General features: G+C 37.3%; 4 protein-coding genes across 6 annotated transcripts; 2 read left to right on the forward strand and 2 right to left on the reverse strand.

The window, feature by feature from the left end:
• Positions 1-6,326: 6,326 nt before the first annotated feature.
• Positions 6,327-73,088, forward strand: LOC131439284 (cold shock domain-containing protein CG9705). Of its 2 annotated transcripts, XM_058610118.1 has the most exons (4): positions 6,327-6,630; positions 6,720-6,887; positions 72,206-72,328; positions 72,469-73,088. In XM_058610118.1, exons 2-4 carry the CDS (start codon positions 6,739-6,741, stop codon positions 72,644-72,646), a joined length of 450 nt encoding a protein of 149 aa, XP_058466101.1. In that variant the 5' UTR covers positions 6,327-6,630; positions 6,720-6,738; the 3' UTR covers positions 72,647-73,088. The 2 variants fall into 2 exon arrangements, with proteins under 2 accessions (XP_058466101.1, XP_058466100.1); XM_058610117.1 differs by having other exon boundaries at positions 6,327-6,887.
• A 20,001-nt stretch (positions 73,089-93,089) lies between these two features.
• Positions 93,090-103,094, reverse strand: LOC131438367 (uncharacterized). Its single transcript, XM_058608366.1, has 5 exons — positions 102,889-103,094; positions 101,838-102,831; positions 95,726-95,845; positions 93,406-95,666; positions 93,090-93,343 (listed from the first exon to the last, which is right to left on the reverse strand). Exons 1-5 carry the CDS (start codon positions 102,916-102,918, stop codon positions 93,287-93,289), a joined length of 3,462 nt encoding a protein of 1,153 aa, XP_058464349.1. The 5' UTR covers positions 102,919-103,094; the 3' UTR covers positions 93,090-93,286.
• A 3,687-nt stretch (positions 103,095-106,781) lies between these two features.
• On the forward strand, positions 106,782-445,064 carry LOC131439132 (eukaryotic translation initiation factor 5B). 2 transcript variants are annotated; one of them, XM_058609793.1, is made up of 9 exons: positions 106,783-107,246; positions 107,409-107,850; positions 107,914-110,261; positions 110,331-110,463; positions 234,833-234,909; positions 248,467-248,662; positions 258,469-258,576; positions 399,754-399,915; positions 444,510-445,064. In XM_058609793.1, the coding sequence occupies exons 1-9, from the start codon at positions 107,188-107,190 to the stop codon at positions 444,615-444,617; spliced, it is 3,633 nt and encodes a 1,210-aa protein (XP_058465776.1). In that variant the 5' UTR covers positions 106,783-107,187; the 3' UTR covers positions 444,618-445,064. The 2 variants fall into 2 exon arrangements, with proteins under 2 accessions (XP_058465777.1, XP_058465776.1); XM_058609794.1 differs by lacking the exon at positions 399,754-399,915 and having other exon boundaries at positions 106,782-107,246.
• On the reverse strand, positions 313,618-314,888 carry LOC131439133 (uncharacterized). The gene is made up of 2 exons (XM_058609795.1): positions 314,858-314,888; positions 313,618-314,786 (listed from the first exon to the last, which is right to left on the reverse strand). The coding sequence occupies exons 1-2, from the start codon at positions 314,875-314,877 to the stop codon at positions 313,661-313,663; spliced, it is 1,146 nt and encodes a 381-aa protein (XP_058465778.1). The 5' UTR covers positions 314,878-314,888; the 3' UTR covers positions 313,618-313,660.
• Positions 445,065-512,984: the final 67,920 nt, after the last annotated feature.

Here is a 512,984-nt window from a genome sequence, read left to right on the forward strand (position 1 = left end):
TTATTTTAATCTTTTTAAGACGTAGAGCCGTCTTAAGCTAGTTTTTCATTTGATTAGTAGCTAACGGGCAAATAGATTAGACAAATGACATGCAAGTGCAACTATGTAATGAAAACCGCGAAAATGTTACCACATAAACGGAACTCTAAATTGCAGGAAGCTCCTAACCGAGGAAATTTGTTTTTGCAAATTTAACTACCCAGCCTATGAAAACACATTAAGAGACAGCCCAACTGACTAGTAGAACCAAGCATGCTTCCTTTTACTTGTCCACTACAACATTCAATGATAGTACTTTCTCAATTGAAACAAAAACAACACACACGCATCACACGTCTTCACTTCTACTTTGCCGTCAAACACTGATTTAATTTTTTTGTGTCTCTTTTGCTATCTACTACATTTTCTAAATTTTAAATATAGTTGTTTTAAAGCAATACATTACAGATTCAAACAAAATATGCTAGCTTTTAACTAGAATATGGTTTCAATGGCTGTTGTTTCAAACTAACATTTGTGGAATCAAACCTGATGTGTTATTTTTATCAACGAAAAAATTCGTTGACATTATTTGAAATTGATTTTTACAAGTGAAAAATCGTATAAAATCACCATTGCGTATGATTGTGTACTCCTGAATTACACTTGTATGCAAACTAGAGCATAAGGGCTCAAAAGCGATTGCTGGGCTGCTCGAAGCACCTCTGTAGACGAATTACTATCATCTCGATTCTCATCAATGTACATAGAGCCAGAAAGTTTGTCTGACTCAAGAGGCGAATAAAATAGTTTTAAAGACTTTTTAAAAAAATCAAACCAAATGTTTCGAAGTATATATAAAAACTAGATAAAAAGAATATCTCTTGGTATTTATTCGAAAATTGCAAGAACTGAATTTATTAAAACAATTACATGACATGGCAGATTTTTTTTTTTGATGGCGTAATTCACCTGCTTATGAATTCGTTCAATTCATTTGCAGTTCGTTAGCAGGTACCCGTCGTTTCACCGAAAGATATTTCGCTGAAATCTATTTCACCGAACGTGTCATTTTGACGAAAGCTGTGGGAAGCGGCGGCCACTCGCAAAGATACCTGTAACCACCTCGTTCGCATAGTCTATTCAAAACTACGTATTTACTATAATTAGGACCGAACGATCGGCAGCGAGGGCGGACAGCACACGAACAAAAATGCGACAAAGCCCCGGTTAACATTTTTTCATTTGTAATAACGGAAAAGTATCGATAAAACTTTCCAGGAAATTCCATTCTGAGGATTATAACTCAATCTGATAAATTCTATTCCGAGAGTATTCTTTTTTAAATGAACCCGTTATTTTGAATAGAAACTTTTTTGGAAGACTCCAGTACGTTTCGATGAGATTACGTTTTTTGGCGTAATGGCGTAATTTGAAACTTTCGGTGGAATAACATTTGGCGAAATGACACTTTCAACGAAATGACCCAGTGACCGTTGTGAGCCTATTATCACAGATAACAGATTTACAGCCTCACATATGAACTGTGTGTAAAATTTGCTCAATCAGCGTGGCGAACACTTGCAGATGTCACCACGATTTGGGTGCCGCTTTCACACTAGCCACAATGTTTTGGTGCAACATTCACTTCACGCTAGATTTTTGTTATGCTGTTGGTTAAAATGACAAGTTTATTTTTGTTCTATTCCGATCGAATTTTCGTGTGATTTATAGTATGTTCACATTAGCGCTGATATCAAGTGATATACGAATATACTTGATATCCGATGATATCATGTGCAATATCACTTGATATCCCATACAATTTGTTGTCAACGCGCATCACCATTTTAGCATGATATCCGGGATATCATGAACGATATCATGTCGAGTTGTCAAAAATCGCAACTAGCAACACGGATAATGGCATTGAACGCACTCATTTATGAACGTCACTTTGAGAGTGACAATAAACAATAATTATAATTTTGATTTTATCATAGAATATTGGCGTTCGGAGACCGATATATGCGAAACTTCCATTATTGATTGAATTGTAGGAGAGAAAAGCAATATTATTGATCTTACTTCTAATGGGAACATTGAATATGACAACTTGATTGTCAAACGATATCATTTCGATCATATGTGAACACTTCGACATGATATGCATATCATCTCGGTATATCAAGTGATATCAGCGCTAATGTGAACATAGTATTATGCGACATGAGAATAAAGTTGTCTTTAACACTTAGGGAAATCGTGTGGTAAGTGTTAAAATTGTTGTAGTTGGAATATTTCTATAACAGGCAGGAGAGTTTTGTTATCGTTCCGGAACGTACACACTTAAATTTTTTAGCTGAGTCTCGGCAAAAAATGCCGAGATTCGCACAGCCGAGTAATCAGCAATCATCTCGGCAAAAATAAAATAACTGAGCGTCTCGGCACCCTCAAATTTGACAAACGTCAAATATTGCCGAAATCGCCAGCATAAGATTTACTGTTTGCTCAGTGAAACGTTCGCTGAATATTCGGCAATCCAATAAAACGAAAAAATGAAAAAAACAAATTACCAAATCATCAGTAATTAAAAATTTAGTCAATTAATTTTGTTTGTAATTTCTAAACATTATAAACACACCATTCAGGATCAAAAATTCATGTTATTAACACTTAAAGGAGGCTTACAAATTTGTTGCCAGTTGTGCTTAAAGCCTCTACCACAGACTAACAGACAGGACACTCAAATTAGATTCTTTAACCATATAAACGGTCATTTCGAATATTCCTTTATTTGGGACAGTACTCACATGTGTCATGATGGCACCACGTTACCCTATCAAAAACATTCTGTCTGTCATCTAGACTGTGTTTATTTTTTTCATTTACCAACCGAGTTGCCATTCATACAGAATTACCTGTAATGTATTGATTTGTATATCTCCATGCGAATTTCATGCAGGATACAGATTAATTACATATTGCCAAAACTATATACAGAATTGTGCCTACTTCTCATCCTACAACGCAATACAAAATCGAACCCGTTTTGTTACAATATTTACTTGCTTCTGGTCTGCCGTCACTTAATTTCGGGTGAAAATTACCAACACAATCAAAAATAGTCTAGATGAACAACGTTGAGTAAAATAAATGTTTACCTTCCAACATCGCTAGAAAAGTTAAATATATTATCAACGTAATCCAAAAATTTATTGTGACGATTCATTTTCAAATATTTCGATGAAATCAGGCAACCCTGCAAGCATCTGATCGGTGTTGACAAACGAGGGGAAACCAACTAGTAAAAAAACTTTTACGTAACACAAGGGGTGTACAGATAGTAAATAGTTCGCGCAGTACAATATAGGTGGAACTAGTGCATAACGAAAAATTATTTTTATAAGAATTTACTCATACTGTCATGTCTGTTAGTCTGTGCCTCTACCTTAAAACATGTAGCATAATAAAAAGCGGCGTTTCCGGATGCGGCCACCTTGAGTCGAGCTGGAAATATGAAAATAAAAATAAATATACAAAAATTTTCAATATTTAATGATGCATATACGGTATTGTTCAAAAAATAAACTTACTTTGATCTATTGAATTTGTCCTCCGTTTTGTCTCGAGGACTCTTTGAGCCGTGTTGGGTGTTTTTCCCTTATAATGTGATTTGATAAAGTCGCTTTTTATAAAGCGAAACATGTCACTATATTTATTCAATATTTTTACTTGCAAGTGGTTCCACGTTTCTTCGAAGATTATTCATTTTTTCACTCGAGAATTTCATCAGAAAATAATCGCGCAATGCGAAGCGAAAATGTAATGACAGCTGTCGTGCTGAATCTCGGCAACAGCTAGCGCATATTCCGAAATCTCGGCAAACGTCTCTGCTGATGTCGGCATATCTGTTGTTTACTGATAAATTCAGCAAGCAATTATGCCAAATTTCGGCAAAGTGAAGCATTTTACCGAAATATCAGTGAATGCATTTAACGAAGTTCAGAAACATGCGTATTGATTACTGAGCAATCAGCAAATTTAGGTGTTGCTGATCAGTTTCGGCATTTTATTATGCCGAGCTCAAGAAATGGTTTTAAGTGTGTAGTGGAACGTTTTGAAAGATTGCGGCGAACAGTCGAGTAGGTGGCAGTAGTGTTTCCAACGTATAGCTAATTTGAAATATACACAGGATTATGAAAAAAAAAATCGAGCTGTATATCTATTTCTGTGCTATTATAATAAGCATACAAAAAAAATTTCCAGCTTGAATATCTCTTACCTGTGGTAATGTTTTGAGTTTTCGAAAAAAAACTTCAGTCCACGAATAACCTTGATATGTTACTCGTTTATATTGCTCATCGTCATAGATTTCTGTTTGCATGAAAAACTATGCTTTCTATCTTGCCTAATCGTGATATTTTGCCCATTGTTTTCTGTTAACACTGAATAGAACGAATGAAACGAAAGAAAATCTATAACTAAATTAACACTTTCGTTGTGAAAACGGCCAATAAGCCTCCTGTCCACATTAACTTTCAAGAGGTATTCCGAGGAATTCAATACTAGCTATAAAGTTAGTCGTAACAGTTACGGAAAAAAATTTCTTCTCCGTCCGGTTTGGAACTTTTAGCACAGACTAACAGACATGACAGTATGAGTAAATTCTTATAAAAATAATTTTTCGTGATGCACTTGTTCCACCTATATTGTACTGCGCGAACTATTTACTATCGGTACACCCCTTGTGTGACGTAAAAGTTTTTCTTCTAGTTGGTTTCCCCTCGTTTGTCAACACCGATCAGCTGCTTGCAGGGATGCCTGATTTCATCAAAATTTTTGAAAATGAATCGTCACAATAAATTTTTGGATTACGTTGATAATATATTTAACTTTTTCGCGATGTTGGAAGGTAACCATTTATTTGACTCAACGTAGTTCATCTAGACTATTTTTTATTGTGTTGGTAGTTTTCACCCAAAATTAAGTGGCGGCAGACCAGAAGCAAGTAAATATTGTAACAAAACGGGTTCGATTTTGTATTGCGTTGGAGGATGAGAAGTAGGCATAATTCTGTATATAGTTTTGGCAATATGTATTAAATTTGAATCCTGCATGAAATTCGCATGGACGTATACAAATCAATACATTACAGGTAATTCTGCATGAATGGCAACTCTGTTGGTAAATGAAAAAAATAAACACAGTCTAGATGACAGACAGGATGTTTTGATAGGGTAACGTGGCGCCATCATGACAGATGTGAGTACTGTCCCAAATAAAGGAATATTCGAAATGACCGTTAAAATGATTGAAGAATCTAATTTGAGTGTCCTGTCTGTTAGTCTGTGCTTTTAGTTTTATTCCTTATAAGCCAGAGAATTTTTCTCTCCCGTGGATAATCAAAAATTAACACGTTTTTTTACAGAAAATATTTGATGCAGGATCTCTCTCTTGACCGGACTGATGGAGTACCGATTCATTAGACAAAATAAAAATTAATATTCCAGGAGCTTGATTGTGGCATGCCAAAAACTCGATCGTCCCACGAAAAAATTGCACCAAATGCTGTTGAAAGCATATCACAATTTATAAATGGACAAAAACTGAAACAAAATTAATTGGAAAGATGATGTCGTTGAAAATTAGTTCGCTTTTGTTTTCTTAATGACATAAATAAAAATGAATGATTTTGACAAACTAATAGTATGTTCACATTAGCGGGGATATCAAGTGATATACAGATAGAATTGATATCCGATGATATCATGTGCGATATCACTTGATATCCCATACAATTTGATGTCAACGCGTATCACCATTTTGGCATGATATACGGGATATCATGTACGATATCATCTCGAGTTGTCAAAAAATCGCAACTAGCAACACGGATAATGGCATTGAACGCACTTATTTATGAACGTCACTTTGAGAGTGACAATAAACAATCATTATAATTTCGAATTTTTCAACGAATACTTGCGTTCGGAGACCATTAAATGCAAGACTTAAATTATTGATGGAATCGTAGGAGAGAAAAGCAATATTTTTGATCTTACTCCTAATGGGAACATTCAATATGACAACTTGATTGTCAAACGATATCATTTCGATCATATGTGAACACTTCCACGTGATATGCGTATCATCTCGGTATATCAAGTAATATAAGCGCTAATGTGAACATGGTTATGTTGAAATACTTCTGTATTCTGTACTGGCAGAAACATCTGGCATCCCTTTTTTCTTGAATACATCGAACTGTCAGGTGGCCGTTTCGATGTTTTATGCTCGCTTTTATGCTTGAGCTACTCAAACTGAATCTCTCCATCGCAATTGTCGCCAGTTCTCACTAGTACTCGTTTCGAAGCGGTGTTTTGTATTCGATGCAACGTGCGTATTAATCTACAAGTAATATTCGTGAATTCCTCATATTCATAATCTACAAGTACTTAAAACAAGAAGAAGCGAATAACGCATTTTTCGTTTTACCTGTAATTCGGTACGTGCTTGTGTCGATATTTGCAGTCTAGTGTTATCTGACCGTGAAGGAATTTCAAAGATAAGGCTTGGCTATAGGCCAAAGTGAATAAAGAAAGTGACGCGTTCAATTCATTAACCGGCGTGGTAATAAAGTGCAGTGTAGTGAGTATCGCACAAATCAGGTTTTTGTGAATTTGAGTGCCGTAGCACACAGCCAAAATCAAAATTGCTCACCTTTTGCAAAACAACAGCGGCCAGTGGAAGGTAACCATGTCCAGCAATATCCAGATAACGGCCGATGACAAACCATCGGCCGGCATAACGACGCCGTCGAAACCGGTCGCCAGCATCCCCTCGAGTCCGTCCCATCTGCAGCTACCCTCGCCGATCATCACGCGCCGAACCAGAACGGCTTCCACGTGAGTAACGATTGAATTGCACCAGTACCAATGCTATTGCGGTATGGGGAAAAATTTGCCGCAGCGATGCAAATTACCGCACTTAGCCAATCATCACATAAGTATTGATTAGCTTGTCAATTCATAGTCTGCTATAAATTTGTATTCGATACATCTCTCTAATATTTACCGTGTACCATGCACGATAAGGATGTGAAACAATAGAACACAAATTAATTAACGACTCGTTGGATCTCAGCATCTAAAACATCGTAGCTACGATTCTCGTTTCATTAGTTAGTACCGAACTGGCTTCTTCAAACGACGACCAATAAGAACTGGAAAATCTTTATCGGCATGAGATTGTGTACCTATTTAATAATTAATCGTCAACTTAAGGGTGGTGTGAAGCAAAGTCGATAGAGACATTGCCACGTGCTTTGAACGGGTATGAACAAACACAAGAACCAACTATTGTGCTCTAATTGAAATGGAAAACAGATCAAACTGCACACTTTTCCTATGAATAAATAAGCATGCTCTACTTCAATGAATCTCATTTGTAGGTATATGGTATCAGTTGGAGTTTGGTGTCGTCATTCTAAATGTCGGGCTTATTTCGTAATTACCTAACAGACAGACAGGTGTTCATTGGTGGTAGTCCGTTTACCCATTAGTTTTATAATTCCCAATCGTAAAATGAATTCTGCTCTGGCTCGATGTCCGTTTTTCGGAAAATATCAAAATAATAGACATTCCTAAGAAACCTATAGGAAAGCCGGCATGATATCCCAAACATGCCGGCATTGGGAAAATGCGTAACTCACCTTTTTTCCAGTTAAGGATTTTATTACGTAGCTTTTGCTTTTTTCGTAGAAGGCTAACCTGTCGAGTTGGATTGTGCAGGAATTTGGTTGTTTTTTTTTTCTTTACATTTCGTCTTAAATTCGTCAGTGTCCTCTTGAGTATGCTACACAGTACACGGTTGAAGTGAAATACCCATTTATAAGTACCACTAATACTTATTTTCGACTGCATTTCGTGCTGTCAAAAGTTGGGTACATTTTGACATATAAAACTGGGAGAAATGAATCAAAAAATACCCATATCTGGTTGAAAAACCCCCCGGTGAACGACCAAAAGGTTAAAGCCGGGGTAAAATAAATGATATTAATAATAATAATAATAATGGTTGAAAAACTCTCAAATGGTTCTAGGAAGCGAGCGAACGGTCTTTCTTTATAAGAAAATCTCGGAGACGTATAGTGCTGTATATCATTCGACTCAGCTCGACGAGATCGGAAAATGTCTGTATGGCTGTGCATTTTTTTATCGCTAAATTTTCAGATAGCTAAACTGGTTTTAACAAACTTAGGCTCGTTTGAAAACTACTGTTGGTTCACTAAATAGGTTTGAAGTTCAAGTGGCTGTCACTTAAGGTTCTGGTAATATAATGGTATAGGTGACGTAAATGTCAAAACTCATTACCGCTTAATTTTCTGGAATATGGGTTAATCAATATTAAAAATTTTACCTTCTGTCGAGACTAAAACTGGGCTGTGTGTCAATTTCGAAGATCATATGACGGACACTTCAAGTTTCGGAGATATAATCGTACAAGTGACGTATGCGACAAATTATTTTTTAATCACATCTAAAAGACAATAATTTTTTTAAATATTTTTTTTGCATTTTGCCAACACAATGCTTGATCTCTGAATCATTTAAAAAATTGATAATTTTCTACCCATTTTCGATTCCTTTTCTCATGTAAAACTGGGTAATAAACCACCCAATATTTGACACACAATTCGGAATTGGTACTTGAGCGGAAAAACAGGTATAGAGCGAGAAGACTAGCGTTTGTTGTCTGATGAATAGAGAAGATGTTTGGATATATGGTACCGGTCGTGAGACGGCTAGGATTTAAACCATGTTCGGTGTACGCTTATTAAATCCAGTCTTGTAAAATGAAAAACTCTTCTCCGTGGATTGCATCGAAACGCAGGTTCGAGTTCTGTCTCTGAGCGTAGCTTTTGCCGAAAAATCATATTTTCTGTTAAGTTTTTCATTCATTTGGCTTCTCCAATATATGTTTCCACTCAATCATTGCAAAACCTGAACTTAATTATTGAGACTTTACGTCAAATCAACTAAAAATAAATAAATCGTTGACGGTTTGTTAATGAGATTGTTGTCAATACGAATAGAAAAAATGTTCTCTCTACATAAAGGTGGATGTCGTTATAATAAACTTCTCACACGACTCACGAAGTACAATAAACTCGAGCGTTAAGACCGCTTAACTTTGGAAATCCGCTTAAAAAAGCGCATAATTTTTAAAGTTCTCATTAAAAAATCGCAAAAATAAGGAAAAAATATTGGTTGCTGCTAGATTTGTTAAAAATTCACGATGCATCGAGATCAGGTGTTATCTCGAAAAAAATATTTGAAAAATATCGACTTTGAGGCTATGAAAATTCCGAAATCGAAAATTTGTTTTCCATACCAAATGTTTCTGAAATGCCCAAAAAGTCAAGATCTGATGCTATCTCTGTTTAAAAAAAATCTAAATCCCAGAGTCAATCTGAAAAAAATTCTTTTTCGAATGTAACAAATCTCGTTGTTTCGTGCAATTTTAAAACGAAACAGAAGAAAAACGTATTGCTTTGAAAATTCGTATAAAAAGTCGCATAAAAACGTATAAAATAAACCGTACAAAACGACTTGAGTATGCTGACAAATGACCAGTTGATTTCCGTAAGGGACCAAGGTTTTACAAAGGCCGTTTGTCTTCTGGAGATGGAAATTTCTCGATGCGCTCCGGACAGCCTGAGAGCATGTCTAGTAGCTTTAATAGAATCGAAATTGATACAAACATATCCACACCAAACCATTATAGTTCAGTTGAATACACTGAGGTCTGTCTTGTAGTCTTTAAGCGGTTTTATGCGGATTTACGAATTTACGCGGTTTTTTTATGCGAGTTTCTAAGTTATACAGTTTTCTTGTTTTGTCCTAGAAATATATGAAATATAATATAAGGCATTTGGCATCAAACAAAAAATTTAGTCGATTTTTTCGGTTTTTTTTTCTACGCGGATTTCCGAAGTTATGCGGTCTCCAATTCTCAATCCCAAAGTCGCTTGTTTTGAAAAAATTTTTTTTAGAATACACCAGGTCTGTTTCATGCATTTCTAAAATATTTGACATAAAAAAAATCTTCAATTTTGCAGTTTTTTACGCTAATTTCCGAAGTTAAGCGGTACGGGGTAAAATGTGCTAACAAATGAAAACAATTAGTGCACTCGATTTTCTCAAAAAACCGAATTTCATAAACTTTGATTTAGCCCTCCGTCTGACAGATATTTTTATAACTTCGGTCTGACTGATGGGTCTGGTCAGACCCCTATTCATTTACGTGTATTTTTACGTATTTCGGTGTAAATTAAAAGTGTGTTCATGTATATTTATATAATAAATATTTATTTATTTATGTATTATAAATATGTAAAATTGATGGTAAAAAACGAAAATGTCAGTCAGACGGAGGGTTGAATGCAAGATCTCATTGTCCTATAGGCTGCTATTGACCTCCAGTTCCGGAGTGACGGGGTGAAATTTGCAAAAAAATATTAGAAAAGTGCACTCGATTTTCGCCTATAGGCTATTGAATATTTTTCGAACCCAATTTCCGGCTCCGGAGTAACGGTGTAAAATGGACAATGAAATTAAAAAAAAGTGCTCACTAATTTCTCGTTCTTAAAGCGTTATCCCGTTTTAATATGCATCGGTTTTGCATGACACACTTTGTGCGATGATTCATAAATTGAAATTTTGCGCACCTTATTTTGGCACTGAATTTCACCTTAATGCTCGTTCATACCGAACATTTTACAAAACTTTAATTTTTGATTATTTGTGGTTATCTCATACAACTGAAAATTTTATCATACGTTGCTGAACATGGTATGGAGAAAAAATTATGTTGCTGCGTTAAATTCAACAAGAGATATTCACGATTAAATTCTACCCATTATGTTACTGAGTGAATTTTGAAAAGGCGCTCCATAGTAAAGTAAGACATAGGAGCAAACTTCTTTTGCGTTTTTCAATAACGGCTTCTTTCAATTGCCCCTTAAAATGTGCTTTAGAAAGTACACTTGACTCTCTCGGACACTGCGGAGTTCTAATTAAAATAGTCACATAGCCTACTGTGAAATTTTATCCGGACTCGACTTCCGGTTCTAGAGTTACAAAGTAAAATACAGAGAAAAAAATAAAAAGTACACTAGATTTTCTCGGACGCCGTTTCTTAACTTTGATTACTTCGAAAGCTTGTTAAGGCATATTTTGATCATGCTCTAATAGAAGCAACATACAAAATATGGTTGAAACGGTCCATAGATCATGATTTTGATCTGAGAAATTAAGAACGTGGAAGACCATCAAAAACGTTTAAAACACGCCGTCTTGCAAGCCATACGGGATGAAGATGATACTTCTAGTCAAAATCAAATGGGCGCAATGTTTAATGTTGCACAACAAACAATTTCTAACCGTACAAAATCTATGGAAAAAATCCAAAAGTGTGGAAAATGGGTTCCAAATGAATTGAATTGAAAGACATGAAAAACCGGAAAAACAAACCTTGTGAGTTTTTGTTTAAAAGACACGAAAGAAATTCAGTTTCGCCACGAATTGTAACAATTTTTTTAAATCTTTTTTTTTAGTACGCTAAGTTCATATGAAATTAATGAAGCACCCCAAACAAATGAGCTTGAAATTATTAATAAGTTTTAATTAGTTACGATAACGTTGAATTTGTTGCTTTTTTTTATTTTGAGTACTTTGCTAAGTTTATATAAAGTTTATTAAGAAACCCTACCAAATAAGGTTGAAAACAAATCGAAACCCAGTCGATAGTTTGTTTCTAATTCGTTGTTACTTAGTTACGGTAATTTTGATTTTATTGCTCAATTTTTTCGAATTTTTTTTTTGAGTACTTCGTTAAGTTCATATGAAATTAACGAAGCACCCCAACCATATAAGCTTGAAAACAAATCGAAACTCAGTGGATAGTTTGTTGCTAATTCGTTGTTAATTAGTTACGGTAATTTTGAATATGTTACTCATTTTTTCTAAATCTTTTTTTTTGTGCTTCGATAAGTTCATATGAAATTAACGAAGCACCCCAACCAAAAAAAACCTTGAAACAAATCGAATCCTAGTAGATAGTTTGTTACTAATAAGTTTATAGTTACCTACGATAACGTTGAATTTGTTGCTTATTTTGTTTTTTTAAGTACTTTGCTAAGTTCATATAAAGTTTATTAGGAAACCCTATCAAATAAGATTTAAAACAAATCGAAACCCAGTCGATAGTTTGTTTCTAATTCGTTTTTAATTTAGTTACGGTAATTTTGAATTTATTGCTTAATTTTTTCGATTTTTTTTAGTACTTCTTTAAGTTCATATGAAATTAACGATGTTGATCATGCTCTAATAGAAGCAACATGTAAAATATGGCAAAAACGGTCCATCGATAATGATTTTGATGTGAGAAATGAAGAACGTGGAAGACCATCAAAAACGTTTAAAACAAGCCGTCTTGCAAGCCATACTGGATGAAGATGATACTTTTAGTCAAAATCAAATGGCAGCAATGTTTATTGTTGCACAACAAACAATTTCTGGCCGTACAACATCTATGTAAAAAATCCAAAAGTGTGGAAAATGGGTTCCAAATGAATTGAATTGAAAGACGTGTAAACTCGGAAAAAAAGAAATTCAGTTTTGCAACGAATTGTTACATGAACGTGAACTTAGTGAGGCATTTCTCGCCGATGGTATCGCAAATAGGTGAATAGTTTGTTGCTAATTAGTTTCGGTAACTTTGAATTTGTTGCACAATTTGTTTAAGTACTTCGCTATGTTTATGTAAAATTTATGAAGAAATCCTACCAAATAAGCTTGGAAAAAATTGAAACCCAGTCGATAGTTTGTTTCTAATTCGTTGTTAATTAGTTTCGGTAACTTTGAATTTGTTGCACAATTTGTTTGAGTACTTCGTTATGTTTATGTAAAATTTATGAAGAAATCCTACCAAATAAGCTTGGAAAAAATTGAAACCCAGTCGATAGTTTGTTTCTAATTCGTTGTTAATTAGTTACGGTAAGTTTGAATTTGTTACTCAACTTATTTTAAAATTTGTTTGAGTACTTCGCTAAGTTTATATGAATTTTACGAAGCACCCCAACCTAATGAGCTTTAAAACAAATCGAATCCCAGTGGATAGTTTGTTGCTAATTAGTCACAATAAAAACATTTGAAACATTGGTCAAGAAGTTCAAAATTATCGTAACTAATTTTCAACTTACTAGTAACAAACTATCCACTGGGTTTCGATTTGTTTTGGAGCTTATTTGAAAGGGATTCTTTGTGAACCTCCCTTACCTACCTTACCGAAGTACTCAGAAGAATAAAAATGAAAACTGTGTAACAAATTAAAAATAACCGTAACTAATTAGCAACTTATAACCAACAAACTATTCACTGGGTTTTGATATTTGGGAGAGGTGCATTAATAACTTCATATGAGCTCAGTGAAGTACTAAAAAATTAATAAAAATTGAATAACAAATTCAAAATTACCGTAACTAATTGCAATAAATCATTCATTAGTTTTCGATTTGTTTTCAAGCTTATTTGTGAGAGGTGCATCGTTAGCTTCATATGAACTTTGCGAAGTACTAAAAAAATCGAACCTAATTGGCAACAAACTATTCACTGGGTTTCGATTTGTTTTCAAGGTTATTTAGAAGGGGTGGGGTTTGATATTTTGGAGAGGTGCTTTATTATCTTCATATGAGTTTAGCGAAGTACTAAAAAATTAATAAAAATTAAATAGCAAATTCAAAAATGCCGTAACTAATTAGCAACTTATTTGCAACAAGCCATTCATTGGGATTCGATTTGTTTTCAAGTTTATTTGGGAGGGATGCTTTGTTAGCTTCATATGAACTTTGCGAAGTACTCAAAAAAAATCGAGCAACAAATCAAAAATTACCGTCACTAAGTAGAACCTAATTAGCAACAAACTATCCACTGGGTTTCGATTTATTTTCAAGCTTATTTGGAAGGAATGGGGTTTGATATTTGAGAGAGGTGCCTTATTAACTTCATATGAGCTCAGCGATGTACTAAAAAAAATAATATAAATTTAATAACAAATTCATAATTACCGTAACTAATTAGAAACTTATTTGCAACAAACCATTCATTGGGATTCGATTTGTTTTCAAGCTTATTTGGGAGGGGTGCTTCGTTAGCTTCATATGAACTTTGCGAAGTATTAAAAAAAACGAGCAACAAATCAAAAATTACCGTAACTAAGTAGAACCTAATTAGCAACAAACTATCCACTGGGTTTCGATTTGTTTTCAAGCTTATTTGGAAGGGGTGGGGTTTGACATTTTGGAGAGGTGCTTTCTTAACTTCATATGAGCTTAGCGAAGTATTAAAAAAATCAATAAACATCGAATAACAAATTCAAAATTACCGTAACTAATTAGCAACTCATTTGCAATAAACCATTCATTGGGTTTTGATTTGTTTTCAAGCTTATTTGGGAGGGGTGCTTCGTTAATTACATATGAACTTACTAAATAAAATCGAGCAACAAATTAAAAATTACCGTAACTAAGTAGCACCTAATTAGCAACAAACTATCCACTGGGTTTCGATTTGTTTTCAAGCTTATTTGGAAGGAATGGGGTTTGATATTTGAGAGAGGTGCCTTATTAACTTCATATGAGCTCAGTGAAGTACTAAAAAAATAATAAAAATTGAATAAAATATTCGAAATTACCGTAACTAATTAGCAACTTATTTGCAACAAACCATTCATTGGGTTTTGATTTGTTTTCAAGCTTATTTGGGAGGGGTGCTTCGTTAATTACATATGAACTTAGCGATGTACTAAAAAATAATAAAAAATCGAACAACAAATTCAAAATTGCCGTAACTAATTAGCAACAAATTATTTACCTATTTGCGTTAGCATCGGTGAGCGGTGCCTCGTTAAGTTCATGGTCATAATTGTTACTAGCGATGAAAAATGGATTCATTTTGAGAATACCAAATGGAAAAAATTGGGTGAGTAATGTCATAGACATAACTGAATGACGTGAATTCGAACAAAACTTTACACTTCTCAAAAGTTGATATATTGTGTGAATTGTACAAGGTTTCATTATTTTACTTCCAGGATTGTAACGATGCACATGAACCAAAGTACGTCGAATTCACTACACACTTGTTTTAACACACACAGAAGTACACACGGTATAAATGATAATAATTTCAATGAAATGAAATATCATAAAGTTATTTGGTAATTAATTTACTGATATTAAAAGTCAACTGTGCAGACTAGAAAGAATAAAACATGTCAATTTATACATTTTATACCTACCCAGTTAGTAACCCGAAAGAAAATGTAATGTCCGTCGTCGTCCGAACTCGAGAAAGACAAACATGCGTCATGAGGTTTTCTCTTCAATACTAGTTGAAATCAAACGTCTTAGAAAACTGTAATTTTGAGTTATTTGTGGTTATTTCATACTATTGGAAAATTTATCATAAATTGCTGATCATTCGATCGATTCGACCGGAAGGCAAAGCTCTTTATTCGGTGGGATCAGAGAGGTGTGGTATGTCGTGGGCTTCTGCTGGATACCAATCTCTACGGGCAACAAATGATAATGACTTGATCGATAAACGATCAGAATGGGTCAGAAAACACGGAAAAGTAATTTTGTTCCAGGACATTGCATACAAAGAAAATTTGGTTCAGGATACAACCAAGGAACTTGACTGCGAGCTGCTACCTCACCCGCCGTATTCATCAGAATTGACCCCTTTCGACTACAATTTGTTTTCATCGATGGACCTAGGATTCCTACGAAGAAGTCGTACATTTGGTGTCTGATTGGATTGCTTCAAGAAACGAACAATTCTATTGTCGAAAATGCGGTCAAAAAATTTTTTTTATTATAGAGAGTATAAGAAAGACATCATTACATCATTAGGTGGATTAAAACAGATTTTTATAAATGTACTAGAAACACGTGTGAAACGTTGGTGGGGTTAAGAATTTTCTGTTGTTATAATCCCAAAACTATTTTTTTAAAACTGTCATAAATCATTCATCCAGAATTACAGCATTGCTGAGTATGCTCTAAGTATTACAGTAAGATCCTCACTACTGGTGTTACTTTTATTTTTCTAGATCGAGTTTAACATCGCCATATTTGCCACCATATAAACATTCAAGCGTGTTTGTTTTACATCTTCCAGTCAGCAGAAATCACGTTGAAACTGATTTGATGTTAAACAGGGTTAACGAATGGCTCGTGTCGGATAGAGACGACGTCCTGCTGCTTCAACCAAACCCCAATCCAACCGGAACGAAGGCAGTCCTCGTCGCGATCCAATCGATACAACAATGGCAACAACAAACGAGCGGCGTCTGGTTTGGAAAGACGTCATCAACGGGTACGACACCCTCGGGATCAGCGTTAGGAGAAGGCTGTTAGTAAATCGTTTTTCCATTACCTGCTTTGCTTCTGTACCGACGTGGGAAATCTATAATTAAAACGTGAACCATAAAAAAACTGTGGTGTCATAAATGTGTAGTAGGTGGCCTCGATGGGAAGCGAAAGCACAACCTTGCCGGGAACGGAAAGCGTCGATCATAACGAGTGGAACGCGCAGTGAATCCTTTCATCCTCGTCATCTCGTTTCCGGTAGCTCTAGCAGCATCACCAGCGCCTGTGGAGAGCATAAAATATAACAGCAGTAGGCAAATCTATTGCCATCAGGAGGTGATTGAGTTCAATGTTTCCTCACTTGATTTGTAGTGGCCGTTGGCTTCTGTGATATTGAACTAACACCAAGTGGAATGCTGTAGTAGTAAGTAAGTGACAATCGAACGCCTTTCGGGTTTCAACCACTTGTTGAACTTCCCCCATTACGAAAAATAAAAGTCACGCACAGTCAACGACCCTTTGCGTATAATATATTAAACCAACTGAGCTCTGATAAGCCCGCATTAAAGCGGGGCCTACTTTCTGTGAATCGATTTTTTTGGCAAGCCGCAAATAATCTGTTGTATAACCGTATCAGTAACCCCCAAATGACTGTTTTTGATCACCGATTCATTTGCGAACAATACCAGTATTGATTTGATTGCATGACACTCTTGAATCTCTGTGTCTTCCCGCAGCTAGGGAATTCAGTGTATCAATAGGGTGTATCTGCGCGTAAACAGATAACCAATTTGTATTGAATACCGTTATTAGCATCAACCCTTGCTAACGATCATCAATCACATTTATGTTCGATGATAGGAAGATGTTTTTTTCCCTCAAATTAAGAGCAGAACACCCTAGCAATATTAATGGTATTTGGTACTCACGATGAAGGCCAACTGCGCTTTACATGAATGGAAACCGTTTGGTAGAGATAACAAAGAAACAGCATCGTATCGCAAGCTAAGTCACAGAAAGCTCTTCCAGATGGTTGCAAACAGCGCGAGTGCGGATATGCATGAGTACTTTCTCAATGGTCATTACGCGTCAGTGCACAACAAAGGATACCCCCCGCCCACCGGGGTTGGCTTCGACATACATTCCAATTTATATCATATTGACCGAGCAAATAGGTGACATGGGAAACATGTTGCGGCAAATAACACAATTCCCCGGTTTCGATGGTAGGACTGCAAGGAGCGAACGGACAACACTATAGCAATGATTTCCAAATTCTTTCACATCCCAATGAAATGACTTCCTTTTTTCTCAGAAATAAACCAGTCCGAAAAATCGGGATACTTTGAAGATACCCAATCAAGCATGTCTAGTCAGATGAGAAAGTTCAGAGCTACGTTCGCCGAGAGTAAATATATGGGAGTAGGATATTGCGATGCTTCATTTCGGCTTGGCAATACTATGAATATTGATGTCTCATGTCGGTGTCTAGAAGAAGAACTTTTCCCACGTTTGGTAAACAGGATAGCTATGATGATGACATACGAATAGGATATTAGATTGACAACTAAATTATTATTTCCGGGAAGACTACCCAGAAAAGGGGTTATCAAATGCCGTACGAGATATACAGTGCCATCATATTGGTTGATTTCCGTTTGCATACCATACAAATCAATCTTTACCGTTCAGCCTAAATATATGTGAAATGAATACGAGCAAAGGTGAGGTAGACTTTCGTTGCCAAAGGACTTAGGTATCCGATAGCATGATAACCTCCACAGGTTTGTTTGCTGTTTAACAAAGTATTGTAATACAAGTACAAGCCAGTTTCGTATTTCCCAGTCCCAATCTTGAAGGTTTCATACACGGAACAGCAAAACAATCTAATTTTAAGTGCGCTCCACCCAATTTGGGGGTTCCGTTCAATAACCTTATTTTTAGGTATATTGGCTCTAGGTAGTTTCCGTAAGGCACGTGCAAAAAATACCTAATGATGAGTTATACTCACTCTACAATTGAATCGTATTGACTCAATTTCAGGTTGATACGGTTTACCTAATTTTAGATTAAAGAACTCAAAATTATGTAGAAAGAAGTCAAATAATAGGTAGTTTTTATTTTCCGTGTATAATACCCGTAAGATTCGTAAGGATGTTTATGGATGATTATTAAGCATGAATTTGTTGGTCATAAATTCGTTAGGCATTAGCGTCATTTGGCTTTACATAAAGTGACATACCGTTTCATTTGGCTTAATTTCATTTATTCCGTTATTCAATTTGACTCAATTTTCACAAACTTTAGATGTTAACGAAACGTAACTCCTGAATTTCGTCCGAATTCAACTTCCGGCTCCGTGAATAGGTTGCATCATTTTTGCGAGTTTTTTTTCCAGAATTATCGTTCAACAAAACCATTTGAACAACATTTTGTTTTTTTTTTCGTGGAAAAGTGTTGAGAAATAAATCGTTGAAGAGGTATTTTTGAGAACGCTTCTCAAAAATCATTATTTGCGGTGTCTACTGCATCTCAGCGCAGACTAATCAGAAGTGAACAAATGAACGCAGCATAGCTAGAGTAGAAGTTTTTCTAGACCCCAACGTTTATGTTTAATTTTTTTAAATTTTTTTTATTCTTGGTGATTGTTCAAAGTGGAAACTATGATTTTTACGAAAAACCCGCCATTTTGTAGCTATGAAACCTCCTCAAAGTAACAAACAACGAAAAGGAAAACGTTGGAGTCTGTTTTTTACCTTTTTTTATATATATTAAAAATGGTATAGAATTCGCTCAAACTTTCGAAAATTTTTCCGAGGCCCGGAGGGCCGAATGACATATACCAATCGATTCAGCTCGACGAACTGAGCAAATGTCTGTGTGTGTGTGTATGTGTGTGTGTCTGTATGTGTGTTGTCAACTAAGAGGTCGAGATCTCAGAGATGGCTGGACCGATTTTGATCAAACTAGTCGCAAATGAAAGGTCTCCTCGTCACCCAAAACGCTATTGAATGGTTTGGAGATCGGATGTTTACTTTTTGAGTTATACGAAGTTTTATGTCAAAATTTTCAGTTTTTTGACAGTATCTGTCACATTTGACCTTGAAAACAGAATATATTTCCAGACTTAGATTTCGCTCGGTAATACCTATCCAACAAGCCATAGATTGTTAAAATCCGTCCATTTTTAACGGAGATATCGATATTTTTGTGTAAGCCTTATTTCAGTAGAAGGAATTTTGAGCGCTGTATGAAAAAGCAATGCTTGGGAGCAACATGAAACACGATTTTTTATACTGTTACATATAATTGTTTCTAAGTACCAAAAAGACTGTGTACAGCATCCTTTTTTATGACAATTTGCCTCGGACCAATTTTAGCACGGTTCATTTTTGGCAACATAATCTTTCGAATATGGCATATGTAAACCAGATGATACCAGCATTATCGAGTTGGAAGTAATTCCATAATTATATTGATTTAAACTATTTACAGCAATAAATGCTGGAAGAACATGACTTCCATATACCATACGACTCAGTTCGTCGAGATCAGCAAATGCGTGTGTGACAAATAATTTCACTCAATTTTCTCGGAGATGGCTAAACCGTTTTCTACAAACTCAGATTCATATGAAAAGTCGTATACTCCCAAACAAGGTTCCTGAATTACGTTTGGATCCGACTTCTGATTGCGGAACCACAGGATGATATGTGAAACGAAATTAAAATAATGCAATTAATTTTTCTCGTAGATGGCTGAACCGATCTAAGATTCAAATGAAATCTAAGAATCATCTATGATTCAAATGAGAGGTCTTAAAATCCTATAAAACCTCTTACTTTTTAGTCAGATCCGACTTCTGGTTTAGAAAATGCAGGGTGATTAGTATAAAAATGTCCATTTCACATAAATTAATCAGGTTTATCGGGTTTTCAGATTTGGATAGTCGATTACCAAATAAATTTATTTCAGTTTGAGCGGTATTCGTTTTTGGATTTGGAATGTACCCCCAAATTTTAATTCGCACTACAATTTCTCAAAGATGTCTACACACTGCTCAGGTGAATTTAACTGATTTCGGCTACACCGATTTTAGAATTCCGGTTCCAGTATCGAATCGATTCTCAAAGCTCAATCATTTTCTCAAAAAAGACCAAATCGAACTTCAAAAACAAATATTACAGGACTTAAGGTCCCATACAAAATTGGTGAGTTTTATCCGATTCTGGAATTACAGATGATGAGTTTATAAATTTCATGTAAATTGTTTGGCGTAATAATTTATGGCCATTCGAATCATTTTGGGCTATGCTAATTCCTGAATACCGGCTCTGGAAGTACCATAAATAATGACGAAAAACTCTAAAGTGGAACTTACTTCGACATCTCATGGAATGTTCAATCGATTGTCACACGCTAAGATTGAAATTCGATATGTTTTGCAGTTTCGGCATTACAGGGTAATGAGTGATTAAAATCTCAATTTGCCGTTTTAAACGACGATAATTAAAATAATGTCATGAGAACTAAAACACCTAAGAATATCCATGCAAAAACACATGCGTATTGATAAAAAAGGTATCATCTCACTGCTAGGTGGATCAATCACGTTTTTATATGTAGAAATGTGCACAAAATTTTAAAAAAAGGGGAATTAGTTTTTGAATGACGATGGACACGGACTTTCAAAACCTGCTTTCGAGAAAACGCGTTTAAAGTTTTTTGTCTATAAAATCAATGGAAACAATTAATTGCTCCAGGGAACCCGTAGGGTCTAACATTTTCAAAAAATCATATTTTTGCCTTTTTCATATAGAAAGGTTATACAATCACAGCAAAAACCAACTTTTGAATCGAGGCCCGGAGGGCCGAATGTCATATACCATTCGACTCAGCTCGACGAACTGAGCAAAAGTTTGTGTGTGTGTGTGTGACAAACAGTTTCACTCACTTTTCTCTGAGATGGCTTAACTGATTTTCACAAACTTAGATTCAAATGAAAGGTCTCATGGTCCCATACAAAGTTCCTGAATTTCATTAGCATCCGACTTCCGGTTCCGGAATTACAGGGTGATATGCACCAAAAATGTGAAAATAATGTCAACCTTTTTACTCGGAGATGGCTGAACCGATTTTCACAAACTTAGATTCAAATGAAAGGTCTCATGGTCCCATACAAAATTCCTGAATATTATTTGGATCCGACTTCCGGTTCCGGAATTATGGGGTAAAATGTGCAAAAAATTGTGAAAATAAGTGCACTAACTTTTTTCAGAGATGGCTGAAACGATTTTCACAAACTTAGATTCAAATGAAAGGTCTTATGGTCCCATACAAAATTCCTGAATATTATTTGGATCCGACTTCCGGTTCCGGAATTATGGGGTAAAATGTGCAAAAAATTGTGAAAATAAGTGCACTAACTTTTTTCAGAGATAGCTGAAACGATTTTCACAAACTTAGATTCAAATGAAAGGTCTGCTGGTCCCATACAAAATTCCTGAATATTATTTGGATCCGACTTCCGGTTCCGGAATTATGGGGTAAAATGTACAAAAAAATGTGAAAATAAGTGCACTAACTTTTCTCAGAGATGGCTGAACCGATTTTCACAAACTTAGATTCAAATGAAAGGTCTTGAGGTCCCATAAAAAATCCTGAATATTATTTGGATCCGACTTCCGGTTTGGGAGTTATGGAATATGTGTTCTAACTTTTCTCATAAATGGAACCACCGATTTTCACAAACTTAGGTTCAAATGAAAGGTCCTGTGGTCCCATACGTAATTCCTGAATTTCATGCGAAACCAACTTCCGGATCCGGAAATATAGGGTAAAGTGTGTTAAAAATTGTATACCATCACTGAAAATGGGGAAAACCCTTAAAAAATTTTCTTAATCTACCTCAAATGTTTTCCAATTGATAGTTTTTATCAGTAGACTGTCAAACAAACCGATTTCGGTTATTCTTTTAAGAATCGAAGAAAATTATTTTGAAGAATACCACAGTATTATATATGATAGTATGATTGATATGAGAAAGGCATCATTACACCACTAGGTGGATTAAAACAGGTTTTCCTTTTATAATTTATTATAACGAAACATTTTAAGAAAGTTTTGTCAAGCGAAGTAGAAATCTTGGGTTTGTGCGCCGAGCTCTTGCTTCTTCGTAGAATGTGATATTCATAGATAAAGGCCAATAACTTCCAGAGTTTCGTTCCAATAGGCTTGAAAATTCCACAGAATATTGTAGAAATGTTTTGCTATAAGAAAATATAAAGAAAATAATAAATGATTTTTCAAAATTGTTAGACCCTACCCGCCCTTTAAGTGTTTGTATATTGAACGACATGCAATGCTGTTCAGTTTAATTTTAAAAAGCTCATACCAAAAAATTGTTTCTGGATAGATTTGATGCGTTCTTGGTGAATAATATGTGGGATGTGCGTGGTGTAATATTACTAGACTATCTTGAGTAAGAAAATATGTTACCATTAACAATGAATATTATATAGCGTTAATGGAGCGTTTGAAGACAGAAATTGCAAAGTAACGACCGAATATGGCAAAGAAAAAAATTTTGTTTCATCAAGACAACGCAACAACAAGTTAATCAAAACAATAGCAAAACTACATGAATTGATCTTCGAATTGCTCCCAAATCAACCGTATTCGCCATATTTGGCTCCCAGCGACTACCGGCTGTTCGCAGACCTGGAAAAAAATGCTCGCCGGTGAGAAAGTTCGCACGAATGAAGAGGTTATCGCTGAAACTGAAGCCTATTTTGGGGCCAAAGTTGAATGTATGTATGTATGTATGTATGTTTGAAGCCACCATCATTTCAAGGCATTACCAGTGTATGCGGGTAGACTTACAGTAGATCCGAATTTGATGATCAGATAGCTTCCATATAATTCCTGTTAAGAAGGCCAAAATGTGTTTTGGGGTCCCGGCCCCTTCCAGCAGGAACATCCGGCCATATAATAAAGAATTTCGCTGTACCAGCTTAAACCCGCCTGATGGTTTGTTTGTTAGAAGGGTGCGTCTTACTCATTTCAGACCTTCAGGGAAAAACACAAAGCTTCCCCCACGTGACTCGGGTTGGCAATCCACTCCATCATCCAGTCATTCACTTGTAAGATACCCTGATGCACTCCCTGCCCCTCCCCGTTGTCGATATACTTGAGCATAATACAATATAATATAATATAATATAAATTTATATAAAAAAATATAATATAATACAGTACAATATGATATATCACATCCTAATGCAATACAAAACAATATAATATGATATAATTCATTAAACATAACACAAAATATCATAATATAATATAATATAACACAATTTAATGCAATACAGTATACTACCAAGCTAGTACAAACTTTTTTGAAAATCCGTTAAAAATCATCGTTGCACACGGCTTTGCACGTATGCATGTCTGTTGGATATCTGTTCTCTGTGATATAACATAAAATATATTATTATATATATTCTAACAATATACTATAACATAATAAAATATAACACAATAAATATGCTTATAATATAATATAATACAATATAATATGATATTATGCAATGCAGTATAATACCATACAACATAATATAACATAACAGAAGATACTATATGAAATAAAATGCTATGATACAATGTATAGCAGTTGATGTCGCAGTGTAAGTAATGCTCTTCTTTCGTCGCAGTAGGAAATACAATATTTCTTTGTTAATCATAATAATAATTATAATAATAGTAATAATAATAATAATAATATTAATAATAATGATAATAATAATAATAATAGTAACAACAATTTATAATACAATGTAATATAATTCAATTCAATATATAACAAATAATGCAACAAACAACAGAACCACATGCGGCAATATACTACCATAAATATTGCACTTTAGGATGAGCTTCAAACTACAAGCCATTTCACACCCTCTCATTCTGCTACTACGCAGAAGGCGATAGCATCCAGTCGACGCCGTTCTATTGACCAAATGTCATCATAGACGCTCGGGGAGGCATGAGATAGGAACTTGTGAGGACTTAGTTATCTCACCATTTGATGACCTTGAGGCAAAAGTTGAATCGTTCTACAAAAGTGGTATTCAAATGTTATATGCTGGAATGATTGCGTTGCTCTTGATGGAGGTTACGTTGGTGAATGAACCAAAAAAATCGTGTTCTCTTTGTTAGTTCCGGGACTTTTTAGCCCATGTGTTAGAAACTTGTGAGGACTCAGTCATCTCACCTTTTGACGATCGCCATTGTGAAGAGTTTTATTACGAAAAAAGACCACTTTCAAAACATCAGCACGAGTTTCGACGCACTGAAGCTTTCAAAAAAATAATTATTATGATTCATGAAGACTATTGCAAGAAGCGCATTCTTAAACGAACGTTAAGCCAGACTTTTTGGATGAAATATTAGTTTTGATAAATTTTTCACCAACGTTTGATGGAAAATTGCCTACATTTTATGACTGTAGATTTCAATTCCCTAATAAAAAGTTAGCAACACTGCTTCAGTGGATTTGTATTAGATTGCGCTACACAAAATAAACAAAACTAAATATTTTCTGTTTTCCGGAAAAATAAATAGTTTTACGACAACATTCCATATCCATTGCCCTTCGCGTGTCAAATTAAAGGTTCATATTTTGCGGGTTTACTTATAGAAGGTACGTGAATCTTTAATTTCTAGCAATTATTCTAGCAGTAATTTCTGAGGAAATCCATATAGGAATGTGTTTGTTGCTAATCAAATGTGTTAGTGGAAATAAGCTGAAACTGAAATATTTTGTCTCGAGCAGTTTTAAGGAAAGCGGAAGAGTTTTAGACTAAGATTTTCGTTTTTCTTGGATTGCAATTTTAAGCAGAATGATCCGATTGGTTTATTTTTTAACCATATGGAAGATTTGTTGATCAAAATCAGGAAAATAGGCACCGAAATTTGTTTTTACGCACAAATTGTTGACATTACTCATACGCTTGCAAAGAGTCTTGCTCCTTAAATGAGCCATGTCGGGTTTTTGTTGCTGCGATGATATCCGTCTCTCTTTGATGGCACTGATTCAATCGTGTGAAGAGTTGCCAGTGAGCGTTCTTTGATACGATAAAAGCCATCCTTGGATGTGACACACAAGACTGCTACAAGTATTTACTAACAGTAAAAGTGTTACTTGGGATAACCCCACTTAAAAATAAAATAACATCTGTTCGTCTTCATGGTGTTTTGTTAAAAAATTAGGGGGGCAAGTATTTTTGAGTTCGCCTCGGACACCGGAAACGCTTGCTACGGCTCTGTGTTTTATGAAAAAAGTGGCGAAAAAACTGGAAGAACTCATATGATTGTTACATACGAACGTAGCAAGTCTTTATCTTTATCGGACGAATGATAGAAACGAAAATCTATCAATTATTGGGTGTAGCTTATGGATGTTTGCTTGCGACACAAGGGCACACGGGCTAGATTCAAAATAGATCTACATCGACCATGAGAAGTGTGTATGCATGATGCTCTGTTCGATTGAAATGGTGTTTGAGATTGGTTTAATCGCATCCCAGAGTAGAAAAATTATAGGGTTTCAATGATTGGAGAAGTCGAATCAAAACACCAACTTACAAGTTTTTAAACTTACACAAGTTTCAACATGTTACGATGTTCTGATTTTGAAGTATAGACGAACGGATCCTACTTTTCTAATATGCTTCGTATACTCTTAGTTTTCCTACAGGTAAATCAAATCAGAGCATAAAAAGATCTCACTGCGGTCTTCTGAAAATTCTGAGAAAAAAAACCGACCGAACCAAACAGTCAGTCGCCCATGGTCACCGAAATATTCAAAGTAAGAACAACAAAACAAGCTAAATTCGGATCCCTTGCACTGCAGATGTTTTCCATCCCGTTTGCGTTCATATCATTTCAACAAATCATTACGGGCTACCGGCCAGAAAATGCTTCTTCGAATGCTTGGAAAATCAAGCAACCGTGATTGAAAGTGCTCCTCCGCCAGCCAGACCCCGGTGGTCATCGGGCACTTACACCGAAACTGTGGTTTTATTTGCTCATCTCGACGGTTTCGTCCTGGTGAATGTGGAGAGATGTGTGCACATACTTTGTCGTAAGTAAGCATCAGCACTGCAGCAGCAAATCCAATCGGTATTCACCGCTGCTCGGCACAGTCCAGATAATGAAAAAGCTGTGATAAAATCTGTGATTCACCCAACCCCCCTCAATCATATCAATGGAACAACTTGAAACAGTAGTCCTCGGACGCAGGAATAATATACAGCCTCGATCTATTCAGCCGGAATGATGGTTCTGCTGGTAAATTGGTTCCAACGCCCACCGGAGAGATGGTGATTTCCGATTGGTACACTGGTTATCCGCTGAATCAAACGATTCGTTTGTTTTGCTTGTTAATCGTGCTCAACAGCGTTCTATTGGTTCAGTATTTTTATGACTGTGGACAACGGAAGACGGTGTTCAAACGGTGATAATTTAACAAAATCTTCCTTTCTACAATATTACCTTGGATCTTCCAGGTGGAACGGCGTGACATATATGTTAGCAGTAGAAGTTTGAAACAGCAGAACCTGAACAGAATATCGATAATGGAAAATCCGTAGAACAAACAATGGCCAATGCCAACTGCGGAAATCAGCTGCTCGTGCGATGTCGGTGTTCGCAATGCACCACTTCTAAGTATGCTGCCAATCCGGCACCGTCTGAATGTCTATAGACAAATCGAATGAAGGGAACAAACAACCAATAACAGAAAATACGTTTCAACTTGACCGACCCGGTTGGTTGGAAAAAAAAGCGATAGCTAACATACCCACAGACAAAAACTTTACTTTAATCACTTTCTCGCGTCACTTTCGTGTTCTATTTCCGCGAAACGATACCTTCGACTAGGTGTTTATTTTTAAAGGCGATGGCGATGGTACTCTCTTCCGCATTCGGTGCAACTTTGCTGATCAAAGTGTAGCGAATCATGCGGCTTTTGTTATCACGGTCCATCCATTCCGCAGTTGCATTTTAGCTTCGGTTGCTTTTCCGATGCCACCTCAGGGGTAATAAATATATGTCTTGGACCGGTTCCACGGTTGATTTCCAGAGATACCGAACAGTAATTATCGATCATCTACAACTCTTCCATAGTTTACCTTCAACCTTTCCTTGGCGAGTCCGAACACCCAAGAAATAAAAATGCGATAGCTCAATGAGATAACATTGATTTGTTCTCTGCTATAAAAGTGTGAAATTACACTCAAGTGTTGAGATAACCTAGAAACAAGAGCGAAAAGGAAAATTGAACAATGCACGGAATCAACGTCATGCTGCACTAGACGTGAAATAAGAACCCTGGGAAACGGACAGTATGACTATCTTGAGAACGTTTCTGTTGTCTGGTTTTGTACGTGCAATAGAACTTAGTGGAGCAAGATGGATTGCTAATTTATGTCGTGTGTAAATCTGACGATTTTTTAGAAAAACCAAAGAATTGTTTATTTACCATCGCTGCTGAAGCCATCACACTTCAATGTAGGTGGTGTAAATCTTCTTGACCTTAAAATGCGCTGCAATCGCAAAAAATGGTTATGGTCTCTAAGGCATACTTATTTAGGCATACATGTCAAATTTCAGTGCGATAGATATATTACACTAAAATAAATCCACACGTTAATCTTATGTACAAAAACACATAGATTCCAAAAATGGCTTTGTCATCGGAGTTTACGTAATGTTCTTGACAACCATCGAATCATGATTGAATAAGAAATGGACCGTATGTCAGAATTATTGCAGTTGTCACATATTTTGTATGTGCCATGCACAGATAAAAATATTTTGTGAATTTACATCTATTTTCATGCACATATTTGGAGCAGGTAATTAAACATAAAATTACTTTACAATTCTGTACTCTCGAATACAATTTAATCGCAAAATAAGCGTTAATTGAAAGATACAGTTATATTCATTGAAAATTCAATGCAATTCAATTTAGTTTTGCATCGATAAAGGTTTTCAATCAAAATTTCGATTCAACCCATGTCTATTCCATGTTACTATTGATTTACATCTCGTGTAAATTTCATTATTTCTTTCTGTGTGTATTATTATTATTATTATATCGTTTATTTACCCCCAGTTTTAACCTAATTATGGTCGTTCACCGGGTTTGTCTCAAGTTGGGGTTTAGGGGAGAGGGAGAGAGTTTTCACATCGAGTGAATAATTTTTACATTGCATAGATTGTGAGGAGATAGAGAGAGAGAGAAAGAAGATAGGGGTAAGCTTAAGGCTAAGTTAAAGGCAAGTCTACTGTTACAGCTTCGGGCCGCGGGTAACATCCCCGAGGGCAGCGCCCCCGGCAGATGGCCGCTTAGGTGCTGATTCGGTGTCGGGTTGCTTTCTGGGGATCGTGTATCCGTTCCTGGTCCACGGTCCTGGGTCCGGAAGAAGATTGTGGGGCGAGATCTGTTGAATCGGGGACATTGGCCTGCCTTTGGTGTTTCAGCTTCGGGCCGCGGTGAACATCTCCTGGGGCAGCGCTCCTGGCAGATGTCCGCTTGGGTGCTGGGTCGGTGGAGGTCGGGGCCAGGCTCTTGGTCCCGGTCCTGTAATCGGGTGATGGTTGTAGGTGGAGAACCGTTGGGAGTGGGGTTCCGGGAGGCCGGTTTTCCGCAGGGGCGGAGGCGTGCCTTGGGTAGCAGTGAAACAGTGCTCTGGTTGTCGGTGGTGGTCGTGGCTAGGTCCTGGTGAGGTCGGTGTAGTGGTTGGAAGCAGGAGGGGGCCGTGGTCAACATCCCTGGGGGGGGGGGGGAGGTGGGCGTGGGGGTCAGCCTCCCGCAGATGATCCACGAAGCGGTGTCGTTTCACGGATGGATGTTTGGCAGTGACCGTGTGGTCCAAGCGGGGAATACTTCGTCTTCGCCGTGATTCTGAAAGAAAAGGAGTGGTGGGGAGGTTGAGGGAGGTTTGGTAAAGTGGGTTGGGAGAGGGGGAGTCTAGAGTTGGTTTAGGAGGCGGGCGTCTTTTAGGAAGAGGATTAGGGTGGTTTTGGAAACGGGATCGTTGGAGAGGGCGCTGCGGATGGAGGAGCTGATATTATATTGGGTTCTAAGGTTGTGGTATTCGGGACAGTAGGTAATGATATGCTCTATAGTGAGCCTGATTTTACAGTATTGGCCGGAGGAAGGGCTGCCACGAGCGATGTAGTGTGCGTGGGTGAGGCGGGTGTGACCCACTCTGAGGCGGGACAAGGCCCTCTGTTCGGTCCGATCCGGTCGGTCAGTCCATCGGGTCACCTCCCCCTTGATTTTGGGGAGGTATCCTCCAGAATATCTCCAGTGACCTACAAGATATTCCTGGAGCCTCTCCCGGAAGTAGATGATCAAATCTGCGGCTGGGACCTCCGTATATCGCGGTGACTGTCTGCCCATGACCGCTAGCCCATCAGCTTTCTCATTCCCCGGGATCCCGCAATGTCCAGGGATCCGACATACTGTGGTTTGGTCGTTGATGTATTGTTGGATCGCCTGGATAAACGGGTGTCCGGATCTTTCGGCCTCCAAGGCGGTGATAACCAGGGAGTCCGAGAGATTACGGCCTCGGATCTCGGGGGGATAACCTCGATACAAGCGAAGACCGAGTTTTCGGGGGGTAGGCTCCGGTGTAGGGTGAAGTTTGGTCCCCACACCCCAATTCCGGTGCCATGAACTGTTCGAGAACCGTCAGTGTAGTAGGGGGAAATTTCTGTAAACCGGTCGGCGCAGATTTGGAGGAAGTTGCTTCTAGCTTTTGCTGGAAGGGGTTTCGCTCCGAGAGAGAGTGCCTTTCTCAAGATATTCGATAAATATTACACCATGCATCCCAAAATACCGCGAGGCCATAACCTTTTCAGCCGATTGTTGTACTTTGATCGTTTCAAGTCCGGAGTGAAATGATGAATCCATGTTTCATCCATTGTCACATATCGACGCAAAAATCCGGTTTGTAACGTTTAAACATAGAAAAACACTGCTCAGAATCATCAATACGTTCTCGGTTTTGGTTAACAGTGAGCAAACGCGGCACCTACTTTGAACAGAGCTTTCTCATAGTCAAATGCTCATGCAATAAAAAGCCAACACGTTCTTTCGATATCTTTACGATGTCAGCTAACTCACGCAACTTCAATTTTCGATCATTCAAAACGATTTTGTGGATTTTTTAAAATGTTTTCTGGTGTTACCGCCTCATTTGGACGTCCACCGCGTTCTGCATCATCGGTTCCTCTACGACCACGTTTGAAGTTAGCAAACCAACGTTTTATTGTTGTTTCTGATGGAGCGGAGTCTCCATAACACTTTTCAAGCCATTACTTCACTTGAACGGTATTTTTCCCCATCAAGAAGAAGTGTAAAATTAAAACACGAAATTGTTTTTGATCCATTGTTCTGAAAATAACAAAAGTAGCGTCTCTTTTAGCAGAATAACTCATAGACTAATGAATAGAATATTATGAAATTTTAACAGCTGTCTTAAAGGTTAGGCCCGGGACTTTTCAATTCATGTGTTATCTCTACATATTAATAAATAGGGAGATCTATATTTAAGATATCGTCAAATCTCAAAATAAAGTCATTCTGCGAGAATTCTAAATATGCGCAGTATTCCTGCAGAACTCCATCTTTAGCCTGCTGTTGAATGAAATACAAAGGTTGTGTAAACTTCCGAAATCCCATATTGCGTTTAAACTTTAAAAGTTTGCATATGAAGCTCGAAAGTTCTTCTCTGATTTGAATGGATCACGTTGCAATTGCAAGTTGACTTTGTTAGCAACGTGTAAATTTTGGCTAGTCCATCGCGAAAATCCAAACTACTCGCGCGCAACGTAGTCTAAATTGATTAATGTGACAAAACTGGAGGGGTTGAAATCGAACACCGGACGTCGCAAAATTGTCAAAATGTGTTGACCACTTAGAGTTTACTGCCCACTGAGAATATACTAGCGCCCACATGTGAACAGTAGGAACCAGTTTAAGATCACTGAGCTAGAAAAAAACTATTTTCGATCTCTCATAACACATTATTTTTAAGAGAAGGAATCCAAAGAAAATTGGGGCTAAGGTTCCTTCAGATAACAACGTAAAATAATAATTTCGAAAGATTTATGGAGGTTGAAACTCCACTGCTTATGAAGTTCACAGCCGCATGCCATCCGATCCGATGATTACACATGACAATGTCAAAAAAGCGGGTGGCTAATGTCAGATACAAAATCGAATTGGCGTAACTATGGATAACATTGGCTCGCTGAAAATAAAAATGTGCCTTCATAAAGTGTGATATCAACTCAACTCTAGTATTGTGCTTGTTGTTAATTGTACAGTGACCTACTTGCTCGTGAAACTGGAACTTGTAGATGCAGATTATGTTTAGCAATTTAATTAAGAAATCAAAGGGTAGTATATAATATTAACCGATATTTGGGTAAAACCTAATGTGAGATTTTTAGAAAATATCGACAAATCGGAAATCACCATCTAGGATTTAAGAATGCTCTAAAACATCAATTTCCAAATCCTACTTAACAATCCTGAAAGACGCCATTTGGGATTTGGAAACTGTTTGAACATTACTTTTTTACATCTATTCGTCAAACCCGTTCTAAAAATACCAAATTGCAACATTCTCGATAAAGTAGAAGACATCTTGGCCGACCGGAAGGTGCATGAGCTAGCAGATATCACAAGAATTAGTACTGAACTCGCACGTCATATCTTGGTTGAGATTCTAATATATGGAAAACTATCATGCCGCTGGGTGCCGCGTAAACTGACTCCGGACCAGAAAAAACACACGCGAGCGCAAGTCGGAAGTGTATTTAGCTATGTTGATGCGGGATCGAGTGGACTTTTGGCATCGATTGGAAACTGTGGATGAAATCGGGATCCACAATTACACACTAAATAACAGAATGTCGCGAAAATTCTATGGAAATATTCAAAAACATATATCTGAAAAATGATGTCGACAGCAATGTTTTAGGTAATTGTTGGGGCTATATGGAAAAAGTGTATACAGTACAAAAAAGGGAGTTTAATATGATTCCGAAATAACACTTCATATTTAATCATCTCAAAAAAGATATTTTGAAGAAGTTTACTACACTCTAGGCCAAGATAAAGAGATAAGGCATCTTCCCGGCGAACTTCCTACTACTGTTAATACTGAAGTTAAATAAACGATATTCAAAAAACGTGGATTTTTGAAAATTGCTGTACCTAATTTTTTTTCTCAAAAATTTTCAACCCGATGTTATTAGAGTGGGCAAAATTTTTAATAATGATTCCAATCAATATTTTGCAAGATGCTGTCGTTCTCGAGATACAGCGGTTTTTTCAAATAAAATATACTAAAATTTTGAATTCACTGTCGATTACAGATGTTTGTGACTTTATCAAAAGCACAAGCCTAAAGACTGTCCCAGAAAGTATGGACGCAACCAAAAACCGCTGCCATTTCGCAATGGTTCAGAATCTGTCAATTTTTATGGCTGCGTCCTGTTGTTTACACTCTTCTCTAACCACTTGTGCAGTTGTTTATTCGTTTTCATTAGTTTGTTTCGAAATGCGTGGACTTTCAGCAGAACAACGTCGAAAAATTGTTTACAAATGGTGCACAGAACGCAGAATCTGTAAAATGTACCGTGTCACTAGTCGATTGTTCCGATGATTACATTCCGTGAATTGAAATCCGAACTGCTTCCGCATTCACGATATTCGTCAGATTTGGCACCCACTCCAAATATGAAAATTTTGTATTCAACAAATTCAAATCCAAATTACGACTTCTTGTATAAATGACCATTTTAAGCATTTAACCTTCGGCGAAACGATCTAGGTTGGGTAATTATGCGATTTTACTGTAATGAAATCACATTTGGACTTTTCAAGTTAATTCATATTTGGCCGTATTTTAAAAATTTAAGCAACAATATCAATTCTAAAATATTTTGGTGATAATCTTATCTAGTGATGGTTAAAATTTCAAACTTTATTTTTTATATTAACTTTGTGACTCTGTAAATAGCTGATATAGGTCCAATCCAGGATATCACTGATCACTATTCCAACAAGTGTATTAATTGTGAAGCAAACTGAAATCTTTACACCCATCCATTTAGTCGAAGTAAAAGGTCACGCACACGAATTATGAATACGATGTTCGAAAATTGTATACAGGAGAGTTTGTTATAATATTTGACTCAAAACAAGGTGCCAAACAACATGGACATCCTTTTGAACTAGAAAAAGGCCCACTCGATTGTAAGGTTACTAACGAGTTCCCATTTACACTCTGTTTACCTAGCTTCGACCTTTGATGATCACTTCTGATGGTCATATCAAACAGCTTCCACAATTCTACCCAAAATTTTATTTGGACGAGTGCCTAACAAAACGTCACAGTCATTTTCCTACTGCAGGACTCCTGTGGGTATATCGTCATCTGTATGCCAGCTTGTTCCAACAGCGATAACTAAAAGAATCTTATCACATAAACGATGAATCTGTTTTGTAATTCACTAAAACTCAACAGATCGATGATGCTGAAGAAATATGGAAAGGAAATCTTACCCGAGATAGGACATGAACGACGATGTTGTGATGGATGAAAAGCTGTTTGACCTCTTACCAAAGCTCGCTGTGTTATTTTTTTGTTGGTCGATGTTTTCTTCACTCAAACTGTACCTTCCAGCGAATGCTTGGCCCGTGTCAATGCACCATGACAGTTTTGCTGTTAAATTGAATTATACAGCTTCCAGCTAGCGCCTAAAAGGACATTTTCTACTGAAGAATGAATTTTTCTTTGTCTCACTGACGATCAGTGAATTATCAACCTCGTTTCGGAATTCGATGGACTGGCGAATGGTGAATGTATTAAATTTCGTTGTAGGCTGAAACAATATAGAAAACATGTTTTATTCTCAGCGCTTTCTCTAAGAAATAAGAAATAATTTTTACACCAATATCCTTATTATGATGCTTCAAACGGTAGCTTTTATTCAATTATCTATATTTTAATTTCAGCCAAAATGGCATTGAATATAAAATCTCGTCTGCCAAAAAGAAAAGGAAAACACGTTTCTATCAGGACCAGTCTGTATAAATTATAAGGCGTTCGGTGGGAGGCTTTTTCCTATCTCCGACATCCATAAACCGCAAAAAAACTCATTGAAACTCAAATTGCTGATGACTTTTCTATAGACACCCCCACACCGTTCATTTCGTCGGGTATTTTTTTTCGCCTCTACAAAATTCTTGGCATGTGTCCGCTGGTGGTGCGTGACCAAGTCGTGGCGAACGTGGTGAATGAAGTGACCGGTAGATAAAGGGAAAATAAGCGCTGAAGGAATGAATGCCCGCCAAGTGCCTGATCGAATCCGGCAGTTGTAAGGATTGTGTCGACAAATGACCTATACAACATTGGACTTGATTTTCTACCCACTGCGTTCCAATTTTAGAGGAGTCGACTCGTGTCAGCATTACTGGGAGTTCTGGTGGCACATTGTTCCCGTGTTCCCGCTTAGTTTTTATTTACTGGAGGGTTTTTGATTGACTAGGGTGTCTCTTTTAGTCGTCACTAAACTAAACCTGTTCCGAAAAGAATTGAATGACGTCCGGCATGTTCGAACTGCACAACGGCGAAAGTAGTCGATAACAAGTAGCAATGAATGTAATCTCGTTAGAAGTAGCTAACGGAAGTTGACAATTTTCCTTCGCACTAAGGACCACTTATGTGAATGAGAATTTACTCAGAGAAGGCGAGCTTTATTGTACCAATCTTCACACAGACGCTAAAGATAGACCTAATGATAGCATAATCCTTCAATGATCTTTGTTTTTGGGATTTCACTGAGAATGATTGATTAGTTTTGCTGTCACGATAAGTTTCCGTAGGTCACACAGTTTTTCTTAAGATTGTTGCTGGAATTTTTTTTGTTATTTTGAAGTAATGATTACAACGATTGCGGAATCAATATATCTCAATTAACTGAAGGAAAACGAAGCAGTATTCCATTTTCGATTAGAGCTGTAATTCCCGAAGTTTTCCAGTGGTCATTGTGAACCGACTTTCCCGCAAGATTTCTCATAATGGGCCAGATATTTTCGATCGGGTTTGTATCGGAAGATTGGGGGAGCCACTAAGCGCAACAGAGGCGGCATCGACACTTCCGGTCATTAATATCATGAAGCTAAAAAATTTCGAGCATATGAACTTTCAAATCCTGCATTAAAAGTTACAAGCAATCAAATTCTATTCTTGAAAAGTTCCCTAAAACATTCACTTCTATCGGACAGCTCATTGAACAAAATTGATACTGCTTCCTAACCAGGCACACTTCACTCGAACCCATGCCCAAAAAGTGGCTTCATTCGTAATTCGGGATCCCGACACTATTGTCCCGCAGAATTATTTTAATTTCCGTACGAATGCGACTTTCCATTCCGGAATTATAACGAAAAATGTGCAAAAAAACTGCTCAGAATATGTACATACTTTTTTCCAGGATGGCTGAAATGATTTTAGCAAACTTAGACTTCCTTAAACGATATAAAAAAAATTTAGACCTTATCCGCAAGCCAATTGATAGTGGTTGTGGCATAGTGAGCCGACGCTAAATCCAGCAAAACAGTGGAGGTGTACTATGCTTCTTATATAAAGACAGCATTCTCTTCTGGAGACACTCAGATCGATAGATTTCTGCATTTATAGTTCCGGTATTGTAAAAAATGGTTGACATTAAACCACAGGAACATATTGCTTGCCATACCAGTACCTTTCGACCAAATTTGTTGCTGCTCGTTCTTCTGTTCTACACTTTGTTTCGAGATTTTCGGCATCTTGTGAACCAGGTGATTTCGCCTCTTGATACGCTAGATCATTCCGACACTCGTCACTGCTTTTTTGGCCAAATCACGTATTGACATTATTTTGTTCGTCATGATTAGAGATTTCACTAGGAGATTGGTAGTACCTATTAGCTCTCTCCGGACAGTACCAGCCTAGATGCCGTGTGGAATCCGGCGGAAAAAATGAACCATGAATAGATCCACTGGGTTCCTGCTTCCATGTCGTAAAAGGCGACAATTGCAGGATTTTCTTTTTCCTTTCAGTTATCAGATATTTTCAATGTTTCACTTCTGTTTACTCTATTTTACTAAATTATCTCTTTATTCAACCTATCAATTTCCGTCTAGCTTCGGAGAAAAGTTTTATTAGGAATGATTTCTTCTTCCATGTTATTGATTGTCTTTCAGGATTATAAAATGAATGATAAAAATCAACCATTGCGCATATCCGTTTATATTACAAAGTTAATAACAGAGATAACATATATCGGTATATTGAATACATAGTAAAAAACACTTGATATTAATATTTCAAACAGTAAATTAATATTTTTCTCTGTAGCCGGCTGCCCAGATCAACTAATATAACCAATTAAAAATTTTAATAAATAATTAAAATAATAAAGCGGAAATAATAAACAAACAAGACGCATGTGACATCTGTTGACCTTTGTTTGGTGATTTAAAATGATTATATAATAACTGTTTAGAATATTTCAATGCAATGAATCAACTTTTTTGTCTAAATCCTATTCGCTCGTTTATTTTGTATCACGTAGTTTCATTTATAAAAAATAGCATCTTGAAACCGGAACATACTGAGTCGCGCGCGAATAATACCAATACTGAAATTTGTACTAACAAATATCCTTCTCCCGTGACACTTGTGGAGTGCGCAGTAGTATATACGGCCTCTAGTAACAACAAGTGTTGGACTAACATCCCTTCCCATTCCTTAGACGATCTACGTTCGGGCCTGGCCAGTGCCGGTACTGATCACTGATTTCTGGGATTACCAGAAGATGTACATTGAAGGATGATTTAGCAGTCCCAGGTCGGATCATCTAAAAACTCCCTGTACAATTTCAGCTAATTCCGATCAGTAACGGAGAAGCAACCAGGGGTGGTCGCTCAAGCTCTTCCTGGTAGCTCATCCAAAAAATAGTGTTTCCCAAACTTATTAATGATGGTTTTAACACTGGCATGATGAATTCCAAACCGCTTCGTTAATTTTTGCACTCTTCTCACTTAGCCAAGTGTCCAGAACTTTAATTTTCACTTCCTTTTTAATACGCGACCTTTTGAAAACGCAGAATTTCAACCGCACAAACAAGTAAACAAACGAAAGCTGCCAGCCAAACGCACAGGATGCTGTGATCTGAGCATTAAAAAAACATCACAAATACATGCGTACAACACAAATGTACCTTATGATCGAAAAAGAACCGGAATTTTCATTTTAAAATTCCCGCGCTTGTCCAATCGGTAAACTTTCATTCTCTCAATGTTGGCACTTTTATATACATTCTGTCAAATTTTGACGCATATCGTACGATTAGTTTTTGTTTGGCGTCTATACAAAGAAGTTGAAAAATTTTCGTGTGGCGATTTTTATAATGGATGAAAATTTGGAACATCGTGCGTGCATCAAATTTTGTGTTGCAAATGGATTTAAGTGTTCCGAAATGTTGAAAATGTTAGAAAAGGCCTTTGGTGAATCGTGTCTAGGAAAAACACAGGCATACGAGTGGTATAAACGCTTCAAAGGTGGTCGTACAAGCTTGGATCATGATGAGATCCCTGGCCGCCCAACAACATCTGTTACTGAAGAAAACATTGAATCGGTCAGAAAGTTTTTCTGGTCCGAAGAGGCGAATGACCTTTGATGTTAAAGCCTCTATAATTGAAACAAAAAAAAATGTGTTCGTTTTTCTCATTCAAAAACGTCATGTAAAGATTTTTAGAGAACGACTTTAAACTACTTCTTAGACAATCTGATTTGGCAAGCGATTTGCTGCTGCGAGCAGAAGTCTTACAAATGAATAGGGTCTCTACAAGGAAGAGTACCGGAAATAAACTCATTCTATCATTTGTCAATGCAAGCAAAGGTCCCGTAAAATATTTACCAAATTTGGTAAGCAGCCATTACAGTCGAGAGATACTTCAATGCTCTATTGAAAATATTTTTTGATAAAAGCATCGTAGCTTGAACAATTTTTATTTTTTAGATGAAATTTTTCGAGTTTTATTTAGAATTTATTGGACAACTTATATCAAAAAATTTTAGTACGTAGTACTAAAACATGGGATCAAAATTGAAAAAGCATAAAATGTTAACAATTTCATATATTCTTCCCAAATTCAAAGCAAAGGCCCATTTTTCTGAAAGCTACAATACCAAAGTATTGAAAATCGTCGGAAATTCAAAAATCGGTTGAATTTTTAATCTTAAAACAGCACTAAAAAACGGTTTTTACCAATAATTTAGGGTGTTGAAACAGATGACGCTACCATTAGATTTCGGGTAGGAAAGTCAGCTCCCATGAATCTTATTGAATGCTGTCAACAACAGGTCATAATTACTTTTTTTATTGGGTGAAATCATGGCTAGTTTAAAGCCAAATAAGCACCATATGCGAGAGGCGCTCGATCGCAATACTTCTTATATATGCATTTTGACGTGAAAACATTTGATTTTACTCTGAGCACCTTTTCAAATTTTTGAAACGTGGATCCATCACTTCACTCCGGAATCAAAACAATCATCATCTGAGATATCGTGAATTTTGAGCCTCTAACATTAATTTTCGGTTAACGGCTTCCATCAATTCTAGCTTTTAAAAAATAAATTCTGACGAAATGTTCAACATATCAAAACAATTTGCTCTCAACCATTCCAGATCCGAAAACTAGGAGCGCTACAATAAAATGACTTAAGGTTTAACTTATTTAAATCAAATATTATTTAGAAAAACGGGTTTTACCCACGTTGTCTATCTCATATTATTCTTATTATCCTGTGTATTACAGAAAGATTCAACAAAGTAGCACAAACTAAAAAAGTTTTCGAACCAGTTGGATAATACTAAAGACTGTCGCACTTTGATTTCGCTGTAAATGATTTACAAGTGTTAGATATTCAAATTTTATTCGATATACTGATAATATTAGACTACAACAACAGAATATTATTCTCAACATTTGCTACTTAGCCATGGCGCACCTTCTTGTGAACGTTCCTTATTATATTCCATACAGACTTCTTTGCGACAAGTTTTGATAAATTTTTTCAATCTTTTTTGAACTGTTGGATGGTTTCGGCTGCCGAGACATGTTTCCTAAGATGTGCCTTCGTTAATGCCCAAAATTCCTCAATTGGTCGTATTGTGGGCGATTTGGTGGATTCTTGTCTTCTGGGACGAAAGTGACATTTTTGTGTAGTATACCATTCTACCGTTGATTTCGAGTAGTGGCAAGAAGCAAGATCTAGCCAGAAGACAACAGGATCCTAGTGGCTTCGAATCGTGGGTAGAAGTCGTTTTTGTAAACATTCCTTAATGTATATTTCGCTGTTCATTGAAGCAGTGATGATGAAGGGTTTTGAAATCCTACCGCAGCTACAAATTGCTTGCCAGACCATAGCTTTCTTACCAAATTTTTCGGCTTCAATCGATGTTTCGGACTGGTTTAACACTTGCCCTTCTCGTACCGTATAATATTGTGGTCCCGGCAAGGATTTGTAATCGAGTTTCACGTAGGCCATGATTATGCAGTTCAAATTTCCAGCAAGAATCGAATTGTACAGCTTTCGACCCCTCGGCCTGATCGATGCTTCTTGTTTCGGACTACGTTTTGGTTGTTTCTGCTTCGTATAGGTACGAAGATTCAAACGTTCTTTAGCACGAAGAACATTTGACTTCAAAGTGTCCACTTTTTTGGCCACATCCCGAACTGAAACCTCCTTCTTTTGCTCGAACGCCTTCAGTATACGTTTATCCAACTGAGGGTTAGCAGGACTAACCAAACATTTCGCATTTTCCTGATTGCATTTCGCACGGCTTTTTCACTTACTTTTCCTTTTTTGCTATCTTTCTCAGTGACAGTCCGCGTTCTGTGCACCATTTGTACACAATTTCGACGTTGTTCTGCTGAAAGTCCACGCATTTCGAAACAAACTAATGAAAACGGATAAACAACTGCACAAGTGGTTAGAGAAGAGTGTAAACAACAGGACGCAGCCATAAAAATTGACAGATTTTGAACCATAGCGAAATGGCAGCGGTTTTTGGTTGCGTTCATACTTTCTGGGACAGTCTTTATTATATTTAAATGCTTCATTTGAATTTAAGTTAGCTGAAATCGATTTAATCATATAGGAGGAAATGAAGTGAGCTTCATTTTATTGGTTGGTATTCGGTACTTCCGAAACCGAAAACTGGAAAACGGTATAGTCAAATTCGGATCATTCAACCATCAACTAAAAATTGAAATAGTTTTGAGTCTAACTTAGAAGATTTTTTACGGTTTTTGGTATCGTCATTATAAATGAGGGTTCGAAATTTAAAAAAAAACTGGAAGTCAGACTTGGATAAAATTCAACAAGTTTTGTATGGGACTGTTAGTCCCTTTTTTAATTTGAGGTTATGAAAATATGATATGGTTATATTTAGCCATAGTCTATCATAATCTGCAAATTAGATAAATTTATTAGCCACTTTGAAGCGTTCGCTACACTATACACCTTGTATCTCCGCAACCGGAAGTCGGATCTGAATAAAAATCGGATTTATTACATCTTATGACCTTTCAGTTGATTCTGAGATGGTGAAAGTCAATTGAGTCGTCTTCGTGAAAAGTGAGTGATATTATTTTCATTTTTTGACACACACCACCCTGTAATTCCGGAATCGGAAGTCGGATCTGAATAAAAATCGGAAATTCCTTAGGACATCTTATGATCTTTCAGTTGAATCTGAGATGGTGAAAACCGATGGAGTCATCTTCGTGAAAAGTGAGAGACATTAGTTTTATTTGTAATACACAACACCCTGTAATTTCAGAATCGAACGTCTGATCCGGATTAAATTCAAGAACTTTGTATAGGACCAGATTAGCTTTCATTGAAATCTAAGTTTAAGAAGATCGGCACTGCCATCTCCGAGAAAATTGAGTGACTTACTTTTTCACTTTTTTGGTGCATATCACTCTGTATTTCGGTGGTCAGATCCAAATGAAATCCAGGAACTTTGTATGGGACCGTAAGAACTTCAATTTGAATCTAAGTTTGTGAAAATCTGTCATCTTCGAGAAAATGTTCTCTTTTTCGGCGCATATCATCGGAAATAAAATCCGGTCATTTTTCACACACACCCGAAGACGTTTACTGATCCCGTCGAACTGATTCGAATTGTATATGGGCTTCGGTTCAATAGCTGGGTTTCACAGTGATTACAAAACCTCTATCAGCAATTTAGAGTCTCTTTTTTTACAGCAAGTTCTGCGCCATTACCAGTGCCTTTAAATCGTTGATGTTTAATCGCCTATTTAACCGTAATCTATTGGAATCCTTGGGAAATTTAAATACCCTTGCGAAAAACAGTGAACACGAAATTTACGCTATGACGACCTATTACGAAAATGATTCCAGTGCGGGCGAAGAAAAGAATTATTCCAACCACCCAGTTGTAAACCAACGCGTATCACGAAATTGCGAGGTAATTAAAACTAATTTCCAAATTTACGTCCTACCTGAGTTCGTGCACGTCTCAGCGATGTTCTTTCGACATTTTCGATTCAATCCACCCCCGCCATCCACACTGATGCAAAGTCAACCCTCGTTTGATGAACCTTTATCGTTAGATGTTAATTAGGTATTTGTTCCGAGCAATTAACGAAAAAGACCCAACGGACAGGACAACCCAAGCTATATTCTGATCGTTTCCTTACATACCTGTTGCTTCAGGATTCATTCCGAATCGCATCCGGTAATAAAGATATAGAAAACGATATGCTTTGAAAATAGAGTTTGAATTTCGAGACTTTGAACTGAACATATTGTTTAATAATTCATAGCTTCAATTCCGTTTAATATCTTTTCTAAGCAACCAATCTGTATGCAACAATAATTTACATTTTACTTTACTTCAACTTGAACTGGTTGAAAGTACGCCTCCACAATGTATTCGTTCATCTTGTACATCGATGCGTCTCGATAATCAATCAACGACCTGCGGCATGTTTGGCAAAAAAAACGACTACGCTATCTTAGCTATCTAAATATAACTGATTACATCCTGTGTGGACGCAGCTGTACATCTCCCACCGCCCAAGCCAAATACTGGGAATACGCACCTAAAATCGACGTGTCGTCCGGTCTACTGGTGCAATATATTTCGAAAGGAACACTGCCCGTTAAGCAGAATCAAATCAGGCTTGCAGTTCCAAGGTAATCTAGCGTAATTCAATTATCATTCGGGCTTTCAACGGACCCTAAAAAAAAGATGCGCCTCGAGTAAACAAGGTTAAAAATATGAGAACCATTACCTACATTCTGTGATTTCCGACTGCTGCTGCTGCGCTGTGTGGGTGGTTGTTGTAAACACTTTATGGTTATCGGTATTGGGTGTTTACTCTTGTGATACTTCCTACACACCATCTTGAGACATGGTCGATGGAGATATTTGTACAAACAACTTCAAATAACAAATTTACGGTTTGCAAGTCTTCAGCTACTTCAAATGTGATGCTGTTGGAGTAGTTCGATATCGGAATAGATAGTCACTATGGAATTTCACCTGTTGACGAACACTAACAAACAGCTAGTTAAAAAAGCAGAAAATTGTAGCGTGCATCAACTGCTGCTCCAACAGCTGCTTTTTGTACAAGTCGGATCCAAAGCCATATCGGCAATGAGATGGTAATTCAATGATAGCTCTAATTATGTTTCACGTGGTTCATCATAATTAAACGGATTTATTACATCACTGAACCCGACATGTCTTGTCTAGTGCAGATATTAATATGCCTGGTGGTCAAAATTTCCACGAATTAATTTGTTTAACAGTCGATTCCATGCCTGTGATTTTGCTGGAATTATACTGTTAATTGAAGTGCAGCGAACAAATTAAACTAAATGTGATAATTTCGGAACCGGCTACTGTTAGCCCAGGCGGAAATGTTTTACTGTTCGAACAAGGGGTCTCGTATAAACCATGCAAAACGTGTCCATACTACTAAATAGAATAAAAAGTTCCTGGCCTAACAAAGAAAAACTCGATTTTTTACCGGGAAAATTTTCTTATTCTTCAGTATAATCTCCATACATACGATACACTTGACCCATCAGTCGTCCAACATTTTGATGCCCTTTAAAAAAAAGGTTTGTCAAGGTCTTCGACATAGGATTCCGTTTCTCCAATGACCTCAGCATTCGACGAAAATTTCTTTCTGTGGAGAAATCTTTTCAGATTTGAAACAAATAATAGTCGCTGGGGGGCAGGTCTGGAGAATACGGAGGTTGGTCGACCAATCCGTACCGCAAATCATTTAATTTCACCGTTCCGGAAACGAAACTCGTCTTTTTCCATAGCTTGATGAAAACTAGAACTCGTCTGCCACGATCAGCTGGCATTCAATCACTAGTAGATAGATTGTCATGAAATATGCTCTCACCAAAAATATACATGATTCGAAACTTTTTACGTCTTTTCTGCGAGAGGCCCGGGACCTTTCATTCCATGTAATAATGTGAAGCTCTTTGCACTCAAAATAATTTCACACGTTATTGATTTCAAATATCAGGGTAGAACAGAATTCTAAATGAAAAATCGAACAACTTACTTTGTCTTTTTCTATAGAAATGGGGTGAATCCAGTTCGGCTGGATCAGCTCTTATGTTGTGAACCAAGTTCGAAGATAGATCAGTTGGTTGTAACTCCCGGTTCCGGAAATTATAATGATATAAGTGACGACGAAATGCAATTTTTTCTTGCTTCTCTATTTTTTTGTGATGGCTGGATCGATTTCACCAATCCTAGGCTCGTTTGAAAGCTATTATTGGATCATTGATCAAATTCGAAGATGATCAAATTGCAGATATTTCCGGTTCCTGAGATATAATCGTATAAATGACGTAAACGACAAATCGCGTTTCTTTTCTCTCCGCACATTCTTTCAGAAAGTAACCAATCATAAAGTTTTTTGTGAACTTTCCGAATCAATATTAATGAATTTTTGTTAGAAATTATCTGCCCAAATTCATAACAGAAATTATCTCATAAAAAATTATAATGGGACTGTTTGAATGACAAATGGATGAAGCTTTTTTTTTTTAAATTTTGCATGGTATAATCACTATTTTAAATATCAACTCAATCACCGGAAATTTATATTGTATAAAATTTAACGTAACATTTCTTTCGAACACGAACTCCCGAAAATTTCCAAAATTTCATTCGGGAGAACACAGATTCAAAAATCTTAACAAACGCTTCATGCCTGTACACCTTTTCATAGAACGGTCGGTAGTGACAAAAAGCCTCATGTACATTATATACTGTCTGTTTCTCAAGAAAGTGAGTACACTGAGGTTTTTTTATGCGGTTTTTTACGCGACTTTTTTATGCGAATTTTCAGAGTTATGCGGTTTTTTTATGTGAAGTTTCAGAGTTATGCGGTTTTTTTTATGCAAATTTTCAGAGTTATGCGGCACGTAAATTCGCATAAAAAAGACTTCAGTGTATTCGAAAGTATTTATTACAATTATTGTTTACAGTAGAATACGTGGGCGCAAAAATGGCATTTCAAACGTTTCCTCTTTCAGTGTTGAAAATTTCGTCACGATTGATTTTTTTTTTTTCATTGATTTCTAAGACAACCACAGGGCTGTTTGATTGTGATATCGTCAAGAAATTCATTGCCAACCAAAGCACCATCAGAAGGACTCGTTTGCGAGAATGATTTCACTCTTTTCGGGTCCGTAAACAACCAAACAGGACACTGAAATAGTGCAGCGGAGAAATTTTGTGTTGATGCCAAATGTCTTAGAATTGCAAGAAATTTCTTTGAGATAACTCTAGATCTCGACGTTTCATGAAATTCTAAGACACAGAGTCGATTTTTTCTCAAAAAAAGGCGGGTGGGTAATGTCAGAGACATAACTGGATGATTTGAATAGGAATAGAACTTCCTTCATACTTCCGAATATTAGTTGGTTAATCGATTGTGTGAATTGTGCAAGCTTTCCCTTTCTTTACTACTGAAATTTAAAACGATGCACGTACACTAAAGTACGGATTAGTAACATCAAACATTCTGACATACAGATAAATATTACGAAATAATCTGTATAGTTCTTTGTAAAATACACATTAGAAAACTTCTTTATTCAATATTATCATTCGAAAAATTTCCCCCAATTCAATGCAAATGTAATGATCAATAAAATATCTGACACCTCTTGCACACTATGAAGTCAACAAAATGCATTCAAACCAATACACACAAAACCCAATTAAAAAAGAACCGAGAAAAAATACGAAAAATTGTCTAATTAGTATCTCTCAGACTGTTAACCTTCACTGAACTGATTATACTCACTTCCGATTTGCATATTTCAGCAGATAAGTAATTCTTTCAGTTCTTTAGAACTCTTCTTTTTGCATAATGTTCCCCATCGTAGTCCACTTTTCGTTGTATTATTCTCCAATGCAAGCGACACAATCGATCTTCTATGAAGAGAAACTGGCTCTGCGAACGTCCCACAGCACAACTGCTTCCTGTGCGAATTGATTCGAAACTAAAGCTATTTTGGTAAGGGGTTTTCCTTTTACTAGATTTCGTTTGTAGCTTTTTTACTAATATGCGATCCCAACGGCAGTAACATACAGAATTTTGAATATTTCATTCCGGATTTGCATATTTCAATAAAAGAAACTATCAAAATGCTGTCCGAGATTCATTTCTGGCATTCAGAAGGGCCAAATTGTGGAATTCTCTACAATATTAAACACTGTATGGAGCATTTTTCTCGTCCTCGACGCAGTCGAATGCTGGCTTTATTCGCACTCATTTGGTGCGAATTTTGCACTGCGAAAAGTGCACATAGCTAATAAAACTATTATAGATTTGCACATAACTTATTATTTTTATCTTCGATTTGCAAAAAAGGAATCTTTCTAATTCTTTAGATAAAATTTGGAGCCATTAGAAAGGCTGATTTTTCATAATGTTCCCCCTCGTTGTTCACTTTACGTTGTATTTTGCTCCAATACAAACGACCAGCAGCAGGATGACGCTATCAATCTTTTTTTGAAGACAAACTGATACTGCGAACGTCCCGCAATTGATTCAATACTGAACTGAATACTTGATACTGTAACTGGAACTGTGCTCTGGACCTGAACCCACTGGAATTAACTTTCTGCTCAATCAATTACGCAGGTTAGAATGAACAAAATATATCAAGTGTTATCCTTTTATACCTACCCAGGTACGAGAAAGGCGAGAAAACTTTAATTGTGAGTTATTTGTGTTTATGTCATAAAACTTACAATGTTATCATAAATCAATGATCATATTTCCGATGGCAAAAATTATGTTGTTACGTTAGATACAATAAAAGATATTCGCAAGCAAAAACTTATCACTCTCTCAGAGGGTAAGTTTTGAAAAGTCGCCCCACAGTAAAGTAATTCCCGACAAACAATTTTTTTTGGATAACACCATATCTCGACGCTTCATCCAATTCCAATTTTTGGATTTCAGCAATATCATGTGATTTTTCAAGATCGAAAATTTTTAAATTTTGACTGCCAGTTGGCACCATTTACCCATATCCGATTCAGCTCAAATAAATCAGTTTTTTGCGTCAAGTTATTAATTGAGTCAAATTTTAGTATTAACATAGTCAAATAACCAGAGTTTATTCGAGAATTATCACTGCATTACAATTCTATCTTAAAAAGCAACCAAATCTTCGCGCTGAGAAGCATCACCAAACATAAACTGAATGAAATCGGTACCGTTTCTCAATCAGAACGAAAACCACATCCCAAAAAAGTTGCTTTTTCCGAGGAATTGGTTTTCTACAAATCGCAAGTATACGGATTCCATAACTCGGTTGTAGCATTAAGCAGCGATTACGAAATTGTAGACAGTATTTCAGCTTGACTTCTTGTGACCGTGATGATTGATATGAAATCCCCGTCTGGCAAGTTTATCTTTAGCAAGTACAGAGCTCCGCATGCTTTTTCGTTCTTTTAAGAACCTAAAATAAACCCCAAAGATCCATTTTTGATGTTTTCTTCCCATAAAATAGTAGCGTCAGCATCAATTTGATTTGCACTGTGCGCAATTCTGCGGACAAGCATTTTTTCATACTCTTTTGCTCTGCTTGCGTTGTTTACACAATCACACAAGTAATAAGAATTATGTTCTATGTTCATAAATGTGATAGTAGCGTGTGCTTTCTATTCGTAATCCAGTTATGTCTCTTACATTACCCATCCATATTTTTTGATACCAGATATCTTGACATTCTTTAGCATAATCAACTTCCTGGCATTGGAGTTTAAAATAGTTTCCAAGCGTGCAGTTGAAGAAGACATACATTGTTGTATATTGTAGATGATGGTTTCATGAGAGTGTTTCACTGTTATTGATGACTGTTTCAGAAGGGTTGTTTGGGGCCGGTGTAGAGGAAGTACTGTTGTCTTTGAGTGTACATTAGTTCTTGTCCAGTTTCTCTCCGGGTTTACCGTAGTTAACAGTTTTCTCACAATATTGATATGTAGCCAGCTGATTGTTGTTAGTGACTAGTTGTTCACATAGAATTCTGGTGTCCTGGCCGAAAGCCACACAAGAAGGCATAGCCTTCTTTGAACGCAAACAAACGTAAGTCATTGAGTATACCGGGAAAAAAATCCTTCACTTTTCTTTCTCGTTGGAAAGAATCTCTCCCTATTGCAATATGGTTCTTCGAATGAACTCGACGGTAGCGACTGAAAGAAGATCATGCACACTTACATTTATAACTTGATCCTCCGTGTACACCTGTTATTGTTTTTTTGCTCCACGAAATGCAAATTGTTGCTGTCTTTAGAGAACTCAATTGCTATGCACCCCTTACATAAATGAATGTAGATTACACTTTTTATCTTATTTAGCTGCAGTAAATACACCTGTTTCAGTTCTAGGTGCTATTGTTTCTTACGCAAGTTTTCAATTTCTTGTTTCGAAGGTCGAGAGCTAGCCCGCTTTAGTTTGTCGAATTATACATCTGTAGTCGAAACATTAACGTCGCCATTAAAATTTACATCGGCTCTTAAAATTTCAGATTGGATGCAATTGGATGCATTTCAATACTTTCAATAATTTGTTGCCTCTCTCATAGATATCTTGGTCCCTTGGCGAACAACTCTGTCCAGGTAACCAGTAAGCACTAATAATGACAATAAAACAATCTTTTATGGGCACTGAAAATTCTTCTAGCTCTAAGTCAGTACTCAAAAGGCTTATCAGCTGTAAGTCGATCAGTGTCCAGAATTCTGAACGCACACTACCCATAAATAAGCGTAATCAAAAATAAGCTGTACATTTTGCCTAAGTCGGAATTTAAGCATTTTAAAGAGCAACTGAAATGTCAATTAGCGATTTAATGCTTTTAGAATCTGGCATTAATCTGTGCTTATTGGTTACCTGAGTGATCATTGATTTTCACAGTATTATTTTAATGCCAATTTTCCTAAGAAAGTTTTGCAATGCAAGAAAAAAGGTGGTAATCGCTTGGGGTCAGATCTGGATTATATCATAAATGCATCCAAACTAATCAGCAAAGTAACCGAATACTTTTACGAGTCACTACATACGACTTTGGCCTGGCGTTGTCCTGAAGGAATCTGACGCCACTTCTATTGGCCATTTCTGAACATTGTTGGTCAATTACTATCTTTAAACGGTTCAGTTGTTGACAGTAGAGATTAGAATTTAGTGTTCGGTGGTATGTTAGCAACCTACTATAAGTTGTCCCTGTCATCTGTTAATGACAATTGTACTATACAATTATGACGATGAGATCTGCGAATGGTTTCCGTTCATTAAATAGACATAGATGTGTTTAGTTCTGTTCTTTATTGTTCAAATGAAAACCCACTATTTACAGATGTATTTTAATACAAGAAAGCAACTCAAGTTGCTGTCCAAGCCGTGCTTGGATAATGATGAAGGTCATAAGTGAGGACCAAAATACGTACATTGTGCCTAGTACAGTTGTCTTACATCAACGTGTATGGTGATAGTTCACCAATTGTCTGACAAACATATATTTATTGCATTTCACGTAGCTACAAGCTAAATTATTAACTCGACAGCACAACGCTCAAAATCGATGCCAAAATTATTCGCGATCAGTAGCTCGTTGAGAATCGATAAATGTCATTTTCATTGACTTAAAATAGATGAACATGACAAGAAGTAAGTGTCACTTCCAGCTCCACTTGCAAATTCTGAGAACGAGATCCATGTACATTCAACGACAAAAGCGAAACAGTAGTTTCAAAATTGTGTTCTTTGTTTCGATTACCCTCACATTCATTTTCATTTTGCAGTGAAGAATCATATATGATGCAGTATCGATATTCAATCGAACCTTCGAAAATCGATAACGACAGAAAACGAATCACAATGACTTGTAACCTGTTGGTGCACGTATCTATAGTTGGTTTGGTTTCCAAAGAGTTCTGAAGAGGCTCTGGAGTGTAATAACTTTGATTTATCATATTTTAGATTCTCTGAGAATTGAAATTCGACTGAATTTATGTATAGCCGATATTTTGGTTTCGTTTTATCGTAGGGAAACGAATCACATTGGCATTGTTACTGAAAGAGAAAGACGAAAACACTTCGTCTCTCTTCGCTGGTTTTGAATGCGATCATTTACGAATGAGAAGGTAAACAAACGAAGAACAAAGGCTGTTGGATTGGAATCTTGCATTGAAAATACGTGCCAATTTTCGGCTCTGGCTCATTGCAATGACATAAAAAGGTACTTGTCATGTTAGTAAATTTTGATCAGTACAGATGTTCAAATCACGTTGAATATTTGAAAAAAAAAACGCGCAATAAATCATCTGTCAACATCAGCTTTGAAGAGGAATCTCCGACAAACGATGGCCAATCGAGTACTTATTTTATCGATGGATGTAAGAAAGAACTTTTCTTGTTCGTTTACTGTTATGATTAACTCTCGGCGAGCACCAAAGAAACCCGGGATTCTTCTGAAAGCTGGTTTATTGATTGTTTAAAAAAAACTCAATGTAAAAGGAATGTGTTTCCAGTCAGTTGGCTTGGGGTTGACTCTAACGAATGGTTCTTTATTTACTTCACATTTCCCGTACATGTTGCTTCGTTTGTAACATTAATTTGCTCAAACATGACAGACACATGGATGCGAAGATTGTGTTTTTTTTTCGCTTTTCCTCACAACACTTCTACGTCGGAAACCTTAAATATAAACGAGCGAATGCACAAAACACCATCGTGAATGCACGGAGTAAACGCTCCAACTAATGACTGCAAGGTTCATCATTTGTGTTCTGCACAAGTCAAAATTAATAATGTATGCCATGTCGAGTGTTCTGAAACCGATTCGACTAAGTTTTTCGCACTGCACCACCATTGGGTTGGATGAAAGGAGCACAAAAAAAAACATTGGACACCCAAGTTCAGCTTCCCGTTATGTAAGTGCAGTGCAATGTACTTAAAACTTGAAAGTAAACTGGGATAACATTCAGCAGGAAAGAATTCGGACGAGAAACTCTTCACGGCTTATCAAATAATAAAATCGTTTACTACGATTACAGTTACCATTTGTACGTAATGGGAAACTCGTTTTTTTGGTTCTGCGTTGTGCTTTTCTAGAGTAAAATGGTAGCATTCCTCCGGTTATTTGCTATAGCTTCCAAATTGATTTTACTCGTTTCAGCAGTTTTGTATCCTTTTCGGCAATGCAGACAACTTTGCCGGAGTAAATTTTATTGTTGGCGAGAGAAATTTACCCGTGGGCCAATTTTTATTTCGCAAAAAATACGGTGCCACCGTTTTTGGATCTGACTCAACTTGCTTGTTTATGTTAGACTGTATTAAAATTATTGCAATTTAAACGTTATATAAATAGAAAATAAATATCTTTACTAGTTTTTTTTATTTAATTGTGTTCCGTCTTCGACTCATCAATGCATGACTGCTCAAACCTGTAAAATAGACACTAATTTGTCTAGTGTTGATTTTTATAATCATTCATATTTTTCTCACGCACTGGGATTTTTTTCGATTATAAAGGTCAATCAGCTGTAATGTCAGGAAATCTTCCTATCCCTATATGCGGAAATTGAGAATCCAGCCCAGTCAGGTAGCATAAAAGCGTAACCCGTTTCCTATTTCTAATTGAGTGCCACCAACAAATACAATTTTTTTAGTTAAAACCCTGTCAAGATCATTTCCGTAGAATCGGCCCTTGAAAAGGTGTTGATTTTTTTAGAAATGATCACTTGGTCATCCGAAACCCACTTTATTAAGTTCTGGTCCCGAAGAATACAACAAACATTTTCCAGAAAACCCTAAAATTTGATAGTTGTACTGATAAAGCTCCAGTTAATTTCACAATTCATTGTTTGTCCAAGTCCGATTTCACGGAAGTTGCAATAAATTGGTGAATATTCCGCTGATTTTCGCTCCGCAAATAAACTTAATTAAAAACTGATTCCAATTCCTTGAATAAATGTGAATCGATATGAAAATCAACTTAAAAATGACGGGTGGGTAATGTCACAGACATACCTGGATGACGTGAATTCGAATAAAATTGTCCTGCTCCAAACTTCCGAAAAACATATTCTATCATACAAATAAATAATTCAGAATAAGTGAGAGTAAAAAAATACAACAAACAATGTTATACTGGTATTTTCGTTAGGGATTTATATACTCAGTAGAGAAAAACTTCGCAAAGTACTTCGAGAATATTTTAATGGTTATGAAAAAAACAATTTTCGGAATTTATCCGATGTTTATCATTGTCGAGTGCTTCTTGCCATCACTTATTTATTTACACCAGATCCAAAATTCTGGACCAAGATTAAGGATCTGAAACTAAATTCAGAAACGAAATTCGAAATATGAAACAGGGTCTAAGTTCAGTTGCAAAGTTCTGATTCGAAATACAGATCAAGAATTCAGTTCTAGAATTATAAAACTGATCTCATTTTCCGTATCCAGGAGTTCTAGAGCTGAATTCTAAACTTGAATTCCGAACCTGAGTAAAGAAACTGAATTCAGTTTCATAATCGAATTCCAGAAACCAAGTTCCGAATTTGGTTCCAGCATGCCGATTCTAAATTCTACAAATGAATTCTGAAACTGAATTTAGGAATCCAATTCTGAAACTGAAGAACAGGATTTAAATTCTGGTGCAGAAGTCAGTTCCTAAATTTTGGTTCGGAGTTCAGAGCCAACATTTAGTTCCAGAATCCAAATCCAAAATTCATATCCTGAATTTTGTTCTAGAATTCTGAAGTTTAAATCCTAAGCTCTGGATTCGAATTCCGAATATAAATTAAGGAACTAAATTGAGCTCCAAAATCTAGTCAAGGAACCAGTTCTAAAATCCAGAATTAGGATGTTGTTCCAGAGTCATGTTCTAGTTTCTGAATCTTGTAATCAGGAACTATATTCTAAAATTGAAATTAAGTTCAGGATTCAGGTGAACCAGGATACAGGTTTTGAATTCAGTGCCGAAATTCAGTTTTAGGAATTTGTTCCTGAATCTAAACCAAAATTCAGTTCCGGAATCCAGATCCAGTACTCAAAAACTGAATGCGATTACTGTATTCGTAACTATCTCGTGACAAACTTAAGTAGTGAAGATTTTTTAAATATAGTGGAACTAAATGAAATAATTTTATTTTCAAATCGTTTACATACAAAAACGATCTTTTCATAAAGACACTTAGTAGTTTGAGTGCATGATAAATTTTAATTCCTAGTTTAGTTTAGTTTATAACCACTTTTTTTTGTAAAATTATTTGTTCCACCAGTGTTACAAGCATGAAACACCATAGCACATTCTTGTTGAAGTATAAATTTTTTCTTTATGCTCACTCCATAGCAACATTTGTGCAAGAAACTACATTGATGTCAAATGTCCTAGAATTGTATGATTTTTTGATGTCAAATGTCCTAGAATTACATGAAACGTTAAGATCTGGTGCCATCGGGATAAATTTTTTTGGAACAAAAAACGACTGGCACTCAAAAATGTTTCGAAAATCTAACCTTTTTTATATTTTTTTCCATAGTGACACCAAAGCTCGACATTTCATGCAATTCTAAGACATTAGGCCAGTGGCGTCTCAAGACAAAATTTACTAATTGTGCACTGATTATGTGGTATGATATCGTTGTAAATGAAAACTAAAGATCGAGGAATGGATATTCGCTTGTGTTGTTCAATACCATGAAATAACAGTATACTTTTGTATGGGAAGTTTTTATTAAACTTATTTCGTATTATCGATACAATAGAAAGATTTGGCGCTCTGCACGTCGAGCAAATCTGTCAATAACTTAATCAAGAAAACCACTGAGACAGCAATTTGTTGTCAACTGCCATAAGCATAAACCACTGAAGCCTCTCCTGAAGGTGTGCATACATAAGTATCGAATAAGTAGAGAATCTAAGAAATAATTGAATGCGGATGAGGATACAGTTAATACCTTAAATTTGACCGGCTGTGCAGTGCACGAGGTGCACATGAGGACGAGACGAGCATTAGGCACCAAAAAATCTACTTTGGAAATCTCATGACATGAGTGCTATGGAAAATTCCATCATTGAAAAAGGACTATCAATGGAACCATCATTTGTAGAAGACTGCCTAATAATGCTATGCGTAGGAACAGAATCTGGACAAACTTTCCTCGCAAAATCAAATATTCATCGGTTCGAGTATTCCTCAATCTCATTTCCTACGTTACGATTCCTCATTCGTCTGGCCGTATTTCAAAGAGTGCTCATTGAGGTTTCTCTTGACAAACCTTCGACAAAATGTCTCCAATAGCTACATTTCATGGCCCGAAGTATGCTCTTATACTTGGTTTCTAAAGACAAGAATTTTTCAAAATTCTGAGAAGTTCCTCCTCCTTGTTTAAAAAACTACAAGGATCAGCCCCATGGGGTTGTTCGAGCCATTGATGTGGAACAAGGCAACCAAAATGATTGTAGATTGTAGAAATTGTAGATCTAATGATCTACAATAAAAAAAAGTTCAATCAATCCGAACCAACACCAACACATCATTTGAAGACAAACACGAGAAAAGGTTTTAAGTGCAAATGACAGTTTCTCTTTGTTTACTTTCTCTTTCGAGTATTACGGTCCAATCAGCAATCTTCCCATCTAACACTTCACATAGGATTATAGCGAAAACCATCAACTTTCGATATGCACTGTAGAATTTGTTGGAAATTACTGGAATTTGCCGTAATAATTGAAAGAGAAAGTAAACCAAGAGAAACTGTCACTTGCACTTGGGACCTTCTCTAATGTTCATCGAGATTAGTCTTGATTTGCATTTGTTTTATAACCGACGAAATTGCACCATTATTCCAAATGTATGCAATTATATCTTTGTACATACTTGCGATTTCGATAATTAAGCTTCTCTTCGCCAAGCTTGTGTTCAATTTTTTTATGCAAGCAGATTTTTTTAGCGTTAAGTTTCTCTACCATTCTGCGATTTCGATTGAAGCGATAAACTATTTCTCATTATCAATCGAGTTCATCTAATATAAATTAGAAATTAATCTTAAACACTCAAAATTTATCCAGGGGTAGTTGTCAATTTCTCATGGGGAAACGACTTAACATGGAATTCCGAGCTTGCATGACACAAGATCAGAGCATACCAATTAAGGGCTGAGGCCAGTGTGTTTTAGGACGTTTTAAAGGTCTATTTTCACGCTTCAAATCTGATTTTCTCCGAAACGGTGACGAATATAAAAAAACCCAACTGACAATCTCTTAGAAAATTAGTTTAGATTATTCAGTGAAAATTTCAGAATGATTGTTTGACTTTAGCGGTCGGGAAAGTCTTTTTTTCTGAAGGAAGAATTGCATAGCTGAAAACGGCAACTTTCAACTTGTTCATTGAATATCTCGCCTTCAAAAGCATGGATCAAAAATCTATCCTGACAATGTCTAGATAATTCAGTTTGGATGCGATTAGTGCATAAAAACATATATGTTGTCGCGATAAAAATTAAGTGAATGATATTTTTGTAATGGTAAGTCCATTTCTATGGCGGCTCCATTTATTTATGCTCTTGTATTCTGGTAACGTAACGAGACATGAGAGAGAAATAAAATCGGCTCAGCAAGGCTGCCATTAAGCGGCAGCTTTATTGGATTTTATGTGATGTAGTCAAACTTGTAACCGAAAATATCAAAACTTTCTTGGCCACCCGGCCTCATCGAGAGTCATTTTACACATTTACGAGAGAGCATGGAGAGAAATGTAATACGCACAGCGAGCAACACGGTTTCACGCTAACAACTGGCCTCAGCCCTTAAGGTGAAATGTAGCGGAATGCGAAAATCGCGTTTTTGATCAATTATTCAAAAACTAGACCGATTTTCGAAAAACCAAAAACACTTAAGTTTTCGAAATCAAATTTATCATAACTAAGTATTCTTAGAATTTTGAAATTTTGCTTTGCCGAGCCGTAATTGGTTTTTGAAATGTATAAACGGTAACTGTTCCGTTCCACGGGGATGATTTTAGAACTGAAAAGTAGTGTTTGTAGCAGAATTTCACAAAGAATCTGAAAATGCAACTCAAAATTATAAAATTTTAGCTAAAACAACCGAAATTTGAAAAAGTTTACATAAACTTTTCCGCATTTTTTTATTGCTTGCGCGCTGCTGTTTCGTATTGAGGTGGTGTGAGAAATGCACGGTGGGCACGGTGGCATTACACCGTGAGCAAAAATTACATGTAAAATTATGACGCGAATTTATGCAGCATTGGGTTTTGTGTTGAAATAAAAACGAGTTGAATACAATAAAATGGGTATTGTAAGAAATTGTTATGTTGTTGCTGAAGCAATAAAACTTGGCTGTGTGATATCGTATAACAGGTATTATTTTAGATTGCAGCAATTTTTATAGCAAAATTATAACTTCATCATTGACAAGCTACTGAATGAAATACAAACCAAGTATTATCGTGATATAAACAATGTGATAAACATTGATAAACAACAGGCATATACATGGTTATCAAGTTGGTTAATACATATACATATAACCTCATGTTAGTCATTCATAATTACTCATGATTTATAGCTCTAGTGTAAGAGTAATCACTAACAATAACGATTGTATTAGCAGATATTCAAAGTGTGAAGGATTCAAAATCCATTACGTTCAGTCTTTTTTACAAGCCAATATAACGAGAGGTAAACCCACTGCTCTCAATCATTGAAATCATTTATGACGCTACATTTCACCTTAAAGCTTCAAATCGTTTTATGACATGTTTTTGTCTTGCACTCTAGCAACAACCTACCTCTAGCATGCTACTGTAGGACTGAAACGTTAGCTTCTATTTATAGATTCGCGTGCTTCCAACAGCTTCGCTTTTGCATCTATTAACCAATCAGAGCGATGCTCTCTCTTTGATACATCGCTTACTCCTTCAAAACCGTCGACTATGGCAGGGAAATCCGGTATGCCAAAGATTTTTAGCAGCCAAATAGGACACTGCTTGCTACTAATCAAAATTTCAATCAAATATAATTGAAAATACGTGGCTTGAAACATTCAAATCGAAACGTAGAAATATTTCCTATCAAATGATGAAATAATATTAATAATTGATACAAAATAGACTGAGCTGTAAGTGTTTAAAACCTGACCACATTTCTACGTTTAGTTTTTCTTGAGTTTCTGATTTGCACCACTATATAGAAAATAAAGATGTGTTCCACATCAAAACGTCTTGAAAGCATTTTGTTTCGCGTGTTTAGCATCTGAGCACTCTTTGTCATACCAAGGGTTTGGAGGCCTTCTGTTAGACGATGGACCAAGCAATCGTTTGGTTTGGGCTTGTTCTGCGGCCTCCAGAATCGAAAAAACGAGGAAGTTATATTCTTCAAGTGGGGGCTCTTCCATTGAGTTCAAAGTACTTGAGATACTACTTTGGTATTTATTCTAATCAACATTTTTGTCAAATCATATGGATTATTAACTGAATTAGCAATGCTTTTGTTACTGCTAATTGAGATGATGATTGGTGGGTTATCGCTACCGTGTAAATCAGGCAATATATTCCAGGTGCAATCTAGTCGAATTGAAGTCGAGCAAAGAGATAACTCTGTTACTTCTATTTGATAATAACAAATTGACCGATTTTTATCCCAATTGCGTTTTCCCTTTTTCAAAAAAGTGGTTTCTCTGAAACCTTACAATTGCTACAATTATACGTTCATCGTCGTAATTTTCTTCGGATTACCTACGATTGAACTAATTATAGGTATAATGAAAATATTGCCAGCCGGGGTGTAATGACAAGATATATTTAAATAAAAACCCTTGCTAGCATGTGTCGCATATTCAATATCTGTTTATGCAAAAAATTAGGAGGTTTTATGCCTGTTGGGGAGCAACGTTGCCAGAAATTAATTCCAATAAACTTTTTTCCGTTTCTAAATAAACAAATAAACCAACGTCTACATAAAAGGTTTTCTTTTCAGAACAACCATTGATGTCATAAAGAATTATCTATGTTATTTAATTGTGTGTTAGAATATGTTTGACGTGAATAAGTTGAACTCCAGCATAGGTTTACTGGTTAAAGTTCTGGAAGCGAAGAAGTGAAAGCTTGCACAATTCCCATAGATATTCGTGTCAAATCAGTTTGTATTCATGTTATCCAGTCATGTCTCTGACATTACTCACCCGCCTTTTTGTTTAGCAAGTTTTCATTTCTGCTATTTCATTCACCAGTCGTTTTCCAGTCTATCGTTCGTCCTAAACTAAGTTCGCAGCGACTCTACATCAGAACGAACTCTGCAATAGATGTCATTATTTTGGTGATAAGTTCGATTCTTTGCTACCAGTTTTCAAGTGGGCAAAAAAGGCCGGTGCATCTGGTACGGAATGTATGTAACTCATTGCACTGCATTTATGAAAAATAATACGCTATCCTCGCACAAAAAAAAATATCAATAAACTCTATGTTATGTGCCGTGATGTGACATTCGAGTCGACAGTACAATCTCGTTCAAAATCCCCGCTCACCGATTACGCATTTGCTTCCATGCAGTATGCCATTTGATGATGTGCAAATGAGAAGCAAAAAAAAACGGAAACCCAAAGAAGCGTCGACTTCGACTGTGATTTCTTCTTTCCTGTCTGTTAATTCGGTCGGAGTGACGACCCTCGGGATACAAGTGTGGTTTTCATCGCTATCGTCGTGTCAATTGCCGTATTCCACGCAAAGCTTTTTTTTTCATTCCGCCAACAGCCAGTTACAACTGAATGGGCGTTCGGGAGCCACTACGGAACTAAGTACTGCCATTTGTGGGATCACTCTTGCCGGTGGCCGTTCCATGCGTCACCCATTCCGTGTGATGTGGTGTGAGATAGAAAGTTTTTGCTCTCCCTAGCGCCAGACTGGCTATGAATTCTTGCACCACCATTCGTAATCTTGAGACACTTGGCACTGTTAGTGCTGCTTGTTATGTTCAATTTTTTTTGTTTTGGACCAGATTGTTTTTCACATACACTAACGACGCTGATTTGTTGCATCTTATTCTTTTGCACTTAAATTGAATTTTTTATCGATTCTTGTTTGTTCATATGAGCTACACTATTTGTCAGAATTTCAATATTTTGAAGCTAAGCTGCTGTTAGAATAAAACAAAAATTTTCGTCATTTCTACTTAGTTTTACACTAAATCGACGATGCACGAATATTGCTTTCGTAATTCACCTTGCTCCGAACAGTTTTAGTTTCCAAACAAACATGAAAAAGTACGCATATCCAGAAAACCGTGAAAAATGGCATATCTGTTATGCAGAGAAAGTTCCCGATCGAGTTCTCGAAGCTGGGAACCTGGGTGCGAGACTGAAAGTCGAACTTTATTATGTGCTATTAGTACGCCTTCATTTGGGAAAGCATGGGAGAAAATATGACGACGCTTCCGAACCTACGGGCGTGCAGCACATGCGGAAATATGAAATGACATTATTCCCGTGGCCTTTGAAATGAAGTGCGAACGAAGGTATTCAACTGACATCCTCGCGGCATATAGGGCATATAGGAAGCACCGTTACACTGATGTCTCGTTTTAGAATGGTTGTATATGCGAAGTTCTTTTGCCATACGGTTTCTGATGCTGCTCTTCTGAGGTTTGTGATTTTTCATGCGACTTATATTGCCCGCTTGAAACAGACTTCAGTGTATTTCAATTATTTCTACGTTCAATGCAACGCATCAACGGCTACGTAAATATTATGCTTTCCACCCAAGGTAATGTGAACAGTTTCGCACGGAAACGGTTGAATAATTAAGAGAGTTTATTAAATTGGTTATAGAACACGAGGTTCACTGCACTGACAAGCAATTACAGACTTTCAATCAATTATAATTGTCTATTTGTTGTATCGAAATTCAGTAGCAATATTCTGTCTTGAATGGAACATCAATGTGGTATATTTTGAAAATGATGGCTAGATAAAAATATCCTAGTTGAAAAACGATCTAATTAATTGAAAACCGATGTTCGTAACATGAACGTTTGAAGCGAATAAAATATTTAAATTATGTAATATTTCCGGCTAGAAACGACATGCATCAGATACAGTTTAAATTGTTTGAACGGTAGTGGAAGTTTCCAATCTTACAATTTTTCTCGATCTCTAGGCAGCCGGTTACCGAGAGAGAAATATGGAGTTGTTTGCATTAAAGGTCCATTAGTTCTAAACTGAGGTGTTATGATAACGTCAGAAGAAGATGATAGTTAGCTTATTATGTTATTTATTTATTTTCGAATTAACCGTTTCTAATGAATCACTATCACTCTAGTTTAGTGATCCTCGGTTTGTCTTACAATAAAACTTTATGTTCTGTAGCTACTCTCATCCTAACAACTCCGAGACAAATTTTGAGTTTGTCTTGTCCTGATCTACTACGTCATACCTGGCTACCACAGTACACTTCCAGGCACTTCAACTATTTCAACTGAAAATATCTAAAACAACCACGATGTCTGAATCAAAAAGAATTAAAACTTTGCCAATCGAATGATCCGAGATCTATTCAGACTATATAAATCGTATTTCTCCAAAGCATCAGAGGAGGACGGGTATAGCGTGATGGATAAGTCGAAGCCTTTCACGCAGCTCACCTGGGTTTGATCCCCAATCCCGCACATAGGGTCAGAAAGCTTTTCTGGTTCGAAGAGGTGAATGATCTTAAGGTTAAAACCTCTATAATTGAAACAAAACAAAAGCATTAAAACAGCTTATTTTGTAAGAATGCTAAATGTGTGCTAGATCAATGAAATTACGCAAATCATTCTAGTGAAATAATTTTATTGCTGACGAAACGCAACATTCGAGAAAGAGACAAAGGACGCGGATAAATTGGGCTCATCACCATCTAGAAGGCTTAGAATATGCATTTGGAAACTATTTTTAAGATTTAGGGTAATAAAAGAAGCGCGTGAAATAAAGAAAACTACAATCAACTAAGCGGAGCACTGCCAATGAAAACTCCACTAAAGAATCTTGAGTATAAGCGACGAGAAACGCTCATGAATTGAGCTTACCACAACATAGTGATGAAGAACGAAAAATTACATGAAAGAAGAAAAATCATTTTTTCACTTTATTGTACGAAGTGATAGTTCAGTAAAAATGTTTTTGGCCCTCTAAGACATGTGAGAAGGAACCCATGAAATCAATTCTTGGCTACACTTTTTTGCTCTTTTGGCTACGGATTCTACACGGCCTTTTGGCTTGTCCTGTCCGAAGAAAGCTAATAGGACCTATCAATCTCCTATTTGATTCCCTCCAAGTAAAGTCTTGGCATTACATTCCTTTAGTGGAATTTGGCCTTTCTGTTTCAACAGACTTCGCATCATCTGTTTCTGTGGTTTAAAGAGCGGTAGATGGTCGTTGTTCACGGCATATCATTCCATGGCCATTTTTCCGTAGTGGCAAGATGCCAAACGCAGCCAAAATAGGGCGGGACAGTTATGGAACTCAGGGGACGGGTATAGCGCGATGGGTTAGTTGATGTCTTTCACACAGCTCATCTCGGTTCGATTCCCAACCCCGCACATAGGGTCAGAAAGCTTTTCTGGCCCGAAGAGGCAACCTTATGGTTAAAACCTCTATAAATTATGGCACTCCTACACATCAATTTCCTAGTGGATGGTACCAGCCGCTTTGTAAATGTCGTTCTTTAAGCCGCATGAACAGATGGCCTGTCACACGAGATATTTCTCTGGGAACCCCAGCTGCTCAACATTTTCGAAAATTGTCATGTCATTCTTTCTCTGTCAATAGCCATATGATTATCTTGTGCACAAAGCTGCAAGTCTTTTTTTACCTTTTTTTGTGTAGGATATACGTATCGCATAAATTCACAAAACTTCGAAAATAGAATTAAAAAAAAACAAAACTATTAAATTTCATGAAAAACCTTCAAAAACCTCATAACTTTTCACATAATTCACCTAGAAAAAAACGTATAAAAACCACATAGAAAGAGATTTCAGTGTATGTCTTAACGTAGATTTTATCATCCTTTACCATACAACAAAATTTCATATGCGGTCCCGTGTAGTCGCCTTTTTTCAATTAATACTAACCCTTAGAAGACAGCTGTAAAAATTTCATTATATTCTATTCATTAGTTTGTGAGTTATTGTGCTAAGAGTGACGCTACTTTTATTATTTTCAGAACAATGGATCAAAAATAATATCGTTTTTTAATTTTACATGGGAATTCTGATGGGAAAAAATACTGTTCAGGCGAAGCAATGGCTTGAAAAATGTTATAGAGACTCCGTTCTATCAGACGTCCAATTGAGGCGGTAACACCAGAAAACATTTAAAAAAATCCACAAAATCGTTTTGAATGATCGAAAAGTGAAATTGCGTGAGTAGGCTAACATCGTGGAGATATTAAAAGAACGTGTTGGCTTTATATTGCATGAGCAATTGACTCTGAGACTATGAGCTCTGTTCAAAGTCGGTGCCGCGTTTGCATACTGTTCACCAAAAACGAGAACTTTTTGATGATTCTGAGCAGTGTTTGTCCATATTTAAACGTAACAAACCGGAATTTTTGCGTCCATATATGACAATGGTTGAAACATGGATTCATCAATTGTCTACTACGAAATCAAAACGATCGTCATCTGAGCGGACAGTAACTGGTGAACCTCGTCCAAAACGTCCGAAAACACAACAATCGGTTGGAAAGGTTATGGTCTCAATATTTTGTGATGTGCGTTGTGTAATACTGATCGACTATCTTGAGAAAGGAAATACCATTAACTGTGAATATTATATAGCGTTATTGGAGCGTTTGAAGGCTGAAATTGCAAAGAAACGACCTCATATGGCAAAAAAAAAATTTTGTTTCCTCAAGACAACGCACCGTGTCACAAGCCAATCAAAACAATGGCAAAACTACATGAGTTGAATTTCGAATTGCTCCCACATCCACCGTATTTGCTAGATTTGGCTCCCAGCGACAACTGGCTGGTTGCAGATCTGAAAAAATGCTCGCCGGTTAGAGATTTTGCACGAATGAAGAAGTTATCGCCGAAACTGAGGCCTATTTTGAGGCAAAATATAAATCGTTCTACGAAAGTGGTATTGAAATGTTAGAGCAGTGCTGGAATGATTGCGTTGCTTCTGATGGAGAGTTAATGTTGAACCAAAAAAATCGTGTTCTCCTTATTAGGTCCGGGACTTTTCAGTCCATGTGTTACCTGCTTGTCGGCAAACGTTTTTCGAACATTTTTATTATATTAGTAACAGTTGATTTGGCTACATTGAACCATTTCGCCGATTTGGCGTGCGAGTAGTGCGGATTTTCGCAATAAACGAGCAAGCTTTTCTGGCGTTGCTAGTATTGCTTCGATGTTTTGTCAAATTCCACGAAAATGAACCACAGATGAACTGATGTCGATGTCCACACTCAAAAGCTGCTCAACATTAGTAGCATTGTTTCACCATGTACATATACTAAAAATCGGACTTGAAATTCGTCTGTATAGAACGTCAAATTACTCGCTCTAAATTAAGACAATAGAATATATTTTGTCAAAATTAAGATATTTCCGTAAAACTATGATAGGAAATATTTCAAAAACACCCTATTCTTCTGCTATTCTAACGATTTCGGCTGTCGTTTTGTGACGCAAACCCTATTTTACTTTCATCACGTTTTGATTCGAGGCCCAAGTTGGTATTGCCTAGCCACATTAAACAGCTGCTACTGAATTCCCCGCCGAACAATAACGGCAAACTAATTCGTAATTAAATTATGATACTGATGTTGAAACTTCGGCTCCGGAGCGTCCAAATATAACTAATAGAAAATAAAACTATCCCTCCGGTTCATGAATAAATATCAACGCGCTAATCTTATTTGCTATTCTGGCTAATTTGACATTAATGCTGGAAGTGGGCCGATATACTGCCCAGTGCCCAGGAGAAAGAATCTATGCCTCGTCCTCCCATCTGTGGTCAGGTCACATCCGAACCGATTGGCTGCTGCCAGTTCATGGTGGTGTGCAAATTTTGTCGATTTATCACGTCATGTGTCTAATGCTCACCGAGGGTAAGTCCTAACTTAACACTTCCGCTGGGCAAGAAGAATGCTAGAATGAAAGAATCATATTTTGTCAGGGATTTGTGGTAACGTCAGTCACGCAAATGCGAGCTATCACTAACCTAATTTAGGATATCTGTTTGTGACGCTGGAGATTTTTTTTTTGGTTCGTCACTTTGTTTTTTTTTTTCATTTTTAGATGTAATCTGATCCCATCCGCTTTCACTTTCTATTTCACTTATCCGGGGCTAACTCGGGACGACAAGTCAAAGCTTATCAGGGAGCACTTTCTTGCGCAATATCGTCGCCCACTCTGCTGAAGCGTATGCAAAGAAGCTATTCACGAATCAGATGTTTGTTTTAGCTCTGATTATAGACTTGCAGTAAATTAAAACCATACGGCTTTTCGCCTCGTGTTTTTTTCTGTTTTGTTTGACAAAGTTTAATCCAACTTGGCGAACATTGAAAATTGAATCCAGTTCGGATTCACGTGCCACGCTTTTTTTTTGTATGGCTCACTGACTTCACCATGACACCAATCCGCAAGATGACGCCGCCCTCTACATGTGTTGTGAACGTGGGGAGAAAATGCGAGTTACTTCATAAGCAGTATCATTTCTTGACAGCCGCCCATCACAAAGTCTCTTTTGCGAAAAGTTCAAAGGAAGACAGGAAAAATTTAATTTCATGTCTTAGAGGTAACCGAGACCAACTTTTAAACTGTATTTATTTGGGAAACGCTAGGATTTGCGAAGCGAGAAAGGGTGATGTTTCACAATAGCACGGTTTGCTTAGTTTGTATATGAGCTATATTTTGTCCTTCCGCGTGGTTTTTTTTTTGGTTGGTCGTGCCAGACCCATTTAGTCTGTGATGGATAACGTAATAAGAGACGGACTGCTTTTAGTTTTGTGTCAAAAATTCTGCATAATGAGTACCCTCCGGGTGAGATGAAACACAAATACTGAAAACGGGCATCCGCTGACGTGAACGAAATAAAATAAACTTGATGCAATTACGTTCAACCGTACGAGTTTTGCATAAATCAGCGTTTGTGTTGTGTACAGTTTTCTCGGAAGAGACTCACCATTACGCTACTTGGCGGTCAATGTTGACATAATTATTTTATTTGCATACTATTACCATCGTCAAAATCAATCGTGCCGTGATTTTCTGTTATTTAGGACCTTATTTACGTTAAGTAGATGTTAGATAGGTTTTCTCAGAAAACTTGTTGCTGTTAGATGTGTTTTGCTTATTAAAATAATGGATTTTTAAATTCATTACCGTAGAATTTGTTCTTGCTGAACATGCACAACCCAAATTCCTGTTGCTTAATTTTTTGGGCTTCAACAAGAAGGACTATATCCTTGAAACAAGCTAGTTACTTGAATAAAAAATAGAACATCACCTATTTCGCTTTATTACTAGTGAATATTACTATTTACTGTTACGTCCCTACATTTTCACTAAGTATAACCAAATGTATGTGTTTTAAATACAGATACTGCCAAAAGTTGTTCGAAATAACACGTCGGTGAGTAAGTCCCCGGTCTGACAGACAGAAGGCGCCACTAATGAAAAATCATAAGCCGTCAGAAAAATTGTATTGCTATTCAAGAAAAATACTTTGATGAATAAAATCGATCTTCGGAAATAAAGTGTTGTTTTTTTTTGTCAAACCGAGGACTTTTTGACCGACGTGTTGAAGATATACGTATTTCAAAGTATTTTTTGCAGTCTTCGCCGATGTATCAGTTTGAAGCATAGTAAATAAATTTGAGCTAAACCGGATATAAGTAAGTGGCGACGCCCGATGATCAAAGTTTAAAAATTTCAGATCTTGAAAAATCACCAAACACAGGGGAATGTGATTTCCGAAATCTCAAACTTTTTTTATACAAAATGTCAAAATCTCAGAGAATTACATAAATAGTCGAGATCTGTTATCGCGAAAAAATAAATGTTCAAAAAAATCGGCTGGGACAAATTTTGAGATTTCCGAAATCGATTTTTTTACACCGAATGTCTTAGAAATGTCTAGATATGGTGTTATCTCGAAAAAATGACGACTGGGTAATGTCAGAGGCATAACCGGATTGACGTGAACACGAATAACAATGGCTCGCTAAAACTGTGTTCTTATAAAGCACGATATCAACAGGTCAAAAGTGTGGAAAGTATAGAAAATATTAGAAATGATTTTCTCCAATAACACATGCGCTATCCAATATAATGAACATTTGAACTAGAGTTGTTTTACAAAGCAGTGGAAATATTCTGTGAAAAATCTTATTCCGTGTTTCTAGATCCTAGAATCGTGACTTCTACCATTAATCTATTTTCGTTAATGCTATAAATATTACATTTTTATTGTCATCGCAATTGGTTGAATTCTTGTACACAATCTTGTAATTATTTTAAAAGTTTAATATGATTGAGATGATTGCTTGGTGGATGTTAGCATCCATCAGCACCTCATACATACAAATTCGAAGCACGCAGGGTAGTCTCCAATTTTCGTCTAATACGTTAATGAAGATATTGTGTTAGGGTGCAATTATAATGTTGCCTACACGCAGAGAAAAATATTGTAAAAATAACTAAATATTCTTTTCACGCAACGATTTATTTTGTTGAAATAGTGACAAAAGAAAACCTTTTTGATTTTATATCGCAAATATTGTTGCTTGAAACTACAAAATAGGATATTTGATTTTGCTCAGTGCATTAGTTTGTTTCAAGAAATCTTTTGTTAGAAATAACAAATATTTTACTTGCGCGATCCTGTCAATTTCTTGACAAACAATACCATGGTAAATTCAACTTTCAAAATAAGTTTAAAATGAACTAGCTTTAGATACAGATAATATTATTAGTTCTTTGAATTTATAAACTTAGCAGTTGAAATGAACGATAAGATTCAAGCCTAAAATAATTAGTGTTTCAACATATGCTTTTGTTTGTTGAAATCATACTTTTTTGTTTGCCATTATTCTTAAAAAGAGATTTCTTTCAAACTAATTATCAAGGTAATATTTAAACTAATTTTATTTCGATTTTATCCATTTTAAAATTTTAATTGCTTTCGATAACTGTTGGGCCCTTTTGTCGTGGGACGATCAAATTTTTCACATGTCACAATCAATGATTCGGCGCTCCATTAATCTGGTCGAAATAGAATTCCTGCATCAAATATTTTCTGTATAAAACGTGTTATGTAATGCAAGTTTAGTAATATTTTGAATTATCCATACATACACTTGAACTGTTAAAAGAACCCAAGGAAACGAAAGAAACGCTTAAATTTTTTTTCTAAAGCAAGTGCAAATTTTTTTGAGAATAATTCTCTGGTTTTTCTTATAAACCAGAAAACTGATACGGTTAATTCAAACAATAAACTTAGTTGTCATTACACGAATAAGATCATAGATAAAATGATCCAATTTTTTTCTTGATATAAATGTAAAACACGATTGAATCAACAAATACGTTGCCAAAAACTTCACCTCAACTTTTGTTGACATGTAATAAATAGCTGATTTATTTCATGGATAAAATCTTCCGACACAAACTTGTTTTTCGTTAGCCAGGATGAGAATTTGTCTTCAAATCAAATAGATATAATTGTTGACGTAAAAGGGATAAATTGGTTCAAAACAATCATATTCTAGCTTGAAATCAACAGAAATCATATTTTAAAATCTACTGACTGTTTTGTTATTTTAAACAAGCTCAATTTCTTTGCGTGTAAGTGAAATTAAATTTCACCTCTTAATAGGGCATTAGGTTTCGTTAGTCTTAATTTTCGAAATATACAGATTTTTATTTTTATTACTTGACGTGCCTGTCCCGGTTGTCTTTAAAAGACAGGTGCAAAGATTTTATCGTTGATTCGAAATGACATCCATACTAGTATAAAGATTTGTTCCACAGCAATATTTTTATTTTCGCGTCACTTTATTCCGGAACAAAAACGACCATCATCTGAGTGGACTGCAGCCGGTGAACCACAACCGAACTGTGCAAGAGTACAACAGTCAGCTGGAAATGTTAGATCGTTGGAATGCCACAATCAAAAGAAGAAAGAAAAAAATTATAATAGCAAAATACCTGTATGGTTCAATTCACAACTGAAACATTTGAAAAATAGAAAGCAAAAAGCACACGAAATTTACAAACAAGAAAAAAGTGACACTCATCTTCAAAATTACATAGACCTCTGCAATCAACTCAAAATAGCCATAAATGCAGCACATGAAGAATATAAACGCAAAATTGAAAACGAAATTAAGACTTGTCCTAAGAATTTTTTTAACTACACGAAAACTAAACTAAAAAGCAACAATTTTCCATCTCAAATGCATCTCGACGGACATGTAGGAAAAAATAGTACAGAAATCTACAAACAATTTGCAAACTTTTTTCAGGAAGTGTATACATCGTATTCAGAAACTGACCGTGACCGTGAATACTTTTCTTTCATACCTGCATTTTCCAACTCCATCTCTGTGAATTATCTATCAGAACATGACATTTCGACAGCACTGAAAAACTTATACGCCTCAAAGGGCCTGGACCTGACAGTATACCACCAATATTCTTAAAAAATCTAGCTGAAGAAGACACACTACCACTACAACTACTTTTTAACTTATCATTTATTAAATGTACTTTTCCTAAAGCATGGAAACCTTCTTTTCTTGTACCAATATTTAAATCTGGTCCAAAATCTAACATTCGGAACTACCGTGGAATAGTCTGAAGAACGTAATAACTAACAACCAGCATGGCTTTTCCAAATGGCCGCTCAGCTACAATAAATCTCCTTGAATTTGTGACATTCACTCTGAACGCAATGGACGCTGGCAACCACGTAGAAACTCTTTACACCGACTTTAGTAAAGCTTTCGACCGTACTGACACATCATTACTTCTATACAAACTACAAAAATATGGCATAGAACATAGCCTTCTGGAGTGGCTTGAATCATACTTAACGAATCATGTACAAGTAGTTCGCTTCCAAAACATAAACTCTGAGCCAATTAATGTAACATCTGGCGTACCTCAGAGCTCTCACCTAGGGCATCTTTCTTTCATTTTAAATATAAACGACATTTCCTTCATACTCTAAAATCCAAAAGTGCTTATATATGCAGACGACATGAAACTCTTCATGGAAATTAAAAATATCAACGACGCTGCAATATTCCAGAACGAAATCAATCTATTCCACATTTGGTGCTGCAAAAGTCTACTTCAACTCAATGTAAAAAAATGCAACTCAATAACTTTCAGTAGGAAAGCAAAACCCATTCTGTAGACATATTTTTAGGAAATCAAATAGTAGAAAAAAGTAAAATTGTAAGAGATTTAGGTGTAATGATGGACGCCAAACTAACATTTGTGGAACATTATAACACAATAATCAATAAAGCAAACAGTATGCTGGGCTTTATCAAATGCTTCAGTCATAATTTCCAAGACCCATATACTATAAAAATGCTATATAGTACATATGTCAGACCCATCTTGGAATATTGCAGCCTAGTATGGAATCCATATAACATTATTCACGAAGAACGCATTGAATCGATACAAAAACAATTTCTTTTATATGCACTTCGTAAATTAAACTGGACAGCATTTCCTCTACCATCATATGAAGCACGCTGCATGCTCATCAATATACAAACACTTAAAGAACGCCGCAACTTTGCAATGCTTTATTTTATCAGCGACATTATTTCTCAACGCATTCAATCAGTTCCATTATTATCGTAATTAAATTTTTATATACCTAGCCGTCAACTACGTTCCAGGAAATTATTTTTAGAAAAACATGCTAGAACAAATTATGCAAAATACAATCCAGTCAATCGAATAAATAATGCGTAGCATGTAAGTGAACATTGTAAACAATTTATACGAGGTCTGTTCAAAAAGTACCCGGAATTCTCATTTTTCTAAAAAAATATTTATTTATTCGTCTACATCTATATGGTCCCCTTCAAAGTAATCCCCCCTAGATATAATACACTTATGCCAGCGTTTTTTCCAGTCTTCGAAACACCCCTGATAGTCACTTTTTGTAATGCTCTGTAGCACCCTCAGCGATTCTGCCTTTATCTCTTCAATCGATGAAAAACGCTGTCCTTTCATGGGTCTCTTCAACTTTGGGAACAGGAAAAAATCAAACGGAGCGATATCTGGTGAATAAGGAGGTTGGGGCATGATTAAAGTCTTGTTTTTAGCCGAAAAATCACGAATAAGCAGAAGCAGTTTTGGAACGAATTTTGCTGCCACTCGTTTCATGCCCAAAACATTTGAAAAAATATGATGGCATGACCCAACTGATATGCCAACTTCATCAGCAACTACTCTAATAGTGATTCGGCGATCATCCATAATCATTTTTTCCACTTTTCCCACATTTTCATCGATTATTGACGTGCTGGGTCGACCGGAGCGTTCGTCGTCTTCAACGTCTTCGCGGCCATCTTGGAAACGCTTATACCACTCGTAAACACTTGTTTTTTTCATAGCAGACTCACCGTAGGCTCTCTGTAACATTTCGCACACTTGGTTACACTTTATTTCATTTTTCACGCAAAATTTAATACAAATTCTTTGACTCTTCAATTCTTCCATTGTTTAAACTAATAAAAATCGCCGAGCTCAAAAAAACACGTCTACACCAGCCGCTACAAGACAGAATGTAAACAATGAATACAGCTGAAAGTTTCACCATACATTAGGGACATATGTACCAAAACAATAAAAAAAAATTTGACCACCGGACTCTCCAGACGCGCGCAATTAAAAAATTCCGGGAACTTTTTGAACAGACCTCGTATGTAATCTACATTTGCTTGACGATATAAATAAATAAATAAATGAGATCTGGACCCCAGTGAATACTGGCTGTTCGCTGATCTAAAAAAATGCCCGCCTGTAAGAAATTCAACTCGAATGATGTTTAGCTTGAAACCACCTAATGACCAATTGTCTGTTTCTCCACAATAGCTTTGAATACTACTTATTTGACTTTGAGGCGCCTTTTCAAAATTCAATCTGTACAAGAATGGGTAGAACTTAATCGCGAATATCTCTTGTTGTATTTAACGTAGAAACATATTTTTGTCTCCATATTATCGGCAATATGATAAGAAATTTATAATAACATTTTCCATAGTATGACATGACCCTAAGTAACTCAAAATTGAAGTTTTCTTAAATGTTGAGCATGAAGGTAAAATTCAGTGCCAAAATGGAACGCGAAAAAAATTTTAACCGCAAGAATTGAACGAATCATCACACTATGTGTATCGTGCAAACCGATCCTTATTTGAAGCAAAAAAAAACCGTATAATTATGGCTTCACCCAAAATTGTCTTACGCCTTTATTTGCATGGCTTCCACGAATTGAGAAATAATAATAAAACTATCGGGAAAACATTGCGTTTTAAAACTTTTACTTATTGCATCGACTTTGCAGTAGATGACTCTCATAAGTAGGAGTTGATGGTAATAAACTGAACTTTCCACATCAATTTCGCCGTCGTCGATGCGGGAATAGTTTGCCTTCATGGTACAGTTACATACAAACTTGCCCAGTGTTGGAATGGTTATCTAAAGCTTATTAATCATATGTTTATGGCAAAATTAACTGCTAAAGTTGACGACTTTCAAGCTGTTATCTAAGATTGACATATGCGTGAGGCAATCTCCCGGCATTAGCATTGGGTGGTACGTCCCTTCTAGCCTTACTACGTTGAGGTTTACCGATAACGCGATAAAACACTCGTGGCGTAAGGTTATATAATAACTCACGACAGTACCCATTTCATTCACACAGAATAGAAATATGACCTACGTGCTCTACTATCTGCAATCGGAAAATAAGTAACGTCTCTTTTCAATCCTTTTTTTCCCCATTATAGTTCGGATCGTGCAATGCGCAACCCCATCGAGGAAGGAAAAGTCAGGTCGTTCAACCGAAACAAAGGCCACGGTTTCATCGCACCCGCATCCGGAGGTGACGACATTTTCGTGCACATTTCAGAGTAAGATAATTTTTTTTTTGTTTTTGCTACCGCTCCGGGTATTTCATCATATTGCTGTCCGTCATCTGGTTAGCATTGGTGCCCGTGTTAATGATAATTCTTTTCTATTTGTTTTTTTTTCTTCTACTGCTAACTCCCAGCGTCGAAGGTGAATACGTGCCACTGCCCGGTGATGAGGTCAGCTATCGGATCTGCTTTATCCCGCCCAAGTTCGAGAAGGTGCAGGCCATCCACGTGCAGATCACGCATCTAACACCGGAAAAGCACTCCAAGTGGGAGGAATCGGTCAGCTCTCCGGATGGTTCCCGACTACACTAGGATTCGGCCCGGGTGCTTGGTACGTCCTGCTGCGATCGTCTTCTGCTACTAGGGATTGGGCTTTTTCGGCCAAGGGAACAGTATTTTTTCGTAACTTTCTACTGTATTTTATCGCAACTCGTCGCCATTGTCGGTTTACTAAACTATCTAAACTATCCTAAGAGAAAGAGAGTAGGCCTCAATATTCGGTGTGTCTGATGCAATACCTTCAGGCAAGTCAAAGCAAGATATAAAATCCAAAAAAAACACAAGAAAACCATGCATACCAGAACGAAATGAAAGAGTATCTATGACTGTGCCCATCTGAGCTTAAGTAGAAAACATTTCAACGACATTCTGATATTAGCTTTTCCAGAAAAAAAACTATCAAATAACTCAACTATGGCCAGCAAGAATAACATCAGTAATACTAAACATGTCAATAAAATGCTGAACGAAATAACGGAGTTATGATGTCATGTACTGTAAATGAAAACTAGCTGAAAAGATTTGCGGTTTGGTGGCAATCACACGACGCCTGCCTGTTGCACTCGATTACGGGCTGAACACCCTGTTGCCTAGGTAAATGGGCGGTTTGTGGTTTGGTTACAGTTTCATCATCCGTGCAAGTGTGTAAGATGTTGAAACAGTAGGTAACTACCTTGCTTACTTTTTACATTCCTTGCATCCTTGAGCATTCAAAAATCCATTGTTTATGCAAGCCCCACAAAAGAACAGTGTAACAGAATGTCGTAATTCCGCAAAACGATTGCTATATTTCAACTTACCACACATCGTATCCACATTTGTTCTCACTTCTTACCGACGCTCATCAATCATTGTTTGAACGAGAAAACGTTCCTCCAATTAGCGATGTCTTATGCCTATAACTTTCGGTTTTTCGCCACCCGAAGCTTCTCTTCTAACTCCCACTAGAAACCGTTTGCTTACGTTCGCTGGGATTTGTTTGTTCCTAAAATTAGATCTTCAAAATCAATATCTAGTGACGATAGATGTGTATCTGTAAACACCGTAAAAATTATTGTGCCACGGCAACCGAAGATAAATGCATTGTGAATCATGATAAGAAAATTGTGAAACGAAATTGGTCAGAAACATAACGAAATTCATACGATTGTGAGCAGTAAGTCAACATTTTTATTAGTTTTTAATGCTTCAAGATGACCCATCACAAAAAACTCAATAGCGATAATCGAATGGATAACAAAACCAGTAGGAATCAATGAAAACTGAATTCAGGTGTGCCTCATAATGTTTTCGATAACTGTTGGAATATGTCCTTCTATTTTTGAACAATGTATTAATCGGTATCGGAGTAATGATGCTTGGCCAGCTTGCGAAATAAGTGAAACGATAAATGCGATCTATAGGTAATGCCGGAGAGTGCAGATGTCAGCCGAAGAACCAATCAGAGAGTTCGCTTTCTGAAGTCTCCGGTATGGTCTCATTTCTCTCACTCGTACTATTGAACGCTAGATAACTGTAACGAAGCTGGAAACCTCATGTTAAGGCGTCATTCGAACTTCCTCCAGCGCTTAGGAAGCGAGTACAAAATCACATAATAGAATTTCAACGTAAAATCACATAATTGTAACGCACAACCTCATTATCGTTGCCCCAGTTACGAGTCGTTCAGGAACCTTGCCAGTGATAATATTGATTCACTGTTTCTTATGTCGCTTCTGAATATGCCGCAAAAACCACATCTGTCTAGGCTCACTCAATAATCTCGAGTATCAGAACAAAGTTCCTTTGAATCAGCTCATTATCTCCCACCAATCATATGAGTGATGAAACCGGAAAGAAACAAATACTCTTCCTAATCCAGCTAGTGGTGTGATAATGACTTTCTCTTGTCATTGAAGCAGTCTCATGAAAACGTATATTTTCATAACGACAATTTCTGACACGAATTAGGGCTGATAATTTGCTTACATAAATTCATTCAGATTGATTCGGTTAGTTCACAAAAGCGAGCTTCAGCGCTTGCGACGAATATCCGACAAAGCTCTCGGAACCAAAAGTATCAGCAATAATACATTTAAACTCGATCATTGGTCACTTTCTGAAAAAAAATGTGCTGATAAAAAAACGCGATTTGTCGGTTACATCATTTATACGATTATAGGACTATTCACACATTTCCGTTCCGGTTTAGTTCAGTGAAAATGTCTTCAGTGTTTTTTTGTCGGAACCCTTCCGTTCCGGCACAGCAAATGCAGTGACAGGCCGACTTCAGTGAAAATAAAAAATATCGGTGACGACGAATTTGAATTTGCCGGACAGAAGTTATACTGACGGCGAGCTGCACTGAAACGGCACTGTGCCGGATAGGTATGAATGCGCGCATAGAAAACGAATGAAATAATTTCGGTGTCCGTGCACGGTTTCATGCCGGCACTGAACCGGATCGGATATGTGTGAATAGTCCTTTTATCTCCGAAACCGAAAGTATCTGCAATTTGATCTTCGAACTTCATCGATGATCCAATAGAAGCCTTCAAACGAACCTATGATTATTGGAATCGTATCAGTCATGTCCGAGAAAAAAGGTTTTGTCGGGTACGTCACGTATACCATCAAATCTCTGAAACTAAAAGTGACAGCCATTTGATCTTCGATCTGAATTCATATCTCAAGATTAGCTTTCAAACAAGTCTAAGCTTGTAGAAATCTGTTCCGCTGTCTTCGAGAAAATTGAGCAGATAAAAAAATCGGTTACCCTACTTATACCATTATATCTTCGGAACCGGAAGTGATAGTCAATTGATTTTCAAACTTGATTCACATCCCAAGAGTAGCTTTCCAACAAGTCTGAGTTTAATTATGTTTACGTTTCGTCTTTGACTCATCAATGAATAGCAGTTAAAATTGAACTGCTTAATGCAAAACTCGGCAGTTCAATTTGTTCAAATCGGCACAGAAACAAATCTTTGAAACACACACAGACATTTTCCACATATATATTTTATATGTTCTAAATTTTCATCCATTATAAAAATCGCCACACGAAAATTTTTCAATTTCTTTGTATAGACGCCAAACAAAAACTAATCGTACGATATGCGTCAAAATTTGACAGAATGCATATGAAAGTGTTGCCAACGTTGAGAGAATAAAAGTTCACCGATTGGACAAGCGCGGGTATTTTAAAATGAAAATTCCGTTTCTTTTTTGATCATAAAGTAAAACCGTAACAAAAGGTCCGAACAATGGCTCATTCCTTAATATATCTAGCACCACTGCTGCTAAAAATCGATTTGACTTTCTTTTGCTGTGATATAACGGAAGATCTGATTTGTTTGATATCTTCACGATGGTTACTGAGCATAGTATGGAGCTTCTTTTAAGTGACAAACCATGGCTTGTCACTTAAAAAAATCTTCATATTAAGCTGAGTAACTATCGTGAAAACATAAAACAAATACAGCTGTCAAATCGGCAGGAAATTTTTCAAAATTTGTATCATTCCAGATAGAAATAGGCAAATTTCTTCAAAAATTCATTGCAGAAGTAAAATTAAATATTTTTGTTAATGTGAATTATAATTAGTTGAGCAAAAACTAATCATTTCATTTCTTCAATATCATAAAAACATCATCAAAAGTTGTGCGAACATAAACTAGATTAAAACCATTTTTCAAATGCCTGGGAACTATTCCCAGGTGAAGTATTGTGGTACTAGAGATGTTGGCATCATATTGATTGCTATCTAAAAAATGTTAGTCAGAGATACGTACTACTTGAGCCAATTTGTTCTGGGTTCTGGTTCACACTAGAAGAAGTAGTACTTCATACCTCCAAATCCAATTTCTTTCTCTCTGAGCCCATTGTTATTTCTCAATTTGTATCATTAAACTTCTTCTTTCTTCTGGTTGGCGCCACCTCACTTAAGATGACGCCGATTGATGGCACAGCAACCCGCTTGTGAGGAATTCTGGCAACCGTCAGAAGGCTGGCTGCATTCCGGCAGCTGTAAATATTGTCCAGGCGAAATTACGTCATTATCTCGCCGCAAGTGTCTTGTTTATTTCTCTCTTCCTTCTTTTTTCTTTTTTTTAATTCGACTTCATTTGATATTCGTCAAACCCGCATGTTCGTACAAAAAACGAATCTTGAGACGAGGTAAATGAAATTGAAATATGGGTATTTTTGGTAGTGAGAAAGCTATGTTATTGGCAATAACATTTTCCATAATTAGTATATATGAAAGGCAATAACTTATTGTCTTTCATATGTACTTTTTTAGAAGAAAAAAAACCAAGACGCTAAAAATGTGGAACCGATTCAAAACGGTTCTTCCAATCTTGTATGCCAAGAATCCGACAGAAACAGAACCGATAATAACCGCTAGGCGAAATTCTCTGCCGGAAACGGTTGTTGCATTGTTTTTTATTTATTTATTTATTTATTTATCTATTTCTTTCCATCTGACCTGGATTGATCTCAATGGAGTTTTTGGTGGAGTGGGAAAAGCCCATTTGAAATTCATCAAATGCGCGTAAAAACCCATCATCTTTTTTAACATTTTACATATTTGTTTACATAGTTACAATTCAAAAACATTAGCCTAACGAATACAAACATTGTCCAGTGCTAAAAAATAATTAAGTTCTACTTATATTCTATCCGAGTCTCTTAAGCCTATTCTTGAAAACAATACTAGATACACAAAAGTCAAAAAGGTCGTACACACTATTGAAAACATTGCACATTGCCCTAATCGGTTCGCTCTGGCCATATTCCGTTCTTCGTAAGTCGAGTCGCAAGAAATTCCGCGCTCTTAGCGTTCTTGGAGGGACATTAATACATATTTGCGAGAGAATTTCAGGAGCATCAATTTCTCCATTCAGCAATTTCGCTATAAATACTGCTCTGAGTATATTTCGTCGTTTGTCTAGTGTGTCCATGTTGAGCAAACGACAGCGCTCAATGTATGGTGGAAGCTCTGACGGATTACGCCATGGCAGAGATCTGAGAGCAAATCGCAGGAATCGTGATTGTACTGCTTCAATTCTATTGATCCAAACACTGGCGTAAGGACACCAAATGTGCACTGCGGTTTCAAGGGTAGACCGTACTAACGCGTAATATAACGCTCGCAGGCAGTATGGATCAGTAAACTCTTTGGCGATCCTCATGATGAAACCTAAGTTTCTATTTGCCTGAGCAATTATATGCGAGTAGTGATGTCTGAAGGAGAGCTGAGAATCAAGAAGCACACCCAAATCTTTGAAAACAGTTACTCTTTCAAGTGTTTCCCCAGAAATAGAGTAGTTCCAGACTATCGGGCTTTTCTTACGTGTGAAAGAAATCACAGAGCATTTGGACACACTTATAGTTAAGAGGTTGAGATTGCACCATTCACAAAAATTGTTTAGGTGCTGCTGAAGTTCCATGCAATCAGCTGTCGATTGCACAACAAGAAACAGTTTCAAATCGTCCGCATACATAAGTCTGCATCCTGGTGGAATGACAAAAGTAATGTCATTAAAAAATAATGAAAACAGCAATGGTCCGAGATTGCTTCCTTGAGGAACACCTGATTCGTTAGCGAAGTTTTGTGACTCGACATTTCCTAGCTTCACTGATAAAATTCGGCCTACGAGATATGACTTAAGCCACTGAGAGAAACTAGACGATGCACCTAGACGCTCCAGTTTCGCAATCAAGAGCGTATGATTTACACGGTCAAACGCTGCTTTCAGGTCGGTATATATTGTATCTATCTGTGATCCAGTTTCAATGTTCTTAATACAAAGGGAACAAAATTGTGTCAAGTTAGTGATTGTAGATCTGCCTGGATAAAAACCATGCTGATCATTAGAGATATATGTCTTTGTTTCACGGAATAAAACGTTCCCCACTAAAATCTCCAACAGCTTTGATCCAGCACAGAGAGAAGTTATACCTCGGTAATTTGCAATATTTTGTTTATCTCCTTTTTTGAAGATCGGGAACATGTACGATTTTTTCCAGCATGCAGGAAACCGTGACTGCGACATTGATTGGTTGAAAATTAATTTGAGGGGCGCACACAATGCTCTCGAACATCTTTTCAATACTATAGACGGAATTCCATCTGGCCCAGCTGATGTTGAGGATTTTAACTTACTTATTGCCGTCATAATATCCTCATCAGTAAATCGAATGTTTGCAATATTTATCACATTATATGGAACGTTTCGAAGGCATCGTTCCACCTGAGTTGAATTAGCCGAGTCTGTATTGAATACTCTCGAGAAGTGTTGTGCGAATAAGTTGCAGGTGCCTCTTAGAGTGTTCGATGTTCCATTTTCAAGGAACATGCTGGAATGCTTTGAAATATCAAGGGGAACGTGCCATTTGAGCCAATTTGTTCTGATAACAAAAGACCAAAATTTCTTCGGATTTCGTTTCAGATTGGATTGAGTTTTTTGTACGTGCTTCGAGTAGAGATAGCGATTGTACGACCGATAATTGTTACTAGCTTGAGCAAAATCCCTCTTTGTTATTAGGTTTCGTCGATTGGAATAGTGCCGAAGTGCAGCTGCTCGTAACCTTTTAAGCTCACGTAGGTTTCTATTGCCCCAAGGTGGCTTTGAGCGAGGGCGGGGTGCGGGAACATGTACTAAGAAAAGGTCCCGCAAAACACAGGAAAATTTGTCTACAGCTGTATCCACGTCAGCAACATTATCCAGTAGAGAATCCCAATCGATAACACACAGTGCATTATTGAGTCCGGAAAAGCCAGTCTTCGAAAAGTTGAACAGCGTATCTTCAGACACATCGTCAAACCGCACAAGCCGAGGACAAGTCAAAGTGACAGAAAGCGGAGGATGATTTGATTGTTGCCAGACTTTTGCCGGAATTCTGGCAGAAATGGCCGGCAGACATAGCCAGCCATCTGGAGGGAAATCTGCCCGCCGCGTACAAGTGGGAACTGGCTATATTCCTTCTTAGAAAAAAACGTTCAACGGTGGTCCTTTATTGGTCCAATACGTTGGATCATCATCATCTAATCAACGTCCAATTAATCGTTCAACGGGAGGTCAACACGGGACCTTCACACTTAAATTTTTTAGCTGAGTCTCGGCAAAAAAATGCCGAGATTCGCACAGCCGAGTAATCAGCAATCATCTCGGCAAAAATAAAATAACTGAGCGTCTCGGCACCCTCAAATTTGACAAACGTCAAATATTGCCGGAATCGCCAGCATAAGATTTACTGTTTGCTCAGTGAAACGTTCGCTGAATATTCGGCAATCCAATAAAACGAAAAAATAAAAGAAAAAAAACAAATTACCGAATCATCAGTAATTAAAAATCTAGTCAATTAATTTTGATTGTAATTTCTAAACATTATAAACACACCATTCAGAATCAAAAATTCATTTTATTAACACTTAAAGGACGCTTACAAATTTGTTGCCAGTAGTGCTTAAAGCCTCTACCTTAAAACATGTAGCATAATAAGAAGCGGCGTTTCAGGATGCGGCCTCCTTGAGTCGAGCTGGAAATATGAAAATAAAAATAAATATACAAAAAATTTCAATATTTAATGATGCATATACGGTATTGTTCAAAAAATTAACTTACTTTGGTCTATTGAATTTGTCCATGCATTGGGTTAGTTTTTCGCATATCCCCCAAAGTTTTGTCTCGAGGACACTTTGAGCCCCGTGTTGGTGGTTCCACGTTTCTTCGAAGATTATCCATTTTTTCACTCGAGAATTTCATCAGAAAATAATCGCGCAATGCGTAGCGAAAATGTAACGTGGCAATAAATGACAGCTGTCGCGCTGAATCTCGGCAACAGCTAGCGCATATTACGAAATCTCGGCAAACGTCTCTGCTGATGTCGGCATATCTGTTGTTTACTGATGAATTCAGCAAGCAGTTATGCCAAATTTCGGCAAAGTGAAGCATTTTACCGAAATATCAGTGAATGCATTTAACGAAGTTCAGAAACATGCGTATTGATTACTGAGCAATCAGCAAATTTAGGTGTTGCTGATCAGTTTCGGCATTTTATTATGCCGAGCTCAAGAAATGGTTTTAAGTGTGTTCGTTTGCCGACTATGAAACAGACCGTTGAAACGAATGCCATTTTTTCGTTCAACAAACCCGACTGAGGTCTATTGCTGAGCCAGTTTTAATATGAGAAGTTGTAGCCCCGTTGGACTAGTTTTACTGTAGAATTTCAGAAGTTTTTTCCAATTATTTTTCTAAACTAAAACTACATACCTGTACAATAATTCTACTTCACGTAGAATAACAACAAATTTTCTTTATATGTAAAGGTAACACTTAATTTTCACACTATTTTTGCAAGAGAAAAAACAACAAACCGTTCCAGCAAACTGAACGAATATTTCGTGCAATATGTCGTTCAACAAGCGCTCAACGACCAACAAAATAGATCGGCCTGCTGAGAGGGTTGCCAGTTAATTTTCGTTTATCGTTAAATCTAGCTGTGTGGCTACGTCGAGTCGCCAAAGTACGAATAAAAATTGTTCCTTTCTCGCGAAATACTCGAATTTTCTCCGCACTAACATGATTCACCCGTTGAGAGATTCACCGCAAGTGTATTAATTACCAAACAGACAAAATCACTCAACCAAACAGACAAAAACTCTCAACTGCCGCTATAAAAAAAAAACTCAGACGCAGGTGTCGCTCTGAGTTGTTAAGTTTTGCGATAAAATGTCAATTCTACAATTAGGTTTTTTACCGTCACTGCTAACCTCAATTGAATGAACACATTTTGACAGTCCAGCAGTACTGTTTGTAAACCGATACCATTTACGGTCCATATCGCCTAAATAGAGTTTTAAAACATTTGTTCACGATTGGATACGGTTTGTTTTTGAGATTTATCAAAGAAAAGTGACTAGTTGCAGAGTGTAAAGATGATAGTTTAAGAAGTGTTCTTCGATTTTTGTTTAAGCTTGTATGTAAACAGTACCGCTGAACTGTCAAGGATGAATGCTTGTTCATTTGTGACGTCACGATAAAAAAATCTAATTACACCACTATGTGACCCTGCTGTTGAATGTTCACAATAATTGAACGAATTCGATAGTAAAACAAATTGCTGTTTGGGAGACGGGTAGTCTATGCATTTCACGCAGCCCACCTGGGTTCGATTTCCAACCCAGCACATAGGGTCAGAATGATTTTCTGGTCCGAAGAGATGAACGACCTTAAGGTGTTCAAACCTCTATAATTGAAACAAAAAACAGCTGTTTCAGCACTTGCTGTACAGCTGTACTTATATATCCAAAGTTTTGCTTAAATGAAGCAGTTTTCTCGCTGCTTATAAATCTGCGTTGTTTCCAGTTGCTTTCCAGATGCGGATGACATTCCAGGAAACTTTTTCATTATCATTAGCCACAAGCAATTACCACGATATAACACCAGTATGCAATAGCACACATTGTATGATCTTTCACTAAGCAGTTCCTGAACGACTCACACTCCCTATCGAAAACACCCGAACATTCTCCGAGTGTACCGTAAGTGTTATACACAAATTTTACCATAGAATTAGGTCAACAGTAGCATATATGCAGCAGTCCATATGTAGTATTTAAGAGCGCAAAGCAAAATAAATAAGCACCGACCGTAGTTTGTACGTCCTGTGACACCAAATAGCACCTAGCCCACGCACATACGCCGTAGTCCTGGCTCTTCTCCGTTGTCGCCTATCTGTCAAACCCGAATTCTCTTAATCAAATAGATGCCAACAGTCGCTCACAACGAGATGCATGTTCAGTGAAGAACATCCGTGCAACAATGAACATGAAATAAACACAACAGACTCTATGTAAAGGCTCCGGGAAACTCCGTACCGAACGAGAAAGTGAAGAAGGCAGGTGACGAATTATTACATTTCGAGCGAAGCGAAATTGCTTTTCTTTGTGGAAAACATCTTTCTTTTTCCCAGTCGACCTCCACCCTTCGTGTGGCCTTCGTTAACATGTGAGGATCAAATATTTGCGTCCGCCGATGCAGAATCAATTAGGTATAGAGAATAATCCGCGCTGCCTCGTAAAAATCTTTTATGTTTTGTTTCGCTGGCGTTCAAATCCTAGACGGTTAAACAAGTTAAGAGTTTTTGTTTCGTATTCGTCGAAACGCCTCCGCCGTAGAAGCGAAGATTGAGCAGTGTTTTATTGTTTGTTCCAGCGTTTGATTTTCAGTAGGGGAAGCCTATTCAAGAAATTTTTTATAATGATTCTGGCTCGCATGAATCGAGCTACAAGTATTTGTATCGTTCGTTGAATACCGTAGTATTTAATGTTAACTGTTTTAAACAAGCATTATCTTGTAAGTGGAAGAAACACTATAACATGAGAGTATGAATAAATTTACATTGGATCTGTACAAAGGTTTTTTTATGTATTAAAAACAAATCCGAAATTCAAACAACAAAGTATAAAATATATTAGGATTTAGGAATGCTGAACATTGTTTACACTAACTTCATCCGGTGTACAACATAATCCAATGTAGTACGGTGAAGTATCAGTGGCTCTTTAATCGGCAGGATACCTGTCGGGCAACAGTTATTTGCAACCAAACTTAATTTCGTAATTTCGAAGGGATGAGCTTAAAAGTATGGTAAGTACAAGAAAGTCGGTTAATAACCCCCCGGTCTGACAGACAGATGGTGTCACTAATTAAAAATCCATCATGGCACATGACTTTTAAATAAATGAATGCAGAGGCGCTGCTTGTTTAGAGATGATACTTTTAGCAAGAGCTGTCAAATCGGTTGGAAAATTTTACAATAAATTTACAAAAGAAAAAAGTTAAAAAAAAAGTTCTTACTCTGAAGTGATAATGTTGATCTTAACTCTTTGTGCGAGAAATAAAGTTTATTCAGTATGGAGTATTATATTTAGTTCAATACCATATTTCAAATGCCTGGAAATAGTAAGTAAAGTGTCAAAAATAATTGGTACCAGATCGCTAAACACTAGTAGTTGAGATATCAACATTACACTGGTTTCTGTCAAAAAACATGTTCGCTCTCAAAAAACGAACCTAACTCAATTAATCGTAGTTCTCACTAGAAAATTTGATTTTCTTCCCCTTTGAGCTTACTTTTATTGCTGATATTTATTTAGAACGAAATCGGTGAGAAATGACTCCAAATAAACCCCTTTTCAATAAGACAATTAGGTTTTGCACGAACATGACATAACCTCACAAAAATGAACAGAATGAACTTTTTTTGACAGTCGACGTGTATTTGTTTACGGTTTAAAAGTTCATCGTTTGAATGAAAAAAAAATGCAAGTCGCCTCACACTAAACAGATTCATACAAATATCGCTCCTTGATGCTGGAAACACATACAAGGCAATATTTTTAGTTCTTTTCACTGTGGAACACGTTTTAAAAGGCACTTTTTCGTCATTTTTCGATTTTTAATTTGCAATCGCAAAACAAAACAAAGACACGGCAACTATCAAAAATGAATTTGATTCTTCGACAGTTCATTTGTGTCGTTATCGTGCAAAACCTAATGTACCGTGTCACAATTTGCTCGCTACCAAGGCGAAATTGCATGGATGAGAGCATTTACGGTCCATATCGTCTAAATAAAGTATTAAAACATTTGCTCACGATTTGATACGGTTTGTTTTTGAGATTTATTAAATAAAAGTGATGTATTCTTCGATTTTTGTTTAAGCTTGTTTGTAAACAGTACCGCTGAACTGTCAAGGATGAATTTTTGTTCATTCGTGACGTCACGATAAAAAATTCAATTGATGCCGCACACACGGGATATGGACCCAAGCGTAGAGGGTCGTAGCGTACCTATTTTGTAGGCCTAAAAATGCTCCAAGAAAGGGGATTCCACTCCAACGAGAAAGTCATCACTGAAACAAACTTTTTTTTTCGAGGCAAATGAAGAAACAATTATGTTTTGCACAAACATGACATAACCTCGCGAAAAATGAACTAATTTTGACAGCCATCAGTGCGGTTTGCTTGTGTTCATTCTAATTTGAATTAGGTTTTGCACGAACATAACATAACCTCACAAAAATGAACAGAATGAACTTTTTTTGACAGCCGCCGTGTATTAGGTTTTGCACGAACATGGCATAACCTCAAAAAATGAACTTTTTTTGACAGTCGACGTGTATTTGTTTACAGTTTAAATGTTCATCAGAGGTTCATCATTTAAATTTAAAAATTTCAAATCGCATCACACTAAACAGATTTATACAAATATCGCTCCTTGATGCTGTAAACGCATACAGGGTAATCTTTAGTTCTTTTCACTTTGGAACACGTTTTTGACAGGTACTTTCTCGTCATTTTTCAATTTTTAATTCGCAGTCGCAAAACAAAACAAGTACACGGCAACTGTCAAAGATGAACTTGATTCATCGGCAGTTCATTTGTGTCGTCATCGTGCAAAACCTAATTTGTTTACAGTTTAAAGGTTCATCAGAGGTTCATCATTTTAATTTGAAAATTGCAAGTCGCCTCATATTAAATAGATTTATACAAATATCGCTCCTTGATGCTGGAAACGCACACAAGGCAATCATTTTAGTTCTTTTCACTGTAAAACTCGTTTTTAACAGGAATTTTTTCGTCATTTTTCAATTTTTAACCCATTATAACCCCGGGGTTTTAAAATTTGAATCAAATGAACTAATATCAACAGTTTCATCATATTATGTGTAAAAGATTATGGGAAACGCAAAACCACTGTTAGAAAACTTTTCTAAACGAAATTATTCCACAGTATGATATATCATAAACACAAATGTTAGCATCAAATTTCACATTATTTTACACATTTTTTGGGTTTTTTTATAGATATATCCTTTTTAGAGCCTCTGCTAATGTTTTGTCACAAGATATAAGTATTAGCGCATAATTTGACCAAAAACACTAAGGATTATGTAACTTACTTTTGCACTGCCATTTCAAGTCGTTAGTAAGTCAAAGGTCATTAAATTTCGAAAAACAAACAGCAGATTTAACGCACAAAGAAGTTGCGTAGTGTAGTTCACCTGTTTTTGTTATCATGAAGCTGTTGATTAGTGCAGTTCCACAGTGAACATTTTTTGAAAAATAGATATTTCTGCGTATGATTTTTCTCACGCTATGACATAATGGGTTAATTTGCAGTCGCAAAACAAAACAAACACACGGCAGCTGTCAAAGACGAACTTGATTCATCGGCAGTTCATTTGTGTCGTAATAGTGTAAAACCTAATTAGGTTTTTTACCACCACTTTTAACCTCAATCGAATGAACACATTTTGACAGTTCAGCAGTACTGTTCGTAAACAGAGATGTTTTTGTTTGTCTGTTGACAAATTGAATCAGACCATTTACGGTCCACGGTGTTCTTCGATTTTTGTCTAAGCTTGTTTGTAAACAGTACCGCTGAACTGTCAAGGATGAATGCTCATGATAATAAATCTAATTCGGTTTTGCACGAACATGACATATCCTCACAAAAATGAACAGAATGAACTTTTTTTGACAGTCGACGTGTACTTGTTTACAGTTTGAAAGTTCATCAGAAGTTCATCGTTCGAATGTAAAAATTGCAAGTCGTCTCACACTCAACAGATTCATACATATGATGCTGGAAACACACACAGGGCAATCTTTTTAGTTATTTTCACTGTGGAATACGTTTTTAACAGGCACTTGTACTTGTTTTGTTTTGCGACTGCAAGTTAAAATTGAAAAAATGACGAAAAAGTGCCTGTTAACACGTTGACTGCCAACTACGAGATAACTCGTATATTCCGTTCTTTGCTAGGACGCCGACTACGAGTTATCTCGTACTGTGTTTACTTGCCATTGTCGCGTAGCTACGCTTAAACTCGTAGCATATCAGTGCTAATATGGATAGATGGCTTCTGGGAAAAGAACAAAAAATCAATGTTGGCGACATGAACAGAAATTGTATTAATGAATAAACAGAAAATATAATTATAGTCTCTAATAATATAACATGATTAAATGCAATTGGCTTTTTAGACCGGAATTCTGAGAATGGTCGTGGCAGTCAACGTGTTAAAAACGTATTCCACTGTGAAAATAACTAAAAAGATTGCCTTGTATGTGTTTCCAGCATCAAGGAGCGATATATGTATGCATCTGTTGAGTGTGAGGCGACTTGCAATTTTTACATTCGAACGATGAACTTCTGATGAACTTTTAAACTGTAAACAAGTGCACGTCGACTGTCAAAAAAAGTTCATTCTGTTCATTTTTGTGAGGTTATGTCATGTTCGTGCAAAACCTAATTAGGTTTTTTTCCGTCACTGCTAAACTCAATCGGATGAACACATTTTGACAGTTCAGCGGTACAGTTTGTAGATTTTTTTCTTTTGTTTGTCTGTTGACAAACGGATGAGACCGTTCACGGTGCATATCGCCTAAATAGAGTTTCAAAACATTTGGTAACGATTCGAAACCGTTCGTTTCAAATATTTATTGAATAAAAGTTGCTAGTTGTGAAGTGTAAAGATGATTTTTTAGATGTGTTCCTCGGAGTTATTTAAGTCTGTGTGTAAACAGTACCGCTGAACTGTCAAGGATGAATTTCTGTTCATTTGTGACTGTCAAAAGATGAACTTGATTCATCGGCAGTTCATTCGTTTCGTCATCGTGCGAAACCTAATTAGGTTTTGCACGAACATAACATAGCCTCACAGTTCCGTGCGCACTTTTGTATAATTTTTCTTAAGCTCTTGAATATGAAAACACTGTAAAGTGAATTTCGCGTTTTCGCACAGCCGATCAAAAACAACTTATTGTTACGATGGTTACGATGAATTGGAATTTCAATTGCTACCACATCCACCATATTTGGCAGATTTAGTCCCCAACGACTATTTTCTGTTGAATATGACGAAGACAAAGTACACGAGAGATAGAGGCTCTAGGGATGACGATCCCGATGTCTCATGCCTCACGCTGTAGATTGTGATGAGTTAGAGGAGGTGAACGAGTTTGTGTACTTGAGATCGCTGGTAATAAGTGGAAATAACAAGATCAGTCTGAAAGTTTACGCGAAACTAAATTTTTCTGAACTTGTTTTTTTTTGTCAGATGGTATGGAACTTTTGGTAGCTTGGGATAACGGAATCTCGATATTCAATTCAAATGAAAAAATTTGTCTCATCACTTAATCACAGTTGATTCACTTGAGATCAGTATGTAATCTGATAGTTTCTGATATGATATGATTGACATCTGCTTTACAATAATTCGAACTATTCTCATTTTCAATCACCGATTATTCCGAATTTGTTCGTGGAATTATAGTGTATTTTTTAGTATTTTGCTAGAGAAAGCACCCCATTGTTTTTTGTTCCGTACTTCGCAATCATCAGCGCAATTACAATTTTGTTACTTTCCAAATTTGCTCCTGAATTTATGGAGCTTATGATGCAAATTCTTACAACCGAGTGAATTTAAATGTGCCCTTGAGTTCAAGCAGATCACCGGGAGCGACAGTAAAAATGTGAAAAGAGATAAATTGAAGCAGAACAATATTTCATGAAGATTATAAGTCCATCAAGCCGCATAATTGAATGGATTGGGTAGCATGCAATCAATCAAAATTGTTTGCCTTGTGGTATGAGTGTACATATCGTTCATACTTGCTGCACTAGCAGTACCGCACGATAGCCTGTCTGCAAGTGATGAGCTGAGTAGCAATTGATATTGCGTCAGTGTCTATATATTGGAACTACAAACAGCATCGACACCCCGAATCAATAGAATAATTATTGAATCACTTTGAAGGCCTTCAACCGTTTCGTGATATGATACCGATTGGAGTAATCAAACAAAGAGAGCTATAGAATAGAGCAGCCTTTCACTGCCCACAAATATACCGAACGATGTTTTTGTCATCGTCAACGATATGATTAAATTTTCACATTCAATTGTATCAATAATGATTCCGTCGTGAGCCTTATATTTTCGGATGCCGGTAAAATTTTGCTGACTTTCAAACAGCGAACACTCACTAAGCTGTTGTGTAAAGGTTCAATTCCTATAAAATCGGTACAGTTGCTTTGAATATCTTCTTGTAATATTTATACTGACTTGATTCATTTACGACGTTCGGCGAAATTTACAAATAATTCGTACGTCGTGAACTATTACTGTTTTTCGGTAAATTTCATTGAAACCCGTGAAATTGAGGTAACGCATAAATCTAAGAAACACAGTTTTCGTTCAACAGGTTAATTAATTTATTTTTATTAGATTAAATACTTACTATTCAATAATGATTTATATTAATATTATAATTACGATTCATACCATTGATCATCGTGGACGGTAGCGTAAAATATGTGCTTACCAGCCATTTTGATAGAGAGCTGGAATATAAACTTTAGGCTGCATTGGAAATATATGAATGCTGGAACCTTTATTTACGCGCAAAGTTGGAAGTGCGAAAATTAATTTCGTGTTAATTAATTAATTAATGTTTTCCAATTTCATCCGATTTTAGTATAAATAACATAAAAAATCTAACTACGTCCATACGCAAAAGCAAAACGTAGGACCATCTGAGTATATCCTGAGACCATGGAAATCCGTAAGAGATATTCCAAGATCCAAGAACTACTTGGAATATTTACCCCTATTCTGTATTTCGATCGAATCGGATTTTGTCGAACGAATGTAAAAATTTGCATTCTGTGAATCGATCGAGTGATGCTTTTGTATGGAAAACTTGAACTCGATCGAGTTACAGAATGCAAAATTTCGTATTCGATCGAAACAATCCGATTTGAACGAAATACAGAATCGGGAAGATTGTCCTTAGGGACTACATTTTTCCACAATAAGAACTGCAACGGCTATGTTTATTTTCTGTTCGTTGATCATGTTTTGCCTTTCTAATATAGAAAGGTTGTGCAATCTTTATAAAAATCGACTAGTAAAAATGGTCATATACCATTTGACACAATTCGTCGAGCTGAGAAATGTCTGTGTGTGTATGTGTCAAATAATCTAACTAGGTTTTTTCGGAGATGGCTTAATCGATTTTGACAAACTTAGAATCAAATGAAAGGTCTAGTTTGGCCGATTTTCACAAACTTCAAATGAAAGATCTTGTGGTCCCATATGGAATTCCTGAATTTCATCCGGTACCGACTTCCGGTTCCGGAATTAAATGGTAGAGTGTGTAAAAAAATGGGTGAAACAAAACACGTAAAAAAAATTCTAGTGTGATATTTTGAAAGTGAGACTAGCTGTAGAGTTGGAGATATTTATTAGGTTCGAGTTACTATTGAGCTTGTTAAAAAACGGTGATTAATTTGGAAAAAAACTGATTTGTTTCCAATCGTTTGTTTTTCGTATGAATTCTTCGTCAAACGAAAGCGAAAGTTCTCCAAACAACTAAAAACTAATCGACTGTCAAGTTTTGCCATTTTATAAATAAAACTAGCGATCACTAATGTTTTCGAGCAAACCTGGCTTTCACCAAAGATATCATATAAACAAGATATCCAGCTCTCACATTTCTCGAACAAATCATTGTGAGTCCGCATCGAATCTCCTACGTAGAAGTATAGGGAAGAAATGTCAAATTGATGTGTCAAGTCAACAATAAAAAAAAAACTAGTTGTCACACTGTCCAATGTACACGATAAAATTACAAAACGACGTAAGTGTCGTTTTGGCCTAATGCCCCGTTTACACTTCTGCTGGCTGCCAGCATGCTGGTGTCAGTGTACTGCCCTCTGAGGAAAAAAACGTTCAATGGTGGTCCTTCGTTGGTCTAATACTTTGGATCATTGGACCACAGTTGAACGTTTTTTCCTAAAAGGGCAGTACACTGACACCAGCATGCTGGCAGCCAGCAGAAGTGTAAACGGGGCATAAAAGTTATTTTTGTGACTAAAAATTGTGAATTATAAATCACTATGATACGTTGCGCCCATGCAAATTGGAAAATTTAGTGAAAAGAATACTATTTAAAATTATGCGATTATTTTTCAACATCGCTTTTCTTGCTTAACGTACGATTTAGACGTACCGTCTTCTTCCGTCACCGTCACCAGAACGTCAGCCTCCGTCAAAACTAGTTTGATACTTTCTTTACCGAAAAGTTCCAACGTTCCGTCCGTCAAGACGGTCCGTGATGGTGACTTTATGTGTAAATGTTTCCATAAGAATACATGTAACATATTTTGACGGAGACGGCGACGGACGTTGACTGTGACGGACCGTCTGAATCGTACTTCAACCGAAATGTTACATTCGTCGTTTTTGAAAATTTTATGCAGTTTTCATCATAATTATCATTGACACTAGAGATGGTCGGGTAAACAATTTCATAAACCCGAACCCGGCCCGTACCCGATTGAAAATAAAACTCTTTTATCCGTTCCTGCCAACGAAAAATGGAATTAACAAAAGGAGGGTTCTTCCGAAAATTTTCATATCTGCAGTAGTGATTTGCAATGATTGTTTCGTTTATTCAATAGTATGAATAAATATCAGCAATAAAGGTGAACTCGGAGTAGAAGAAAATCGATTTCAAAATGATTACTACTACTAACTAGGATTAAACATGGAAAATCTTCAGAAATGTTGCTGAAATTTGGTAAGGTTAGTTTTTTTCGGAATAAGTTAGAAACAACATTACCATCTCAGAGTAAAAACTTTTTTTTCTACTTCTACTATGATTTTTCGAATGAATTTGCCCGGTTTTCTAAGAAATCATTGAACAGATGAAGTAATTAAAAATATTCCTACCGATTTGACAGCTCGTGATCATATCTAAACATGCAGCGCCTCTACAGTGTCATTGTGCCAATTCTGATTCAATATTTTCTTAATTTCATGTTTCATACGCAGAAACCGCTATGGAAACAAAGTAAATCGGAACACTAAACAAAAGGTGAATATGCCAACTGAACGGGAATCCTGAAGGATTTCTCCACAGATAACAGATATACAGGCTCGAACAGATTTTTTCAAAATCCTGTGTAAATTTCAAATTAGCTATACGTTGGAAACACTACTGCCACCTACTAAACTGTTCGCCGCAATCTTTCAAAACGTTCCACTACGTTCCGGAACGATAACAAAACACTCCTCCCTATATAGAAATATTCCAACTACAATTTTAACACTTACCACACAATTTCCCTAATACCATGTTCACATTAGCGCTTATATCACTTGATATACAGAGATGATATGCATATCACGTGGGAGTGTTCACATATGATCGAAATAATATCGTTTGACAATCAAATTGTCATATTGAATGTTCCCATTAGGAGTAAGATCAATAATATTGCTTTTCTCTCCTACAATTCAATCAATAATTGAAGTCTTGCAATAAATGTTCTCCGAACGCCAGTATTCGTTGAAAAATTTGAAATTATAATGATTGTTTATTGTCACTCTCAAAGTGACGTTTATAAATGAGTGCGTTCAATGCCATTATCCGTGTTGCTAGTTGCGATTTTTGACAACTCGACATGATATCGTACATGATAGAGTGACTATAATCAGAGTGGCGACAGCTGTTCGTTTGGAATGACAGCTCCCAGTTCCAAACGAGCAAACGACCTGTCAATTCAATGTAAAGCTAATGGAATGTTTTGAATTGTTGCCAAAATTACGGATGAGATGTCGTCACTCTGGTTATAGGCACTCTAGTACATGATATCCCGGATATCATGACAAAATGGTGATACGCGTTGATATCAAATTATATGGGATATCAAGTGATATCGCACATGATATCATCGGATATCAAGTATATCCGTATATCACTTGATATCAGCGCTAATGTGAACATACTATAAGACAACTTTATTTCCATGTCGCATAAATCACAAGAGAGTTCGTTCGAAAAAAAAACAAAAACAAACTTGTCATTTTAACCAACAGCAAAACAAAAATCTAGCGAGAAGTGAATGTGGCACCAAAAAATTGTGACTATTGTGAAAGCGGCACCCAAATCGTGATGACACCTGGTGTCGATCGTGGTGACATCTGCAAGTGTTCGCCACGCTGATTGAGCAAATTTTACACACAGTTCATATGTGAGCCTGTATATCTGTTATCTGTGATTTATCTATTGAAAACTAGAGGGTTTTTCAATTAGTGACGTCATCTGGCAGTCAGACTATTTCCTCGGTTGATCGACGTTTTAGGCTGCAAACAAAGTGAGCGAGAAAAGCTGAACCGAGCTGGTCACTGACATTAGCAAACCAAAAGCGGGAATGATACAGCAAATCAAAGGGACACTGTCTGAGTACAAGCGAAAAATCGTCTTGATTAGCTGTAAGTACATTTCCCCGCTTTGATCAGCATCGAGCTCGGCTTAGCTTCTCGCGCTCACTCTGTTTGCAGCCTAAGATTCGGCTTCGGCGCAAGAAAAAGGTAAAATTCAGATTTTGAAAATTACTCGTTTATTCACAAAACTGAAACGCCTTTGATTTTTAGTCAGTCCACAAAAATAAATGCACTGCATTAACAATGTCCACGGAACAAAAAAAGATAAAGGTTTTACAATAAATACTTATACGAAATCGCATGGATGTCACAATTCTTACTGAACTAAATGGGTGCGATAGGTAGGGCAAGACGAAAGCTGAATGATTGTCGTTGTTGATCAACTTAATTTCGGTTCCGAACGTATACGGGGATGGTAATCTTTTCGTTCTCAATGTAAACCTGAAAAAAGAAATCGACGCCATTAGTAGAGAATTATAAATCCTGTTCAAACCATCATTTACCACAATCAGAATTTGCTGCTGAGTAGGCAACCCTGCCTGAAAGTCTACATTGACCACCACCTCCTGCCCGGGACGGATCTGACCCTCCATGGGCGAGAAGCGAAACAGTGGTCTAAAGTTGGAGTTGAGCTCGAAAAATTGAGTTGTGTAAAAATTACTTTTGATGACAAACTGTTTCGTTCGTTCGCTAGGACGAAACTCCAGGAAGGTCGGCCGTACGCTCCACGATTCACCGCTTTCTCGTTTGGCTGACTGCAGTGCCGGTGTAATGCCCGGTGAAATATCCTCCGGCAAACGAGGCGATCCAACATCCGACGAGACGAACATGGTTTTGAATAGTTCACTGTTCTCCTCCGACAGCGACAGGTCGATCATGGTTTCGTCCAAGGCGCGATCCACCGTCAGAACTAGTTCATACTCGCGGAAGGTCAGAAACAGTTCGTGAATGGTTTCGAAAATGTTCTCGGTAAACGATTCCAGTTCGCCGAAATCTTTTTCCTTCGGGAATGTTTCGCACACGGATTCCAGCGGTGCGATTTTTTTCTGGTGCAAATCGTTACGTTTGATAAGTTGTATTATTTTGCGGATGCGATGTCGTGTCGGTTCATCACCCCAAAGGATATGCAGGTTGGTGATGGACAGAACGTCCACTTGTTTCTCGAGAATTTTCGCAACTTCTTGACGCCGTGGTTTGAAAACGACGTGAACGTGAGCGTAACTATTCGGTGGAATGATAATTTTGTGGGGCTGAACGTAAACAGCCGATGCCAGGAACGTTTGATCCAAACCCTTCTTATCAATCCCAATTCGAGCGAAAGCCGGTAAACTACCTCGATTGTACAAAGAGAACGATTTTTCCAAAGGACAACCCAAATTACGTGCTTTGCCGAGTTCCAGGTACGGTCCACTCGGTCCTTTTTGAATGCCTTCAACTCTTATCGAAGCTTCCCCACCATATCCAAACAGGGAAACAACACGCTGTCCATAGCAATCGTGTGGAGGCTGAAAACATAACAGTCCAACAGCCGGTCCAATGACGGTAGGGCAAAAATCCACCGTGATTGTTCGACACTCCTGACTTTGCAGTGTCAGAATTCCACTTTGTTCCATTCCGCACAGCTGGAACCCGGGCCCGGTTATGATGGCTTTGATCACTAACTTTTTCAATGAAATATTTTTAATCTGAATCGATTTCTTCTCGTTCCGGCGAAGTTTCGTGCTTCCCCAGGAAATTTCATTGTGAGTAGCTTTCAGTGGCAGAACTCCATCCTTATGACTGAATTCACTGCCCGCCACGGAACATTGCGACGCAGAACGTGCTGAAGCGAATAGGAAATTTCCAGACACCTGTGCCTTGGGAGGCTCGGTGTAGGCACCACGATCTCCTCCCAGTTCCGATTCGTGACTGGATGCCATCGATTTGGGAGAAGTGAACGGAGACTTCTCACCATACATTTGAGTTTCGCGTGTCCGCGGTTCAGGCGAAAGGAACGACTTCTGTCCTGGACCGATAATGCCACGTTGGGAGGGAATTGTGCTTTTGGGAGTTTCCGGATATTCCACTAGATGACTGGCAACGGCTCTCAACTCCGCCAGATTGCACGGTGACCGAGATCTTTTCTGCTGATTGGCCAGTAAAGCAGCGGCTTGTCGTTTTTCCTCGGCTTCCAGCAATTCCTGTCTAGTGGCCGAACTGGATCTTCGCTTTCGGTTCGGTTTAGCTGGAGCTGCATCGACGATGATCTGCCGTTGACATTTGGGAGGATCACGCACTATCGGAACTGGTGGCAGTTCGAGCTGGTGCTCGGATAGTTTCGTAGCTGTCGACACTCGGTACGTGTCCAGGAAGGGTTTTCGAGCTGTCGAAATTCGATACGTGCCATCATTTTCACTCTGAATAGACTTGGCCGCTGAAGACGGGGTCGACTGTTGCGGAACGGGAACCGGTTTTACCGGAGCAAACACTGAGGATTCTAGCAAGGACTCGGTGAAGCTTGCCGTATCGGAAAGAACTCCCGTAGGTTTTGGATTGTGCCTTCTAGCTTCATCTAAATCTCGAACAAATGAAGGACTTTTCGTAACACAGTCGAGATCAGCCTTGAGAGAAGTGGTTTTATGCAGCTGCTTAGCTTGTCTAGAATCGGACATGGGAGTGCTGATTGGTACTTCCGATTGCGATGGAGCAAGATTGGATTTTGCCTTGCGTAGATTTGTAAGCTTGTTAATAAACGCTGTCGGTGAATCTTCCAGATGTATGTCATCTACAAGAACATATTTATGTTAGTTCGTTGTCAACACTAATCATGTGGAAGCTACTTACTTATCGCTTTCATAATACTGGACACGCTCAACGAGTTCTCCTTTTCCGATTCTGTGTTTTTAACTTTTTGACTTTTGCTGCCTTTAGGAAGACTTTTTGGAATTGTTTCATCCGGTGTTCCTGAATAATGGAATTACTTTATTTTAGTAAAATTGCTCAGGTTATAAAAAACTACAAGTGATTGATAAAAAACTCTATAGAGTTGTTCGATTAGTTTACATAGGTAGTTGACAAATCACTGCTAAAATTTGTTTTGAATATTTAGGTAGCAATTCATTTGTCATTTGGGGGTTAGCCAAATTTTGTGCTAGGGCACATAACCGTTTTTATTATTTTTACGTTTCGTCTTTGACTCATCAGTGCAGGGCAGTTCAAATTGAACTGCTTAGTGCTTTAGCTAACCATTAAATGACCAAACCTGCATCGGCCAGAAATAGTCGGAAACACGTTTTCGTTCGGCACGTCAGAAAAGACATTGCACTCCGTTGCAAAACAAAAAGTGTTCTGTAAATAGCAGAAACTTTACGTCTGCTTAGCGGTTCAAATTGAACTGCCGAGTTTAGCACTAAGCAGTTCAATTTGAGAACATTTGATGCCCTGGGAAGAACCAAGGGTGATTTGTTGGTATTATTGATGAAAGGTCCTGATCGCTCTCATCCAGCACTCCATGATCAAGGGCATCCTGACTTTTGCTCGAAAGCGAAGAATAAACAGAATTTCGATGAAAATGTCTCTCATGCGAGGTGAACGGTGCATAAAATTTGCCCTATAACGGCAGTTCGATACGTAGATAGCGCTGTAGTTCAAACGATGATGTTTTCGAATAAAGCTGTCAGAATATATAGGAATGTTTATTCCCCAGTGAATTTTCATCTATTTGCGGTTAAAATTCGAATGATTGAAGAATATTTTTTAGAAAAGGGGAAAAGTTTTAGTTTAATTCAAATTTCAATCAATTTATTTAAATGTTTCGCTTGAGAGCAAAACTTTTTTTGCATTCGGAATGACCTACAGATGTTCTGGTCGTTTTTTCCACACAAGAGTTTAAGGGCTGAGGCCAGTAGGTCGCGTAAAACCACGTGGCTCGCTGTGCGTATTACATTTCTCTCCATGCTCTCTCGCCAATGTGCAAAATGACTCTCGATGTGGCCGGGTAACCAAGAAAGTTTTGATATTTTCGGTAACAAGTTTGACTAATAGTTGCACTATTTATGTACCATTTAATTCCACTATTTCACTGTCACGTTATTACACTTTCACAAAGTCACTACACTTTAATGAAGCATAACAAACGTTACAATACAGATACGCGTATTTCGGAATATTATTTACATCCTCCTTTAGTGTATCTGTTTTATAAGTTTGACTACATCACATAAAATCCAATAAAGCTACCGCATGTTTGGCAGCCTTTTTGAGACGATTTTATTTCTCTCTCATGCTTCGTTACTTTACTAGGGAACTGGAGCAGAAAACAATGGCGCCGCCATAGAAATCGCTATACCTCCACAAAAATAACATTCACTTCATTTTTATCGCGACAACATATATGTTTTTATGCACTTATCGCATCTAAATGAAATTATCTAGACATTGTCAGGATCGATTTTTGATCCATGCTTTTGAAGGCGATTTTATTCAATGAACGAGTTGAAAAATGGCGTTTTCAGCTATTCAATTCTTCCTTCAGAAAAAAGACGACCGCTAAAGTCAATGAATCATTCTGAGATTTTTACAGAATAATCTAAACTAATTTTCTAAGAGATTGTAAGTTGGAATTTTTTAATATTCGTCACCGTTTCTAAGAAAATCAGATTTGAAGCGAGAAAATAGCCCTCTACAACACCCTAAAACACATTGGCCTCATCCCTTAAACCTTCAATTACGATTACGAAAAATTATTACATTTCCTAGCTTTGCATCAATATCTAAATATAGCTCAGTATTAAAAAAGTTTAAGGTTTACCCATTCCGAAAGATTGTTTAAGGAAATATTGCATTGTTTGTAATTTTTTCCGCAATTGATTCTCGATTACTATATTACTTTATGTGATAATTTGCTAACATAATTGTTTTCTTGGTTCATCAAGTAAAACATAGAAGGCGCGAAACCGAAAACTAAAACACGCGATATTCGGGCGAAGCGTTTACACCACTATTTTTATGCAGGTGTTACTTTCCGCAGAATTTGAAAATCCACTTGAATATAATCTAAAAATCTGCATAAGTTTGTCATATGAACACAAAAAATAAGTCCGCGTACAACACGTCAGTTTGAGAAACCCCTTCAAAACGATTTCATTTTAATGCTCCATCTTTTTCGATGTCCTTAGATAATGTATATTCTCTGATGTACGGGAAATGTAGAAGCGAAAAAAAAATTGCCCACAATTTTGTGATTTGAAAGAAGTTAAACAGATTTCAGCGAAGACATTTTTTTTTGTATCAAGATCTTCTTTCTCAGTAAGCTTTTCCTTCTCGGTAAGAAGAATTTTAAATCTGATGAGGATGATCTGATTTAATCTTTATAATTTCAGTTTCAATTATTTATCGCCTCCTGTTTAGCTTTTGTTTTCTGAGACAGCGCCTTCTCTTGTTGTCAGGGTTTACTCTGAATGTCTTTCTTTTCCTCCTCATCTTTTATTCTTTTAATTGGATCAGGGAAAAGCCACCTGGAATTAGTTTCTGTCAAATTTACTCTCCAGCAGGCATAAAACCTCCTCAACTTTTGCATCAATAGATTACAATCATCTAAATGATCAATTTTCTTCAATCCAGTGCTTCTATAGTAATGAAATCTAATGAGACAATAACATGAGGAACGATTTCTTGATAACATTACGTGATAAATGAAAACCGAAAGAATTGAAACATTTGTTAAATATGCGGCACATGCTAGTAATATCCATAATCAATTCTAGCATAGAAAATCCGAAAAAAGATCGAAGATTACGACGCCGAATGTCTTATTGTAACAATTACAATAGCTCGGAGCAATCGATTCGCGACTGATGTAGGTCTGCCACAAAACTAGCCTTACAAACATCGCGATCGTTTGATAATAAATCGAGACCAATCAGTTTGCAGCGGTCATGGTAACTCGGTAAGTTTAAAGGATATCTCCATGGAAGACGTCGGAGAATTTAACTTGGAATCTAGAAGAACACCCAGGTCCTTAACAGACGATGCGCGTTCAAGAACAGTTTGTGGAATATTATAGTCGAACCTGAATACAGACTTTCTGCTACTTAAAGAGATAACGGAGCATTTAGAGGCATTTGAAACCATTTTGTTCATGTTACATCAATTAGTTGAATTATACAATTGTTTTTATAAAAGCTGCAGATTTGATTATAGGAAATATTTTGAAGTCATCGGCGAACGACAGTTTCATGTACTTGAACGAAAATTTTGAATCTTTGAAATGCAATAAAAATATAAACGGTCCAAGATGAATTCCAGAGGTCAAAGCGAATGGTAAGGTTGTACAGTCTCCGATTTTCAGTATCATTTTACGACTAGTTAGATATGATCGAATCCTATTAAATAATTATCCGTTATATCCCAGCCTACATAGCTTAGAGATCGTTATGTGATGATTGATTTTGTCGCACGCAGCAGAGAAATCGGTGTACACTATGGTCTTTTTTACGCGGATTTTTTTACGTGGATTTAAGAAGCTACGCGGTTTCCTTGTTTTGTTATCAATTCGGCCAACTCGACCAATTGCTGAAACGTTCGCCCATCTTGAATTTGTTGGGCTTTCATAAAACTGAACTTTTTTTTTTGAACAAATGATTCACAAATGTGAAGCAATGTTTCTTGAAATTCGCGCGTAATCCGCGCCATCGTATCAAAATCTGAGTAGAATCACTAAATCCGCACAACCGTAACAACCCTGAAAATCTAAACAAGCAGCGCCTCTACATTTCATTGCAGCGTCATTGTGCCAATTGGCAATCTAACGCAAAACTAATTATACCTGACACGCCATCTATGTTCCATTATTTGAACCTTGCTTAGGATGAAGATTGAATTTTTCCGGGCTCTTAGGAATTTCCATTATATTGTAGAATTTTAGGATCTGTTACAAGAACTGGTCATGTAATCATTTTTGATTTTACAAGATGATATGTACAGGGTTCGCCATCTAACTTTTTTTAACTAGCGGTTATTTTGACATTGGTAACGTTAATGTCACTTCTGATTTGACAGAAACTTAGTTTTATCCTTCCGCTGAACGAAAATGGTTGTGTATAGACCATCCGATCTTGCGATCAGCTCGAAGACACCGATTGTATGTTAATAAGCAAAATTGTCGCATCTTGGGGACGGAAAACCCGCACGTTATCATGGAGAAGCCGATGCATCCTCAGAGAGTGACAGTTTGGTGCGGATTTGGGTCTGGCGGCATCATTGGGCCATTTTTCTTCGAAAATTAGGCGGGAACCGCCGCCACGGTCAATGGCGAGCGCTACCGCGCCATGATTAGCGGTTGGTTCTTCCCGTTACTTAAAGAGGAATACTTGGACACCATTTGTTTCCAACAAGACGGCGCTCCGTGCCACACAGCCAACGCTACGATCGATCTTCTGCACACAGTCTTCGAAGATCGAATTATCAGTCGAAACTCGGATGTCGTTTGGCCGCCTCGGAGCTGTGATTTGACGCCGTTAGACTATTACGTTTGGGGGGCTGTCAAAGATAAGTGTTATGTGGAAAAGCCAGAAACAATTCAAGCCGTCGTGCAACCATAGCTGCAATAAAGCTGAATACAATCGAAAATGTACTAAAAACTGGACAGAAAGTAAACAAAGAGAATCTCTCAATGTTACACACGTTGTTTTGAACATTTTATACAGATTTCTCATCATTATATAGCATATTTGGTTCGGTTTGCGCATCTGTACGTTCCTTGAAGTAACTGATACAGTAAAAAAACATTTGAAAAGGATCAACATAACATTTTCTTCCATGCTAGAATTTTAACTGAAAATTTTCACCGTTTTAAACAGAATCTTGGGTGCTGCAAAAATAGAGATGGAAAACGATTTTTCTCACACTAAAATAAACCTTTCGCTTGAACAAATGACGTTGTAAATAAGTAATAAATGATTTTACAAGTGGAAATTAGTTTTCCTTTGTATTTTGATAGATAAACTAGCAATCGTCATCTTCGCACACGTACGCCTCTAGCTGTGAAACACAACGTTAGATCGCCCATGAAGCTCCCAGCTGCTAAATTTACTCGTAGCAAATTATCAAATTGAGCAACTTTGGAATCGAGTATCAAGTGTGGAAATAGTTACTAACATGGTAATATTTCCTTAAACAAACCTACGGAATGGGTTAAACTTCTGCATATAAAGTAATTTCCATATTTTCGTTCTCAAAATTAAAGGTTTAAACACTACTACGTAAAAAACGGCCATTTCAATTATATCAGTACAGTGTCAACAAGTATAATCAACATTATCAATACGTAGACCATTCCGAAAACAACAAAAAATTCGAGCGGAATTAAATATTTAAAACATAAATAAATGAAAATGGGAGAATAAACATTCCTATGCATTTTGATGGCTTCATTCGAAAACATCGTCGTTTGAACTACAGCGCTATCTACATGTCGAACTGTCGCACAGTGCAATTCGGTTCGATACTGATTCTTGTTTTGTGGAGAGGTTTTCTTAATTGCGAAAACACACATTGAAAAACAGAATTCTAATGAAAATCATGATACGAAAGTATACGAAATTGTCTCCTGTTAGCGGAACTTGCTCGTTACTAAATGAAATTTTGACAACCAATTGTCTAAAATGTACAGTTGGCGGTTCAACGCGTTGGACACTAGCGTTACTAGCCAATTGTATATATTACACCCAAATTGGAAAAATTCTTAGTGTCAGTAGGATCGTAGCAATCGTAATGGTTCTGTGTACTATTCGAAGTCTGTTGAAACAGGTCGAAATCAACCCAAACCGATGCGTGAAAATCTGTTTCAAATTGGTTGAACTGTAGATGTTCAAAGCCTTTGTACGGTTTTATTTTCGGTATTTTAAAGTTGCACTCCTATATAGAAAAAAGACGTAGTCCTAAATCAAAAACCTACCGAAATTGCTCAAATCCACGAGAGGATAGGGTGTCCTGCGGGGAGGACTCCCATCCGGTATCATACCCTTCAGGCTAGATGACATCTTGTTGAAGTACTCCCCAACGGAGCAGTAGCTACTGTCTTCGATGTGAGTGGCTTGCATTGGTTCAACATCTTCCTGGGCTAAATAACCCGAGAAGCAGGAGAAATCCACATGATTTTTCAGATTCGTCGGATACTTTACCCTTTCACCCCCCGATGGACTGATCGGTCGCGCTGCTTCGTAAACCGACGGAATTATGGCATTTTCCTGTTCCCATGCTTTCTCGTCTTTCAACAGCCTTGAGTTTTGCTCTTCCACCGAACTGAAATCGATTTCGTCCAGCTGGGAAAGCTCCTTTTGCATCCAACTATCGCCAACAGCAGCAGATGTGATGTCCCAAAAATCACGTTTCTCTGATCCACTTGTTTCTTTCGGTGGAACTGACGACAGTGATTCACGAACCGACGACATTCTGCTCATGTCAGCAGTTCGCGGCAAACTAAAATTCGGCCGGTCTTCGTTTCGGTTTCCATAGAGAGCGGAATCATTTGCTTGTTGCTTTTCCTTGTACCGGAGACTTAATTCACGAATTTCATCCGCAACACTTTGATGCAAAAGTTCTTGAATATCCGGAGCTATCTGATCCACTTCCAGCTTTCGACGGCCATGATCTCGGACGCATTTATCCATCGTTGACCGAGCGGCAATTTCTTTCGGTTCGAACGTCACCCGTTGCGGTGTAGCCTGCATGTGAATGGTATGCTCCTCTTCCAGATCGGTTATATTGATCGATTTGTAACGACGGGGCGGAAGTAAAGATTCCCCATCAGTTCGTGAATCGTAGCTATTATCTTTTGTTGGTGGTGTGCGAAGGTTACGACTGTTAACGATCGATTTTCCATTTAGTGGGCTTCGTTCTCGCATTTCGTCGGCCTTTTGTATTGCCTGCGCCGCTAAATAACGCTGTGTCTAAAAACAATATGAAATGGGACAATACGCTTGCGTAAAATTGATGGTAAAATTTACCTTCAAAACATCGGATGCTCTAGAATCCATTGTAGTTTATTCTTCCAAACTGCTCAAGCCGGCGGACAAAAACTCTTCAAAAGATATACAACATAAAACTCTTAACTAGTCACACTATCTTCAAAACAATTACTCCACTTAAATCTAGAAAAGAAGCAAGTTTTCCGATACATGAACTATATGATGGCGACCGTTTTCCGCACGACGGTGAGAGAGTCGAGTATTTTTGAATTTTTGCGCTATCTGTCAACGCATGCGGGCAATGTGGCGGGATTCGAAAGATGTACTAGATTACGTGGTTATTACATGACTAGATTACATGCCACCACGAAAACAATTAAAAATTGAATGCTTTTAACTAATGTCGTTTTCGTTTTTAAATTGCACTACACTGGTGTAGCGAAAGCTGCACTGAAACTGTTCGTTTTTACCAATTACACTACACCAGTGCTACACTTTTTCTGCACCGATATCACTGGTGTAGCACTCATCAAAAGTTTGGTGTAGCTCTGTGCAATGGAATCGTTTATTGTAGTCAATGGTTACTGATTATGTTTTCGTCATTTTTGTTCGTTTATTCATGCCTCAGTGTAGCACTGCACCGGTGTAGGCAAATTAAAAACGAAATCGTCATAACTTTTGAGTTCATGAGAGTTTGTCGCTTTTTATGGCGCTTTCGTTCTTGAATCACACTACACTGTTTAGTATGTTCAATTGACTTTTCTCGCAATGTGTTAATGTTCAATTGCAATACTCATAGCTATCGACGTTAGATTTTTTTCGAAAAATGCGGACACCAGTTATCAAGCCAATTGGATTGACGTTATTGACAATACTTTGGAATGACAATAATATTATCACGTGTAAGGGAGTTAAACCGTTGATATTTGCCAATTTCAATTCCAATATCTATTTAAAAGCGAAAACACCATTGTATAACTGTTCAAGGAATTCAAGTGTAATAATAATAGAATTGAATATGGTTTCATTTGAATAAGATTTGAAGAGATGCCCAGTTTCCACCCTAACTGCTGTCAAACCGTTTGTTGGAAGCTAGTTTCGTACCTAGTTTCAACGTTGTCGAGCTGAAAATCGATTTAGTTTCGAACCTGATTTTTTATCAGGATTGGTCAACTCCCCGTTGCTACACACTTAAAACCGATCCACGAGCTCAACATTTTGAAATGCCGAAGTAGATCGACGACACGACATTTTGCTGATTGTTCAGTAATCCACATGCTCTTTCTCGAAATTCGTTAAAGTAATATGCTGATATCTCAGTAAAGCGCGTACTTTTGCGAAGTTTGGCATATTATTATGCTGCTCAGTAAACAACAAGCATACCGAAATCAGTCAATCCGTTTGCCGAGATTTCGAACAGTGAGATAGTTTTTACTGAAACTCGGAGAGACACTTGTCATCTAATGTCTCTTTTCGATTTTGCAAACCACCACGTCGCCATTGCTCGTAGAGCTGGAAAACATTGGAAGAAGGAAAACAGATAAGATAAGTAATTATACTGGCTTCGCAAATATAATTATTAATATCTATTTATTTCAAAGTAGGTGCGTTGAGGAGCACTAGAAAAAATTGACTTTAGGCGTGACGTTTTCATTTTTGTGTACTAGATTCAAATGAACATAATAAAACACCATCTTTCTCCAACCTTTGCTTTTGTGACAATATTAAAGAAAAATACATTCCACGTTCGGGTTCTGTTGGCTCGACAATTCATTATTCAATCCTGAACTAACAGTAAAATTTCTGCTGACAAGTTCGGTAATAATTGACTGTTAATAAATTTAGGATTGGCGAGACTCTCAGTAATTATACATTTTCCGAGACGATTACCGAGCACTCGGCTGTGCAAATCTCGGCATTTTTTGCCGAGATTCTGCAATAAAATTTAAGCGAAACGACATTACATTTTCAATTAGAGTGTCGAGACAAATGCGGCGAAATTAGGTGTAAAACACTTCGGCCCAAGGTGTCGATTTTTATCAGTGTACTAGTATGTACAAGATTCGATGCGGACTCGGCTGAGGACGCCATACTCGCACAAAAGACTGTTGTTATTGGCCTTCTAAGGACAGTTCGACAAGTACATAGCGCTGCGATTCAAACGATGATGTTTTGGATTGAAGCTGTCAAAATATATAGGAATGTTTATTCTCCAGTGAATTTTCATTTATTTGCGGTTGAAATTCGAATGATCGAAGAATATTCATTTAGAATAGGGGGAAAAACTTTGCTTTCTTTAAATTAGAATTTCAATCAATTTATTTAAATGTTTCGCTTGAGAATAAATCTTATATTTTTCGCATTCGGAATAGCCTACAGATTGATAATGTTGATTTTTCTTGTTACCTTTGTACTGAAATAATAGGTCTGATCAAGGGGCAAATCACTCTAAACTTTGTCTGAACTCAAACAAGTTTTACCGGGAGTAAAAAGGCTTAGCAGGGATCTCGCTGGATTAGAATGGGATTAGAGAAGTTTAGCCGAGATCTGGAAAAGCATTATTTTGACATAAGAAGCTGTGAACGTGGGAGCAGAGATTCCAGATATTTTTCATAGAAAACCTGTATTGTTTTGTATAAAAAATCTGTATTTATCTGTATTCAGAAAGGAAATTTCGGAAATAAAATGATGTTTGAAGATGTTATTCCATTAGATTATTGTTATAGAATGGCAGATGCAAAGAGCATTCCTTTATATAGTAAGTCCTTGCCGCACGGACATGAACATTCAACGACGAAATTCAATTGTTTTTGTTATCAACCACAATTGAATTGTAAATCCATATACTTTTTCCGTTTGAAAATGATGACTTGGAATTCAAACATGGAATTCAAACGCCCATTACGCAACGTCAAGTCAGGTCATACAACTTTTCAGTCTGACAATAAAGTTTCATGACGCTGCACGAAAAAATTTTCATTTGAATATGGGTAATCAAACACGCTCAGACGGAAAAGTTTCATTATTTCTTTCTTACTTTTTGTGGTATCTGTATAAATCTGTATTTAATTTGAGAAATTTGTATAAAATCTGTACTCTGTATTAAATCTGTATGCGCATGTAAAAATCTGTATAATACAGATAAATCTGTATAAATGGCATCTCTGCGTGGGAGCTCGAATGACAGATACACTTCAAACAAGATTAGGCAAAACTAGGTTGGATTAGTTTTAAATTACCCAAATTTATCTAGACTAGTTGGGATTAAAAGAGATTAGAGAAAATTGTTTTGGAATGACATGAGTTTATTAGTATGAGATTGTCTAGAGTTTAGAGTGATTTGCCCCTTGGGTCTGATCGTATTTTTTACACAGAAGTTGTTTAAAACTTCAATTTCGATTACGAAAATTGATAACATAACCTCGCTTTGCATCAATATCTAAATATAGTTTAGTATTAAAGAAGTTGAAGGTTCACTTTTCACGCAAAAGTTTTACCTATTCCAAAAGATTGTTCGAAGAAATATGGCTTTGTTTGTAATAATTTCCGCAATTGACATTCGATTCCTATATTGCTCTATGCGATGATTTGCTAACATCATCGTTTTCTTGGTTCATAAAGTGAAACTTAGAAGGCGCTGAATTGTTTTGAGTTTTGAGTTTGAAAGCCAATTGATTTCTTCGTGAAATGTGAGAGCTGGATATCTTGTTGATATGATGTCATTGCTTTAAGATAAGTACAATTAGATATGATTTTCTTTTTTCGTGATCGACGCTTTGTTTTGTACAATGATTTGATTATATTGATATTTTCGTGTGAACAATTCTAGTACTTCAACTGGTGATGTTACCTATCTCGCCCGCACGAAATACGCAAATCCATGATAAATCAGGACCAAAACAAAACAGGGAAAAACAGCTGTCACTGCCAGGTCTGTCAACTTGATGTCAGTTTTAGCAGTGTGGCATAAATTTGGTGAACGCATTTTTTGCTCGTGTATTTCGATCGTTTCGTTCGGTATTCGTAAAAGTTGAACCCTTTTTATCTCGCGGATATCGCACTAAAAATTGTACGTGTGGCAATTTTCGGGTGCTTGCGTTTTCGGGTGAATCCGTATTTTCGCTTCTACCGTCGTGCTACCAATTGGTTTCGCGTTTTCGCATTCGCATTCGTCGTGCGGTGGTTTTCGGGTCGCTGGACTAACTAACTAACTAACATATCCGTCGTCCGTCGCCCACGGTTTGTGTCGTTCAAGCTGAGTTCCTCCGGTAGCAATCGTCGCCATTACCATCCGAAGTGGTCCGCGTTCGCTACTCCGAGTAAACCGTGCAATAAGCGATGGGTAAGGCGAAGAAGGGTAAAAAGGATGTTGCGGCTGCCGGTGCCGGTGAGGACGGGTAAGTGGGTTTGTTTGATCTTTTTTTTTGCTTCTAATGGATCGAATAGGTTCAGGTGTGTTAGGTTAGGAAGTGGTAGCTCCGAATGAATTGATTGTGCAATGTTTACTAAATCATACTGATTCGATTTTCACTCAAACTTGTGATGATTTTTTTCTATAGATCTGACGTCGAGGTAAAGCAAACTGAACTCACTGAAACGGAAGTGGAAAACCGGAAAAATGAAAAGAAGAAAAAGGACAAAAAACCCAAGAAGGTAGACAGTGATCCTGATGACGTAGCTGTCGGTGTGGAGGAGGTCACTGAAGAAATTAAAAAATTGGCCGTTGATGGAAAACAAAAAGGTGACAAGAAAAAGGGCAAAAAATCTGAGAAGAAAGAAGTGCAGCAGGAAGACGATGCCAATGATGAAGACGACGATGAGGGTGGAATGATGGTAAAGGGAAAAAAGAAAGGTAAGACAACCGGAAGTGCAGGTCCTGTCAGGTTCTCCCTATTGATGGCCGATGATGATGATGATGAGATTGGGGAGTCAGCACAGAATGATGACGAGGATAACGATGCTCCACAAAAGGGGAAAACGAAGAGCGGCAAAAAGCAACAGGTACAAAATTTTCTATGAATAAATGGTTTTCCATCCAAATATTTATCTGATATTCTATTTTAGGTCAAGGATGAAGACGATGAAGCTCCACAGAAAAGTGGTAAGAAAAGTAAGAAGGACAAAAAGAAGAAAGGAGGAAACAGCGATGATGAGGATATTGAAAAGATGCTCGCAGAATTGGAGATGGAGTATTCCGGGGTGAAGCCACCCCCAACTGAAGAAACGCAAGATGCTGCAGAGTTGAATGAACCTACCGAAAAGAAAAAAAATAAGAAAGACAAGAAAAAGAAGGAAGAAACTCCTGAAGCCGAACCGGAAGAATCCGCGGAAGGTGAAATTCGTCTCAAAACAGCAGCGGAGAAGCGTAAGGAGAAAAAGGAACGCCAAAAGAAGGAAGCACAAGCCGCCAAACAGCAGGGAGCTGATATTCCTAGCGAAGAACCTATTGCGAAGGAAGCGACCCCAGTTCGGGAGAAGGAAGAATCATCCGCTCCGGCTGGAGAAGGTAAAAAGAAAAAGAAGAAAGGCAAAAAGGATGAACCGGAGAAACCTGCTGAATCAGCTGCGATTGAGGAAAAATCTATCGAACAGGTTCCTGGTAAACCAACCGAGAGTGTAAAATCGACGGAAGCAGCTGGCAAAGATGCCGATAAGAAGAAGAAAGGTCCCAACAAGGCAGCTCTTGCTTTGATGCAGGAACGTTTGAAAGCAATTCGTGAGGAAGAAGAGAGATTGAAACGAGAGGAAGAGGAAAAGATTAGATTGGCTGAAGAGGCGGAAAAGTATCACCAAGAACAGCTGCGCCTGGAGCAAGAGAAGAAAGAACGCAAGAAGCTAAAGGAAAAGGAACGCAAGGAGCGTTTGAAGGCGGAAGGAAAACTGCTCACTGCCAAGCAAAAACAGGACCGAATGCGTGCTCAAGCTATGCTGGATGCCCTTAAGGCACAGGGAGTCGAAATACCGGAGGCAGGCGTGGAGAAAAAGGTTCGCTATGGTACCAGAATCCGTCCCAAGAAGAAGGATGACGCTTCAAAAGAAGAAGAATCCAAAGAGCAAAGTCCAACGGTTGAGGAGCAACAAGCGATGGATAGTGAAAAGGCCGAAGAAAAGGTAAAAGTAGACGAAGTGAAAGATTCGTGGGATGCTTCGGACAGTGAGGAAGAGCAGGACGAACCGGAAAAGGAAGAGGTCGCTCCCAAGAAAAAGTCAGAGTCTTCTACAAAACCTAAGCATGAGGATTCGGATGAAGACGATGAGGACGATGAGTCCGATGATGATGACTCCGAAGATGCATCGGAAAGTGACAGCGATTCCGAAGAAGACACCCGTCCCGAATCGGAAAAGATGCGTCAGCGGGCGCTAGAACGAATCGCCAAACGAACTCAGGATGCGGAGAAGAAACGGACAATCGAAAATCTGCGGGCGGCGGTGGTTTGCGTGCTGGGCCACGTCGATACAGGAAAGACCAAGATCCTGGATAAGCTGCGTCGAACCAATGTACAGGACGCAGAAGCCGGTGGAATCACCCAGCAGATTGGAGCCACAAACGTTCCGATAGAAAACATTAAAGAGCAAACCAAGTTTGTGAAAGGATATACCGAAACCGTTTTTAAACTGCCCGGTTTGTTGATTATCGACACTCCGGGGCACGAATCGTTCAGCAATCTACGCAGCCGTGGTTCCTCACTTTGTGACATTGCCATTCTGGTGGTGGATATTATGCACGGTCTCGAACCGCAAACGATCGAGTCTATTAACTTGCTTAAATCGAAACGGACTCCGTTTGTGGTCGCTCTCAACAAAATCGATCGCCTGTACGATTGGAGCACCATGAATCGGAAGGATGTTCGTGATATTATCAAGGGGCAAGCCGCTAACACGCAACTTGAGTTCACACAGCGCACAAAAGAGGTAATCGTTCAATTTGCCGAGCAGGGTCTGAATGCCGCTCTGTACTACGAAAATCCGGATCCAAAGTCGTACATCTCTCTGATTCCAACCAGCGCCATCACCGGCGAAGGTATGGGCAATTTGCTTTTCCTGATCGTTCAGTATTGCCAGAAACAGCTCGCCAAGCGGCTCATGTTCAGCGAGGACCTGCAGGCAACGGTGCTGGAAGTGAAAGCCATCGCCGGACTGGGAACCACGATCGATGCTATTTTGATTAATGGAAAGTTGCGCGAGGGCGACACCATGATTTTGGCCGGTACGGAAGGTCCCATCGTGACCCAGATCAAAGCCCTGCTAATGCCCCAACCGATGAAGGAACTGCGCGTGAAGAATGCCTACGTCGAACACAAGGAGGTTTTGGCGGCTCAGGGTGTGAAGATTGCTGCCAAGGAACTGGAAAAAGCCATCGCCGGGTTGAATTTGCAGATTGCTCAGAGAGCTGATGAGGTGGAGATTTTTAAGTATGTTGGTGGGAGTACGGCTGCGATTGGTAACATGATCTGATTGTTTTTTTGTTTGTTTGTTTGCAGAGATATTGTTGCACGTGATTTGAAATCTGTTCTCAGCAGCATCAAGCTCAGCGATCGTGGTGTTTATGTGCAAGCGTCGACACTTGGTTCGTTGGAGGCGTTGCTGGAGTTCCTAAGAACTTCGAAAATTCCGGTAAGTGATTATTTAAGAGTTTGGCTTTAGATAACCATTTTCTTTCGACTGATCAGTGGATTAAAAAAAAAATAAGCTCACGTTTGTTAAACTGATGTAACATAGTTCAATGTCTCTTCTGTTGTCTCGGACGCTTCAACATGCACTGTTATGAGTTGACGAGTCGAAGACGAAACGTAAAGAAAATTAATTTCCATAACATCCAATTTCGAAAGTTCTAAATAGTTTAGTGACTGAGTAAAATCATGCAGAACTAACTCAACAAAAAAAAAAGAACATCGAACACGCGAACCAAGAAAACAGACTCTGCTTGCCTTGATTTATATTTATCTTGTATGTGACGAAATTATATCAAAAGCCGAAATCAGGCGCGTACCCAGAATACGCATGGAAATATGTATATAAATACTTAATTTTTTTGGATAAAGTAGTTTATTGAAAATAGTTCATTCTATGATTGACTTAAATACGACGAATTTCGCGCTAAATCATATTCGCAGCAGCCTGATTTTTCTCAGATTTGAATGAAACTTTCTGGACAAGTAGACTTTGTCCTGAAATGTCACTTGCCTACGAGGTCTGTTCAAAAAGTTCCCGGAATTTTTTAATTGCGCGCGTCTGGAGAGTCCGGTGGTCAAAATTTTTTTTTATTGTGTTGGTACATATGTCCCTAATGTATGGTGAAATTTTCAGCTGTATTCATTGTTTACATTCTGTCTTGTAGCGGCTGGTGTAGACGTGTTTTTTTGAGCTCGGCGATTTTTGTTAGTTTAAACAATGGAAGAATTGAAGAGTCAAAGAATTTGTATTAAATTTTGCGTGAAAAATGAAATAAAGTGTACCCAAGTGTGCGAAATGTTACAGAGAGCCTACGGTGAGTCTGCTATGAAAAAAACAAGTGTTTACGAGTGATATAAGCGTTTCCAAGATGGCCGCGAAGACGTTGAAGACGACGAACGTCGATCCAGCACGTCAATAATCGATGAAAATGTGGGAAAAGTGAAAAAAAATGATTATGGATGATCGCCGAATCACTATTAGAGAAGTTGCTGATGAAGTTGGCATATCAGTTGGGTCATGCCATCATATTTTTTCAAATGTTTTGGGCATGAAACGAGTGGCAGCAAAATTCGTTCCAAAACTGCTGAATTTTGATCAAAAAAACAAACGCATTACCATCGCTCAGGAGCTGTTAAACGACGTCAACGACGATCCAAATTTACTTGAAAGGGTCATAACTGGTGATGAAACATGGGTGTACGGTTATGATGTCGAAACAAAAGCACAATAGTCCACGTGGAAGAGATAAAGGCAGAATCTCTGAGAGTGCTACAGAGCATTACAAAAAGTGACTATCAGGGGTGTTTCGAAGACTGGAAAAAACGCTGGCATAAGTGTATTATATCTAGGGGGGATTACTTTGAAGGGCACCATATAGATGTAAACGAATAAATAAATATTTTTTTAGAAAAATGAGAATTCCGGGTACTTTTTGAACAGACCTCGTATTTTGTTTTTCCAAAATTGAGCTAGACTGGCTTTTAAAAAGGACTTAACTTTTCAAAAGTATTTTTTTTTCAAATAGTTGACGAAAAATGACAGAGCCTACGAAAAAAGTATTATACTAATGATTTTCACAAAATCAGTCAAATTTTCTAATAGAAACTTCCATATCGAATTGATTTTTTCTGTTTCAATTAAAGAGGTTTTAACCTTAAGGACATTCACCTCTCCGGGTCAGAAAAACTTTCTGGACCTATGTGTGGGGTTGTGAATCGAGCCCTGGTAGGCTGCGTGAAAGGTATCGACTTCCCCCTTCATACTATACCTGTCCCCTTTGAAAATTTAAAATCATTTTGCAAAAACAAAACATTTTTGTTTTTTATCGGTAACTAAACTAAACAGAAAATCATTATCATCCAAGAATTTGAGGGGAGATTTCACAGAATACTGGTTGCCCGATATTTGCAAAAAGTATCAGTAATGGATAAGAAAAAGTTTTAGTAAAAAACACTTTTTTCCTAAAACTGCCCGCCTTACAATACTTGGAACATAATGACTTATCCTTTTCAAACAGAATCGTATTCGGAGTTAGCAGTATATAGACCTCATCACAAAAAGTCACTTTGCCCACTTTATTTTTCAAAAATTGATCTAAACTATCTTTTGAGAAGGACTCATAGTGGGGGCAAGTGCCCCGGACTAGACCAACCGAGCACATTTTTTAACAATAAACAAGTAGTTTTTTTTTTTCAAATAATAAGAGTAGAGAAATAATAAATCCTACAAAAAATTGTTTTGTGCTGATGTTCTCAAAATAAGTTAATTTTGGAATGAAAATACTGAAAAAATTACTAATCAAATTTTACACTGAAAAATTCAATCTTCAAAATTTGAAGTCAAATTACAAAAAAGCGCCATAAACATTTGAATCAAATTTTGTCCCAACATCGATAATGGTTTGCCCTGCCATACAAGAATTGTAAGATGGGCGTTTTGAAAGAAATTTTTTTTTTTATCAAAAACTTTTTCTTATCCAGCACTGATACTTTCTGCAAATATCGGGCAACTAGCAATAGTATATTCGGTGAAATTTCCTCACAAATTGAGATTCATTAGAATCTTGGATGATTATGACTTTCAGTTAGGTTTAGTTTTTAATAAAAAGGCACTGGATAAAAAATTCAGTTTGGAGGAGAAATAGTTTTTGCTTGCTTTTTTTTTTACTTGTATGTGCCCTTCTAGCAATGTATGATCGGTTGGTAGGGAACTAATTATTAAAAGGCAGAGCAAACGTTAAAAGGCTTGTTTATTGAACAAAGAAGTGAATTGGAATGAAAATTTATTCTTCAAACATCAGGGATTACCTTGATTTGTTACATTACTGTAACTATGGACGACGTTAGGTCGGTTGTATTCTTAACACCTCCGCTCAACCGAATAATCCTAGTTTGTTCCTTAATTGTTCGAAAGGGCCCCTCGCCAATCCTTTGGTGAAGATATCAGCAATTTGTTCTGATGTTGGCTTGTAAATTATTTTAAACACACTATCTTGAATCTTTTCACGAATGAAATTGTATCTAATGTCAATGTGCTTCATTCGTTTATGATTTCTTGGTTCCTCAGCAACGCGAATGCAAGATTGATTATCTTCGAATAACGGTATGGGATGATGAAAAACAACTCCGAGTTCTTCGAGAAGATACTTGAGCCAAATCGCTTCACAAGCAGCTTGACTCAAAGAAACATACTCGGCCTCTGTTGATGAAAGTGAAACGGTTGCTTGCTTCCTTGTCATCCAGGAAACTGTAGCTCCATAAACTTGAAAAATATTACCGGAAACCGATCGACGATCATTCTGGTCATTTCCCCAGTCAGCATCAGCAAAGCCAACTAGTGGCTGTTCTTCACCATGCTGTTGATAAATCAAACCCATGTTCATTGTCCCCTTCAGATATCGCAATATACGCTTCAAGTGACACCAATGGACATCGGTTGGCATGGATTGAAATCGACTAAATGTATTTACAGCAGCACTAATATCTGGTCGTGACGCAAGAGCCAGATATGTTAAGCAACCGACAAGTTCTTTATATGGCTTCTTTGTCACATCTTCACGCATCCTGCTCTCGAGTTTCAAATTAGGCTCCAATGGAGTTGCCACCGGTTTGCAGTCTTCCATGCCAAACCTTTGCAATAGATCTGCGATATATTTGGGTTGACTAATTTTCATTGTACCTCCTCTCAAATCGCGATCTACTTTCAATCCAAGAAACAGCTTCAGATCCCCCATATCAGACATTTCGAATTGTTTCGATAATTGCCGTTTAAACTTCTCAATCAGGTCCATTTGATTTGACACCAGAATTATGTCATCAACATATAACAGTAAGTATACAACAGATCCATTTAACGCAATCTTATACAAACATGTGTCCACATTGGATCGCTTGAATCCGAGCTTCTCAATGAATAAATTAAATTTATCGTTCCAGCTTTTTGGAGCCTGTTTCAGACCGTATAATGACTTCTTCAGATGACATACAAGATGTGGATTTGTGTTTTCAAGTCCCTCTGGCTGTCGCATATATATTTCCTCCTTCAGTGAACCGTTGAGGAAGGCAGTCCTCACGTCCATCTGGTGAATAAAGAATTTCTTCTTATTTGCCATAGCCAGAAGCGTTCTAACTGTGGTTATTTTGGCTACGGGTGCATAAGTTTCATCAAAATCGAATCCCTTTCGTTGCGAATATCCTTTGGCCACCAGACGCGCTTTGTAGCGATCTACGTTTCCACTTTGATCTCGTTTTAACTTGAACACCCATTTGCAATCCACCAAGTGTTTTCCTTCCGGTTTCTTGACGAGTTTCCATGTATCGTTCTTTTGAAGAGATGCTAACTCACTGTCGATTGCAGACTTCCAATTACTCCAGTCACTACGTTTCTTCAGACCGTCTATGGTTGAAGGTAGATCCTCTACGTAAGCCTCTGCGTTCAATGCGAAAGCCTCCATTTCATCTAGCACATGTTCATCTTTAGACAGACCTGCGAAACATTGGACACCAGTATTTGCTCCAAAGCCAGTGATGAAATCGTTAAACTTACCGGGAATTTTGCGCTCCCGTTCGCTATGCCTCGTGGAAGCCTCTGCGGGGATATTTCCACAATCTGATTGCGAAGGAAGCGCACCGGTTGGTTCTTCGTACTCCTCATTTGTCGAAATGTTTTCTCTTATCGGTTCGTTCTCATCCAACTCAGACTCTGTTGGTACGATTTCCTTTTCTGCAGCGAATTCAACGTCATCCTCTGATTCATAAGCTATCTTTTCTGGCACTTCGTTGTGAATCGTTTTCATGTTTTCGTCGAATACAACATCACGAGAAGTAAAAATCATCCTCTTTCTAGGATCCCAAATCCTGTAACCATTTGCTGTGTAGCCAACCATAATGTTTTTCTCACTTTTTGGATCCAGTTTGCCACGCTTTTCTTTGGGCACCCAGGTGAATGCTGTTGAACCAAAAACACGCATCTTATCTACGTTCGGTTTTCTGCCATACCACCTTTCGAATGGAGTTTTCTTTTCGTTCAGAGCAGATGTCGGACTTCTATTCAGAATGTAGGCAGCAGTGAGCACTGCTTCGCCCCACATAGATTTCGGTAATTCAGTATCTTGTAACATGGAACGAGCTTTCTCTAACAAGGTGCGATTTAAACGCTCTGCTACTCCGTTCTGCTGCGGACTATATGGTACGGTTGTTTCCATTCGAATTCCCTCAGTGGCACAGTACTTTCTAAATGACTTTCCGATATACTCTCCACCATTGTCGCATCGTAATCTAGACACTCTTGTTCCAAAGAAAGATGTTACTAATGCACAATATTCTTCGAATTTTTCTTGAACCTCATCTTTTGATGCTAGCAAATAAATCATTGTGAAGTGACTGTAGTCATCCATAAATGACACATAGAAACGCTTTCCATTCCATGTCGTTTGTGTGAACGGCCCACATACGTCGGAGTGTATGAGTTCTAACGGTCGAGAAGAACGTGTCTTGGAAATTTCCTCAAACGGTTGTCTTGTCTGTTTACCTTCTAAGCACACCTCACACAAACTCTTGTGTGACCAATCCTGGATCGTCATCGCAGTCTCTATCATATTATGCTTCCATAGATTTTTAAGATTTGTCTCTCCTATGTGTCCATATCTCCGATGCCATAACTCTAGAGTAGCATTCTTTGTTGCCATAGCACTCGCACTTAGTGGTCCTATGCTATCGCGTAAATAAATTTCCATAGCATACAGCTGTCCCGTTCTATGTCCAACACATACTAAACGCCCATTCTTTTTTATGGACACTTTTCCTCCAGAAAAAGTTACTACCATTCCGTTGTCTTCGAGCCGACGTACAGAGAACAAATTACACTGTAGTTCGGGTACGTATAAAACATTCGCTACAACTGCCGGTTGTGTCTTGTTGTTTATCATCATACCAACATGGATTGTTCCCGCCGATTCTGCCACGATAACTTGGCCAGACTTTGCCACGGAAATAGACACTTTCCGTTCCAATGAATGCAGCTCATCGAACAAATGCTTGTCTTTCACCATGTGGTCTGTGGCTCCCGAGTCCAAAAACCATTCGATACGATTCTTGAATATCGCATTTTGGGTTGAAAATGCACCGGTGTGTGTGGTAGCAATAAACGAAATTTCATGTTCACATGTGGCGTGTGCATGATCTTTAAATTTTCGATTTGATTTCCCATTTTTCTGTGAGCTTCTTTCACTTTCCTTTTCCACCATAGGACGGTAATCAGGACAGTCAATCCGTTTGTGACCGAATTTACCACACTCGAAACATCTGAAGCCGTTCTTTCTCCCAGCAAACGCTGACTCACCTACGGAATCTTCCGATTGGTCAATTTGATTCGCACGTTTTACCGACTCATCCATTAGTCGTTTCTTCACGTATTCCAATGTAAGCTGTTCCGGTTGAATAGTTTCCAATGCTGTGATCAAGGCTTCGTACGACTTTGGTAGCGATAGTAACAACTGACAAACAACATCTTCCTCCTCGATTTTTACACCGGCAGCCTTCATTTCTCGCAATACCTTTTCAAATTGTAATAAGTAGGCTTTCATGTTTCCAGCTTCTTTCAGTCGTAACTCCTGAAATTGCTTCTTCAAGAACAGCTTGCCGGCAATTCCAACATGTTCAAATGCATTTTTCAACGCGTCCCAAGCTTCTTTTGCCGTTCGTTTGTCCTTGACATAGTCCAGCTGGTCCTCAGATATTCGATGAATGAGCAAATTTTTGCACTTCCGGTCTCTGGCCAATCGCTCTTCGAGTTTCTTCTTCTTTTCTTCCTTGACAGCCGCTGTGTCCTGCGGAAGTTCTATCGCGTACTCTTCGTTTTCTATGGCATTCTCCAGACAGTCCAGCAAATTTTTGTCTTCCATCAAAACTTCAATACGGAATTTCCAGTTTCCGAAATTGGTTCCGTCAAACAACCACAACTTTTCTTCGCCCATTTTTGGATTCTTCGAGGCTTCCGTTACTTCACTGGGCCCATAACCTATTAAAAGGCAGAGCAAACGTTAAAAGGCTTGTTTATTGAACAAAGAAGTGAATTGGAATGAAAATTTATTCTTCAAACATCAGGGATTACCTTGATTTGTTACATTACTGTAACTATGGACGACGTTAGGTCGGTTGTATTCTTAACACTAATCACCTATCTTGGAACAAAATTTTATCAAAATAAATAATGGTTTTGTTTTGTGAATCGTTTTTAAATTATAAAATTAAGTTTTTATTTCAGTGTAGGACTCGATAAAGTTTTTTTTTCTGTATTTTTGATTGAAAATTTGGACTGACTTTGTAAAAATCACTACTAGAAGGAGTTTTTTAAGAGCTTGCTGATTTGAAATTTAAATAAAACACATGCCAAGTCATGGAAAACCGCCCAGCTTTTTATTTTATTTGGTAGATAATGTCTTGGCATTTACCATTTAAATTCAATTTCGGGTATATGGCCTTCACGACTATTTTTCACAAAGGTCGCTGAAGTAGCTCAATAAATTTGAATCGGAAATAAGCTCAAATTCGTGTTAGAATTTATCTTAATAAACAAAAAAAGTTTTAGTCAGACTGTATGAAAACAACAGAAAGGCATTATCACACCAAAATGAAAATGTGACAGTACGAATGCTTTTCAGTAGAGCAGTACGATAAGTTGAATTCCCAATACCTGAACATACGTCAACTCATTATGAAAGTAAATAAATAATTAGCAGTTGTTGTGCTCTTCAAAATTGAATCAAGATCAGGCTGGCAAATGACCGGGAAAATCGGGACTCATAATTTTTTCAAACAAGTGAAAAACGAGGGCAATACCAAATTTGGCGTTTGAGTGAGAAGTTCAGTAAAAGTGTTGGGACAATTTATTGTCCCATACAGGTTCTATGTTGGGAACGGGTTTAGCGTGATGGATAAGTTGATACCTCTCACGCAGCCTGCCTGATCTGGCCTGAAGAGACGAATGACCTTAAAGTTAAAACATCTAGAATAGAAACAAAGAAAAGGTTCTATGTTGAACTATCCATGGGAAATTGGGCCGACACTCCATCCAACGATTTTGAAGGGTTTAGTGTTGACAAAATCTCATCGGATTTTTTTTAAATTTAGAAAAAAAAATATAGGAGCCTTTATATTTTGAAGTTTGGTAATGATTGCGCTAATTTCATCATAAAATCGAAAATAAGCTATCCACATACATTTGTGTTGTACGCATGTATTTGTGATGGTTTTTCATGCTCAGATCACAGCATGCTGTGCGTTTGGCTGTCAGCTTTCGTTTGTTTACTTGTTTGTGCGGTTGATATTCTGCGTTTTCAAAATGTCGCGTCTTGAAAAGGAAGTGAAAATTAAGGTTGTGGACTCATGGCTAAGTGAGAAGGGTATTACTATGTGAAATTTGACGAAGCGGTTTGGAATTCATCATGCCAGTGTTAAAACCATGATTAATAGGTTAGAGGAACACTATTCTTTGGATGAGGTACCAGGAAGAGATAGAAAATCCGGTTCTTCCAATCCGAAACTGTACCAGAAAATGGTATATCTAATCATGAAGAACAAATCAATGTCAATACGTGATTTGGTCAAAAAAGCAGGAAAGAGTGTCGGAATAATCTAGCGTATCAAGAGGCGAAATCACCTGAAGACCTACAAGAAGCAGAAAATCTCGAAACAAAATGTAGAACAGAAGAAGCGAGCAGCAACAAGGGCCCGGAAATTGTGTTTGCGTCTTTTGCAGTGTCCGGATGCATGCGTTTTGAAGGACGATGAGACTTATGTAAAGGAGGACTCAAAAACCCTTCCAGGTCTACAATACTTTACTGTCGTCTTTGGGGAGGATGTGAGCGATGCGGACAGGTCGATTCAAGAGGAGAAATTCAGTTGAAAGGTACTGGTATGGCAAGCAATATGTTCCTGTGGTTTTAAGTCAACCATTTTTTACATTACCGGAACTATAAATGCAGAAATCTATCGATCTGAGTGTCTCCAGAAGAGATTTCTTCCTTTATATAAGAAGGATAGTACACCTCCACTGTTTTGGCCGGAATTAGCGTCGGCTCACTATACCAAAACCATAGGTGTACTGGGTTTGCTTAGGGTTGGTGTGAAGAAAGCACCGTTGTCCTTGTGTGGTTGTCTCCTTGTCCAGTTTATCACATGGCTTACCGTAGTGAACAGCTTTTTGGCAATATTGACATGTGGCCATTTGATTGTCTTAGGTAACAAGTGATTTGCACGGGATTCTTGTAACAAACATACGCCATTTAGAATACCGGGGAAAAAATTCTTCCACTTTTCTTTTTCGATAGAGAGAATCTCTCCGTATCGGGACATAGTTTTGCGAATATATGAATCGGTTACGCTTGAGGGACGATCATGCACACGCACTTCTATAGCACTATCTTCCATATATACTGGAATGTTGTACTTAATGTTCTCGTGCTCCACACAGTGCACATTGTTATTGTCTTTTGCGAATTGAAGTGCATCCTACTCTTTATAAAACTGAATGTAAATAACATCATTTCCCTATTGCATTGAAGTAAATGCACACGTTTAATGTCAAGATGCATTTGCTCCTTAAGCAAACCTTCAAGTTCTCGTATCGAAGGTCGAATTTTGCACTGCCTGAAGTCAAAATAATTGTATTCTTTCGTGTCGGCGGTAGCTTTTGTTCGTTTGGTTCACTCATTTCGAGGTCGTTCTATTGTTCACTACACAATACTGTACTTGGATTCTCCCGTCCCGAACGTAAGCGGTTTTGTTATATCGACTGACTTGGATGAGATGTGAAAGCAAACTGATTTTGCTTTTCTTGTATGCACTTGTAATAATGAATATTTCCTATTTATATATCAAGATGCTCGAAACATACTTCAATCCTCAACGAGCGAACCTATTATAATGTTTTTTTTATATGACATGCGAAAAAAATTTATAAGAATGCAAAACAGAGGACATTTGGGCTTATTCTGAAAACCGGGTATTTTTATCTCGCAAACCGGGAGAACCGGGAAAAAACTGGGAAATTGAAATCGGATATCCTTTTGCCACATTGAAGAATCCCCAGAAACATTATTAACGATCGCTTAGGAAAAACTAATAAAAATCTGATTTTTCCCGTTTCAAGTTTTTTCTCAAGCTCGAAATATGCCCTATTTGCATTCATGCGGCACCTGCATCGCGAATAGGATAATGAGAACTTCAACTTTACCGAGTCATAACTTTGTTGTTAGTCGACCGATTTTCGAAATTTGTTCACCATTGGAAAGGTACTACTTCCATAAATAAAATGCTCTGATAAAAACAAAAAATTGGGTTGTCTACCCAAAGTTATAATGAAAACTGTAGATAGATGACCTCTGAAAAGGTGAGACTTTTTACAATGTTCATAAATATCTCGAAATTCAAAGCGATATTTTTACACATCATTCGATTGCTAGTGATACCAGCTACAATTTTCGTCCAACTACCATTCTTGCACTATCAAAAGAAAACCTTAAAAAATCGATGAATTTATAAATATATAAGAATTTTTCATTTTTTTTGACATGCTTGTATTTAACTCAAAAATTAAAGCGATGACATGTACATTTTTCTACTCTAAAATATTGGAATCATTGCCAGAAACAATGTATTAATGAACAAAATTATATATCCGTTCAAAGAATCTCAAGAAATACAGAGAATTTTTATTTTTGGGAAAATTTTACCAAACAAAATCAAAACAAAACTTTTAAATTATATGACATATATTATTTTTATTATTTTAGTTGAAAATTTATTACGAACAAAATTTACAAAAAAAAAACTGAAACTTGGATTTCACTGACAATCTTTAAAATTTTGTTAAATATACCTAAACTCTACAAATAATTATATTTTTGTATTGGACAAAAGATTTACACAATTTCTATGCACAACCCAAACACAGTTGATAAAATTCTGATTTTGTTTTAGGTTTTCCGTAGCATCCAAAAAATCGGTAGAAGATCGGAAATTTCCAAAATTGCCATCCATGTTGATTTCATCTATTTCATAGAGACTTATTTTATTAGAAAAATTCAAATTCTAAATTTTTCTAATAAAATAAGTTGTGTGATAATAAATAATAATAATCTTTCTCAGTGAAGTTAGTTCCACTATTCCAGGTACTTCTGAAACTGGAATCGCCCCGAATATTGGCTTTGCAGCAACCTTTGCGATTAGCACCAACAGGTTATCTACCTGCAGCTAACAGTTGTCTTCGTCTCGAAAAACAGCCTCTCCGTTTGAATGCTTTTTACTGAATGAAACCCTGCACTGCCAATATTTTGGGATCATCTTTGATTACGTAAAGCGGTAGGTGGGTGAGTGGTGCCGGCCGGCATTTGGAGTTATTTAGGAATTAGCCTTGTTTGTGCTAGGGCACATAACCAATTTCATAATGTTTACGCTTCGGTTTAGCCTCGGCGGTTTATGTCGAACTGCAGGTGGCATAACAGATCAACATAAACTGATATGCACTGACGAGTCTAAGACGAAACATAATAATAATGATGAAAGTTCAAGTTAAAGTTTAAGTTTAAATAATTTTTTTTTTGAAAAAAATTCACCGAAATCGGAAATTTATTTTTCATGTCAAATATCTTAGAATTGCCTGAAACGTCGAGATAACATCAGATACAGTACAGTTACTAGAGTGTTTTTCAACAAAAAACCCAATGTTTGAACACAATTTAAAAAACTCCTCCATCCTCCATCTCAACACATCCGCAAAATAATTTTTGGATCACCTTTATAATAAGAGCCACCCTAATACCATGTACATCCAAATATGGCTTATCTTTCACTGATCATTTGTTTTGAAGACATCATAGCTCTAAAGTATAAGGTTAAGCCACAAATGTTTTTGTCCCCCTAAATTGTGGATCCGGACCACATTATAACTCGGAAATTTTAAAATTTCCGTTCTTCTACCTATTTTTTGAGATTCTACAGCAAAGCTAAAATAAAATCAAAATTTTAGTAGTTATCAATTGCGTTTGGGTTGTGCATAAAAATTGTTTAGATCTTTTGTGCAATACAAAAATATAATTATTTTTTGGAGTTCAGGTATATTTACCAGAATTTTTAAGATTGTCAGTGAAATCCAAGTTTCAGTATTTTTTTTGGAAATTTTGTTCATAATAAATTTCCAACTAAAATAATAAAAAATATATGTTATATAATTTAAAAGTTTTGTTTGGCAAAATTTTCCCAATAATAAAAATTCTCTCTATTTGAACCAAATTTCTTGAGATTCTTTGAACGGATATATAATTTTGATCATCAATACATTGTTTCTGGTAATGATTTCAATATTTTATAGTAAAATTTTTTTGAGTTATAAACCAACATGCAAAAAAAAAAAATTCATCGATATTTTAAAATTTTATTTTGAAAGTGCAAGAATGGTAATTGGGCGAAAATTGTAGCTGGTATGACTAGCAATTGAATCATGTGTAAAAATATATAGGTCATCGCTTTGAATTTCGAGATATTTATGAACATTGTAAAAAGTCTCACCTTTTCTGAGGTCTACAGTTTTCATTATAACTTTGGGTAGACAACCCAATTTTTTGTTTTTATCCGAGCATTTTATTTATGGAAGTAGTACCTTTCCAATGGTGAACAAATTTCGAAAATCGGTTGACTAACAACAAAGTTATGACTCGGTAAAGTTGAAGTTCTCATTATCCTATTCGCGATGCAGGTGCCGCATGAATGCAGATAAGGCATATTTCGAGCTTGAAAAAAATACTTTAAACTGGAAAAATCAGATTTTTATTAGTTTTTCTTAAGCGATCGTTAACAATGACATACTTAAAATAATCTATAAACTTCACAAAATTCGAGGGTATAAAATTTATCGAAATTGGCCAAGTAACAACTGAGCTATGATAGCTCAAAGTTACCGTTCCAACTTTTTCTGAGGCTTGGTACTCCGCGTAACTTTTTTTGGCTTGGTATTAGGAGTGTTAATGCTACTGACCTTACTGATCCATAGAAACAAAGTTCGAAAGTATAACCTGTCAATGGACTACGAATCATTGAGTTACGTATAATTGTTATTAGGAAAAAATTGAACCAAACATTTGTCGTCTATTCTGTAGCAGTGAGAACCTTCGAAGGCTCAGCTGTAACGGAGAGGAGCCCATCAAAGGCCGAAGCCCGAGAATGGACGGAGGAGAGTGTGGTGGACCTAGCCCTGCCTGCACAGCACGGTAACATCGTAACCGGATTATATTTATCCGGCACATCATTGTCATTCGATAGGTGTCCGTGAGTTTGCTTTTAGCTGCACATACCGGTACGAAACACGATCCGACTCTTTTTTTTCTCTGTCTCTTCTCCCATTTAGCTTAGCAGCGCAGCGCAGCATAGCGTCTCATATGAATCAATCCCCGAAAGTTTGCTTTTTGCTACGTGCGACATCGTCACAACTCTAAGTGCAACTGCTCGAACGACAGAAGCTCCCGGCCGGAGGAGCCAGACAATAAGCACCGGAATGTGCCTAAGCCGATTTGAATGAGATAATTTTTCCGAGCCAGATTTTTTTCGTTCGTCACCGGCTTCGGCTTTTTTCGCTTCTGCTTCAGCAATCACTTTTTCAAGCGGATTAAAATGTTAGATAAACATAATATTTGTCCCGACCGGCTACTGTTTAAGCTGCTACCGGAGTTGCGGAGAAGAACGCTTACGTGGATGAGGGTGATATTTGCGTCGTTGCTCTGCGGTGACGTGCAGTGCGCTGGCCGCAGGGGAAACGCTCTTAGGTGAATGATATCTAAGCCGGTCGAGACGAAACAACATGCGTGACCAGATGCGATTACGTAGCCGAAACCGCTCACCACCTGTCCATGGACACAACAGTGACAACTAGTTCGTTATTTGGTTGATCACTCTAGGTCCTAATTATGGGGTTCGCTTCCTTCGATCGGAAATCGAAAAGTGTTTCGTTCAATTGTTTTTTTTCCGCTGTAGCAACCTACTTTTATCACTCTTCAAATCGGTAGCGCTACCCAAAGTTAAATTCTATAGTTATCAACGATATGAAGTCTAAATTTGTGAAAATCAACCCGAAGAATAATTATGAAAGGATGGGAGAACAATGCAGCTAGTGACGGCAAATACCGCTATTCAACGCTGATGGTCATCAGTAACATTTCAGAGCAATTGTTAAAATTGTAGTACTCAAAAAGAGCAAATTTACTTCGCGATTCAAGTTGAGCTACTAAATTGCACTAGTAGTTTAGTTTGGACTGCTAAACATTGAAGAGTCGAAGACGAAATGTATGCAGCATACTGTCGGGCTCAAACCGAATGAACCTACAAATTTTGAAGGGATATGAACCAACTTGGTCCTCAACTGGATCGGTTCAATGTTGGTACTATAAAGCTCGTATCAGCAAAGCAAAGTGCTGGCATTACATTCCTTTCGTGGAATTTGTCCAAAAACTCAAACTATACTCTAGATGAGTATAGTGTGTAGTTTTTCACGCAGCCCACCTGGATTCGAATAATCTTATAATTAAAATCTATATAATCGATGGTGCCTTTCTTATTAACGTTTCACGAGAAATCGATGCAAATTTCATATTGGACATTTTGGATAACTGTTTCCGAAACCGGAATCGGGAGACTGTCACAGTTGTAGTAAGATTTAGGGCCATGAAATAGTTAGGCCTACAAGTTCGAATAGTTTTACAATCTGCTTCGAAAATTTCGTACTTTCTTGTGTCGTACACTGTATGAAGGTTAGACATATTTATCTTTCATTATCCTGGAAGTTGGATTCGGATAAAATTTAACCTCATTTAGTAAGATAATAAGATAATTATTTGAATCAAAATTCGATCGGTTCAGTCACGGTTAGTTTGTTTAGTTATAGGGCAATGAGACCTTTCTTTATAGCGTGTACGAAATCGCACACAGCGTACTTCGTTCGTAGAAGCGGTGTTGTGTTTTCTGCTTCCGTACCACCGCATATACGTACCGGTGCGCTTCATAAGACGGTTTGAAATTTTGCACACTCATCACCTTGTAATTTCAAAACCGGAAGTCAGATCCGGATAAAATTCAGAATCTTTGGATGGAAAAATTAAGACCTTTCATTTGAAACTAGGTTTCAAAAAATCGGTCAAGTCATCGCTGGGAAAAGTGAATTTGTTCCATTTTAGAGTTTTTGATCACTATTTCCGGTGCTTCCGGAAGCCGGGCACTGGTATATCAGGAATGCATACGTTTGGTCGTCAACTGACAAGGCCTATCGAGTGGAACTGATTTGAGCCCCCAGCCACAATATTTTTCTATGTTTTGAGCTTGTACTGCTCAACACTCTTAATCCTTTACTTCCGGAACCGGAATCCAGACAAAGTTCAGAAGTACTGTATGGAACCATAAGACCATTCATTTGAATCAGAGTTTGTAAAAATCGGTTACGCCATCTCTGAGAAAAATGAGTAAGTAATTTGAAATTGAATTTTGTGCACTAATCATTCTGTAATTCCGGAACCGGAAATCAGATAAAGATGAAATTCAGAACTTTTCTATTGCATAGCCTTACATTTGAATCTAAATTTATAAAAATCGGTTTGGGCATCTCCGAGAAAAGTTGGTACACTTATTTTCTAATTTTTTGCACATTTGCACCTCATAATTCCGGAACCGAAAATCGGATCCAAAAAAAATTCAGAAATTCTGTATGGGGGCACAAGACCTTTCATTTGAATCTAAGTGAAAATCGATTTAGCCATCTCCGAGAAAAGTTAGTGCACAAAAAAAAACGCTACATACACACACATACAGACATTTTGGGTACTCGACGAACTGAGTCGAATGGTAACTATCAACATTCAGTGAATTTTTTTTGAAAAATATCTGCAAGTAGAAAACTACAAGGATCAACTCCATACAGGAGAAAATATGTTTTTTAAATCGAAAAATATGTATTTTTTATTTTGTAAAGAAATAAGCCAAATATGTTGGTAATGAGAACAATTTAATGATTAAGTACAGTGTTGGTGATTGCCGAAAATTTGACAGAAGCTGCTATATTGCTATCTATATTGTATACAACATTTTCAATCCGGTAGAAGATGCTACAAGAACTCGAGTCTCTCAATGCATGAGCCGTGAGAGAATTTTGCTACATTTCTTCGCTCCACTTCATACTCTGAGTATTTTACGCCCATAAAAAAAATTACAGTCTGATAATTATCGTTGCTGTGTGGAATTTCTCAAGAGAGAATCGCAAGTTGACAATTATCGCAGAAAATCGAATCGATTCAACTTGATGATTCTCATACTAGGTTGCAATATTTCAAAACCCTTGTGTGGAGCATTCACAGACATTTTCATAGACATAACTTATACAAAGGTTATATGCACATAGTTAGAATAAGCGGCAATAGTAAAATGATTCTATCGCAATCATCAACTGCCTGTATAGAATCGGATCGCGAAACGAGAATAAGCGACCGTTTGTTGCTTCAGAGAGGATCCTCACAGCAGCGTGCTAACCTTTGATTCTCAGAAATGTCATCGAGAGAAATTCGCTCTCGCACTGGTGTCGATTCTATGTTAAATGAGCCATGCCGGGTTTTTGTTGTTGCGATGATATCCGTCTCTCTTTGATGGCACTGATTCAATCGTGTGAAGAGTTGCCAGTGAGCGTTTTTTGATTTTATCACCCTTGATTAAGTATAAGTCCTTTAATGACTGGTTATGGATTGCTGTATTGTAATGAACGACTTTTCTCAGTCTAAAAAGTGAGGCAGACGATCTTTGCTTTTAAATTTTAAATTTGCCCAACGTTTCGACCGTTCTTGATAATCTTGTTCAAGGGAAAAGTTGTTATAGAAATGTTATACAAAATCCGTTCCATTGATTTGACAAATTTGACTACAACAAACTTCTTACTGCTTGAAACGAACGAAATCGACAAAGACGATAAGACTAATTGAGTTTCCATAGCGCATTTTTTATTGCAAAAACATGTCTTCTATAACAACTATAACTTAAATAAACTTCACTTCCGTAGTTTTCCCTCGGAAAAGGCCGTCAAAAACGACCGAAACTTCGGGAAAATTCAAAAACTCACCTTTTGATGATTAAGTAAGAAATATTTTTCAACATATTTGACTATTTGTTGTAATGTAATCATTTGACCCGTCGAGATTAGCACCATTCAAAGTATTTGAAATTCTCCGCTAAATGCTCAGTTCTGAATGGTTTTCTGCAACAGATTAATTTTGTTTTGCGAAATCCTAAACGCTTCTAAATCAAACTTAATTTTGGACGAATTGATTGTCAATTGTATCAGCAAGTAAACAACGTTTTGCTTGAATGTTTGTAATTGCGTCGGATAAACATTGGTTGGCAATTGGTTCTGATTGATCCTAGATCTTTCTTGATGTTTTGCTTCGAGATTGTCGTTTGAACAAAAACAAAATTTAAAAAAAAAATCATCAAATCATTCACATCTTTGAATTCGCTTCGAATAAAATTTTTTAAAAAGTTACTAACAAAAAATGTTGCTTCAACGCCAAATTTTGGTTAAAATAGTTTAAACATCTGATATCCTCAAGATGTGTGTGTTTTTCTTGAAAAGTAACTAAATTTGTAAAACTAGATATAATATTTAAAAAATAATATCTTCTCTTGCTCTGAAAAATTCCCATTAAACTTTCAAATCAGTCATCCTGATACTTAATTATTGATAATGTAAATGCGCCACATTTGTTCGATCCATATTCACAATACAAAGCATGTAGTTTTCACGTAAAAATTCGAAGAACAACGAACGTGCGAACCAAGACCATAGGCTCTGCTCGCCTTAAATTATATTTGTCTTGACTATCAGTAGCCGAAATGTATGCAATTACTTTAATAGCGCTTGCTATAGTTTTAGATTTCGTTATTTAACCACTTAACGCTTCTTAATTCTTGTTCAATTTTAACGTAGGACAACGTCGAAAGAATATTTCGTGGATCAGCTACAAAAAAACTACAAAGATTACTGTTCTGCAAATTGGAAGTAAACAGTTTTAAGTTTAGTTCAAATCTGTAATACCTTATGATCAAAAAAGAATCGGAATTTTCATTTTAAAATTCCCGCGCTTGTCAAATCGGTAAACTTTTATTCTCTCAACGTTGGCAACACTTTTATACACATTCTGTCAAATTTTGACGCATATCGTACGATTAGTTTTTGTTTGGCGTCTATACAAAGAAATTGAAAAATTTTTGTGTGGCGATTTTTATAATGGATAAAAATTTAGAACAACGTGCGTGCATCAAATTTTGTGTTGCAAATGGATTTAAGTGTTCCGAAACGTTGGAAATGTTAGAAAAGGCCTTTGGTGAATCGTGTCTAGGAAAAACACAGGCATACGAGTAGTATAAACGCTTCAAAGGTGGTCGTACAAGCTTGGATCATGGCCGCCCAACAACATCTGTTACTGAAGAAAACATTGAATCGGCGAAGCAAATCGTGTTGCAAAATTGTTCTGTACCGATTAGAGAGATTGCTGTGTTGTTGGGCATATCTTATGGATCAGCCGAACACATTTTAACTGATGTTTTGGGTTTGAAACGCGTCGCTTCTCGGCTGGTGCCAAAAAACTGAATTTCATTTAAAAACAACATCGGTTGTGTCGCAGTTTTTGGCCAAAAACTCAACCAATATCATCAACCGTACTCTCCAGATATGGCCCCGTGTGACTTTTTCCTCTTCCACAGACTCAAATTGCCATTGCGGGGAACGCGTTTTGAGACCATAGAGACCATAAAAGAGAATTCGCTGCGTGAACTAAAGGCCATACCTTCGGCGGCCTATAAAACTTGTATGGAAAATTGGATCAAGCGTTGGCATGCATGTATTGCCGTAGGAGGAGAGTACTTTGAAGGCGATAATAAAAAAATTTATTAAAAATTGAAATTTTGCGTTTTTTAATTAAATTCCGGTTCTTTTTTGATCATAAGGTAAATCGATCACCTTAGCGCATCGTTTGGATGGAAGGGTGGTATGTGTGGTGGTAAGTCAAACAAAATAGAAAACAAAGGGAGTGATCGTACAAGTGGTCCAATGCCACTACCGGACAGTGTGGAATATCGTAGAAAATTCCACAGTTCGATCTTTCTGAAAGCCTGAAATGAATTTCATGTAGCATTATGATAGTTTCTCTCGTTGAAATATGTAATTCCAAAATGAAACAATCTGTATGTTGGAAACCCGGCGATAAGACCACAATTAGGTTAAAACCGGGTCTAAATAAATCTTTTAAACTAAAAAAAAAAACTGTATGTTGCTATTTTTTGTTACCATTGAGACCGCCTATTTGGCAAACGAAATTCCGTAACAAAACAGCCCTTCACAAAAATTGCTTCAGCATTGAATCAATTCGCACTGTGAGCAGTGTTGCTGCGAGATGTCGGTCGTCGTTTGTGTTCGTGGTGCTCCTATGATGGTGGTTTTACGTGGACCTTCCGATTTTTCACAATACTTGACATTTTTGGCACTAGATTCGTTTCATACACAGGAAAAATTATTAATATTACAGGTTTCATAATTCTATAAACGATACAATTCATAACTACTTAACCTGTCAAATGACGCAATATTCCATTTGTACAGAATTTTACAAATTCCGAGTGTAATTTGCACTCGCCTACCAAGTGCCGCTGTATGGATTTATATGTATCGATTATTCATTAGGCAGATAGATATAAGATGTAAAGATTTTTCCGAACTGTGTAGACTTCACTGTGGATATTCAATGCATAGATCTATTATATGGCTATTGTTACGATAATATTTAACAAATGACTGCATCTAGGTCACGGCCCAAACTTACAAATAACTAGAATCGGCGCCCACTTCCTGGAATACAAACGACATCATCCGTAACTAAGTAGTCCTTTTCAAGACTTCAAAGCAAAAAACGGTCCTTTTCAGGACCTCAAAAGTATCGAAAAGAAATTATTTATAAAACTAATTTCGATCGCTTCCCCACTTCCTATAATTCAAACGCAATATTCCGAAACCAAATGATCTTTTTCAGGACTTCAAAATCCTAAGCGGTCTTTTTCAGGACACTAGTATAATTTGCAACTTCCATATAGCAAACAGAGATGTATTCCACGTAAAAAAATCGTTCACCCAATAATAATATCTGGTAGTGAATGGTCAGCTATTAATATCGAAAAAAAATTTTTTTCCTTCTGAATATTTTTGATTCGTTTGGCGACATTTTTACTTTTGAATAGTTTTGTCTGTTCCTTCTATCTCAATAAAGGGTGTAAAATGACACACCGAAAATCTTCTACATCTAGACGTAACAAATTGAAATTAGTCATGTGCATCTTTGCACAAACCGGTACCCATGAGGTACCTAAACCCCTAAATGAAAACAAAAAATAAACAAACTTCTTGGATCGTTTGAACTGTTTGAGTAAAAAATCGGAAAATTTGCGTAACTTCCATCTGTAAAATTTCAAAGTTGTTCATATAGTTGTTCCAGTCATCTTGTCAATACAAGAAATTGTTCATTGAAAAAAAATTTGGATCTGAAATCAAAATTCAGAGGTGTCACTCAGATGGTTGGCTAAGATGCTTAGAATTACCAACACAATTGAGTGCCCAAAAGAAGGAAGAGAGTGATAGTAAAAGTGATCCGATAAACCGTAAAATGGCTATAAAAGCAGTACAACAGTTCAAACATGTCAATTCGAGATGTCGCCTTTTTAGTCCAATATGTTAGTCGGTTTTGTGCCGAAACCGAGAAGCGTGCTGAGTAACATATTTACAAGGTATAAAAGCCACAACGTGGAATAAAAAGTGAAACATCTTTGCGAAAATCCACGTCCGGAAACTTTACACGAATTTGCTCATCAAATCGTGTTGCACCGTGTGGTCAAGTCTAAGCTCGATTTATTTTTGTTTCGATTATAGAGGTTTTAACCTTGAGGTCATTCACCTCTTCGGACCAGAAAAACCTTCTGACCCTATGTGCGGGGTTGGGGATCAAACCCAGGTGGGGCTGTGTGAAAGGTATCGACTTGCCCATCACGCTATACCCGTCCCCCTAAAGCTCGATTTGTCAAGTCTCAGTGTCTTGTTGTTTTGTCCCGGGTTGGCGGTTCAATGCATCGGGTACTGGTCTTACAATCCATAATTCGTCGTATGTTCGAACCCCGACCTGGAAGGATTCGTAGTGTCAGTAGAATTGTAGCACCAGCCATGCAATGGTTCTGTACACTATGAATCGGCTTGCGAAGTCTGTTGAAACAGAAGGTCGGATTCCACCGCAGGAATGTAATACCAAGCTTTGTTTAAGTGTCTTGTTGTCAAGTCTAAGTTCGATTTTCCAGAGATTGTTCGAAAGAAGATATGATCGAAAGTTGCAAAAACAAAAAAATTTGGTAGCAAAAAAGACAAAAATAAAATCTCAAATCAGCGTCTGACGGCAAAGCAGATAGTGAAGATAGACTTGCGATGCGACGTTTACGGTGTTTACTGGCGGAGGGGTTGTCATTGAGATAGGACTATAATCAAATGCTGTCGCGTTCGAGTAAAGCGAAACATGCTCGGTTCTTCTAGTCAATTAAGTTGTCTCTTCATATGTTTTTGCATGCAGGATAGTTTAATTGACAAATAATTTCTTCGGTTCGAGCCCCGTTTTTACGGCAACCTCGTCGCTGTTTTCATTATATAGTTGCATTCGCGTGTCATTTTTATAATCTGTTTTCGTCGTTAAATAATTTAAAAATGCTCCTGATCTGGAATAGCAGTTCCTGATTGCGTATGCAGTAAAAAAACACTACCTTTATCAATTTTGGAACAATGAGCGTGGCGATTTACACGAAGAGAGACGAAGTATTTGCTTTTCTTATTGAAAAAAGAGAGGATATAACTGCCAACGTCTTTCCTCTATGAAAAGACGAAACCGAACTGACGTCTGTATTGCAAATCTGTGACGTTTGACTATAAAATCTGTCTAAAACATGATAAATAGAATTAATTTCATCCCAGAACCTCTTTGGAAAGCAAAACTACTACAGATTCGACTACCAACAGGTAAAAATTATTATGAATCGTTTTCTGTCATTATCGATTCCCAAAGCTTCGGTTGAATATCGACACTGTACAGTATGCGATGCGACTGAAATCCGAAAATGACTGAAAGGGCAAATGAAAGAAAGAACACAATTTTGATAGTACTGTTCCGCTTATGTCGTTGACTGGATTTTGTTCTCATAGTTTGCAAGCGAAGCTGAGAGTGACATGAACTTCTCGTCTATTTCGTCTGTTTTTAGTCAATCAAATTCACTTTTCTTAGATCTGCACAGAAGATGAATTCTGTTTTGGACTGATATAGCATCTTGCCACTACATTAGAAACGTGAAGGAGTTGTACCGAGCCAACGGAGTCAGTTTTGTGCCTAAAGATATGAACACATCAGGTTCACTGGAACTTTGTGCTATTGACAAATTCTGGGTAATTTTAAGGACGGAATTTCTTAGAAAACACCCCAAAAATTTTAAAACGGAGCTTGAGGTGAAGAAAATTTGGATAAAAACAGCAAAAACACTTGTACAAAATTGGATAGGTGTAATGAAAAAAATGATTACGTTTGGGATGGGAGACGAAATGGAATAAAACACATTTTTGAATCTATTTTCACAAGCTTAGGATCGTATGAGAGCTAGTCTGGGGCTTAGATTTGTTTTCAGAGATGTAATGGTATAAGTGACGTAACCGACAAAATGTATTTTTTTCTTTCTGTTCAATTTCTTCAAAGATGGCTGAGCCAAGTTTAGGCTCGTTTGAAAGCTACTGCGTTGGATCATTGATCAAGTTTGAAAGTCAAATGACTGTCGCTTCCGGTGGCTATATAAGGCATATAAGTGACGTAGCCGATAAAACACATTTTTTTCCAGAAAGTGACCAATGATCAAGCTTAATTGTAAAGGGTGATTTTTTATGAGGTATACGATTCGATTTTCACAGTGGCGTCTCGTAACAAAATTGACTAGTTGTGCACTGCTTATATGGTATGATAGCATATGTAATAGTCCGTTGTAAGTGAAAACCAATTGAGGAATGGAGATTCACTTGTTGTTTTCAATACAATGAGATAACGATATACTTTCGAATGGAATTTTTTATTAAACAAACAAATCTCAGAGTTGCGCTGAGTAATTATTTCTCTTCTTGAATCTGTGCAGTAACTCATGTGCACGGAAAAGACACTAACAGAGCGACAACAGATACTTGAAATTTTTTGTCTGTTGTATATGAAATTTTCTTAATGAAAAAAAAAAATGTTATAGCCAGACTGCTTGAATGGCAAGAGAAAGCCATTATTGCACCATTCGGTCTATTAATAAAATTGATTTTAGTAAAATTCGCTGAATTACTTCGATTTATGTGCACCTAGTATAAATTTAGGACTAAAAAATAACCTTTTTCCTCCTCCAAATTACCATTCAAAAAATGGTTGACCCTTTCACTAGTTAATCTGATTCATTTCTTCTATCGGGAATCCTACGGTCAGTTTTGCCATACTTCATATTACGCCTATCGTTATGCGATAAGTGAAACAGCTATTTATTTTCAAACGCCAGCAGTTAAGCTCAATGATGTCACGTTCATATATTTCCATGTACTCGCTTTGAAAACATTTTCCCTATAGCTTCCCGCTAAGCTAGATGAATGAACGAGAATTCAGCGAAAAAAAAAGAGGAATACATTCAAATTTGATGTGCATACTTGCGCACCGGAAGTCCAAGTGAGCAACTTCGCGCTCCAGTTCAGTGCGTAAATTGGCGCATCCGACCACGTGCTTGGAATGTTTACAGTGGCGGGTGAGTTTTGTTGATCGTTACTCAGCCGAGCTAAATATTTGAATCGAACTAGCGATAAGTACTGTTGCTGAATTTCTTTACTAAATTCGGCTGTTAGGTAAGAACCGTGCAAATCTGGTTTGCACGAGCGTACCACTTATAGATAGCGTTAAATATAAACATATTTATTAGTTCAGGTGAATTAAATTTGTAGGTCGTGCATTCATACTTTCCACCTCGCATGTCGGGTTTCCCAAATTACCCGTATTTCTGCTCGTGCCAATTAGCACTTACGGGCCTAAAAAGTTTACTAATTTGTACAAGCTTCCTGCGTCCAACAGCGGAAGATTTTTACATTACGGGGCTATTTACATACATTCGAAAGCGCCTAATTTGATTACCTGGTTGACACGATCAAGTGACACGGTACAAATTAGCAACAGTCGAGAGTGCCAGCAACAACACGTGAGTGTATGACCGGTCCCGGCACCAATTTGGACAGTGTTCAATATGATCAAATTCGGCCATTCTACGGACCTTGGAATGCGTACTTTTAGCGTTTTGGTTATTCATTCGCACTATGCTAAATAGCTACAATACACAAGTAGTGGTATCACAATTTGGCTGCAATGCAGGAAAATAATATCAAACCGGTGTAGGACGACAGTGAACCCGTCGTCCGTCCCCTGGCTGTGTGGGTCCTCATCCTCGTGCCCAAATTCGCACGTACAACCGGCTGGAATTCGTCTGCATTTCGTCACCTCGATGAAGCGCGAGTCAGGCTTGCCACTCCCCGAACCGATGGCGGTGCGACCATGTCGAAAAACCGCGAGACCGTAGTAAAATCAAAATAGGCAATAAAAAAAAGCCGTACATACATATTTCTCAAGGTGACTCGAAGGATGGCGACTTTTGCCGCGTTCATAAGGTGCTGACTTTATAAATATGGTTATAGTTGGTTCCCATCTTTTTTTTTCGCTCGTTGGATGTACGCCCAAGGAGAGTGGTTTCGCAGCTTATGAATAAAAAATAGCAATCACTTCGTTCAAGATTTCCTTTTTTTTTTCAATTCGTTTAACACCATTCCATTCATTGTTGACAATCGATGGAGTGGACGATGAGGGTTGGGTGGAAGATTATCAAAAAAAAACCGTTTCGAAATTTTAACACTCCTCTATCGTCATATGAAGCCAAATTCATCCAGCTCACCGCTGAACATTTGCTTTGAGGTGTTTGTGGCGGATCCTGGAAATTCCACCTTCCGAGCTGTAGAAAATCTTTCAATTTAATTTGGAAATTAGCACATTTTTCTTAAATTTGTCACAGCTTCAACAAACATTCGTGGGATGTGATTTGACGCAAAAATCGACGGTGTTATTTGCCTCAGTGAAATAGAAACGATAGGCGAGCTAAAAACAACGCAAGTCATACCGAAGATTCTCACTCTTTTCTTTTCGAATAAAGAACTTCAAACTCAATCAAAATGGTTGACATAATTTATTCGTTTTTCGATTGGCAAAATATCAACTCTGACTGCTCAGTAAATAATCAGAAATGATCTAGCTGAAAACTGAAAAGAAAAAAAAATAACTGAAATGATCAGTGAATCGAATGCCCCTCAACCCTCGGAGACAGTTTCCTCACAGGAACGATGTGTAACAAAAAATAATGTTTTCATTGATTTTGTTCAGCTGCAATGTTAAATAATTAGTTGGCACTGTATAAAAAACGAACAAGAGTTTTCTACAATCACTATTAACTTTTTCTCATTTTTTAGAAACTAAGCAAATTTTACAGCTATTCTCTGTGAATTGCGAAGTGATGTGGTTTATTGTTTATTTATTATTTTATTCAATCATCTCAAGAGCACTTAACAGGTTTAAAAACTATCTGATTTTAGATCACAAGCCCTGATCAAGAAGAAAACAATCGTACTTAATTAACTTTGGCGCATTATAACAAAAAAAACTATTTTGGGTGGATTTAGCTTCATACCGGTATTCTAAAAGCGTGTTTCTTTGTCATCAACGATATGAATCTAACGAAATTCCCTGAACTTTACCTCCAATCGCTCTGCCGTTCGGATGCAGCACAATAAAAAGCCGGTGTTGAACCACCTAGTGGTGTAATTATACCTTTCTCATATTACTCATATTTTAATAAATATCGCACGACGATTCTTCCAAAAACTCTTATTCGAAATTTGAAGAAAAACAAGAAAGTTTGTTTGGGAATAAATTTGGGAATTTGGGGAATTTGTAAACAGTTATGATTTTTATTTATATAATTTTATTTATAATTTTTTTAAGACGGTTTTAAATGTAATATTTTTCCTTTTTTACATAGTCGCTCTTAATGGCGGTTTACCGTTTAAAACACATTTGATTCAGTTGTCCCGGAACCGGCAGTTGGGTCTGGGTGCAAATCAATAGCAACCTACGTGACCGTAAGATCTTTCATTTGAGCCTAAGTTTTTGAAAATCGATTTTGTCATCTCTGAGAAAATCAAGTGAGTTCCCTTTTGAGCTGATTGATCACTACTTTCGGTACTTCTAGAACCGGGAGCTGGCAACCGGTATAGCCGAAGTCGGTTCGTGTGACCAGCAATTAACATAACCTACAAATTGAAACAGTTCAGAGTGAAGTTTATAAGAATATTTCCCTTTCGTGCATCGTCGCTATAAATGGCGGTTTGCAATTTTGAACACACTTCACCCTGTGACTCTGGAACCGGAAGTCGGATTGGAATAAAATTCATTGACATTCTATGGGAAGTATGACTTTTCATATAAATCTACGAGGTGTGACCATTAGGCAATGAGACCGATTCCATAAATACCGAACATTTTAATTTTTTTGCGTAACTCTACCATATCCTTCGAAGGGACCAGGGTCATTTCGCCGAAAGGGTTTTTTCGCCGAATGACATTTCGCCGAATGGGTCACTTCGCCGAAAGGGTCATTTCGCCGAATCCTGAAATCGTCTAGAAATCGTAATTAGAATTGATTTAAATTAAAGACAAACGAAAGATGATAGCGTGACGCCCGTTTTGTTAACTTACCATTGTACTTCTTGAATAATGATTGATTGTTGTACTCTTGAATAAAGATTGATTCATGAACCTCAGAAAGTAGTTTCCAAGAAAACTACTTGTTGACTATTAGCTAGTAAGCATCAAAGCAATTGCATAGGTGTATCTACCAGGCAAATGTAGGTGGTATTTTCCGTTTATTAAGTGAAAATGAAAAAATACTAATACTAATGCGGCCACATCGTTTTAGTTCATGTGCTGTACGACCTCGCTACCGCTCGTTCGGACCTAACTAAAGCAAAGAAACCTAGCTTTGAGTAGACCGGGCAAACGAGGTGGTTACAGGTTTGTATGCAAAAGGCCGCCGCTTCCGACGGCGGGTCGGCGGCCGACTCAGCTGGCGTCGGCTCGGCGGCTTTTTGCTGCCGAGCCATCTTGGCTTCGGTTATGTGGCTGCGCCACATCAGTTATACAGGAGATATAACATGCAGGAGATATGACCCTTACGGCAAAATTACCCTTTCGGCAAAATGACCCTTTCGGCGAAATGACCTATTCGGCGAAACGACTTTCGGCGAAATGGCCTTCGGCTATATGACCCGCTCCCCCTTCGAAGTAGTCACTTTGGGCAACTATACAACGATTCGACTATGGTTTTTCAGTTTCATATAGATGGGAAAACCGGAAGCGTAGTAGCAGTGGAGCACCTCTTTTTTATATCTGTTCCTGTTGATCCGTGTATCTCCGAAAATATTTTTTTGTAAATAAACTTCAAAAAATTGTATAAGATTGTTTAAATGTAAGAAATTAAAAATAAATAGGTTTAAACTCGGCCGTCACACTAGATGACCCCCTTAATACAAGTTCCACTAACCCAATTTGTTTCTATGGTCCATTAAAACTCTCAATCTTCTGAACCATCAAAATACAATTTCAGTTAAAAGAATTTACATGGATTTATGTCTAAACATTTGACATCTACAAATTTAGTATTCTAATCTACCTGTATCTCACGTTCCTTACAAGTTCGACTGCAAGTGGATTCTATCTATACCGATTTCTCTATTGCATTCGATAAGATCAGTCATCACATAAGTTAAGTAAGTTAAGGATTTAACGATTCATTTTTGAATTGGCTTCAATAATATAATAACTACCGCGGAATGTACAACCTTAGCATTGGCCGTTATCGCTGGAGTTCCACAAGGAAGTCACCTTTGACCGTTTATATTTTTACTCTATCTCACCGATCTAAATTTTTAGATCCAGTGTATGAAACGCTGACTCGCAATCCAATAAAAAACAGTTGAATAATTTGACTAATTGGTGTAGTATCAACACAATGGTTCTGGACGGCCTTCAAATGCTCCGTCATCTCTTTTCGTCTCAAACAGTCTATAGTCATGTTCGACTATAATATTCCCCAAACTGTTTTCGAAAGCACATCGTCTGTGAAGGATCTTGTTGACCTCTTGGGTTCTAAGTAATATTTCAAGGATCACATTGAGTTTACTATCTTTAAAGCCTCATAGCTACCTTCCGAATAATCATGACCGATGCGAACTGATGGTTGTTCTCGATTTGCTATCTGTCCGTTGCGTCTGTGGTGCTGGCCTTACAATCCAGTAGTCGTATGTTCGAGCCCTGACCTGGATTATTAGTGTTTCACATACTTAGATTAAAATAAAAGGTCTCATGGTCCCATAGCCTGTTATTCCATTTCTTGTCGATCCAAGTCCCGGTTTCGGAGATACAGGATGATAAGCACAAAAAATGGAAAAAAAATATGCATTCACTTTTTTCAGAGATGGCTCAACCGATTTTTACAAACTTAGATTCAAATAAAAGATCTTATGGTCCCATAGCATGCTATTGGATTTTTTTTGGATCCGACTACCGGTTCCGAAGTTGCATGGTAATATATGAAAATTAGAGAAAAAATGTGCACTCAATTTTTTCGGAAACGGCTCCACAGATTTTCAAAAACTAAGATTCAAATAAAAGGTTTTATAGTTTCCTAAAAATTTCTAGAACATTTTATCCGGATCCTACTTCCGGTTCCGGAACAAAAGCGTGAAAGGGGGAAAATTACCAATTTCATGAGTATTTTTTTTTCGAACGATGGTCAAAAACTCGTACAAATCCCATAGAACTATTTGATTCATTCTTCTAGTTTTTTTTTTTTTTTAACAATTTTTATTCAGGCCAAATTGCGTATAGCTTTACGTGGCCGATTTACCCATGTTTTTGTGACATAAAATTATTTTTTTATTGTTGGATCTCGTTGTCACCCTTCTTCTAGGGGGAGAGGAGCTTCCATTTCCTTCTAGCGAAGATTGGAGGTCGTTTTGTCCGTTGCTCGTATCATCCATTGCTATATCGTTGGAGTTGTGAGCGGTTTCCGTTTCCTTGTTTTCGTTGTTGATCGCCGTCTTGGGTTCATTTGCAGTTGCCGTAGATGCGCTTTGTGCATTGATTGCAGTTGATAGTTGGTTAGATGGTGAAGGTGTTTTTGAAACAGGAGCACTGCATTCACTACTTTCCGTTGTTGAGCGGTTGTCCTTGTTTTTGTTTGTTTTGTTTGTTTTCGCAGTTTCAGTGCAAGGTTTGCCGTAGTGTGCAGGTTGTTCACAAAACTGACATGTAACCAATTGATTTTCATACGTAATCAACGTTTTACACGGATGTATCCCGTCTTGACCACAAATGATGTAAGATGGAATTGCTTTACGTAGTTGCATACGTACCACTCTCACGCCATTCCGGATACCCGGGAAAAAATTCCGCCATACTTCCTTTTCGATGGAAAGAACTTCACCGTACTGCGACATACATTCCCGAACATACCCCTCGCTGGTCTGCGGGGGAAGGTCATGCACGCGTACTTCTATGGCATTGTCCACCATGTACACAGGGATTTTATATTTAACATTGTCATGATCAATACTGTGCACCCCGTTATTAACCGAAGCAAATGCAATTGCATCTTTTTCACGTTTAAACATAATGTACACACAGTTCGACGCCTTGTTGAATTGAATCTCACTAACATCATCAACGTTTAGATGCATTCGTTCCTTAAGCAAGATTTCAATTTCGGTTGCTGCAGGTCTAACTTTGCAGCGCTTGAAATCAATACAAATTGAATTTGGCCTTGTAGGCCAAGTTTCAGGCTTTGTTAAATCGTATTTGCCCATTTCGTACACTCTATTATTCACTGCACTGTATTGTCTTTGTTTCTGTCGTCGCGACCGTAAGAAATTTTGGACTGCGTCGGATGCGATGCGAGCACGAACTGCTTCTTCTAGTTTGCAGAATTTATTAGTTTGTGAGCATAAAAACTTAATTCGTCACTACTGGTTCCCCCTTTTCTTGTGAAGAAAAAATCCAAAAATATAATTCACATCGATTTCCCAGTGATGCTTGAACCGATTTTCTTGATTTGAATTAAAGCTCATATTGTTTTTAAAGCTACTGTGAAATTTCATCCGGACCCGACTTCCGCCTCCGCAGTTATAGGGCGATGAGTGTCAAAGTTTTTAAACCGGCACATAGAATGACAATACGTGCAACGTGGAAGAAGAAAACACAAAACGTACAGTGTGTGCTTTGTTCTATTTCGTACACGCTATAAAGAAAACGTAACGGTTACGGATGTCAGCTTCTGGTTTGTGATATTGGTAAAAGACGGTGCTGCGGTTGATGAAATTTTTAGCTATTTTATGATGAGTGCTACCGAAAGAATAGAAGAATGTCAATGAATTGGAATTTATTTGAAAAAATATGCAATTTTGCACAGCCAGTAGTGCAGTAAGTTTTTTTTGTGGATGCTACTTCCGGTCCCAAAACTACAGGGTAAATAGGATTTTTAAATTTTATTAAATAAGGTCCGAACAAACTTTCTCATTTCGATTCAATGAACACAAAACCGTAATCCACAGTAATATTTATTTATTAATATTTATTTATTATTTATGATCAGTTCTCGCAATGACTGAGTGGAAATATGTATCGGAGAAGCCAAATGAATGAAAAACTTAACAGAAAAGATGATTTTTTTTTTGGAAAAAGATACGCTCAGAGATGGACTCGAACCTGCGTTCTTATGCATTCCGTGCATACGCGCTACCATTTTGCCACACTGAACCTTGTGATAGACACAGCTCTAAAACACGTTTAGGTATGATAGAACGTACCTATTTTCCGCTCGAGCACCGAGTAGGAGAGTGTATTTATAATGGTCAAACTAACTAAAATCCAAATTTTGTGCTAGGGCACATAACCGATTTTGATATGTTTACGTTTCGTCTTTGACTCATCAGTGCATAGCAGTTCAAATTGAACTGCTTTATGCAAAACTCGGCAGTTCAATTTGAACTGCTAAGCTGACGTAAAGTTTTTGCTATTTACAGAACACTTTTTTTTTCCTTTGCATCAATTTGAACTGCCGAGTTTTGCATAAAGCAGTTCAATTTGAACTGCTATGCACTGATGAGTCAAAGAAGAAACGTAAACATATCAAAATCGGTTATGTGCCTTAGCACAAAATTTGGCTAACCTCTGAATGACCAAACCTGCATCGGCCAGAAAAAGTCGAAAACACGTTTTCGTTCGGCACGTCAGTATAGACATTGCATTTCGATGCAAAGAAAAAAAGTGTTCTGTAAATAGCAGAAACTTTACGTCTTCTTAGCGGTTCAAATTGAACTGCTATGCACTGATGAGTTAAAGACGAAACGTAATTATAACTAAAATTAATAAATTATGAGTATTATGAGGTAGGCATCATTACACCACTAGGTGGGTTAAAATAGTTTTTTAAAATTTTTTTGAACCTATTCTTTTCTTGTGATTCTCTATGCTAGAAATAATTGAGGGTATAGCAAGTATTTTGACAGTAAGTGCTGCATATTCAACCACTGTTTTAGCACGTTCGACTTTCAATTATCTCTAAATTTTGTCAAGAATAAAAAAAAATAAAAAAATGTATGTATCGTCCGACACAAGCGCTCATACACACATCATTGCTGTGGCAACTACATATACTGTCATTAATTGAGTGTGAGAGTCACTGAGAGATATTTGTTGTCAGTTCTTTCGTACACTCACTAGATGACGTATCAACATAATTGAAATCTCAGAGTGACAGTCAATTTCAATAATTACCATTACAATCGTAAATCGGATGAAAAATTTGTTGAACAAATTTTCTCGACTCAACCCAGTGCTTCGTTTGTACGTACATGGAAAGAAAATTGACAATTATAATGAAAACATCATTGAAAATTCGATCACAAAGCATGTTTCATGCAGCATTTTCAAGAATTTACCCTATTTCATATTTGAATATTATGCACAGAACTAGCAGCAGCGCAGGATTGCACTTGTCCGGCGATCTCAGCAAGTACAGTGAACAAAAACAAGCGTCTGAACGCTGCGGCTGCTACAAAATCCTGCGTTGTTGTTTTTTATATACATCAAATTCAGGCTAAATTACGTTTTATCAAAATAGTGTATCATATTAAATCAACCAGTTGGATATAAAACAAAATCTTGTAGTCAATGTTTAGCATGGGATATTTCTTAATTGAATTTTCAATGCGTATTAGTATTGTGTATTGCTGTAAAAATAACATCTGTTTGATTACGAGCCAAACCGATCATTTTCATACCTTCATCTAGTATTAATTTTTTTACAAATTAACAGTTTTTGCTCATTGGCAATATGATTTCATAAACATATTGACAACACTTGTATATCCGAGAAGTAAGAATAACAACCGTCAGGTCGGAGGTGACAGTTTAACATAAACTGCTACGCATTGATGAGTCTAAGACGAAACGTAAATTCCAGTGAAGAATAACAAATCACAACCGAAACATAATACAGCTTCGGTTGAGTTTTTTGCTGGCACTCAAAACGCACACGGCACACGGTGTATGAATCCAAAAACCGTACTGCAGTGTGATGCACACGTTACACGGTTCGTGTCTCGGCTACGAAACCGAACTCGGTGTGCAGCAGACGAGAATATGTATTGTGCATGCAGATAAAAATCGGAAGCGACGTCTCTCTCGCCTGATTATGTTGCACCAGCGAAGTTTACTGTGCCCCAATGGTATGTAGACTGCCATGCGATATATTAATCATTCATAATTGTACGAAAATTCACTCCCTTGTAACGTTCAGTGTCAAACCCATTGATTCCCAAACATACATTATCAACTTTAAGCACATACAGAAAGTAATATTCCATCGTTATGTGCTTCGATAGTGGATGTTGAAGCACGTGGTTTATAAACAAGACAACAAAATATGTATAAAGTAACATGATTCTATCAGTTAATGTATAGGAAATGGCAGTTCAACTGACGTCGCTCGGCAACGTCGCTGCGCTGGACTGTCCAGCGAATTGCAGATTAGTGCTGCAGCGACAATATTGAGAGTAGGTACCAAACCCGATATTTTCCCCAACTCGCACTATCAATACGTTCAACTGAGAATGACGATCGTTACAATTCTTGACTGTAAAATTCAATACATTTTGACGTGAAGATGATGATAGTCACGACTCAGTGTAACTCTGATTTGGATGGTTGTAATCTGTTGATGGAAACTTACTCCGACGGGCTTTTGGCTGCTCCAAATAAAAAATTTGATTTGAAATTGGATTTTCATTTTATTTTTCAGCACTGATACTAGTCTAAATATATCATTGCTAACGAGAAACAGACTAAGAGGGAAGATCGATGTAAGAAACTGCAAAAAAAATTATAAAATTGCTTTGGTACATGTTGGAACACGTTTCAGAAGGCAGCCCAATTGAATAACGAGAAACACGTTCATGATACTTAGTACGCGCCGGTGGAAGTGCATACTGCTTTAGAATTAGAAGGGTTAAAATTAGGGATGTCGTAATATCGATCGATTAATCGAGTAATCGATTAATAACCCGGATAATCGAGTAATATTTAATCGATTAACTAAAAACTAATATTCGATTATTGAGCTAATCGAATAATCGAAAAGTGATAATCGAATGAATAATCGAGTAATCGATTAATAACCCAGATAATCGAATAAATTTCAATCGATTAGTTTCAAAATTATACTGGAATAATTCGAAATTTCCGACATCCCTAGTTATAATTAGATTAGAAGGGTTTTATTTGGTCTAATGTCTACGTAATAGGCCGTAACTGACTACATAATCTACATAGTAAACTATTTTGCATTGATTCCGTGATGACAGTTGGGCTCTAACACGCAAGCGTAATCACGCCCTCTCATTTTGCTATCAACACAAAAAGTAATAACACATAATCGAGACAGCTCTATCATTCAAATAGGAAATGGGGAGTAAGCCTATTTTAGTTATTTTTTCAAACTAATTTGCTATTCCCAACCCAAAACATACTCGGTCGACCTTTTTTTTACTGCAGATAATCGATGGTTTCCGATGGTGTACGGTTCGTTCAGAAATAACTCTGTCATCGCTGGGTACCGAAAGTCAACGTATTCAAATCATACATTGCAATCAACCCACAATGCAAACAAGATCTCCCACACTCTTCCGACGCACAAGGCAAATAAAAAAACAATATTTCGAAGCGTTCTCGAAAACTTGAAATATGTTCATGCCATCAGACCATCGATTCAGTCCACACTCTTTTGAGAATTCATTATTCGCAAACCTCGCACTATTATAACGAGACAAAATGTCTGGCACGATGAGTGTTTACGATGGTCCAGGCTGTTCAAATCACACCTGAATTGATCTTCACTTGCTGACAGCGTACCGAAAGGAATTTTCGCACAGAGGCCTCATGGCCCAAGTGGATGCACGATGGAACCCAGGTATTTACGAACTGATTAACAGTTTCCGATCCAGCTGAAATTGATGAATCTTGAAAGCAAAACACTTCACAAGAGCTTGACGCGAGGAATTGTCGAGGGCTCAAATCAAATGTTATAACAACATGGCGTGGCAAATGGAAATGCTGGAATTTGTTTTTTTTTTGAATGAATATAGTTTGGGATCAATCGGATCGGGACTGAACTGGTTGTGGTTGTTGTTGTTGTTGTTGTTGTTGTTGTTGCCATACCATCGTCGTAAGCCTCGAGTAAAGCTTCCTCCTCCCACACTCACTTGCCACTGAGTGGCAATATAATATAGCTTATACTCAGTTCGAGTGTGTGATGCGATGCTGCCGATGACATTTGAATATCTCGTTTTCTTCCACCCTATATTATGTGATTACTATTTTCATTTTTATGGCCCAATCGTATTGAGCTAGAGGAGGCAGATACCGATGAATATTTGGGTTGTTTCCTGTGACTTCGACTCACTCTAAAAGCTTAGCACATCAAGCTTATTATTGTATATTCTCCCTGGTTTTCCATCAGACTTTTCATTAACGTGTTTGTTCAATATGAACGGCAAAAAAAATTGCTATACCTACCAGCTCGGTGACAATGACGGTGACTGCTTCTAACGGATCTTGTAATTTGCCAGTTGAAAGTCATTCACCCAGCTCGGCCTCGGCCCACTTATTTATGTTCCACGCAACCTCACCGTGAAGACATCGAGCACTCAAAAGAGGGGGCGACTCGGCTCTTCGAGACACCTGAAAGAATGTGAAAAATATATTTATTCATTCAAGTTTACGGAGGCTAATCCCAGTTGGAAGAAGGTAATTTTTTTTCCTCTGATAGCTTGCGCATCATTCTCCTATTTGCTACGAGTTACTACCAGCCGTTCTCCAAATGAAACGCACCGACAGCGCCAAGATAACGAAAAATATGCAGATGTCTTCGAACGGGTTTTCGCGCAAACAACGTTAAATATTAATAACAGCGATGGCGATGGTATAACAATAAAGTTACTACCGCTTAATCGTGAATAATTCATTTTCATTCATAAATATCCTCTAACGTCCCGTTCTCTTCAATCAAGCCACTTCGTCTTGCCCCCGCTCAGCCGCTGCAAGATAACCGAAAACAAAGTGATAAGTTTTTACTAGGATGGTATCGCGTTGGGAACCGGGTTTCGCATAATTGTCCCATGTAACTTTTCGTAAATTTTTACTTCTTGCAATAAGTGTATTTCAAAGTATTTAGTTCGCTCGAAGTTCCCTCGTGTGAAACAAATCGACGTCATTTTTTTTCGTTTCTCAAATTCTATGTACACTATTATGCAAAAGTTTTCATCCACTTGGAAAAAATGCGTTTTTTTGCAAATTTCAAAACCTTTTGCGCAGCAAAGGACTTTATTTCATCACTTCTGACAAGTTGAACATGGAAGATTAAATAGGAACGAAAAACATCAATGTTTTTAGTTATTTAGTGAAAAATCAATAAAAACCTTTTTTAATCCACCGAGTGGTGTAATATTATTAATATTTTCAAAAACATCACTAGAAGATTCTGCCAAGATTTTTTTCACACTTGAATAAAATCAGAAACTTTCTTTGATATACACTACCATCACCTTTTCAATTTGTAAACAGTTATGTCAAGTTAATATACGAGGTCTGTTCAAAAAGTTCTCGGAATTTTTTAATTGCGCGCGTCTGGAGAGTCCGGTGGTCAAAATTTTTTTTTATTGTGTTGGTACAATGTCCCTAATGTATGGTGAAATTTTCAGCTGTATTCATTGTTTACATTCTGTCTTGTAGCGGCTGGTGTAGACGTGTTTTTTTGAGCTCGGCGATTTTTGAAGAGTCAAAGAATTTGTATTAAATTTTGCGTGAAAAATGAAATAAAGTGTAACCAAGTGTGCGAAATGTTACAGTGAGTCTGCTATGAAAAAAACAAGTGTTTACGAGTGGTATAAGCGTTTCCAAGATGGCCGCGAAGACGTTGAAGACGACGAACGCTCCGGTCGACCCAGCACGTCAATAATCGATGAAAATGTGGGAAAAGTGGAAAAATGATTATGGATGATCACCGAATCACTATTAGAGAAGTTGCTGATGAAGTTGGCATATCAGTTGGCTCATGCCATCATATTTTTTCAAATGTGTTGGGCATGAAACGAGTGGCAGCAAAATTCATCGTTGCTTATTCGTGTTTTTTTTTGGCTAAAAACAAGACTTTAATCATGCCCCAACCTCCTTATTCACCAGATATCGCTCCGTGTGATTTTTTCCTGTTCCCAAAGTTGAAGAGACCCATGACCCAATCGCTGAGAGTGCTACAGAGCATTGCAAAAAGTGACTATCAGGGGTGTTTCGAAGACTGGAAAAAACGCTGGCATAAGTGTATTTTATCTAGGGGGGATTACTTTGAAGGGGACCATATAGATGTAGACGAATAAATAAATATTTTTTTAGAAAAATGAGAATTCCGGGTACTTTTTGAACAGACCTCGTAGATTTAAATGTGGCAACCCTACACGTTATACAAAATTGGTGGTGGTTTATTCTTCTTCCGTACCAGCACGTACCGGTGCATGCCGATTTAGCATATCATAGCAAGATACTCGTTGCCCTATAATTTCGGAATCGAAAGTCGGATCTGGATGTAATTAACCACTATCTTTTAAGAAACTGAGAGCTTTAATTTGAACCGTGATTTGTGAAAATCGGTTTAACTGTTGCTAAGCAATCGAAGTGAGTTCCGTTTTTGGAGCTTTTCTTCACTATTAGTAGTCCCAAAGTAGATTTATATATCCACTAACTAACAAGGTCTGCCAACTAGTTTCGCCATTACTTTTGAAAAAATCCTCATGAAATTAAAAAAAATCACTTAATGCGCAGTAATAGCGGAACCAAAAGTCAGATCTGGACTAAATCTGGAAAAAACACCGAACATCAAAAATCATTGATGATCTAAGATCACTGCTGATCTTAAGATGGATGCGAAAATCACTGGAAATTATCATTTTTCTAACTTTCGTAAATCTAATCACTAATAGTACTGTTGTTGTACCGTTTAATTCTACTATGTCACGTCATTACACTCTCACAAAGTCACTATTTTCACAGTCCCTTTTTTCACAAAAGTTTATCAGTCACTATTTTTACAAAGTGTATAACACATATGCTGTTTAAGATATTTATTATAGTGTTGAAAAAAAACATGTTCAATCACAAAGCATGCTATGCAGCTGATTCATTCACACTATTTATCTTGAATATCATACACAGAAGTAGCAGGAGTGCAGGATTGTGCTACGCCAATTCAAAGGCTGCACCTGCTGTGTATTTGAAATATGCCAAACCATGCGCTCCTGTTTCTTTTTTCAATTAAATTCATGTCGAATGTGTTTTATTTAATTTAAACAAAATAGTGCATGAACATCATCAGCAGCATCTATTAGGTGGAAGTAAAACACAGTCTTTTGTCGCTAGAATCACTATTTGGTGTGAACTATTGTTGTACTATTTTTGCATTGTGTATTGATATTGCGTAGTGAAAGCTGTCAAATTAATAATATGAATGTGATTACGATCCAAACTTGATAAAATCTTCATCTAGCATTTATTTCCCCTCAACTAGTATTTATTTTATTGTGAATCAATGAGATCTATCAGGAATCAGAACTAATTGGATAAAGTGGCACGTTCCCCTATCATGATTTAAATGTTTCATGGACGCGTTAGTTATAAATTACTGTAAGATTACTGTTGTCACCAATTTTCACACCCCTTATCGGGAGATCAACGATTTTAGACATAAATCAAACTGTAGGGGAGATCAGGGGTGGTTCCGACGTAATTCTGTTGTGCAGGAGCGCATTTTCTTTTTATTCGACACTGGTGAGTAAATTTCTGTTTTTGTAAAGTAATTCGTGTACCGCGGATCAATTTATATTCGATTTCCAAAAACGTGGTACCAGTGGAAAGGCTATTTAAAACTTTATAAAATGGCATATCGATTTCCAGTACAACCTTACTTTTTTTTTTGTTTTTCGATTGTTCTCGAAAACATTATTTGGGGCAGGTTGGCCGAGTTTTGTTCGGGGTTAGTTGGTCGAGTTGGAATTTTAGTTAAGTGCACTTGAATATTCGTGAAATATTATCCTTTTTGGACGGAATTGGATGTTGTGCTTATATAAATTATTGATAAATTTTTGACAAATAGAAATAAGAGATTAGGGTCATTGAAAATTTGAAATATTCGATAGAAAAGATGAATTTATGAATCAAATATTTTCAAAGCTTTTAGCACTTAGAGTTCCTGACAGGAATTGTCACAGATTAACCCAACCCCGAACAAAACTCGTTCATATAGAATCTGCTGCAGATGTAAGCCATCCTGAAAATATCATACCTCTTCCCAAGGCGAGTATGCATACTGATTCGGTCAATACTGAGCGTCAATGTCGCAAATCGCGAATTGATCAAAAATTTTACCAATTCTCCATTAGAAGCAGCATTAGAGGAGTAGAAAAATGAAAGCAAGCGTAAGCGAGAACGCTGGTGGAGGAAAAGGTAGAATTGAAACTGAAAAAGTTCACTAATGCTGCCAAAAGAAAATACAAAATAGTTGAAAAGACTCAAAAACTAAGAAGGGAAGTTTTTTCACGTACCTACATAAAAAGACTGCATACTAACATTTTTTAACTAATGAAAACGTTTATTGATACATTTGATGTGTTTCGCTTATTATTTCAAACTCGGACAACCTACCACCGCATTTGAATGTTAATAACTATTTTCCTGATTTTTATTCAGGAATGAAAAAAATTACACATGTGCTCGAAATCTTCATGACTGATCAAACCGTTTATCAAAAAGTCTTATCAGAAAGAGTACAAAAATTCAGAAAGGGACATTCGGCCAACCAGCTTCGGTCTCCCTTACTCATATCTGATCTTGCTCACTTGAGATTTTCTTCAGCTGATCGAATCATCCAATGATTGATCTTACGTGAATCAAGAATGATTTTAGCTCAAAATCACTACCGATTTTGTGTGACGAAAGATCAGTACCGATTTTGATCGATGTGGTTTAAAGACTACTGATCAACTGATTTTAAAAACATCGGATCAGTAGTCATCTTTATTGGGAAAGATCACAAGCGATCTTCTTCGGCAGTAATTTCGATTTGACGATTTTTCGATCTTCGGCCAAAAATACATTTTTCCAGTCATCAATCGATCAATTTGCATGTGTTCGAGCAAATGGCAGTCTTCTTCTTTACTTATTTACGGGTCGTCAAAAGGATTTCGCCTTTCTCCATAGAAAGGTAATAGAATCGCTGGAAGACTCGACTTTCGTAAAGAGCCTCGGAGAGCCATAATGTTATATACCATACCATTCGACTCAGCTCGACGAGATAAGAAAATGTCTGTGCGTGTATGTGTGTATATGTGTGTGCACTTTGAAAAAAAAGATCACTGAATTTACTCGGAGGTTCGGAGATATAATGGTATAAGTGACGTAAGCGACAAAACGCGTTGTTTTGTGACCGCTTAATTTTCTCGGAAATGGCTGAACTGATTTCAACAAGATAAGGCTCGTTTGAAAGCTACTATAGGACAATTGAACATTGTTATTTGCAGATCAAATCACTGTCACTTTTTGTTCAAAAGATAGAATGGTATAAGTGACGTAACCGACAAAACGTGTTGTTTTTTAAACCGCTCAATTTTCTCAGAGATGGCTTAGTCGTTTTCTACAATTCGTACTATTGAATTTTGGATGAAGTTCAAAAATCAAATGGTTGTCACTTCCTGTTCTGAAGATATAATAGTACAAGTGACGTAACCGACTAATGGCAACATTTTTCATCGGTTAAATTTTCTCGAACTTAGAATCAAATTCGAAGGTTTTGTGTTTTCTTTTTGGTTTTGTGGCAAGATGAAAAAAAGTGCTTATGATAGAACTTGTGATTCCATGGAAAAATTCTTAATATTTATTTTGGATTCGATTTCCGGTTTCGAAGGTACAGCGTGATAAGAAGTTCAGTTTCAAGAGGGTTTTTTTAATAAGTCACCATGCAAATAGATGCCGTCTTTAAACAAAATAATTTCAATCATATCGGTTTCCCGGAAACAGTGATTCAAAACTCCGTGATGAAACTAACTTCGAATTTTCGGAGACGATTCGACTGATTTTCACAAATTAGATTCAAATGAAAGATCTTATGATCGTATACATTGCTGTGAAATTTAATTCGGATCCAATTTCTAGTTTCGGAATTATAACGTGAAAAAACTAAAAAAAAGTCAAAACCTTCATTTGAGTGACCATTCAAAGAACGTAAAAATTCTGCAAAACTGTACTTAAAACTATTCCAAAATGTAAGGCTATTTAGCTTATAGTCAAACGAAATGGTTACGGCTGTATTGGTTCCCGGTTTTCGGTTCCGGAAGTAGTTTTAAAAAAACAAACGAAATTCACCTCTAATTATCATATACTGCGCATACTCGCATATCAGTCCCATATCGATTTTCGTCAATTTTGAGTTAGCTTGAGGAATGAAATCTATCCTCAATATACTCTCAGAAAATGCAATAAAAGTTGAAGATTTGTTCAGTAAAAAGTGAAAAAATATCAACTCATTCCAGTCCCATTCAGTGCAAATTTCAATAATTTCATTTATTGCAACATTGAAATAGCAAAGGTGTATAACCGATATTCCATGTAATAATACCATGATTTAGCATTAGGTAGCACAATAAATCAAAAAATTCGGAAATAAAATTTTGATCGTCATTTTCTCGACATGCCGATTTTCCATATGGGACTGATATGCAAGTATGGTCAATATGGTTCCCTAGGTTGCTACGAAATTTTATTCAGATCTGATTTCCGACTCCTGAGTTACAGAGAAAAAGTGTTTAATTTAATGAGATGTAAATATCAAGAACAGATAAGATATAATTTTAAGAACATCTTCTTATGTTATGCTCCGTTGATCGAGATTTCCACGTCACTTTCTAGTAAGTATATTTCAGGAATGGTTCCATGTTTTTAACTTGAAAAGGAAATTCAGTAAACTGAATAAAATGGAATGGGTTAAAAAAACAGTGTAACCTTAAGGTTTTATAACTGCTCGATCTTTTTAGTGTGAAAATTTATTTATGCATTGTGTAAAATCTAGTTCTAATCGAAAATAAAAACAAAATATTATTTTCCATAACCCTGGCACATATTCCAATTTGGTGGGCATTCGCTTCGCTCTTATTTCATTGGTTCAACAATAACACAGTCGGATATTGAAATTCTGCCAAAACCGTGTGCCGTCAGGTATGATCTCTAGAATAAACCGATTCGATTTCGAATTCACCGATCGTAAGTGGTTCGCTGGGTGTTTTTTTTTGTTTATTGCGCCGCTGATCGTTGGCTCGCTCGCTCGCTCGTTCGCCCGTCCGTTTGTTCGCATTCTTATTTTACATTCTACGAGTGATGCGCGACCGCGTCGAGTGTGGGTGGCATCATTTCCGGTGCCAACTCTCAGGGTCACTTTGTAAATAACATTTTTTTTTCTGTTTCATTATTATACCGCACGCTCGAACGGTGCTGGCGAAGGTGATTGGTTGGTTGGGTGGCTGGATGGATATGGATGGTGGTAAACGGGAGGATGGAGGATGAAGGCGGCAACTTGTCTGTAATCTGTACCGTGTGTACAGTGACAGACCGCACTGCCAAACAGTATGCAGGGAAATCATGCACCTGTCTTTCTAGGCGAAATAAATTTATGATTCGTTTTTTGACAGGTATCAAATGCGCTAGTCAAAGGGTTGACAGCGTATTAAACTGGAGATAGTTGAGGGTATGGTGACGTTCTATATACCATTTGATTCATACGTTGGTATTCGCAACACGTAGCATTTACATACGTTGAACTATGTTGAAGCGTGTGAAATTTTAGCGATTCATTTAGTGATCAACCGGTTACCCTACGGTTGCTCTACGCGACCCAGCCAGTTATGGTAATGATGATGTTCCATTATATACATATCAGCATGTTTGTGCCGTAGTTTCTGCCAGCAGTCGAGATGTTTTCCCATGGCTTCCAGTCGGCGTTCACTTCTAAAAACATTCCTAAGTGGTGTACTTAGGAAGTGGCCATTTATTGCAACTTTCTGTGCAGCAGCCCTGCCAGAACACGATAGCAGTTCTACCTGCTTATTTTAGCGTGACCCCGAGCTAATTCGCGCGTTGCAAATTCCTCTTCGTGAGCCTTCTGGGAGTATGGGAAAACGAAATCGCCGCACGCAGTCTGGCTATGGCTTATCTTGCTCGCGATCCGTTCCGTTTCCCGCCAGTCAATCAGTGTTTCGAACCAGTCAGTCAGCCACTCGGTCGAATCTTCATCGAACTGCAAAGCCCGAAGGTATAGGCAGCAGTCATGCAAGAAAAAAAAACGAAAAACACTCACACACATACACATGCTAGTCGGAGATCGGGAAAAGTCATTATCAGTTCAGGCTAGTTATTGCAGTGCTTTGCGTTATTTTACTGATGGAATTCCAGGAATGTTTCGTGTTTTCGATATTCGCAAAACTCGTGCAGCTCGAATTAAGTGGAATTGTTCTTCACTTTAGAGTGATATGCATGACCGGGCTATAACAATGGTATGCGAAGTGTGGGTTCTGAATCTTTTTTAGTAAGGAATACCATATTGTTACAAATCACTTTTGAAAAGGACCGCTCAATCCAAACATACTACATCAAAAAGTAATTACATTGATGGACCCCGAGGATACTTCGCTTTTAAACATTTTTCTATGCATTCCACGTGAGTTCAACACTTTTTCCACAATTCAACTGAGACTATTCTTTTGATAATTAGTCGAATAGGTGTGATTATGTTCACTCTTCGTCTAAATATTGTTTACAACTAAAAGTTGGCATTTCTACTCTCCCTATCCAATAAACTATTTTCACAATACTATAAGAAAAATTCTGTGCTATTTGTTGGGTATACATTCCGAAAATGGCGTCGTCCAATTACCACCTATACCGGATGAAGATTCTGGAAACAAAAATGTTTATTTTTCACAAAAATCGTAGCAAATTTTCTCGGAGATGACTAAACTAATTACGACAGTTTTTCACAGAGATATAAAGATATAATTGACGTAACGTGGCTGTGTGCGTGTGTGTGTGTGTGTGTGTGTGTGTGTGTGTGTGTGTGTGTGTGTGTGTGTGTGTGTGTGTGTGTGTGTGTGTGTGTGTGTGTGTGTGTGTGTGTGCGTGAGTGTTCGTGTGTGCACTTTTCGGATATATATCTATCGCTTAATTTTCTCATAGATGGCTGAAACTATTTTAACAAACTTAGGCTCGTTTGAAAGCTACTTTCGGGCCATTGATCAAATTCGAACATCAAATGGCCGCGACTTTTGGTTCCGGAGATATGATGGTATAAATGACGTAACCGACAAAACGTGTTGTTTTTTACCGCGCAAGTTTCTCGGAGATGGCTAAACCGATTTTAACAAGCTTAGGCTCATTTGAAATCTACTACTGAGCCATTGATCAAGTTCGAAGATCAAATGACTGCGGCTTCTGATTGCGGAGATATGATGGTATAAGTGACGTAACCGACAAAACACGTTGATCATTACCGCTCTTATAACAGTTCGGCTGAAAAGTTCCTATCGTTTAATAGAAACACACATTTTTTTGCCAAAATTAGTTTTTATTATTCAACATAATTGCCATCAGAGGCGATACAGCGATTATAGCGATCTTCCAACTTTTCGATACCATTTTTGTAGTACGATTTGTCCTTTGCCTCAAAATAGGCCTCAGTTTCAGCGATTACCTCTTCATTGCTTCTAAATTTTTTACCAGCGAGCATTCTCTTGAGGTCTGAGAACAGGAAAAAGTCACTGGGGGCCAAATCTGGAGAATACGGTGGATGAGGGAGCAATTCGAAGCCCAATTCGTTCAAACTTTTTTCTTCTTCAAATGAGGCAGTTTTTTCGAAATTTCGTCCTTCAAACGCTCTAATAACGCTATATAATAGTCACTGTTGATGGTTTTTCCCTTTTCAAGGTAGTCGATGAAAATTATACCATGTGAATCCCAAAATACAGACGCCATAACCTTACCGGCCGATTGTTGAGTCTTTCCACGCTTTGGGTTCGGTTCATCGCGTGCAGTCCACTCAGCTGACTGTCGATTGGACTCCGGAGTGAAGTGATGGAGCCATGTTTCGTCCATTGTTATATATCGACGAAAAAATCAGTTTTATTTCGATATAACAGCTCCAAACACTGCTCAGAATCATCAATTCGTTGTTGTTTTTGATCGATTGTGAGCTTACGCGGCACCCATTTTGCACAAAGCTTTCTCATATCCAAATATTCGAGAATAATATGTCCAGCACGTTCCTTTTATATCTTTAGGGTGTCAGCTATCTCGATCAACTTCACTTTACGGTCATATCTTTTGAAGGTTGGTACTAACTGAAAATGGTATGGATTTAATTCTAGTGGCGCCCTCTCATAGAAACGATACGAACTTTTCAGCCGATCTGTTATAAGGGTTTGGGATCACCTATAATTTCGTAAAGCACTAGTGCTCAAAAGCTTAAGCACATCGTAAAACGTCCTCGTGCAAAATTTGAGCTAAATCTTACATGGGTAAGAGAGCTGCCCGGCGGTTAAGGTTTGAAAATTTTCGATCTTGAAAAAGCACCATAGGGGGGAGACATGAAATTTCCGAAATCGAGCATTTTTTTTATGCCAAAAGTCTTAAAATTGCATGAAACGTCGAAATTTAGTGTCATCTCAAAAACAATTTGTTTTGAAAAATTCGACTTTCTGGGACTTTTCTATTAAATTTTTCTAAGTCCCAGAAAGTCGTTTTTTTCAACAAAAAATGTTGTTGTGATGACACTAAATTTCGACGTTTCATGCAATTTTAAGACTTTTGGCATCAAACAAAAATTTTTTTTCCGAGATGACTTAAATCTCGACGTTTCATGAAATTCTAAGACTATTGGCATCAAAAATTTTTTTCGATTTCGGAAACAGGGTTAATGATCAAGTTTGAATGTATTATTTTTGGTAATTTCTGCTCCGGGAATGTTACCAAATAAGCGTAAGTGTTACAGTACCGTTTTTGCAATTTTTCCGGATCAATCTGGTAATCATTGTGTCTATCTAAATTTATAGAACAAATTAGTTCAATGTAGAAAAGATTATAATGAGACTATTTTAAAAACTTAAAAAAGGTATTGTCACACCACTAGGTAAATGAGAAAATCTTGTTTGTCTTTCTTTATAGAAAAGTAATAGAACTGTTAAAAAACCCGACTTTTGATCAGAGTTCCGGAGACTTCTTGGAAACCTTTCAATGATTTGGCTGAACCGATTTCTATCAACTTAGAGTAGCTTCGTTTTAGTTGTGAATCAAGTTAAAACACCAATTGGCTGTCACTTTTGGCTTTGGAGGTATATTTTGTAAAAGTGACGTAACCGACATATCGCTACTCCGCTCGATTTTCTCGGAAAAGGCTGAACCGATATTAACAAACATAGGCTCGTTTGAATGCTACTCTTGGGTTGTAGATGTAGCTCGGAGATCAATTGTTTGTCTCTTTCGGTTCCGGAGATATAATGGTAGAAGTGGCGTAGCCGACAAAACTCCGTTCAATTTTATCGGAAATGGCAGCACCTTACTTAACACCTTAAGCTTGTTTGAAAGCTTAAATCTTCAGATGTGATTTGTGTTCGAAGATCATGTGGCTGTCAGTTTTAGTTACAGAGATATAATGATATAAGTGACGAAACTGACAAAACGCATTTTTTTCCTCTACTCAGTTTTCTCGAAAAACTAACCAAATCATTCTGAATGAATTTTGGTCAGAAATTTCCAGTCCAAATTCGTGTCAGATATTATCTTAATGAAAACAAAAAATGTTTGAATGACAAGAGAAAGGCGTTATCACACCACGAGGTGCATTAGGAAAAGGTTTTTATCATTTCATATTTGACATATTTGACTTAGAATAATTTCGCAATTTCAAATGGGCTATAAAAACCGATCCAATTCGCATCCTCTCATTCTGATACTAACGCAGAATAAGCATCAGCGCTGTCGGCAAGTTGCCTTAACGTGCAAAATGTGTTGATACATTCATCAAGATAGTTTACGCAAAAGCTACATTCAATTGGCTTAACCATGAGCCCTTGTAACTGAATCGTACAGTGGTCATACCAACATGCTCGAAATGCATGTGTTTTTCAGATAGTAGATTGTACCAATATTTGAAAGATGTGCAACTGCCACAAGAGGATATTTTTAGAAAAACTAACTCCGAGGCCCCTCTTATGCATAGAAAAACTATTTTTTTTCCATTTGCTCTCTACGAGCATATCAAAATCTGTATTTTTTCAGCAGAATAATCTGCAAATCTGCATCGGTGGATCAAAAATCTATATATGAAAACGATAAGAAATCGAAGCACAACGAAATGAGATATTCTTTGGAACCCAAATTTAAATACACTAAAACTTTTCTTCGTCTGAATTTTATGTTAGCTGGTTAAGTAAGGTATGAAAAACATTTAAAATCCCATCAGAAAATGGACACTTGTTCTGTTTATTTTCACTTTCGTTGATTGACTTTTCTGACAGCTCACTTACAACCACAAATGCAAGTACGATTGGTATGTTTTCATCAGGAAATGCCAGTACCAAATACGATTCAGACGATTGATAAACTTCGGTCGACGCCACGATTAATTTAAGAATTTCTTTAGCCGGATATTATTCACGTACCGGACGTCAAAATGTTCCGTGACGTTGACGTTGTGTGTCTCTATCAAAATTGTTTACAATTAATGTTGTCATTCCGTAACCGTTCCAAGCCGGTGATAGTTGGCTGATGCCACATGTGTATTGCTGTAACCTATTGTTTTGCTTGCATCACGAAATATATTTGCTACCAATTCTTCACTAGGATCGTCGTTTTTTTTTTCACGGGAATAGGAATCACAATTGGATATATGAAAATTGTTCTTTTTTACCATCTTACATTATTACCGAGGCCATCATCTTTCCATCTTACCAGAAGAAATTTTTGAAAGCATAGTGAATTACTCTACAATAATTGCAGAAAAATTAACATAAAAAAATCTACACTAGCATACAGCAAAAAAAAAGTTATTTTCTGTTTTTGACAAATATTGCAAATAAATCACACGTTATTACATCAAATCAACGTATTGAGTAGATTACATCACATTGCATTTTTTGGTGTAATATTAAACTTTTAGAACGGCACCAACACTTTTGTGATATTACATCAAAATTACTGCACATCACTAATCACTACTGAAAATTTTGCATTTGATGTTCAATACGTCTAAATTTTTTCACATCAATGGTTAATTTTTTTCCTATGCAGATAGGACCATTTGTAGTGTTTACTATCCTTGATATTCTTTTTCATGTAAGTTTCATCCTCTTTTAGAAATCAACACAAAAGCAGGTCAATGTTGAAATACAGATTTATCTGTATATGTGGCAACCCTGTCTACAAGCTTTGTCCCATTGGTAGCGAAATTATGTACCTGATAGTAGCCATTTGTCGAGACGAAAGAGAATCATTTTCTGAAACATTTCCCGGATACATTAGAGCATAGCAATCGGTCGGTACTAATTATTAGACGGAGATGGGTTTCTCTGTTTTTTATTGAATAGCGATAACCCTCACTTCGCTTCAATCTTGTGGGGTAATATTTCCCTTAGGAAATTTGTTGAATAAATTCAGCAAGCGCATTTTTTCCTCAGTTAGGCAAATTTTTCGGAAAGTGGATTTGACTTGGCTCTGTCTAGTCCTAGAGTTTTATTGTAACATGACAACGGTGCAACTTCTCCAACGAAAACGGCGCTGCATTAGTATCTTTGATAGCACAACGCGGTTGCCGTGTTAAAGAATTTTTGGTGAAATCGAATATCAATCGGGTTGAATATTCCTGACATTTGTTCGAGCTGTTTCCGTCACTTATTCGTCACTTATTCGTCACTTATTCGTCACTGAGAAAAAAATATCACACCGCATACAAATTTATATTGTGTTTAGTACCTGATAGCCCAACTAAAAACTATTTCTATCTTAAATATTCGTTACGTTAAGTAATTGTTCAGAACGATCTAAAAAATGTCTTTACCCTGCTTTACCCAATGTTAGGGCAATGCCCTTTACATTAACAAAAATTTATGAATATTTGAAAAACCAATATTCCGACAACAATTGATGGTTAGAAAATTATTTACTTCATTTTCACAAAAACTGTTGAATACCATTCTGTCGAAAAATAAATAATTAACCAAAATGATTATAATGAATATAGAGTAAATTAAATTTCTGTTTTGTGCTTCGAAATTGTATCAGTATGGTTCACAAGAGTTTACATCCACTCGGGTAAAGTAATGTTACATGTTACTAAGCGCTATGCAACACCCAGCTTTCCTCCGAGAAAACGATTAATGAAACGCAGAAAAGAGCACTATGAAATAGGGTAAGGGCTCACTATTTCATCTCATTCGTAAGTACGCTACCTTCAAAAACTGATTCAACCACTAAAATCACTATGATTTTCTCATATTTCTGCTTAATTCGCCTTGCTCCCCATTGAGAATCGATTCACATTCCTTGGAAATTATAATAATATTTTATCATTTTTATTCATTCTTTTGTTGGTCCTTTATTCATCCTATTAATTAGCAATGGCGACAACAATCAAAACAAAACATTGCACTATTACACTGTTAGGTTCAGAATGTTAGAATTCTTCTTAAAAGGTCGTAATGCTAACTATAAGACATCACACGATATTTTTTTAACCAGTTTTGAATCATTTCGATGTTTAAAAATTTTTGGGTCGTTTTCGGCACCTTTCGTTAAATTTTAAATTCTACTGTGCAGTTAATTTGGTAAACTTTAAAAAAACGAAAAAAGGAAAAAGCCAGAGATGCCATTTATACAGATTTATCAGTATTGTATAGATTTTTGCGTTCGCATACTAATTTAAATCATTTAAGTACAGATTTCATACAGATTTCCTAAATTTAATACAGATTTATACAGGTTCATAAAAAGTGAGAGGTAAAAAAATAAACTTTTCTTTCTGAGTATCTATTAGTATTTGATTGCAGTGATTCTTATAAAGTTTATTAATCAACGGACAAATCACATGTTAAAGTGGAAATCTTTTGTGTAGATATTTGATGATAAACACTGACAAACATTAGTATTAAAATATTAAACCAATTCGAACTAATTATTGATAAAAAAAATTTCTAGTGCGTGCGGCAATGACTTACGGCGATATAGAGAATTATCTTTTAACATCATTTTATTATAGAAATTTCATTTTATGATTGAAATAAGATAGAGCAGATATAGACTTTTTGTGCAAAGCAATACATATTTTCTATGAAAATATCTGGCATCTCTGTGCACAGCCGATGAAACACACACACACACACACACACACACACACTTAACAGCGTTATGTTGACATATAGCGGAAAGAAACCAGTGCTACTAGATTTGCCACAGTGGTTATTTCGTTAGTATTTAACAAGCTCTTTCTGTGTAATATTCGAAGCAGAAACAGTTTCATTGAAATGTTAATATCAATAATATAAATAAACTAATGTCACGGATACTTAAAACATACTTGTTGATGATGATAATTTGAAGAAGAAAAACAATTTTTTTTGAAACATTATGAGATAACTTGGCAACTTTGCGAAACCAAATGAGATGAAAACGAAGCGCTATCAAGTGATCTAAGTGAAAAACTTTCATCTCATATTTTTGAATTCTTTTATTGCTTGTCGGGTAATTTTTGAAGTTTTTAATCGTTAATTAAATAAGTGACAAGTGAACATTACCAATTATGAAGTCATCCAGCATTCAATAGTAGTGTGATTGTGCGAAATAGTGATCATGTATTGAAACGAAGCGTTTAGTAGATATTCAGAAACATGACGAACTGTAAATCTTGAACCGAACAATGTGTCCTAAATTGAAAAGTAAGTTTGTTTTAAATGAAAAAAAAACGATCACCGAAGAATTTAAAACCGTTTCTTCCAATGGGAAAGACTGACAATAGCTTAAATAATCATTTTAAAACATTTCACAGTTTGGTTCAGGTAAAGACTGTCCCAGAAAGTATGGACGCACTTTGATTTCGCTGTAAATAATTCACAAGTGTTAGATATTCAAATTTTATTCGATATACTGATAATATTAGACTACAACAAAAGAATATTATTCTCAACATTTGCTACTTAGCCATTGTAGACTAGCTAGCGCACCTTCTTGCGAACGTTCCTCATTCAATTCCGTACAGACTTCTTGGCGACAAGTTTTGACACTTTTTTTCAATCTTTTTCGAACTGTTGAATGGTTTCGGCTGCCGAGATGTGCCTTCGTTAATGCCCAAAATTCCTCAATTGGTCGAAGTTGTGGGCAATTTGGTGGATGCATGTCTTTTGGGACGAAAGTGACATTTTTGGTAGTATACCATTCTACCGTTGATTTCGAGTAGTGGCAAGAAGCAAGATCTGGCCAGAAGACAACAGGATCCTTGTGGCTTCGAATCATGGGTAGAAGTCGTTTTTGTAAACATTCCTTGACGTATATTTCGCTGTTCATTGAAGCAGTGGTGATGAATGGTTTCGAAATCTTAGAGGTTCGAAGATTCAAACGTTCTTTAGCACGGTTTCGATATTCTTAGAGGTTCGAAGATTCAAACGTTGAACATTTGACTTCGAAGTGCCCACATTTTTGGCCACATCCCGAACTAAAACCTCCTTCTTTTGCTCGAACGCCTTCAGTATACGTTTATCCAACTGAGGGTTAGTAGGACATTTTTTCGACCCGTTTTCGGTTTATCCTCAAAGGTTTCATCCTCGCCGAACTTCCTGATTGCATTTCGCACGGCTTTTTCACTTACTCCTTCCATTTTTGCTATCTTTCTCAGTGACAATCCGCGTTCTGTGCACCATTTGTACACATTTTTCCTACGTTGTTCTGCTGAAAGTCCACGCATTTCGAAACAGACTAATGAAAACGAATAAACAACTGCACAAGTGGTTAGAGAAGAGTGTAAACAACAGGACGCAGCCATAAAAATTGACAGATTCTGAACCATTGCGAAATTACAGCGGTTTTTGGTTACGTCCATACTTTCTGGGACAGTCATTACGTTGTAAGATATTTTTCAATGAGGTGAAGAGATTAGATGGAAATAAGAGCTCAGATGAAATAGGGAGCCGTTACCCTACTGCGTAGCATATTTTTTCCATATGGATTGAGACACTTGACTTGCGATTGAAAATTTCCAACGATTATAACGACGCACAATTGACGAAAACGCATGGTCAAGTTCGAGGGTGTTTCAAAACGAGATTCCATATGTATTTTTCCATCTTGTCATTAAATCATGAATCAAAAGATCTATTCATCTTTTGATGCGATTCAGAGGTGAAACCTACTTTCCACAACTTCATAACAAGTGAAGTGCAACTCAGCATGTACGTGAGAAATCGATGAACACAAATGATAATCGGAATGAGCCAAGTGTGGGGAGTATGGCGAGTGGGGGTAACAGTTTCCATCTGAATTTAGAAATGATGTTTTCGACCATGTACGCTGAGTGTGTATGTGTGGAAACGTTGTCGTGCTGCCAAATATTTTTTCATGTCTTATGGAGCATTTTGGTCGTTTTCGAGCATTTTCGGTACTTACAGATTCAGTGCACAGCATCATTTTCTTTCCGAAGCGATTAGGTTTCGCAGTTGATGTCGATGGTTGGCCAGGCCTATAATTTTCTGCGCTTGGAATTTTCATAATAAATCCATTTCTTATTTGCGTCACAATCGGATGTAGAAAACTTTGTTTCCATACAGAGAAAGCAATATTTCGCTCGCCGTTTTTCGCTTTTCCTGCTGCCTATCATTCAACTGATGAGAAACCCGTTTCACACCTTCAGAATAGTTTCGGCGGTGAGCTATTTCCTGTTTGCAGAAACTTCGCTGTTAAAAATCCTGCATTATTAACTGGCACACCTGATATTTCAGTTGTCGCTAATATCATTGACCATAGATGACTTCAATATCTTATGTAGAGAGAATCCTTCAACGTTGTCATCTTTGATTGGGCAAACTCGAAATTCTACCCAACGTCTCAGATTTATTGCTGACGCCACTAAAAAAAAAATGCTCGTCATTAATAAAAACCACAATCGTCAGATGTACTCAGTTTTTTATTGATTGCATTTAAATTGATGCGTAGAAATATTTGCGAACAGTAGATGCAGTGATGTCGTTCGTCCAAACACAATTAGTTGTGTTGTAAGTAATTAAAATCTGACCATTTTCGATGGGTTTTTATCTCCGAATTATTGAAATGTACCTCAAAACAAAAAAAAAGATGTGTTACACATAAAAAAAAACATATTTTAGAGACCGCAAAAAGTGCAAATGCCGATACAATTGGGTGTTGTTCGAGAAATAATAATTATAAATCCTAATATTCCGAATAAAGTTTCAAATTCAAATAAACATATACTAAAAAGTATTCAAACACCGTCCCACCCGTATCTCTTGCAAAGCATGACTCTACACAGAATACTGTTGAATTGAACCAGCTCCGATCCGATATCGCACCATGCACCATGCCTCCTATCCGCCAGGACCGTTCGCTGCCACCATTGCAAGGCAAATAACGTGCAAAATAGATAGTAATGGCAGCGGATGCAAGCGCATGACGACGATGCCGGCGGCTGTATGGTTGAGTGGTAGTATCTGAACACAGCAAATAGAAAAAAAAAAGATACGAATGAGTATGTAATTTCAACCGTCAAATGAAACGAAACGATCGCACAATGAATGAACGTATGTATAGCTGAATGAACGGATGGACCTAGCTTCGTTTCACCTGGCCTAGTAACTAACAATGTACCGTAGCGGCTGAAGGTTGCATAGTAACCAGCATCACCGCCACTAGCACCATCAAGCGGACCTGAGCAAAGATAGTTGTCTGTTTGTTTTTTTTTGTTAGTGCTAGGTGTGCTGCTCCCGACTACACCGGTTGCCACCATTGCCACTTGTTCTGCTGATCAGGGCCATGTGTTTGTGCAGTGTACACGAAATAGTCGCTGTTCATTGATAAATACAGTACACTGAGATGAGGTATAGATGCTCGACAGCTTACATCATCGGTTAAGTAGTAATATTGATGGTGACACAACGAACGAACGTGTTTCGGCAAAAAAAATTTTTTCAGCAATCACCAGCGATCGAACAAAGTGAATGAAAAGTCGACATTAAAATTGCCTATCGTTGCAATTCTCCTCTTCTTCTTCTTCTTTTTTGCGCTTTCCTAATGCGGCTACAGTTGCTCTTTGGACGTAACCCAAAACCTGGCTCATTTGGAACCCGGCACAAAGTTATTTGGTTTGATAGCATTTGCAAGAAATACGCCTGAGCTGCTTTGCGCCACGAGGATGTGCAGAAAACAGGCACCAAATAAAACCACGTTCACTGAGAGAGAGAGAGAGAAAAAAAACTCATCGAAATTGCGTGGTACTATCGATTCGAATCCAAAGTTGAATGGGCAGCTCTTGACATGAATTGCACACTCCGCAAGATATTTACGACGAACGAGGGCGGCACTACACGTGCCTCTGCAAGGCGGATTCCATATGGTGAAAATGAGAGAGAAAGAGAAGGAGATAGCGAGACCGAGCGATTTAAAAACTGAACAAGATGGAGCGGAAGTTTGCCATTTCCGATATAAATTGAGTCTGGAAATTAGCCTCCCATTCGGTAGATAATTAGTACTGGTCGAACGGCTATCGAGTTGTTATGCAACCACTTAATTGATTTTTGCACACTCGTTCGGGCATCTTCTCTTCCGATTTTTTTTTTGTTCTGTTACGGCAGCATAGACCAGTAAAAAATGCTGCAACAAATTTGACCGAGTCTTATGTGTTGTGGTAGAATTTCAATTTTAATTTGTTTGAGATAAAAAGCATTCGGATTGATATTTGAGAGTTTGATAGTAATCAAATATATTATATACCAATATGGATCACGCTTGGCAGAAATGTCTAAATTTTGTTGACACAGAGTATTGATTCTCTGTACAGAACTACTCAAATTATGTCGAATATTTATTTATTTTGGAGCAGGGATAGCCCGATGGAGATGTAATTTGGCAATCTTTCTCTCCAGCAGGCATAAAACCTCCTCATCATTTGTATCAACAGATTACAATGATCCAACAGATAGATTTGGCCTTAACACTAACAATTAAAACTAACAATTAAAACTAAATCTATAACCCTATCTATAACTAGTTGATGACACTAAGCATTACAGGGCAGTAATGGCGCTGTTGCTTAAAAAGTGCGAGAAAAGAAAAAAGTGAATAGGTAAATGTTATATAAGGGTTGGTGTGAGGGTGGGGTGGTAAACGAGAGTGGGCTAACCACGGTGTTAGAATCGGCATGTAGATCTAATTAGTGACCTAAAAGATGGTGGAAGACAGAGAAAACGACGGGGTTAGAATCGGCATGAAGATCTGGTTAGTGATCGAAAAACGGATGGTGGATGACAAAGAAAAAGTAGAAGGGACGACCGAGTTAATTTCGACGAGCGAATCTAGTTAGTTTCCAATGGAGATTGTGGAGAGACGGAGTGGGAAAGATCACAATAATCCAGCAGATACCATGTCATATACTTATTACTGATCATTAAAATTACCCCTATTACTAACCTTAATACTTGAGAAGTAGAGATGTAATTCAGAAACAATTTTTTCACGGTGTTGCGAGATAGGTGAAAATCGAACAAGTGAGCTGATTGAATTCTGAGAAATGAATGAGATCGGAGGTTGCGAAAATTAATAGCTAGGTTCAGTTTATGTAACAATTCGGGGCAATCAGTTTGAGATTGTAACAAATCCGCCACGAAAATAGCTCTACAAATGTCTCGGCGCACGGATAACAAGTCTAAATCGATAAGTTTACAGCGCTCACTATAGCTGGGCAGGTTGTTGAGATCCCTCCAAGGAAGACTGCGAAGGGCAAACCGAATAAATTTATGCTGAATAGCTTCTATGCGTTGGATGTCGAGTTGATAATAGGGAGCCCAAACGACTGCAGCATATTCGAGTATAGAGCGAACCAGTGCACAATATAGTGCTTTAAGACAATATATGTTATTAAAGTTCTTTGTAATGCGTAATATGAAGCCTAGCATTTTGGAAGCCTTAGCGATCGTATATTCTACGTGATTCTTAAAATTAAGTTTTGAATCCAACAGAACTCCTAAATCCTTAACAGTCGATTCTCGATTGAGAATAGTCTGGGAAATGGTGTAGTCGAATACAACTACTGTGCGTTTACGTGAGAAAGAAATCACGGAACATTTTGAAGCGTTCAGGACCATTCTATTGAGGTCGCACCAACTGGAGAAGATATCAAACTGTTTCTGCAGGAATCTGGCATCTTCCAGGTCTTTAATACGATGATACAATTTAAAATCGTCGGTGAATGATAGTTTTTTACATTGCAGCGCAAGGTTCAAATCATTCAGATACAGCAAAAATAAAAAGGATCCGAGGTGACTGCCTTGAGGTACCCCCGAGTTGGTATGAAAGGGTGCGGCTGTGCAGTCACCGATTTTAGCTATCATAGTACGGTTAATCAAATAAGACTGCAGCCAGTTCAAAAAAGGACCGCTAAATCCAAGTCTACCTAGTTTTGCAATAGCTATTTGGTGATTTATTTTATCAAAAGCAGCGAAGAAGTCAGTATATATAGCGTCAACCTGCTGTCGCGCCTGTAACGACTGAATGACATAGGAAGTATAACACACAAGATTCGTAGATGTAGATCGTTTTGGCATGAAACCGGGCTGAGTTGAAGATGTATAATTAGAGCAATTGTGTATGATGAAATCCAAAACGACTAATTCAAAGAGCTTAGATACAGCACACAAAGCGGCAATTCCTCTGTAATTCGATATTCACATTTATTGCCCTTTTTAAATACGGGAAAGATGGATGATTTCTTGCATGGTTCGGGAATTATTATTTCAAATCGAAAAAAATTACAGTTTATAGAAATTTTATGCAAACTAGAAAGAGAAATTATTGGATATTATTGATTCTAAAATCCATATTAATATAAAAATCATACCAAATACATTTTTGAATCTTTGCAAAATTCACTATTTTTGTTAAGTCTGTCTGTCGTGTAATTATAGAGTAGCATTAATTACTTCTAGTAATGAAAATTTCGATAAACGTCTCCATTTTTCCTAGTAATTAAAGTATTGCCCTCTTTGTTGACTTGCAACGTAAAGGACTTACGAAAACAATTTGAAATTTAGTTTCCCCTTCAGAGTAGAAGTTTTAAATGTTTTTTGACGGCGTGTACGTGTACGGGGCAAATGATAAAAATAGCTTATAAAGTTATTCAGGATATTGGTACCTCATCTGTACCGGTTTGTGCTAAAGAGCACATGACATGTTTTAATTATTTTACGTTTCGCATTCAGCTCAAGCTGGCATTAGCTGTTCAACATAATTTGCTAGTGCACTGATGAACTGAATGCGAACGAGTTTCCGCAATATAATTTGTTACTTGCTGCTGGTCGTTTGCATTGAAGCAAAATACTATGAAAAGTGGACAACAATGGAGAACATTATTCAAAATCCGCCCTTGTAATGGCTCCAAATGTTATCCAAAGAACTATAAATATGGCTTTTTTTTTGCAAATCGGGGATTAAAACCATCAGTGTAGTGCAAATCTAGGATAATTTGATTAGCTTTGTGCAATTTCTGCAGAGCAAAACTCGTTTAATAGCGTATTTTTCAGAACAGTGTTTAATATCGTAGAGGATTAATTACACAATTTGGCTCTTCTGAGTGCCAAAAAATGATTCCGCACAGCATTTTTTGACTCTCATTTGTTCCGCGTTATTTAATTGTGTGGTAGAAATTATTTGTCGCTAATAAGTCAATCATAATTATTAGCAGTAAAAGTTGCGAAATCACTTCTATTCGTGTTCACGTCCTTCAGTTATGTCTGTGACATTACTCACCCGCCTGTTTTTATTAAAAGTAGTGTTCATTGGAGACTTTTTTCCCTTCTTTCTGGCAATTTATGAATTCCGTTTCCAACAAAAACAAAATCTTTGCGTAAGAATTCAATTCTAGCTCACAAATATTCGATTGAAATAAATCAATTTAGCAGTCAAAATAATGGTTTTTCATTGCAATTTTGCAAATAAAAGTCACCGGTCTTATTTCATTTAGGTTTGAATGGAATGACCGTTCGATGAAATCCACTCTCTCCTAACGAAACCAATGATTTTTCTCTTGACTGTAGTGGCAACGAGCTAAATCTAGCCAGATCATTACAGGGTTTGCACTGATTAATATTGTTATCTACATTAATATCATTTGGTCATTATCATTAACCTTTTGGTCGTTCGTTGGGGGAATAGTCGAATGTGTTTTTCATGCTGTCAATCTAAAAATCTATATTGATTTACCGAAGTTCTCACATAAACGAATTATTTTTTTATTAGGGACAAACTTAAGCAATTTAATTAGAAACAGCTATTTTGAACTCCGGTCCCATCCCAATTCGAATATGTCTCCAAGCAAATTTTTATTAAAAAAAAGTTTACGGTATAACATCAGATCTGGACGTTGTGTGTGTATTGAAGATATTTGGTATCAAAAAATAAATTTCGGAAATTTTATGTACCAATAAACACTAACACTGTCCTAACACAATCCATTAAAGGAGCTGCTCAGAAATATACAGTGCTTCAAGTTTTTTTGGTTCCGTGATTAAAACGATGCGTTAGGAATGTTCTACAACGATCGAAACAAGCGATTTCAAGTCCGATTTGAATGTCTCATCCATTATTATCCAAAAAGTTTTAGAACGGAGTTTTAGCATGTGGCCGTACGTGATCGTGATGCAAAATTAAAGACATGGATCAAGCGAATCAATCGGGTTCGATACAATGATTAAAGGGGCTTGTCTACATAGAACGTCACAATCAAAAAAAAAACAAGCTATTTTGAGTCTGGTACAAGCTATTACAGTGACTTTCTGCTGCATAACTCCGATTCCTAGTAACCAAAATACTCAAGAAGGTGCTCAACAAAAAATCTCTTGCGGTGGTCTCTGCTATTCTGAAAAGAAAGTTTTTAGTCATCAATAAGCCCTTAAGACCAGTAGCAATCTTGATTCCAATCCTGTCCAAATTAGACTCAAAGTGTTACCTAGATCATTAGTTATGCAGTGATTCAAAGTCGCGATGGGTACGGTATTTTTTCTGGCCTGTTCATAATTAACTCCTCAATGTATAGGCTGCACTATTCATCGTAAGACCCTATGTTGGACTGCTTGCAGAACTTACGTAACATTTACAGCTTACGCTATTTGAACATGGAAAAAGTGGAACCGGAGCGTTCTCCTCCGCTGGTTTGGTGGCGGGCTGCCATTTTCCCACTGCTGTCGCGGTACTGCAAGGCACCGTAACATCAAATGGATTTGACGTTCCCACACTCGTTACCCTTGATGACACAGAGACTGCGTAGAGAGAGATACAGACCGTGTACAAAACAATTGTGTCTATCTCACAGCATTTTCGTTTGGTTCAGTGCAAATGCGGAGGGTTTCCTCTTTTGATTACTTTGTTCCGTTCCGGATCGCGAACGGATGCCGCCTGCGTAACAAGAAACTGCTGAGTCTGACTTTTCTTTATCGAATAAAACAAAAATAATTTCCAAAGTTATCTGGGGAGTTGCCCGGTTTCTGTCTGGGCGCAATTTGGTCTAGCACTGATGTGGAAAGAAAGTTTCATTCATAAAATTCTAGTTGTAAATTCAACTCACAAAAACCATTCATAAAACTATATCCCCTACCAGCAGTGCGTCATTCGTTGGCCGCGCGTATGTAGGTTTTATGACTGTTCGGGTTTCATTCAAAACATTTTCCCCTTCTTTGAGAGTTCACATCGTGCCGTGCGGCAAACTATTACGACCCTCTTGTATTTTTTTTTTCTTCTCAAACTCGACTAAACTTTTCTTTTTCTCCCTTTTGGTCACCCCTTGAAATATAGAGTTTTCTTTCTCGCATGTTGTGTACCGCGCTTGAGTGATGGTTTTTCGCTTCGATACCAGCGCCAAAAGTATTTTCCTTAACAAAGTTGTGAATGGGAATCGAGAGAGGGTTCGGCATGAATGCGACGTGGCGTGTTAGCTGGGGTGATTCTTCGGTAGGTTGGTTTATTTCGTTGGGATGTTTCAGAAGAAAACATACAATTATCGACAGATATTTTATCCGTTTAAAAATATAATATTGATGTGAAATGTAGACTATTTAGAAACAATTCTTATACGGGCTGTAATAAAACTACGCGTTTTGTCGGTTACGTCACTTATGCCATCATATCTCCGGAACCAGCAGTCATAGCCATTAATAGCTTTCAAACGGGCCTAAAATTTGTTGAAATCGGTTTCGAGAAAATTGAGCGGTAAACAACTTGTTCAAAGATGTACACACATTCCTACAACCACAGACATTTTCCGATCTCTTCGAGCAGAGTCGAATGGTACATTACACTATGGGTCTCCCAGGCTACGCTCGAAATTGTTATAATCGAGAAAAGTTTACTTCTGTTTGCATTGTAGCTGAAAAGATATTTGGCATTGCGTAAAACGGAGCTTGGACCGCATTTTTTATAGGGATTGACGACTAGTTTGAGATATCAATGATTCAAGTTGACACAATACAAGTAGGTTTAGAATTTTCCCTACACAAAAATCTCAGAATTGCGAAAGTAAATAATGTCCTCATGGTAATAACCAAATCATATATATAATAGGGCTGAAAAGTCACCACTTGTGGCTGAACACCCAATTTAAATCTTAATAATTTAATTTTAACTCATATTCCAATTAATAGTTATTTAAAAAAAAAAAAAAAAAAAAAATATCCGTCATATCATCACATTTTTTAAAAGCGACATGTTTACAATTACAATGCGTTGAAGAACAAATGAATCAAAAATGATTCAAGTTGAATTTTAGCGTAGACAACCATAAAACTGTTGCTAACTGAACCACCATCCAGCTAGATAGTAGTCATCGCATTTAATTGCTACGATGGTGTTACTGGATTCTCTATTAATTTTGACAAATAACTTTGAGATGATGATGGAAACATACATCAGACTTATGACAATACTATCAACAGAGAAATACAGAGGCGTAGTTTAGCAGGATATCGTGCGTAATTTGAAATCAGAAAAATCCTTCGATCGAGAAAAGTGCTGAGCGAATCTTGAGTGACATCGAGTTAGTTGGAGACGTATGCTTACTGAGGTTCGTCCGCGACAAAATCTGGACACCACTAAATACGTATATCTCTGGAAATACTTCATCAACGCGAGAAATATACCGCAGACGGGTGAACGGTTGTCTGTTCATAGTGTAAAATGAATTTTTGGTGATAGCTTTTAAATCAAAGATAACGATGCAGTTCGTGCTCGCATTGCAAACGACACAGTCGAAAATTTCTTACGGTCGCGACGACAGAAACAAAGACAATACAGTGCAGTGAACAATAGAGTGTACGAAATGGGCAAATACGATTTAACAAAGCCTGAAACTTGGCCTACAAGGCCAAATTCAATTTTATTGATTTCAAGCGCTGCAAAGTTAGACCTGCAGCAACCGAAATTGAAATCTTGCTTAAGGAACGAATGCATCTAAACGTTAATGATGTAAGTGAGATTCAATTCAACAAGGCGTCGAACTGTGTGTACATTATGTTTAAACGTGAAAAAGATGCAATTGCATTTGCTTCGGGTAATAACGGGGTGCACAGTATTGATCATGACAATGTTAAATATAAAATCCCTGTGTTCATGGTGGACAATGCCATAGAAGTACGCGTGCATGACCTTCCCCCGCAGACCAGCGAGGGGTATGTTCGGGAATGTATGTCGCAGTACGGTGAAGTTCTTTCCATCGAAAAGGAAGTATGGCGGAATTTTTTTCCGGGTATCCGGAATGGCGTGCGAGTGGTACGTATGCAACTACGTAAAGCAATTCCATCTTACATCATTTGTGGTCAAGACGGGATACATCCGTGTAAAACGTTGATTACGTATGAAAATCAATTGGTTACATGTCAGTTTTGTGAACAACCTGCACACTACGGCAAACCATGCACTGAAACTACGAAAACAAACAAAACAAACAAAAACAAGGACAACCACCCGACAACGGAAACTAGTGAATGCAGTGCTCCTGTTTCAAAAGCACCTTCACCATCTAACCAACTATCAACGGCAATCAATGTACAAAGCGCATCTACAGCAACTGCAAATGAACCCAAGACTGCGATCAACAATGAAAACAAGGAAACGGAAACCACTCACAATTCCAACGATGTAGCAATGGATGATATGAGCAACGGACAAAATGACGGACAATCTTCGCTAGAAGGAAATGGAAGCTCCTCTCCCCCTAGAAGAAGGGTGACAACGAGATCCAACAATAAAAAAATAATTTTATGTAACAAAAGCATGGGTAAATCGGCCACGTAAAGCTATACGCAAATTGGCCTGAATAAAAATTGTTATAAATAAAAAAAAAAGATAACGATGAAAGAAGAGCAAGCGCGAAAATTATTTTTTTGCGGTCGCCATGAAAATCCGGATTGTCAGCAAGAAATTTTACAAAAAAAGCTTGGTTTTCTGGGAAGCACTGTCCATAATATTCTTAAATCGTTCGATACACGTTTTAAAACAGCTAGAAAGGCTGAGAGCGAAACAAGAACGGATCTTAGGAATCACCAGGAGGACCCGAAGGTGAAGCAAATATTGCAGGAAAGACCAGATCTTTCGACACGTTTTGGGACTAGAAAAATAAAAATATCTTCCACTTTTGTACATAGTTCCTAGTACCGGCAAGGTATGAAGACGTTCAAGGTGAAAACTGTATCGAACCGTAATGACAAATAGAATGTGACGGTTAAAACCTGGCTCGCAAGTAGTATCGTGAATATTTGAACATATTTTCCTGCGTATTAATGGGCGATGAAACTTATGTGCTGGAAGACTTTAAGCAGCTTTCACAAATGTCTTTTTATACTGCTATGCAACGGAACGCATTTCAGGACGAAGAAAACAGTCAAGCTTAAAAAAATTGATTTAACAAGTAATATTCAGCAGAGGTCGAGCAAGCTAAAGATTCAACACTACCGAAACGGTAAACGAGAAAATTTACCGTTAAGAATGCCTAAAGAAGCGATTGTTACCATTTCTACGCAGCCATGACGTTCCCTAGCTATTGTGATCTGATTTGGCATCTTGTCACTTCGTCAAAGATATTTTGTAATGGTTGCGAATGGAGTTCATGTTGTACCGAAAGAGGTGAATCCACCTAACTGCATGAAAATGTGTGCGGTATTGGGCTCTCGTGAAGAGAGAACTCTCTCAAATTAAACAACAAATCTTGGACAAGAGCAGCTAAATCGATTGCGGAGAAATCTTCACAGACTGGACCTGATAGCTGGAGTAAACTCAAAAATTCGTTGTTTCTTCGTGTAACTGTAATTAGTTTTAAGAAGACTAATAATGCACAATTTTACGAATGAAAAATGCTATGGATTGAATTAACAGCAAATTTGTTCTATTCCAAATTGAATCTGCCCTGATTTTGTCGCGAACAAGTCTTACACTAAATGGACTATTGCTTCAATAACATTCAAAAAGAAAGTTCAACTGATCCAGGATCTAACTTTTTTCCTTGTTTAACATTTCCTCGTTTTTTTGCGTCCTCCAAGTTCTGGGTTCCGTTGCGTTGTTACCATGGTTTTGAAGTATTGCCCAATGGTTTTATCCCGTTTCCTTTCAATTAAGGACAAATTTAAACAGCGTGAAAACAACCCTCGGTGCTCACTCACCATCTTTATCGGCTGCAATAGTAAAATAGGATATAGAATAGAAGAATTGTTGATGCATCACCTGCTTAACAGAAGAACGATGACTCCTCCGACTTTGCCATAGGTGTCGCGAAGTAGGTGATTGGAATGGGTATAAGGACAAGTATTCTGTGTGAGCTAGCGATGCAACCAATGGACTAAAATTGCTTCAAGATGTGTATTTCATTTTCGAGCACACGGTTTTTCGAAGAGGGATCAATGAGTTATTTAACGTTTTGAAACTATATATTGTTATACTACTCTTTGAACAAGACTTTAAACCGACAGCAGACGGTAGCTCAGAAATGCAAATCTTCGTGACCTCATGATACAGTCAAAAATTGCTTACAATACAATATACAGTACAGTGTAGTTAACAATAAAGTGTACGAAATGTGCAATACGAATTAATTCCGACCAAATTCAATTAGTATTGATTTCAAGCGCCGCAAAGTTAGACAAGCAGCAAATGAAATTGAAATCTTGCTAAAAAACGAATCTAGACATTAATGATGTAAATGTAAATGCTGTAATGTGAATGGGTCATTTCGCCGAAAGTCGTTTTGCCAAAAGGGCTATTTCGCCGGAAGGGTCACTAATAAAATCAACAAGTTTTTTTTGGGAATCCCGTTCTAAGATCATAAATAAACCTACAAAGATTATTCCAATCTCTGGATCATTTCAGAAGTACGATTGTAGGTCAACAAAACGGGAGTAAACATAATCATTTTTATTTGCCTTTATTTATCAATTCCAATCACGAAATTTAGACTAATGAAGAATTCAGCGAAATGGCTTTCGGCGAAATGACCCTGTCCACAGCAAGGCGCATCCATAACAACTAGCATTGAGCACAAGATTGCGAACAACAACGAGAAGAAAACAAAAACCACTCACAATAATACGTTTGACAACACCAACACCGACGATGCTGAAATGGATGACAAGACGAGCCACGAACAAAGTGCCCCTTAATCTTCGCTGTATGAAAATGGAAGCTCCTCTCCTCCAAGAAAAAGGGTGACAACCCCGATCAACATATCGTAACTAAACTATTTCTCTTTTTGATACTTGTTAGAAAATTTTGATATTTTAACTACTAACGAGATTAGACTTATATCTGCACTTGCTAGGAAAACAATTTTTGTCATAAACTTGTAAGGGCTTTATGATCGGGACGAGATCCAATATTAAAAAAAAATATTGATAAAAAAATCGGCCTCGTAAAGTTTGTACGCAAATAGGGCCTGAACAAAAATTAAAAAAAATCGTTATGTAGTGATTTCGACCACTAGCTGTTGTCTTTATCAAAGAATTCGTTCGAAACGCCGTTATTGAGAATAATTTGTATCGGCTCCAATCGAAAAACAGGCTGCTGATTGACAGTTGAATGAAATAGCGAAAATGAAAACATGCGAAAATATATCCCTTAGGCAGAACTCTAACCTGCAGCCTTCTCTAATCCGGAGAAATAAGGCTTGTTCGGGACAAAATCTCTAAAGAATCAACATTAAAAATATAGCAAATTTACTGATAGCTCGATCAAAGATGCATTTTTTCTCATTTAATTGTGCTTTATAGGTTATCTTAAGACTAATCACAGTTATTCAATAAGGGTCCTTGAAGAAACTACGAACTTTTGAGTTTACACTAGTCATTAAAGTCGGTGCAGACTTCTCTGCAAACGATGTAGCAGCTTTAGTCTAGGATTTTCGGAATTTTTCGCTAGTTGTAACTTGTTGTTTGTATTGAGAGAGTTCTCTCTTCGCGTGAGCCCAATACTACTCGGTCGCAACACCCGGAAGTTAGGTGGATTCATCTTTTTCAGTACAATGTGGACTCCATTCGCTTTATACCATTCCAAAATATCTTTGACGTAGTGACAAGATGCAAAATTAGGCCATAGTAGCGAGGGAACCATGACTATGTAAGAATGGTAACAATCACTTCTTTAGGCATTGTTCGCGGTATATTTTCTTGTTCATCGTTCAAGTAGCAATGAAGCTTTGGCTTGCTCGACCACAGCTGCATATTGCCTGCAAATCAACTATTTTTTTTGATAAACTTGACCTTTTTCTGCCTTTTGAAATGTTCCTCTACGCTGTTCCATTGCATGACAGTATAAAAAACATTCCGGAAAGCTACTTAAAGTCTTCCATATTCGCGATACAACTTGTGAGCCCGGGGTTTAGCCATCACATTCTGTTTATCATTACGTTTCGGTACAGTTATCACATTGTACGACTTTATACCTTACCAGTACTTGGGAATATGCACGAAAGCTCTTTATTTTTCTAGCCACAGTACGTACCGAAAGATCTGGTCTCTTCTGCAATATTTGCTTCACCTTCGCGTCCTTCTGGTGGTTCCTGAGAACCGTTTTGTTCCGATCCCAGCCTTTTTGGCTGTTGTCAAATGTGTATCGGAAGATTCAAGAACAGTTTTGGATAGTGCTTGCCGGAAAACCAAACTTTTTTTGATAATTTTCTTACTGGCAGATCCAGTTGAACATAAATCGCCGAGCAGACGAAAAACTATATTATAAAAGGTGATTTTTTTGAGGTTAGGATTTTCATGCATTAGTATTTGCTCAGATTTTTTGAGGTTATGATTTTCATGCATTATTATTTGCTCAGTATGCTCTGACATTTCATCATGAATAGACTTACTAACGAGCAACGCTTGCAAATCAGTGAATGGGCCCTAGAAAAGTTGGCAGAAAATCCGCTTTTTTATCGACAAATTTTGTTCAGCGATGAGGCTCATTTCTGGTTGAATGGCTACGTAAATAAGCAAAATTGCCGCATTTGGAGTGAAGAGCAACCAGAAGCCGTTCAAGAACTGCCCATGCATCCCGAAAAATGCACTGTTTGGTGTGGTTTGTACGCTGGTGGAATCATTGGACCGTATTTTTTCAAAGATGCTGTTGGACGCAACGTTACAGTGAATGGCGATCGCTATCGTTCGATGCTAACAAACTTTTTGTTGCCAAAAATGGAAGAACTGAACTTGGTTGACATGTGGTTTCAACAAGATGGCGCTACATGCCACACAGCTCGCGATTCTATGGCCATTTTGAGGGAAAACTTCGGAGAACAATTCATCTCAAGAAATGGACCGGTAAGTTGGCCACCAAGATCATGCGATTTGACGCCTTTAGACTATTTTTTGTGGGGCTACGTCAAGTCTAAAGTCTACAGAAATAAGCCAGTAACTATTCCAGCTTTGGAAGACAACATTTCCGAAGAAATTCGGGCTATTCCGGCCGAAATGCTCGAAAAAGTTGCCCAAAATTGGACTTTCCGAATGGACCACCTAAGACGCAGCCGCGGTCAACATTTAAATGAAATTATCTTCAAAAAGTAAATGTCATGTACCAATCTAACGTTTAAAATAAAGAACCGATGAGATTTTGCAAATTTTATGCGTTTTATTGTTTAAAAAAGTTCTCAAGCTCTTAAAAAATCACCCTGTAGTACTGTGTGTGTGTGTCTGACGGCGGGTGTACTGCAAAATACTTTGGACAAGACTACTACTTTATTTCTAGAAATTTCGTCTTCGACCCGTTAGTGCGTGACAGTTTATGTTGAACTTATATGCCACTGGGTAAATCGCAATGCAGACGTCAAGGCCAAACTCTTTTTCGGTAGTGTGTCTGTTTGACTACGGTTGAAATAAAAATTGCTGTCAAGTACTTTTATTATACATATAAATAACACGATGCTACACACTTAGAAAAAATTGTGTAAATTTTCGTCTTTATAGATTCACATAAAAGAAGCGTCGTAATTCACTCAACTTTACAATTCAAAGCATGTAAAGATAAATAATACCTTTAAATTCACTGTAAATTTTGCTTGAGTTTGAATCGATACAGGCAATTATTGATTGATGTTGAGATGTATGTTTTTTATCACACAGACTAGACTAACTGAAACATTTCCACACTCTGCATTCTGCGGAGGCACCCTAGTTACACCAGCATCGACACAAGTTACTAACCTCATCGACCGGTTCGAAACGTCGTTCGTTACGTCAGCCGTGTTCGAAGGGAAAACATCGACCGGAGGGGTTTTCCTCGTAGGTATGCGGGGCACTTCGTTCGTTAGAGCGTTCGAGGTTGTTGTATAGTAGTGGGAAACGAAACACCCGACGAAAAACTAGGACAACTGAAATAATGCTGCCGGTTGTGAATGAATTTTTTCACGCACCTTCCCGCACCTTCCCCCTCCTTCGCTACACAGTGACGACCGTCGACCGCGATCACTTTCGTGTTCGAACAACCCTTCTTACGCTCGTCGATGCAATCGATTTCCATTCATTTATTTTCATTCATTGTGTGTGCGGTTTTCTCGGGGTCGTTTCGGAAAGATTTCAACCGGGTAGCGACCGAGAGGCGTGAGCGAGAGCGACGACGATCTTGCTTTCTACATTTTGGTTTTTGTGAATGAATGCGTTTTTCTTCTTGGTTCGAGTGCGGTTTTACATCATTCAAGTTTTTCGTGGTGCGTAACCCGGTTTATGTGCGGTCTTTGTTTTAAAGTGTCTGTATTGCATAAACTCAGTCACTGGAGATGTAATCATGCCGGTAGTTGGGTGTTACAGTGTCGCTGGAAACCGTATTTCATTGAGCACGGATTTACATCCTACTTGACTCCAACACCATGAATTTATAATTTAGGTCTAATCTTCGTTTGAGACCACCTTTGGTATTAGACACGAAGATATCCACCACTCTTTAATAGATTCATATGCTTGGCTATCCATCGTGTTCAGAACTTATTTTTATTCATTTATACATCGGCGCTGATATAATGCGGTCCCATCTCATAAATCAAACGCAAACCTATTAGGTGCGACGTGGGCGTTAATTTATGTATGTATTCACGTATGTATGGGTGTGAGTGTGTCGGCGAAGGCAATAATAATTTCACCCTGTTTTGGGAAGAAGCGTATCGCGTAAATGTGCTAGCTTTTTGCGTCGTTTGCGGTCTTTGTAATGTGTCCCGGGAGCTACTTTCGTATGACGGAATGTGAACCATTTGTGGCTATTTTCGACCGTATCTGACGTATGTCAGTTGCGAAATCCTTTTATCGGCTGGGATGGGTCCGATCAGCTTAAAAATTCTGCGGTTGTTCTTGTTGCTAGCACCGGGTGCGAATTTTATTTTTATACCCGCTCGTTCATCTGGAAAGCAGCGGCAACAGAATGGATCCGGTGTTGACTCAGTTTATCCAGTCCGAAGCAGAATGCCGTATCAAATGGAATGAGCTTATTGTTTCCGCTTTGTTTCTGTCTAATTCATGCGTTTTCAATTACTTTGAGATTGCTATTTTCATTCTAGGATTTCCATTCGTACTAAAATTGACTACCAATTTGATCATTTTCATAGTTATGAACTAAAAAAATGTCTTTGTTAAACATTCAATTGATTTATTAAAATATTTCATAATTTACATACAAAAAATCATGCAACTGAAGCGTACTGATGCATAATTATTGATTCGAAGTGAACAGTAACTTTTTCACCCATCTAGCAGAATTGCGCAGCTAACATGTTGCATATTTCTTCTATTTTGTCACTTGACTTGGGTAAAGTCAGTAGGCAATTAATGCACCATGTTTGACAAATGAGAAATTATTTCAGCACAGCTACTTCAATATGAAACCTCGTATATCAATCAGATAATAACCGAATACGAAGGACATGTTCCATCCATGTATTACTACATGAAATGAGACGTCCCGGGGTTAACAAAGAAAAAGTCGATTTCTTCACCGTAAAATCTTTATTCTTCAGTAAAATCTCCATCTAGAGCGATACACTTGACCCATCGGTTCTCCAACATTTTGATGGCCTTTGAAAAAAAAGATTTGTCAAGGCCTTCAAAATAAGCTTCCATTTCTGCAATGACCTCCGCATTTGACAAAAATTTATTTCTCTGAAGAAATCTTTTCAGGTTTGGAAATAAATAATAGTTGCTGGGGGCCCGGTCTGAAAAAAAAAAACGGGGGATGGCGGACTAATCCGTACCGCAAATCATTCAATTTCACCGTTGCTTTTATGCATGAATGCGCTGGTGCGTCTTTTTCCATAATTTGTCAGACGAGTTCTAGTCTGACACGATCAGCAGTTATTAAAACACTAGTTCTAGAGACTTGTTTTCAACAAAAATATACACGGTTCAAAACTATTCCCGTCTTTTCTGTGAGAGGCCCAGGGCTTTTCATTCCATGTAGTAAACTGATCCGTACATTGGATTGAGGATTGTTTAGAAAGAGTCTCAACACTTTCGCTTCATACCGCATGCACCGAAGGCCACTGGTCGAAATGGGATATCCTTTCCATAATAATTCGCCTTTTACGATGCTTCATACCACAGATCGAACAGAAATTCCAGAGTGAAAATTTAATTTTCTTTTCTTCACGTTTCGTTTTTTGGCTTATGCCAAACTGTTATGCCACCTAGCAGTTCCACATGAACAGCGTAAGAGACGTAAAATTATTGTTACTTACAATACACTTTTTTGATTTCCACCGAAGTGCAACGTCCTTAATGACGTGCCGAAACTGTAAAAGTGTTTTTAGTATGTTGAATGTTTATTTTAGAAAATATTTGAAAAATGTAGCAAAACATCAATTTTTGCCTTTCTCATACATTGGCAATCATATTTCAAAATCTCGAATGTAAATTGTAATAAAAAAAACGGTTTGATAGATTTTAATGATTATACATTTATTTGAAAGGTTGAATCATGAAATTAATTTATGAAGAGTATTTGGTTTCAACAGGACGGCGCTACGTGCCACACAGCTAAGGATGAATGAATCGACGTTTTTCGAACAATCGAATTATCAGTAGAAATGGTGAAGTGAGTTAGTCTCCGAGAAACTGCGATTAGATGCCGCTGGATTGATGATATAAGGCCAGAAACAATTTAAAAACGTACTCAAAAATTGGGTGAATAGTATTGCCAATGATTGAGCCGTGGGGGTCATTTGAACGAAATTATTTTTCATAAAAATTTCATGAATCAACCTTTCAAATAAATGTATAATCATTGAAATCTACCAAACCGTTTTTTTACAATTGCATTTTTAAAATCTAAATTTTTCGTGGAACACCCTGTAGAAAGGGTATGCAATCACTATGAAATCCGACTTTTGAACCGGCCTGGAGGGCCGAGTGTCACATGCCGTTCGATTCAGTTCGTCGAGCTCGCAAAATGTCGGTGTGTATGTAATAAAACTACAAGGATCAGTCCCATCGGGTTGTTCGAGCCATTGATGTGGAACTAGGCAACCAAAATTTCTAATGATCTACAATCAAACAGTTCAATAAATCGTCACACTTTTGAATCCGCAATTGCACGAGAGTCTGATTAGATTGATCTTGATTAGGAACATTGTTTGATTTGTATTTGTTTAATGTCGTTTTCGTTTTTAAACTGCATTCCACCGGTGCAGTGCTACACCATGGCATAAATAAACGAACAAAAATGATGAAACCATAAACAGTAACCCTTGACTACAATAAACAATTCCATTGCACAGAGCTACACCAAACTTTTGATGAGTGCTACACCAGTGGCATCGGTGCAGAAAAAGTGTAGCACTGGTGTAGTGCAATTGGTAAAAACGAACGGTTTCAGTTCAGATTTCGCTACACCAGTGTAGTGCAATTTAAAAACGAAAACGTCATTATAGCCGACGAAATTACGCCAATATCCCAAATGTATGCAATTATATCTTTGTCCATACTTGCGATACGGATTTCGTTATTTAAGCTTACCTTCGTCAAGCTTGTGTTCAAGTTTTGTATGCAAGCACTTAATTTTATAGCGTTAAGTTTCTCTACCATTATTACCATTCTGCGATTTCGGTTGAAGCGATAAACTTTTTCTCATTATCAATGGAGTTCATCTTATATAAATTAGAAATTAATCTTAGATATTCAAAATTTACCCTGGGGTAGTTGTCAATTTCGAAGGCGACATAACATGGAATTTCATCCGAGCTTGCATGACACAAGATCAGAGCATACCAATTAAAGCCTCAAATCGTTTTATGGCACTTTTTGTCTTGCTGTCTAGCAACAACCTACCTCTAGCATGCTACGCGTAGGACTGGAACGTTAGCTATAATTTCGCTTCTATTTATAGATTCGCGTTCTTCCTACAGCTTCGCTTTTGCATCGATTGACCAATCAGAGCAATGCTTTCCCTTTGATATATCGCTTACTCCTTCAAAACCGTCGTCTATGACGGGGAAATCCGGTATGTCGGAGATTTTTAGCAGACAAAATAGGACACTGCACGCTACTAATCAAAATTTCAATCATATATAATTGAAAATACGTGGCTTCATATATTCAAATCGAAACTCTTCCCAATCAAATGATGAAATAATATTAATAATTGATACAAAATAGACTGAGCTGTAAGTGTTTAAAACCTGACCACATTTCTACCTGTATTTTCCTTGAGTTTCTGATTTGCACCCATATAAAAAATAAAGATGTGTTCGACATCAAAAATGTGCACTCGATTTTCTCGTCGACGGCTGGACTGATTTCCATACAAACTTCTATTCAAATGACAGGTGTCTTGGTCCCATAGCCTGCAATTGAATTTTATTCGGATCGAGTTTCCGGTTCAAAAATAACTGTGTAAAGTGTGCAAACGAATTAAAAGAATGCTGAGACCGCTTAACCAGTTTTCCTCAATTCAGATTCCAATTAAAGGCCTTATAGTCTCATAACCTGATATTGAATTTCATCAGGATCCCACTTCCAGTTCTAGAGTTACGGGGTAAAATTTGTAAAATAAATTAAAAACCGTCCCTCGATTTTCTCAGAGAACTCTCATCCAATTTCCATAGTCTTAGGTTCAAATGACAGATCTTACAATTCCATATACTTCTTCCCAATTTTCATCCGGATACGACGTTCGGTTCCGGAGTTTCAGGCTGATAAGAATGAAAATTTCGTTTTCAGGAGCATGCCTTTATACATGACACGGAAAAATCGAGACAAATACATGTATGCAGGTATGGTTAGTTGATGACCAAATATGTTGATTTTGGGTATATCGGATCATTGTTTCTGGTCGTGTGCTCCAAACCGGAAATCACTACCGTTTCTCAGAAACACAGTATTTTTGGTATGTTGATATGATCTCAGGTTAACATAAATTTTTGAGTAATTGCAATTTTAGAATAAAGAAATTCGGTATTCGAAAGAAAAAACCGAAAGTCTATAAAGGAAAACGTTAAGATTAAGTGCTAAATTTAGGTATCCATTGCTTATAAACTGCAGCGCTTTGTTGCATCAGGTTACTTGCTACTGTGCACAGTGGTTCAAAAGTCCAATTTTACGCTCCTAATTGATAACACGTAAAACGTGGTTTTCGAGGTACAGTATCTTCAGCAAAGTTGGTCAGCATGATAGGCTCCATCATTTAAAAATTTTATTTATTTGATTCATCTCCCTAAAAGTGAGATAAAACTATTATTTTAGCTCAGTGTCAATATAGGGGATGAGTAACTTCGACAAAATTGCGCAGAAAGTCATTTCAAACAAATTTATAGAAGGTACTATTTCCTTACCTTTGTATAATTCGTGATATAATGTATTTTTCTGAAAGAGATGTTATAAAAACAGTTTTTGTATAAAAACTTATATTGAAAAAAACGTGAAAATTGCTCTATTTCATTGAACTGAAATGATAGCGGCATAGTATGTTTGAGAAAGTTGTGTAGTTCTTAATGATGAACAACTTTGTATAACATGAAAAACTAATAGAAATTAAAAATATATGAGTTTTTATACAAAAACTGATTTTAGGACACCTTTTTCAGAAAATACATTATATCATTCAAATTACGGGAATAGTATTTTCTACAAATTTATTTCAAATGACTTTCTGCACAACTTTGTCGAAGCTACTTAGCACCTATGTTGACCCTGAGCTGAAATAATATTTTTATCTCTCTTTTAGGGGGATTAATCACATGAATAAATTTTTGAAAATTAAAAAAGCGCCTATCATTCTGAGCAACTTGGCCAGAGATACTGCACTTCGAAAACCACGTTTTCAATGAGTTATCAATTAAGAGTGTAAAATTGAGCTTTTGAACCACTGTGCTGTGATGTGGTGTTCCCACATCTTCCAAGTGACTTAATGGTAGAGCGAGTTTGTCATCTAAGGGGCGTGTTCGTAAATTTCAGTTAATAAAGTAAAAAAAACAAAATACACACACACACACACACACACACACAAATGAATTTAATAGCAGACCTAATCCCATATACGATGCAATTCATAAAGACCTAATTTGTCAAATAACAGGAAGTTCCATTTGTAATGAATAAATATTGGAATAGAGTGAATTTAATTGATTTCGACTGTAATTTGCGTTCGGGTTGCAAGTGCGTCTGTATGAATTTATATGCACCATTAACCAGCCAAGCAGATGTGTGCTTCAGTGGCTCAGTCGATTAGCAGACGTAATTTGTGATTCAATGATTCTCGGTTCAAGTCGCCGGTGGTCACTATCAGTATTTATTGTATTATTATATATGTAATTCAATGAGTTCTGTGTCATAAAATTTTCGAATCATTAAATATATTACGTGTACTATCACGTAAACTTGCTAATTGCAGCTTTCTAAGAATCACAAAGTTTTTTTGATATGTGTATTTTCCAAATCTATCTGTCTAGCTACTCTGACTCTATTTTTTAAAAGATTTATCTCTCAGTGTAACATCATATTTTCATCCTCTTAAATCTATGATAAAAAGAGTTTTTGAAGTAAAACATTAGCATGTGTACGTGAAATGCTACAAATCCACACTAGTTTCATTGACAACGAATGTACCAATCCATTCAGCGAAAAACGGATCCTTCATTTCAAGTTCTCTCCGCTATTGTAGCACATCCTGCCTTCGTGGGATAGTTGAACATACATGCTTTCAAGAAAGTTCACTATTTTGACAAGAGCTGCTACACCGGAGGTAGTTTGCTACGTGTGCGCGTAGTCAACCGTACACCCAGGGCGGCCACCACCCAGAAGCTCCATTGAAGCGGGAGGCCAATGAACAGACCGGAAGAAGAACAAACAAACAGCGTACATATAGCTACGGATATTGTAAGAAATTATTATTATACAACGAGATTGGCCACCAAGAACTTATCGTCGTCCCCCGCAAGTCTCGTCGTCAGTTGAATCTTCCGTACCGGCGGACCCCATCGGAATAAACAACGATGCACGGATGTTGATTCTTATACAAATGTACCTTTTGTATCGCTCCGGCAAAATTATAATAAAAATGAATTTAAAAAAAAAGCAGTCCTCCCAGTCATACATGTCTATACATACAAGCTGATGGCATTGCACGTTACACGCTTTAATGCTTCGCTGGTCATTTGTGAATGAAATTCCAGAACGCCATACGATGGCTCAGCAACTTCTTAAGATCGCTTGTTGTTTTTTGTCTCTTTCCGGTCGCCGTCATTATTACCTTGCGCATCTGTTAATGGGTAGGTTAAGTTCACAATATATTACTCAAAACAGAGGTTTTTATTCAGAGTCTCCCGGAGGTGTTGTCAGGAAGGCTGGAATTGTTTTGAATGACTGCACATTGAGTAGGTTGTGCGGAGGCAATAATACTCCCCGAGCCGGGGCTTTTGCTTTTGCTTTTGCGAACAGAAACACAGCAGCCGAGACCGGTTGGATTGCGTTGTCTTTCTTGCCTTGGAAGTGTTCCTTAGCGTTTCGTTTCATTCAACGGTTGACGGTGTACGGGACGCGCCCGACCGTGGCTCCATTCACAGGAGCGAACATAGAGGGGAAAAAACTGTTTTGAAGTTTCGCACAACCGCTCATTTGAATATTTCAGCTCTGGTAGAAGGTAGGACCCGCTGTGTGTAGTCTCAGTACTCAGTTTGTTCGCGATGCACGACGAGTTGAGTGTAGACTTCGTGTTAACAAACCACAGGGTACTTATTTAACAGATTGGTAATGCCCGACGGTTAAATATATTAGCTTTGTTAACAGCAGTTCGATTCAAATTTTTTACCAATTAGTTCTTACGCGTAACATCATTTCATTACCGTTATGCAAGTATAATCAAGATTTAAGAACTTTCCGTTACAAACAAATTTCCAACTTATGACTGATTATCGCAGGTACTATATCACTTTTAATTTAAGGGGAATTGATGACCTAAGGACAAATTTTAATACGAAGTGAGAAGCATTATACACTAAACAGTTATTCGTAATTCCATCCTTAAGTAACGATGATCTGCGACTAGTGACAATAGTTTCATCGTTTGACTCTGATTCATTAGTTGAGACAAATTGTACTGCCAAGTTGCTCTTGTAACATCAATTTGAATTGCTACTCACTGATGTGTCGAAGACGACATATACTGTAGAGAAAAGCGCAATTACCTCCCCTGTTGAAATACCTTAATTTGCAATGATTGCGAACACTTTTATTAGGTCATTTAATGAGAATAAGCACAAAACACATTTTGCATATTTGTTAGAACTGCTGCTCGAATTTTTATTCACTCCTGATTCAAATCAACTATTAGTGGAAAATACTCTTCTTATGTATTGGTACCGCATAAAAGAACCGCAAAATCGCGTAAAAATCGTAATACTAAAGAAATTTGTTTCATGCCAAATGTGTTAAAAAGGCAAAAAACATCCAGATCCCGTGTAATCTCAGAATTTTTTTTGAAGAATATGGACTTTTTTGTTGATTCTAAATGTCCTGGAAATGCATGAAACGTCGAGATATGATGTTATCTCAAAACAAAATCGATTTTAGTATTTTGGAGCCGCGTAACTTCGGAAATCCGCACAGAAAAAACCCGAAAACTAAAGAATTTTGTTATGCCAAATGCCTTAAAAATGCATGAAACGTCCAGATCTGGTGCAATCTCAGAAAAAAAATTTTGTAACAAATCGACTTCGAGATTTCCTAAATCGAAAATTTTTGTTTGAAGCCAAATGTCTTAGAAAATCTGGTATAACTTGAAATTTTTTTTTAAATATCGAAAAGTGTCAGACCTAAGAAAAAATGTTGGGATAACACCAGATCTCGACGTTTTATGCATTTCTAAGCCAAAACAACAGGATAACTTTGGAAACCCGAGAAAAAAAACCGCGTTACTTCGAAAATCTCACGTAAAAAAAACTTCAGTGTACGATGATACTAGTTTCAACATTTCTGTAATCGTGTATCGAAACATCATATAACTAACAAAGCCATCAATCGCAAAAGCCTGCAAATACTCTAAGTTTGGTACCAAATTTTTCCCATAGAAAGGATATGAAATTATTGGTCAAATTTCTTTGAACTCCGGAGACCCCTAGTGTTACCCAACTAATATTTTTTTTGCGTTAGCTTATTTGTGACTAGTTTGCAACAAAAAATTTGAATGATTTTTATTAGTATCTAATCACTAGTGTGACTCACAAAGCGTACTTTTGACTAATGACTAGCGACATGTTGAAGATATGTAAAAAAAGGCGCTACATTGCAATACCACACTGAAATAATTTATCATTAAAATAACTTGTTTTCAAGTAAACTAAGTCACCAGTGACATTGTAAACATTGAACGTATTCAGAGTACTTTTCTATCAACAAAAAAGCAATATACTATTCGAAATTACGAACTTGATACGATGTACAACTTTTACAACCTTTTTCAAAACTGTCAAGCGAAATTCAATTTGAAAGATATGGTAAACAAACTGTAAAATTACCTTTCGTTCCAAATGCTCAAAATTTATTCATGTATAGGGGAGACCGTGGCGAAAATAACCACTTCTGGTCTTGTGCAAAAAATAGTGCGGAAAATAATACTTTCACTCGGAATGTTATATACTGTTCGAAAGCTACAACCGTCAGTTACAAACGCACGGTTTGAGGTACATATCCTCACTCATACGGGCGCAATCTGGCTTGGATCGCACCAACCTCGAAATCGTGAATCTCAAAATGGTTGAGACGAAAATGGCCAGTCACATTTGAATACAGGGAACAATCGAACCAAATATTTTTTGGCCTTATTGTTTCGCACATGAAAAATATCATTTCATCTTAAAACTACTGATTTTTTTTAATTCAATAATTTAATATAATTTTAGGCACACTGTTTAAGCTCTAAGATGCCAAGGGTATTTTCTAATCTTAATTAACGACTAACTTAAAACTAGAATAGTATCATTAGACTATGTTATCTCGGGTTTCCGAAAATCCAGCTTTCATCTGGCGATCGGCAGTGGTCGATGAATTGAATATTGCATTAGTCTTCCAGATGGCGTTGGTAAATATCTATACTGGCCGCATCCTTCGGTCCGTGTGGATTCGCGGAAAACACCCCCAGTCTATGAAGGCCCGGCGAGTGGCCCGGCGGGTGGCCCGCATGCTGGTTTTCAACTGGAACGGTCTTCCGTGGGCGATGATGGTGATGTTACGGAAGAGAATGAAAAAAGTAAATATTGTGGAAACGGGGTAAAGAGGGGATGTGGGAACAAAATGTCTGAAAACGGCAGAGATCTAATTAGTTGCCATCGAGATGGTGAAGAGACAGGAAAGGGGAAACAAACTACTGATTTTGTTAAAGAAATATAAAAATTGATGAGAAAAAATATGTGAAATAAAATGCCATTGCCTTTGAGTTAAGATCAATATTCAAGTGAATATAAACGTTTCACTCATAATCTGATTCACTGTCTGGCTCAGGGAAGCAATTCACACATGTGAAAATGCTATCACATGAGCGCACAATCTGTGGAAACATTCGATGCAAACTCTTTGGCGCTGATTATTGAGTAATTTGTTCTTCACTCATTATTGTGCTACCGATGCAAAGTCGTCGGTAGTATCGGTAATTTGTGATCAATACCCGAAATTTGGGGATTTTTTGACTATATAACTGGTGCATGCTCGAAAATTGTGTTGAGTTTCATAACATCAGCAAATTTTTGTAGAAAAAACAACAATAAACGTACGACTCTGACTGAGTCTAGCGGCCATTTTCGCTCCACTGCTTCGTTCCGATTTTGCGAGGCCATAACACAAACAAAAATTATTTTATTATGAAAACCGATATTCGATTCAGTGAATCTTCATTAGCTCACCGAGTATGATTTGTTCTTGGAAATATTCATTTCTGGAACTAGAAAATTTTACTTTTGACGAAAAAATAGACTAAAGACTGAGAAATACTAAAGACTGTCCCAGAAAGTATGGACGCACTTTGATTACGCTGTAAATAATTCACAAGTGTTAGATATTCAAATTTTATTCGATATACTGATAATATTAGACTACAACAACAGAATATTATTCTTAAAATTTGCTACTTAGCCATTGTAGACTATCTGACACACCTTCTTGCGATCATTCCTCATTAAATTCCGTACAGACTTCTTGACGACAAGTTTTGACACTTTTTTCCAATCTTTTTCGAACTGTTGAATGGTTTCGGCTGCCGAGACATGTTTCCTAAGATGTGCCTTCGTTAATGCCCAAAATTCCTCAATTGGTCGAAGTTGTGGGCAATTTGGTGGATTCATGTCTTTTGGGACGAAAGAGACATTTTTGGTAGTATACCATTCTACCGTTGATTTCGAGTAGTGGCAACCCGATCAACAAGGGAGAACAAAATTGTATCTGGGGTTGTTTCGTTTTTTCTATCTAAATTAGTTATAATCTTGGCCTCGTTAATAGTTAAAATAACAAAAATTATAACTCAATTTAACCTAGGTGATAACAAAATTGTTACAAACCTTGATATGTAAATATCAATATTATAACTAAATTTGTTACAAATTTAGTACGACTTTTCAGCTGTTATTACCCATTTTTTTGGGGGGAAAAGCTTTACCGTGCAATTCTAAAAATAGATTTCGCGAAGTAAGATGAAATTTCATACCTTTAGGCGATTTGATTTGTCATAAAAAAGTCATACACAGCTAAGCGACTGGTTTCGAACCAAGAAGTTTTGAGTTGCCAACATACGCTACGATTGCATCGGGGCATGAGAACCAACTGAGGTTGGGGGGATATATTTGCATCATATAATAACTAGTGTAAGTCCATATTGCTACAAAAATAATCTATCGCTCTCCACCTCTTTCGTCGTTTCCTTCCAACCGGCATAGGAATGACACAGGGGCAATTTTAGAACTATGAGCAAGCTGAAGAATAGTTGTAAATGAACGGAAATGATTAAATTCAGTGAAACAAAACTACCTTATAGAATCTGAGGAAATTAACTAATGAATGATAGTTTTTCAGTTTTTTCTTATTTGTACCCTCTTGCCGACTTTCAATTCGAATCAGTTCGCTCGTTCAATTTAAGTAGTGTATTGGCTGTACGTGTATGTATGTCGATTGGCGGGTATATTTGATTAATATGTGCACTTAATTTTCTCGGAGATGGCTGAATCGATTTTCGTAAATTTAGATTAGAATAAAAATTCGTTTGAAAGACAGTGAAAAATCATAAGAAGTGTACATAATATCGATTCAAATAGCAGGTTTTTATGATTGATGATCAACCATTTACCTATTAGTCACATTAGTTTGCGATATTCGCAGCCAGAAGCCCCGGAAGTATTGTTCAAAATCCATCAAAATTTAACTTTCATTCGGGTTTGATTGTTTGATATCTACCTAGATTAACTCACAGAAAAATGATTCAAATGGAAAGTCTCATAATGCGGGTCGGTCGCTTTAAACTCTACATTGCAAATTTCGAATTCCAGCTGATGGTTCCGGATTGGGAGTAATCAAAATACTACGAAATGCGACTATCATAAATTTATCAGATATGGATAGATTGAACTTTTCAAATCGAAGGTATTATGGTGCAATAAATCGTTTTTGTCTGATTCATGAATTTAAATATGTTCATGCAATGATATAGATGACAACGGGCAAAAGGCCACTAGTGAACATTTTTCAATGTAATATAAACAGTTTTTTATTAAGAACTACGCAAAAAATCATCAGATCAACATAATTTTTAACACTTATCACTCTGTGTTTTCGGAAACAAAAATTGGCCACCGATAAAATTGAAGAATTTAAGCATTCATTTAACTCCAAGCTTGTGAAAATCATCTCTTAGGAAACATTGCGGATTTAATGAACTGAGTCGAATGCTATATCACTATTTTCAGTATTTATTAGTCGAGTTTTAAAGCTTTTGCCTTACCTTTCTTTGTTCATAAGAGATAAAGCGCAAAATCATCTTGAAAAGTATTTATTTTCAATTTAAAATTAATATTTGAATAAAAACTTTACACAATTTAAGTAGGAGTTACTTAGGAACGTTCGCAAATTTAAAATTTAGACTGTCATTTCAAAATCAATTATCAAATTATTGTTTTCAAAGGCATCCTCAGGTATATGAAATTGGTAAGAATGTTTGTTACTGCTGTATATTGAAGTATAGCATTTTTCGGGTTGAAAGTCAAAAACCTGATCGACAAAAGTGTTTGAACTCTTTTTTTTTTTCAATTCTCTAGTGTAGTTTTACCTGAAATCTAACGGCCCTTGATATAATATCTGGACTTGCTATAATCTTAATAAAATCTGAATGTTTGCTTCTGATTTGGAATCATATTTATAACATAATAAGATATAAATATTAAGATCACATATAATTTTGATATAATCCTGTTATGCTCTGTTGATCGGGAAAAAGCAAGATCTGGCCAGAAGACAACAGGATCCTTGTGGCTTCGAATCATGGGTAGAAGTCGTTTTTGTAAACATTCCTTGATGTATATTTCGCTGTTCATTGAAGCAGTGGTGATGAAGGGTTTCGAAATCTTACCGCAGCTACAAATTGCTTGCCAGACCATAGCTTTCTTACCAAATTTTTCGACTTCAATCGATGTCTCGGACTGGTTTAACACTTGCCCTTCTCGTACCGCATAATATTGTGGTTCCGGCAAGGATTTGTAATCGAGTTTCACGTAGGTTTCGTCGTCCTTGATTATGCAAGAATCGTATTGTACAGCTTTCGAACCCTCGGCCTGATCGATGCTTCTTGTTTCGGACTACGTTTTGGTTGTTTCTGTTTCTTATAGGTTCGAAGATTCAAACGTTCTCTAACACGAAGAACATTTGACTTTGAATTGCCCACATTGTTGGTCACATCCCGAACTGGAATCTCCTTCTTTTGCTCGAACGCCTTCAGTATACGTTTATCCAACTGAGGGTTAGCAGGATCTTTTTGTCGACCCGTTTTTGGTTTATCCTCAAAGGTTTCATCCTCACCGAATTTCCTGATTGCATTTCGCACGGCTTTTTCACTTACTGCTTCCATTTTTGCTATCCTTCTCAGTGACAGTCCGCGTTCTGTGCACCATTTGTACACAATTTTTCGACGTTTTTCTGCTGAAAGTCCACGCATTTCGAAACAAACTAATGAAAACGAATAAACAACTGCACAAGTGGTTAGAGAAGAGTGTAAACAACAGGACGCAGCCATAAAAATTGACAGATTCTGAACCATTGCGAATTGGCAGCGGTTTTTGGTTGCGTCCATACTTTCTGGAAGAGTCTTTAGACTAGTGAGGCCCAACTGAGTAGACGGCATGTCAAATAAACATAGGCCCATGTGTGACGGGCTTAGCCAATGAAATGTGACATTTAGTGTTCGAATTATTGTGAGTGGCCATTACCACTCCGTGACCATTTTCGCCCTGGTCTCCCCTACCTCTAACACCCTATATTAACACGTGACATATATCTAAGCACGCCGTATTTGCCGGAGTGAGGTCTTGATATCACACCAATTAACATTTAAATTTTTTGTCTACTTTGTTGTCAAATTCAGTCGAATTGGTTGAAAAATTACTGACTTTACATGTTTTTACATCTTTTGGGTTGTAAATTTTGATCGATTGCGATACGTCTTTTATCGGCATCTTTCAAGACGGAAAATTACATATTTCTTCGTGCTCTCTAGGTACCATTAACTGTTTTAGTAATACTTCGATTTTATTTACCGTAGGAGTAATTCAACCATACGAGAAATTATTGGTGACTAACTAATATTGGTTGCGAAAGCATCAGTGCTGGTGCGTTTTCCTCGTTGAAGCCAGTGTTGGGAAAAAATCAAAATTTCGAAAATCGCCACTAGTGATTTTTAGACAAAAAATCATCGATCATAAAACTCACTGCAGAAAAGTTCAGTGCTTCACATTAGAAAAAATCAGTTGTGAAAAGTTCACTAGCGAACTTTCTGCTAGATGAAATTTAAGAAAAAAGTTCGCACATCGAATGAATCTGATACGATTCTCGAAGAGAAGATCTTTGGCAAATGAATTTTCATAGCCGTTGTATCACAAACCTTTGCAGAATACATGATGAATAAATCCGACGATGAACAAAAACTGAACCTTTCTGAAAATGTTCAGTGTGCGTAGAGTGGTTGATACGTAAGTGATATTTTGAAATTCGCCACTACCGTGGTGGTGGAGTAATATCATTAATAAAACAGCAAGTGCTGTGAATAATAATAGTTAGAATGATAATAAAAAAATATTACTAAAAACATTCACAAATCATGTTATGCAGCTGAATAAAAAATATTAGTTGATTTAGCTTGAATAACGTACGCAGTAGTAACAGGAGCGCAGACTACCGCTATGCAAATTCAACCACTGCGCCCACTGTGTGTTCGAGGCATGGTGACAATGCTGCGCTTCTGTTACTTCTATAAATCAAGTTCATACTAAATTGTGTTTCATTGGGTTCAATGTAAGTGTAATCAGGCAACTGGAATTAAAGCCGTCTTTCGTCCCTATAATAACATTTGGAATGTGGAAACATATTATTGTGCATATTGATCACCCTACGTGCATCGAATATACCGCAATTATGATTTCTCAGCTGCGGTTCAGTTGCGAATTTTTTCAGCGGAGATTTTTTTTCTTGAAGAAAATATAATAATTAAATCTTGTACGAATCACTATATTTTTGTGGGTGAAAATTCGTCATCAAGTTTCGCTGACACAAAAAATCACTTGTGAACTTCGAGGTTCAGAGTTTTGTGGATGCTTGTTTCATGGATGAAAATATCGGAAGTGATTTTTTCAGTCACTGATTTTACACTTTACACAGCAGAAAATTATGATATCTTCAAGTGACGCAAATCGACACTTTCAGGAAAAAATAAATATTACACATGATGTAAATTCAAGCAAACCATATTTTCTTGGAAGATAACAGAATATTATACAATATTAACACAGTTGATAACAACGTAATTCGTAAAATGATATGACAGGAAAGATTTAAATTTGTGTCAAACATATCCAGCCTTTCAAACAAGTGTGTAAATTGACACGTTTCAGCACTTAAAAATATATCCTGAAGCATTAAACAAGTTTCCAGATCAACTGTAACAATGAGTCATTTTTGACGCTCGAATCCGTCGCTCTCAGAAACGTAAATTTACAAAATGGTATTTTTGTTCACTACACTAATTATACTAATTTCCGATATATATATAATATGTATTAAATATTTTTTAGTTACTGTACGTAACCAACATGTTTGACAGTGAACCTCAATTTTCCACTACAGCTTAGATGATATAACGAACATTTTTCTGGTCGAGTGTTCCGGCTTAATTAAGTCATAATTGCTGTCCGGTTAACGCATGTGTAAAGTCAGAATTGTGTGACTAATGGTTCGCTAGGTCGTGAAATCTACACTGTGTTCTTCTGCAAACCAATATTAGAGCTGACTAGTTCAAACATACTACTGCGCTTGTATTCCCACATGCGTGTGTGTGGTAATCACAGCACTCAGTCGACATAAATTCACGAAAGCGGATGGACGCTAACTATAGTGCTTCCCGGATGGTGCAGGTTTCTATCGGTGGCTGGTATCATGGACGGGCTCGCGCATGGCAACCAAACAGAAATGCTTAACCGGGAAGAAAGCTGCGGGAATTGGGGGGCAGATTTCCGCCCAGAGTTCGATCCGGTGCTGTCTATGGACAAATTTTGACATGAATATGAATGCATTTCGATCGGGCAGGTTAGAATCTGTTCAAATCATTTGGTAAATCTAATATATCTCGCTTAGGCAACAGTCCAGTAAAAGATGTATGTCCAAAGTATTCTTCAACATTTGTAATACGTCTTTGGAACATTTTTGCGAGTAATGTGAAATATTCAAATTTTACAAGACCTTAATCAATGATTCAACATATTCCAAATACAAATATTTCAGTTCCTATGACAGCATCAAACGCACAACACCGTGCGCAAATCATCATTTTGTTCGCAAAGCAAAGCTAAAATTTTCATGAATGAAATCCATCCACATGAACGATTTCGTCGGCGGTAACAGCAAAAATCCACTCCGCACACGAAAGCCTCCGTACGACATGGAGAGGCTGAAACGGTCGCTACATTTTTACAACCTACTTGAGTCAAGCACGACTATAAAAAAAATCTGGTTCGAGAGTTAACGTGTCTATCTTTGGCACCGGTCCCGCGTATGAATGGGCGAGGAAACTGCGGCTCGGCTAGTGCACCCACCGCAAATCAACATAACAAAACCGGTGCAGATAATGCCGTCAGTGCGCGCGATTCAAGTATAACACTTCCAAACTCGGGGAGGGCTCCATGAAAGGATATTGTTACAGCGAGGAGAAGAAACAAAAAACGAACTCGCTTCAATACACCTACCAGTGTAATGATGTTCAATAGATTCACATAAAATAACTATGGTGGAACTGACAATGTTTAGGCAAAATTTGTGGAAAAAATTGCTGATGAGGTGAGCTTATCAAGTTGATAAGATAGTTAATGTACTCAATCATTAAAATGGAACAAAACAAAAATTACAGCTGTACGTGTTGGATAGTAGAAAGTAAAAAAGGTCGATCGCTGTGCGTAGTGGAAAATGCCACTTTCAATTTCTTGGGGTGCCGGTAACCGAACACCTTTATTAAAATGGCCAAAATTTATCGCTTTACTGAATTAATAACAATTTTTTTTCAATCAAACAAATCAACTTAGTTTCTTAATCAGTTGTTAGCCAGGGACTTTAGCTTTCCATTGATGTATAGATCAGAGGAGGAAATAAGCCCATTTTGCGCACGAAAATGTGAATCAAGATTTCCGATTGTGAATCAAAAAAACCGAACACCGTGAATTAAAAAATTGGGAAATTGTGGTAACAGTGCTTGTTACACGGAGTAGCAGCAGATCTTATGCAGAGGTGCTCTTTCGATTGCGCTGAGACAAATTTGTTCTTATTCTCAGAAGACAACCATGCGCAGGCAAAGACCTAGTAATTTTAATTATATTAAACTACTTTTCAAACCTGATAATATCGATAACTGGAGTAATTTTTTACACGGTAATGAATTTTGGTTCCTAGAAATTTTTCAATAGACGTGCGAGTATATTATCGAACTTAATTTGTCAAGGTAAAAATATATGATTTAGATACAATTAGATTAAAATGAAAGGTCCGTCATCAATATCCAATATTCAAAAATCTCCAACAACTTGCAGGATTAATTTAATTTAAATAATACATCAAACAACTTTGAATCTGTTAGACCAAGTACACAACATACAATATATTAAATAAATCCCACAGCCAAGGGAAACACTTAGCTTAGATTAAAAACAAAGGTATTATTAGCTGAATGCCATTCAGATTCAACTTCTGATTCCAATTCTGCAATTCCAGAACTATGAGGATTTTAACATTATGGTTATTACCCTCTCCGGATCAGAAAAAAATCTCTCATAAAACAATATTTCAAATAACCTTCTATGTCGAATATATAAACAGAATCAGGAATATATTAAAAAAATATGAAGAGTTCGATTTCTATGCTCATTTGAGTTATGCTGAGAATCTACGAATAGTTTAGACATCATTTTTTCATATTGGTGCATCTTATTAGAAAGCGATACTCATATGTAAAAGATCCTTCCGTTGAATTCTTGAACTTTACGCGTTTAAATTGCTGTAGAACCTGCACTCATGTTACTTCTGTATGTGATATTCAAGCTAAAAAGGGTAATAGCAATCAGCTGTGTAGCACGTTTTGTGATTAGACATGGTTTTCTTATCACTATAATTATTATTCATCGCAGCATGTATGCTAATATTATTAGCTGTTTTTATTGATGATATTACTCCATCACGACGGTATTACTGAATAAATTTCAAATACTCCACGAAACAGGAAATTTCGATGCGACCGACGAAATAAACTTAACTAACGAGTCTAAAATTGTTGATATCGGATAACCTATATACGAGAAAATTGAGCGGAAATCAGTTTTGACGTTTACGTCACTTATACCATTATATCACCGGAACCGAAAGTGATAGCTATTTGAACTTCAAACCACAATGGGCACAGAGTCACATTAAAAGGAGTCTAACTTTGTTGAAATGTTGATTCCGAATCAGACAGTGATACTGATAACGATGAAGACATTTTGAAATCCAAAGTAAAATCTAAATTTATCAAAAATCATTCATTTTAAATACCTACAATAAATATGTGATATGAAAAGATATTGCTGACATCTATATCCCTGGTATAGATGTCCGCACAATGTGCACTAAGTTATGAGCTAAAAAGAAAAGGGTGCCGATAACCGAACACTCTTCCTTACATTGATTGCAGTTGCTAGTTGGTTCGAAGGTGAAAGCGTTTTCACTAGCTTCCGTTGCTGAACGGTTGTGCTTGGTTGTAGATGATCTTCTCGCAGTTTCAATGCAGGGTATACCGTAAAGTGCAGGTTTTGCACAAAACTGACATGTAATCAGCTGATTCTCATAGGTAACCAGCGATTTACAAGGATGCCTTCCGCCCTGACCACAAATTACATAAGATGGAATTGCCTTATGCAGTCGCATTCGCAACACTCGCAAGCCATTCCGGATAACGGGGAGAAAGAATTTCTCCCTACTGCGACATATTTTCTCGAATGATCACGACATATTTTTTCGTAATGATCACTGACCTGCGCATGCGTGATAGGATGCGCACTTCTATGGCACTATGAATACTAGATTATCAACAGAATTATTAGGCACGCAACCAATTGTTTTTGTGTTGAAATTTTACTGAGCCTACATGATCCATGTTCTCCACTATTTCGAACCACATGCTTAATTGAGTATGGACACTACATGAACAGCATTCATGTTCTCTAAGTCACTTTTCGGCTTACAAATTGTGTTCAATGCCGTAAAGTTATAGAAAAGTCCTGTATGGAAACTGCAAACAGATTTTTTTTATTATCATCATAATCTTAAACGTCAAATCTGCCTGGCTTTCTACGTAATAGAAACTCCTGTTGTAACGATAAGTTACTTAAAAACACATTCTTTCGTTGACCTGTTGATAAATTTCACCTTGTTTAACACATTTAAATTCTGTGGTCCATTGTCACGTCACTACACTTTCGTTAAGGTGTAATACTTACAATACGGATACATATTTTGAACTATTTTTTGCAGTATTCATTAGTTTATAACCACAAACTTATAAAACGGATACAATGATGAAGACGACATCATGTATGAAATGATGCAATGATTATTCTCCTACTCAGTGCTTGAGCGGAAAATAGGTACAAAGCGAGAAGACTATTGTTTGTTGTCTGATGAACAGAGAAGGTGTTTTGATATAAGGGTACCGGCCGTGAGGCGGCTGATATTTATATCATTTGTTCGATGTGCGCTTTACCAACTGAGATGCTGTTATAGAAATGTGTCTATCATAGCTCAGGCTGGCGGAAATGGTAAACGCGTATGCACGGTTTGCATAAGAACGCAGGTTCGAGTCATGTCTCTGAGCGGATCTTTTTCCAAAAAATTATCTTTTCTGTGAGTTTCTCAATCATTCAGCTTCTTCAATATATGTTTCCACTTAGTCATTGCAAAACTGAACTTAGTTATGCCGACTTTTGACAATGAAAATCGAGATTTTTTAAAATCTTCTATCTTTGAAATTAATCTGAATTTTTAAATTCAGAAAGTCCTAAAACGTGACAATTTGCTTCTAGTTTAACATTTATTTCTCCAGTTTTAAGAATTACGATATTTAATTCACCCAAATAAGTCAAAATCAATGTGTGGTTCGAGATTCCTTTATTTACCTTACTATTTGTCAGTGAAAAACTTGATAAACTTTTTCTTGGGAGAGCTACCCCGCAATCTAGCAAGGGTTGAAGGATAGCTGGTTCACATATCAGTTCTGTGTTCGTCTTCTTGTCACTGCTAATGTAGTTTTTATTGCTGTTGTGGGGAGCGTTGATGTTGGGCTCTCTTTCGTTTCTATTACTATTCAAGACTGTTTGAAGTAAATGCCAGTAGATGAGCCTGTTTTATACACTGGTGGTAGTTGGTGTTGACTGGATTTTTAGTAGTCACATTAGTATTGGTGATTGTTGATTCTAAAGGTTAGTTTTTTTTCCAGTGTTAATTGATTTCCATCGGGCTTGGTTTGAAATAATTTCCTAGAACGGGATTTTGAGAAAATTTTCATACATTAACAAACGTTACTAATTCATAATGCTCGTAACAAAATAAACTAAAACTGCTCGTAACAAAATAAACTGCGTAAGAAGAAATTGGCTTGTTTATCAAGCACACACACAAAAAAAACATGTTTGCAAATCTGGATAACCGGTCAAAATTTCTCCACAATTCCATTTATTCGGAGGTATCCTCATAGCAGGTCATCCACTCGTACTAAAACTATTTTTACAGAAATTCAACAATTCTATATTTGACACGCAATTCCTATCTAACCAAGTGAGCTTGGCCGTATTTTACATATACAGAGATCTGGAATAAAACATATTCATATATGACGCTTCGCCTATCATTATTTTCTGATTTAGCTGTATGAATATGAAGCTGCTAGAATTGTTCAATCGAAATTCATGTTACTTTTCTGTTATCTTTTCTTATCTGAGCTTTAATTTCATAAATATTATATGACAAAATTAGGAATTGATAGCGACATTATTTTGATCGCTATAGCACTAGTGCCGACTGCTGTTATTGATTTTTCAAGCACAAATTCGTTCTTTCTAAAAAATGTTCCCACTTCAAAAAGTACTTTAAACTGACAAGTTGAGGCAGTTAGTTTTCTATAGTGCATTCCTAGCAGGTTGTCGAATAAAATAAAATCAAAGAAAGAGCAGTTTAGCCAATGCTTCCAGTGAATTCAAGCGCGTTCCTACTCCGAGAAAGATAGAAATGCAACGCGCTGTTAGGTTGTCCTCTCGTTATGTTCCTCGGCAGTTTGCCGTAAAAATCTGCACATGTCCAAAACGGTAAGGTAGAAGCAACTTTCCTTAAAACGACATTTCCTACCGTTGCTGAACCGTCCAATTGCATTCGATTGTGTGGTCGGACTCCGGCTAAGGTATGTACACTAACGCGAACGCAACGGGAAATTTTCTCGCCTCTGCACAAATTGAACCGTTCGGTTTATGAATCGAGTCACAGATTTGCTCATGCACACACGAAAAATGTGGCTGATTACCATAAAATTTTAACTGGACAAGATGGATTTAGAAGGTAACTTGATTTGTTGCATCGTGATCAAGCGGTGATGTCGGATGCGGGGGGAGCGGAAGCAGATGGTAAATGCTATCAGTGTCCAAGTTGAAAACAAAAACTATCAATCAATAATCCGAATGTTCAAGTTATTCAATGTTTTGGGTAACGTTCAGTGACAGCATGAAAAAATTAGTCCCAAAATCTCCGAGGGAGGCTACTACCAAAGAGTCGATTTTCAGCCCAGACAATTCGGTTTGAAACTGGCACACCCAGCTCGTTTGTATTGAAAAGTATATTCCGGTACTCACCACCCCCGAACTCGATAGCTGACAAATTTACGATGGGACGCGAACCTTTCGACATGATCACCAGACGAAAGCGTCGGGCAAACGTAGGCTGTTTGGTGGTGGGTTTGGAAACCGGATCGAAAACATTCACCGAATTAATAATATCGTCGGAACGGGTATGGGTTGCCAACAATCTGCATGATCACACGCACACGCACCATATTCAATCGAATCCATTATTTGGAGAGCAATTGCGATTCGCGTTCAAAAATAGATTCGAATTAATATATTTTCTTGAAATGATACTCGTGTAGGAAGCAATAACTTTTCCGACTTCCTACACTTCCAGAGCAAGCTTCGAATTATAGCACTGAAACGAGCTGAAACGTAACGCTACTTAATATCTTTCAACTTCATCCTACTGCCTGGTGTTATTTTTTGAATCGTTCATTGATGAATTGAAATTAAAGTTCCGAATTTTTTTTTGTCGAAGAGAATTCTGATGGAAAAACAAAACATTGTCACCAACGCCAAAAGTGGAACACTCAATCAATTCCGCCCCATTTTTCCTCCCCCTCGAAAGCTGCCAATTCACTAACCAAACCGAACCGAACGAACATTCTGGAGTGTGTCTGCCATATCGGCTACTGGGGGAGAGAGAGGGAGGACCGGCAGTGAATTTCCCAAGGGTGCGAATGAAGGTCATTTTTGACATACAGACACACACTCAAGAGGACAACTACAAACAGCACGGCGATGACGTCAATTGGCAACGCGCTTCAGTCCAATAAACGTTTAGTGTACCGTGAGTGTTGGAAAATCGCAACTGGGGAAAACAAAGTGTACGAAAATGAAAGTTCCTAAACTTCCACCAAAAATTCCAGTTTCATAAATAGGAATTCCACAGTCGGCGGAAATGTTTAGTCGCGTCTATCAAAGATGAACACTAATGAAAATGTCAACTTATTCTTTCGCTGGAATGAAGCACTTCTATATTTAACACACAATCCCTATCTTCCCAATTGAACCCGCCCATTTTATGGTCCCACTGGTGCCAGAGGATGAGCAGGATCCTACACCTCTGTTCTGTTGTTCTATGCGATAGAGCCAATGTCTACACTTTTTCTCTTCCAAATCAAGTGACCTTTTCATTTTGGCCCGTTGTATTTTCCACATATGTACGTCATAAGCTTCGCTCCCAACCGCTCAACAGGCTGAGTTCGGAGGGATTTACCGACCGTAGTAAGAAGCTACGTCAGTCGCTTGTACGGAATTGCTTTTTCGATTAGATACTCGAGAAACGAAAACGCCGAGAAAAAAAATAATGTTGTTTGTATCTACGACCGGAGCATAAATTGATTTATGAATACAGGCGAAGAGCTTCTTTAGAATTGGTAATCCGTTTCATAATGTCGGATGTTTAATTTTAGATTTCTGGAAAGTAATAATCGAAGTAATTGCCTAACAATGAAAATCCACTAAAGATAGAGAAATTGTAGTCATTTGGAAACTGCATACGTGATAAAACAAACATTGAGACTCATAACTTTATTCGAAAGATGAGTTATCACTGTATTGTTTACAACCTAGCTAGAAATAGCATCACTCAAGCAGCAGCAGTTCATGTTGAATTACTCGATTGCACTATTGTTTCAATTTAAACTGCTATGCACTGACGCGTTGAAGACGGAACATAAAGAATACAAATCAATCGAACACAAATTTGCACAAATTCTGGTTGTTCATCCAATCAGGTAAACTGTCTTTTAACGCCACGAAAATTTAAGAACATGGATAACTATACACTCAAGTCTCTTTTTATGCGGTTTTCATACGGTTTTTCATTCGACTTTTTTATACGAATTTTCAGAGCTCAGAGGTTTTTTTTTGAATTTTCAACGTAATGCTGTTTTGCCTTTCTCTATAGAAAGGTAATAAAATTGCTAATAAACGACATTCTAACGTAGCCCATAGTGTTATATACCATTCGACTCAGCTCGACGAGATTGGAAAATTTCGGTGTGTGTATACTTTTCAACGAATTTTTTGCCGCTCAATTTTCACGGAGATGCCTGAACCGACTTCAACAAACTTGGGTTCGTTTGAAAGCTACTATTAGACTATTGCTCAAGTTCAAAGATCAAATGGCTGTAATTTCTGGTTCTGGATATATGTCGTAATAAGTGTTGTAAACGATAAAACGCGTTGTTTTTTCACCGCTCAGTTTTCTCGGAGATGGTTGAATCGATTTTAACAAACTTAGACCCGCTTGAAGGCTTCTACTTGATTATTATTCAAGTTTAAAGGTCAAAGGATTGTCACTTCTGGTTCCGGAGATATGATGGAATGAGGGACCTAACCGACAAAACGCACTTTATTTCTTACCGCCCAATTTTCTCAGAGATAACTGAACCGATTTCAACAAACTCGTTTTTAAGCTACTATGAGGATCAATTGACTGTGATTTCTGATTCCGGAGGTATATCGATATAAGTGACGTAACCGACCAAACGCGTTGCTTTTTTTACCGCTCAATTTTTTCAGAGATGGCTGTAACGATTTTAACAAACTTGGGCTCGTTTGAAAGCTACTATCAAGTTTGAAGATCAAATGGCTGTCACCTCTGATTCCGGAGATGTAATTGTATAAGTGACGTAAACGACAAAACGCTCTTTTTTGCGTCTTTTTTTCCCTGCTGGCTGAACCGATTTTAATAAGCTTCGGCTAGTTTTAGAGATACAATTCAGTCGTGGATCATGTTTGAAGATCAAATAACTGTCACTTCTTATTCTGGAGTTATATAAACAAAAAAACGCGCTTTTTATCTCATTTTTCTCATAGATGGCTGAACCGATTTCAATAATGATAGATTCTTGTGGAAACTACTATTAGTTCATTAAACTGGTTCGAAGTTCAAATAGCTATCACTTACGGTTCCGCTGATATAATAGTATAAATGACATTAACGACAAAACTCATTACCGCCTAATTTTCTGGGATATGGATGAACCAATTTCCTATAATTTTGAGCTCATTTGAGACTAGAATTGGGTTAAGGATCGAGTTCGAAGATCATATTACTGATACTGCAAGTTTCGAAAATATAATCGTACAAGTGACGCAATCGACAAATTATTTTTTTCTTTGTGCACAATTATTTCAGAAAGAGCCAATGAGCAAGTTCAAATGTGCTATTGCTGATTGAGAAATGTTGCCGAATATGTGACGTAAGCGCCGAAGCATACTTTTGTTATCTACCCGAATCAATCTGATGTCGTTTTCGTTTGAGTAAACTGAAACTGACCCAGAGTAGTTTCATCAAACAAACACTTTCAACGGAACTGTGTTGGTTTTGCACTTAGCAACGGGGATCTGAGCAAACCTGATATAAAAACCAGGTTCAAAACTGACTCGATTTTCAGTTCAACAATGTTGAAACTAGGTTCGAAACTAGCTTTAAACAAACGGTACGGACAGTAGTTAGCGTGGAGACTGGGTTAGGTTCGGCATCAAGCGAAAAAGATATGATTGATTTTTTTTTATCGAAAATGAGCCCAAATTAGTTAGTCAGAAGTTATCTTAATAAAAAGGCAAAAAATGTTCTAATGAGACTGTGTCAATGACAAGAGAAAGGCATTATTACACCACTAGGTAGATTAAGAATAGCTTTTTTATGTGAAATTTCAAAGTTCTGTGGTTTTATGCGAATTTTCTCAGTTATGTGGTTTTCTTGTTTCGTCTTAGAAATGTCGTGATCTTGTGTATTCTCGAAAAAAAAATTAAGTCGGCTGATTTTCTTTCAAAAAATTTTATTTTCGAGATAATGAGGTGTTACTACCTTTTTTTTTGTTTTGATTAAAGAGGTTTTAACCTTAAGGTCATTCGCCTCTTCGGGCCAAAGAAACTTCCTGATTCTATGTGCGGAATTGGGAATCGAACCCAGGTGGGCTGCTTAAAAGGCATCGATTTACCCAACACGCTACACCCGGCCCTGTTATTATCATTGTTTCATACATGTCTAGAACATTTAGCATAAAAAAATATCGAAATAAATAGAAAATTTCAAGGTCGATATTTGTTTTGATCCATTTTGAAGATTATATCAGAGCTCGATGTTTCATGAATTTTCAAGACAAAAAAATTGTTCCTTAGGTTTTCGTTTTTTAATGCGAATTTTCAAAGTTATTCGTTTTGGTTTTGCGAATTTTCAGTAGATTAAATTTTGTTTAAAGTATAATGTTTACATGTGCAATATTCCGTTAGAAAATGTTTGGACGTGATATATCTGTTGGTACACAAGATGAGGGGGTATTATGCCTGATGGAGAAAGAGACGCAATAAGTATCAAATTCAGTGAGTTTACCCTTCTCCAGATAAATAAATAAATAAATAAATATGTGTCATACTTGTTTTACGTTTCGAAATGTAAAACAAGTATAAAAATGGTTATGTGCACCGGACATAAATTTAGGAGTAAAAAAGTAAGTTTTTCCCCCCTTCGAATAACAAAAATAAATATATGGTTTTCGAGGCTTCCAAGAAAGAAATGTTTCATCAAAAAAATTAATGCGCGGTCGTGGAAAATCGTGATCCGCTGGGACAAAGGCAAGCGAATGAAAACAAGTGAACGTAAGGTAGATGAGGGTTTACTTAAAGCAAAAAAGATCAATTCGTGCGTCTGATTCATCCAAGAAGCAATGAAGACGGTCGAATAACTTGCCTAGAAACACTTGGTTTGGCAGGCGATCTGTGTTTGCGGTACATTCATCAATAGCGAATGGCCCCATCAACGGCCTAATATACTCTTGAACCTAACAGATCGGCTGAAAAGTTCGTATCGTTTCTATGAGAGGGCGCCACTAGAATTAAATCCATACCATTTTCAGTTAGTACCAACCTTCAAAAGATACGTGTATAAATTTGACAGCTGTCTGATTATTAGTTTGTGAGATATTGCATTTTGAGTGAAGCTACTTTTGTTATTGTGAAAAAAATGAAAAAAAAGGAATTTCGTGTGTTGATGAAACACTACTTTTTTAAGAAAAAAAGTGCCGCCGATACCAAAAAATGACTTGATGAGTGTTATCCAGACTCTGCACCGGGCGAAGCAACAATTCGTAAGTGGTTTGCAAAATTTCGTACTGGTCATATGAGCACCGAAGACGATGAACGCAGTGGACGTCCAAAAGAGGCTGTTACCGATGAAAACGTGAAAAAAATCCACAAAATGATTTTCAATGACCGTAAAGTGAAGTTGATCAAGAAAGCTGACACCCTAAAGATATCAAAGGAACGTGTTGGACATATTATTCACGAATATTTGGATATGAGAAAGCTTTGTGCAAAATGGGTGCCGCGTGAGCTCACAATCGATCAAAAACAACAACGAATTGATGATTCTGAGCAGTGTTTGGAGCTGTTATATTGAAATAAAACCGATTTTTTTCGTCGATATATAACAATGGACGAAACATGGCTCCATCACTTCACACCGGAGTCCAATCGACAGTCAGCTGAGTGGACTGCACGCGATGAACCGAACCCAAAGCGTGGAAAGACTCAACAATCGGCCGGTAAAGTTATGGCGTCTGTATTTTGGGATTCGCATGGTATAATTTTCATCGACTACCTTGAAAAGGGAAAAACCATCAACAGTGACTATTATATAGCGTTATTAGAGCGTTTGAAGGACGAAATTTAAAAAAAAACGGCCTTATTTGAAGAAGAAAAAAGTTTTGTTTCATCAAGACAATGCACCGTGTCACAAGTCGATGAAAACCATGCTGAAATTGAACGAATTGGGCTTCGAATTGCTCCCTCATCCACCGTATTCTCCAGATTTGGCCCCCAGTGACTTTTTCCTGTTCTCAGACCTCAAGAGAATGCTCGCTGGTAAAAAATTTAGAAGCAATGAAGAGGTAATCGCTGAAACTGAGGCCTATTTTGAGGCAAAGGACAAATCGTACTACAAAAATGGTATCGAAAAGTTGGAAGATCGCTATAATCGCTGTATCGCCTCTGATGGCAATTATATTGAATAATAAAAACGAATTTTGGCAAAAAAATGTGTGTTTCTATTAAACGATACGAACTTTTCAGCCGAACTGTTACGCGCAAATTCGAGGGAGCGTAAATTAAATTTCACATAAATTAAATAAAACATCGTGTTATATCAAATTGTTTGCTTAAAAATAGGGTTTTTCAACTTTATTCGATTTTAGTATAAATAACATACAAAATCCACACGCAAAAGTATCTAGGAGCATCTGAGTATATTCTGCGACTATGGAAATCCAAAAGAGATATTCTAAGATCCAAGAACTACTTGGAATATTGTCCTAAGGGGCTACACTGTGCTACAGCAAGAACTATAATGGCCAATGCCTATTTTTTGTTTGCTGTTCATATTTTTAGAGATACGCATTGCTCACTTGTCTGTTTATAGTTTTTTCAGATATATTCTCAGTAGTTCAAGAACTTCAGTGAAATCAAGTCTTAAGATCTACAAGAGCAATCAGCAGCTTATGAATAAAGTTTCAATCGTTTTCGTTGTCTATTCTGATCTGTTTCAGAATTATTTTTAGTCATCCAAGGATTTCAGTAAATCACGAGTATCGTTAGTGTATTTTGTTTTTCCAGTAGATCTTAAGGCCTGGACTATAGGTAGTTTTTGGATAGCGTAGATCATGCACAATAGCCTATTAATTCCATATGGTATCACGAGTACAGGCCGGCCGAGGACAATAAGTATATTAATGTAACTTCTTATGCTGGCTAATTTTAAGGCCCGAACTCCAGGTAGTATTTTGGTGACCAAGAGCATCTACAATAAGCATATTAATTGTCAGTGGTATCACAAGTATAGACCGTGAACAATAACTGCATTAATACACTTTGTTATGTTTGTACATCTTAAGGTCTGAACTCCAGGTAGTTTTTGGATGAACAAGCACTTCTTCATAATTCAGCACAATGATCCCAATAATTGAATATGATACCACGAGTATGGACCACAAAACAGAAATCCACTAATGTCATCGGTTACGTTGGTAAATCTTAAGGGGCGGGTAGGGTCTAACACGTTTAAAAATTATTCATTATTTTCTTTATATTTTCTTTTAGTAAAACATTTCAAGAACTTTCTGTGAATTTTCAAGCCTATTAGAACGAAACTCTGGAATTTGTGGACCTTTATCTATGGCTATCTCATTCTACGAAGAAGCAAGAGCTCGGCGCACAGACCCAAGATTTCTACTTCAATTGACTTCAAAACTTGACCAAACATTCTCAAAATGTTTCGTTATAATAAATTATAAAAGAAGAAATATGATTTTTTGAAAATGTTAGACCCTATGGGCTCACTGGAGTAATTAATTGTTTCCATTTTGATCGCGTTTTTCTCGAAAGCAGGTTTTGAAAGTCCGTGTCCATCGTCATTCAAAAACTACTGCATCAATTTTTTTCAAATTTTGCACACACTTTCTACATATAAAAACCCTTCTTAATCCACCTAGTGGTGTGATAATGCCTTTCTCTTCTTTCATAACAGTCTCATGAAAATATATTTCATACTTTTATTAAATAATTTCGGATACTAATTTTGACACCAATTGATTCAGATTGATTCGAGTAGTTCACAAAAGCATGCTTCAGTGTTTATGTCATTCAGTCAGCATCATTTTTCCAAACTAGTGCTTGACATTTGCGTTGCCTATTTGTATAAGAACAGTGATGCTAATCTAAAAACATACACACAGACATTTTCCGATCTCGTCGAACTGAGTCGAATGGTATATAACACTATGGGTCTCCGAGGCTCCGTTCGAAAGTCGGTTTTTCCAGCAATTCTAATACCTTTCTATAGAGAAAGGCAAAAATATATATATATATATATATATATAAGAGCGGTAAAAATCAATGTGTTTTGTCGGTTACGTCACTTATACCATCATATATCTGGAACCAAAAGTCACAGCCATTTGATCTTCGAACTTGATTAATGGCCCGATAGTAGCTTTCAAACGAGCCCAAGTTTGTTAAAATCGGTTCAGCCATCTCTGAGAAAATTGAGCGCGTTCAAATTCAACGCCTTTTGTCGGTTACGTCACTTATACAATCATATCTCCGAAACCAAAAGTCACAGCCATTTGATCTTCGAACTTGATCAATGGCCCGACAGTAGCTTTCAAACGAGCCCAAGTTTGTTAAAATCGGTTCAGCCATCTCTGAGAAAATTGAGCGCGTTCAAATATCTTCTAAAAGTGCACACACACACATACATACACACACACACACACACACACACACACACACACACACACACACACACACACACACACACACACACACACATACATACATACACACACACACACACACACACAGACATTTTCCGATCTCGTCGAACTGAGTCGAATGGTATATAACACTATGGGTCTCCGAGGCTCCGTTCGAAAGTCGGTTTTTCCAGCAATTCTAATACCTTTCTATAGAGAAAGGCAAAACCAGACCCCAACGTTTTCTTTTTCATTGTTTGTTACTTTGGGAGGTTTAACAGTTACAAAATGGTGGATTTTTTCTTGAAAAATCGTAGTTTTCACTTTGAACAACCACCAAAAATTTTAAAAATTGAAAAAAATCAAACAGAAACGTTGGAGTCTAGAAAAACTTGTACTTTAATTATGCTGTGTTCATTCGTTCACTTCTGATTAGTATGCGCTGAGATACAGTGGACACCGCAAATCATGATTTTTAAGAAGCGTTTTCAAAAATACCTCTTCACCGACATATTTTTCCACGAAAAAATTACAAAATGTTGTTCGAATGATGCTTTTTATCATGCAAAACATTTGAATTTATTTTGTTGAACGATAATTCTGGGGAAAAAATCGCAAAAATGATGATTTTTTTCATCGTTTAGACCCCCCTTAAGGCTTACATTCCAAAGTGGTTTTGGATGGACAATAACTTCTACATTATCACAGTATGTCAATTTGCTGAATATAGTACTACAAGCATACACCGCACTCAAAAGTCATCAGTCACGCGTTTATACACTGATTTCTTTTTTCCAAAGAATTCTTGGATATCCACGACCTTAACTAGACTATATGAAACCAAACAATTCCGTATTGTACAATTCATCATTATCAATTCACTGAAGCATGGTTGGATTGTTTTGTATACGTATAAAGAAAATTTTTCTGGCATTCGGCATCGGCCATTACCCGAAAGCGGTGATGTAGTGGTACGAGGACAACACTGACACACAGATGGTGCTGTTGTTGTTGGATTCACCAACTGTCAAAAGATACCAGACCGTACCAACTGTCAAAAGGTTTTGTGTGAAATTTTAGAACATTTCGATTAGTCAAAAATAGTGACAGCCATTTAACAGATCGGCTGAAAAGTTCGTATCGTTTCTATGAGAGGGCGCCACTAGAATTAAATCCATACCATTTTCAGTTAGTACCAACCTTCAAAAGATACGTCTATAAATTTGACAGCTGTCTGATTATTAGTTTGTGAGATATTGCATTTTGAGTGAAGCTACTTTTGTTATTGTGAAAAAAATGGAAAAAAAAGGAATTTCGTGTGTTGATGAAACACTACTTTTTGATGAAAAAAAGTGCCGCCGATACCAAAAAATGGCTTGATGAGTGTTATCCAGACTCTGCACCGGGCGAAGCAACAATTCGTAAGTGGTTTGCAAAATTTCGTACTGGTCATATGAGCACCGAAGACGATGAACGCAGTGGACGTCCAAAAGAGGCTGTTATCGATGAAAACGTGAAAAAAATCCACAAAATGATTTTCAATTACCGTAAAGTGAAGTTGATCGAGATAGCTGACACCCTAAAGATATGAAAGGAACGTGTTGAACATATTATTCACGAATATTTGGATATGAGAAAGCTTTGTGCAAAATGGGTGCCGCGTGAGCTCACAATCGATCAAAAACAACAACGAATTGATGATTCTGAACAGTGTTTGGAGCTGTTATATAGAAATAAAACCGATTTTTTCGTCCGGAGTCCAATCGACAGTCAGCTGAGTGGACTGCACGCGATGAACCGAACCCAAAGCGTGGAAAGACTCAACAATCGACCGGTAAGGTTATGGCGTCTGTATTTTGGGATTCGCATGGTATAATTTTCATCGACTACCTTGAAAAGGGAAAAATCATCAACAGTGACTATTATATAGCGTTATTAGAGCGTTTGAAGCACGAAATTTCAAAAAAACGGCCTCATTTGAAGAAGAAAAAAGTTTTGTTTCATCAAGACAATGCACCGTGTCACAAGTCGATGAAAACCATGCTGAAATTGAACGAATTGGGCTTCGAATTGCTCCCTCATCCACCGTATTCTCCAGATTTGGCCCCCAGTGTCTTTTTCCTGTTCTCAAACCTCAAGAGAATGCTCGCTGGTAAAAAATTTAGAAGCAATGAAGAGGTAATCGCTGAAACTGAGGCCTATTTTGAGGCAAAGGACAAATCGTACTACAAAAATGGTATCGAAAAGTTGGAAGATCGCTATAATCGCTGTATCGCCTCTGATGGCAATTATGTTGAATAATAAAAACGAATTTTGGCAAAAAAATGTGTGTTTCTATTAAACGATACGAACTTTTCAGCCGAACTGTTAAGTGAAGCTACTTTTGTCATTTTCAAAACAATGAATTCATTAAACAATTCCATGTGTTTCTTTTCTTTTTGGTGAAAAAAAGCTCAGTAATGCCTTCAAAGGTGTTATCCAGACTTGGTTCTATCAAAAATAACCATTTGTTATTGCTTTGCTGAATTTAAACGTGGTTGTACAGATACCGATGATGGTGAATATTCTGGTCGTCCAATTGATGTGATTACTCCTGCAAATGTCAAAAAAATCCTCAAATTAGTTATATCGAATAGTTTCAATTATAGAGATTTTTACGTTTAGCACATTCGTCTCTTCGGACCAGAAAAACTCTCTGACCTTATGTGCGGGGTTGGGAATCGAACCCAGATGGGTTGCCTGAAAGACATCGACTATCCCATCACGATATACTTGTCTCTTCTAATCGTAAATTGAAATTTTGTGAGACAACTGAGACCGTACAGATATCAGAAGGAAGTGTAATTACAGTCATGCATGAACATTTTACCATGAGAAAGCTCTTTTCCGAGATTGAGCTGCTTTTACTCACAGTCCATCAAGAACAACAACGTGTTGATGATTCAGAGCAGCGTTTGGCCATGTTTACAAGTAATAAATCAGAATTCTTGTGTCCATATGTGACAATGGACGAAACATGGACCTCATCACTTATTCCGGAATCGATTGTCATCTTCGTGGACTGCATTCAGTGAATCTCATCCGAAGCGTTCAAAGGCACAACAGTCGACGAGGAAGGGTATGGCTTCAGTGTTTTGGGATGCAAATGGTATAATCTTCATCGACTACCTTGAACAAGTGAAAAACAATCAATAGCAAATACTACGTAGCGTTGTTAGATCGTTTGAATGCAATAATACACTGGTCCACCACTACAATTACAACCGATTCACGAATAGCCCAGATCTGGCCCCCAGTGACTACTGACTATTCGCTAATCTCAAGGAAATGTTCGCCGATAAGAAATTTAATTCAGATGAGGAAGTACTTGCTGAATGTGAAACCCTTTTTTGAGACAAAAGACAAATTCTCCTACAAACCCGTCATCGGAAAATTAGAAAAGCTTTGCAATTATTGCTCTTGAAGGAAATTACGTGGATGAATAAAATCGATTTTTTGCATAAAAAGAGTTTGTTTTAAGTTAGTCATAAAGTAAATCAAGCATGCTTCGGTTGAAAAAAAATAGTCAAACTTAAAAGAGAGATTGAAAATTCGTTGATATCAAAACTAGGGGACGATATAAACCATAATATAAAATACTAAAATCGCTAACAAATACATTAAAAAAACGATAAAAATAGAGCAATAAAGCAAAAGGTAATTTACTGCATAATCAAGCCTGTTTCGCTTCGGCGATGAACTTTTATATTATAATTAATAATTACCCGAGCAGTAATGCCGATTTCCTAGTCTAAAACATCACCTTGACTAATTGTACAAACGGCAGGAATCTCTACCTTCAACATAGCCGGCGAACGATTCCTGAAAGTGAGCGAAAAACATAACAACTCTTCCATGTTAGTAGCCATGGCAGTCGAGACCCCTGGTTGATTTTGCTGCGAGTGCGTACAGTCTAAGGTTAATGGTGCAAACCGGTTCCACCGACTCGTTCATTCATTATTCATTGAATGAAGCGGTAGCGAAAAAAAAAAACGCAATTGCGATACGCAAAAACAGAAAGAAAATGCACCTACTGGAAAGAAATCGAAGAACTAAAATGAATAAAAGAAAATTGCACCCATTCATAAATTGTCGAGTGGGTTTTTGGAGTCTCTCGGAACGAGAAACATTGTTTCGTGTGAGTTCGTAAAATATGTGCATGCGAAATTTGCGAAAATCCGGCCGATACCAATTTAGGTCAGTTACAAACCTTGAAGCATTTTGCGTCTTGGGATTCAAACTTTCAGGAGCAATTTTACCACACTATCACTGCATTGTAATTAGCGGAACCAAACCATTGACTATCTGCGAGGTACCCAATCTGTTAAGAGGACCGCCGTTCCATGGATGCAATTCCCTGCCAATCATGCAACACGGTCCGAAGGTGGTCATTTTCATTGACCATCATCATCAGCTATTCGCAAAACGGTTCAACGACAAGCTTTAAATTTTCGACCATTCATCACTTTTTTTTTGCTGATGGCCATTCAAGTCTTTTGGTCGGTCGGTCGATCGGTCAGCCGAAATAATTTACCCTTCCGTCCTTCCCGTCCATTACACTTAAAACTTTTCAACCCACGACAAGTGCGTCGACGGATCGGAGCGGCGTAAAATCTGTTTTGCTGCTTGTTGCGTAGGACCATTTCCTACCGTCGTCCCACGGTCGATGATGTCTCCACCGAGGAGGTGTGTTGCAATTGCGTTGCCTGCGGCTAATTTTTCAATAATTGGATGCTGCATCGTAGCCGGTTTGTTTTGTTGTTGTAGCTTTTTTTTCTGTTGGTGTTGTTTTTCGTAGATTGTTCCCAAGCCGTTGGGACAATTTCCGGTGCGTTCCATTCTCTTGCTCTTGCGCTACGTGTGACGACCATCATCGACGGGTTGGGCCAGTTTGTAAACATATTAAAATTAGTAATCCATTTCGTTAATCGATTCTCGTATGCAATTTTAGTGATCGTAAATTTACATTTTTTCAGTCCGTTTTTATATACGGTCGAATCTTTTTTTTTTTTTTGGCCACATTCTCTCGCGATGATCATGTTCAAGTTTCTTAAGATTTTGGCTGCAATGCAACTTTGTATTTTGATTGGCTATCGTTGAATAAGGGAAAAATTGTTCGAGGATAAAACTCATCCAAAATGAAATAAATCGATTACACGTTTATGATTCATAAATTCATAAGTTATTTGTATGTTGTGTATTACTACCTTCTATTGTAGCAAACCAACTGTTTTATAGCAACGGTCTGCCTCAAATTACGAGTTAAACAATCATTACTCACTGAACATAATCAGCTTTACACTGTATGAAGAAGCAAAAAGGGGCTAGGTCGTTCCAGGGCACTTCATTTATAATAATAAGCACTTCGCCCATACTTTCTAGTGATGTGTTGAAGAAACTACTTCTAATGACTACATCATATGAATCAGCCGCAATGAAAGCTGTCCTAATGGAGATTAGTTCCGATGGGAGGGGACCACCTTTGTAGACGAATTGTTAGGAAAAAAAGAAATAGTAAGTTGGCATTTCCACTCTTCCTACCAAATACGCTTAAATTAAGTATCTTGGTGGTCTTTCTAAGAATGTGCTCAAAAAATACCAAGCTTTCTATTTATAACTTTTCATTAATTGATAAAAATTTGAGTGAACCTAAAGAGTAATTTTGTTGCTGGTATCTTCTTGGCAACACTGTATTTGACAGATCACGCGTGAATCGTGTCATACTACGAAAAAATAAGCTACAAAATGGCCGATTTTTCGTGAAAAATCGGACACCGCAAATCATGATTTTTAAAAAGCGTCCTCAAAAATGCCTCTTCACCGATTTATTTATCAATATTTTTCCACGAAAAAATTACAAAATGTTGTTCGAATGATGCTTTTTATTATACAAAATATTTGAATTTATTTTGTTGAACGATAGTTCTGAAAAAAAAAAATCACAAAAATGATGATTTTTTTTGTCGTTTAGACCCTACCGCCTCTTAAGAGATTTACTTTTTTATTGAAAAATTGTGTTCAGCGACGAAGCTCTTTCCTGGTTTCCTGGTTAAGAAGCAAAATTGCCGCATCTGAAGTGAAGCATTGCAAGAGTTACCGATGCATCCAAAGTAGGTAGGCAAAGTAAGTAACTGTTTGGTGTGGATTATGGGCCGGTGACATCATCGGGTCGTACTTCTTCAAAGACGACGATGGGCGGAACGTTATTGTGAATGGCTAGCGCTACCGTGTCATGATTGACGATTTTTTTTGCCCCAAAAAGGAAAAATTGAACATGCCTGATATGTGATTTCAACAAGACGGTGCCACATCCCACACGGTACGCGAAACATTGACCAAATTGAGAGCCGCTTTCGGTGAACAGTTTATCTCACGTTTTGGACCCATAAATTATACGCCTAGATCGGGTCGTCAAATGGTGAGATAACTAAGTTCTCACAAGTCCCTATCTCATGCCTCCCCGAGCGTCTATGATGACATTTGGTCAATAGAACGGCGTCGACTGGGTGCTATCGCCTTCTGCGTTAGTAGCAGAATGAGAGGGTGCGAAATGGCTTGTAGGTTGAAACCCATCCTAAAATGCAGTGTTTATCACAGTATATTACAACATATAATTCTGTTGTTCATTACATCATGTATTATTATTATTATATTTATTATTATTATTATTATTATTATTATTATTATTATTATTATTATTATTATTATTATTATTATTATTATTATTATTATTATTATTATTATTATTATTAGAAGAGCGTAACTTACACTTCGACATTTACTGTTATATTGTATCATAGCATATTATTTCATATATTATCGTCTTACACTATTTTATGTTATTATATACTATGTTGTATGGTATTATACTGCATTGCATTATATCACATTATATTGTGTTATAATATAATATATTTTATTTTATTATATTTTATTATATTGTATTCTATTATATTATGTTATATTGTATTGCATTATGTGGTATATATTATAGGGTTTATTATGAGTAGTACTACGTACCTCTGCGCAAAATATAAATTTGTTTTCCTTGTAAGTTACCATTTTTAAAGTAACTTTCAACTAAATATCAAGGTCGTCACAAGGTGAGCTTGGTTCTCGCTGGTTCCGGTTTCATGCCTACACGTGTGTCTGTGGTGACAAATGGTCTATGGAATGCGTTGATGGCAGAATGAGAGGATGAGAAATGACATATAAATTCAAGTAATATAATATCATAGCATATCGCAACATATCATTTTATTTATTCTATTATTTATTATATAATTCATTGAACTATATTATATTGTTTTTTATTGTTATTTTCATAATTATATTTATTGTTATTATTATTAATTTGTCATCAATAATAATAACATATATTATTTTCATAGATGTAGATATTATTATTATTATTAGAAGAGAAATATTCTACTTTCTGCAGTATTGCGAAGATAGAAGAACATAACTGAACTCTACATTAACTGTTATTTTATATCATGTTTCGTAATTTATTATATTATATTATGTTATATTATATTATTTTGTAATCTATTATATCATTTTATGTTATATTAATTTCATTACACTATGTTTCATTGTATTTATCAATATAAAACATTTTACACGGGAGCGTAAAGAGGAGGGAGCATCAGGGCATCGGACGAATTGATGACTGGACGAGGGATTGTGGATAGCCAGCCCAAGTCACTTGAAGGAAACTTGTTTCCTTCTGAAGGTTTGACATGAGTCTGACGCGCCCTTCTCAAACAAACCATCAGGCGGGTTCAAGCATGTATAGCGATATGCTTCATCCATGCACTGGATATTATGGTTGGAAGAGCATCTTTTATTCTCGCGGAATACGAGTAAGTGACTCTACTTACGTATCCGCCCAACCCTTTTTGTTCGCTTTTCGGTAACAGCTATAGTAAGAAGGTGAATGGATGAGTCATATCGGGGCTACTGTAAGTCTACCCGCATCCACTGGCAAGTCCTTGAACTGATGGTGGCTTCACTTCACATCACATCACATCATAAATTATACGCCTAGATCGTGTGATTTAACGCCTTTGGACTATTTTTTGTGGAGACATGAAAGCCAATAATGAAGCATTTATTCGTAAAATATCGGGCAATATGTTGGAGAGAGTGGCATCGTTCACGAAATCATCTTCAAACATTTAATTATATTCATCGTTCTATAGATTCCAATAATGATTTCTTTAATTTTCTCAGATATTTCGTGTTTTTTTTATTCAAATCCTACACCTCTTAAAAAATCACCTTTCAATTCGAAATTTGCGAAATTGAAAAAAAAATTGATGCCAAAAGTCTTGAATTGCATGAAACGCTGAGATTTAATGTAATCTCGAAATTTTTTTTTTGGAAAAATCGAGTAATCGACTTTCTGGGAGACTCAAAACTCCCAGTGCCAGAAAGTCGATGTTTGAAAAAAATATATTTTTTCTGGATAACACTTAATCTCGACATATCATGCAATTTTAAGACTTTTGGCATAAAAAAAATTTCGATTTCAGAAATTCACGTTCACGTTCACGTTCAAGAAATTCACGTTCACGTTCAAGATTGAAAATTTTTCAAACTTAACCGCCGGGCAGCAACCCTTACTCATGTCCGATTTAGCTCAAATTTTGCATGACGACTTTTTTCGAGGTGCTTAGACTTTTGAGCAATAGTGCTGTACGAAATAAGAGAGGATCCCAAAATATTGGCACACTTATATATATATATATATATATATATATATATATATATATATATATATATATATATATATATATATATATATATATATATATATATATATATATATATATATATATATATATATATATATATATATATATATATATATATATATATATATATATATATATATATATATGTACAAGAGCGGTAAAAATCAACGTGTTTTGTCGGTTACGTCACTTATACCATCAAATCTCCGGAAACAGAAGTCGCAGTCATTTGATATTTGAACTTGATCAATGGCACAATAGTAGCTTTCAAATGAGTTTAAGTTTGTATAAATCTGTTCGGCCATCTCCGAGAAACATGTGCGGTCAAAAAACAACACGTTTTGTCGGTTACATCGCTTATACCATTACATCTCCGGAACCAAAAGTCACAGCCATTTGAATTTTGAATTTGATCAATGGCCCGACAGTGGACGGTAGCGGTTCAGCCATCTCTGAAAAAATTGAGCGGTAAAAATATCTTCGAAAAGTGCACACACAGACATTTTCCGATCTCGTCGAACTGAGTCGAATGGTATATAACACTATGGGTCTCCACCCGATCAACAAGGGAGAACAAAATTGTATCTAGGGTTGTTTTGTTTTTTCTATCTCAACTAGTCATAATCTTGGCCTCGTTAATAGTTAAAATAACAAAAATTATAACTCAATTTAACCTAGGTGATAGCAAAATTGTTACAAACCTTGATATGTAAATATCAATATTATATCTAATTTGTTACAAATTTAGTACGAATTATCAGCTGTTATTACCCATTTTTAGGGGGGAAAGGCTTTACCGTGCAATTCTAAAAATAGGTTTCGCGAAGTGAGATGAAATTGCATACCTTTAGGCGATTTGATTTACTATAAAAAAAGTCATGCACAGCTAAGCGACAGGTTCCGAACCGGGAAGTTTTGAGTTGCCAACATACGCTACGATTGCATCGGGGCATGAGAACCAACTGATGATGGAAGGATATATTGGCATCATATAATAACTAGTGTAAGTCCATATTACTACAAAAATAATCTATCGCTCTTCTCGCTCCCTCTTTCGTCGTCCCCTTCCAACCGGCATATGAATGACAAAGGGGCTATTTTAGAACTATGAGCAAGCTTTCGTTTGGTACTGAAGAAAAGTTGTGAATGAACGGAAATGACTAAATTCAGTGAAACAAAACTATCTTATAGAATCTGAGGAAATTAACTAATGAATGGTAGTTTTTCAGCTTTTTCTTCTTTGTACCAAGAGGGCCGACTTTAAAATAACATTCGAATCAGTTCGGTCGTTCAGTTGAAGTAGTGAATTTTCTGTCGGTGTGTGTCGTATGGCTGTGTGTATTGACGGGCATATTTGATTAAAATGTGCACTTTATTTTCTCGGAGATGGCTGAATCGATTTTCGTAAATTTATATTAAAATGAACATTCGTTTGAAAGACAGTGAAAAATCAGAAGAAGTGTACATAACATCGATTCGAATAGCAAGTTTTTATGATTGATCATCAACCAATTGCCTATTAGTCACATTAGTTTGCGATATCCGCAGCCAGAAGCCCAGCAAGTAATGTTAAAAAAACCATCAAAATTGAACTTTCATTCCGGTTTGATTGTTAGATATCTACTTAGATTGACTCACAGAAAAATGATTCAAATGGAAAATCACATAATGCGAGTCGATTGCTTTAAACTCTACATTGCAAATTTCGAATCCCACCTCGTGGTTTCAAATTGGAAGTAATCAAAGTACTACGAAATGAGGCTATCATAAATTTATCAGATATGGATAGATTGAACTTTTCAAATAGAAGGTATTATGGTGCGATAAAACGATAAATTTTGTCTGATTCATGATTCAGACCCGTACCCAGGATTTCTTTTCGGGAGGGGCCCAAAGATTAAAAATAATTTTACCGAATATTGCTTATGTACCTAATTCTCGGTGTGCCTTTTACGGGTGTTAAACTTTAAACTTTTCCATTTGAACTGATATTGCATTACATTTAATTACGTTTACTGTCTTGTAATTTGTGTAACACATATCGGAGACATTCTAAATAATTATATATCTGTTTTTGATTTAGGGAAGGGCCAGGGGCTAAGTTTAGATTTTGGTTTTGAGCCCAGTTTAGCTTTGTTTTTCGTTTATTGCAGTGTCACTTTTGAAGACGTTTTGAAATTTTTGACACTTATCACTCTAAGAGAAAAAGCGAAAAATCATGTTGAAGAATATATATTTTCAATTTAAAATTAATATTTGAATAAAAACTTTACTCAATTTCAGTAGGAATTACTTAGGAACGTTCTCACATTTAAAATTTAGGCCGTCATATTGAAATCAAATATCAAATTATTGTTTTCAAAAGCATCTTCAGGAATGTGAAATTGGAAAATATGTTTGTTACTGCTGTTTATTGAAGTATAGCATTTTTCGGGTTGAAAGTCAAAAACATGATCGACAAAAGTGTTTGAACTCTCTTTTTCTCAATTCTCTAGTATAGTTTTATCTGAAATATAACGGCCCTTAATATAATATCTGGACTTGCTATAATCTTAATAAAATCTGAATGTTTGCTTCTGATTTGGAATCATATTTATAACATAATGAGATATAAATATCAGGATCTTATATAATTTTGATAGAATCCTGTTATACTCTGTTGATCGGGCAAGGCTCCGTTTGAAAGTCGGTTTTTCCAGCAATTCTAATACCTTTCTATAGAGAAAGGCAAAAAACAATCACAAATCGTGTTATGCAGTTAAAGTTCATGTTAGAGTTAACCCAATTTTGCTTGAATATCATACGCAGAAGTAACAGGAGCGCAGGTTATCGCAAAGCCAAATCGAAAGCGCCATTTAAATGCTGTGCTGAGACATGCACAATGCTGCGCTCCTGTTACTTCTATAAATTCAATTCATGCTAAATAGCGTTTTATTGGGTTTAATCTAAATAGTAATCAACCAGCTTGAATTAAAACAGCCTTTCGTCGCTGTTCACTATTTGAAATGTGGAAAAAATATTGTTGTTCATATTGACCATCCTACGTGCATCGAGAATATTGCAGTCATTATTCCTCAGTTGAAAATCTATTCAGTAAAGTTTTCTTTATTGATGAAAATATAATAATTAAATCTGCGCCAATCACTTCGGTGTCGAATTAAGGAGTGTATCGATAAGTAGTTAGCAACATTCAAACAGTTATTACTTTGAAATGGCTTAATTTTTTGCAGCGTGTTCTGCGGTGACATGTTTGTTTACATGTCAATAACAGCTGCACAATCAATTAGTTTCGGTACGGTTTATCGTCTCAATGATGAGTCGAATTGATCCGGAAACGCGAAAGAAAATTCTGCACACTTGATGCTCAGAAAGTGGTGTCACGTACAACGAAATTGCAAAACGGGTGAACCAGCGTCAAAATTATTATCGAGAAGTTCGGTAAGACCCTTTCAATGAAGGATTTGCCTCGATCTGGTAGGAAAACGGGTCCCAGCCAGGCCCGGCCGGGACTTAAAAGTGGTTGAGTACATCAGGAAAAACCCATCGGCGTCGACGCGGAATTTGGCCAAGCAGTTCAACACCAGCATCGGGATGATTCAACGGATCAAAGTTCGGAATTCCCTGAAAACGTACAAGAAACAGAAGGTGCCGAAAAAGTCCCTGGTACAGCAAGTTCTGGCCGAAACAAGAGCGCGAAAACTGTATAACCGAATTCTACAGAATGAAGACGAATGCATCCTGATCGACGACGAAACCTACGCCAAGGGAGACTCTCGAGCGCTACCCGGACCGCAATATTATACGAAATCGGTGTACCAGGACCTGGACGACGATGACACCACGGTGGCGATGGAAAAGTTAGGGCAGAAGGTGTTGGTCTGGCAAGCAATTTGTACCTGTGGTTTGCGGTCTTCACGAAGGGCACAATTAATGCCAAGGTGTACGAGGAAGAATGTTTGAAGAAGAGAATGCTGCCACTGTATAGAAAGCATAAGGCTCATCCTCTCTTCTAGCCGGATTTGGCTTCAGCCCACTACGCCAACTCCGAACTACAGTGGTTGTTAAAAAATAATGTACAATTCGTGGAAAAGGACATCAACCCACCGAACTGCCCGGATCTTCGGCCAATTGAAAGGTATTGGGTAATTGTCAAGCGGCACTTTCGGAAGGAAGGAAGGAGTTAAAAAAAACTTATTTCATGAATGAAAATCTCAGAAGTGAGTTAATTTTTTTCTGATCATGATTTTCCCCACACTGACACCTGGTCTAAATAATTCGGTTTCCTTTTGCCTATTTGCAACCTATTGGAAAGATCCCTATGTGTTACACTAAACAAAGTCACAATACCACTTGTTTAGTACGAAAATATTTGAGCTCGATTTGCATCACGCGATGGATACGAGTTCCCTTACTATACCAACGTTTGCAATAAAACATGAACTAAAGATAAATAATGGCATTGCCGACGAATTGCCACTTGAAACCAGTGGCGATAAGGGACGTGGACGAATTGAGCTCAACACCCTGAATTCGTTAGTTTCTAATTCTGATAATACCAGTATCACGCACAAAGTCTTTAAAAGACTTTGAAGGTTAGTCTAATCAGCACATGATTCATGAACAAGTTTACGATACATAGAGCTCATTTAGAATAACGGAAACTAACTTCATAATGTTTCGAAAACCTAACCATTCCTGTTTATTAAATCCGTTCCACTGCGCACCACTCTCGGATCGTAAAGCAATCTTAATCTGTCCCGATTAACAGTCTACCTCTATTCCACTGACCCAGCTTGAAATGTCACAGGAAATAGGAAAACCGTGCCTCCGTCAGTGCACGGCCTACGGATATGCTTTCATCTAATCGCCATTATTATAAAGCAACACAACCGCCCTGAAACCGTTAAAATTTCCCGCTTGGAATCGGAGCAACCGAGCTGTGGCTGCCGGAAAATGTTCCACCACAACTCACACTCACACACACAGCATGAGATGATCGCCGGTTGCCGCAAAATGGGTCATACGTAACTACCGCGCACCATGCTAAACACCTCGCACAAGTGAGTGAGGTAGTTTAGTTGAGTAGTGTTGAATGAATGAATGAATGAATGAATGAATGCAACACGAATGAAAGCAAACAGATCGGAAGTTGGTCCGAACCGGCACTCAACGACCGGACATTGCATGCCGCGAGCGTGTGCGGTCTAATTATTTCAACTGAACGGCAGCACACCGGCCTGAACGCTAATATCATCGTACACGATTTTGACTGACTGACTGACTGACTGCGGATGGACCGGATCGGCAAACAATATAACGAGCAAATCGGACGGAAGTAACATTCAGCGTTTCTGTGGACCCATGTAAGATCGAGCGACGCTGGGAGGGAACTGACGTTAGACGGGAGAGGCATGAATAGTCATGCTGATCAGTTGCGCCTCATACAGAGCAGTACCGGACGCCAAGTCCGGTCACGTCCATCATCGTCGCACCCGAAGACAAAAGAATTTGTCGCAAAGCCGCTGGGTATTTGTAATTTGTAATTTGGCTTCGAACGCGCGCGCCAACGGTGGTTGGGAATGATGTCACTTCGTACTTCCAAAACTTCTTCGACGACGGATCGGAATTTTGGCTAACCTGATTTATTTGTTAGCGGAAATAACGAAACAAAGATCTTCCGACAACGGTTTCTACAACGAATAGCCGACAGAGGGTAAACCTGTCGTTAATTTCATTTCTTGAACTCAAATGGAAAGTGTGAAAAGTTTTCGGAAATTGTTGAATGGATTTTCTCAGCATTCAATATATCTGAACCCTTAAAGACCCTCATAATGGCATTCCTTCCAATAGCTAGAACCTTTTTGAAGCAGTTATCAGCTCAATGGCCAATTGTCTCAGGTTTTGTATCTTTTGATGGATAATTTATCACCCGTCGCAAATGATACAATCACTGTCCTGCAGTGGAATTGTCGAAGCATCATGCCAAAACTTGATTCATTTAAAATATTATTGCATAGTCAAAAATGTGATGTATTTGCTTTATGCGAAACATGGCTTACTTCAAACATAGCTTTAAGTTTTAATGATTTTAACATTATACGTCTCGATAGAGACTCTCCGTATGGTGGAGTGCTTTTGGGAATTAAGAAATGCTATTCCTTTTATAGATTAAACATCCCTTCAACTTCTAGTATAGAAGTTGTTGCTTGCCAAATAAACATTAAAGGCAAAGATATTTGCATAGCTTCGGTTTATATTCCTCCAAAAGCACAAGTTGGACAGCAACAGCTTAATGAAATGGTTGAAGCCCTTCCTGCACCACGATTGATTCTGGGGGATTTAAATTCGCACGGTATTATGTGGGGTTCCGTTTACAATGATAGCAGATCATCTTTAATACAAAACATTTGTGACAATTTTAGCATGACGGTATTAAATATGGGTAGCATGACACGGATCCCAAGACCTCCGGCACGCCCAAGTGCATTAGATCTATCTCTTTGCTCAACATCAATTCGACTAGATTGCACCTGGAAAATACTGCCTGATTTACACGGTAGCGATCATTTACCAATCATCATCTCAATTAGCAGTAGCAATTGCATTGCTACTTCCGCTAGTATTCCATATGATTTGACAAAAAATATCGACTGGATTAAATACCAAAGTAGTATCTCTAGTATTTTGAATTCAATGGAAGAGCTCCCTCCACTTGAAGAATATGACTTCCTCATTTGTTCGATTCTGGAGGCAGCAGAACAATCCCAAACTAAACGCTTTCCTGGGCCAACGACTAACAGAAGGCCTCCCAACCCCTGGTGGGACAAAGAGTGCTCAGAGGCTAAACTCGCAAAACAAAATGCTTGCAAGACGTTTCTAAAACGGGGAGGAGGAACTCCTCAGAATTTTGAAAAACTTATGGTTTTAGAAACCAAGTACAAGAGCATACTTCGAGCCAAAAAATGTAGCTATTGGAGACATTTTGTCGAAGGTTTGTCAAGAGATACCTCAATGAGCACTCTTTGGAACACGGCCAGACGAATGAGGAATCGTAACGTGGGCAATGAGAGTGATGAATACTCGAACCGATGGATATTTGACTTTGCTAGGAAAGTTTGCCCAGATTCTGTTCCTACGCAGAGCATTATACGGGAATCTCCTCCAAATAATGGTTTTATTAATAACCCATTCTCAATGATGGAATTTTCTATAGCACTCTTGTCTTGTAACAATAACGCTCCAGGGTTGGACAGAATTAAATTCAACTTGGTGAAGAATCTGCCCAACCTCGCAAAAAGACGTTTGTTGGAATTGTTCAACAAGTTTCTTGAGCAAAATATTGTTCCACCTGACTGGAGACAAGTGAAAGTTATCGCCATTCAAAAACCGGGGAAACCAGCTTCCAATCACAACTCATATAGACCCATTGCGATGTTGTCCTGCATCAGAAAATTGTTCGAAAAAATTATTCTACGACGTCTCGACACTTGGGTCGAGACGAACGGTTTGTTGTCAGATACTCAGTTTGGCTTCCGTAGAAATAAAGGGACGAATGATTGCCTTGCATTACTTTCGTCTGACATCCAAATTGCCTTCGCTCAAAAGCAACAAATGGCATCTGTATTTTTAGACATTAAAGGAGCATTTGATTCAGTTTCCATTGATGTTCTTTCAGACAAGCTTCACCAAAATGGACTCCCAGCGGTTATAAATAATTATTTGCACAACCTTTTGTCAGAGAAACACATGCATTTTTCACATGGCGATTTGGCAACACTCAGAAATAGTTACATGGGTCTCCCGCAAGGCTCATGCCTCAGTCCGCTCCTCTATAATTTTTACGTAAATGACATTGACAGCTGTCTAGTAACCCCATGTACACTAAGACAATTGGCAGATGATGGCGTGGTTTCAGTTACTGGACCCAAAGCTATTGATCTGCATAAACCATTGCAAGATACCTTAGATAACTTGTCCGATTGGGCTGTTCATCTTGGTATCGAATTCTCTGCGGAGAAAACAGAGTTAGTCGTCTTTTCAAGAAAGCATGATCCCGCGCAGCTTCAGCTCCATATGATGGGAAGAATGATCCAACAGGTTTTAACTTTTAAATACCTCGGGGTGTGGTTCGATTCCAAATGCACGTGGGGAGGACACATTAGGTTTCTGATAACAAAATGCCAACAAAGAGTAAATTTTCTTCGAACAATAACAGGATCTTGGTGGGGTGCTCATCCGGAAGATCTAATAAAATTGTATCAGACAACGATACTTTCAGTGATGGAATATGGATGCGTTTGCTTTCGTTCCGCTGCAAACTCTCATATTATCAAACTGGAGCGAATTCAGTATCGTTGTTTGCGAATTGCTTTAGGGTGCATGCATTCGACACATACAATGAGTCTTGAAGTTCTGGCGGGAGTTCTTCCATTAAAAGATCGATTTTGGGAGCTTTCATCACGCCTGCTAATAAGATGTGAGGTGCTGAATCCCATGGTAATTAATAATTTCGAACGACTAGTCGAGCTTCGATCTCAAACAAAATTCATGACAGTATATTTTAACCATATGTCACAGGAAATCAACCCTTCAAGATATATTCCTATCCGTGTCAGCCTCCTAAATGTCCCTGACTCAACTTTATTTTTCGATACATCCATGCAGCGCGAAGTGCGTGGAATCCCGGATCATCTACGTTCGACGGAAATCCCAAAAATATTTTCAAGTAAGTTCAGGCATATTGACTCTGAGAAAATGTTTTACACGGACGGATCGCGAATTGAAGAAGCGACAGGGTTTGGTATGTTCAACAATAATGTTTCGGCCTCATTTAGGCTTCAAGAACCTGCATCTGTTTATATAGCAGAGCTAGCAGCAGTTCATTATAGTTTGAGTGTAATCGTCACATTAATTCCAAACCATTTTTTCCTCTTCACAGATAGTCTGAGTGCAATTGAAGCCATTCGCTCAAACATGACTGGCAAGACTGAACCGTTTTTCCTGGGCAAAATAAAACAGTGCCTGAACGACATATTGAATAATAATTATCTAATCACTATAGTCTGGGTCCCGGCTCATTGCTCCATTCCTGGCAATGAAAGAGCCGATATTTTAGCCAAACGTGGTGCTATTGAGGGTGAAATTTATGAGAGACCAATTGCTTTCAACGAATTCTATAGCTCGTCTCGCCAAAGAACACTTGCCAGCTGGCAAGCTTCTTGGGATAAAGATGATCTGGGTCGGTGGATGCACTCAATTATTCCGAAAATATCGACAAAGGCATGGTTCAGGGGACTGGATGTGAGTAGAGATTTCATTCGTGTGATGTCCAGACTCATGTCCAATCACTACACGTTAGATGCACATCTCCTTCGAATTGGGCTCTCCGAGACTAATCATTGTGCTTGTGGCGAAGGTTATCGAGATATTGATCATGTCGTTTGGACATGCGTGGAGTATCGTGATGTCAGATCTCAACTAATAAATTCTTTGCGTACCCAAGGTAGACTATCCAATATCCCAGTTCGAGACATTCTTGCTTGTCGTGACCTTTCATACATGAAACTTATTTATCATTTCATAAAGAAAACTGGAGTTTCAATTTAATAAAGGCCCCTTTCAAGACTTAGTTCTGATCCCAGCTGCGTCCATGAGTTCAACCAATAGCTAAATTAGAATAAAAATAATGTAATGATACAAACAAACTCGAAACAGTTTATGAAATTATTAACAAAATGTCTGAAAATAACAGCTTATTTTATAATTTATAGAAGTTAATCGTTTGGTTCAAATAATATTTCCGAGTAGATTTCATAATTAATGACGAGTTACCTAAGATGATATTTAAGTAATAAGAGAATATGTTTTAATAAATGCAAAACGTTGTGACTATGTTAGAATTAAATTAGGATAAGAATATTATGTAAAAGTGATGCTACGGCGAAGAAAAACTTATGTAAACTGCCTTAAGAAATAAACGTATTTATGAAAAAAAAAAAAAATGGAAAGTGTTGAATCATGGGCCGGTTATTGTGTTTCTATGTTACTGTACAACAAACCGGGATTAGGATTGGAGTTCTGTATTTATTGATTGTATTGTTACCGCATGGGTGCTAAGCATACATTACTACTTTCTTATTTCAACTTTTCGTCTTCGATTCATCAGTGCATTAGCAGTTTGTGCTGAACTTCTTGTCACCTAACGTTTCAACCTAAACCACTAAGCAGAAGAATAGCTAATGATGTTTGCAAAATACTTTCTTAACATTCTTTCACTGGATTACCCATGTGAGACCGAAACCGCTGGTTTTGAAAATAGCTGCACCAAAACATTGTTCCTGCAAATAACTGCCAACTTCTGCTTAGCGGTTTATGTTGATCCGTTAGTTCGCTCTTCTATATGTCGCAAAATATTTAACATTCTTATGTTAGGAGTATAAATAAGTTCGTGCAGTGTGTGTGTTTTTTTTTTGGAAAGTTGAAACTTTATTGGCAGAAAAGTTCAACATTGGTAATCGGAAGGAGCTACATCTGGGCTGTACAGTCAGTGAGATAAAACTTCCCATTTGAGCGATTCTAAGTATGTTTTATCGGCTGTGCAACATGTCATTTTGCAAAATTACTTTGTCGTGTATATCGGTGTATTGTGACCATTTTTCTTGCAATGCTCGGCACAAACGCATCAATGGTCGTTGGTCAACCTCTCCCGTGATTCTTTCACTCGGTTGCAGCAGCTCATAATACACAACACACAGCACATGCGCTCAGCTAAAGTATGCTTACCATACGCTTCCACCAAAATACGATGACTTTTGATGGCTGTTTTCATCATATTGAAATAAATCCCGCAAAATCGTTATTCGCCAAAAAGCTCGAAAAAAAATCATTTTGAAAAAAGTTGTATACGCTCCAGCTAAATGACACATACTGTGTGGCTGTAGGTTTCCAACGCAATTTAGAAAATCACTAGAATAAAAATTAAGTAGGTATTCTGTAAGAAAACGGAACGAACTTATGTTATACACTTATTAATATACGAAGTTCACTCACTTGAGACAAGTCGTTTGATCAACTGTATCAGATTTAATGTATTAAATTTCAACTGCGGACGATAACGTGTGACCAGGTAGACCATTTTATTAAAACCAGCCTTTCGAGATATTCAATATGCCCGACATCTTGACAGAGGCGGAACTCAAACTTGCAACTTTATCCAATTCGAGGAAATGATTCCGCCAATGTGATTTGAATTTGATAAATAACAACTCAACTGATCGAACTCCAAAAAAAATCATATACAATCGAATATGGAAATGAAATTTATGGGCGTTCGTTGTCAGCATATCTCTACTCATTCATTTGACTTATGTTGTCATACTGTAATGAAGGTCCCAAATTCGTCGTCAGTTGAATGACCGTACCTAGTGATCTGAAGTTTTGCTTGCATATTTTCCAGTGCCAAGTAGTCTACCTACTTAATTGTCTTAGCTGTAGGTTGTGAACAAGTTCGAATGAATAGACATGAATTTCAACACGATTCTCTCCGTCCAAAATTATAAATAGAGGATTGCGGCTCTCATTTGAGTTTTCGACTATCACCAGCAAGTTTAAATCGATAATTTTTGGATCTTTGAAATGTATTGAGATGTTTTTCAAAGTACGAGGTCAGTTCAAAAAGTACCCGGAATTCTCATTCTTCTAAAAAAATATTTATTTATTCGTCTACATCTATATGGTCCCCTTCAAAGTAATCCCCTCTAGATATAATACACTTATGCCAGCGATTTTTTCCAGTCTTCGAAACACCCCTGATAGTCACTTTTCGTAATGCTCTGTAGTACTCTCAGCGATTCTGCCTTTATCTCTTCAATCGATGAAAAACGCTGTCCTTTCATGGGTCTCTTTAACTTGGGAACAGGAAAAAATCACACGGAGCGATATCTGGTGAATAAGGAGGTTGGGGCATGATTAAAGTCTTGTTTTTAGCCAAAAAATTCAAAAAAAATTCAGCAGTTTTAGAACGAATTTTGCTGCCACTCGTTTCATGTCCAAAACATTTGAAAAAATATGATGGCATGAGCCAACTTCATCAGCAACTTCTCTAATAGTGATTCGGCGATCATCCATAATCATTTTTTCCACTTTTCCCACATTTTCATCGATTATTGACGTGCTGGGTCGACCGGAGCGTTCGTCGTCTTCAACGTCTTTGCGGCCATCTTGGAAACGCTTATACCACTCGTAAACACTTGTTTTTTTCATAGCAGACTCACCGTAGGCTCTCTGTAACATTTCGCACACTTGGTTACACTTTATTTCATTTTCACGCAAAATTTAATACAAATTCTTTGACTCTTCAATTCTTCCATTGTTTAAACTAATAAAAATCGCCGAGCTCAAAAAAACACGTCTACACCAGCCGCTACAAGACAGAATGTAAACAATGAATACAGCTGAAAATTTCACCATACATTAGGGACATATGTACCAACACAATAAAAAAAAATTTTGACCACCGGACTCTCCAGACGCGCGCAATTAAAAAAATCTGGGAACTTTTTGAACAGACCTCGTATAAAAAAAGAAAACTGAAAGATGAAACAATTAGTGTATGTTTATTCTGTAATTGAAATTTTAGCTATCAAGCCTGGTTTGCCTTTCATCTATTATCTTAAATCAATTCGAATGTTTACATAGACTTCATTTGAAGGGCGTTCTCTCATTTAATTGAAAGAAATATTTTGTTATTTCATGAGATCAACTTACGGTTGTTAAACTGAGTTTCGATTACAAGAGAAACTAAAGAATTACTGAATGATGCCCATTCGGTACGTCAGCGAACGTTTTGTTAGAGTGTGAAGTCTACAGCAGGGGAGTGATCGGGGCAGTGGGTGCCACTTTCGGTTTAAATGAGTGGAAAGACGTTTTACTGCGCTGGTCCAGTGTGTGGGGTATTTTTCCGCACGTTTTTATTGTTGCTATTTCATGGAACAGTTTCTGTCTGGTTATCGTTGAATTAAGAGAAAAGAAATTTATTACTGTAAACTTAATAAATATTTGCACCATTTGAATGAAAGAATCTACAACAAACAAATCAACGGGGAAATTTTGTTGCAGTGTAGGTCCCGTTGTTCCCGCTTTATGGACTATAATCATGTAATGACGCAAATATTTAAAGAGAGACACCAGTGTGGATGCCAGTAGAAAGATCTTCTTTATATACCGTTCGGGTTGAACAAGTAGAGCTTATATCCATCAATATTCACTGACAGCAGCTTCGTCCTCAATATTCGAACAACATGTCAGCCTGGAAATAAATAACGAATGTCTGCGGCTTCCATCTAAAATCGAATTCAACTCGTCATCTTCCAATATCAATGCCTTTCATGAAAAAATATTTCTCCAACTTTGTGTACCAGTTAATAATGTGGGATTTTTCAAGAGATGTCTCAGCAAACAGGGATTAGTTTACCACCGAAACTAGTGTGTAATTTTACTGTAACATCACGTTACAAAAAAAAACTGTTGGTGTTTCGTCAATTGCAAGTTGGTGAAGTGAACCGTCAAACCTACTGCCAAGTAAGGAGCCTTTGCAGGAAGTGTTGATTCATTACTTTGTTTTGAAAAGAGATTCTTCTCAATCCCACTTTTTATCGAATTTCATAAATCATTTGTTCTTTTCACTGTTCTGTACCTTTGAAAAATCGGGAAATATATAATTATAATAATAAATATCATAGAATCTATATCCGTCGAAAAATTCGTGGGCCAGAATTTTTTTTTAAACTTATGACGAAGAGTATGACTCGCGCCATGAGCATTTGGCAACGCTGCAATTTTCCAATACACGTTGACAAATGCGCACCTTGCAACACCCAAAAACCATTCCGCGAGTCATACCTTTCTTCATAAGTTTTTCGAATAAATACTGGCCCACGAATTTTGCAACGGACTTAAATTCTACGATGTTTTATTGTATTCTGATATTTTTCCCGATTTTCAAAAGTCCAGAACACTGGGAAAATTCAATTAAATTCAAAAATTGTATGAAAAAACTATGAAAAAAAATTATGCAATAAGTTCAAGTTTATTGTATTATCGACGATCTGTGAAAGTTGCATTCAAATCTGTTTATTTATTAAAGAATGGCATGATTTTATTGAATAAGTGACGACAAATTTTATTTCAAAATAACTTTTAGAACAATGTTCTTTTCATAAACAAAACACTTGAACAAATAGTAAAAAAAATCATTTTTTCTAGTCGACTTTACACACTCTGAACTTGTATCCAAACTGAAAAACAAATGGTGGAGAACATTTAGAGGTTTTTTTTGGTTCGTACAATAAGTACATATTTCGCTTCAAATTTTCACGTTTCGCCTTCGGCTCATCAGTGCTCAAAGCAGTTGAAAATTGAACAAATTGAACTGTCACTCGGTCTAGCCATCTCTGTAGCGATCAGTAGCCGGTCATGAGTTGAGTGATAGATAACAGAAAAAGCGATAAACGGATTGTGAAATTTTACTACCTTGGCATAAAACTAAGTGTTTTCCACTATGGATGGTGACGGGAGATGAGACATGGATTTATTATGAGAATCCCAAACACAGACAATTATGAGTCGACCCTGGCCAACTATCGACCAGATGGGAGCTATGGCTGTACTCGCCATACTCGCTAGGCTTGACCCCTTTCGACTATCATTTGTTTTCATCGATGTCTCACGCTGAGGAGCACTTCACTAATTGTGAAAATATGGAAAAATGGCTCTACAACTGAATCACTTCAAAAGATGAACAGTTCTTTCGACATGAGACGTAAACAGTGATTTGGTGGAAAGACTTCAAAGGAAACTACCTTGAATTTATTACTTACAATCAACATGTACTTACATTAAAAAAATCCCACATTATTAACTGGCATATCTGGTACTACCGAATTTATTACTTAATTGTGTATTCGACTATGCATGATGTAAATGAGTTGCACTTTAGTATAGGTTTCAAATTCTAGGAGCGAAACGGGCTCAATTCACATAATCGATCAATTAATTACAGTGAATAATCGAATGTGTGATAGAAGTGTGTCCTTTTTATCCATATTTACGTTATCCATAAATGTCTCTGGCATTATCCACTCGCTATTTTATCATTAAAATTATAGTCTCCAATGATGAGAAATACTATAAAAAGAGAACTATAATTTTGCCAGATGAAATCATTATTTCAAGCTCGAAAGAATTCTCTCGAAAAATTAATAAATAACAAAAAGAAAAATTTGTTTATTAAACGACGAGATAGTTTAGAATAATTGAGTAACCAGATTTGAAACATTGAAAAGAAAAACTGATAAATGATAGTAGGAAGAGAGAAACTCCTGCAATTGTGACCTTTTACGACACGGAAATAGGAACCCGATGGGATCTATTCTTGCCTGAATTCTTTTTTTGTCACACATCCTCTAGCTAGGCGGTTCATGTCAATCTTCTAGTGGATCCCAGCCCCTTGAAATTTACTTCCAATAAATATTGATCATATATTGTTTTAGCTATATTTTGAGTAAAACAGTCTTCGGTTAGCTACAGATTAATTGAGAAAAAGAAACTACTATCAAACGAAGATTGTATCTGAGGATACCAGAACAGAGTAGAGTTTGCAGATATTGCGCAAATTTTATACCTTCTCAACGACTCATGCATTACATATTCGGTAGTTTGTTGGTGACGTTGCGGAACCCAGAAGCTATGCAAATCGGGAATGTAAAAATTGATGGCGTCTGGAAAGCCAATGTTTCACTCACTCGAAAAGATCCGCTGTCGTGTTGATCGACACGTTTTAACTAATTCGACAGTCACAAATTTTAATCTTAATCGTTCGGAGCCTTCCCGTGCGTAAATTAACGTGTAGCACTCCTAAATGGATCGGACCAGCACTTGGACGGTATTCAGCGATGCCCGGAGCTGATTGCTTTTAAATTCTTATAGTGCTTAGCTTGTCTCGTTCCGAGCCTGATCTTCTAATCCTTTCAATGACATTACGACTGTCTACTGCCGGTGGAATGTTGCCAAGCCTTTTCCGTTTTTTTGTTGTTGTTGTTCTTCCATACGGCTGTGGCGCCCGAAGCAGATCCGGTTTGATTAGGCAGGTTCGTCGACAGACCAGCTTTATTGATTTATCGAAATATTATGCTCTGGGAAATATTTGCAAACTAGCTCGAAAAGTTTTTTTTTTCTTCGTCTCTGTGCGACACGGGCGCAGCTGACTTAAAAGCTTTGAACCAACCAACGTTTTTCGTCAACGAACCTTTTGGTATGATGAAAAAAAATCCAAACAACTTTGCGTTCCGCATGCTTCTCAGTCTATTTGTTCCAAGCAGTTGTTTTTGTCCGTCGCCCATCAATATAACTTTGTTATGCACATTCTAAACGGGTTTTTGTTTTTCTTACTTACTTGCAGTACTCTGGCATTCGAATCGGTCCTGTTGTGAAACGAGATGTCATGAAAGCCTCAACCATGCTGGAGCACGAAAATCAGTAAGTATTGTTTGAACATGTGGCGCATAATTCACTGGGTATTTTTACCTATACTAAATACAAAAATATTTCACAAAAATAATTGTAAAATTCACGTTTTGCCTTCATCAGTGCTATAAGCAGTTTAAAAAAAAATTGATGCAACACTTTAAAGTTATTCCATCGAGGTGCAGTGTCCTTTCTGATGCCCCGGGCGTAGACGAAAGATAACTGATTGGCCGAAGCAGAATGTGAATATTGAGGGAGTTTAGTTACAAGGTTAGCTAAACTCTGAATGTTCACATTTTGCGGCGACCAGTCCATCTTCACTCGTTTACATCCGAGATACCAAGACCTTGTACCCAAATTCCTAAATGTTCTGTCAAAGCAGTCTTGGCATTACATTCCTTTTGTGGAATTTGGTCTTTCTGTTTCAACAGACTTCGCAGCCGATTGTTAGTGTACAGAATCATTGCATGGCTAGTACTATGGATCCTACTGACACTAAGAATCCTTCCAGGTCGGGGCTCCAACATACGACAACTGGCTTGTAAAACCAGCGTCCTATGCATTGAATCGCCGACCCGGGACAAACGTTCTGTCACATTAGTTATTTAAAAAAATACTTTCCATGCTCAAATTTAAGTTTGTTTGACCATATTTTGTATATAAAAAACTATGCAACTCTTAATATCCTATTTAAATAATACTTTCTATTCTACCATCGAGTGTTACTTTTTTTCTAGCCCGAGCTCTCGAACCGGAGATACAGTTTAATGAGTAATGACCGAATTAAAAACCTCTTCTGATTCCACCTAGTGGTGGAATAATGCCGTTGTATTGTCATTCTAACAGGCGTTTTGTTTTTCATTAGGCATTTCATTTTGACACAAGTTCAAATATATCAATTCTGTGTTGTTCAGATTGAGTCGGATAATTCACCAAAGCGTAATTCAACGGCTTACATTTGAATCCCACAAGAAAACGGATAGAAAAAGTACGACTTGCCGTTTACGTCACTTATACGATTCTATCTTCGGAACCAAAAGTGTTCTCCATGAGCCTAGTGTACTTATCATATAACCCAATAGTTTAATAAAAACAATCACGATACTTCAATTACGTCATTAATTCTATTATATCTTCAGAACATGGATTGAATCTGGATCGAGCCATTTTGAATTCGTTCAATGACCCAATAGACGAATTTCGCGTCAACTCGAACAAATGGTGGATGCACCCACTCAGATTTAAATGAAACATTCTGGACATGTAGATTTTGTTATAAAAGTTCGCTGTGCATAATCTGTGCATCTATTTTTTCAAACTTGATCTAGACTGTTTTATGAATTGTGATGTTTGCTGGTGTTTTCCGAAAAATAAGTCAAATTTTCGAATAAAAATATTTCAAAAATTCCAATTGGAATCCTATACTGAAAAAACTCGATTTAGAAAATTTAATGTTGATTAACAAAAAAACATCACTTTTGATTTAATGTAATTTTGCCCCAAGATAAGTAATTACTTTCCTTTCCAGCCGTTCATAGATTGCAAGATAGGCACTTTTATAGAAAAAAAAGTTTTTTCAACACAAACTTTTTCATGACTAAACTTTCCAATGTGGTAATTTGAAGGGGAAAAAAAGTTTGCTTTTACCCCCAAATTTATGCTAGGTGCACTTAACCATTTTTACTTAAGTTTACGTTTCGTCTTCGACTCATCAGTGATCCGGGGGTTTGCGTCAGCAGTTCAACATAATCTGCTGACGCACTGATGAGTCGAAGACGAAACGTAAACCTTAGTAAAAATGGTTATGTGCACCTAGAATAAATTTGGGGGTAGAAGCAAACTTTTTTTCTCTTTCAAATTACCACAATCTGTACGGCCAGTAAGTCGAAACTTGTTTCGTTCGAGACGTCAGTTTAGACGTTATACTACTTGTGTAATAAAAAGGTGTCTTGCAATTAGCATTAACTTTACGTCTGCTCAGCGGATTATGTTAATCCGGGGGTTTGCGTCAGCAGTTCAACATAATCTGCTGACGCACTGATGAGTCGAAGACGAAACGTTTCCGAATATGAGACATGAAGTGCCAATAATTATCTTAATAGAAAGGCAACAATATTTTAATGGGACAGTGTCGATGAAAGAGAATGGCAATATCACACCACTAGGTGAATTACTAATAGGCTTTGTTAAATGGTTGCAGTCGAAAAGTGACAAATCTTACAAAAAAGTGTTGTATTGTTTATCTTCACAAAATTTAATCAAATTTTCAAAAAAAAAATGCAAATCTTGCTTTCTCAAATAACTCATGTTTTCTTTAATATTGGTATGAGATTCTTCAAAAAACATTTGTTTGAATATTGAATAAGGACAAAAAATATCTAGACTTAAAAACAAATCGCAAAAAACTTCGTCTGGGCACACATTAGCTTAACCTTTTCAATTTTCAAAAGTTTGGCCCAAGATGATAAGAATGTTTCGATTTTTGCATTTTCGCTCTGAATTACGGATTAAAATTATGAACACAACTCATCCTGTTATTCCGGAACCGGAAGTGAGATCCGAACAAAGGTTAAAAGCAGTCTATTTTTGTAGATGTTGACCCTTTTATTTGAGTCTAAATTTGTGAAGGCCGACTCAGCTGTTTCCGAGAAAATAAAGAGAGTTCTGTTTTTGAGCTTTCGACTACCATATCCGGTTCTTCCGGAACCGGGAGCTGGGAATATGGTATAGCAGAATTCGGTTCGTTTGACCTGCAACTAAATTGAAACAGTTTAGAATGAAATTTAGAAGAATTTTTACGTTTTTAAAGAATTTTTTTTACGAAAGGTTATGCAATCACTTGAAAAACCGACTAGTGAAAATTGGCCCGGAAATATACCTATATTCGACTCAGTTCATCTCTCTCTCTCTCTCTCTCTCTCTCTCTCTCTCTCTCTCTCTCTCTCTCTCTCTCTCTCTCTCTCTCTCTCTCTCTCTCTCTCTCTCTCTCTCTCTCTCTCTCTCTCTCTCTCTCTCTCTCTCTGTGTGTGTGTGTGTGTGTGTGTGTGTGTGTGTGTGTGTGTGTGTGTGTGTGTGTGTGTGTGTGTGTGTGTGTGTGTGTGTGTGTGTGTGTGTGTGTGTGTGTGTGTGTGTGTGTGTGTGTATGTGTGTGGTGTGTCGGTGTGTCGGTGTGTCGGTGTGTGTGTGTGTGTGTGTGTGTGTGTGTGTGTGTGTGTGTGTGTGTGTGTGTGTGTGTGTGTGTGTGTGTGTGTGTGTGTGTGTGTGTGTGTGGTGGTGTGTGTGTGTGTGTGTGTTCCCGGTACCCGGTTCCGGAAGTACCGGAAATAGTGGTCATATAGGGTGATTTTTTAAGAGCTTGAGAACTTTTTTAAACAACAAAACGCATAAAATTTGCAAAATCTCATCGGTTCTTTATTTTAAACGTTAGATTGGTACATGACATTTACTTTTTGAAGATAATTTCATTTAAATGTTGACCGCGGCTGCGTTATAGGTGGTCCGTTCGGAAAGTCCAATTTTGGGCAACTTTTTCGAGCATTTCGGCCGGAATAGCCCGAATTTCTTCGGAAATGTTGTCTTCCAAAGCTGGAATAGTTACTGGCTTATTTCTGTAGACTTTAGACTTGACGTAGCCCCACAAAAAATAGTCTAAAGGCATCAAATCGCATGATCTTGGTGGCCAACTTACCGGTCCATTTCTTGAGATGAATTGTTCTCCGAAGTTTTCCCTCAAAATGGCCATAGAATCGCGAGCTGTGTGGCATGTAGCGCCATCTTGTTGAAACCACATGTCAACCAAGTTCAGTTCTTCCATTTTTGGCAACAAAAAGTTTGTTAGCATCGAACGATAGCGATCGCCATTCACTGTAACGTTGCGTCCAACAGCATCTTTGAAAAAATACGGTCCAATGATTCCACCAGCGTACAAACCACACCAAACAGTGCATTTTTCGGGATGCATGGGCAGTTCTTGAACGGCTTCTGGTTGCTCTTCACTCCAAATGCGGCAATTTTGCTTATTTACGTAGCCATTCAACCAGAAATGAGCCTCATCGCTGAACAAAATTTGTCGATAAAAAAGCGGATTTTCCGAATGGACCACCTAAGACGCAGCCGCGGTCAACATTTAAATGAAATTATCTTCAAAAAGTAAATGTCATGTACCAATCTAACGTTTAAAATAAAGAACCGATGAGATTTTGCAAATTTTATGCGTTTTATTGTTTAAAAAAGTTCTCAAGCTCTTAAAAAATCACCCTGTATATACCAAAAAGGATCTCACTCACTTTTCTCAGCGATGGTTTGACCGATTTCCACAAACTTAGATTCAAATGAAAGGTCTTCCGGTCCCATACGGAATTCCTGAATTTCACCCGGATCCGACTTCCAGTTCTGGAGTTATAGGGTAAAGTGTGTTCAATATTGTACACCGTCACTTAAAATATTTTCGGATGCAACAAACATTTAAATCATAATTTAGAGTGCGTACTAGAAGAGTTTGTGTGTCATGTTAGTTGGTGGCCGCACGAACCGACTTGGATTATACCGATTCTCGGGTTTAGGTGCCGGAAGTGCATATAATAGTGAACCCATTTCGTTTTCTTAAGGATGACTTACGCAATCAAAGCACTGTTTTATTCTGTATGTTGTGATGTGATGTGAAGTGAAGCCAGTTCAAGGACTTGCCAGTGGATGCGGGTAGACTTACAGTAGCCCCGATATGACTCATCCATTCACCTTCTTACTATAGCTGTTACCGAAAAGCGAACAAAAAGGGTTGGGCGGATACGTAAGTAGAGTCACTTACTCGTATTCCGCGGGAATAAAAGATGCTCTTCCAACCATAATACCCAGTGCATGGATGAAGCATATCGCTATACATGCTTGAACCCGCCTGATGGTTTGTTTGAGAAGGGCGCGTCAGACTCATGTCAAACCTTCAGAAGGAAACAAGTTTCCTTCAAGTGACTTGGGCTGGCTATCCACAATCCCTCGTCCAGTCATCAATTCGTCCGATGCCCTGATGCTCCCTCCTCTTTACGCCCCCGTGCAAAATATTTTATATTGATAAATACAATGAAACATAGTGTAATAAAATTAATATAACATAAAATGATATAATAGATTACAAAATAATATAATATTACATAATATAATATAATATATTTTAATTAATTATAATATAATACAATGTCATACAATATAATATAATATATTACAAAACACGATATAAAATAACAGTTAATGTAGAGTGTCAGTTATGCTCTTCTATCTTCGCAATACTGCAGGAAGTAGAATATTTCTCTTCTAATAACAATAATAATCTCTACATCTATAAAAATAATATATATTATTATTATTGATGACAAATTAATAATAATAACAATAAATATAATTATGAAAATAACAATAAAAAAACAATATAATATAGTACAATGAATTATGTAACAAATAATAGAATAAATAAAATGATATGTTGCGATATGCTATGATATTATATTACTTGAATTTATATGTCATTTCTCATCCTCTCATTCTGCCATCAATGCCTTCCATAGACCATTTGTCACCACAGACACACGTGTAGGCATGAAACAGGAACCAGTGAGAACCAAGCTCACCTTGTGACGACCTTGATATTTAATTGAGTTACTTTAAAAATGATAACTTATAAGGAAAACAAATTTATATTTTGCGCAGAGGTACGTAGTACTACTCATAATAAACCCTACAATATAATATAATATAATACAACATAATGCAATACAATATAACATAATATAATAGAATACAATATAATATAATATAATAAAATATATTATAATATAATACAATATAATGTGATATAATGCAATGCAGTATAATACCATACAACATAGTATATAATAACATAAAATAGTGTAAGACGATAATATATGAAATAATATGCTATGATACAATATAACAGTTAATGTCGCAGTGTAAGTTACGCTCTTCTAATAATAATAATAATAATACATGATGTAATAAACAACAGAATTATATGTTGTAATATACTATGATAAACACTGCATTTTAGGATGGGCTTCAACCTACAAGCCATTTCGCACCCTCTCATTCTGCTACTAACGCAGAAGGCGATAGCACCCAGTCGACGCCGTTCTATTGACCAAATGTCATCATAGACGCTCGGGGAGGCATGAGATAGGGACTTGTGAGGACTAAGTTATCTCACCATTTGACGACCAGCACTGTTTTATTCTGTATGTTATGTATAAACAATCTCTTGGTTTCTTTCAAAAATCGAAGAGAAAAAATTTGAAAAACCACAATATTATATGTACATGAGAAAGGCATCATTTCACCACTAGGTGGATTAAAACAGGTTTTTTTGCTTTATCGCTCTATATGACAGGTTTCAATTACCTATTACCCTATATTTTCAGAATCGGAAGATAGATCCGTATGAACTTATGTATGAACTTATGAAAACAATACTTTTAATACTTTCCATTTAAGGTAGCGCTTCGCCGTGGTCAGGTCGAAGCAAGACAACTCACTGCTTCCTCTTGCTTTGTCGCCGAAATATCACCCTAAATTGCAAATTTCTAAAATACTAACCCGATTCACGAAAAATCAAAAACATACGATTGTAAGTAAATGATTTTACTATGCATTTGGCGAAAAATATCAGTTAGAAAGCTTTTCTTTCGCGAGATTTCGTGCGAGTTTTGTTAAAATTTGGTTTTCTTTTTTTCCTTTTCTCGCTAAAAACAACTCTCATATGTAGGGATGTGCTACGTTTTCAACAAAGCGTCAAAGCTAGTAGCGATGAAAATCATTACTGATTTCTGGTTCTACTGAAACATGAATAGAAATTATTTTACAAAGTAGTAACACTTACTTACATTTTCTACTCATCTATATTCAACGTTCACGCAGAGAGAACGGAAAACGAAAACAAAAGAAACGTTGTTAGCGTGTACCGCATGTGGCATTTTGCACACCCCAATGCATGCGTTGACATTGTGTGCGTGCGAAAGAAGAAGGAAAAACTCATTTATTTTTACAACTCGCACGAAATCTTTCGATAAAAACGTTTATCAGGCACAATTTATATACGAATCGATAGAAAAATTAATTATCTAGAATCGTATGTTCTTGGAATTTCCGTTTTCTTTCCCGTTTTCTCACAATTTTGGGTAAAGTGCGTGAAACCCCGGGATAGGCAGCGAACTCCCGTGACCACGGCGAAGCGCTACCTTAAATCTGAGTTTGCGAAGATCGGTCTGGCCGTTTCTGAGAAATTGAAGTGATTTCCGGTTTGGAGCACACAAACACTTTCCCGGTATTTCCAGAACCAGGACCGATGATCCGGCCCAAAATCAATGTATTTGTTCATAAACTGGCAGGTTGAATTGAAGAATTATACGGCTATTTGAATTTTGGATATGTGGCGTGATTTTTCCGTGTCATGTATAAAAACACGCTCCTGAAAATTAATTTCTTATACCTATCAGGCTGGGTTGCAGATTGAATGAGAAAATCGATTGCACTTCTTTAGTTCATTTTGCACATTTTACCCTGTAACTCCGGAACCAGAAGTCGGATCCAGATGAAATTCAATAGGAACCTATGGAACTATATAGTCATTTATTTGAATCTAAGTTGAAGAAAATCGGTCTCTCATAAAATCTTGTACACTTTTTCTTTATTTTTTTTGCACATTTTACCCCGTTACTCCCGAACCGGAAGTTCGGTACAGGTGTAATTCAATTGGAACTAAATTCAATTCCTATGTGACCAAGAAACCTTTCATTTGAATCATTTTGTTATATACACACATACACACAAGCACTTTGCGTACTCGACGAACTGAGTCGAATGGTATATGACACTCGTTTCAAAAGTGGTATATGACACTCGTTTCAAAAGTTGGTTTTCAGAGTGATTGCATAACCTTAATATCTGAAAAACATCATAGGAGAAAATACTCATAAAAACAGTTTTTAAAATTTAAAGTGCTTATCTTGAAATGTATGAACGGTTGATAGAGAACCTAATTACCTATTTCGTAGCATAATTTCATCACCAAAAAGATGGTGTTTTGTTTTGTAAATCAATATTACACATTTAAAATCGATTTTCTTCAATGTAGGAGCCAATTTGGTGTTTTTCAGTATTTTTATTCGAAAATTTGACTGATTTTGGGAAAATCACTTGTAAATACTTCACATATTCATAGGATTTGTCGTTTGAAAAAATATTTAAAATTTTTGGCTTTTTTCTTAAGACAGTCCTGACCGATTTTGGAAATAAAACCAAAGTGTGCAAAGTGTTTTTTGTAACAAAGTCTACATGCCAACAAAGTTTTATTAAAACTTGAGTGAGTGCTACCAGCTCCGGATACGATTTGGCGCGAAATTTATAAATATTAGTTTTCCAACGAGGTCTAAGATTATTTGAATAAGTACAGCCATCTCCGAGAAAATGGCGCGGATAGGAAAAAAGTGCAGTTTGACGATTACGTCACTTATTTCATACCGAAAGTGTCAGTAATTTGATCTTTGAACTTAATCAATATCTCAATAGTAACTTTCAAGCGAACTTAAGCATTCCCGAGAAAATTGAGCCGATAGAAAAATCGTTGAAAAGTGCACGCACTCGGGCATTTTCCGATTTCGTCGAGCTGAGTCGAATAATATATAATACTAGGAATTCCAGGAGTTCAAAAGTCGGATTTTCCAGCAATTTTTTATCCTTTCTATAGAAAAAGTTTGAAAAAATCGAAATAAATGTTCATCAAACAGATTACAACTGAAAGTCTTGACGAAGAAGGGCCCAAAATGTTCCGAAATCGTCGAATACTACCACAATGAACTTTCACGCCTATTCGAAACTATCACTTCTTGGATAAATATGCTATTACGAAATTTCTCCGAAAACATTCAGGGCCACTGTGGGTCTAAAACTGATGTTCACCGGAACCATTCAAAATATAAAATTTAAAAGCGGCTCAAGTGCACGTCATAATATTTATGTGTATTTCTGACTTTATGGATCAGCAAGCATTATCATCTGTGAAGCAGATCTTCGCCGCCACCGCCAGCCGCATGAATCCCCACAGTCCTGACAGCCTGACAGTTTGAAATGCAACCACAGACGCGCACCTTGCTTTGCGATATACGAATGCGAACCGCTGGCGGCTGCATGGTCCAAATTTAATGTTTGTCGTAAAAACATACAGGATGGATTTTTAATGTCATTTTTCACCACCAAGTTGGCGAGCGTGATTTTTTTCCTCCCTGTCCCTGTCAGCCGTAGCTCGTCACGGGCGGTCGTAAAATATAATCGGTGATTATGAATGGGCTTCTGGTTGAAGACAGCGAACGGCTTTTTAAAATATTTCAATTGGTTCCTTAATGGGCCGAGTTGGTTGATAGGTGACGAGTTACTGGGCTGGTAATACCTGGGAAATATTCTGTCCGGACCGAAAGATTAATATTGAGGACGCGCATTTTTGTTGTTGCTGTTGTTATTGTTTTGTTTTCGATATCCGTACGAGCCATGAATTAGTCATTGAATTGACTTGAGAGAGTGATGGCAAAAATGATAAGCAATCTAACGTCTTTGCCGGGACGATCGACGATCCCGTCGTAAAATGTGCATCCGGTGCACACAAAACCAAGCCGCTATAAAACTGCAAACACGAACAGGCTTCTCTTGTTCTTTTAGAGTTATAATAACGCAGAAGTTATAATACTTCAAGCCATTACGTTTCGAATGTCAAGTGCTTGAAAAATACCGAAATGTGGCCATAAAAGTATCGGGTGCCTGTCGTAATTCAATTTTTGGTTATGTTTTACCACCATATCAAACCCATTTGCAGCCCAGTAGACAGATATACGTCTATCTACTTAAGTTTACGACCGATCCTCCTCCGCGTCGTTGTTACTAATTTTACGATTTCTATTTTCGGCTTATCGAGGAGTGCAAAGACGACTGCAAGGAGGAAAAACTGCTTTGTTTCACGAGAAGAGGTAGAATTGTGACTTGTATCCATATTTGTTTTTTTTTTAAATTCCAATTGAAGATCACTTTACGTTCTATGAGCCTAAAGTATTCGCCTCATAATTTCGCTTCACTTTTGCTACGATCATGCAATCAATCTTAATTGATTTTAATTAACTTTTCGCGTTTATCTATCATTTGCTTCCTCATATCAAAGATAACAACATAGCATTCGTTTATTCAAATCAGAGACACATCGGCGAACAGACATAAAGACTGTCCCGGAAAGTATGGACGCAACCAAAAACCGCTGCCATTTCGCAATGGTTCAGAATCTGTCAATTTTTATGGCTGCGCCCTGTTGTTTACACTCTTCTCTAACCACTTGTGCAGTTGTTTATTCGTTTTCATTAGTTTATTTCGAAATGCGTGGACTTTCAGCAGAACAACGTCGAAAAATTATGTACAAATGGTTCACAGAACGCGGACTGTCACTGAGAAAGATAGTAAAAATGGAAGAAGTCAAAAATGTCACTTTCGTACCAAAAGACATGAATCCACCAAATTGCCCACAACTTCGACCAATTGAGGAATTTTGGGCATTAACGAAGGCACATCTTAGGAAACATGTCTCGGCAGCCGAAACCATTCAACAGTTCGAAAAAGATTGGAAAAAAATGTCAAAACTTGTCGCCAAGAAGTCAATACGGAATTTAATGAGGAACGTTCGCAAGAAGATGCGCCAGCTAGTCTACAATGGCTAAGTAGCAAATGTTGAGAATAATATTCTGTTGTTGTAGTCTAATATTATCAGTATATCGAATGAAATTTGAATATCTAACACTTGTGAATTATTTACAGCGAAATCAAAGTGCGTCCATACTTTCTGGGACAGTCTTAATATAACTGGTCGTGAAATTATACTGAAAATGGGAGACTGTAAAACCTCCCCATTTGCTGTTACCTCTGGAGTTCCTCGAGGAAGTCACCTTGGACCGTTTATATTCTTATTGTATCTCAACCATCCAAATTTTTCGATCAAGTGTATGAAACTGTCGTATAATAATAATAACAAATCTGCAGCTGACTCAGAGTTACTACAAGAACAGTTGGATAGTCTAACTAAAACAAAATGTTGTTTTCGAATGATGCTTTTTAATATGCAAAACATTTGAATTTATTTTATAAATTTTATAATTTTATTAATATGCACACCGGGAAACTTTGATATGGTCGACTTTGATCTTATTTACCGTTTGGAGGGAATATTTGGTTTCCTACTTTGAGATTTAGTACACGGAAAAGCCTGCGATCGCAAAACAACTAAAATATTAGTTGTTTTTCTGATTTTGATTGGTTAAAATTTGGTAGAACTAATCGACTGTTGTTTTAACTAATCTGTCATTTTTTATTTATAGATTAGCAACGACACCCAACAAAGACACGCACCACAAACAAGTAATGGAACGTTTCAGTTGAGCAATGCCAAACACCCTGAGCGAACAATGAATCGTTTCAATGAGGTGTCACTCTTGCAATTTAGCAAAGACACAATCCCAGCAAAGTGTCTCAGTTGTTTCAACCAATCATTCAGTTATTTGAACTTAAGATGCCAATTGCAATAAATATTTTTTACTGTTACCCTCTTTAGGGGGCAGCTAATCGTTTACTGCTTGAACAACTAAATTTGACCTAATTAACTGCTTATATCTTTATCACTAAACTCACAAAGGATATATAAATGCACCAAAAAATTACAATTCTCAAAAGGGAACTCACCAGAAAATGGTCACAGGGAATTAGGAAATTTTTCCTTCACTTGCAGAATGGCTCGCTGGTAAACCTAATGCTACAGAGACAAATTAAAACATTTATACTGTAGGAATATTTATTTAACACATGGAAAACTTGTTTTACAATTAACTGTTATATTCTTCTGCATACTTTCACTTACATAAAACGACCACTACGTAACATAAATGACGTTCATTTACCATTGAAAATTTTCAATATGAAACGCTTCTGGTGAAATGAAGAGGTTTTTTGTTCTGCGTTTTGCTGTCTTCGTTCTCCGCCAAGTGACAGCATTTGAATACAACTATTTCGGTTACCTGAATGGTTATGAAAAAATCAACAGATATGTTAGTTAAATCAACAACATTTTAGTTGAAACAACCAGGGCGTGAAACAACAATTGAAATATTGTAATTTCGTGATCTGCGGGCTCTCCGTGTATATGGTTTGATTTTTACAGTGAATCTATGTTTAATTTTCTTTTAAAGGTTCTCAACTGTTCCATAGTAGGATCACAAGAACGTTGATATTGGTGTAGATGAAGGAGAATTGAATTTAGTTTGAGCTTTTGGAACTGAATAAATTGGATTTTTTTGTATAACGTTGTCTGATAGGACATTGTTAATAATTGGTTATATAGTTTCTATAACAATTAGAGCATGACAAATCATTTTAATGTATCGTTCATTGAACAGATGCGTTTGCAAGCGAATTACAACAATTTAAACAGCGTATGTCCATATGACAATTTTTTTTAGCATGACCGAAGCCCTGGAAATGACGATATTGTGTTAGATTCACCTGTGCTATCATGCCGTTTATAATTTTCCCGCCAAACTGAGATTTTAAATTTTTACATCCGGAAAGAGCGAAGAAAAATATGCATTAAAATTGCAGGCATAGATTGTTGTTGGTTTTCCAGAGTGGCAAGCGTCCAGTTTAGGAATTGTTGTTTCTTGTTGATTTATTTTTCTTATGGAATATCTGTTTAAAGCTTCATTTAAAGGAATTTTGGGAAAAAAACTAAACAGAGGTGATTCGAGCCTGTTCCAAAAACCGAGAATTCACTTGCCACACTGCTAAAATATTTAACCAATCAAAACGCCAACAGTAGTCTTGCGGAATGTTTCTATTTGTCAACCAGAACGATAACTGAATAATGTCATACTTCGACAATCTGTTCAATCGTCCGGGTCTAACCAACAGGAAAAAAAACCCCTTCGTTCCGTCGCAAACGTCTTCCATCTTCACCAGTGTCAATAGAGCCGAAGTCATATTTCAATCGAGTTTTAGAGACGGTAAAAGCTAAAAACAGAATGTTCGTGGGAGTCCTCCATCCGCTGCTGCCATCGAAGCTATTTCAACGGTCTCCCACAACCCTTACCGGTGCGGTGGTCGGCCGGCCGGTTTCGGAGCGACGGCATTCCATCCATTCACGCACACGGGAGTTGGCGACCGGCTTGCGTAAAGTTGTTCAGATATGCGCACTTGGGCATATCGTGGGTGATTTTTTTTGCGTTACACATAATTCTACATTCATTCGTTCAACTTCACCGCGGTGACATGCTGATGACTCATGAAACCAATTCGAAGCGACATGATCGATAGAGATAATCGCCCTCGGTCATGTTGAACCTAGAGAGGCAGCAGAACCATCCATCCCATATGTTTCGGTTGCACGTGTTTACCGTCGGTTCGCAAGCCGAAATAGGTTTTATGTTGCGCACATGGGTTTCCCGCAGAAAAAAACTAATCGATGATCGTGTTCTTACTGTTTACTTACAGGTATGCTACTATTCTCGCCTTCGACGTCAAGGTAGAACGTGACGCGCAAGAACTTGCCGACAGTCTAGGCGTGAAGATATTCCAGGCGGACATTATCTACCATTTGTTCGACAAATTCATGGCCTATCGGGAAGAAATCAAGCAACGCAAGCGCGAGGAGTTCAAAACGATTGCAGTGTTTCCGTGCAAATTGAAGGTAAGTAAGTAAGTAAGTAAGTAAGTAAGTGCAGAGAGCCGCCGCATGTTGTCAGGGAGGAGCAAAAGGGTAGGATCAGGAATGACTTTATGATTGACCGGAAACGGTGTCATTGTTTCGCTGTAATAAAACTAAATGCTAATTACCTTCTTCAAGGACCGTTTATTGGCTCTGACGGCGAGCATGCTCACGGCAGCTTATTTATTAATACATGCAGTTTATCCTTCGCAGGCAGTAATTATCATTGAAAGAAAAAAGATGAAGTGGTAGTACCGGTTTAAATGATTGATCATTATACGAAGTTCGTGATTTCAGTTCCGCTTCAACGGGAGGATCCACACAATGTATGGACTGATATGCGAGTAAAAAGTCCCTTATATAAAATCGGCATGTTGAAAAAAAAAAACGACGATTCAAATTTTCGATTTTTTCGATTTTACTTGAATGTAATTTGAACTGTATCAGACGGATATGGTACTTTGCTTGTGGGACAAACAAGAGTTGATTTTTTTTCTTTCACAATCACTAATGTGATTTCTAAAGATATAGTAGAACTAGACTGCATACATCAAGTTAATGGTGAATCAAAAATGGTCAAAATCCATATGATATGTGAGTATGGGTGGAACATTTCAAATGTTTTTCTGTTTTTCTCATGAAGAAAGGCCATGCAATCACTGTAGAAACAGACTTTTGAACCGAGGCCCATTCGACTCAGCTCGACGAAATTTCAAAATGTCTCTATGTGTGTGCATGTGTGCGTGTGTTTATGTGATAAAATACGCACTCACTATTTTCCGAGATGGCAGAACCGATTTTAACAAACTTATGCTCAAATGAAAGGTACTATTGTCGCATAGAAATTTTTTAATTTCGTATGGATCCCATTTCCGGTTACGAAGTTACGGAGTGGCGAGTAAAAAAATTCAAATTCAATAGTTTGTTCTTACAGAAAAATGTGCAAAGATTAGCTAATTTCTCAAAAATAGTGCAAAAATTTCTTCAGTTCATAGATCTGGTAAGTTGACAACCATACAATCTTACACAGGAACCCACAAGTACAGGAAACAGCAGTCAAAAATCTCCAAAACGAAACTCAGTTCGTTCCGAGACGGCTCAACCGATTTTTTCGAACTTAGGTTCGAATAAAAGATTACGGTCCCTTACAAAATTTCCTTATTTCGTCCTGATATGACTCCCGGTTTCGGAGCTACAATGTGATGAGTGCTTGAAATTTCAAGCCGATGCAAAATATGGAAAAATTCTCCAAATTGAACTCAAAACTTTTTCATTATATGCCAGTTACTGACTATACGAACCGACTTCGGTTAGAGGGGAAGGGAGGGTAAAGTGGTTCAATGATTTTGTTCATTATTCAAATTAGATATCTATTGCGTAAAAAAATTTGCACTGTCTTTAATGACTACCCGCCTAAAAATTATTTTTATCTTAATTATTCGTTACGTCAAGTTATTGCTCAGAACGATTTAAAAAACATTGTCCCGCTTTGCTTTGTATAGAGAGCAAAGTAGATCAGATTATGTTGAAACGGCTGATGCTGGGTTTGCATCAGCAGTTCAACATAACATGATCCGCAGAGCAGACGTAAAGTTAATGCTTTTTGCAAAACACTTGTTTGCACCGAAGCGCAATGTCTATCCTGACGTGCCGAAAGAACGAAACAAATTTGTCGGCATACTGACCGCTAACAAATTTTAGTCATTCAGGGATTTTGGTACCTCGTAGGTAACAAAGTGCACATGACTTGTTTGCAAAAAGCATTAACTTTACATATACTCAGCGGATTATGTTGATCCGAGGGTTTGCCAAACTGTCAACAATTGATGGCACCCTCGAGGCATAATGCACCTTTTGCTTTTCTCAAAAGTTACCAATTTTTTTCACAGGAATTTTAATGAAACTAAAAGTTCGCCTTAACCACAGATTACTATAAAATTTTGGCAGCGATGGTTCAATCATATCTGTAAAACTTTAAAAAAAACCAATTATGTATCTGCTATAAGTAATTTTTGATGTTCGTTCCATAGTCATTTTCTAGGGTGAGGAAGACGATTTTAATTTTGTAACCAGTGAACTTCTTTGTCAATCATTCGGGCTTCTAAAATTAGTTCTAATACAGACGATGTTTTTTGCAATTTTATAGAAAAATCGTCAAATTTATCGTCTCATATTTTTTGGGGCAAAACGACCTGAATTGTGTGAGGCAAAGCTCAAGAATTCGCTTACAACAATTATCAATAAGTTATCAATTTAATGAATAATAGTGAACGATCTTCCACCTGGCAAATATTTCGTCAACGAAAAGTCTAAAGCTTTCTTTAAAGAAGAAGAAGAACTCACTTCGCGTAATTTAGAATGTATATTTTTCATGTTTTCCACGATCGGGCGTTATGCCCCGCATACATTTCAATAGACAATGTTCAAGGGTTTGAGAAAATAAAATATTTTATGTATTTTTCAATGTATTCAGCGAGTATTTGTACGTAATTTTGAGAAATAATGATTACGGAAGATAGTCATGCATGAAACTCTTCCGTGTTATTCTCTATAGTTAAGATATAGCTACATTTTCTTAGGGGGTACATTTTACCCCATCTACCCCTATATTTGAATCTTAAATAAGAACAAAAAAGTTTGTTTGAGCATACACTAGCATAACCTTTCCAATTTCTAAACAGTTTTGAGTTAAGTCTATAGAAATTCTTCGTTTTATTTAGCATTTTCATTGTACATGACCTTATAAATTTAAACATACTTCACACTGTTGTTCCCCGAAACCGGAAGTCGCATCCGAACAAAAGTCAATAGACCATAAAACCTTTCATTTGAATCTAGGTTTCTGAGAAATTGAATTGATTACCGGTTTGGAGTACACAATCAATTTTTTCGATACTTTCAGAACCAGAAGCCAATAAGGAGTGTATCGAAAATAAGCTATCCACAAATATTTCTTTTAAATTATGATGAAAAACGATATTTTATTCAAACTAAAAATTGGTCCTTTATTGCACGAGTTTAAACTTGAGCATAATGAAAACCGGATGAAATTTAAGTTATTCCTTCACCAATTTTCCAACTTTTGATCGAACGCTCTTCATCAAGTTCCGGACAAGTGCTGCATCACATTTTTTGGACGCTTGAGCCCAAATTTTTTTGAACACCTGCATGTTCCCAGCTGCCTTACCAGCATTCTTGAAGATCCTCTTCACGATTGCCCAGTGGATTGATATTTTTCTCAACGAAATATATACCCTTTTCCGCAAGCCAATTGAGAGTGGTTTTGGCATAGTGAGCCGTGGCTAAATCCGGTCAAAATAGTGGAGGTGTACTATGCTTCTTATATAAAGGCAGCAATCTCTTCTGGAGACACTCAGATCGATAGATTTCTGCCTTTAGAGTTCCGGTAGTATAAAAAATGGTTGACTTCAAACCACAGGAACATATTGCTTGCCATACCAGTACCTTTCGACCGAATTTCTCCACTTGAATCGACCTGCCCGCATAGCTTACATCCTCCTCAACGACGACAGTAAAGTATGGTGGATCTGGAAGGGTTTTTGAGTCCTCCTTTAAATAAATGTCACCGTCCATCAAATTGCACGCATCCGAACACTGTAAAAGACGCGCATACAATTTCTGGGCCCTTGTTGCTACTCCCTTCTTTTGTTCGACACTTTATTTCTAGATTTTCTGCTTCTTGTAGGTCTTCAGGTGATTTCGCCTCTTGATATGCTGGATCATCGCGACACTCGTTCCTGCTTTTCTGGCCAAATCACGTATTGACATTGATTTGTTCTTCATGATTAGAGATACCACTTTCTGGTCCAGTTTCGGGTTGAAGGAACCGAGTTTTCTGCCTCTTCCAAAGAATAGTGAATTCCAAATCGCTTCGTCAATTTTCGCATAGTGATACCCTTCTCACTAAGCCATGTGGCCAGAACCTTAATATTCACTTCCTTTTCAATACGCGACATTTTGAAAACGCAGAATTTAAACCGCACAAACAAGTAAACAACCGAAAGCTGACAGCCAAACGCACAGCATGCTGTGATCTGATCATAAAAAACCATCACAAATACATGCGTACAACACAAATGTATGTGGATAGCTTATTTTCGATACACTCCTTAAATTTGGTCTTCAACCGAATAAATCTGTTTAAATGAAGAATTATACGATTAGTTGAAAGTATTTTGCTCGATTTTTCAGGGTCATGTTTAAAAAACACACTAATAAAAAGAAAGTTTTATGTTTATTAGTCTGAAAGCCTGAAGCCGGAACTCGGATAAAATTTGATATTGTTCAATGGGATTGTAGTCATTTTTGCACATTTTACTTTGTTACTCCAGAACGGGAAGTCGGATCAGAATGAAATTCAATAGTAAGCTATGGACTTACTATGGGGCGCCTTTTCCAAATTTACCCTGTAGAAGGGTGGGTAGAACTTAATCGTGAATTTCTTAAGTAGTACTAAACCCAATAACATAACTTCAAAAAAAAAACGATCAGCAATTTATGATAAAACTTTCAGTATCATGAAATAAGCACGAATAACTCAAAATTATAGTTTTCGAAAAAGTGTGGTATCAACCAGTATCAAAGAGAAAAACTCTTGACTTTTGATCGTCTTTCTCGTGCTCGTACGACGGCTTCGGTGCAGTGGGCGACATTGCATTCTCACTTTACCTGCTGGGTAGGTATATGATGTAAAAATTGACACGTTTCATTCATTCTGACCAGCGCAATTCACTTTGAAGTATCAGTAAATTAATTATTAAAGAACTTCATGATATTTTTTTACATTGAAATTATTGTAATTCGTGCCGTGTGTACTTCTGCAGGTGAACAAGTTTTTACTCTCCTTTGCACTTTGTCTTATTAATTTATGTGCTAGAATAAACCTTGAACAATTCACACGATTTATCAACTTATAAGAATGATTTTAGATATTCAGTGCGAAGAAACGTGTTAGTTTTACTCGTACTCACGTCATCCAGTTAAGTATCTGACATTACCCACGCATTATTTTCACCGAAACACAAAACTCGTGTCATGAGTATAATAATCGGCCAAACAAAGCGACTCCGCTTATCCTGGTTTCCGGTTTCCGATTCTGGAAGCACCGGAAATAGTTGTCATATATTCAAAATTAAACTCATAAGCTTAAACGATTTTCACAAACTTAGGTTTAAATGGAAGGTCTTAAGGTTTCAATCATAACTTCTGTATTTTGTTCCGATTCGACATCCGACTCCGAAATTGAATGATAAGTGTATAACATTTCATACTGTCGTTTAAAGAGCGATATCAAAATCGAAATCGCATGAAACCTTTTGAATTTGACTAAAAACTGATTGAGTTTGTAAGCCATAGTAGTTGAGCCATAGCCGGTTCCGAAAGTATCTGTAATAGCTAAAATCACTTCGTTTTCTCAGAGATTTTCTAACATTTTTGTAACCTTTCAAGAATCGAAGTAAATTATTTTGAAGCGTACCACAATATCATATATGAGAATATGAGTTATATAAAACATCATTAAACCACTGGGTGGATTAAAACAGGTTTTTTGTGTGCTCTGATTAACGAGTGTATCGACCTGCATTGACCGATTGACGATAATTTTTTTTTCATAAATAAGTTTATTTCATAGGCAATATACATAAGTTTTTCTTCGCCGTGTCATTCACAATACATAGTACTTTAAACCTAATACATTTCGAATATCATATTAGTATGTTGGTATTCATTAGTTAATCTAAACACTGTTTTTATCAAACGAGTTGCTATTATAAATTACATTAAATGAAATACATTTATTTTGTACACGATCTTATAACTATTTCAGGTTTGTTTTTATCAGTTCATGAAAGCAAAGTCCTGGCATTACATTCCTTTTGTGGAATTTGGCCTTTCTGTTTCAACAGACTTCGCAGCCGATTTTTAGTGTACAGAATCATTGCATGGCTAGTACTATGGATCCTACTGACACTAAGAATCCTTCCAGGTCGGGGCTCGAACATACGACAACTGGCTTGTAAGACCAGCGTCCTATGCATTGAACCGCCAATCCGGGACGATCAGTTCATCACATTTATTTAATATAAGATAGCTGGCTATTGGTTGAACTCATGGAAGAGAAAACAGTCTAACATAAAATAAAATTTAAATTGGAACTCCAATGGACTTAATGAAATAATAAAGAAGTTTCATGTAAGGAACGTCACGACAAGCAAGAATGTCGCGAACTGGGACATTGGATAGTCTACCTTGGGTACGCAAGGAATTTATTAGTTGAGATCTGACATCACGATACTCCACGCATGTCCAAACAACATGGTCAATATCGCGGTAACCTTCGCCACAAGCACAATGATTAGTCTCGGATAGTCCAATTCGAAGGAGATGTGCATCTAACGTGTAGTGATTGGACATGAGTCTGGACATCACACGAATGAAATCTCTACTCACATCCAGTCCCCTGAACCATGCCTTTGTCGATGATTGACGATAAATGATTTGATACATTTTTGGCATGCGCTAATCGCTTGCCAAATCATATATTTTTAATAAAAATTTGCTAGTAAAAATTGAAATGTCTACTTTCGATCAATCTCATAGTCATATTCAACACAAAAAATGGCGCGAACTATTAAAACTTAATAATTTATAACTTATAAAAGTCTCTGCCAAATTGTACACGTAGAACCAAATTCCACTTTCCAGTTTGACATAATCGCAGATAAAAGAGGGAAATCACTGAGCAAAATATAAAATATCTGTCCGCTGCAAGGTAGTTTTCAGCAGCAGTCACTAATCGATAGCTCTGAGCTCTTACAGCTGTTACTATTAGATATTCATCGTCGTAATCTTCGCACTTATTCCTTTCTTTGGATTCCAAGCGCTAGATTAGAACTTACTAATTAAGAATTCAACGAACACTTTATTAGCATGTGCCGCGTGTTCAATCACCGTTTCAGTACTTTTGACTTCCAGCCATCGCATAATGTTTTTAGGAAACTGTTCCTGAGATTGTCTTTTAATTGGATTTAGTTAGTTTTAGTCTAATCAGTATGATTGTAATCTGTTGATGCAAAAGATGAGGAGATGTTATGCCTGTTGAAGAGCAAGTTTGACAGAAACTAACTTCAGTGGGCTTTTTACTGCTCCTAAATAAACAAATAAACAAAAAGAGGTCCTTTTTTGTCAATTGCAATGGATTTCATCATTGAGACACCTCTACACCTTTTCATGTTTATTTGAGCTCACAATGCAATTTTTGAGAACTGCAGTTTTGATTTTCCATTTGCCCACCATGTAGGGCAAATTGGTAAGAAAAATAAATTCCGGGAAAAATATCATAACATGATTGTTTCGAGATGTAATCACGAAATATTTTTTGCAAACATAGAGCAGAGATTACCCTACAAAATGAATATATTTATGTGTGTGTGTGGGTTCTAGAGATGGTCGGATAAGCATTTTTTCAAACCCGAACCCGACCCGTACCGGATCTAAAATAAAACTTTTAAACCCGATCCGTACCCAACCAAAGTTTGTAATGCAAATCCGACCCGTAGCCGTTGAAAATGAAAAAATGGCACCCAATCCGACCCGAACAAAAATATCTGTTCCTGTACCCGAACCCGACCAATACCCGTCAGGCTCGGGTTCGGATCGGATTTCGGGTACAAATACATCATCTAGTGGTTGTGTGACAATTTACCATCCGAAAAAAATAAATGCTGAAAATATACTGTTTTGTTCTTTTTTTTGACTTCAACATTTTCATGCACAACGTAGTATATAATATTGTTGTCAACTGCGGTGTCAGAAGCGAATTGAATGTATATTGCACTTTAATTTTTGCTCAGTCGGATCACGATTAATAACGATTTATATGAGATCAACGCCCCATGGTATTTCAAAATTGTTGGTAGTTCCAAACTTCAGCTAAAATGTAACGAAATTTGTACGCAACCTCAAATGAAGCCTTCCAAAATTTTATTTGATTTTTAGATCAAAAATTGAACACACTTTCACAAGTTTTCTCTTGAATAACATGTTATAATATCGATGAAAATCGATATAAAAATGAAGGTCAGTAGAAAGGTAAAGAATTAGAGAATATAGTTTAATAACTCGTTTTGCGATTCTCTTCAAAAAAAGAAAGTATACTCTTTCTTGAGCAACAGAACCTTGGTGATTTTTTAAGTTTCTAAAATTTGTGCAATGTACAATTTCATCAAATGAACGATGACATAAAATATAGCGTTTAATTATTTTTTTAGTTAGTAGATACAGATTCAGATTTGAATAATTTAACACAATTGCAGACGATGATTATTCAAAAATTTCATTTTTAAATAAGGAAACGCAGACTTGGACAAAACTAAGCTTTGCGATTTAAAATACGTGGGCAAAAATGGCATCGCTTCTGTTCTGTCATCTAATTATTGATCGATCAATCTCAATATCTTATCATGCATTGTTTTGTATCTTTTGATTAGCGCATTCACTGTACCTGGTGTAAGGAGTAGTATCCTGGAAATAATTTGCATTCGGTCTGTATCTTCTTTCTGTAGTTACTTGTTTAATTACCAAGATGAAGTAACCGGTACTCAAAATGATTAGTCGATAATAAATCGCTTCTTCGGCGGGTTTCTGTTTATGCAACATTACTGATATGTCATTTAATGGCTAATTTCCATTACATTGAACTCAAATTGGTTCGATTAAAAGTAATTAAACAGGGATTCGCTACTCCGAAATTTAAATTAGTGGTGTGCTTCTTAAATAAATCTTGCACCCATCAGGAAGTCTTCAATATCAAGATCCTAATAACCAGAACTACTTGCATTTCCATACACACACACTACGGGACACCAAAACTAAACTGACATTCCCTTATATGACGTTGCTTCAAGGAGAACGGAAGCGGCGATTATCGGTCACCACTTAATCAACGTTTTGCTGTTGTTGGCCATTATTTAGAGCTGGCGTATTGCGATTATTATCGCCTTTGCAGAATAAACGGGAGCGAACATATCTACTGATTTACCACTGGAATGGAACTGTTCTCGGAATTTATTTTTTTTATGGAATCAACATCAACCGCGGTAAGTTGCCTGTAACCTGAATGACGGACTGATCTGATGCATGATCATCAACAAAAAAATAGCGTTGTGTGATTCCATTTTTTTAATGAACTATACAAATCTCTGAACCAGTTTACGGTTGATAATTAGGCCTAATGAAAGAAGGTATCAATTTACAACAACCTGCGCCCAAAGTTGCTGACCGTCCGACTAAATGACTGACGGTGTGCTGCTCGAAACAAAAGCGATCGAGCGATAATAGCTTCAAGATCAAGAGTAGACTGCCCATTGATTGGTCTTAAGGCGACCGGAGGTGCATGGAATGGGTACCTGATTATTGCTAGCCCTGCCGCGCCACATCGTGGAATCGTGTATTTCGGTTCGCTGGCTGGACAGGGAGGGAGGGAGGGGTCAACAGGATGAAAGGGGTTCGGGGAAAAACAAGACATCAAGACATTTTGTTTAAAGGAAGAAGGTTTTTTATGATATCCGGTGATTATTCCCTAAGGGCCTTCGTTACACGGTGGAATTTTACCCGTCCGTTTCTGCTTCTATTTCGCCTGATATTTTGGTTGATTTCGTTTATTACTTACTTTTATAGCGGTGACGGTTTATTGTTTTTTTTTTGTTTTTTCATTTTATTTTGAACATTATTATTTGCCTAATAATCATCGTTTATCTTTCTTTCAGATTTTACCTCAGTTCGTGTTCAACTCACGTGATCCAATTGTGATAGGTGTTATCATAGAGGCAGGTGTGGTGAAAGAAGGAACACCGATTTGTGTGCCAAACAAAGAGGTAGGTACAACGGAAGCTTTAATTTATTGGAAATTTTTACGACTTCTAGTTGACAAGCATTATAGCACTAAAGTATGTGAATCATTTGAAAATATTTAATAAGAACATAAAGCTGTGCTTTGAATAGCTATTATTTTGGCGAAACAAGTGCACTAACAAGCATTCGGTTGGCAACATTGAAGGAAATACATTATTTAGTATGCTAGATCTGTAATTTAACGGGATTTATATTTCAAAGCTTTAACTGATTTCTATCCTCGCAGGTTTTATTTACCTATAATTGAAAAACTTTTCGAAGCATAGCGAATCGTTTATCTTATAAATTGCTTCTCTGAATTCGAGACAGTGCCCTCTGACAAGTTACCAAAAAATAGAACTATGCACAGGTTATTTCAGTTGCTTAACCTCCAATTAGAAATGGACCGAATGTTGTATAGCGGTATGAAGCCTAAGCTGATAGTCTGTGTATAAAAGTGCAGCTTAAATTCGGATTTTTTTGCAATAATTTCTTGATTTTATTTCGGTGGTCCTTCTGGGAGCGGCTCATTTCGGCGATAACCAGTTTTCGTAGAAAGTCGTGACACAGAATACCATTTCGTCAAATGAGTCATGAAATCGATAGATGTTTTGCCGAATGGGTCATTTCGCCGAAAGCGTAGTATCGCCGAAAAAGTAATTTCATCGAAAGGATTTTTCTACTGAAAGTTTTGCATATAGCATTAATGTTAAAGCATTAATCATATTGCATTCGAGTCTTGCGGTTTCTTAAATATGAACTAGATTCGAATACGTATTAAGATAATAAATTTTATAGATTAAAAATTTTGGCGCTGCATGAACATTTTTTGCCTTTTTCATATAGAAAGGCTATACAGTAACTGTGAAAACCGACTTTTGAACCGAGACCCGGAGGGCCGAATATTATATACCATTCGACTCAGTTCGACGAACTGAGCCAATATCTTTGTGTATGTGACGAATACTGTTACTAGATTTTCTCAGAAATGGCTGAGCCGATTTTCACAAACTCCGTTTTGAAATGAAAGATCTTATGGTCCCATAGATCGCTATTGAATTTTATCCCGATCCGACTTCCGATTACGGAAGAACAGAGTGAATGGCACAAAAAAAAATGAAAAAGAATGTCACTCATTTTCCTCAGAGATGGCATGACCGATTCCCACAAACTTAGGTACAAATGAAAGGTCTTATGGTTCCATAGCTCGCTATTGAATTGTGTCTTTTTTCGACTTTCGGTTCCGGAACTACAAGGTAATATGTGCAAATCTACGTGAAAATTTGCACTAAATTTTCTCGAAATTTCTCAACCGATGTTTACAACATAAGATGCAAATGGAAGGTCTTGAAATTCTTTAAAAAGTCACCGAGAAGTTGATCCAGATCGGACTTCCGGTTTTGGTATTACAGCGCGATAAGTGAACTTTTTTCAGTTTCATGAGTATTTTTTCAAAAGTGATGGCGAAACGAGGTGCAAATTTTCATAGAACTTATTGGTAGATTCATCTAATGGCAGATCTTGTTAGCTAGTGGATATATAATTCTATTTTAGGACTACTAGTTCCCGGTTTCCGAGCGCACCGATAATAGTGAAGAAAAGCTCCAAAAATCCGATTTTTCAGCAATGGTTAAAACGATTTCCACAAATCATGATTCAAATTAAAGCTCTCAGTGTCTTAATAAATACGAAGCAACTTCCGGTTCCGAAATTATAGGGCAATGGGTATCAAATCTTTCAAAGTGTCATACAAAATTATTAAAAATCGGTTCGCATCGGTACATGCTGGTACGGAAGAAGAAAACGTCATCGCCTAGCACACAGCGTGCTTTGTTTCGGGGTGTCACATTTAAATCTACACTAACTTGACGCAACTGTTTAAAAAATTTAAAAGGTTATGGTAGTTTATACCCAAAGAAAGTTTTTGATTTTGTTCAAGTTTAAGAAAAAATCTTGAAAGAATCTTCTAGTGATGTTTAAAAAAGGGTTTTTTTTATGTCTGCTAGATGATTGATATTTCTGATTTATGAATTTAGGTCACCGACGTGAATATTATCATCTTTAATTTTTCTTTATTTTAAATAAAGATTTTTAAGATTTTTTTTAAGATAATTGTACGATTCGGCGAAATGACCCTTTCGGCCAAATAATATTCGGGGAAATAACCTTTTCAGCAAAGCGACCCTAACCCGTGTCCAATGGTACTGAGAAACTCAAACAATGTAATTTTATTTTAAATCAATTTATATTAACTTCAAATGAATCCATTTCGTGTGAAACTGCTATTAGTTTCGTAGTTCAAGTTGTCACCCAGATCGGGATTCCAAGTGAAATAAAGTAAGGGAACCTTAATGTTAACATGTTCCTATTAAATTTCCTTTCTCATAGACTTTCTTCGCAGTTAGTCGTTGTGGTATCAGTGTTGACTTTAGCTCGTTTCTTGTCAAATTGAAAAAAAGATCTTACCAGGAATATTAATTGGCAAAAGAATAATTTGCTTCTAAATTCTACTGCACTCATAACCGGTTTGGAATATAAGTTTTGCTATAAAGCAAACCTCAGCATCATATTTCAAGCTTGAAAATGAATAACACAATTAACATTTCGCAATACTTAATCTTAGAAAAACAAATCCCAAAATTTTTCTATTGCAAGCAACCGCCAAACGTATTTCAAGCTTGCCGACTAGAAAATAGTCTACTTTTAGTCTGATGGTCCGGCGGATAATAGAATGAACGAAAGAAAAATCGAACGAAACGTTTCAGTTGAAAAAAATCCTTAATAGTTTCATGCTTGCATCATATGATGCCAATAAGCCGTCTTTTTCAGGGCTACCATAAAGTCACTGAAATTTCGATTACAAGTTTTTTATAAACTTGAATCTATTGTATACGCTTCTAAGCGAAATTCTGAAATTTTATTTTTCTTAAAAACGGCAGAATAGCCGTTTAGCACGCATTACGTTTACATTTCTAAATGATAAATAAAATCACAATTTGAAAAGTGTCTTGTTTCGTGTAACCGACGAACTTATTTAAAATTTGCCGACCAAAAAATAGTTTACTTGGAAAAATATGCATGAACGCGTTCACAAAATCAATCTTTGGATCAAAATAATTACTGGTTTATGAGATATTCAAGCTGTCCGGTTTAACCCATGTCCGGACTAGTCCCGGTCTCCCCTATTTCAAATTAGTCGATCAGAATGTAACTTATTTTTTGCCTACACGCCTAAGAAAAAGAATTAGTATTTACTAAAAACGTGGAGGTTTTGAATTCGCTTATGGAAGCAAAACTGCAAATATCAGTTGGAAAATATCACATCAGAATGAATAACGTCTCGAAAAAATAATACTAACCCTAAAACGCGTCGGTTTGATATAGATTCTAACGACTTTCAACTTGATCACCTTTTACAAATCATGTTCAAAATAATTTTCATCATTGTTTAAACAATGCTAAATTAATAAACGTCTTATGCGACGAAGAAATCAAATCTGGAGTAGTTTCGTTACAATTTCAATTTATTAAATTCCAAAAAATCTCAGGAAATAATTAAGAAATTTCAATACGAAGAATGTATAATCTTGAGAAAAACGAAAGAACTTGGGAGAAGAAAAAAAATTATATCAAGATATATTGTTGTGCGATTATGAGAAAAATAACCAAATTTGAAAATATCTGATAATTGAAAGAAGGAAAACCACCGGATTCCACATCTAGGCTGGATCTACACGTAGAAAGATAACCAGGTAACTAGTAAGCACTAATGATGGCAGTAAAACAGCCTTTTATGAGCACCGCAAATTCTCATAGCTCTATTTCTGCAATCTGTAAGCTCATCTGTTGTAAATCAAGAAGCATGATCCATGAATAGCCGTATATTTTGCTAAAATCGGTCCTAATTCAGTCTCAAGAGCGATTAAAGTGCCCAAAAACTGTGTTTTTGTAATCTCAATATCGTTTTGAAACTTTAGTAGAACGACAAGTTGCGAATCAGCAATATAGTTCGCCTATAGACTTCTCCTGACCAATAATAATAACGATTGTGCAGTTAGCAGTACTTTTTGTTCTTTATTCGGCGTACCATTTGGTTTTAACAATTGCACTAGCAAAAATGATCAGACCTCGACCGAACTTCAACATGTTAGGCAAAGATAGAATACCAATCTGGTCAGGAAATAAATTCTTCACAACAATAAAATCTTCACAATAACTAATCCATCATTACTCACGAAAATCAAGTTTTCATTCAAAAGTTTCTTGGAAACTATCTCGCGATTTTTTTTAGCAGGAAAGCGTCATGGGTAAGATGATCCTTTTTCACGCAACCTGCATTTTTGAAACTGATTATGCAAGCTTCAAGCCAAAGTTAAAATTACAGCCTACCTTCAGGAATATTACATCGTATGTAAGTAACAATTATATGTAATCTACATCTGCTTAACGAAACAAACCGTATTTACAGTATTTCATCGATTGATCGATCAATTCAATTAGAGTCCCCCCGGTGGATGTATCGAATTTCGCCTGCATCAGAGTACATCAACGCCTTTACGCCTATCGATGATGCCAGTGAGTGTGATGGACAGCGTTTTTCCATTCTTCTCGTCGTGCATCACGCGTCTCTTGTTTTTTTCTTCTTCTTCTTCTTCTTCTTCTTTGCCGTCGACTGTAACCTCGGTCGTCAGTCAAGCAAGCTAGAGACTCTGTATGTATTGCCAAGCACTTTTATTATTACCTCAGCTTCCAGTATAATTTATTATATCCGGTCCATTTACAACCCTTTTTTCTTGCCCCTATCATAGTTGGCGGTTGCGGGATTGGCATACTACTAGCGAACTGGAAGAAATCGATGTGTTTGTACGGTGGGAGTACCGGGAGGCAATCCAAATGCTTCAATTTTTGTCGTTATTCGGAAAACAAATGTCGAGTTTGCATATTGGTTTATAATGTTAACTTATATACTATGTGTATTCACAATCTTTCAAGAAATAGTAGTGGTGTATTTGGGCATAAACTCCTATTTTTTGTGAATTGTTCAAATACGCTGAACTCGATAAATTCCTTTAAAAAATATTCATATGTAACGTGTTCAACAGTTGTTTTGTGTCCATCCAACGATTTCGGTCGATTTTTTTGTCTTTCTCACATAGAAAGGCTGTACAATCACTGCGAAAACCGACTTTTAAATCGAAATTCATATACAATTCAATTCAGCTCAACGAACTGAGCAAATGTCTCTGTGTATGTGTGTGTGACAAATATTGCGATTCACTTTTCTCGGAGATGGCTCAATCGATTTTCACAAACTTAAATTCAAATGAAAGGACTTATGGTCCCATATAGAGTTCCTGCATTTCATTTGGATCCGACTTCCGGTTCCGGAATAACAGGGTAATATGTACCAAACATGTGAAATAATGTCACTCACTTTTCTCGAAAATCGCTGAACAGATTATCACAAACTTAGATTCAAATGAACGTTCTCAAGATACCATTAGAATATCCCAGAGCCGGAGCAGTGGGAGAAAGTGAAGATTGGGCCTACGGTCTTGGGGGGGCCCGAACAGGCCTAACCGAGCAAAAAAAACATTCAGTTAGCTAGGGACACACACAAAAAATCTTGCCCCCGGGACCATTAATACGTGAAAGCGGCACTGGAATATCATAACATTTATTTGGTTTCAACCCCTGCTTCCGTGTAAAAATGTTAGTTTTAAGAATATTTTTGGCATTAAAAATGCCTTACTCTTCACTATACGGGGCCGGAAGTCAATTAAAAGTTTCTAAAATAGCCTCGTAACCTTTTTTCGTCATAATTTTGAACGTTAATAACTCAGTCATTTGTTGATGGATTGATATAATTTAACAACCAATCGAATCGAAAACTTTTAACTTAAACATGTATGGCAACGTCGTGTCAGTATTTCAATAGCATACTATTGAAAAAATAGTTAGAATTGACCTATGTTTTCATCCACCAATCCAAGCTGACAAAATTGACGTCATTTTCTTGTTCGGCATAGAAGGCTTTGCGTCATGAATAAAAACACCGCATCATTCTGCGTAGTTCGAAGAGGAATCTGTAAATATATGCTGCAAATCATTTCTCGATTTCAGTTGATGCTTGACTGCGAATGAAACAAGTAGCTCGTCCAGTGAGGTGATGACTAGATTTTATATGCGTTCGCTCCTTGGATTGTCGCTTTTGCTAACTCTTCACTGTACGAGGCTGGGTGCCACTTTAAAAAAATGTAAAAATAACCGCGCAACCTTTTTCTATCATAATTTTGAATGCTTAGAACTCAGGCATTTGTTGATGAATTTATATAATTTTACTACCAATCGGTTCGAAAACATTTAACTTAAACTTATGCGGTAACGTGATTTAAGTATTTCAATTGCATACCATTGAAATGTTGGATTGAATTGACCTATGTTTTCACGAGCCAATGACAGTCTCAGTGAATGATGTCACACTCTCGTCCGATTAGCACAAAAGGGAATCTATAAATATATGCCCGAATAAATTTCTGCTTTAGTTTACCCATGGCTTATCTTGATTCTCCGGTAACTGGCAGGCCAACTTAGAACGATAGATTTTTCGAACCTAATTTGAAGCGCTTGTATCTCTGTGATTTATTGATAAATTTTCCTCATTCAACTTGATTCGAAAAAGTTTAAAAATGTTTTAATTTGTCAACGGGTAGTTTGGATACTTAAATCTCCAAAGTTGTGTTATGATGATAATCATAGATAATTATTTTTCATTAAATGTGGCTAAATACAAAGAACTATCTACCAGCATAATAACCTAATTGAATAGTTAGAAATTGATTTAGTCGTATAAAGCATAATATTTTGGTCTAATCTTGCTTTCAAGAATCTTATAGAAGGGATCCAGACTAAGTGTAGCAAAAATAATGCAATGCAAATCGCTATGCAGTATCGATTTGAACAAGCTGTTGTCCCACCAGAAATAAAACGCTTCAAAAGATTCGGAACTTAGTACAAATAAGTTGCACCGACTCACATATTTAGAATTATTAGATGCAATAAAATACAGTATTAGAGATAAACACAAGACAAGCTGACCTGCGATTTTACATGTATCATTTAAAACCTTACTAAACTCGGGTCACCGCCAGTTTCAGTTAAATTATCATTTACATCATTTACATTTACAAGTGTCTTATCACTACATGCGTTGTAACAATGATAATGTTCGTTCATGTATTAATAAAATCAAGTTACAATATGAACCAAATTAAAGAATTTGGTTGCGTATGCATTGGTTCCTCAATATGCAAAAGTGAAAATCAATTAAAGTAACAAAATATGTTCTGCGGACTGTGTCACATATTTTCTTCCTTGTATTGCCATTCTATTTTCAGACACTTTCCGAAGATTATCGACGCTTTTAACGAAGGATCATTAAAATTACACTATTACTGAGTTTATTGGTTGACGGTTATTCAAATTTTTCACATTCACATATTTCGATCAAAATATTTAAAATCATCTCTAATCGCTGTTTATAAAATGATTAAGTTTGTACGTTCTCTGTTTTGAAAATTATCATGATATAAAATCGTCTCATTTGTCCAGATTTATATCTTGAGGTTGTTCGTATCCAAAATTGATCTTTTAAGTAACTTTGATATCATCATAATTGACTTTCATTTAAAGGATATTTTCCAAAAATTTTCAAATGTAAAAATTCGTTGAAGGCATCAAAATAGAGTAGAATCAATTGTTCTGAAAGAATCTAATTGTCATTTTGATCATTCGCCAAAAATGTAAACACTAAAAGTAGAGCAAGTTTGTAATTTGTGACTTTTAGTGCATCCATCATCATCTTTATTTTTGTATTTTTTATGGGTACCTGAGAATTATTTCATTTTTAATGTAATCGTGATCGGTCGTGTCTTTAAATTTGTTAGTTAATTTTTCTAGCTTGCAGACCAAAAGAATCTGTAACCTGGCAAATCATTGATAGTTCCGTAAATGCTCTGCTGAATTTCATCCAAGTCCGACGACCGGTACAATAAATTTGTAGGTCATATTAGTGTATGATTGAATGAACCGAATGTCACTATGTCGATATCCAGCTTTCGGTTCCGAAAGTACCAACAATAATAATCAAATGTGATAAAATGGAGCTCACTTCACTTTTTCACATATGATTGAATAGATTTTCACTAACTTCAATTCAAGTGTGGTTTATCAATGTAGCAGTATTATGCATCAGAAATCTTCAAAACTATTTTCTAAGTTTTTTAAGTTTTAGTATTTCGGGGAATTTCTGCTGTAATATACAGGAGAAAATGAAAATGAGAAAGGCATCATTACACCACTAGGTGGATTAAAACAGGTTTTTCCTTCTACAAGGACTCTAGATTTACGGAAAATATTGTGCGCATTGTTATGTACATCTGCACATTATTACCTTACCCTTGCGCACTAATAAGAACAAAACGTGATTTTGTGGCTTCCATGCTCGTAAGCAGCATATTAATTGTAATCGTTCATTTGAGATTATAGTAAAACAAGGTATGAAGTTTTCGTAGACTTTTTTACGATCTTGAAAAAGTACTATTTCCTTTGTAATACTCTAAATGCGTAGGTGCGCTTTAATCGCCGCCTTTGGCCCACGTCAAAATCGGAAGCAGTATAACAGAACCATTTACTGCCTACCGTGTGTTCCTCAAGGCTGCCATTGAGGACCGCTCATATTTTTACTCTTTCTCAACGATTCAAACTCAGTCAGTAAAATGTCTAAAGTAGTCGAGTGAATTTAGGTTAAACTGTTTAACATGAAACTGAAGTACTTGCATAAGACTGAATAGAGTATTTCTGTTGTGAAAAATTCAAACGAATCGATTTAATGTAGTTTTAATGATAGCACGAAACTCATTGTACCGTTTTGCATCTTTTAATCTTGTTATAATATTCAGTTTAAATTTCAACTACAATCCTGAAGCAGATATAATACGACCTATCAATATTGATCCGTATTATGTAGGAAGTTTCCGCGATCCAATTACACACAAAAGAAATGATAGCGTTTTACTCCAGTTTATTTAATTAGTCCTATCTTTAGTTAAACTATCTTCCGCATATCAAAAGGAGATCGATTGCGTTTGATTTAAATCAATTTACATTGTTTAGAAAACATAAAAAGGAGATTTCAAATAGATTAAATGACCGAATGAATCACGCTATACCGTTTCACTCCAATCTTTCCTTTAACTGAGTCTTAAGATGAATAGTAGTTTATTTCTTCAAAGCAGGATTTCACTTCACACTTGGAACAAAGGTTTCAATGTGACTGAGATGAAAACAAAATTCGATAAGCTATCTCTCTAATCGGTAGCACAATTATGATTGCTAGGGTTCGTATTTTTTCTGGCATCGACTCATCAAAACCGTTCCGAAAATACTCAAATTGTAAGGAATTTTAAAGAATATCAATAAACCGGAAGTCGCCATCTTGGATTTCAGAACCACCTCAAACATCGTTTTTCGACATATACTCAAATCCGTCCGTGATAAGATGTCAAATCACTCCAAAACAGAGTGTTTGATAAGGCTGCTTTATTTAGAAGGGATAATCGGTGTTTTTGGAGATACTCTTTGATTGATTGAGATGAATGGTTGGCAGATTTTAATGGAATGTTGCAAAAGGCCTTCGGTGATAATTGTATGTCGCGAGCAAGTGGTTTTGATTGGAACAAATTGTTCGAAAAGGGTCGAGAACGCGTTGATGACGAACCACATCCAGGACAGCATTTTTGACAGTTTTCTTAGATTATCGAAGTCTGGTGACACTCCGAATTCTTTTCGACCGACCAAACTGTCAACAACCAATACTATTTGAGTATTATGCGTCATTTGCGCAAAGCGGTTCGTAAAAAAGAGGTCGGAATTTTGGACCGACAACTTTTGGTTTTTGCACCACGATAATGCACCGTCGCATACTGCATTGATTCTTCATGATTTTTCGACAAAAAATTCAACCAATATCGTTCCGCAAACACTGTATTCGCCTGATTCAGCTCCGCATGATTTCTGGATATTCAGCAAACTCAAACAGCTTCGGAAAAAAAGTTTTGAGTCAATTGAAGACATCAAATGCGAATCGGAAATTGACTTTAACAACTGTTTCGAGAATAGGAAAAAAACGTAGGCACAAGTGTTTGGGGGGGGCGGGGGGATTATTTTGAGGAGGACGAAAAAAAAATTGCAAGAATAAATAACGAATTTTGAAATTATGAACGAAGTCCTACTATTTTTTCCTTCAGTAGTTTATGGTGCAATTTGTAGGTTTGGTCAACAATCATTTTAGTCAGGTTTCTTCTGTTCTTTTAATTACCTGTGTTCACATTTCACTACAATAAATTGGCATTATCGCCTTTTTAAGCAACATCTTTAAACAACATGTTGAGCTTTTTCTTGTATACTTTCACCATTGGTTTCCCATTTAGTTTCTTTTTTCGTATTCTCTGTTTGATTGCTTGGTTGTTCTTTTTCTGATTCATTTAGGAAAGTAAAAACTTGCTGATAACATTCAACACTGTTTATGTTCGAATTCGCGACTGTTTCCTCCGTAAACGAGTGGGATTTTCTAACCACTTGCTTATAATAAGATTTGGTAGCTCCTGTTATCGAGTCGCCATTTTCAAAATTTCAATTAAAAAATAAATAATCTGCACGTCGCCGCGAAAGTAAAAGATCCATTGACAGCGGGACCAAAGATTGAAAAAAATTATTATTTTGAATCAGACCACCGACGCAACAAAGTTCCAGAACATATTTCCGGAGCCGCTTAGAAAGTATGTAAGTAAATTCTAGCGTCGGAATTCCTCGTAGTATCTCAGTAGCCTGGATGCGACGGCTGCTGGGATGGTGGGAGCTGACAGTGTGGCTTGACGGATGCAATCGTAGTGGTAAATAGCATATTTACTATCCGGCCAACTAAGTGGATTGGCTCGAACGATGTCTATGCTGCCCGCAACGAACTACAGCATTGACTGCGTCGATGGAAATATTCGCTGTCCCTAGGGGCTCTCCAGGTGTAGGCCGAAAATGTTCCACTCAGAACGATCGCGTTATATTTCGCTCGAAATAGGTTATCGTGTGGAAAATCCGATAGTCCCTCGTCGTAGCGCCCGGCTCATTTGGCTCTATCTGAATCGGAACTTGCCGCACATGCGGAGGGGCAGCTAAGCCCGGCAGTCCGATGGATGGGTAAATAGCGAAATAGCCTGAACCCGGCGAAGAAAAATATAATTTATCGCCATGCTGGAGGACGCCCTCGCAAATTCTTCGTATACTTTCCTACGGTTATCCAGGGCCGCTTATACATACGACACAGCCAATAAGACGGCTTGCGGTTTCACTTTTTTCCATGAAATTCGGTCCCGCTGACGTCAATAATTCCGTAAATGTTTGATTTGGGTAGTTCCGGAGCGGCAGTGCGTGAGCGGACAGAGGCGAGTTAGTAGTAATAGATAATTCGTAGCCTTCCACCTACTGCCTGACTGGAAATAGCTGAGCAGATTGTCCGAGCACATTTTTATGTTCATACCTCTACTAATTTGTCCGCAATCTAAAATTGAACCCACGAACAGGAAACATGATATACACGCATATAAATGTGGCTGGCAGAAATAGGAACACGGTTACAATTTACCATTTTGGAAGCAGCGATGCGATTTGATATTCTAATTTGTTTCGTGACCTCAGTAAGATATGGTTTCCTTTTTAAAAATTTCAACTTAATCATATTCTTCTTCAGTGTGATTTAATTTTCGATTCATCAGTGCGTAGCAGTTCGTCGAGGATCGCAAAGCTTGTTTTGCAAAGACCGAAGCTTAAACGCATCGATGGTTACGCTGAAGTACGAACATGATCTTTGTACTCAAGTTTGCGCAGGAGTTTAAATCACGATTTTCAATCTTGTACACTGCGCTTGTATACAAACTTGAGTACGATTCAGCGTGTACAAGCTTAAACATGGGAGACGGTGAGTGCAATAACTTTCGTGAGCAACGTGTTCATGCTGCATCTTGAAGACTGATTCCAACAGATACAAAGTAATGGTTATCGCAAGCTTAACAAAAAGTATTATAACTAACTATAGCTATAACTGGAAATTACTTGAGACGAAGTTTGGAAACCAATTTTTCACCGGGTTGTGAGCAGAATCGAACACCCGGGAACATCGATTCCATAATGACATATACTGGACAAAAGATTCAAACTCCATAAATTAACGAATCTCAGAAATTGATGAAATATACTATCTCAGTAACAATTCAGGGCAATCAGTTCGAGATCGCTTCTAATAGCTTGAATGGCCCTAGCAATCCATCTACGAAAAATTTCAATGGACGCTGAATAGTATCGATGCGTTTGATGGCGAGCTAATAATAAGAAACACAGACGACAAAAGCGTATTTTGAAATTGGAACAAAATGATACGCAATGTAATGCCGTTAGATAATGTATAGGGGAGACCGGGGCCAGTTGGCCAAGTTTTCCTCTCGGAATTTCAGTACTCATTCTGGTTAGACTTTTTGATAAACGGTGATAAATCAGTAAACTAACCCCAAAGTCAGGTTAGGCTGGCCGAGTATGATGAAACATGTGAAACGCATTAAATGCATCAATGGAAAACGTTTAACAACTCAGATTAATTGGAATTATGAGAGGAGAGAAAAAAACAAGAGAGAATCGAGCGGATATCACTCCTCATAAGAAAACTATAGTAACTCGTAGTAAGTAATATGCATAAGGGAATAATAATACCGAGCGAATAGCCAACCAAACCCGCACAAAACTCAGCCAACCTACCCCAATGGATGTTTCCGAGAACAACCACGAGATACACTAACAGAAATAAGAGAACACTGGAATCCATCATACCATTTTTTAGGGTTTTGAATGCCCTTTCCAACGGCACAATATATTTGGAGTTCGGATGATAATTGATTCGCGTTACGCATATTACTGTACAAAAACCTAAATTTACTCAAAAGTGTCAAAAAAACAATAAACGGGTTCCTGCACAAACGACGACACAAAAACACCTGAAATTACGTTGGTTCATTGGGGGTCTAATACTCCATCAAAATCACAATAGATGTCGCATAATAGCCCTTTCATAAAAGCCACTCGGCCAACCTGCCCCTTCGGCCAACTAGCCCCGGTCACCCTCACTATTAAAAAAAATATGTATAGCACGACAAATGTGCTCAAGCGTTGCAACGAATGGATGAAATTGTTCAAATTATCTTGTAAAAGGATAGCATAAGGAAGGAACCTGGAAAAAGTAAATTCTTGCATCGTTGAAGTTGCAATTGTATATGTACGGAGCTCTGCGCAATTGAATTGCTTTTTGAATTGTGTTTCATCACATTCAGAGTAATTACGAGTTACGCGATTCGCCGAATGCCGTTCCACCGATAGAATTATTTCAACGAATTCCATTTCACCGAATCATACGAAATTATTTTGAAATTGATTTGAAATGAAAGAAAACCTAGCTTTGATAAAGACCAAAACCAGTAACCGAAACGTCGAGCAAGAGATGAATGTATCACTCTATTACACTGTGTTGATTGATAACATTTAAAAAAAATTTGCTATCGATGATCTGTGCAATATTTTCACTTAAATAATAAATTCTGTGAAATACGAGTAACTCATTCGGCGGCCCAACATATTCGGGAAAATGACCTAGAGTCGATTTTTATTTTTTTTTTCGTGATGACACTAGATCTCGACGTGTCATGCAATTCTTAAACATTTGTCATCAAAAATAAATGTTCGATTTAGGAAGAAATTTCCCTATGGTAAATTTCCAAGATCGTAAATTTTAAACTTTAACCACCGGTTTGGCACCACTTACCCATTTTCGATTTAGCTCAAATTTTGCATAGAGGTTTTTTTTTTGGAGCTTAAGTTTTTAGCACTTTGCGAAATTAGAGATTACCCCAAAATATTGGCATCTCAATGTCCTTTCACGCAGTCTAACTGGATTCTATTCCCAACCGTACACAAAAGGTCAGAGAGTTTTGCTGATCCAAAAAGCAAATGAAGGTTAAAAAGTATTTTAGAGACAAAAAAAAACAATGCAAGGCGTATGACATACGCATCGCTACCATAGCCAAAATCGATAATTTAGAGCTCCGGTTGCTTCCCCATCCTCATTATTCAGCAGATTTAGCTGCCTAGTATTTTTATATGTTACCCAAATTCAAAAAGATGACACATAACACTAATAAAACGTTCAGGTCGCACGAGGAGATCGTGCAACATCGACACCATGGTATTTTGCAGAGCTTCCCAAAAATTATAGGAAATTTACTGAAAAATTGTAAAATCAGTGGAATAATACCTAAAAGAGGTATATATACAATAGAATAAAAAATATTTGACAAACTACAAGGGGCAGCCCTATTGAGTTGTTCGATGTAGAACTGTCACTCCCAACTTACTCGTGTGTATTAGAGATAGTCGAGTTTCGGGTATTTGTGCAATTTTTTTTTCTTTATTAACGGCTACGGGTCGTGTTCGGGTTCAAAAATTTAGTCGGGACTCGGGTATTTTAGTTTTTTTCTGCGTCGGGTCGGGTACTGGTAAGGATTTTTTTATCGGGTAGGGTTAGGGTTTGGAAGACAAATTATTTTTGGACTCGGGTCTGGTACGAATAAATGTTTTTTTATTTATGATCGGGCACGGGTCGGATTCGGATTTTAAAAAAAGCTTACCCGACTATCTCTAGTGTGTATGCGAATTTTTTTTTCGATTTTTTTGAGGAAATTGGATGCCCTGAAAAGGACCGTTTAGCTTGTTGGTTATGAAAGGTGCCGATCACGTTCATCTAGCATTCTATGATCAAGAGAAGCCTGTATTTTCCTCGAATGCGACGAAAAAGCACAATTTCGATGAAAATGTCTTTTGTGTGCGTCAGACGGCGCATTAAGTAAATCCGCAGAAGGTCCACTTGCTGATGTGCTCAGCAACCTTTTCTAGCGCACAGGTTGCAAGTCGCTTCAATACTATTTCTTGTTTTGTGATGGCAATTTTTACCTTTCTCTATAGAAAGGTAATAGAATTGCTGGAAAAACCCATTGATCGAGGCTCCGGAGACATACCATTCGACTCAGCTCGACGAGATCGGAAAATTTTTGTGTATGTGAGTGTGTGTATATGTGTTCCCCCTTCATAGAGTTTTTTTACCGTTCAATTTTCTCGAAGAATTCAGAAACACTTAGGCTCATTTGTAAGCTGCTATTGGGGCATTGATTAAGTCCGAAAATTAAATGGCTATCACTTATGGTTCCGGATATATAATGTTATAATTGACGTAACCGACAAAATGCACTTTATTTCTTACTGCTCAATTTTCGCGGAGATGGCTCAACTAATTTCAACAAACTTAGGCTTGTTTGTAAGCTACTATAGGGTCATTGATATTTTTTGACTATTGATCAAGTTGAAAGATTAAATGATTGTCACTTCCGGTTCTGAAGATATAATGGCGACGTAACCAACTAACCACATTTTCACGGACTAAATTTTCTGGTGGTAACTCAAAGTCAAAGTCTTGGCATTACCATTCCTTTTGTGGAATTTGGCCTTTCTGTTTCAACAGACTTCGCAGCCGATTCTTAGTGTACAGAATCATTGCATGGCTAGTACTATGGATCCTACTGACACTAAGAACCCTACCAGGTCGGGGCTCGAACATACGACAACTGGCTTGTAAGACCAGCGTCCTATGCACTGAACCGCCAACCCGGGACGACTTATTCGAATAAACTTAGGCTTACCTAAAAGCTACAAAAGCAATCAAGTTTGGAAGAGTTATGGCGAACATATCCGGTTCGGCATATATAATCTTATATGTGATATAGCTGACAAATCCCACTGTTATTTAAAACGGTAAAATTTCTCGTTTGAAAGCTACTCTAAGGTTGTTCGATAAGTTCACATTAGTAAAAATCGAGTATAGAATTTAATAAATGTTCCAATGACTGTTGAAATGGTAAGAAAAAGGCACACTACTAGGTGGATTAAGGAGGGCATTGAGCAGCTGAATTCGAATGAAACCGCGAACTTATGGAAACGAAACTATCAACTTTGTTGAAAGAAACCTTGATAATGGAAAACAAGGGTACTAATAGTACTGTTGCTGTACCGTTTAATTCTACTATGTCACGTCATTACACTCTCACAAAGTCACTATTTTCACAGTCACTATTTTCACAAAAGTGTATCAAACGTTATAATACAGATACGTATTTCGGAATGTTATTTGCATCCTTCCTCAGTGTATCGGTTTTTTAAAAAAATATAAACGTATCTGTATTATAACGATTGATACACTTTTGTGAAAATAGTGACTTGAAGAAAGTGTAATGACGTGACATAGTAGAATTAAACGGTACAGCAGTGACAATATTCTACTAACAGCTCCAACAGAAATCTAGAAATTTTCAGCTCCGTTTTCAAACAGTAGGTGTAATACAATCGAAAATCTGTTTTAAACTGATCGCACGGTTTTAGTTTCCAATGAATTCGCAACCCTATATACAAAAAAGTTGTCCTACGTCAAAACCACTTTTTCACTCGCAGTGAGGTTACTTTTCATCTCACCTCTTACTTTTCAATCTGATGACTTGATGACACCATATTTTGTAAAACACTCAAAACTAACCTCGTGTCAATGTATAAGATGTCATAGTTTTACCTTTTTTACCTTTTTACCTTTTTTTATATATATAAAAAATAGGTATAGAATTCGCTCAAACTTTCGAAAAATTTTCCGAGGCCCGGAGGGCCGAATGTCATATACCAATCGATTCAGCTCGACGAACTGAGCAAATGTCTGTGTGTGTGTGTGTGTATGTGTGTGTGTCTGTATGTGTGTTGTCAACTAAGAGGTCGAGATCTCAGAGATGGCTGGACCGATTTTGATCAAACTAGTCGCAAATGAAAGGTCTCACCGTCACCCAGAACGCTATTGAATGGTTTTGAGATCGAATGTTTACTTTTTGAGTTATACGAAGTTTTATGTCAAAATTTTCAGTTTTTTGACAGTATCTGTCACATTTGACCTTGAAAACAGAATATGTTTCCAGACTTAGATTTCGATCGGTAATACCTATCCAACAAGCCATAGATTGTTAAAATCCGTCCATTTTTAACGGAGATATCGATATTTTTGTGTAAGCCTTATTCCAGTAGAGGGAATTTTGAGCGCTGTATGAAAAAGCAATGCTTGGGAGCAACATGAAACACGATTTTTTATACTGTTACATAAAATTGTTTCTAAGTACCAAAAAGACTGTGTACAGCATCCTTTTTTATGACAATTTGCCTCGGACCAATTTTAGCACGGTTCATTTTTGGCAACATAATCTTTCGAATATGGCATATGTAAACCAGATGATACCAGCATTATCGAGTCGGAAGTAATTCCATAATTATATTGATTTAAACTATTTACAGCAATAAATGCTGGAAGTATATGACTTCCATATACCATACGACTCAGTTCGTCGAGATCAGCAAATGCGTGTGTGATAAATAATTTCACTCAATTTTCTCGGAGATGGTTAAACCGTTTTCTACAAACTCAGATTCATATGAAAAGTCGTATACTCCCAAACGAGGTTTCTGAATTACGTTTGGATCCGATTTCTGATTGCGGAACCACAGGATGATATGTGAAACGATATTAAAATAATGCAGTTCATTTTTCTCGTAGATGGCTGAACCGATCTAAGATTCAAATGAAATCTAAGAATCATCTATGATTCAAATGAGAGGTCTTAAAATCCTATAAAACCTCTTACTTTTTAGTCAGATCCGACTTCTGGTTTAGAAAATGCAGGGTGATTAGTATAAAAATGTCCATTTCACATAAATTAATCAGGTTTATCGGGTTTGCAGATTTGGATAGTCGATTACCAAATAAATTTATTTCAGTTTGAGCGGTTTTCGTTTTTGGATTTGGAATGTACCCCCAAATTTTAATTCGCACTACAATTTCTCAAAGATGTCTACACACTGCTCAGGTGAATTTAACTGATTTCGGCTACACCGATTTTAGAATTCCGGTTCCAGTATCGAATCGATTCTCAAAGCTCAATCATTTTCTCAAAAAAGACCAAATCGAACTTCAAAAACAAATATTACAGGACTTAAGGTCCCATACAAAATTGGTGAATTTTTTCCGATTCTGGAATTACAGATGATGAGTTTATAAATTTCATGTAAATTGTTTGGCGTAATAATTTATGGCCATTCGAATCATTTTGGGCTATGCTAATTCCTGAATACCGGCTCTGGAAGTACCATAAATAATGACGAAAAACTCTAAAGTGGAACTTACTTCGACATCTCATGTAATGTTCAATCGATTGTCGCACGCTGAGATTGAAATTCGATATGTTTTGCAGTTTTGGCATTACAGGGTAATGAGTGATTAAAATCTCAATTTGCCGTTTAAAACGACGATAATTAAAATAATGTCATGAGAACTAAAACACCTAAGAATATCCATGCAAATACACATGCGTATTGATAAAAAAAGGTATCATCTCACTGCTAGGTGGATTAATCACGTTTTTTTTTAATGAAATCAAATTCTGCCAAAATTCTATTTTATCAAAACTCAATGACAACACGAAGAAAAGTAGACAATCTAGTTGAAAAGAGTATGTTAACGTATCCAGAGTTGATTCTGCACAAGATTTGTGAAGTTTGTGTTTATAAGACATATTTCGTTAAAAAAATATATTTCGTGGTAAGATATTTTCCGTAACATCGCCGTCGAACGTGGGTAGGTAATTATTATTTCCGAGCTGGATTCAACTCGTGTAACTGTCTTCATTCAGCAACATTCCACACACGTGAAAATCGAGTGCCAACGTACACATTCTTACCTAAACTATCATAAAACTTCTCAGAATTTAAAGAAACGGAAACATTATTATTCAGCTGCGTGCGATGCCTGCCCGGTTCGGCAGAAACGCAACGTGAGTGCCGCCGATGGTTCCGATACCAACCCGAACAATTCGGTGTGGTCATTGCCACAACGACTCTGACAAGTTATTCAAACTTTGATCTTGACAACGGAAGCAGACAAAAAAGCATTCACAGAAGAAGTTCCCGCGGGCATGGCAGCCTATTCGCCCCGTGGAGGTGCTTCAAAAACCCTTCGATGATTTTCTACGCACACGCTCGCTTACTCGCTTACTTGCCTGGTCAGCCGCCTCTGCCTTCCGATGTTCGATCTTACGGCATAACACGCCTATTTACCAGCTATTCGCGACAAGCCCACGCGAAATGCGTTTACTTCCATAGCTTCATGACGGTTAGGGTGGTACGAACTTTTTGTTTTGTCCTTATTTTGGTAATTCATTTAACGGTAAGCTTTTACCGTTTCGGTACTTAGCATTCTGGAGGATCTAGAAAACCCTCTGGTACAACCCTAACCGCAATGGTAAAGGGTAGTACACCTATAAAGCAGACACACCGGGTGATAAAACACGTGGCCGTGCGTTATTGGAACGTGTGCGTTGGCGTGCTGTCACCAAATGCGGCGGTTGGTAATGGTTTCCAAGAACGCGCTGATCACGGATCGGTGCTATGAAAGTTGTCTACGGGTTGCATAATTAGGTGTATCGCCGGCAATCTGTTAATTTCCGAATTGATTAAATCATTACTGGCTTTCGGTGAGCCACGCCTTGTGATATTCAGCACATAGATGAAATCAAATTTCCAGATTATCTAGTTGTATTAGGATTATATAATATTGAATAGACGTGAAATAATTAGTAGAGTTTGAGTACTTTCAACGGTATTCCTTGAGATACATATTTAGCATTCAATTACAGTCCTATATCTATAGAAACGCATTTAACAGAAAAACAAATAGCTACTGATTTTGTTTTTGTTTCTTTTGTTGCCTATGAGGTACATCAGCGTCATCATCTATTTGATGATCTCAGCTGATATGTGGTAACAGTAGTTAAGAGCAAGCCTTGGTTTCGAGTCCCGTCTTTGCGGTAACATTTTCGCAGGCTTCATTACATAGTTGAATTTACATATCATTTATCCAATCTGATTTTTCCCGTTAGATACTGATTAGGTTTACAAAAGTAATTATAAGATTCCCACTAATTGAACTAGATCGCTAATTATAAATATTTCCCTATCGAGAGTTTCTCGTTTCGATTTCCCAAAGCTGATTTCTGATGACGCTAACGTGTAATGGCAGTTTAATTTGAACTGCTATGTATTAACATGCCGAAAGCGAAACGTAAAAAGGTTATAACTTAACAGATCGGCTGAAAAGTTCGTATCGTTTCTATGAGAGGGCGCCACTAGAATTAAATCCATACCATTTTCAGTTAGTATCGACCTTCAAAAGATACGTGTATAAATTTGACAGCTGTCTGATTTTTAGTTTGTGAGATATTGCATTTTGAGTGAAGCTACTTTTGTTATTGTGAAAAAAATGAAAAAAAAAGAATTTCGTGTGTTGATGAAACATTACTTTTTGATGAAAAAGAGTGCCGCCGATACCAAAAAATGGCTTGATGAGTGTTATCCAGACTCTGCACCGGGCGAAGCAACAATTCGTAAGTGGTTTGCAAAATTTCGTACTGGTCATATGAGCACCGAAGACGATGAACGCAGTGGACGTCCAAAAGAGGCTGTTACCGATGAAAACGTGAAAAAAATCCACAAAATGATTTTCAATGACCGTAAAGTGAAGTTGATCGAGATAGCTGACACCCTAAAGATATCAAAGGAACGTGTTGGACATATTATTCACGAATATTTGGATATGAGAAAGCTTTGTGCAAAATGGGTGCCGCGTGAGCTCACAATCGATCAAAAACAACAACGAATTGATGATTCTGAGCAGTGTTTGGAGCTGTTATATCGAAATAAAACCGATTTTTTTCGTCGATATATAACAATGGACGAAACATGGCTCCATCACTTCACTCCGGAGTCCAATCGACAGTCAGCTGAGTGGACTGCACGCGATGAACCGAACACAAAGCGTGGAAAGACTCAACAATCGGCCTTGAAAAGGGAAAAACCATCAACAGTGACTATTATATAGCGTTTGAAGGACGAAATTTAAAAAAACGGCCTCATTTGAAGAAGAAAAAAGTTTTGTTTCATCAAGACAATGCACCGTGTCACAAGTCGATGAAAACCATGCTGAAATTGAACGAATTGGGCTTCGAATTGCTCACTCATCCACCGTATTCTCCAGATTTGGCCCCCAGTGACTTTTTCCCGTTCTCAGACCTCAAGAGAATGCTCGCTGGTAAAAAATTTAGAAGTAATGAAGAGGCAATCGTTGAAACTGAGGCCTATTTTGAGGCAAAGGACAAATCGTACTACAAAAATTGTATCGAAAAGTTGGAAGATCGCTATAATCGCTGTATCGCCTCTGATGGCAATTATATTGAATAATAAAAACGAATTTTGGCAAAAAAATATGTGTTTCTATTAAACGATACGAACTTTTCAGCCGAACTGGTATATATACATACATCAAAAGCATACAAATACAAATCTTAAAATTAAAGATTTGACTATTACAATATTTTTATTTTCAGTATTATGAAATCAAGACACTTAGTGGAACTCCCATGCACTCTCTAAGAAGTGTGAAAACTACAAGTTCTACGATTGTCGGAAGTATTTATACTGACTTTCAAGCAATTGAACGTTTCGTAATCAGTTTGAATTTGAGCAGTTCCAGAAAATGACAGTAGAAATAATGTCAAACTCAAGTTCATTTTTTTCCAATTTGGATGAAACTTCATGCGTGTCTTCAGTATGACAAACCATCAATTTGGCACGGATAAAAAGATCGATTCGGCTTAAGACTAATTTTGCTAATGGACGAATGTATTCATTTGCATACATTTTCTTTAGATCTTGGCTACTCGGAAATTGCTACTAGTGCATTAATGATGACCGATAAGAAGTTGTAGGAAATCAGATAAGCGCTCTAAAAACACTGAAATTAAACTCAAACTCAAATTTACGTTTCTTCTTAGACTCATCAGTGCGTAGCAGTTTATGTTGAACTACTACCTCCGTCCTGACGGTTCAACATAAACCGCTAGGCTGACGTAAAGTTAATGCTATTTGCAAAACCCTTTTCTGATATTACACCTATGTGTAATATCTTGCTAACCGTACCGATTGTGGTAAGTTCAAAAGGCAATATTACTGAATCGCATTCAGTAATATGGCCTTTTGAACTTACCACAATCGGTACGGTTAGCGGGGTACGGTTAAAAAGTTAATCGGAAAACATCAATTTAACATAAAAGCATTTCGAATGTATTTTTATTTTACACTAGTTATGAAAACCAAAATTAGACGCAAATTTGATTAATAGCCAGTCTTGAGATATTTTGACATGAAAATAGTTTCTTATTGAATTGTATTGTTTTTTCTTAAAAACATTGTAATACGAGAACTATCAACTGCACAGATAAGGTGTCCGAGAAAAATATAGCTTAAGGAAACCTGCGAAATTTTTAGTTTCATCTATCAAAAAGGTTAAAGCTGGGTTGAAATGGAAGATATAAAAAAATAAGTTTCATCTTTCGGCAAATTTTCCACTAAAAAAAAGGTAAAAAAACATTCGATTTTTTTCAGTGTAATGTTTTTAGAGTGTCCGTTTAATTTCCAGTACCTTCTTCTTGAAGAGTGTTCAGAAACAAGTTGCATCACTTTCAAATAACTGTAACTTTTTACCCATTGGATATTTTCAATCAAATTTGAGTGATTAGAGTGTCTCATTGTGAGCTTGCAGGACTCCTGTTTTTCACTATTCATTTTAAGTTTGATGTCCCAGAAGGCGTTAGAAAGCCGAACATGTCCAAGTTTGTTTTTCTGACAAACTTGGATATCATGATTCATGTTTTAGCAAGCAATTTGAACACGTGGAAAGCGAAACACGAAACGAAGGAATGCTTTCGAAAACGTCTACTTCCACTTCTAGGGTCACACAATGGCCGCTTTTTGGCTGGATTTAGCCTCTTGCCACAAGTCGAAAGATGTTTTAGAGTGGTACAAGACTAATGAGGTCAACTTCATGCCGACGGACTTCAATCTCCTGAATGCACCGAAACTACGGTCTATTGAGAATTACTTGTCCATTATGAAACAGGCGCTTCGAGAGCATCCTAAGGTTAGAGGGTAAACGCCAAGACGCGCATGCGAGCTAAGGAGTGTATCGAAAATAAGCTATCCACAGCTATATGTTGTACGCATGTATTTGTGATGGTTTTTTTATGCTCAGATCGCAGCATGCTGTGCGTTTGGCTGTCAGCTTTCGATTCTTTACTTGTTTGTGCGGTTGAAATTCTGCGTTTTCAAAATGTCGCGTATTGAAAAGGAAGTGGAAATTAAAGTTCTGGACACATGGCTAGAAGAAGGGTATTACTATGCGAAAATTGAAGAAGCGGTTTGGAATTCATCATGCCAATGTTAAAAACATAATTAATAAGTTTGGGGAACATTATTCTTAGGATGAGCTACCAGGAAGAGGCAGAAAACCCGATTCTTCCAACCCGAAACTGGACCAGAAAGTTGTATCGCTAATCATGAAGAACAAATCAATGTTAATACGTGATTTTGCCAAAACAGCAGGAACGAGTGTCGGAATGGTCCAAGGGCCCGGAAATTGTATTCGCGTCTTTTGCAGGGTCCGGATGCATGCGTTTTGATGGACGATGAGACTTATGTAAAAGAGGACTCAAAAACCCTTTCAGGTCCACAATACTTTACTGTCGTCGTTGGGGAGGATGTGAGCGATGCGGACAGGTCGATTCAAGCGGAGAAACTCGGTCGAAAGATTCTGGTATGGCAAGCAATATGTTTCTATGGTTTGAAGTCAACCATTTTTTACACTACCGGAACTATAAATGCAGAAATCTATCGATCTGAGTGTTTCCAGAAGAGATTGCTGCCTTTATATAAGAAGCATAGTACACCTCCACTGTTTTGGCTGGATTTAGCGTTGGCTCACTATGCCAAAACCACTCTCAATTGGCTTGCGGAAAAGGGTATGCATTTCGTTGAGAAAAATATCAATCCACCAAATTGGCCTCAGCTTCGACCCATCGAACGTTACTGGGCAATCGTGAAGAGGGTCTTCAAGAAGACTGGTAAGGCAGCTGGGAACATGCAGGAGTTCAAAAAAATTTGGGCTTAAGCGCCCAAAAAATGCGATGCAACACTTGTCCGGAACTTGATGAAGAGCGTTCGATCAAAAGTTCGAAAACTCGTGAAGGAATAACTTAAATTTCATCTGGTTTTCTTTATGCTCAAGTTTAACCTCGTACAATAAGCATAAATTTTTAGGTTAAATAAAATATCATTTTTTATCATAATTTGAAAGAAAAATTTGTGGATAGCTTATTTTCGATACACTCCTTAATTACATTTGATAAACGAAAACCTGTTAGAGTGAATTCGAAGCGCTAATAGAGCATCGCATTGAATCACTTCGCATTGCGTTTCGCACTTACTTTGACAGCAGTCTAAAGAAGTAAAATCGGAGGAAGATATAGAGGAAAATAGATTTTTCCACGTAAATGTTTGCCCAAATGTTGTTCAAAACTTCATGAGTAGTGTTCAGCAAATTTGGCTGAAAACCGATAAAATAAAGTTTACGAAAGATCGTAATCTATGTTGTTCCAATTAAGTGCTAGAAGCTTTAGACTTGCTACTTAACAATAGATTACAATGAAATATATCCACACAAATTTTCTTTAGCGGTAACTTTAGCGTTACTTTTCCAACTTCAACGTACAGGAAGTGTAAGAGGTACAGTTCAACAACACCTGTAGTGCAATGGATGTCCAATTTGAACGTGAAACATTCGTTTCGGTTAACACTGACGTGCACAGTGTCGAGTAAAATAATGTTAAATACAAAATTTCTGCGCACGTAGAAGACGGTCTCGATCTTTCCCCAAAAGATTACATTTTAAAACAACATTTTCGGCGAAAAGGATATCGCCGAAATGACGCTGACCTATGACAGATGACTGTTCTGTTTCCATAGACTTTGTAATCGATTATTAGACTGGTCCTAGTGCTCCAATGCTATCGACTGACTAAGAATTCTTCCAGGTCGGAGCTTGTCCATATGACTACTGTTGACTTGTAAGACCAGTGTCCTATGCTTTGAACCGCCAATCCGGGTTTGGGTTTCCAGTTGTACGGTTTTCAGTTTCTAATCTTTTGAGGATTAACTCTACTACTTTTTTGTTTGTTTTCTTTATGTGTCGTGTGTATCGATGCAGTAGGTTTTTCTTGTATATGCCATACTTCCTGACAGTTCAAATTCTCGTCTTCCAAATTTTGAAAAATGTCAAATATTTGACCAAATAACACTTGCTTGTATTAAATACAGTTGATTTACTTTTGGTGTTTCTGGTGTCACTGGTGTTACCAGGAGTTGTATATTAAAAGATCATTTTTCATCCTGTGCAACCTCTTACTAACGAAGCATCAACCAAGTGTAGTCGCTCAAGCTCAAGCAACACTATGTTCGTCAACTTCAGCATTATCCCCCGAATCTAGTGGCAGCTGGCCAAATCTACACAAAACTTCAAAGGGCCTGTGGATGTTTTTTTGTGTGCATTCTTTCTTGTAGAGCTTCGAGTTATCAACATTTCGTTATAAACTCTAAGCTCGTGTTTTTCACGTGATCGTCGTGCAGAAAAACTGTTTTCGTTGTAATTGTCTACTACCTTGATCAAAAATTTATTCAGAAAATTGAAAATACAAGACTATTCATCAAAATCGATATTATCCTCTTCAAAGTACTCCTTATCGATTGCAACACACTCATGCCAGCGCCAGTTTTCGGTATGGCCATCAAAGTCACCTGCGATTCTTCCATAATCCCATCTCGGGTGCTCGCGTTCCGCAGACCGGTTTTTTTAGTCGACCGAATAAAAAAAAAGTCGCCGGGAGCCTAATCAGGTGAATTCCGTGGTTACTGAATGGTATTCGTTTCGCTTTTAGCCAAATGTTCACGGATAACGATGTCATTGTGTGACGGTGCGTTATCGTCGTATAAGACCCACGAGTTGTTAGCCCACAAATCAGGTCTTTTTCGGCGAATTGCTTGCACGCAAACGTCTCATAACTCCTTGTTGACGGTCTGACCATGTGGAAGAAATTCATGATACACAACACCCTTGTAATCAATGAACACTGTGAGCATGGCCTACCGCTTTTCTCATCCTCATTCACAGACTCACGGCCACTTCTGAAACGTTCGTGCCACTGATAAACAACTGTTTTCTTCAGAGTGTCGTTGCCGAAACGCGTTTTTAACGCAAAATTTAATGCAAGCTCGTTTCGCAAATTTTGTAAATACAATTTTTGAAAATTGTACAAAACCGAGGACACGCACAATGGCAGATGTACTCAATACAGCGTAACTTTTACCAATGTCCAGGTATCAAACTGAAAATTTGATGGAATATCAATGACAGATGTGGCGGAGAGCTCCACACGGTGGTGATTCCGGGAACTTTTTGATCAAGGTAGTATTATACAATGTTACCATCCTAGAGTACTGAGTTTGCTCAGATTGTCCCAATTATCCTTGGCAGTCACATACAGGTTTCCTGAATAAATGTCTCGTCATCCATAACGCAGCAGTGTAGATATTCCTCGAACCGTTTAATGGTACCAGACACCATGAAATTAACAGATTTCTTTTTCTCAAAGTACTCATGCAAACGCACTGCCCTTTCGTTGTCATTTTGAAAATTGTTGAGTGCCTGATGGAATCAACAAACAGAGTGTGAACAATACAGATTAAACAATGTCTACGTAAAACTTTTCTTTTCTGAGAAGCTGTATCGAAAGAGTAGTTAATCATACATCACCGACCAACAGTTACACTGAATGTGTCATAGACTGATCTTACTTATGACATTAGCACTACATGTCCAGCTGATAAAAAAGCGTGTATTTTATCTGCCTCCTGATGTATGTGATCTGTATTTTACGTTTTAGGTATCAGTGCTCAATTTACGATTTGCTTGCTAGTAGCGCTGAGCTGTACTATCAAATATTGAAATAATCTACTTCCGTAGAAGCTCATGCGTCATGACTGTACAAAGCAGCAGTAAATATGTGTAGAAAAGAACAAGAAGGTTCAGTAAATATTTTATACCTGTGCACTGGTGAGTGCAAGTTCATTATACAGGGTGATTTTTTAAGAGCTTGAGAACTTTTTTAAACAATAAAACGCATAAAATTTGCAAAATCTCATCGGTTCTTTATTTTAAACGTTAGATTGGTACATGACATTTACTTTTTGAAGATAATTTCATTTAAATGTTGACCGCGGCTGCGTCTTAGGTGGTCCATTCGGAAAATCCGCTTTTTTATCGACAAATTTTGTTCAGCGATGAGGCTCATTTCTGGTTGAATGGCTACGTAAATAAGCAAAATTGCCGCATTTGGAGTGAAGAGCAACCAGAAGCCGTTCAAGAACTGCCCATGCATCCCGAAAAATGCACTGTTTGGTGTGGTTTGTACGCTGGTGGAATCATTGGACCGTATTTTTTCAAAGATGCTGTTGGACGCAACGTTACAGTGAATGGCGATCGCTATCGTTCGATGCTAACAAACTTTTTGTTGCCAAAAATGGAAGAACTGAACTTGGTTGACATGTGGTTTCAACAAGATGGCGCTACATGCCACACAGCTCGCGATTCTATGGCCATTTTGAGGGAAAACTTCGGAGAACAATTCATCTCAAGAAATGGACCGGTAAGTTGGCCACCAAGATCATGCGATTTGACGCCTTTAGACTATTTTTTGTGGGGCTACGTCAAGTCTAAAGTCTACAGAAATAAGCCAGTAACTATTCCAGCTTTGGAAGACAACATTTCCGAAGAAATTCGGGCTATTCCGGCCGAAATGCTCGAAAAAGTTGCCCAAAATTGGACTTTCCGAATGGACCACCTAAGACGCAGCCGCGGTCAACATTTAAATGAAATTATCTTCAAAAAGTAAATGTCATGTACCAATCTAACGTTTAAAATAAAGAACCGATGAGATTTTGCAAATTTTATGCGTTTTATTGTTTAAAAAAGTTCTCAAGCTCTTAAAAAATCACCCTATATTTGGGACCAAAATTCAAAATGAAAGCAGATGATTCATTTCTTTTCAGAAAGATCCTAATTCTCGTAAACCTAGCCATGTTTTCAACCAATCAACTGACGTTGGCAGCTGCGGTATCATTTGGCTAAATATATATCCGAACGATAGAATTGCGCCGTATTTGGTTCCGGTCACATTGTAGAATGGGGATAAAGTTTGTTCCGTTGCTCGCTATAATTGCGTTCATACGACGTCTTCAACATTCTCCAATTTCTGCATCATCAACAGCTTTCGTTCACCCCTCAAAAAAAAAAAACGATCGTTTTTGCCACGCTCGTAAACACGCACCCGATCCATTCAGTTTTACTTGTACAGGCGGATAGACAGTCAGTCAGTCAGTCAGTCACTAACTCACTCATTCATTCATTCATTCATTCGTTCGTTCGTTCGTTCGTTCGCTGCCGCCGTAAATTAGTGTTCCATTCATAAAATTGCTCCGACAGCAGAAGGCAGGCAAGCATTAATTTCTACTTCCTTCCGGATTTCCGACGTTATTTTTTTCTCTATCTTTGGCACGATTAGAATGAAAAGAACGTGTCTATGTATCATCCGATGTGGGTAAGAAACTATACACAAATCGTGCTGAGTCAGCTAGCAACCGGACGGCAAGAGGAAAAGACGAAGGGTAAGCATTGCCCGTACTTCCGATTTTTACTTCCGAACCCGTGCTAGCAGGGAATTAAGAAAAGTTCCCATAAATTTTCTACTTCCGGACTATGTTTGTGAAACGCGCCCGGTTTGTGTTTCTAGCTTGAATCGCTTACCTCCGCACTCCTCACACCAACCGCTCGCACTTTCTCTCTCTCTCTCGCTCACACAATTTCTTGCTCAAGCTGTGTCTCTCCGGAACGGAAATAAATACTTCCGGATGTTGTTTTTTCTGTTTCTCTCTATTTTTGTTTCTTCCCGCAAGGGTTTCACTTTTCCCTGGTGCTTTTTCTGTTTTTTCTTTGTTCTTCATTTTTCTATTTAATCAATCCGTAAGTGCTTCCCGTGTTTGCCTTTTGCCCCTTTTCGCACCACGCAGCTGCCCCTCCCGGATTTGGGTTAGATCAGCGTCGTTGGTCCGGAATGAACGAACAGAGCTCTGTATGCATCCTACACTACATTGTATTGGTTTGAGGTTAATTTGTCAGCTTGTCTGAAGGTTGAGTAGTGAAAAGTTTGTTTTTTCTTTCTTCTTTTTCGGACGGACGTTTTTGGACATTGAGCCAATAATTCGAGTTCCTCAGAGTGTGCTCGGATTGACGTACATAATTTGGAACAACTGAGTTTCAATCTAAACTTAGCGTGTGGCGTTTTTTGCATTAGGAGAAAGCTTTTTGAAAATAAATAGTAAATAGCGAAAATTGCAAAAAAATCAATCAAAACCAAGAAAATTACTACTACTAAGTGGCATATTATGGCATGAATATTTTGTCTATTTAGATTACATTTAACATTCAGTCAATTATATCCACGGCAGAATATAATTTCACACTGATATTCATGGAAATTACCGATAATTTTTCGTAAATTGTATCCAATGGAACATCGCAAAGGCTAAAAATAATTTTTTGAATTCTGAAACTATATATTATACCATTTTTCAACCTAACAAAATCATTACAACTAACCGTAACTTCAACCCGTATCGGTTCCAAATTGGTTAAATGATCCCGCATTTTGTAACTGGCACACCTGGTATGAGCAATTCCAGAAATTAAAAGAAAAGTCGGTAAAACACGGATCGTCGAAAATCGATCGATATTAATAAATGGTTTCGAAGATGTTGCAGGGAATTTATTGGGCACCTTAAATGAATATTTAATGAACAAAAGATTGAATGTTTTCTCAAGGATTAGAAAATCATCTATATATAAATTACATAAAAACCTCTTCTAAATCCACCTAGCGAAGAAAAATAATGCGTTCTGTCGGTTACGTCACTTAGACCAATGTATCTTCGGAAGCTGGCAGTAGCTTACAAACGAGCCTAAGCTTGTAGAAATCAGTTTATCCATCTCCCTGAAAATCGAGCGAAGAAGTAGGTTTCAAACGAGTTTGAGCTTGTTGAAATCGGTCCAGCCAACTCCGAGAAAATTGAGTGGAAAAAATATGCGTTTTGTTGGTTATGCCACCTTATCTATATATCTTTCGAACTTGATTCACAACCCTAGAGCCTAGGTTTGTTAAAATCGGTTCAGCCATATTCGAAAAAAAATGAGCGAAGATAAAAATTTTTGAAAAGTGCACACACCATTTACGAACCTTATATACCTTATGATCAAAAAAGAACCGGAATTCTCATTTTAAGATTCCCGCGCTTGTCAAATCGATAAACTTTTATTCTCTTAACGTTGGCAACACTTTTATACACATTCTGTCAAATTTTGACGCATATCATACGATTAGTTTTTGTTTGGCGTCTATACAAAGAAGTTGAAAAATTTTCGTGTGGCGATTTTTATAATGGATGAAAATTTAGAACAACGTGCGTGCATCAAATTTTGTGTTGCAAATGGATTTAAGTGTTCCGAAACGTTGAAAATGCTAGAAAAGGCTTTTGGTGAATCGTGTCTAGGAAAAACACAGACATACGAGTGGTATAAACGCTTCAAAGGTTGTCGTACAAGCTTGGATCATGATGAGATCCCTGGCCGCCCAACAACATCTGTTACTGAAGAAAACATTGAATCGGCGAAGCAAATCGTGTTGCAAAATCGTTCTGTACCGATTAGAGAGATTGCTGTGTTTTTTGGGTATCTCTTATGGATCAGCCGAACACATTTTAACTGATATTTTGGGTTTGAAACGCGTCGCTTCTCGGCTGATGCCAAAAAAGCTGAATTTCATTTAAAAACAGCGTCGTGTTGATGTGGCCAAAGAGATGATTTCCAACGCAGATAGTGACCCCACATTCATCGAATGCATCATAACTGGTGATGAGGTGTGGATCTATGAATATGACGTCGAAACCGCACAACAATCGACCGAATGGCGCTTCGAAGGCGAGCCGTTGTTCTAAATTTTCATCCATTATAAAAATCGCCACACGAAAATTTTTCAACTTGTTTGTATAGACGCCAAACAAAAACTAATCGTACGATATGCGTCAAAATTTGACAGAATGTGTATAAAAGTGTTGCCAACGTTGAGAGAATAAAAGTTTACCGATTGGACAAGCGCGGGAATTTTAAAATGAAAATTCCGGTTCTTTTTTGATCATAAGGTATGTATGTATGTTTGTATGTATGTATGTATGTATGTTTATACACTCACCCGTCTGCATGGATGTGTATATATTTATACATATAAATGATCGCTTTTACTTCACCAATATTTATATGTATTAAGAAATACAAATATTTGCACACATGTGTTCGTATATATATTTTTTTTTCCATAAATAGGTTTTTTTTTTTTTTTTTTTCAAATAAAATTTTTATTAGGCTCATTTGCTTTAGCTTAACGTGGCCGATTGTCTTGTTGTTAGGGAGAGAGAAAGGGATGCCGTATTACGGGGCGGCATACTCCCCAGTTAGTAAGGGGACATAGGGAGGGTGGGACCTACACAGTATTGAATTGAAATTTGAATACATCATTGGTTTGTGGCATACATCTTTTAGACACATTTTGCGTTCGATGAATCTTCATGTTTTTCAGCTTGTAGCAATGAAGAGATTATTCTGGATTGGGATGCTTCGTTGGTGTGTTCTGACGTTGATGTGACGTTTTTGGGTAGCTTCCAGCAACTCAGTCAGTTCAAGGCAGGTGCATGCTCCGAAGCATCGTTTACACAGGCCATACTTCCAGCAACGTAAAGAAGAGTGCAGTAGAGCTGTAGACGAGAAAGAGATAGGGAGAGCACTAAATTTGAGCATTGATAGTTTTCAAGAAGTTATAGATGAGAGTCATATAAGGAAGATTTCGAGTTGCCAAGACGTCGCGGACTGGTACGAAGGGTGGTATACCTCGGGCCCGAAGGGAACCTATGAGTTGGGACCTGGCATCACAATACTCGACACATGTCCAAACAACATGTTCGATGTCATGATAACCCTCACCGCAAACGCAGACACCACTCTCAGCGAGCCCCACACGACGGAGATGCGCGCTGAACATATAATGATTAGACATGAGCCTTGACATTACACGAATAAAGTCTCGGCTCACGTCCAACCCCCGGAACCAAGCTTTCGTCGATACCTGTGGGATTATTGAGTGTAACCATCGTCCCAGAGTTCCACTATTCCATGTATTCTGCCAGCTAGCTAGAGTTTTCTGACGACAGCAACTGAAAAATTCATTGAAGCAGATTGGTCTTTCATAGATATCACCTTCTAGTGCGCCCACCTTGGCTAACGAGTCCGCCCTCTCATTGCCCCGTATGGAACAATGTGAGGGGACCCAAACCAAGGTAATCTGGTATGATTTTGCAGATAAAGCACTCAATTGTTCCCGTATTTTCCCCAGGAAATACGGTGAGTGCTTTCCAGGCTTCACTGAACGGAGAGCCTCAATGGAACTGAGACTGTCCGATACAATGAAGTAGTGATCTGTGGGCAGAGTGTCAATGATCTCAAGGGTATACTGAATTGCAGCTAGTTCTGCGACGTAAACTGAAGCTGGATCACTGAGTTTATAGGAAGCGGTGAAATTTACATTGAATATACCGAAGCCAGTGGACCCGTCTAGATATGATCCGTCAGTGTAAAACATTTTATTACAGTCGACTTCTTTAAATTTATTATTAAAAATTTTTGGGATCTCTTGAGGGCGTACAGGATCCGGGATTCCACGAATTTCTTCTTTCATGGATGTGTCGAAGAACACAGTAGAATTAGAAGTATCCACAAAATGAACACGATTGGGAACAAACGAAGAAGGATTTATATTCTGAGCCATGTAGTCAAAATACAAGGACATAAAACGGGTTTGTGAATTAAGCTCGACGAGCTTTTCAAAGTTTTCTATCACCATCGGATTCAAAATGTCGCATCGGATTAGCAGTCGATATGAGAGATCCCAGAACCTGTTTTTCAACGGTAAGACGCCCGCCAGCACTTCAAGACTCATCGTATGGGTTGATTGCATGCAACCCAAGGCAATACGTAAACAACGATACTGAATTCTTTCCAGTTTAATGAAATGAATATTCGTAGCGGAGCGGAAACAGAAACATCCATATTCCATTACTGACAATATCGTCGTTTTGTACAACCTGATCAGGTCTCCTGGGTGAGAGCCCCACCAAGTTCCGGTTATTGTACGAAGGAAATTGATTCTCTGTAGGCATTTTCGTTTCAAATACCTAATGTGACATCCCCAGGTACCTTTGGAATCGAACCAGACCCCGAGATATTTAAATGTGAAAACCTGAGCTATGGTTTCACCCCCTAGTTGAAGCTGTAATTGCGCAGGTTCTCGCTTCCTTGAAAATACAACCAGCTCAGTTTTCTCCGTAGAGAACTCGATACCCATTTGAAAAGCCCATGTCGACAAGTTGTCGAGGGTATCTTGCAATGGTCCTTGGAGATCGGCAGCTTTGGGTCCTATAATAGACACAACACTGTCGTCGGCAAGTTGTCTTAGCGTGCAAGATGTGTTGATACATTCATCAATGTTATTTACGTAAAAGTTGTATAAAAGGGGGCTTAAGCATGAGCCCTGAGGAAGACCCATGTAACTGAATCGCTTTGTCGTCAAATCACCATGCTCAAAATGCATGTGTTTCTCGGACAATAGATTATATAAAAAGTTGTTCAAAACTGGTGAAAGACCATGCTGATGCAACTTCTCAGATAGAACGTTAATGGAAACTGAATCGAATGCCCCTTGATGTCGAGGAAAACTGATGCCATTTGTTCTTTACGAGCAAATGCCATTTGAATTTCTGTTGAGAGCAACGCTAGACAATCGTTCGTTCCTTTGCCCCTGCGGAACCCAAATTGTGTACCTGAAAGCAATCCATTTGTTTCGACCCAATTGTCTAGACGGAAGAGAATCATTTTCTCCAACAATTTCCGAATACAGGAAAGCATAGCAATCGGCCGATACGAATTGTGATCGGAGGCTGGTTTTCCAGGTTTTTGAATAGTAATAACTCTCACTTCTCTCCATTCGTGTGGGACAATATTACCCTCGAGGAACTTGTTGAATAAATTCAACAAGCGCCTTTTGGCAGAGTCGGGCAGATTTTTCAACAAGTTGAATTTAATTCTGTCTAACCCCGGGGCTCTATTGTTACACGACAAGAGCGCAAGTGAGAACTCTACCATCGAAAACGGTGTTTCGTTTGTATTCAATGTCGCGACGCGGGATATCTTCTGTTCCGGAACAGAATCAGGACATACTTTCTTAGCGAAATCAAATATCCAGCGGTTAGAATATTCCTCGCTTTCGTTCGCGTGATTTCGATTGCGCATGCGACGGGCCGTATTCCAAAGAGTGCTCATTGCTGTTTCTCTTGTTAATCCGTCAACAAACCTTCGCCAGTAACCGCGTTTCTTAGCTTTAATCAGACTTTTCATTTGAAATTCTAACGCCGCGTATTTCCGATAATTATCTGGAGTTCCGTTCCTTCTAAACGAGATGAAGGCTGGAGCTTTTTTCGTTTTCAGCTCTGAGCACTCTTTGTCCCACCATGGGTTGGGAGAACGCATACTAGTTTGCGCGCTAGGTACTCGTTTCGTCTGAGCTTGAATTGCGGTGTCAAGAATCAAGCCAGCCAAAAATGTATACTCTTCCTCCGGAGGAAGCTCCTGTGATGTTTCCAGTTTCTCAGACATCGAGCTCGCGTAACGTTTCCAATCAATGTTTCGTGTGAAATCGTACGAAACATTGATTGTTTCCGATGGTCTTCCACGGTTGGTGATAGAAACTATGATCGGCAAGTGATCGCTACCGTGAGGATCACAGATTACCTTCCACTTGCAATCTAACTGTAGCGAAGTCGAGCAAAGGGATAAATCCAGCGCACTTGGTTGTGCTGGTGGTCTAGGGTTCCGTGTCATTTCTCCCGTGTTTAGAATTGTCAAATTGAAGTTGTCACACAGATCTTGAATTAACGAAGAACGATTATCATCATATAAGCAGCCCCATCCTGTACCATGCGAGTTAAAGTCCCCTAAAACCAGCCGCGGTGAAGGAAGAAGTTCTATGATGTCTGCAAGCCGACGATGCCCTATCGAGACTCTGGGAGGAATGTAGATAGAAGCTATACATAGATCTTTGCCTTTAATATTAATTTGGCAAGCAACAACTTCAATTCCCGGTGTCGAGGGGAGGTTAATACGATAAAATGAATAGCACTTTTTAATCCCTAAAAGTACCCCTCCATAAGAGTCTTCTCGGTCCAGGCGGATTATGTTAAAATTATGGAAGTCGAGGTTGATGTTAGAAGTAAGCCAAGTTTCACTCAAGGAGAATACATCGCAATTATGAGTATGTATTAAGTGTTTGAAAGAATCAAGTTTTGGGATGATACTTCTGCAATTCCACTGAAGCACAATGATCATATCTTCGATTCTCAGTGGTAAATTATCCATCAAAAGATACGATCGCTGCAAGGAGGGGCCATTGTTCAGTCAACTGTTTTAAAAATGTCCTTACTGTTGGCAGTAGAGCAGTTAGGAAGCTTTTCAGAGGATCAGTAATATTGAAGGCTGTTAATATCCAGTCCACGATATCAGAAAATTTCAATAATCCAGCGTTTGTTGGATTTTCTGGTTGTGCTTTGGGGTCATTCGGGGTTTTTGATGCCCCAGGAAGTGCTGGGTACTCCTTATCATCCCTAAGTTTTTTGAACCCAGGAGGTGTTTGCTTCGGTTTTGAGTCAGCACTTTTTGTTTCCGTTTGGTTCTTTTGTGACGAAGAGGACAGTCTGAGGCCTTTACGAGGAAGCTTGGGAGAAGCCAGATTTTGTCTTTTCCTGCTTCCTTCAACCTGTGTGTAGGAAGGTCCTTCGCCTGGGTCGTCAGAGGTATCCTCTTCAACTGGCAAGATTGCAAACGGGTTCTCAGGGGCCGATGGAGTGGTTCTTTTTAAGATTTCCGCATAAGAACGTTTGGAACGTTCTTTCACGGATCGCTTCAATTTCTCCGCACGCTGTATGTACGTAGGGCACACCGAAAGATCATGAGGATTCTCCCCGCAGTAGCAACACTTTTCCACTGCTCTTCTGCAGAGATCGTCCTCATGGGCCTCTCCGCATTTGCCGCATCGCAGTTTGTTGCAACAATAGGTTGCCGTATGACCTAGCTGTTTGCAGCTTGTACAATGCATTACCCGCGGTACATACAGCCGAACAGGTAGACGAACTCCACTCACTACCAAATAATTTGGAAGTGCAGATCCGGCAAAAGTCACGCGAAATGAGTCCGATTGGTAAAATTTACCATCTATCGATTTGGAGTGCAATTGCTTGCACTCCAAAATTTTCACTGGTTGAAGGTCGGGGTTTTTGAAACGGCCTACCCCGTCCTTCATCAGATCTTCGATTGTCAGACTTTCGTCACGGACCACACCGTCGATCTCCACCACATGAGACGGGACGTACACGCGGTACTCCTTCGTGAACAACTCGTTGGTAGCAATCCCGTTTGCTTGCTTCAGGTCGGACACAACAACGCGTAACTTGTTTGGCGAAACCTTATCTATTGTTTTTATTGCCGAGTAATGTTTTTCCAGGTCCCGAGCAATATTTAAAACTCTGAGAGACTTTAATTTGGGCCGGAAGTATACCACCCACGGACCCCCCGAGCCATCGTCTTGGTAAACTTTTTGGCGAGCAGGCAATATCTTAAAGGGAGATGGAGGCATCGGAGAGGGAAATGGCATCGGAGAGGGAGATGGTATCGGAGGGGGAGATGGTATCGGAGGGGGAGATGGTATAGGAGGGGTAGATGGCATCTCGGAAGCAAACTCAGCCTCTAAATGTTCTTCGTTCATTCGTTCAGCTTCGCCCTCCTCCGAGACACCCCCACTGTCATCAATATTCATATTTAAAGTGCGGGAGTAAAGAAGTCTCCCGCACTTGAAATGAAAAAGAAAGAAATAAAATGAAAAGAAAATATATGAATAGTAAAAGTTGAAAGAAAAAGTTTGAGAAAATACTTAACAGTATGTCACGGTAAGCTGTTAGGTGAGTTGCTCCTTCACTCCTTCGTTGTGCTTCAGCGTGACCTTGACTCAGGATTTAGCTGCTGCGATGCGGGTAGCAAACAATAGAAATAACTGCTGCCCGAGGATAGCACAATAGCGTCTACTGTCGATACCGATACAAAACCGGTGCACAGACAGAACTCACTTGCGGGGATGCTACTTTTTATCACTTTTATTTAATGCCTATACTACAGCCTCTGCTGTGATAGGCACCTTCGTCTTACCGATGTCGATTGTTAAAAAACGCGTGTGCTCACTTCGAACATTCGGTTACGAATGATAAATACGTTTATTTCTTAAGGCAGTTTACATAAGTTTTTCTTCGCCGTAGCATCACTTTTACATAATATTCTTATCCTAATTTAATTCTAACATAGTCACAACGTTTTGAATTTATTAAAACATATTCTCTTATAGCTTAAATATCATCTTAGGTAACTCGTCATTAATTATGAAATATACTCGGAAATATTATTTGAACCAAACGATTAACTTCTATAAATTATAAAATAAGCTGTTATTTTCAGACATTTTGTTGATAATTTCATAAACTGTTTCGAGTTTGTTTGTATCATTACATAATTTTTATTCTAATTTAGCTATTGGTTGAACTCATGGACGCAGCTGGGATCAGAACTAAGTCTTAAAAGGGGCCTTTATTAAATTGAAACTCCAATTTTCTTTATGAAATGATAAATAAGTTTCATGTATGAAAGGTCACGACAAGCAAGAATGTCTCGAACTGGGATATTGGATAGTCTACCTTGGGTACGCAAAGAATTTATTAGTTGAGATCTGCCATCACGATACTCCACGCATGTCCAAACGACATGATCAATATCCCGATAACCTTCTCCGCAAGCACAATGATTAGTCTCGGAGAGCCCAATTCGAAGGAGATGTGCATCTAACGTGTAGTGATTGGACATGAGTCTGGACATCACACGAATGAAATCCCTACTCACATCCAGTCCCCTGAACCATGCCTTTGTCGATATTTTCGGAATAATTGAGTGCATCCACCGACCCAGATCATCTCTATCCCAAGATGCTTGCCAGCTGGCAAGTGTTCTTTGGCCATGTGTTCGTATATTCATACATTTATACGTTACGTGAATGGAGGTTTGGGTGTATAAACAGATATTTTCCGATCTCGTCGAGCTGAGTCGAATGGTATATAACACTAAGGGTCTAACAGTCTTGAAATGAATTGGTCTATACATCCTTACAAAACACATTAACAAGTATAACATACTGAAATTGAGTAAAAAGTTTCATTCAGATCGAAAAATGTGAAGTTTTACGATTTGCTACCCATTTCTGGGAATACGTATATGCATTATTTGCTTTTGGAAACCTCGTATCTAAAATTTAAGTTACACTAAGTTAAACTGAAGATAAAGCTGAGCAATTCCAGGAATGAGTAGACGAAAAAGTGACAAAATCAGAATCGACCTTCTCCGATTTGGATGAACTTTGCACATGGTTTCAGTATGGCAAACCATAAGTTTTGAACCGATTGAGAGGTCAATCCGACTCACGACTGATTTTTGAATAGGGCGTATGTATTTTTGCATTTCACCAACATTGCCATTTTGAAATCGTTGTAACTCGGAAATCGTTAATTGTACAAAAATGGCGTTCAGGAAGAAGTTTTAGGGAATCGATTGGGCACTCTAAAAAAAAATATACACTGAAAAAATTTTTGGTTTTTTCCTTAATAATTACAAAATAATCCGAAAAAGTTAAATAAAAAAAATAGCATGATTTAAATTTTTTTGATCATTTTTATTTTAAAGCTGTTATTAAAACCTACAGATTGATGGCTATCCAATCCGTGCCTTTTGAAAAATGAAGAAGTTATAGCTAAAATAGTTTACGGGTCCCGTTGTAATTTGGAAACCGTTCATCGTACAAAAATGGCGTCCAGGAAGAAGTTGTAGGGAATCGATAGGGCACTCTACAAAATATACACTGAAAAAAATTTTGGTTTTTCAAAATGAACCAAAAAAATTAAATAAAAAAAATCAGGGTTTCGATTTTTTTTGATAATTTTTATTTTAAAGCTGTTATTAAAACCTACAGATTGATGGCTATCCCATCCGTGCCTTTTGAAAAATGAAGAAGTTACAGATAAAACAATTTACAGATATATTCAAAATTTCAAGTTCTCGTTGAAAGATAATCATTTAAACAGTAGAATAATATTCTACAGGTTGAAGGCAATAAATTTGTTCATGATATCCTTTCTTCTAAAAGTAGCTGTTCTTGAGATACTTGGATATTTAATTATAACACCATTTTTTATATTTCCATGAATTGTTTATTTACTTGCTATATCTACAATTATTACATTTACATGAATAATTCTTAGTTATATTTAAGGTGGGTACGGTGGTTAGTACTACGAAAATTCCAAAGGTAGGTATCTATCCACCTGAAATTTCGTGCGAAAAACAACGGTAATATTGGTATTATTTATAACAATAAGAATATTTTAATAAAATAAAACATAATAAAATATAATAATAAATAAAATAATAATAAAAAAAAAACAAAAATTCCTAAATTTCCCTGTTTCTCAAACTATTGTCATGGTGTCCTCTAACAGATACGACAGTTCCCTAAACAAACTACCTTGAACAAAAAGTTCCCGGGACTGTGAGCATCGCCTACCGCTTCTCTTATAATCATTCACAGACTTACGGCCACTTTTAAAACGTTCGTGCCACTGATAAACGACTGTTTTCTTTAGAGTAACAGTATGCCGAAACACTTTTCTAACATTTGCAATGTTGTCGCACCATTGAAACCGATTTTAACGCAAAATTTAATGCAAACTGCACAAAGTTCACGGGCTCTATAAGATATCTGCCATTTAATGAGTGCGTTCGCATTTAAGAAAATCGATAATTCGATACTACCGCAGTGCTACCGTTCGATATATCGTTAAAAAAGTCCAGGAACTAACTAGGAAAACAACAATTCTTATGGGAAAAGTTTCTTTTTATTCATCAACATGATCACCTTCAAATGAAATACAATCATTCTAGCATTTTTCTACTTACAGAATGATTTGTCCTTGACCTTAAAATAGGCTTCAGTTGCGGTGATCACACTCTCATTCGAGCCAAATGTTTATTACTGGAGTATCTTTTTGAGATCAACAAAGGACAAGTATTCGCTGGGGGCTAGGTTATTAAGAATATGGTGAGTGAGGAACCAGATCGGAGTCTTGGTTAAAAATGATTTTTCTTCTTCGTATAAAGCAGTTATTTTTCGATTTCGCACATCAAACGTATCAATAACTCAATTTAATAATCACTTTTGATGGTAATTTCCTCTTCAAGATAGTCGATGTTAATTATATTTCGAGCATCTAAAAACTTACACCATGATTGCTCCAGCTACCTGTTGGGTTTTCAGACTGCTTTCCTCGTCTGTATGCGAATATGACTCCAAAGAAAAACGGTGGATCCATGTTTCGTCCACTGGCTCATACCAACGCCAGAAATCCTTTTTATAGCGACTAAGCAGAGCCGAACAACTATCTGGATCATTAATGCGTTGTTACTTTTCTTCGATTATGAGCGAACATTTTCGCGTAAGATCGTAGTGTCCTCAATCATGGAGTACTGGATGAACGAGTTCAGCACCATTCATCATCAATCCCAACAAACTTAACGGTCAAAACAAATATTGGCAGTGATTTTGAAAGTAGTTGGGTAACCCTACGTCAACAGTTCGAACAACCCACGGTAGTTTTATGTCGCATTTAACTCTTAAATGCGCAGTTTTGTTTTCAAACAAAATACCGAAAATGTTTCAAACTTCGAATTTATACGTTTCATGCAAAGTTATATCGGAATTAAGGAATACATCAAAATAGTGGGTCGTTCCCCCCGATACGAAAAGTTATCCAACTGGACCTAATATGGTTCACCGGCTCTGTAATGACAGGACGAATTTTTACATTTTGCTTGTAAATTTGAATGCATTTGTCTAGACCTAAATTTACATGATTTTTCGTGCTATGTATGCCAAATTTTACGGAACTATTTTTGATCAGTATGCCACACAGGTAACTAAACCTGTTCTGGGCAAATTTGAGCTCAAATATAAAATGAAAGATCGTCAAAGCCTTTCATTTAATCCAACCGAGGTACCGAGATACGAGGAAATACAAGATGATAAGTTTGGCTACATGTGAACTGATACAGTCGATCGAAAACCGCATACTTCCCAAGATCGAAATTCAGATCCGGTAGGCACAACCACCGCAACCGTTACGCCTTTCTCGAAGCACAAGTGATGCGTAGTATCCTTTGCTTCCAAAGCAAGAAAATGAAGAAAAAAAAAAACGATGAATGAGTCGATAGAATTTTATGAATGAAAAATACAAAAAAGTGCCTCGTAGAAAAAAATGTACCGGGCCCTTCCTGCTTACGAGTACCGCCAGTAGAAGCGAACCCATGTATACGAATCAATTTGCCTTCTAACGTTTCACATTGTAGCTAACATAAAATGCGAAATGCTCTTGGCGAGGCGGCGCAAGCTCAGTGCGCGGTACGTCTTCAGTCTTTCCGCTTGCTGAAGCACTTCTTCCGATCGCCTCCGGGGCGGGCGACTTTCGGTTCGTGTGTGTAATAAAGAGCGTCATTTCCACATGCGGACGTGCTGCAGCTGTGTGTGCCGATAGCAGCCGCCGCCGCCGCCACACGAGGGGCAACTTCCTCTTTTTTCATTCATGCGCATATTTTTTTTTTCATTCATTTATTCAGTCATTCATTCATTTACGACTATTTCGTACGTCCATCCGGCCGTTGTTTCCTTCCTGTGGTGCGTGGTTCAGTCAGCTAGTCAGCATGTTTGCGGCACCGTACGAATGTTGGTTTGGTGGGGCGTGTGTTTGCGTCTGTGTGTTGGTAGTTTTAATTCGCCACTAAGATGATCTCGTCCAAGACTGCGATAAATTGGTGTAGCAAGCCGTACGTGACTAGTGTGTGGCATGCCGATATGTTTCTTTTTCTAGAAGGTCTTTTGGTTGCGATGTTTATTTTTTTCGGTTAATTTTTAGTTCCGGTTTTAATTACCATGCCATCGTCAGTTCTGGACGGAGATTGTATGCTGTTTTCAGCGTGATCGATGAACCACGGTTTAGCTCAGACGTGTGAAAAGAAACACTTTGGTGCGAAGCATGATTTAAAGCCAAAGGGATGAACTGGCTCGATTTCAAGAAGCTTAGAAGTAGAAATAGTGACGCACAAGAAAACAAAAATTTATTAGTTCAATTCTCAGAATTACTTTAGAACCATATTTTACGTGAATCTATCTAACGTTTTTGGTTCTGTTGTTATTTCAAGAAAGATTTTGAATAAATTAATAGTAGGTCACAAACAAATTTTGTTTACATTTTTTTTATTTAAAAGATATTTTATTCAGGCCTATTTGCATACAAGCTTTACGTGGCCGATTTAGCTGAGTTTTTAGATGAATTTTTTTTGTATTGGATCTCATTGTCACCCTTTTTCTATGGGGAGAGAAGCTTCCATTTTCCTCCTGCGAGGATTGAGGAGCAGTTTGTTCGCGGTTCGTCTCGTCATTCATTGCCGCATCGGTGGTATTGTTGTTGATTTCGTTGCTAGTTGCTGTAGATGCGCCTTGTTGTATATTGTTTGCAGTTGCTGGTTGGTTAGATGGTAAGCTGTTAATTGCAGCTGGTGTACTTTGTTCTATAGGGGATACGTTGGATGGTTTCGTTGAAGGGGAAGGTCTGGGGTTGGTGTGAAGGAAGCACCGTCGTCCTTTGGTGTAGTTGTCTCCTTGTCCAGTTTATCACATGGCTTACCGTAGTGAACAGCTTTTTGGCAATATTGACATGTGGCCATCTGATTGTCATAGGTAACAAGTGATTTGCACGGGATTCTTGTATCCTGACCGAATGTCACGAAGGAAGGTATAGGCCTCCTCAAGCGCATGCGTAACAAACGTACGCCATTTAGAATACCGGTGAAAAAATTCTTCCACCTTTCTTTTTCCATAGAAAGAATCTCTCCGTATTGGGACATAGTTTTGTGAATATAAGGATCGATGACGCTTGAGGGAAGATCATGCACACGCACTTCTATAGCGCTATCTTCCATATATACTGGAATGTTGTACTTGATATTTTCATGCTCCACATAGTTCACATTATTATTGTCTTTAGCGAATTGAATTGCATCCAACTCTTTATAGAACTGGATATAAACAACATTATTATATCTTATTGCATTGAAGTAAATGCACACGTTTAATGTCAAGATGCATTTGCTCCTTAAGCAAACCTTCAAGTTCTCGTATCGAAGGTCGAATTTTGCACTGTCTGAAGTCAACAACAATTGTATTCTTTCGTGTCGGCGGTAGCTTTTGTTCGTTTGGTTCACTCATTTTCGAGGTCGTTCTATTGTTCACTACACAATACTGTACTTGGTTTCTTTCGTCCCGAACGTAAGCGGTTTTGTTTCATCGACTGACTTGGATGAGATGAGAAAGCGAACTCCTTGTTTACTTTTCCTTTCGTCTTTTATTTGACTTAGAAGTATTGGTTAAAACAAACAAAACACTATAAACCACCATTCCTGATGTATTAGTACAACGTACGTACAATTAAAACCATCAATACTCGACGTAACTACTGTTACTAACATGTATCTTCACTGAACTGAAATATCGCACTGATGCATTAGTAGTAGTTGCATGGAAACATTAGGTAAAAACTACACGGAGAACCCTTCGATCATAAAATTGCGATATCGCAGTTTTTGATTTTTGCGATAGTTGATTTAACTAATTTCTTTTTGATTCAACCAATATGGTTTCTGATTTGCATATATTCAAATAGTTGAAAAATATGTTGTCTTGAATGCTGTCAAATGCCGGAGACAGTTGAAAGCAAAACAATAATCGCAATGCAAAATCAACAACTTTTTTAGTTGAAATCTGTTCGCGTCGCTTCTAAATGTCAATGAAAACAACATCGATGGTTAAAGCGTTTGGTGAAATTGTGTTCATTCGATTTGAGAAATTTATGATAACAAGTGTTTATCTAACAGCGGTGTTGTGATAAAGTTAGTTTAAGATGAAAAAGATTTGGTGACAAATTAAAAAATGTTAATGAATGATCATCTCGTAATCTTTCAGGTATGCGCAAACATTTTATGTTTCAAATTCGATCATTGATTTACTTCCAGCAGACTGTTTTACTTCCAGCTGTTTGATACCGATGATGATGTTCATGCATTAGCAATAAACGCTTTTTGTTATGAATTTAATTTATAAAAGTAATAGGAGCGAAGGGTTTCAAACACACAGAACGCGCTGCGATTGAATGGCGCGTTTGAATTGCCGTCGCAAAATTCCAATTCCCAGCGGTTGATGCACCCAAGCTCATATAAATTGACTAAAATTATCAGTGCATAACTTCAGTTCAACCGTTTGAAGGCAATATCATCTTTCAATACTTATTTTACAATACTTTACAATACAATTTACAATACTTCATCATCTTTCAATACTTATTTTAGGCAAATTTAATAATTTCACTAATTTACTCGCCCCTCCGGGCACTTTTGCTGATTAAAAACGTTTTTCTACATCAATCATTTCCGATCGAATCAGAAGTATTTTCTTAGAATTTAGATCTTTACTGATCTCGACTTGACATGATCATGATCATACAAAAATCAAAATCACTTAGAGATCAGATCAGTTCTGATTTCGTAATGATAATTTATTCCTTGATTAAGATCACTTGAAATCAGCAGTGATCGGTGGTTTTCCCAGCCCTAATGATATGACATGTCAATATAAAATACTGTTTATAAAGGGTGATTTTTTAAGAGCTTGAGAACTTTTTTAAACAATAAAACGCATAAAATTTGCAAAATCTCATCGGTTCTTTATTTTAAACGTTAGATTGGTACATGACATTTACTTTTTGAAGATAATTTCATTTAAATGTTGACCGCGGCTGAGTCTTAGGTGGTCCATTCGGAAAATCCGCTTTTTTATCGACAAATTTTGTTCAGCGATGAGGCTCATTTCTGGTTGAATGGGTACGTAAATAAGCAAAATTGCCGCATTTGGAGTGAAGAGCAACCAGAAGCCGTTCAAGAACTGCCCATGCATCCCGAAAAATGCACTGTTTGGTGTGGTTTGTACGCTGGTGGAATCATTGGACCGTATTTTTTCAAAGATGCTGTTGGACGCAACGTTACAGTGAATGGCGATCGCTATCGTTCGATGCTAACAAACTTTTTGTTGCCAAAAATGGAAGAACTGAACTTGGTTGACATGTGGTTTCAACAAGATGGCGCTACATGCCACACAGCTCGCGATTCTATGGCCATTTTGAGGGAAAACTTCGGAGAACAATTCATCTCAAGAAATGGACCGGTAAGTTGGCCACCAAGATCATGCGATTTGACGCCTTTAGACTATTTTTTGTGGGGCTACGTCAAGTCTAAAGTCTACAGAAATAAGCCAGTAACTATTCCAGCTTTGGAAGACAACATTTCCGAAGAAATTCGGGCTATTCCGGCCGAAATTCTCGAAAAAGTTGCCCAAAATTGGACTTTCCGAATGGACCACCTAAGACGCAGCCGCGGTCAACATTTAAATGAAATTATCTTCAAAAAGTAAATGTCATGTACCAATCTAACGTTTAAAATAAAGAACCGATGAGATTTTGCAAATTTTATGCGTTTTATTGTTTAAAAAAGTTCTCAAGCTCTTAAAAAATCACCCTTTATTTTAACAACGATATTTATTTCATGAACCTCAGCATACCGAACTTATTTCAAATAGATCATGACGTGTATTAGTAAGTATAGTTTGATTATTTTCGCAAATCAATAACATTGTTCGAGTTGATTCAACTATTTGCAATGTCTAAAACAAATAAAACCGATTTATTTTTCAACTAACAGAATTTTGTTTCAATAACAACACCAGTTATTTCAACTAAAATATCTGTTGAAATTGAAAGGTATGTGTCCTCACTAATTGGCAGTATTTTTTTTTTCAAACAGTTAAATTAGTTGTTTCAACCATCGTTTCTGCTAATCGAAAAACAAAAATGACAGTTTAGTTAAAACAACAATCGATTAGTTGTACCAAATTTTAACCAATCGAATTCAGAAAATCAACTAATATTCTGGTTGAAATGGGATCGCGGATGGTTCCGTGTAGAGGTGCTCAATTCGTCCGCGAACGGTTCAATAGAACGAGTTCTTTTAGAAGAAAGAAGTTCTTTTATATGAAACGATAGTTCTGTTTATTTAAAAAAACGAAAGTGAATGATTTTGCAATTCTGTGATAACTCCAAGAAGCAAAAATATTACGCTATGCCTGGTCAATTGTTGCTATCGATCACAACATCTACACCAGAACCGAATATTTATGGTTCGAAGGTCAGGTTGTGCATCTGATGGTGATGTGTACTATGAGCTGCTACAACCAGGTGATGCTACAGGGTGATTTTTTAAGAGCTTGAGAACTTTTTTAAACAATAAAACGCATAAAATTTGCAAAATCTCATCGGTTCTTTATTTTAAACGTTAGATTGGTACATGACATTTACTTTTTGAAGATAATTTCATTTAAATGTTGACCGCGGCTGCGTCTTAGGTGGTCCATTCAGAAAATCCGCTTTTTTATCGACAAATTTTGTTCAGCGATGAGGCTCATTTCTGGTTGAATGGCTACGTAAATAAGCAAAATTGCCGCATTTGGAGTGAAGAGCAACCAGAAGCCGTTCAAGAACTGCCCATGCATCCCGAAAAATGCACTGTTTGGTGTGGTTTGTACGCTGGTGGAATCATTGGACCGTATTTTTTCAAAGATGCTGTTGGACGCAACGTTACAGTGAATGGCGATCGCTATCGTTCGATGCTAACAAACTTTTTGTTGCCAAAAATGGAAGAACTGAACTTGGTTGACATGTGGTTTCAACAAGATGGCGCTACATGCCACACAGCTCGCGATTCTATGGCCATTTTGAGGGAAAACTTCGGAGAACAATTCATCTCAAGAAATGGACCGGTAAGTTGGCCACCAAGATCATGCGATTTGACGCCTTTAGACTATTTTTTGTGGGGCTACGTCAAGTCTAAAGTCTACAGAAATAAGCCAGTAACTATTCCAGCTTTGGAAGACAACATTTCCGAAGAAATTCGGGCTATTCCGGCCGAAATGCTCGAAAAAGTTGCCCAAAATTGGACTTTCCGAATGGACCACCTAAGACGCAGCCGCGGTCAACATTTAAATGAAATTATCTTCAAAAAGTAAATGTCATGTACCAATCTAACGTTTAAAATAAAGAACCGATGAGATTTTGCAAATTTTATGCGTTTTATTGTTTAAAAAAGTTCTCAAGCTCTTAAAAAATCACCCTATATAACGGGCGATCGGTATAGGATCCAATTGATGCGTTTGATTCGTGCATTACGAGAAGAATGACCGGAATACAAGCAAGGACATGATGAAGTTATTCTCCTGTATGACAGCGCTCGGCCTCGCAAAAGTCGTGAAAAAATATTTCGAAATGCTCAAGTGGGACGTTTTGCCGCACCCGCCGTATTCTGCTGACATTGCTCATTCTGATTACTGGTTGTTCCGATGGTTGCTGAACTATCTGGAAGGTCATCGGTTTACTTCCTTCGCAGAAATCGAAAATTGGCTTCAAACTTGGATCACCTTAAAAGACAAGACATTTTTTCGACATGTAATTCGAAAATCGCCTGAGAGGTGGGAAAATGTAATTACTGGCGATGGACGATACTTTGAATTATATTTAAAAAAAAATTTGCGATATTCACCTAACCAGAGACCATATTTGTAGGAACAGAAAATGAAAATTATAGAATGATAGTAATCAATTAATCATAATCATAATCACTTAAAGTTTAGACAAATTTTGCGAGGCCCAGTACGCCGATTGTCATGTACCGATCGATTCAGCTCGACGAACTGAGCAAATATCCGTTTGTGTGTACGTGTGTGTCTGTATGTGTGTTGTCAATCTCAGAGAGGACTGGACCATTTTTGATCAAATTAGTCGCAAATGAAATATTTTCTCGGCAGCCTGAACGCTATTGAATGATTTGGTTTTAGCCTTGTTAAGACGTGAAACAGTCTCAAGCTAATTTTTAATTTGATCAGTATCTAAGGTGGAAAACAGATTGAAAAAATGGCATGCGGGTGCAGCTATGTAATGAAAACCGCGAAAATGTTACCGCAGAGACGGGGCTCTAACCCGTAACTGGCTCTCAACCGGGGAAATTGTTTTTTTGCCAATTAAACAACCCTGCATATGAAAACACATGAAAAGGCAGCCTAATTGACTAGAAGAAATTAAGAATGCTTCACTTTACTTGGGCGCCACAGCATTCAATTATAGTCCTATATCTATGGAAACCAATTCAACAGAAAACACACACCGCATCACAAGTCTATCTTCACTTTCTGCTTTACCATCAGACGAGATTTTGTTTTTGTCTCTTTTGCTTTTTTTGTAAACAAAATTTGTTTTGAGGTTTCACGCGATAATCACGATAATAGCTGTTCAACAAACCATAGATCGTTAAAATTCGTCCATTATCGATATTTTCATGTAAACGTCTTTTCCCCGTATTCCAGTAGTAGAATTTTTTATGCTTGGGAGCAAAGTGAAAAACGATTTTCAATACTGTTGTATGCAATTGTTTCTAAGTACCAAATAAACTGTGTACAGCATCCTTTTTCATGACAATTCACCGTTTTGATTTTAGCACGGTTTGTTTTTGGCAACATACTCGTTCGAATATGACATATGTATTTGAAGGATGACAGTATTTTCAAATTTAAAACAATTTTATATTTAAATTGATTTAGACTACTTGCAACAACATTTGCTGGAAGAACATAATTTCTACACCCATATACCATTCGAGTTAGTTCGTCGAAAACAGCAAATGTGTGCGTGTGACAAATAATTTCACTCAATTTTCTCGGAGATGGCTTAACCGATTTCTACAAACTTAGATTCATATGAAAAATCCTATTATCCCATACAAAGTTCCGGAATTTCATTTGGTTTCGACTTCTGGTTTCGGATGTACGGATTGATATGTGTAACGAAATTAAATTAAAATAATGTCACTCATTTTTCTCGGAAATGGCTAAACCAATTCCCTCCATCTAAGATTCAACTTATCTCAATTTTTTTGTCGTGAATACGACTAACTTTACTATGGGGCGCCTTTTCAAAATTTACCCTCTGAGAGAGTGATAAGTTTTTGATCGTGAATATCTCCTGTTGTATCTAATGGGTCAGCAAATTTCTTGCGACATGTCATCGGAAACATGATCACAATTACATGGTAAAATTTTCAGTTGTGTGACATATTCTCAAATAGTTCAAAATTAAACTTTTCTGAAATGTTTGGTATAAACGAGTATCAAAAAGGATAATTCATAAGGCGCTTTTGCCTTTCTCGTATTTTGAAAGCTCATAGCTCAGTGATCTGTAGAAGGATTTATATAATCTAACTACCAATAGAATCGAAAATTTTCAACTTGAACGTGTATTGCAACAACATTGAAGTTTTTCAGTAGTACACTATTGGAAAACCTGTTTGATTTAACCATTTAACCCATGACGTGGTTCATTTTTGCTACCATTTGCTGAGCAACTGTTCCCGAAATAAGACACATAAGAGCAACATCGAGAACCTGTCGTCTCACTGTTTCCCGTTCTGCGAACAAGAAAAGGAATTTTGGCAAAGGGGCTGTCCGTACACCGCTGCCAGTAGCAGGTATAAAATGAAATGTGATGTGAGAAATAGCGTCATGCCAGTTTTTTCGTATTCACAACATCCAGTTATGTCATTACCCACCCGCCTTTTTTTAATTACACTAAGGTCTCTTTTTACACGGGGATTACGTACCGTGTAAAAAAATCCGTTTAAAAGAAAACCGTGTTAGTTGCGGAAACCGTGCAAAAAAACCGTGGAAAATTTTACGCAATAATTCCAAAAACCGTAGATTTGATTATTTGTTTGTTTTATTTTGGATAAAATGTAACTTTTGATAATTTGAAGGGAAAAAAATGTTTATTTTTTAACTCCCAAATTTATACAAGGTGCACATAACTGTGAAAATGTAACTGTTGTTTCACAATAAAAACGGAAATCTAAAAAACAGCCAGAGGTTACGAGAAGTCATACTTGATAAAACACATTGGATAATATATTAAAATTAGAATACTTAGAAAACGCGTTGTACGACAAGCAAATTAATCTAAATAGCTCATGTCTTCTGTATAATGCATTCAGCTTTCAAAAAAACGTTAATACTTTCAAATTAGATCGTTCGACTAAAGTGCTAGAAATACCACCAATAAACACTTTCACTACAAATCAAGCTTGAGAATCAGTTCTTTTCAATTCCGAAGGTGCGATGTGTAGTAAACACTAACGATCTTAACAGTCATTTTCAACTAAGCTGAGTGGGAAGACATGGGTATTGGATGAAGATCTATGCACGCAGAGACAGAATTAAAGGGGCAGAATACATAGAGATGAATATAAATCAAATTAGAAAAGGTATTACTATGTGTAACGCTCGTATATTTTTTTTACGAAAAACAGTACATTTGGCGTAAAAATCAAAAATACAGTACATTTTACAGAACGCTTTTTTTAAAATAGTGAATAAAAAACAAAAGCAAATAAATTTGATCAGCATCTTACGAGGAAAACAGATTGAAAAAATGACATGCGAATACAACTATGTTGTGAAAACTGCGAAAAAGCCACCGCAGAGATGGGACTCGAACCCGTAGCAAGCCAAATACGGGTGAATCGTTTTGCCTATTAAACTATCCTACATGTGAGACACACATACAAACAGCCTAACTGATCATAGGAGCCGAGCACATTCAGCTGTGCTCGGACCCTACGGCGTTCATTTGTAGTCATTTCTCAATAAAAATCCCTCCGCAAGGTGTTTCAGCCCTCAATTAGTCCGTTTTTTTGTATGTTTCACATGCAGGATAGCTTAATTGGCAAAACGATTTAGGAGGATAGGAACTATTTTCGGGTTCGAGTACCGTCTCTGCGGTAGCTTTTTCGCGGTTTTCATCACACAGTTGTATTCGCATATAAGTAAAACTTACTCAATACGGCTCTACGTCTTAACAAGACTAAACAAATCGTTCAAAGCAAGTTCATAAACTCAATTATTTTTTATTTCCTTTTTAGGGCATTTTAAAATTCGTCAAAAACTGAAAAATGTGCGAAAGTAATAATAACGTTTTTTGAGAAGCGGACGTGTTTGATAATGATTTTAATTTAAAGTATATTTTCTTTTTGGTTGAGACATTTTTCTTTTTTTTAATCATCAAAGTTTCGCTTGATTGTTGTGACGCGCTCTGAACAAGAATTATTAATGAAAAAATTTGTGTGTGTTGTTGTTGTGTTCTCATTCACATTCGCTACGTGTTGTTACTGTTCTTGTACTGCCACATATCGAAATTCGATGCGTTGAAGATTTAAAATTCTGTATTAAATTTTAATGTGAAAAATACAGTACACTTCAGTGTAAAAATACAGTACAAATTGAAATACAGTAGATTTGAGGGTTAAAAACAGTACACAGTATTTGAGTCGAAAATACAGTACAATACTGTAAAATACAGTAGGGATACGAGCGTTAACTATGTGTCATGCTGAAGCAACTCATTTCATCGGCGTAAATCATAATACTACTATAGCTATATCATTCAAATGGGTATTAAATACTGTACTGCTCGATATGATGAAGAGTTGAAGTGAATTTGACCAGTTCTTCAACTCTCCGAAATTCTCGATGATATCAATGACGATGCTGACATCATACACCACAACTGAGCGGAAGAGACGTTGTCGTGTAATTTCAACAGGGGTTCAAAATCTGAAGACTGATTATTCATTTTATGGAACGACAGTCAATACTCCCGTGAATCGTTGAATGAATGATTTTAGTTCACTTTCAAACTTTAAATTAACTCTCATAATCGTTTTTTTACAAACAACCTGTTCCCTTTTTTTAAATTTTTCTCAAAAAAACAAATGCCAGTTCTTTTTAAACTCTCATCAGAAACCGTGTTAATTGCGAAAACCGTGTAAATAAAAATCGTGTTAATTCCGGAATCCGTGTAAAAAAAGCCGTGTATAGAAAAACCGTGCGAAAAAAAAACCGTGTAAAAAGAGACCTTAGTGTATATCCGACTTCCGGTTCAGGATATACACGGTGATTGGTGTAAAAATGTCAATTTCACAAAAATTAATCGGGTTTATCGGGTTTGCAGATTTTGATAGTCGACGACCAAATAAACTTATTTCAGTTTTACCGGTATTCGGTTTTCGATCCCGGAAGGAACCCAAAAATATTATAATTTTTTTAACGCACTACGATTTCTCTAAGATGGCTCCACTGATTTTTAAGAATTTCGAAACTAACGGAATGGTTAACAATCCATTAGGCGAATTTAACTCTTAATTGCATTGAGTCCCAAATTTCAAAAAAAATCCACAAAGCGTTGTAATGTATATTTTTCACCGATTGCATGATGTTCCATATTTTGGACGCATTATCTACTCACAACAAAATTTCATATAATTCCCTTCATATCGAGAGAAGTTAGCGGCATCTACCTGACACAAAACAAGAATTTACACAATTGTACACAGCTGATTTCTACTGTTTTCAAAAACATTCAGGAGCTCTCTATACTTATGAAATAACATGAACATTTTTTTTGGTTGTTTAGTAACTTACCATACTAATAGTTTTAAAAAAAACTCCGCGAGTTTCAGATAATTTAATGCACAATGTCCCATATACGAGACAGCCTTTTTTTTCACCAGTAGAGAAGGTGACAAGCGAATATAAATACGCTATCCTACTCAGTGCTTGAACGGAAAATAGGAATAGAGCGAGAAGACAAGTGTTTGATGAACAGAATAGATTCTTGGATGTATGGTACGTTATGTTTCCACTCAGTCATTCCAAAAACTGAATTTAACTGATGAATTTTGAAATTACTGGATGATGAGTTTGTAGAATTCAAACCGTCATAGAACAAGACAATATCAAAAATCGTAAAAGTTGGGCACAAAACTATTTCAATTTATTTGTCATACTAATTCATGGTTTTCAGGTTTCATACATTTTCTACCTTCGATTCGTCTTGCAGTTCCGAAATTACAAGGTAATGTGTGATTGAACGTCGGAGAATATTCACAGATTTGTGAATTTTATCATCTCATTAAGTAGGTTTGTTGTCATGTAACAATGATAAATTAACACACGAAATTATTTTAAATTCATTGTGTTAAAAATGACCAAGTACTTTGAAAGTTGGTACTTCATAAACGTCACATGGATTTGACAATGGCAATGGACACACTGCTTAAGGGGGGGTTAGGGTCTAAACGATGGAAAAATCATCATTTTTGTTAATTTTTTCCAGAATTACCGTTCAACAAAGTAAATTCCAATGTTTTGCATGATAAAAAGCATCATTCGAACAACATTTTGTAATTTTTCCGTTGAGAAATAAGTTGGAGACGTCAGTTTAGACGTTACACTTCTTGTGTAATAAAAAAGTGTCTTGCAAATAGCATTAACTTCACGTCTGCTAAGCGGATTATGTTGATCCGGGGGTTTGCGTCAGCAGTTCAACATAATCTGCTGACTCACTGATGAGTCGAAGACGAAACGTAAACTTAAGTTAAAATGGTTATGTGCATCTAGCATAAATTTGAGGGTAAAAACAAGCTTTTTCCCCTTCAAATTACCACAATCTAATTTTCTAAGAGATTGTCAGTTGGGTTTTTTGATATTCGTCACAGTTTCTGAGAAAATCAGATTTGAAGCGTGAAAATAACTCTAAAACACTAAAGCACACTGGTCTCAGCACTTAAGCTCTAAGATGGCGAAGGCTATCCGTTTTCATTTAATTGGTTCTTGAATGATCCATTATAATAAGTCGATATCAATATTTATTCACTTCGTTACAAAAATTGAGTTAAACGGTTCAACAATACTGTGAAAACCAAACATTAAAATATAACAGTTTTATACAAGAATGTTTAAGATTGGGATTTCTTTTAATTTACCAAAGCATTGATGAAAAACGAATAAATAGCATAAATCGTATTAGTATCGTTCTTAAGCCGGAAGGAAGTAAACAAATCCTATTTCCCAAAACAACTCTCGGAATAGAAAAAAAACACCGGAACACATGAACAGAAATTCACGAACAGATCGGAAGTGAAAAGAGAACCACCAAACATAACACAAAACACAGGTACCAACACTGACTGACACACTTTTGTTTACACACGCTCGTAGCAAAGGGGGATCGTTTGTGATCAACAAACAACTACCCCTGGGACGAGCAAACCGACGAAGAAAAAGAAAAACAAACTGAAAGGATAACTTTGTAGTTTTGATATGGCACGACCTTCGAAAAGCGGAAATCCTAACTCCGCCATCCAGACGCTGTCGTTTGTGTTTTAATAAGCTCGATCGGAAGAAAACATAAATGAATAATAATTTTACGGTTTTACGGCTTTATTATTCCATTCGGAGATTATGTGCAAGAGTAGCACGCTAGGCTAGAGATGTTTATGTTACGTGACGTTCGTAGATTGTATAACTGGAACAGATGAGCGGTTTTCTGATTCAATTTACGCAAGGAAGTGTCCATCGTTTCTAAATCATAGCTTAGGTACGAAAATCTTTCTTTTGCAATCGCTAGTCGCCTGCTGATGTCGTGTTGCTTGACTTGATCGGAATAAAAATCTTTCATGTGATTAAAATTGTACTGTTCTTTATGTATCGCTTCCGGTGTAGTCAGCGCGATCGCTTCTAGTTGATCTTCGTGACAGGCGACTTGCTCCGAAGACATCGATCGTCGTTTGATCACTCCTGTCAGAATCATTCTGTCGTCAAACCGCCGACGCCTTTCACAATTCCAGGGATTGTTACTCACATCAATAGATTCTAGTGCGCGGAAGGTTCGGTCGAAATCGAAAAGGTTGATGCTCATCAATTGATTATACGAAATGTTGAATTCTTTGACTTCACTCAAAGTTAATCCGTTTAGGTCAAACTGTTCGATTCTGTTGCTTCCTAGAATGAGACGTTTCAGCACTGGTAGTTGTAGATCAGTCGAGCTATCAATTTTCTTGATTAGGTTACTCGTTAAATCTAACGTCAACAAACGGTGCAAGTTCTTGAACGTGTTCCAATCAACCGAACTTATTAAATTTTTCCTCGCCGTCAAAATTACCAACGATTCGATGTCACTCACGAACGAAATGTCCCGCAAATTGTTATTGTTCATATGCAACGACCAAACGTTCAATCGCTGTGCGGAATCGAAACTCACTTCGGAGATCATATTGTAACTAAGTTGAACATACTCCAAGGATTCCCTGATGAATGCCCGCTCAGTGCCACAAAACTGTACCGAAAGTCGCTTAGTTTTCGGGCTCATTCGTTCTGCGACCTCCCGACTGAAGTCCGGTATGAAGCCGGATTCGATTTCCAGATCAACCGGAGGAAAGTAGATCCGGTACAGCAGCGTTTCATTTTTAATGACTACATTCTCCAGGACGCACTGTTTGTGCAGTGTGTATGAACCCCAGCCAAGTCGCTTGCAGGGGTACAACCATGCGGCGGTACGGGTTAGTTGAACAGCTGTCAAGAAGTAACTGGAAAGAGAGATAGAATATGTTGAATTTCGTCTAAAATGATCGTGAATTTAATGAATGCCTGAGCGTACAATAAACAACCAAAGTTCATCACAGAAACGAAGTTAGCTGATTACTGTGAGATCCCAAATAGATGCACTACTGCCAAGAAACTAGCGTTATCAGTTCGCTGTTATGTTTTCTACCATGTTTACAATTGTAATAGAAGCTTGAATAGACTCGTTTGTTAGAGTCGAATTGAAAGCTACTAATGGTTTATATAATTCTAAAGTTTTTTCTTCGAGCTACGAAACAATTTTGCCAACGTTTTACTGTATTTTATCAACTAAATTATTTATAAACGATAAATATTCGAAGCAGTTTGGTTTTCGGTGAATGTGAAGTTTACTTAAAAATTTTTGGTCTTACAAGTCGATTATAATCATACAGCTCCCTTATTAACGTTGACTTTGACGACTTTGTAAGGAACAGTTTCCGGTTAAATATTCATGATAATATTTTTTTACATTGAAATACAGTCGAGTTCTAAATGAAAAACAATCCATCCAATGCCTCAGAGGTTTGCAATAATTCAAAGTAGAAGTAAGCACGCCTCTAGTGCTGAGAATCGAAAATCGTATTTTGGCCAAAGACATGGACTGCATTTTGATCGATGAAGAAACACACGTCAAACTCGGTATTATTCAGCATTCCATCTGGACGAGGAGATTTGTTTTTCTTCATTAATACGCTTATTCAATAAGGCACTATACATAAGTTTTTCTTCGCCGTGGCATCCACAGTACATAGTAATTTAAACCTTTCGAATGTCATATTAGTATGTCGGAATTCATTAGTTAATCTAAACACTGTTTTTATTAGGCGATTTTCTATTATAAATTCCATTAAACAAAAAAAAACTTATTTTGTATATGATTTTATAAGTATTTCAGGTTTCTTTGTGTCAGTTCATCACTTTCATTCAATATAAGAAGCTGACTATTGGTTGAACTCATGGAAGAGGAAGGAGTCTAACATAAAATAAAAATTAAATTGAAACTCCAATTGTCTTTATGAAATGATAAAGAATTTTCATGTAAGAATGGTCACGACAAGCAAGAATGTCTCGAACTGGCACATTGGATAGTCTACCTTGAGTCACAAGTAATTTATTAGTTGAGATCTGACATCACGACACTCCAGGCATGTTCAAACGACATGATCAACATAGCGGGAACCTTCGCCACAAGCACAATGCGATTAGTCTCGGAAAGTCCAATTCGAAGGAGATGTGCGTCTAACGTGTAGTGATTGGACATGAGTCTGGACATCACACGAATGAAGTCCCTACTCACATCCAGTCCTCTGAACTATGCCTTTGTCGATATTTTAGGAATAATTGAGTGCATCCACCGACCCAGATCATCTTTATCCCAAGAAGCTTGCCAGCTGGCAAGTGTTCTTTGGCGAGACGCGCTATAGAATTCGTTGAAAGCAATAGGTCTCTCATAAATTTCACCCTCAATAGCACCACGTTTGGCTAAAATATCGGCTCTTTCATTGCCTAGAATGGGCCAATGAGTCGGAATCCACACTATAGTGATTTGATAATTATTATTCAATATGTCGTTCAGGCACTGTTTTATTTTGCCCAAGAAAAAAGGTTCATTCTTGCCAGCCATGTTTGAGCGAATGGATTCAAATGCACTTGGACTATCTGAGAAAAGGAAATAATATATAAACAGATGCAGGTTCTTGAAGCCTAACTGAAGCCGAAACATTATTGTTGAATAAACCACACCCAGTAGCCTCTTCAATTCATGATCCGTCCGTGTAGAACATTTTCTCAGAGTCAATATGCCTGAACTTACTTGAAAATATTTTTAGAATTTCCATCGAGTGTAGGTGTTCCGGGATTCCACGTACTTCGCACAACATGAATGTGTCGAAAAATAACGTTGAGTCAGGGACTTTTAGGAGGCTGTCACGGATAGGAATATATCTTGAAGGGTTGATTTCCTGTGACAATTGAGTAAAATATACTGTCATGAAAGTTGTTTGAGACTGAAGCTCGACTAGTCTTTCGAAGTATTAATAACCAGGGGATTCGGTACCTCTCATCTTATTAGCAGTCGTGATGAAAGCTCCCAAAAGCGATCTTTCAATGGAAGAACTCCCACCAGAATTTCAAGACTCATTGTATGCGTCGAATGCTTGCAGCCTAAGGCAATTCGCAGACATCGATACTGAATTCACTCAAGTTTGATAATATCAGAGTTTGCAGCGGAATGAAAATAAACGCATCCGTATTCCATCACTGAAAGTATCGTTGTCTGATATAATTTTATTCAATCTTCCGGATGAGCACCCCACCAAGATCCTATTATTGTTCGAAGAAAATTTACTTTTTGTTGGCATTTTATTATCAGATACCTAATGTGTCGTCCCCACGTGCATTTTTAAGCAAACTACACCCCGAGGTATTTGAAAGTCAAGACTTGCGCGATGATTCTTCCCATAGCATGGAGCTGAAGCTACGCGGGATTATGCTTTCTTGAAAAGACGACCAGCTCTGTTTTCTCCGCAGAGAAATCGATACCCAGATGAACAGCCTAAACGAACAAGTTATCTAAGGTTTCTTGCAAATGTTTTTGCAGGTTAACGGCTTTGGGTCCAGTAACTATCTAATTAGTTTTAGTTAGTTTAGAATCTGTTGATGCAAAAAATGAGAAGGTTTTATGCATGTTGGACACTGTTCAAATAAACAAATAAACAAATAACTGAAACCACGGCATCATCGGCCGATTGTCGTAGTGTACATGGGGTTAGTAAACAGCTGTCAATGTCATTCATGTTAAAAGTATAGAGTAGCGGACTGAGGCGTGAGCCTTGCGGGAGACCCATGTAGTTTATTCTGAATGTTGCAAAATCGCCATGCGAAAAATACATGCGCTTCTCTAACAAAAGGTTGTGCAAATAATTATTTATAACCGCTGGAAGTTCATGCTGATGGAGCTTGTCTGAAAGAACATCAATAGAAACTAAATCAAAAGCTCCTTTAATGTCTAAAAATACAGATGCCATTCGTTGTTTTTTGAGCGAAAGCAATTTGGAAGTCAGACGAAAGCAATGCAAGGCAATCATTCGTCCCTTTATTTCTACGAAAGTCAAACTGACAACAACAAACCGTTCGTCTCGACCCCAGTCTCAAGACGTCGAAGAATATTTTTTTCGAACAATTTTCTGATGCATGACAACATTGCAATGGGTCTATATGAGTTGTGATTGGCGATAACTTTCACTTGCCTCCAGTTAGGTTTGCTCAAGAAATTTGTTGAACAATTCCAACAAACGTCTTCTTGCGAGGTCGGACACCAAGTTGAATTTAGTTCTATCCAACCCAGGAGCGTTATTGTTACAAGACAAGAGTGCTATAGAAAATTCTATCATTGAAAAGGAGCAATCAATGAATCCATTATTTAGAGGAGATTTCGAATAATGCTCTGCGTAAGAACAAACTTTCCTAACAAAGTCAAATATCCAACGGTTCGAGTTCATGCGTCTGGCCGTATTCCAAATAGTGCTCATTGAGGTTGCTCTTGATAAACCTTCGACAAAATGTCTCCAATAGCTACATTTTTTGGCCCAAACGATGCTCTAGTACTTGTTTTTTTTTCAGAAAAATACGACAAAAAACCCTATCTTATCCACCTAGTGGTGTGATAATACCTTTCTCTTGCCATTTATGTATTCTCTGTCAGAGAAAATTTCATCTAAAATCATTTAATCGAACCAATATGAAACAGTTGAGCGTTTATGATAAAAACATGACTTTTAAGTACACACTTTTTGAACTATTCTATATATTTTCCAATTTTTCAGGAATGCTAATTTTTGATTACACTCTTTTAACAATTTTATCTTTTTTCAAATTTTTCAGGTATGCCAAATTTAACTATTCTGAGTAAGTAACAAAAACAACTGCAGTAGTGAACCATGTCATATAAACGAACTGTTTTAAAATATCGAGATATAAGTACAGATTCAAACCTCAGCTGAATTTACTTGTTGAATTCCTTTTGGTCATCATGCGATGTTCTGATGGCTTACTTGTCCATTGGTTGGTGTTGGAAGAAACGTCGTGCAGTTTTTCTGTTTCATTGCAATTATTTGTCCAGACGTTGGGTTCGTTGTCAGCTGGTAAAGACGAACCTTGATGGGTTGCAAATGAAGATTAAGATAAACGTAAAACCGAGTTAAAATAAATGATTTATTAGTAATAAGCTTTTTTTCGGTGTGAAATTCAATAGCAACCTATTGGACTATGAGATTTTTTATTTTGTTAGTGACATTATTTGACACATACTCACACACATACACGCACAGACACATACATTGCTCTTGCTTTGATGAACTGTGTCGAATGATATAGAACACTTAGCCCGCTGGGCCGATTTTCACTATCAAGTTTTTTAAAAGATAGCATAAACTTTCTACATGTGAAAGGCAATAAGTGTACTTTTATTGAAAAGCACCGTTATCAAGATCTTGTAATAACACTAACAAGTAGGTACAAATTGAATAAAAGAATTAGAAATTTACATTTTTTCACCTGAACCCGCGACGCTATAAGAAATTGAACAAAGCACGCTGCGAACGGAGCACAGTCTCACGTACCGTCGCGTGCTAGTTTTGAATTGTCATTTTGAATGACGATTTGAATGTTTTATCACTCATCGCCCTATAATTTCGGAACCGGAAGTCGGATCAGGATAAAACTGCACAGTATATTTAAAGACAGGAAGAATAATGCTGAGAATTCGAAGTGAGTTCCGTTTTTTTTGGTGATTTTCGTCACTATTATCGGTTATATATTCATTATATATAATTAACAAGATCTGCCAATTAAATGAATTTAGCAGTAAGTTTTATAAAAATGTGCACCTCGTTTCGCTATCGCTTGTGACAAAATACTCATGAAATTGCAAGTTTTCACTAACCGCGCTGTAATACCGGAACCGCGAGTCGGATCTAGATCAACTTCTCGGTGATTTTTTAAAGAATTTAAAGAATCGGTTAAGACTTTTCCGAGAAAATTGAGTGCGCTTTTACCTTTTTTTATAAATATAAAAAATAGGTATAGAATTCGCTCAAACTTTAGAAAAATGTCATATACCAGGGCCGAATGTCATATACCAATCGATTCAGCTCGACGAACTGAGCAAATGTCCGAGTGTGTATGTGTTTGTGTCTGTATGTGTGTTGAAAGAGGTCGAGATCTCAGAGATGGCTGGACCGATTTTGATCAAACTCGTCGCAAATGAAAGGTCTCCCCGTCGCACAGAACGCTATTGAATGGTTTTAACATCGGATGTTTACTTTTTGAGTTATACGAAGTTTTATGTCAAAATATTCAGTTTTTTGACAGTATCCGTCGCAATTGACCTTGAAAACAAAATATATTTTCAGACTTAGATTCCGCACGGTAATACCTAACCAACAAGACATAGATTGTTAAAATCCGTCCATTTTTAACGGAGATTTTTGTGTAAGCGACTTTTTCCCCTATTCCAGCAGTAGGAGTTTTGTGCATTGTATGACAAATCAATGCTTGCGAGCAACATAATACACGAATTTTTATACTGTTACATACATTTGTTTCTAAGTACCCAAAAGAATGTGTACAGCATGATATTTTGCCTCGGACCGATTTTAGCACGGTTCGTTTTTGGCAACATAATCGTTCGAATATGCCATATGTAAACCAGATGATGGCAGAATTTTCGAGTTGAAAGCAATTCCATAATTATATTGAATTAAACTACTTACTGGAAGAACATAACAGCCATATACCATTCGAATCAGTTCGTCGAGATCAGCAAATGCGTGTGTGACAAATAATTTCACTCAATTTTTTTCGGAGATGACTCAACCGTTTTCTACAAACTCAGATTCATATGAAAAGTCGTACACTCCCAAACAAGGTTCCTGAATTATGTTTGGTTTCGACCTCTGGTTCCGGAACTACAGGATGATATGTGAAACGAAATTAAAACTGTGTAACTCATTTTTCTCGTAAATGGCTGAACCGATCTAAGATTCAAATGAAATCTAAGAATCATCTAAGATTCAAATGAAAAGTTTTAAGATCCTATAAAACATCTTGTTTTCCAGTCAGATCCAATTTCCGGTTTCGGAGATACAGGGTGATTAGTATAAAAATGTCTATTTCACATAAATTAATCAGGTTTATCGGGTTAGCAGATTCGGATAATCAATAACAAAATAAACTTATTTCATTTTTGGTTGTATTCAGTTTTCGTATCGGAAGGCACCCAAAAATTTAATTCACACTACGATTTCTCAAAGATGTCTACATTGATTTTCAAACATTTTGAAACAAATGTAAACTATACAGCTACTCAGGTGAATTTGTCTGACTTCGGCTACAAAAAGTAAAGTGTTGGCATCACATTCCTTTTGTGGAATTTGTCCTTTCTGTTTCAACAGACTTCGCAGCCGATTCTTAGCGTACAGAATCATTGCATGGCTACTACTACGATCCTACTGACACTAAGAATCCTTCCAGGTCGGGGCTCGAACATACGACAACTGGCTTGTGAGACCAGCGTCCTATGCATTGAACCGCCAACCCGGGACTTCGGTTACACCCAATTTCGAATTCCGGTTCCAGTATCGAATCGTTTCTCAAAGCTCAATCGTTTTCTCAAAAAAAAAAAACAAATCGAATTTCAGAAACAAAAGTTCAAATTAAAATAAATCCAATTTTATCCAATTATTAAAGGATGATGAATTTTTAAAATTCGAAGCGATATAGAAGATGACAATCCCGAAAAGCTTTAAAGTTGGACTAAAAAATATTGCAATTTATTGTCATATGGCCATAGGAATCCGTTTTGGTTATGCTGGTTCCTGAATACCTACTCTGGAAGTACCTTAAATTACCCTAAACTCTAAAGTGGAAATTACTTCGACATATCATGGAATGTTTATTCGATTGTTACACATTTAGATTCAAACTCGATCCGATTTGCAGTTTCGACATTACAGAGTAATAAGTGATTAAAATCTCAAGTTGCCACTTAAAACGACGGACATTAGAATAATGTCATGAAAACTGAAACACCGAAGAATATTCATGCAAAAAACACATGCGGATTGATAGAAAAAAAGAATCATCTCACTGCTTGGTGGATTAAGCACATTTTTTAAATAAGTTTGCACATATTTCCTTTTAATTCTGAAACCGGAAGTTGGATCCAAATGAAATTCAAGTAAACTGTACGAGGTCATAAGACCTTTTGTTTGAATCTAAGTTTGAGTGACATTATTTGTCACATACACACACACACGAACATTTTGTGATCTCGACGAACTGAGTGGAATGGTATATGACACTCGGGCCTCTGGGCTTCGGTTCAAAAGTCGGTTTTCACAGCGATTGCATAACCTTTCTATTTAAGAAAGGCAAAAAGTGGATGGGTAATGTCAGAAACATAACTGGATGACGTAAATACGAATTAAATTCCGCACTTCTGAATATCTGAAACCGTTCTCATAAGTTGATGTATTGTGTGAATTGGGCAGGGTTTCATTTCTTTACTTCCGGAATTAGGACGGTGCACCTATACCAAAGTACGAGGAATTTATTCTGTCACACAAATTAATAAGACAGGACAAAAGAGAGTAAAAAAATATTTACCTGTATAAGTACACACGGTACGGGGCCGGTACGGTGGGTGACGGGGCAAAATGAGTTAGAGTGGCCAAAATAACTCCGTTACCCTATTGTCGATTGTCTCTGAACTTAAGTCGAACTCGTGTTTTTTTCTATTCAATGAGGCCTTTTGCTGAGAAGTGAAATCATATATTTTTTGAAAAACTAGAGATTCTAACCATAAGATTTAAATTTTTATTACTTTTTGGATTGTTCAGAGAATCAGCGCATTTTAAATCTTGCTGGGTCGTTTAATGAATTTTAGGTATTGAATGAAATAGCACTTAAAATATGTTGAAATATTGAATTTGAGATTATACTTTTTCAATAACTGAAAGCAGCATGCAGCATTGGTAATGAATTTCAATTGAAATTTCGGTTCAAACAATCAAATCCATGATACCAATGATTGACACGTTATTTCGGATTCGCAAGTTTTTTTCTGCGATAGATTACACAAATTTGACATTATTTTCTGAGCAATGTCTCAGAGCATTCTATCTGGTAAGACATTCAACTTCCTCTGGCCGAAAACTATCACCGTAAAAATGATAGAAAGATTTTGTTACTACAAATGTTGTTATTCTACGCCCCGAAAGTGGTTCGCCTACTTTCGTTTTTTTTTCATTTTCAAGTTTGTGTCAATATTTACCGTAACGGGTATCAACAGATACCTTTATCGTACCGGACACCGATAAGTCACCATGTCATCGGATGGTAGTTTAGTCAGCAAAACCGAATACCCTGACACAAGCAAACTAGGCTGACTGACTCTACGATAGCCGTGGTTGGAACAAACTTTAGACGGAAACCTACGCAAACCTCCATCAACTAATATCCATGAAGTTGTATTGGAGGAAAGTTCAAACACCAGGAAGGCGTGAGGCGTTTTGAGAGCTAGGTTTGCCTCCGTTGATGGTACCCCCAGTTGCATTTGGGTTGAAATTGATTCACACTAGCAAGGAAACAGACGCCAACTCGCGCAGACAGCATGACGACGTGCCTCGACCTGGCAAGAAGCTCCCCGGTGATTGTTTGTCTCCCACTTCTAGATGATACAACTTACAAAAAAAAATCTGTTGTACAATAAACATCACGGTAAATATCCACCTACCTAGCGTTGAACAATTGGCTGCTTAGGACTTTCTAACTAACGTCATCCGTAAGCAAAGAAAAGGGAAGATCTAAACAGTTGCACGTGTTCACGAAGCGTGGATTGATGAATAAATTTCCGTACACCTTTCGGTTGTTCAACGATGTAATCATGATCCCCAGGGCTGCATTTTGTAATCACGGCGGGTTAGTTTGTCTCGTTTATCTTTCAGTGTGGTATTATTATTCCTCCGGTCGTCGTCTGTGGGCGCGACCATACCGACCGACCCACACAGGCTGCCTCGAGCCAAGCAGTGTCTAGAGACGCTCGAAAGGCTCCATTAAGTGGATTTGAATAGCAAATTTCCACGCGTGCTTACTTTTCGGCGTTCGGATTGTGTGTTTTAAAAAAGAAAAAGGTTCTTCTACTCGTTGCAGCCCGATGCAACCCGGGCACGGTGAAACGATAAATTTGCATTTTCTTTTTCAGACGAAACATGGCACAGCACCGACCAAGACGACGACGACGACGACGACCGACGGAAATCGTAGGTTCGACGGAGACAGAATTTGTTGGCACGATAATGAGTGCTGTCAGTGGGTGATTTTCTGATTTTGTGAGGTACGCGTCGAACGTGGGCATTCGGGCAAGGTTGTAGGCAGGCCTCGAGAGGTCTTCTCCAGTCGCAAGCTGCCGGAGTGACACACAGCTGACGGCATCGGATCACGATTTCAGAGCCTTTTGAATTTTGAGGCGTAGTTCAATTGAACGACTTTCGATTTCATTGGAGATGTTTGTTTGTCTGTTTGAAAAAGATTATAACTTTTTTGTTCACCTCGAGTGTATCTTTGACTTAAGTATTTTAACAAATTAATCTAATGTTTGTTGGTTTCTAAAGGTACATCAAACGAATCGGTACGAGTGGCTTTAGTTTTTTTTTATCGGATTACCGTTTCATTTATAATCCCCTAGAATCATCGAAATATAATAACTACGCATCCTTTCCTCATAAGCACTTTTTAGTTTTTTGCCCTAAATCTCTGGGCAGCTGGCTGCCGAAGGAGAAATATTGGAATAATTGTAATTGGCTTGATGAAGGAGAAATATTGGCTGCCGAAGGAGAAATATTGGTTTCGAAGGAATTCTCGACTTTTTCTTGTAACACGGTTCATTAGGCGGCGCACACCTTATTCGTCCATCGTTTTAGCTATCTTATTCTATCAGGTCGTCATCTGATTGATGTCTTTGACAATCTTTCCCTTTGCCTAGAGTCTCCTCTTCATGATTGCCAGTATTTCTCAATAGGACGGAACTGAGAGCAGTTGGGTGGGTTAAGGTTTTTCGGAACAAACTGGACCCCTTCTCTGCATACCATTCTTGAACGACTCCTGTAATGACAGCTTGCCAATTTTTGCCACAGCTGCAAATGCCCTGCCAAATCATAAATTTTCTTGCTAGTTATCGGCAAAAATAAATATAAATTTGGTTGGAACATCCCTCCGAGCCGTTGCCAAGTAAAATTTTTGACCTGGGATTGGCCCCGACATAGGTTTCATCGTCCATCAGAAGACACCCGTCGAACTTGGTCAGCACCTGGTCATATAGTTTCCGAGCACGAATTTTGACCACACTATTCTGCTTTATGGTCCGATTTGACTGTTTGCTAGCTCGACTTGATTCCTTCCCGGAGTCGAGTTCTCCTCACGGTACTAAGGGCAGAACCCAATTGTCTGGCCAAATCACGGTCCGACAGATTAGGATTCCTCTTAATCGTCTTCAAAATCTTACCACGCAGTTTCCGGTCCACTCCGATGATTGGCTTGAGGCTTCCGAATCGTCGTCAATGTTTCCTTATACCGTTTGATAACACGTCATACGGTATTTCTGGGCAATTTCAGCTGTTTAGCTAGCCTAGATGCAGACCACAATGAATTTTCCAAATAACTGTGCACAATTTTTTCCCTTCTCTCGGCTTCCATGTTGATTGTTTACAAAGTACAGTCGAGTTGCGGAACGTCAAAAATCGTGAAGCTGACAAAATTCCCGACACGTGGGCGCCAAGAAATTCCAAATCCGTTCATTAGGAGAGCGTCAATATAAGCAAAAGTTTGTTCCAATTCTAAATGAAGCAAGCTTTAGGACGCCGGTCTTACAAACCAATTGTTCTATGTCTAAACCACGACAGAGAAGGATTCTAACCATTCGATGGTTCTGTACACTAACAATCGGCTGCGAAGTCTATTGAAATTTAATGTCCCTTAGTTCTTTTGGAATTGATGCTCTCAGATGAACCATAGATTACGGTTAATATATCCTAAAAATAAACTCACATAAATATCAATTTGAACTGCTATGCTCTGATGAGTAAAAGACGAAACGAAAACATATTAAAATCGGATATGTGCCCTAGCACAAAATCAGGTTGCCCGTTACAAACAAGCAAACCATGTCTCGTCCACAACGGCAGTCGGTAAGAACTTTGAATGCAAAAACCGGATAAATACATTTGTTTTGGAAGAACCGGTTAAGTTTTTGTCCGGTTTTTGCATTCAAAGTTTTTCTGTCCGATTCTTTCAAAAATGATGTTTTTAAACAATTCTTGCATTGCAAAATCCATGTCCGGTTTTTGCTCTCAATGTTTTTATCCGGTTTTTGCATTCAAAAATACTTAAACGGGTTTTCCAAATTGAGAGGCACTTATCCGACTTTTGCATTCAGTCGTTCTTTTGATGACCTCGAATGGTATACGGGTGTTATGTTCTTTCAGGAGTTACTGCTGTAAACAGTTTAAATCAATATTAATGTGAAATTGGTTTTGAACTCGAAAATAATGCCATCTTTCTAACACATATGTCATATTCGAACGAATATGTTGCCAAAAACGAACCGTGCTAAAATCGAAACCATGAAAAATGTCCTGAAAAAGGATGCTATATACAACCTATTTAGTGCTTAGAAACAGTTGCATACAACAGTATTAAAAATTTAGAGGGAACGGGTATAGCGTGATGGGTAAGTCGATGCCTTTCACGCTGCCCACCTGGGTTCGATTCCCAACCCCGCGCACATAGGGTCAGAAATCTTTTCTGGCCCGAAGAGGTGAATGACAACAATGTTAAAACCTCTATAATCGAAAAAAAATTAGTTTCACTTTGCTCCCAAGCCAAAAAGTTATACTAATACCGATATCTCCGTTGAAAATGGACGGATTTTAACAATCTATGGCTCGTTGAATAGCTATTACCGTGTGAAATCTAAATCTCAAACTTACAAAATATGTTTACAAGAGCAATTGTGACAGATATTTTCAAAAGACTAAAAAATGTGACATTAACCTTCGTATAACTCGAAAAGTAAACGATCTCAAAAACATTCAGCACTGCTTAGACCGCCGAGGAGACCTTTCATTTGTGACTAGTTTGATCAAAATTGGTATAGTCATCTCTGATATCTCCACCTCTTTGACAACACACATACAGGCAAACACACACGGACATTTGCCCAGTTCATTGAGCTGAATCGATTGGTATATGACACTCGACCTTCCGGGCTTCGGAAATTTTTCTACAATTTGAGTGAATTCTATCCTTAGTTTTAATATTTATAAAAAGAAGTGAAAAGATGATTTTTTTGAAAAAAAAGAAGCAGGACTCGAACATGCGTTTTTATACGTTCCGTGCATGCGCGTTTACCATTTCCACCACTCTGAACTGTGGTAGACACAGTTCTACAACAGCCTGTCTCTAGGTGTATCTTTCTAAAAAGAACGTTTTTGTTTTTCTTATATAGAAAGGTTATGCAATCACTTGAAAACCCGACTAGTAAAAATGTGTCACATACCATTCGACTCAGTTCATCGAGCTGAGCAATGTCTGTGTGTGAATGTGTGAAATAATCTTACTAGGTTTTCTCGGAGATGGCTGAACCGATTTGGACAAACTTAGATTTAAATGAAAGGTCTTACGGTCTCATACGGAATTCCTGAATTTCATTCGTATCCGACTTCCTGCTCCGGAGTTATAGGGTAAAGTGTGTTCAGTATTGTACACCGTCACTTAAACCGGTGAAGCAAAAAACGTAAAAAAATTTCTAAACTGGTCTCAAAACTACACAAATCGTCGTCATATAAAGACTGTCCCAAAAAGTATGGACGCAACCAAAAACCGCTGCCATTTCGCAATGGTTCAGAATCTGTCAATTTTTATGGCTGCATCCTGTTGTTTACACTCTTCTCTAAAAACTTGTGCAGTTGTTTATTCGTTTTCATTTGTTCGTTTCGAAATGCGTGGACTTTCAACAGAACAACGTCGAAAAACTGTGTACAAATGCAAATGCAATCAGGAAGTTCGGTGATGATAACACCTTTGAGAATAAACCGAAAACGGGTCGAAAAAAAGGTCCTGCTAACCCTCAGTTGGATAAACGTATACTGAAGGCGTTCGAGCAAAAGAAGGAGGTTTCAGTTCGGGATGTGGCCAAAAAAGTGGGCACTTCGAAGTCAAATGTTCTTTGTGCTAAAGAACGTTTGAACCTTCGAACCTATAAGAAGCAGAAACAACCAAAACGTAGTCCGAAACAAGAAGCATCGATCAGGCGGGCAGTACAATACGATTCTTGCTGGAAATTTGAACTGCATAATCATGGACGACGAAACCTACGTGAAACTCGATTACAAATCCTTGCCGGGACCACAATATTATACGGTGCGAGAAGGGCAAGTGTTGAACCAGTCCGAGACATCGATTGAAGTCGAAAAATTAATAGGAAAGCTATGGTCTGGCAAGCAATTTGTAGCCGCGGTAAGATTTCGAAAAAATTTCTAAACTGGTTCAAAAACTACATAAATCGATAGCTATTATCAGTAGGCAACTAAACAAACCGATTCCGGCTATTCTGGTTCCCGGTCGCCGGTCCGGAAGTACTGGAAATAGTGGCCATATATTCCAGAATTTTGAATAGAATACCACAATATTATATTTGATAAAGGCATTATTACACCCCTAGGTGGATTAAAACAGGTTTTTCAGTGAGTTTCTATTCATTTGACTTCTGAACTTCTATCTATATATTTATTTCGCAACTCAATGGAAACACGTTAAATAAACCATGTAGCCGTTAAATTTATTTTCAAATAATTATTTTCGCGAAATTTGTCGATTTCGCATACTCACGAAGCATCTATTCGGAATCGAAAAAAGACAGGTGGGTAATGTCAGAGACATAACTGGATGTTGTGAATACGTAAACAACTGACATGTTTCTTAACACTTCCGAATATCAATTAGTTGATCAATTGTATGAATTATGCAAGCATGCCCCTTTTTCACATTTTCCGCAAAAACAAAGAAAGCTTCATTTGATCTCGATTACTGGAAATTTCACACAAAGAAAACTGCAACAATCTAATAAAACTGTTCTAGATTTGCACTAAACTGAGAATATTTACCTTCGATTGGCGAGCAAGAAATCCTAATAGTTCTTTAGAAAACTTTTAGAGCCATTAGAACGGTTGATTTTGTGTGATGCTCTCCACCGTTGTCCTCTTTTCGTTGTTTTTTCACCAATGCAAACAACTGACAGCTGTGACTTAATCGCTCTTGTCGGAAGCGAAACTAACTTGGCGATAGAATCCAAACTGATCAAATTTTTGTTAAGAGGTTTCTTTTTACGTGATTTCGTTTGTAGCTTTTTTACTAATAGGCGGTCCTAACGGCTATAAAAATAGCAGCATATAGAATTTTAATGTCCATTTTTTCGTTCGGAACAAAATATCAGGATGCTGTACGGGATTCATTCCTGCCTTTCAGAAGGACCAAATTGTGGAACTCACTACAATATTAAGCACTGTTCGGAACATTTTTCTCGAACGATTTGTTGTACAGCAGCAGATATTTTGTTCTCTTCCTCAGAACGCGTTCTGATTGGCTACTGTTGACATGGGTCAAATGAGACAGGTCTTTCAATAGTGTACTATTGAAATACTTCAGTGCTGTTGCTATGCAGGTTTAGGTTGAAAAATGTCGATTCTATTGGTAGTTAGATTATATAAATCCTTTCACAGATCACTGAGCTATGAGCTTTCAAAATACGAGAAAGGCAAACGCGCCTTATGAATTATCCTCTTTGATACTCGTTTTTACCAAGCATTTCAAAAAACTAATTTTGAATTATTTAAGATTATGTCATACAACTGAAAATTTTATCATAAAATTGTGATCATATTTCCCATGGTATGTAGCAAAAATTATGTTGATTCTTTAGATACAACAAGAGATATTCACGATCAAAAACTTATCACTCTCTCAGAGGTTAAATTTTGAAAAGGCGCCCCATAGTAAAGTAAGTCGTATTCACGACAATATAAAGTCTATATCGTTGCATAATTTCCCCACCATCACAATGCTCGTTGCAGTCTCGGTGTCTCAGCCGTTGCATTGCAAACTGGTGCTCTTTGCACGGTGCACGAAGCCCAGTAATGTAGTAATGTGGCCAACGCGATAAGGTAGGCAAATAACAGGCCAAAGCAAAGTTAACTTTCCCACGATGATAACACCGAACTGACCGGACATGTTGTCCAGCTGGCTAGTTGGCTATGCACACGAAATTCCATGCACATTTGCGGAATGAAGGCTTATCATCCGTTTCGTGCGTTGGGCAGAAGTAGTTGGTTCGATTTCGTCGTACGAAGCCAGGCTGGCAGACAGGCAGGAAGGGCAGTGTCTCAATATGTTTGCTGCCTGGAATGAAAGCAGTATCAATCAACACGTTTGAAACTTTATCAATAAATGTGTGTTTGTTCTTAATCGGTTAATGAGTAATTACTATGACATTTCATGACCTGTGAGTTAAAGTTCTGGATTACTTCATGAACTAAGGAGTAGTTTCAATCTGAATGGAATGCTTGTTTTTTTATTCTAATTTCCCAATTAGTGCAAGAATAGAGCATCTTTTTCTGACGTATACGAACATCAGCTCTCATCGCACAATAGATCGATGCCTAGATAGTAAGTATGGTCTGGACGCGACACTTGTTTCCAATTAAGTATGTACTGTTCAATACTGTCACTCCGATGGTGACAATTTTTCAGTTCGCAGATCGTTAGCATCTAATTAAGTGACGCTCATGCTGGTGCGGATTGCTTGTGTCAGTTTTACGCGTTTGTCGAATCAGTAACTACGCAGCAAGAAAACGCGTGGGAACGGTCTAGGTCCTTGGGATAGGAAAAAGTTTGCGACTAGTGCTGCCGAAAAAGGGAAGGATTTTTTTACTGTGGGAATTTATCGTTCCATATGAGTTGCAAGTGGTGCACAGAATTAAAAACTACATGGCTTTCGACAACGCAATGACAAACTCGGCAACAGACTCCACCAAATTGATTGTCATTTATTTAGCAAATGATTCCAAAACAGTACAGACAGGCACAGGGTGGAAATTTTCAAAGCATTCTTTCTAGACATCTTCACGTTGACACGCGAAGCCTTCGAGTGCTTCTAGACCGCTATACGTTCCACGTAGCCAGGCGTTGGAATTTACCTAACCATGTTTTAGTTATTTGATCAGCGCAAACATGTTAATAAAATTTACGTAACTCTCTAGCCACACGTTCGCGCAGTCTCATATAATAACCGCATATAAAGAAGCCACGCAGCAAAACCCGGCGTGGTTCTCGCGTTGTGCCAATATTTGTCCCGCAACGCTGAATTTTTTTTTGCCGGATAAATCAACTACCTACTGCTGGCCGTGTGTGTCGTCAGCAGCGTCGTCCTAGGCCACTGTCGTAGCCTACATCGGCTACGGAATCGACTGCTAGGGTGGTAGTGGATGTTTAGGCGGATGCATCATGCTTCCTGACATCATTCATGCAGTGTTTTTCGGATACATGCAGTACCGTCAAATAGTATTCGGTCAGTTTTTTTTTGTTGTTGCTCCAGTAGAAGTAGTTCTACAAACAACAAACATGACTTCAAGTCAACCACCCTCGTACGCAACGTGAATATTTGCAGTTCCCCGATCCACATTGTCCCGCATGTGCTGCAGCTTGGTCGGGTAGCTGCTAGAGAACTGTAGATTCCTCCATACGCGTTGTACTTGGCAGCAGCAAACACAACACAGCACAACACGTTGTGATTATTCTATCCATCCGTTACTTCGACTAACAGAGCCGCTAAAGTCGCACCGGTTAGTTGATTCATCGAGGGTCAATGACATTTTGCGCATTGCAAAGCGTACTAATTCATGCACGCTTGAAAAAGGGAAAAGCTGTTAAGCTCCTGCTGTTGTAGTTGCACTTTTTTTTCCTACACATATATCATCATTCTTACAACCGGCTTCGAGAGCCTCTATGTGCGGTATATTGAAAAGATGTTATATTTTTGTAATTAGTGAATAGGAGGTACTTGAAAGAATAATGAATATTTTAACACGATGTCGAAACTTGGCCGAAAATTGAATAAAATATTCTCATTCATGCACAACTCAAGGAACCAGAAATCGCATAAGGTTGCATGATTTGTGACACTCTAAACCAGTGCACTATGGTCCGAAACGGGAAATTAGCGTGACAAAAATATTTTCACTATTAAATATTAGTTTTTTGTAGTTGGTGTCTTCACAAAAGTTGTTTGTAATGGCGCAAATGGCGCTCCTTTCGATGGAAAAAGTTACTAGGGTGGTCCTCATTTAGATTGAAATCTAAAATCTAACTTTCTCAATTCAACTCAAAAATGGTTTTGTTGTACAATAAAGTTGTAGAAAATTTTATTGCGAGCAACTTTGTTGACAAAAGCACCTCTCTAGCTCTTCATTTGATCGAGTTACACCAATTTTCCCGAGTAAAATTAGGGTGGCTCCCAAAATATCACTTTTTTGTTCTAACTTTTTTGTGAAACGTTCTATCGAAAAGTTGTCTTTAGAAGAGTTGTTGAACTAATCATTGCGCACAATTTGGCTCAATCAAGCTTTTTTATATGAGCTACCAGTAAAAAGTTATGATGCCAGATCGGAAAAAAATGTATCCTATATGCGGTTCCTGAAAGGTCATAATATAAGTAAAAATTTAATAGAAAATTGGAAGGGATACATTTTTATCGATCTGGCATGATTAGTTCAACAACTCTTCTAAAGATAACTTTTCGATAGAACGTTTCACAAAAAAGTTAAAACAAAAAAAGTGATTTTTTGGGAGCCACCCTACTTTTACTCGGGAAAATTAATGTAACTCGATCAAATGTAGAGCTAGAGAGGTGCTTTTTTAAACAAAATTGCTCAAAATAAAATTTCCTGCAACTTTATTGTACAACGAAATCATTTTTGAGTTCAATTAAAAAATTTAGAATTCAGATTTCAATCTAAATGAGGACCACCCTAGTAACTTTTTTCATCAAAAAGAGCGCCATTTGATTACAAACAACTTTTGTGGAGACACCAACTACAAAAAACATTTTTGTCACGCTAATTTCCCGTTTCGGACCATAGTGCAGTGGTTGCCAAACTTTTTTGGACAAATGCTAACTGTACGTACATTTTTCTTCCTACTACCCACTAAATTTAACAATTTTAAAATTTTGGATTGATGGATATTGATATTGACCCATCATGATAATTTAGCTTTATTGCAGTTGACTGGCGCTTCGAATGTAAACTGGAGAGAAATGGCAAAAAAGACTAGTTCTTTTCCAATTAGTTCACCGACTTGAGACTAATATTTGAACTACACCGATCGTTCACTGTCAGATCATACACCAAGCTCTTTTTTACTGGAGATTCCGATTTAGTTGTGTTTCAGCAAATTTCAGCATTTTTTCAGCTGCTCGGCCAACCATGGAAGTTGTCCATCAATGTCAACTTCCCTTTCTGAGCAGCCTAGATAGCCGTGTAGTGTCGGTAGCGGTTTCCCAACTGGCTAAGAATAATGCTATGGTCCACCTGTACCGGTGGAATTATTTTCTACCAAGAATTGATCCACTGGTTTCCTGTTCCATGTCGTAAAAGGCCACTAAAATAGGAACTCCTAGGTTAAGGTGTATTTCCGTGCCGAGTACTGGATGGCTATAGGAGGTTAAACAATGCAGTCGTGAACGGAATATCTTGGGTTTTTCCCTTACTGGATACACGCAATGCTTAGCAATCGACTTCTTTGTTCTTCGCTTCGGCAAGCAGAGATTGCAAGGCTAAGTGTCTGTGTGTGTCCTCAAGATGGTGTACTATCCCCACTTTTATGGAACCTAGTCGATGATAGTTTGTTAAGGAAACTTAATAACCTTGGATTTCCGACTTATGGTTTTACCGACGATTATTATTAATTGATGACCGGTATAAGCATTACCACTCTCTTTGATTGAATGCAGCAAGCCCTGCGATCTGTTCGACAATGGTGTTGTCAGGTTGGATTATCTGTAAATCCGGGCAAACATCAATGGTGCTTTTCACTCATCGTAGGATAATCACAGGAGCTCGTCCGTTACAGTTCTTCGGTTCGGAGGTCGCTGTGGTTGATCAAGTTAAATACGTCGGGGTTTTTCTTGATTCAAAACTGAATTGGTCTGCTCACATTGACTTCAGGATTAAAAGAGCTTGCATGGCTTTCGGCCAATGCAGACGAGCTTTTGGAAGGTCATGGGGACTCAAACCCAGATACATTCATTGGATCTACACAACTATCGTTAGACCAATTTTAGCATACAGATGTATTGTATGGTGGCAGAAAGGAGAAGTTGCGGCAGTTCAGTCAAAGCTGAGTCCTAATAACGATGACGGGAGCATTCACGACAACTCCTACTGCTGCTCTAGAGGCACTACTGTGCATTAAACCACTACATGTGTTCCTAAAACAAGAAGCATTATCTAGTGCATACCGTCTTAAGGTTACAGGACTTTGGAATAGTAACCTAATAGTGACCTAACTCTCACATGCAGTTTTCCTTTCAAAACATTCAATGTGAGCTATCCTCTTCGTGAGGAATGGTTGTCTGGTTGTCTAGAACGACAACATGATGAACACATAACAGTTTGTTATACGGACGGTTCTCTGTTGAATGGTCGTTCTGGTGCTGGTGTCTACTGTCGTGAAATGAGGCTAGAGCAGTCTCATTCACTTGGTCGATACTGTACTGTGTTCCAAGCAGAAATCTACGCGATTCTGTGTGGAATACAATCGGCACTTCAGCAGAGGATCTGTGGTAAACGAATTTATTTTTGTTCCGACAGTCAGGCAGCCTTAAAAGCACTCTGTTCGAATGGTGTCTAGAAAATCTTCTACTATAACTATGGTACTTTGAATTATTCACTTCTGATTAGCCTGCGCTGAGATACAGTGGACACCGCCAATCATGATTTTTTTAGAAGCGTCTTCAAAAATACCTCTTCACCGACTTATTTCTCAATATTTTTCAACGAAAAAATTTCAAAACGTTATTCGAATGATGCTTTTTGCAAAACCTTTGAATTTATTTTGTTAAACGATAATACTGAAAAAATTGCTCGATCATTTTTCATCAATTCCTAATGATGATCTGGGGACTGAAAAGTGCCTTGAATTGTCACGACCAACAGGATCTGCAAATAAACAGAACTGAGATCGATCTTGACGTGTACGCTCGGTAAACTCGTCCAACATTTGACTCGAAATTCATTGTCCTCGGCATCTTAGAGCTTTAGTAGTGTGTCTTTAATCTAATATTATTAAATAAAAAAGCACTTCCGGTTTTGTACCGGCGATTGTATACGTAACATGATCGACCGATCACACTTTCTCTATCCGCGCAATTTCTCAGAGATGACTCAACTGGTTTGGACAAACTTGAGCTCATTTGAAGAATACAATGTGGTCACAGATTTTGTTTACATAGATTATAGTGGACATTGTCGCTTCCGCGTAAATAACTGAATAAGGGACGCAACAGACAAACAGATTGTTTTTTATTCGAGTTAGTGTTCAAGGGGAGTGGAACATTTCACCAAAAGACGTTTCGCTAAATATCATTTCACCGAAAGTAGTTTTGTCGAATGGGTCATTTCTCCAAAAGAGTCATTTCGCGAAAGGATCATTTCGCGAAAGGATCATTTCGCCAAAGGAGTAACTTCGTGTAAATTACATTATTGATAGGTAAACTTATAATTCTGACTATTCATCATTATTAAGACAATTTTACGATTCGGCGAAATAGCATTCCACGAAATGATCTTTAAGACGAAATGACTATCGACAAAACGACGTTCGTCGAAATAGCTTTCAGCGAAACGGCTTTCGGCGAAACGGTTTTCTACGAAATGAACTTGACACGTATTCAAGTTCAAATGTCGTCGGTGTTGAACAGTCGTTCGCACCGCACGCGTATAGCTCTTGGCTCCTGGAATTTTTTTCTGGCTACCTAGAGTTTCATTGATTCAAGGCTTCAGTCTTTTTCAAGGCTACCTGAATCACTAACTAAGTGACTAAGTGATACAAAGAGTGATATTAGAGTGACTAAGTGATACAAAGAGTGATATTAGAGTGAGTAAGAAATTAATCAGCCTTTTTTAAGGCTAGCTAGGAGTCTAATCGAAGACTAATTTAGCCTAGTTAATTTAATTTAAAATTTCATTAATTTCAAAAATGCCTGCGTCCAACCGGAAAGGCAACAAGCCTAAGGCTAAAAATAATTCAATACGGAATAAATCACAATCCGTTATTCAACATTTTTCTAATAACATTCACGATCTTATAGAATCTGAATGTAAAAATAAAAGACAACGGACGGATTTCCCTTCCGTTGATCCTATGCCGTCTAACAATATTTACGAGATTCTTCCTGAATCCGATTGTAGCGAGATAGAAGAAAATTCTTCAAAAATTCCCAAAATGGACGCTTGTCGTTCTGGGAAGAAACATCAATCTATGCCACCAGTGACGGTGATGATTTCCGACTTCAAAGCATTCCGTACTGAGCTTTCTACTTTTCTCCCGGAAGTAAAAGTCTCATTTCAAATCGGACGAAGAGGAGAATGTCGAGTCTTGGTGGATGGATTGGAAGATTACGAACGTCTTATTCGATATTTGTCCGAAAAACTTCATAAATTTTATTCATATGATATAAAATCAGACAGACCCTTCAAGGCTGTCTTGAAAGGATTATCAAATGATCAAAGTATTGATGAAATTAAAAATGAACTAAAAGAATTGCTTGGTTTTGCCCCTTCCCAAGTAATAATTATGAAAAAAAGAGCGAATGGTACTTCTAAACCACGCTCTGGAATTTCCCATGAACTTTACCTAATACACTTCAATCGAAGTGATGTAAACAATTTGAAAACTTTAGAAAAAGTACGTTTCATTTCCCACATTAAAATTCATTGGGAACATTATAAACGGCATAATCGTATTGCAAACTTAACGCAATGTCGTCGTTGCCAAGGCTTCGGTCATGGAACCAAAAATTGTCATATGGATATACGGTGTTTGAATTGTGGTAAATCGCATTCGAAAGACGTTTGTCCAATGAATGAAACCACTGATAAATTTTCATGTTCAAATTGCAATGGAAATCATAAATCCAATTATTTGAAATGTCCTGTCAGGGAAAAAATTTTAAACGCTCGTTCGCTTAGACAACAAGTCAAATCAACGACCTTAAATTTACAGAACATACCTGAAAATTCTTCTAAGGCACCTGCCAATTCGTCTTCTAACGAAAACAATTTATTGACAGGTAGATCGACCTCGTCATCATCTTCTTCTAATGTCAGTTATGCTGGTATATTAGGTAGAAATCTATCTCCTATTTCTTCTAATGTAAATAATCAAAACACAGGACCGCCTTGCAGTTCTTCTTCTAACAAAAACAATTTATTAATAGGTAGACCGGCCAAATCATCTTCTTCTAATGGCAGTCTACCTACAAATATTCCTTCAATGCCATTCGCTTCTTTAAATGAAGTCGATTTAGGCGATATAACTGAAAATAAAATGATCTACCTACAAGATCAACTTTTTCAAATGATCATCCAAATGAATTCGACTTCATCACTTTTTGAAGCATTTCAAATCGGATGGAAATTTGCAAATAATATTATAATGAATTTAAAATTTAACAGTGATGTTAAATAATTATTTGAATATTTTAAATTGGAATGCTCGATCTTTGAAATCGAGTGAAGATGAATTTTATAATTTTCTCAAAGTTCACAAAATTCATATTGCCATTGTGACAGAAACTTTTCTTAAACCAAATGTAAAATTGAAAAGTAATCCACATTATGTGGTTCATCGATTTGACAGGTTTACTGGAATTGGTGGTGGAGTTGCCATTTTTGTCCAACGGCAAATTAAACATCGAATTTTACCTTCTTTCAACACTAAAGTTATTGAAAGCTTGGGAATCGAAGTTGAAACCATTCATGGAATTTATTTCATCGCTGGAGCATATTTGCCATTCCAATGCACCGGCGAACAATTAAATTTCTTTAAAGGCGATTTGCAAAAACTTACAAGATATCGATCGAAATTTTTCGTAATAGGGGACTTAAATGCTAAGCATGTCCAGTGGAATTGTAGGCAAAATAACAGTAATGGTAAAATACTTCATAATCAACTCTCAGCTGGTTACTTTACAGTTCTTCATCCCAGTAATCCTACTTGTTTCTCTTCCGTGAAAAACCCGTCTACAATTGATCTGGTTCTAACAGATCAAAGTCACATTTGTAGTGAACCGATTACTCATGCTGATTTTGACTCAGATCATCTTCCTGTAACATTCAGACTTTCCAACGAAGCTATAATTAATCCAATTAGTTCTATTTTCAACTATCATAGAGCTAATTGGTTGGATTACAGATCTCACATTGAAAATCATGTGGATCATGAAACTATTTTAGAAAATTCTGCGGATATCGACACAGCAATTGATAATTTGAATCATTATATTATCGAAGCTAGAAATCTTTCAGTTCCCAAAGCTCAAACTAAATTAAATTCTCCTATCATCGATGACAATCTTCAACTGCTCATTCGGTTGAAGAATGTTCGTCGACGACAATATCAACGTTCTCGTGATCCTGCTATGAAAAACATAGTTAAGGATTTACAAAAAGAAATTAAACATAGATTTACTCTTTTGCGAAATGAAAATTTCGCTAAAGAAGTTGAACAAATTAAACCATATTCTAAACCTTTCTGGAAACTTTCTAAGGTTCTTAAGAAACCTCAGAAACCTATTCCTGCTCTCAAGGAAGGAAATCAAATACTTCTTACAAATGGCGAAAAAGCTCAAAAACTTGCTCAGCAGTTCGAGAGTGTCCACAATTTTAATTTGAACGTTGTGAGTCCTATTGAAAATGAAGTCTCACTGAAATATGATCATATTTCAACCGAAGTGTTATCACACGATGACATTATTGAGACGAATTTTGATGAAATTAAATCAATTATTAGAAAACTTAAAAACATGAAGGCTCCTGGTAATGATGGAATTTTTAATATTCTTATTAAAAATCTTCCCGATGTTGCCTTGAGACTCCTGGTTAAAATTTTCAACAAGTGTTTTTCATTAGCTTACTTCCCAAAAAGATGGAAAAACGCTAAAGTAATTCCTATCCTAAAACCTGATAAAAACCCAGCAGAAACATCAAGTTATCGCCCAATTAGCTTACTTTCTTCTATCAGTAAACTTTTTGAAAAAATTATCTTGTTAAGAATGATGACTCATATAAATGAGAATTCAATTTTTTTACCAGAGCAGTTTGGATTTCGTCATGAACATTCAACTACTCATCAACTTGTCAGAGTAACGAACATGATAAAATCAAATAAATCTTCTGGGTTATCCACTGGAGTTGCTCTTCTAGACATAGAAAAAGCATTCGACAGTGTTTGGCACAAAGGTTTAATAGCAAAAATGTCTGATTTCCAGTTTCCTATTTATTTGATCAAAATGATTCAAAATTATTTAACTGATCGTACTCTTCAGGTTAGCTATCAGAATTGTAAATCTGAATTGCTACCCGTACGAGCCGGTGTTCCGCAGGGTTCGAGGGTAGCTCCAATCTTGTATAATATTTTCACTTCTGATCTTCCAAATCTACCCGTTGGTTGTCAGAAATCGCTATTCTGTGACGACACAAGTCTGTTAGCCACAGGTAGAAATCTAAGAGTGATCTGCAGTCGCCTACAAAGAAGTTTAAATATTTTCAGTGATTATCTGTCAAAATGGAAAATTAAACCAAATGCAGCAAAAACGCAATTAATTATCTTTCCTCACAAGCCAAGAGCTTCTTTTCTTAAACCAAACAATAATCACATTCTCAAATTGAATGGCTTGGAATTGACATGGTCTGATCAAGCTAAATACTTAGGTTTAACGTATGACAAAAAACTCACTTTCAAGGATCACATTGAAGGAATCCAGGCAAAGTGTAATAAATATATTAAATGTTTATATCCTCTTATAAACAGAAATTCTAAGCTCTGTCTAAAAAACAAATTGTTAATTAATAAACAAATTTTCAGACCAGCCATGCTTTATGCGGTACCAATTTGGTCAAGCTGTTGTTCCACCAGGAAGAAAACGCTTCAAAGGATTCAGAATAAAATTCTGAAAATGATTCTGAAGCGTCCTCCCTGGTTTAGTACAAATGAGTTACACAGACTCACAAATATAGAACCATTAGATGTAATGTCACATAATATTATAAGCAAATTCCGACAAAAATCGATGCAATCTTCAATTGAATCGATTCGCTCTCTGTATTAGTTAGTAAGTTAGTATATAAGTTCCTTTTCCCCATTACACAATACAAGTAGGTTTAGAATTTTCCCTACACAAAATTCTCAGAATTGCGGAAGCAAATGATGTCTTCATGGTAATAACCAAATCATATATATATATATATATATATATATATATATATATATATATATATATATATATATATATATATATATATATATATATATATATATATATATATATATATATATATATATATATAACAGGGCTGAAAAGTCACCACTTGTGGCTGAACACCCAATTTGAATCTTAATAATTTAATTTTAACTCATATTCCAATAAATAGTTATTTAAAAAAAAAAAAAAAAAAGTTCAAATGTATTAGTTGTGATACTTTCAGTTCCGAAAACGTCACCGAACATGCGACGTAAAAGTAGAAACAAACTTTTGGGAATTACCTGAATCTTAACTAGAAATGTTGGAATCCACCAAACTGTGTCAAAAATTAGTGCAATTGAAAAATGATATAATGAGGTTTTTTGAGTGATAAAGAGAATTATTATCACACCACACGATGGATTGAGAAGCAGTTTTGACCTTTTGACCTCATACATTTTTATAACTAAATCGATCGTAACTGTCCTCAACCATTGAAAAAAAAAACGACAAAGAAAATATGTACATTTATTGAATTGTGCTTGACAAGTCACAATTTTTGAGAGATAAACGAATATTGATGCAAAAAACATCGATCGATAACAAAAAAAAATCTATGAATGCTAAAACCATTTAAATTTTTGTTTTTCAAACATAATAAAATTATCAGAGACTATTTGGAAAAGAATTAATATGAAAATAATAGATCCAAAATGGAAAAAATTGTCACTCCCTTTTCTCAGAGAAGGCTTCGCAAACTTAGATTCAAACGAAAGGTGTTGTGGTTCCATAATTTACCATTGAATTTTTTTTATCCGACTTCCAATGAATTACAAGGTAATATGTGCAAATTTATGAGAAAAGGTGAGCTTATTTTTTCGGAAATTACCTAATCGATTTTCACAAACTAAGGTGAAAATGAAAGGTCTTGAAATTCTTTAAAAAGTCGAGATATGGTGTTATCTCGAAAAAATAACAGAGGACTAATTTTTCTAGGTAACACTAGATCTCGCCGTTTCGTGCATTTCTAAGACGAAACAGGAAAATTGCATAACTTTGAAAGTTCCTATAAAACGCGCATAACTTATAAAATTCGCATAAAAACCGCATAACATAAATTTACTTTCAAAAAGTCATTAAAAACTTTCTGAAATCGCATAAAATGAGTGTGGAGTATTGGGATTCCTTAGAATCCCTCCCAAGAAAACTTTCAATGAATCCATGCTCGATTTTCACAAATCCAAATTCACAACATCTCCAAAGCAAAGTCTAGGCATAACATTCCTTTTGTGGAATTTGGCCTTCTGTTCTGTACAGAACCATTGCATGGCTAGAACTACGATTCCACTGAAACTAAGAATCGTTCCAGGTCGGGACTCGAACATATAACAACTGACTTGTAAGACCAGCGCCCTATGCATTGAACCGCCAACCCGGGCTAAACAGCATCTTCGCCAATTGGTATAACAACAAAAACAATCCTGTTAGTTACCTCTTTCGATAAGAAAATAGAAACCCAGTTTACTGCTCTTGTCTGAAACACTTCAGTAGCCGGATGCCACATGGTCTCTAGGCGAGCTTAGACCGGAGAAAGATAATTGTGTTATCAATCTCCAAATGGACAACAACCCCTTTTCACTAACTTTTTTTTTATGATTCTATATAAAAAAAAACATCAGGTCCGGGTTGCTATTCGACGTTCGACTCATGCTGATAACGATAAAAAGCTCAATCCTCGTGATCCATGTGCGACTCACCTTTCGCCTGTTTGTTTGCGTGGAATTTAAACAAATTGACGCTAGCTTGTCTATAGCTGTCAGTGCCACCCATTTTGACTATGCCTTATCATGAAACCGAATTTCCAGTACAAATAAATCCATGTTTTCCTTCCGTGCGGTCCAGCATTCTCAAGTGGAACTCGACCTTCAACTCTACATACGGTGAACATTAATTTTTCATCAATTCTTAATTCACATGAGTAGATATATGACTGACCACAAAGCGGACAAGCGTCTTTCATAAGGATCACTTCTAAACAGGAACTGCGAAGTCCTTCTATTCCTAGATCTTCGGAAGTTCAACAATAAACAAAACTTATTATCAGTTAATCGGTTGATTTCCGTTCGTGCACTTTGCGGATTCTAGTCAGGGCTCGTCCCAAGATAACAACTCAGTATTCGCACGAAAACATGCCAATGTTTTTTTTCAAATGGCCCTTATTATTGTGTTTGTTTGTAGCTTTCGAAAACAAATTTACTAAACAGAAAAAAATCTAATCGAGATAGTGTTTGAATGAATGAATGAATGAACGAATATTGATAACGGTACTGTTTTTCAAGACTTTCGAAACCCATTTCCTGTGCGCTTATCACACCGCTGCTGACTTTGTCAGGAATTAAACAACGTCAAGTGCCACAACCATTGAAATGTCTTCGTACAGTGACATGCTACATATGTCATAATTGGATTCGGTCGGGCCAGAAATTTGCATTGATCAAATTTACGGTGGTGGGCTTACCAGCTGACGATGGCTACAAAACCTGTTTCCGCTGGCTGGTTGAGCTAAACTGTCTGTATTTTGCACGCCATTTCCATATCCGTTCATGGGATCAACACATCGCCACATCCGCCGCACGCACCGACCTGCCAACCGCCAGCCCGGTCGCCACGTAGCATAGCAGTCAATGCTGCAAAACAGAGTCAAACGAGGGAAAGCCCATGGGCTAAGAATTGCTGCGCTCTCCCGGTGAAACAGGAAACGGACTGTATAATTTTAATCATCAGAATAGATTAAAAACCTATCGCTAAGCTCGACCCCAGTAGAGCAGAGCAGAGCAGACATCGGGGCCAGCCAGTAAGCCAGTCCAGCCCAGCCCAGTCCAGTCCGCAGCGTGCAGCGCCGGGACCACAGAGCACCAGTAGAGAAACACCGAGAAATCGAGATAAAGTTTGGAGCATCCCGGTCTGGTTAAGGTCGGGGATCTTGGAAGAAAAAAAAGCAAGATTAACTATTTCCTCTTTGCCTATATGTTTATGGCGTAGCCGGTTCTGTAGACATGCCCATCTGAGGTTTGCCCCGGTAATTAAATGCCAGCCATAAACTAATCGGTTTGTAAAGTTTCATTTTTATTCAAGCGTCCAGCACCGGCAGAGTTCGGAACGCTCGTTTCGTGGCAACAGAAAACAAGAGGCAGGAAGAAAATGACATCGAAAATGACAGCAGGAAGGCATCGTAATCGTTTCGAATCTACGGGGAGGGGGGACACCACCCCGTTGCTTCTATCCGGGGATGGAATGGGGCGGTTGGCTGACCACATTCAGCCAGCGGAAGCCATCCAATTCTAAATTGGAATGAGTAATGCAAACGGGGGCAGAGATAATAGAAACATTAATCGATCGTTGAAGATTTGAAATATCAATAGCAACTGCTGGTTTGTTGGGACCGATAGAGCCGACAAGAATAATCGGAGCAACGCATCGAACTAACCCGGTAATTGCATTACATGGCGAGGATCGTCGGTGAAGTTAGTCGAAGTAAGGATAAATGTTTCATAGTAGAATACCGTTGCCGGAGTTAAGTTTTATGACAGTGATTTAGGTGAACGGACTTTAGTATGAGTGATTGTCACAAAATAAGTCAAATTTTTTAACAAAAGTGTTGAGAAAATTCCATATAGACTTCTACACTGAAAAACCTGTTTTAATTCACCTAGTAGTGTAATGCTGCCTTTCTCATTAACATTTCATTAGAAATCAATGCAAGTTCCGATGAAGTTTTTGACAATCTATTTTCAGAGCAGCAAGTCGGAGACCGCCACAGTCTTAACGTAATTTGGCAATCAAACAGCCAGACTTACAAGTATAAATAGTTATAACTGCTGTCAAACCGTTTGTTTGCAGCCAGTTTCTAGCCTAGTTTCATCGTTGTTGAACTGAAAATCGAGTCAGTTTCGAAACTGGTTTTTATATCAGGTTTGCTCAAGCCCTTATTGCTAAGTGCGAAACCAACACAGGGTATAAGGGTGAAATCTGCTTTGAAAATTTCATACCTATCTGTGTCGTAAATTTTATGTCCGTTAGACATTTTGATCAACCTAATAAGAAGCTCATCAATAAAACAGATTGAGTCAGGTTTAGCATTGACTGAGTGGAAACATATATTGGAGAAAGGCAAATGAAAGAAAAAGTTACAGAAAAGATGATTTTTTGGAAAAAGATACGCTCAGAGACAGGACTCGAACCTGCGTTCTTATGCATTCCGTGCATACGCGCTACCATTTCGACACCCTAAGCCTTGTGATAGACACGGCTCTAGCACACGATTAGGTATAGTAAAGCGTATATCGAACATGGTCTACATCCTAGCCGTCTCACGACCGTTACCATTCATCCAAACATCTTCTCTGTTCAGTACCGTAGCGAGGGTGAGGCGAGTGAGGCGACTGCCTCGGGCGCCAAAAAGCCGGGGGACGCCAAAAAATAGAATTGAAAAAAATTGGACAATTATTTTATGAAAAATTATTGTGCATGAAGTTTTTTTCGGGGAAACTATTTAAACTAGATTAAGTTTCAGATTAGTACTATACTGCTACAAAAATCCAACGAAATGCCGCCATAACCATTATCATTGATAAACATGAAAATGCAATTTCACAATCATTTGGAATACAGAACCGTCATTTAGCGACGACCGCTCTCTTCTCGATTGTGGTTGTGAACTTGGACCTACCAAAGATCTAATTCTCAGAGAGCAAACCTTCGAACCTCTTAAAAAGCAAAAATTAGATTCAATTATATTTAAAGCGAGTCGAGTGTAAATGGTTCTGCGATTTTGTGACATTTAACGGAAAAAGTTTGTATGATAACATCATATATGAAGAAATGTATGCTTCAGCCATATAATTATACGATACCGATTTGAAAAAGTGTTTAGGGCAGTGATTCCCAAGCTGGTCCTTACTGTCCATCTGTGAGCGCTAGCTTGTTTTTAGTGGGCAGTAAAGTCAGTGGTCAACAAGTGGACAATAAGTCCCAAATAATGGGCTTTCCCATTAAATCTATCTGACAAAGTGTAAAAGTAAATGCGTTTATGACAAGTTAATATAGACGTAAAGAAATTTTTTATAGAAATCATTGCTTAATCCCGTCCAGGATCACGCCACCATATTAAATGTAAATATGATGTTAATAGTGAATCACTCAATTCTTGTGAGATTTATAAGAAATACAATAAAAATGAGCACTTAAAAACTAAAAATTATGGTGTTATAAACCAAAATTTTTCAAACAAGATTAGTATCATCTCTATATTTTAAGTTAAATTCAAACAGATTATAGAAAAAATATTCACTCATGCGATTGTTCATGCCCCTCGTTTAAATCATAGTAAATGCGATTATTCATGCCTTTCGTTTGACTTTTTCCAACATGTTTTGTACTGCATACTTGGTAACTTCCCTCGCCAGAATAACTGCATCTTGTTGGTTTTAATTGAACTGCAATTCGCTGACAATCGGCCTGTCGCTTCTATTCGAGTTGGCACTTGTCTCAATATTTTTCTGTTAGGCGTAGCTCTGGCGCAAGACTCGTATTTGCTAGAAATATCAATGTATTTCATACTTTTCATATCATATGCCTAACAGATCGGCTGAAAAGTTCGTATCGTTTCTATGAGAGGGTTAGTACCAACCTTCAAAAGATACGTGTATAAATTTGACAGCTGTCTGATTATTAGTTTGTGAAATATTGCATTTTGAGTGAAGCTACTTTTGTTATTGTGAAAAAAATGGAAAAAAAGAATTTCGCGTGTTGATGAAACACTACTTTTTGATGAAAAAAAGTGCCGCCGATACCAAAAAATGGCTTGATGAGTGTTATCCAGATTCTGCACCGGGCGAAGCAACAATTCGTAAGTGGTTTGCAAAATTTCGTACTGGTCATATGAGCACCGAAGACGATGAACGCAGTGGACGTCCAAAAGAGGCTGTTACCGATGAAAACGTGAAAAAAATCCACAAAATGATTTTCAATGACCGTAAAGTGAAGTTGATCGAGATAGCTGACACCCTAAAGATATCAAAGGAACGTGTTGGACATATTATTCACGAATATTTGGATATGAGAAAGCTTTGTGCAAAATGGGTGCCGCGTGAGCTCACAATCGATCAAAAACAACAACGAATTGATGATTCTGAGCAGTGTTTGGAGCTTTTCCGATTTTTTTCGTCGATATATAACAATGGACGAAACATGGCTCCATCACTTCACTCCGGAGTACAATCGACAGTCAGCTGAGTGGACTGCACGCGATGAACCGAACCCAAAGCGTGGAAAGACTCAACAATCAGCCGGTAAGGTTATGGCGTCTGTATTGTGGGATTCGCATGGTATAATTTTCATCGACTACCTTGAAAAGGGAAAAATCATCAACAGTGACTTTTATATAGCGTTATTAGAGCGTTTGAAGGACGAAATTTCAAAAAACGGCCTCATTTGAAGAAGAAAAAAATTTTGTTTCATCAAGACAATGCACCGTGTCACAAGTCGATGAAAACCATGCTGAAATTGAACGAATTGGGCTTCGAATTGCTCCCTCATCCATCGTATTCTCCAGATTTGGCCCCCAGTGACTTTTTCCTGTTCTCAGACCTCAAGAGAATGCTCGCTGGTAAAAAATTTAGAAGCAATGAAGAGGTAATCGCTGAAACTGAGGCCTATTTTGAGGCAAAGGACAAATCGTACTACAAAATTGGTATCGAAAAGTTGGAAGATCGCTATAATCGCTGTATCGCCTCTGATGGCAATTATGTTGAATAATAAAAACGAATTTTGGCAAAAAAATGTGTGTTTCTATTAAACGATACGAACTTTTCAGCCGAACTGTTATGGTATCATTTATCAACCCAGCGAATTGATGCTTTCTTCGTTGAAAGATAATAATCGATTGAGAACGCTATACTTACAGCAACCATATCCGTATCTCATCCACGGACTACAGGTCAGCTTGGAAATAGATGACGGAACTTAGTAGCATCCATTCGAATTCAACTCTTCACTCTCCAACTCGAACGCCTTCATATAAGGTTCTTTTCAGGACCACTATTATTTTGTTATAAAGAAATATAGAAATTACTTCGTACTATTTAATTGTGTGTTTGATACTTTATTGTGTGTGCCTCGTTTCAAATCCTTGTAGTGAAGAAAAGGAATGCTTGCGTGCCAGTTTTATTCCTATTCACGACATCCAGTTATGTCTTTGACATTACCCATCCGTCTTTAGTTTCTTAAAAACCTAATCAATGGCACCAAAATATGGTAATGAATGGACATGTGAATACTAACAAAATATATGCGTAAAGTTCTACACAATTCCAGCAGGTGTTTACTGAAGTACTCAAATTTCTCACTATAGCGCTGATTTGGTGTTTTTGTACTGTGAGATCCCTAGCATTACTTACTTCATGATGATTCTATCTGCACAAGATATTGATCAGTTCGGTTTTACATCTCATCCAAGTCAGTCGATAAAACAAAACCGCTTACGTTCGGGACAGAAGAAACCAAGTACAGTATTGTGTAGTGAACAATAGAACGATCTCGAAATGAGTGAACCAAACGAACAAAAGCTACCGCCGACACGAAAGAATACAATTGTTGTTGACTTTAGGCAGTGCAAAATTCGACCTTCGATACGAGAACTTGAAGGTTTGCTTAAGGAGCAAATGCATCTTGATATTAAACGTGTGCATTTACTTCAATGCAATAAGACGAATAATGTTGTTTACATCCAGTTTTATAAAGAGTTGGATGCAATTCAATTCGCAAAAGACAATAACAATGTGCACTATGTGGAGCACGAGAACATTAAGTACAACATTCCAGTATATATGGAAGATAGTGCTATAGAAGTGCGTGTGCATGATCTCCCCTCAAGCGTCACCGATTCATATATTTGCTATGTCCCTATGTCCCAATACGGAGAGAATCTCTCTATCGAAAAAGAAAAGTGGATGATTTTTTTCCCCGGTATTCTAAATGGCGTACGTTTGTTACGCATGCGCTTGAAGAGGCCTATACATTCTTATGTGACTTTCAGTCAAGATACAAGACTTCACTTGTTACCTTTGACAATCAGATGGCCACATGTAAATATTGCCAAAAAGCTGTACACTACGGTAAGCCATGTGATAAACCGGACAAGGAGACCACAATACCAACGGACAACGGTGCTTACTTCACACCAACCCCAAGCAACCCCAGTACACCTGTGACAGTCACCAACAACAGTGAAGCATCCTCTTCAACGAAACCATCCAACGTATCCCCTATAGAACAAAGTACACCAGCTGCAATTAACAGCTTACCATCTAACAAACCAGAAACTGCAAACAATGTACAACAAAGCGCATCTACAGTAACTAGCAACGAAATCAACAACAATACCACGGCAATGGATGACGAGACGAACCACGAACAAACTGCCCCTCAATCCTCGTAGGAGGAAAATGGAAGCTCCTCTTCCCCTAGAAAAAGGGTGACAACGAGATCCAATACAAAAAAAATTATCTAAAAACTCAGCTAAATCGGCCACGTAAAGCTTGTACGCAAATAGGCTTGAATAAAATATCTTTTAAATAAAAAAAAAGATATTGATCAAATCTCTTCTGTGTTTTAGTATGAAAAAAGCAATTGTAAAAACAACGAATCATCATCTATGGAATGTTTTAATTTTTTATGTGCACCAAGATTCAAGAATGTTTCTTTCTATTCAGTGAGATTTTCGATCAAAAACAATAATACTGCTCTTCAATCCCTTCGATTGTGAAATTGTGCTTCATAATATATGTCGAACAAAATTTTCGCTATAACTCTACAGTCTCGGTTTCGCGCCGACTGCTGTGGAAGGATTAATTATAGGTTACTGCATTTTAAAGCTTCCTTCCTCTTCAACCGGATCAGAAAAGCTGTTTCTCCGGTGCAACGAACCGAGCCAAACCCTCAAAAAAACTACGGCAACCACCACCTATCAGCCTCAACCGATTTAACCACGATCAGTAGAGATTGCTGAAAATTCGGCCCATCGAAAAACAGGAACAACCAAATTAACTATAATACGCTTCCGTTTGTGTTTTGCCTGCCAGTAGTCTGGGTTGGATGGCTGCCCGAAACGAACGTTTTTCGGCGTTACAACGTTCAACCGGCCCAGGTCGCGCAAGTGGCAGTCAGCCGGGCCGACGAGTCAAAGTTCTAACCGCCACTTGCGACGATGAGGAGAAGGAAGCGAGTTCTCAACCGACACAAGGAAGTATTGTGTTGAAAGGGGGAGACGGGATGGAGAGACCGGCACGGTTTCTCGTAACATCTCATGAATGAAATAACGTTCCAAATTAAGCAGAGTGATGATCTAGAAAAAAGTCTGTCGGATGAAAGAGGCCGAAATGAAAACAAGCTCAAAATTTGTTATTAATTTTAAGTTTTGATTTCTCTTATTGTTGCACAAGTGCCAGCGGCCTTCAGCGTTCACGAGAAAACGAGTCGCGTGAAGAGGAAGTGCTTCCAGTTGAAGTGTAAAGTTCGGTTGATTCTCAATCAGTTTTATTCATACCGGACCTTGGAATTGTCAAGAGTCATTGCATTCAAATATTGTTGTTGACTTTAAATTGAAGAACAATATTTAAAGAAAATCATTTCCATTACAAATTAGGAAAATATTGATAGGTTCTTAAAAAGGTTTGTTGATAGACAGGATCTTGTTCAATTGCAAAACCACAATATTTTATAACAGGTTGGTCTGATTCGGTTGGGAAGCCACCAATCCGAGTCAGACCAACCTGTTAAGGCAAATTTCAGTCCTTAAGATGTTATATGACTGATTCAGCAGAACCAAATCCACTCTCTAGTTCTGTCTGAAAGGATGAACACTTGTTCGGAAACTGCTTTGCCTGCCAGTAGCGACTTCCAGCGTCGATGCAGCACTGGAACCAATTTGTGTTACAGTTCTTGGCACGAATGAGAAGAAAGTGATATACGAAAGGGTAGACGAATCAATAATTCACCCTCATTCTTGTTTACGTCCGTATCCGCAATACGACGAACGGGTACTTTCGAACGAATACGAATAAGCCATTCTTGTTTTCACTCGAATGAATTCGAACGCGACTCGTTTGCCACAAAATATTCAAATATCAGTAAACTTCTTAAAATAAATGCTAAGCCTTGATGTAATCAGTCCAATTCATGTGATTAACCATATGCGAAACGCTAGAATGTATGCCATTTTAGTTTCAAACGAAACGTGTATTCGAACATCATTCGTACGACCGAAATGTCCCATTCCCGTTTACGGACGAATAGACGAAATACCGTGGTTTCGATTCGTCAGTTTAATGTTGCGAATCAACCATTCGAACACATTGAAAAAAGTTTAACCGATCTCTAACAAAATTATTTTCGAATCTAAAGGTGATTTGTAATCAAATCATAAATTTGTGTTTTGCATAAATCATTTAGAAAGCATAGCAGTATAGTAAAATGCTGTTTTTTTGTGGGGAGCCTTTGAATATATGCGAGGTTCAAAGTTTTTACGCATCAATTTTGCATCTATTAAGTACTCAGGACCAATTTTATTCCAGTCGGTAAATGAAATTTTCAAATTAAACTTCGTGCAAAGTAAAAAAAAGCATTTGAAATAGCAGTCCGATCAGTAGTATCTGCGAAAAATATGTTGCATTTTTCTTGCAATTTTGTCATGTTTTCGATAGCCTACATATTTATTTCATTGGTAAAATCAAGCATTTAATATAAAATAAAGCATGTTTACCCATGGCGTATTTTCCATAAAGTGAAAATACGCCATGGGTAAACATGCTTTATTTTATATTAAATGCTTGATTTTACCAATGAAATAAATATGTAGGCTATCGAAAACATGACAAAATTGCAAGAAAAATGCAACATATTTTTCGCAGATACTACTGATCGGACTGCTATTTCAAATGCTTTTTTTTACTTTGCACGAAGTTTAATTTGAAAATTTCATTTACCGACTGGAATAAAATTGGTCCTGAGTACGATATTTATTTATTATGTAGCATTCGTCACTTCCTTGATGCTTGGAATCTTCCTTAAAAAACTACCTGCGCCACCGATCCTTCTTTTGCACAGGAATCGCGTACGTACACGTTCGAGTGAAAACAAGAATGGCTTGTTCGCATTCGTTCGAAAGCATGTGTTCGTCGTATGGTCGATACGGACGTAAGCAAACATGGTGATACAAAATCAGTGAAAAAAACAAGTCAAATAACAAATGATATCAAAGATTTTTATTTACAACTCAAATCTGTACCAGAACTGATAATTTAAAGTTGGATGGGCGTTGTTTTTATGCATGTACGATGTTTAAAAGTGTGATTGATTTGAACGTAAACGGGAATACGAATTTGCTATACTTTCGAACGTATCGCATACGGCCGTAAACAAGAATGAGGGTGATTATCTCTAATTTTTAGGTTCGATTCCTGTCTGCCACAGTCCAAATGTGATTCTCGATTTTTCATTTCTTTTTTTCTGTTAATTGGACTTTCCGGGACAGGGACCCCGCTACGGAAACGGGTGCGGTTCGACTGGCGACCGACCGGGTAAAGAAAATCGAGCATAGAATAATGAAACACTAAATGATTTATTTGATTGCATCGGATGGCGTTGTGTGTATGTTACATAAGGGTGCGATCATCTCCTAAGGCTCCTAAGGTTCGTTAACGAATGATGATGGTGGGAAGTGGAAAATTATACGTTTTGAACGGGTCAGATTCAGCACTAGTCATACGGACGGCTCACTAATGAGGTTGTTTGATTTTGGTCTAATTCTAAGGTTTTGGGATGAGATTCTTGTCGGCTCGAAGGGCTCAATTCAATTTAATTCTGTTGAAAATATGCAAGAGTTAATTTGATTTGTATTACGACGCTTCAGAAAATATGCACTGAAAAACCTGTGGAATCTCTTGAAATAGGATCTAGGATTGAAATCGTGGATTCTTGGATCTTGATAATTTTGATTTGTTGTCTTTCTCCTCCTCATAGGTGAATTTAATGTTTTTATGTAAATTAATAATCATTTGTAAGAAAGTTGATAAATCATTGCGTTTGATGATACAGAATATATCATCAACGTATCTCCACCAGCGATTAGGTAATAATCCCTGGTTTTTCAAAAGTTCTTCTAGATTTGCCATAAACAATTCGCATAAAAACGGGGAGAGCGGATTACCCATTGGTGCCCCTTTAGCTGTTTATAAAATCCGCCTCTGAATTTGAAGTAATTTACATCCATACAAAGCCGAGTTAGGTTCAGATATGACCTTACTTTGCTTTTCCATAAATTGTTACTATGTTGTTGAAGTAACCAATCTTCTAATAGATTAATTGAGTCTTTCACCGGGACACTTGGGAATAAGGCGGTTACATCGAATGACACCATTATTTCGTCTTCTTCGATTTCACCAGAGTTTTGAAGTTGACTCGTAAATTCTTGTGTGTTGGGGACTGATCTACTGAAAATTTTTTTTGGCATAGAATGGAATTCTTTTACTAGCCATTTGGCGATTTTTTGGGTAGGGGCTCCCACTGAAGCAATAATTTCCCTTATTTTGTTACCAGGTTTGTGAACCTTTGGTAGTCCTTTGATTTTGGGTAAATAAGGGTTAGGAACTTTGAGGTGATTAAGGTTGATATCGAAGTTTGGATTACATTCAAGAAGAGTTTTGTCTACTTTTTTGATAATTTCAGGAAGGGGATCGGTTCTTTGTTTCCTAGAAGGACCGTCATTAATTTTTTGGGTTATCAAGTCGTCATAATCTTGTTTGTCCATAATAACTACTTTATTTCCCTTGTCAGCCTTTCAGTGCTTTCATCATTCATTCATCAATGCGAGGAACGAGCAAAAAAAGCGTTCAGCGCAGCTATAGCACTCATACCAACAGACTGAGTTACCGGCTTCGATGCTGAAAATATACACGAGCAAACAGAGTGGAGAAAGAACCATTCCATATATACTTGCCGACGAGCGTGCTCTATTACGTTTAATAGTATTGAACCTTCCTGAAAAACAGTATTAAGTATTCTCTTTTCTCTCAAATATAGGCAACTCGTTCAAACAATTCCTCGGTAGTATAAGTGATTCAAGCACACTATCGTTGGTGAACCATTCATCATCAAAGAATACTGTTGAATTTGAATGTAAAAATAATTTAAATCATTAATGTATTCAAGCATAAAAAAAATAAATTTAGAAGGTTTCACGCTGCTGTAGATTTTCCACATCATTTTTTACTACCAGTAGCTATGATTAATGTTCATGTTTATGAGATCTTAACTACAAGCAATGGCCAAACAGAGTGAAGAAGAAGAAGTAAGCTTCATCTGTGCTTAACGATTTCACTGCTCACTCGTTGGGCTAGTAACCACATGAAGAGATTCATGTATGTACAGCCGACGATGAAGAACCAACAATACTCTCTCGTTGCTTCGCTCACTAATGTAAAAGAGAATGAGCAACAAGTAATACTTCTATACGCTTACCTTCCAAGTACAGAAGAGCTTTGATTCACTAATACATACCAATGTGAACCAACTCCGTCTGCTTAGAAGTGTCTGACGAATGGTTCAGTTGCTGGTGCATTCATGAACCATGAAGCGAATGAATGAAGCTTACTTTTATTCAGTTCATTCATTTTCCAAGCACTGCAGCCTTTACATAAAAACAGGCTTTTCTCGCAATTGTTTCACTAGTTCTTTTTCAATGGTTTCAGCAGCATGAACTGTCAATTGAAAAATTTACTAGGTTCTACAAAAGATCCTACGGATAATTTGAAAAAATCTGGGGTATACAAAATCTCGTGTTCTCATTGCACAGTGGTCCGGATCCACAATTTAGGGGGACAAAAACATTTGTGGCTTAGCCTTATACTTTAGAGCTATGATGTCTTCGGAACAAATGATCAGTGAAAGATAAGCCATATTTTGAAGCATATGGTATTAGGGTGGTTCTAATTATTAGGGTGATCCAAAAATTATTTTCCTCATGTGTTGAGATAGAGGACTGCATCCTTCGGCAAAATTGTAGGAAAACTTATATAAAGCAACTTTGCCGAAAACACTATTGTAGTATCTCTAACGGTTTTATTGTTACAGCTATTTTAATAGATCAACTTAGGGTGTTCCTAAAAAAATCAGATTTTTTGCTCTAGCTTTCTTAATATTCACTTCTCGATTTTGGTGTCTTTGAATATCTTTTAGAGTTTGTTGAAACCAATTTTTTCATGACTAGTGCATTCAGGTAGCGTTTTCTGAACCGAAGTTATGAGCAAAACTAGTTCAAAAACAGATCATTTTTAAACTGCTATATCTAACATTGGAGCAAACGAAAAAAAATCGGTTTCTTTCATTTCATAGAAAATACTTTCGAGCATGTTTATAGAAAAAATGGCGGAGGAGATATTTTTTTAAATTTTTTAAATTGTGTTCAAACATTGGGTTTTTTCATTGAAAAATGCTCTTTCATGTAAGACATTTATTAGCTATACATATTAAAATAAGGTATTGCTGTCTTCTAGCGTGTTAAAATAAAAATGTTAATTCAGCTGCATAATCGGGAAGATGGAGTACACTCACGTTGGTTGTTACTCTATTCGATAATGCTATTACAGGATCAGACGTGAAAAGAAATCGTTTGAATACATTCTCTAGATTCACTAACTCTCTTGCGCCTTCTTACTGTACATTCTAATAGGAAGCAAAGCATGTTTTATAATTGCAGTCCCATGCACCAGAAGTTTATGCACGGTTGGCGACAGAGCATACCATCCATACAGCTCCACAAAACGAATTCTTGTTTGTTCAGTAAACTCCTGGAAAGCAGGTACCGAAATCTTCACATTGCTGTTTATCAACGTTCAGATTATAAAAAACCGTTCAAGTATATTTCCATTTAACTCGATGATTTGCGCTACTGTGTTATATTCTTTGAAAAATCTACGGGCCCAGATACCATCATTCGAGTTGCCGCCTCCAGGTAATGGTTCACCAATGCTAGACCCTGTCAGCTTGGAGCGAAATCAATCTTCAGTATAGGAACGCCATCACACGGCATCACATTCAACATATCATGTCAATTGTGTGGGTGCGTAGTGCTGCTATTTTTGCGCGCAGGAATTTGACATCTCTCTTCTCTACTTCTATGTACGAGATTCGATGCGGACTCACCTGAGGGCACCATGCTCGCGAAAAAGGATGTTTCCAATGATTTATTCTGGAAATATGCGGGCTGGATATCGTGTTAATATGATGTCTTTGCTAATACGTAACCCTTGCTGCTCTTTTAATGCCGTTAGTATGTTTGTCTCTTACTCCTTGACATGCTGATTTTGTCGGGACACGCGCCATGTCGGTTTCTCAATGTGCATACAATAACTCACTTTTAGCCAAAGTTCCATAGATCGAATCATTGCGTGTAGAGGCGAAATTCCAAATTGATATTTGTTTGGATTATTCTCATTTGTTTCAGTTCTTGAAAAATTCAGAGCTTTTCCTGAGCGCTTGCATATGTACCAAGCTTGGGAGTGTATGCCTGTTATGTCGTTTAACACTTTCGTATCGTTCAGGCAGAACACTAGCTTCGTTGATACAAATACTTTCCCCAGTACTGTGGGAGAAAGCTCTGCAATTTCTGCATTTACTTTGTCCACTTCCTGCTGTTAGTTCCGTGTCTTCCTTTTGAAAGATTATTCTGGGCAGCAAAGGGAAACAGATGAAGGATAATTGTTGTTCCAGATTATCCAGCCTTCTTGCTCAACAATCAATCCAGTTCGTGCTCGCATCGCAAACGACACAGTCGAAAATTTCTTACGGTCGCGACGACAGAAACAAAGACAATACAGTGCAGTGAACAATAGAGTGTACGAAATGGTCAAATACGATTTAACAAAGCCTGAAACTTGGCCTACAAGGCCAAATTCAATTTGTATTGATTTCAAGCGCTGCAAAGTTAGACCTGCAGCAACCGAAATTGAAATCTTGCTTAAGGAACGAATGCATCTAAACGTTAATGATGTAAGTGAGATTCAATTCAACAAGGCGTCGAACTGTGTGTACATTATGTTTAAACGTGAAAAAGATGCAATTGCATTTGCTTCGGGTAATAACGGGGTGCACAGTATTGATCATGACAATGTTAAATATAAAATCCCTGTGTTCATGGTGGACAATGCCATAGAAGTACGCGTGCATGACCTTCCCCCGCAGACCAGCGAGGGGTATGTTCGGGAATGTATGTCGCAGTACGGTGAAGTTCTTTCCATCGAGAAGGAAGTATGGCGGAATTTTTTTCCGGGTATCCGGAATGGCGTGCGAGTGGTACGTATGCAACTACGTAAAGCAATTCCATCTTACATCATTTGTGGTCAAGACGGGATGCATCCGTGTAAAACGTTGATTACGTATGAAAATCAATTGGTTATATGTCAGTTTTGTGAACAACCTGCACACTACGGCAAACCATGCACTGAAACTGCGAAAACAAACAAAACAAACAAAAACAAGGACAACCACCCGACAACGGAAACTAGTGAATGCAGTGCTCCTGTTTCAAAAGCACCTTCACCATCTAACCAACTATCAACGGCAATCAATGTACAAAGCGCATCTACAGCAACTGCAAATGAACCCAAGACTGCGATCAACAATGAAAACAAGGAAACGGAAACCACTCACAATTCCAACGATGTAGCAATGGATGATATAAGCAACGGACAAAATGACGAACAATCTTCGCTAGAAGGAAATGGAAGCTCCTCTCCCCCTAGAAGAAGGGTGACAACGAGATCCAACAATAAAAAAATAATTTTATGTAACAAAAACATGGGTAAATCGGCCACGTAAAGCTATACGCAAATTGGCCTGAATAAAAAATTGTTATAAATAAAAAAACAATCAATCGCAAGGGAACCAAACAGATAGCAAATAATGTACAGTAAGGAAGCGCAAGAGAGTCGAAATAAATCAATTCGCAAGTATAGGCAGTTCCATCCGCAGAACTTCAATCGTTTAGTGAATCTAGAGGATGTATTCAAACGATTTCTTTTAACGTCTGATCCTGTAATAGCATTATCGAATAGAGTAACAACCAACGTGAGTGTACTCCATCTTCCCGATTATGCAGCTGAATTAACATTTTTAATTTTAACACGCTAGAAGACAGCAATACCTTATTTTAATATGTATAGCTAATAAATGTCTTACATGAAAGAGCATTTTTCAATGAAAAAACCCAATGTTTGAACAATATTTAAAAAATTTAAAAAAATATCTTCTCCGCCATTTTTTCTATAAACATGCTCGAAAGTATTTTCTATCAAATGAAAGAAACCGATTTTTTTTTCGTTTGCTCCAATGTTAGATATAGCAGTTTAAAAATGATCTGTTTTTGAACTAGTTTTGCTCATAACTTCGGTTCAGAAAACGCTACCTGAGTGCGCTAGTCATGAAAAAATTGGTTACAACAAACTCTAAAAGATATTCAAAGACACCAAAATCGAGAAGTGAATATTAAGAAAGCTAGAGCAAAAAATCTGATTTTTTTAGGAACACCCTAAGTTGATCTATTAAAATAGCTGTAACACTAAAACCGTTAGAGATACTACAATAGTGTTTTCGGCAAAGTTGCTTGATATAAGTTTTCCTACAATTTTGCCGAAGGATGCAACCCTCTATCTCAACACATACGGAAAATAATTTTTGGATCACCCTAATAATTAGATCCACCCTAATACCATATGCTTCAAAATATGGCTTATCTTTCACTGATCATTTGTTCCGAAGACATCATAGCTCTAAAGTATAAGGCTAAGCCACAAATGTTTTTGTCCCCCTAAATTGTGGATCCGGACCACTGTGCATTGTGATAAAATATATATTGGACAAACAAAGAGAACTCTAGACATCCGTTTCAAAAAGCACGTCGCTGAAATAGCGAAAGCATCTAAAGAATTAGAGAAAGGACTACCACATCATTTCAAGTCAAAAGTAGCTGAACATGCCTTTTCTGAAGATAATGAACTCACTACCAACGACATAAAAATCATAAGACAAATTTCCAACCCATGGAAATTAGACACAGCTGAAAGTTTAGAAATCTTCAAAAATAACTCCATTTCTTTATTGAATCGTGACCAAGGAAATAAGCCCTCCTGGCTATTCTAGCTATTACCGACACATAAGATACAAATAGATTTAGGTAATACTTAATCTCTTAATATCCCACTTCTTCAGTTTGTTGCCCTCCGCTGACAATCAAACTACCGTCCTACCCGTCTGTTACTACCTGTTTCTTCCCGTTTTTACCCGTTGACAATAAGACATTTCGTATAAAAGGAGCAGCATTACAGCATTCTTTCAAACAAACTTATAAAACCGATACACTGAAGAAGGATGTAAGTAACATTCCGAAATACGCGAAATAACGTGGCAGTGAAATAGTGGAATTAAATGGTACAGAAAAAGTGAAACTGTTGAATACATTCCTCTAACAGCTCCTGGTAAAAAAATAGTGGTCTTGTTTCTTGTTTCTTGACTCTTGATATTTGATTCTTTATATTTTTGCCTTTCTCATATAGTGTGTATATTATTCATATAGTATATATTCATATAGGCCGTGTGTCATATACCATTTGACTTAGTTCGTCGAGATCACAAAATGTATTCACGGATATTCACAACTTAGCGAAAGTTCTTGTGATCTGTGCTGTACAAATCTATGAGAAAATGCTCACTCAATTTTTTCGGAAATTTTTATTAACTAAGATGCAAATAAAAGATCTAGAATTTTTTTTAAAAGTCCCTGAATATATATCTTATAAAACTTACTGGTGAATTTATCTAGTTGGCAGACATTGTTAGTTAGAGGATATATAACTCTTGCAGACATTGTTAGTTAGAGGATATATAACTAGTCCCCGGTTTCCGCTTCCGAAAGCACCGGTAATAGTGAAGAAAAACTTCAAAACCGGAACTTACTTCGATTTCTCAGCAACGGTTAAACCGATTTTCACAAATCATGATTCAATTAAAGCTCTCATTGTCTTAAAAGTCGAATCCGACTTCTGGTTTCGGAAGTACAGAGTGAAGAGTGTTAAAAATTTTCTACCGTAATTTAAAGCGGTGAAGCAAAAGTAGGAAAAATTCTTTTTAATTAGGCTCAAAACTGTTTCGGTCAACCGGTCCTCGGAATCCAGCTTCGAGAGTACCGGAAATGATGGTCAAACACTGCATGAATCGATTTTCACAAACTTATCGAATGGAGAGGATTTTTTTAACTTACTTAAAGTTCACGAAACTCATAATGCTATTATGAACGTAACATTTCTAAAACCAAATGTAAGATAAAATAAAAACAATACTACTAACAGGGTTCATCGACTGGACTGGTTTTAATAAAATTGGTGGTTTGCCATATTCGTCCAGCGCCAAATCGAATACCGAATTTCACTTTCTATCAAAACTAATGTTATCGGAAGCTTGGGAATCAGAATACAGGGTGGGGCATTTGAAGTGAAAACGTTTGTTTCTGAACAAAATATATGAAAAAACATTTTCATTTGTTTTCATTTCGATTATGATATTTTATGAAAGTGATATCGTGTAAATAGCAACCTTCGGCCTTGAGTACAAAATGTGCCCTCTTTTCGGTGTTTTCCATCGCTTTGGCCATTGTATCGGACGATATGGCGGCGATTTCACGTCGTATGTTGTCTCTGAGTTGAAGTGGTTCTTGGCTTATCGGCATATAACTTAAATTTCAAATTTCTCCACAAAAAAGTCTACTGGCGTAAAATCAGGTGATCTCGGGGGTCAGTCAAAACCACCGTTATTCGATTACTAGTCCGGCGAAGTCAAGCTGTATGGCATGTTGCACCGTCCTGTTGAAACCAGTAGCCATTAAAACCATGTTCACGAACAAAGGGGAAATCACAAAATAATTTATCATTGCTCGATTCGCCACTAACAGTTTTCGTTGCTCCATTATCGTCTTGGAATAGGGATAAATCTCCATATCCTCACAAACACCAAACCAAACTGTAACTTTTTGGTCGTATAGAGACTGTTCCTCAATTAATTGAGGGTTTTCAGTGGTATAGAACCGAGAATTTTATTTATTGACGCACTTTATTTTTTGATCGAAACGGACTTTTGGTTTTCACAATTGAGAAGTTATTTTGAATTGAAAACTGAACAATTTCACCGCTTTCTTTTGGTGTGTTCTCTTCCATGGTGAAAAACTGTTGGAATGACGCTTTCAACGCGGTATGTCATTAGTCGATCTGTAAATTCATGATTTTTTTTATTGCTTGAGCATATTTATCAATCCAATTTGCTGGTGAACAATTAAAGTTCTTTAAAGGCGATTTTTTGCAAATAGTCACAAGATATCGATCTAATTTTTTCGTAACTGGATATCTAAATACAAAGCATTCCGACTGGAAAAACCGGCAACGTAACTGAAACGGTTACTATTCAGTTTTATTTCCTAATAGCCCAACGTGTTTCTCTTCTGTGAGAAACCCTTCTACTATTGATCTGGTTCTAACTGATTAAGTCTTTTTCGTAGTGAACTAATTACTCATGCAAACTTTGACTTACAGCATCTTCCAATCACACTCAGAGTGTAAAGTTAGGTAAAAATCAATCCAATTAGTTCTATATTCAACTACCATAAAGTAGATAGAATACGGATCTTTCGTTAAAAACAATATAAATTCTGAAATTATTTAGCACATTTCTGTCGACAGCGATGCAGTAATGCACGGGATTTGGTAACCGTATTCTATTCATCAGTCCGGTTAGCCACCTTCCTTACCTTGGAGACGTAAAGTTTGGAACGCTTCAGTGTCTGAGGGACGAACCTGATGGAAGAATTCACCTTCTTGGCCACATCTAGCCGAATCGAAAGATTCGGATTACGCTTAAAATAATACCGCGGATTACGCTTAAAATAATTCCTTGGCTATTCACTGATCTCGACAAAAAAACTCGCTGGTAAGCAATTTAACTCAAATGAAGAAGCAATTGTTGAATGCAAAGTCACTCACGACAGAACAGAGCTAATAAAAGTCATTTTCAATGACACTCCACTCCGCTTGTAAATTATGAGCACGAGATTACCTTTTAAGTCTTTTTCGGTTTTTCAGTGAAAACCGTATACTGTGCAGTGTCGATATTCAACCGAAGCTTCGAGAATCGATAATGACAGAAAACGATTCACTTTGATTTTTTTCCTTTTGGTGGTCGTATTTATTGCAGTTTTGGTTTCCCAAGGTGTTCTGAGGTGTAATTTCTTCGATTTATCATATTTTAGGCACTGTTCATAGCCGAACGTCACAGGTTTTCATTATATCGTTGAAAGAGCGAGAAATGAAATTCTACTGATTCTCTCTGCAGACGGTATATTGGTTTCGTTTTGTCGCAGGGAAACGAGTGACGTTGGCATTGATAAATTCTTTTGTTGAAGTGAAAGACGAAAAGGCTTCGTCTCTTTTCGTTTATTTTAGAGGCGATCTTTCACGAATGAGACGATAAGAAAACGAATGTGAGACTTGTGGATTGGATTCTTTCATTGAAAATGCGTGAAAATTTTAATTTTAAGCTCTGTGTCAGAACATAGCTATCAATACTGTAATCAAATTTACCAGGATGCAACTGCTTTGTGGAACACTGATATATTCGTAAATTGGGATGATGTGCAGTTATCCAACTTTACTCGTAATAGCCTATTAGTCGATTAAGAGCATAACCAGGGCACCCCGATCAGAAGAACACAGTTAAAGCATTCCTTATTATGCCCTTGAAGTGATATTCGTGAGGTTGAATTAAGAGCTAAAATAGCTAAATTGTCACCCACATGATCAGTATAATATTTAATTGATATATTTCCAATGTCAAAACAATAGTATAGCAAACTTGGAAAAAAGGAGTAAAATGACTACACTTAAAATGTATTTGAATTATCTTTCAGGGAACACGATTAACGGTTTCGAAAAGTATATTTCTATTTTTGAATAAATGACACAATGAAATATTACGATGAATAACTATTTGTTGTACATTTTATAAAAAACAAAACAAAATTTCATTGAATATTACACAGAATTTGAAATTTCTTGTATTTTTACTAAATACACTAAAATTTTCCAAAACTTCAAAAATTTATTAAATACAGTCTTATACATGCATAAATTATATTATATATTATCTCTAAATTGTGGAAAAGTAGTAAAACAAGCCTTCATACAAAGTTGAAGCATTATTTTCCTATTCCAATAATGAAATATTGCCGAAAGAAACAATGATAGTAAAATGAACTATTACTTTGATAGAAGTTTGCTATTGCTTTTTATTCGGGACGAGCTGCGCTAAGAAGCCGAAACGATATAATTTACAAAGTAGTATTTGTAATCAATGTAGCTTTTAGATCATACATCCAACGTAAAAGTTCAAGTATCTCTTGTCGCAGTGCTAGTGTCTTTTCCGTGCACATGAGTTACTGCACAGATTCAAAAAGAGAGGAGATTACTCAGCTCAGCTCCTGCGATTTGTTGTTCTCTGGGAGAACTCGTATGGAGAGGCTTTAGTGGCTTATGCTTATGGCAGTTGGAAACAAATTGCTGGACTGAGTTTCACAGCTTCTGAATATGCTGCACAGATTTAAAAAATGACACAGATTTACACATATTTCTGAAATCCATCACAGACTGGCAATGAATTCAGAAAATCCTCAAATTGCTCGGGAAAACCAAGTGTCCTACAGAACGTTTAAAAGTGACGGAACCATTTCTTTTTTGCTCCTACTGATTTTTGGTAATTCCTTTTAAAGTTGTAGGTTCCTGGAAAAGTGTACAATTTTTCAGTGTATATTTTTGTTATGGCTCAATTGGTTGCAAAAATTCGCCCTTTTTAAAAATCAGTCTTGAGTCGAATTGATCTCTTCATCCATTCAAAACAGATGGCTTTTTTTAATAACTATTTGTTGGAGTATGAGTTCAAATTAAATTATTAATACTTAAATTGGGTGTTCAGCCACAAGTGGTGACTTTTCAGCCCTATTATATATATGATTTGGTTATTACCATGAGGACATTATTTGCTTCCGCAATTCTGAGATTTTTGTGTAGGGAAAATTCTAAACCTACTTGTATAGTGTGATGGGGAAAAGGAACTTACTAACTAATACAGAGAGCGAATCGATTCAATTGAAGATTGTATCGATTTTGGTCGGAATTTGCTTATTATATTATGTGACATTACATCTAATGGTTTTATATTTGTGAGTCTATGTAACTCATTTGTACTAAACCAGGGAGAACGCTTCAAAATCATTTTCAGAATTTTATTCTGAATCGTTTGAAGCGTTTTCTTCCTGGTGGAACAACAACTTGACCAAATTGGTACTGCATAAAGCATGGCTGGTCTGAAAATTTGGTTATAAATTAACAATTTGTTTTTTTAGACAGAGCTTAAAATTTATGTTTAGAAGAGGATATAAACATTTAATTTATTTATTACACTTTGCCTGGATCGGGGAAGATTTTTAATAAGAATATTAGAAAATCCATCATTGCCAGGAGCCTTCATGTTTTTAAGTTTCCTAATGATTTACTTAATTTCATCAAAATTCATCTCAATAATCTCATTTGGTAATAACACTTGAGTTAAAATATGATCATATTTCAGTGAGACTTCATTTTCAATAGGACTCACAACGTTCAAATTAAAATTGTGTACACTCTCGAACTGCTGAGTAAGTTTTTGAGCTTTTTCGCCATTTGTAAGAAGTATTTGATTTCCTTCTTTGAGAGCAGGAATTGGATTCTGAGGTTTCTTAAGAACCTTAGAAAGTTTCCAGAAAGGTTCAGAATATGGTTTAATTTGTTCAACTTCTTTAGCGAAATTTTCATTTCGCAAAAGAGTAAATCTATGCTTAATTTCTTTTTGTAAATTCTTAACTATGTTTTTCATAGCAGGATCACGAGAACGTTGATATTGTCGTCGACGAACATTCTTCAACCGAATGAGCAGTTGAAGATTGTCATCGATGATAGGAGAATTTAATTTAGTTTGAGCTTTGGGAACTGAAAGATTTCTAGCTTCGATAATGTAATGATTCAAATTATCAATTGCTGTGTCCGATGTCCGCAGAATTTTCTAAAATAATTTCATGATCCACATGATTTTCAATGTGAGATCTGTAATCCAACCAATTAGCTTTATGATAGTTGAATATAGAACTAATTGGATTAATTAAAGCTTCGTTGGAAAGTCTGAATGTTACAGGAAGATGATCTGAGTCAAAGTCAGCATGTGTAATCGGTTCACTACAAATGTCACTTTGATCTGTTAGAACCAGATTAATTGTAGACGGGTTTTTCACGGAAGAGAAACAAGTAGGATTACTGGGATGAAGAACTGTGAAGTAACCAGTTGAGAGTTGATTATGAAGTATTTTACCATTACTGTTATTTTGCCTACAATTACACTGGACATGCTTAGCATTTAAGTCCCCTATTACGAAACATTTCGGTCGATATCTTGTGAGTTTTTGCAAATCGCCTTTAAAGAAATTTAATTGTTCGCCGTCGCATTGGAATGGCAAATATGCTCCAGCGATGAAATAAATTCCATGAATGGTTTCAACTTCGATTCCCAAGCTTTCAATAACTTTAATATTGAAAGAAGGTAAAATTCGATGTTTAATTTGCCGTTTGACAAAAATGGCAACTCCACCACCCATACCAGTAAATCTGTCAAATCGATGAACCGCATAATGTGGATTGCTTTTCAATTTGACATTTGGTTTAAGAAAAGTTTCTGTTACAATGGCAATATGAATTTTGTGAACTTTGAGAAAATTATAAAATTAATCTTCACTCGAATTTAAGGATCGAGCATGCCAATTTAAAATATTAAAATAATTATTTAACATCACCGTTAAATTTTAAATTCTTTATAATATTATTTGCAAATTGAAATCCGATTTGAAATGCTTCAAAAGTGATGAAGTCAAAGTCATTTGGATGATAATTTGAAAAAGTTGATCTTGTAGGTAGATCATTTTATTTTCTGTTATATCGCCTAAATCGACTTCATTTAAAGAAGCGAATGGCATTGAATGAATATTGGTAGGTAGATGTCTACCTGTTACACTAGTGTAACTGCCATTTGGCCGATCTACATATTAATAAACTGTTTTCGTTAGAAGATGAACTGGAAGGCTTTCCTGTGTTTTGATTTTTTACATTAGCAGCATTAAGAGGTAGTTGTCTACCTGTTACCAAAGCGTAACTGTCATCAGAAGAAGATGATGACGAGGTCGATCTACCTGACAATAAATTGTTTTCGTTAGAAGACGAATTGGTTTTTTGTTTTAAATTCGAAGAAATGAATGCCTTAGAAGAATTAGGCGTAGTATTTGTAACGGTTTTTTGATGTTCAGGTATGTTCTGTAAATTTAAGGTCGTTGATTTGACTTGTTGTCTAAGCGAACGAGCGTTTAAAATTTTTTCCCTGATAGGACATTTCAAATAATTGGATTTATGATTTCCATCGCAATTTGAACATGAAATTTTACCAGTGGTTTTATTCATTGGACAAACGTCTTTCGAATGCGGTTTACCACAATTCAAACACCGTATATCCATATGACAATTTTTAGTTCCATGACCGAAGCCTTGGCAACGACGACATTGCGCTAAGTTTGCAATACGATTATGCCGTTTATAATGTTCCCAATGAATTTTAATGTGGGAAATGAAACGTACTTTTTCTAAAGTTTTCAAATGGTTTACATCACTTCGATTGAAGTGTATTAGGTAAAGTTTATGGGAAATTCCAGAGCGTGGTTTAGAAGTACCATTCGCTCTTTTTTTCATAACTATTACTTGGGAAGGAGCAAAACGAAGCGATTCTTTTAGTTCATTTTTAATTTCATCAATACTTTGATTTTATATCATATGAGTAAAATTAAGTTTCTCGGACAAATATCGGATAAGACGTTCATAATCTTCCAATCCATCAACCAAGACCTCGACATTCAACTCTTCGTCCGATTTGAAATGAGACTTTCCATTTGGGAATTTTTGAAGAATTTTCTTCTATGTCGCTACAATCGAATTCAGGAAGAATCTCGTAAATATTGTTAGACGGCATAGAATCAACGGAAGGGAAGTCCGTCCGTTGTCTTTTATTTTTACATTCAGATTCTATAAGATCGTGAATGTTATTAGAAAAATGTTGAATAACGGATTGTGATTTATACCGTATTGAATTATTTTTAGCCTTAGACTTGTTGTTAAATTAACTAGGCTAAAGTAGTCTTCGAGAAGACTCCTAGTTTGGTTGAGTCTTGATAAAGACTGATTTTGTGGTAGTCTTAATAAAGACTGATTAGTTCGAAGAATAGTTACTTGAATAGCTTGCCTTAAAAATGCTGATTGATTTATAAGTCTTGAAAAAGACTGATTACATTAGAATATCACTCTTTGTATAGCCTTGAGAAAGGCTGACTAATTGTTAGTCTTTAAAAAGATTATTAGTGATTCAGGTAGCCTTGAAAAAAACTAAAGCCTTGAATCAATGAAACTCTAGGTAGCCAGAAATTTTTTTTCCAGGAGCCAAGAGCTATACGCGTGCGGTGCAAACGACTGTTCAATGCCGACTGAAAATAGATGGTTTGTTACACTTAAGACTTGTGTTATCTAAATCGGAGTATGCGCAGTCTGATGACTCGTTAACCATTTCTGGAATTGCTTTTGGGTCATTTAGAATCTAAGTTCTATTGACTCACTATATTTCCGAATGCCTAATTGTTCAATCGATCCACGAACCAAATATTTCATGTATTTCGTTTCTCATTTTTCCCGTTGAAAAAATGTGAAACATTACTTCGTATTATGAAACAACTTACAATGTATTCTCTTTGCCAATTCTCGCTCGAAACAAATGTGCGACTGTGTAAGCCACTGTGCACAACAATCGATCGATTCGACGCAGATCGAGCGCAACATTTGCATCACCAAATTCTACCAAATTAGCGTGGGCAAAATATCACCCCTCATTACATATACACCTCGCCGGTTTGCAACCCAATGCCGGTTACAGTTAGTGTGGCAACAACCACTTCCTACCCAGTCTGTCAATTCGGTCGGTCGGTCGGTCGTCTGGTGAATGGTATCACATGTTTTGCGTGGAACTATTCCCTCACGTAACCGTTATGCACCGAACCGAACGCCATTTGATCCGTGGAAGGCGTTAAAAATGAAAGCCCACGTTGCTGGTTGCAGTGTGCTGTTGTTATTGTTGTTATTTTTGTTGTTGTCGTTGCTTGAGCCAACTTACAGTCAATCGTCGACAGCCTCCGCATATCATGGCTCCCCCGGTGAACGTGAACAGCCATATCGATTATACATGACATGAATCTAGCAAGGAGATCTATTCCGCGTAGCTCAACCCTATCATCTATTTGAAGCTTACATGTTACATTCTTACCTAGGAAGGACAATACTACTAGTGGTTATGACACCACTCAGTTAGAAGAACAAAAGCTGGTTAATGTTTTGTAATTCGATTTGAAACTCCTTTTTCCAACATGTAATTAAACGCTGTTCGTTAGAACACGTTGCATTGTTAAAAGCTTTTTTATACTAAAATTCAGCTAACAAGAAAATTTTTCCAACCAAAACAATTTTTACCGCGCTAGGCCTTTTATGTCGGACAATCGATATTCTTTTCTTCCAGAACTCAGACGATAACAGCTTCGATAGCGCTGGGCTGAAGGAAGGCTTTAGTATTCGCACAACAGCGCGATCTCGTACGACTTCGTGGGTCTTGTTTTCTACTACGTCGGACTCGATACTTAAAATGTCGTCGTCAACTTGGTTTTTTTTTCTGTCGCGTGTTGTTTTTTTTTTATTTAGCTATCCATTAATGAAACTTCAGCTCATGAATGAATCAAACTACTGGGGCTGTTTTCGTAACGCTGTAGGCAAAATCTCGTAACCTAGATTTGCTTCGCCTCAACGCCAGATACTTTTGCGGTGTCCCCAGCTCGACGTGGCAGACTTATTCAGCATTTTACTATTTTGTAACCGCACAGTATCGCATGAGCGTTTCACTACGTAATCATGTCAGTTTCGATCGTTTTCATCACGGCAAAATGCATTTCACTTTGCAACTGAAGACGGCGTCAAATACGAGGTCTGCGCAGAAGGTGCTTCAAATATCGTTTCGTATTTCAAATCGGGAAGGATACAATGCATGTAATATAAATTAATGTGCTCATGATACCTTTCGCATTTACTGTACCGTATGGTCTTATTAAAATATTTCATAATAAACAGCTTCCATTAAAACTTCCAGTAAAACTTCATTCAATTCAATTGAAACCGAATGTGAAACACTCTGTCTCTCTCTACTGCAGTAAACTTTACACTCTGACACACAAAACGTTCGCTGACGTACCGAACGGGCAGCATTCAGTTCTTCATTCGATTCTCTTCAAATCAAAGTTCAGTTTAACCACGGTCAGTTGATCGCTTGAAGTAACAAAATATCTCTTTCAATAGTGTGAGAGCGCCCTTCAAATGAGGTTCATGTGAACATTCGAATTGGTTCAAGATAATATCATAGATGAAAGAAAAACCAGATAACTGAAATATCAATTACAGAATGCACATAAATTAAGTTCCTCTTTAAGTTTTCATTTTTCATATTTTACTCCATCTATAATTCTATTCATTTGAACTTGCTCACTACCAACAGTGAAGACAATGAAGCAGGTAGACTTGGCACATGAAACTGAGCAAGCAAAACTTCAAATGACTAGGTACGATTATTCAACTAACGATGAGTTCTGGGAGCTTCACTTGAAAATGGCAGCAAAAGTCAAATGAGTTTGTATCTTTATGCTGACGGTCAATGACCATAAATTTCATTTTCAACTGATATTATTCGATTGAAAATGAAATTTTACCGCACTGATTCACTCATATGCTAAAACGCTACAAACTAGTCAGTCAATTAAATCGCCGCCCTGTCGACCCAAAACGATGGAAAACATTGATAAAAGGGTACATTTTGTTCTCAAGGCTGTGCCATAGCCATAGCAGTAACATATCTCCTTGAACCAAAATAAATTATAATCGAAATATAAATAAAAATGTTTTTTTTTCATATATTTTGTTCAGAAACAAACGTTTCCACTTTTTTAAATGGCCTACTCTGTATCTTCTCAAGAACAAAATCCACAGAGCAAACTACTTTGCTGGTATGAACAAAAACAAACTCGAGCACTTGTGCTTTTTTCTAGTTTTTTTTCATAATAGAAGATAAATCGTTCTTCTAATGATTCTGAGGAAACAAATGTATAATCACTCAACAACGAGAGTTTAATCTCAGCTTTTTTATCGAGATAAATTGACTTGTTCATTCTTCTCTGCTAAATGTTCCAATTGTTATCAGGACCCAACGAGGAAACTAAATGGAAAAAGACATATGAATGAAAAAGTAGAAATAGAAATTCGAGAAAAAAGTTTGTGGAGATAAAGTGAAACATGTGCTCTGCTCTGTTCAATTACGTTTTTATTTTTCGAAACAGCGTTTCACATTCAGGGTAGTTTTATTTGGTGAATTAGAATCCTGTTCCTAAGGTTTTTTTTCCCAAATTTTCACTCCACAGTTTTTTTCGCATCTGTATTCTCATTGGGTACTGATAGCAGTTAAATTAAATTCGAGACGCCTCAAAAAACCTTTTAACAATACCTCTGGGTTGGAAAAGTTTTTAAGAACGTTTACGTTTTACCTTTCTAGAAAGGAAGCTTATAGAACTACAGGAGATACCCGACTTTTGATCGGAGTTGTTGTACCGTTCGACGAAATCGTGAAATATCTGTGTAATGCTAAAATTTCTCAAACATAGCTGAACCAATTTTAACTAACTTAGGTTCGTTTGAAGACTACTATTGAGTTGTGAATCAAGTTTGAAGATGAATTGGCTGTCACTTCTGGTGACGTAGGAATCAACACTAATTGACTCAAGTGGCACGTTCCCCTAGTTATTTGGAAATTTGTGTCTTAATTAATGTTAATTAATGTCTGAAACGATTTAAAGAAAATGTAGGCTTGGGTAATTCGATAGATTGAAAATATCCGCTAAATTATTATTATTATGTTGCTTTATTTACCCTCGGTTTTAACCTTACGGTCATTCGCCGAGGTTACATCCGCTAAATTTAGACTAAGTGCACATAACCATTTTTAATTTGTTTTTAAAGACTGTCCCAGAAAGTATGGACGCAACCAAAAACCGCTACCATTTCGCAATGGTTCAGAATCTGTCAATTTTTATGGCTGCATCCTGTTGTTTACACTCTTCTCTAACCACTTGTGCAGTTTTTTATTCGTTTTCATTAGTTTGTTTCGAAATGCGTGGACTTTCAGCAGAACAATGTCGAAAAATTGTGTACAAATGGTGCACAGAACGCGGTCTGTCACTGAGAAAGATAGCAAAAATGGAAGGAGTAAGTGAAAAAGCCGTGCGAAATGCAATCTGGAAGTTCGGTGAGGATAACACCTTTGAGGATAAACCGAAAAACCGAAGAAAGGTCCTGCTAACCCTCAGTTGGATAAACGTATACCGAAGGCGTTCGAGCAAAAGAAGGAGGTTTCAGTTCGGGATGTGGCCAAAAAAGTGGGCACTTCGAGGTCAAATGTTGTTGACTTGTTGAAAGATGGTCAAATAATCTAACTTCAGTTAAAAATTAGGGAATTCGGAAAATTTGTATCGTGCTAAAGAACGTTTGAATCTTCGAACCTATAAGAAGCAGAAACAACCAAAACGTAGTCCGAAACAAGAAGCATCGATCAGGCCGAGGGTTCGAAAGCTGTACAATACGATTCTTGCTGGAAATTTGAACTGCATAATCATGGACGACGAAACCTACGTGAAACTCGATTACAAATCCTTGCCGGGACCACAATATTATACGATGCGAGAAGGGCAACTGTTAAACCAGTCCGAGACATCGATTGAAGTCGAAAAATTTAATAAAAAAGCAAGAAATTTGTAGCTGCGGTTAGATTTCGACACCCTTCATCACCACTGCATCAATGAACAGCGAAATATACATCAAGTAATGTTTACAAAAACGACTTCTACCCATGATTCGAAGCCACAAGGATCCTGTTGTCGTTTGGCTAGTTCCTGCTTCTTGCCACTACTCGAAATCGACGGTAGAATGGTATACTACCAAAAATGTCACTTTCGTCCCAAAAGACGTAAATCCACCAAATTGCCCACAACTTCGACCAAATGAGGAATGTTGGGCATTAACGAAGGCGCATCTTAGGAAACATGTCGCCAAGAAGTCTGTACGGAATTTAATGAGGAACGTTCGCAAGAAGGTGCGCCAGCTAGCCTACAATGGCTAAGTAGCAAATGTTGAGAATAATATTCTGTTGTTGTAGTCTAATATTATCAGTATATCGAATAAAATTTGAATATCTAACACTTGTGAATTACCAGTTTATATTGAGCTGCTAACTGAACTCAGCAAATCAATATAAACCGAACCGAATTGTAATGTCTAAACAGACATCTCGATCGAAACCAGAATTCGGCCTACTAGCCGTACAGATTGTGATAATTTGGGAGGTTGAAAACAACCCTAAATTCATGCTAAATGCGACATTTAGGTTAGGGCTGAGGACAGTACGTTTAAGACGTAAGTATTTGGATACTTTCTTTACCGTTTCAAATCAATTTTTTTAAACGATGGTGAATATCGAAAAATCTAATTAGTTTAGATGCGATTAGTACATAAAAACATATGTTGTCGCAAGTCTTATATTTTTCTGTGAAACACACACGCAAAGACCGAAATCAACATTTTTGCGAAAAAAATAGTTAATTTACTGATTTTAGTTAGTTATTTTGTAGGACAACTAAAAAACTCTTAATATTGCTAATTTGGATTTGTTAACTCTTATTCTTTTAAAAATGCATAATGGAAATGGCAATTTTTTTTAGTTAAATTCACCAATTCGACGTGCTGACATTTATTAGCTAAGACACACTGCATTTTAATTCAACTAATTTTGTAGTTGACTTAGCAAAATAAAATATTGTTTTCAACAAATATGAATGGTTGAATTTAAATATGGGTATATCATAACACATGTAAAAAACATCAATACAATTTGTAAGCAGTTTCAACTAGACTATCGTTTTTAGCTTTTTATTGAATACAATTCAATAAAAAGCTAAAAAGGATAGTCTAGTTGTTTTGACATTTCTCATGGGTTTTTGGCTAATAAACTTGTTAATAAAACCAATTTCATTTTTGCTTTCTTTGTGCTGTCTTTAAGCAGTTCTGGTGACAGTTGGACAGCGTCAATTTTGAAATCATAAAAATTGACACTGTCTAACTGTCACCGTAACCACAAAATTAGTTGGTAATGAAAATTGTGTGTTGAATTGAAAGTTTGGCGGTTTGTGTCCAAAATATTTGCCCACTAATCACATTGTCTAATAAAATTTGTTTTAGTCTTTGTTAAGACGTAGAGCCGTCTTGAGCTAGTTTTAATATGAACAGTATCTAACGGGGAAACACATTGGAAAACTGACATGTGAACACAATGATGTAATGAAAACCGCAAAAATGTTACCGTAGAGACGGGACTCGAACCCGTAACTAACTCCTAACCGGGGAAAATTGTTTTACCAATTAAACTACCCTGCATATGGAAACACATGAAGAGAAAGTTCAATTGATTGGACGCAATCAATTTCCCCGGTTAGGAGTTAGCTACGGGTTCGAGTCCCGTATCTGCGGTAATATTTTCGCGGTTTTCATTTCATCATTGTGTTCACATGTCAGTTTTCCAATGTGTTTCCCCGTCAGATACTGATCATATTAAAAACAAAAGCTTTTTTCAGCAAATTAAATTTTTAATTTTACCTGATTTAGTATTTATTTTGGCAATTTTATTGTTAAAACAATCAATTCAAAAACAGTAAAACGAATTAGGCGCAGAGGTAATGTCGGTTGCTCCGTGCAGTCAGTTTCAATGCGTCCACCATTTTATCCGTTTGAGTTCCCTGGTAGCATTCGGAAACAGGGAAAGAAATAAAGAAATAAAACCTTAACTTTACGTCTGCTTACCGGTTTATATTGAACTGCTGAATCTAGCTAGCTGTCACTCTGGTTCCGGTGATATAAGTGACGTAACCGACAAAACGCTGCTCAATTTTCTCGAAGACGGCTTTACCGAACTTGAACTTCCGCAAACTTCGGCTCTTCTGAAAGCTACTCTTGTACTGATAATCAAGTTCGAATATCAATTGACTGTTACTTCCGTTTTCTGAGGTATAGTGGTATAAGTCACGTAAACGACGAATCGCAATTAACCTCCTTATTCCCTCCACTCAATTTTCTCAGAAATTGCTAAACCGATTTCAACAATCTTAGGCTTGTTTGAAAACTACTATTGAGTCATTAGAATTGCAGATATTTTCTGTTCCAAAGAGAGAATCGTATAAATGACGTAACCAACTACTCGCATTTTTTTCTAGCCGAAATTTTTTTCAGAAAGTGATTAAGTATTATTACTGATACTTTTGGTTTTATGAATATAACCGGATATGAAACATAAGCGCTGTAGTCCAGTTTGGTAAACTAACCGGATTAATCTGAATGAAGTTGTGTCAAAAACTCAGCCCGAATTCGTGTCAAAAATTATCCTAATGAACAAAATTTTGTTTTATTGCGACTGTTTGAATGACAAGAGATATGGATTATCACGCAACTATGAGGATTAAGAAGAGAATTGAATGTGGATTAACACTCAAACGCTCGGGTTAGTATTTTCATCGATTTTTTTTCTAAAATTTATAACTTCTGAAAAAAATTACCGATCTTGATGCGTTTGATGAAAAAAAAAAACGGATATTATTTAATTTTATTCTGTGCTTATTGGTGTTGATATAATCCAAAAACATCGGATTTGTTTCAGATCGCGTTGGGGTAAGTCGGATTTACTATCTGGGGTATTCGATCCAAAAAACTATAAATTTTTATGGGAGCAGTTATGGAATAATCTGAAATATGCTAAAACGCTTCAGTATGAATAAACTAATCAACCTTCCCCGAGGGTACTGAAACCGGTCACAAGACAGCATATCAACTTTATTGTAGCAAAGGCATCTCGTAGTTTAGGATTTGTAATGAGAATAGCAAAACATTTCACAGACATTTACTGTTTAAAGTCTCTATATTGCTCACTCATTCGCACAACGCTCGAGTACTGCTCTACGATATGGAACCCATATTACCTTAACGGCTCCCACCGAATAGAATCAATACAGCGCAGATTCGTCCGTTTTGCTCTTCAACAGCTACCTTGGAATAACCCTTACGAGCTGCCTAGCTACGAAAGCCGTGGTTTATTGATTGGACTCAACACCTTTGGCATTCGACGTGATTTTTCCCGTGCTATGTTGATCGCCGACATGTTAAACAACAAAATAGACTGCCCTGCACTCCTCAGCGAAATTTCTTTAAATGTACACAGTAGAGCTCTTCGGAATAACGTCTTTTTTCGATTGTCTCTTAGCCGTACTAATTATGGATATAACGGTGCTACTATTGGTCTAAAACGAACTTTCAATCGAGTATCTGCCGGATTCGATTTTCACAGTACGCGTAGCAGAATTCAAACGAATTTTTTAAACATACTTAGAAATTGGAAAAGTTTTTAATCATTGGGACTACACATTGTCTGTAAATAAATAAATAAAGACTCCCGAAAAGACTTTTGTTGAAAAGATATAAAAATGTGTTCAAGAATTGAAAAAAAACAATGTAAGAATGAACAAAATAAAATTTAAAACTGCATTGACACCGTAGAACCCTTTAAAATTGTTCAGAAAACATCCCAACTTCTCAGCAGAATGTCGTTTAAAAAGTACTACAATCAGTAAAATAGAAACATAAATGAAATCTTGAGTGACAAGAAAACAATCACACTTTTTTGTCTCTCTATCAAATCCGAGTAGACAATATCCATACGATGTATCCTTCTTTACGCTATCCACGAGAGTACTACAGAGGAAAGTGAAAAGTGAAACGAAAATAACAACAGCTGGAATGCTTCATTATGAGATAGGGACGGTGTGTGCGTATGCATGTTTCAAATTTCTATGAATGGATCAACGAGCATCCCATTCATTGAACTGCATGCTCCTGCGCCGGTCGATGCCGGCATTGTAATGCGTCGTTGGATATACCATAAGATGCATGATCATTTGGCAATCTTTCCAACTGCCGGGGTATCATTGCACTGTTCGGTACGTAAGTAGCATGTTAGTTAGTTGAATAAAAGATAAACGAGTGAAACGATGATGAAATTGAGCAGAGGCAAAAGCCAAAGCCGAACAGTAGGTGGCGGGGCACAATCTGGTCTAATCTTGCACGAACGATTCACCGGACCCTACTTGACCGGATGCTGTCGTCGTGTCTCGATAACTATCTCAGACCATATGTTCTCTTCCCGGCGTGTCATCCGGCTGCCGATCAGTGCTGCTGCTGCTGCCATTATTATAACCATCACCATCAGGTATCCCGTCAGGAGCCAAGAGACCATCAATTTTGATTACACAGTCTCCGGTAGAAGAACGTTCGGGTGAGCGTGTTCTGTTCTGAATGGTGTCGGCGCTGTTATCTGGCCATGGGTTTTCTTTTCTCTGGTCGCCCATCCGGCACCGAGAATTGGACAATGACGAAAGAAGAACACACAGTCACTTGATGTGTGCGGATGGAGTTTCTTTTCAAAGTAACTTCCGGCTGGTGTGTTGTTTTATTCATTCCTTTGTTCCACTGTCTTTGCTTTTCTTCGGAACGCGTGCATTCTGATGGGTTCGGGGCTTACTATAACAGTTTTCCATCGGTTCTGTCCGAAATTTGTAACAAACAGCAAAAAAATCATTTGTCTACCCGATGATTGTTCATCGATAACGGCTGTGTGTTTTCTCGATTGTGAATGAGTTCGTTTGAGCATCCTGTGATTGTCCTGTCTGGCCGAGTGCGATTGAGTAGTACCTCATGGAAGGCAACCAGGTACAAATTGAAGATTGAGACCATCGATTGATACCGGCAAAGTGACGAATTTTCGTTGACCCGCTAAGGTCTTTCACGTATTATAAAATTTTGCTTATAAAAAATTTGAAGGTTACGACTCTTTTACGGTTATCTCTCTGGAACGACTCATTTGAATTTGGTCTGTGATCGTATCATAACTTTCAAACAAGTTCAAGTTTGTTTAAATAGTTTGAGTTATTTGTGGAAAAATGATGGGATTAATTACGTCACTTATACGATTCTTTCTCATGAAACGAGATTTTCCGTCCTACTCTTTTTGAACTTGATCTGCGACCACACAGTAGCTTCCAAATGAACCAAAAATTACCCAAATCGCCTGCTCTGCGAAAATTGTGCATATAGAAAATAGTGCAGTTTGTGTAACTTATGCCATTATAACCCCGGAATCAGCAGTGAGCCCCATATGCCTTACGAGCATGATTAATTGTCTATTAGATGCATTCAAACAGACCTACGATGAGTGAAATCGGTACAGCCATTTTCAAGAAAATTGAGTTGAGAGAAAAAGTGCGGTCTGTCGCTTAAGTCACTTTTACGATTGTATCTACGGAACCGAAAGCCCAAGTGTGTTTAAATCGGATCTGTGATCTCTGAGCTTATAGAAAAACCTCGTCTGTCGGAAATGTCACTTATACGATAATATTTCCGAACCAAGAAGTTTCCGCTATGCAACCAGCGAACTTGATCAGTTGATATCCAATTAATGAAATATAATCAACAATAAAATAATAACGAAAGAATTAATTTGAGCTACTTCCTATTTTGATTATTAACCGTAGTTTTGCATTCTTTCATCTTTTTTTGTTTCGATTATAGAGGTTTTAACCTTAAGGTCTTTCGCCTCTTCGTGCCAGAAAAAGTTTCTGACCCTATGCGCGGGGTTGGGAATCGAACCCAGGTGGGCTGTGTGAAAGGGCATCGACTTACCCATCACGCTATACCCGTCCCCTGATTTTTTCATCTTATATCATATCTTTTAGTTACAGTTCGTTCAATAATTTTGTACTCGACATGTTCTCGAATACGGCTAGTAATGAACAAACTTGAGTGCCACTTCTCGATAATTTGACTACCCACCGAATATGGTCTTCAGCTATCGTACTCGCGTACTTCGCGAGTTGTATAAATTCTATCCTTTACGGATAAAAATCCATTGCCATAATTTAAAAAAATCTAATGAAATCGTGAAACATGTCTTCTCATGAGATCATTCCTATTTCTCGTAATTTCATGAGCAAAATGATTCATATCACGAACAATAACTTATATCCCATGCAGATTTTTTTTATTATAAGTCGTTTCTTCACGTTTCGTCATAGACTCGTCAGTCAGAGCAGTTCAAACTGAACTGCTTATTGCAAACTTAAACAATTCAACTTGAACCACTAAGCAGACGGAAAATCAATGCTACTTGCATTAACGTGCCGAACGAAAACGTTGTTTTCGGCTTATACTGGCAGATTCAGGTATGGCCATGTAGGGGTTAGCCTATGTTTGTGCTTAGGGCACATAACCCTTTTTACTTGTCTCTACGTTTCGTCTTAGACTCGTCAGTGCAGAGCAGTTTAAGGTTGCAATAAGCAGTTCAATTCTGCACTGACGAGTTTAAGACGAAACGTAAAGAAAAATAAAAGCGGTTATGTGCCCTAAGAACAAACATAGGCCAACCCCTAAATAATGATATAATTGATTTTGCTCGTGAAATCATAAATAATAGGCATAATCTCATGAAATTAAATGTTCCATGTTTTCACGATTTTTCATTATGGTACTGGCAACGGATTTTTATACATGTATAATCCGAAGGATCAAATCTTCAAAACTGGTCTCAAAATTAATCAAATTTATAGAACTTCAGCTTTCTTCACGTTTCGCCTTCGGCTCATCAGTGCTTGAAGAAGTTCAAATTGAACTGCCATCTCCGCCTAACAGTTCAATTTGAACCGCTAAGCAGACGCAAAGTTTACACTATTTATGTAACGACTTTTTGGATATTGCACCGAGATGCAATATCCTTTCTGATGGCTAGAACGAAAACGAGTGACGACTGACTACTGGTCGCCGCAAAGTGTGAACATTTAGGGGTTTTTTAGTTTGTACAAATTGAACCACTCTGAATGTGATGGAACGCAGTGCAGAAAGAAACCCAATTGTATAGAAATCCGCATATGTACAAACTTTGCACGGTCGATGCGTGGTTCGATTTTCAGTTTCGCCCCTGTGACATCATTTCACAAAAGAAGACTACACACGCAATCAAAAATCTAATATGCCTATAGCCACCGTTGAAAAATTTAGAATAATTCGACAACGCGGTCCTTCAGTGTGTCAGATAAAATGATTATGGGTGTTAAATAATTTTTTCATTAATCATTTCGGATTTTTCGTGATTTGAAAGGGGTTGAAAAGTTACCCGAGCAAGTATACGGAGCATGTTGGGCTCATCTACTTTCATATTTACTACTCTCAAGTGTTGCGAATAAAATGGTGTATGATGTTTTGATTTCAGTTAATCAGAACAGCACCTTTTTACCTTTCTCATATAGAAAGAATATGCATTCACTGTGTAAATTTGAATTTGAAATTGATACTCAGAGAGCCGAGTGTCACATACCATTCGAATCAGTTCGTCGATATCGCAAAATGTATGGCTATGTGCGTATATATGTGTGTGTATGTGCAAAAAAATTCAAAATTTGATTTCCTCGGATATGGTAGAACCGAATTTCACAGAATTAGATTCGTATGAGAGGTCGTTCTTTCCTATAGAACACTATCGAATTTCATCTGGATCTGACTTCTGGTGGTGATCTGTGCTAAAACATGCACTAAATTTTCTCCAAGATAGTTGAATCGATTTTTACAATCTAATAGTCAAATAAAAGGCTACTTTTTACAAATAAAACTTCATAATTTTGGTTTGGTTTTTTTTTTCAATATGGCGGCTCTGAAAACAGCTGCTTAAACTCGTTCCGCTTGTTGATAGGTGTCATTATTTTCATCGAAACCAATCATCGGAAAGCAAAAAGCAAAACAGTTTCATGTTCTGTACTGAATTGGCTAAGAGCGGAACTTGAATGAAAAATTTCCACCAAGAAAATACAAAATGGCGACCATTTGTCGAGTTTCGACCCCACTTCTTTTGCACTTTAAATTGTTAATAACTTTTTTTAAATAACAATGAATAGTTTTAGTTGTAGTTCCAACTATAGAGAGCCAAGTAAAATGTCGTTTGGTGCATGTTTACACGTGTAATAGTTTTGGAATACGAGTGACACCCAGTTGAAAACCCTATGCGATAATTCATCAAATTCGAATAGATGCTCAACTTTGGAAAATGCTCAGATACATGCTGTTATAGGTTCATGGAGTTCGAATGTAGTACGATGGAACCAGAGTGGAAGTAGACTAGTCGAGCGTAGAAATCGCTGAGAAGCACGGATGTCGAAAAGAGATAAGATCTTTGGAGAGGCAATATCACCGTTTACTCTAGACAAAAGTAACGATGGTTGTATCTTTCTACGTCTTTCTAGTGTTTCCAGTCCAATCAGGCGACAACGGTCAGGGTACGGTGGGAAATCCAGTGGGTTCCGCCAAGGAAGGTCCCGCAAAACGAATCAAAGTTTTCAAACAATACGGATCTTTGAAGTTCCGTCTATTTTTTGAAATAAGTCCGAGTTTCCGCGTTGCTTTGGAAATTAAACTTGATCGGTGTTGATTCAAGGTGAATTTAGCATCCAACAAAACGCCGAGATCGTTTACAAGTTCGACTCCATCAAGTGTTTGACCATCAATTCGATAGTCGAATACTATGGGATTGGTTTTACGATGAAAAGTTATAACTTGACATTTCACGGTACTGATTATTATAAAGTTTCGACGCGACCAGTCTACGAAAACATCTAGGAGCTCCTGAAGATGGACACAATCTTCAACAGCACGGACTGCCAGATACAGCTTCAAATCATCAGCGTAAATCAATCTGCATCCAACGCCAAGAAGTAAAACAGCATCGTTGAAAAACAGCACAAACAGTAGTGGGCCAAAGTTACTGCCCTGATGAACACCCGATTTATTGGTGAACGGAGAAGAAGTACAAGAGCCAAGCTGCACACGTAGTACTCTGTTTGATTTACTGGCCAAACAATCCGATTTCGATTATGTCGGTGGTTTCGGGAGTATTGGAAATAGTGGTCAAAAATTCCGAAAAGGGAACCTACTTTTTTCTATTTAAAAGATATTTTTTATTCAGGCCTATTTGCGTACAAGTTTTACGTGGCCGATTGAGCCGATTTTTTAATTATATTTTTTTTGGTTTGGATCTCGTTGTCACCCTTTTTCTAGGGGGAGAGGAGTTTCCATTTCCCTCCTGCGAGGATTGAAGGGCACTTCGGTTCGTGGTTGTCGTATCGATGGTATTGTTGTCGATTTCCGTCTTCTTTTCGTTGCTACTTGCTGTAATGCACCTTGTTGTATATTGGTTGCAATTGCTGGTTGGTTGGAGGGTAAGTTGTTAACTGTAGCCGGTGTACTTTGTTCTATAGAGGATACTGATGGTTTCGTTGAAGGGGATGCTTAATTGTTGTTGGCGGCTGCCACAGGTGTACTGGGGTTGTTTGGGGTTTGTGTGAAGGAAGCACCGTTGTCCTTTGGTGTAGTTGTCTCCTTGTCCAGTTTATCACATGGCTTACCGTAGTGAACAGCTTTTTGGCAATATTGACATGTGGCCATCTGATTGTCATAGGTAACAAGTGATTTGCACCGAATTCTTGTATCTTGACCGAAAATCACATAAGAAGGTATAGGCCTCTTCAAGTGTATGCGTAATAAACGTACGCCATGTAGAATACCGGGGAAAAAATTCTTCCACGTTTCTTTTTCGATAGAGAGAATCTCTCCGTATTGGGACATAGTTTTGCGAATATAAGAATCGGTGACGCTTGAGTGAAGATCATGCACACGCACTTCTATAGCACTATCTTCCATATATACCGGAATGTTGTACTTAATGTTCTCGTGCTCCACATAGTGCACATTGTTATTGTCTTTTGCGAATTGAATTGCATCCAACTCTTTATAAAACTGGATGTAAACAACATTATTGGTCTTTTTGCATTGAAGTAAATGCACACGTTTAATGTCACGATGCATTTGCTCCTTAAGCAAACCTTCAAGTTCTCGTATCGAAGGTCGAATTTTGCACTGTCTGAAGTCAACAACAATTGTATTCTTTCGTGTCGGCGGTAGCTTTTGTTCGTTTGATTCACTCATTTCAGTCCCATATGGTTTTTGACCACTTTTTAGTTAGCCTGAAAGATAACGTCTACTTTCAGAAATTTAAAAAATAATATGGAGTAAAATATGGAAACTACTCGCATATCCGTCCCACGCATTAAAACACACGTTTAGTGACTAAAAATATAAGGTAAAGTGTTATGTTATGCACCCCTTAAGAAAACATTGAGATATTTCTAAATGTACTGATATATTTTCTTCGAGAATTTAGATATTTCTTTGCAATGCGCTTGGGGAACACAATTTTCAATGATTTCGATAGAAAAGATTAGAATTGATTGATACAAACACATTTTCCAAAACGACCACATTCTTAGTTTTTTCGCCTGCCGAAGACATAATGGATAATGTAGCCGTATAATATGCCTCACATCACAACAAATCAGTTTTATGCCCCACAACACGAGACATTATGCCCCACAACAATGATGCAATATGCCCCTTGAAATGTCGATATAGAAGAAAAGCAGATAAAGAAGATGTTCTTGGCATCAGAAATTAATTGCATAATCAATTAATTACAATTTAAAACCAACATTTCTGATCCTCCCAACGCTACAACTTTGCGATTCGATCTCAGTTTCTCGTCAAAATTGTTTTCCTTAAGAAATGTTTGATTCTTATTGATCCTATTTATACTCACAATTTCATTCGCTGAATTAATAACTTTAAGAAAAAATTCAGCTTAGCTTTTACTATAACTTTGACCAAAATTAGATGTATGCATATGGGAATATTTTAAATTGGAGTTATCTCGAACGTACTGTGCAGAACGAGAGATTTCAGAATGTTTATTTTGGATGTTTGTGGCATTGAAACCTACAAAGTCACAGTTTGAGATGTCTTCCGTGGAAAAGTCTCCACCATACAATTCGATTGCATCAAGAGTTGATAAGATGTAACAAACTTAATTATATCGAACGATTAAGATTCTTCTTCTTCTTTCTTCTGGTTGGCGTCACCTCACTTGAGATGCCGCCGATTTGATGGCACAGCAACTTAGGCTATATTGCCAGTTAATTTTCGTTTATAGTCCAATGGACTTTCTTTTCGTTGGAGTACAAGCGAAAATCTCGCTGTGTATGGGTAAAAATCCTTTCTTTCTTGCGAAATATTCGAATTTTCTCCGGACTAGCACGATACAACGTGCTCACCCGTTGAGAGTTTCACCGGAAGTGTTGAATTAAAAGTTACACAAGAATGGAAAATCAAACTTGACATTCAGCCACGTGCGAGAGAAGCATAGCATGCTTAGATGGGACCAGTAAGCGAGTATCTTTTCGTATCACAAGTTTGATTATAGTTTTAAAGAAAAAATATAATTAAGTGCAATACTATTTTCAGTAAGTGAAGAAAAACGCTGGTGTGAAAATTTCAAGACGCAAATTCGAAAAAACAAACTTATGAATAACTGCATAACTTTTGTTAATAAGAAAACGAGAACAGAAAGGCAAAGAATGGTTTTGCTGTTTTGATATAAATTATATTTTTTGCACCGACCGGACGGAAGTACTTCATCCAGTTTGTCAGACTTCCAAATAGCTTCACGATTAATTGATTGAAAATTTGCATATCGAAACTTTATCACTGTGTCCAACGATAAGTTCATTAAAACCCAAAGATAACCATTAAAAGGAAATGGCTAAGTTTCCGCTGTTGTTGTTTTTTTTCTTCAAATGTCGACCGTCTAAAACCCTATCACGAGTTCGTCACGTTTCGATCCACTTACGGCAATCACCTGAAAGCGACGGGAAGAAGCTTGATTGGACGAGAGCGACACACTTGTGATCCAAAGTGGTCGTTTCCTGTTGTGTGACTGTTACTCTCTGTAGCTGACAGTGGGTAATGTCCCCTCCCAAATCGAAACCCATTGGAGTTTTGAGTGGGATTCGGTTCATGGATGTGCAAACGCGTTGCCTAGCTCCAACCCAATGTTTCCGATCGGTGCTCTGAAAACATTTGAATATGTCTCCCAATTACACATGGCGGTGTAGTAATTTGTTCAAATTGAATATTCCGCAGTCTGATCACTTTTGATTGGTGTAAAGTTCTCGAAATAGAATTTGTTCAATCAATCGAATCCATGATTGACATCAGGGTTATGCTACGCTCTCTCTCGCACACACACAGCGAGCCTACCAACTGCGGACGGCCGGCGCAACTGCTGGCGACCGCGCTGCGGCTGTTGTACAAATAAATGGCGCGGGGTCGTTGAATGGGAAGTTTTGCAACCGAGTCACGCTCGCTCTACATAAATATGCAAAGAACGATGAAATAAGTCCGGCTCTTGAACGAAAAATAAAAAATATCACCCCATCAACTAGCGGCTAGTTGGTGTGCGTGTGCGGGTTCGACCGCTCTGTGGGACAGAAATAGCGAAACTTTTTCATTCATAATTGAAATTCATTCATTCATTCGGTGTTTCCTGTTGTGTGAGCACAATTTGTACTTCATAGAGGCGTTCGGAGTGGAGTTGGGAGGTGGCGGAGATGAAATTTTCGTTCTACATTCGGGCAGTTTTTACTTTTTGTGTATGGTTTTCTAACGATAGTGATTCGTGTCGAACTCAGAAACTTCACTTTCTTTGCATAAGTAACATTTTAAAGAAGTAAACTTCTCTTGTTTAGTTCATAGTATTTCAAAAGTGCCATAGCATTGAAGTTTGATAGTTTTATTTTAGTTTTTTTTATTTCACTACTCACTTAACTATTTGTTTTTCTTCGGTTCGTTTCGGGAATATATTATTGCTCGAATTTCTTCTTTCGGATGAGGAACCAGCACCCTTCTCAAATCACCTAGTGATTACGTCACTTATGCCGTTATATCTCCAGAACCATAAGTGACAGCCATTTCAACTTCAAACTTGATCATTGACCCAATAGTAGCTATCAAATGAGCATAGGCTGATTGAAATCGATTTTGCTATCTCCGAGAAATTTCAGCGGTGAGCACACACTCAGTGACATATTCCGATTTCATCGAGCTGAGTCGAATGGTATATAACATAAGAGGTCTCCGAGGCTGCGATAGAAAATCGCGTTTTGCAGCATTTCTAAAGCCTGTCCACGTGGAAATTATTGTACACCAGAATAAAAGCAGCAAATCACTTGTTGAAATCTACCTACTGGTATTGTCTCATATTACTGAGATTATAATATTACTAAGAGATTCTTCAAAAAGTTGTTTAAGGTCTTCTAGGCATAAAGTAGCATAACCTTTTCAATTTGTAAACGACGGTTTTAAAGTTCTCGCTAGCTTGTAATTCCGGAACCGGAAGTTGGATCCGGATAAAAGTTACGAGTTTTGTATATGACCGTAATACCTTTCATTTGAATCTAATTTTATGAAAATCTGAAAGATCGGGGTAAGCTTCGTTTGGAAATATTGGACCACTTTCCCGGTGCTGGTATAGTAAGATGGTGAAGTGAGATTGTTTGGAGATTTGCCAACAAGATCTACAAATTAAAGAAATTGATGTACAATTTTCAAGAAAATTGCAGTTCTTTACGTGGCAATATATGGAGAAAACACCCATAAAATCAATTTACGCTAATTACCCTGTTATTCCGGATCCGGAATTCGTATCAAGATAAAATTCAAGAATTCCAAAAATTTTCATTTCAATCAAACTTTTTGAAAATCTGAGAAAAATTATTGCACAATTTTTCGTTTTATTGCACATAAAGTGATTTTCCGGAACCGGAAGTTGTATATGACTTACTTCAGTAAGTACAGTACTTCTCTGTTGGGTGAGGTGCTGGATAGTTTGGTGGATTGGCTGTTTTTGACACACCATTCTAGGATGGATTTCGCATAGTGACAAGAAGCCATGTCAACCACAAAACAAAGCTGGAGAGTTGTGGATTCTAATAAATGCTAGCAACTGCTTTTGCATTCTTTCTCGTACCAATTTTTAATAATAATGCCGGTAGAAACAAAACATTCAGATTTTCGACCACAACTACATATGGCCTGCCAAACCAAATACGGAAATGTTAACATCTTCTTTGTCCGAAAATTCTCGGCAACGGTGTTCCTTCGCATTGCGGTATAGAAAACAAGATTCGAAAGTAGTTTGAAGTCTTCGAGCACGTACGTTTTGTCGTCCATTATGTTACAAGAAAATTTTTGCAAAAAGGTGGTGTCACTTTCCCCTGTTCCATTTTTTGTATGAATAATTTCAACTTCCGAACTTTGTGAGCCACATTTTGCACAGAAAGGTTTCGGGGTTTTCTCAATAATGGCTACCACCTTCTTGCTCTTTTGTCGGGAGAATACTTTTCGATTTATTCCACTTCAAACATATACTGCTGCGTTTGCGCTTTTTTATTTGATTCATTTTACTAAATGTAACAAGAATGTGAACATGCACAAATGACATGTGAACATGCACAAATGACACATTCCAGTAAGAAATTTAACGTGGATTCGTGAAAATCGGATTAACCGTTGCTGAAAAATCCAAGTGAATTCCGTTTTTGAAACTTTTCTTCACTATTATCGGTGCTTTTGGAAGCGGAACCGGGGACTAGTAGTCCCAAAGTAGTTTTATATATTCACTAACTAACAATATATGCCAACTAGATGAATTTAGCAGTAAATTTTATAAAAATGTGCACCTCGTTTCGCCATCGCTTGTAAAAAAATACTTATGAAATTAGTGAGATACTAATCGCAATGTAATACCGGAACCGGAAGTCGGATCTGGATAAACTTTTCGGGGACTTTTCAAAGAATTTAAAGACCTTTTATTTGCTTTTTAGTTTGCGGTTAAGAAATTTCCGAGAAAATCGAGCGCGAAAACCGTTTAAATACATTAAGAGCAAAATCCGGATTCGGATTTTTCAATGAAAGAATCGTTTAAAAACTTGTTTTTGTAAGAACCGACTTTATTCGTCTTTTGCATTCAAAGTTTTGCCGACTGCCACTGCGGACGAGGCTTGGCTTACTTGTTTTGTCAGGAAAAACGTGAAGTGTGAAGCAGTTCGCTTTCAGTGAAGAAGCAGTTCGCTTTCACATCTCATCCAAGTCAGTCGATAAAACAAAACCGCTTACGTTCGGAACGAAAGAAACCAAGTACAGTATTGTGTAGTGAACAATGAAATGACCTCGAAAATGAGTGAACCAAACGAACCAAAGCTACCGCCAACACGAAAGAATACAATTGTTGTTGACTTCAGACAGTGCAAAATTCGATCTTCGATACGAGAACTTTAAGGTTTGCTTAAAGAGCAAATGCATCTTGACATTAAACGTGTGCATTTACTTCAATGCAATAAGACAAAGAATGTTGTTTACATCCAGTTTAATGAAGAGTTGGATGCAATTCAATTCGCAATTGACAATAATAATGTGCACTATGTGAAGCACGAAAACATTAAGTACAAGATTCCAGTATATATGGGAGATTGTGCTATAGAAGTGCGTGTGCATGATCTTCCCTCAAGCGTCATCGATCCTTATATTCGTAAAAATATGTCCCAATACGGAGAGATTCTCTCTATCGAGAAAGAAAAATGGAAGAACTTTTTCCCCGGTATTCTAAATGGCGAACGTTTGTTACGCATGCGCTTGAAGAGGCCTATATCTTCTTATGTAACTTTCGGTCAGGATACAAGAATCCCATGCAAATCACTTGTTACCTATGACAATCAGATGGCCACATGTCAATATTGCCAAAAAGCTGTTCACTACGGTGAGCCATGTGATAAACTGGACAAGGAGACAACTACACCAAAGGACAACTGTGCTTCCTTCACACCAACCCCAAGCAACCCCAGTACACTTGTGACAGTCACCAACAACAGGGAAGTATCCCCTTCAACGAAACCATCCAACGTAACCCATATAGAACAAAGTACACCAGCTGCAGTTAACAGCTTACCATCCAACCAACCAGCAACTGCAAACAATGTACAACAAGGCGCATCTACAGCAACTAGCAATGAAATCAACAACAATACCACGGCAATGGATGACGAGACGAACCACGAACAAACTGCCCCTCAATCCTCGCAGGAGGGAAATGGAAGCTCCTCTCCCTCTAGAAAAAGGGTGACAACGATATCCAATACAAAAAAAATTAGCTAAAAACTCAGCTCAATCGGCCACGTAAAGCTTGTACGCAAATAGGCCTGAATAAAAATAAAAAAAATTTGAAGTACAAAAAACGAATAAAATCATTTGTTTTGAAGAGCCGGTTAAGTTTTTATCTGGTATTTTTGCATTCAAAGTATTTTTGTCCGATTCTTGCAGAAAAAAATATGTTTTTAAACGATTCTTGCATTACAAAATTCGAGTCCAATGCTCTCAATGTTTTAGTCGGTTTTTGCATTCGGAGAAGAGTTGGCATCGCTGGAAGTACGATGCGGTGTCTAAGAACTGCTCTCAAAAAAGTCTGATTTTAATGTGTATCAAACAACTTATAGTGCAGTATTTTGTCGAAACAATTATTTTGATTAGTGAAAAGTGTTAAAACACAATGTATGAATTGATAGCGAACCTTCCGACAGCCGGTTATCCGGAGTTTTACGAGTTTCAGAAAAAATTTCGTATTTTAGTAGGAAGCACATATTAATACAAAACGCGATGAAATGAGTCAAATGATTTTGACTGACAATTATGAATCAAATGAGTTTGAATGATAAAATCGTTACACACATTTCCGTCAACATTTACAAACCTTGTAGCTTACACATCTTTTATCATCCGATCTCTATAATCGCAGCTACAGGTTGATGCTATCTACACAGATTTCTCAGCGGTATTTGATAAAATTAATCATCAAATAACAATTGCTAAATAACAATTGCTAAACTCCCAAGACCTCCGGCACGCCCAAGTGCATTAGATCTATCTCTTTGCTCAACATCAATTCGACTAGATTGCACCTGGAAAATACTGCCTGATTTACACGGTAGCAATCATTTACCAATCATCATCTCATTGCTACTTCCGCTAGTATTCCATATGATTTGACAAAAAATATCGACTGGATTAAATACCAAAGTAGTATCTCTAGTATTTTGAATTCAATGGAAGAGCTCCCTCCACTTGAAGAATATGACTTCCTCATTTGTTCGATTCTGGAGGCAGCAGAACAATCCCAAACTAAACGCTTTCCTGGGCCAACGACTAACAGAAGGCCTCCCAACCCCTGGTGGGACAAAGAGTGCTCAGAGGCTAAACTCGCAAAACAAAATGCTTGCAAGACGTTTCTAAAACGGGGAGGAGGAACTCCTCAGAATTTTGAAAAACTTATGGTTTTAGAAACCAAGTACAAGAGCATACTTCGAGCCAAAAAATGTAGCTATTGGAGACATTTTGTCGAAGGTTTGTCAAGAGATACCTCAATGAGCACTCTTTGGAACACGGCCAGACGAATGAGGAATCGTAACGTGGGCAATGAGAGTGATGAATACTCGAACCGATGGATATTTGACTTTGCTAGGAAAGTTTGCCCAGATTCTGTTCCTACGCAGAGCATTATACGGGAATCTCCTCCAAATAATGGTTTTATTAATAACCCATTTTCAATGATGGAATTTTCTATAGCACTCTTGTCTTGTAACAATAACGCTCCAGGGTTGGACAGAATTAAATTCAACTTGGTGAAGAATCTGCCCAACCTCGCAAAAAGACGTTTGTTGGAATTGTTCAACAAGTTTCTTGAGCAAAATATTGTTCCACCTGACTGGAGACAAGTGAAAGTTATCGCCATTCAAAAACCGGGGAAACCAGCTTCCAATCACAACTCATATAGACCCATTGCGATGTTGTCCTGCATCAGAAAATTGTTCGAAAAAAATATTCTACGACGTCTCGACACTTGGGTCGAGACGAACGGTTTGTTGTCAGATACTCAGTTTGGCTTCCGTAGAAATAAAGGGACGAATGATTGCCTTGCATTACTTTCGTCTGACATCCAAATTGCCTTCGCTCAAAAGCAACAAATGGCATCTGTATTTTTAGACATTAAAGGAGCATTTGATTCAGTTTCCATTGATGTTCTTTCAGACAAGCTTCACCAAAATGGACTCCCAGCGGTTATAAATAATTATTTGCACAACCTTTTGTCAGAGAAACACATGCATTTTTCACATGGCGATTTGGCAACACTCAGAAATAGTTACATGGGTCTCCCGCAAGGCTCATGCCTCAGTCCGCTCCTCTATAATTTTTACGTAAATGACATTGACAGCTGTCTAGTAACCCCATGTACACTAAGACAATTGGCAGATGATGGCGTGGTTTCAGTTACTGGACCCAAAGCTATTGATCTGCATAAACCATTGCAAGATACCTTAGATAACTTGTCCGATTGGGCTGTTCATCTTGGTATCGAATTCTCTGCGGAAAAAACAGAGCTGGTCGTCTTTTCAAGAAAGCATGATCCCGCGCAGCTTCAGCTTCATATGATGGGAAAAATGATCCAACAGGTTTTGACTTTCAAATACCTTGGGGTGTGGTTTGATTCCAAATGCACGTGGGGAGGACACATTAGGTTTCTGATAACAAAATGCCAACAAAGAGTAAATTTTCTTCGAACAATAACAGGATCTTGGTGGGGTGCTCATCCGGAAGATCTAATAAAATTGTATCAGACAACGATACTTTCAGTGATGGAATATGGATGCGTTTGCTTTCGTTCCGCTGCAAACTCTCATATTATCAAACTGGAGCGAATTCAGTATCGTTGTTTGCGAATTGCTTTAGGGTGCATGCATTCGACACATACAATGAGTCTTGAAGTTCTGGCGGGAGTTTTTCCATTAAAAGATCGATTTTGGGAGCTTTCATCACGCCTGCTAATAAGATGTGAGGTGCTGAATCCCATGGTAATTAATAATTTCGAACGACTAGTCGAGCTTCGATCTCAAACAAAATTCATGACAGTATATTTTAACCATATGTCACAGGAAATCAACCCTTCAAGATATATTCCTATCCGTGTCAGCCTCCTAAATGTCCCTGACTCAACTTTATTTTTCAATACATCCATGCAGCGCGAAGTGCGTGGAATCCCGGATCATCTACGTTCGACGGAAATCCCAAAAATATTTTCAAGTAAGTTCAGGCATATTGACTCTGAGAAAATGTTTTACACGGACGGATCGCGAATTGAAGAAGCGACAGGGTTTGGTATGTTCAACAATAATGTTTCGGTCTCATTTAGGCTTCAAGAACCTGCATCTGTTTATATAGCAGAGCTAGCAGCAGTTCATTATAGTTTGAGTGTAATCGTCACATTAATTCCAAACCATTATTTCCTCTTCACAGATAGTCTGAGTGCAATTGAAGCCATTCGCTCAAACATGTCTGGCAAGACTGAACCGTTTTTCCTGGGCAAAATAAAACAGTGCCTGAACGACATATTGAACAATAATTATCTAATCACTATAGTCTGGGTCCCGGCTCATTGCTCCATTCCTGGCAATGAAAGAGCCGATATTTTAGCCAAACGTGGTGCTATTGAGGGTGAAATTTATGAGAGACCAATTGCTTTCAACGAATTCTATAGCTCGTCTCGCCAAAGAACACTTGCCAGCTGGCAAGCTTCTTGGGATAAAGATGATCTGGGTCGGTGGATGCACTCAATTATTCCGAAAATATCGACAAAGGCATGGTTCAGGGGACTGGATGTGAGTAGAGATTTCATTCGTGTGATGTCCAGACTCATGTCCAATCACTACACGTTAGATGCACATCTCCTTCGAATTGGGCTCTCCGAGACTAATCATTGTGCTTGTGGCGAAGGTTATCGAGATATTGATCATGTCGTTTGGACATGCGTGGAGTATCGTGATGTCAGATCTCAACTAATAAATTCTTTGCGTACCCAAGGTAGACTATCCAATATCCCAGTTCGAGACATTCTTGCTTGTCGTGACCTTTCATACATGAAACTTATTTATCATTTCATAAAGAAAACTGGAGTTTCAATTTAATAAAGGCCCCTTTCAAGACTTAGTTCTGATCCCAGCTGCGTCCATGAGTTCAACCAATAGCTAAATTAGAATAAAAATAATGTAATGATACAAACAAACTCGAAACAGTTTATGAAATTATTAACAAAATGTCTGAAAATAACAGCTTATTTTATAATTTATAGAAGTTAATCGTTTGGTTCAAATAATATTTCCGAGTAGATTTCATAATTAATGACGAGTTACCTAAGATGATATTTAAGTAATAAGAGAATATGTTTTAATAAATGCAAAACGTTGTGACTATGTTAGAATTAAATTAGGATAAGAATATTATGTAAAAGTGATGCTACGGCGAAGAAAAACTTATGTAAACTGCCTTAAGAAATAAACGTATTTATGGAAAAAAAAATTGCTAAACTCGACAGACTGGGCTTTAGTGGCGGTTTACTGGATTGGATGCATTCATATCTTACTGGTCGCAGGATGTCGGTGAAATTAGGAAACTTCACAACAGTTCCTTTTACTGTTAGCTCTGCAGTACCTCAAGGAAGTGATTTAGAACCGTTCATATTTTTACTCTACCTCAATGATCTCAACTTCTCCGTGAAATGTTTCAAACTATCATTTTCTGATGACTTCAAACTATATCATCCTATAAAGGAACTAGAATATGCACGTTTTCTGCAAGCTCAGTTTGACACATTCGTCAAATGGTGCCGTCTCCAAATGTTCCGTTATATCTTTCTCTCGAAAACGCTTATTAATTACATGCGACTATCATCTCTTGCGAAATGTCCTCAAACGTGAATCCTCGGTAAAGGACTTAGGAGTTATTCTCGTTCAGGGATTTCAAGAATCATGTTGATTATGTAATTTCGAAAGCTTCCAAACTCTTAGGCTTCATATTTCGGATAACTAATAACTTTACCAATGTACACTGCCTGAAGACTCTTTATTGTGCGCTAGTTCGATCAACCCTTCCGTGGTTGATAGGTATTGCAAACATCATCAGATACAATCAATTGTCGTTACAATTTAACAAGATTTTACCCCAGCTCTGGCTAACATTATTCAGAGGAACCACAAGAATGTGCGTTTGGGGTTTAAGTGCATAAAGACCAACGCATCACTTTTTTCGAGGCTCAAAGATTCCACTTCGAAGTTTCTAAGGCGCAATGTAATCTATCGCATTCCGTGTACAGAATGCGATAGCTCATACATTGGCTTAACCACAGAGCAACTGAAACAGCGGTTGTTTGGACACCGTTCTTTGATACAGCGGTACCAAAAATTCGTCTCGTCGTGCACCGATCAGAGTGAGAGCAAAGCGGATGAATATAAAAAGACAGCGTTAATGGTGCAGATGATTGAATCTGAACACAGTTCTGATTTGGACAGTGCAAAGATTCTAGATCAAGATAATAGGATCAATGCACTGCAAATTTTAGAAATGTGTCGCATTTTCACAGATGGTTAACTTTAGAACCGATACACATAATTAACTTTAGAACCGATACACATAATTTAAATGCAGCATACTCTGGTTTGTTGTACTCTCTCTCACATTAACAACAGTATCTCTCTTTTTCTACGTGTACATCTCCTCATTTTCGCTGTCTATTGCTGCTCATCTATCTCTTTCTGATTTTTGCTCTATTATCAGCCATGACTGAGAAATATTTCAATGTTTAATCTGGTTTGATGTGCGGGGGAAGTGACTGTGTAAGTTAAAACAAGCATACAAATTCAAATCGTAGTTCGTTTAAAATTAATGTTTTCACACCGTTTGTGCTTTTAGTGTAGAGTAGCCGTTCTCGTTTTTGATCATTTTAAATATTACAATCCACTTGACGAAAAATATTTGTTGTCGTATGTGAGTAAACAATTTGTTATGAAATTGTATAATGTGAAAACTGTGACTAATCATGTATGTTAACTTTTCTTTACGTTTCGTCTTAGACTCGTCAGTGCAGAGCAGTTCAAATTGAACTGCTTATTGCAAACTTAAACAGTTCAACTTGAACCGCTAAGCAGACGTAAAGTTAATGCTATTTGCAAAACACTTATATATTTGGTACCGAAGTACCACGTCTTTCCTGACGTGCCGAACGAAAACGTTGTTTTCGGCTTATTCTGGCCGATGCAGGTATGGTCATTTAGGGGTTAGCCTATGTTTGTGCTTAGGGCACATAACCGTTTTTACTTTTCTTTACGTTTCGTCTTAGACTCGTCAGTGCAGAGCAGTTCAAATTGAACTGCTTATTGCAAACTTAAACAGTTCAACTTGAACCGCTAAGCAGACGTAAAGTTAATGCTATTTGCAAAACACTTATATATTTGGTACCGAAGTACCACGTCTTTCCTGACGTGCCGAACGAAAACGTTGTTTTCGGCTTATTCTGGCCGATGCAGGTATGGTCATTTAGGGGTTAGCCTATGTTTGTGCTTAGGGCACATAACCGTTTTTACTTTTCTTTACGTTTCGTCTTAGACTCGTCAGTGCAGAGCAGTTCAAATTGAACTGCTTATTGCAAACTTAAACAGTTCAACTTGAACCGCTAAGCAGACGTAAAGTTAATGCTATTTGCAAAACACTTATATATTTGGTACCGAAGTACCACGTCTTTCCTGACGTGCCGAACGAAAACGTTGTTTTCGGCTTATTCTGGCCGATGCAGGTATGGTCATTTAGGGGTTAGCCTATGTTTGTGCTTAGGGCACATAACCGTTTTTACTTTTCTTTACGTTTCGTCTTATTCGTCTTGTATGTTAACCTTATAGTTGCCCTGAAGATGACGGGATATTCCTTCGAAACGTCGGCTTTTAACGCAAAATAAATATTTTGTAAAGCAACACTTGACCAAAAAGCCATCTTTCAATAATTTACAACAAAGTGGTCGTATTGTCTTCACGTTACAATTTAATAAAGAAATGTGTTACAGCTTTTAGCTTAATTATTGAATTAAATGAATAAGATGTGGAACGACTTAAATAAGATGTTGATTACATTACGCTCCAACATCCGGGGTTTGGAGAGGCCGGTAGGGTTTAACTGAGTTCTCTTTTATGTTTTATTTTCATACTACCGGCCGTTATTATCAGTGTGAAGTGGAAACTATGTGAAATGAACGTATCCCAATTGGGTTTTACACGACGACAGAAGATGAACGGTAAATCAAGTTCATCTTTGACGTTTATTGGTGGTTTGTGTACCATAGAATACAGTGGAATGAGATGTAATATTGTGAAATAGAATACAATAATATAGAATGAACATGTGAGCAAACCACTGATAGCTGTCAAACGATGTTCATCCAGTTTATTTTGTAAGGATGCAATAAAGACTACCGATTCAGCTCAGGACTAACGATCGACCGATAAAGACTGTCCCAGAAAGTATGGACGCAATTAAAAACCGCAGCCATTTCGCAATGGTTCAGAATCTGTCAATTCTTATGGCTGCGTCCAGTTGTTTACACTCTTCTCTTACCATTTGTGCAGTTGTTTATTCGTTTTCATTAGTTTGTTTCGAAATTCGTGGATATTCAGCAGAACAACGTCGAAAAATTCTGTACAAATTGTGCACAGAACGCGGATTGTCACTGAGCAAGATAGCAAAAAGCGAAGGAGTAAGTGAAAAAGCCGTGTGAAATGCAATCAGGAAGTTCGGTGAGGATAATACGTTTGAGGATAAACCGAAAACGGGTCGAAAAAAGGTTCGGCTAACCCTCTGTTGGATAAACGTATACTGAAGGCGTTCGAGCAAAAGAAGGTGGTTTCAGTTCTGGATGTGACCAAAAAAGTGGGCACTTCGAAGTCAAATGCTCTTCGTGCTAAAGAACGTTTGAATCTTCGAACCTATAAGAAGCAGAAACAACCAAAACGTAGTCCGAAACAAGATCAGGCCGAGGGTTCGAGCTGTACAATACGATTCTTGCTGGAAATTTGAACTGCATAATCATGGACGACGAAACCTACGTGAAACAATATTATACGGTGCGAGAAGGGCAAGTGTTTAACCAGTCCGAGACATCGATTGAAGTCGAAAAATTTGGTAAGAAAGCTCTGGTCTGGCAAGCAATTTGTAGCTGCGGTAAGATTTCGAAACCCTTCATCACCACTGCTTCAATGAACAGCGAAATATACATCATGGAATGTTTACAAAAACGACTTCTATCCATGATTCGAAGCCACAAGGATCCTGTTGCCTCTGGCCAGATCTTGCTTCTTGCCACTTCTCGAAATCAACGGTAGAATGGTATACTACCAAAAATGTCACTTTCGTCCCAAAAGACACGAATCCAATTGAGGAATTTTGGGCATTAACGAAGGCACATCTTAGGAAACATGTCTCGGCAGCCGAAACCATTCAACAGTTCGAAAAAGATTGGAAAAAAGTGTCAAAACTTGTCGCCAAGAAGTCTGAACGGAATTTAATGAGAAACGTTTGCAAGAAGGTGCGCCAGCTAGTCTACATGGCTAAGTAGCAAATGTTGAGAATAATATTCTGTTGTTGTAGTCTAATATTATCAGTATATCGAATAAAATTTGAATATCAAACACTTGTGAATTATTTACAGCAAAATCAAAGTGCGTCCATACTTTCTGGGACACACTTTAGTAGAGATAAAAGTAGGGTAACGGCACCCCCTTTATCTCAACTCCATTAATCAGCTCATATGCTAAAACCGTTAGTTGTGAGATGTATTGTTTCTGCTCGATAGATTGACTTCAAGAGGGAGATAAAATTAAGTGCATTCGCTTCGTGTTTTCGCGTCGCTATAACAACAGTATTGAAAAATTACTTTTTCTGCGGTATTGCATCACAAAACCGAAACAAGAATATTGTATTCGATTTTATCATAATAAATTGATTGAAAGGTAATCGGTAAAATAACATGGTGACTCTACTAATGAGATGACTATTGGTACATTAACCGTAGTTAAAATCTATTAGAATAGAAATAGTAACTCAATGTTATGATGTTTATATATATGTATTTGTGTATATACATGTGTGTATATATGTATGTAAGTGCAATATACATTGTATAAAAAAAAAACCAATACACGATGATGACGAAAACTGCAACTAAATTCATAAAACACAAACATGAACACAGTTAACAACAATTTTGTAAAATCTGTTTGAATCAGCACAAAAAACAGTGACCAAGTGGGCACCATAGCCTAGGAACGTCTATGTGTTGATTTAAAATAGCTCATATAAACAAATCTTTTCAAGGGTCCAGTGTAGAACTGAAGCAAGGGACTGCTGCTACTATGACTACTTACAAAAAACCTGTTTTAATCCACCTATTGGTGTAATGATGCCTTTCTCATGTATAATATTGTGCTATTCTATTGAAAAATTTTCTCTTAGATTTTTGAAAGAAACCAAGGGATTGCTTGTGCATGAACTAGTATAACATACAAAATGAAACAATACTTTGCTCGCGTAGATTATTGTTAAGAAAACGAAGTGGGTTCACTATTATATGCACTTCCGGCACCGGAACCCGAGAACCGGTATAATCGAAGTCGGTTCGTACGGCTAACCAACTAACATGACGTACAAACTCTACTAGTTTTTATTCAAATTATGAAGATTTTATACAATTTTACCATCGCACTCTAAATGACGATTGAAATGTTTGTTGTATCCGAAAATATGCAGGAATTTTTGGTAGGACCATAAGACCTTCCATTTCAGTCTAAGATTAGGAATAAGGGTTTTGAGCCCACCCAGTTTACAACATTTTTTTACGATTTTGTTCCACCAGTTTAAGTGACGGTATACAATATTGAACACACTTTACCCTATAACTCCGGAACCGGAAGTCGGATTCGGATAACATTCAGGAATTCCGTATGGAAGCGTGAGACCTTTCATTTGAATCTAAGTTTGTGGAAATCGGTCAAACCATCTCTGAGAAAAGTGAGTGAGATCCAGTTTGGTATATATGACCACTATTTCCGGTGCTTCCGAAACCGGATACCGGGAACTAGGATAGCCGGAATCGATTTGTTTAGTTGCCTACTGATAATGACTATCGTTTTTTGTAGTTTTGAGACCAGTTTAGAAAATTTTCTACGTTTTTTTGTTTCGCCTGTTTAAGTGACGGTGTACAAATTGAACACACTTTACCTTATAACTACGGAACCGGAAAACGGATCCGGATGAAATTCAGGAATTCCGCATGGGACCATGAGACCTTTCATAAGAATCTAAGTTTGTCAAAATCGGTTTAGCCATCTCATACACTGAAGAAGGATGTAAATAACATTCCGAAATACGCGTATCTGTATTGTAACGTTTGTTATGCTTCATTAAAGTGTAGTGACTTTGTGAAAGTGTAATAATGTTACAGTGAAATAGTGGAATTAAATGGTACATAAATAGTGCAACTATCGACTTAAACAGTTTTCCAAACTAAGTTTCACTTATCCAAATTTTGCATTCAGCCGTTCAACCAATTCCCTAACTTTTTCGTACGAAACGTTTTCAGACTCTGGTGTCAAACATCTATCCGTGCAATAAAATATGAGTGGATGATTTAGAATCACAGAAAAAATGTATCGAGTTTACAGTGCCCAACTTTGAATTGAAAATTTTTTCTCTCGTTTTCAATTCCGTTATTCAAACGCGACATCCTATGAGCAATGATTATACTAACAACAAGTATACACGATAAAATTCCTCCATTCGCAAACGAATACGCACCAAACAAATTCAATTCCTAGAAAGACTTTGATGCAAAAATTCAATTTAGAATCAATTTGCTGAAGACGTATTTTAACTAACACCACCCGAATGGATTCTGCCCCGTAGCCCTGCTTCTACAACGGCTGGCTCGAGATCCGGTCCGCTCGGAACAGTCTCAGAAATTGCAGCACCAATCCGTACTTGCGCATCAACTGTTTTCACTTTTTGACGTCAGCTTGTTTTTCACTGCCTCATCCTCAATCGTTTCCGTCCCGATGCCGGAGGAGCAGCACTTTGTGGTATTTTATTTTGAGCTCCCGCAAAAGAATAGAGGAAAAAATACGACGCTTTCCGTTGACCGTTGGACTCCCGATAGGTGAGACTATGTACATACCGATTTACGTCAATGGTGACTTTCTTGCTTTCATTAATTCTTTGCTGCCCGGTTCCCGTGTCCCGTGGCAGGTTCTCTCTACCGTGGCCGGGTGTCAAATCACGGTTCTCCGACGCTGGCAGAGTGCATGACATCCCAAAGCCAAGCCAAAGGGTTATTTGGTTTTCTCAATTATTTTGGCAGCGTATCAACTTTCATTGTTAATAACGTTCAGAACGAGACACGAGAAAAGAACACAGAGGATGGTCCGATTGACGATTTTTCCGAGAAAATTTTGCGTTCCACTCTACCACCCTTAACCCACCAGATACCGGCTTGGTGAGCTTGGGACAGGGGTTATTGTTTTGTTTTCGAAATTGTTTCGAGCGAAGCAGCTGACGACAGCGGCAGCCTGATTAACGGTTCAGTTTTGGTTTGTTGGCATCGCTAGGAAATTGACATCCGTGAAAAATGGATATGCGCTGACGGAAGAAGAGAGCACAATATTTTGCAACTGTTGCCGATGACGGTCTTGTGTTGCAAAGCTCACGTGAAATATTTCACATATCTTGTGTTTTTTTTTCGGAAAATTGAAAATAGGAAATGATGTACGAGGTGGGCATTTTTTCTTTATTGTTTTTTTTTGCTGCAAACAAAATATTGTGTTCACAGTCGAAGCGTTACCAGCGTCAGCATTTCGTATTAATCTAACCGTTGTGTGTGTGTGCTTGTGTTTCTATTTGCAGTTTGTTGAACTGGGCGTGGTGACGTCGATCGAAGCTAATCACAAACAAATTGAGACTGCCAGGAAAGGACAGGAAGTGTGTATAAAAATTGAACCGATCCCTGGCGAAACGCCCAAAATGTTCGGACGGCACTTCGATGAAAATGATATACTAGTTAGTAAGGTGAGTATTATTGAAAACTAATAATATCGTCATGAAATATCAATATTGGGAGCAGATAGAATCAAATGGGATCTACGTGAATTTTTCATGGTTTGTTCTAAATGTGCATGACGTCAGTCAGTGCGTGTCAGAATATGGCGCATGAATAAAAAATTCTAGAGCCTTAGATGATGTTTTCTACCCACAAAGCTGAAGATTAAAGCAGTTTCTCTTGTGGATTTGAATCACATGAATTTTACCTCTCTTTTCAAACATAGTAACATTAAATACAATTTACATTTTGTCCCGGGTTGGCGGTTCAAAGCATAGGACGCTGGTCTTACAAGCCAGTTGTCATATGTTCGAGCCCCGACCTAGAAGGATTCTTAGTGTCAGTAGAATCCATAGTACTAGCCATGCAATGATTCTGTACACTAACAATCGGCTGCGAAGTCTGTTGAAACAGAAAGGCCAAATTCCACAAAAGGAATGTAAAGCCAAGACTTTGCTTTTTAACATTGAATACAATGGACAATGATGCCAAGGTGGCAGAGACCAAAAATAACAATTTTTTCCTTCATATAAAACATGAATGCTGTTATATTTACCAAGAAATCAAGAATCGTAGATCTAAGTTTGATTTTTTTGGAATGAGAAAAAAGCTTTCGAGAAGTTTTTAAAGTTGAGGTGCTGTGATATAGATTTTGTTTCTTCCATATAAAATGTACGGCGTAAAGACGATGTTTTGTACCAAAATGGCTAGGAAACCGCTGTAACTAGTAATTGATCTATAGCATTAATCTCTACTTCTTGAGAATCTTTGTGCCAGCCTGCGCAATTCTGCGCATTAGAAAGGTCGAAAATTCAACTTAGTCTTTTTCAAGACATTCAAACTATGAGTCTCTTCCAAGACTTATTTGGCCTAATAACCTCATCCGTTTACGTACACTTTTTCTACGTTACCGCCTTTCACGTAATTTTTTTACGAACCAAATCCCAAATAACGTACTCTGTTTTTACGAACCGATTTCATACACGGAAAAGCCAGCGATTGTAAAACAACTAAAATATTTGTAGTTTTTCTGAATTTGATTGGTTTGTACAACTTTTTTTTTTCATAAATACGTTTATTTCTTAAGGCAGTTTACATAAGTTTTTCTTCGCCGTAGCATCACTTTTACATAATATTCTTATCCTAATTTAATTCTAACATAGTCACAACGTTTTGCATTTATTAAAACATATTCTCTTATTACTTAAATATCATCTTAGGTAACTCGTCATTAATTATGAAATCTACTCGGAAATATTATTTGAACCAAACGATTAACTTCTATAAATTATAAAATAAGCTGTTATTTTCAGACATTTTGTTATTAATTTCATAAACTGTTTCGAGTTTGTTTGTATCATTACATTATTTTTATTCTAATTTAGCTATTGGTTGAACGCATGGTCGCAGCTGGGATCAGAACTAAGTCTTGAAAGGGGCCTTTATTAAATTGAAACTCCAGTTTTCTTTATGAAATGATAAATAAGTTTCATGTATGAAAGGTCACGACAAGCAAGAATGTCTCGAACTGGGATATTGGATAGTCTACCTTGGGTACGCAAAGAATTTATTAGTTGAGATCTGACATCACGATACTCCACGCATGTCCAAACGACATGATCAATATCTCGATAACCTTCGCCACAAGCACAATGATTAGTCTCGGAGGGTTTGTACAACTTATCGATTGTTGTTTTAACTAAACTGTCATTTTTTATTTATCGTGCTGGCAGTTTAGTAATGACACCCAGCAAAAACACACACCACGAACGAGTAATGGAGCGTTACAGTTGAGCAATGACATACACCCTCAGCGGAAAATGAAACTTCTCAATGAGGTGTCACTCGTGCAACTGAGCAATGACACAATTTCAGCAAAGTTGTATGCATGAAAGCAAAAATGTTTCAATTGTTTTAACCAATTATTCAGTTATGTGAACTTAAGACACCTATTGCAATGAACACTTTTTACTGCTAGTCTTTTCCGTTTGAACAACGAAATTTTGCCTAAGTAGCTGCTTATAGCTTTATCACTAATTTCACAGATGACATTAAAACATTTATACTATAGGAATATCTATTCAGTACATGGAAAACTTGTTTTACAATTACCTTTTAAATTATTTTGCATACTTTCACTCACATGAAACAGCCACTATGTAACTGCCATAAATGACGTTCGTTTGTCATTGAAAATTTTCAATATGAAACGTTTCTGGTGTAATGAAGAGGATTTTTGTTCCGCGTTTTGCCGTTTTCGTTCTCCGCCAAGTGGCAGCATTTAAATACAGCAATTGCGTTTACCTGAATGGTTATGACAAAATCAACAAATATATTAGTAAAATCAATAACATTTTAGTTGAAACAACCAGGGCGTGGAACAACAATTGCAATATTGTAATTATGTGATCTGCGGATTCTCCAGGTAAAAAAGGTGTTTGCTTAAAATGAATCCGATTTCCGGCTGATTGATTTTCCATAAGGATATTTTTGAAACCGGTTTCGAAGTGCAGATGCCTGAAAACGAAGTTGGAGCTCGTTTCAAAGTTCAATACGGCGACTTCCAATTTATTGAAATTCCTTAAAACTATTACAATATCGGATTTTCAGATTGGGTTTGATGAGCAAATACCGTAAAAAAATCTTTAAAGTGGTTCTGAAATCCAATATAACGACGTCCGGTTTATTGATATTAATTGAAACACCTTTCAATAGAAGTTAAAGTTTAAGTTTGGAATAAAATTATTCATTTAGGGGTTATCCTAAGTTTGTGCTTTGGGCACATAACCGTTTTTACTTTTCTTTACGTTTCGTCTTAGACTCGTCAGTGCAGAGCAGTTCAAATTGAACTACTTCGTGCAAACTTAAACAGTTCAATTTGAACCGCTGAGCAGACATAAAATTAATGCTATTTGCAGAACATTTATTCGTTCGGCACGTCAGAAAAGACATGGCACTTCGGTGCCAATTGAATAAACGTTTTGCGAATAGCATTAACTTTACATCTGCTTAGCGGTTCAAATTGAACTGTTTAAATTTGCACTAAGTAGTTCAATTTGAACTGCTCTGCACTGACGAGTCTAAGACGAAACGTAAAGAAAATGAAAAAAAATTATTGAAAAAAAAATTAAATAGACATTTTTTACCTTTTTGTATAAATATAAAAAATAGGTATAGAATTCGTTCAAACTTTAGAAAATTTTTCCGAGGACCGGAGGGCCGAGTGTCATATACGAATCGATTCAACTCGACGAACTGAGCAAATATCCGCGTGTGTGTATGTTTGTTGTCAACAAAGAGGTTTCAGAGATGACTGAACCATTGATTATTGTGTAAGCGACTTTTCACCCTACATACTTTTTTTTTTTTTTTTTTTGTTTCAATTATAGAGGCTTTAACATCTTAGGTCATTCGCCTCTTCGGACCAGAAAATCTTTCTGACCCTATGTGCGGGGTTGGGAATCGAACCCAGGCGGGCTGCGTGAAAGGCATCGACTATCCCATCACGCTATACCCGTCCCCCCCCTACATACTTAAAAAATGTTGCATCTTCCTAGATGCACATAAAAGGAGCGTCGCGATTCACTTACATTCACAATACATAGCATGTAAAGATAAGCCATATCATTAACTTCACAGTTAATTTAACTGAAGTTTACATCGATACAAACGCAAAATTTATATTTACATGTTAGTAGATGTAATATTGTGTCATCACCGAAGAAATTACGGCATAGTTGAATTTACGTCAAGCGTAAATTTCATTTTTTCTAAGAGTGTATTTCACGATTTTCAATACTGTTTTATGCAACTGTTTCTTAGCACATAAAAGACTATGCACGTCACTCTTTTCTATGACGTTTCGATTTTAGCACGATTCGTTTTTGGCAACATAATCGTTCGAACATTGCATATGTATTAGAAAGATGGCAGTATTTTCAAATTCGAAACAATATATTTATATTGATTTATACTGCTTATAACAATAATTGATGGACGAACACAACTTCTTCCATCATTATACCATTCGAAAAAGTTCTTCGAGATAAAAAAAATTGTGTATGAAAAATAATTTCAATAATTTTTCTCGAAGATGGCTTAACTGATTTCTACAAACTCAGACTCATGTGAACAGTCTTATGCTCCCTTATAATTTTATTTGGATCCGACTTCTTGTTCCGGAACTATAGGATGATGTATGTAATGAAACAAGAATAATGTCTCTCATTTTGCTAGTAGATGGCTGAACCGATTTCGTCCATCTAGCATTCAAATAAAAGGTTTTAAGGTGTCCCAAAAACTGCTTGTTTTCTAATCAGATCTGACTTCCGGTTCATGAGATACAGGATGACTAGTGTAAAAATTTCACTTAAGGGGGTAGCCGGGTTTGCATATAAAAACTGCCCCCAAACAAAAAAAAAATTGATATACACTGTTTGAAAGGGTTTATATTGGAGATAATTTTTCCAAAATTTCAACCCTTTAACTGGCATATTAGTGGAGTTAGGGTGGTTCTTATAATTTTCATTTTATTTTAATTTTTTTAAAACCTCTTTAGCAAAAAATGGAAAAAATCAGGAATATTTTGGGAATTATGGGAAACCTTCTTGATTTTATTCCGATGTTTTCAAAATGTATTTCATATGAAAAAAAAATGTTCAGTATTTTCGAATTTATTTTATTCGCACTTACAAATTTTTTTCCACTCAAAATTTTACATAAAAAAAATCATTCATGAGTGCATTAACCTGTATTTTTTCAGATTTAAAAGAAAAGTGGACGGGTATACTACCAGACTTTAAACAAATAAATCATTCGAATAACCATGCGTCTCCATCAAATTATCATCATACGATGGAGACGCATGGTATTTAGTTCTGTAAGTGCGAATAAAACAATCGAAAATTGTTAACCTTTTTTTTCACATGCAATACATTATGAAAAATTCTGAAAAAATCCAAAAGTTTTCTGATAACTCCCAAAGTATTCCCGATTTTCTTCAACTTTTTTGCTAAAGAGGTTTATGATAAATTTATATAAAATTAAAATCATAAGAACCACCCTAACTTCACCACTATGGCAGCTATAAGGTAAAATTTTGGGTAAATCATCTCCAATGTAAATCCTTTCAAACAGCGTATATCAATTTTTTTTCAAATTTTGCAATGACTCAGCGAAACCAATATTTGAGGAGCCAAATGAATGAATAACTAACAGAAAAGATGATGTTTTGGAAAAAGATACGCTCAGAGACAGGACTCGAACCTGCGTTCTTAAGCATTCCGTGCATACGCGCTACCATTTCGCCACTCTGAATCTTGTTTCAGTCACTCTAAAACGCCAGACAGACATAGTAGAACGTACATCGAACATGGTCTACATCCTGGCCGTCACACGACCGATTTTTTTTCTGTTTGGTGGCGTTTTTTATGCAAATTCGGCTACACCCTTTATCGGGTTTATCGGGTTCACAGATTTTGATAGTCGACTACCAAATAAACTTATAATAAACGCACTACGATTTCTCTAAGGTCGCTACACTGATTTCCAAAAATTTCAAATCTAATGAAATGGTTAACAATCCATTAGGCAAATTCAAGTGACCTCGGTTATACCGATTTCCGAATTGCGTTTCCGAAAGTATCGGGAATAGAGAAGACCAAAACGAAAAAAAAAATTAATCTCTGTCCAATTTAAAATTAGTGAATTTCATCCGATTCCGACTTCAAATTTTGAAATTACAGGGCGATGAGTTATTAAAATTCAAACCGTTGTAGAAGATTACGATACCAAAAAATTGTCAAAGTTGGGCTCAAAACTATTTCAATTTATTTGTCACACTAAATCATGGCCATACGAACTATTTATGGTTATGCTGGTCTCTGAATACCGTTTCTGGAAATACCATGAATAATGACAAAAATTTTAAAGAGGAATTCACTTCTACATCTCATGGAATGCTTAATCGATTGTCACACGTTTAGATTGAAAGCAATAATTTTAAGGTTTCATACAATTTCTAGCTTCGATTCGTCTTGAAGTTCCAAAATTTTAATTACAATTCATTTAAAAGGACAGTCAGTAAAATAATTTCATGAAAACTAAACACAACGAAGAATATTCACACGAAAAACACATGCTGATTGATAAAAATAGTATCATTTCACTGGTAGGTGGATTAAGCACGTTTTTGTCGTGAATACGACTTACTTCACTACGGAGTGCCTTTTCAAAACTTGCCCTGTACAAGAATGGGTAGAACTTAATCGCGAATATCTCTTGTTGTATTTAACAACAACATAATTTTTTCTCCCTATCAGCGGAAATATGGTCAGCAAACTTAAAATTGAAGTTTTCTAAAATGTTTGGTATGAACGAGAATTAAGGTGAAATACAGTGCCTAAATAAGACGCCAACCGCATAAATTGAACGAATCATCGCACAAAGCGTATCGTGCAAAACCATGGCACACAGAAATACGAAACATTCTCGGTGGTTGAGTGCAGTGGGTTTACGGCATGTTTGTTTCGCTAATAAAACAGACACTGTATGTAGGAGTATTTTATTTGACTAATATGAGGGAGATACATTAGTGCATGTTGTTTAAGACGGTCAATTTAGTCATTAACAGATCGGCTGAAAAGTTCGTATCGTTTCTATGAGAGGGCGCCACTAGAATTAAATCCATATCATTTTCAGTAAGTACCAACCTTCAAAAGATACGTGTATAAATTTGACAGCTGTCTGATTATTAGTTTGTGAGATATGGCATTTTGAGTGAAACTTCTTTTGTTATTGTGAAAAAAATTGAAAAAAAGGAATTTCGTGTGTTGATGAAACACTACTTTTTGATAAAAAAAAGTGCCGCCGATACCAAAAAATGGCTTGATGAGTGTTATCCAGACTCTGCACCGGGCGAAGCAACAATTCGTAAGTGGTTTCCAAAATTTCGTACTGGTCATATGAGCACCGAAGACGATGAACGCAGTGGACGTCCAAAAGAGGCTGTTACCGATGAAAACGTGAAAAAAATCCACAAAATGATTTTCAATGACCGTAAAGTGAAGTTGATCGAGATAGCTGACACCCTAAAGATATCAAAGGACATATGTTGTCGTGTTGGACATATTATTCACGAATATTTGGATATGAGAAAGCTTTGTGCAAAATGGGTGCCGCGTGAGCTCACAATCGATCAAAAACAACAACGAATTGATGATTCTGAGCAGTGTTTGGAGCTGTTATATCGAAATAAAACCGATTTTTTTCGTCGATATATAACAATGGACGAAACATGGCTCCATCACTTCTCTCCGGAGTCCAATCGACAGTCAGCCGAGTGGACTGCACGCGATGAACCGAACCCAAAGCGTGGAAAGACTCAACAATCGGCCGGTAAGGTTATGGCGTCTGTATTTTGGGATTCGCATGGTATAATTTTCATCGACTACCTTGAAAAGGGAAAAACCATCAACGGTGACTATTATATAGCGTTATTAGAGCGTTTGAAGGACGAAATTTCAAAAAAAAAACGGCATCATTTGAAGAAGAAAAAAGGTTTGTTTCATCAAGACAATGCACCGTGTCACAAGTCGATGAAAACCATGCTGAAATTGAACGAATTGGGCTTCGAATTGCTCCCTCATCCACCGTATTCTCCAGATTTGGCCCCCAGTAACTTTTCCTTTTCTCAGACCTCAAGAGAATGCTCGCTGGTAAAAAATTTAAAAGCAATGAAGAGATAATCGCTGAAACTGAGGCCTATTTTGAGGCAAAGGACAAATCGTACTACAAAAATGGTATCGAAAAGTTGGAAGATCGCTATAATCGCTGTATCGCTTCTGATGGCAATTAGGTTGAATAATAAAAACGAATTTTGGCAAAAAAATGTGTGTTTCTATTAAACGATACGAACTTTTCAACCGAACTGTTAAATTTGAAACCAAAATGCTCTTATAATTGATTGATCGCCATTGCCGAAACTGTTCATTCTTTGTTACAGATCCAAACTTTTGACATATTCACCTGTATTTCACCTAGCTCGTTCCAACTATGTACCATTTTATAAAAGAACTGAATAATATTCAAACAAAATCCTTTTTTTTGGAATTACAACTGTCTTAAAAAATGTTCACTAAAAATATGTAGTTTGTGAAGTGCATATCATATCAGTGTATAAATGAGTAATATTTTACTATTTGTCAGTGGCGTCTCGTGACGACATTTATGGATTGTGCACTGCTTATGTGGTATGAAATCAGTTGTAACAGTTCGTTGTAAATGAAAGATAACGATTGAGAAATGAATGTTCGCTAGTGTTTTTCAATACAATGAAATATTGATGTACTTTTGGATGCGATTTTTTTTATTAAACTTATATCATATTATCGACACATTAGAAGCATTTGGCGCTCAGAACATCGAGCAAATCTGTCATTAACTTCATCAATAAACCGTTTGATTTTGCAACTGAGACAGCAATTTGTTTTCAACTGCCATAAGCATAAGCTATTGAAGCCCCTCCTGAAGGTATGCATACAAGCTCTGACAGAGCTAAACGTGACAGAGAGAACAACACAAATCTTAAAACTGAGCTGAGTAAAGTTATTTTTTTTTTTGAAACTGTGCAGTAACTCATGTGCATGGAAAAATACTAACACAGTGGCAAGCGATACTTGAAATTTTGCGGAATTGCTATGGACTCATCATTTATATTCGGTACTATCCGACTATAATTTGATCGAATAAATTGAGAATCTAAAAAATAATGTGACTCAATTTGACCGGTTGTGCAGTGCACGAGATGCACGTGAAGATGAGACGCCACTGCTATTTGTCATGAATTTTTGTAGAATTGTAGATACTTTTTGTGCACGCTTGGCGAGATTTAGCAATCGTACATGACTAAAGTTCGATTTGTTGTAGATTTTCCATTTATGAATTTGAACACCACATTTTAATGTAATCTTGTCCCATACACAATCTGTATATTTTGATTTAGTGTGTTCCTCCTTATAATTGTACCGTTACAATGGATGGTGCAAGTGACGCATTGAAAGCTTGCAAAATTTACACAATCGATTAACCAATAATAATAATATCAATAATTATCAAAATTCGGATGTGTGGATAAAGCATGACAATTTTATTCGTATTCATGTCATCCAGTTATGTTTCAGACATTACCCTCCCGACATTTTTAAATTTGTTTTTTTTTCGATTATTTGTTTTATCCTTGAATAAGCATTCGACCTTTTGTCGGTGTCAATTGGTTCTAAAGCGCCCGATCGATTTTCTACACCTTCACCAACAGTACTACATGGAATGAAAAGTCCCGGGCCTCTCACAGACGTGAATAGTTTCGAACCGTGTATATTTTTATTGAGGACAAGCCTCTTGATGGTTCAATACCAAATTTAATGATAATCTATTCACTAGTGTTTGAATAACAGCTGATCGTGTCAGACGAGTTCTAGTTTTAATCAAGCTGTAGAAAAAGACGCACCAGTGCATTCATGCATAAAAGCAACGGTGAAATTGGATGATTAGCGGTACGGATTGGTCCACCATCCCCCGTATTCTCCATATCTGACCCCCAGCGACTATTATCTATTTCATAGCCTGAAAAGGTTTCTCCAGGAAAAGAAATTTTCGTCGAATGCTGAGGTCATTGCAGAAACGGAGCTTTCGATGTGTAACGTAATTGGCTAGAGTTTAAATGACTATTTTTCATTCACATTTTTGATATTTTAAAAATAACTGAAATTAGTTTTTATGTTTTCGAAAGACATGAGTCACATTATCGTCTATTTTTTATTATTCAAAAGCGAGTGTAAAATAGACCTATATTTTATAGAAACCGTAGTCACGAACTGTGGAAACACATCGCCAGTACTTATCATTATAGAGCATGAAATAAAAACCACCAAACCAGTTTGCTCGCGTTCAGAAAAAGCTATCGTTTCATGACGTCAAAAACATGCAATTATTGTGCTACTTCCATCCTAGGTACGCATTACTTGCTACCTAATTATTTTTATACATAGAGAAAGAGTGCACGGTTGATGTCATCGAGGAGGGAAAAAAAACTTTCATACTGAGCAGAACTTTTCCCGATCCTGTTGACGTCATCGAAACCAGCAATGAAGTCATGTATAACCTAGTTTTCCGAAAGTTTTCCCTGCAAACATCGCACCTCTTTCGCCTTCGTTTCCATCGGAAACCAGGTCATCGATCCCGAAACTTATAAATATTGCAAAGTGCAACTGCATCAACCACTGCGCATGCACTGTTACTATCACCTCAGGATGATGATGGTATTTTATGTTGAGAAACATGCTGCTTTTTCATTCAACAAATGTTCGTTCGTTCATTGAACGGTCAGTCATCCGCGGGCTATTCTGTAGGGGGGTGGGGTGGTGGGGTAACGGTGGTGAAATCGTACCCTGCGCCGCATCTCCCATTCTACGATCACCACAAACAGGCAGTGAGAAACGCAGTACTACCAATTAAAACCTACAAGGACCGGAATTACGTCATCAGGATCTAGGCGTGCTCGAAAGCATGCCACTACACTGACGTAGGAAAAACTTACAGTTACAGGTATTCGCGAATGTGTCATCAGTTCTGCGCCTCGCCTATAAATGGCGTCACCTTCCGTATCTATTAATTATTAATGCGGATCCTCTTTTGATACTTTTACAGCTCCTGTAACCGAACCCTCAAGAGCCAGTCTGACGCTGAGTGCAGAGATAGCAATTAAATTTAACTCAATCATGATAAGGTTGCCTGATATGACAAAGCGCTATGACGTCAATGTGGACGTGGGTTTCCTAAATGTTGGAAAACGTTAATTGATTGTAATTTGATTATTATTTGCGAACTCTCCTACCATTCTTCATACGCTGAATTGAGGGGTATTTTCGAATTTGTATTTTTAAATATGATGCTTGATACTTATTGAAAATTAGAAAAGAGGCAAACTCCAAATACTGGGTCGAGAAATATATCTTAGTCGAAAATAGAATGCTATAGGATAAAAATAACTACGTTTCAAACAATATGTCTATTAGTGAATTACGTGCTACTTGGGGAAATACGAGAGTAATGTGACGCACTACAGTTTGCGTAACTAGCTGACATCTTGATCAGTACTGCTGTATGTTACCCTGTGGGTCCTTTAGGCACGGATTTTATAAGAAACTGATTATCAAGTCTGCTATGAGTTTCCGGTGAAAAATCTGAAAGGCGAATGTATTTTGGTATGAACATTTCTTCAAACCGTTGTAACATCGAAGTCGATAAGGGGTTAACCCTAATATTGTGCTAAGGGCACATCACGCTTCGTCTTAGACTTCCAGTGGATACAGTGTATGTTGAACTGTTATGCCACCTAGCAGTTCAATAATAAACCAAAAAGTAGCCGTGAAGTTTCTGCTATTATTTTTTGCTTCTTCTTTTATTTTCTTTGCAGTGCGTCAGACATTTTATCGATAAGAAAATTGTAAGAAATCCATCGGGCTCTCTAAGAAATTTTTAAACTGTAAAAGTAAGTAGATGTTATTTTGGTTAATGTGAATTAAAAAGTCATATAAATAGTCATTTAAACGGAAGTGAATGAAATGTGAAGGAAAAATAGTCATTTAAACAATAGAATATGATTCTACAGATCAATTGCAATAAATTTACAATAAATAAAGAACTTCTCATAGTACCCATTTTCGAGATATTTAGGCAGTGAATGTAGAAATTTGTCAACGTTCAAATTTTACAAGAAAGATCCAGAAGTTTGCCATAGGAGTGCAATAGCAACTGTTAATAGAGAAACCTTGAGGCCAGGTTCCTAAAAAAACGTGTATTTGAAAAAAAAATCACTTATTGTTTAAACAATGATTCAAAATTAACGCTCAAAGGAAATATTTTTTCCTTCTGTAATAATCGTTATCGATTCTTCAATTATTATTAAATCGATGATTTTTTACTGAATGTTAAAAAAACTTATTTCCACGGCGACAAATGTATTTCTGAGCGAATAAAAAAAAACTATCAATCTTTATTGCAGTGAAAAAGTTTGAGCAAAACGACGTATATAAAATAGAACACATAATAAATGTGTTATGTGCAACGTCCATTTGTACTAAACACGTACACGTAATCGTGTCGTAGAATACCATAACTAACTATTTATTTTACTATTCTGATAATTGAAGCAATTAAACAATAAATTAAATTACGATATAATAAACCCAACTCTTCGTTTATTTATTTCTGAAAAAACTGAAAGTCTCATTTTTTTTCAATATGACGACTCTGCAAACAGTTGCACAAACTCGCTCGACTTTTTGGTGGGTGTCATTTTTTCTCGGAAACCAATCATCAGAAAGCAATAAAACAGAAAAGTGTCATATTCTATATCGAATTGGCTATGGTCGGAACTAGAATGAAAATTGTTGATTTTTGATTCTTTTTTTGCACTTTCAATTGGTAATAACATTTTTGAAAAAAAAAAACAATGATTTCTAACGAGCCGTTTGGTTCATGTTGATACATGCAATAGTTTTGGAATACGAATGACACCCAGTTGAAAAAACGTGGTTTCGAGAAAAACCGAACAGTTTTTATTCGTGACTAATGACTCCCCTTTTTTTCTACCAAGTTCTCGGTCACGTGTATTCTCGGGACTAATTCTATATCCTTTCTAAGAGTATTTTCGGGTAATTTACAGCTATTTTTTCGATTTTGGAAAATTGTTTGAAGGAACCTGGTCTTAAATACTGTCGAATCGAGCAACATCTGAATCATCATGGTGGATCTGGTGATAAGCGTCGCTATCGATACAAAACATATAAATATTTGAATAGTGCGCTGATAAAAAATAATGATCATTTTTGGGTCACAGACATAGTATAGTCATTTTGCAACTGATCAGCCTGTCTTATACCAGTAAACTAGGGAAGGGTACATTAAGAAAACTTAACCAGGAAATATCAACGCACCCGCCATACTCTCCAGACCTCTCCCCAACGAATGTTCACATTTTTGCATCCGTGGGACACATCCATGACGTTTCATGCATGGCTAAGACATTTGGCATCAAAAAAATTTTCGATTTCGGAAATCTCAAATTTTTTTCCAAAGTTGATTTGTTCTCAGAAAATTTTTTTTTGAGATTGCAGCAGATCTTGACTTTTCATGCATTTCTAAGATATTCGGCACAAAAAAAATTGTTTTTATTTTTTCGGTTTTTTGTTTTGCGCGAATTTACGAAGCTACGCGGTTTTTTTAACGCGGATTTCAGAAGTTAAGTGGTTTCTTTGGCGTGTTTTTTTACGCGGTACGTACCCCCTCGTAAAAACAGGTCTCAAAAGTGCAAACTTTTTGGCTAGTTGCATTCGGTTTTGCATTAAATTTCATGGACTGTCTTTAAATCAAAGTCAAACATTGAGAAAATTTGTCTAGCCAACACGAACATATACTTATATTCAAAATTAGTACAACAATCGATACGTGTGTGCTTGTGATAGTTAATCAATACTTGCATACGATTCAAAAACTTTGTACAATTCGATTCAAGACTATTTTAAGTATCCACATTCTTCAAAACGTTGTAACTCGGAAAATACTAATTGAAATAAAATGTCAAAAAGAAAATTGCTAGAAATCGATTAGAAACTTTGAACAAAATTTTCACAGAAAAAATCAACATTTATAATGAGAATACATGTTTTGCTTTTCTCATATAGAAAGATTATGCAATCATTTGAAAAATCGACTAGTTTAAATTGGCCTGGAGAGGCAAGTGTCGTATACCATGCGACTCAGTTCGTCGAGCAGGGCAATGTCTGTATGTATATGTATGTGTGTGTATGTGTCAAATAATCTCACCAGGTTTTCTCGAAAATGGCTGAACCGATTCTGACTAACTGATTCAAATGAAAGGTCTCATGGTCCCATACGCAATTCCTGAATTTCATCCGGATCCGACTTCCGGTTCTGGAATTATAGGAATTTTCAAACTGGACTCAAAACTACACGAATCGATAGCTATTATCAGTAAGCAGTCAAACAAACCAATTCCGGCTATCCTGGTTCCCGGTTTCGATTAACGATGGGAGATAATGGTCATATACTCAAAAATGGATCTAACTCACTTTTCTCATAACCGAACCGATATTCTCCATCTTAGTATAAAATGAAACATCTTATGCTTGTCCCAAAAACCAAGCATATTTTTCGGATTCAACACAAACTTACACTATCGTTTAGAGTACGATTTAAAATTTTTATAAAAACTAGTAGAGTAGGTACGTCATATTAGTTGATGGTCATACAAACCGACTTTGATTATACCGATTCTTGGCATCGGAAGTACCTACAACACTGGAATTCACTTCATTTTCTTGAGGATGCCCTATGCGATCAGAGAACGGTTTAATTCTGTAGGTTATACTATCCAATGCACAAACAATCTCTTTGGGTTCTTTCAAGAATCGAAGGGAAACTTTTTGAATAGAATACCACAGTATATGATTATACCGATATATGATTGATATGAGAAAGACATCAACACCACTAGGTGGATTAAAACAGGTTTTTTTTATTCAATAGAAAGTCTTTGATTGAAGAAGTCCATTTCACAGTTCAGTACAAGATTTATCGTAGTGTCAGATTGTTCACAAAACTGACATGTAATCAGCTGATTCTCGTAAGTTACCAACGATTTACAAGGATGTCTTTCGCCCTGTCCAAAAATCACATAAAATGGAATCGCACTATGTAGTCGCATACGTAACACTCACACGCCATTTTAGATACCGGGGAAAAATTACGGCACACTTCCTTTTCGATGGAGAGAATTTCTCCGCACTACGACATATTTTCTTGAACGTAATGATCACCGACCTGTGGGGGAAGGTCATGCACACGCACTTCTATGGCACCGTCCATCACGTATATAGGGATTTTATATTCAACGTTGTCATAGATAATACAGGTTATTTGTAAGCAATAGATTCAAGATATTGTATTTAAAATAAAGGGTGATTTTCTGAGGAGTATAGGACTTGATTTAAAAAAAAACACAAAAAAATTGATGAAATCTTTATTGGAATCTATAGAACGATTAATATAATTTAATGTATAAAGATTATTTCATGCAAATGTTGGTTGCGGCTCCGGTTTAGATGGCTCATGTGCAGGGTCCAATTTTGGCACACTTTCTCCAATATATCGGCCGATATTTCACGAATAATGCCTCTGGCCCATAATCCACAGCAAACAGTGACGTCTTTGGGATGCATTGGTAGCTCTTGCGAGGCTTCTGGCTGGTCTTCGCTCCAGATGTGGGAATTTTGCTTGTTAACGTATTCATTCAACCAGAAATGAGCTTCGTCACTGAATACTATTTTTCGATGAAAAATTGGATTTTCCTCCAACTTCGCCAGGGCGCTTCATTATTAAATTATAGACCAAACTGAACAAATTTGATTCACGCGTGATCTGTCAAAAACAGTTTTGCTAAAAAGATACCAGCAAAAAATCACCCTTTAGCTGCCTTCGAAAGTTGCATTTTTTCATCTTTCCACCAGCTCACGAATACCACGTCGAAAGAACTGTTCATCTTTTGGAGCGTTTTGAATCCTTTTTTCCACAGCTCCTCAACTAGAGAAGTCTGCTCAGTAAAGGCGTGAGACATCGATGAAAACAAATAATAGTCAGAAAGGACCAAGTCTGATTATGGTGGGTAAGAAAAAAGTTCCCGTTCGAGTTCAGTAATGATGTTTTCGACCAGTTTTGCTGTGTGTGCTGCAAAATAACTTTCTCATGTCATATGGAGCTTTCTGGTCGTTTTTCGAGTAATCACCTGGTCTACTCACATTGACCAAATATATTATTAGGTGTTCAACTTTGCTTCCGCTGTTTTTTTTCCAAAATTTTAAGCTTTATTGCGAAAAAGTGCTTACAGATGTATTATTCAAAGCGTTGTCTGTCGCTAGCGACAACTTTCTCCCATCTTTCCGGAAATTTTCGGATCCCGGCTCGAAAAAAGGAGTGCTTTTTTGACGCTATCCATGAAGAAATCCATTTTTCCAACTCTTCGAAGGATTGAAAATGTTTAACTGCCAGGCCGTGTGCCATCGAACAGAAGAAGGGTGAACATCTGGGGAATACGGCGGGTGGGGCAAGACTTCCCATTTCAGCGTTTCCAGGTACTTTTTGATCACTTTTGCGACGTGAGGCCGAGCATTGTCGTGTTGGAGGATGACTTTGCCATGTTGATACTGTGGCCGCTTTTCTTTTAGCGCGCGACTAAGACGCATCAGTTGCGTTCGGTAGCGATCTCCTGTAATGGTTTCACCCGTTTTTAAGAACTCGTAGTAAATTGTCATTCATTTTTGAAGGTTTTTTCTCTTCCACCATCATGTTTGTCTTCGACATCGAAATCACCATTTTTAAAACGTTGAAACCACTCCCGACACGTTCTTTTACTCAGAGCAGCATCACCGAAAGTTTCTGGAAGCATTCGATGCGCTTCAGTTGCATTTTTTTTTTCGAATTGTATCAGAAATGTAAAACTTTCCTCAAATGGCGAGAATTGGGCACATAAACAGACAACAGACAGACAGCGTGAATAATACGAAAACAAGAACCACTGTCACTGAAACGGCGATGACAAATAGTTAGGCACTGTACACACTCACTTTAAAGGCATTATCATCTATGTATTTTAACCAGCCTCAGCCGATACAGCCACCTATCGGAAAACGGCGGAAGCAAAGTTGTACACCTGATATATAACAATATGGATCACTCTTGTGATTCACGAGGGATATCACAGTCAGTGCAGTAAAACTTCATTCAATTCAATTGAAACTGAATGTGGAACACATTGACGATCTCTCTAATGCAGTAAACTTCACTCTCTGACACACACAATGTTTGCTGACGGCCCGAACGGGCAGCATTCAGTCATCACTCGTTTCTCTTCAATCGAGGCTTAGTTTAACCACCGTCAGTTGATCTCTTGAAGTAACAAAATATCTCTTTCAATAATGTAAGAGCGGCCTTCAAATGAGGTTCATGTAAACATTCGAATTGGTTCAAGAAAATAGATGAAAGACTAATCAGATAGCTGAAATATCAATCACAGAATACACATAAATTAATTGTTTCCTCCTTCAGTTTTCATTTTTTATACTTTACTCCATTTATAATTCTATTCGTTCGAATCTGCTTACTACCAAAGGCGAAAAAAGGCAGTAAAAGTCAAATGAATAAGTAGGGATACGCTGTCGGTCAGCGGCAATAAATTTCATTTTCATCCTATATTATTCGATTGAAAATGTAATTTTACCGCACAGATCACAGAAACATTGAGCTGGCAAAAACACCTCAATTTTTTATACACATATGACAGCAATAAGTAAACTGAACCCCAAATATATAAAACATTTCTTCATATGCACTGTACGAAAATAAAATCTGTAAATACGGCTTAAAATACAATCTTTTACTAATTCGAGAGAGAATACACTTTAAATCAAAAAACCCTTTCGATATAAGTGTATATGAAATTTATTTTCAATCTATATAAAACTCTAAATGTTAGCGCAGAGCGAAACGAATTCATCGTAATACTAATTCCAGAATTCCTCCAACATTTTCATGGAAAAGTATTACAATTTCTGGATTTTTACAAATACACTAGGCAGTTTTATTTTTAAAAAAATTGAACACCACTTCATCACTTTTAAATATGAAGACGAAAAGTTTACTTTTATTTCTGCACAGAACTTTGTACACTTTGCTATTATGAATGTAGTTTTGTTTATAGGCTATATTTCATTTCATCAGAAAAAAAAAACAAAACTTAAAATATAGAAAAGTTCCCACCTCTAAGTGGGCATCATGTTCAATTTGTTTTGACATTTCAGATTTTGGTGCACGCTAAACACAAACTATTAAATAATATTGAAATAGTAATCTTTCCCGTCGTGAGATGGAGTGATTGTGATGTCTTTCGATTTGTATTAGATTCCCTGGAGTGATCAATATTGGTATATAATATATTTGCAATGACTTCAGGATTGAGAGAGCTTGCATGACTTTCAGCCAATGTGGACGAGTTTTTGGAAAATCATGGGGACCCAAACCCAGATCATTCACAACGATTGTTAGACCAGCTTGGGTTGAGAAGTTCGTTTTCTTCCCAAAGCGATTAAATTAACGGCAATTGATGCCGTTTGTTGGCCAAAGTCGACCCATAATTGTCTGCGCTTGAGATTTTCAAAATAAATTCTTCTCTCGTCGCTGTTCGGTGCAAAATAAAACCCTTTGTTTCATGCCAAGAAAGCAAAATTTCTTTCTTCAGCTTATCAGAAATACATTTTGCGACCTTATTATTATGTATACCTTATGATCAAAAAAGAACCGGAATTTTATTAAAAAACGCAAAATTTCAATTTTTAATAAATTTCTTTATTATCGCCTTCAAAGTACTCTCCTCCTGCGGCAATACATGCATGCCAACGCTTGATCCAATTTTCCATACAAGTTTTATAGGCCACCGCAGTTCATACAGCGAATTCACTTTTATGGTCTCTATGGTCTCAAAACGCGTTCCCCGCAATGGCAATTTGAGTCTGGGGAAGAGGAAAAAGTCACACGGGGCCATATCTGGAGAGTACGGTGCTTGGTTGGGTTTTGGCCAAAAACTGCGACACAACCAACATCAACACGACGTTGTTTTTGAATGAAATTCAGCTTTTTTGGCACCAGCCGAGAAGCGACGCGTTTCAAACCCAAAACATCAGTTAAAATGTGTTCGGCTGATCCATAAGAGATGCCCAACAACACAGCAATCTCTCTAATCAGTACAGAACGATTTTGCAACACGATTTGCTTCGCCGATTCAATGTTTTCTTCAGTAACAGATGTTGTTGAGCGGCCAGGGATTTCATCATGATCCAAGCACGTACGACCACCTTTGAAGCGTTTATACCACTCGTATGCCTGTGTTTTTCTAGACACGAGAGGAGGGAGCGTAGCAAGTATCATCAACAGGGGGGATTATGAAAAAATCATAGAACTTGACGAGAATCGGTACTTTTTGAAGACCATACATACTTTTTGCACAACTTATATATGATTATAAGGATATTCGGTGGGGATAGGGTGTAGTAAGTGCCTCTAAAAAAGGGACTGTAATGTTTGTAACGGCATAACTCCGGAACTATTGCACGAATTGCTATAAAATTTGACACAGTTATTTCAGCTCTCCAGAAATAGTCATAAAGGCATTTTTATAGGGGAGGAAGCGTAGCAGTGTCCTTACCAGGGGTAATGAATAAATTTATTCAATTCGACGAGAATCGATACTTTTTGAAGACCATACATACTTTTTGCACAACTTAGATATGATTACAAGGGTACTCGTGTGGGTGGATGTAGTACGTGCCTCTAAAAAGGGGAATGTAATATTAACTCCGGAACTACTGAACGGATTGCTATCAAATTTGGCACAAATACTTCTTGCTGTTCAAAGATGACCATTAGGAAATTTTCAGCGGGGATAGTGTGTAGCAAGTGTCCTTAACATGGCGGGAGAGGATCAATGACGAAATTTTTATAATTTGAAGAGAATCGACATTTAGACTAGAAGGATGGGTTTTTGAAAAAAAAATTTCATCTCCCAGTTTTTTGTAAAACAAGAGAGTGGCAAGAATTTCAAGTTCGTAGTAGATAGTATTGCTGTTGGTAATTCGAATGCAACGCAATTAATTTAAATAATTTCGAAGCATCTGGTTCCATTTTGTCGGGAAATTCAAAGAACTAAGGGAAAATAATCTTTATCTGCCTATGATCGCGAGTGTATTTATGTCTCAGCATAACTACGAAACAACTAAACGAATGGCCACCAAGTTTGGCACATGTACCAAAGGTGGGAATCGATAGTATTTGAAAAGCACAGATACTTTCTACACCACTCAGGGTAATCATGGAGAAGATCTGTAGTAAGTTCACTGACAGAAGGGAAGTTAAATCAAAATAGATGATAAGGTTACTTTGAGGGTGAGCGAGTGGAGTAAGTTCCCCGAACATGGAAAGTGTAAGGGAAAATTGATCGGGTTTTAAAAAAAATTGGTACTTCTTTACAAGTACAATATATTTCTAGCAACTGAGCGAGGTTCATAAAAATATTCACATGAGGGAGGGGAAATAAGTATTCTCAATAATGATCTGAATTGACGAAATCATACAATCAATGTGCATTTTTTATGTAAATTAAGAAAACTGTCTCAAGATAATGGAAATAAGTTTACAACGACATTTGTATTAACTGAATCGTTACTCTATAGGTTTTCATCCCCGGTGAACGACTAGAATAGTTAAAGCCGGTGTAAAATAAATGATATAAAAAATTGTTCTATAGTACGAATGTAATTAAACAGCCTTTAGTTATAAAAAAACCATTATCAGATGGAAAGTTTTGAGCAATTACGTGTAAATAATGATGTCATAAAAATTTTTATAAAGAAGAGAGAGTAGCAAGTGTTAATAGCCATGGAAGCCAAAGGTATTGTAGATTGAATGTGACGAGGAAGTACGGAAGTACGTTACAAGCACATATACATATGAAACTCGGAGATAACTAAGAAAGTATTTATAGAGAGAAATGTGGCTTAAATGTTTCTAACAAAAGGGTTCAAATATAAAACTGACTCAATTTGTCGAGAATACCATAAAATCATTTTGAGATCTGAGATGGGGTACTGATCACTCACAATCTGAACATGAACGGAGTATTTTTCAACCGGGTTGTCGCCTAAGTTGCGTTTCATTGTAATCAGAGTATTTCACTAAGCAGGACAACTTCGAGAATTTTGTTAGGCCTTTCCTTCACAAAACATTTCCGAGCTACGCCGGGTAATTCAGGTAGTTTATTATAAGATAACTTATTTTTTTTCATAAATACGTTTATTTCTTAAGGCAGTTTACATAAGTTTTTCTTCGCCGTAGCATCACTTTTACATAATATTCTTATCCTAATTTAATTCTAACATAGTCACAACGTTTTGCATTTATTAAAACATATTCTCTTATTACTTAAATATCATCTTAGGTAACTCGTCATTAATTATGAAATCTACTCGGAAATATTATTTGAACCAAACGATTAACTTCTATAAATTATAAAATAAGCTGTTATTTTCAGACATTTTGTTAATAATTTCACAAACTGTTTCGAGTTTGTTTGTATCATTACATTATTTTTATTCTAATTTAGCTATTGGTTGAACTCATGGACGCAGCTGGGATCAGAACTAAGTCTTGAAAGGGGCCTTTATTAAATTGAAACTCCAGTTTTCTTTATGAAATGATAAATAAGTTTCATGTATGAAAGGTCACGACAAGCAAGAATGTCTCGAACTGGGATATTGGATAGTCTACCTTGGGTACGCAAAGAATTTATTAGTTGAGATCTGACATCACGATACTCCACGCATGTCCAAACGACATGATCAATATCTCGATAACCTTCGCCACAAGCACAATGATTAGTCTCGGGGAGCCCAATTCGAAGGAGATGTGCATCTAACGTGTAGTGATTGGACATGAGTCTAGACATCACACGAATGAAATCTCTACTCACATCCAGTCCCCTGAACCATGCCTTTGTCGATATTTTCGGAATAATTGAGTGCATCCACCGACCCAGATCATCTTTATCCCAAGAAGCTTGCCAGCTGGCAAGTGTTCTTTGGCGAGACGAGCTATAGAATTCGTTGAAAGCAATTGGTCTCTCATAAATTTCACCCTCAATAGCACCACGTTTGGCTAAAATATCGGCTCTTTCATTGCCAGGAATGGAGCAATGAGCCGGGACCCAGACTATAGTGATTAGATAATTATTGTTCAATATGTCGTTCAGGCACTGTTTTATTTTGCCCAGGAAAAACGGTTCAGTCTTGCCAGTCATGTTTGAGCGAATGGCTTCAATTGCACTCAGACTATCTGTGAAGAGGAAATAATGGTTTGGAGATAATGTGACGATTACACTCAAACTATAATGAACTGCTGCTAACTCTGCTATATAAACAGATGCAGGTTCTTGAAGCCTAAATGAGACCGAAACATTATTGTTGAACATACCAAACCCTGTGGCTTCTTCAATTCGCGATCCGTCCGTGTAAAACATTTTCTCAGAGTCAATATGCCTGAACTTACTTGAAAATATTTTTGGGATTTCCGTCGAACGTAGATGATCCGGGATTCCACGCACTTCGCGCTGCATGGATGTATCGAAAAATAAAGTTGAGTCAGGGACATTTAGGAGGCTGACACGGATAGGAATATATCTTGAAGGGTTGATTTCCTGTGACATATGGTTAAAATATATTGTCATGAATTTTGTTTGAGATCGAAGCTCGACTAGTCGTTCGAAATTATTAATTACCATGGGATTCAGCACCTCACATCTTATTAGCAGGCGTGATGAAAGCTCCCAAAATCGATCTTTTAATGGAAGAACTCCCGCCAGAACTTCAAGACTCATTGTATGTGTCGAATGCATGCACCCTAAAGCAATTCGCAAACAACGATACTGAATTCGCTCCAGTTTGATAATATGAGAGTTTGCAGCGGAACGAAAGCAAACGCATCCATATTCCATCACTGAAAGTATCGTTGTCTGATACAATTTTATTAGATCTTCCGGATGAGCACCCCACCAAGATCCTGTTATTGTTCGAAGAAAATTTACTCTTTGTTGGCATTTCGTTATCAGATACCTAATGTGTCCTCCCCACGTGCATTTGGAATCGAACCACACCCCGAGGTATTTAAAAGTTAAAACCTGTTGGATCATTCTTCCCATCATATGGAGCTGAAGCTGCGCGGGATCATGCTTTCTTGAAAAGACGACTAACTCTGTTTTCTCCGCAGAGAATTCGATACCAAGATGAACAGCCCAATCGGACAAGTTATCTAAGGTATCTTGCAATGGTTTATGCAGATCAATAGCTTTGGGTCCAGTAACTGAAACCACGCCATCATCTGCCAATTGTCTTAGTGTACATGGGGTTACTAGACAGCTGTCAATGTCATTTACGTAAAAATTATAGAGGAGCGGACTGAGGCATGAGCCTTGCGGGAGACCCATGTAACTATTTCTGAGTGTTGCCAAATCGCCATGTGAAAAATGCATGTGTTTCTCTGACAAAAGGTTGTGCAAATAATTATTTATAACCGCTGGGAGTCCATTTTGGTGAAGCTTGTCTGAAAGAACATCAATGGAAACTGAATCAAATGCTCCTTTAATGTCTAAAAATACAGATGCCATTTGTTGCTTTTGAGCGAAGGCAATTTGGATGTCAGACGAAAGTAATGCAAGGCAATCATTCGTCCCTTTATTTCTACGGAAGCCAAACTGAGTATCTGACAACAAACCGTTCGTCTCGACCCAAGTGTCGAGACGTCGTAGAATAATTTTTTCGAACAATTTTCTGATGCAGGACAACATCGCAATGGGTCTATATGAGTTGTGATTGGAAGCTGGTTTCCCCGGTTTTTGAATGGCGATAACTTTCACTTGTCTCCAGTCAGGTGGAACAATATTTTGCTCAAGAAACTTGTTGAACAATTCCAACAAACGTCTTTTTGCGAGGTTGGGCAGATTCTTCACCAAGTTGAATTTAATTCTGTCCAACCCTGGAGCGTTATTGTTACAAGACAAGAGTGCTATAGAAAATTGCATCATTGAAAATGGGTTATTAATAAAACCATTATTTGGAGGAGATTCCCGTATAATGCTCTGCGTAGGAACAGAATCTGGGCAAACTTTCCTAGCAAAGTCAAATATCCATCGGTTCGAGTATTCATCACTCTCATTGCCCACGTTACGATTCCTCATTCGTCTGGCCGTGTTCCAAAGAGTGCTCATTGAGGTATCTCTTGACAAACCTTCGACAAAATGTCTCCAATAGCTACATTTTTTGGCTCGAAGTATGCTCTTGTACTTGGTTTCTAAAACCATAAGTTTTTCAAAATTCTGAGGAGTTCCTCCTCCCCGTTTTAGAAACGTCTTGCAAGCATTTTGTTTTGCGAGTTTAGCCTCTGAGCACTCTTTGTCCCACCAGGGGTTGGGAGGCCTTCTGTTAGTCGTTGGCCCAGGAAAGCGTTTAGTTTGGGATTGTTCTGCTGCCTCCAGAATCGAACAAATGAGGAAGTCATATTCTTCAAGTGGAGGGAGCTCTTCCATTGAATTCAAAATACTAGAGATACTACTTTGGTATTTAATCCAGTCGATATTTTTTGTCAAATCATATGGAATACTAGCGGAAGTAGCAATGCAATTGCTACTGCTAATTGAGATGATGAGTAGTAAATGATCGCTACCGTGTAAATCAGGCAGTATTTTCCAGGTGCAATCTAGTCGAATTGATGTTGAGCAAAGAGATAGATCTAATGCATTTGGGCGTGCCGGAGGTCTTGGGATCCGTGTCATGCTACCCATATTTAATACCGTCATGCTAAAATTGTCACAAATGTTTTGTATTAAAGATGATCTGCTATCATTGTAAACGGAACCCCACATAATACCGTGCGAATTTAAATCCCCCAGAATCAATCGTGGTGCAGGAAGGGCTTCAACCATTTCATTAAGCTGTTGCTGTCCAACTTGTGCTTTTGGAGGAATATAAACCGAAGCTATGCAAATATCTTTGCCTTTAATGTTTATTTGGCAAGCAACAACTTCTATACTAGAAGTTGAAGGGATGTTTAATCTATAAAAGGAATAGCATTTCTTCATTCCCAAAAGCACTCCACCATACGGAGAGTCTCTATCGAGACGTATAATGTTAAAATCATTAAAATTTAAAGCTATGTTTGAAGTAAGCCATGTTTCGCATAAAGCAAATACATCACATTTTTGACTATGCAATAATATTTTAAATGAATCAAGTTTTGGCATGATGCTTCGACAATTCCACTGCAGGACATTGATTGTATCATTTGCGACGGGTGATAAATTATCCATCAAAAGATACAAAACCTGAGACAATTGGCCATTGAGCTGATAACTGCTTCAAAAAGGTTCTAGCTATTGGAAGGAATGCCATTATGAGGGTCTTTAAGGGTTCAGATATATTGAATGCTGAGAAAATCCATTCAACAATTTCCGAAAACTTCAGTAATCCTGTTGGTGGCTGTGAAATGGAGCCCACTGGATTATTATCTTTTTCTGTACTAGATCCTGGATTGGTTTGTGAATTTGACAAACCAGGAGGCACAGTCTTTGGTTTTGACTTTTTTTGTTTAACACGGGGATCTTTTTTTGAAGATGAAATTTTAGGTGTCTTTTTTGGTAATTTGGAGGAAGACTTCTTTCTCTTAACTGACCCTTGGGTAGTGATAAACGAATTACCTTCACTATTTTCGTCAGAGTCAGAGTCCTCTGGTTCCTCTAGATTTGAAAACCCGTTTTCGGTTTCCAAAGGAGGGACATCAATGACCGTTTTAAGCATTTCTGCATATGTGCACTTAGACCGTGCTTTTAAAGAAAGCTTAATTTTGTCTTTGTGCACTTTAAATGCAGTGCATACTGAAATATCATCATGAGGACTATTCCCACAATAAATACATTTTTCAATTTCCTTGTTGCAATCATTATCTTTATGAGGCCCTTCACACTTAATACATTTTGGTTTATTACTACAGTAAGTAGCTGTGTGGCCGAATTTTTTGCAGTTCGTACAATTCATTACATTTGGAACAAAAAGCCGAACAGGGAGGCGAATTTTATCGACATAGACATGGGACGGCAACGCAGACCCGGCAAATGTCACTCGAAACGAGTCTGATGGGCGATAAACTTTTTTTTCCTCTTCATGAACTACTGAGTACAGTTGTTTGCACTCCAGTATTTTCACACCCTCAAGCATAGAGTTCTTGAAACGACCAACACCATGCTTGAGTAAATCATCTACCGAAAGACTCGCTTCGGTAACAACACCGTCAATTTCGACATCTTTGGAGGGTATGTAAACTTTATACTCTTTATTGAAATGTTCCGAAGAGACAATATCATTCGCGTGTTTCAAATTATTTACCACAACACGAATTTTATCGTTATTTACTTTTATGATCTCTTTGATTGAAGAGTATCGTGATGTCAAACCTTTATTAATTTGAAAAATGTTTAATGGCTTTGATATACGTCTAAAAAAGACTATCCAAGGCCCAGAAGAGCTCTCCTGATATTTTTTCGTTCGTGGGGGTATAGGATTCATGCTAGGATTTACGTCCATGGATTCATCCATCACATTAAAATTTTTAATCAAACTTTAAAATAAAAAATGAAACCAACACTACACAGTACTCAATCAAAAGGAAAAGAAAAAACTTCTACCTTGAAATTGTTGTCTATCTCCGTTGCACTGCCGTGTAGATCCTCGTTGCTCTAGATGTTCTTGTTGGATGTATCTGGACGTTGATACAATGCTGAAGCTCACTGTAGCGATAGAATATGATGTGATGCTACTGCTACCTGACATCCAGCACCACTCGAATTCCGATTTGCTTTCGTCTTCGCCAGCTGTAACCAGCGCAGGTCACCGGTGTATACCTGCGTGTTGTATGGCAGTGGAAAGACCGAGTTGTCTTGTCTCCTTCTTCCTAGTGCTCCGCACCGATATGCTTCTGCACCGAAGTGCCTTCGCACCGGTGTGCCTTCGCACCGGTGTGCCTTTGCACTCTCCTGCTTCTGTGTGCCTTTGCACTCTTCTTCTTCAATGTGCCTTTGCACTCTCCTGCTCAGCACTTGTGGCTGTATATTGTGGCCTGGGTAGAGCTTGGGAAACGCCCTTTGTTGTTTCCTTCACCAGCTTGGCCCAGCACTAGGGCTCTCTTATGCAGCACGACTATACGTTTTAACGGCTGCTGCCAACAGGTCTCTACCTGTAGTTCAACCGTTGTCGTATTTAACGCGTGTAAACCAACCAGCGTTATTAAACTGTACGCTTCTATACACAACCTTCTCGGTTGAACGGCTATTACTGAATGAAGATAACTTATTCGCTGTTTCAATTTGCAGTTTCACGTCCATTAAAAAACCTGAAGACAAAAAACTGAAATCTCAGATTCGGGGTGATTTCCGACTCAAACAATAGAAAGGCTTCAGTAACTTTGAAATTTAAAAAAAAGAACTCGAATTGAAAATAATCGAAATCTCTGGACAGTGTAGGAAATTTATCATAACACCAACGAGGCGTTGCGAAGCCGGTGACACCACAGAAATAGGCGATGCGATGCTGCTCGGGCCGTGCGGTTGCTAAACCACTGGCGAGCAAAGTTGGGCGCGATCGTCGACTGGAGTCGGTTATGTAGCCAACTTCCATGAATGAATGAACGTAAAAAAATACTACTGCCCACCACAGCAATCATCGCGGGTTGTACAAATCGTAAGCGTTGGCGATTATTTACGGCTCGAACCGATCCAAACTTCTCGAATCCATTCGACAGGGGGTTCATCGTGAACAGGGTAATTTATCGTTTCTCCAACAGGTAGAAATATCTACCTTTTTCCTAAAAAAAAGAGCTCCATTGAACTATTCTGTCGTTTGATGTCACATCATAAATCTTCAAATTCAAACCTCCGATCCGTAACAGCCTAGTAGTTTTGAAAACAGCTCCACCCTAGCTAGTAACAAATCCATTCACGGCAAGTGTTCGATCGTTAGCTTCATTAGCATGGCACACAGGGTCGGTGGCGTGGTCAAAGCGATTGTAGGTCGCCCGGTGCTTAAGTAAGCTGTCTTTGTGGAACCCGGAGAGATCGGAGAGTGAATCCAAACACGTCCGGGACCACGGGGACGATAAATGGCTTACCCATCAAAAAGTCACGCATTACCCGTCGTACAAAACGACGAAACACAAACGGCAAACCACGCGCATATCATCTTGGTCAGCTTACTTGGGTTTCCATAAAAATTAGCTGGAAATCGATCGCCATTTCCTGTTTACCAAACTTTTTCCTGCGAGTAAAGCGCGTTTGAAGAATAAATGTATAAATATATGTATATACGAAGTGTCATTCACGGCTCAGGTGCGGCGGGACGGTTTGCGGAGCGCGTCCTCACGCCCCGCCGCAGTGCCACCTCGGGAGGACACTGGTTTGCCACACCGGCGGGGATATTTTCATCGAACGCCTCGTCGAAAACGTCGCTGTGATCGTATCGTTTGACATACCCACCAGTGTGCAACCGCTGAATATGGCCTCTGGCTCGAAAACGGAAAACGGATGTTGTTGTCTGACATCGCAAAAAAAAATTTCCATTCATAACTTCAACATTTTTCAACAACCACGCAAAAGTAAAAAGGTAAAATATTGTGCGTGCAAAAAAGAAGCAAAAATAAATGTTCGAGGTTGTTGCTTGAAAACGCAGCAGATTTAGTGTTGAGGATAGATCAGAGGTGCTTAGCATTATGATCGATGAATATTGTTCTGCAGATAAATCGTTCTATAGTACAGCACCAATTACCGAAGCGAACTGTCACTTCTGGTTGATGTCAGAACAAGACAATGTTGGAAGAAATTAACAATAGTATTATAAATTCCTGAAATGTTCCGTAGTATGCGGCAAATTCTCTGTATCAAGAGTCACTAATCGCCGACCGAGAGCCTGCTTCCGCCCACGCTCCGCCTAGCAGAGAAGGTGCGGCATCTTATTAATTCCTATTAACACAATCGAGTTTCTGCTTCAGCCAGGCACCGTTGTCCGCCTTGCCGGTGCTGACCGCCGTGTACCCTGCGCTGGAGCATTCAATTAACATTAGGTATTCATTGAATATATTTTGCTTTTATAGTGTAAATTAATTATTTCTATATTATAATTCCATCGTCGTAGTCGCCATCGACTCCTTCGTAGTCGACCGTGTCAGACCGTAACAACAACGCAAAACAATCTCCGATCCGACGGATACCGAAAGAAGCAAAATATATATAAAAAAAACAACGCGCCGTTCTCCTACGCGTTCCGTCGAATAGCGCATAGAGAACCGGTGTCATATTTGGTGAGGCGTCCGTGGCGTGGTCGTGGAAGCCCGCGCACGGAATACATTTGCTGCCTTGCATTTTTGCCGGCTACTATAAGAAGAAATAACGGACAGAGATAGCAGGATATACGTACGAAATTAAGCTTAAAGTGATTTGCATACCCTGTCAATTGTGATTCCTTTAATTCGCACCATCACCATCTATCTCCTCGCTATCCGAAACGTTGTTGCCTTGCCCGTTTGTCACTTGGCCAGACTGCAGTACAAATCTCACTTGTACCGATAGATGCACGATCCATTTAAGGGACCATTCGCGGCGGCGGTTCACCAGCTGGACGGGGGCGGTCTTCTCCGAATCGACACTTGACTCTGATGTGTGCCGTACTTGAAACTACTAGCTGCTCGCTGCCACCGCCGGAATGTCATCGTTGGAACGGCGAGTACAAGTGTGAACGATATTCGTCGATGACGGAACGATACAATATAAAGCCTAGAGTCGGTAGGCGATTGATGGATGAAGTTTTGTCATGTGGGACGCTGACCGGGGACTGTCCATCTAGGGCAAATCGGACCCCGTCATCGGAGAAGCAAAGTCGACTTATGAGCTCTACCACAGTCCGTGCATTTGTTGTTTAATAGAGATATAAATCGTAGCGGTCAATGTGGTCAAAGGCGGATTTTTTATAGCTCTCCATGCGCGTTGGATACGAATATCTCGTTGGTTTGATTCAGTTCATATCGGAAGGGTAATATTTTCCGAGACTTTCTGGACTGACAGCAGAAAATAATACTGTTGTAAATGACAATAAAAAATGATCCAGAATCGAATCGGAATCGGAAGCAGAAGGCTCGAATACCGCCACTTTCTTAGATTTTGAGCTATGAAGGGTTCACCTTGTTCCTACTAAACTCTACTCAAATTCTTTTTATTCATTTATCACCAACCGGGGTCGGGGGTTCAAAGTGTAACGTGTTGGTCTTGCAAGCACGTTGGCATGTGTTCAAGCCCAGACAGTGACCGTAGAACACTTTGAGCCATGCAGTTGTGTCCACTTACGAAGTTTGACGTTGAAAAAGAAGTTAAAATTTACCATCCGAACGCTGTACCCTGACTTTGCTGATTTGGTTGACTGTCACGCATTAAAGAATGTACGGAGTCAAATAGCATCATAAGAAATTATTCGGCGAAATTCATCATCATCTCCAATCTTTCAGGGAATCTAATCAAAGATTTTGGGGCTGACTATAGCGTGGTGGGTCATGCAAACCACCTGGGTTCGATTGCCAACCCCGCACATAGGGCCAGAAACCTCTATAATCGAAACAAAAAAAAAATAAATCAAAGATATTATTTAACAACTAGCTGAATTACCCGGCGTTGCTCGTAAATGTTTAGTTGAAGGGAAGTCCGAACAAAATTCTCGAAGTTGTCTCGCTTAGTGAAATACTCCGATTGCAATGGAACACAAATGAGACGACAATCCGGTTGAAAAAAACTCCGCTCATGTTCAGATTGCGAGTGATCAGTGCCCCATCTCAGCTCTCAAAATAATAATCATTTCCATGGTATTCTCGACAAATTGGGTCAGTTTTATATTTGAACCCTTTTGTTAAAAACATTTAAGACACTTTTCTCTCTATAAATACCTTCTTAGTTATTTCCGAGTTTCATATGTATATGTGCTTGTAACGTACTTCCGTACTTCCTCGTCACATTCAATCTACAATACCTTTGGCTTCCATGACTATAAACACTTGCTACTCTCTCCTCTTTATAAAAATTTGTTTGACATCATTATTTACACGTAATTGCCAAAACTTTCAATCTGATAATGATTATTTTATAACGAAAGGCTGTTTAACATCATAACTACATTCGTACTATAGAACAACTTTTTTTATATCATTTATTTTACATCGGCTTTAACCATTTTAGTCGTTCACCGGGGATGAAAATCTATAGAATAACGATTGAGTTAATACAAATGTTGTTGTAAACTTATTTCCATTATCTTGAGACAGTTTTCCTAATGTACATAAAAAATGCACATTGATTGTATGATTTCGTCAATTCAGATCAATATTTGGAATATTTATTTCTCCTCCCTCTTGTGAATATTTTTATGAACCTTGCTCAGTTGCTAGAAATATATTATACTTGTAAAGAAGTACCAATTTTTCCTTACACTTCCCATGTTCGAGGAACTTACTCCACTCGCACACCCTCCAAATAACAATATAATCTATTTTGATTTATCTTCCTTTTTGTCAGTGAACTTACTACAGATCTCCTCCATGACTATCCTGAGTAGTGTATCTGCGCTTTTCAAAAAATATCGATTCCCACCTTTGGTACATGTGCCAAACTTGGTGGCCATTCGTTTAGTTGCTTCGTAGTTATGCTGAACCATAAATACACTCGATCATTGGCAGATTATTTTCCCTTAGTTCTTTGAATTTCCCGGCAAAATGGAACCAGATCCTTTGAAATGATTTAAAAAAATTGCGTTGCATTCGAATTAACAACAACAATACTATCTACTACGACATTGAAATTCTTGCCACTCTCTTGTTTTACACAATTTATTTTCAAAAACTCCTCCTTCTAGTCTAAATGTCGATTCTCTTCAAATTATATAAATTTCGTCATTAACCCTCTCCCGCCATGTTAAGGACACTTGCTACACACTCTCCCCGCTGAAAATTTCCTAATGGTCATCTTTGAAGAGCAAGAAGTATCTGTGCCAAATTTGATAGCAATCTGTTCAGTAGTTCCGGAGTTAATATTACATTCCCCTTTTTAGAGGCACGTACTACATCCACCCCACACGAATATCCTTATAATCATATTTAAGTTGTGCAATAAGTATGTATGTGATCTTCAAAAAGTACCGATTCTCGTCAAATTAAATAATGTTTTTAATGATCACCTTTGTTAAGGACACTTGCTACGCTCTCTCCCCTCATGAAAATATTCTTATAACCATCTCTGAAGAGCAAGAAGTACATGTGCCAAGTTCGACAGCAATCCTTTCAGTAATTCAGTTATGCCATTACAAACATTACACCCCTATTTTTAATGGCACTTGCTACATCCACCCCCATATAATCATATCTAAGATATGCAAAATGTTTCTATGGTCTTCAAATCGTATCGATTCTTGTCAAGTTATATGAATTTTTCCATGACTTCACCTTGTTTATGACTCTTGCTACGCTCTCTCCCCTATAAAAATACTCCTTAAACCCTCTCTGAAATATAATATATATAGATGATACCTTTTATTTGAATCTAAATTTGTTGGAATTGGTCACGCCATCTCTGAGAAAAGTGAGGAAGTAAGTTAAAATAAGATTTTATTCACTAATCACCCTGTAACTCCGGAAGTCGGATCAAAATAAAATTCAGGAACTTTTTATAGGACAATTGTACCGTTCATCTGAATCTAAGTTTGTAAGAATCGGTTCAGCCGTCTCTGAGAAAAGTGAGTGCAAAAAAATGTTACATACATACACACACATACAGATATTTTGCATACTCGACAAACTGAGTCGAACGGTATATGACACTGGGCCTTGGTCGGTTTTCACAGTGATTGCATAACCGACCAAATTTTTCAACCCGAACACGATTCGTCCTCGTTGAAAATTTAAAAATACCCGACCCGAGTTCGACAAACATATCTTTGTTCTATTTATCCATCGACTCGATTTTGCGCAGTCTCGAAATAATGCCAACCAAGAGTTACAAGGTTTTGTACCGAAGAACATAAATCTCAATTAAATTTGGAGAATTTCAATACCATACCTGTTTTTCAGTAGTGACAATCTCACTATCATGAACCGTTGTCATTGGGTTTGAACGCCTAAAATACCTCCCTGGTGAAAAATCTCTTTAGGAAGAAAATTGAGCGAAAGGTACCTCTCTTCAAAGTAATATATGGTAAACCGGATTGAGAACCTTGCTTTAAAAAATATTTTGCTGCTGAGTTTGCACAGTTTAGGCCGCTTCATAAATTAACAGGCCAATGTGTGCAGTTTTTTTCAATTTTAGAAAAAACGAATTCAAATTCAAAACTTGCAATTTAAAAACTATTTAAAATCAGCGCAAAACATGCAGACATACTTACCTTACCTAACAGCTATAGACCTGGGGTATCTTTTGCTGTATCAAACATAACAACGTCTCCACATAACTCGGTCCATGGCTCCTCGTCGCCAGCCACTCAAGGCACGGATGCTTCGTAGATCACACTCCACTTGATCAATCCACCTTGCTCGCTGCGCTCCTCTTCTTCTTGTACCAGTCGGATTAGATTCAAGAACCATTTTCACTGGGCTGTGGTCCGACATCCTTATGACATACCCAGCCCATCGTAAACTGTCGATTTTAGCTGTTGATCCTCTGCCAACATAGTTCAGGGCTCTTGACCATATAGAGCGTTTTGTAGATGGTTAATTTCGAGGGGTGGCGTATATTTCTCGATAGAAGGTTTTTTTCTGTATCCAAATTAAGCACGGTTTCCTGCAAAAATACGTCTCTGAATTTATCTGCAAGTATCATTATCGGCGGTCACCAGTGAGCCCAAATACACGAACTCGTCAACCACCTCGATATCGTCACCGTCTATTAATATTCGTGGTGGGAGGCGTAGTGTTTCTTCTCTAGAGCCTCTTTCTCTCATGTACAGGGTGATTTTTTAAGAGCTTGAGAACTTTTTTAAACAATAAAACGCATAAAATTTGCAAAATCTCATCGGTTCTTTTTTTTAAACGTTAGATTGGTACATGACATTTACTTTTTGAAGATAATTTCATTTAAATGTTGACCGCGGCTGCGTCTTAGGTGGTCCATTCGGAAAGTCCGCTTTTTTATCGACAAATTTTGTTCAGCGATGAGGCTCATTTCTGGTTGAATGGCTACGTAAATAAGCAAAATTGCCGCATTTGGAGTGAAGAGCAACCAGAAGCCGTTCAAGAACTGCCCATGCATCCCGAAAAATGCACTGTTTGGTGTGGTTTGTACGCTGGTGGAATCATTGGACCGTATTTTTTCAAAGATGCTGTTGGACGCAACGTTACAGTGAATGGCGATCGCTATCGTTCGATGCTAACAAACTTTTTGTTGCCAAAAATGGAAGAACTGAACTTGGTTGACATGTGGTTTCAACAAGATGGCGCTACATGCCACACAGCTCGCGATTCTATGGCCATTTTGAGGGAAAACTTCGGAGAACAATTCATCTCAAGAAATGGACCGGTAAGTTGGCCACCAAGATCATGCGATTTGACGCCTTTAGACTATTTTTTGTGGGGCTACGTCAAGTCTAAAGTCTACAGAAATAAGCCAGTAACTATTCCAGCTTTGGAAGACAACATTTCCGAAGAAATTCGGGCTATTCCGGCCGAAATGCTCGAAAAAGTTGCCCAAAATTGGACTTTCCGAATGGACCACCTAAGACGCAGCCGCGGTCAACATTTAAATGAAATTATCTTCAAAAAGTAAATGTCATGTACCAATCTAACGTTTAAAATAAAGAACCGATGAGATTTTGCAAATTTTATGCGTTTTATTGTTTAAAAAAGTTCTCAAGCTCTTAAAAAATCACCCTGTATTTTGTTTTTGACGCATTTATGGCCAGTCCGATACGCCTAGCTTCAGCTTTCAGTCCGATGTAGGTTTCCGTCATTTTCTCAAGGTTACGCGTTACAATATCAATATCGTCAGCGGAATCAAAAGGTTGTATGGACTTTCGGAAGATCGTGCCACTCGTATCGATCCTTCGAATCACACCTTCCAAAGCAATATTGAACAAAATACAAGAGAGTCCATCACCTTGCCGTAGCCCTCTCCGAGATTCGAAAGGATTCGAGAGCGTCCCAGATACTCGGACGTAGCAAATCACTCTATCCATCGTTGCTTTTACCAATCGCGTCAGTTTATCGGGGAAACCGTATTCGTTCATTATCTGCCATAGCTGTTCTCGATCGATTGTGTCGTATGCCGCTTTGAAGTCAATGAATAGGTGATGCGTGGGAACGTTGTATTCACGACACTTCTGGAGTACTTATCGCGAATATGTGATCCGTTATCCCGCTTGGTACGGCTTTACGAATTCCTTAGCTATTGGTGAGAGACGACGGCAAAGGATTTGGGAAAGTACCTTGTAGGCGGCGTTCGGCAATGTGATACCACTCCTTCCATCCATTTCTGCAGTAGAATCTCCTCCTCCCAAATCTTAGAAATTATCCAGCGCAGCGTTCTAGCCAGTGCTTCTCCTCCATGTTTGAGCAGCTCGCCTGGTAATTGGTCATTGCCCGCGGCTTTGTTGTTCCTCAGCTTGCCGATCTCCTCACTTATCTCCGACAGATAAGATGCTGGAAATCTGTCGTCGGCTGAGCGTGCACCCAGATTGATTCCTGTGTCGTTCTCTGTATCCTGTACTTCGCCATTCAGATTTTCACCATAGTACTGCTTCCACCTGTCGATCACCTCACGTTCGTTCGTGAGAAGGTTGCCACTGTTATCTCTGAACATTTTGGCCTGTGGCGTGTAGTCTCTACGTGAGCAGTTCACCTTCTCGTACAACTTCCGTGTATCATTTTCGCGGTACACCGATTTCTGTCTGTTCCGCGCCGCAGCATCCTCTCCCTTGCTGCAGTCTGTTCTTCGAACAACTGCTGGAATTAGCCGTCAAACCAGCCATTACCTCGATTCGATAACCTCCTGCCTAGTACGGTGCTACTTTTGGCGAACCTTATATTCCTCTAGTCATCTTCAAGAGTCGCCGTGCCAAGCTGCTCTTCCGTTGGTAGCACTAGCTCCAGCCAATACTCGTATTTCTCGGCAGTGCGAACGCTACGTAGCTGCTTGAGGTTGAGTCCCGGCGTTCGTGCGCGACGAGTATTGTGAACCGTCGATAGTTTTGAGCGCATACAAACCGCGACAAGATAGTGGACAGAATCAATGTTGGCAGTGCGGTAAGTGTGGATGGCGTCAGAGAAGAATCGCCTGTCAACGAGAACGTGGTGGATTTGATTTTCCGTATATTGATCAGGCTTTTGTGGATACCTTTGCGAGGGAAGAAGGTGTTTCGGAATACCATTCCTCGGGAGGCGTTTGTGTTGCCGATGACGAGTTTTACATCCCGCCGTGGGCAGCTGTCGTAGATTCGTTCCTGTTGCGCGTAAAAAGCTTCCTTCTCGTCATCGGGTCTCGTCACATGTGGGCAGTGCACGTTGATGATGCTGTAATTGAAGAAGCGGCCTTTTATTTTCAATACGCACATCCAAGCACTGATGGGTGGCAGCCAATCAGCTGGAGCATCGTGCCCAACACTACAAATCCCGTTCCTAAAACGCTAGTTGTGTCACAACTCTGATAAAAGGTAGCCGCTCGATGTTCGCTTTTCCACAACTTTTGTCCCGTCCAACAAAGTTTCTGCAGTGCTACAACATCGAGGCCGCGAATTTGAATGCAGCATTTGCTTGTATCGTGGGAAATCAAGCGATTTGCAGTTCCATGTGCCAAGCTTCCAATCGTAGTTATTTGCTCGTCGCCGCAGTACTTCTTCCTTGATTACTCGTAACTTCTTTTCACGGGCGTCTTGTCATGCTTGGCACAAGGATGGTAATCTACCGCTCCTAACATGGAGAACAGAAGCGAAAGGTTTGACTCGCTCTCTGAAAAGAGGAGACAAGCCCCCCCTTCCCCGAACAAGTTATGATTTGGTTTTTGTATATGTAGAATTATTTGTTAAAACTGTGAAATTCAACAAAAATCTGACATCTTCAAATTTTAGATCTAAATATGTCGAGAACGGCTACTTCTAGCAGAAAGAACACGATGAGCATTTTTTTTTAAATCTGTAGAATCATATTCTACTGTTCAAATTTTCAATCTTCAAGAACTGGTAATGCTAAAAATATATTCAAATTGTTTTATCAGTGACTTTTAAAAAGTTAGGGTAAATTTAAATTGGTTTAAAATTCAAATTTCGAATGAAATCTTGTTTAATACTATTGTCGTAACAAAATTGAAAAAAAAGCATAGAATTTTTTTCTGTGTAATTTTTTAGAGTTCCCAATACATATAAAAATATAAATACATATTTCATTCATTAAACGCTATGCCTCACAAAAACCTGTTTTAAAATGTCTGACAAGAACAATAATTTAAGTGACGAAAAAAAACTATTTTGACAAGTGAATCCAAAGAGGGGGCCGACCTAACCAACAAAGAGCTACTTTAATCAATAATTATAATTAATTATAATCAAGCATTCCAACCAATATCTTCAAGAATAAAGAATGAGGTTTTTTTATTGCTTCAGTAAAATGGAGTCCCCTCGGAAACGCCTTCCTTTTATGGGATCCACAATAAATTACTGAGCTATTTTGATACAAACAACTAGAAAAAGCATGCGTCCTTGGAAAATTCGAGAATGTTCGGACAAATACCTTCTGCGTAAATATTGACCCAATTTGCTGAAGCAAAAAAAAACTTTTTTCACTACAGCTACTCTTCTCCGGTACTTAGGCCTTGCCTGTTTTTTTTTTATCCTAGAACCGAGCCCCGTTTGCTAAAAATAGCATTTCGGTCACCCGCAAGGATTGGCTCACACCCCCCAGTCATCTGTGCGTCCACATGGCAATAAACAGCATCATATCCTACTGCAGATGAAGGCTGAACCCGACAGGCCTTCGAACCCAAGGACATTCACCCCAGGAGTTGCCAGTCAATCCGAGTGTTCGCGCGCAGTCGAAACAACGTGTTGACCCAGTTTTCCCTGGCTGCTTCGTCGTCATTTATCCAGGATTTTATCGATTTTTGCGTTCCATTCAGTATCGTGGCAAACCACACACACACACCCAGTTGCAGTTTTCGTTCATGCTCTCGTGTGTAATTCGTCCTTTTCTATCCCCTCTCGATTTCCTCTGGTGGAGCCTGGGGAAGCTGGTTGCGATGAAGTTGGTTTGTGAAACCAGCGAACCATCCCACAATGACCTATATTTCGTGTTCCCTCGATGTTACCGCCTAGGTGCGAATCGAGTTCCCAGGAAAGGAGCCAATGTCCTTCATTCGATGGAAGTGGAAGTGATGACGTCAATGCGGAAAGGAAGAATTTAAAATCCAACACAATTCGTATCACAAGGGAAATGAAATTAAAACCAATTTTGTGAATTGCTTCTCATAAATTGCTAAGCTATTGCAATTTGATCTTAGTAATAATCAGCAAAATTGAATCATGTATCCATCAATTATTCCAAAACCAACATACTCGCAATTGAAACAAACTGAGAATTTTTTCGTTGCTGTTATTGAACTCTGTTTACAGAGTTTGTCGAATAATGGTCTATCAAATTGTCTTCAAATTAACGAGCTTTCTATACCATATTGGCATATGTATTGATTGCGAATTAAAAAAAGTTAGTTTTAAAATATCTCAGTTTAGTTTTCTACATATTCGGATTAAAATCCATTGCCATTAAATCATGAAAATGTTTACAGGAAGTGAGTTATTGCTCATGATATTGATGATCTTCACGATCTTTATGATTAAGAAATCATGGTATCGGTAATGGATTTGTATCCGTGTTGCAACTTTGTTTTATGGAATTGTTCATAAACTATTTTGTTTTAGGAGTGATCATGGTTTGAGTTAGGGTTTTAAAAATAAATAACATTAGCATTAGAGACCGCTCGTGTGTTGCTACTCCGGTATTGATCAGAACCAATCAAGCTTGCAAAATGTTTTCCTGAAACAACTTGCCTGGGAATAGCACATAGTTTCACGTCCGAATGCAGATCTACTTGGGAAGGTTAGTAAATTGTTAGTTCAATGCCACATGCTACCAGAAACCGAGAAATCCTCTGCATTTCCACATGCATCACGGGAAGGGGTTGTTTGTTAGTAAATTCCTGAATAACATTATCATGTGTATATTGCTCTAGGTAGCCGGCTACCGAGAATACATTGCAATTTTATCGTGTTTTGCATTAGCATGTGCTACTAAAATACGAATTTTTGTCCGAAACTCGTACTACTCCGGGCAGCCGGTTGTCGGGAGATTTGCAATTTATGGCATTTTTATACATTTAATTCACTGCGTTCTGTTTCTGTTTTCAATAGATAGCCGTAATACTGGCAAGTTATCACTCGATTACCATCAATCGAACAACAACGCCTAACGCAATACGAAGTAATGTCGATATCTCCTCTCTAACCAAAATAATAAAATACTAAATGGGTCCTTCTCGCAGTCTAAACTATATTTACATACGTCTTAGCTAAGGAGCAAGACTCTTTGCAAGCGTATTAGTAATGCCAACAGTGTGTTCGTTAAAAAAAATTCCGGCGCTTCTTTTCCCGATTTTACTCAATAAATCTCCCATATTATTGAAAAATAAACCAATCGGTTCATACTGCTTAAAATTGCAATTCAAGAAAAGCGAAAATCTTAGTCTAAAACTCTTCCGTTTTCCTTAAAACTACTCGAGAAAAATTATTTCAGTTTCAGCTTACTTCCACAAACACATTTAATTAGCAACAAACACATTCCTATATGGATTTCCTCTGATGAAATTGTTTAATTTAACACGCGAAAGGCAATGGATATGGAATGTTGTCGTAAAAGTATTTATTTTTCCGGAAAACTGCTTTTGTAGCGGAAAATATTTAGTTTTGTTTTTTTTTGTGTAGCGCAATCTAATACAAATGCATTGAAGCAGTGTTGCTAACTATTTCATTAGGGAATTAAAAACATGATTTACTCTTGATCCTTAAACATGACCGCAAGAAATATCTGCATGCAGATCAATTTTAAAATTTCAGTCCGAATCACAGGATTGACCTTTTCACACATTCCATGAAAAATTTCTATTAAATTTTCTTCAGATTTTACTATCTTGAAACAAAGATCACAATCTATATTCGTTGTGTGTGAATCTGATAGAGCAGACAATGATATGCAGTTAGCGCTTCGATCGGTTAACATCGTTTGATTTTGCGCGGTAAATTTCTTCAGTTTCCATCGCTTGAACATTTTTAGTTTCACGAATCAGCATTATGAAATAACACTTCTTACTTATCAACACCACTTACCACAGCTTCATTATCACTCAAAATAACTGTTTCGACTTATTATTCTACTATACTATACTCCCGGTGATGTCAGCTCTCCTCTCCGCTTCGTCACGCCGATAACTCACTAAAAAGTATCGCATGTAACGCTTCGTAATTCCTATAACTTACAAAAAAGTAAAATATATAACACTTCATAATGTACAAGAAAGTAACGCATGCAACGCTTTGTAACGCATTTAACTAACTAAAAAGTAACGAATGTAACGCTTCGTAACGCTCATAACTTACTAAAAGTAACTCACTGAAAAGTAACGCATGTAACGCTTTGTAATGTCTATAACTTACAAAAAATAACGGATGTAATGCTTCGTAACGCCTATAACTTTCAAAAAAAGTAACGCATGTAACGTTTCATAACGCCAATAATTTACAAAATAGTAACACTTCGTAACGCCTATAATTTACTAAATACGTAACGCATATAACGCTTCGTAACGCCTATTATTTACTAAAAAGTAACGCATGTAACGCTTCGTAACGCCTATTATTTACTAGAAAGCAACGCATGTAACACTTCGTAACGCCTATAACTTACTAAATATGTAACGCATGTAACACTTCGTAACGCCTATAATTTACTAAATACGTAACGCATATAACGCATCGTAATGCCTATAACTTACAAAAAAGTAACGCATGTAACGCTTCGTAATGCCTATAATTCACTAAAAAGTGATGCGTGTTACGCTTCGTAATGCCTATAACTTACTATAAACGTTGTGCATGTAACGCTTCGTAACGCTTATAACTTACAACCAAGTAACGCGTGTAACGCTTCTTAACGCTTTTAACTTACTAAAAAGTAATGTAACGCTTTGTAACGCCGAAAACTTACAAAAAAGTAACGCTTGTAACTCTTCTTAACGCCTTTAACTTACTAAAATACATACCATGTAACGCTTCATAACGTCTATAACATACTAAAAAGTAACACATGTAATGTTCCGTAACACCTAGACTAACAAAAAACGTATCGTAACGCTTCTAATTTACTAAAAAGTTACGCATATAACGCTTCGTAACGCCTATAACTTACTAAATATATAACGCATGTAACGCCTATAACTTTCAAAAAAGTAACGCATGTAACGTTTCATAACGCCAATAATTTACAAAATAGTAACGCTTCGTAACACCTATAACTTACTAAAAACAAAACGCATGTTCGTAACAAAACGCATGTTCGTAACGCCTAAAAACAAAACGCATGTTCGTAACGCCTATAATTTGCTAAAAAGTAACGCATGTAACGCTTCGTAACGCCTATAATTTACTAGAAAGTAACGCATGTAACACTTCGTAACTGCTTCAACTTACTAAATATGTAACGCATGTAACGCTTCGTAGCGCCTATAATTAACTAAATACGTAACGCATCGTAATATCTATAACTTACAAAAAAGTAACGCATGTAACGCTTCGTAACGCCTATAATTCACTAAAAAATAACGCATGTTACGCTTCGTAATGCCTATAACTTACTATAAACGTTGCGCATGCAACGCTTCGTCACGCCTATAACTTACAAACAAGTAACGCTTCGTAACGTTTAGAACTTTCAAAAAAGTAACACATGTAACGTTCCGTAACGCCTTTAACTTACTAAAAAGTAACGCATGTAACACTTCGTAACACCTATAACTTACTAAAAACGTAACGCATCGTAACGCCTTTAACTTACTAAAAAGTAACGCATGTAACGTTTTGTATTGCCTATAACTTACAAAAAAATAACGCTTGTAACGATTCTTGACGCCTTTAACTTACTAAACTGCAACGCATGTAACGCTTCGTAACGCCTTTAACTTACTAAAGAGTAACGCTTTGTAACACCTGTAACTCACAAAAAAGTAACGCTTGTAACGCTTCTTAACACCTTTAACTTACTAAAATGCATCGCATGTAACGCTTGTTTGTTTGTTTTATTTTATCCGGTTTTTATTTAGATCCGGTTTTAACCTAATTATGGTCTTATCGGTGGGTGGCATGTAACGCTTCGTAACGTCTATCACCCTCATTCTTGTTTACGTCCGTATCCGCAATACGACGAACGGGTACTTTCGAACGAATACGAATAAGCCATTCTTGTTTTCACTCGAATGAATTCGAACGCGTCTCGTTTGCCACAAAATATTCAAATATCAGTAAACTTCTTAAAATAAATGCTAAGCCTTGATGTAATCAGTCCAATTCATGTGATTAACCATATGCGAAACGCTAGAATGTAAGCCATTTTAGTTTCAAACGAAACGTGTGTTCGAACATCATTCGTACGAACGAAATGTCTCATTCCCGTTTACGGACGAATAGACGAAATGCCGTGGTTTCGATTCGTCAGTTTAATGTTGCGAATCAACGATTCGAACACATTGAAAAAAGTTTAACCGATCTCTAACAAAATTATTTTCGAATCTAAAGGTGATTTAAAATCAAATCATGAATTTGTGTTTTGCATAAATCATTTAGAAAGCATAGCAGTATAGTAAAATGCTGTTTTCTGTGGTGAGCCTTTGAATATATGCGAGGTTCAAAGTTTTTACGCATCAATTTTGCATCTATTAAGTACTTTATGGAAAATACGCCATGGGTAAACATGCTTTATTTTATATTAAATGCATGATTTTACCAATGAAATAAATATGTAGGCTATCGAAAACATGACAAAATTGCAAGAAAAATGCAACATATTTTTCGCAGATACTACTGATCGGACTGCTATTTCAAGTGCTTTTTTTTACTTTGCACGAAGTTTAATTTGAAAATTTCATTAACCGACTTGAATAAAATTGGTACTGAGTACGATATTTATTTATTATGTAGCATTCGACACTTCCTTGATGCTTGGAATCTTCCTTAAAAAACTACCTGCGCTACCGATCCTTCTTTTGCACAGGAATCGCGTACGTACACGTTCAAGTGAAAGCAAGAATGGCTTGTTCGCATTCGTTCGAAAGCATGTGTTCGTCGTATGGTCGATACGGACGTAAGCAAACATGATGATACAAAATCAGTGAAAAAAACAAGTCAAATAACAAATGATATCAAAGATTTTTATTTACAACTCAAATCTGTACAAGAACTGATAGTTTAAAGTTGGATGGGCGTTGTTTTTATGCATGTACGATGTTTAAAAGTGTGATTGATTCGAACGTAAACGGGAATACGAATTTGCTATACTTTCGAACGTATCGCATACGGCTGTAAACAAGAATGAGGGTGTATAACTTACTAAAAAGTAACACATGTAACGTTCCGTAACACCTATAATTTACTAAAAACATAACGCATGTAACGCCTATAATTTACAAAGAAGTGACGCATGTAACGCTTCGTAACGCGTTTAGCTTACTAAAAAGTAACGCATTTTTTGACATTTACTTCAAAATGATAACATATTCTCAAGACGCCTGATTCTATATGAGTTTCACGTGAGTGTCTTTCTGTTTTACATACAGATATCAATCGAATCACGATTTTCAGTGTTTCTCATATCAATACGCCACAAACAAGGCGACTCGTTCTCATGGCCACAGCTCGATATTTTTTAATTAAAATTTAAACTGCAGCCTTTAATAAAGAATAATAACTTCATAAAAAATTGAGGATTAGCCAGTTGTTTTAATCCACGCTCGAAATGAAGACACGAAAATAAAAAACGTTTCCAGAAGAAGCTTCCCTTAGCATAAATGTAATGTCGAATACATCGCATGCTTAGAAACTGCCAGAAAGTTACCCTTGATATTCATCACATTGCTGAAACTGGAATCCGAACTGAACGAACGAAAAGTAAATCTTTGCACATTTTAATGAGCGATCCTGGAGCGGAACGGTCGCAAAAACTTTTCTTGTTTTCTTATGCTCGGTAAATTTCCGCTTCGTTTGCCAAAATGAAATGCCAAAAATAGATCCCGGATTCCAACGAGTCCAAACTTTTCTCGTTTAACAAAATTTGATTAGCATTTCTGTTCGAGTCCTTGTGAAAACACTTCCAATGACGTCATTGCTCGAAAGTGTGCTGACCTATTTACGGAGCCATCCTGAAGAGGATGGGGCATTCCACCCAGTTCTAGCTGGACCGGGAAGACACAACTGAAAGTATCCCACAAACCGGAACAATGAACTGCGCAGTTACGAGTTGGTACTCCCAGAATTTTATTACATTCTCCAACGGTATATATATATATATAGGTATGTGCATCTCGTAGCTGCCTGGATGATGTAGGGGGAAACGAAAATCAATGAAAATCTGGGTCATTCACTCAGTAATGCATGAATGGGAGTTTGTTCTTTGAATGAGTTTCGTGTAGTTTCTGTCACTACAATGGAAATAATCTGGTTTTCTTTAATCTTTCTACTTCCAGATATCCCGTCAAAGTATTGACGCCTGCAAAGACTACTTCCGCGATGATCTGCTGAAATCGGACTGGGCCCTGATGGTGGAGCTGAAGAAAACGTTCCAGATTTTGTAGTTCATCCGCGACCATCCCTTCAACGTAATTGCACACCGTCGTGGCAATGTTTCCTCGCTTCTATCCATCCAATCGGGTTCGAAACTTCGAATGGTGACATCTCCCAGACGGGGGATGGTGGGAAAGTGTGGGCGCGTTCGTTTTTTTTTAACTGCAACAATCAATTGTACTTTCACGATGTCATTTTACTTAACAAACAGCTCTTGATAGATAGATATTGTCGTTTGTCGTCATTTCGTAATTGTAATTATTATTTAATTGCGTTACAATTCCTGCTTGTTTGGTGATCCGTCGTCGGTTGGTATTATTACCCGAGTAGGTTTTAGGTAGTTTTTTTGCCCTTTTTCCAGAGACAGTGCTTATGTGTGATTGACAGCGAATGATTGTATTTTCTGGAAGCAATGTACGTTTGTTTAACATCTTCTAATAAAACAAAAGTAGAAATCAGTTACGTTGCAGGTTATTTTTGAAGAATATCCAACTAATCACTAGATTCCGAGATGAAAATTTTAATATCTTCCAAGGTATGAAATTCGTATATTTATAAGAGTTTAATTTTGCAAGCAGAAGCTAACGATTGGTAGTGTTCAATTACGAGACATATTCGAAAAGTTAGGTACGTTCGTTTATATTTCCAAATCGGTGAACCGTAACACGTTTAAACTTGTACATTATTGTACGTTAGCGTTGGGCAATGTTTGTATGGTAAAAAATGAAATGGTTTATTTTTTCGGTCTACCAATTTTCCGTGTTCCTTTCGGTTCCAGGAAAAACTATGCAAAATTTTAGGTTGATCGGTGAAACTATATTTAAGCGAACGAGTTTTAATTTTTGTATGGGATATAGTGAAATAAAATGAACTTTTCACAAAAAAAATCAACCGTAGATCAACTTATAGAAGCTAAAAATCAGGACATATATTATTTTCGTAACAAATTTAACGAGGGCGAAACCATTCGAAGACTGCAAAACAGTCCAACATTTGTAGAAAAAGTTATTAAAGGGAAACGGTCACAAGGTGCCTATATGGGAAAGGCAACCCGTACACAACCTGACAGAAATGAGCCTGTTTCATATATGTTCCACTGAATGCAGGACGGCGCTAGTGTACCTAAGCAATACGGGTGCAATGAATTACGAAACAAAAAGATTACAAAAGAAACCAGTACTTCATTACGTTATTTACGGTCACTGTGTATGCGTCCAGCACTATATTTAAAATGAGCGTAATTTTCATATTGTGACTCACGCAAGAACTCCTGAATGAAATCAAAATATTGCGAATTTTTCTAACAGCGCTGCATAGCAACAAACTTATCCATAACACCCGTCATAAATCTCCAAACATGCGTATTTTGTAATCTTTCTATCTTTTAATTGACTCTGCCCAACGTCTTCTCCTTGGTCTAAAAATATAACTATTGATAGTAATTGATAGAGTTAGAAATGAAGTGTTTTTCTTTAAATGTGGTGTGTGACTAAAGAGTACCTAACGTATTTAGTCGTAGTCGTATCAATGAAAACGCAAGGAATTAGTAGCATTTGTAGGATTAATTGGTATCATTGGATGATCTTCTAGCGACTCAGATAAAGATAAGAGAACCATAGATTTAATCTTGATTTGCAAATAACTGGTATTGTTTTTCAAGATTCAGTAGAATACCTTACTTCACGTTCATTGTTCATTGAAATGTGATGAACTACTTTTAAACCTTCTATTGATGAAAAGAGAAAAATTATACTTATACTAAACCATAGTAACTAATCATCATAATTATTTTATAAATGTCAAGAAAGGCTAGAAAAATTTATTTTACTTATTAAAATATAAATATTTAAACCGCAGATTCTCGAAAAACAGATACGTTATTTCCAAAAGGCTAGCAAAATTAATTTTACTTAGGGTAAGAGCTCCCTATTTCATCTCATTTGTAGGGACGTCGCCTTCAAATCCCGATTTAGCCACTAAAATCACTATAACTATTTCATATTACTGCTTCATTCGCCTTGCTCTACATTGGGAATTGATTCACATTTCTTGAAAATTAAACAAATATTCATAAAACAGCTAAAACACTTATGATGTGTTCACTACTCTGCTCCTAATTCCATCTCAATGGATTTTTATCCTTCCTATCGTTGATCCTTTATTCATCCTATAAATTAGCAATGGCGACAGCAATCAAAACAAAATATTCCACTATTACACTCTCAGGTTCAAAATGTCAGAATTCTTCTCAAAAACGGCCTAATGCCAACTATGAGACAACATACGATATTTTTAGAACCAGTTTGAAATCATTTCAACGTTTAAAAATTTTTCGGTCGTTTCCGTTACCTTTCGCTTTAAATTTAAAATTTTACTGTAAAGGTAATTTGGTGAACTTTAAATAAAAACTAAAATGTAATTGTTACTATTTATTCATTAGCCCTTCTTAAAACAAAGTGTAGAGCCAGAAATGCCATTTATACAGGTTTATATGTATTGTATAGATTTTTGCGTTCGCATACTGATTTAAATCAAAGTACTCAAAGTACTCTCTGAGTATCTATTAGTATTTGATTGCAGTGATTCTTTAAAAGTTTATTAATCAACGGACAAATAACATGTTAAAGTGGAAATCTTTTATGCAGATAATTGATTATAATTAACATCATTTTATTTGTGAAAACAGATAGTGCAGATATAAACTTTCTATGCAATGTAATACATATTTTCTATGAAAATATCTGGCATCTCTGCGCACAGCCGATGAAACACACACACTTCACAGCGTTGTGTTGACGTATAGCGGAATGAAACCAGTGCTACTAGATTTGCCATAATGGTTATTTCATTAGTATTTAACACGTTCTTTCTGGTAATATTCGAAACCAAAACAGTTTTATTTAAATATTAATATCAATAATATAATTAAACTAATGTCACGGATACCAAAAGCATACTTTTTGATAATAATTTGAAAAAGAAAAACAATTTATTTTTTGTAACAATATGAGATAAGTTGGCAACTTTGCGAAACCAAATGAGATGAAAACAAAGCGCAATCAAGTGAACTAAGTGAAAAACTTTCATTTCATATACTTAAAGATTTTTATTGTTTGTCGGGTAATTATTGAAGTTTTAAACCGTTAATTAAACAAGTGGCAAGTGAACATTACTAATTATGAAGCCAATCCATTGACCTGATTCTTGCAGATCAATGTAACATTTGTAGTGAACTGACTTAGATTCAAATCATCTACCAATAAAAATCAGGGTTCCAAATTAAGCAATGATTAGATCAATCAATTATATATTCTACCACCTTAGAACTGATTGGCTAGGATACAGACCTCATATCGAAAGCACTGTAAACCAGGACCGTTTTTACATAGGAGCAGTGGGTGCAAGAGCTTTGTAAACTTCACACTCTGACACATACAACGTTCCCTGGCGTACCTACCGGGCAGCATTCAGTTCTTCACTCTTCACACTTCCAATCGAAGCTCAGTTTCACCACCGTCAGTTGATCTCTCGAAGTTACAAAGTATCTCTTCCAATAGTGTGAGAACGGCCTTCAAATGAGGTTTATGTAAACATTCGAATTGGTTCAAGACAATACTGCCCATACTCGCATATCAGTCCCATATAGATTTTCGCCAATATTGAATTAGCTTGAGGAATGCAAACTATCCTCAATACACTCTCAGAAATTGCAATAAAAACTGAGGGGTAAAATGTGAAAAAATATCTACTCATATCAGTCCCATTCAGTGCAAATTTTTATAATTTCTTTTAATTGTTGCAATATTGGAATAGCAAAGATGTATTACCGATATTTCATGTAATAATACCATAATTTAGCATTACGTAGCACAATAAATAAAAAAAATCTAAAATAAAATTTTAATCGTCTTTTTCTCGATATGCCAATTTTCCATATGGAACTGATATGCAAGTATGGGCAGAATAGATGAAAGACATATTAGATAGCTGAAATATCAATTACAGAATACACATAAATGAATAGTTTCCTACTTTAGTTTTCATTTGTATTGCTTTACTCCATTTATAATTCTATTCATTCGCACTTGCTCACTACCAACAGCGAAGACAATGAAGCAGCTATACTACTTGGCACTTGAAACTGACCAGGAAAACTTCAAATGACTAGGTACGATTATTCAACTGACGATGAATTCTGGCAGCTTCACTTGAAAATGGCAGCTAAAGTAAAATGCATTAGAAGAAATAGAGCTGACGGTCAGGGGCCATAAATTTCATTTTATATTATTCGATTGAAAATGAAATTTTACCGCACTGATAGTGAATACTTTTTGCATGTATTTCTACCAACAATCATTCTCTTTTCATACGTTATCAAAGGTCACGAATGTGTGTAACTACTACCAGATTCCTCGGAGCAGCAAACATTTCGAAAAACGCAACTAACTTGTATACAGGGTCCGGAACTCGAAGTGTAACCAACTTCAGACCGCTCGCGCAGCTGACGCTCGGGCATCAGCTCTCTAGAAATTTGCTAAATGACAGTTCGGAGTTGTATTGTTTACAATCGCAAGAAAGCATTTTGCCAAAAGTGAACGCGAAAAAAATATCAGTGATGGATTTAAAACGTAATAGTGTGATTGCTTTATATTTAGATGGAAAATCACAACCAGCGATTGTTCGTGAGCTCAAACACCTTAAAGTGAATAAAGTTTTTTATTATCGTACCATAACTCATTAAAATAATACTGGTAGCATCGCAAAACGTCATGGAGGTGGTCATCAAAAGACTGCAACGTCACGTGAGATGGTTAAAAAAGTGAAGAAGCGACTTGAACGAAATCCTCGACGAAGTGCCAATCAAATGGCAAAAGAACTGAAAATATCCGACCGTAGCATCCGCCGCATACTGAAAAATGATCTGAAGGTCAAGCCTTACAAGATCCAAAAGGCGCATGATCTCACACCGAAGCAGCAACAAGTTAGACTTGATAGAGCGAAGGAGTTGCTTCGTTTGGCCGAAAGCGGTCAATTTCCGAACATTGTATTTTCTGACGAGAAAATTTTTCCAATTGAGCAATTCGTAAACTCTTAAAACGATAGGGTTTACTTGACCGACCGTTCATACGAGAATTTGAGTCATCGATTGGCCACCAGGAGGCAGCACCCGCAACAGATAATGGTTTGGGCCGCGGTAACCGCAGATGGGCGCTCTCCAATCGTTTTCATCGAGCCTGGCGTCAAGGTAAATGCGACATATTATCGGGAAAGTATTCTGAAAGTTGCTTTGAAGCCGTGGGCAGACAAACATTTCGGTGGCAGACCATGGACGTTTCAGCAGGACTCGGCACCGTCTCACAAAGCTCGAGTGAACCAAGAATGGCCGAAAAACAACGTTCCGAACTTCATCACGTCCACACAATGGCTCTCGAATTCACCGGATGCGAATCCAATGGATTATTGTCTTTGGGCCATTTTGGAGAGCAAAGTCCGAACTAAAAGATACACCAGTCTCCAGGCGCTGAAAAAAGTTATTGTCCGCGAGTGGGCCTAAATACCTGCAAGTCACATTCGGCAACTTGCGATTCGTTTTTTGACCGTCTCAAGGCCATAGTCAAGGCAAAAGGTGGTCATATCGAGCAAAAGTGAATTGATTCTGAATTTTGTATTATTTTTACACATTTTGTACTTTGAATTAAGTAAAAGTAATTTTCCAAACTGAATTTATAACCTTTTTAATTGGTTACACTTCGAGTGCCGGACCCTGTACATCCTCAAAGAATTCGATTACTTTCATTTCAATATAGCGAACTATCATTTTTAAATAAAGAACTCCAATTCACTCACTTTTCGAGGAGATATAACTCGTTGAACTGCTCGTGAACGGATTGCCCATCTCTAGTGTATTCCAATACTATATTAGCCTAGTATAGTCTAAAGAAAAAGTATACCTAAGGTTAAAAATGAACAAGAAACAATACTCCATTTCATCCGATTCCATCTAACGACATATACAATTCTTTCAAAATTGAATTTTGGCGAAACAGAACAAAATCCTTCTAAAATTCTAGAAATGGACTCTTGACGCTCTGGAAAAACAACAACAATCTATGCCTCTAGTGACTGAGATGATCTAAGTTTGATTCTTCGTCTACATTAACACCCGCATTCTTGTGATCCTACTATGAAATCCATCTTTAATATAAATTAAACATTCACTGAACAAATCAAACCATTTTCTACACCTTTCTAAGGTTTTTCACAAAGTCCAGCAGGAACCAATTTCAGCTCTCAAATATGGAAATCATATACTCATTGCAAACGGTGGACAAGGTCAAAGTCGACAGCTTTTTAAATTTTGTGAATCCTATTGAAATCAATATCAAGATTACAACACAGTATTGTCTCAGTTCGGTTTTACATCTCATCCAAGTCAGTCGATAAAACAGAACGCTTACGTTCGGGACAGAAGAAACCAAGTACAGTATTGTGTAGTGAACAATAGAACGATCTCGAAATGAGTGAACCAAACGAACAAAAGCTACCGCCGACACGAAAGAATACAATTGTTGTTGACTTTAGGCAGTGCAAAATTCGACCTTCGATACGAGAACTTGAAGGTTTGCTTAAGGAGCAAATGCATCTTGATATTAAACGTGTGCATTTACTTAAATGCAGAAAGACGAATAATGTTGTTTACATCCAGTTTTATAAAGAGTTGGATGCAATTCAATTCGCAAAAGACAATAACAATGTGCATTATGTGGAGCACGAAAACATTAGGTACAACATTCCAGTGTATATGAAAGATAGTGCTATAGAAGTTCGTGTGCATGATCTTCCCTCAAGCGTCATCGATCCTTATATTCGTAAAACTATGTTCCAATACGGAGAGATTCTCTCTATCGAAATAGAAAAGTGGAAGAATTTTTTCCCCGGTATTCTAAATGGCGTACGTTTGTTACGTGAATACCGTGCAAATCACTTGTTACCTATGACAATCAGATGGCCACATGTCAATATTGCCAAAAAGCTGTTCACTACGGTAAGCCATGTGATAAACTGGACAAGGAGACAACTACACCAAAGGACAACGGTGCTTCCTTCACACCAACCCCAAGCAACCCCAGTACACCTGTGACAGTCACCAACAACAGTGAAGTATCCCCTTCAACGAAACCATCCAACGTATCCCGTATAGAACAAAGTACACCAGCTGCAATTGACAGCTTATCATCTAACCAACCAGCAACTGCAAACAATGTACAACAAGGCGCATTTACAGCAACTAGCAACGAAAAGAAGACGGAAATCGACAACAATACCATCGATGCGGAAATGGATGACGAGACGAACCACGAACGAAGTGCCCCTCAATCCTCGCAGGAGGAAAATGGAAGCTTTCCCCCTAGGAAAAGGGTGACAACGAGATCCAACTCAAAAAAAAATTTATTTAAAAAATCGGCTCAATCGGCCACGTAAAGGTTGTACGCAAATAGGCCTGAATAAAAAATATCTTTTAAATAAAAAAAAACAAGTATTGTCTCAAGATGACATTATGATGAAATTAGGACAACCCACTCAAAAACATGAAGGTTCCTAAGAATTTTTCATAATTCTATTAAACATGTTGCCTGATATTTCTTTTGCAATCATATTCTTCAAACTTATTCTGAAATTTAACAGAAACCCAGCAAAAGCAACCATTCGATGTGCTGTTGTTAATAACAACTAAGAAAGCTTTGATGCTTTCTGTTCCATTAAAAATCGCTGCCACCCTTACAAAAATTGTTGAACGAAGCATGGGATTTTGACCCCATCTCCAATGGATTGTGTACCATAAAACCTGTCTGGAACAATACGATGTTTCAATATTTTTATTGAACATATTGACTGTTTTGGAGTTTTATCGGAAAAATGCGGCTTTCTCAGTCAAACACAAAATGGAGTATTGTCTTAAACTTTTAATTTCTTGAATCAGGAAAATCAAGATGCGGAAAATTTTTACTAAGATTAGGACTAGTAATTTTTTTCCTGGATTTGCACTAAAATTCCCGACTTTTTCCCGATTTTCCCGGTCACTCGCCACCCTGCGTTGTTTCAACACTTCTACTAAGCTTTTCGCTCAAACGCAAAATTGATGATTGATGATGTGGAAAATTGTTACTTATATATGGGCTAGTAATATTTCTCCGGTTTAGCATTAACATTTTCCCGATCACTTGCCATCCCGAATAATATCTAAATAAAATATGATAATAACATCTACTGTTGTTATGATATTCGTTTGCTATTTGCTACTAATCGGAACTCATAGGTCTACTCGCAATAACGCTATTTTTTTTTATTTCACCGTCGAGTAGAGGACAAAAGTTTCGACTACCGAATTGAAAGCCGACAGTAAATTTGCAGTCTTCATTGATATTCAAAACAAGAATCATAAATTCGATTGATCCTTCTATGGGAAAGGAATTCGATCGTCCGGTGTTTGGTGAAGGTGAAACCCGCCGACTCGGTTTAAATCCGTCAGGTGAAAGATTCCACTGAATAGGTGATTCGGTACCGAAGAACTATACGACCATCAACGTGAGTGGAATCGATTACCAGAGACCGACCGCGTAAAATAAGAGAAGAGCTTCCAGATCTCGTCAATTTGAGAACATTTTTTTTACCGCTTTACCGTTTTACATTCGAAGACAAGGGCATCCTGTTTTTGACACAAATCGCGCCGGTTTAGATATGTAGACCTTCTCCAGCAGTTGATCTGAATCGGCGTAAACGAAGTACATCCTTATTATGCTTAGTTGATGGCAAATGACGGTGACGTATTTGTGTGTTGACGAACGGCCGACTAGCGCACAGTTGAGCGATTGCTATCTCATTCTCGAGCTGACTTCAACACGCTAAAATACTTACCCCATTCTCATATACCCGTTTCGAACTATGCAAACATTTCCATTATTCCTACAGTGCCTCTGCCACGCGGGAATTTTCACCCTCCCATGATTTATGTTTCTACAATTGAACAACAACATCCAAACACCATTTGAATATGTTTATGCTGAGACAATGGCCATGTTTTACGCCAGATCTTTCGGTGACACCGGAAGACACAATGAGGTTTGCAAGAACATTTTCTCCGTTCGACCTCAGGGCCGATACGCTTTTGTCGTTTTGCCAATTCGGTAGACAGTAGACAAAATAACTCTAAGCAGGAATGCAGTCCATTTTGGCCAAAATATATGGACAGCTGACCATCTAAAGGTATCGGCAAATTGTCGACCCAAGCGAAAGAGGAGAGGAGGACGCACATCCGCCTATCGGAGCATTCCGTGGCTCATGACCGTATCGGGATGCCGATGCCAAACCGTCACCACCACCACCACCACCACCACCACCACCACCATCGAGGCCCAGGGTCTGCTGTTGCAGCAACTTTTTTTTTCTTTCTTTAATGTAAGTATCGAATAAACTTCACAGCAAGTTGATAATAAAACAATAAAACCGACTGAATTTGATTTTAATTTATTTGGCTTGCGAAAAGGTGAGTGAAGAGCCACACATACAAAAAAAAAAAAAAAAAACAAAAAAAAAACACACATTGCATCCGGTGTGTAATGGCACACCGTCTGGTTGGCTAATCGGCCGGTGGCCGGTCCTAACGAACGGAGGCCCAACTTTGATGCCAACAATTAGCATAAGGTTTTCGAAATCGCTTAATAAGCTTTATCATGCTTTCGAAAGTAGTCATGGGTGAGACTTTGCTACTGATTCCTAGCAAACTCATATTCCATGCATCAACAAGCATTTTCTGGTCTGGGTTTTGCTTTAAATTACACTCGATAACTTAAATGAAACATACTCGTAAAACAACGTTGACTTTTGTTCAGATACTACTTTCGGTTCCGATATTACATGGTGATGTGTAAAAAAATATTCATTTCAAGAGCGTGTTGCTATACATGACAAGGAAAAAACGAAAAAAAAAAAACTTTGAACTAACCATATAGAACTTATGTTGTGTACGTCTTTCGAGTTATAATTTTTTTTTATTTTTATTATAACCCCCCACACCAAAGAGCAAAGTAATCTCAGTTAAAAAAAATGATCTGGCAAAATACTACTAAAAAAAGTCTTACCCCGATCAACAAGGGAGAACAAAATTGTATCTGGGGTTGTTTCGTTTTTTCTATCTAAATTAGTTATAATCTTGGCCTCGTTAATAGTTAAAATAACAAAAATTATAACTCAATTTAACCTAGGTGATAACAAAATTGTTACAAACCTTGATATGTAAATATCAATATTATAACTACATTTGTTACAAATTTAGTACGACTTTTCAGCTGTTATTACCCATTTTTTTTTTTGGGGGGAAAAGCTTTACCGTGCAATTCTAAAAATAGATTTCGCGAAGTAAGATGAAATTTCATACCTTTAGGCGATTTGATTTGTCATAAAAAAAGTCATACACAGCTAAGCGACTGGTTTCGAACCAAGAAGTTTTGAGTTGCCAACATACGCTACGATTGCATCGGGGCATGAGAACCAACTGAGGTTGGGGGGATATATTTGCATCATATAATAACTAGTGTAAGTCCATATTGCTACAAAAATAATCTACCGCTCTCCACCTCTTTCGTCGTTTCCTTCCAACCGGCATAGGAATGACACAGGGGCTATTTTAGAACTATGAGCAAGCTGAAGAATAGTTGTAAATGAACGGAAATGATTAAATTCAGTGAAACAAAACTACCTTATAGAATCTGAGGAAATTAACTAATGAATGATAGTTTTTCAGTTTTTTCTTATTTGTACCCTCTTGCCGACTTTCAATTCGAATCAGTTCGCTCGTTCAATTTAAGTAGTGTATTGGCTGTACGTGTATGTATGTCGATTGGCGGGTATATTTGATTAATATGTGCACTTAATTTTCTCGGAGATGGCTGAATCGATTTTCGTAAATTTAGATTAGAATAAAAATTCGTTTGAAAGACAGTGAAAAATCATAAGAAGTGTACATAATATCGATTCAAATAGCAAGTTTTTATGATTGATGATCAACCATTTGCCTATTAGTCACATTAGTTTGCGATATTCGCAGCCAGAAGCCCCGCAAGTATTGTTCAAAATCCATCAAAATTTAACTTTCATTCGGGTTTGATTGTTTGATATCTACCTAGATTAACTCACAGAAAAATGATTCAAATGGAAAGTCTCATAATGCGGGTCGGTCGCTTTAAACTCTACATTGCAAATTTCGAATTCCAGCTGATGGTTCCGGATTGGGAGTAATCAAAATACTACGAAATGCGACTATCATAAATTTATCAGATATGAATAGATTGAACTTTTCAAATCGAAGGTATTATGGTGCAATAAATCGTTTTTGTCTGATTCATGAATTTAAAAATGTTCATGCAATGATATAGATGACAACGGGCAAAAGGCCACTAGTGAACATTTTTCAATGTAATATAAACAGTTTTTTATTAAGAACTACGTAAAAAATCATCAGATCAACATAATTTTTAACACTTATCACTCTGTGTTTTCGGAAACAAAAATTGGCCACCGATAAAATTGAAGAATTTAAGCATTCATTTTACTCCAACCTTTGGAAAATCATCTCTTAGGAAACATTGCGGATTTAATGAACTGAGTCGAATGCTATATCACTATTTCCAGTATTTATTAGTCGAGTTTTAAAGCTTTTGCCTTACCTTTCTTTGTTCATAAGAGATAAAGCGCAAAATCATCTTGAAAAATATTTATTTTCAATTTAAAATTAATATTTGAATAAAAACTTTACACAATTTAAGTAGGAGTTACTAAGGAACGTTCGCAAATTTAAAATTTAGGCTGTCATTTCAAAATCAAATATCAAATTATTGTTTTTAGAAGCATCTTCAGGTATATGAAATTGGTAAGAATGTTTGTTACTGCTGTATATTGAAGTATAGCATTTTTCGGGTTGAAAGTCAAAATCCTGATCGACAAAAGTGTTTGAACTCTTTTTTTTCAATTCTCTAGTATAGTTTTACCTGAAATGTAACGGCCCTTGATATAATATCTGGACTTGCTATAATCTTAATAAAATCTGAATGTTTGCTGTTGATTTGGAAACATATTTATAACATAATAAGATATAAATATTAAGATCACATATAATTTTGATATAATCCTGTTATGCTCTGTTGATCGGGACGTTACAACAAATATAATCAGAAACGCTGAGATGTTTGTATTGTCATGATGTGCAATTAAACATTATTAATAAAGCTTGCTTTATTTAGAATTGGAACAAACTTTTGCTCATATTGACGCTCTCCTGGTGAACGGATTTGGAAGTTCTTGGCGCCCACGTGTCGGGAATTTTGTCAGCTTCACGTTTGATTTTTGACATTCCGCAAATCGACTGTACTTTGTAAACAATCAACATGGAAGCCGAAAGAAGGGAAAAAATTGTGCACAGTTATTTGGAAAATCCATTGTGGTCTGAATCTAGGCTAGCTAAACAGCTGAAATTGCCCAGAAATACCGTATGGCGCGTTATCAAACGGTATAAGGAAACATTGACGACGATTCGGAAGCCTCAAGCCAATCGTCGGAGTGGACCGGAAACTGCGTGGTAAGATTTTGAAGACGATTAAGAGGAATCCTAATCTGTCGGACTGTGATTTGGCCAGATAATTCGGTGCTGCCCATAGTACCGTGAGGAGAACTTGACTCCGGGAAGGAATCAAGCCGTATCGAGCTAGCAAACAGCCAAATGGGACCATAAAACAGAATAGTGTGATCAAAATTCGTGCTCGGAAACTATATGAGCAAGCTGTGGCAAAAAAAACACGAAAGTTTACGTTACAAATCAGGCAATGACATCGGATCTATACAAAAAAAGAGTGTCTCCAAAAACGAATTTTGCCGTTCATTCGATCCCCCGACCATCCCGTAATGTTCTGGCCAGATTTGGCAAGCTGTCATTACAGAAAAGTCGTTCAAGAATGGTATGCAGAAAAAGGGGTTAAGTTTGTTACAAAAAACCTTAACCCACCCAACTGCTCCCAGTTCCGCCCTATTGAGAAATATTGGACAATCATGAAGAGGAGACTCAAGGCAAAGGGAAAGATTGCCAAAGACATCAATCAGATAACGACCTGGTGGAAGGTCCTGCTCAGTTGGATAAACGTATACTGAAGGCGTTCGAGCTAAAGAAGGAGGTTTCAGTTCGAGATGTGGCCAAAATAATGAGCACTTCGAAGTTAAATGTCCTTATTGCCAAAGAACGTTTGAATTTTCGAACTTATAAGCAGCAGAAACAACCAAAACGTAGTCCGAAACAAGAAGCATCGATCAGGCCGAGGGTTCGAAAACTGTACAATACGATTCTTGCTGGAAATTTAAACTGCATAATCATGGACGACGAAACCTACGTGAAACTCGATTACAAATCCTTGCCGGGACCACAATATTATACCGTGCGAGAAGGGCAAATCTTAAACCAGTCCGAGACATCGATTGAAGTCGAAAAATTTGGTAAGAAAGCTATGGTCTGGCAAGCAACTTGTAGTTGCGGTAAGATTTCGAAACCCTTCATTACCACTGCTTCAATGAACAGGGAAATATACATCAAGGAATGTTTACAAAAACGACTTTTACCCATGATTCGAAGCCACAAGGATCCTGTTGTCTTCCGGTCAGATCTTGCTTCTTGCCACTACTCGAAATCAACGGTAGAATGGTATACTACCAAAAATGTCACTTTCGTCCCAAAAGACATGAATCCACCAAATTGCCCACAACTTCGACCAATTGAGAAATTTTGGGCATCAACGAAGGCACATCTTAGGAAACATGTCTCGGCAGCCGAAACCATTTAACAGTTCAAAAAAGATTGGAAAAAAGTGTCAAAACTTGTCGCCAAGAAGTCTGTACGGAATTTAATGAGGAACGTTCGCAAGAAGGTGCGCCAGCTAGTCTGCAATGGCTAAGTAGCAAATGTTGAGAATAAAATTCTGTTGTTGTAGTCTAATATTATCAGTATATCGAATAAAATTTGAATATCTAACACTTGTGAATTATTTACAGCGAAATCAAAGTGCGTCCATACTTTCTGGGACAGTCTTTAGTGGCTGAATCAAGTATTTTATCGATTCAGTTGCATTCGATCCGGTTAACAACGAGGTGCACAGGGTTGAGTATATAAACCCTTTTCAATTTCAAAGCAGTGACCTCGACGAAGTGACGGAGTAGCCAAGGACATCCAGATAGTGCGGGTAAGATGAAAGGAATACGCTGAGGAAGGTTCGAGATTTCGTTCCAACTAGATTAAGTAATATATCCTATCTAATGCTGTAACTTTGAAGTTTTAGGGAGATATACCTTAAAGCAACCATTAACTTTTTTAACTTATTAAATCTCGAATTACCGGTCTTTTTTGCGTACCCATTCGCCTTTATTCAGCCTTCAATTATTACAAATGGTAGATACATAAATGCTGCAAGTATATAATTTTGTATCGATTTCGAGAGTAGATTACAACGGATTAGCAGTGGTGTAGAGAATTAATTATGACGAGACGATAACAGTGCAGAGAAATATTTACATGAAATTAAGAACTAAAGTTTTTCTTAGCAACATTCAAATTTAATGCTACAGTTCAATGTGTTTTTGATAGTGAAACAGATGTCAAGACTTAGTTTTGGCACCTGTCATAAATTTTTCAACTAAAACTGGAACGTTCCTGAACATGTCCTTGCTAAGGTTTGAGATTGCTGTGAATAGCTTTAGGTGAATTGAACTTATATAATGAAATTGAATTATGTTACTACTGCTATATGTAATTGTAATAATGTAATGAATTACTCATTTGAACGCATCGTTTTAAAAAAAATAAGCGATCGCTCCACTTACTACGTAGCACAAGTCGTGGAGAGCCCTACTAAAAAAGAAAAATATGCCGCCGATCGTCTAGTTCTTCGCCCTGCCAGTACAGCAATGCATTGTGTACGAAACAACACCATCTAAGACCCGGTCTGCTTACGGTATATCCTTCATCCCTAGCCGCTATCGATTATTCCGAATGGCCGCGATCGTGAAGGAATTTCCCCCTTTGTTTGCGTCGAGCCGGAAACACACGGGAAAACAATAATCAAGCAAGCAACTACAAAGCAAAAGGCAAGTACCAATGCGGTCGGTCATAAAACAAAAGTACGCCATCACCGCGCACTAACGGGCAATACAATAAAGAGAGAAAAAAATCCGTCGGACGTGTGCTGATGATTTAATTAAATTTTGTATTCATTTCTCCCCGTGTAATAAAACGGCAGCTTTCTTCTTTTGATCTTTAGCTTGTGGCACAGACAAGGGGGATGGAGCACCCACAATAGCGCATATCTACTATAGGGACCGAAAACAAGGGCACGGAAACCCACTCGGGAAACGTAGCAATCGGGGGTCTTGTTGTTTGTAAACAATTATCGCCCGACCGGATGTGCTAGCTTTGAATGCGCTCCGATGAAATAATGGTGAGATATCAAGTGCAGTGCGGTCAGCCGACTTTGTTTGCTGCCGCTGTCAGTTGACTGCGAGAAGTATATTGTTTTTTTTTTAATTTTTTTTTCAACAACGCAAATTTCATTTGCTTTAGCTAAGCAGAGCGGAAATAGACCGCCCGTAGTCGCACTTCGTGAATAACTGAATCAGTGAAAATACACAAACAAATACTGTGCTATTAAGCAACAGAGGAAAAGTCAAACCGATACTCGTGTATCGTGGGTAAATTGTTTCAATGGGTGAATGAAGCAAGTGTTACACCAGGAATTCTTATGTCGTTTTCGCTAGAGAAAACTGAAACTGACCCAGGGTAGTTTCATCAAACAAACACTTTTTACGAAACTGTGTTGGTTTTGCACTTAGCAACAGGGATTTGAGCAAACCTGATATAAAAATCAGACTCGAAACTTACTTGATTTTCAGTTCAACCACGTTGAAACGAGGTTTGAAACTAGCTTCAAACAAACGGTTGGACAGCAGTTAGGGTGGAAACTGGGTTAGGTTTGGCATCAAGCGAAAACGACATTAATCGACATAAACGAATATTAGGCTCAAATTGAGACTCTCAAAACGATTAAGCGTGTCATAAATTGCAAATCGCCATTTAGAGCGACGATACAAAATAGGAGAAAATTATTCTAAATTCAGCTCAAAACTGTTTCGATTTGTAGGTTATGATAGTTGCCTACTAAATGAATTATTATTATTATTATTAATATCATTTATTTTCCCCGGCTTTAACCTACTAAACGAACGGACTTCGGCTATGGGCCAGTTTCCAGTTCCCAGCTCAGGAAGTACCGGAAATAGTAACCAAAAACTCCAAAACGGAACTCACTTCATTCTCGCAGAAACACCTTAACCGATTTGCACAAATTTAGGCTCAATTGAAAGGTTACATGATCTCATAACCTGCTATTGAATTTTATCCGAATCCGACTCCTGGTTCCGGAACTATAGAGTGAAATGTGCTGAAAATCTCAAACCGTCACGAGAAGGGATCGAACCCAAAGCACACATACATTGAACCGGTAGTAATCTCAAAAACCTTCTACCTTTTTCAATCCACCTAGGGGTGTGATGATGCAATTCTCGTATTACTTAGATTTTCATAAATATTACTAAGAGATATATTCAATAATGTTTTCGTAGAATCTAAAATAAATACAAGAAAGTTCATTTTGGTATGAAATAGCATTGAATTGGAAACCTTTCCCATTTATATACAGTGTTGAATCAAATTTAAAATATTTTTTCCTTTTTTGCATCGTCGCTCTTTAGGGCTAAGGACAGTACGTTCTAGACATGATTTTTTTTAATATTTTGTCGATCCAAATCAAAATTTGAAATTTAGTTAAAAATATTCTGTGAAATTTTCAGAATGATTCATTGAGTTTACTTCTTGACTATTTTTTTTTGACTAAAGAACTGTCACCAAAGCCAAGCCGTCAAACGCAAAGGTAATTGAGGTTGGTGGTTCATTCAAAATTTTGACGTGAACCACTGTCCTCAGGCATTAGAGGACCGTTTCGAAAGCCTCTCATTACCTTGTAATTTCGGAACCGGAAGTTGGATCCGGATAAAATTCAAGAGTTTCGCATATGACTAACGCTCGTATATTTATTTGACAAAAAAACAGTACATTTGGCGTAAAAATCTAGAAAACACAGTACATCGACATTGAAAAAACAGTACATTTTACAGTACGCAATTTTCAAAAAATAGTGAATAAAAAACAAAAGCAAATAAATTTGATCAGCATCTTGCGAGGAAATCAGACTGAAAAAATTGCATGCGAATACAACTATGTAATGAAAACCACGAAAAAGCCACCGCAGAGACGGGCACGGGACTCGAACACGTAGTTAGCTCCTATCCGGGTAAATTGTTATGCCAATTAAACTATCCTGCATGTGAAACACACGAAGAAACAGTCTAACTGAACAAAAGAACCGAGCATGTTAAGCTGTGCTCGGGCGCCACGGTGTTCATTTGTAGTCATTTCTCTATAGCAACCTCTCCGCCAGTTGTTTCAGCCCTCAATCAGTACGCCTCTTCGCCTCTTCGCTATTCGCCGCGCTCAATACGCCTCTTCGCCTTAACAAGACAGATCGTGAAAAGCAAATAATTATCAAATGATTTATTTTCATAATCTGTTTTTTTTATTTCCTTTTCGGGACAATTTTAAGCTCGACAAAAATTGAAAAAAGCACGAATTATTCATCAAACATTTTTTGAAAAGCGTATGATTCTTCTGGGTTGAGACATTTTTTCTTTTTTTTTTATTATAAAAATTTCGCTAAATTGTTGTGACGCACTTTCAACAAGAATGATAGATGAATAAATTGTTGTTTGTTAGTACTTACATTCGCTACGTGTTGTCACTGTCCTTTCTGACGTTTTGTACGACGACAAATTGAAATTCGATGCGTTAAACATTTAAAATTCTGTATTAATTTCTAGTGTGAAAAATACAGTACATTTCAGTGTAAAAATACAGTACAAATTCAAATACAGTACATTTGAGGGTAAAAAACAGTACGCAGTATTTGGGTCAGAAATGCAGTACAATACTGTAAAATACAGTTCGTATACGAGCGTTATATATGACCATAATATCATTCATTTGAATTAGAGTTTATGAAAATCGGCTCAGCCATATTTAAGAGATCGTAGTGAGCTCCGTTTGGAAATATTGGAGCACTTTTTTCAGCTGCGTCGAGAACCGAAAACTGGATCGGTACAGTCAAAGTAGGCCATAAACTAACGAGAACAAGTTTTTAGCATTGTTCCGAAGAGTTCTTATGTTATTCGCTTCGCACTTTGAATGACGGTATGAATTTTTTTCAAATAAGTTTGAAGATAAGTTTGTGAACAGCGGCCTCACAAACTCTGAGAAATTTTAGTTCTGTTTTGAAATTATTTATTACAATTTCCGGTACTTCCAGAATCGGTAACTGTGGACCGGAATAACTGAAGTGAGAATTTTTAGTCATCTGCTAACAAGATCTGTAAACTAAAGAAATTTATAAGCAATTTTCAAGAAAATTTACGTTGTCATTTATTAAAAACACCAATTTTTAACATTAATCATTCTTTAATTCCGAAATCGGAGGCCGTATCAAAAAGAAATTCAAGAATTTTGTAAAGCATTTCTAGACCTTCCAACATAAACTACGTTTGTGAAAATGTGACCAAATGCAAATCATTTTCACTGTGCATACCCACTCACTGTAAACTTCTCATTCCATGGTCAATAACGACGCCGGCCACGACCAAAGGCTGTGCTACTGAGGAAGGGAAGGAATATTGGTCCGATACCCCTTGTTTCTAGCGACCTTGGGTACCACTCCATCTCCACGAGTATCACAGATCTGGGATATGTCGTGGTAAACAATACGATCTCAATAGAAAATACTGTGTACGAAACGATAAACTGATGAATAAATATTTCATAATATATCGACCGACAGAACTGTTATAGAACAAAAAATTAATATAAAGCACGATGAAAAACTTTTTTGAAAACTGCTCTGAAACCAACATATTTAAATAAGTTTATCAGGAAAACTGGCTACCGGAAAAAATGTGATAGTTCGAAGTGAAGTGAAGTGACATGTAATATAACTAAGGATCTATTATTGGTTACCAAGAGTGAGATGATTATTCATATCAAATATTTATTCAGCATATCACAAAAGTAGTAAGTTATTTTTTTTTGCTTTGTTAATATAGCAATTTTATTGGACTTTCGTAAGAGATTACTTTTACCAATTAAATTGTAGTCCTAAAAATTATAAATAATTTGAAAAAGAAAAAAAATGAACTTAGATAAAACTATTTTTTGAAGCTAAAAGAAATTGATAACAAAGAGTTCTCTCGATAAATTAAAAAAAATATATTCAAATAGGTATGTAGAAAGAAGGGATAGTTTGGTAAATACAAAACATTCGAGATTGGGAAAAGAGAAACTCTAGCGATTGTTGCAGTACAAAGTATGAAACTGCATTTAATTTTCTTACATATTTCTCTGAATCCCAACAAATTCGTTCAAGCGAAATCATCTTTTAATAATTTGAAAATGAATTTGATTTATTTCAGTTTCACACATCAAAGAACCCATAATCTGCTCAGACAAACCAATTCGTTTTCCCTTTCCTAATTTGCATTCCATTGGAGATCCTTAGTTGGTCATATAAACACTAAACCAAGCATCGAAACAGCCTGTTTAGTAATAAAATGTGTGGGTTCGATTGGCGTCATCCGGTGGATACGTGTTTCCTTACAATGCCATCACTTTCGCGTATATACGACAAAAAATCTGCAATTGATGACTAGGTTACAACACAATTTAAGTTTACCGTGAGATATGAACTGATGAAAAACAATAGCTTTGCTGACTTGAAAAAAATTAGTGACAAGGGATGCGGAGGAAGTGAACTCACCACCACCAAACGTGGTTCAAAACAATTTCGTGTGTTAATTATTCATCGCTACTTGATAAAAAAACTGTACAAGCTAAGTAATGGCTTCAAGTGTATTATACGGACGCTGTTCCACCGAAAAAAATCATTTGTTAATGGTTTGCTGAATTTAAAGGTGGTCGTACAGACGGGAGCGGGTCATATCGCCGAAAGCCATTTCGCCGAAAGTCGTTTCGCCGAATGCCATTTCGCCGAAAGTCGTTTCGCCGAATAGGTCATTTCGCCGAATGGGTCATTTCGCCGAAAGGGACATTTCGCCGAAATGGTAATTTCGAATTCATTACGATGTGGCGCAGCCACATAACCGAAGCCAAGATGGGGTGACGCCGGGTGAGGTGGCCGCCGACCCGCCGTCGGAAGCGGCGGTCTCTTGCATACAAACCTGTAACCGCCTCGTTTGCCCGGTCTACTCAAAGCTAGGTTTCTTTGCTTTAGTTAGGTCCGAACGAGCGGTAGCGAGATCGGACAGCACACGACTCAAATCGATGTGGCGAAGCCGCATTAGATATTATTTCACTTAGTAAACGGAAAATACCACATTTGCTTGGTACACGTATGCAATTGCGTTGATGATTAGTGGCTGATAGTCAAAAAGTGTCCTTAGGAACTCTGTTTTTAGGTTCATGAATTAATCTTAATTCAAGAGTACAAGAATCAATCTTTTTTCAAGAAGTACAATTGTAGGTTAACAAAACGGGCGTTAATGTATTATCATTCATTTGTGCTTATTTCAAATCAATTCCAATTCTAATATCAAGACAAATGCAGGAATCGGCGAAATGACCCTTTCGGCGAAATGACCCTTTGCGAAATGACTTTCGGCGAAACGGCTTTCGGCGAAATGACTGTCGGCGAAATGACCCTGATCCCGTACAGACACCGAAGATGCTGAACGTTCTAGTCGCTGAGCACGCAAAGATATCAAAAGGCAGCGTGTTTACAATTATACATGAGCATTTGTCCATGAGAAAACTCTTTTCAAAGTGGGGGCCGCGTTTACTCACAGTCGATCAAAAACAACAACGTGTTGATGATTCAGAGCAGTGTTTGTAATTGTTTATAAGTAATAAATTAAATTCTTTGCGTCGATATGTGATAATGGATGAGACATGGATCCATCACTTTATTCCCGAATCAAAACGATCATCATCTGAATGGACTGCAGTCGGTGAACAATGTCTGAATCGTGCAAAAGCACATCAGTCAGCTGGGGAGGTTATGACTTCAGTATTTTAGGATACATTTGGTATAATCGTCATTGACTATCTTGAGAAAGAAAAAACAATCATGAATACTACATAACTTTAATAGTTTAAATACAAAAATCAAGGTAAAACAATCTCATATGTCAAAGCAAATAATTACTATTTTACCAAGACAATGCACCGATTCACAACTCGATGAAAAAAGCCTTGATATTGCATTCCTTTTGTGGAATTTGACCTTCTGTTTCTAAAGACTTCGCAGTCAATTCATAGCGTACAGAACCATTGCATATGTGCTATATGGCTCGACGAACTAATTTGAATGGTATATGATAGTCGGCCCTTTGGATTTTATGCAGGAGCATCTATAGAAAAAATATTCAGAAAGTGCATTATCATACTACGTTTCAAGGGTGTAATTGGATGGTTCAGAAGACTGAAGGTTTGGAAGATTTCGAAATGGTAACATTGAATGCAAACTCGATGTTATTGGTAAGATTGGAAAATGTTAATTATTTATGCAAAACTGAAAAACATTAACTAAACCAGGGGTTCCCAAACTATTTTGGGTCATGGACCTCTTTACTAAAATTACTTGGGCCTCAGACTCCCATTAACAAATTCCTTTGAAAATTTCAATTCAATTTCTTGCTTTTTTAATATTGATGTAAAATACTTACCAATTTCTGCGGATGGTCAAATAAACACAACTTTTCAGCTTGAATATTTCAAATAACAACTTATATCACGCAATAGGCGGTCGATTTCTAGACCTCGTCGACCCTCATAATAAGTTTTCGTTTATCCCTTATGATCAAAAAAGAACCGGAATTTTATTAAAAAAACGTGCTTAATCCACCTAGCAGTGAGATGATACCTTTTTTTATCAATACGCATGTGTTTTTGCATGGATATTCTTAGGTGTTTTAGTTCTCATGACATAATTTTAATTATCGTCGTTTTAAACGGCAAATTGAGATTTTAATCACTCATTACCCTGTAATGACGACACTGCAAAACATATCGAATTTCAATCTTAGCGTGCGACAATCGATTGAACATTCCATGAGATGTCGAAGTAAGTTCCACTTTAGAGTTTTTCGTCATTATTTATGGTACTTCCAGAGCCGGTATTCAGGAATTAGCATAGCCCAAAATGATTCGAATGGCCATAAATTATTACGCCAAACAATTTACATGAAATTTAAAAACTCATCATCTGTAATTCCAGAATCGGAAAAAATTCACCAATTTTGTATGGGACCTTAAGTCCTGTAATATTTGTTTTTGAAGTTCGATTTGTTCTTTTTTGAGAAAATGATTGAGCTTTGAGAATCGATTCGATACTGGAACCGGAATTCTAAAATCGGTGTAGCCGAAATCAGTTAAATTCACCTGAGCAGTGTGTAGACATCTTTGAGAAATTGTAGTGCGAATTAAAATTTGGGGGTACATTCCGAATCCAAAAACGAATACCGCTCAAACTGAAATAAATTTATTTGGTAATCGACTATCCAAATCTGCAAACCCGATAAACCTGATTAATGTATGTGAAATGGACATTTTTATACTAATCACCCCCTATACCAGAAGTCGGATCTGACTCAAAAGTAAGAGGTTTTATAGGATTTTAAGACCTCTCATTTGAATCATAGATGATTCTTAGATTTCATTTGAATCTTAGATCGGTTCAGCCATCTACGAGAAAAATTAATTGCATTATTTTAATTTCGTTTCACATATCATCCTATGCTTCCACAATCAGAAGTCGGATCCAAACGTAATTCAGGAACCTTGTTTGGGAGTATACGACTTTTCATATGAATCTGAGTTTGTAGAAAACGGTTTAACCATCTCCGAGAAAATTGAGTGAAATTATTTGTCACACACGCATTTGCTGATCTCGACGAACTGAGTCGTATGGTATATGGAAGTCATGTTCTTCCAGCATTTATTGCTGTAAATAGTTTAAATCAATATAATTATGGATTTACTTCCAACTCGATAATGCTGATATCATCTGGTTTACATATGCCATATTCGAAAGATTATGTTGCCAAAAATGAACCGTGCTAAAATTGGTCCGAGGCAAATTGTCATAAAAAAGGATGCTGTACACAGTCTTTTTGGTACTTAGAAACAATTATATGTAACAGTATCAAAAATCGTGTTTCATGTTGCTCCCAAGCATTGCTTTTTCATACAGCGCTCAAAATTCCTTCTACTGGAATAAGGCTTACACAAAAATATCGATATCTCCGTTAGAAATGGACGGATTTTAACAATCTATGGCTTGTTGGATAGGTATTACTGAGCAAAATCTATGTCTGGAAACATATTCTGTTTTCAAGGTCAAATGTGACAGATACTGTCAAAAAACTGAAAATTTTGACATAAAACTTCGTATAACTCAAAAAGTAAACATCCGATCTCAAAACCATTCAATAGCGTTCTGGGTGACGGTGAGACCTTTCATTTGCGACTAGTTTGATCAAAATCGGTCCAGCCATCTCTGACATCTCGACCTCTTAGTTGACAACACACAGACATTTGCTCAGTTCGTCGAGCTGAATCGATTGGTATATGACATTCGGCTCTCCGAGCCTCGGAAAATTTTTCGAAAGTTTGAGCGAATTCTATACCTATTTTTTATATATATAAAAAAAGGTAAAACGCAAAATTTCAATTTTTAATAAATTTCTTTATTATCGCCTTCAAAGTACTCTCCTCCTGCGGCAATACATGCATGCCAACGCTTGATCCAATTTTCCATACAAGTTTTATAGGCCGCCGAAGTTATGGCCTTTAGCAGCGAATTCTCTTTTATGGTCTCTATGGTCTCAAAACGCGTTCCCCGCAATGGCAATTTGAGTCTGGGGAAGAGTAAAAAGTCACACGGGGCCATATCTGGAGAGTACGGAGCTTGATTGATGATATTGGTTGAGTTTTTGGCCAAAAACTGCGACACAACCAACGCTGTGTGAGCCAGCGCATTATCGTGGCATTCAGCTTTTTTGGCACCAGCCGAGAAGCGACGCGTTTCGAACCCAAAACATCAGTTAAAATGTGTTCGGCTGATCCATAAGAGATGCCCAACAACAGGACAATCTGTCTAATCGGTACAGAACGATTTTGCAACACGATTTGCTTCGCCGATTCAATGTTTTCTTCAATAACAGATGTTGTTGGGCGGCCATGATCCAAGCTTGTACGACCACCTTTGAAGCGTTTATACCACTCGTATGCCTGTGTTTTTCCTAGACACGATTCACCAAAGGCCTTTTCTAACATTTCCAACGTTTCGGAACACTTAAATCCATTTGCAACACAAAATTTGATGCACGCACGTTGTTCTAAATTTTCATCCATTATAAAAATCGCCACACGAAAATTTTTCAACTTCTTTGTATAGACGCCAAACAAAAACTAATCGTACGATATGCGTCAAAATTTGACAGAATGTGTATAAAAGTGTTGCCAACGTTGAGAGAATAAAAGTTTACCGATTGGACAAGCGCGGGAATTTGAAAATTCCGGTTCTTTTTTTATCATACGGTAGACCCCAAGGGGTCTATATCGACCACTTTGGGAACCCCTGAACTAAACAAACGTCGGTTGTTTGCCAATAGCAAGAGATCGAAGGTCTTTCTGTAATGCTTGAATCCATTTGATGCAAACATTTCTTTTAGGTGGGGCTGGTCGATGGAACGGTGAACTCGGAACATGATTTGCTCTGTATACTGTAATGGGTCATCGGGATTCGATTCAGTCAACACCTCCCGGAGTCCTCGACTAAAGTTACTTGCATGTATAAACAAAACACATGGGAACAAAAGACAGTAAGGCTTGGGAGAGGTTAACTACACACATATGATAGTCGGCCCTTTGGGTCTTGGTTCAAAAATCGGTTTTCATAGCAAAGCAAAGTCTTGCCATTACATTCCATTTGTGGTACTTGGCTTTTCTGTTTCAACAAACTTCGCAGTCGATTCTCAGCGTACACAATCATTGCATGGCTAGTACTACGACTAGTTAAAATCGGTTTTCATAGTGATTGCATAACCTTTCTATAAGAGAAAAGCAGAAATGTAGTGCTGTCACAATTTGACTTGTTCATTAAAACGTATGAGAAAATATCAATTTTTTTCACTGACCTCGCAACCTATCGCACAATAAGCACAACCTAGCAATGTGCTCAAATCGATGTTTGATGCGACATTTGAAAAGGAACAAAACACCAGCTCAGCAGCACGCTGGCACTCACAAATGATGACCTAGCTGGGTACGGTTCTGAAACAGTTGGTTCCGCCTGGACGTCCCTCAGGATTGGTGTTGGTGTTTGAACACAAAGTTTGAAAGCAAAGAAAACCGATAAGGCCAGTAGAGTGAACCAACGCAGCCGATCGGTATCAACATCGGCAAATAGTCGACGTGATGGACGTCGTAACACCGGTAGCTGATGGCCGTCACCGCCTGTCCGTCCCCTCGGTTTCCCTAACCGTGTCCAGCCAAACATGCTTGTATCTTGTGTCATTATTTACCTTACCATTTTTAGGCATGATCGTGATACCAGCAGTGCTTCTTTAGTTATGATAATCCGACACACAGCGGTTTTAATTTATGCAATCCACGGCCTGTCACATCAGTTCAGTTCAGAACACAGCCTCTTCAGTCGTGATTCCCTATAATGAGACTATCTCACGAGACGCTACTTTTTTCGATACTCGACTACAGGTGTCTAGCCGACAAAATCGAACCAGTCATCCAAATTTGTCCTCCGATCATGTATTTTTATTTTTTTTTGCGCTGATGCTTGTTGAGCATCGATGTGATTTGACATTGTAGAAACTGCCAACAGCAAATAAAAAGAAAATGAATCCGACGTATTTTATGGTCCGTTTGGAATTTGCATATTCCACTTCCAGACATCGTTCGGGACTCAGACATGGCATGTTTGGGGAGGAAAATCTGAAGAAAAAAAAACTGCGCATTAATTTTTGGTACACTCATTTTTGGATTTTACGATCGTTGCAAACAAACTCCTCCGAGCACTTAACATCTGGTTCACATGTGCATTCGGCGAAAATCATTCCTGTGCTGGAGTATTAGAAGAGTTAGAAAAGACGGATCTTCTAATGAATGTTAAGAGTCGATTAGACACTCTGTAGGATACTGTCAAACTGTGTTCCTAAATTGTACCGTGGAAATCGATCTTCGTTTCTTTTGATGATAATGAAACATATAATATAATACAACGAACTGTTATAGAACCGTCAAATACATGACATTGAAATATTGAAAATGTAATAATGAATACTGCAACGAAAAGTAATTAGCAACATGTGATCGTTAAAGAAGACAATAGTTTTGGTGTGGAACACATTTTTGTTTTCTACACTGAGCAAAAAGCACCATCCTACTTTATCATTCCTCAGAAAAATCATTTCTATCTAGAATCGTCAACCAGTTCGTGAAAAAAAATCGTGCAAAATTAAAACAACATCAGTTTTACATTTACCCAATGATGGCTTTTATCGTATCAAAGAACGCTCTCTACCAACTATTCACACGATTCAATCAGTGCCATCAATGAGAGACGGATATCATTTCAGCAGCAAAAAACCGGCATGGTTCATTTAACAAAGAATGGACACCAGTGCGAGAGCGAATTTCTCTCGATGACCTATCTGAGCATCACGAGTTAGCACGCTGCTGTGGGGATTCTCTCTGAAGCAACAAACGGTCGCTCATTCTCGTTTTGCGATATGATTCTATATGGGCAGTTGAAAGTTGCGATATAATCATTTTACTATTGACGCTTATTCTAACTATGTGCATATAACCTTTGTATAAGTTGTGTCAATGAAAATGTATGTGAATGCTCCACACAAGGCTTTTGAAATATTGCAACCTATTATGAGAATCATCAAGTCGAATCATCAGTTCGGTTTTACATCTCCTCCAAGTCAGTCGATAAAACAAAACCGCTTACGTTGGAAACAGAAGAAACCAAGTACAGTATTGTGTAGTGAACAATAGACCTCGAAAATGAGTGAACCAAACGAACAAAAGCTACCGCCGACACGAAAGAATACAATTGTTGTTGACTTTAGGCAGTGCAAAATTCGACCTTCAATACGAGAACTTGAAGGTTTGCTTAAGGAGCAAATGCAGCTGGACATTAAACGTGTGCATTTACTTCAATGCAATAAGACGAATAATGTAGTTTACATCCAGTTTTATAAAGAGTTGGATGCAATTCAATTCGCAAAAGACAATAACAATGTGCACTATGTGGAGCACGAAAACATTAGGTTCAACATTCCAGTGTATATGAAAGATAGTGCTATAGAAGTGCGTGTGCATGATCTTCCCTCAAGCGTCACCGATTCATATATTCGCAAAACTATGTCCCAATACGGAGAGATTCTCTCTATCGAAAAAGAAAAGTGGAAGAATTTTTTCCCCGGTATTCCAAATGGCGTATGTTTATTACGCATACACTTGAAGAGGCGTATACCTTCTTATGTGATTTTCGGTCAAGATACAAGAATTCCGTGCAAATCACTTGTTACCTATGACAATCAGATGGCCACATGTCAGTATTGTCAAAAAGCTGTTCACTACGATAAGCCATGTGATAAACTGGACAAGGAGACAACTACACCAAAGGACAACAGTGCTTCCGTCACACCAACCCAAAGCAATCCCAGTACACCTGTGACAGTCACCAACAACAGTGAAGCATCCACTTCAACGAAACCATCCAACGTATCCCCTATAGAACAAAGTGCATTAACTGCAGTGATCAACTTACCATCCAACCAACCAGCAACTGCAAACAATGTACAACAAGGCGCATCTCCAGCAACTAGCAATGAAACCAACAACAATACCATCGATGTGGCAATGAATGACGAGACGAACCACAAACGAAGTGCCCCTCAATCCTCGCAGGAGGGAAATGGAAGCTCTTCTCCCCCTAGAAAAAGGGTGACAACGAGATCCAACTCAAAAAAAAATTTATTTAAAAAATCGGCTCAATCGGCCACGTAAAGCTTGTACGCAAATAGGCCTGAATAAAAATATCTTTTAAATAAAAAAATAAAAAGTCGAATCATCGATTCGATTTTCCGCGATAATTGTCAACTTGCGATTCTCTCTTGGTAAATTCCACACATCACCGATCATTACCAGATTATAAATTTTTTAAGAGTCGTGAAATACACAGAGTATGAAGTGGAGCGATGAAATGTATAAAAATACTAGCATCTTCTACCGGATTAAAAATGTTGTATACAATATACAGCAATATCGAGCAGTTTCTGTCAAATTATCGGCAATCACCAACACTGCATTAAACTAATCACGAATTTAGTAATGATTTATTGTAAGATATCTTAGTAATGTGTATATGAATCATCATTTCGAAACTGCGAAAAGGATATCTTAAACCAAAGACAAGGACAACCGTTCAGCAACGGTAACTAGTGAACCCAGTACTTCTGCTTCATACCAGTAAACAACTGCAATCAATGCCCAACAAAACATATCTACAGCAACCAGCAATGAGCACAAGTCTGCGAACAACAGCGAGAAAAAAAAAACGGAAACCACGATGACACGTTTGACAACAACATAGGCCAGAATAAAATATCTTTTAAATAAAAAAAATCATTTCGAATAACTTCAATTAAACGTAAATTCGTTGAAAATACCATCCTCTGAGATCTTCGTCCAACATTTTCGAACATGACTTATCAGCTTTTTTACGTTATTAAACTGTTTCCCGTTTTTTGTAAACGCGATCAAAGATTTTCGATTTGAATGTATCAAGCCACGTATTTTCAAATATAAATGATTGAAATTTTGATTAGTAGCGAGCAGTGTCCTATTTTGTCTGCTGAAAATCTCCAGCATGCTGGGTTTCCCTGCCATAGACGACCGTTTTGAAGGACTAAGCGATATATCAAAGGGAAAGCATCGCTCTAATTGATCAATGGATGCAAAAGCGAAGCTAACGTAGCATGCTGGAGGTAGGTTGTTGCTGACAGTAAGACAAAAAGAGCCATAAAACGATTTGAATCTTTAATTGGTTTGCTTTGATCTTGTGTCATGCGAGTATGGATAAAATGCTTTATTATGTCACTATGCAAGAATTTAGTTCTAAAATTATGAAACTGAACTCATTTTCAGAATCCATGTTCCGAACTTAGTTCCAGTATGTAGGTTCTAAATTCTGGAAATGGATTCTGGAACTAAATTTGAGAATTAAGAATTGAAACTGAATTCAGGAATTAAATTCTGATTTAAAGTTAGCTCTAAAATTCAGGTTCGGAGCTCAGATATAACATTTAGTATCAGAATACTTGAAATTGTATATTTTCATCTACTTACTACTTAACTTAAACTAACCTATCCTAAGTCTAGCTGTAAAGAGCGCTAATTATTGAAGTTACACATTTAGTTTTGAATTTATTGAGTGTTTTTTTTTCAAATTTCTGCTCGATTGTTTTTTGTTCAGCAATTGTATGTACATGAGAAGTTCTAATCCATGGAGGAAGATTCAGAATATTTTTTTGTTTTTGTGACATTTAGCAAAATTTTTCAAACCGGAACTGAATACTCAATGACTGGATAGACAATTTGCCTATAAACAGCTAGTTTGTTTCAAATTTTCTGTTAATCAATGGGTAGTCAAAACTTCTGTTTGACAAATAGTTTCTTATTATTTATGAACGATTTTCGATCAAAGTTTGCCTTTTATACTCTTCTCTAACCACTTGTGCAGTTGTTTGTTCGTTTTCATTAGTTTGTTTCGAAAAACGTGGACTTTCAGCAGAACAACGTCGAAAAATTGTGTACAAATGGTGCACAGAACGCAGACTGTCACTGAGAAAGATAGCAAAAATGGAAGCAGTAAGTGAAAAAGCCGTGCGAAATGCCATCAGGAAGTTCGATGAGAATAACATCTTTGAGGATAAACCGAAAACGGGTCCAAAAAAGGTCCTGCTAACCCTCAGTTGGATAAACGTATACTGAAGGCGTTCGAGCAAAAGAAGGAGGTTTCAGTTCGGGATGTGGCCAAAAAAGTTGGCACTTCGAAGTCAAATGTTCTTCGTGCTAAAGAACGTTTGAATCTTCGAACCTATAAGTAGCAGAAAAAACCAAAACGTAGTCCGAAACAAGAAATCGATCAGGCCGAGGGTTCGAAAGCTGTACAATACGATTCTTGCTGGAAATTTGAACTGCATAATCATGGACACTAAACCTACGTGAAACTAGATCGAAAAATTTGGTAAGAAAGCTATAGTCTGGCAAGTAATTTGTAGCTACGGTAAGATTTCGAAACCCTTCATCACCATTGCTTCAATGAACAGCGCAATATACATCAAGGAATGTTTACAAAAACGACTTCTACCCATGATTCGAAGCCACAAGGATCCTGTTGTCTTCTGACCAGATCTTGCTTCTTGCCACTACTCGAAATCAACGGAAGAATGACATACTACCAAAAATGTCATTTTCGTCCCAAAAGACACGAATCCACCAAATTGCCCACAACTTCGACTAATTGAGGAATTTTGGACATTAACGAAGGCACATCTCAGGAAACATGTCTCGGCAGCCGAAACCATTCAACAGTTCGAAAAAGATTGAAAAAAATGTCAAAACTTGTCGCCAAGAAGTCTGTACGGAATTTAATGAGGAACGTTCGCAAGAAGGTGCGCCAGCTAGTCTACAATGGCTAAGTAGCAAATGTTGAGAATAATATTCTGTTGTTGTAGTCTAATATTATCAGTATATCGAATAAAATTTGAATATCTAACACTTGTGAATTATTTACAGTAAAATAAAAGTGCGTCCATACTTTCTGGGACAGCCTTTATTGTGAAAATTTTATTTAGCCATTAAATGTGTTTTCTCAATTTTGTCGGCAATGGGTCGAACATTCCATTCACTTTAACCATGTACTTCAATTGTTAAACCACGCTACATCATACACATTCTGTTGTTTTGGTTATGACTCTCAGGTTTTTACTTTACGAATGTAAAGGGTGATTTTTTAAGAGCTTGAGAACTTTTTTAAACAATAAAACGCATAAAATTTGCAAAATCTCATCGGTTCTTTATTTTAAACGTTAGATTGGTACATGACATTTACTTTTTGAAGATAATTTCATTTAAATGTTGACCGCGGCTGCGTCTTAGGTGGTCCATTCGGAAAATCCCCTTTTTTATCGACAAATTTTGTTCAGCGATGAGGCTCATTTCTGGTTGAATGGCTACATAAATAAGCAAAATTGCCGCCTTTGGAGTGAAGAGCAACCAGAAGCCGTTCAAGAACTGCCCATGCATCCCGAAAAATGCACTGTTTGGTGTGGTTTGTACGCTGGTGGAATCATTGGACCGTATTTTTTCAAAGATGCTGTTGGACGCAACGTTACAGTGAATGGCGATCGCTATCGTTCGATGCTAACAAACTTTTTGTTGCCAAAAATGGAAGAACTGAACTTGGTTGACATGTGGTTTCAACAAGATGGCGCTACATGCCACACAGCTCGCGATTCTATGGCCATTTTGAGGGAAAACTTCGGAGAACAATTCATCTCAAGAAATGGACCGGTAAGTTGGCCACCAAGATCATGCGATTTGACGCCTTTAGACTATTTTTTGTGGGGCTACGTCAAGTCTAAAGTCTACAGAAATAAGCCAGTAACTATTCCAGCTTTGGAAGACAACATTTCCGAAGAAATTCGGGCTATACCGGCCGAAATGCTCGAAAAAGTTGCCCAAAATTGGACTTTCCGAATGGACCACCTAAGACGCAGCCGCGGTCAACATTTAAATGAAATTATCTTCAAAAAGTAAATGTCATGTACCAATCTAACGTTTAAAATCAAGAACCGATGAGATTTTGCAAATTTTATGCGTTTTATTGTTTAAAAAAGTTCTCAAGCTCTTAAAAAATCACCCTTTATAATTCGTTTTGAATATGTTTGAAATTGATTTGAAAGTAGTGAAATTTCGTAAAATTTGGAGTGATTAATACCATTTTTTTAGGTTGATACAACCTTATTTGACATTTCTGTTAAGTTTGAGCGGGATATGTCGATCAGTGTGTGTTTGGCAGCTGTTTGTTTACGACATGAAAAATTTATTTGGCTATTATTACTATGGAAAATAAATCGAACAACGAGTTTGCTTGAAATTTTGTGTTTCAAATGAAATTTCGGCTACGGAATCATTAAAAATATTGTAGAAGTGTTTTGAGGAGTCTACTCTATGGAGAACCAAGTATTTGAGTGGCATAAAGCATTCAGTGAGGGTTGTGAGATCGAAGAAAGTTTTCCTCATGCTGCTCGCCCATTCACCTCTGTTAACGGCGATAACATCGAAAAAGTGAAGGAAGTTTTGCTTGAAAATCGTGGTGTTAGCATTAGAGACATAGCAGAGGATCTTGGCATCTCTTATCGATCGACAGCATCGATGCCAAGGTCGTACCGAAAGAAGTGAATTTTTTACGTGATAGTAACTGAATTTTTGGCCAAACACGAAACGAGAGTCATCGCTTAGTCACTGTGTTCGCCAGATTTGGCCCCTTGTAACTTTTTCCTATTTCCAAAACTAACATATCCACTCCGGGGAACGCGCCATGACTCGATCGAGGACATACAAAGTAACTCGCTGGAGGAACTGCAGGCCATCCCGACCGATGTCTACGACAAATGTATGGAAAATTGGAATCCCTGTATTGGTTCAAATGGAGTAGGTGAAGGTTTATTGATAATAAAGAAATTTACTAAAACCTAAAAAAAACGGTGGTACAATTTTGATCAGAAAGAAATGAGATTCTACATAACATTGGTGCAAATTCGTTATAATTCAGTGCTGGTCATCCAATTCCTACACAAGTTTAAGCTTTTCAGATGAATTTGTGATTCGTGCATTGATTACGAAACTTTTATCTCGCTACCAAAGAAAGCTCAGATTGAAAAGTTTAATTTGTTCTTTCTATTTTTTTGAGAAATCTAATTAAATGGGCATTGAATTTAGGAAATCTGTAAGGTTGTACAAGATAGATCATAGTAGAATTATTTCAACATTAATTCACGGAAAGCTGCCCGATAGTGCTAACCAGAGCAATATACTAAACGTTAACAATAAAAACGCTATAAGAGACACCTATTGGAATACGGTACACCTAAATTTTAAATAAAAGAAAGATAAAAGAAACTACAAGTACACATAATCACGAAAGAATGCTCCGATTTGGAAAGCGAATCATCGAAGGATTATCAAATAGTGATGGACTTGATTTAATCTGTTCAGTTTTTGTTTTATTCATACTTCATACCACTCCACCATTCCCGCCATGATGGCTACCGGTTGTGACGCACGGTAATTACCATCAGCTACTGCGCGACTGCATCCGGTCCACCAGACCGAGGCGATGTCAGCGACGTGCGGTACGATGTGACAACCAACAGTGATGATGGCCTCGAAACGGTTCTCCGCACCGCGATGTCCGATGCTGAATGCTACGCGTAGCTGATTTAGCCTGGTCAACCTGTTTCGACGGAGTGAGAGTAGCTACCGCTCATTCACTCCGATATCACCGGACTGATATCAGAGGTATAATCAATCTTTTTTTTTCTTCTCTTCTTTCGATTTCCCCCTCTTCCCGCCCTCTCATAAATCGGATCATTTCTGGTGTGGAATTATTCTTATTATTCCCATCTCTCATCCGCAACACCACGGGCAGTGGAATCGATGCTGCCTCGTATCCCAGTTAGCCGTGTTGGCAGGGTTTCCGCATAAAATATGGAACCGAGAGGGACAACGATTGACCACTGAAAGGCAACAGAGAACAGCAGACGCGAGAATCAACGAAAACCAGTAGTCCGACATGAGGTTTAAGCTGTTGATGAGATCATGCTACCACCGTTTATATGTACGGCCCAAGTGCGACGGATGAAATGAAACAACGGAAGTCGCGCTAAACGAGAGAGAATTAACGTGGGATTAGAATGCCTGTCCATCAGAGTTCCAATAGGGCCTATGTTGAACCGACTGTCGGTGTCCATGAGAATATGTTTGCCTCTTGTTGTTATAACCAATTCCAGCTCAACACGCAAAATCGGGTGAGACTTTTCATCATCGGCAAATTCCGAACTCCGTCGGTTAGTTAGCATTCATCAAAACTCGAAAACCATATTAATTGAATTTTGTTTAAATTCATCGAGTTACGAAATGGTAGAGTAATTTGCAAAAACATGTATATCATCGCTTAAATAAGAACTCAACCAGTAGTACAAACTCTAATATTAATTTTTAGGGTTTCTTTAAATTTAGCCAAATTCCACGTTCGATTCGTGCAGTTTTCATCCATGAAAGTGACATCTACCACGTATAGCAATATGAAGTGAGCCTTTTTTTATGTTAAAATAAAACTAATTTTTAATGAGAAAAAAAAATTCAAAGCATTGACCATTGCTGTCTATACATTTCGACCACCTTTCTAGCAATTTAGGAACATCACGCCAATAGAATTTGATGCAAACCGATCAGACACCCAATCCGTGGCCCATCGATGAAAACAAATGGTAGTCGGAAGGGACCAAGTCTGGTGAATACGGTGTGTAGGGTAGCAGCTCTCAGCCAAATGCTTTGATTGTATTCTGAACTGGTTTTGCTTTGTACGCAGGTGCATTGTAGGGTAACAAAATTACTTCCCGTGCCTTCTGGTTGATTTTTCAATCAAATGATGGTTGACTCGATTTTTCCGTGTCATGCATAAAAACACGCTCCTGAAAATTTAATTTTCAGCCTGTATCAGCCTGTGCCTCCGGAACCGGCAGTCGTGTTCCACCGAATTTCGGTAGGAATAAATGAATTGTAAGTTGTAAGAAGCTTTTTAGTTCATTTTGGACATTTTACCCCATAACTCTGGGACTAGAAGTCGGATCCTGATAAAATTTAATACCTGGCTGAATCTGAATTTTAAAAAATAAGTTGAGCTCTCAAAGTTTTCTCAAACTTTCAGAAACAATGAGGAAACCTCATCACACTTGCTTGCCTTTTCCGTACTCGAGTCGAAGGTTTCGAGGTAGTCAGGCACATAAAGACTGTCGCAGAAAGTATGGACGCACTTTGATTTCGCTGTAAATAATTCACAAGTGTTAGATATTCAAATTTTATTCGATATACTGATAATATTAGACTACAACAACAGAATATTATTCTCAACATTTGCTACTTAGCCATTGTAGACTAGCTGGCGCACCTTCTTGCGAACGTTCCTCATTAAATTCCGTACAGACTTCTTGGCGACAAGTTTTGACACTTTTTTTCAATCTTTTTCGAACTGTTGAATGGTTTCGGCTGCCGAGACATGTTTCCTAAGATGTGCCTTCGTTAATGCCCAAAATTCCTCAATTGATCGAAGTTGTGGGCAATTTGGTGGATTCATGTCTTTTGGGACGAAAGTGACATTTTTAGTAGTATACCATTCTACCGTTGATTTCGAGTAGTGGCAAGAAGCAAGATCTGGCCAGAAGACAACAAGATCCTTGTGGCTTCGAATCATGGGTAGAAGTCGTTTTTGTAAACATTTTTTGATGTATATTTCGCTGTTCATTGAAGCAGTGGTGATGAAGGGTTTCGAAATCTTACCGCAGCTACAAATTGCTTGCCAGACCATAGCTTTCTTACCAAATTTTTCGACTTCGATCGATGTCTCGGACTGTTTTAACACTTGTCCTTCTCGCACCGTATAATATTGTGATCCCGGCAAGGATAAACTTATTAAACTGCGAACAAATGTGAATCACTCAATATGAAACTTCATTGTCAGACTGAGAATTGAATGACATGACTTAAGGTTGCACATTAAGCGCTGAAATCCCACTTCAATTTACGAAGGCATTATTGTGAAAGTATATGGAGTAAGGATTATGTATTGTTGATTCCAATTGTTAAAGAAAATACTAACAAGGCGTTCAATCACACGATCTATGCGACCAATTAACGGGCAGTTTCTATCTTCGATTCGTCTTGCAGTTCAAAAATTTTAATTAAAATTGATTTAAAACGACGATCATTAAAATAATTTCATGAAAACTGAACACAACGAAGAATATTCAAGCGAAAAACACATGCTGATTGATTATAAAAGGTATCATCTCACTGCTAAGTGAATTAAGCACGTATTTGGGTTGCATTGGTAGATCTTTCTGGCTGGTCTTCACTACGGATGCGAAAATTTTGCTTGCTGACGTATCTATTCAATCAGAAATAGTTTTCGTAGATGAACACAATTTTTCGATAAAATACTGGATCTTCCTCCAACTTTGTCAGCGCCCATTCACCAAATGTTAGACGCTGTAAGTCGGTTCATGATTGAATTATAGACCAAACTGAACAAGTTTGACAATGACACAAGACACGATTCACGTGTGATCTGTCGCAAACAATGTTGCCAGTGGCGTCTCGTGACAAAATTGACTAGTTGTACACTGCTTATGTGGTATGATAGCAGATGTAACAGTTCGTTGTAAGTGAAAAAGTGAAAACTAAAGACTGAGGAATATAGATTCGCTTGTGTTTTTCAATACAATGAGCAGTGGCGTCTCGTGACAAAATTTATGAATTGTGCACTTCTTTTGTGGTTTGATATCAGATGTAACAGTTCGTTCTAAGTGAAACTATAGATTGAGCAATGGATATTCGCTTGTGTCTTTCAATACAATAAAATAACGATATACTATATAGATGGGAATTTTTTATTAATATTTTTATTATTTCGAATCATCGATACAATAGAAGAATTCGGTGCTAAACACATCGAGCAAATCTGTCAATAATTTCATCAATAAAATCGCTTCGACGTGACAACTGAGACAGCAATTTGTTTTCAACTGCCATAAGCATGAGTAATTAAGCCTCTCCTGGCAATGGGCATACAAGTTCTTACAGTGCAAAACATGGCAGAGAACAACAAATCTGAGAGCTAACAGATCGGCTGAAAAGTTCGTATCGTTTCTATGAGAAGGCGTCACTAGAATTAAATCCATACCATTTTCAGTTAGTACCAACCTTCAAAAGATACGTGTATAAATTTGACAGTTGTCTGATTATTAGTTTGTGAGATATTGCATTTTGAGTGAAGCTACTTTTGTTATTGTGAAAAAAATGGAAAAAAAAGGAATTTCGTGTGTTGATGAAACACTACTTTTTGATGAAAAAAAGTGCCGTCGATACCAAAAAATGGCTTGATGAGTGTTATCCAGACTCTGCACCGGGCGAAGCAACAATTCGTAAGTGGTTTGCAAAATTTCGTACTGGTCATATGAGCACCGAAGACGATGAACGCAGTGGACGTCCAAAAGAGGCTGTTACCGATGAAAACGTGAAAAAAATCCACAAAATGATTTTCAATGACCGTAAAGTGAAGTTGATCGAGATAGCTGACACCCTAAAGATATCAAAGGAACGTGTTGGACATATTATTCACGAATATTTGGATATGAGAAAGCTTTGTGCAAAATAGGTGCCGCGTGAACTCACAATCGATCAAAAACAACAACGAATTGATGATTCTGAGCAGTGTTTGGAGCTGTTATATCGAAATAAAACCGATTTTTTCGTCGATATATAAGAATGGACGAAACATGGCTCCATCACTTCACTCCGGAGTCCAATCGACAGTCAGCTGAGTGGACTGCACGCGATGAACCGAACCCAAAGCGTGGAAAAACTCAACAATCGGCCGGTAAGGTTATGGCGTCTGTATTTTGGGATTCGCATGGTATAATTTTCATCGACTACCTTGAAAAGGGAAAAACCATCAACAGTGACTATTATATAGCGTTATTAGAGCGTTTGAAGGAAGAAATTTAAAAAAAAAAACGGCCTCATTTGAAGAAGAAAAAAATTTTGTTTCATCAAGACAATGCACCGTGTCACAAGTCGATGAAAACCATGCTGAAATTGAACGAATTGGGCTTCGAATTGCTCCCTCATCCACCGTATTCTCCAGATTTGGCCCCCAGTGACTTTTTCCTGTTCTAAGACCTCAAGAGAATGCTCGCTGGTAAAAAATTTAGAAGCAATGAAGAGGTAATCGCTGAAACTGAGGCCTATTTTGAGGCAAAGGACAAATCGTACTACAAAAATGGTATCGAAAAGTTGGAAGATCGCTATAATCGCCTCTGATGGCAATTATGTTGAATAATAAAAACGAATTTTGGCAAAAAAATGTGTGTTTCTATTAAACGATACGAACTTTTCAGCCGAACTGTTAAGCTTAGTAATTCCTTCTCTTGAATCTGTGCTGTGATTCATGTACACGTAAAAATACTAACAAGATATACTTGAAATTTTTAGTATAATATGTATGGAAATATAGGTAATTTCAGTGCACAAGGCAAGTAGCTTAGGGTGAGTTTGTGTATATTGTGCTGTGGATAAAATCACTAATTATTTTATATTCGGTACCTAAAATCCAAAAATGTAAAAAATAACTAAAATGGGGTGCAGTTAATACCTTAAATTTGTCCGGTTGTGCAGTGCACGAGGTGCACATGAGGACGAGACGCCTCTGAATGTTGCCAAAAAGATACCAGCAAAAAAAATCACCCTTTACAAGAACGGTTTAGCATTTAGTCAAGATCTTATGAAGATTCATGCCAAAGAACTTGTGAATAATATAAATCTTGGTCGGAATAATCTTAACACAGTTGATTTTGATCAATATATTATGGTTTTCGACAATATATTGTTAATAATGTGGTTAAATCAGTACTCAAGTATCCACCTTCAGATATTGCAGAAAAATGATTTTATCATATTTCCAACATATCAAAGAAAAATTAGAAGAAAAGCCAATCTCTTCAATTGCAGAGTTTTTTTACTCCAAATAAAATTGCTGCCGGGCGAAGGATGGATCCGAGGTGGTTATCATAGATTTACAATTTTACATCATTAAGCAAAGCCAAAGCAAAGCCTTGGTATTACATTCCTGTAGTGGAATTTGACCTTCTGTTTCAACAGACTTCGCAGCCGATTCAGAGTGAACAGATCCAGTGCATGGCTGGTGCTACGATTCTACTGACACTACGAATCCTTCCCGGTCGGGGCTACAACATTAAACTTATCCTAATTCATAAGTTTAAGCTTTGAATTTTTTTCTGCACTAAATAACTGACGGCATTTAAAAACGCGTAACTCGGGAATCGGAGATTCAAACCGGATAATAATAAATGACTGCTAACGAAGTCGTTAGCCTTTTTATTAGTATCTAAGTTTGCGAAAATCGATTCTCTCCGACAAAATCCCATTTCGATGTGCATTCGACCCTTCGGGCTTTGGTTGGATTTCACAGTGATTGCATAATCACTCTAAAGATACGAGAAAGCCAAAAATTGACGATATCCGGGTTCACTTTGGCTGGCCATGACCACTTATCTTATCGATTTCTTGACTTACCTATTTTGTCTTCATCGTCGTCATCCTCAGCGGCTTTATCGTGCTCGGGGTAATGAAACGCGAACCAAAGCTTTCGACTCCGTGCACAGTTCCGGTCTGGGTAATCGACATGAGCGTCAATGTCATACTGCTATAACCTTAAATGTGAGATTAAAGTAGTATGACTACAAACCTTCGTCCGAATAAAAAAATGAAAGTTTCTTAGAATTAGGTGAATAATTTCGAATAAACATGAATACCCGGCTACGGAGGGTCATCCGTGCTCAGCGATTATTTTGACAGGGTTTTTCGCTTTCCCTCATTATCGAGATCGATATGCAGCTGCGTACAATACCGAGGAACGGTTTACAGTGAGAACATAAAACACATATGCTCTTTCAAACTTGTGTGTTTTTTTTTGTTTTTTGTTAAATTTCGACACCTTGAAAATTTCACTATCTCCGTCAACGCGCATGTAGAAAAAGTTTCCAACCGAAACAAGCTGCATCCGAATCGCTAATGGTGGGGTTCCGCGCGCATCCAACAGGTTTAAAGTGACACAACCGGTCACGCAAATAGAGCAAACCCCGCAAGTGCAAGATGAGGAGTAATTTTCCAATTTAGCTTCGTTTCATTCATGTTGTTCATCTCCGTCCATCCGCAGTTTAAGTATAGCGTACAGAGAGCGTATTGAGTGTTGTGTAGTGCAAACGCGCTTCCATTTGTCCGGCCGAGCCGTGCACGGACTATCATCGGTGGACATCGGTGGAGCTTAGCGTGCCCAGTGCCAGCAGTGCTAGAAAGAGACGGAATTCGAGCAATCCATCTCGATTTGACCATACGGCCGCTGGATGCTGGTATGCCAACTGTGTGCGCCGTGGCGCGGTTTGTGCTATTATTTTTATGCGGATGAGGTCGCTTTATTTGTCGCGGTAAAGTAGATCAATTTGGTCCGACGATGTTCCGTGATGTGAGGGGAAATTGACCGAACGTGGATTTTACATTCACGTTCACTCTGACTTTGCGATATGGATGCTAAATAGTCCCAGCGAGTGACGGACTGCCTGACTGACTGACTGGCTCGGCTGAAACCTAGCTCATGATCTCGCAGCGAAATAAACAGATCCGTTCGAGTTCTGCCTCGGAATTAGTTGATAAGCTCGCGGACGGGTTTCGGCCATCAGCATAATTCACGCTCAACAACCGGCTTTCCACAGTTGTGGCGGCCGGCGGTAGCATATTTATATACGTAGAACATCGCCGCTCTGCTACAGCACCATTCCGCGTCACATCGTTCGGATGGTAACAGAGGTCAAATTAGTGCAATAAAGTGGTCGAATTGTCACTGTGATGACCGGTTATGATGAGACATTCTTCAATTGTGGTGATAAGCGAAAATTATTTCTAATATTTGCTTCGGCATCTGCTCCGATGTTTGTTTGACCATTCTTATCCGAAACAACAGATTTCCACGCTAGTTCCTCGGAGAAAGCTTTCAGTTCGCGCCTTGCTTAACTTGAATAGTGACAGGAAACTGCTATCGATGTATAGTTGACTATTATCGATGACTTATTAACGACGATGTGGAAAAAATGATACTAAATGACGGAATAAAGCGAAAGATGTGGAACCGATATTCTACAATGAATAAACAAAAAAGGCAAACATCGGAACTAGGGAAAATAATGAAAAAATGACAAGATAGAAGAATAGCAGCTCAATTTGTTTATTTGTTTATTTGGAGTAGGGAAAAGTCCGGTGAAGTTTGTTTCTGTCAACAATCATCCAAATGATACATTTTACTTCAATATAGTATTTCTAAACTAACTAAAACTAATTAGATACTAACACTAGGAACAATTTTTTGACAACAGTCGATAAAACAAAACCGCTTACGTTCGGGACGGAAAAAACCAAGTACAGTATTGTGCAATGAACAATAGAACGACCTCGAAAATGAGTGAACCAAACGAACAAAAGCTACCGCCGACACGAAAGAATACAACTATTGTTGACTTCAAACAGTGCAAAATTCGACATTCGATACGAGAACTTGAAGGTATGCTTAAAGAGCAAATGCATATTGATATTAAACGTGTGCATTTACTTCAATGCAATAAGAGTTGGATGCAAATCAATTCGCAAAAGACAATAACAATGTGCATTATGTGGAGCACGAAAACATTAGGTACAACATTCCAGTATATATGGAAGATAGTGCTATAGAAGTGCGTGTGCATGATCTTCCCTCAAGCGTCATCGATCCTTATATTCGCAAAACGATGTCCCAATATGGAGAGATTATCTCTATCGAAAAAGAAAATTGGAAGAACCTTTTTCCTGGTATTCTAAATGGCGTACGTTTGTTACGCATGCGCTTGAAGAGGCATATACCTTCTTATGTAACTTTCGGTCAGGATACAAGAATCCCGTGCAAATCATTTGTTACCTATGACAATCAGATGGCCAGATGTCAATATTGCCAAAAAGCTGTTCACTACGGTAAGCCATATGATAAACTGGCCAAGTAGACAACCACACCAAAGGACAACAGTGCTTCCTACACACCAACCCTAAGCAACCCCAGTACACCTGTGATAGCCACCAACAACAGTAAAGCATCCCCTTCAACGAAACCATCCAACGTATCCCCTATATAACAAAGTACATCAGCTGCAGTTAACAACTTACCATCCAACCAACCAGCAACTGCAAACAATGTACAACAAGGCGCATCTACAGCAACTATCAATGAACTCAAAACTGCAAACAATAAGGAAAATGGAAAGAAGACGGAAATCAACAACAATACCACCGATGCGGCAATGGATGACGAGACGAACCACGAACAAAGTGTCCCTCAATCCTCGCAGGAGGGAAATGGAAGCTCCTCTCCCCCTAGAAAAAGGGTGACAACGAGATCCAATACAAACAAAAATTATCTAAGAACTCAGCTCAATCGGCTACGTAAAGCTTGTACGCAAATAAGGAGTGTATTGATAAGTAGTTAGCAACATTCAAACAGTTATTACTCTGAAATGGCTTAATTTTTTGCAGCGTGTTTTGCGGTGACATGTTTGTTTACATGTCAATAACAGCTGCGCAATCGATTGGTTTCGGTACGGTTTACCGTTTCAATGATGAGTCGAATTGATCCGGAAACGCGAAAGAAAATTCTGCACACTTGGTGCTCAGAAAGTGGTGTCACGTACAATGAAATTGAAAAACGGGTGAAAGTGCACCACACCAGTTTCAAAAATATTATCGAGAAGTTCGGTAAGACCCTTTCCATGAAGGATTTGCCCCGATCCGGTAGGAAAACGGGTCCCAGGCAGCCCGGCCGGGACTTGAAAGTGGTTGAGTACATCAGAAAAAAACCATCGGCGTCGACGCGAGATTTGGCCAAGCAGTTCAACACCAGCATCGAGATGATTCAACGGATCAAAGTTCAGAACTCCCTGAAAACGTACAAGAAACAGAAGGTGCCGAAAAAGTCTCTGGTACAGCAAGTTCAGGGCAAAACAAGAGCGCGAAAACTGTATAACCGGATTTTACAGAATAAAGACGGATGCATCCTGATCGACGACGAAACCTACGTCAAGGAAGACTCTCGAGCGCTGCCCGGACCGCAATATTATACGAAATCGGTGTACCAGGACCTGGACGACGCTGACACCACGGTGGCGATGGAAAAGTTTGGGCAGAAGGTGTTGGTCTGGCAAGCAATTTGTACCTGTGGTTTGCGGTCGTCTATTTTCTTCACGAAGGGCACAAAGAGAATGAGTGGTAGCAGGTACAGAAAGCATAAGGCCCCTCCTCTCTTCTGGCCGGATTTGGCATCAGCCCACTACGCCAACTCCGTTCTACAGTGGTTGTCAAAAAATAATGTACAATTCGTGGAAAAGGACATCAACCCACCGAACTGCACGGATCTTCGGCCAATTGAAAGATATTGGGCAATTGCCAAGCGGCACTTTCGGAAGGAAGGTACAGTGTCCCAAAACATGCAGGAGTTAAAAAAAACTGGACAGCTGCCACCAGGAAAGTCACAAAAGTAACTGTGCAGAATTTAATGAAGAATGTCAAGTCCAAAATTTGAGCGTTTCACAGAAACTAGGATTTTGATCAATATAATCAGTGAAATGCATAAAAACGTAATTTTCTACAATATATCGAAAACTGTTGTCAAAATATGTTTTTTTTTCGCTTTTTTATTCAATAATCAATGTTGCTAACTACTTTTCGACGCACTCCTTAGGCCTGACTAAAAAATATCTTTTAAATAAATAAATTTCTTGACAACGTTCCGTGATAGTTTAAGGTGGAATGAATTGGAACTGGGCACAGTGGGCCAAAAACTATCAACAATGCGACTTTGCTCAATAATTCTATAAGAACCAAAGCGAATATTTTCAAAATTAGTATTTGGAACTGGTATTTAGAATATCTGGTAGTTAGAAGATCCGAGAAACTCATTATCATTCCGATTTCCTTTAATTTATCTTTTTTCCTTTACTTCGAAAACTAATTTTGAAACTCTGAAAAAAAAATGAATTCGACTAGTCGGAAGATACTCCTGACATGTTCATAAGTTCGCTAAATAGATTGTTTTTAATAAGATCGGCCGAAAATAGCTGTATTCTGTTTGACCCCAGTTGACTTCTTCCACGAATTTACAGAAATAAAAGTTCTACTGATCGACATTTGGACCAATTATGGTTGAACAAGACAGTTCTATGTTTTGCATATAACCTTTAAAAAATAGTTAACACATAGTTTCCATGATCGCATTAATCGTGCTACATCGTTTTACCCCAATTTTCTCACAAACATAGTTTTATGTTGAATTCAGATTTACAATTCCGAAGCAGATTCAATATGAACTATTATTTTTGGTCCATATTACGTAGAAAACTTTAGCGATCCAAACACACATAATTGGAATGGCAGTAATAGCCCGTTTAACCCCCTTTACCCCAATTTATTTCATAATTTGTATCTCTCGGAGAACTTTCTTTTGTATTCCGATTGGAGGCTTATTGCGGTTGATTAAAATTGATCGATATTACGAAGAAAGATCTAAAAATAAAATTACAAATAGATTCAATGACCGCATGAATATGGTTATACCGTTTTACCTCAATTGGTTTCATAAGTCCTATTTCTGGTTAAATTTTCTTTAGCATTAAATTAATGATTGCAGTTAATTTAATTCGATTGATATTACGAAGAAAGCCCTAGAACAGTAGAGTGCAAATAGGTTCAATGACCGAACAAATCATGTTATATTGTATTGTAGACTAGCTGGCGTACCTTCTTGCGAACTTTCCTCATTAAATTCCGTACAGACTTCTTGGCGACAAGTTTTGACACTTTTTTTCAATCATTTTCGAACTGTTGAATGGTTTCGGCTGTCGAGACATGTTTCCTAAGATGTGCCTTCGTTAATGGCCAATATTCCTCAATCGGTCGAAGTTGTGGGCAATTTAGTGGATTCATGTCTTTTGGGACGGAAGTGACATTTTTGGTAGTATACCATTCTACCGTTGATTTCGAGTAGTGGCAAGAAGCAAGATCTGACCAGAAGACAACAGGATCCTTGTGGCTTCGAATCATGGGTAGAAGTCGTTTTTGTAAACATTCCTTGATGTATATTTCGCTGTTCATTGAAGCAATGGTGATGAAGGGTTTCGAAATCTTACCGTAGCTACAAATTGCTTGCCTGACTATAGCTTTCTTACCAAATTTTTCGATCTAGTTTCACGTAGGTTTAGTGTCCATGATTATGCAGTTCAAATTTCCAGCAAGAATCGTATTGTACAGCTTTCGAACCCTCGGCCTGATCGATGCTTCTTGTTTCGGACTACGTTTTGGTTGTTTCTGCTTCTTATAGGTTCGAAGATTCAAACGTTCTTTAGCACGAAGAACATTTGACTTCGAAGTGCCCACTTTTTTGGCCACATCCCGAACTGAAACCTCCTTCTTTTGCTCGAACGCCTTCAGTATACGTTTATCCAACTGAGGGTCCTTTTTTTCGGTTTATCCTCCTCACCAAACTTCCTGATTGCATTTCACAAGGCTTTTTCACTTACTCCTTCCATTTTTGATTTCTTTCTCAGTGACAGTCCGCGTTCTGTGCACCATTTGTACACAATTTTTCGACGTTGTTCTGCTGAAAGTCCACGCATTTCGAAACAAACTAATGAAAACGAATAAACAACTGCACAAGTGGTTAGAGAAGAGTGTAAACAATAGGACGCAGCCATAAAAATTGACAGATTCTGAACCATTGCGAAATGGCAGCGGTTTTTGGTTGCGTCCATACTTTCTGGGCCCTTTAAATCCTAGTCTACTTAGCTTTGAAATTGTTATGTGATGATTAATCTTGTCGAACGCAGCGGAGAAATCGGTGTAAATAGATTCTACTTATCACGATGAAAATAGGTTTGAATTTACCAAATCTTTTAAATCTTTTAAAATTTCAATTATTTCAATTTGTTTACTTGTAAATTTTGACATATTTAATTTATTGGTCAGCGACGAAAAAAAATGCGCGTTTTGGGGCAGGTGCAGCACAATATACAATTTTTCACATGTAACGATAAACAAATCAAAATTTAATCATGAATACTATCATAGTCATTTTTAATCCCTAAATGAAAATAAAACACGTACGAACTTTAATCAGCTGGATCGGATGTGAGCACCAACTGGTGGACGTGGCGAAGAAGCTTAGCTGAGCTCAGAGCCTGCAATTTTTGTCCAAACCTACTGCAGTCTCGTTTGAGTACCGGCCTCATTGGGCTGAACACAGTCAGAGATGGCTAATTACCAACGGAGGAAGGCAGCAGAGAAGCGAACAGGATGCTTGAAATCGAAGCAGTAGTGGATCTTCAAAGCACGTTTGAATGTAGCATCTTAATTTAAAATCTGCATCAGTGGCATGTGAACCTACCATGAAACCTTTCCAGATCTAACGGGTTCGATTCGCATTCACTCGGGATACTTGCGAACGAAGCGGTGACTACGATTACATGCTGAGGTTAAACATGTTCGCCACACGCACTGCAAACAATTAAACAATTGGACCTAATAACAGCTCTATAATTAGCAATAATATCCATACTAGCCGTTACGGTTACCCAAGAAAACTGATAAAGAAGACGTTAGCTAGATATATTAATTATATCAACCATTCGTTTTGCTGAATTATTTCTGTCAGGAAAAAATACACCGCTATTGTTTGTGAAACAATATTCCAATAGATGTTCTATGAAACTAGCAACATAAAAGTATCATTGGAATCAATATAATATAATTAAATACGTAGGTGAATTCTTACTACTCAATACACAAATTAATATGATAATATTAGACTACAACAACAGAATATTATTATCTACATTTGCTACTTAGCTATTGTAGACTAGCTGGCGCACCTTCTTGCGAACGTTCCTCATTAAATTCCGTACAGACTTCTTGGCGACAAGTTTTGACACTTTTTTCCAATCTTTTTCGAACTGTTGAATGGTTTTGGCTGCCGAGACATGTTTCCTAAGATGTGCCTTCGTTAATGCCCAAAATTCCTCAATTGGTCGAAGTTGTGGGCAATTTGGTGGATTCATGTCTTTTGGGACGAAAGTGACATTTTTGGTAATATACCATTCTACCGTTGATTTCGAGTAGTGGCAAGAAGCAAGATCTGGCCAGAAGACAACAGGATCCTTGTGGCTTCGAATCACAGGTAGAAGTCGTTTTTTTAAACATTCCTTGATGTATATTTCGCTGTTCATTGAAGCATTGGTGATGAAGGATTTCGAAATCTTACCGCAGCTACAAATTACTTGCCAGACCATAGCTTTCTTACCAAATTTTTCGACTTCAATCGATGTCTCGGACTGGTTTAACACTTGCCCTTCTTGCACCGTATAATATTGTGGTCCCGGCAAGGATTTATAATCCAGCTTCACGTAGGTTTCGTCGTCTATGATAATGCAGTAATTACATATCAAGTAATGACACAAATTTATGCAGCATTGGGTTTTGTGTTGAAATGAAAATTAGTTGAATACATTAAAACGGGTGTTGTAAGAAGTCGTCTATTTTCTAAGTAACTGTCATTTATAATGCTAAAAATGTCCAACTCTGTTGAGCTCAATGCACTGATGTTGCTGAAGCAATAATGCTTGTCTGTGTAATATCATATAATAGGTATTATTTTAATCAATCAATGAAAAAAGTTCTGGTTTGTATGTGTCGGTTTTTCTTGTTATGCTTTGTGCGACGGTTCGTTCAACTGAAGCGGATAAAATATTCCGCGCATTTTATGACGTTACATTTCATCTTAAGGGGTTACACCACTGGAAAAGCGGGAAAAATTTCTAGATGTCTTAATTTCGAGTATGAGATAAGATCTTACAGCACCAAAAACTTTAAACGCCTTTATCTCAGAATCACGGAAACATAAGTCAAGTGAAGTCACCGGCTGCTCGGCCATCCATGGAAGTTGACCATCAATGTTAACTTCCCTCTCTGAGCAGCCTAGATAGCCGTGTAGTGTCGGTAGCGGTTTCCCAACTGCTAAGAATAACGCTACGGTCCACCTGTACCGGTGGTATAAGTCCACCAAACAGGTAAGCCGTGTGGCATCCGGCGGAATTATTTTTTACCAAGAATTGATCCACTGGTTTCCTATTCCATGTCGTAAAAGGCCACAAAAATAGGAACTCCTAAGTCAAGGTGTATTTCCGTGCCGATGGATGAATGGCTGCAGGAGGTTAAACATTGCAGTCGTGAACGGAATATCTTGGGTTTTTCCCTTACTGGATACACGCAATGCTTAGCAATCAACTTCTTTGATCATCGCTTCGGCAGGCCAGAGATTAGAAAGCTGAGTGTCTGTGGGTGTCCTCAAGGTGGTGTACTATCCCCACTTTTATGGAACCTAGTCGCTGATAGTTTGTTAAGGAAACTTAATAACCTTGGATTTCCGACTTATGGTTTTGCCGACGATTATCATATATTGATGACCGGTATAAGCATTAACACTCTCTTTGATTTAATGCAGCAAGCCCTGCGATCTGTTGAACAATGGTGTTGTCAGGTTTGGATTATCTGTAAATCCGGGCAAAACATCAATGGTGCTTTTCACTCATCGTAGGATAATTACAGGAGCTCGTCCGTTGCAGTTCTTTGGTTCAGGGGTCACTGTGGTCGATCAAGTTAAATACGTCGGGGTTATTCTTGACTCAAAACTGAATTGGTCTGCTCACATTGATTTCAGGATTAAAAGAGCTTGCATGGCTTTCGGCCAATGCAGACGAGCTTTTGGAAAATCATGGGGACTCAAACCCAGATATATTCATTGGATCTACACAACTATCGTTAGACCAATTTTAGCATATGGATGTCTTGTATGGTGGCAGAAAGGAGAAGTCGCGACAGTTCAGTCAAAGCTAAATCATCTCCAAAGGATGGTCCTAATGGCGATGACAGGAGCATTCACGACAACTCCTACTGCTGCTCTAGAGGCGCTACTGTGCATTAAACCACTACATGTGTTCCTAAAACAAGAAGCATTATCTTGTGCATACCGTCTTAGGGTTACAGGGCTTTGGAACAGTAACCCATTAGAATATGGTACCAGTCACACTCGCTTGTGGTCTCAAATGGTTCCGTGGGATGAGTATTTACTCGCTCCTAGTGACCTAACTCTCACATGCAGTTTTCCTTTTAAAACATTCAATGTGAGCTATCCTCTTCGTTAGGAATGATTGTCTGGTTGTCTGGAACGACAACTTGATGAACACATAGTTTGTTTTACGGACGGTTCTCTGTTGAATTGTCGTGCTGGTGCTGGTGTCTACTGTCGTGAAATAGGTTGAAGCAGTCTCATTCACTTGGTAGATACTGTACTGTGTTCCAAGCAGAAATCTACGCGATTCTGTGTGGAGTACAATCGGCAATTCAGCAGAGGATCTGTGGTAAACGAATTTATTTTTGTTCCGACAGTCAGGCAGCCTTAAAAGCACTCAGTTCGAATGACTCACGGTCGAATCTAGTGATCGCATGTCGAACTCAAATTGAAGACCTCAGCATTTCAAATGCTGTTTACTTCTTATGGGTACCCGGCCATTCTGGTATTACTGGAAATGAATGGGCTGATGAGTTGGCTAGAGCTGGTGCAACGAATGATTTCGTTGGTCTTGAACCAGCTTTACCACTTTCAACTAGTTGGATAAAGCACAAGATACGTTCTTGGGCTGCATCCAAACATGCCAGCTACTGGCGCAGCTTGCAAACTTGTGCTCAGACAAAAGCATTTCTACCAGATTTAAATCTGAAAATGTCAAAGTGTCTACTGCATTTCTCCAAGTATCATTGAAGTATTCTGGTCAGAGCTCTGACATTGCACATTGCAAACTCAATTATCACATGGCTACTATTCAACGTGCTGAGTATTATTCGTGTGATTTGTGTAAATGCGATTATGGTACTTCATATCATCTGATATGTAACTGCCCCGTATTGACGCAGCTACGTATCCGGGTTTTTGGTTCTCCATACATGGTTGAGTCTGTGTATGCGGAGCTAAAATTGAAGGATATTCTCTCGTTTCTCACCCAATGTGGTAAGGAGCTTTAGTCAGAAGGGTTCATTGTTCTTCCTGGAGTGAATGAATCCCTTCTGTATACACCTTAAATAGGGTTTAGCAGATTGTTTGGCATCCTTTGGGGGGTACCGAATTTACTTCTGCTCGTACATACTGCGAGTCGTTCTGCATTCTTCCGGGAGTGCAGAATGGTGTCGCTTTTGTAAGATCTCTAAATCCTCTCGGGGGTTGGAGGTTTTATTAACAGCAGACTGTTCGGGACCTCGTAGAGGTTCAGAATTTCCTTCTGCTTCCACTAAATGTGATCCTCAGCAGATTGTTCAGCATCCCTTAGGGGTGCAGAATTTACTTCTGCTTTTATGTGTTTTTGTGTCGTCAATTTTTCCCATCCTCCTAGTCTAACCCTTTCCATTTCCTTTCAATCCTTCCCTCTTATATATCGGGAAAATGATGCTAAAAACAAATTGATGGCAAGGCACAAATCTCCAAATATCAAGGGGAACGTGCCATTTGAGCCAATTTGTTCTGATTCCTGATTCCTGCCCTTCTTGCACCGTATAATATTGTGGTCCCGGCAAGGATTTATAATCCAGCTTCACGTAGGTTTCGTCGTCTATGATAATGCAGTAATTACATATCAAGTAATGACACAAATTTATGCAGCATTGGGTTTTGTGTTGAAATGAAAATTAGTTGAATACATTAAAACGGGTGTTGTAAGAAGTCGTCTATTTTCTAAGTAACTGTCATTTATAATGCTAAAAATGTCCAACTCTGTTGAGCTCAATGCACTGATGTTGCTGAAGCAATAATGCTTGTCTGTGTAATATCATATAATAGGTATTATTTTAATCAATCAATGAAAAAAGTTCTGGTTTGTATGTGTCGGTTTTTCTTGTTATGCTTTGTGCGACGGTTCGTTCAACTGAAGCGGATAAAATATTCCGCGCATTTTATGACGTTACATTTCATCTTAAGGGGTTACACCACTGGAAAAGCGGGAAAAATTTCTAGATGTCTTAATTTCGAGTATGAGATAAGATCTTACAGCACCAAAAACTTTAAACGCCTTTATCTCAGAATCACGGAAACATAAGTCAAGTGAAGCTTGACCAATCAATTCAAAAATTTTATCGAATATTCTCGATGCTTATCTCTGTTTTGTTTTTTATTCTAGATCGAAAATTGCTGGAGCTGCATTTCCGGCCGTCGAATTCCAGCATTTTCGCGGAAATGTCGCCTGATCATTTTTTGTACTTAAATATACATAATAAAAAGTGCTTCATACAAAATTAGGATTACTCCATTTTTTAAATCCCAAAAAGTCCTTCTCTTTTTTTTTCTACAGTGATGTAACCCCTTAATTCAAGTACGGTAGAAGCACATAAGCTTTGGGACCTCAAAGGTTACAAAAAAGGTATTTATAGAGAGCAATGTGTTTTAAATGTTCCTAAAAAAAGGGATCAAACATAAAACTGAACCGATTTGACGAGAATACAGTGAAAATTATGATTATTGTGAGATCTGAATTGGGAAGTTTTATAAAAATAATCAGTTTCAATCGTAATCACTACGCAATAACAATACGCAATGAAAAATTAGTGAAAAAAATATTCCACTCCAAATATTGATTATAGCGACATGCTGATGACGTTAATGCACTGTCTAGATTAAACCCAATAAAACACTATTCATCATGAATTCTATTCATAGAAGTTCAGGAGCGCAGGATTTGATATGTCTCGAACAAATATTATCAATATTATCAAAGCATAGCTTTAGTTCAAACGTTTGAAAGCATCATCTTTCAATACTCAAATTATGAAAAATCTATTAATTTCTACAATTCTACATCAATAGTTTCCGATGGAATCAGCAGTAATTTTTTCAGAATTTAGATCTTTACTGATTTCGACATGACACGATCATGATCATAGAACAATCAAAATCACTTAGAATCCTTCCATATCGGGACTCGAAAATACGACAACTGCTTGGTTATTTCATGTACGTGACCAGTGATCTTGAAATCCGCAGTGATTTTTAATCACCAATGGTCTTTGATTTTCGATGATTTTCTACTCTGAGCTGTTGTTAGCCGTTCACAGTTGTGAGATCAGGTCAATGTTTGTATTGCGTTCAGTAGGACATTCATGATGTCGGAGACGATTTGGTTTTCCGCAGTTAGTATATTATTTTAACTACGGTAGAAAATTATACCCGATCATAAGAAAAGGGTTAAAGCATACCTTATTAGCTTAAAGTGATATTCGCGAGGTTGAATTATGAGCTAAAATAATTAAACAGAATACCTAAAACTGTCACCCACATGAGCAGAGTACTATATAGTTCAGGTATTTTCAATACCAAAATAATGGCATAGTAACATTGAAATGTAGAATGCAGAGACTAAACATAAAATGCATTTGAAAGATATTCGAGGGAACACGATTGACGGTTTCGAATTATAGATTTATATTTTTCATGCATATCGAATGAATGATACAATAAAATAAAACGATGAATAACTATTTTACTAAGATTGTACATTATACCTACATAAATCATATTATTTCTAAATTACGGAAAAAAAGTAAAACAAGCTGTTATACCAAATTGAAGCATTATTTTGGCATTTCAATAATAAAATAATGCCAAAAGAAGTAATGATAGGAAAATCAACTATTACTTCAATATAAGTTTGCTATCGCTTTTTATTCGGGTAGCACCCTTGTTCCTCCGGAAATCCTCCGTTACAGCGTTCAAATCTTTTGAAACCTAGATCAAAGGTGTCACACATTCACAGAATGACTTGAAATTTTTTTTTATCACATCCTGCTCACCGAACGGAAGCGAAGTCTTTTCGAGCGTGTGCGATGTGCTCTTCTTATCAGTAATTGTTTCCCCGGTTGACAATAACCCTCGCACTGTTTTATGAATGAATTCCGTTGCGAAACTAAACAATGGAGCGGGGGACCGTTCGTATCTCAGCTGGCTCGATTGCTACCCGACAAGGCGACGCCATTCATTCAAGCTCGGTGTCGTATGGTTTACCTCGCTCGCCAATTTAGTAGCAGTACCCGTTGTTTGCCTCTGCTTACGTACGAAACTGTAAAGGTCGATAAACAGCTCTCTAATTAGAAATATATTTTTGTCTTATCAGAGTGTCGCTGGTAAAACAATAACAATTTCCGCGGCCGCACTCAATGAGCCTTAGCACGTAAGCACAGTTGACATGTTTGCCATTGTCGTAATTTTAGCGCTAATTCTGGACACTGTGACGTAGAGAATCAACTGCTTCGGTGGTGGCATCTTTACCCAGGAGAACAAATGTCATGGAATTTTATTTTAATGGAACAGATAAAATTAAATTCCATAGTAATGAAAATTGTAAAATACAAACAATATGCTATATAAAATGCAACCTTTTTTCATAAAAAGTGTATCAAAAATAAGCTATCCACAAATTTTTCTTTCAAATAATGATACAAAATGATATTTTTCGCATACTAGAAATTGATCCTTTATTGTACGAGGTTAAACTAGAGCATAATGAAAACCGGATGAAATTTAAGTTATTCCTTCACGAATTTTCGAACTTTTGAGCGAACACTCTTCCGTACAAGCGTTGCATCGCTTTTTTTGGAAGCTTGAGCCCAAATTTTTTTGAACTCCTGCATGTTCCCAGCTGCCTTACTAGTCCTCTTGAAGACCCTCTTCAGGATTGCCCAGTAACGTTCGATGGGTCGAAGCTGAGGGCATTTTGGTGGATTGATATTTTTCTCGACGAAATTTATACCCTTTTCCGCAAGCCAATTGAGAGTGGTTCTGGCACAGTGAGCCGACGCTAAATCCGGCCAAAACAGTGGAGGTGTACTATGCTTCTTATATAAAGGCAGCAATCTCTTTTTATCAAAAAGAGATCGCTTCTTCTGTTCTACACTTTGTTTCGAGATTTTCTGCTTCTTGTAGGTCTTCAGATGATTTCGCCTCTTTCTGCTTTTTTTTGGCCAAATCGCGCATTGACATTAACTTGTTCTTCGTGATTAGAGATACCACTTTCTTGTCCAGTTTCGGGTTGGAAGAACCGGGTTTTCTGCCTCTTCCTGGTAGCTCATCCAAAGAATAGTGTCCCCCAAACTTATTAATGATGGTTTCAACACTGGCATGATGAATTCCAAACCGCTTCGCCAATTTTCGCATAGTAATACCCTTCTCACTTAGCCATGTGTCCAGAACCTTAATTTTCACTTGCTTTTCAATACACGACATTTTGGAAACGCAGAATTTCAATCGCACAAACAAGTATACAAACTAAAGCTGACAGCGAAACGCACCGCATTCTGTGATCTGAGCATAAAATCTATCATAAATACGTGCGTACAACACAAAACCCGAAACTAACATAATCAACAAATTGAAACATTTTTTAGTAAAATTTAGCAGAATTTTTCCCTTTTCGGCGTTGTCGCTCTATATAACAGCTTAAAAATTTAAACATATTTCACCCTTTATCTCCGGAACTCGTCTATGGGACCATAAAACCTTTTTTTAATTTAAGTTTTCGAAAATTGTTTGAATCATCTCTGAGAAAATGAAGTAACTTCCTTTTTGAACTTTATGACAAGTGCTACTGGTACTTCCGGAACCGGGAACTGGGAATTGGTATATTCGAAATCATAATTTTAGACCTTCAACCGATAAGAGTTATAGGGCCAGTTCAAAAGACTTTATTCGGTTTTGCTTCGCCATGTTTAGAAACACGCTCTTAAAATTTATTTTGTTGCGTGTCACCCTGTAATTCCGGAACCTGAAGTCGTATTCGATTAAAATACAATAGCGTTCTATGGGAAAGTATGACCATTTATTTGAGCTTAAGCTTGTGAAAATAAATAAATTGAGTGACATTATTTGTTACATACAAACATACACACACAGACATTTGCTCAATTCGTTGAGCTGAATTGAATGGTATATGAAGCTCCGGGCCTCGAATGAAATGTAGGTTTTCACAGTGGTTGTATAGCCTTTCAATATGAGAAAGGTGAAAATGTTTTTTTTCGAGGTACCACCAAATTCGATGTCACATGCATTAAAAAAGGTATAAAAGTTGCACAACCTTAAAAACTTGCGGATTTGAAAAGCACAAAACTTTGAAAATGACGCTTACAAATCCGCATAAAAAACTTCAGTGTTCAATGATAATAACGGTTGTTTTTTTGGAGGTTTGTTTTTTCATTAGGGAATACTCTATTGTCTGAAGTTTGTTTCGACAGTGTAAAGTGACGTCTCTACTCAGTATTGTTTGACAAATCATCATGAATAGGTTAACTCCAGAACAACGCTTCCAAATCGTGGAAACTTATTTTCAAAATAAGTGCTCAATTGAAACTGTTTATAACACAAAATTCTCTTCAGTGATGGGCGCACTGTTGGTTGAACGGATACGCAACAAGAGGCCATTTTTCTTGTATTTGGAGCAAGTATATTCCACACACCGTTCAAGAACTACCAATGCATCCCGATAAATGCACTGTTTGATGCTATCTGTAGGCTAATGGAATCATCGGTCCTTATTATTTCAAAAACGATGGAGGCAGACACGTTACCATGAATGGAAATCGATACAGAACCATGATCAATGAATTTTTAGTTGTCAAATCTTCAAGATATGGATGTGGACGGTGCCACTTGTCATACTGCGGCCGAAACTATCGACTTATTGAAAGAACATTTCAACAACAACATTATTTCGTGAAATGGACCGGTGAATTCAATCAACGTGCCATTGCTGAAATACGCTCTCAAAATACATGTAATCAACTACATTTCAGAAGCTTATTTAAGAAGGAGCAAAGGCATTGCTTTGAAATCAATCTTGTTTATTGATTATGTTTTCAAATACAAGAAGTATGGATTTTTTTTACTCAAAATAGTCGCCTGGCGGCATTTTTTGCTTCCGCTAGAGCCATCTGATTCTAAAAAAATCTAATAAAATGTTTTCGTAAATCATGCGTCTTCTATGTGAACCTCGGAAAATACAAAAAGTTCGAATAATATTAATATCTTTCTTTAAGGGTTATAAATGGAAATTTTTGTGAATGTTTTGGGCTTTTTCAAGTTTCAAAAGAATCGGTTAAAACCTTTTTTCGTCAAATGCTAGCTTTATTTGCGCTCGTTTGGTGCGAGTTTCGCAAAGCCAATAGTACACAAAATCAATCAAATTATTCTAGATTTGCACCAAACTGATGATTTTTACCTTCGATTTCCTAAGAAGAAATCCTAATAGTTCTTTAGATAACATTTAAAGCCATTAGAACGGCTGATTTTGTATTATGTTCTCCATCGTTGTCCACTTTTCGTTTTCTTTTTCTACAATGCAAACAACCAGCAGCTGGATGACGCAATCGCTCTTGTTCGTAGTGAAACTCACACTGCGAAGAACTAATTGTTGTGTTTTTTGCGCTTAGACTTGAGGAACGGAGCCCTATATCCGCCATTGACTGAAGCACCAGTTGAATAAGATGGAGGCCTATAGGCGTATACGCACTCGCTCATAGATTGCCATAGACTGAAGCTAGTAAACGTGCAACCTTTCTGGTAATCAATTTGCAACGAACTATACAAATATCTTCAGTTGCAAATCCACTAGAGAATTTGATACTGAATCTGCAAGAAATGTGCTTCACCCGGTCAGCATCCAAATAACCACAAAGTTGTATGTATGGCTTGTAGATGCATATAGGATAGACGTAAGGCAATGATGTCCCAAATCTGCCTTATATACGCACATGAAGCGAATATTTGTGGGATTTTGTGATTGCTTGGGTAGTTAATCATTGGTTCGTGCGTCTGTATCGTTCAAACGTCCATCAGTGTTGTCGAGTGAATTAGTATTTTGTCATCCTACCAACTGCTTCATCGGTTTTAATGTCTTCGTATGTTAAACTTCGCAGAATTTCTTATTGGCCCCCTTTCGGTCTACTGTCATATCATAAGTAATATGAGCATATCGAAGACTTCGATGTGAACAATTCCCGTCATAAATGAACAATCGATCTCGGTATAGTTTAGGTGGGTCAAACTTCTTTACTTTACTATTGTAAATTTTTGTTTTCTGTAAGAAGTGTAAATTGACTCCCACCCCCATCACATCACACTCCCTATATTGTATTGGTTGAAGTATATTCGTTTTCGTAGTAGTATTAGTATTAGTATTCGTATTAGTATTAGTATTAGTATTAGTATTAGTATTCGTATTAGTATTAGTATTAGTATTAGTATTAGTATTAGTATTAGTATTAGCATTAGTATTAGTAGTAGTATTAGTATTAGTATTAGTATTAGTATTAGTATTAGTATTAGTATTAGTATTAGTATTAGTATTAGTAATAGTATTAGTATTAGTATTAATATTAGTATTAGTATTAGTATTAGTATTAGTATTAGTATTAGTATTAGTATTAGTATTAGTATTAGTATTAGTATTAGTATTAGTATTAGTATTAGTATTAGTATTAGTATTAGTATTAGTGTTAGTATTAGTATTAGTATTAATATTAATAATCATATTAATATTATTATTAAAGGTTTTTAATTATAGATTATGCAAAACCGTAAAAACTATCTAATTGCCGAAATAGTATGCGGGGCCGATTTTCACAAACCGAGATTGGAATTAAGGGGAACGATACATCCCAGGTAAGGGGCTGTCCATAAAAGACGTCACGGCGCAAGAGGGAGGGGGGTGTTTCACAAAACGTGACCTTTTGTGACAGGGGGAAGGGGGGTGGGTTGTTGAAATGTGACGTCCAATATTTTCAATGAGCGCATTTTTGAAATACCTAATTATATTACTGCTTTGCCTTATTTCCTGAAAAAATCTTCACAATAAACGTTTACATTTTATTGGGAAAAGTGTATTTGTTGATGTAAAAGCTACTTCTTGTAAATTCGAAGTTGAATGATGCAGGAAATCATTTCTGTTGTGATCAGCAAAAGTGCACGGAGGGGTCGCATTGAAATTTCATGCTTCTTGATGTATTTAAAATTCATTCATCAATACCATGTTGGCGGAGTAATATCTATAAAACCAGCATATAACATTAACATATATGTTGTGATTATCAATAATTATAACGATAAGAAAAACAAGTTCAATCATAAAGCATGTCATGCAGCTGATTAATTCACCCTGTTTATTGCAAACCAATTTTTAAAAACCAATGGTAGAAAATACCATTATTTAGTTTGAAATAAGAGTTTAAATATCAAAAATCATTTCAAAGTTTGCCTAAGAAAACAGCAACAAAATATAAAATTTTACCATTGTAACTTCAAAGCAAGAGCAAAACATTTATAGAAGACGAATTTTTCAGTAATTTGATTCTCTAGCTATGAGAATAGTATATCATACGAATTTCTCTTATCTTGTTCTGATGCAGTATATTGAATTGTATTCCATTTGAAAAAGGAACCACTGGATCAATTGTACTTAATGAAATTGGTATGCCTCATCAATAACGAAATAAGATATAATAACAAATATTTATGCTAAATAGATTTTGTCTAATCTATCAAGAAGATTCCTTCGTTTAAATATCAAGATATGTATAAAGTATTGCTATGAGAGCGCTGGACAAGATATGATGATAATATTTGTTATTATTTTGATTTTCGTTTACTATTTACATCTAGCCAGGAGGAGTGCAAGTTTTGCTAGGGCAATTCAAACGCGCCTTTCAAACGCAGCGCCTGCTGTGTGCTCAAATCTTGTGCTCCTGTTACTTCCATAAATTAAATTCATGCCAAAATCGTTTTATTTTATTGCGAATGAAACAACGGTTGCGAAATCGAACACGGGATGCATCAAACAAGAAGATATGTTGAAACTACGTAAACCGCAACGTAACGAACCCGGTATTGCCAAAAAAGCGTGATGTCTTTTATGGACAGCCCCTAACCAGTAAGCACTTATAATGGCATTAAATTAGCCTTTATGAGCAATAAAAATGCTTAAAGCTCTATATCTGCAATCTGAAAGCTCATCTGTCGTAACTCAATCAGATTTCAGCTTTCAGAATGCACACCAGCCAAAAACAAGCATTACCTATGAATAGCCGTATATTTTGCCAAAGTCGGCCTTAATTCAGTTTCAAGTGTGATTGAAATGCTAATTAGCGATTTTTTGTTGTCATAGTGCGGAATTAGTATGTGCTCATTGATTACCGGGGATGTAATACTGCATTTTGACCATTTTTAAGAAGCTTATTTAAGAAGGAGTAAAGGTATCGCTTTGAAATTAATCATGATAATTCATTATGTTTTTAAATACAAGAATTAGATTTTTTTTTGCTTTTTTTTTCAAAATGGCCGCCATCGTAGCCAATAACTCTGAGACCCTCGCGTCATCATCTGACGGAATTTGTGGCATCAACTGACGGAATACACTACAGTCATCTGCTTGAAAAATTTTTTGATTGAGTGTTTCCGGAAAACATGTGTCTTCTAATTGAGCCTCGGAAAATACAAAAAAATCAAATATTTGTATTGTTCATTTACTTCTAAAAATCGATTTTTACCTATTTTTGCCTTTCTTATATAGAAAGGTTATGAAATCACTGTGAAAACCACCTTTTTTGTCGTATACCATATGACTCAGTTCGTCAAGTACGCAAAATGTCTGTGTGAGTATGTGTATATGTGATGTGTGAGAGAAAATTATGCACTCAATTTTCTCCAAGATGGCTTAATCCAAAAACTAAATTTCCACAAACTTAGACTCAAATAGATATTTTTAAATCCGACTATGAATCGGACTTCCGGTTCCGGAACTACAGGATGATGAGTGAAAAACCTGGAAAATCAAAAGTTTGCCTTCATAGAAAAAGATGTAAAAATGATCTCATTTTCCAAAAATAGTAAATTATTCCTCTAGTTTACAGGTCTTGTAAGTTGAAGACCACACAAACTCACATCGGACATACCGGAATCCGGTGCCGGAATTACCGGAAATATTGATAAAAATCATCAAAATGGAACTATCTAACTTTTCTTCGTGACCGCTCAACCGATTTTCTCAAACTTAGAATTAAATTAAGGGTCTCCTTTATAGAACTGCTGAACTTTATCCGCATCTGACTCCCGTTTCCGCAAGTACAGGGTGATAAGTGTTTGAAATTTCAAGCCGTCATATAGTGCGACGATGCAAAAAAGGGATCGCCAAATTAGATCTGGATCTGACTTCCGGTTCCCGAATTACAGGGTTATGCGTGTTGGAAGTGAACACTGCAACAAATTCTTTTACAGCGGCGGTTTATTTGCCTAGGCGCCCACTTTCTGTGGTATATATTTCATGGTATTTCGTGCAGTGAGCCAAATATTATTTCAGATGGAAGCCGAGAGGAGAGAAGAAATTTTGCACACCTACTTTGATAATCCAACGTGATCCGCAATAAATCGTGATGATGTGGCCAAACGTTTCATGGAGCGAAAGAGCGTATGACCGCAAGCTGAACCAGAAGGTATTGAGAACCGTCAGAGCAGGATATCATTTTTATCGAGCCAGCAAGTAATCGAGCAGAAAGTTGAAGCAAAGTTTCGTTACCAAAACTCGAGCTCGGAAATTGTACCAGCAGGTTGCGACGAAGTACCAAGGATGCCTGCTTATCGACGATGAAACCTACGTCAAAATGAATTTCGAACAACTTCCTGACCAACAATTCCACATGGCGACGGGACGAGGAGATGTTCCTGCGATGCTTAAGTTTGCTTCCATGGATTTTCCCCAAACAAACTGATGATTTGGCAAGGAATATGCAGTTACCGAGCAAAGACCTAAGTGTTCGTGACGATGGACTAGAAGCTGTAAAGGGAAGAATGCCTCAAAACCGCGTACTACCTTTTCATTAAAGCCCATGAAGGTCCCGTGAAGTTTTGGGAAGATTTGGCTAGTTACCAATACTGCCGAGTATCCAGTGATACCACGATAATAACGTAGAACTCATCGATAAAAATATAAATCCACCAAACTGCCCGCAGTCCCGGCCCATCGAGAGATTTTGGGCAATCACAAAGTGGAAAAACGGCTCAGGACACGACTCAGATGACCAAAGTGTGGAACAAATGTGTCAAAGAATTCGACTTTAGATGTATGCAGCGTTTGATGGGAAGTATCCAGAAGAAAGTGAGATGTTTCATTAGAAACGATTTGCATTGATATTTTTTCCTTTAAGTACAAACGCTTTTGAAGCTTTGATATAAAGAATCTCTATGATTACAGCGACTTACCAACTGGTCTTTCCCCCGATGAACGACCAAAAGGTTAAAGCCGGGGTAAAATAAATGATATTAATAATAATAATAACTGGTCTTTAACTCCAAGGCCATACATAACTGGTCCGGTGCGTTCGTAGAACTCTTTCCTTTTCTTTTTCTTGAATTATTTCTTTCTACTTCTTTCGATTGAAAAGCAGGTAGCAAGAGTTGACCGCTCGTGTGGTGATAACAATGCTCGAGTCAATACGGAGCACTTAAATGAGTTTTTAAGTAATAAATAATGGGAATTTCAAGCACAATTATTAAGATTTCATTTTACCTATTTATGTAATAAAAATCGATTTGTATTGTTTTTTTACATGTATCGCCCCCCTGAAAGCTTTATGGTTTCATAGGCTGCTATTGAATATTAAACTGTGATCCGGAATTACAGAAGGAATTGTGATTTAAATTTCTAACAGTTTCGATTTATAGGATATGCTAAATAATGCCCAAGCAATCTTTTTTTGATTTTTTTTCGTTTTTCAAGAGTCAAAGAAAAGTATTTTGAAGCGTTAAGGTACGACTGTTGCTACTAGAATTTAATTTATATTGAATATTTTCGAGCATTCTGTTTTTTTAGCGAAATCGTAATAACCTTTCTATCAGTCACTATAAGAATTTGAATGAAACTAATATAATATTTAGATATACTGCATAGTATTCGATAACAAGCCCATGGGTTTGTCAGTGATGTTTACTTTGTTACACAGTTATTTTATCATACTATTCAAAAGCAGTCACTGGGTTGAAAATACAATGCATTCTATTTTGTCGATACTACTGCAGCACTGACCATGAAGCAACCATTACTAATACTAGTTGCTTGAACAGTAAAATCGATTTTAGAATCGTTTTACTTTACTTAGCCTGATTACTTTCCGATAACAGATGCCGCATTTACGAGCGTCGTCGTTGTCCGGCTACACACATCACATCTACTCGAACGTAAATGAATGAATAAATAAATAAATAAATAAATACATGAATGATAACGCGTTCCATGTGCTTCGCATCGTTTACCCGAACGATCAACAACAGCCGAGAAGTCTAATGCCGGCGTTTCCACGCGTTTAGAAGAAGTCTTTCGCGGTTTTCCGAATGTATGTCATGGATTCCAAAGTTAGAGACACATGTTGTGTTTTTTATTTAGTTGAACAGTATTTGATCTTGCGATGTATGTTACCAAGCGAGACAAGCACAGTCAACGCAAAATTAAAAGGCTGGGCAAATTTAAGTATGCATGCAACTAGCAGCCTTAGACACATACATGCTTTGTTGGTTCATAATCTACAGTATCAAGTATCAAATATCAACATCGTGTCTTCGTTTGATTCTTGTCAGAAAAATGACACGTTCCGGTTCTCCTGGATCAACCGAATACGCTTAAAAAGCGAAAAAGCATTAAAAAAAACTTTAGACAACCAAGTTATGAATCGTGCAGTCTCAGTATAGTCAACATATTTATTCCACATTCTTTTTCGTATTCCTGTTGGTCGTCTTGACCGTATCCGTCGTTATCGTCGTCGTCGTTGTCGTCGTCGTCAGTGTCGTGGCCATAGAGCTGCCATCAGAGGAGTGGGAAAAACAGACATAGGCACAGGCACCTCTCAATCGAATCAATTCAATTCAACTTTTCTGTTACGGCGGCTGTTGCTGCTGCTGCTGCGGCAACTTGTCGCCCTCCGTCCATACAATCCGACCACTCGGCTGACCGATTCTGTCGCCCCTTTGCGGGAATCGATCGGATCGCATGCTAGCAAGTTCTTTTCCTCCAACGCGCCGATTGTGCTCTCTCTAGTGTACGTGTCCCTTTGCGCCGATAGTCCTCGTGCCTGCCTGCCTGCCTGCACACACTCCCATAGCCGTATCCTTCCTCTGGAGCCAGTCCTCTCTACACACGTCTTGTGTCCACGCAATCGCTTCCGCTGAGCGAAAACAGCGAAAAGATGTAGGAAAACTAGCACTTGATGGTTGATCCCTCTAGCGGAGTGAAAAATACTTCGTTGTGATGCTGAATTGAAAATATATAACATTCCTGTGCGATTGAATCAGTCCGAAAGTCTTCGGCGATATAGTTAATGATATAATGTCTGCATTTATTCTTGAACGACATCACCTGGATACAAGTTTCTACACACAGCTCAAATCAAATACAGATTGAACGATCTTTTGTCAAGGTGTTTTCTGCTGTCAACAGAGCTAATAAAAGTCATTTTCTTTGACTAAAACTAAATCAAAATGACAAGAAATTACTGTCACTCTTAGCTTCGCTTGCAAACTATGAGAACGAAACCCATGTCCAGTCAATGATATAAGCCGGGCAGTAGTTTCAAAATTGTGTTTTTCTTTCATTTGCTCTTTCAGTCATTTGCAGTTTTCAGTGAAAATACCATAGTATGCAGTGTCGGTATTCTACCGAAGCTTTGAAAATCGAAAATGACAGAAAAAGGTTTCAATATGACTTTTAGCTGTTGGTACTCGAATTTGTAGTAGTTTTGGTTTCCAAAGAGGTACTGAGATGTAATGACTTCGATCTACCATATTTTAGTCACTTTTTATAGCCATTTTCAATACATCGATGAAAGAATGAGAATTGAAATTCTGCTAATGCTGCTTTAAGACGTTAGTTTGGTTTCGTCTTGTTATAGAGGAAAGAGTGACGTTGACAATTATACTCTCTCATTTTTTCGATGAGAAACGAAAATGCTTCGTCTCTCTCTTCGTTTGTTCTGGTGTCGGTCATTTACGAATGAGACAGTAGAACATTGAAAATGAGACTGTTGGAATGGTTTCAAACTGGAATGGTTACAAAACTAAGACAGAAATTTGTCAGAGAACAAAATTCAATTTAGAAATCTTCCCAAAATGATTAGAAGTTATTGTATTTTGTTCGCATAGGAAATTGTATTCCTTTGTAAGGGAGAGTTCGTGTGATTCTTATTTAGATTGAAATCTGAAAACTAACTTTCTTAATTGAACTTAAAAATGGTTTCGTTGTACAATAAAGTTGTAGGAAATTTTATTTTGATCAACTTTGCTGAAAAAAGCACCTCGCTTAGCTTTTCATTTGATCTAGTTACATAAATTTTCCCGAGTAAAAGTAGGGTGGCTCCTGAAAAAGCACGTAATATTTTCCAATTCTAGAAACATAATCCGCTGTAGAACACTAATAATGCCTTCCCCTTCATCAATTTATTTTCTTTCTTGTCATCTGCTGGATAATAATCTATGAGATATTACGCCAATATTTTCACAAGTTCTTACATTTCGCTACTTCTAATCGTCAATTTCTGTTCCAATTTGTCCTTTGTCGGGAGCTTAAAGAAGGCTTTACTGAGATCATGTTGACTATACGTCATATCATTAAAATCAACGTAAATTTTTTGCATACGCAACGAATCACAGTACACTGAAGTGTTTTTTTAATGCGAGTTTACGTACCGCATAAAAAAACGCATACCTCTGAAAATTCTCATAAAACATAAATCGCATAACTCTGAAACTTCGCATAAAAAACCGCATAACTCTGAAACTTCGCATTAAAAAAACCGCATAGTTCTGAAACTTCGCATAAAAAAACCGCATAACTCTGAAAATTCGCATAAAAAAAGTCGCATAAAAAACCGCATAAAAAAAGACCTTAGTGTATCAATAAAGTAGCCAAACATAATGTATTACATCACACGATTAAAAATCTATTGCTATATTTAATCAAGAAATCGTGAACCATGTCTTCTTATGGAATTTCATGAGCAAAATGGTTGATATCATGAAGATTTTCATGAAAGATGTGTTATTGTTCATAATATCAATCATTTTACTTATGAAATCATGAATTATTATTCATGATAGACATTATTCATGATAGACTTTATTTATGATTTCATGATTTTTAATCATGGTACCGGCAAAGGATTTTTATCCGCGCAAACAGTCCATATGATCTCCACCAGAGCTAATAAAAGTCAATTTCATTGACTCAAAATAGACGAAAATGACAAGAAATTACTGTCACTCTCAGCTTCGCTTGCAAACTATGAGAACGAAACCCATGTCCAGTCAATGATATAAGCGGGACAGTAGTTTCAAAATTGGGTTTTTTTCTTTCATTTGTCCTTTCAGTCATTTGCAGTTTTCAGTGAAAACCCCATAGTATGCAGTGTCGGTATTCTACCGAAGCTTTGAGAATCAGAAATGACAGAAAAAGGTTTCAATATAACTTTTAGCTGTTGGTACTCGAATTTGTATTAGTTTTAGTTTCCAAAGAGGTTCGGGGATGTAATTACTTCGATTTACCATTATTAGTCACTTTTTATAGCCATTTTCAATACATCGATGAAAGAATGAGAATTGAAATTCTGCTAATGCTCCCTTAAGACGTTAGTTTGGTTTCGTCTTGTCATAGAAGAAAGAGTGACGTTGGCAATTATTCTCTCTCATTTTTTCAACGAGAAACAAAAATGCTTCGTCTCTCTTTGTTTGTTCTGGTGTCGGTCATTTACGAATGAGAGAGTAAAATATTGAAAAAGAGGCTGTTGGATTGGATTCTTCCATTGAGAATGCGTGACAATTTTAAGCTTTAATCTCCACGAAACAATTACTTATAAAATATTTTAAATATAAATTATATTTCTTTATATTTGTTTACACAATGAACTGTCAAAGGTTTGTCAAATTTAGTCTTTGATTTTCTAACACCAGAGCAACGCATTTTAATTATTAAATTTATTACGGAACTGGACGTTCCATGAAGAATACATTTCGCCAACTTAGCGTTAGTTTTGGTCAACAAAAACGGATAACAGAGTGAGGAATACGTAAAGTTTTTAAACATTCTGATGAATCTGATTCCGAAGAAGGTCGCAAACCATGCCAACATACATCGTCCGGTACGTACTCATGCTCAAATTGCCACAGTAAGTGAAAGTCAGAAGGTGCGAAATGGCTTATAAGTTACAACCCAACCGACACATCAATATTTATCATCATTTATTGCAAATAGGTAAACGAATTGCTGGAAAGCCCGACTTTCGAACAGAGCCTCGAAGACCCATCGTGTTATATACCATTCGGCTCAGCTCAGCGAGATAGGAAAATGTCTGTGTGTTAATGTGTTCTTTGTTTTTTCGCCCTCGATATTCTCGAAGTTTGAATGTTACTATTGGTCCATTGATCAAGTTCAATGATCCAATGGCTGTGACTTTTGATTCCAGAGATATAATAGTATAAGTGACGTAATTAACTAAACGCGTTTTTTCTCTCCGCTCAACTTCCTCGTGATGGCGGAACCGATTTCAACAAATCTAGGCTTGTTTGAAAACTACTGTTGGTCCATTGATCAAGTTCAATGATAAAATGGCTGTCACTTACGACTCCGGTGATATAAAGGCATAAGTGACGTAAACGCCAAAACTCATTACCGTTCAATTTGGAGCTTTCGTTCAAAAAAATAAATTCAGCATTTTTAATTTTTTTAGAGAAAAAATATTGAGAAATAGGTTTGTGAAGAAGTATTCTCTAGAACGCGTTATAGAAATCATGATTTGCGGTGTCCACTGTGTCTCAGTGCAAAATTATCAGAAGTCAAATAATTCAAGTAACATAAAGACTGTCCCAGAAAGTATGAACGCACTTTGATTTCACTGTAAATAATTCACAAGTGTTAGATATTAAAATTTTTTTCGATATACTGATAATATTAGACTACAACAACAGAATATTATTCTCAACATTTGCTACTTAGCCATTGTAGACTAGCTGGCGCACCTTCTTGCGAACGTTCCTCATTAAATTCCGTACAGACTTCTTGGCGACAAGATTTGACACTTTTTTCCAATATTTTTCGAACTGTTGAATGGTTTCGACTGCCGAGACATGTTTCCTAAGATGTGCCTTCGTTTAATGCCCAAAATTCCTCAATTGGTCGAAGTTGTGGGCAATTTGGTGGATTCATGTCTTTTGGGACGAAAGTGACATTTTTGGTAGTATACCATTCTACCGTTGATTTCAAGTAGTGTCAAGAAGCAAGATCTGGCCAGAAGACAACAGGATCCTTGTGGCTTCGAATCACGGGTAGAAGTCGTTTTTGTAAACATTCCTTGATGTATATTTCGCTGTTCATTGAAGCAGTGGTGATGAAGGATTTCGAAATCTTACCGCAGCTACAAATTGCTTGCCAGACCCTAGCTTTCTTACCAAATTCGGACTGGTTTAACACTTGCCCTTCTCGCACCGTATAATATTGTGGTCCCGACAAGGATTTGTAATCGAGTTTCACGTAGGTTTCGTATCCTAAAAGGTGTTATCCTCGCCGAACTTCCTGATTGCATTTCGCACGGCTTTTCACTTACTCCTTTCATTTTTGCTATCTTTCTCAGTGACAGTCCGCGTTCTGTGCACCATTCGTACACCATATTTCGACGTTGTTCTGCTGAAAGTCCACGCATTTCGAATCAAAATAATGAAAACGAATAATTAACTGCACAAGTGGTTAGAGAAGAGTGTAAACAACAGGACGCAGCCATCAAAATTGACAGATTCTGAACCATTGCGAAATGGCAGCGGTTTTTGGTTGCGTCCATACTTTCTGGGACAGTCTTTAGTTGTAGTAGATGTTTTTCTAAACTACCACGTTTATATTTGATTTTTTTGAATTTTTGGTGGTTGTTTAAAGGCAAAACTGGAGTAAGTCCTACTCTTCTAACTAACTTCCACACCCCCTTCCACAAACCCCGA

This window comes from Malaya genurostris, chromosome 3 (assembly GCF_030247185.1).
Source record: "Malaya genurostris strain Urasoe2022 chromosome 3, Malgen_1.1, whole genome shotgun sequence".
Taxonomy (NCBI): domain Eukaryota; kingdom Metazoa; phylum Arthropoda; class Insecta; order Diptera; family Culicidae; genus Malaya; species Malaya genurostris.

Excerpts from the sequence above, each read along its gene's own strand:
- LOC131439284 (XM_058610117.1), top strand. The coding sequence starts at position 6,739 with ATGTCCAGCAATATCCAGATAACGGCCGATGACAAACCATCGGCCGGC. Across the intron at positions 6,888-72,205 it reads CGAACCAGAACGGCTTCCAC|TTCGGATCGTGCAATGCGCA; the intron begins GTGAGTAACGAT and ends TCCCCATTATAG. Across the intron at positions 72,329-72,468 it reads ATTTTCGTGCACATTTCAGA|CGTCGAAGGTGAATACGTGC; the intron begins GTAAGATAATTT and ends GCTAACTCCCAG.
- LOC131438367 (XM_058608366.1), bottom strand. The coding sequence starts at position 102,918 with ATGGATTCTAGAGCATCCGATGTTTTGAAG. Across the intron at positions 95,667-95,725 it reads CAGTATTATGAAAGCGATAA|ATGACATACATCTGGAAGAT; the intron begins GTAAGTAGCTTC and ends ATGTTCTTGTAG. Across the intron at positions 93,344-93,405 it reads AGCAGCAAATTCTGATTGTG|GTTTACATTGAGAACGAAAA; the intron begins GTAAATGATGGT and ends TTCTTTTTTCAG.
- LOC131439132 (XM_058609793.1), top strand. The coding sequence starts at position 107,188 with ATGGGTAAGGCGAAGAAGGGTAAAAAGGATGTTGCGGCTGCCGGTGCC. Across the intron at positions 107,247-107,408 it reads GCCGGTGCCGGTGAGGACGG|ATCTGACGTCGAGGTAAAGC; the intron begins GTAAGTGGGTTT and ends TTTTTTCTATAG. Across the intron at positions 110,464-234,832 it reads TAAGAACTTCGAAAATTCCG|TACTCTGGCATTCGAATCGG; the intron begins GTAAGTGATTAT and ends ACTTACTTGCAG.
- LOC131439133 (XM_058609795.1), bottom strand. The coding sequence starts at position 314,877 with ATGAACTTTGGTTGTTTATT. Across the intron at positions 314,787-314,857 it reads ATGAACTTTGGTTGTTTATT|TTACTTCTTGACAGCTGTTC; the intron begins GTACGCTCAGGC and ends CTCTCTTTCCAG.